General features: G+C 45.0%; 1 protein-coding gene across 1 annotated transcript; it reads left to right on the top strand.

Annotated features, from left to right (window-relative positions):
- Positions 1–319,507: 319,507 nt before the first annotated feature.
- Positions 319,508–534,740, top strand: SASH3 (SAM and SH3 domain containing 3). The gene is made up of 8 exons (XM_069212942.1): positions 319,508–319,695; positions 402,999–403,094; positions 421,600–421,749; positions 456,492–456,639; positions 465,033–465,190; positions 475,640–475,846; positions 505,498–505,648; positions 532,178–534,740. The coding sequence occupies exons 1-8, from the start codon at positions 319,639–319,641 to the stop codon at positions 532,366–532,368; spliced, it is 1,158 nt and encodes a 385-aa protein (XP_069069043.1). The 5' UTR covers positions 319,508–319,638; the 3' UTR covers positions 532,369–534,740.
- Positions 534,741–576,716: the final 41,976 nt, after the last annotated feature.

Raw genomic sequence — 576,716 nt, 5'->3', positions numbered from 1 at the left:
AAGTGTAGGTACCTACCTGCCCTTACCAATAACCCATTTTCCAACAATGTATGAACAAGTGTGTATAAAAATGGGACTTACTTGTATGGAGCCTGTGTCATTTAGCCTTGCAGCATTGGAAATACCCTTCCCTATGTGTGGCACTATGAAATGTTTGAAACATACAGATACTCTTATTTCAAATTATGGGATGTGATTTCACTTGACAGAACAGCATCAAACAACTCCACAAGATTGCACTTTACATTTCACCTATTTCAACATGGGCTATATATTTCCCGTTATACTAGTGGTACATTGTCTACTGGCCACTGGAAGTAAGGGGCCTGCAGTTTGTCTAATGAAATCTGCAATTGTGAGTAACATGAACTGAAAATTGAGCTTATTCTTTCAGGAGACTTTTCATTTCAATGTACAGATATTTCTAATATTGTGAAACAACATTCTGTACCCAGCTAAATCATTCAGTTCACTACACTCCAATAGCAACACTTCACTCATTAACAAAAGGGGACAAATTAGCCTGTGTACAAAGGAGGAACAAGTTAATTTGTGAAACAGTTCCCACTCAAACATGTACCTGTTCATCTGGGTTCACATACAGCTGGCTGTACAGGGCCAGGACTTCAACTTTTCGGGGCAGAAGGCAGGGGCCCTGTCACCTGCTTTGCCTGGTATCCTGGCTCCCAGAGGTCATTAACAGCATTAACAGCAGCAAACATTCCAGGAGGTGTTGTTGGCTGCCGAGTTAGGAGATAAGTGAGCTTTTTTCCAGATGCTGCATACAAGTACACAGCATATGGGGTCTGCGGCAGAGACGGACACAGCCATTAGGTTTTGTGAGTAGCCATTACACACATTTGCCTACGGCAGTGTCCGCTATGGAGAGTTCCACCTACTATGTGGTAGACTCCCACTGAAGGCCGTCAGATAGCCAATGTCCTGACAGCAAGGTCAGGCACCCACCCTTTTAGGACATGTGGCTGTGTATTTTTTAATTGTTTGTGCGTCACCAGCTCTCAAAATGGTGGTTACTTTGTATATAAGTCTCAGATATGTACAACACTGTTGTCTGCAAGATATGATACATAAAAAAGTGAACCATTACTGTGTTTGACATCGATAGTACCATGGTGTATTCATACTTCCGTTGACGGTAATTTAAAGAAATGTGAAATAATGCATTTCAAATGTATTATTCACACATTATTTGTAAAAAAAAAAGTCAGACATGTAAAAAAGTTTTGAAGTAGCAAAGGTGTTTGAAAATTATGGTAATACACATGGCACAATAAGATCACTGATCTAACGAAGACATGAGATGTGTGTTGATTGTGAAAGTATTGTGTGACATTTTTAATTGATAGTTTGTTTTCCTTACATGCAGATATATGAACCGAGTCTACCAACCATTTCCACACCTTGCCACCATGTGGCTAAGAGACATAATAAAAAAGCTAAGATTAAATAGGTACACTATATTGGATTTGTGTTAGCAACTGGAGTCTGATCTCATGCCTCACAATATGAATACAACAGCATTAACACCAATGGTGAAGCTCATGGCAGTACTTCATTTTGTGGCCACTGGCTCTTTTCAATACACTGTTGCAGTGTCTGGAGGCATGTCACAGCCAACTTTCAAGGGTGTGCTACAAGATATCCTTGCTTCAATGATTAGACACATCAACAGCTTCATCAAGACTTCAGGACTGGCCAATGTGAAGGGAGACTTCTGTGGTTGGAGCAATTGATGATACACAAATTGCCTTGGTACCACCACACACTAGGGAACAAGTCTACTACAATTGTAAGAACCTCCATTCCATCAATGTGCAATTTGTCTGCTTAACTGATTTATACATCTCAAGTGTGTGTGCCCAGTTTCCAGGGTTAACACATTTAATTTGTACTACGGAGCACCACCATACTGAGAGGGCCTGGCTTGCTAGTAGGTACAATATGACTTCAAGATAATTTGCTGTAATCCTAGTTTAGGAACGTACAATAACTTGATATCATTTTAATTGATCAATTGATTTCCTGTAGGAGACTCAGGGGGTCATTCCGACCCTGGCGGTCCAAGACCGCCAGGGCCGCGAATGACGGAAGCACCGCCAACAGGCTGGCGGTGCTTCCCTGCCCATTCTGACCGCGGCGGTAAAGCCGCGGTCAGAAAACCGGGTCCGGCGGTTTCCCGCCGGATTTACCCCGGCTGGGCGAATCCTCCATGGCGGCGCTGCAAGCAGCGCCGCCATGGGGGTTCTGACCCCCTTACCGCCAGCCTGTTTCTGGCGGTTGTCACCACCAGGAAGGGGCTGGCGGTAACGGGTGTCTAGGGGCCCCTGGGGGCCCCTGCACTGCCCATGCCACATGGGCAGTGCAGGGGCCCCCTAACAGGGCCCCAGCCTGCTTTTCACTGTCTGCTTAGCCGGCTTCAGTGTTGCAGGCCACCTTCCCGCTGGGCCGGCGGGCGCTAACATTGTTAGCGCCCGCCGGCCCAGCGGGAAGGTCAGAATGGCTGCAGCGGTCTTCTGACCGCGTAGCGGCCATTTGGCAGTTCCCGCCAGGCGGGCGGCGCGGTCAGAATGACCGCCTCAGTGTATCCTAACCAATCATGGTTGTTGCAACAACTGAGGAATCCAACAATGCCAGTGGAAGTCTGCTTAAATGAGGCCCATGAAAGAACACATAGACCTGTGGAGTGGATTTGTGGGCTCCTAAAGGCCAGAGTTAGGTGTCTGGACAAGACTGATGAAGCCCTCCTGTACTCATCCAGTAAGGTGTGCCAGATCTGATTTCATGTTGCATGCTGCACAACATCGCCCTGCAACAGAACATCCCAATCATCGCAGAGAATGGAGACCGTGAACAGTGACCTGGTGAGGATGTTGAAATTCCCAATGAAGATGACAGTGTTGAAGAGAAAGGAAATGACCTACGTCAAGATGTCATTGACTTCACCTGAGTATCAGCGTACCCTTACATATTGCAACATCCACTGTCAGGACAGCTTGTGACATAGGGAACATATCAGTCTGTGATGGTCATTTGGTAATAATGCTCAGTTCAGGAAAGTCTAATGCAAAGATGTTTGTCGATCAGTGTTTCCCTACATTGACTACTGTGCTTATTGACATAGATTAACTTTGTTTGTGCTAAGTATATGTGCCCTCCTAACTTATCATTTGAGTCAAATTGTAGACATGAAATCATTAATTTTCCCTTCCAATTCTTTTTCAGGGTCCTTCACCATGTCATTCTTCATGTGGACATTTCAAAGTTGTGATATTTCCAGTGATATGTTGCTGTGGGAAAATACAAAGGGAACATGGGTTGATTCTGGGACAGGCACTCACCACAGATCTTGCACAGAGACAACTTGCACTGTGGTTGATTGGAAGTTCATGAGATTGTATCAAACCTGTTTTCTATTGGATGTTGCCACCAAGCCAAATTTGTGTTGCTTAACATGCTTTAACCCCATGTGTATGTCAAGCCATAGCATACTGACCTCCCTTCACATTGGCTAAGACTTTAATTTATGTCCAGTGTAGGAAGCTGTTGATGTGTCTCCTCATAGTTCAAATAACCTTTTTTTGCATACCACTGAGTGGTAGTTGTGACATTGCACCAGATACTGCCACAGTGTACTGCAATAGACATGTAGCCTCAAATTTTGTTACTGCCATGATGTAGACTATTGGTGTTATTGATGTAGGATTCCTATTGTGAAGGCAGGATGTCTTGCTTCAGCTGAGCTAATGAATCAATAATAGTTTGCCTATTTAATTTATTTCATGAAATATTTCTTCCATCATGTCAAGGTTCTGGATTGTCAACATCTAAATGGACCAGACTGTATGGTATCTGCATGGTTTGTGAAAAGCATATTTGATAGAGTCACAAACCTGTTACCTTGAAATGGATGACACCAATACATTCAGATTTCATTGTTTCTTTTTTCATCTTTTTTTACATAGGAAACACCTAACTAAGTTGATATCTCTAATTTGTTTTAGTATCATATTGTTTGACAGATTTAAAATATGATGGTGTACAGAAGACATATAAAATGAATTACCACAAGAAATGTGCCACCAATCTTTGACTTTGTTTTATGTGCATTTATTTTGGACAAAAATTTGAGTGCAATAACTTTGAAACCAGAATGAAAAAGAACAAAGATAAAAAACAAAAATCCACCATGGTGGATGAAACTATATTTGTTGAGTCCAATGAACAAAATATATCAATCCTCAAAAAAACATAAATGTGTCCATGAAATAGACCACAGAGTGAATGGTAGACACACACTGGAGGATATTAGGTTTGGAGTCTCTTGAAGGTAGTGGTAGAGATCTTGCCATCCTCTCCTGGTGGCCCAGATGAATGCCCCCTCCGAGGGAGGGGCACTGTTGCAGCTCCTGGGGTGGGTGGATCAGTTTCCTGTTTGGCAGGGCCTCCCAGTCTGTGGCTGCATAAGGTATATTTTGCCCTGATGTAGAAGGACCATAGGCAGGGGTAGATGGGCAGGAAAAATTGTGCATGTGATGATAAATGTCAAACATCACCCCAGTCAAAAAGCACAAATTGGAGTTTTGATTCTGCAGCTCATGAATGTGCTCCCTCTGCACCTACCCAAGGTTCTGGTTCTCAGTCAGGACATTGGCCATCATATCTTAGGGCTGTTGTATTGCTTCCAAGACTTGGTCAATGGTGGCCTGGGTGACAATGATGGCAGTAGCCTCACTTTCCTGGCCCACTGATTCCCTTCCCTGACACCTACCCCCAATACCCTGTGCCCTTGAGACAGTGTGGCCCATCCCACTGGGTCCTGACACAACTGGAGGTGGTGGTGGTTGCTCAACAGTAGCCAGGACTCGAGGGTACAGGATGGGAGTTGTGTTCCTCTGGATACAGGAAGTAGAGGTATCCATAAGCCAAGTTCCTGTAGCAGCTCGGGTTGAGGTATAGGTGTGGGCCAAGTCTGACTCACAGGGTCTATCTTCCCAGACAGACCAGATGGACCAGGCATCCCCTCATCATCCAGACTTGCAGGAGTGGTGTCCTCTCTAAGGGCTTGATCCTCGCCTGGAGTTGAGGTGTCTTTGGTTGGAGGTGGTGGTCCACTGACCTTGGTTGTTGGTCATAATATGAATTACAAAATAAAAAGACATTAGAGGTCTGCATTGTACCTCAAATGTGTCTTCAGCTCCAAATGACACATCCTAAAAAAAAGAAGAAATTATAATTAATGATTAATAGGATGCAGAGGACTTTGTGTGATTTTTATTTTTTTACTGATACACGTTAATGTACACAGAGGCACACATCAACAACAATGATGGAGAGATGTCTTCAAATGTAAAATGTTATTTAGAAAGTGTACATTATATGTACCAGACTCAACACAGTAGAGAGGAGATTTGAGAGTTGAGCCATTTCAAGGCATAGCAGCCTCAAAAATAAACCATTGTACAACTTATTAGGTTAAATGGCACTGATCATCATATGAATACTGCAAAGTAAATTGTGTATCAATACTACTTATAATCAGCATGCTACAGAACATGATTGGAAACCTTTAAATATACAAACTATGATGTATGCAAGCAAGTAGATCAATTCAATGGAGAAACAGAAAGTTACAATGTGCTGGATCATCGCAGTCGATTACATTTAGATACATACATGAAATAGTGAATGACAAATACGTAAAGCTTTGACTTTTAGGCATATGTGGAAGGAAAGGGAAGTTGGGCAACATCACATTGCACTATTGTTTTAGTTTTGCAGATACAAAAGTACGGCATCATGGTAGTTGCAAACATTTGTAAACATTTTAACGAATACTTGTGAAAAAGCAAGTGTTGAAAAGAGCTATTTTTGGATAGTCACACCCCCACATTTTTTGCTGCTTGATGCTGTTGTTTTTTACCTGCTTGTGTACTGAGGCCTGCTAACCAGACCTCAGTACTTATGCTTGTTTGCTTAAACTGTATGTTGAATTGCATAGGCCAATTGGTAAGGACTTTACCACCCCTTTGAGTCCCTAGTAATTGGTACCAGTGATACTCAGGGCCAGGGTGATAAAGGGGTCACCAGGGCTGCAGCACTGATCATGCCACCCTGTGGGAGCCCAAGTAAAAGTGAGACTGCAGAGCTGCCAAGTCAGCCTGCACAAGCAGCCTGCTGCTCGAGTATGACTCTGCTCACACCAGGGGCAGGCAGAGTAGCTTTTACTGCCCATAGTACAGGTCAGTCACCCACAAGGCAGGCCTTCTAAAGCCCAGGAGGCAGAGTGCACTATACCATGAGTGAGGAAATAAATGCATGAAATGTGAAATGCTTTACACATGCCCCTCTAAGTATCCTGACTCCTCTTTGGCACACTACCAGGACTGAGCTAAGGTTCACTAGAGTGAACATGATGTCCACTACTAGGTAATATGCTAGTATTACACGGTAAGACTCCCCAGTCATGCCACATAATACTGCCTAGTGAAAATATTTAACACAAATTTACAATATGTACACACATATGTGTATAATGTGAATAGGTTAAGATATTACTTATAAGAACTATTTCTTCATGTGCATATGGATGGAGTTTGGAACCAGTTTTTTGAAGTAAAACAACCTACATTGAGATACAGCAAAGGACTAGGAAAGGGGTGATCCATGGAGGACAACACACAATCTGACAATACATATTGTTCATTGTTAAATAGATTGTAACAACCATGATACTACTGATTTGAAGAACAGATGGTATTTTGGTAACTGAAGTTTAAATATATATGTTTTGACAGGTGTCTAGAAGCATTCTGAACAGAGAAGTTAAGGGCAAGGACTCCACTTATGATTAGTGTGACATACAGTGATGTAACTTACCAGTCTCTACTCCACCAGGTATTCCTGTCAAGCCTTCAGGATGTAGGGTCTGCAAGAGCTTCTCCTCCCCCAGAAAGACATGTAATGGGGGGCTGGGAGAACCACCACTAGTCCTCTGGGCCTCCAGGTAATGCATGGAAGACAGGGAACAGACTCTCTCCCACAGGTCATTCTACCTCTTCCTAATTTACTCCTGTGGGCGCAAATTGTTAGCTACAGCATTCATACTGTTGACTTTTCTGTCCCACATTTGCATCGTCTGAGATATGGTAGTATTTTGTACTTGTGCTCCAAACAATTGGCTCTACTTTAATAATTTAATTCATGATGACTGTTAATTCTCCCTCTGTAAAACGTGAGTTCCTCATCACTGACATAGTGATCAAAATGTCCTTACAGTGATTTGAAAAATAATGAAAAAACAAAAAAGTGAAAAAACAGAGGGAGAATTAGAAACCAAAACATAACCTGGCTGTTCAGTGGCAAGGTCATCCTCAGAATGGTGGCCAGCAGTGGAATGGCAGAGGATCATGGTCTAAAATGGAGTGTGTTTTATAGTGTGTTTTGCAGATGTCAAAGATACATCAGGTGTGGGCTGCTACCATCCATCCAATAGCCAAATATTGTCTGCGCTATGCCACCGTCCTGACAGAGATGGAGTGCTACTCTCCAGCATTAGAGCTTGTCATATGGACTGCGGGGTTACAGCTAGCGGGATGGAGGACACTCAATCAATGTAGACAGTGATTGAATAGCCATAGATCTAAATACAGGTGTAGGAACACTGTCAGCTTGACTGAGTGCGTGGGACTGCTGCCACAGAGATTTGGTGGTAATACCATCAAGATCTAAATCAGGCCCTTATTTTCTCTACCACTTCTCTTATGAAAACCAAGTGAGTCATCAACTCCTCTTGACTCTGATTCATGATCAAAATGTCATCCAGGTATATTATCAATCTCACTCCCCTTTCTCTCAAGAAACCTGCCTTCAGTCATAAAACCATCATTAAACACCACAGTGCATATGATAATCTAAAAGGCAGGAAATGAAATTGATAGAGGATCCCTTCCCATCTGAATTGTAGGTACTACTGACTCTTTTAGTCTATCGGTATTATAAAGTATGTGTCCTTAATATCAATCTTTACTAACTAATTCTTCTCTTGCATTATATCTCCTAACAGATGAATACCCACAATCATGAAATGTATGTATGTAGCATAAAGTTATGAATTTCTTAAATGTATGACAGGTCTCTACCCCTTGTCCTTTTTTCCACCCAAATAGGGTACTCACAAACCCTATGTTGTCCTCTAATATCTCTACTATTGCTCTCTTTTCTAGCATTTGTCTCACCTCCTCTGATACTACCTCTTTCTGATATTTTTGAAAACCCAACTCCTTCGGTTTCTGTTCCTGAGCTAGCTCTAAATCGAAATCTATCTGATAATCTGTGACTGTCTGCAACACCCAAGGGTCTGTTATTAATGCCATCCGTTGTTTCTGAAAAAAACAACCTTCCTCCCACCTTTTGTTGGATAGAACCAAAATTTAACCTCATACTCTCCTGTGATTGTGCCATGCCTATGAGAGGCTCCATTTCTTCCACCCCTCCCCCTTTGGGGAAAGAATCCTGCATGCTATTTAGTACAGCAGTCTCCAATCTTTCCTATAGCAAGACCTACTTCTGATCAGTGAAAAGCATAGTGAGCTACTGAAGGCTAAACAACTTGTGTATTGTTACCAGACACCCCCACAGCCAGCTTTATAGACTTCAAGGCTAATATTCATAGAGCCAGATACTATGGTTTGAACAAAATGCTTTGACTCAGACACTATGACAGGGCTGCCATGTGTGTCAGTAAGAGTGTGCTCTTTTGGGGGTGTATGAACATGTGTGCGTAAGAATAGGATATATGTGTATGGGTGACTGACAGCCTGTGTTCTATGTATTTGTACCACAGGAAACACCTTTCACCATATGTGGCACAGTTACATGTATAACAACAACATACAACTATTTTTTTTAAACAGGAGAAAATTTAAGTGCGGAAATATGTTCTGCAAAAATTTTAAAAATATAGAACATTTTTCTGCACTTTATATTCCTCCCAAATAAAAATACTATATTTTTTCAGTTATCCACTGGCCAATGGGTGCAAGATTCCTACTGTTTCTAAATGTGACACTTTGAAATGGCAGAAAATTAAAATGAAGAGTTAACTTAATCATTAGAGTAACTTTTCATTTTAATTTTCTGTCATTTAACAGCATTCACAAACATCATTTTGTTCCCAACCCACATTATTGACTTTTATTAAAGAATTAGGGGCCAGATGTAGAAAGCATTTTGCATGGCGCAAACTGCGAAAATCGTAGTTTGCGCCATGCAAAAAGTCTTTTGCGATGCTCATTCACAAATTGCGAGTCGGTACCGACTCACAATTTGTGAATGCGACTCGCAAATAGGAAGGGGTGTTCCCTTCCTATTTGCGACTTGCATTGCAATTCAGAGTTGCTTTGTGACCGCGAATGCGGTCGCAAACCAACTCGCAGTTACCACCAGTGTCACACTGGTGGTAACTCATTCACAAAAGGGAAGGGGTCCCCATGGGACCCCTCCCCTTTGTGAATGTCAACAAAAATATTTTTTCAGAGCAGGCAGTGGTCCTATGGACCACTGCCTACTCTGAAAAAAACTAAACCAAATGGTTTCGGTATTTTTTTCATTTTGCAACTCGTTTTCCTTTAAGGAAAACGGGCTGCAAAATGAAAAAAAAACTGCTTTATTTACAAAGCAGTCACAGACATGGAGGTTTGCTGACTACAGCAGGCCACCATCCCTGTGAGTGCAGGGACTCGCTATGGGGTTTCAAAATGCGACCCACCTCATGAATATTGATGAGGTGGGTCTTTGCGACCCCATAGCGAGTCGCAGAAGGTGTCTGAGACACCATTCTGCATCTGTTTTTGCGACTTGCAAATTGCGAGTCGCTCAGACTCGTAATTTGCAAGTCGCAAAAACGGATTTTGCTACATCTGGCCCTAAATACCTTAGTGCTTCAGTTTTTCACCTCTGTGCCCCTGCTGCAACCTGGGTCATAAATCTGAGTGAGCACTACTCATTATCAGGTCCTGCTATCTGCAACCTTATGATAATAATGCAAAATAAACACAGACGTCTCTTAATTTCAAAAGGAAAATGTGACCCAGGGCCATAAGCTACTCTGAATGTGTCTGGGAGTTACTGGCAGCTTACGATCAATTGGTTGGAGACACCTCGTCTAGTATAACCTCCTCCTTGACCACCTGTGTTGGAGGACTTATAATGGCATCAGCTGAGATGGTTCCTTCTCCTCATAGGCCGTCCATAAAAACTGCTACCAGTAAACACGTTTCACATGGAAGGTTATGCCTTATTTAGACTTGTAAAAGTCTGAACATATTTAGCAATACTTTTAACCATTCCTTCCCTGAAAAGCAGCCCTTTGACATCCTCGCTTCTCTCTTTAGCACTCTACTGTCCAAGTTTAAGGTTTATTCTCATCAGGATAGTCTTCCTGTGCTTAGCCAAGATTCCTGCATTCGCCTTCCCTAAGAGGCAAACCGTCCTTTGGCAACAACCTCTGAAAATATGTATATTCATGTCTGTGCCTTCGAGATAGGCCTCCTCTATTAAATCAAACATCCTTGCTAGAGGACCAAGAACATCTAGAAGTCAGTCCTTGCATTGTTTCAGTGGCTTTTCCTGGCCCTGTCTTGGGTCTCAGCTCATTTTGAAAAAATATGCAATAAGCTCTGGATCACTATTCAGCATGGCTGTAACCTTATCATTAGTCACTGGACACAAACATTCTGCCTGCATTATGTTTTTCATCCTTATCTAAAGGCTTTCTAATTCAGTGTTTTATGTATTCAGCCACTTGCTCAAATGTCCATCATTCCTTCCCTCTCGGGTAACGAACGTCTTTAGGGTCGAAAAGCTTTTCTCCAAGATGATCAAAAACAGACCTGTTAGCTTTCTTCTTGCTCTTGAAAATATAATTCATCTCATTTTCCAAACCATCTTTGTAATTCAGATTCAAAATATACTCATCTAAATCATGGCGCTCGCCACTCTGTACTAAATCATCATCTGCAATGCTAGATTGCCCATCTGTCACTAAGGACGTCCAATCTCCTTGAGTCGCTAGGGACTCCTTTCTGCGAGCCATTAGAGACTCCTCTCTTTACATTAACACCTTTAATATGCTATATATATATATATCTATATATATATATATATATATATATTTATATATATATGTTACAGGATGGACGCCAATGATCACTCGGTACTCGTCAAATCTATAAGTAAGTGGTCTTTTATTGACTATATGGAAAAGTTTGTGATGGTTGGTGGGGTTTCGCTTGTTGTATTCATGCTCTCCGTGTTTTTCTTCTGGCCGGTCTTTATGGACTTCGTCTTCTTCTTTCCTTTTCCTCTAGGTCTCTCGGGAAGCACATGTGGAAATAAGAAGAATACACCTGGTAAGTGTTTTGTGTTTTCTTTTCCTATCTCTTCCTGCCGCTGTCTTTCCCTGGGTCTCACTCCGCTATCTCTTGGTCTTTGTGCCTCCTTTTCTTTCCTGTGTTTGTCTGTTCGACACTACCTCTGTTTTCCTTTTCTCTTCCTATGAGAGGGGATTTCTTGCTCTCTTCTCTGTCCTTACTTTTCTCTTCTTTGGTCTCGCTATCTCGTTGTCCTATTGTCTGACTGTTGTTCTCGTTTATTTGTTACTTTTCCTTTTCCTTTAGTACATGTAATTTCTCCTTTCTTTTCTATGTATCTCCTCTTCTCTCTTTCCTGTTTTCCGTCTTTTGTGCTTACTCACTTTCCCTCTTGTCCTTTTCTCTCTCTCGCTCCCCGTTCACCCTCCCTCGTGCATTTTCGGTATACATGTGCCCTTCACCCTTTTGTTTACGTCTCCTCCTAACCCTACCCCAGAAAACCACACGCACCTGTGTCTGCCATGCTTCTCCTGAAGTGTGGCTGGCACTCGCGTCCTGCTTCCCGGAGTCTGTCCCCTTCGTCCCTGGATGGGACCACCGGCTTCTTGGTGTTCTCCTTGGGGCTGTAATCAGCTGACGGTGCCGCCGCCTCCGCCCAGCTCGGGGATCCGCTGCATACGTCTCTGGACTCCCAGTCGTCCATGCCTTCCTTCTTCTTCCCTTCGGTCGTCTTCCTCTCCTCTGCAACACTCCCGACCGCCAGCACCCCAGGAAGAGTCGGCGGTCCCTTTAAACATCTGGGAGGTTGTGATTGGAGGATGCGGAATGTGCATCCAGATCACAAGAGGCAGCGGCAGAACAAGTAGGTGGGGTGTGCGGGTCGGCCCAGTCCGGCCCGTCACAGACACTTCCCCTAGAGAGCCGCAGCCGATGACGCTCAGACGAAGGGTAGCGGGAGAAGAAATCAGCATTCTGCATGAGAAGGCCAGGGGAGTGGAGGACCTGGAAGGAGAAAGGCTGCAATGAAAGAAACCACCTCAAGACACGGGGATTAGAGTCTTTGTTGTGTGCAAGCCAATTAAGGGGTGCATGATCCGTGAGGAGGGTAAACTGCCGACCCATTAGGTAATAGCGCAAGGATTCCACTGCCCACTTAATGGCCAGACATTCGTCCTCAATTGTGGGGTAGTGGACCTCCCGCGGGAGGAGCTTCCGACTAATGTATAGTACCGGGTGGAGAGACCCATCCACCTGTTTCTGTGACAAAACGGCCTCAAGTCCCACCTCAGAGGCGCATCCGTTTGTAATATGAAAGGCTCATGGAAGTTTGGACAACACAACACTGGATTCGTAGTCAATGCCTCTTTCAGTTTCTCAAAACTGCTTCGTACAGCATTCGAAATGGAGGTAAACTTACTGGGGCACGAGTTCTTGAGTAGGTTGGTGAGGGGTTCTGCTATTGTGGAGAACTGAGGAATGAACCCCCTATAATACCCCACTAATCCGAGAAAAGCTCTGACTTCTTTCTTTGTGATAGGTATGGGTATCCGTTGGACGGCCTCTACTTTCTCAATCTGGGGTCGGACCTTTCCCTCCCCTAAGATATGCCCAGCTCGGGGATCCGCTGGATACGTCTCTGGACTCCCCGTCGTCCATGCCTTCCTTCTTTTTCCCGTTGGTCGTCTTCCTCTCCTCTGCAACACTCCCGAATGCCAGCACCCCTGGAAGAGCCGGCGGTCCCTTCAAACATCTGGGTTCCTGCCGGGACGGCTCTGGGAGGTTGTGATTGGAGGAAGCGGAATGTGCATCCAGTTCACGAGAGTCAGCGGCAGAACAAGTCGGTGCGGTGTGCGGGGCGGGTCGGCCCAGTCCGGCCCATCACAATATGTATATATATATATATATATATATTTATATATATATGTATATATATATAAATATATATATATATATATATATATATATATATATATATATATTATGTATATATATACATATTTTCTTTTTTTAAATTTATTTCACTGTTTTGTACTTGAAACAAAGTCAAATTTCCCTTGCTTCCCTCAACAAACACTGCTCCTCAGCTGATCTCCTAATGCAACAATCTCCTCAGATAAGTGTTGCTAGGAAACCAGACAATTCAACACAATTTCAATGTGCCCGGTCGCCTACTGAAACAGACACTCTGGGGGTCATTCTGACCTCGGCGGTAAAAGGCGCTTACTGACGGTCAGAAGACCGCCATAACACCGCTGCGGCCGCGGTAAACCGCCACGGTCATTCTGACCCGCAACTGGCAAACCGCCAAAAACCCGACATCCACAAAAGTCCGCCACACCAACGGCCAGCGAAAAACTGCCGATGACCAAACCTCCACCGTCACGCCAACACAAATACGCCCATACCACCACCAACGACCCCAACACCACCACCCTGCTCGACAACCTCGCCAACCTCGGCCTCAAACAACTGGTGAACACCGCAACCCATATCGCCGGACACACGCTTGACCCCATCTTCTCCGCCAGCAAACACGTTTTCTTCAGCCACGCCTCCGCCCTACACTGGACCGACCACAGCTGCGTCCACTTCACATTCCGACGCGAGACCCGCCACCTCCGCACCCAACCCATCCCTCGTCGACAGTGGAACAAGATCCCCGAAGAGCAACTCTTCTCCGCACTCGCCGCCAACCAGCCCACCCTCACCACCGACCCCAACGACGCAGCCCTCAACCTCACAAACTGGATCTCCAACTGCGCAGACATCCTTGCTCCCCTCAAACGCACGCATCGACAGACCAACACCAAAAAACCTCTCTGGTTCTCTGACACCCTCAAAGAATCAAAGAAAACTTGTTGCGCCCTTGAGAAAGCCTGGCAAAAGGACCGCACCGCTGACAACATGACCGCCCTCAAGAACGCTACCCGCGAACACCACCACCTGATCCGCGCTGCCAAAAGGAACTTTTTCACCGACAGACTGGACAAAAACAGACACAACAGCAGAGAACTCTTCAGCATCGTCAAGGAGTTCTCCAACCCCAGCGCCAACGCCAACGCCGTCACGCCCTCACAGGATCTGTGCGAATCCCTCGCCACTTTCTTCCATCGCAAGATTAGCGACCTCCACGACAGCTTCGGACACCAGACCCATCCATACACCACCGAACTGGCATCCACGGCCATCACCCTCAACAACTGGTCCCACATCAACACGGAAGAAACCAAATCCATCATGAACTCTATCCACTCCGGCGCCCCTTCGGACCCCTGCCCGCACTTCATCTTTAACAAAGCCGACGACATCATCGCCCCGCACCTCCAGACCGTCATCAACTCTTCTTTTTCTTCTGCTACCTTCCCCGAATGCTGGAAACACGCCGAAGTCAACGCCCTACTAAAGAAACCTACGGCTGACCCGAGCGACCTAAAAAACTTCCGCCCCATCTCTCTTCTGCCTTTCCCAGCCAAAGTAATAGAGAAGACCGTCAACAAACAGCTGACCACCTTCCTGGAAGACAACAACCTGCTCGACCCCTCACAAACCGGATTCCGAACCAACCACAGCACTGAAACTGCCCTCATCTCAGTCACTGATGACATCAGAACCCTGATGGACAACGGTGAAACAGTCGCCCTCATTCTGCTCGACCTCTCGGCTGCCTTTGACACCGTCTGTCACCGCACCCTAATCACCCGCCTCCGCTCCACCGGGATCCAAGGCCAAGTCCTGGACTGGATCGCCTCCTTCCTCTCAAACCGTTCCCAAAGAGTTTACCTCCCTCCGTTTCGCTCAGAACCCACCGAGATCATCTGCGGCGTACCCCAAGGCTCATCACTCAGCCCGACACTCTTCAATGTCTACATGAGCCCCCTCGCCAACATCGTACGCAAGTACGACATCATCATCACCTCCTACGCCGACGACACCCAACTTATACTCTCCCTCACCAAGGACCCCGCCAGCGCCAAGACCAACCTACAAGAGGGTATGAAGGACGTCGCAGATTGGATGAGGCTCAGCCGCCTAAAGCTGAACTCTGAAAAAACGGAAGTCCTCATCCTCGGCAACACCCCGTCCGCCTGGGACGACTCCTGGTGGCCCACGGACCTCGGCACCGCACCGACCCCCACAGACCACGCCCGCAACCTCGGCTTCATCTCTTGGACCCTCTTCTCACCATGACCAAGCAAGTCAACGCCGTGTCCTCCGCCTGCTTCCTCACCCTCCGCATGCTCCGCAAGATCTTCCGCTGGATCCCCGCCGACACCAGAAAAACCGTGACCCACACCCTCGTCACGAGCCGCCTGGACTACGGCAACACCCTCTACGCCGGGACCACAGCCAAACTCCAAAATCGCCTGCAACGCATTCAAAACGCCTCGGCCCGCCTCATCCTCGACATACCCCGCAGCAGCCACATCTCCGCACACCTGAGACACCTGCATTGGCTCCCTGTCAGCAAAAGGATCACCTTCCGACTTCTCACCCACGCACACAAAGCGGCCAAGACCTGGAACTCCCACCCCCACCAGCCTCAGGACCACCCAGGACCACTCCGCTTTCCGGAGACTCCTAAAGACCTGGCTGTTCGAACAGCGATAACCCCCCCTTTTTCCCCTAGCGCCTTGAGACCCGCACGGGTGAGTAGCGCGCTTTATAAATGTTAATGATTTGATTTGATTTGATTTGATGCCATTCCGACCCACGAATCCACGCGGCGGTCTTTCAACCGCGGTATTCAATTGGCGGTACACACCGCCGCGGTCAAAATACACACACACTTACAAAACACAACCACATTGGACAATTTGAAATACACACATCTGATACACATACAAACAACACACCCACACACCCAATACAATATAAAATACACACCCACATCACCCACAAACCCCTACGACAAAAAAACCCGACAGAAAGCCAGAGATAGACTGCACTGCTTAGACAACACCATCACACAGAGGCAAACCACACCATCACCCACACAATATCCACGCACAAAACACCACACATCACCAAACTCACCACACTCTACAACACATACACCACCCCACACCTCATCCACACCACCCCATGGCACCCCAAAGACACCCCCGGTTTTCAGACGCTGAACTGCGGGTCATGGTGGAGGAAATAGTTCGGGTAGAGCCCCAGCTCTTCCGGACACAGGTGCAGCACACCAGCATCGCCAGGAAGATGGAGCTATGGCAAAGGATAGTCGACAGGGTCAACGCTGTGGGACAGCATCCACGAAATCGGGATGACATCAGGAAGCGGTGGAACGACCTACGGGGAAGGTGCGTTCCATGGTATCAAGGCACAACATTGCGGTGCAGAAGACTGGCGGCGGACCCCCACCTACTCCCCCAGAATTTACAGCATGGGAGGAGGAAGTCTTGCACATCCTGCATCCTGATGGCCTCGCAGGAGTAGCTGGAGGAATGGACTCTGGTAAGTCAAATCTTAACTACTTCTTCCCACCCCCACCCCACCTGCATCCCAAATCATACCCCCACCCCCATCACACCTACTCCCTGCAAATGTCTCACCATCACAACCCACCCATCCCAACACCTAGCCATGCATGCGTCCACAAAGCATGGACACCCATCACCAAAGCATGCCCACTGCACATGCAAATCTCCCCCACAAGCCACCCTCACAAAAGCCCCCACACAGGAATGCCAGCCCTGGGGTACACGGGCACCCACCCATTGACCGATATGGCACACACTGAAGCAATAACCATACCTCTATACCCCTGCAGGACCCGAACGCCACCACACCGCCCAGGAGGGTCCAGAAATGTCCATCCCACCCCCAGAAGAGGCCACCAGTGATGACAGCAGCTCTGTCTCCCTGGACCCAGATGACCAGCCCGGACCATCGGGGACCTCGGGACAGTCCGTTCCCCTCACACAGCCACTGGCCACAGCAGACCCAACCCCCTCTGGGAACACCAGCACAGCTCCCACCCAGCGGGCCCATGCCTCTGTTTCCAGGACACGTCAATCAGCGGTGTGTCCACCACTACAGGGCACCCAGGTTAACCCACCACCCCAACAACAACAGGGACCTGGGGGCAGTGGTAGTGGGCACATGGTCCAGGGGACGGAGGCCCAGGGAAACAGGGGAACTGGGAGGGCTGCTGTGCGACAGGGGGGGACAGGCCCAGGGAACCCACTCTCCACGAGGCCCTCTCCTCCATCATGGGAGCATACCACCACTCCCAGGAGACAATGGCGACGGTACTGGCCAGGTTCCAGGAGATCCAGGTCATGCAGGAGCAACAGTACATGGGGTTCAGGGAAGAACTTAGAAGCATCAGTTCCGCAATGGGCACCATCGTAGGGGCACTCAACCAGATTGTCACCACATTGCGGGACCATGTGGCACCACAAAGGGCCCCTGTCACTAGCATGGACCAAGAACAGGCAACCACCTCCACCGGCGCTAGTGGACAGGAGGCCTCCACACAACAACAGGCCACCAGAACCCCACCTCCTGCAGAAGAAGAACCACCCCGCAAGCGGGCCTGAGATCTCTTAAAAAGACAGAGTAGGATGCCAAGACCCCCGCCAGCAAAGGATACCCCCTGATGTCATCCCACTGTCCCACATTGTCACCCTGTCCAACCTTTAACTGCCCCTGCTCCACCTTCCACAGGCATATGGACAATGCACCTGTGAGACTGAAAAGCTGGACTCTGCCATGGACATTCCTCCACCATCACCCATCACCGATTTTCCATCCATGTCCCGAAATGCAGCACTTTAATAAAAACACTTTTTGCACAAAAACAATCTGGAGTCTGCCTGTATTGTGAACAAATGTATTAAACATAACGCTGCCAAAATGTCCAGTTACACAGTGATGAGAACATACCACTGTCACACAGATGTAGTCCATAGGTAAACCAAGCAGAGATCACACAGTGTGGGCCACATCTCTGAAATTTGAAGGGAAAGTCACAACTTAGTTAACATACACTGGGGGAATAGGACAGACAGTAGAGAGGCAGGAGACTGTAAGTAATTGTAAAATGCCGGTGTTGATTCTTACCTGTGTGTTATTGAAAATACTGTAGTATCACTCTGTCCCTGTTGTCTGTGTCGTCCTCTTCGTCTTCGTCCTCTTCACTCTCCACAGGTTCCACCGCTGCCACAACACCACCATCTGGACCATCCTCCTGCAGGAAAGGCACCTGGCGTCGCAAAGCCAGGTTGTGAAGCATACAGCAGGCCACGATGTTATGACACACCTTCTTTGGTGAGTACATTAGGGATCCAAATGTCATATGCAGGCACCTAAACCTGGCCTTCAGGAGGCCGAAGGTCCGCTCGATCACCCTCCTAGTACGCCCATGGGCCTCATTGTACCGTTCCTCTGCCCTGGTCCTGGGATTCCTTACTGGGGTCAGTAGCCAGGACAGGTTGGGGTAACCAGAGTCACCAATTAGCCACTCACGGTGTCTCTGTAGCTGTTCCATCACATAAGGGATGCTGCTATTTCGCATGATGTACGCGTCATGCACTGACCCAGGGAACTTGGCATTTACATGGGAGATGTACTGGTCTGCCAAACAGACCACCTGGACATTCATCGAATGATAACTTTTTCTGTTCATGTACACCTGTTCACTTCCTCTGGGGGGTACCAAAGCCACATGGGTCCCATCAATGGCACCAATGATGTTGGGAATATGGCCAAGGGCATAGAAATCACCCTTCACTGTAGCCAAATCGACCACCTCAGGGAAAACAATGTAGCTCTGCATGTATTTCATCAGGGCCGACAACACTCTGGACAAAACCTTAGAAAACATAGGCTGAGACATCCCAGATGAAATGGCCACTGTTGTTTGGAATGATCCACTTGCCAAAAAATGGAGTACTGACAGAACCTGCACTAGAGGGGGAATGGGTGATATCAGGTCTGGCTCCAGCTGGGCACACAGTTCATTAATGGTGGCTCGGTCAAGTCTGTATGTGAGTATGACATGTCGTTCTTCCATTGTCGACAGGTCCACCAGCGGTCTGTACACGGGAACAGTCCTCCATCTCCTCGCAAGTCCCAGCGGACGGTGCCTAGGAAGCACAGAGTCAAGCAACCCACAGGTACGTTCATACAGCTTGCACAGTACACGATTATCTATGCATTGAATGGCTTGTATGAGTGGCAATGCAAGGCCTAGGCCTGTGTGACGCAGTAGAAATTAAGCCATGTGGGCCCTTGAAATGGCGGCTGCCTGACCTGTGAAGTGTGACAATGGGATGTGAGGTCAATGCGCTGGCGTGGCACACCGTGGCGGTAGGCGGTCGAAGACCGCGGTGCTAAGCCGCATTGGTTAACATTGAACCCTATGGGTTTCAGGAGCCAATGAGGAAGTGCGCCGGCGGTCGCGGTACGCACCGCCGCGGTACGCACCGCGGCGGCCGTGACCGCCATTTTCTATCTGCTTAATCACTCGAGACCTGATCATCCACAGGAGAGGACCCATACTGCAAGTGCTGCTGTGACCTCGGTCTGGAAGAGACAATGGCTGCTGCGACTGGGGAAAGGGCCCCTGCCTTCACTTCAGAAGAGTTGGAGACACTTGTGGATGGGGTCCTCCCCCAGTATGCGCTACTCTACGGTCCTCCTGACCAACAGGTAAGTACACTGGGACCATGTTTTGTGGGCAATGCCTGGGTTGAGTGGGGTGAATGAAAGATGGTGGGGAGGGGAGCGAATGAGGCATGCATCGCACGACAGATGAGAGCATATGCCATATGGCAAGGTTGGGGAGGGGGGGCCACTCACATCGACCATGCAGAAAAGTGATGATATTTCTTTTCCCACCCTGTACATGTTACACAGGTCAGCGCCAATCAGAAGATCGACATTTGGCGTGCCATCGCCAAGGACGTCCGGGCCCTGGGGGTCCACAACAGACGGGGCACCCACTGCCGCAAGAGGTGGGAGGACATCCGCCGCGGGAGCAGAAAGACCGCGGGGGCTCTGCTGGGGATGGCCTCCCAACCTAGGAGGGGTGCCACACGGCAATTGACCCCCCTGATGTCCCGGATCCTGGCGGTGGCCTACCCCGATTTGGATGGGTGCGTGAGGACATCACAGCAGACACAAGGGGGTGAGTATCAGCACATTCTGCTATATTAGCGCACAGTGGAGGTGTCTGGGTGGGGGAGGAGGGCTGTGGCTATCTCTAGGCCAGGGCGGTTTCTGTAGGCTAGGCCCCTCCGTAAGGCATGGCCCTGTGCCCCCGCCCCCCACCTCTGTAGGGTGCTAAGTATAGCTATCCATGGCCCGGGCTCACCTATGTGTGCATTTCTCGTGTACCCCGAGTGCGCGGCGTAGTTCAGGGGGCTTCTGTGTCTGTCCTCTCTGCCTACGGTGTCGCCAATGCATGCACTCAACATGTCTTTCTTTCTCCCCCCCCCCCTTTTTTTTGGTCTTCCTGTTCATGTGTGCATTAGCATCATCAGGCGGAGGAGAAATGGCATCGGCGCACGTGGGAGCTGCATCTCACATGGCCCCGGAGGGCCATGCAACCGACTCCGAGTTCACCAGTGAGACGGAGGGCGAGGGGAGCTCCACAACGGGGACCCGTGGAGACGTCAGCGACACAGACACGTCTTCGGAAGGGAGCTCCCTTGTGGTGGCGGCAACATCCGTGCCCACCGCAACAACAGGTACAGCTGCCACCCAGCGCACCAGCACCGCCCTCCCAGCAGCCCCTCAGCGTTCGCCCCGTGCCCGCTCGCCCAGGAAGTCGGGCATCTCCTTCGCCCCAGGCACCTCAGGCCCTGCCCCAGTTACCCCTGCTGCCCTCAGTGCGGAGATCATTGACCTCCTCCAGACGCTCATTGTTGGGCAGTCTACCCTTTTGAATGCCATCCAGGGTGTAGAAAGGGAGGTGCACCAGAGCAATGCATACCTGGAGGGCATTCATTCGGGTCAGGCTGCCCATCAGCGATCGTTCAACGCTCTGGCCTCAGCACTGACGGCAGCCATTGTCCCTGTCTCCAGCCTCCCTCCTCCAACACCCTCCACCCAGTCCCACTCCCCTGTTCCTCTGCCTATCCCAGCCACACCTACAGACCAGCCTGCACACACCTCAACACCCAAGGGCAGCTCATCCAGACATAAGCACCACAGATCACACAAGCATTCACCCAAGCAACATCCACATGCAGACATGCCAATAGCCACTGCCTCCTCTGTGTCCCGCTCCTCCTCGTCTCCCTCCTCCCTCCCTGTGACGTCTCCACTCACACCTGCATGCACACCATCATCAGCCAGTACGTCCATCACCAGCACACCCACCAGAACACTCCGCACACGTGCAGTCACCACCCCCACTGCCATTTACACGTCCCCTGTGTCTTCTCCCACTGTGTCTGTCACCCCCTCTTCCAAACCACACAAACGCAGGCAGCCACCCACCCAACAGCCATCCACCTCACGACAGCCTCCGTCACAAGCACCTGCACCCAAAGACAGCACACTTGACTCTCCTACAACCACATCCTCTTCCTCCACTCCCATACCCACTGCACCTACCCTTCCCATTGCTCCTAAAAAGTTTTTCCTCTCCAAAATTAACCTCTTTGCATCACCTGACCCACCCCCTCCATCTCGTAAGAGTCCAAACAGCACCTCAGCCACCACAAGCCCTGCACCTACTAGGACCATAGTTCAGGGCTATTGGAGTCCACCAGCTCCTAGGGCACCAACATCGGCCAGCAGCAAGGAGACAGCCAGCCCACCCCCTGGGAAAAAAAACAAAAAAGGGAAGGGCCGGCGCGACAGGCCTGAGACGTCTGCCCCCAAGGACACTACCCTTGCACCGTCACCTGGGACATCCACAAAGGGAGGCAAGGGCCCCAGAGATTCAGCGTAGGAGGGCAAGGGCAGCAGGGCGGACAAGTCCGGCAGCAGGCGAGCTGCCCAGGAGGGCCCCACCAGCCCCATTTCGGGTGTGACAGAGGACACCCACGGGCCCAGGACTCCAGCACAGGAGGGCCCCGCAAGCGAAAGGTCGGATGGCGACTGAGCGGGAAACATTGGCCAGATCTGGTTCCCTAGGAATACAAGACAAGCACCGCTGAACAGGGCCCCGCCATGACAAGCACCGCTGAACAGGGCCCCGCCATGACAAGCACAGCTGAACAGGCCCCACCAAGACAAGCACCGCTGAACAGGCCCCGCCAAGACAAGCACCGCTGAACAGGTCCCGCCGTGACAAGCACCACTGAACAGGGCCCCGCCGTGACAAGCACCGCTGAACAGGCCCCGCCGTGACAAGCACCGCTGAACAGGGCCCTTCAAGACAAGCACCGCTGAACAGGGCCCCGCCGTGACAAGCACCGCTGAACAGGGCCCTTCAAGACAAGCACCTCTGAACAGGGCCCTTCAAGACAAGCACCGCTGAACAGGGCCCCACCGTGACAAGCACCGCTGAACAGGCCCCGCCAAGACAAGCACCGCTGAACAGGGCCCTTCCTGTCAAGCACCGCTCCGCTGGGCACCGCCGTCTCTGAACTGCTCCGCTGGGCCCTTCCTGTCAAGCACCGCTCCGCTGGACCCTTCCTGTCAAGCACCGCTCCGCTGGGCCCTTCATCTCAAGCACCGCTCCGCTGGGCCCTTCCTGTCAAGCACCGCTCCGCTGGGCCCTTCATCTCAAGCACCGCTCCGCTGGGCCCTTCATCTCAAGCACCGCTCCGCTGGGCCCTTCATCTCAAGCACCGCTCCGCTGGGCCCTTCCTGTCAAGCACCGCTCCGCTGGGCCCTTCATCTCAAGCACCGCTCCGCTGGGCCCTTCCTGTCAAGCACAGCTCCGCTGGGCCCTTCCTGTCAAGCACCGCTCCGCTGGGCACCGCTGTCTCTGAACTGCTCCGCTGGGCCCTTCCTGTCAAGCATCGCTCCGCTGGGCCCTTCCTGTCAAGCACCGCTCTGCTGGGCACCGCCGTCTCTGAACTGCTCCGCTGGGCCTTTCATGTCAAGACTCGCTCCACTGGGCCCTTCATCTCAAGCACCGCTCCGCTGGGCCCTTCCTGTCAAGCACCGCTCCGCTGGGCCCTTCATCTCAAGCACCGCTGGCCCATTGGCAGGGCCGGATCTGTGTCGGGCAGGGCTTCACGAAGCACTCTGGGCAACATGCCTCCTCCATAACCAGTGAGTCTGTAATCCACTTGATGGACTGTGGCTTTGCACTCCCCAGGATGTAACAGTGGGCAATTCACCCACTGTAGAGACTTGAGAGACTGTGGCTTTGCACTCCCCAGGATGCAGCAGTGGGCAATCCACCCACTGTAGAGACTTGAGAGACTGTGGCTTTGCACTCCCCAGGATGCAGCAGTGGGCAATCCACCCACTGTAGAGACTTGAGAGACTGTGGCTTTGCACTCCCCTGGATGGTACAGTGGGCATGGAAGCCCCTCGTGGATCTGGCGTCGTGTACTCATGTGGCTGAGGTGCCCCCCCTTCCCATCCCCCTGAGGTGCCTGTAGTTTTATTATCTGATGCCCCAGCAGTGTTCTCTCCAATGGAATCGGGTCTCGTGTGTGGGCTTTGCCCATGTGTTTATGCACATTGGCCCACGAACAATGGAAGGTAGCCAATATGTGCCGGACTTTTGAGCTATGTATATATTGTTCATGTTGTAATATATTTTATTTATATATTTCATATTTCACTTAACTTCAAATATGCTATAATATACTTCAATTTTAATGATCATTTTATTTTGTCTTTGCATTCTTCCGGGGGGCTTGGGGGGTGTCACTCTGACTTGTTGCTCTGCATTGGTGTGTAGGTATTTGGGGGGGGGGTCGCGTATGTGTGTGCCCGTAACCTTTTCTCCTCTCCCCTCCCTGTGTCGTAGGTGCAGTACTCACCATTGTCGTCTGCGCCGGCGTTCGTGCTCCTGGTAGAGGAGCAGGTAGACAATATCTGATAGGATGTTTAATTCGGGTTCCATGCTGTCCAGATTCCTCGTGGAGTGTATAGAGGTGAGCGTTTTCCCGTTCGTAGTCTGTTTCCGCCGTGTTTTTATCGGCGGGGCTCCCGCCCCGGAAAAGGTGGCGGATTGGTGAGTTGTGATAGGGTGGGCGGTACATTGTCTGCCGCCTGCCTGTTGGCGGTGACCGCTGCGCTGTTTGTTTGTCCCGCCGTGGCGGTCGGAGTGTTGAAGTGGCGGTCTGTGTTGGCGGTTCCCGCCAGGGTCAAAATTCCATTTTTTTAACCGCCTGCCTGTTGGCGGGTTGGCCGCCGCTTTAACACCGACCGCCAGGGTTGGAATGACCCCCTCTGTGTCTAACAAATGCATCTGTAAAACAAGGGTAACTTCACTCGAAACACCCACGCAATGCACACAAAGTGCAAAACAATATGATCTGTCCTCACAGCATGCACAATGCAATGTCTCACATTTCTTGGAATGGAGGCCGCATTGCATACACTGTTGGAATGAACAGAACTTAAAAAACCGCCCTGCTCAAGCACAATCAGCTGAATCGAGTAAAATGTGCAAAATGCTACATACATGTAGCCCTTAATTTCTTATAACAAATGCTGATGCAATTATAATTAAATGTAAAAAAACCATAAACTTTAAATCTTTAAATACCTACAATCCGGAGACCTACATTATACTCATTAATGTCATCGAGATTTTAGCTAAAAACAAATTTATACATAGATATATTCATTAATAACAAATTCCTACAACTTTAAAAACTTGATCAACATACTTTAAGCAATACACTTATCTGCCCAGAAGCAGCAAACAAAAAAGAGGATGAAAATGGCAGACAGAGGGATTTAAGAAGCTGTGCGTGTTCTTTTGATTGTGATGTAGTTCTAAAGTTCTGGTCTTGGAAACTTTGAAGAGTTGCTGTTCAGAAGAAGTGAATAAACCTTTATGCATAATGCTAGCCTCCTGTCTTGCCATAACATCTTAGGTTCTTCATAACATCATCAACCTCACCTTCGCAAAATTAAAAACTCTTTTTTTTTGTGAGGTAAAATGTTATTAGACAGTTTGAAAACAGAAATTAAAGACTTTATCAAAATTAATGGGTCTTTGGTAGAAGATCCAAATAAGGACCAGCAATCCCTAAAGGCTTATTTTAGGTGTACACTAAATGCCTGTGCATTGAATCAGAAAAAGTGAATAAAAGTAAATTAAAAGGTCTCTTCAATCAGACTGACAAGGTCCAGAGATACTTTGAACATATGACGAATCAGACACTTGAACATTCTATATCATGGCAAGGGCCACTGAAATTATATGATTGTGGGGTGATTTTAGCATAATTATAGATTTGCCGCATTTGGCTCATAATCCATAATATGCTGAATAATCTGCAGATTTAAGAAATAAAAAATGTGTTTCTAGCTCAAACGGTTCAAAAGTTACTACAAATGCAGTAATATGTGTCACCCTTTGTGAAGTTTGACTGGTCACCTTTCAGTTACTTATTGCTATATTTGGGAATTACACTGGTACTAGTGAGGTGCAACCAATGCCCAGACAGTGTTACCAGGTTAAAAAAGGATGAAACAATGAAGTAATTGCGCCGCATCAGGCTGCATAGTTTGCCTTTTCCTGCCACACAATTTACTCAATCCTGCCACATAGTTTGGCCCTCTCCTGCTGCATAATTCCAGTGGCCGAGGTATGGCTGAAATATCATCTAAACAAACTGTACAAAAGGTCAACTGAATTGATGATATTCCATCTTCCAAGAAAGTGAATAAATTATTGAGGTGGATGGTAATCCACAACAAAGTATATTACCAAACTTATTAAATTAATACACAGTTTCAATAATTTTAACCTGGGCTCAACCCTCTGGTAGCTATTGCAGAGAGTAGACAGGCTTCAATTAGGAAAATATTTAAAGTACTTTACAGTTACAAAACACTTACAAAGTCAAAACACAACACAATAAAAATCCCACACCAAATTTATGAAAATAGAGAAAATTTTATGAGCAAAATTACACCAAAACAACAAAAATCCAATGAGGAGAACCGGAGCAAACATTTTTTTTATAGATTTAAGGAAAAAAGAGACACAAAAAGTAAGGATCCAATCAGAAGTCAATACTTGCGGCTGACGATGACCTTGGCAAGATTTCAGGCCAACCACGATAGAACGTGAGTCAGATTCCAAAAGCAGGTCCTCCCAGTCAAAGAATTTACTTAGTCTCTGAAAAGGAAGTTGAAATCCTCCAGCAGTGTAGGATTGGATAGACCTCTCAAAGCCAGTGGATGAGGTTCAGCTGAAGCCACTGGTTTTGGGTGGGAAAGCTCAGAGCAGGAGAAACGATTTCATAGCCGCCAAAGGTCTTAGTGGTCAGGGGATACTTTTTGAACCTTCACTCGGTCAAAATTTCTATCTTTGTACATGGCTCTGATTTAGAGTTTGACTGACTGAGTACTTCATTGCAAACATGATGGGGTACCCTATCCACCAAACCTTTTTTCACCTCATTTAGAAATGGGAATACCTGAAGTATTGATGGAGACCCTGTTAGAAGGACCTGAGACCCTACATAGGGCAGGTGGATTAATGTCTTACTTTTTCATGTGCGTCACTTCCAGGACCAATCTGGCACTGAGAGATCGAAAAAATCATTATTCCCACGCCCCAGGAGAAAACACCCAGAGTGGGAGGGGGGTCATTATTTTTTAGTGTTTTGGAAACAAATTCTCACATTGGGAGTTTGTATCTGAAAATTAAAGAAAGTCAAATGTGTGGTGGATGGCCATCAAAACAGAAGGTGGTTGTCCACCAAAGTTTTAGCAAATTGAAAGGAACCACTATGAGCTGTGGTTTGTTTCAATGTACAGAGATGACCAGTGGGTTGGTGGTGGTGGTCATTTCTAAACTTTTTTATGGAGCGTAAAATCCTTCACCAAGGTAAACCTGAAGCTATATCAGATGCAGTCAGCTGGAAATCAGACATTTTTTCCACAAATCCTCCTCCTTTGATGCCCTGGAGTTCTTGGATTTTCACAAATGTTCTCCTTTTAGTCACTTCTAAAGCTCCAAGGACCTCATAGGCAGCACTCACTTATGGGCCAAGACTCACTCTATCAAAGTCCACCAGCCTATACAGTGCACGTCAAGTTGCTACTGATCAGCTGGGCATATACAAAAAAGGCCTCTTAAAGCTTATTGTGTCTCTGTAGACACACAGGAGAATAGCCAACTGACACTTGGATCTACTTCTTAGTCCTGGGAGCATATACAGCCTTTCTAGCCCACAACTGGTGCTGAAGCACCAATTCCAGTATTCTTCAGTTCATCGACAGGTCCAGAAAGTGTTCTGATGAGGTATGTGTGGTGTCACTTTTGTAGGCTTTAGTTGCAAGTAGGTGGGGTCTGGACAACACATAACCAATATAATAAAAGGTCCCAGGAGCAACCTTTTCCGTGTTTTCAGCACATCCTGTCTGCCTTGCCATAAGCTATCCCCCAGTGCACTATCATAAGTAAATTCCAAGATGGCACAACCTTTCTGGCTTTGTAAGTGGCCGTGGTGTCAGCCAGAGGGTTTAGGGAAAGCCAGTCAGTCAGCCAGTGTTTAGGGAAATGAGCAGTGGCCTTCTCACCTACACCAAAGTGGTTCTGGGACCAGACCCCCTCCACTGTGCTGGTGCCAAGCTGACTACAGAGATCCCAAGAACAAAAGGCTTCTCTTCCCCAGGTCTTCCTATACACCTAACTGTGAATAAACAGGATTCACCCTGATCCCTGTCAAGTTAGTGAAGCTCTTGAATGCTACCTAACAGCCCTGACTGAGCTGATGTTAGTCATATATCTCCCACCCAGGTCTTCTTGCCAAAAGGCCTAAGCCATTATCTCTGCTCTTGGAGCCATTTTACCTCTTCAAAAGGGGAAACACTGTCTGGGCCATTTTTTAGTAGGCTAATGCCAAGTAGTCTACTAGATATTGAGGCATACAAAGTGTAAAATTTTAAAAATTCACTTTTCCTAAATATTTATTAAAAATCTGATGTTATACCTGAATTGGATTTTTAATAAACAATAAAAAATATTTTTTGAAATATTACGGTAGCTTTTCCAAACAAGAGATAGCAAGCTTAAGATTTTATTCTGAACCTTTTTTTCTCTTAGGACAGCAGAAGACCTTCAGAGTGAAGATATATTTTGAGGGCTAGAGATTCTATGTGCATGTCAACATTAAATTATTGCATGTACCATTTTTCGGTAGGAGGCACCTACCTTGTGGGCTCCAAGTCCTACTTAATGGTGACTTATTTCCTGTTTAAAAATAGTGTTCTTTCCTGTCAATGTATATAACTGGTTCACGGACCTAAGCGCACAAAGCTCCACATGCAGTTATCTGGTTGTGCAAGAACGGGTGAAAGCCACAAGTTCAGGCAGACCGTGATGGAGCGCAAGCCGGATACAGGGACAAGGTTAGTCCTGCTGAAAAAGTTGCTTTTTCTAGCTCCAGCATGAAGAGTTCAAATTCAGGATGGGGGAGGCAATGAGGACCAGTGAGAGCACTGCATGTGGTCATAGGACGTATAGCAGGTTGGGTGTCATGGACAGTCATCACTGTAGAGTAAAGATCCTGTGGAGTGTCTCAAATGATTGTTGCTGGAGCTTGGCATTGGCAGTCACTAAGGGCTGTTGATGCTGTAGCTCGCAGGGCAAATTTTGGGTTGCTAGGTGACTCTGGCGATCACTGAAGTGTGAAGAGTTCAGGTCCCCAGAGCTTTGAATTGGTGGCTTGCAATGTCTTGAAGCTAACAGCCCATTTGCTGTTGTAAGGAGACCAGAGTTCAGGATTTAAACTTTTCCTCTAGGAGGAGTGCAAATGATGCCACACTAAGGGTCCAAGACCTGAGACGAACCCCTTTGGGATTAGAAACTCACTCCAGCAGAAGTCAGCAGGGCTCAGGCAGGTCCAATTGTAGGTGTAGTGCAGCTGCACAGAGGCCTCTGTATCTTGTTCTGTCCCTGTAGCTCGGAACAGGAGGCCATTTAGCTAGCCCTTGGTATCAGTCAGGTAGCCTGGAATGAAGAGAGCAGGTCTAGTCTTCCTTCTCGGACAGCAGGGCAGACCCCAAGCAGCAGGACAGTCTTCTGGCAGCAGGGCAGTCCTCCTTCTGTAGTGTCCACAAGTCAGGGAGTGTATGTGAAATGGGGTCAGAGGCGCTAACTTTATACCGGGTATGAGCTTTGAATTGGGAGAAGCTTCTGGAGATTCCCTCTCCACTGAAGTGTCTAGAATTTCCTGCCTCCCTGCCCTGGTCCTCATATGTCTGGAGTTACAAAAGGCTAGTGCAAATTACTTTGTGTGTGAGCTGAGGCAGTGTCTTTGAAGTGCAAGTGGGGCTGTGCACTCCTTCACCACTCCATTCTGCCAGAATGACCAATGCTACCAACACCCTGTCCCTCTTTTGTGTGGCTGTCTGGGAGAAATACAAAAACGCAACTGCCAACTACACATAGTGATATGACCCAGGAACAGGCTGTAGGTAAGTGGTTAAGGCAAGAAAATGCCAACTTTCTAAAAGTAGCATTTTCAGAGTTATGACTTAAAGTCCGACTCTACCATTAGGGAGGATTTAAATTGCAATTCCTTAGACACCAAACATGACATTAATTGCAGTAATGAAAACTAATTTAAGAGGTTTTCACTACCAGAGCATGTAAAAATTAAAAGTACATATCCAACTCTTTAAATGCACTGCTCTTTGCCCTAAGGACTGCTTAGGGTCTAATCTAGGGGTGACATGTATGTATTACAAAGGTAGGTTTAGGCCTGGCAAAATGTTTATTTTACTAGGTCAAAATGGCAGTTTTAAACTGCACACATAGAGTGCAGTGGCATCCCTGAGACATTTTTAAACGACTTCTAAAATGGGTGGCACAGTCGGTGCTGCAGGCCCAGTAGTAGTATCCAATTAAGGTGCCAATTTTACCATGTTTTAGGGAGATAGCACAAGCACTTTGGCACTGGTTAGAAGTGATGAAGTGTGCAAATTCTTAAGGCCAGCACAAAAGAAGTCAGCAAAAACAGGAGGATTGAATGCTAGAAGTTGGGCGAAAATCATACCAAGGAAGTCCGGTCCAACAGTGGAGATTTACAAACTCTTCCCATTCACAAAGCTTCTAAGAGTGCTCTTGCAAAACTGCAACAATCGCCTCTTTCCAGGAGTACTGCTGGAAAGAGTTTGCAAATTCACAATTCCATTCATGTGAAAGACGTGCACTTGTTCATATTATCCAATTTTGTTTGAAAATGACATTGCATTTCTGCAATTTCTTCTTTACTTTTCTAATGTTTTCACAGAGCAAAGATATTTTAAAGCTATCTTTAGAGGAAGATGCAACCTCTTCCTCTCCCCTCCGGGAAATTGATGTATTCCTGCCCTTAGAGGAATACCATCCCAACAGCTTCCGTGGAGGAGACGTTTGTTAATATGCTCAATCGCAAAAGTTAGTCGTGTGCAAAAAGTTCCCAAGGCACCCCATCCCTGAAACACCTGCTCCCAATCAACGGGAAAAGATTAACTCATCCATGTAACTACCACACAGGGCTAATATAATGGACAACTAAAATCTCGTACTTTCGACACCTCTGCAAACCATACTTTCTTGGTCATGGTTTTGTTGTGATTTAATGGCTATATTTATTTTGCCCTCGATTCGAAATTTTCGCAAAATAGACTACACGTAGCTTTTGCTGAAAAGATACAATTTATGGTGTGTTGTATGCTGAAAACACCTACCCTCTTATATTTTAGCCATGGTTGCATGCTTACGCAGCTAGTCTACATGCTACAAAAGCACCATCGGGCATGTACATAACAAAAAAAGTCATTCTCTTGACCACGAATTATTTAATGCAATTCCTATACTCACTTATGTCTTTATATTTCAGGAACAACTTGTCAGGGAAAAAGTCTCCGAATTAAGAATTCAGATGAAACGCCATTCACAAAAACCCACAGCTGTCCTCCTGTCGATATGGGGTGAAACTGCATGTAACAGAAACGAGTTGACATGAACCACTCCAAAATGCCTAAAATTCGCGGTTTATAAACGAAAAGCCAAGTTTGGTATTCATAAACAGTCAAGACCGTGTCACCGCGCTATTCATCACTGTGTTACATAATGTATAAATGTATTTAATATATTTGAAGGGGTTTACTTTTTTGCCCTATTTCTTTTTGCAGGAGTGAATACTATTTTGCAGCAGCAAAAATCAAAGGGTCTAATTGCCAAATGTTTTGCACAAGTAGCAATTAGGTAACTAAAAAGTATAACTTCCGAGGGTTGATTCCACGTCCTGTTTCACAGTACAAGGACTGGTGGAACTTGACCCTGGTCGGTTCATTTACAAAGAGAGAAGATGTACCTGTTTGGTGTAATTATGAACTTCTTTTATGCAGGGATAACAAAGTAGGCTTTCCTGTGGGATGGGGGAAAGTGCCATTGCAAAAGGCAATAGCAATGAACAACCAAAAAGGCATGTTTCTTGACATTCATGAACACATTGGAGTTAGTTTCCCATCACAGAGTCACGTGCAAAAATGCCATTGTAAAGGTTGGTTTATTAAGGGTTTTCATAAGGTGGGTAAAGACAGTGATCCCCTCCAATTTAATAATGAATTAATGGAATGGCTTTGTCTAAATTGACATATATTCAAATGCACACAAGAAAGGTTCCACTATATCAAAATTCGGAGTCCTCCTAGAAATATATGAGTGTTGTAGATTTCCTGGAATACACCTTCAATTCTTTATGACTCCCATAAAGGTGGATCTTTTCTTCAAATGTAGGAGTAACCCACCAAGAGTAGGTTTCTGACATTGAACACCTAACGTTTGTCCAAACGTTGATATTTGGACTGCTTGTAAGATATGGAATACCCTATGCATCTCAGCCATGGAACTGCTATCGATTTATACACATCAGGACTCGTTTTAGGTCGATGAACCTTTGGACCCAGTGGTGAGTCTCCATAAAACGAGATTACCATGCATCAAAATATATTTCTCACTAATCATCAATGATCCTCGGCGCATTTATTAGTTCGCAGACTCAAATAACCACACCTTGAAGGAAGATTTTGTGAATTTATTCCCTATTGATTACAATCTAATAATAAACGTATTAATCTCAAAACCAAGAAGCATAAGAGCATAATCACCAAGTGGCAACTACGATAAACTTTCAACAATGCGATGATCAGAATCATAGGATAGATACGTTAGCAAAGAATAGATCATAGTGCATAATAAACCATAGAATATCAGTTCAGCATAGCTACATGTCAGTCACGTCAGTTCCGTCCGTCAAATGAATACCTCATCTAACCTCAAATTAGCATTAGCATGTTGGGCTTCATGCAAAACAATTTAGAACATCAATTTGGAAAAACATCTAACTAAGATACCTAATTAAACATACAGCAGTTGGTACCTAGAAAGAAAGGCAAATAGATTCTGTTAGCATTAATAATTACCCTCCTCGAGATAGGTCAGCATACAGGATCAGTCTTCGTCTTCAGGACATCAGTTAGTTCACCGTCAATCTATCTAAATTAGAAACAAGGGACACCCTCCTCATAAGGAGGAAAGTGTAATAGGGCAGTCTATGGGCTAGGATGATTCTGTCTCAAATCACCAAATAGAGTGACAGAGTTTCTGAATGCAATCGATATCATTCCCTACCTAATACGTGCCGTCTCTCGTGTCATGAGTTTTTATCCCTTTTTCGTAATACATTCTCCGGGGTTACTTCACCATCTTGGCACACGTCTCAGGTCAAAAGTTCTCTTCCCCTCGTCTCATTGTCCTTGGAAGTGTCCATTAATGTTTCGAAGCACATAACTTTATACTAAAAAACTGCTAGCATGCGGATGAGAAAATTCCTTCATGTTTCAAACTAATACAGAAAGAACAATAGCTGGGTCATGGTCATTTGCAAGTCCGCACACTGAAGAAGCAGAAAATACTTTTAAATGAGAGTTACACAGCTAGTTCGCGACTCATGCTAACTTAAGATATACGAGTTCTAATGAATACAATTTTTGATCGTAATAATACATATAACTGAAAAATTATTATTAATTCAGCATTAGTGTTCATAAATGAGTAAATCTTTACGTTTTATTAATACTTTTAATTATTAATCATTAATATTGTTTTATCAAATGTAAACATTTCACGTCTATAATATATAATATTTAATCTACGCTCTCTCACTATCTTCTCACAATTGTTTTGTGATACACCGCTTTATTTTTTCAACACGCGGTTGAAAAAAACTATTTTTTCTCAGCTTGTTCCACTTGTTTTGCTAGGTCGAACGTCCTGCATGATATCTTAGTACTAAGTGACCTCACCCACCTGTTTAGAACCTGAATACCCCTGAATTTCTAGAGAATTGCTTAAGGTTCTTGTTGGACCTAGCCCTTTAAGCAGGGTGATCCCCAAACTTTTTCCCTCCTTCATCCTATTTTTCCTGACATGTTTTTGTTGGCTTTTTGAAATCTGGCACTTTATCTCTGCTAAACAGAGCTAAAGTGCATATGCTTCATCTGCGTGAATTGTACTGTTAATTGGTTTATCCATGATTGGCATATTTGATTTGCTAGTAAGTCCCTAGTAAAGTGCACTAGAGGTGCCCAGGGCCTGTAAATCAAATGCTACTAGTGGGCCTGCAGCACTGATTGTGCCACCCACATACGTAGCACTGTAATCATGTCTCAGACCTGCCACTGCAGTGTCTGTGTGTGCAGTTTTAAACTGTAAATTCGACTTGGCAAGTGTCCCCACTTGCCAGGCCTTACCCTTCCCTTTTCCTACATATAAGACACCCCTAAGGTAGGCCCTTGGTAGCCCTAGGGGCAGGGTGCAGAGCATGGTTAAGGAAGGAGATATACTATTGTGTTTTATATGTCCTGACAACGAAATACTGCCAAATTCGTTTTTTACTGTTGCACGGCCTATTTCTCTCATAGGTTAACGTGGGGGCTGCCTTTTAACATGATTAAAGCGTAGCTTCCCTTTGGGAGCAGATAGACATGTGGACTATAGGACCTCTGAACTCACAATTTAAAAATACATCTTTTAGTCAAGTTGGTTTTGAGATTGTGTGTTTGAAAATGCCACTTTTAGAAAGTGGCCATTTTCTTGCTTGAACCATTTTTGTGACTCTGCCTGTTTGTGGATTCCCTGTCTGGGTTTGTATGACAGTTGGGCTGTTTGCACCTCTCTCCAGACAGTGACACGAAGAGGGCTGGGGTGTAGCCTGCATATTCTGATGAGCCATCTGTGCTAGGAGGGAGAGGAGTAGTGGTCACTCACATCTGAAAGGGCTGTGCCTGCCCTCACACAATGCAGACACCCACCCCCTGGTGTGTGTCTGAGGCCTTGCCTGGGCAAGGCAAGATTTCACAAACAAGTGAGACTTTCCTTTGAAGTAAGCCTACTTCAAAGGCCAAAATGGGTATAAGAAAAGGACCCAAAACCACAGACTTCAGACACTTCTTGGGGTAGATACTCTACCTCACAGACACTTTCTGGAGAAGAAACTTGTAACCAGAACCTGCATCCTGCCAAGAAGAACTGCCTGGCTGCCCAAAGGACTCACATGACTGCTTTCTGTGAAGGACTGCTGCCTTGCTGTTGCCCTGCTGCCTTGCTGCTCTCTGGCTGTGGTGAAGAAGTGCTCTCCAAGGGCTTGGATAGAGCTTGCCTCCTGTTCCCTGAAGTCTGAGGACCAAAAAGACTTCATCTCTTCAAGAAGGACTCCTTGTGTGGTGAAATTTGACACACAGCTGCCAGAAACGACGCACAGCCTGCACCGCAGTGAAAGTTTCACTGCACGCTGAACCGGAATGATGCAGCCCGACTTCACAACGAGAAGATCGGCGCAGCACCAGTGCAGTGACCGGAAATTCGATGCACGGCCCACTGGATCGACGCGCAGCCGAGCCGTAACAATGCAGCCCGACTTCCAGAGAGGAATCAACGCAGCGCCTGCCATGCAGGAGAAAATTTGACGCAACGCCCACTGGATCGACGCAGCTCCTGTGACTTTGTCATGCCAGCGCAGGAAATCTACACACCATCCCCATGGCATCTGAAAACCCCTCAACCCAAAGAGGATCCACGACTGAGCGGCGGAAATCAACACACATCTGTCCCTGTGTGGAAACTAAATAACGCATCACCGTGTGCGGCCTGAGAAATCGATGCACACCCCTTTGTTTCCACGCTTCTCCTCCTCTGCAGCCCTTTGCGGAGATTTTTCACGTGAACCAGGTACTTTGTGCTTGAAAGACACTTTGGGGGTCATTACAACCCTGGCGGTCTTTGACCGCCAGGGTTGTTTTAGCGGATTACACCACCACCAGGCTGGCGGTGAAATCCTTGGTATTACGACCGTAGCGGTCGCACCGCCGGGACCGGCAGTTTCCCCCAACTTTAGTCCCAGCAGGAGTAACAGCACTGCCCAGGGGATTATGAGTCCCCCTACCGCCAGCCTTTTTATGGCGGTTTGCACTGCCATGAAAAGGCTGGCGGAAAGAGGAGCCGCGGGGCCCCTGGGGGCCGATGCTCTGCCCATGCCACTGGCATGGGCAGTGCAGGGGCCCCCTGCCAAGGCCCCGTGCAGCTTTTCACTGTCTGCTATGCAGCCGGCTCCTGTGTTGCGGCTGAGATCCCCGCCGGCCCAGCGGGGATCTCATAATGGCCGTGGCGCAAGTGCAGCCGCATTGGCGGCTGCCCGGTGGTCAGACCTTTCTTAGTTACCTATTAAAAATAGGTAACTATTTTATAACTAAATGATAGAAATGTCCGATTTTATATGTTTTTAACATTAATTTATATGCGTATGTTTATTTTATATCATTTAATTTAACATGATTTCTGATGGTGTTTTAGTTTGAGTCAATACCTTCATTATTTTGTATGGGAGGGTTTTGCAGTAACTGTGGTTGGTTATGTGTAGTGTTGGACTTACTACAAAACTGTAAGTTACAACAAAAGTGCAGTTTGTGAATAAAAAATTTAAAAGTAGCTAAAGTACTCAAAAGAGGTGTAAACCTACTCAAAAGTGTAAGTTGTCTTCATGAATCAGGCTCTCAGTACATAAATTGTCAAACTTTCAAGATTCCAAGAAAAGCCACTTACATACATAGTTGTCATGAAAAATCCATGGTAATTCATAATTGTCATTTGGTGGTGTTAGTGAGTGAAGATGGGTAATATGTAAGAAGTTGCACATTTTGCACCAGGTCCTCCCTATATTAGGAAAAGTCTTAAACTTGCTTTTTTGAAAAAAATAATTATGGCTCCCCAAACTTCACTTCGGGCATCTCTTGTTATTGTTAAAAAACAAAGCCATCCACTTGTATTTTTTTGGTAGGAATAAAGATAGCTTTAATATTTGATGTGTACCACACTGGTACCACAGATCCTTACATGTTGGCAGTAACCACCCTTCTATACACCTGTGAGGTGGTTGCTGAGAATCAATCCGTTGAAGCCTCTACACAAAGGTCTATAATCACTCTTGGACACATAAAAGAGCAAGTCTAAATAAGGCATTGTTTATATCATTACTGTTTGAGAGGACAACGCCCCATTTCGTATCCTTCTAGACTCATGTTTTAGTCAATAGGCTAAAATACAGCTCATGTCACCAATTTAAGCAAGTCTTTAGATGAAATCTTCTAAACCTTTTGGATCCATCTTTTCTTCTGAAAAGGACTGAGCAACAACACATTGAGAAGGTATTACAGATTTCTCATAAGTGAGCAATGACTGGATAAAGAAGGTACAGGACAACTGGCAAAATATTCCTTGAACCAGGAATATAAGTAATGACAAACTCAAACTGTGCAAAGAAAAGTGTCCATTGACTTGACTGCTGATCCAGCTTTGAAGATTTCTCAAACAGTAGAAATTCCAGTGATCAAATTGAATTCCAAAGAGATCTCTACAGCCCATCAAAAATGTCTCTTTACAGTTCCCATCACCTTCATGGCCAAGAGCTCTGTTTCAACCACAAAATCTTATCTGGCTGACAGAGCACATAACAGTTAAAATATGGGATCTACTTGTGCATCATTTTCCCGCGTCTGTAATAGAACTGCTCCAGCTGCTTTTATCAGTTTCCACAATAAATGCCTTTGAAGTAGCAGGAAGACAGAAGTTTAGGGCTTAAACAAACATCTGCTCCAGCATACTGAAAGCTCTTTCAGCTTGATCATTCAAGCACAAAACATTTTTTACATTCTTCTTCTTTAGGACATGAGTAATGTTATCACTGTAGAATACTTAATGAATTGACAAAAAAGTTAGTAAATACAAGGACACTTTGAGTATCTCTAACACAAGTAGAAGGCCAATCCAAAACAGCTGATATTTTCGTCTGACCCATCAGAAGGGCAAAGGAATTTATTCTGAATCCAAGATATTCCTCTTCCTTCTAAAACTCACACCTCTGAGGTTTCCAACCTTGACAGTACAAACCCCACATGTTCTTGATGTTCCTTGTTATTATTTGAAAACATTGAAATATCATTCAAATGGAGCAAGACAAGCTAATTCAAGATATTAGAGAAAACAGAGTCTGTAAAATGCTGTTAGATGACAGGAGCTCTGAACAACCTAAAAGGTATTTGTTGGACCTGGCCTCTTTTGCAGGGTTAGCCCAAACATTTTGCCTTCCTCCTTCTATTTTCCTAATGCTCCTTTTGTTGGTTTTAGGATTCTGGGCAAGTTGCCACTCCTAATCAATGTTAAAGTGCATCTGCTCCCTCCCCTAAACATGGCATGATTGCTTTACACCTCTTTGGCATATTTGATTTACTTGTAAGTCCCTTGTAAAATGGTATACCATACACCCAGGGCCTATATATTGAATGCTACTGATGAGTCTGCAGCACTGATTGTGCCACCCACAGAAGTAGCATTTCAAATCTGTTTCAGGCCCGCTACTGCAGCACCTGTGTGTGCAGTTTACTGCCACTTCAACTTTACATTTAAGACTACTTGCCAAGCCTTAAACTCCCTTTTTATTACACATAGGTCACCACTAAGATAGGCCTTTGGTAGCCCTATGGGCAGGGTGTTATGTATGTCAAAGATACGACATGTACTTTTATGTTTCTCATGTCTTAATAGTTAAAAACAGCCTATTTTGTTTTTCAGTACTGTGAGGCTGCTCATAGGTTAGTATTGGAAATTTCCTTATACACTTTTAGGTGGAAATTCCTAAAGGAAATGAGTAGCTTTGTGATGTTTGGTATGTTTAGAATGGTAGTGATAAATCCTTGTTGAATTTTACAGTACTATTTTAGAAATGCTTTTAGAAAGTGGGCAATTCTCTGTGCTTATAACTTTGCATGCTTTGCAGCTTGTCTTCAATCTATGTCTGGCATGGATGACAGCTACACTTTGTGCATACTCTCTAGACAGCCCCAGCACATGAAGGGCTGGGTGTGACTTTGGGTACATCTGCATTCATCTGCATATCGTTAGTCTTCTTGGGCTGGGAAAGGAAGAGGTGGTACATACTTACATGTCAAAAGGTTGAGTCCTGTCCTCACACTAAAGGCTGATTTACCCCCTACTGATTGTCTGAAGACGGGCTGGGCTGAAAGGATTTGCTGTGCATTTCTAGAGGTTCCTTTGTAGTCATCCCTCCATCAAAGACATTTTTGAGTATAAGTACAGGGGCTCTGACCCCATGTTTTGAGATACTGTGTTGGACTTGTAACCAGAGGCGGCTGGGTGTACACTCTCCACATTGCCAGGAGGACTGCTGTGCTGCCAGGAGGTACCTCCATTTGAACTACCTGCTTTGTTGTGCTATCCTGCTGCCTGCTGGGCTGCTAGAGAGACTGTCACTCTGCAATCCACCTTATGTGCTGGTCAGCTGCCTGCCTACCTTCTGCTGTGCCCTACCTGTGTTCTCCAAGGGCTTCTTGGCTTGCCTTCCCCCTGTTGAGTCTCAGGATCACAAAAGACTAAAGCACTGGTGTCTGGCTGTCATTCTCAAGTATCCTGAGTGATTTCCCTGATGCCGCAGAACCACAAAGGAATCCCTGCCAGCCTCCCCCTGTGTAACTGGGAGGACTCATGGAGGGCTGGAGTGTGTTTGCCCAGGGAACGGTTTGCCCCTCTTCTATCTTATGCTGTATCCCCGCCTTCCACTGCACAAGTGGTGTGGGGAACTCAAATTGTAGCAGGGGGTGGAGCAACAGTGTGCTGAGCGAGAGAGCTGCAGCAGCACGCATCAGCGCAGCCCATTAATGATGCATTGCCTGGGCAACACTACAATCTGTTTTGGAAACCCCTTGGTGAGACCCCTCCTACTTGGGAGCTGCAGAACCATTGAGAGGACACTGCTCTTCAAGTTGGTGTTGGCAACCCTCTCCCCTGCTGTCATTTGCAGATGGCCTCGACTCGGCAGGGAGGAGAACACTCTCCCCTGCTGTCATTTGCAGATGGCCTCGCCTTGGCAGGGAGAAGAACAATGTGGGCAACAACCATTCCATCAAGTGAGTGGGTTCCTATGGACCCAAGGACCCCTCTACATGTACTGTGCCTCAGGGTGTGGGGTCCTCTGTAGTCACTGTGCCCTGCACAGCATTCCATAGTGGTTTATTTTGAAACTTCCCCTTGCACGCTGCCTGGCTTAGGTGCATACCTTAGCCAACTAGAAACCCCATTTCTAACAGTATCACATCATTAACATTTCCAAAAGGGGTGTGGAAACCTAATTTTTAGCTGTCATCATATTTGATATTCAGCTGATAAGCCGTTTATAAGTTTAGGTTAGTAAAGACTCACACTGACTCCACATTGTATCTTGTAAGAATCAAAGGATATGTATAGCCTTGATTCTGATTTATTTAAAGATTATATAATTCAATACAGACATGAAACCATTCCCCCTACAGGCCACAATACAATTCAGCCCTCTTCCACCCAAGCACTCTCCATGATGCTATGTGCTCCCATAAGTTAATGTGCTTCAGAGCCTCCTCACATGTGTAAATCACTAAATGAATACAACATCACAATATAGCTTAAAATATCACAGACTCTCACCTTTACCTCTTACCTTACAACAGTATTTACAGACCAATTGTTTAAAGAAATACCTCTCAAATTGTTGAAGTCTCCCTCTGCTATGTTGTCACCGATGTTCTTTTATGTATCTCCTAGACCTTTGCAGTCTACAGTGATACATTGGTTCATTTTGCTCTATGAATAAATGATAAATATGTAAATGCAGAAACATATAAATAATTTAGCCCTATTTTGCTGGTAACTGACAACTACAAGGGACTAAGGATGGTAATCTTATTTTTCACGGGGCTCTTTAACCTGCGAGGGAATTACATACCATACAATCCATACTTTTATGCTTTTACGCTGCTAGGCAATCAATTTTGTCAGACACGCACTGTATTAGAATTGTCAATTCTGCTGCATTAAGCATATAAACCAATATTAATGGTCCCCTAAGCATAATTCCTCCTATGGTGTACAGAAACAGGCAATGTGCATTTGTGTTGTGCTTAGCTGGGCATTGTGTTGTCTGGAAATGTATAGTTACTAGGGCATTGTAGAAACTGATCTATATATGCTGATGCCTAAAGTGTTCACTGGCAATGCACATCTGGGTCCTGGAAGAAAATGGAAATGTGGGTTTAGAAGGATATTTTGGAACTGTCAATCTATTCACAATAAAGTGAAATGAAATAAACTACTGTTAGACAATTTAGGACCTGATGAATAAAAGCTAATTTGATCAAATTGTCCATTTTAGAGAATCACTAAACAAACTGCACTGAGCAGACAGCCGTGGATCTCAAAACAGAGAATTACAGGAACTAATTAATCCTGCAAGGAAGGAAACTGCAGTGTGGTGAATTGATAAAAATCACAGCCCCTTCACAGTATGTAAGGTGATTTTTTTTTTAAAACAGTGCTATTACCTGAAACATCACACAGTGGTGGAAGTGGCAGCTAACGTCCTTGAGACCAGTGGGAGAGGCAGAGGTACCGATCAGGTACCTACAGGCAAGTTTCACTAAGAACTACAAAACCACTGATGCTGGGCACTCTCCAGTGCACCACTACCTCATGTGCTAAAGAAGCTGTGGAGGGGGCAAAAGGCTCCGGGGGTGAGTGGGGCATAAATACTGTCACTACTGTGACATATGTGATTAAGAGCCATGTAAATTGTGTATAAAGTACAGATAATGAACACAGACGTTCATGCCATGTGTGTAGCATGTATCCAATCAAGGATGCAATGACAAGAGAGAAATACATTCTGGTACATAAATCCCCAAGAGTCTACATTTCTGAGATCTACTGAAAGTGTGAATCTAAGATTTATCATGAGTTATCGTGTCTGAACACTTGCATTTTGGACATATGTGTAACCAATTGCTTGGAGTGTTATGCACAAAGCTAACCTATGCTTAGCTGAGTATTATGGAGTAATGGCAATTCATTTATAACAGTTATTGCCCATGCTAATAATATTAATACCATGACTGTAAGGAAATTCATCTTTCTGCAGAATCACCTCCAAAGTTTAGACTGATGCTGCTGATGTTTCAACTAGTGCAATGAACCCTGATAAACAAGCCTCAACGCTAGTGTTCTAACCCTTAAAATGTATGTCTGATTGACTTTGTATCATGTTTCGTTCTTGTTCAACTGTGTTGGTACTTTTAAATAGTTTACACTTGATCCTTTGAAAAAGTCTGACTATTCAAAGCCACAGCTACCTAGGGGTGAGCTAGGGTTTTCAAACAAGCCTGAGTATACCCAAGACACGTTTGTGAGTTTATTACCAAGTGAGGTTACAAACCAATACCACATAATAAATTGCTTTCCTCACAATAACACTCAGCAATCGGCACACAACTTTACCCTCACATAACACATCTGCTAAGTGTCTTGTCCATCACCAAGTAACATACCCACTAATAAACCAGCCATCACCAATGGGATAACTGGAGAGATCTGTCGCTTACTGCATGCTAATCAGAGGACTCTATTCTACTCCACCATTGCAGGTCCCAACCAGCTTCACATTATGACTGCTTCTTTATGTTTAATAATGACATTCAGGCACGTGATGATAGTACTCAAACCCATACCAGCAGATCTCCACCTATTTCTCTCTCCATCCATGCCCGCTCAGGACCAAAAACTTGAAATAAATGAATATGAAGATGACAGTATCTAGCTAAGTAGACTATGACCATAAGAAATACAGTAAAGGGAAATGCAGAGTTGCCTGCTTACAGTAAACCATAAAGAGTGCATCTATCTCCAACACCTCTTCAATCACTGCACTGCTATGCCACATCCCATAACACGATAACTGCACCTCAGTGGTCATCATGTACTACATACAAACACTTCCCATATAGGATAAAAAAAAAAGACAACAACCTTTTACCACACTCTACATAACATAGCTTGTAACTCAACGCTTCAGTGACCCATATTTGGGTACTAAGCTCTAAATAAATACTGTAATACAATACAAATACAATATAAAGAGCAATACCTCATTTCCCTTCTGATTCCTTGTCGAATTAGATCACACTGTAGGGTGGGGCCATGAATGAGGTGTTCTTGCCATTAGAAACTATCACTTCACTAACAATGGCTGGTCCAGGGCGGGGATGCCCCGAAAGATGGAAAACAAAGTTATGGGCATTAACAAACTTTTTATTATCCAATCCTTCCTTGGAAAAGGTCATAGGTTTTCATCTATCCAGGGCTAGAGTAAATCTGTTTCGAAAATGGAAATGTGACTAAAACAAACGATTTCGGGAGTTGTCCAGAGAGGAAAAATATTCCCCTGTGGAGTAAAAATAATAAGTGAAATGGAACTCATATAAGGCGCTTCCCTGTTTGTAAATGAATGCTCTACACATTTATGCATGTGGAAATGCCTCCACTTGCGAATAAAAAGGAATTCACAACAGCCTACTCCTGGGAACCTGCGACTGTTTCCACTTCCAAGCTGTACTCTTGTGAGCTGTGTAAGAAGCTCATTAATTACACAGTACCAAGTAAATCTTCATGAGAAAAGCCTGATTGTACTTTAATGTAATATAAAACATGTCTGAAAGGAACAGGTTAAGGACTGCAATTAAATAATGATTAGCATTGTTAGGTTGTGAGAGAAGGGCAGTCAAGAAACTTGAGAAACTTAAGAAGTGTATAAATAAAACTTTTGGCCCGTTAATCACATTTGGGGAATTGTAAGGTAACAGAAACTGGTATTTAGCCGTTCCTTTATTTAGCAAGAATGTAATCACAGGCAAATTAGTGGAACTGAAATTGTTGCTACATTCCTATTATCAGATTAAAGACGGGAGGTATTGTTTTATAACAGATGTATTTTACAGTTTTATCTTATTACCAGCTTCAGACAGTACCATCAGGTGAGGGGGCGGGAAGGTGTCTATTAAAACCACAGCCCGTTATTATAAAAAACGGCAGATCTGGGTTTATTCTCTAGCATACTACGATCGAAACGTTTTATCTTTGTACTTTCGTCGTGGGCAGATTGTCAATGAAAGTCACATCACAACCCAAATTCATCAATATCTTCAGACAAACTGTACAGGGCCCCGTGGTGTTCATCTCCAAGACTAGGCCCTGTTCGGGAAAATGTGAGAGACTACGCCAAAGGAAATGTTAAAGTCTAGATTGGCAAGGAATATACAATATATGGAATTTATGAATTTATCCCAAAGGTAACTATCACTTATTATCAGTCCTGCAGGAATCGACTTTCTGCGACGTAGACTAAAATATGGGCGGTCTGGCCAGCAGTTGGAAAAATGGGTGTGTAATCCATAATCTCATAAACAGAGCACAAGGCGTGTCTCTGTCTCTGATGGCACCGGGCCAGTCTAAATTTAATCAAAGGAAAAGGCGCCGTCATACAATAAATCAACCTAGGTCCTAGCAATCGGAAGATACGGATTAGTCATTGTCTTTGCACTAGAACTAACAAAAAATTGATAGAGCTAACTTAGATGTATAACGTCTCTTTCCATTAGTGCCGGATGTACAGTTTATGACGTTCATTTTTATTCTAAAATAAATATTTTTTGTAAGGCAAAGTCAGAAAGTTTAATGTACAAAGTTTTAAAAAGAATATCTGATTTGTAATTAAGTGAAAACCATCACCAAGTGCTTTCTTTAGGAGCAATATACAGTAAGTACTCGGCAAGGCCTTCACCCCAAGCAGGAAACCTTCTAAACCCAGTTCCCTTGACGGACACCCATCAATCACATCACTTATAGTCATTGCACCCTGCTTCTGACTCAATATTCTCCCATGGGACATGTTTCATAAGACCTGTGTTTTTGTATTCCTTTTTACATATTTGGCTTGTACTTTGTCTCATCTAAAGCTTGAATAATTGATCTTTTACATACCGTAGTACCTATTCTCCTATGCTCAAGAATGTTCTGGTTGATGGTTTACAGTCAATCACAGCTCTTCAGGGGCGAGACACCAAATGAGTGCCACTCTGTGGAGGAGAGACATGAGTGGCAGTCAGCATCAGCGCTTCTGCACTGATGAAGCAGGAGAACAGAGGCCAGACACGTACCCCAATGATCCCCTTAGTGGGTCCTTTTGTGAAAATAGGACAGGACTGGTTAATCTCCTAGTCTGACTAAAGAAATGTCTTTCTCGTTCGTAGAAGAAAACATTTTAGCTGCAACTATGTTTTGAGGAGAAATTATAGTACTGAGAATTTACTAGGCACATATCACCACATGCCACACAGATATCCTGTCTTTAACCTTCTATGCCACTGGAACCAGGCTACACCCAACTGACAAGAACTAATCAGGGCAAAATTTGTCCTGGGTTGCTTGTGTTCTGATTCAGAGAGAACCTGGCCAAGGCAGTTCTGGATGGTGTGTTCATATTAGAGGATGATCAAGACTTTTTTGCATATGGCTGTGTCCCAACTGAGGTGGTGAGGTGAGAAAAAGAACAATGGGCTGGAATGATACCCAAAGCAATTGCCAGTGGTAATGCTTATTGGAAGCAACCTCACAACACCTTTTGAGTGTTTGAAAAATTCTACACCGACAATTACAGCAAATTCTGAAAACTTAAATTTACATTTGTATGGTTTACGTAACAGCGGATAGAGGGTTTGGACATACTAGCATTACCAAATTTGTATTGTACCATTAAAAAACTTTCTTGAAATGCTCAAAATTAAATTGCTTTCAAAAGAAGCAGATAAAGGTCTGGTGATGAGATTTAAATGCCTCCACTGTTTCTGTCTAGACTGCACTGGGTAGTAGCACCCTAATTCGCTTTGCTTACTAAATTCTCTTTGAGGACCCTAAATACAACATTACCTGCAGACGTTTACAATTTCATGATATGATATTGCATCAATAGGGATGTAGCACTAAACATTGAGTTCCAGCAAGAAAAAATCCTAATGCAATCAAAAATTAAACAAACGCTCAAATCAGAGGTTCATAGAGTACGCTATCACCTGTTCATGCATGGTAGCTTAGCCTCTTTCTCAGCTTCAGTCTCCATGCCTTCTCCTTTCCCTCAATATGGCATCATCACGACTGCCGCAGAAGAGCCATCTTTTAAGTGAGATGCAGTGTCTGCCTTCTGCCATAGTGGCTGTGAGGTACAGCAGGGCCTTGGTGAGCCACTTGGCTTGCAGCACCTTTTTGCTAGAACTGCATAAAGCTCTCTACTGACAGGAAAAATGTGATAACAGTGATTGGATGTACATTTGAGCAATAGTATCCATTCATGTAAACATTAGCAACTTTGATTTGTTTACATTTATTTATTTATTTGCAGGAAAACTCTTCACTGACACATTGTCCCCAGTGATTATCACTAAAGCAGTTAAAAACAGTAAAGAGCAGGACCTCATGAGGCAAACCCAAGTGAGTTTTGCATTCGAATTTTAAATGTTTAGCCGTATCTTGCATTATTTGATTGGGTGTTTCTATGAGTGTATTTATATATGTATGTGTTTATAAATATATATTGCACTGAGAGATGCAATTCAAAATGAATTATGAGAGCATACTCAGAGTTAACACAATATTAACCGCATTTGAAATGTCTGCTGGATGCATCTGTTACATACATGCCAACATTTTAGAAGGGGAAATTGGGGAAACTTTAAGAAAATAGATCTATTTTCTCTATTGGCTTCTATTAAAGCAGAGGCAATTTCAGGCTGGAAAAAGACAAAATAAAGCCTTTTTGGCTTCAACATCGATAGCCCCCCACCTGAATCGAGTGTATTAGCATGTATGATGTTAGATCCAATGGCGTAACACAGGCCCCCGCAGCCCCCTGGACTGAGAGATCCTCAATGAGTCCAGAGGGGGGGGCATCCATGTACTTTGCAGGGGAAACCCTCAAGTCTTTGTTACGCTAGTGGTTACATCAGCACCATGATGGAGTCAGGCATAGCGGGAGTACCGTTTCTTAAAACAGACTGAACATTTTGGTATCAATCACGTACTGTTTTTCAGCGTGCCGTTTATCTAGAGGCAAAACCTTTTTCTTAGTATGTCATGGAAATATTTGTTTGTGCAAACTCGCTGTCTCGTCCACCCACTAATTCACACACTGATAATCAGAGAAAATGGAGGCCTATCCTTGCTGAGTAAAGCAGTCTGCATAATTTGCCTAACTATGCCTTAAAGAGTCAGCCCCTTTGCTTTCTTCCCAACTCTTTATAGTCCCTTCTAAGGAGAATTTTGGAGCCTCCCGTCTTTTCTCATCCTACTCAAAGTGCATGGGCACAAAGTACAATCTATAACCAAGAATCATTCATGTAGGGATTATGAAAGGTCCCTATGACAGCTCATTGTATATGCATTATTTGCAGTCACCAATACAACTATGCATTTTTGCAGAATCACCAATAATTCCCATTCAGTTTCCCCTAAATGCCAGTGTACAAACCAATACCTAATGGCAATTAACCTACTAAACTTTCGCCTTTGGGGCATGTAAGCCGTACACATTTCTGTTCGAACAAAAGTTTAAATTTCCCGCTTCTCGACTTTTTTCCCCCAAAATATTCCCATGTGTGACTGTCAGGTTCAATTACTCTTTTGACGTTGCCAAAAACATTTGTGAAATGCACAATCTGGGAATTGGTACATATATTAATAACAAAGCAATTTGGCATTACATTTCTAGACTACAAGCATGGTCTAAGAGCCCTTCATGATCTATAGTGATCATTTCTAAGGTATTCTCAAAACGAAAATACAGATTTGAATGCCACATCACTTTCTAGTTTGCTATATTTCTGCCTCTGCCTCACACAAGACCTCGCTTGGACTTCAGGAATCTGTTTTCTCAGCGCTTTATTGCCCCATGTCACCCGGTCCATTAATATATCGCTTCCTATTGTATACACTAGTTGTCCCCGTGCACATCATACTGTGACAGATTTACACCTGCTCTTCTTTTCACCAGTCTCATGCCCTTACCCGTAGTATTAGGAGTATTATTACTATGATACTGTGTTCTGATGCATTCATCTACAGTGACCCATCTCTTGAGAATCTGGTATAAACATTAGGATGCACATCCCAAAATGAAACATTTTCAAACATGATGAGCAGTCTGCAACTGTATCACCCTGATTGTGAGAGGGCTGGAATTTTCTGACCCATGCACCATGGGCCGGCTTTTGTGCTGGTGGCACCCAGTTCAACAATCTTTTTTAGGTCCATCCCCCATGTCCCACTTCCCCACACATTGCCTCAATGCCAGCCTCCAAAAGAGCCCCCCATCTCTCCATAGCTCCTCCCTTGCATGCATTCATTAGTTTTATAGCACTACTCGTAACAGTGTAGGATGTCAGACAATCAATCATACATGGGCAAATCAGTCTATAGGAAACCTTACATAAGGCAATGACGATTGTAGGTGTAGAAATCATGTCATCCATACTAGTTGGCAGTATATTTTGAGATTGTTTGCTCTAGAGAAGCACAAACTCAGGATTTAAATTGTACCAAAGTGGCTGGGGTTGGTTTTACTATTAATGTATCTCTAGCAAAACTAAACATTTTTAGCAACATTAGGATAATTAAAGACTGCAGAAAAAAGCATAGCCTTCTAACTCATTCCATACAATTTGCTTGCAGCTCTTTGATGACAGGTCATAGGCCACTGTGCTATATTAGGGCTGTAACTTATGAACTACAAGTAACAAAATGATTTCTGTGACAAAAGCAGTAACCTAGTGAGCTATCCATATAAAATACAGTTCTGTTATCTACATGGTACATGTTATTTGCAGCAGCCACATTAACCCTATGCGCGCCTTTATGATGAGTCAAAACTACTACGAGACAAAACTCTGATCTCTTCCCAACAGGAAAATTATTCACTAGAGTTATTGTGACATTTTTATTTTTTCCTGAAAACTACTGGACTCACAAGAAACTCTGCAGCTGGTACTCTAGATCCCCCTACCCCCCTTCAAGCTCAACACCAGGTAAGGCTGCACCAGTTGCACCAACCCTAAAGCTGGACTTGTGTGCATCATCACTCATTTGTGCAGGGGTCAGAATTCTGAGTTGTGAGAATTTACTGCCCTTAGTGATTACTTGTGCAATAAAGGCATTCTTTACAGAACATTCAAACCCACACAAATTTAAAAGAGGGAACATGTATGGTATTTAGGTTGAAATGCAGATTTTGCTGCAGCAAGGACCAAAATATGTGTATTCTATCCCAAGATCTCAAAATATGTGCAACTTAACAAGGCCAATACTTTGCAAACTCCAGGGAGTCCAATTTTATTGGGTGTGATAAATAGAAGTTTCCTCTAGGGCACACATAATTAGGACATAGGGCCTCATTACGACCCTGACGGTCCTAAGACCGCCAGGACTGTGGTGGCGGTCGGACTACCGCCAATGTGGTGGTTGCACCACGGTCGGACCGCCAGCACCTCCCGTTTTCCTCCACTGGAGGGGCTGGCAATGCTGGCGGTCCTAATCAGCCAGGGTAGCACTGCAAGCAGCGCTGCCCTGGGGATTATGAGTCCCTTCTCTGCCGGCGGTTGTGTGGCGATAATACTGCCATGTAAAGGCGGGCAGAGATGGGGTGCTGGGAGGCCCGTGGGAGCCCCTGCACTGCCCATGCACTTAGCATGGGCAGGACAGGGGCCCCCATGGCCAGCCCCATCGAACTTTTCACAGATAGTGAAAAGCGCAATGGGTGCTGGTTCACCCTACGCACCAAAGCATTGCCGCCGGCTTCATTATGAGCTGGTGTCAATGTTGTGGGCTGCTTCCTCGTGGTCCAGCAAGAAACTCATAATAGGGCCCAAGGGAGGGGGACCGCACTGGCAGTAACCTGATCACTGACTTCAGCGGATGGCCTTTTCCGTCTGCGGAAGTTGTAATTAGGCCCATAGTGTTTGAGGGAAAAAAGAAAGTGTGGTGGCCATATTCTGAAAACTTCTAGAGGAACAACCGAGTCATAGTTGGCAATGTTTAACTAATATAAATTTGCAGCATTATTGTCAAAGTAAGCTGAAAGTTCATACACCACACCCAGTAAAGGACCCATCCTCTTCTGCATGGCTGATCAGTCATTGCCTTGCTGCTTAAAGCAATTTAAGGCCCTGATTCTGAGTAGGTCAGTGTTACACCTGACAGCCTCAGGGTGGTCTTCCACCCAACCTTTTAGCTGCTTCCTCCACTTTTCTGACCTCATTCTGATGGTATTAAGACTGTGCGTTTTACCACAGCTAATCAGTGTTAGAGTGCTCCCGCCTTTAAACATGGTAGTACTGGCTTATTCCCAATTGGCATATTTCGTTTACTCCTAAATTCCTAGTGAAGTGCATAATATGTACCCAAGGCCTGTAAATTAAATGCTACCAGTGGCCCTGCAGCACTGATTGTTCCACCCACTTAAGTAGTCCTCTAACCATGGTGCAGCCCTGCCATTGCAGAGCCTGTATGTGGAGTTTTCACTGGCATGTCGACCTGGCAAACTATCCCTTTTCCCAGGCCCCAAACCTTCCTTTTTAATCCATATAAATCAATCCTATGGTAGGCCTTGGACAGCCCAGAGTGCAGGGTGCAATATAGTTAAAAAGCAGGCTATGTACTTTTAAGTTTTACATGTCCTTGTAGTGAAAATCTCTTAAAATCATTTTTCACTACTACAGGGCCTATCTTTCCCATGCAATAACATTGGAGTTGCCTTATTACAATTTATAAGCTCAATTGCCAAATGGGAAGAGCTAATTCTTTCAGTTTTGGTGTCTCTGAAATCACAACTTAAAATCCTACCTTGAAGTCAGATTTTAAATTGCAATTCTGAAAAACCCACTTTTAGGAAGTTGGCATTTTCTTACTTTAGCCATTTGGTGTCTGCTACCTGTCTCTCATCATATGTCTAGGGTGGACGAAAGCTGGGCTTTGTGAATTTCCCTCTAGACAGTCACATACAAGGGGAGCTTAGGTGTGACTTGATGGGCCATCCTGCCAGGATGGGAAGAAGAAGCTGGATCCACTTACACTTGTATAGGCTGTGTCCTGTCCTCACACAAAGGGCAGCATATCCCCCTGGTAGTGAGTGTAGAGACAGGGCAGGCCCTCTGTGCACTTCAAATGCCTGACTTTGAAGTCTTCCCTACTTCAAAGGCACTACTCGGTATAAGTACTGGACCTCAGACACACTTCAATACACTTCTGAATCTGTGGATACTTTACCATGAAGAAGGATTGCTGTGCTGCTGAATGACTGCTGTGCTGCTGGACTGCTCTCTGCTAGACTCCTGCTTTGCTGTGCTGACCCACTGCCTGATGCCCTCTTGCCTGGGTAAGAAGGACTGGGCCTGCATTGTTTGCCCCTAGAACCCAGTGTGGCTCCAAGAGCTTGTCTGCTGGCCTCCTGATCTGAAGTCTCAGGGACATAAAAGACTTGCAATCACCCTGCTTCTGCACCTGAACTCTGCCAACTGTGAGTTTATCCCCCCAAGTGGTGCTTCCCCAGGTCCTAGGCCCTTGGAAGTGAGCCTAAGGTGCTTGCCACTGGACCGGGCGCATCCTCTCGGCTAAGCGACCCATCCTCAAACAGAACTGATGCATCTCCTCGGCTGAGCAGCACATCCTCGAGCAGAACTGACGCATCACCACTGATGCGTAGGTTGGACCCATCACAAAAGCCTTGCATTGCTGCGGCATACTATATCTCATGTTCAACACATCACCTTCAGAACTGCCACTACACAATGCTTTTCCCAGTGCAAGCTCCTCACATCTCCCATCAATGGCATCCACGGCGACGACACCAAAACTCTGGATTGGAGCTTTACCGCTCATCAGAACATTCGCATCACCTCAAATAGGCAACACATCCTCAACACCGGCCTTTTCATCGCAAGTCCAGTCAACAGGATCCTTGATGTCGATGCAACAGGACCTCACACCACAGCCTCACTGCATCTCGGTACCAATGCATCTTCTACACGAATCCATGCAATGCTCTGCAACCTGAATTTAAGGTACTTTCTTCAGCTGGCCTATTTGGGTCCCTGAAGCCCAGCCTGTGCTCCATTGCGATCTGTCTGAACTTTTCACTTTGTCCCAGGCTGGCGCTACCATATATCCCCAGTAGCACTTTGTGCTACCTGCACTATTTTTACCTAAAACTTTGAAATTCAATATCTCCAGTTATGCTCATAGAATTTTTGTTGTTATGCTCTTGTTCAGTTTATTAAATCTTGAACTTTTTTTCTAACCTGGTATGGAATCTTTTTGTATGGTGTTTTCACTATATTATTATTTGTACTGTTGCACAAATACTGTATACACTGCCCCTAAGTGAACCCTGAGCGCTCTGTGCCAAGATACAAGCGGATGATCACAGATTAATTTAGGGTTTGCCTGGACCTTACCCTGATTAAAGGAGTTGTTGCTTTTTGATCAGGGCTCATAACCCAGTCAACCAACAACCTCATTTCTGTCTGGAATCAGTGAGATATTTATCAAACCTGAGACATACCATTTCCTTTGGAGTGGAGTGAACTGTTTACGGCGTGTAGTAAATAAATATCTCATCTTCCAGATGTTTTACTTGAAAATGAAGAATAATCCGCATAATTAGTTTTTAATACATCAAATTCTGCATGATTTGCATTTTCCAAGCCCTTTTAATAGATAACCTTCAGCACATTTTATCTGTTTAGGGAGAACAGCGGGATATTTACTGTGCACATCATAATTCAGATTATTGTGCAATTTTATGTTTCCACAGGGATTGGGACTATCCCCCTCACTCGATATGCGTGCCTTAGTCATATGTTCTACAGTTTATGGTTCTACAATCCTACACCAAATTAGGTGGCTATACAATTACATGAATCAAAACAGAGATGTCGTTGCTCTTTTATTATCAAACCTAATGCCTTCACCTCTTCAATAGTATTACGACAAAACTCCAGAAAGATTTTTAGGGACAAGCCTCTTTGAAGGTATTTCACTTTATTTCGTCGATATTGCTACAAAGTAAAAAACGTGTATTCCAACACTGGCAGGCATTGGCCCTGTTGATGCTTGCCCAGGTGGAGTTAACTAAAATGCAAGCATTGCCACTTTTTAAAAACTATCTTATGCTTTTTTATCTGCCGTTTTCTCACAATGTAGAGAGCAGGTTTTCTGGGGACATTAGGGTAGGAACTCATGGAAAATCTTGGAAATCTGGTCATTCCCTCAAAATATTCAGATAGACTATGAAGATCCTCAGAATATGTAAATCGGAACCAATAACCTTGATAAATGTGGTAAAGTACGGGGAGCGTTAGGTCAAAAAGGCGATTTGCATTAAATATATATAAATATTTGGATAGTATATCCAATTTGTATTTATTTCTATACGTATAGTTCTAAATTCTGTGATATTTGTATTTATATTGTTCTGTACATTCATTTGTACAGTCAATTTAACGGATTTCTTTTTCCAAAATATTATGCATTTAGCACAGTAAATTCACAAATCTAATAATCTGATCACTGTTTCATTCAAGAACAGATTTTTAAATAAAAACAATTATGATTAGCCGAGAAAACTCTTTTCTGCTGCATAATGCTCTTGACCAGCCCCCGAACTGCTGCAGTTTGACGGGCACTCCATCGATTATACATTGCCAGCAAATCGTAAACCTTTCTTGCGCCAGCATTGCGGAAAAAAACATTTCAGGATAGCTCGTGGATGTAAGTGTTGCACCCTCCAACCTAAGAAGATTAAGGAGACATCCTAAAGGGTGAAATATGTTATATGGAAAAGAAAGTTAAATTGGCATTTTGAGTTAATGTACCTAAAAGTGGTTCTTAAATCGCTTTGAAAATCGACTGGGAAAAACACATAATTATGTATTAACTCCCCCAAAATGTCTTGAATTCAAGGGCGGCGTGACCAACAAGAGCCTGAAGTCCTTGTGCAGCGAGCTCTGGTACCATGTAGACAAGGCACATGATGTGGACAAAGACCAGTCACTATCTCTGCAATTTATTTCACAAGACCAAAGTTTATGCACAGCTGCCTCTCTAGAGCCATGTAGAATGGATGTAGTGTGTGATCTGAATCCACACCTCGGGTACAGAGCTCAATGCAAGTGGTCAAAACATGTGTACAGTGCGCCTTAGCCTAGGGGCATTGGTTGAAGTCCACCAACTGTGTCCAGGGTCAAACATGGTGTCCTCTAGAGTTACAGGAACTGCACAGCACCGTATCCTCTGAGTCAAATGCCAGTGGACCCTGGATGTGTCAAAAGGCTATGCTAAAAGTTGTGGGCTGCAGGCTACTGGCCCACAGGAAGTGCGTGCTTGGCATGACCAAGGGATGGGGCAAGTCTGAAGATGACAACCTGTTCCTAGCACCTCCTGCGCCTCACCTCTGATAATTTCCCTCTATATTTAAATTTGAGAAATATAGCAAAAAGAGTACAACCATTTACATCAAATGTCTCCAACAGGTGCAATTGAAAAATAATGGAAATTATAAATGTAATGATATCACGTGATCGTTCATTAACATTTTGAAATTCAACAACACTGCTATGGTCGAGAGGCACATAATTCAGATCAGTCCAAACTGTTGGTAAGCAGGAAAGTTCATTTTTATTTTTGCATTGCTTTCTTGCACTGACTTTGGAAGTCTCAAATCACAATGAATTGCTGCGAGGTAAACAGAGTTTTCTATGTCTGGAAATGGTCTCTTCTGTGGTAAAGATTTCCTCTGAAATCCATGGCCGGACTGTGGACACTTCAACCTTTATGTGTCTGGGCAGAGTGGTTGTGCTAAAGGATTATGCCCTCTTTTACCAAGAGACAACTTTGTTTTGAAAAGTAGGAGCAGGTAGTGCAGGCAGGTCTGCGGCACCTTTTCCTTGTAGTCTTTTTTCATTATCAGTGAAAAAAGAATCTTGAGCACGATTGCGCATTCAAAATACACTTCACACCACCATGCATGCATATTTTTAAAGTGTCTCTTGAATACCATGTGTAAGAAATTGGATTATTATTTGGGGTGGACGGCTCCCCATCTCAAGGAATCATAACAGCCCTTTTCATACCCCAAAGTCACTAAATTAACCTGAATTCAACCTACTGGTGGCTATGACTCAGGGCAGACGGGCTTAACGTAGGGCAATGTGTAAAGCATTTAAGCAGTACTGTTAGAAGTGGGGTCTCTAGTTGGCAGGGGTGCCATGTAGGGACCACAATCCTAGCCAAGGTAAGTCACACACAATCCAAATTATCCTGTGACCACCATTTGATAGCTTGGCACTGAGCTGTCAGACTTAACTTAAAAGGCAATTTGTAAAGTACCTGTGCAATAAATCATACAGTAACACAGTAAAAACACCACAAAGAGAAATAGATAATATTTATCTGAATAAAATAAGGTCATAATAACAAAGATCCAATGAGCACAAGTTGAAATATAACTTTTTAAAATGATTAAAGAGTCTCAATCCTTAGAAATAAACAGTTGTCTCTTTGTCACACAGAGAACCTAGTATGCATCAAAAATAATGACGCACGGAGACTGCAGAGGAGGAGATGTGTGGAAAAATAAGGTGTTGGGTCAAATTTTTCAACGCGGCACAGATGGTGTGTCATTTCTTTCCATGCTGCAAGGGGATTGCATAGTTTTTCGGCACGCAGTCTTGGTTCCTCACTGCGATGCAGGGATATGTTGATGCCTTGGTACAATGCATGAAAATTCTTGATGCACTGGAAGATGGCACGGGCACTGGGTTGATCCAGTAGGCGGTGCCTCTAATTTTTCCATCGCAAGGCAGCCGCTGCATCGAATTTCCAGTTGAGAAGTCGGGCTGCCTTGCTCCAGTCGGCTATATTGCAATTTCTCAGTCGCAATGCAGGCTTTGTGTCAATATTCGTCAAGCGCTGCATCCATTTTTGACGCACAAGGAATTTGTGAAGAGATTAAATCTTTGTTGGCCCTGAGATTTCAAAAACAGTAGGCAAGCTCAATCCAAGCCCTTGGAGAGCACTTCTGGGGGAAGTCAGAGTCCTTGCAGCAAATTGAGAGGCCAGCAGGGCAGCAGAGCAACAGCAGGGCTGCAGCCCTTCTTAGCAAAGCAGACCAGATGAGTCCTTTGGGCAGCCAGACAGCTCCTCTGACAGGGTGCAGGTGTAGGTCCAGAAGTGAGTTGGTGAGGTGAGAGGCCAAGTTTATATACACCCAAAAAATGCCTTTGAAGTGTGGGAGACTTCAAAGGGTAGTTTTAAAGTGCACAAGTTCCCCATTCAGGCAAGTAATGTCTGCCAGGGTTCCAGTGGGGGGTTATCCGTCCATTGTGTGAGGGCAGGCTGCTGGCCTTTGAAATGCAATTGTCAGGCCCTCCACCCTTCCAGCCCAGGAAGACCCATTCAGTATACAGATGAATGCAGATGTGACTGAGTGTCCGGTGTTGCGGTTGTCTGGGTGAAATGCACAAGAGAGCTGTCAACCAGCACAGACCAGACATTCATTGGAGACCTAGGGCCTTCCTTAGGGGTAACTTATATGTAGAAAAAGGGGAGTTTAAGGCTTGGCAAGTACAGTTGAGAGCCAAGTCAAAGTGGCAGTAACACTACACACACAGGCCTTGCAATGACAAGCCTGAGGCATGGTTAAGGGTCTACCTATGTGGGTGGCTCAATCAGTGCTGCAGGCCCACTAGTAGCATTCAATTTAAAGGCCCTGAGCACATGTAGTGCACTTTACTAGGGACTTACAAGAAACTTAAATATGCCAATTGGGTATGAGCCAATGTTACCATGTTTTTAGTGAGAGAGCACATGCACTTTAGCACTGGTTAGCAGTGGTAAAGTGTCCAGAGTCATAAAGCCAGCAAAAAATAGGTCAGAAAAAGAAGAGGAGGAAGGCAAAAAGTTGGAGTGGCCCTTCAGAGAGGCCATTTTCCAACAAGTACCAAAACAGTAAGAAAACTTGCAAAACAACACAAATCCCATACCAAATTAGAAAAATAGTTTGAAATGTAATAAACAAAATGATAAAAATCCAATAGAGAACCAGAGATATTTTTTTTTTAAGGTTTATAGTAAAAAGAGCACCAAAAAGCACAAAGTGCCAATTATGGTGAATGATCATACAAAACTGGGGTCTAGTCACACTTTGAGGCTGTCCTTGATGGAGCACAGGTCGGACACACCAACCAGGTTCATCCTGGTCAAATGTTTTACCTTTTGACTTGGGGCCTGATTTAGAGTTTGGCAGATGGATTACTATGTCAAAACATTATGGATATCCCATCTTCCGTATTACGATCTCCATAGGCTATAAAGGGATCGGACCAGATACCCGTCATGTTTGTGACAGAGTAACCTGTCCGCCAAACTCTAAATCAGGGCCCTAGTCGGTTAGGTCCCAAACATCCACAGGAGTACAGTGCCAAGGTCCCTAGGACATCAGGGGAGGCACTTTGAGACTTACAGTGTGTTGTGCAGAAGCCAACAGCAAGTCTAATCCTTCAGGGTACCTTTCAGGTTACAGAGAGCATGTTCAGTTCTCTTCTGATCTTCCTCAAGCCAAGAAAGTGTTCTGAATTAGATACCTGCAGGTGCCACATTTATGTCAGCACTAGATTGCAGGTAGGGGTGAGTCCTAGACCCGCCCTAAACATTAGAGTGATTGTTGCTAGGATCAACAATGCACACTTTTTCAGTATTTCCTATTTGCGTTATTGCAAATAGGCTCAAAATGATATATATCAGGGCATTTTAAAGATGGCGAAAATCTTTGGCAGCATTAAACTTTGGCTCTGAGGAGCAGGGGTGTCTTAGGGAATGTACTACGGTAATCCTAGTGCTCCATCCCCCACATTTAACACTAAACTCCAGTTTGGAGCAGGTACTATATCCATCACAAGCCCTGAGACAGAAGTCTGGTAGGACAAATGCAGGGTCCCACAGCAGCCACACAGTGGATGGACAAAAATTGTCTTAGCACCATATTCTTCTTCTTTCAACTACACCCTCAAGTGTTACATATGTAAACCCAGCAGATCTGTAAAGCAGGATTTGACACTGTGCTGTCCAGAGGAGGCCCACAAACCCACCCTGCCTATTCTGTGGAGTTCATTGGAGACATCCCTGTCCATTTAGGTCAGCTTATTGTTTGTTCCTGGGAAGCATGTCATACCCTTTTCAAACCTATTCAAAGGGTAATCACTGGCTAGGAAAATCTGCAGAAGCAATGCCGGGTAGCCTTCAGGAATTTCTGGCAGGTAAAAGGAAAGTCCTAAAAGTTCCTTTTCCTTAATGGTTATTAGAAATCCAATTTCGACATTGAATTGGAATATTAATAACTGTTTAAAATAGTTGTTTATTTATTTTTCTAGATAGTCTCATTCCTGAAATATAATAATAACTATTGCTTCCCAGTATTTCTCAAAGGTTCAGCACACCTTCCTACAGTGAAAAGAGCTTTAAGGTGCTAGTCACGGTGAGGACATGTTAACATTGCATTTCTGCATGTCCTACTTATAAATACCATGTAGCCTGCCTTCTGGGCTACCAGGCCTAACTAGGGAGGCTGTATTAATTTCTGAAAGGAATGTCTTCACATGTCAAAAGGGTTTATTTTGACAGTTTAAATTGTAGTTTTCACACTGCTACAATCACTACAATGGCAGGTCTGAAGACATAATTGCACTGCTACTGTAGTGGATAGCATAATAGGTGCTGCAGTCCACTAGGGGTATTCAACTTTTAGGCATGGGGTACACTTTGTATCATATACTAGATGCTTATAGGCAAGTTAAATATGCAAAGTAGGATTAGGATTAAGCCAATTCAACCATTTTTAAAGGTTGAGGACAGGCACTTTACTGCAGGGGTAAAGTGCACAGAGTTCTAAAGGAAGCAAATATATAGGGTCTAGCAAAAGGCTAAAAATCTCAGGGGACCACACAGAAAATGTGTATTTCCTAGCCCACGCATGATTGCAACCCTGTGGTTCTTGAGAAAAATCTATTTAACGGGGATTCTCATTTGGAAAGTTCAGGTTTCTGAACATGCATGTTCAAAAAGTGTTTCTCACCAATTCATATGAGTGTTTATAAAGACAATGCACAATTTTCAAATGTGAATAGACAATTGAATAAATTAGGGCCAGATTGCGAGATTGGTGGTCCGAGGACTGCCAATGCCATGGTGGCTGTCAAACTGCTGCAGTTGTGGTGGACTGACCTCTGCATTACGAGGTTGGTGGGCAGACACGCCAACCTACAGCTGTCCCCGCCATGATCCTAAACTCCAATGGGCTGACGGCGGTGCATGTTGCAATCAGGCAGGGCAGCGCTGAACTCAGTGCCACCCTGCTGATTACAACCTTGTTCTCTGCCAGCCTTTTCATAGCTGCTTCACCGCCATGAAAAGGCTGGCGGAGAACAAGTGCAGGGGGGCCCTGCATGCAGTAGCACTGCCATCGGCTCTATTACGAGCCGGCAACAATGCTCCCACCGGTTTCCCACTGGGATGGGGCCAGCAAGGAGGTCGCCAGAACGGCGGCGACACCCCGTCGGGAGTGTGCAGACGGGTGTTCCCATCTGCCAAACTCATAATCTGGCCCTTAGTGTAAGAAATTGAAGTATTAGTTAAGGGAGGTGAGAATTCACCTCCAAATAATAATCACAATCCTTGTCTGGGTAAATTACAAAGGTCTCTAAATAAATATATGCTCAACCCACTGGTAACTGTGTTACAGAGCAACCAGGCTTATCTTACAGGCACAGAATAAGGTATTTATGAACTACTCAAACAGTAATAAAGTGAAAACACAACAAAAAATCCCCCCCCAAAAAAAAAATGGCGAATATTTTAATAAATGAATTTACACCAAAATGACAACTCTGCAATTAGTAGAAGTAGAGTTATGAATTTTTAAAGTTTCTAATTAAAAATAACACCAAAACAATCAAGCGCAAAGTGTGAGTAACATGTTGCATTGGACCGGAGCGAGAATAAGATTTAAGTCCGACCGTGATGGAGCATGGGTGGGATACAAAGACCAGGTTCATCCACATCACAAAGTTCCCTTCTCATTAGAAACTTTCATAAAGGCAGAAAGTCATCAACAGGGCCAGGCACCCGACTGGATCCAAGGAACGTCTCAACAATGAGGGGAAGACACAGTGCAAAATCTCAGAGTCCATTAGCAGCTGCTCGCCTCGAACCCATGGAAGCTGTCAAACAAATTGGTCATCATGGCTCAGATGCTGCTCATCTAGTCTGATGCAGCCATTGATCAGATACTGCTTTGCATCACGTCTGGAGAAGCAGTCAATCCGGTACTGCTCATTGTCAAATTTGTAGCAGCCATTGATGAAGGACGCCGGAGTCGATTCTCTGTGTCCAGTCCACTTAAGTTTTCGATTAGGCAGGGAAGAGCACACTTTGACCACAGACAAGGGTTCAGCTCTTTGGGGACAGCACAAGGAAGTCAGGGTCTCTCACAGTGGTCCAGTTGAGACTGGTTGGCTGGAAAGTAAGGAAAGGCCTCTGGAAGCTCAAACAGGAGGTGAGCCACCTGATCCTTGGAGTCACTTCTGGAGCCCTGTGTTCAAGGCAAGCAGGTCCAGTCTTCCCTTGGGTTTTCCTGACAGCAGGTCAGTCCTTTTTCTGAATCTTTTCAGACTCATGACTATTGTGAGCAAGTTACTGGAGATGCCACATTTAAGCCCAGTGCCATCCTCTGGGTGGGGGCAACCACTGGCCACACCCTACCAATGAGGTCAAAGTTTCCAGAGTTGACCCTGCCCATGTTTATAGCACCTCCTGTGTGTTTTACTCCTAACTATACCACTGTGCCCATCTCTACCTATATCCAAAATGCATTACCTTTCTTCCGTTTGTTGGAGTTCCCTGAGCAAACCAAGTGGTGTGACTAGAATAATGGGCAAACCCTCCCTTGTGGCCATTCCAACACAGTTCTGGAGCACCTCTCCCTCCCACTAGGGTTGGTGTCAGGTTCGTCTGCTTGTGACAGGGCAGGCCTCTTTGAAGAGTAACTAGTCTTTGAGCACACCCCCCAGGCCTTCCTGCCAAGGCACAGCTAACAGTTCTCCGCAACCAAGCCCTGTGTCCTCTGTCTGGGAGCAATCCAAATCTCACCAAAGGGAGCTATCAGAAGTCAGATGACATTTGAATACTGGCAGAAAGGTCTCCAAAGATTTAGGCAGGGAAAGGCAACTTTTCTAAAAAAAACTTTTTCACAAATAGTCATAATTCAATTGCACCATTAAAATGGATTTTTAATAAGTATCAAAATTAGTAATCTAGCTGCTTCTAACCCACAATTATCATTTTCAGGTGATGTAATGCATTCCAGTGTTTTCCTATGTAGCAGCTAACCTTCCCACAACGAAAAGGGCTTTTGTGGGCCTTTTCACTGTCAGGACATGTGCAACATCAAATTCTACATGTACTACTTTTAAATATCATGATCCCTGCCTTATTGATTATTAAGGTCTACCTTAGGGTGATTTGTAAAAGGAAGGCCTGTAAAAGGCTGATTTGACAGGTCAAATTAGCAGATTAAGAACTGCACAGTGAGGTTGCAGTGGCAGACCTGGAAACATGTTTTATTGTGCTACTGTAGAAGGTGGGAAAATAAGTGCTGCAGCCCACTAGTAGTATTTAATTTACAGACCCTGTGTACACGTACCATATAGTTAGGACTTATAAGTAAATTAGATGTGTCAATTAGATGTACACCAATTCAACATGTTTTAAAGGAGAGCACTGCATTGACTACTTGTTAGCAGGAGTGACATGTGCAGAGTCTTAAAGCCAACATGAACAGTTCAGGGAAAATCTGGGGAAAACCACACAAAAGATAGTAATTCCCAAAACTTTGGTCCTGCACTGCACATGTGCATTCATGAAGCATTCTCATCACAGAAGCATGGCTTCTAATGCACTTTGCCATTCTCCAGCAAGTATGCACAACCGTAAAAGTCCAATCAGCACACATGTGCAATAAAAAGATTTCACTAAAGAGCCTTCACATCTTCAAATGCACTGCAATTCTAAAAAGTCCATGTATGTTCCTAAATTACAGTTCTTGTGTTTGAGAACCCTGGATGGGCATGACGACTGAGCCCCCTGAGCCTAACTAATTTAGGCTCTGGCCCTTGCATCATTTGAACCTCAGCAGAGGGTCAGGCCGAAGGCTAAAACCATTCTCTGAGGGCCTGCTAGGTACAGAAAAGTGTCTTAGGCTCCTGCACCATTCCCCTTCATAGCGTTGACAAGAATATTGATTTTTTATAAGGTAAGTGATATTGTTTTTAAGATTATCTGTGTTGTTAATATCATTTTCAATAATAAACTTGTAAAAATGTTGTGTTTTAATTATCTATATGTGTTTTAGTTCATATATTAATTTATTTCTAAATATTGTTTGTTTAATAGTTGACAATATTTCAAATTTAGGGCCTGATTACGAGTCTAGCAGTCTCAAGACTGCCAGACGCAGGGTGGAGGTCGGACCATCGCGGCTGTGGCAGTCTGACCACCACATTACGGTCCACCGTCTCTGCCAGGATCTCTGATCCCGATGAGCTGATGACTGTCTTGGTTGTGATCAGCCCCGGCGGCACTGAAGTCAGCATTGCCCTGTTGATTACAACCATGTTCTCCGCTTGCCCTTTCATGGCGGTTTATTGGACTTATTGTAACTATTATTTTGATATTTTGAATCATATTGGTAGCTAACTCTAATGAAACTTTAGATTTTATTAAAGTTTAATAAAGCTTTCCCATATTACCCTAAGGGGCTAGCAGCACTAAAATAGGGGAAACGACTTTGGTTGTTCCCCCCCAGGGCATATATAATGTTTTTCATACTGTCCCTGCTTGTTACCCTTGGGGCACCTAGGGAAGACCTTAGGCATGACTTATATGTAATATAAGGTAGTTTTGGACTTTGGAAGTACATTTAATTCCAAAATCTAATTTGGACAAAGTTTTATTTGCAAGACAGGCATGGCTTTAAGATTACACCAGACACCACAGTAGTGCACACTTAACTGCAATAAAGGCTGGAGGAGAAGAAGTGTTGGGCGCCCCTCTCCCCAGCACCTTCAGAATGCACACTGTCTCCTCAGCAAATAGTGTGTATTCTGAAGGTGCTGGTCGCCCCCCCTTGTGACGGCATTGTTCTCAGCTCCATGTGGAGCTCCATGTGGAGCATGTTTTCCACTGGGTTGACTGGCGGAAACCTGGTTTCCATCAGTCAGCCCAGTGGAAAATTCACAGCAGGGCAGGTGGGGAGACCACCAGGTCCGCACGGTCTTCTCACTCAGGTCTGGCGGTCAAGTTTTCCAACTGCCAGCAGTAACGGCAAATAGGTATGATCTCAGCCCACAGCCAAGGCTTCTCTCTTTGAAGCACTCCACCTCTGTTCTTGGGGAAGTATCCTCCTACTGATAAAGGCTACAGGCTGATCTAGGCCCTCCTCATTTAACTGCAACAGTACTGACCCAAGGCTGATGCTCTGAGGCATCAGTTTGCACAGTACATTTCTTGGAAAAGTCAGGGTCCTGAGTACAGGGGCTATACAGATGGCCTATTTGAGGGAGTCAAAAGCTCTCTGCAGGCCTCTGTCCAGATCACCTTAGCTAATTCTTCGAGGTCAACTCAGTTAAGGGAACAACAATGGTGCCATACCCCTTGACAAACCACCTGTAGTAACCACTGAGGGTCAGGAAGGCCCTCACTTCCGTCTGCCCTTGGGGGCTCCCAGGCCATGGTCTTAATCTTGACCTTGAGGGGCTGCACTTTACCTGTGCCCACTAGGTGTCCCAAGAACACCACAGTACTTAGTACTTAGTACATAATCAGGCCTGCCTGTTGCAGAGCCTGAAGAACTTCCTGAAGTTGGAACCAGTGATCCTCCCAGCTGCTACTGAAGACAGCTATGCTGTCCAGTTAAGCAGTGCTGAAGGCCTCCATTCCAGACTAAACATGGTTCACCAGCCTCTGGGAGGTGGTAGGGGCATTTTTCAGGCCAAAGGGCATTACCCTGAATTGGAAGTGAGCCTTTGGTTGGAAAATGCCAACCTCTCCTTAGCCCCCTCAGTTAGGACAATCTGCCATTACCTTGAAGCAAGTCAAGAGTATTCAGGAACTTGGCAGCCTCAAACTAATCCACAAGTTTATCAGCTGGGAGGACAGGGTCAGCATCAGTCCTTGTGACTGAATTAAGCCTCCTGTAGTCCACACAGAACTTGAGTTCTGGTGTGGTGCCCAATGAGGTAACATTTGGAACAAGCAGCACTGGGCTGGACCAAAGACTACTATAGTGCTAAATCACTCCCAACACCAGTAACTTGAAGACATCTGTCTTGATACTGGCCCTTAACTTGTCTGTATATTTTGATCTTGATAGGGGGACTGTCACCAGTGTCAATATCATGGGAATACAAGTGTGTAAACCAAGGAGTGAGAGAGGACAGAGAGGGGAACTGTCCAAATAGCTGGCAAAAGTCCCTCTGCTGCTCTGGGGTCGGAGTAAGGGAAAGTTTGACACCCTTCATTGACCCATCTTTCTCCTTGGATGACAAGAGATCGAGGAGAGGTTCACTCTCCTCCTCTACTCCATCATCTGACACCAACAACATGGTGATATCAGACCTCTCATAGTGGAGTTTCACATGATAGATGTGATGGCCCTCCAACTAGACCTTGGTGTCTCCCTGGTGCCCTGGGTTCAACAAATACAGGTCCAGTTCTTCTCACCCAGGCAAGAGGGCACCAGACAGCACTGCAGGGTAATAGTCATTCAGAGCAGCAAGCAAGTGTAAGAAGGGCTGTGCCTAGTTCCGCCCTCCCAACCTGACAGTGATGGCCCATCCAAGCACACCTAAGTCCTCTATTGTATGTGACTGTCTAGGAGGAATACACAAATACCAATTGTCAACTACACCCAGTCATGTGACCCAGAGACAGGCTAAGGCAGGAGCATGCCAACTTTCTAAACGTGCCATTTTCAAAATTGTGATTTAAAATCCAACTTTACCATAAGAGAGGATTTTGCATTACAATTCCAAAGACACCCAACATGATCTGTTCCCATTTGGAAGTTACACCTTATTAAATATATAGGACAACTCCAATGTTATTGTATTAGAAAGGTAAGCCTTGCAGTAGTCAAACATGAATGTAGGAGTTTTTCACTACCAGGACATGTAAAACTTAAAAGTAGATGCCCAACTTTTTAAATACACTACACCCTGCTGTTTGGGCTGTCCAGGGTCTAGCCTAGGTGTGACATATGTGTATTAAAAGGAAGGTTTGGGCCCAGCAAGGGTTTTCTTTTGCCAGGTTGAAATGCCAGTTTAAAAATACACAGGACAGGCTGCAATGGCAGACCTGCAACATGTTTAAAGGGATACACAAGTGGGTGGCACAATCAGTGCTGCAGGCCCACTAATAGCATTCAATTTACTGGTCCTGAGCACAGGTAGCTCCACTTTACTAGGGACTTACCAATACATTAAATATGCAGTTGGGCGTAAGTTAACTTTATCATATTTTAGGGAGTGAGCACAAGCACTTTAACAATGGTTACCAATGGTAAAGTGTGCAGAGTCCCGAGGCCATCAAAACAGGATCAGCAAACATAAGAGGGATGAAAGCAAAAAGCTTGGGGAAATACCACCGTAAAGGTGAACAGGTCTAACAACCACTGAGTGTTAAATATAACTCCTTCAGTAGGCCTCAAGATATACACTCATAGGGTCTGATTCCCAAACCTTTTCTAAATGTTCGACATCTATCATTGGTGGTTTGCCTCTCCAATGTGAGTAGATTTCTAACTTTTTGGGGATTTTTGAAAATCCCAAAGAGTAGTCCTGAAAATCTGACATGGCAATGGATTTCTGAGAGGATTCTCTATCCTGTGTGCTTATTCCTGAAATAGAAAGCACATGCAATTTGTGAATTAGCCTTTAAAACCCTTATTTTTATTTTTTTATCTAAAGAGAAAATATATCTTCGTGGGGAGAAACTGCATTTACCTTCATCTGCATGCATTCTGAGGGTCTTCTTTTGCCTAGTACAGGCTGGAATTTTACCTAATTCTGTAGAACTCTACTCAATATATAGGTGTACAATTCTATGATTTAATAAAATGTTTTGCAAATCTGTCCCCTTGTGTCTGTTGAATTTATTTGTTTTTCTTTTCTTAGCTCATTATTCTGTATATTGCAAAACACCTAAATATGGAACCCTAACTCTAGCTGTACTAAAGTTGTGTCATAGTTGACAAGTCACCTTATCATCCCAGCCGTACTATCATTATCTGTAAAAATGCGTAAGTGCTGAGTAGAATGTCACTTTTCTTTGGTGTATGCTGTTCAAGAAATGGATGCATTTTACTTTCCTTCATACACATAGGTACACGAGTACAGAAAACCTGGTATCCATCCCGGTGATAAGAATACAACAAGCTAGGGTTGTTGAACAAAATACTAAAGGGTTGATTTCTCTGAAGGAGTGTGCAATTTAGAGGACGGATGTACGGTGAAATCCTCTAGGAATCACTTGATGCCCTCTTAGCGCACTTCTTTTTTTTAAGTTTGAAAGATAATGTATATTAGCATTTGAAATAAAATAATCAGTGACTGTATAGTCAAATAACACAGTATGACTAGAAGGAAAACTTTAAAGTAATTATTAATAGAAAAGAAGGAAAGGTGAAGGAGCAGAAACACCCTGTGAATAATTGCGTAGATACAGTATCATTGCTAAAACATAAGAAATAATTATATTTGTATCCAAATATTATGACAGTTGCAAATAACAATTGTTAGAAATGGGGTCTTTGGTTGACAGTCAGGTTACCCCCTGTTCAAGCAAGGACCCTCACTCTAGTTAGGATAAAAGAGAATCACCCTCAGCTAACCCCTGCTTACCCCCTTGGTAGCTTGGCAGAGCAGTAGGCTTAACCTCAGAGTGCTGGGCGTAAAGTATTTGTACCAACACACACAGTAACTTAATGAAAACACTACAAAATGACACAACACCAGTTTAGAAAAATAGGAAATATTTATCTAGACAAAACAAGACCAAAACGACAAAAATCCAACATACACAAGTCAAGTTATGATTTTTTTAAGGTTTAAAATAAAAAGAGTCTTTAGGTAGTTGTAACACCACACTAGCGCTGCTAGCGTGAAAAATGTACCTGGTTTGCGTCAAAAATAACCCCGCACGGGCGGTGTGCGTCGAAAGTAACCCTGCACGGCTGTGTGCGTCGAAAACAACTCGGCACGGCGGTGCGCGTTGAAAAAGCCAGCCACACGACGATCCGAAAGTCCCGCGGCGCAGGGTGCGATCTCTCAGCCTCCGTCAGCGATGCTGCGCGTCGTTTCTCCTGCTCCGGGCGTCGGTTTTTCGGTCGCGTTTCCTGCGGCGTCGTTTCTCAGCTGCGGAACCGGCGTCGCGTCGTTTTCTCAGCCGCGATCGGATTCGCGTCGATCTTTTCTCCGCACGGCGCTCGGTGCGTGTATTTTTGTCCTTAGGCTGCCAGCCTCTCCTTTCAGGGTCCCAGGAACTGGAAGGGCACCACAGAGCAGAGTAGGGGTCTCTCCAGAGACTCCAGGTGCTGGCAGGAAGAAGTCTTTGCTATCCCTGAGACTTCAACAACAGGAGGCAAGCTCTACATCAAGCCCTTGGAGATTTCTTCTTCAAGATGGAAGGCACACAAAGTCCAGTCTTTGCCCTCTTACTCTGGCAGAAGCAGCACTGCAGGAAAGCTCCACAAAGCACAGTCACAGGCAGGGCAGCACGTTTTCCTCAGCTATCAGCTCTTCTCCAGGCAGAGGTTCCTCTTGGTTCCAGAAGTGTTTCTGAAGTTTGTAAGTTTGGGTGCCCTTCTTATACCCATTTTAGTCTTTGAAGTCACCTTCCTTCAAAGGGGACTCACACCTTCTTGTGAAATCCTGCCTTGCCCAGGCAAGGCCTCAGACACACACCAGGGGGTTGGAGACAGCATTGTCAGAGGCAGGCACAGTCCTTTCAGATGAGAGTGACCACTCCACCCCTCCCTCCTAGCAGAGATGGCTAATCAGGAAATGCAGATTACACCCCAGCTCCCTTTGTGTCACTGTCTGGTGTGAGGTGAAAAACAACCCAACTGTCAAACTGACCCAGACAGGGAATCCACAAACAAGGCAGAGTCACAGAATGGTTTAAGCAAGAAAATGCTCACTTTCTAAAAGTGGCATTTCCAAACTCACAATCTTAAAATCAACTTTACTAAAAGATGTATTTTTAAATTGTGAGTTCAGGGATCCCAAACTCCACATGTCCATCTACTCTCTAGGGGAATCTACACTTTAATCATATTTAAAGGTAGCCCCCATATTATCCTATGAGAGAGAGACAGACCTTGCAACAGTGAAAACGAAATTGGCAGTATTTCACTGTCAGGACATATAAACCACATTACTATATGTCCTACCTTATCCATACACTGCACCCTGCCCTTGGGGCTACCTAGGGCCTACCTTAGGGGTGCCTTACATGTAAGGAAAGGGAAGGTTTAGGCCTGGCAAGTGGGTACACTTGCCAAGTCGAATTTACAGTGTAAAATTACACATACAGACACTGCAGTGGCAGGTCTGAGACATGATTACAGAGCTACTTATGTGGGTGGCACAACCAGTGCTGCAGGCCCACTAGTAGCATTTGATTTACAGGCCCTGGCACCTCTAGTGCACCTTACTAGGGACTTACTAGTAAATCAAATATGCCAATCATGGATAAACCACTTACATACAATTTAAACAGGAGAGCATATGCACTTTAGCACTGGTTAGCAGTGGTAAAGTGCTCAGAGTTGAAAAGCCAACAGCAACATGTCAGAAAAACATAGGAGGCAGGAGGCGAAAAAGACTGGGGATGACCCTGCATAAGCAAAAGTCCAACACGACCCCCTACCAGCCTAAAGCCAGGGGAGAACAATCAATACCTTGATGTACTTCCCTGATTGGGGCGATAGAACAGGGACCCAGGCCCACAACAGCAGGGGCATGTTCCAGTTCTACGCCTTCCTGACTCCAGTTGGATCCCTCTGTCCATACTCTCAGGGCCCACTAAGCTAACCCATGGGGAACCCCTCTCCACATCTACAGACACCATCTGTGCAACACCTAACTTTACTTTGCTCACAGATGTATTGCAATGGGCAGATAGTACCACCAGGGCCAACACAGTGGTGTTGCCCACTCCACCCCCGGGGTGTGACTCTCGTCCTCCCCCCCCCAGGGGCAACTCTGTCCACCAGGACAGCAAGCCACAGTGGCCCCAGACAACTGTCAGGGATGAGAGCCCGACCTCAGGCCTCTCTAACCACTGTGACTGTGGAGAGTGGGGGGTGGTAGCCCCAGGTGCCTGGCACCCTTTGACCACTCTCTCTTCCACCAGGTCAGGGATGACAACCTGACCCTGATCCTCCAACCTGGGGTCTGTACCTTCAGGTTGGACCAGGGCCAGGGGTGAGGCTTCCCTCCCCCTGCCCTCTCTCCTGGGGTCCTGAACCACCCAACTAGGAGTGACCCCCCCAGAAGACAACATGGTAGGGGCACTGTTAGCAGTAGCCCCTTCCTCCAGGTCAGGGGGGACACCCTTAACCTGGCCTCCCAATCCAGGGTCTGTACCCACAGACTGGATCACTGCCTGGCAAACCAGGACTTCCTGGGGGGCATACCTACCCCCTACCAGGTCAGAGGTTACCCTCTGAACCTGGTCATCCAACCCAGGGTCACCACCCTGCGGTTGAACCACTGCCTGGCACACCAGGACTTCCTTGGGAGCACACTTACCCCCCATCAGGTCAGAGTTTACCCCCTGAACCGGATCATTCAACCCAGAGTCACCACCCTGCGGTTGAACCATTGCCTGGCACACCAGGACTTCCAGGGGGGCACACTTACCCCCCTCAAGGGACACACTGTCCCGAAGGGCCACACAAGAGTCTGGCTGGCGCAGGTCTCCTGACCTCTGCCCATCTGACAGAGTCTGGATTCCCCCCAACCCAGAAATGGTCTCACCAAGGTCATTCATGGGGGGCTCTGCTCTCAGAGCTGACCCCTGACCCTCCAGGTTCTCCACTGGGGTCCGCAACCCCCTCTCAACCCTCTGTCCGGACTTCTGCACCCCCTCACTAGGAGTGGTACTGCCAGACACCAGAACTGGTGGGACGCTGGCTACAGCCGCCACCCCAAGTTCTCCTGACACTGTGGGGTCTCCCTCAACAGATGGCCCTATGGTACAGGCTAGGCTCCCTTCCTGGTGTTCCCGCAGGGAACCCTCCAGGACCTGGGACCGGATCTCGGGCACCTTGGGCCTCAACCCATCCCCATTCCCTCTCCTCTGAGACTGGACATGGGGTCCCTCACCCATCCCACTACACTGGGACCTACCTGGGACACTACAATCCTTCCCTACCTCACCTGGTTGGGAACTACCTAGACCACTCCTCTCAGGAGCACCCCCAAATGCCTCTCCAGACTCTCTGGTACTCACCCAGAAGTCTGCCTCCATTGTAAGCTCCCTGGGGTCAGAGAACTCACACTCCACCTGGTGTTGGCATAGCTCTGGAAAATAAGGACTAGACATATGCTCTCCAGCAATTACATCACTCAGCCCCTCACATGAATTAACCAAAGTACCCTTCACCCAACCATCCAGTGACTCTGCTTTGAAAAAGCACCCCACATCACCCTCCTGAGACTGGTGAGACAGTACCTGACTGTCCCTGACACTCAACCCACACTCTTCTGGGATGTTTTCATACTCCATAACCAGGACTTCTACCTGGGGGGAACCCCTCTCCCTGTCACTCTCACCTAGAGTCAGTAGAGTGTCCCTCCCACCAGTAGGAATATGACTCCCCATGCCAGTTCCCCAATCCACCTCAGGGACCCTGTGCATCACTGGAGCTACCTCATACCCCTGAACCTCCTGGCGTGTGTTAACTCCCTCCTTCAAGTAGGGCACCACCTCTCTGGGCATGTGCACTTCTGCAGCATCACTGGATATACAATTGTTGCTGCCACCATTCCAGCTGGACTCAGCCCTCATGACTTCCAGCTCTTTCAATTTAAGCTCGTAAGCATAAATCATTTTTTTAATCTCTAAGTTCCTCCTCCTTTCTTCCAACTCTTCCCACTTGTCATACTCCCTTTGCATCCTCAACTTTTCTGCCTCCAACCGGCGAACCCTTTCTGCCTGTCTGTCCTGTAACTCTTCAGGAGTCAGACCCTTGGGTGACACCCTGCCATCCCTCCTGGGGACCCTCCCCCCAGGCGTAACAGGTTCCTCCACTACACCACTGTGTATCCTCTGCACTTCCCCCCCCATATTCTCCTCCTCTGTGTGCCTTCCAGCCTTCTTGATTGTCACCCAGGCCCTCTGTGCCTGTTGCAGCTCCCCCTCCCTGGTGGAGCTCTCAGTGGGACAGTCAAGATCTTTAAGGAACTGTTTCAATTGAGCAACTGAGTACTCCTTCAGTTTCTCCATTTCAAACACAGCTCCAGCTGTTGCATCTCCAGATTGAGACATGATGGTCACAAGTGCAAAGTTCCAAAAGGCAGAAAAAAATAATTTCCCAATGAAGTAAAAAGAATCAGTCAAGGGATCAGCAAAATCATGGAAGTAGAATAAAAAGAGTCCTTAAGAGAAAAATCAAAAGATCACCAAACAAGTAGTATGTGGTCACGTAGTGGTCTGAGATCAAAACAGTAGTGTACACTTAATTACTGTATGTCAAGCACAAATACAAGTCCAATCCCGACCGCTGGTCACCAATGTTAGAAATGGGGTCTTTGGTTGACAGTCAGGTTATCCCCTGTTCAAGCAAGGACCCTCACTCTAGTTAGGATAAAAGAGAATCACCCTCAGCTAACCCCTGCTTACCCCCTTGGTAGCTTGGCAGAGCAGTAGGCTTAACCTCAGAGTGCTGGGCGTAAAGTATTTGTACCAACACACACAGTAACTTAATGAAAACACTACAAAATGACACAACACCAGTTTAGAAAAATAGGAAATATTTATCTAGACAAAACAAGACCAAAACGACAAAAATCCAACATACACAAGTCAAGTTATGATTTTTTTAAGGTTTAAAATAAAAAGAGTCTTTAGGTAGTTGTAACACCACACTAGCGCTGCTAGCGTGAAAAATGTACCTGGTTTGCGTCAAAAATAACCCCGCACGGGCGGTGTGCGTCGAAAGTAACCCTGCACGGCTGTGTGCGTCGAAAACAACTCGGCACGGCGGTGCGCGTTGAAAAAGCCAGCCACACGACGATCCGAAAGTCCCGCGGCGCAGGGTGCGATCTCTCAGCCTCCGTCAGCGATGCTGCGCGTCGTTTCTCCTGCTCCGGGCGTCGGTTTTTCGGTCGCGTTTCCTGCGGCGTCGTTTCTCAGCTGCGGAACCGGCGTCGCGTCGTTTTCTCAGCCGCGATCGGATTCGCGTCGATCTTTTCTCCGCACGGCGCTCGGTGCGTGTATTTTTGTCCTTAGGCTGCCAGCCTCTCCTTTCAGGGTCCCAGGAACTGGAAGGGCACCACAGAGCAGAGTAGGGGTCTCTCCAGAGACTCCAGGTGCTGGCAGGAAGAAGTCTTTGCTATCCCTGAGACTTCAACAACAGGAGGCAAGCTCTACATCAAGCCCTTGGAGATTTCTTCTTCAAGATGGAAGGCACACAAAGTCCAGTCTTTGCCCTCTTACTCTGGCAGAAGCAGCACTGCAGGAAAGCTCCACAAAGCACAGTCACAGGCAGGGCAGCACGTTTTCCTCAGCTATCAGCTCTTCTCCAGGCAGAGGTTCCTCTTGGTTCCAGAAGTGTTTCTGAAGTTTGTAAGTTTGGGTGCCCTTCTTATACCCATTTTAGTCTTTGAAGTCACCTTCCTTCAAAGGGGACTCACACCTTCTTGTGAAATCCTGCCTTGCCCAGGCAAGGCCTCAGACACACACCAGGGGGTTGGAGACAGCATTGTCAGAGGCAGGCACAGTCCTTTCAGATGAGAGTGACCACTCCACCCCTCCCTCCTAGCAGAGATGGCTAATCAGGAAATGCAGATTACACCCCAGCTCCCTTTGTGTCACTGTCTGGTGTGAGGTGAAAAACAACCCAACTGTCAAACTGACCCAGACAGGGAATCCACAAACAAGGCAGAGTCACAGAATGGTTTAAGCAAGAAAATGCTCACTTTCTAAAAGTGGCATTTCCAAACTCACAATCTTAAAATCAACTTTACTAAAAGATGTATTTTTAAATTGTGAGTTCAGGGATCCCAAACTCCACATGTCCATCTACTCTCTAGGGGAATCTACACTTTAATCATATTTAAAGGTAGCCCCCATATTATCCTATGAGAGAGAGACAGACCTTGCAACAGTGAAAACGAAATTGGCAGTATTTCACTGTCAGGACATATAAACCACATTACTATATGTCCTACCTTATCCATACACTGCACCCTGCCCTTGGGGCTACCTAGGGCCTACCTTAGGGGTGCCTTACATGTAAGGAAAGGGAAGGTTTAGGCCTGGCAAGTGGGTACACTTGCCAAGTCGAATTTACAGTGTAAAATTACACATACAGACACTGCAGTGGCAGGTCTGAGACATGATTACAGAGCTACTTATGTGGGTGGCACAACCAGTGCTGCAGGCCCACTAGTAGCATTTGATTTACAGGCCCTGGCACCTCTAGTGCACCTTACTAGGGACTTACTAGTAAATCAAATATGCCAATCATGGATAAACCACTTACATACAATTTAAACAGGAGAGCATATGCACTTTAGCACTGGTTAGCAGTGGTAAAGTGCTCAGAGTTGAAAAGCCAACAGCAACATGTCAGAAAAACATAGGAGGCAGGAGGCGAAAAAGACTGGGGATGACCCTGCATAAGCAAAAGTCCAACAACAATGATAAGAAAATCATTGAGGTTTGGTTACTTCTTCAATTCGAGGATTATAGGCATTGGCAGAGTGTGCTGAAGAGTCTAGGAAAGGTAGCCGAAAGATGTCTGTTTAATGGCAAGAGATAATGGATGAACATAAGCTCTGTCCAACCCACAATTATAGTAAACACCATACCACCAAGCCTGAAAATATATATTGGAAGAATCCTTCCATGACTTGGTGATCTGTTGAAATGCAACTGCAAGACATAAGTCCAACATATCAATGTTATCAAGGTGAGATGACCACTCTCCTGAGAGAAGAGTAAGAAGATATTCCTGAAACTAAAAGGGACCTGTGTGTCAAAAATAGTATTTATTTGTTGCCAGACTTTTAACCAAAAATGATGTTTAGAAGAGCATTAAAAGAGCAGGTGCTTGAGGTCAGAGGGAGAACAATTGCAATACCAACATAAGGATGAGAATGTGGAATTTATTTTGTGCAACGTGATTGGGGTAATCAATAGCCTATTATAAATGCAAACTAAAGTTTGGGTCGTATTGGCCACTCTGGAGGATTTTTGTATCTTGATCCAAACATTATTCCATAGGGGGATTGGGAAGGATGTGTCCAAATCAGGTTCCCATCTTAATTCTACATCACTCTTATCGTGATCCTCTGGAGGAGATGTGAGATTATGGTAAATGTGTGACACCGAAGGAAAGGATAACAAAAAAGTTGTTATCTGAGAAGTAGGAAAAATGGAGATGTTATCAAGTGTATGTGGCTTCTATGCTGTTTGAATGACAGATATTAGTGAGAGATATTTAGTGAAGTACAAAGCAGGAAAGGAAAAACGCAACCATTATCAAAAAGTTGATTAATCCATTTTAGATCTTTTATATATGGTGATTTCCCAAAAAATAGTTTTAATATTAATTTAAATATATTGATTCTGCCAGATTGAGAAATGTAAGACTTGGGACCTCAAAGCGACTTTGGCGGTCTAATGACCGCCATGTTGGTGGTGGTGGTCCAATCGGCAACAGGCTGGTGGAGAAGACCGCCAAATTATGAGTTTAGCAGTGCTGCACACAAAATTCTGCCAAAGCACCGCCAGCACCGCCAGTGCAGTCAGATTGCCATGGTTGACTGGAGCCGCCACCAGTCCGGCGGAGACCATGTATCTGCCGGACTCATTACAAGGTTGCACACTGCCAACATTTTCGTCGCGTTTGCACCACCACGTAACACCAGGCAGAAATACAGTGTAAAAGGAGTCGCTCACCTCCAGGAAGCCATTCTTGTCCTGAGCCACCATGGAACCACAACTAGACGACCTCCCGTTGCTCCTACTCGCAGAAAGACAACAGAATCAATGCTATTGAGGATGACAATAACCGTAAGTACACACACTCACCTGTAACACATGTAAAATGTAGATATTTGAACTGTAACATAGCATACGATAGAGAGGGGGTGCGATTGCTATACTCACACGTAACAGTACAGTGACACACACACAGCAACAAATACACCCACACATACACAGCACGCACACTGTACCCAGCACACACACACACAAAACACATCAATGACACACAGTTAAACATTGCAACACAGCACAGGACCAACCTCACAAGTATACATACAACATGCAAATTTGTAACAACAACACCACAACCGCACAAATAAAAACACACCTCAAACACTCACTACTGACACTGGCCAGGGACTTCACACACATACAACAAAATGTACAACCATCTGTGATGCAACACACACATTTAAACCATCATACAACCTAGCAATCGACACACACCTCACACACACAGTGCACCGAACCTATTGCGCCATGCACAATAAATGCAGAGTCAATCTGTCTAAACACACAGAGTCACATAGAACTACAACAAACTCATATCATCACTAACACAACACACCATCATGACAACAACATTTCAGCTACATACACATACCCATCACACAAAACACACCCTATCCCTTGGGGACAAAAGCACTGCACACAACCTCACAGACTTCTCAGACAATACCGGAAGCATCAAACACCGTACACACACAAATACTGGCACACAACCAATGTCAGCCAGGAACAACTCTAACCTAGGAAAGGAAATGCAGGACAAAGATGTAACCAGAAATACCAACAACTGGTTGGTTTAAGTTTGGGAATTATAAGGACTAAAAAAGGTTTGTGCAAGGCCATAGGCCAGTCTATTGTCAATGATGAAATAGCACCAAATGCACTAAATGGTGCCCCTACTTGACTCCTGACTGCCAGTAACCACCACAGGTAGGGGCATCAAGGGGACAGGCAGGCACCTCAGGGATTTGTGAAGGGTGGTTGGGGAGGGGGGTTGAAGACTTAGGCTTGGAAGGTGGGTTAGGCTTTGGCTTGGGGGAGTTGGACCTTTTTGGGAGGGGTGGACTTCTTTTTGGTGGGGGAGGGGCAGGGGTGGTGACAAGGGGGGTAGGGGGGCCTTGAAGGGGTAAGGGATGGCCTTGGGGAGGGTCACTAAACGTTTAGGGATGTCACAGGGAGGAGTAGGGAAAAGGCTAAGTTCACATAGGAAATGTTTCTTAGATACACATGGACGGGCATCAGAAGGGGGTTTGGGTGTGGAGGGAGTGTTTGATGTTTAGGTATGGATGTCTTGGGTGCGTGTTTATTGGAGGTATGCTTGTGGGTGATAGGTATCTGTTGGGTGGGTGAGTCAGCGTGTTTAAGTGTCTTGGGCTGAGAGGAGTGGAGGTACTGGGGGATGCCATGGTGGGTGGGTGTTTGTCTGTTGGGGTGGTGACTTCAGGTATGGTGGATGTGTTGCATGCAGGCATGTCAGTGGTTGTGGTGTCTGCAGGTGTGGTGACAGGTGGATGTCTGAGGGTCTGCTGGAGTGCTGTCTGTAGTTAGGATAGGTGAGGTGGCTAGATCTGTGAATGTTGGTGTGGTGTCTGCAGGTGTGTCAGGTGTTGAGTCTGTGATGCTGGGGTTGGTGGGGGTGTCAAGGTTGATGCTGTGTCGGCAGGTGGATATTGTTTGTGTGCGTATGGGTGGTGTGTCTTGTGGTGCTTATGTTTGTCTGTGCTAACCTTGGATCTTGAGGTCGATGCATGCCTGTCTGTTTGTGTGCTTTAGATGGGGAAGGGGGGTCCAGACTAGGAGGAGGAAGGTGGAGGGGAGACAGTAGACAAGGGGTGACTGGGTGCCAGCAGTGTGGAGAGCAGAGCCTGAAAGGTTCTCTGTAGGCCAGGCAGTGCACCGTGAATGCCCTCCACAAACCCATTGCTCTGTTTGATCTGAGTTGCCAGTACCTGGAAGGCATTCACAATGGTCGACTGACCCACAGAGATCAACCTCAGGAGGTCAATAGCCTCCTCACTGAGGGCAGCAGGAGTAAAGGTCCTGGGGCAGAGGTGCTTGTGGCTAAGGAGACGCCCACCCTCTTGGATGGGCATGCGCGACCAACTGGGTGGGGATCTACAGGGAGGGTGGTGATAGAATGGGGGTGGCAGACAGAGATGGTACTGGGATGGTCTCAGATGGGTCTGCCACCAATGGGGAGTTGCCGCTGGAGGAGGAGTCCAAAGAAGATCTAGTCAATCTGGTCTCCCCCATGGCACTCCCCTCGCCCTTCGGGCCACTGGGTCCCTTGGTGTTAGTATTCTCGTGACTGGAGGTCCTGTGGCCAGAAGCTTTCCCACTCGGCTGTGCCCCATCTTATTCGTCTGCCAGTGCTGATGCTGAAAAACAGAAAGTCAGGTATGTCATCACATTAACAAGATAACACTTTCATCATACAGTAAACATACGTCTCATTGCATCCTGTTCACCAACTTCCCCAGGTAGTGCTAGTACAGTGCCAACATCATGTCACAACTAAATAGGAAGTATGTCCCTCAATATATACATTGCTATACACCATTTAACCTAGCTAACTGACACCTACAATCCCATGAATCAAGTTGACCTATCACACTGACCATACCATTACAAGGTGACTTTTACACATGATACAGGTTCCCTATCCACAACAACAAATTCAAGCACCAATAATCAATACTTTAGGAATGTGAAATTGCTTACCACTAGCCAAAAACACAGAATCAACACACACAAATATTTTACTCTGAAATCATGTACCAGGCTCTGACACATGTTGTAAAGCAAAGGCAAGCAAGCTTAGTGTAGAAAAGCCATAACGTCTTCATTTCACATTGTTGCAACCATACACTATGGACATATGGTAACCTGTAATGACTCTAATTGCCATACATTCCAATTTCAGTTAATGAGTCAGAACACATGGCACACACCCATCCACCAATAGTGATGTATCAAGGATTGAAATTACAATGTGGACCAAGTCATTGGGGTCAATGGTCTTCGGCAAACAAACGTTATCAGTTAGGTAAGGGCCATGTAAGCTCAGACCTATGTCGCACACACAACTACAATATGTCAAAAAGACTGTACCTTAAATATGGAATACTATATTGTGCAGGAAAATGACCTTCAGACCTGCCTAACCATCCAAATACTCGACCAATAGGCCACTGACTGAGTGGCAACATCAGTACATACACATCAGACATGGCAAGACTTACATCTATCTGCATAGGATTTTCAAAGCCAACACAAATTTGTGTTCTAACATGACAGGTACACCTACCATGATGCAAGCCATAAGCTTAGATACACTCACAATACAACTCACATGTGTATGTGAACTATGCACCACATAGGTGTCATTGCCAACATTAGGTTCCCAAACAGCCAGGACTCATTTGTCACATCCTTCATAGCAACAGCAAGTAGGCATAACTATACCAAATGTTGATTCAATACTGAACATTTCAATTAATACATGACGTTGACACATATCTGTCAAGAATATAACTGTGAATATTGTATCATTGCCTATGAATCATGCCTAGTACAATATGCCCAATATGCCCATGCCCAGCTGAGTGGCCACTTTCCACTAACAGACAATTAGCAAGGTAGTAACATTCCTAGCCTCTGATACCACTGTATATGTGCCCATAACAATGTTGCAACACCTCAAAGATATCCAACATGCATGTTGCCTACTCTGATGAGACTTCACATATGTCCATGTACATCCCTCACATACCAAGGGGCATTCTCTTATAACAGGTGTGAAGATGTTAACCTTGTCTGTCATGTGACATGTCAGATGGACATCACTGCCTCACATGCTACTGTCACGCATCAAAAAGCAGTAGAAAAGCAGAGATGACTTGAATATGTCTGACTCATGGTTGCACAGGGACAGGAATATTGAGACATTGCAGAAGACAGAAATCAAGGACCTACACAACTCACCATCATGACATTGGGAGGATTGACCTATTGGTGGGTATGTACAATCACCAGTGTAGAAAATTTACACATATGACACAGTCACATGTACACCATAATACGCTATTGTACTGAAGGGACTATATAGTTGAGTAGCATGCCCTCAAATACATTGGTATGTACACACCTGAGTGCTATAGATGGCTGTGGTACATCAATGTACACACAGGAGACATTGTCAGAGCTGACATACTGTTCTCTAACTCAATCACCTGGTAAAGGGTCAAATATGAGTTTGGTCTATACTTACCTCCTTGTCGCTGCTGTGCTGCCTTCAAATGCCCATCCAACTCAGGGTAGGCCATCGCCAAAATGTAGGCCATTAGGGGGGTCATGGCCCAACAGGCTCCCCTTCCTCGTTGGGAGAACATCCCCAGCTGGGCCTCCGCGGTCTTTCGGGCCCAGCATCTCAGGTTCTCCCACCACTTCTGACAGTGGGCGCTGTGCTGACTGTGGACCCCAGGGTCCACACTTTCTTGGCGATGGCACGACAGATCCCTTTCTTCTGATGGACCTTGGCCTGCATGGATGACATTGAAAAAATAGAATGTTATCTCCACTTGTTCCATACTAAAACAGCCAGGCTAACTAATTAGTTAGTTCAGCTAGCCAAACATAGACTGTCTTGAACATCCCCTCCACTAATAGATGACCATATGCAGTCAGGCCATTTGTGAGGTGGACACAGGCAGATGACATGCATCTCCAGCACCAGCTTTCATGTTATCACATATGACCAGACAGCATACACATATACAAATATGGTATTTCAGGAGGAGTCTGGTATACCAACTCCACTAACTTTGTGCAACAGTCACAACGTGGGTCAGGTAACATACATCAAACACTCTCCACCAGCTGTGTGTTGGTGGTATGGTAGCGGCAGATGCCCACAGCATTGCTGTCATTGCCCTTGACTGTAAAATTGAGAATCATTCTGGTGGATCTAGTTGATTGTGTAGTTGACATGCAAGGCTATTTTCATCTTGGTACACTGTTCTGGTTCTCTTAATGGTAGAACAGTGCCTGCTGGGAGTTGTAGTGCTGTCAGTCCATGTACTACCCACGCCATTCACAGACACTGTGCCCCCAGGTGAGTTAACTTTACATACTGAATGCTAGGGAGGGGTATTTGGACAGTAGGACACAGGGGTGGTGAGTGTGTTGGCTGTTAAGATGTCAAAAGGTGATCAGTGAGCATGCAAGACAGAACTTTAAGGTGACATTTTCAGTGTTGTGACTCACCTGACTCCGGTCCCCCAGGTATTCCTGTCAAGCACTCAGGATGCAGGATGTCCAAGAACTTCTCCTCCCATGATGTGAACATTAGGGGAGGAGGTAGGGGCCCACCAACAGTATTGAGGACCGCCAACTGGTGTCTGGTGGCCATGGAACGTACCTTCCCCCTGAGGTTGTTCCACCTCCTCCTGATGTCCTCACTTGTGCGTGGATAGGTGCCTGCAATTCACCCTGTCGACTATTCTTTGCCACATCTCCATTTTCTGGGCAATAGAGCTTTGTTGGACTTGGGCTCCAAATTGGTGTGGCTCTACTCTGATGATTTTGTCTTCCATGACCCTCAAATCATTGTCTGTGAAGCAGGAGGTTTTTGTGGGTACATGGTAGTGGTGGATGACACAAAAAGGTACAAAAACAGGTGATGAGGTGTGGGTGCTGTGTTGTGAGTGGGTGACAGGTGATATCTGATGTGTGGAGAAAAATCTGTTTGATGTGTATGATGTGCAGGTGTGGAATGAGTGGTATTTTAAGTGTGGAGGGTGCCTATTTTATGGGTCTGTATTTTTAAATGGTGCTCTGTCTTCTGTGTGTGGCGTTCTGGTTGCAAATGATTGTGATGTTTGAAGGGGTGTTATTTATAATGCAGTATGTACGTGTTTCGTGTGTGTGGATGTGGCTCAGGTGTGTGGAATTCAAACTATCCAATGTGGTGTAGTGTTTTACTATGGTGACGGCCGACCACAGTGGTTCGCGCCGCCATTGGTTTTCCGTAATGGAAGAAACGCTACTGTGATTTGTGGGTCGTAATAGGTTCGGAGAATCTTTGGCAGGCTGGCGGAGCTGGTGATGGAACCACCTCTTCTACGCCCAGCTGAGTCCTGGCGGTGTCGGGATTTTGGCTAGGTTTTGGTGGTCCTGGCTGTGTGATTTGAAATATTGTGGTCTGAATGACCGTCAACATTGCGGTCTGGCCAAAAGTCTGCCAAACTTGTAATGAAACCCTTAGTATTAATAGTGTTATGAAGGACAAAAAAAGGACATACATTTTACATGTATTTTTCAGAAGAGGGAGAGACAAAGAGGTTTGTGAGTGAAAGGTAAAATTTCTCAAAGAGAGAAAGGGTGAAGAAAAAAGGGTTAAACATCGACACAAAGAGGTAATGGAATAAAGTTGTCTTCTGTTAGTAAGAAAGAAGCTTGCTTGAGGATGATTTAGTATAATATGAATGAAAATCTGGGAAATGTACACCCCCTAGATTTTTGGACCATTTAAGTTTTTGAAGCGACATGCAGGGTTTTTTCATTATTCCATAAGAAGCTGGTTCGCTATTAAAAATAAAAACAGGGACGGTTTATAAGAATATTGAATAAGTAAAAAAGTATTATTGGCACTATCCTCTTCTCTTCTTTAGAGTGTCTAATCTACCCCACAAGATAAAAGGAGAAGATTCCATTCTGGATATAAGAGAAGTGCTAGTAGTAAGAACCTGTGTCATATTAATAGAAACTGTCCCTTTAGTGGAAGTATTAAACAAAAGACCAAGGCATTTGATTTTATCCTGTTTCAAATGCAAGTGAGAAGAAACTAAATCAGCATTAAAATATAGGGGCCGATTACTAGTTTGGCAGACAGGAACACTAGACCGCCAAACTCTTGATGGGGTGGTCGTCTACTTGTAGTAGAAGTAAATTATAAGTACATGAATGTTGGGGTCAACTTGGTATTGGAATTACAGTCAGTAAAGGGGTCCATAACCATGCTTCACCACCAAAAACAGATAGTTATCAGTGAGATTTATTAAATTGGATACAATTTCAGGCCAAAAGGATCTATTTAACTGTGTGGGGGCATAGACATTGAAGATTATTTCAGGTATTTTATTAATAGGGAGAGAAACAACGATCCATCTGCCTATAGTGTCTTATGACATAGTATAGCTGCTCCATTTCGTTTCCTTGTAGCTGGGAATTAAAAAATATGCCCAAACCATTGTTTTGTAAGCTTAACAATTTCAGTTTCTACCACATGAGTTTCTTGCAACAAGGGAGTATCACCATTTAGTTTAGAAAGGTTCATTGATAACCTTTGATGTTTTATAGGAGAACCCAAACCTTTAAAACTGCAGGAAACTATTCTTAAAGCCATCTAAGATGTAATGAAAATTCTATAACAAATTGTGTGTAACAATGAGATTAAAAAATCAACAATGCTGAAACAATTAAGATATTGAAAAAGACAGCAATGATGACAAAAATGTAAGGAGTGTAAGAAGAATTAAAAGAATACATCGAGGAGAAGAAAGATAAGAATAGATGGAAAAAGAGAGGAATAAGGAGAAAAGGAAAGAGAAAGGACACCATCTCCCAGTTCTTAGATGAACTAAAGAAGGTAACCAGCAAAAGATATATACCTAGATAGCAAACAAAGCTTTGAGGGTGCTGGAGCCACATGAACGGGATGACACAACCAAACTCCAAAGCAGTCAACATGGGAGAGAAGACCAGACCGCACAAAATGTTATAATTTAATTTTCTAGACACCTGGATTGTACCTAAGAAGGAGAAAAAACAGCAATTAAAAGAAAATTGACAGACAAACCATATAAAACATTATGGGCCAGATGTATCAAAAAACCAAATTGCATTTCTTAAATAGCGAATTTTAAGAAATCGCTATTTAAGAAATGCAAAATGGTATGTATGATTTTTGCGATTCGGTAATAGCGATTTCTTAAAATTCGCAAATGCTATTACCGAATCGCAAATAGAGAATCCAACTCCATTTGCACCTATGGGCCTGCTGCAAATGGTTTTGCATTTTCTAAATTGCGAATTCCTGTTAGGAATTCGCAATTTAGGAAATGCAAATCCCAGGGTGCTGGGGGCCTAAGGCCCCCTGTGCTGCACCCCAAAAATATTTTTACGGACATGTGAAGCACACACATGCCTTAGTGGCATGTGTGCGCTACATGTCAATTTTAAAAATGCATTTAAAATGCATTTTTAAAATTTGCACATGGTTACCACCAAACTTTTGTTGGTGGTAATTGCATTTCCTAAATGCCCAATTCGCATTTATGAAATGCTTGATACATGTGCTTAAGAAATCGCAAATAAGGATTCCTTATTTGAGATTTCCTATTTGGAGAATCTCAATTTGCGATTCTCTAAATGGGGTCTCAATTTTAAGGAATCGCTATTTTAGCGATTCCCTAAAATTGCACTGTGAATGCCTTTCATACATCCTGAAAGGCATTTTTGCATTCTCCAACGCCCGAATTTTGCGATTCGCACCGTTTGCGAATGCAAAATCGCTTGATACATCTGGCCCTATAACATTTATGTACAGGATAAGAACAAGCAAAATATATCAAGTATATTGTAATAACAAAGAAACAAAATGCAGGAAGATCAAGTAGCAATAACTCTGGAAGTGTCCATCGTCTCTCCTCTGCAACTATGAACGAATTTCTGCAAAAGAGAAAGATTCCTTTTAGTGTTAGTCTTATTATTATAAGTCACTTTGAACAAACAAGGGTGAAAAAGACAAAATCTTGCATATAGATATTGAAGAGTTGGTTGCATATTGAGAAATTTCTTCTGGCTTTCCACTGTCGACTTGGCAAAAATCTTGTGCATGGAACAAATTGGATCCAGACCATGAGATTCGACCTTTGGCTTTAGCCGCTTTGATAAGTTTCAGTAGATCTAGATACTCTAAAAAATAAATGATTATTCCTCTAGCCTTCTGCAAAGATGAAGCAAAATGGGGGAGAATGACCAAGTCTGGGTGCCCCTGCTATATTCAAAAGAAGTGAAGAAGGTAGATCCAGGATTTTGGGCAGAAACGATGGAGGAACAATGTGGGAGCCTTGTACTCCTACAAGTAGACCACATATGTGGAGATTATTCTTCTACTGCAATTTTCCATTTCCTCAGTATGCTTTTTTAATGATGCAACTTCAGATTTTAACAGTTTAACAGTGAGTGCAGACTTTTCAAGAACCTCAAACCTCCGTTCCATCTGATTGACTCTACTTTTCACGTGTGTCCACTTATCATCCAGAGTTTTGAATTGTTTTATTTGTTTCCTCCATGTATTGCTTGAGATCCCAAATTTCTTCAAGGAGCAGTTCCATTGAAATTGCAGTAGTCGTTTTTAAGGCAATGGAGGGTCCTTCTTAACTCTCTTGTTAGTGGGGATAGAAGAGGTTGTAGCTAGTTTAGGGGCAGTTTGATATTGAAGGATGACTGATAGCCCAGCAAAATCAATGGAGAGGAGGTGGAATCCTAACAGACATCCCCAGTATTCTCTATATCTGCCTGAACAGCAAATGAGTTGGTGTAGTGATTTTGGTAAACGTTTTAGTATTCTGCAGTTTATTGCTGGTGATTTGCTGATTCCTGGGCCTTCCCATATGTGTTATGTTGAGTCAAGAAAGTAAAAAAAAATAAAAAATAAAAATTCACAGTATATTGCATGAAATTATGTAGAAGAGAAAAATAGTGTTATAGTAAACCTGCCATGAGCGTTGTGTAGCAGGCATCAGCAGTAGCAAGCAGAAAACAAGCATTTTTGAGGTGGAACTAAAAACCAAAATGGTGGGCCCGACCTTTTCTTCAGTGCCCGCTGAGATTCAGTGAAGAAATATTCAGTAAACATGCAAGGAATCTTCCTTTCATTGAACGTGCGAGGTTAGAAGATGCTCCTCCAACATTTCTGCCACATGTAATAGCAAAATGTGTCTTCCGATGGCATGCCAGCCTGTCCTCTCGTCGCACCACCACATAGCTCATGGAATGGTGGCCATCCCGGATCAGCACTAAGTCACCCCGACCCACTGTCAGCAGGTTAACTGCCTTATTTAGAAGTGAGGAACTATAGTCTTTCTAATGGCACTGCCTCAGCAAGCTCTACCATGGAAATCCCTTCTGAGTGGGCCAGCTGCCATAAATCTGCCTAATCCATGGTATCAGAAGGACAGTCACATTCATTCTCATGCTTCTGATGCTGCGTGACGGTCCCAGACAGAAAAATAACAACAATGTGCTCCAGTAGTCAAGGAAATTGCTTTTTCAGTTTTCAAAATAATCCCCCATCCATCCATGGGGTATATCTTTAAAAACGTGAGGAAAAAAGCTGGGCTGCCCATGATGCTGCAATGCCGTCATGTACTGGTGGGTGGGTGGTATTCCGCATTTTTGGCAAAAGTGCTCTTGCCTTGTCAGTGGGAGCACATTCATTGAAAATTCCCAATCTCTGCAGCACGGAACACTAACAATGGTGGGTATGTTGTGAATGGGATGGTGGAGGAGGTGCCCCAGCCACCCTCTGGTTTGGTGCCCTTCTCATGGACCTCTAAATTAAGTCCCAAGTAACTTTTTTATTCTTTTATTTTGATGGTCCAACTTGGTATATTTGCCACCTGTTGTAATACATTTTAATAATGCCTTGTTAGAAGTGTAAGACAAGGTTTTTCAGTTGTGCGATCATGCAAACAAGATGGCCACCTCCGATAATCTCAGGAGATTGCCCTTATTAGCAACCGTTTTTAAACATATACAAGGCGTTTTGTACATTAATTTGAAGCATTTGTGCTGTTGGAAGACCAGCACTTCACAGGGAGGTGATTTTTTAGGGTTTTCCGGGAGAGTGAGGGAGTTTCTTCAATGGAGCCTTTCCTCCGATCTCTCCAGTGAAATGAAGCTGGAAGTTTCTGTCAGGAAGTCAGAGATGAGGGTGAGGCTGAGTCCTAACCACTCCCACAGCTGGTTCTAGCTGCTGCTCAGCTTGCTTTATCGGTGATATTTTCATTAGTTTTACTCTCTCTATTTATTTGGAGTGAAGTTGATACCTTTCATATTAATTACTAATACTATATCAAAATGGAGGGAAAAAATGAGCATACAATGCATAACAAACGTAAACAACTTCACCACCAGTAAAGTCAAAAATAGTAGATTCCACTGCAAGTTCTCTAAGTACTATATTAAAAGAACTACAAGCAGTGCATTCGAATACAGATAATATTGCATCAGAAAATAAAAATATACACAAGGACATGGCAAGCCTCTCAATGAAAGCTTCTGACAACACAAATAAAATTCAAGATAATAAGACACAAATTGACAGTATAGCACCTCTTACTGCAAAAATTGAACCGATTAATAGATTATTATTTGATTTAGAAAATCGTAATAGATAATATAACCTGCACATTTTTAATTTGCCAAAAGATGTTGAAGAGAAAAACTGAAGGAAATACTTGGAAGCCTTGTTACCTGGTTTGTTAAACTTAAAATTCCCAGAAAAATTTGAAATTGACAAAGCACATAGAGACCCTCATTATGACCCTGGCGGTAAATCCCACCTACCGCCGCTCTGACGGCCACCAACATACCACCGCAGTGACGAATATCTGTTCACCATATTACGACACACACACACCAATCCAACAAAATACTGCCACATAAACAAATCCGCCAGCCCAAAGGTCAGTGCAAAAGTGGCGGTCCCAACACCCATATCATTACGCCAACAGAACAACGCCCACCACATTATGACCCACGAATCACCACGGTGGACATTCAATGGTGGTAAACCATTGGCGGTACATACCCCTGCGTCCAGAATGGACACCCACGTACAAAACAACACTACATTGGCCAATATGAAAAACATACACCTGACACCTATGCACACATCACACCCACCCACCCACACCAATATAAAACACACACCCACATTACCCACAACCCTTTACGATTACAAATCATTGCCATCATATTGACATCAAGACCACTGAAACAACTACACACACACCACTTACACCCATACATCCCACACGCACCCCACATTACACACCCCAACACATTACCCAACACACTCTCATGAACACACACCACACAACACCCATGTCCCCACAAAGGCACCCCCATTTCACTGAGGAGGAGTTAAGGATCATGGTAGAAGAAATTGTCAGGGTAGAGCCACAGCTGTTTGGAGCACAGGTACAGCAAATATCCATTGCAAGGAAGATGGAGCTATGGCGGAGAATCGTGGACAGAGTGAATGCCGCAGGACAGCACCCAAGAACAAGGGACGAATTCAGGAAGAGGTGGAATGACCTACGGGGGAAGGTAAGTTCCATAGCAGCAAGACACCAGCTTGCCATACAGAGGACTGGCGGTGGACCCCCACCTCCTCTCCCACAGCTCACAGCATGGGAGGACAAAGTCTTGGCAATGCTGCATCCTGAGGGACTCGCTGGAGTAACCGGAGGACTGGACATTGGTAAGTCAACATTTAACACTTATCACCCCCCATACCTGCATGCCATCACACCCCCTCACCCTCACTCCCATCACTCCACTCCACCCCACACACTGCACCAACGCAGAATACTAACCACAATGCCAAGCTCTGCATGCCATACCAATGCATGGCCAGCCCTCCCAGCCCTGCATGGACACCCATCACCAAAGCATCCACATCATAAGGGAAACTAATAATCACACAATATATCACCATACACAAGCAAAGGTGGCAGGGCAACATCAACGATAGAGGTGAAGCCAAGGATGTACAATTTGTCATGCACATTAAGCATAATATGTCACTTACATACCCACAGGTACCCCAGCCAGTCAGTGGAGAGGAGGTGCCACGACTATCCAGTCCCCAAACACAAGATGCCCCCAGTGATGACAGTAACTCTAGACTTCAGGATCTGAATGACCTACCTGGCCCATCATGGTCCACTGGACAGGCGGTCACCAAGCCCACTTACAGTCCACCAAAGAGCCTCCCCCATCAGGATCCAACACCACAGCACCCACCCAGCGTACCCACACCTCTGTTCCTAGGACATGTCAATTAGCAATGTGCCCACCTGTACAGAGACCCCAGTCCACACCTCGCCCCCAATACAATCAGGCACTCCGTTCAGGGGACAGGGGCACAGGCCAACAGGGAAACTGGGAGAACTGCTGTGCGCCAGGGGGAGGACAGAACCTGGGAACCAACTCTCCAGGAGTCACTCTCCAAGATCCTGGGAGCCTACCAACATCCCCAGGACACGATGGGCCAGATCCTTGACAACGTTCAGGAGAACAGGTGGCTACAGGAGGGACAGTATCAGGGGATCAGGGAGAATTTGCAGGCCATTAACACCACCCTGATCTCCATAGTAGGGGTGCTGGCAGACATGGCCAACATCATGAGGGAGGCAACAGCACACCTACAGGCCCCTACCACTAGCCAGTCCATTGACCAGCCCTCCACCTCCGCTGCCGCTAGTGGGTAAGATGCCCCGCCACAGGACCAACAGGCCACCAGCACCCCACCCCCTGCATAATGTGAACCACCACGCAAACCTTCACTGCGACCCAGACTGAAGCCAGAGACACTTGCCAAGACCACTGCCAGGAAATGAGACTCTCCTGATTGTCCACCTTGTGTCCCACTCAGTCACCTTGTCCACCTTCAACTGCCGTTGCTCCCCTTCCTATGCCCCTTTGGACACTGGACCTGTGCTACAAACAGACTGGAACAATACACTGGACTTTCTTCCATCATCACTCCATTACATTGCACTTTCCCCTCAATTTATTAGCACTACAATGAACACCCTTGAACACAACTTGGCTACTTGTATGTCATGTGTTGAAAATGTGTATTTATGGAAACAGTTACATCCATTGCAAAGAAACTGTACATTGTGAGAGCATAGAAATAATGATCTGTAGCTAGCTGTAGTCAGCACATCAGTACACAGTTGTTATAGCACCAACATCTGTAAAATGACAAACCATAGGAGACAGTAAGTAGAGGTAAAAGGAAGGTAATGTCATCATAGCACAGCCACACAGAATACACCGGTAGTCATAGAAATGTGCAGTTGCACTGTCTCACCTGTGTGTCATTGGAAGTACTGACGGATAACTGATGTTCTGTTGTCCTTATCCTCATTCTCAGCCTCGTCATCCTCACTGTCATCAGGGTCTACTTCTGCCACAGGGGAATCTCCTGTCTCCTCCTCCTGGAGAAAGGGTACATGGTGTGATGGCCAGGTTGCGCAACATGCAGCATGACACTACTGGCAGACCTTCTCAGGTGAGTAGCACAGGGATCCACCTGTCAGATGGAGGCACCTGAACCTGGCCTTCAGGAGGCCGAAGGTCCTCTCGATGATCTGTCTGGTTCACCCATGTGCCTCATTATAACATTCTTCAGCCCTTGTCCTGTCATTCCTCACAAGAGTCAGCAGCGACTATAGGTTTGGGTAGCCAGAGTCACCTGCAAGTATTGAGGGACAACATTTAGCCACACACAATCCCTTTGGAGTCAACATAAGAGGCATGCACTAACATGCAGTGGGTGGGGACCAAGGCTCACCTATTAGCCACACCCTGTGCCTCTGTAGTTGGGGCATCACATTTGGGATGCTGCTATTTCTCAGAAGAAAGGCATCACGCACCAGCCCAAGATCCTTAGCATTGATGTGGGAGATGTAGGGGTCCGCTAGGCACCATATCTGCACAATCAGTGAGTGGAAACTCTTACGATTCCTGAACACCTGTTCATTCTGGCGGAGGGGACAAACGCAAGATGTGTCCCGTCAGTCGCCCCGATAATATTGGGGATATGTCCCATTGCAGGGAATCTGGCCTACACAGTGGCCAAATCTTCCACCTGGGGGAAAGCAATGTAGCTGCACATGTGTTTTATCAGGGCTGACAACACTCTTGCCAGAACGATTGAGAACATTGGCTGTGACATTCCTGCTGCCAAGCCCACTGTCACTTGGAAAGAACCAGTTGTCAGGAAATGGAGCCCTGATAGCACTTGCACAAGAGGGGGGATCCCAGTCAGATGATGGATAGATGAGGTCAGGCTCCAACTGGGCACACCGCTCTGGAATTGTGGCCCTGTCCAGTCTATAGGTGAGTATAATGTGCCTGTCCTCCAGTGTAGCTATGTCCACCAGGGGTCTGTATACGGAGGTATGTCTCCACATACCATTCATCCACAGTGGTAGGTATCTAAAGGACACAAGAGTGAGTAGGCTGTCACAACTGGAACAATAAAACCACAACTGCAGTCCACATGGTACACTTATGTATTGGGACAGTGTTAATGGCACAGATTGTGCCATTCTAATCTGTGACGCAGTAATTGTCGATATGCCTGTTTCCCCCACCCTGAAATGGTGACCGCCTGTCCAGTATCTAGGGACAGGTGGAAGTGAAGTAGCTCGACGACATTGGGCGTCGAGGTGAAAGGTGGTCTTGCTCCGCCGTGCAATTCCTAATTGGATAATATGGGGCTCTATGGAGTACAGTGGCCAATGGAGATCTACGCCGGCGGTGACGGTGTACACCACTGCCGACGTGACTGCCATTCAACAGGAAAACACCTACACTGCGTGTGCTGCTGTGACCTGTGTCCGTGTGACTGGGGAAAGGGCCCCAGCCTTCACTTCAGAAGAGTTGGAGGGACTGGTGGAAAGGGTCCTACCCCAGTACGGACAGCAGTATTGGCCTCCAGACCAACAGGTGAGTACACTTTGGGCACGGTGCATGTGGGAAGGATTCATGGAGATGTGTGTGCAAGCATCGTGTCATGGGGGTGGGGAAATGCCTTAAGGCGGTTTACATGTTGTGCGCTGGGCTATGTGTGTGCCAATGGTGATGGAAACAGGTATGGTGGGCTATTTGTGTGACAGGCTGGAGTGTTTATTTAATAATGTTCTCCTGTCTGTATTGCTTCTGCAGGTCGGCGCCCATCAAAAGAAGGGAATATGGCGTGCTATCGCCAAGTATGTGTGGACCCTGGGGGTCTATGGCAGGCGGAGCAACCACTTTCAGAAATGGTGGGAGGACCTGAGACTCTGGGCATGGAAGACTGCGGAGGCCCACTTGGGGATGGCCTCCCAACGAGGAAGGGGTGCCCATCGGACCCTGACCCCCTGATGGCCCGCATACTGGCAGTGGCCTGCCCTGAGCTGGATGGGCACTGGAGGGAATCACAGCAGCTACAAGGGGGTGAGTACAGTGGGTATCAATACATATTTTGGCTGGTGGTGTGGTATCTGGGTAGGGAATGTGTGTTAGTGGGTGCCCCTAAGGCCAGGCCAGACATTGCAGCATGGGTCATCTGAAGGGTAGTGGATGTATGGCAAAAACAGGTAACCTAGCTTGTTAGCAGTCCTTTTCAGCCAGGGCATTGTGGGTCCCAGGAGTGCTGCAGTTGGCGGTGTGTGCTCCTCATCTTGCCTTAGTGACTAGCCATATTACTGGCAGTGCAGTGCATAGTGCTTAAGCCTGTTCCCTGTCTGTAACAGTGATGTGTATGCCATTAGTGGTGTTAGTGCAGTCATTGACCCAGTGTATTCTTTGTCTCTCTCCCCCCCTTCCTTGTTTTGTCATCCTGTCCTTGTGTGCATTAGCATCATCTGGCAGAGAAGGAGGGACACCGGCAACAGAGGGAGCTGCATCCCACAGGACCCAGGAGGCAGAGTCCACTGACACTGAGGGAACCAGTGGGACGGAGGGCGAGGGGAGCACCACAGTGGAGACTGGAGGAGACAACACAGACTCAGAAACCTCTTCCGATGGGAGCTCCCTGATGGTGGAGGACACCTCTGTGACCACCCCAGCTGCAGGCACAGCTGCCACCCCTGTACCAGCACTGCCCTCCCAGCAGCTTCTCAGCAAGTTGCCCGTGCTCGCACACCCAGGAGGGTGGGCATCTCGTTCAGGCCCTGACCCAGTGAGCCCTGCTGCCCTGAGTAAGGAGGCTATTGACCTCCTGAGATCCATCTCTGTAGGGCAGTCAACCATAGTGAATGCCATCCAGGGGCTGGCATCCCAGATGCAGAAATCATGGTGGATTGGCGGCCCAAGAGAGATCGATTCAGGCTCTGGCCTCCTCTCTGATGGCAGCCATTGTTCCTGTTTCTACAGTCCCTCCTTCCAACTTCCACTTCCCATTCTCCTCAAACCTACCCCATCCCAGGCACACATATAGACGGGCATGCACACAAGACAACACCCAAGAGTGTCACAGGCAAACACAAGCACCCCACTTCATCCCACTAGCACTCACGCAAACACCGTACAGTTGCAGACACAACATCCACTGTCTCCCTCCTCCTCCTCAACCTCCCTCCCATTCACATCCACACTCACACCTGGTAAGGATACCACACTTCCATCGAAGAAGGGGAAGGAGGCTGCACCACCAGGTAAGAAGGGGACGGAGCCTGCACCACCAGGCAAGAAGGGGAAAGTGCCTGCACCACCAGGCAAGAAGAGGAAGGATCCTGCACATCCATCCAGGAAGGGGAAGAAGCCATCCATCCCTGTCAGAAAGGTAAGGGATCCACACCCCATGTGATGGAGGAGACAAAGCCCTCTACTCAAGCTGAGGCTGTCAGGGTGACACCTCCACCACCAGCTGTCACGGGCCCCCACCGCCAGCTGATGAGTTGCAGCCATCAGCAACTGTAGAGTCTGCCCAGGAGGCTCCTCCATCCACCACCACACTGCAACCATCAGCAAGTGCAGAGGCTGCCCAGGAGACTTCTCCATCCACCACCACACTGCAGCCATCAGCAAGTGCAGAGGCTGCCCAGGAGGCTCCTCCATCCACCATGGCACTGCAGCCATCAGCAATTGAAGAGGCTGCCCAGGAGGCACCTCCATCCGCCTTCACCGGCAGTGGACGCCATATAGTCTACCCTCCAGGGGCTGCTGTATGAGTTGGCCAATCCAGAACCAGTAGGCAAGTCACTCACTCCAGAGACTGTGGCCTTGCACTCCCTAGGACAGATCAATGGGCATGGAGCCCCCTCCAGAACCAGTGGGAAAGTCACCCACTCCGGAGACTGTGGCCTTGCACTCCCCAGGACAGAGCAATGGGCATGGAGCCCCCTCCAGAACCACTGGGAAAGTCACCCACTCCAGAGACTGTGGCCTTGCACTCCCCAGGACAGAGCAATGGGCAAGTTTCCCCTTCCAGAACCAGTGGGCAAGTCACCCACCTGAGAGACTGTGGCCTTGCACTCGCCAGGATAGAGCAATGGGCATGGATCCCCCTCCAGAACCAGTGGGAAAGTCACCCACCTGAGAGACTGTGGCCTTGCACTCACCAGGACAGAGCAATGGGCATGGAGCCCACTCCAGAACCAGTGGGCTTGTTCTTGCATCCGGAAGAGGTGTCCCACTCTCCCCCTGAGGTGCCTGCCCATTTGCAAACTGATGCCCCTGCAGAGTACTATCCGGATGAGGTCAGGTTCAAGTTGGACCTTAGACTGTGCCCAGTGGCCATGTGGGGCCTTTGAACATTAGACTGGGCAGTGTCCCTTTGTGTACATATCTGTTTCATTGACAAATCAAAGAAGTTATTTAGATTTTGATTTGATCACAAAACGTTTGTCCATTCCTGTTGTGCTTGCATTATTCTGCCGTTTTTAGGGGGCAAATTATTTTTCATGAGCAGCAGGTTGTATATATGGTGTGTGTGTGTCTTGCGTGTGTCATGCGTGTGTGTCCCTCTCATTTTTCTCCCCTCCTCCCTTGTGTGCTAGGTGGCTGTACTCACTTTCGTCGTCTTCGTCTGCGCTGGTGTTCCTGGTGGAGCATAACGTAGAAGATCATTGGGAAAACTTGTTCTTCCCTGTGTCTCCAATGGTAAGTCCTTTCTCTTCTGTGATGCGTTTCCGCCAGGCTTTTAATGGCGTTGGTACCACCCCGGAAAAGGTGGCGGATTGATGTGTCATAATATGGTGGGCAGTACTTTTTCTTCCGCCTGGCTGTTGACGGCTACCGCCGTGGTGTGTGCTGTGTCCACCCTGGCGGTTGGTGTGCTACATTGGTTCCCTATGGGAGTAGTCACCGCCATGGTCATAATTTGGTGGTAGTTACGACCAGCCTGTTGGCGGTATTAATGCCACTTTATCACTCACCGCCAGGGTCATAATGAGGGCCAGAATTCCTTCTCATCACAATCCAAGCACTATGAAACAACGTCAAGTGACATTTAAAGTTTTACGCTACCATCATCTTGTGATGATCTAGAAAGCAGCAAGAGAAATTCCAACATTAATGGTCAACATAAATAAAATCTTTATACATTAAGATTTTGCCAAGGCAACTGTTTAAAAAAGTAAAGAATTTGCCAATCTGCGCGCACGACTATGAAGCTGTGGTTTTTAAATATGGCCTTTTTGATCCATCTATTATGAGAATTTTGAAAGATGGCATTTCAAAAGCTTTTCAGCACCCTGAAGATCTATATGCCTTTTTAGATCATCACACTCCACTTTCTATGGAAACCAATGATGCCTCTTCTTAGTGCAAATGTCTGATTTTGATTGTAATAAGCCCTTTTGTCTACCTTTATATATGAGGGCATTTATTTCACAGGTCAATCTTGCATATGCGTGTGCACAATTCTGAAATACTTTTGATGTTTCTATGTTGTCCTTTTTTCTATGGTTATATGTGTCGTCCCTTTTCCTCCTTTCTTCTGTCTTTAGAGCTACTCCTCAATCCTATACAGTATAAATTATCTTTCTTTTCACTCTAATTTTTTCCTTTCCTAAATATGGATAGTGTTCACAAAATGAAAATTGTTTCTGTTGATATTAAACGTTTACGACACCCTGTTAAAAGAAGTAAAGTATTAGATTATTTAGCAAGGCATAAAGCAGAAATGTGTTTATTCCAAGAAACTCACATTGATGATACCGTTTTATTTTATCTGAATAAAAAATTAGTTGGCAATATTATTTCTTCCCCTGCAGTTAACAAGAAAAATGGTGTTGCAATCATGTTTGGAAAAAAGTTAAATATTCAAATACTTAACAAATGGATTGATACAGATGGTTGATATATAATAGTGAAAATAAAAACGAATGCTTTCATTTTTCATTTAATTAATGTTTATGGTCCTACAAAAGATTATCCTATGTTTTGGTTGTTATTTACATCAGAAGTGATTGAATTAGGTAATGCACCACTCATCATTGGTGGTGACTTTAATTTGATAACTGACCCCTTATAAGATAAATGTTCTCATACTAAATATCATCCTACTAAAGCTTTTTCACGTTTTCATCTTTTTTGCAATTGACCAAAATGGTTGATATTTCGCATTTACTTCACCCAAATGACAAACAATTTTCTTTATTCTGTAATCTTCATAATTTTAATTCTCAGATTGATTATTTATTAATTTCCCATCTTCTAATCCAGTCATTTTGTGTTCCTAAAATTCACAATATAGACATTTCTCACCATGCACTTATTTCTGGAGTTTTACAATTTAAAACCAGTCAAAAATCTCATTCTCGATGGCATATGAATACAAGTGTTCCTCTTAATGATAAAAATTAATCAAAACTTTTGTCAGCAATACAAGCCTTTTTTCTTTTAATCCAGAAGGTCCCACATCACTTGTGAATTGTTGGGATACATTTAAAGCATATATTAGAGGGGCTACAATTTCGATTATGGCACATGCTAATAAAACCTTTGAAGTTAAACTTAAGAATTGGATGAACAAATAGCAAAATATGAATGTCTCTTCATCATAAAACAAATATAGAATACAGGGCCAGATGTATCAAAGGGTTTTACCCATTCTGTGTCTATGGGAAAATACGTTGGTACATAAGGCCACAGTCACAAAAACTTCTGTATGAATTACATTCCACGTTAAGCAAAAGAGCAGACATAAAAATTTCAAATAATAAGGCTACATTTTATTTCAAAGCCAGTAGGTCTGGCAGACTAACGCAATTCAGGGCTCCAATGGTAAAATGACGTTATCTCATGAAGAAATAATTAATGAATTCTTGACATATTATGCGAAAACTGGGATGATTGCAGGCCTCCCCTAACTTTTTGCCCCTGATTTTAACTTTTTGCTGGTGTTTTCCAGACTCTGATGGTGCCCTGGGTGCTGCTAACCAGTCCCAGGGCCTGTGCTCTGTGTAAAATGAGTATGCAAATGAGGCTAATTATATTTGGCTATGTCAACCTACCCATAAGTCCCTGGTATATGGTGAGGCATGTAGGATCAGGGACCCCAGCATAGGTAGTACACCCATCAGTGCACTGCTGAGGTGCCGGGGTCATTATGAAGGCAGGCCTGCCTTGCTGTCTGATTTCAAATTAAAGTTACATGCAGATTCGACTTTGTAATTAAAAGTACTTCTTAAGTCTTAAAGTACCTTATTTTAACATATGACACCGTTAAGGTGTGCCCTAGGTGGCCCCAGGAATGGGTGTAGTGTAACTATAAGCAGGGACCTTATGAAATATGTCTTACACGCCCTCATGAGGAAAAATATCCAAATTAGTTTTTCCCTATTTGTAGTGAATAGGCTCCATAGGCTTAAATGGAGAGACTTTATTTTAATTAATAAAGTCTCTAAAGGAGCTAGAAAGGGCAAGTTTAGTCTCAAACTGATTGTTATAATAAATGCAACGGCTTGCCATTGTTAGATTTAATATAACAAGTTCAGGGAAAGAGTTTTAGAACTCTTCCAAAAAGTTACCAGTTTCAGCTCTGTAGTGCCCTTCTCTGGTTGGCCATCCTCTGGCAGCATGGCCAGGCTGCCTTGGTGAGATGTGAAGTGGCTGGTCTTAATACAAAGGAAGTGCCTTGGGGAGGAGATCTACCTCAGCAGATGGTGAAACAGGAGGGGGGAGGGCAGACAAATTGGTCTTCAAAGGAGGGAAGGACATTTGGAGCAGCTCAGGACCACCGCCATTTCCTGCAAACCCAGACAGCCAGGTGCCCTCTTGATTAGATTAAGAGAGGGGTGTGCTAAGGATTTTTAGCCACATCAGTGGGGGGGCTCAGCCAGACCTAACCTCCAAAATTCAGTTTCTGCCATTTTTGATTTTTAAGGAATGTTGGCTCAAGGAATTGATTTTTGCCACACTTCCTAGGAAGTGGTCATCCAAGAGGGCAGTGGCCTGCCTGTGATTGGACAGTTGCCCCCTGCTTTTTATCCCAGGAGCAAGGATACATTTGGCAGAGCTGCACCCACATCTCAGATCCCTGCTGAAAGAAGATACTGGAGAAGAAGGACTGCCCTGCTGGACCCGTGGCCTGCACCTGGACACTGCACTCACAAGGACTGCACCAGCTGCACACTTTGGGCTTCAACAAGAAAAGGAATTTGCTGTGCTTCTGCAACTCCGGTGGACTCCCTGTAAGCTACAGGTACAAAGGAGCTGCCCAGAGTCCCCTGCATCACGTCCTGCAAGAAGAGCCCAGCTGACCAGCGTCCAGTGGCCATTTGAGAATTCTGAACAGGTGCATTCTGAGAATTGTAGTCCCAGCTCCCAAGGAGCAACTAAGAGCTTTTAGAACCTTGGAACAAGTTGTGGACACTTCAAGGACCCACAAGGGACCTCTGGAAGAAGATCCAGAAGTTTGGAGAAATTTGGAGCAACTGTTGTAAATTGTTCCATAAGTTGAAGAGGTGCGTTGTGGGAGTTGTAGGCCCAGACCCCAAGAGGCAAACCAGAGCCTATGAACCCTTGGCTGGTGCTGTGGACCACTTTCCTGTATCAAGAAACACTTCTGCAACTAAGTGTAACAGTGTTACATCATGGGTGGCCTGAACTCTGGACTCTGTCCCTGTCAGGTGTGACCTTTTTTTAACCCTTTGAACGCTGTTTGCTTCTAAACACTACAATTACTTTTAATCTCTAAAAAATCATATCTACGGTTCCCTACATTGGATTTTTGCATTTTAGTGTCATTTTAAAGAGAAAAATGTAATCCATTTTTTATAAATTGGTGTTGGATTTTTATTGTATTTTGTGTTTTACTTATTTTCTGTTTTGTGATTTTTTTAAATGCTTTACACACCTGCCTCCTAATGAAGCCTTGTCACTTGTTGCCAAGCTACCAAGTGTTTAGCTGGGATTAATTTTTCTAGACCAAACTGGACCTAAGTTTAGGTTAGTGGCCTGTTGCTAAGTGTAGGTATTTACCTGCCCTTACCAATAATACAATGTCCAGCACATATTATTCACATTTATATAATAAACCTACTTATACTGATTCAATTATTAGTGATACGTTTTTGCAATCTTACAGTTTACCTAAAATTACTCAATCTGCTAGAGAAAAACTGGATGTACCAATTTCATTGTAAGAAATTAATTTAGCCATTAAAACTCTAAAATTAGGTAAATCACCAGGGCCAGATGGTATACTTGCAGAATTTTATAAAGAGTTTTCTCCTCAATTATTACCTCACATACTCAAACTATTTACACACATTAGCTTTTCAGGAATGACATCAGGTTCTGTCACCGAAGGCCTAATTATAGTTCTTCCAAAACCTAATAAAGATCATACTATTGTTTCAAATTGTCATCCTATATCATTAATAAACCAAGATTGTACATTTTATGCAAAGATCATTGCAACCAGACTAGCTTCTATACTAGATCCCATTGTATATATTGATCAAACTGCTCTTATGAAACGTAGATATTCTGTAAATAATACTAGATTGTTGTTCTGTGTAATTAAAAATGCTTCATCTTTATCTTTACCATCTGGAGTTATTGCATTAAATGCTTAAAGTGTTTGAAAATGTACACTGGCAATATCTATTTCATACCCTATCTATGTTTAATTTTGGTAACTCCTTAATTCGCATGATTTCAGCGCTATATTTTGGTCTGTCTGCAAGACTTTTTTTATCAATAGTCATCTATCTAACACATTTTTGTTATTTAGAGGCACTCACCAAAGTTGCCCCTTATCACCCCTACTTTTCATCCTTGCTATTGAACTGTTACTTATTGCTATTAGAAATTGCAAGGAAATAGAAGGTATCACAATTAATGATATTACTATTAAAACTTCAGTATATGCTGATGATGTTTTATTATCTATTGCTAGTCCTGAATCATCCATTCCCCCTTTATTAAATTGAATTCATACATATTCCCAAATTTCAAGTTATTCTTTAAACATAAATAAGACAGAATTGTTTCCTTTAAAAGTATACTGTACCCATGATATGTCACCTAATAATGAAATCTCCATCTCATAAGACTCCAATCAGCACCTCAGCCACCACAAAACCGGGACCTGTGAAGACTGTTGTCCATGGACTGTGGAGTCCCCCACCCTCAAGGGCATCCAGTTCATCTAGAAGCCAAGGCACGGCCAGCCCATCCCCGGAAAAACATCCTAAGATTGCCAGTGCCCGGCGTGAGCGACCAAAGACCCCAGGGACCAAAATCCCTACATTGGCTCCGGCAGGAAGTCGGGTGCCACCTGGCACACCGCCAAAGGTGGGAAAGGGCCACAAGCAGGGAAGGGTGGGAAGGGCAGCACACCCGACAAGTCCGGCAGCAGGCCAGCTGACCAGGAGGGCCCCACCAGCCCCATCCCAGGTGTGCAGGAGGACACCCACAGGCCCGGTACCGCAGCCCAGGAGGGCCCCGCAAGCCACATCCCAGGTGGGCAGGAGGACACCCACAGGCCGGGTACTGCAGCCCAGGAGGGCCCGCAAGCCACCAGACAGATGGGCAGGAAGGCCCGCCAGCCACATGTCAGGTGGCGAGTGACATCCATGCCTGGGCCGGATCCGCTGACCAGGACACTCATCTCAAGCACCGCTGAACAGGGCACCGCCGTCTCAAGCACCGCTGAACAGGGCCCTTCATCTCAAGCGCAGCTGACCAGGGCACCGCCGTCTCAAGCACCGCTGAACAGGGCCCTTCATCTCAAGCACCGCTGAACAGGGCTCTTCATCTCAAGCACTGCTCCGCTGGGCACCGCCGTCTAAAGCACCGCTGAACAGGGCACCGCCGTCTCAAGCACCGCTGAACAGGGCCCTTCATCTCAAGCACTGCTCCGCTGGGCACCGCCGTCTCAAGCACCGCTGAACAGGGCCCTTCATCTCAAGCACTGCTCCGCTGGGCACCGCCGTCTCAAGCACCGCTGAACAGGGCACCGCCGTCTCAAGCACCGCTGAACAGGGCACCGCCGTCTCAAGCACCGCTGAACAGGGCCCTTCATCTCAAGCACTGCTCCGCTGGGCACTGCCGTCTCAAGCACCGCTGAACAGGGCACCGCCGTCTCAAGCACCGCTGAACAGGGCACCGCCGTCTCAAGCACCGCTGAACAGGGCACCGCCGTCTCAAGCACCGCTGAACAGGGCACCGCCGTCTCAAGCACCGCTGAACAGGGCACCGCCGTCTCAAGCACCGTTGAACAGGGCCCTTCATCTCAAGCACTGCTCCGCTGGGCACCGCCGTCTCAAGCACCGCTGAACAGGGCACCGCCATCTCAAGCACCGCTGAACAGGGCACCGCCGTCTCAAGCACCGCTGAACAGGGCCCTTCATCTCAAGCACTGCTCCGCTGGGCACCGCCGTCTCAAGCACCGCTGAACAGGGCACCGCCGTCTCAAGCACCGCTGAACAGGGCCCTTCATCTCAAGCACTGCTCCGCTGGGCACTGCCATCTCAAGCACCGCTGAACAGGGCACCGCCGTCTCAAGCACCGCTGAACAGGGCACTGCCGTCTCAAGCACCGCTGAACAGGGCCCTTCATCTCAAGAACTGCTGGCCCATGGGCGGAAGGGGCAGGCCTGCATCTGTGTCGGGCAGGGCTGCACGAAGCACTCTGGGCACTAGTCCCCCTCCAGTCCCAGTGGAGCCTGTTATCCACTTGAGAGACTGTGGCTTTACACTCCCCAGGATGGCACAGTGGGCAACCCACCCACTGTAGAGACTTGAGAGACTGTGGCTTTGCACTCCCCAGGATGGCACAGTGGGCAACCCACCCACTGTAGGGACTTGTGAGACTGTGGCTTTGCACTCCCCAGGATGGCACAGTGGGCAACCCACCCACTGTAGAGACTTGAGAGACTGTGGCTTTGCACTCCCCAGGATGGCACAGTGGGCAACCCACCCACTGTAGAAACTTGAGAGACTGTGGCTTTGCACTCCCCAGGATGGCACAGTGGGAAACCCACCCACTGTAGGGACTTGAGAGACTGTGGCTTTGCACTCCCCAGGATGGCACAGTGGCCATGGAGGCCCCTCGTGGATCTGGCGTCGTGGACTCATCTGGCTGAGGTGCCCCCCCCCTTCCCTTCCCCCTGAGGTGCCTGTAGTTTTCCTCTCTGATGCCCCTGCAGTGTTCTCTCCGTTGGAGGCAGGTATCCTGTGTGGGCTTTGCCCATGTGTTTTGGCCCAGTGGCCCACGAACAATGGCTGATGGACATATCGGACTGGACAATTTATGTATATAAGGTTATAGTTGTGTGATATATTTTATACTCAGTCTTACAATATAATTCTATATTTATAATCATTTCCTTTTGCCTTTGCATTCTTCCGGGGGTTTTGGGGGGGTAACTGTGATGTGTTGCTATGCATTGATGTGTGTGTTGTAATGGGTGAGGGTGGGGGTGGGTGTGTCGCGTATGTGTGTCCCCGTAATATTTTCTCCTCCCCCCTCCCCTGTGTCGTAGGTGCAGTACTCACCGTTGTCTTCTGCACCGGCGTTCGTGCTCCTGGTAGAGGAGCAGGAAGACAATGGCTGGTAGGATGTGTAGTTCGGGTTCCATGCTGTCCAGATTCCTCATGGGGTGTATGGAGGTGAGCGTTTTCCGTTTGAAATGTCTGTTTCCGCCGTGTTTTTATCGGCGGGGATACCGCCCCGGAAAAGGTGGCGGATTGGTGGGTTGTGATAGGGTGGGCGGTACATTGTCTCCCGCTTGCCTGTTGGCGGTGACCGCCGCACTGTTTGTTTGTCCCGCCGTGGCGGGCGGTGTGTTAAAGTGTCAGTCTCTGTTGGCGGTTTCCGCCAGGGTCGGAATTGCATTTTTTTGACCGCCAGCCTGTTGGCGGTTTGGCCGCCGCTTTAACACCGACCGCCAGGGTTGGAATGACTCCCTTAATCTTCTCTCCATGATGCCAACTCAACTCCCTCTGAAGTTTTACAAAAATTTAGATAAATGTATATCTAAGTTTAAGATTTCTTTCATTATCATGAAGCATTTATATTAAAACAAAGCATTTTTTGGTTTAGTAATATAGATTTTGATAATGTACCTCATGGCTTCACTTTGAAAGAGGTTTTACGTCACCGTTTTTGTTACTGGTATTCCTGACAATGTCCTCTTCTAAGTCTTTAATAAAAAGATCCTCAATACTAAAATCTACAAAATTAATATTACAAGATTTGTATTCTATTTTCCAAGTACATATTTCTAATAGCTTAAATATATCTTTATGGCATAACTCGTTATTGAAACTTAGTGTAAAATTCTGTAAGTCTTGATAAATTCTGGTATTTTTTACTTAAAAGATATTTGTCATAATAATACCTTTTTTTTCTTTCAAAGAACTACAACAAAATTATTCCCTTCCTACTGTAGATGTGATTTACTATGAACTTTTATGTAATTCCATCTTTGATACAGTGTCTAATTTTCCGTTAAAGAATATTTCTGATTTAGAAATTATATGCATACATTTGCTTCCCCTACTCATGCAGTGTCAATGTATTGTAAAAATATTGAATAATTTTGAAAGAAATAACTTGAATTTTCTATCTTATTTTTGAAATAATGAATTAGGCATATATCTTTTGCAAGACTCATGGTGAAAAGTTGGGCTAAATAATATTTCTGGCTGGTTGCCGGTATCTCTATATATCAAACTAATTCATTTAAACTATTTGTTTATGAACACCCTTAAAATTATTTAGCACAAATTCTCATAGTTGTTGGCATTGTAAATCTACTTCAGGCTCCTTAAAGCATATGCTCTTTGATTGTACGATTGTTTCTAAATCTTGGAAGGAGGTATGGGATGTTCTTTCAAAACTTTATAATTTCTCAGAGAAGCACTCATATAGCTTGCTGATTGGCAAATCAACTTTATCGTCAGCAAAAATGTTAGATATGAATAACAAACTTTTTGACTTCCTAATTTCTGCTGCCTTAAAATCAATAACTGCCAATTGGAAAAATGCTTCATTATTATCAATTCATAGATGGTGGTCATGGATGAGTTTTACCAGAAAAGGAGCTGCTTTGACTATGATGGGTGTTGTTCATTACACAGATGCTCATCGGTTATTTTGGAAACCAATTGAGAATTATATAGCAATGTATTTATATATAAGTATTATTAGTATATTATATTGTATAATAGTAACGTTATATGATTATTGCAGTAGCTCTAGTATGATATATTTGTAATATAGTTTTTTATCGATCCCCCTGTTTATTTTCAAGTTTGGTTATTATTATTATTCAGCAACTGTTATTATGTAGGTACAATTACTGTATTATTGTTATAATGAAAGTACTCAATGTACCTCTTTCGGTGCTCCTTTTTGTTTGGTCTGTTTGTCACACCATAAAAATAATAAAATATTTTGAACACAAAGAAGTGTAAGATAAAACTAGGCTTGCAGTTATTTTTCTAAAATGAGTTCCAGCAATCGCCATGTTTCTTGCTCTGGAGTGCATGGAGATAACACGATTAGTCCACGATCACACAATCCAGCCAAGTCATAAATCAGCCCAATTGCTCAGTTTCCTTATTGGATTTTTTTATTACATTTTTGTGAAATGCTGAAAGTAAGTTCAAGAGCCAAAAAAACAAACCAAAAAATTCCAATGTAATCATTTGAGCAAATAAAAAATTATATTGACTTATTTGATTGTTTACATAGCTAACATTAAGCAAAGATGGTTGCTTCATGGAGCGTGCGACTTTAAGGCTGATGATTAAAGATGTGCTATGCCTTTTCGTTGAACAGACTGTGAGCTGCATCCTATGGTTCTCTGATCTGGTACATGATGGGGTGTCACATAACTGGGAGAGGAACCTACACATCATTTCTTGCTTTCTAACACGTTATACCTCATATGGTATAACTAATAACGTTTTCTGTATGGTTTACTTTCTCAAAAGATTTACTGTTTAAAATCTTAAAATTATATGCTTTGCTCTTTGTCATATGAGAAATTTATCGGCCAATGTACCATTTTGTAGAGATTGGGGAAGCTGTGGCAGTAATTCCATATTTTATGTGGTTGGAGAAGAATGTGCCAGAAGGAAAAGTGGACGAATTATCTGGAGCACACTATGTAGATGAACTAAGAAGGTTAGTAATATTTCAAACTTTTCTCAACTTGAATTTTCATCCACTTCATCCTACCCAAATTAACCCCAAACAACAAATATCTGTTCCAATGTATAGTTTCTACCTAAAACACAAAATCCTAAAAATGATACAAAAATTAGTATTGCTAGTAAATCCTGTAGGGGAGATGTTTGGGGTGTGGCTCCCCCCGAAAAATGCATTCTTGGCTTGGTACTTGGGTCCGGGGGCCTTGAGTCGGGTCTGCTGTCTGTGTTGATTTTTCTCACCATCCTGATTCCTTTTTTTTTTATTGGGAACTTAAATATACATAGAGGCCAGTGTACCGAAAAAAGTAGTAAATCGTCTCCCATAAAGCTACTCATTGAATGGCAGGGTAAATTTGAATTATACTGGTGCAGTTCGCATAATTTCAAGAGTTTCAGGTTACACTTTTTCCAAGCTATTCCAGAAATGTTGTCATTACGTTGCTCTGAGTAATTATGTACCATTGAAAGCAAAGATTCAAAGAGAATGTGCCATTCATGGTTACGAAAAGCAAATGGGAACAATAGAACACAGGTGGCTGTTGTTCACAGTGCTTTTGTTTGGGCTATTTTGTGTGAAATGTGCCCTTGCCTCAAGGTATTTTAGGCTAGAATGACATAATAACACATAACTATGCACAGCAAATTATGCAAATGTATCGCACACACATCACTATTAAACACTCAAAATGTGATGGGAGGAATGCTATTTGCTCCCACTGGAAGTTGCTCAGGATATCATCGCAATAATTTGGAAATTTGAGATCACCCCCATTGCCCTCCCCACCCCAAAATCTCACTGGCCAAACTACAGCCCTGCTTGGGATTGAACCTCAGGTTGCAGGAGAACATGTGTTTCTAGTCACCTGTTAACTTGAAAGTTAGCGGTCCAGCTGGTTGCTCTTCACTCATTTAGGTCTGATGTTGATTTTATGTTAAGACCAGAGGCTAAAATCATGCTTCTCCTTTCATTCCACCACACACAGTAGTCCCTTCAAAGAATACTGACCTCATCAACATCCAGAGATAATACAAGCTTTGAGTGCCAAGCCTTATTTCTTTTTTGCTGCTGCTCTACTGCTAAATTATGTTTGCCTGTGTTGCTTTATGCTTGAGGTTTTCAAAGATTTTAAAATATTGGTGGTTGGATGTTGTTTTTGAGGTGGGATCGGAGTTTTGAACAAGTTAGTATTTTTAATTTAGAGAGTTATGGATTTTGAACGCAGAGAGTTTATAAATCGCTGGTCTGTTTTTAGGTCTGGTTTTAGCCAAGACCTTTTGATTTTATGAAAAGAACATGTGCAATATACTTACTGAAAGGGGCTTTCAGCTGCCTCTCTTCATCCATTGGCCTGTCAGTTGTCATTCACATTTTGCTTCCACCCACAACACCCTACAGGATGGGGCAAGGGGTCAGCCTACATTTTTTTAAGTTTGAAAAAGAAGGACGCTTATTGCTAACTATTGCAACAAATATTACATAATAGGTACAAAGTCGTATGTAAAGTATTAAGAACAGAAACATCATTGAGATTTGACATTGCTTATTGAGATCAAATAACATTTCATATAAGGCATATATAACATAATAAAAAAAGGAGCTAGACAGAAAAGAAAGGAGGAAAATAAGAATACCAATAATAGCCATTGAAAGGATAAAGGAGGAGAATGAAAAAAACAAGTGTATAAACATAAGACATTTGGAACATGATATCAATAAAATTACAAAGGGAAGCTACAGAAAAAATATGTGGATACTTTTCATGGAGGTTTGGAAACCTCCAACCTCCTCTATGAGAGGTTGATGACAAGTAATTTGTTTAGCACAATCATTCAAAAAGACAGTAACAGGTGACCAAATAATATCTCTCTTAATAACGAGTGAGACTAGGGTAACGTATGCTCTATCTAATTGATGATTATAACATACACCATACCACCAGGCTTGAAGAGATAAATGGGAGCATTGTTTCCAGTTTGCAATAAATAAACCTAAAATAATGGTGTTAGACAACAATTGACAGGGATTCTGGGTTAAATTTGGATAATTTAACTGGGGTAAGCATAAATCTATCATGTATTAAAAAGAGAGTTTGAGTAGTGGTTGCAGATCTTGATGTTTTGCATAATTTTGACTGAATTTTGGACCTGTTTAGAAGTTCAGCAGACAGTTTTCACTGTCCGTTGAACTTCCAACGGGGAGGTTGCTGCCACACTTGCTACTTCCCCACTGGTCCCATTAAGGATTTGCCGCTAGGCTGGCGGGAACATAGGTTTCTGCCCGCCAGTCTAGTGGGTAACAGGCGACAGCACTGTCTCCAGCTCATGATCCAGCCGGCGGCAATGCTGTAGCCAGCAGGATACACCAATACCCTCACAATGTTCACTGTCTGTAAAGCAGACAGTGAACATTGCATTGGTGCTGGACAGGGAGGCCCTGCACTGCCCATGCCAAGTGCATGGGCAGTACATGGGGCCCTCCTGTGGCCCTCACACCTGTTCTCCACCAGCCTTTTCATTGCGTTTTACCACCATGAAAAGACTGGCGGAGATCGAGGTTGTAATCCTCAGGGCAGTGCGGCATGCAGCGCTGCACTGGGGGATTAGGATCTCCGCCACCGCCAGACTGCTGAGATCCAAAATCCTGGCAGAGCTAGTGGTTCTCTGGCGGTCAGTCCGCCAGGGTTGTTATGTGGTAGTCAGACTGCTGCATATGTGTCAGTCCAGCCCATCACTGTGAGTGTGGCGATTGTAAGACCGCCACACTCTTAAGGTCCTTTGTCTCAAAGTGAAGTGAACGATGAAATCTGAAAGTCTCCCTTACATTGTAATTCCACTTTTGAGTTTTCTCTGTGTTCTGGAGTTTTATTGAGGAGTTTGTAGCTAGAGTAGGCACTGGGTTTAGTGGTTAAAATTGAAATAAGGTGATAATTGTGCATTGGAGGAGGCATATGTGTTGATAATGATGTTAAAACGTGAGCAATGTGCTGAATTAATAAGTTGAACTTTTTACAATATGAATTTGGCAAATTAAATAATAATCGTGCTTGCGAAAAGGTTATAAATCAAACCTTGTCAAAGCTGTTGAACCCAGAGTAAACCCTTATCGCTCCATGATTTCCAATAAATTGGTCTGTTTTTGATAGTAAGAAGAGTATTGTGCCAAAGAGAAGAATGAAGAAATTGTTCTCAGTCTGAAAGATGTGAAAAGAGTATTGCCTTCAATAATTTATACGTGTTTTATTAATATGGGATGATAAGTACTGTGTTTTTTTGAGAAAATAAGAAAAAATCCTTAAAAGAAAAGGGAGATAAAGAGGATAGCTCAATATCTTTCCAATGGGGTATAATGCTGTAGCCAGCAGGATGCACCAGCACCATTGCAATGTTCACCTTCTGCAAAGTAGACAGTGAACATTGCGATGGTGCTGGGCAAGGGGTCCCCTGCCAAATGCATGGGCAGCGCAGGGGCCCTTCCGTGATCCCCTCCATCTGTTCTCCGCCAGCCTTTTCATGGCAATGGCTTATTCATACTGTGTCAAGGTGGATATACCAAGATAAAGTCCTCCAGACCACAGAAGGAAGGGCCTTGCCAGACATTGTCATGTTTAATAGGCAAACAGAGAAGAGGTGAACGTGAACGTCACCAGATAGAGCCTTGTCACATACCACACAAAAGTAATCCAACATCACATAAACTAAGGTACAGACAGAGGGCAGTTCAGCAGTCTCTGATCACAGATCCAGCATACTCCAATGGCTATACATCTGGTGGTATTACACAAACCTTTGTTAGTGTTGTGGCACAAGCTCTAAGGCCCGCAATGATGAAATGGATCTATAGCTACATACAGGTCATACAAGAAAAGTGTTTAGCTTATATGAAGGGTGAATGCCTGGCTTGTAGTTGATGACAACATATTTCAGGCCCACATATTCACAAACATGATGCAATTGGCCCAACACAGCACAAAAAAGTACATTATTCACTTCAGACCATCCACTCAAATGCTGGCCATGCTGCCTTGGAACAGGTCTCATACACGCCAAATCTGTTACCTACTACCTAGGATGCCAGGGTGAAGGTACCTGTACTAAGAAAAAACAAAGTGTATAGAATTTAAAACATGTCTACAACACAAATCACATAGCAGGAATATGGAAATGAGGTTACATTGTAATGAGACTGACTCAGACAAAGCAGTCACATTAAAATAGAGACATGTCAAGGGCTAACTTTTCAAACACACTTTGAATGAATGTTGGATACCATGAACCCCTCATTGCCTTTAAAAATCACTCTACTCCACACATTCTGACAACTACAGTTCTTCATACGGTCACAGTCATTACATCACATGACACACTTACACTCAAGAAAATTAGCTATAGATGACATCTTCCAGCAAGTCCACTCCTTTCTCTTCATCACTGTCATCATCACTTGGCATTACAGGAGGCTCCCCCTCCTCTGGGATGTGTGTGATATTTCTCTGAAGGGCAAAGTTGTGGAACATGCAGCAGGTCACAATGATCTGACACACTTTACTTGCTGAGTAGAGGAGGGCTCTGTCAATGTGGTCAAGACAGTGAAACCTGTCCTTCAAGAGCCCAAAAGCCCACTCCACTACCCGCCTTGTTCTTCCTTGGGGCTCAACGAAGCGACTTCCCGTAGCCCTTAGTGGCATCAACAACCAAGGATGTTTTAGATATGCAAAGTCTCTTGTTAAGGGATGGGACATATGTGCAACCATGAGTCCCTCTTAGCAGATTTGTCACACTAGACATTGCACACATGCAAACAGGACATAGGTGACTCACCAACCAACCAGGCCTTCTCTGGATACAGTTGTGACATCAGCCAGGAGATTGTACTATTCTGCATAATATAGGCATCATAGACTGAACCCGGATAATGGGCAAAGACCTGTGAGATGTAGAGATCCACCAAACAGACAACTTGGACATTGATGGTATGGAATTTCTTTCTGTTGCGGTATACTTGTTCATCTGCATGTGGTGGGACCAAGCCAACATGTATGCCATCAACTGCCCCCACATGTGGGATGTGTGCAAAACCATAAAAGCCATCCTTCACACGGGCTAAATCCTCAAGTCGGGGAAACTGGATGTAGCTGCCCATATGTTTCAACATTGCTGAGAGAACATCCTTCAATGTTAGGCTGAACATAGGTTGGGACAATTCATCAGCTTGGGCCACTGTGGCTAGGAAGTGCAATACTGACATACCTTGTACAATGGGTGGTATGCTGGTTTGATAACTAATAGCTGGCTTCATATCTGGCTCCAACTGATGACATAAGTCCACTATTGTTTGCCTATTCAGACGATAGAGCAGGATTATGTGGCTTTCATGGTCTGAAAGTCTGGCAGTAGATGATAGGCAGGGGGCTGATGCATCCTCCCCCTCCCTGGGTACCTATATATGACAAGAAATTACTCCACACATTAGTCATTGTGATCACAGCAACATACATGATGCATGTCAAGGATTACATGTGACATGATAATTTTGAATGGCTGGACATGGCAAACAATACACATCATAACTGCTCATAACACAAGGGTAACATGTTAACCCATAGCGCAAATGAGACCTTCGACAAGGGTTGACACTGACCAAATGTAAATTTCCATTTTTACCTAAACAATTTATAAAAGGGTGTCAGATTTTTAGGGACAACATTACCATTCAACATAAGCTGGTTTTAGTGTGCAAAACGTTGATTAAGGTGTGACACAGTTTATAACTAAATTTTTCACATTATTGCCCTCTAAAATGGTGGGTGTCTGACCTACTCCATTGGATCTTATTAACCGCCCGTGACTGCCAGCAGAAGTCGTCATGGCGATAGGCGTTATCAACCATGGTGCCAGCCATAGGCTAACATTGTTGCCAATGGTGGTCATGGACCAATCGCGGTGTCCGCCAGCGATGACCACCGCATTTGTTGCGGATGTGACCACCATGTTCTGAAAAATCCCTCACTGGACTCCTGGCACTGCTGCCAGCAACACCTCCAATACTGAGCTGCTGTGTACAACCTCTGGGAGCAATCATGCCTCGTCCAGCAGGCGATAGTGAGAATCTGTCGTTGTTTAGTGAAGACGCTGATTCTGGCCTCCCTGGGTGCCGCCGTGGTTTTCAGATTTTCAGTGGTTGTCAAAGTTTGGAACAGTGTACGTTTTTGAGAGATTCAGTATGAAAAGGGAGGATGTACACTGGACCAGTTAACCTCCCAGTCCCCTTTATTTCTTTAGATCTTGTCTTGTGACCAATATGAGGCTATGTTTTGATACAGTGCTCAGATTGCCTTTTCCCTTTGATGAGATTTGTAATGTGTACTAGGGTGGGTTATTGATCTGTGATAGATGTGCTCTTACCATCATTGTCAATGTATCACTCTGACTCCTGACAGGTCCTTTATTCCCACAGCCCTGTTGTCACCTTCCCACAGGTCATATATGTCCTGTGCAGGCTCATTGCCTGACTGACATTCCCACAGTGCAGAAAGTGTGTTGATTCCTGGGAGGCCGTAAGATGTGACACAGTTGCTTGGTCACAAAGTAGAAACTTGACAATGCATGCCTTTGTTTGTAGAATGCCATCTCAGTAGGACGGGCACATATGTCCAAAAGAGGTTTCTGTGGTACAGTTACATAGCACAGAACCCCACCCCCTGAAATGGCATGAGTCTGCATTTGTCTCTGCAAATCTCCACACAGGGACTGGCTAGACACTTTCTGTACCCACCATGCCAGTCCCTTCATTGTTACCCATGTGTGTTGTATGACTTTGTACTCTGTGGCCTGTAGGGAATGTATGCCAAAAGTCATTCTCATAGATTGTGTATGTGCAGTTTCATTTATGTCTAAGGAGTCTACCTCTCAGAAACTACCAAGGTGTGAAGTGCCTCATGGTGGCTCACATCTCACTCAGGTTGCTAAAGCATGTCCCTAGAGATGTCAGTAAGCCTGCCTAGTCATTGTAGGGCCTGAGCAGGGTGGTGGGTGTCCTCCAGATTGGCAAATGTATTTCTGCAGTCATAGCCCTGTACTTACTGGCTTGTATATTCCACACTTGGGGAGTATAAATAAAATGGGGAAGCCCAAGCTTGAGGTTTATGACATGTATGTGACTCTACCATTTATGATGGAACAGGTGTACATGATTTATTGATTTGTCTTTTGCATCCACGAAGGTCAACACCCATTAAAAGAAAGGGATTTGGAAAGCCATCGCCAGGAAGGTACAGACCCTGGGGGTCCCGAGACGGCCAAGTGCCCACTGCAGGAAAAGGTGGGAGGACCTGAGACGCTAGGCCTGGAAGATAGCAGAGGCCCAGCTGGGGATATCCTCCCAACATGGGCTAGGTGCCCGTTGAGCAATGACCCCTCTCCCCCTAATGGACTGCATCCTAATGGTGACCTATCCTGAGCTTGCTGGACGTTTGAGGGCAGCACAGCAGCCAAGTGAATGAGTGAGGGTCTGACAGCTCCCCCTGACATATCAGGATGGGCCATGTGTCACACATTAGATGAGAGTTTTAGTTGACATGTCATGTGTTTTCTACTGATGACCCTTGGTCTATAGTACCAGGGACATAGGACTGCATGGGGTGGGGATCTCAAATCACTGGCTTTGACAGGACCATATATGGCTGTGTACAGTTATCAATTATTTACTGTTTTTTGTTGTAGTGTATTTTCTATGCAACAGACCATTAATCCTCAGTGTTCCAGGCCAAAGGTTAGTAGGTGATGGATCACTGTCCCCAGCCATGTGTGTGTATATGTGTATGCTGGTATCTGCCACCCAGAAACTTGTTTTCTACAGTGTCTGATGGGTTCTGGTGCCTCACTGCAGTCTGTAAAGTGAAGGTGTCCAACATACATGTGACAGGGCTTACATTTTAATTTGTATTCAGCTATGGATCACTACTTTCCATTGGTAAGTGTGGAGTGTCTATTGACATGATTTATGTGCCATCACTTTTGCCAACATTTCATGTGCCTACATTTCAGCATGTGTCCCTTTCCCTTCAGTGTACATATGTGAGCTGCAGTTTCATGCATGGTCATAATATATTGATGGGATGATGTCTTTATTCCCATACATATATTTGTGCATGGCCACCTGTATGGGGAATAAGCCATTTACAATGGGGCTACATATCATGCTGTGCCACACACAGGATTATGTTACCATTGTTTAATGGCTGGTACATTCCCTCAAGTGTCTTAGCATGTCATTTGGCATATACAATTGCAGTAGTAATGAGGGACACGGCAGGTAGGCCCAGAGTTAAGAGCCGCAATGTGAATACCTATACTCTTCCTATGGCATCATGTTGATGAGTGCACTGCACATGTGTCATGGTTAATGTTTGCGCCCTGACTGTGGCATGCATTTTGGAACGACTTGCAACTATGTTTCAGTCACATGTGTTTGGGTACTGGCATTCATCCACAGACAGACACCTGGGTGAGAAAAATGGGTATAGTGATGTGGCTTCCCATTAGGCAACCTGTTAAGTGCCTCTTACAAGTCCTTGCAGCTTTTGTGTCTCTCCAACATGTCAAGGACTAATGGCTTCTACTGAAGCACACAGAGCATGTCATTGCAAGGGGTGCTAGACAATAGTGGTGATCACCCTGTGGCTTGCTGTTTCATAGTGTTGTGTTTTTAGTGGACATCTCTCCCTAACATTTTGCACATGATGTTTACAGTGTTCATTTCCATGTTTCATTGGTGACCCACCTGAGCAACATCAATGATACCTCCTCGACTCTATTAGACAGATTTCACTTGTTGAAGTGTGCATTGAGGAACTGATTCCAGTGTGACATGATTATTTCCTGTCACCTTCTCCAGGCTATAGTACTTTTGTCAACATGGCAGAATTTGGGAGTACCTTTTATTTCTGTGAGGTCCGTATGTATGTGACAAATAGATATGTGCATGCCCTTGTGTGGGAAATATGGGAATGAATTTGGCATTGGCCTATTATTATGTGACAGGAGGTAACTAAGGTGTGCTCCATGGGAAAAACCTTGTGGATGAAGAACTTTCCTACTAGTTAATGTTTACAGTGATTTCACAGCTTCTGCCATGCAATTGTAGTTGTGTGAGATCCTAATTTTCCAGTGGTAATCTGTTGACATTTCAGATGGCATGCATGCCTAAGGTATGGCACATGTGTGGGCCACCTAGGTATAGTTTTTTGCTGGGACCTGTTTGATATTATGGTAATGTTTGCTAATCATAGCTGTTCAAGTGTGTCCATGGACATGTGATGACCCTATTTCTGTTTGTCTTTGCAGGATTTCCACCAGCAAGCGAGGGAATGGGGCAGAGCAGAGTGGGAAGCATCTGGCCACGGGACCTCGGGTCAAGACACTATTGACATAGAGGGACCCAGTGGCCCAGAGGTTGAGGGGAGCGCTTCGGGGAGACCAGATTGATATCGTCATCATCAAAGACCTCCTCCAGTGGCCACTCCCTAGTGGTGGCAGACCCATCAGGGCATCCCCCATACCATCTTTGTCCACCACCCTCACGATTCTCTGCTCTCCCTGTTGCTCCCCATCCACCCAAGAGGGTGGGCATCTCCTGCACCGTAGGAACCTCCGCCCAAGCCCCTGTTAACCCTGCTGCCCTCAGTGAAAAGCTATTGACCTCCTGAGAAGTATCTCTGTGGGTCAGTCCGCCATTCTGAATGCATCCAGGAATTGGTGACCCAACTCCAACAGACTCACACATTCCTGGAAGGTATTCATGATGCAATGGCTCACCTACATAGATCTTTTCAGGCTCTAGCCTCCTCACTTACTACAGCCAGTCACCCCCCACCTTCCGTCCCCCCTCTAAATCCCTCTTGCCAGTCCAAATCCCCCCGTCCCCCATCTATGCAAAGCACACAAACAGATCCACAGACATCTACCTCAACAGACAAAAGGAGGTCACACAAATACAAACACCACAAAACACACCAGCACGCACACAAAGAACATCCACCCACAGACACAGCAACACTCACAACTCCCAGGCCCCCCCACAACCTCTGTTATCACACACACAAAATCAACCATACCTACAGATACCACCACAAGTCACTGAGACAGCCACCACACCCATCCGACCCGCAGACACCATCCCAGCAGACCCCAGACATCCACCACAAGCACTACATGTGCAGACACCACAACTACAGACACACATACATCCACCACATCCACCATACCTGCAGTCACCACCCCAACACCCACCCACCACGGCATCCCCAAGCACCTCCACCCCCTAAGTCCAAGACACATAAATGCCCTCACTCAGCCACCCAACAGACATCCACCACAAAAACATTTTTTTATTTGACCTTAGCCTTTCCCCTGTTTCCTCCACTCGCCATCCCAAACCCAAGAGACCCCCCCCCCACCCACCTCCCAGCTCATCACTACCACCTCCAAGGCCTCCCATGCCCCCCTGCAAGCACCCATACCTCTCCCCCTGCCAAAAAGAAGCCCACCCCTCCCAAAAAAAAGTCCAGCCCTTCCAAGACCAAATGCCCTCCACCTCCAAAACCCAACCCAAACCAATCCTCCCCCCGGATAATCCCTGAGGTGCCTGCTTGCCCCAGTGATGCCTCTTCCTGTAGAGGTTCCATGGCTGATGGGAGTCAAATGGAGGCACGACACTGTGCCATTATTGGACTTTCAAATGGACTGGCCAATGGTCTTTGGACTATGATATTTTCCAATTAATAAATCACAAACAGTTTGTTTTTTGGGTATGCATTTATCCTGCAATACCTTTTCCACTTTACTGTTGTTCCTGAGTGACTTGTGTTGTGTGGCTACAGTTATTGTGTTTGAGTCTTCTTGCTGCTCCATTTGTTGTATGTGGGCATTGCTGGTGTCCCCCAAGAGAAGGGTATATGTTGAGTTCATGGGTATGTGTGTGTAAATGCAGTGGTGGTGTCATGCATTGGGTGGTGTGTGTTATGGTGAGTATTTAATCTTGTTTTGTCCCTTGTGAGCATGTATACCGCCATGGCAGTCGTAAGACCGCCAAACTGGAAATGAAACTCTTTGTCCTTGTAATGTTACATCTTATTAGATTAAGACGAGATACAACAGACCAGCAAGTCAGGCAGTGGAAAACAAATTCCCAAAATATTCAATTTTACAAAGAACATAATGCATACACATTTATTTGTCGTGCACGCTTTTAACGTCTACAGTGTTGGCACCTAAATATGATGTGTAACACACATCTAGTTTGTTAATTATCTTTTTTCACCCTCACAGGAAGGGATGGGAATTTGCCCTGTTTGGGAAAAGATGTGTTTGTTTTAAGAATATTGCATTGTTTTATCCTCATGTGGACGATATTTGATATGTCTGTGGTAGCATGCCTTTTGTGAGTCAGTCATTAAGATGGTCATTTTGACCTCGGCGGTCTTTTTCCAAGACCACCGAGGGCCCGCCGTGCGGAAGACCGCCAGTGGTGGCAGTTTGCCGCTCAGCCTATTATGACCGTTGGCAGCTCTCCGTCCTTTTACGGACAGAGAGCCGCCAACAGCCATACTGGCGGGCGGCGGGGAAGTGGAGGTTGCTCCACCGCCACGCCAACAGAACCCCGCCCAGTGAATCACGTCCTGTGATTCGGCGTGGCGGTGTGGTGTCGGCGGAGCAGCCTCCATGGCTCCCGTCCCCTCCCGGAGGATCATCGGACCAGGTAAGTCGATCGTCCGTGAGGGGAGGGGGTGGGGGGGTGTTGTGTGTTGTGTGCGTGCATTGGGGTGTGCGTCTGTGTTTGTAGAGGGGGTGTGTGAGTGCGTGTATGCTTGCGGGGGTGTTGTGTGTTTGGGAATGGGTGCGTGTATGTTTGTAGGTATGTCTGTATGGATGTGTGCGTGTATGTGTGAATGTGGGTGTGCGTGTCTGACTGTGTGTGTGGATGTTTGCATGTATGTCGGTGTGTGTGCGTGTATGTGTGTTGGTGGTGCCTGCGTGCGTGTCATGTGTGTATGAGAGATGTTATGTTGGGGGTCGGGGTGGGGAGGGGAGGGGGTCCTGACACATTTGGGGGGTGGCAGGGGTGGTGGAGGGGGTAGGTGAGGGAGTCGGGATGGGGGTGGGGGTGGTGGAGACCCCTATTAGTGCCAGGGAAGGAATTCCCTGGTACTGATAGTGCTTACCGCCATGGATTTCATGGCGGTTAAAACCGCTGGAAATCCACGGCGGTAAGCTGGGTCAAAATACCGCCGGCGGTCTAGTGACGGCCGCCGGACTGGAGACGCAGGTCTCTAGCCCAGTGGTTGTCTCTGCCCTGGCGGGCGGAACGGAGAACCGGCGGATGACCATGGCGGTAACTGCCATGGTCATAATTCCACAAAGTAAGACCGCCAGCCTGTTGGCGGTCTTGCCGCCGGTTCTCCGCCTTCCGCCAGGGTCATAATGACCCCCTAAGTGTTTGTTGTTTCTAGAACAATTTTCATATGTTCCAGCTTGTCCTCTTGTATATTCCCTCCTTCTATTGCTTAGTTCATTAAAATAATGAGATATGTTGGAATGTTATGTAGGTGATTGTGTGGGAGATTTCCAGTTCACCCAGTGGCCTGGAAAGGTTGCAAGCAGAGCAGGAAGGACTAAGGAGCTGCTTCTACTGGTATGGCATCCTTTTGGCATGCAACCAACAACTGAAAAAATAATCTTTTACATCATACAGTATCCTGTCTAAATGCTTCAAACTAAGATTTTGCGTTGGTTCCTATGGTGTATCATTCAAGAGTCTTAGAATAGCAAGCTCCCTTACTTTGCTTTCCCCCACAACCCGATGGTAAGCCTTAAACCACTGAGTATTCTTTTAACTAAATAGCTTAATTTAGAGATATGGCTTGTAGAGTTTGCTTATGCTGTGACCTTCTGAGACATTATTCAAAACAGAATGAGTTTTACTTTTGGTAATCAATGAAGCAAATACCCACATTTTATAGCATTATAACCCCACTATAGTGGTTTTTAAAGGCCCTGAACCACAGGTATTGAGCCTAGCTGCGGATGAGGGCCTGTAATGAGGATGCAAGTCTTTAGCAGCAAGTATAGCCCAAGGCAGAAGGGTTATAATGCTATTAGAATAGCCCACCATTAAGGATAGATTGTTCTAAATTGAACCTAGATTGAAAACATTGGAATGTTGAAGCAGGTATCTATACCACCCTTTCTTGGCCCTGAATCATTCTATTCTCTTTAATGGTGCTCTCAATGTTCCAGTGTCTTGATATAAATTGCATACAATTGGAGTTACATATATCATATGAGAAGACTGATGTATATGATTTTCTTGGTTTGAATACATATTTTGGCCCATGGAAGAGTGCAGTTATTTACAGAGTGTTTGTATTTCAGCCACAGGGCGGTTAAGTGCTACTTGGCTTCAGACATGATGTCTGAGCTTGTTTGCTGCTGGAGGTCTAAGGTTTGTCTTACTATGGTTCTGAAAGTTAGGTCAAGAACATCCATTTCTATACCTAGTGTGGGTGAGAAAACATGGGCTTCTCATGGGGTAATGTGATGGCAAAAGCTCAGAAGTTAACAATCAATGAACAGAAACAAGAACTCATGTGTTCAGCCCCATGCTTGTCTTTTTAGAAAAGAAAGTCGTTTTTAGTCTCACAACAGTACTCAATCCTAACAAGTTTATTCCAGTACAGAGGCTAGTGTTTCTGGTCATGATTGTCCCGTGTGGTGCTACCTCACTGATCTACCCTCCATGCTATGTCCTATCCATATGACCCTGAAGTTTTTGACTCCACATCAATTAAGGTACAAGAATGCATAAGGTTCAGGGGAAGATTCTCGTTTTCGTGAAGTCAAAAGCGTAATCAGTTCACATATTTGAGTTCTTACCTCTGGTGGTGCAGTGGGTAGGAGTTCAGGCTAAGTCCTTCAGGATCAACTAGCGTGGGCTCGCCAGCTTGATTCCACCACAGGCAGAGGCTTATACTGAGCAGATGCAAACCCTGGAGGCCACGAGGTAAAGTTACTGCAGCCTTGTCTAGCCAGTGAAGCAGATGCATTTTTGATTGGGGTGATGACTGATGCGGAAGCAAGTACAGGACCTGACCAGACTGCTTAAACCTCCAAGCCATATGCATGCCCAACAGGGCTGTTGTGATCACCAAGGCAGTTGCAAACCTGACTGGGTCAAGGTGAGATATTACATAAATGTATCATGGTTACTGCGAGAAATCACTGAGAGACCAATAGACCTTCTGCAGCAGAGGTAACTCCTGACTTTATTTACATCTTTTTCTGGATGTTCCTCCACTCAGGAGCATGCTGGGCTTCTCCTCTCTTCTCATGGCCAGACAGACCCCTTAAATCTCTCAGCAAAAAAGTAGACCTTTAGACACTATACAGACCCTCAGCTTAACAAGATGAAAATGGAGACAACAGTTGATGCCCTCCCTTCCCTGGAAAACGTGCTGTCAGCCAGACACTAACCAAGGTCAAATAGTAGTCCTTTGAGTGGAACACTCCCTTCTTTGGCCATGAAAGGCTAGGAACTGGAACAAAATGGAGTGGGTTGGGTCCCACCTGTATACATATTTTTAATACAGGGCATGTGGATCCACTGCCTCAAATTTCAGAACCGAGCTTGAGTGACTCTTTCAAGTGGCCTTCTTCGGCTGTTCCCTGGGTTCAGCTTCTGTGTAAAGTGATATTTGTTAGTAAAGACCACTGGAGATCCAGACTAGCAACCATAACATGGGAACAATTAAGTTTGAGGTTTCTACACCTGTCTGTTATCAGCCCCTCAGAAGCTATGATCAGAGATAGAAAAGGGCAGGCCTGACATAGAAACTTTCTCACCTTGCACAAGACAAACTACAGCCCCACGTCTCACTCCTACCATCAACTAATTGGCAGTGCTCAGGTTGAACAAAACAGCAGGCCCTTGATAACAAAGTTTTTGAGAAATGTCTGAAGGTAGCCCTTTCTCCATTCTCTTCACTTAGATGTTTTGATCTCCACCATACAACCCCAGAAATGCAAGCAATACACTTCTACTGCCTGGGGATTCTTTCCCCATCCCTAAATTAGGGGCATCCAAATGTATCCCATTGGCTTCAGTACTCAGATTTATACATACACAGAGCACTCCTACTATACATGTGTTACATGCACACTACACATTCACTTGACATACACAAACAATGTCAGGGCAAGGTTCTATAGGTATTTACATAACAGAAGAACTTTAAAGTAGCAGTGCTTGTTGGCAATACTAATATTAACAAAGGTGAAAAGGTCTGACCATGCTGTCAATCTCAAAATACGGTATTCTTTCACCTCCACTTTAAGTGCTACACCGAGGGGGTGGTGGAGTAGTCCTCTGTTCACTATGAGAGAGCACTTGTCCAACCCTCCAGAGTCACAGGACAGGTCCTGGACCTAGCATAGCAAGGACATGCCTAGGCCTATGTACACACAGATGGACTAGTGCAACTCTAAAGCCAAAAATAGAAGTCAGGATACCAGGTTCAAATGTAGTCAGATCAAGGCTGGGGAACAATGCTGTATACCACGCAGGGGACATTCCTGCCCAACACCCTCAAATATTAAAAGAAAACTGATGAAGGAAGGTTTAAGAGATCTGAATGTCTGTAGCAGTTACATGTGCATCCCAGTAATCTTGGAGCAAATAGCATTTCTGTAACAGGTGGGTGGGCTCACACACAGACAAACCACTGAGGGGTTTCAGAATGAGATGCAAAAACAAATAGAAAACACACTGTATACATATATATCACATTAACCCCTTCGCTGCCAGGCCTTTTCCCCCTCCTGTGCCGAGCCTTTTTATGGCTATTTGGGGCAGTTCGCGCTTAGGCCCTCATAACTTTTTGTTCACATAAGCTACCCACACCAAATTTGCGTCCTTTTTTTCCAACTTCCTAGGGATTCTAGAGGAACCCAGAATTTGTGGGTTCCCCAAAAGGAGGCCAAGAAATTAGCCAAAATACAGTGAAAATTTCGTTTTTTTAAAAAAAATGGGAAAAAGGGGCTGCAGAAGAAGGCTTGTGGTTTTTTCCCTGAAAATGGCATCAACAAAGGGTTTGCGGTGCTACAATCACCAGCTTCCCAGCTTTCAGGAACAGGCAGACTTGATTAAGAAAACCCAATTTTTCAACACAATTTTGGCATTTTACTGGGACATACCCCATTTTTACGATTTTTTGTGCTTTCAGCCTCCGTCCAGTCAGTGACAGAAATGGATATGAAACCAATGCGGGATCCCAGAAACCGCAACATTTCTGAAAAGTAGATACAATTCTAAATTCAGCAAGGGGTAATTTGTGTAGATCCTACAAGGGTTTCCTACAGAAAATAACAACTGAAAAAAAAAAATGGAAATTGAGGTGAAAAAATCTGCAATTGTTCTCTACGTTTTACTCTGTAACTTTTTCCTGCAATGTCAGATTTTTGAAAGCAATATACCGTTACGTCTGCTGGACTCTTCTGGTTGCGGGGATATATAGGGCTTGTAGGTTCATCAAGAACTCTAGGTACCCAGAGCCAATAAATGACCTGCACCCTGCAGTGGGTTTTCATTCTATGCCGGGTATACAGCAATTAATTTGCTGAAATATAAAGAGTAAAAAATAGCTATAAAGAAAATCTTTGTATTTACAAAATGGGCACAAGATAAGGTGTTGAGGAGCAGTGGTAATTTGCACATCTCTGAATTCCAGGGTGCCCATACTAGCATATGAATAACAGGGCATTTCTCAAATAGACGTCTTTTTTACACACTCTCTTATTTTTTAAAGGAAAAAATGTAGAGAAAGACAAGAGGCAATAACACTTGTTTTGCTATTCTATGTTCCCCCAAGTCTCCCGATAAAAATGATACCTCACTTGTGTGGGTAGGCCTAGCGCCCGCGACAGGAAATGCCCCAAAACACAACGTGGACACATCCCATTTTTTGTCAGAAAACAGAGGTGTTTTTTGCCAAGTGCCTACCTGCAGATTTTGGCCCCTACCTCAGCCGCCACCTAGGGAAACCTACCAAACCTGTGCATTTTTGAAAACTAGAGACCTAGGGGAATCCAAGATGGGGTGACTTGTGGGGCTCTGACCAGGTTCTGTTACCCAGAATCCTTTGCAAACCTCAAAATTTGGCAAAAAAAACACATTTTCCTCATATTTTGGTGACAGAAAGTTCTGGAATCAGAGAGGAGCCACAAATTTCCTTCCACCCAGCGTTCCCCGAAGTCTCCCGATAAAAATGATACCTCACTTGTGTGGGTAGGCCTAGCGCCTGCGACAGGAAATGCCCCAAAACGCAACATGGACACATCACATTTTTTTAAAGAAAACAGAGGTGTTTTTTGCAAAATGCCTACGTGTAGATTTTGCCCTCTAGCTCAGCCGGCACCTAGGGAAACATACCAAACCTGTGCATTTTTGAAAACTAGAGACCTAGGGGAATCCACGATGGGGTGACTTGTGTGGCTCTGACCAGGTTCTGTTACCCAGAATCCTTTGCAAACCTCATAATTTGGCTAAAAAAACACATTTCCCTCACATTTCGGGGACAGAAAGTTCTGGAATCTGAGAGGAGCCACAAATTTCCTTCCACCCAGCGTTCCCCCAAGTCTCCAGATAAAAATGATACCTCACTTGTGTGGGTAGGCCTAGCGCCTGCGACAGGAAATGCCCCAAAACGCAACATGGTCACATCACATTTTTTTAAAGAAAACAGAGGTGTTTTTTGCAAAGTGCCTACCTGTAGATTTTGGCCTCTAGCTCACCCGGCACCTAGGGAAACCTACCAAACCTGTGCATTTTTTAAAACTAGAGACCTAGGGGAATCCAAGATGGGGTGACTTGTGGGGCTCTGACCAGGTTCTGTTACCCAGAATCCTTTGCAAACCTCAAAATTTGGCTAAAAAAACACATTTTTCTCACATTTCGGTGACAGAAAGTTCTGGAATCTGAGAGGAGCCACAAATTTCCTTCCACCCAGCGTTCCCCGAAGTCTCCCGATAAAAATGATACCTCACTTGTGTGGGTAGGCCTAGCGCCTGTGACAGGAAATGCCCCAAAACGCAACATGGACACATCACATTTTTTAAAAGAAAACAGAGGTGTTTTTTGCAAAATGCCTACCTGTAGATTTTGCCCTCTAGCTCAGCCGGCACCTAGGGAAACCTACCAAACCTGTGCATTTTTTAAAACTAGAGACCTAGGGGAATCCACGATGGGGTGACTTGTGTGGCTCTGACCAGGTTCTGTTACCCAGAATCCTTTGCAAACCTCATAATTTGGCTAAAAAAACACATTTCCCTCACATTTCGGGGACAGAATGTTCTGGAATCTGAGAGGAGCCACAAATTTCCTTCCACCCAGCGTTCCCCCAAGTCTCCCGATAAAAATGATACCTCACTTGTGTGGGTAGGCCTAGCGCCTGCGACAGGAAATGCCCCAAAACGCAACATGGACACATCACATTTTTTTAAAGAAAACAGAGGTGTTTTTTGCAACGTGCCTACCTGTAGATTTTGGCCTCTAGCTCACCCGGCACCTAGGGAAACCTACCAAACCTGTGCATTTTTTAAAACTAGAGACCTAGGGGAATCCAAGATGGGGTGACTTGTGGGGCTCTGACCAGGTTCTGTTACCCAGAATCCTTTGCAAACCTCAAAATTTGGCTAAAAAAACACATTTTTCTCACATTTCGGTGACAGAAAGTTCTGGAATCTGAGAGGAGCCACAAATTTCCTTCCACCCAGCTTTCCCCGAAGTCTCCCGATAAAAATGATACCTCACTTGTGTGGGTAGGCCTAGCGCCTGCGACAGGAAATGCCCCAAAACGCAACATGGACACATCACATTTTTTTAAAGAAAACAGAGGTGTTTTTTGCAAAATGCCTACCTGTAGATTTTGGCCTCTAGCTCAGCCGGCACCTAGGGAAACCTACCAAACCTGTGCATTTTTGAAAACTAGAGACCTAGGGGAATCCACGATGGGGTGACTTGTGTGGCTCTGACCAGGTTCTGTTACCCAGAATCCTTTGCAAACCTCATAATTTGGCTAAAAAAACGCATTTTCCTCACATTTCGGTGACAGAAAGTTCTGGAATCTGAGAGGAGCCACAAATTTCCTTCCACCCAGCATTCCCCCAATTCTCCCTATAAAAATGATACCTCACTTGTGTGGGTAGGCCTAGCGCACGCGACAGGAAATGCCCCAAAACGCAACGTGGACACATCACATTTGTTTTACAGAAAACAGAGGTGCTTTTTGCCAAGAGCCTACCTGTAGATTTTGGCCCCTACCTCAGCCGGCACCTAGGGAAACCTACCAAACCTGTGCATTTTTGAAAACTAGAGACCTAGGGGAATCCAAGATGGGGTGACTTGTGGGGCTCTGACCAGGTTCTGTTACCCAGAATCCTTTGCAAACCTCAAAATTTGGCTAAAAAAACAAATTTTCCTCACATTTCGGTGACAGAAAGTTCTGGAATCTGAGAGGAGCCACAAATTTCCTTCCACCCAGCGTTCCCCCAAGTCTCCCGATAAAAATGGTACCTCACTTGTGTGGGTAGGCCTAGCGCCAACGAAAGGAAATGGCCCAAAACACAACGTGGACACATCCCATTTTTTTTACAGAAAACAGAGGTGTTTTTTGCAAAGTGCCTACCTGTAGATTTTGGCCCATAGCTCAGCCGGCACCTAGGGAAACCTACCAAACCTGTGCATTTTTTAAAACTAGAGATCTAGGGGGATCCAAGATGGGGTGACTTGTAGGGCTCTGACCAGGTTCTGTTACCCAGAATCCTTCGCAAACCTGAAAAATTGGCTGAAAAAACACATTTTCCTCACATTTCGGTGACAGAAAGTTCCGGAATCTGAGAGGAGCCACAAATTTCCTTCCACCCAGCGTTCCCCCAAGTCTCCCGATAAAAATGATACCTCACTTGTGTGGGTAGGCCTAGCGCCTGCGACAGGAAATGCCCCAAAACGCAACATGGACACATCACATTTTTTTAAAGAAAACAGAGGTGTTTTTTGCAAAATGCCTACCTTTAGATTTTGGCCTCTAGCTCAGCCGGCACCTAGGGAAACCTACCAAACCTGTGCATTTTTTAAAACTAGAGACCTAGGGGAATCCAAGATGGGGTGACTTGTGGGGCTCTGACCAGGTTCTGTTACCCAGAATCCTCTGCAAACCTAAAAATTTGGCTAAAAAAACACATTTTCCTCACATTTTGGGGACAGAAAGTTCTGGAATCTGAGAGGAGCCACAAATTTCCTTCCACCCAGCGTTCCCCCAAGTCTCCCGATAAAAATGATACCTCACTTGTGCGGGTAGGCCCAGTGCCCGTGACAGGAAATGCCCCAAAACGCAATGTGGACACATCACTTTTTTTTTTTTAAAACAGAGGTGTTTTTTGCAAAGTGCCTACCTGTAGATTTTGGCCTCTAGCTCAGCCGGCACCTAGGGAAACCTACCAAACCTGTGCAGTTTTGGAAACTACAGACCTAGGGGGATCCAAGATGGAGTGACTTGTGGGGCTCTGACCAGGTTCTGTTACCCAGAATCCTTTGCAAACCTCAAAATTTGGCTAAAAAACACATTTTCCTCACATTTCGGTGACAGATAGTTCTGGAATCTGAGAGGAGCCACAAATTTCCTTCCACCCAGCATTCCCCCAAGTCTCCCGATAAAAATGGTACCTCACTTGTGTGGGTAGGCCTAGCGCCCACAAAAGGAAATGGCCCAAAACACAACGTGGACACATCCCATTTTTTTTACAGAAAACAGAGGTGTTTTTTGCAAAGTGCCTACCTGTAGATTTTGGCCCATAGCTCAGCCGGCACCTAGGGAAACCTACCAAACCTGTGCATTTTTTAAAACTAGAGACCTAGGGGGATCCAAGATGGGGTGACTTGTGGGGCTCTGACCAGGTTCTGTTACCCAGAATCCTTTGCAAACCTCATAATTTGGCAAAAAAAACACATTTTCCTCATATTTTGGTGACAGAAAGTTCTGGAATCAGAGAGGAGCCACAAATTTCCTTCCACCCAGCGTTCCCCGAAGTCTCCCGATAAAAATGATACCTCACTTGTGTGGGTAGGCCTAGCGCCTGCGACAGGAAATGCCCCAAAACGCAACATGGACACATCACATTTTTTTAAAGAAAACAGAGGTGTTTTTTGCAAAATGCCTACCTGTAGATTTTGCCCTCTAGCTCAGCCGGCACCTAGGGAAACCTACCAAACCTGTGCATTTTTGAAAACTAGAGACCTAGGGGAATCCACGATGGGGTGACTTGTGTGGCTCTGACCAGGTTCTGTTACCCAGAATCCTTTGCAAACCTCATAATTTGGCTAAAAAAACACATTTCCCTCACATTTCGGGGACAGAAAGTTCTGGAATCTGAGAGGAGCCACAAATTTCCTTCCACCCAGCGTTCCCCCAAGTCTCCAGATAAAAATGATACCTCACTTGTGTGGGTAGGCCTAGCGCCTGCGACAGGAAATGCCCCAAAACGCAACATGGTCACATCACATTTTTTTAAAGAAAACAGAGGTGTTTTTTGCAAAGTGCCTACCTGTAGATTTTGGCCTCTAGCTCACCCGGCACCTAGGGAAACCTACCAAACCTGTGCATTTTTTAAAACTAGAGACCTAGGGGAATCCAAGATGGGGTGACTTGTGGGGCTCTGACCAGGTTCTGTTACCCAGAATCCTTTGCAAACCTCAAAATTTGGCTAAAAAAACACATTTTTCTCACATTTCGGTGACAGAAAGTTCTGGAATCTGAGAGGAGCCACAAATTTCCTTCCACCCAGCGTTCCCCGAAGTCTCCCGATAAAAATGATACCTCACTTGTGTGGGTAGGCCTAGCGCCTGCGACAGGAAATGCCCCAAAACGCAACATGGACACATCACATTTTTTAAAAGAAAACAGAGGTGTTTTTTGCAAAATGCCTACCTGTAGATTTTGGCCTCTAGCTCAGCCGGCACCTAGGGAAACCTACCAAACCTGTGCATTTTTTAAAACTAGAGACCTAGGGGAATCCACGATGGGGTGACTTGTGTGGCTCTGACCAGGTTCTGTTACCCAGAATCCTTTGCAAACCTCATAATTTGGCTAAAAAAACACATTTCCCTCACATTTCGGGGACAGAATGTTCTGGAATCTGAGAGGAGCCACAAATTTCCTTCCACCCAGCGTTCCCCCAAGTCTCCCGATAAAAATGATACCTCACTTGTGTGGGTAGGCCTAGCGCCTGCGACAGGAAATGCCCCAAAACGCAACATGGACACATCACATTTTTTTAAAGAAAACAGAGGTGTTTTTTGCAAAGTGCCTACCTGTAGATTTTGGCCTCTAGCTCACCCGGCACCTAGGGAAACCTACCAAACCTGTGCATTTTTTAAAACTAGAGACCTAGGGGAATCCACGATGGGGTGACTTGTGGGGCTCTGACCAGGTTCTGTTACCCAGAATCCTTTGCAAACCTCAAAATTTGGCTAAAAAAACACATTTTTCTCACATTTCGGTGACAGAAAGTTCTGGAATCTGAGAGGAGCCACAAATTTCCTTCCACCCAGCGTTCCCCGAAGTCTCCCGATAAAAATGATACCTCACTTGTGTGGGTAGGCCTAGCGCCTGCGACAGGAAATGCCCCAAAACGCAACATGGACACATCACATTTTTTTAAAGAAAACAGAGGTGTTTTTTGCAAAATGCCTACCTGTAGATTTTGGCCTCTAGCTCAGCCGGCACCTAGGGAAACCTACCAAACCTGTGCATTTTTGAAAACTAGAGACCTAGGGGAATCCACGATGGGGTGACTTGTGTGGCTCTGACCAGGTTCTGTTACCCAGAATCCTTTGCAAACCTCATAATTTGGCTAAAAAAACGCATTTTCCTCACATTTCGGTGACAGAAAGTTCTGGAATCTGAGAGGAGCCACAAATTTCCTTCCACCCAGCATTCCCCCAATTCTCCCTATAAAAATGATACCTCACTTGTGTGGGTAGGCCTAGCGCACGCGACAGGAAATGCCCCAAAACGCAACGTGGACACATCACATTTGTTTTACAGAAAACAGAGGTGCTTTTTGCCAAGAGCCTACCTGTAGATTTTGGCCCCTAGCTCAGCCGGCACCTAGGGAAACCTACCAAACCTGTGCATTTTTGAAAACTAGAGACCTAGGGGAATCAAAGATGGGGTGACTTGTGGGGCTCTGACCAGGTTCTGTTACCCAGAATCCTTTGCAAACCTCAAAATTTGGCTAAAAAAACAAATTTTCCTCACATTTCGGTGACAGAAAGTTCTGGAATCTGAGAGGAGCCACAAATTTCCTTCCACCCAGCGTTCCCCCAAGTCTCCCGATAAAAATGGTACCTCACTTGTGTGGGTAGGCCTAGCGCCAACGAAAGGAAATGGCCCAAAACACAACGTGGACACATCCCATTTTTTTTACAGAAAACAGAGGTGTTTTTTGCAAAGTGCCTACCTGTAGATTTTGGCCCATAGCTCAGCCGGCACCTAGGGAAACCTACCAAACCTGTGCATTTTTTAAAACTAGAGACCTAGGGGGATCCAAGATGGGGTGACTTGTAGGGCTCTGACCAGGTTCTGTTACCCAGAATCCTTCGCAAACCTGAAAAATTGGCTGAAAAAACACATTTTCCTCACATTTCGGTGACAGAAAGTTCCGGAATCTGAGAGGAGCCACAAATTTCCTTCCACCCAGCGTTCCCCCAAGTCTCCCGATAAAAATGATACCTCACTTGTGTGGGTAGGCCTAGCGCCTGCGACAGGAAATGCCCCAAAACGCAACATGGACACATCACATTTTTTTAAAGAAAACAGAGGTGTTTTTTGCAAAATGCCTACCTGTAGATTTTGGCCTCTAGCTCAGCCGGCACCTAGGGAAACCTACCAAACCTGTGCATTTTTTAAAACTAGAGACCTAGGGGAATCCAAGATGGGGTGACTTGTGGGGCTCTGACCAGGTTCTGTTACCCAGAATCCTCTGCAAACCTAAAAATTTGGCTAAAAGACACATTTTCCTCACATTTTGGGGACAGAAAGTTCTGGAATCTGAGAGGAGCCACAAATTTCCTTCCACCCAGCGTTCCCCCAAGTCTCCCGATAAAAATGATACCTCACTTGTGCGGGTAGGCCCAGTGCCCGTGACAGGAAATGCCCCAAAACGCAATGTGGACACATCACATTTTTTTTTTTTAAACAGAGGTGTTTTTTGCAAAGTGCCTACCTGTAGATTTTGGCCTCTAGCTCAGCCGGCACCTAGGGAAACCTACCAAACCTGTGCAGTTTTGGAAACTACAGACCTAGGGGGATCCAAGATGGAGTGACTTGTGGGGCTCTGACCAGGTTCTGTTACCCAGAATCCTTTGCAAACCTCAAAATTTGGCTAAAAAACACATTTTCCTCACATTTCGGTGACAGATAGTTCTGGAATCTGAGAGGAGCCACAAATTTCCTTCCACCCAGCATTCCCCCAAGTCTCCCGATAAAAATGGTACCTCACTTGTGTGGGTAGGCCTAGCGCCCACAAAAGGAAATGGCCCAAAACACAACGTGGACACATCCCATTTTTTTTACAGAAAACAGAGGTGTTTTTTGCAAAGTGCCTACCTGTAGATTTTGGCCCATAGCTCAGCCGGCACCTAGGGAAACCTACCAAACCTGTGCATTTTTTAAAACTATAGACCTAGGGGGATCCAAGATGGGGTGACTTGTGGGGCTCTGACCAGGTTCTGTTAACCAGAATCCTTCGCAAACCTGAAACTTTGGCTGAAAAAACACATTTTCCTCACATTTCGGTGACAGAAAGTTCGGGAATCTGAGAGGAGCCACAAATTTCCTTCCACCCAGCATTCCCCCAAGTCTCCCGATAAAAATGGTACCTCACTTGTGCGGGTAGGCCTAGCGCCCACGAAAGGAAATGGCCCAAAACACAACTTAGACACATCCCATTTCTTTTACAGAAAACAGAGGTGTTTTTTGCAAAGTGCCTACCTGTAGATTTTGGCCCCTAGCTCAGCCGGCACCTAGGGAAACCTACCAAACCTGTGCATTTTTGAAAACTAGAGACCTAGGGGAATCCAAGATGGGGTGACTTGTGGGGCTCTGACCAGGTTCTGTTACCCAGAATCCTTTGCAAACCTCAAAATGTGGCTAAAAAAACCAAATTTTCCTCACATTTCTGTGACAGAAAGTTCTGGAATCTGAGAGGAGCCACAAATTTCCTTCCACCCAGCGTTCCCCCAAGTCTCCCGATAAAAATGGTACCTCACTTGTGTGGGTAGGCCTAGCGCCCACGAAATGAAATGGCCCAAAACACAACGTGGACACATCCCATTTTTTTTACAGAAAACAGAGGTGTTTTTTGCAAAGTGCCTACCTGTAGATTTTGGCCCCTAGCTCAGCCGGCACCTAGGGAAACCTACCAAACCTGTGCATTTTTGAAAACTAGAGACCTAGGGGAATACAAGATGGGGTGACTTGTGGGGCTCTGACCAGGTTCTGTTACCCAGAATCCTTTGCAAACCTCAAAATTTGGCTAAAGAAACACATTTTCCTCACATTTCGGGGACAGAAAGTTCTGGAATCTGAGAGGAGCCACAAATTTCCTTCCACCCAGCGTTCCCCCAAGTCTCCCGATAAAAATTATACCTCACTTGTGCGGGTAGGCCTAGTGCCCGTGACAGGAAATGCCCCAAAACGCAATGTGGACACATCACATTTTTTTTTTTAAAAACAGAGGTGTTTTTTTCAAAGTGCCTACCTGTAGATTTTGGCCTCTAGCTCACCCGGCACCTAGGGAAACCTACCAAACCTGTGCAGTTTTGGAAACTACAGACCTAGGGGAATCCAATATGGGGTGACTAGTGGGGCTCTGACCAGGTTCTGTTACCCAGAATCCTTTGCAAACCTCAAAATTTGGCTAAAAAACACATTTTCCTCACATTTCGGTGACAGAAAGTTCTGGAATCTGAGAGGAGCCACAAATTTCCTTCCACCCAGCATTCCTCCAAGTCTCCCGTTAAAAATGATACCTCATTTGTGTGGGTAGGCCTAGCGCACGCGACAGGAAATGCCCCAAAACGCAACGTGGACACATCACATTTGTTTTACAGAAAACAGAGGTGCTTTTTGCCAAGTGCCTACCTGTAGATTTTGGCCCCTAGCTCAGCCGGCACCTAGGGAAACCTACCAAACCTGTGCATTTTTGAAAACTAGAGACCTAGGGGAATCCAAGATGGGGTGACTTGTGGGGCTCGGACCAGGTTCTGTTACCCAGAATCCTTTGCAAACCTCAACATTTGGCTAAAAAAAAAAAAAAAATCCCCACATGATACCTCACTAGTGTGGGTAGGCCTAGCGCCCACGAAAGGAAATGGCCCAAAACACAACGTGGACAAATCCCATTTTTGTTACAGATAACAGAGGTGTTTTTTGCCAAGTGCCTTCCTGTAGATTTTGGCTCCTAGCTCAGCCGGCACCTATGGAAACCTACCATACCTGTGCATTTTTTAAAAATAGAGACCTAGGGGAATCTAAGATGGGGTGACTTGTGGGGCTCTGGCCAGGTTCTGTTACCCAGAATCCTTTGCAAACCTCAAAATTTGGCTAAAAAAACACATTTTCCTCACATTTCGGTGACAGAAAGTTCTGGAATCTGAGAGGAGCCACAAATTTCCTTCCACCCAGCGTTCCCCCAAGTCTCCTGATAAAAATGGTACCTCACTTGTGCGGTTAGGCCTAGCGCCCACGAAAGGAAATGGCCCAAAACACAACATGGACACATCACATTTTTTCACAGAAAACAGTGCCTACCTGTGGGTTTTGGCCTATAGCTCAGCCGGCACCTGGGGAAACCTAGCAAACCAGCACATTTCTGAAAACTAGACACCTAGGGGAATCAAAGATGGGGTGACTTGTGGGGCTCTGACCAAGTTCTGTTACCCAGAATCCTTTGCAAACCTCAAAATTTGGCCAAAAAAACACCTTTTCCTCTCATTTTGGTGACAGAAAGTTCTGGAATCTGAGAGGAGCCACAAATTTCCTTCCACTCAGCTTTCCCTCAAGTCTCCCGATAGAAATGGTACCTCAGTTGTGTGGGTGGGCCTAGCGCCCACGAAAGGAAAGGGCCCAAAACGTGGACACATCACATTTTTTCACAGAAAAGGGTCGCTCTCCTTGAGTGACGGCGCAAAAAAAAGATCCCTGGTGCCTAGTGGTTTCTGCCCCCCTTGGGGCAGATCGGCCTAATAACAATAGGCCAATCTGCCCCCAGGGGGGGCAGAAATGGCCTAAATATAATTTCCCCCCTAGGGGAGCGACCCTTGCCTAAGGGGTCGCTCCCCACCTCAAAAACCAAAAACTAAACAAAAAAAATAAAAAAATATTTTTTTATCCCTGGTGCCTAGAGGTGTCTGCCCCCCCTGGGGGCAGATCGGCCTCATAATAGGCCAATCTGCCCGGGGGGGGCAGAAAAGGCCTTAAAAAGAAAATGCCCCCCCCCCCGGAGCGACACTTGCCCAAGGGGTCGCTCCCTTATGCCAGTTTCATCTTTCAAAAATACATGCCTGGTGTCTAGTGGGAGTTTTGACAGCCGGATTGCTTTACAATCCGGCTGCCAAAATGCTGAGAGAGACTTCAAAGGGAAGGAAATACATTTCCTTCCCTTTGAAGCCTCTCTGCCTCCTCCACGTGATCGGAAGAGAAATGCTTTGCATTTCTCTTCCAATCATCGCGCTGGAAGCTGAGCTTCCAGCGCGAAGGAGGAGGCATTGTGACAATCACAATCACGTCACAGGGGGAGTGGGGGGGTTCGGGGGTGGAAGGGGAAGGGCTTCCCCTTCCATCCCTGACTTGGGGGGTGAGGGGGAACCCCCAGAGGGAGCGCTAGCGCTCCCTCTGTGCTGAGTGCCCAGGACGTAATGGTTACGTCCTGGGCACAGCAGCACTGTGCCGTAGGACGTAACCATTACGTCCTCGGCACAGAACCGGTTAACAGAAGTGTATATTTGGGATGTGATAAGAAACTGCATACAAGGGATAGGGGGCCATTATGACCCCGGCAATTGGCGATAATGTGGCAGTAGTACCGCCAACAGGCTGGCGGTACTTACCGCCACATTATAACATTGGCGGGTTGGCTGAAGCTAACCCGCCAATGTACCACTCCGACCGCCATGGCGGTAACAGCTGCCGGGCTGGAGATAACAATCTCCAGCCCGCGGCTGCCATTGTGCCACCTGCGGGATTATGACCCCGCCTACTGTGATGGTTTTCGTGGTGTTCATAACGCCTCAAAAACCATGGCGGTAGGCCCTATCAGTGACAGGGAATTAATTCCCTGTCACTGATAGGTGTCCCCCACCTTTCCAAAGACCTCCCCACCCCTCTACTTCTCCAAAGACTCCCAACCCCCTACATCCACGCCCCCTTCACACACACACACACACACGCAGAAACACACTCATTAACACATACATACATGCATGCATACATCCAATCACACACACATCTGCGCACACTTCAAAACATACACACATTACGATTACTATACATACACGGACTCACACTTCCGTACATTCACACACGCAGTCAACATTTAACACACACCCACAATCACACACAGACATACATGCACACATCTCCACACACACACACACACACATCCCTCCCTTGTCGGAGACCTGACTTACCTGGATCCAGGGGGTCTTCTGGCAGGAGACGGGAGGGGGGGCTTCTACCGCCAGCAGTGCAGAGCAGCAGAACACCGACAGGCTGTATGATTTCTCATAATACGGCTGCCGGCGGTCTACTGGCGAGGCGCTGCTGCTGATAGTTGCGCCACCTTACCGCTATCTGCCAGTATGGCCACAGCCGGATTTCCGCCCTTCTTGTGGCATAAATCCAGCTGTGGTCATAATATGGCGGACGGTGGGTAGCCGCGGCAACGGTCTTTTGGCGGCCGTCGCCACTGCGGTAGGCCGTTTTTACCACCAGTGTTATAATGAGGGCCATAATATGCTTAGAACATGAAATGTTACATGACTCTGAGTATTAGTTATAAAAACACATAAACATATAAACGTAACTCAAATACCAATTAACATTTTTACAGTCTCAAATAATCCCTAAAATGGGCTAAACCCAACCCCCTTTGGTGGCACCTCCCTACAGGAGGCATGGCCAGAGCACATCCAATTTCCGCCTCACAGGCTCAGTCAGGCCCAAAATCATGCTTTGAGGTCTTGTTGAATCTTTCAACAAGCCTGTTTATTTGAGGATGATAGGGTATGAAGAACATAAAGTTTACCCCGCAGCCATCATATATGGATTTCATGTACGCTGACATAAAGTTAGTGGCTCTGTCAGACTCTACTTCCTTGGGGAACCCCACATGGGTAAAAATCCCTATTGGGGATCTAGTCACTGCACAGGCAGGAACTTAACTCTGAGGGATGGCCTCTGTATACTGTGTGAAGTGATTAACCTGTTGACTAAAGCTGTCTTGAAGTTCAAGGGACCAACAGTGTCAATGGCCACCCTCACAAAAGGTGTGTCAACAACAGGCAAGGAGTCAGGACCACTTCAGCCTTTTCTTGCCTTCTCGCTGGCATGGCAGTTAAGACAAGACCTACAGAACATATCTGAAGCTGTCTTCAACCGGGGCCAATAGAAGTGGGGAACAACCATGGCAAAGGTCTTGTACTGCCCCAGATGTCCTGGCAGGGATTTGTCAAGAGGCAACCCTAGTAGGAGGGCCCTGTAACACTGGGGGACCCCCAGCACATGGACTGCCCCAGGTTGAGGAACCTTAGTCTCCCAAGAAATAAGGGGATATCCTGAGGAGTCACCTGGTTCCTGCGCCTTAGCTTTCCACTTCAAGCCCTCTATAGATGGGAACTCTCTCTGTGCCTTACAAATAACCTAGTTCTTTTAGGATCAGACTGGGACAGGTTACTATTGTTCCCTTGGGAATTATTTTGGGGGCCTTGAGAGAGCTCCTTATTTTACATTTTATCTCACCCTTTCTTTCTTCTAGTGGAACCACTAACCATTCTTCTGGTCCCACCATCCTGCCCCCCCAGATACCTTTTTGTAGACCCTGGCGGTAAGGTAGTGGTCTGCCTCCTTAGCAAGTCTCCCAGGAGTTGGTGCAGCTCTGGAAAATAATTGCTGAACATATGCTCTCTTTCAAACAAATCACACAGCCCTTTGGTATCCTTCACATCACTGCAATTCACCCAACCATCCATTGCTTTGCAAACAAAGTCCACAAAATCTGCCCAGGACAGCTGGGGCAGCTTTTGGCTGTCCCTAAACATTTCTAACACTGTTGTGGGGTGAGGCCATACTTTCTGACAAGGGTGTCTTTCGTGAGGCATATCTCATCCTGTCTCCCTCCTCTAGATATGTGCCTCGAGACAATGGCCCCTCAATCCTTCTCAAGGACTCCATGCATCTCCAGAGCAACTTTACAGGTCTCAAACCACTTGTCAATGTCATCTCCTACAGCAAAGTTAGGCATCATATCCTTTGGAATGTAGACCTCTTGTCTCCAGAGGGCACTGTGGATGTGCTGCTACCTTTACTGCTGGACTTTGTCTGCCTGGCTTTAAAGTCCTGCTCTCTAAGGCTCATTTCATGAGTCGATCACTTTAAAGCTAGTTTCACCTCTATCTTGAGTTTGGCCATTTGCAACTGATATTCCCCTTCTGCCCTCCTGTCTGCCAGCTTCTTTTGGGACAGGCCATGCCAATATACATGGCTTCCCTCTATGGCATGGAGTTCCATCTCAGGAGATGAGTCATCCCCCTCATCTAAGTGCTGCATGTCACGGCTGGTATACAGGCCCTGCATCCTACTCATCCTTATTATCCTCCTCATTCCCATCCTCTGTTGCTGTCAGCAACTGGTAGACCTCTTTTCTGGCCGTCAGAGCTTCCTGAAGCTCCAACCTCTTGTTGCCTTTCTTGGTTTGCTGTCCCCTTTCCTTCAAGAACTGTCTGAGCTCAATCACAGTGTAGCCATCCTGGTTCACCAGCTCAAATTCCAATGCTGGAGGTATGGTTACAGACAGGCAGGTAGCAATGAGAGTAGATTTGAAAAAAGTAAAAAAGTAAATCGTAAAGAATATAAAAGTTTGAACTGGATTCAAATTATTTATCTGGGATTTTAGTGTTGCGTAAAATTACTGTATGACACTGCATAAACCCAAGTTCGAATCCCACCACTAAACCCTAGTGTTGGAAAGTGGTTTACTGGTTGGAGAGGGGTGAAGCCCCGTTCAATCAGCAGCCACAAACTCTGTCAGAGTGAAATACTATCCCCAAATGAATCTCTTCCTACCCTTCTGGTAGCTTGGCACAAAGCCGACCTCGCCCTCACAACCGTACCACGCATCCTCAGAACTACACCTGGCGGTAGATCATTCTCGCACCTCGCTGCCAAAATGTGGAACACTCTTCCTACCCACCTGCGCCAGACCAAAGACCTCCTTACCTTCAGGAAGCTTCTCAAGACCTGGCTGTTCGGGCAGCAGCCCCCTCCCTTCCTCAGCGTCTTGAGTCCCTCACAGGTGAGTACTGAGCTTTACAAATCTCTGATTGATTGAAAGTATTTATGCAACACTTCAAACAGTAATAAAGTGAAAACACAAGAAAAGTTCCACACCAATTTAGAAAAATGGATTAACATCTGATAAATAATTTGAGGGCAAAATGTCAAAAATACAATCACTATAAACAGAGATGTATAATTTCAAAGTTATAAGTAAAAAATGGTGCCTAAAAGCACAAAGTGCCATTTGTTGTTATCTGGTTGCACCAGACCGGGACAAAGTCACAAGTTTAGGCTAACCATACTGGAACATGGGATACAGAAACCAGTTTAGGCCTGCTGAACAAAATACCCTAAAACCTAGTTGCGGAGCATTTTGCAAGATCCCACAATGAGGATGTGCCGCACAGCATTGGTTCAGAGGAGCTGCGACGCAGCAATATGAGGTCCTGCGTCATTGTCATGGATGCCGTTGATGAGGCCCTTGCAATGTGAAGTTCTGTCTTAAAGAAACTGTGGGCCTATAAGGCAGGTTCTTGTATTGTAATCGAGGATGCCATCGAAAAGGTGCTTGTGATACAAAGGCTTGCGTTGAGAATGCACCATGCAGTCACGGTTTTGGGGAATATGCAGCCTGCGATGTGAAGTTGTGCATCGGGGATATGTCACGCTGCAGCAGTTCTGAAGAGGAGCAGCAAAGAGATGTGTTGTGCTGCATTGATTCTGACCACAGTAACACAGCTTCACCAAACATATGGGTATACACATGTAAACCCGCAAGCAATGCTTTACATATGGTGTGAATCTTTATTGTTTAGTTAATAAAAACCATAAGAATCCATGCATTGTATACAATATATAAAATTCTATAAAAGAAAGGACAAACAAAAGGAGAAAATTCTATAAAATTTTTGGAACAAAAAATACACTTGCAATTCCAGAGCAGTCGAGGGGCGGGGTGACCATTAAACTAACTTTGCAGACACTTGGTGCCCGTGGTGCGGTTGATGGTACATGCTAACTCAATGTGTACAGTCTGAGAACCTGCTGTTGCACCTACAGGCTTTTCTTTTGCCTTTTTAACTGAGTCATATTAAAATGTGTCCTTCCACATGCTATAACATTGTCAAAACTTCAATACGCGAATAATAAAATAAATGAACACTTAAAAGTGAGCCAACTGTCAGCTAGGGTGTGTCCTAAATAGTAAGTTTACGCTTGCGGTGTGGACAGTCAAAAAGTTGATGAATCTGCAGACCGACTGCGGATCGTGAGGGTCAAACATTGACATAACTGCTGGCCGACAGGATCAAGTCCCATTCCTCTCGAAGATTGGTTTTAATAGTTGTCGTCGTACTTCCTTTAAGGCCTGGCAAATACAAATCAGATGTACCATGTCTTCCTTGGGACCTTTACATAACCTACAGGAAGATTCTCCTCCATTCTTCCAAGATGATTGGTCCGCTCTGGATGGTAGAGCGCCTAGACGAAGAGCCAGAAAACAACACTTGATATGTAGTGCGAAAGTTGAAATCAAATATTGTGATGGCGCCAAGGTGGTGTAAGTGTGCATAAGAAGCCAGGCGTGCGAGCGTTGTGCAAATTTAGATTCATCAGCTAGAAAGGACTGCAATCCCATTTCCTTTTTTAACACTCAACACAACAGTGGATATGAGATGTTGGAGTCCCACAGATGCATCATTTCTGTCTCTTGCAGAGAATTGTACAGATACTTTTTATATACTGATTTTGGATTGTTGCTCACTGAGTACCACAAAGCCATGACTAGTGGGCTGGTCATAGTTTTTCTTATTTTGTACCAGGACTTTATTGTGTACGCTTGTATTAGGCCAAATTCTAGCCTGACCTGTGCGGGAGAAGCAGAGCCAGGAAGTTTAAAGACCTGCTTATATATTTTTATTTGTTGTTGGTCCAGTAGCGGGGCGTCTTTCCCATATAAAGCCTCGCTTCCGTATGTAGTGGCTGGGAGGAATTTGGCCGACATAACAGACAGATAACATATCGATAATGATGCCAAGGTATTTATAGCAGCGAGTTGTTTCAAGGGTAATGCCATTCAACTTTATATTGTTGGCTAGATTCAAAGGACATCTCATGGACATGGTTTTGGTCTTTGAGGTGTTAACTTCTAATTTGTTTGTCTTTGCATATTCACCTAAAGTAGTGACCAACCGCTACAGCCCTATTTTCGTGTGGCTTAGCAGAACAATATCGTCAGCGTATGAAAGGTGTCATAGGGTCAACCTTCCCATCCTTGGAGAGTGCGAGTTGGTTGCATCCAGCTTCAAGGAGAGATCTTCCGTGAAAAGGTTGAAGAGGTGCAGGGCCAAAACACAACCCTGTTTTAATCCTATATTTGTCGGTATCCTCCTAGAATTTTTTGGGCCATCTGCTACCTCGACTTGCACCCAAGTTTTATCGTACAGCATTTCTATGCATCTAAGAGTTCGCTCTTGCAGGCCCCACCTTCACAATTTGCTCCAAAGAAGTGCTCTATCGACTCGGTCAAAAGCACTTTTGAAGTCCACGAAACATAAATATAGTTTTTTCTTTAAGCATTTTGCTCGGTTGGCAATGTCTCCTAGTGTAAGGATGTTAATCACTGTACCATATCCCTTCCTAAAACCAGTTTGATTCAAAGGAACCAGGTTATTTGAGTTTGACCAATTGAGCAGGTCAGCCAGGACTCGCTGTCAATTAGCGCTATCAATCTGTAACTGGCTGGATTTGCTCTACAGCCTCCTTTGAATATTGGGTTAATGATGGATCCTCTCCAACGTTCGGGAATGATTGTGTTACACTCAACTTCAGTATACAGGATTGACAGTGTTGTTGACCAATATTCAGGGTCAGCCTTAAAGACAGCTTGCGGAAGACCATTAGGACCAGGGGCCCCGTCCCTGCGACCCTTCTTGATGGCTATGGTGACGTTCTTGGCGCTAAATGCTGTCACGCTCTGACTGACGTCTGTGAGTTTTATTGACTCCTTCAGAGGCTGATTTACTTCAGATGAGGTTGGTTTGAAGAAATTGTTGGCAAGGTATTCCACCCATTTTCCTTCTGGGACTGATGTGAAGTTTATTGTTCTCACCTGCCGGCCGATTCCATTCACTGTTGTCCAAAAGGCCCTTGAATTAGCCTTCCTTGAATTATGAAGTAATTTGAGCCAGAAGTCGTCCTCCTTTTTGGTTCGCATTTGCCATACCTGATTCTTGTAAGTTTTCCGTAGGGTTTTTATTTGGGAGCATTGGGTTGCTGTAGGAGAGCTATCTTTTATTAGTCTGAGGTTGCGCCTCAGTTCCTTCCTTGGTTCTAAAATATTTACTGGTAGGTTTGAAGACCTTGCCTGATTATTATGTGGCAATTGACGCCTGGCGAGGCCAAGAGAGGGCACTGACTGAAGAAAAGTGGCCCATGCTTTCACTGTTGGTAGGTCCTGGCGTATTGCCAAATGAAGCAAAGATTTTATGTTTTTACACAGCCTTGGTAATGAAGACTCCGACCAGATCAGGCGGTTTAGCTTGATAGATGTTATTGTTCCTAGTTCCTTTATAGATGGAAGAAGGCATGGAGCGTTCCAAATGAGTTCTATGTGCTGAAATGAGTGGTCACTATGGAGAGTAGGTTTAATTTTAAATTTGCTAACATGAGCTAGCAAAGTAAGTGACACAGCTGTATAGTCTATTATTGTCGCGGACTTTGCGCTATGATGAGTAAAGCTTGGCGGGACGTCATAGTTGATTCTGCCATTTAGTACCCTCATACTCATGTGCTCTAGTGCCTCTACCAGTTGTTTACCCCTTGTGTCCAGTCTTTTCTGCGCTGGCAGTGTTTGCAGCGGCACTGACCATATGGCATTTTCAGCTGCCAGTTGCTCATCTGGTTCTGGAGTGTGCATTAAGTTAGCATTGAAGTCACCTGTCACTAATATGTCCCATGCTGGATTAGCGCATCTTATCTCTTCCACCCTATTCAATAATTCATCATAAGGCTGTACTTTCCGATTTTTCCAGGGATGGGCATAGACATTAAAAATGACTAGCGGGTGTGCTGATTATTACTAAAGGTGATTTTAATGGCCTGCAAGTCGGTCTTTGAGAAAGCCAACTGCTCTGTTGATACAAGTAGTGCCGTTGAAATGTATGTGGCTAGACCACCGCTTGGCCTACCTGATTTCTTTGATTTTTTGGCACTAATGTGGTGTAGCGAGTAGACTCCTAATTTGATTGGGTCCTCCAGCCAGGTTTCTTGAAGCAGGATTATAGAATAATTGCAACTAGTCATTGCTGTGAACCCGTCTGCTATGATAGTTTTTGCACCGGCGATGTTCCAGGACATTATGGTGACAGCCAAACTTTGATCTGTGTTTACTGCATTTAATGCGCTAGGTCAATTGTTTTTCCTCTAATTTAAAGTGTGAGCCATCCATCTCCATTCGTCTCGCTCTCTCTTCAGTACAGTTGAGGGGCCACTGTTGGTTTTTAAATCGGGTACCTTCCATTTAAAGTGCCTTTGTTTCAGTTCCCCGAATTCCAGGTCCCCTACGAATTAATTGACCGTTGGCAATTTTTTTCTAGAAGTTAACAATAGGGGAAAGGGATAGCGTTGACTGGATGATTCTGATAACTGTATGCCCCAAATTTCGAATTGCTGTTTGACTGCCCTAATTATTGTAGCAATATCACTTGTTCTCCACTTTGTTAGAGTTTGCTCCAGCCCACTTTGAGCGCTGCCAGGGAGGAATTTCACCGATGTCAAGTCTGCGGGTACGATTTTCTTAGTTGATGGGTACTCAGCGAGAAGCCTCAGAATGTTACCCCTATTTAAGCTGTCTTGATGGCCTTGTGATTTATATTGCGGGATAAAAAGGATCTGCCTTAATTCCCGATCATTCTCGGTGGCCTGAGTGGATTGTAGTTGGTGGGGGTGATCGATATTTCTCTGTGTCGATGGCCTTCTTAACTGGCCCCCCTCCGACTGGCTACTATATGGTGCCCTATCTAACGTGGGTGTTTGTTTGATTGAGGAAACTTTGTTTAAGAAATTGGTTGTCGAAGTTTGGCTATTATGAAACGTAACTATAGTTTTTATGAGCCCTTGATTGTTTGTGATTGTAACCACCCAAAAGGGGTGGCTGTGACTTGGGCTTGTTGTCTGGAGCTCTTCACTGCTGATGTTACTAATGCCGGATTGCGAGCCGTGTGCTGAGAGTGAGAGTTTATGAGTCTGATTTACGGACCGTGCTTTTGCCTCATCAGTTATTTTTCTTGAAAGTGGATTGCAATGTGGTCGATTGCCCAACATTGTATCTGGGGAAATTTCTATGACTTGCATAGCACCAGCTTGGGTCTTAGATCCTTTCCATGGGTGTAACTTGAGGCTCGACATGTTGCCTGCCTTGGTACCCAGGGAGGTTGCTGTGAATTGTGTGACAGTTGCGTGCGAAGTGGTGGCTTGGCAAGGTGATACTTGAGGCACAAGTTGCTTCTTGTTCTCACCGAATAGAGTGGTGGCTGATGCTGCTGCGTGTGGGACGTCGTTTGGTCTTAATATTCCAGCTGTTATTGACCATAGTTGGTCCTTTCTCAGTATTGGAGCGTCTGGTTGGTTTGGAGATTTTTCGCTACTCATGTGCGTTTTTTCCCTTGGACACCTCTGACGGGGTGTCTGCTCCAGAACTTCCCTCACCCTAAACTCCAAGGCGTGCAGGTTAAACTGAAATTGTACTGTTGACTGAGACATTTTGTGTACAGCTGACTTTGGTGAAGCGGAAGTTTGTGACGGACCTAAACCATCGACTGCCCCATCCCTTGTGGCTTTCCCGTGATTTGGGGCCTTCTGATTCCCTGAAGATCCAGAGCCTTGGGTTGGTGGTTTCTGGAGCACCAAAAATATTGGGTAAAGATTATCATTAACTTCTTTGGCACTTGTTTGTTTCCTTGCCTTCCTGACTCGCATTTTTTGTCTCTTAGTTAGGGGTTTCGGTTTGCAAGCTGGGCGCTCGTTTGTACACTCAGAATTAGTGGGCACTATTTCTTCAGCTGTGACGATTCATCCGTACTAATTGAGTATATACCCTGGATATTTGCCTCATTTTTTGTAGGACTACTTGTCGCCAAGCCTGGTGTCTTTTGAAGTATGACTTTATAACCTGAATAATGGTTTGTATTATTGAAAGTTGCTTCATCGATGTTGCCTGTTTTAACTTTCTGCAGCATCTCTGTTAAAATAGTTGGTAACATGCTTAGTTTGTCTATTACTGGGCCACAGTTGCAAAAGACTTGCTGTTGACTAGATAAATGATCCAATGGCCGAGTGGCCAGCAGATCCAGCTTGCGATTGATGTTGGCGATGTGTATTGCCATAACATTCATTAGGTCCATTTGTTGATGTTGGCGATGTGTATTGCCATAACATTCATTAGGTCCATTTGTAAGTCAAGCTTATCCGATTGCATGTTAAGAGCCGTTGTCAAAGTGTGTGGAGCATTTAACAGTGAGGCATGTAGTCGAGTGAGATCTTCCATTTCGCTGCTTGGGTAACCTGCTTGAGAGGAACTTTTGGAAGACATTTGTTTGCCTTCTCTATTGATGGTCTCTGGGGGAGAAATGGTCAGGATACTTCTTGCCATTGCTACGACGTCATGTTGCGGTTTGCTTATACCACTCGAAAGTTCCATAATTGAGTTAAGCGGCCTTTCTTGTTGCGGTATAAAGGAACTGTGTTCAGTGCTACCCACCAGTAGCGGTTTGTTTCAATACTGATCTTTAAGATTCATTAGGTCAAGGGTTTTTAGGTCCAATGCTTCACCTAGATCTTTATTGTTTGTTATTGAGAGTGACTGCAACCAAGAGTCTTCCATTTTTCCTGTAGCTGCTTCAAAGCCCATATCCAATCTCTCATTACTCCCCTGGGTATTAAAGTTTGACCGCGAGATGGGGGTCGATTGTTGGTGCATTCCCTCATGCACGATGTAGTTGTGTACCTCTATTGAGATACTTGTGGAGAGTAAGAGCTCTGTGTTACTAGGATTAATAGATGCGCCCTGCTGTTGGTCACTTTGAGAAGATTCCCTCTCTTGAACATCAACCTGGGCCATGGTCACAATACTGCCCGCCTGCAGATTTTTACACGTTGTTGGGCTGCTATTGACCCTGGTGATGTTTAGTCGTTCATGAGCTGTGCGGTCATTATGTACTTCGGGAGCCAGACGCTTTGAGGCTTCCTGGACGGGTAAATCGGCCCCTAATTGTTGAGTGGGATTTGTTGGTACCTCGAGCCTCAACTGCCCAGTGGCCATTGGTTGTGGAACCAAAGGAGTTGGCAGGCCCACGTCGGCGTCAAGATTTGAGTAGAAGGCTGCGGCTGGATCTTTTAGAAAGGTAGACTTGTTGGAGAAACCTGTTTTCTTGAGGTAGACCTGCAAGGGAGTAAGGGGCGGCTCCTGCTGATCCGACCTACTACCTCGCGGGCTCTGTACGGAGCGATTTACCTTCCTTTGCGCCCCCCTTTGAGGTCTTGAATTTTTGACTTTACCCTTTGTTGGCAGCCTGAGGCGTCCTGATCTCATGGCTGCGTTCTCTTAGCCCAGATTTCTGCAGGAGGAACTCAATTTGGTTTAGACTGATGGACTATCATTGATGACCTTGATGCTCAGTGAGAGGGACACCTGGGACTCTCACAAGCCGCACCCGGACCTGGCAGGGCCGCTTCCGTGTGGCCCTGGTGCACTCTCTCTGCTGCAGTTTACTAAGACTGCTGCGCTCACCCTGGCTGGAGGGAGATGGATGGATCCTTGGCCCAAAGCCTCCTGCCAAATGTTGGTAGGTAAGGTGATGCAGCTGCTGGCGACACCTGAAGAGTTGGACTCCTCAGGAACGAGGAGTTGTCAAGGGGTTGTCGATATTGAGATATTAGGTGTTATAGAAAACAATCTCCTGAACTCTTTACTAAGTCCATAGAAGAGCAACACCAAACATGCCTTCAAACAATGCAGGCCCTTCCAACTGACACATCTACTGAAATTCCTGCAGGGAGATTCCCGGTGATGCAGTAAAAACTCCGTCCTGCTTTCACGCGACCAGGTGTTACTAGCCACAACCAATTGCAAAGTCAAGCTGCGAAGAACAGTGGGGCGAGGGTGCGAGGGTGTGCAGCACGGGGGGAACTGAGGGCCCGAGACGACGCTCTCGGTCCTCCACGCAGGAAGCAGCAAGGAGCAGTGGGAGCAGTGGGAAGCTGCGCCTCAAACCCTCAAAACCCGGGGCTTAATACCTTATTACCGGGCATACGGGAGGTCTCCTGGGTGCCCTCGCAGAGTGCCCTCGTAGGCTCTGTACCTCAGAGGTCAGGCTTGCCTCACTCCTCACTCCTCTCTTTGTAGGTTACAATCCTTCTAAATGCCCACAAGCCCTACGCAGGGAGGCCCCCCCGCCCACTGCACAGGCCACTGAATTCAAACAGTTTTCAATTTACAGGGCGGGGGCAGGAGGTACACCTGCCGATGGCTGCTGGCTGAAGGCTGGCAAGGTGCCCTATGAGCAGACTGGGGGAGCAGGGCGTTAGGCGGTACGCCGGTCCGAACGCCTCGCAGCTGCCCGACCGTCCCTACACCCGCACTTCTCCTCTCCTCTCCTCTCGCATCCTGCTCGCTCGCTCTGCTCCTCTCCGTGCAGCTGCAAGCCACCCAGCACTAGCGTGGTCCGACGTCCAACGTCCAATGTAGACAAGAAGCGATCACCAAGCAGTGGCAGTTGGGTCTTTACATATAATATGGCATATTGTGGGAACTAATCATAAGGTAGTCAAGCGATAAGAATGTGCATATAAATTACTCACTGACCTACACATGGAGTTATGTAGTGTGAGAACTTTTTTTCAATTAAGTATCTTAAGCTGTAACATTACACTTTCTACCCACCATCAGTTTGAGAGATGCTTATGTTTTTTTATAGTGTAAACATGTAACAGTACAATATATACACTAACACAGAAATTATGTGTACGGAAAATCACAATTCTAACAACCAAAAGATCCAATTTATATTTGGTCTTCCAGGTGATTTTATATGGCTGCATTCTCTTTTTTTTTAAATGCAGTCCTTGTGAGAGATAGTCCTTAAGAACGGTATCACATAGTGGACAAACCTGTCCTATATCTATTATAGAAGTGTTCCATTTCATTCTTTCAAATCATTTTGGGGTTTGTTTGACTCCTCCAAAAAGTGTGTTGATGCATTTCTGTGCTATGATTCCAGGTTTCTTCAGGTCAAATGGAAGACGTGTAAGCCTGACCAACTTCCAGGGTTGTAAGTGTTGCCCTTGTATTCAGTGGGCAGGTGTACCAGATTACAGTGTGATCAGTCAACCAGATCTTTAAGTGTATAGTGTTCATTCTATATTGGAAACTCACAAGGAATCCAGCTTTTACCTAGAGGGGCTCCAACCAATTATGTAGTGGTCGAGCGGTTGCTTGCATACTCTGCGGAGAGGGAAAAACTCAGTCTGTCTTTGCGACATGCGGGGTTAGCCCTTGGAGTCATTCTGGTGGCATCAAGTTGCAGGTCCAGTCCTTTCAATCTAGCAGCAGGATAGCAGTCCTTGCAGAGCAGGACAGCAGTCCTTCTGAGTTTTCCTCAGGTCTAGAACTGTAATGAAGAGTTGGGCCTGAGGGTCCAATATTTCTACCTGGTGCCTGCTTTGAAGTAGGAGAAAGTTCTGGAGGATCCAACCCTCCCAGAGGTGTTTGGAATTTATTCCCTCCTTGCCGTGGCCCCAGGGTGTCAAACCCGTGAGTGTCTATAGGCAGAGCCTTTGTGATGTGCAAGTGTGGAAGGTGACAGCTTATCTTCCTTATTAAGTCAGAGATGGCCCATCCAGCTAAAACTTATGCTCCTTTATCTCTCTGTCTGGGAGCAATATTCAAAGACCAACCGTCATCTATCCGTAGTCATGTGACACAGGAAATAGGCTGCAGGCACCAAACAGTTGGGAAAAGAATATGCCAAATTTCTAAAACTGTTGTTTTCAGAATTGTGACTTTATTGATAAAAAACTTTACCAACTTTACCATCAAAGAAGGGTTTAAATTACAATTAATTTTAGACCAAACTCGACATTCACATCTACTCCCAATCAAAAGTTATCACTTATTTAATCTGATTTTGTGCCTGTAGCAAGATGAAGGTATTATATGGTATGACTTATGGTAACACCATACCTAATAGTGGACCTCAGAATTACACTCAGCAAACCCTAGCTCAGTCCTGGTAGCAGTCAGGCTAGTAGGGCATGTGTAAAGCATTTCACATTACCAAAATGGATGATAAATAAATGTCACAACTCAACAGAAATCCGACACCAATTTAGAAAAATAGATTAGATTTCCATCTTAATTTAGACACCAAAATGAACCTTGTAGCTTTTGTACAACCGGAGTTGTGAATTTGTAAGGCTTTAGAAAATGAAGTACTTTGTAGATTTATACGGCTTCCATTTAAGTCAACGGAGAAACCAGCAGTGCGCACTTGGTTACTTGTGGGGTGAGTTCCGATGAACCCACTGGAACTTAAGGTTCTGCGGAGACCTAGACCAAGATTTAACAGTCAGACTTTTGTTACCTTGCCCAAGGAGTCCGGTTGCAGATGTGACTTGGCTGTCCTTGGTGCTGAACGGTCCGCAGTGGCAGATGCATTTAGAAAAACTGGCTTAGGGGTGTACTCAGACTCTACCCTTCGGATGTAGAGGTCTTTGGGGGCCAGGACCAGGAATTGACATTTGGATCTTCACCGCTACGTCCCCTGGATCTGGATGCAGAGGTAGCTCCTAGCTGTCAATATCCGGGCTCGTTGTGCCCAAGATGATTTGCTGCTCCAGTCGAAGTCATGTCCTTCAGGCTGCAGTCCCACAGGAGACCAGTCGCTGGCAATGTCAGTCTCTATGCTGGGGGAGCGTGCCCTGGAGTTGGTGAACGTCATGTAGCCATTGGTCTACGGGCAGGCAACAGACAAGCCTTGGTAGCTGCAAGGATGGTCTACAGGCTCTCTGGCAGCTGTAGGTCATTTGGTGGGGAGTAGAGGCTTGAAACTAGGCACGGGCCTCACTCCCTCTCCTTAGATGCTGGACACCGAGTTTCTTTAGGCTCTGGCACTCAGAGCCTGTTGGGCAGCAGTTTTTTGATCTCAGCCCTTCTTCACTCCTGCAATTTACAGGCAACTGGTGCCACCTGTCAGGGGAGTCTTCCTTGGAGTTTCAGTGTCCACAAGGGTCCCTCTTGTCGGGACAAATGAGTTTTCACCTCCAGCATGTCAGGCACTCGGTTCCAGAACTGGTCCCCTTAGGTCACTCTGTGTCCTCTTCTTCATACTGGGGCTGAGGTCCAGGTCCTGCTGTTGGTGCAGACATCTCCTTGTGCTTCTTTCTTCTTTTCCAGGTAAGATCTGGTGCCAGGGGAGCCCCTTAAATCCTGGTTTAGGGGTGTTAGGTACAGTGGTCAAGGGGCTGCTGTTCCTGCGGCTAGTCCGCCCCTGCAGTGATGACTTCCTGTGGGGAGTACATCACTTTCTACCCAGAACCCCCTATTTTTAGGGTCTGCCAAGAGGCAGATGTGTGGCTAGTTTGAGGGAGGTTCACACCTCCTGCATAGCTAATTTCCTACCTGCCCGGCAGGACAGGAAGGTCTTTGTCCTCTGCTGGGTGAACAGCTCTTGACACATCAAGGACGGGGGAAGACTTTGAGGTTCACTGTCCTGATGCTAATCTCACTAGGCAGCTTGGGAGGGAGGGGGTGTGGCCTCCTTTCTGCCCAGTCCTTTTGTCTAAAGTCCTGCCAATGTGCTAGCACAACCGGCAGAAGGTCATACTCTTGTCGCTGGTGGCAGTGCAGGGCTCGGGTACTTGGTGGGCACTCTCTAAGGGTGCCACCCGGGCACCTGCTTTTTGATCCTAAACATGGGCATCATGTTCAGGGTTAAAAAGCACAGTGTTTGATATCAAACATGATGGGTTTTGGCTGGGCCATTGCAGGGCTTGACATCTGAGCAGTGGTCAGATGCCAGCCCATGTTATCCAATGTACCGCCAGTTACTGGGCTGGCTCTGTATTTTAGATGCCAGCACAGGGGCATATGTGCTCCTGCACATATGTCCTGACTCATGGAACAGTCCACCTTGTCCCCTGGGCTAGAGGGGGGCTGCCTTAGGGGTGACTGACCTGTCCAGGGGCAGTAACAGGGACCCTGCCTGCACCTCTCACTGCTTGTGCAGGCTGACATGGCAGCTCTGCAGTCTCTCTTTTGTTTGGGGTACTCAGGGTGGCAAAATCAGTGCTGCAGCCCTAGTACCCCTTTGCTACCCTTGCCCTGGGTAACCTGGGTACCATTTACTGGGGACTTAGAGGGGTGAGAAGGTGCTTGCCAATTGGCCTATGCAATTCAACATACCATTTTAAGGCAAAGAGCATTGGCACTGGGACCTGGTTAGCAGGCCTCAGCACACTGATAGGTCAAAAATAACAGCATCTGACAGCAAAAAGTCGGGGGTGACCATCCAACAAGGAGCACTTTACAACAGGTATTTCCGAACTCTGATGATTTTGTATCATGGGTGGCTGTTCACCAAAATGTGATTTTTCAAATACAAATGATTTTACACTAAAATGTGGTAATGCTCCAAAATGTGATTTGTGCTCTTATTGTTGGCAAGCTCTTTTTTTTATCTTGCACAAAGGGTAATTTTCTATCTAAATGTGATTTTGTACCTAAAAGTAATTTTACAGCTAAATGTGATACCACAGTCCTGCTTATTTTGCAACAAATATGATGTTACGCCTAAAGGTGACTTTTTGTTTAAAAGTTATGTATGTGCTTAAATGTGGTGTGTCTCTAAATATTTTCCACACTCCTGCTGATGTTGCACCAAGGGTTAATTTGCACCTCAATGAACTGCTAACTAGATGTGATGTCATAAAGATGCATTTACCATTTGAATCTGCTTTTGAAGATCATAACCCTACATATTTTCGTCTGACCTCATTATAACATCCAAACTTAACACAAAGAGATCTTCTTATAAAATCACATTAAACTTTATGTAACAACACATCAAAGATTCTGTCCCTCATTTACCTATCTTAAATTACCTCAAATACTCCAAACACTGGGCCCTAACTGTATATTTGGAAACCTTAATCAGTGACCAATAAAATAATCCCAGATGGGGCTCCATTAAACCTGACCTATATTTTTTGGTTCGAAGGACTTGACTTAACCTACACTTTTTTCCTTAGTCTGAAAAAACACAAAAATTCCCCAATAGGAAAAAATATGAGCTGCGCATCACATACTATGAACATGGAAATGTAATGATCTAATCCTTGGATATCAGTTTGCCCACATTTAACACATTGTTTGAAGGCCATATGAGCGTCTACCAATTGTAAGGATATTGACAACTAATACCATGCCTATCACCTTTGCTGACTTCAGTACTTCAAGCTCATTTTTCCCCACTTCTTCCATCTTCAGATTATCAACCAATCACCTCTATGGGAATTAAACCAGGGATCATAATACCAACATAAATCAATTAAGTTAATGGCATAAGTTAAGCATAATATGGAATAAAGCTAAGTTACTTCTAAACTGACACAAACATAAATACTCGCAAAGACAAAAGCTTCAACCTTATCAGTAGCAGCCACTACATTTTGATACAACTTCCCATTGCCAGGCAACCTTGTGGTCCAGTCCAACTACACTAAAATAAACAGAAATTGACTCACCACAGCAGAACTTAATGACCCGTAGGCATTATTCGCTCTATCAATGTGATTACTCACCTCAAATTTTATTACAACCATTTACCACTATCAGAACCCAAATCTCAATCTCATATCTACTCCCAGAAATAAACTGCTTGTCTTCAAACTGGATGTGGGTCACCTGCATGAGATCATATAAGGTCTGCAAACCATGCTTTCTATCTCATTTACTCACAAGCACTCTCCTCCCTGGAACAAGACAGCTAGACCAGTGGTTCCCAACCTGTGGTCTGGGAACCCCTGGGGGTCACTGAAGCCTCCTCAGGGGGACTGGGACTGCTTAGAAAATTAAGTAATATTAACAGATTAGGTTCCCAGCTTTCAGTAAGTGAATGGGTCCCTGGATTCCCATAATGATTCATTGGGGGTCCTCGGGTTCCAGTAATGATAAACTGGTGGTCCACAGAAGTCAAAAGGTTGGGAACCACTGATCTAGACCCTTTATTACACTTCACTCACCACGTTTACTCTTTCCACACTTACACCAACACCAATGTTTGGAGTATTCATCCAGGTACAATGGGCCTGATTACAACTTTGGAGGAGGTGTTAATCCGTCCCAAATGTGACAGATATACCACCAGCCGTATTACGAGTTCCATAGGATATAATGGACTCGTAATACGGCTGGTGGTGTATCTGTCACTTTATCGTCACTTTTGGGACGGATTAACACCTCCTCTAAAGTTGTAATCAGGCCCTAAATCCCACATGCAACATGTACACCAGAATATTCTGTGATCACATTGCATCCTACCACCACAATCTTCAGAACTAGACATCCAAAAGATAATCTAAATTCAACCTGCAAACTTAACCACAGAAGAATGAACTCCTCTCAAACTAGTCACTCATCTCACACACACATTTCATTTCATTTCAAACCTGCGCTGCTGAATTGATGGACGGTGGTCTCTTATTCGACTTCCATATTGACCATCAAGAATTTGACCTTGTTGCTACTGCACTCATGAAAACTGTTTCTACCTATCCTCCATACCTCTTTCTTACTGTTAAAATGGAGCATATTCGACTTCCACAGCAGGAATAAACTGGTAATGTTCCCTAGTAGGAGAGAACCTTAAATACAAACTGACTAACCTAATACATACCTTCTCATTTCAATTTCTCAGTGTGGAAATTACAAACATGACCCTTTATCCAATGATGCTCGATATAGTCTATTGATGTTTTTCTTAATTGCAGCACTTACCATCACACCTTGTTTTCTGATCAAATTTTCCAAGGAGATTTCAACCACCACTGGGGTAAAAGATGAAAAACACCAACACACCCCTCCTCAAATCCTTCCAGGCAGATAACAACTTACTAAAATATTGGAACTTCCCCACCTACAACTGGGGCTCAAACCTGGACTTGATTTTCATAAAACAGTGTAGCTCCCAAATCTCTAAACACTTCACATTGGATTGGCGAGACGCAGATCAATATGGTGTATGAGACGTGCCAGATACTAAATTACAGAAATCAACATGTAATGGGAAGCAAGGAGGGGATGCATGTGATTGGAACAGGACTAGTTAGTTTACACATTAGTCATATTATTGCTTTTCTCATATTACATACATTTACATTGCCTCTCAAAAATTAATCATTTGAGGTACTAACCCTAAAATGACAGTGAATGACAAATGGGAATGATGAAGCCACAAAGTAGGATAGGGACATCCCTGGAGTGGCTTCTCATTCTTTTTTCAGGGCCCCTCAGATGTTGGGATTGCATTTTCAGAAGGAATTATTGTGTTACGCTAATGCTGGAGACTTAGCTGCGTAGGCATGCAGTGATAGTGCATCCCTAGCTTCCATGCTTACCACATGTTGAGGTAGCACAACTCTGCTCAGCTGTGCTTTCCCACAAACCCATTGCTCAGACTGTATTATCAGCATTTCTGCAGTCATGGTCCCCATGAAGGATGTTCTGTGGCTTGTGTGAAATGCAGCTTAAAAGGTTGTTAGGTGCAGATTGGAGATTTGCATGGGAAGGGAAATATGGGCCTGGCTAGATTTATATATGTCCCTTTCTGTAATAGCGATTTTTTCCAGATTCTCTAGCCTGAAGCTCTTAAATCTAGATGGACCTAACTTATTCCCTGTGAAGTCATTTTCCATCTCATACCTAAAGAAGCACTGAAATAAGATGGAAGTAGTGCAACTGAATTATTTGCTTATTTTTCATGGCATTCACCAGCCTCTTTCTGCCACTTCTGTCTCTCATTTGTTGCTACTTTGCAACAAAATTTCTTCAGACACACCTGACTAAATCTTCCAAAGTATGTTGCAAATTACACTATTTTTATGGAAGTCTCCAGACCATACTGCAGCAAGTCAGACTGGGTCATTAACTAATTTTGATTGTCATTTGACATTCTTCAGGAGAGAGATATACTGTGATGGCCCAAGCTTTGACAACATTTCAGCAAGTGGACCGAATGCAGCTCATCCACATTACAAGGAGGGAACTGGGCTTCCCCAGTTCATTTAAATTAATTCTCATATATGAGAGTACCTTCCAATCTATAATGTCTTCTGTTGCTGGTGTTTGGTAAATTGGAATCTACTTGTGTTTCAGTGCCCTACCAACTCTAGTAACCATGTACAAATATTGAACAGAGCCTGTTCAACCCAGTGTCTTTTTAAGGACACAATTGATAACCTGTAAGATCATGTTTGGGCAAGAGTGATCTGGGTTGAGATGGTTTTACTGTTTTATTTCTCATATTGGTGCCCTAGCGAGTGAAGCATGGGCAGACAGTGCCAAAAGCTCATCATTATTCTAGCACAGTTGGGAACTGCTGCCAGGGCTAATACTAATGACAGTGGAATGGTCATGAGTTATGATACAGACATGTGTCTGGGTGTGCTAACAAAGTTATAAATGTTAGGTCTACAGTTCCAGATAATGCAGTGAATATTCACAACCTCCTTGATCACACCAGGTTCATAGTTCTACAACTATAATATCCTGAAGGTAAGCATGTATACGCAAGGTAGATTTAACATTATTTACTCTACTAATATGTACTTTTAAGGAAAATATATATTCAAGGTACGTAGATGTGGAGTTAAAAATAGTAGAGCTATTCTTACCTATATCCAAATACCTTCACAATATTTTGGTTGCAATATACTGGCAGGACAATATTTTGTTAATTGATATTGTGACATACAACTTTATTTGCAGTTATCTATCATCCACCTGGCTGCTGTAAGGATTTTCATGGCAATTTTCAGGGTTCCTGTGAAGAGATTCAGTAGATGGGTAATGATAGATTTTCATGTGGGTATGAATTCCATTTTGGGAAATTCCTTTTCATGATAGAAATTTTCAGTTTTGACTATAAACCTGAGCAATTTTAGAGATGGAATTTGATTGTTGTGCATATTTGGCAGATTTGTTATCCTGTTGAATTTACTCTTTGACCCTTTTCACGACATCTGTTCTGAGAAAACAAGCACAATCTTATGGAGTTGCCAAGCCCAGTCATTGTTTTATTAGCATCTTTACTGGCTATTTTATGAAATATTCAACTACTACTACAATATTGCTGAGGTGTATTTGGATATTACCAAAAGTCTAGAGGACCTATTGTAACAATATAAAGATAAACCCCATTCTGCAATGGGTATGATGACTCCTAAAGAGAAAGATACGAATGTCCTCAAAGATAAAAAAAAAAAACACTCCGGGTATCCTACTGAATTAGCCAGCTAGAAGCAAGAAAGAGAAAGGCTAAAATACAACTATAGAAAATCTAAAAATGATGCAGGCAGAGGGTGTTCTGACATCCCTGTAAACAGCACAAAACTGCAGTAGTCATGAAACATATTACAAGGTGGAGGTCATATTTCTACTTTCTAGCATCTAGGCAATGTGATATTGTTTGTTTTTTAAATTAAAGTTTGTGAGTGATTCAACTAGTTTCGTTTTTCATCCCAGTCATAGTAACATGACGCCATCAAGGTTGTTTCTTGTTTTTATTACTGGAGCATTATACAGGTCTACAAAATAAATCAAGAAGAGACAGATTCCATTTTCATCCACATACCAAAATCATGTTTGCCTCACCATGGTTTTCACTATTTTCTCTTAACTTTCATTTCATCATTAGATAATATATATAACACACTCTAATTTTGAATTTCCAACCAGAGCCCCGCCATTTGCAATGTCTCTCTTCCAAATATTTCATTTTTCAGTTCACAAATCCACCCTTGTGTATTAAGACAGATTGCATTCCTTCATTTCTGAACTGTCATAGAATGGGCAATTAAAGAATCATAAAAAAGCAAATTTACGTGACCTGTCATCATCCATTTTGTGTTGCACCATCGTGACACAGGAAAGGTTTTTTCATTTCCCCCTCCTGTTTTCCTGCTTTCTTAAATTATTCAGAACTTGCCACCAATATTCCTTTATTTTTGCATAATCCCAAAGAATATGTTTATAGAAACACTTTGTCATATGATAACTTAAGTAAAGATTATTACATTCAGGACAGATCCTGTTTAGCCACTCAGAGGTGTAATATGGTCTGTAATGCAAAAGGTATTGTATTTGCCTTAGATCTGAGCTCACAGGTAACTAGTGAACATATTGATTTAGATTTCGTCACCTGTCTTCTCCAGTTGAAATTTCCTTGCCTACGTGTTCACATTTTGAAATTATCAGATGGATATAAAGAAAGAATGATTTAGACAGAGAATAAAGTCCTTAAGTAAACCTACTCAAAATAGGTATATAATGACATTTACCCTGACTCTTCTTTTTGCCTTGAAAATAACTTCTTAAATGTGCTTTGTTGCCTCTTTCAGACTCACTACCAGCTCCAAGACAGCAGTAAAACACTTAGGGCCACATTATGAGTTCCGCCGTCCGATCGCCGGACTGCCAATGCAACAATGGGGATGCAGCTACCAAGTTGGCGGCCTCCCCACTGCCGTATTACAAACTACCCACTGGGACATTGGCAGTGCTTGGGCCCCGCCTGTGTCTCCGTCCCTGCCTTTCCGCCAGGCTTTCCATGGCAGGGTCCCCACCATGGAAAGGCAGGTGATGGCAAGCAGGCAAGTCGAAATCAGCACGGCAGTGCCGAACTCGGCACCGCCGTGGTTGACCATGACTTGCACCACTGCCAACTGTCAGGATCCATGATCCTGGCAGTGGCGTCGGTGTGTTGGCTGTCCAACTGCCAGCATCGTAATGTGGCGGTTGGACCGCCGCAACCTTGGTAATGCAGGCCTTACTCTAGTAATTGGTCTAAATCCCATATCCCCCTCTCCTTGAACTCTCTTATTATCTCTGTGCCCTCCTCTGGCAACAAGGAGTTATTCCAAAAGTGGAGTATGTCCCTCTGTGCTGAATATTTGAATTTCCTTTAACCAATAGGAATAGATTTGATACCTAGCTCTTATTCTCCAGAATTTGATCTTTTTGAACAATCTCTGACCCTTGAAAACTTGAGCGAATCCCGGGAGTTTTCCTTCCTCAATTATTTTATTTAATAGTACTAAAATCATTAGTCTGATGAATGGCAAGTCCCTTCATAGATGGTGTTTAAGCCTCCAGAAAATACAATTTTAACTCCAGTAGCACCCAGTCCACAGCTCTAAAGTCTCATAAAGTTTCTATCTCAAAACTCTAGGTGATTTATATATTCAGACAAAATGCAAGATAATGTTATTTCATTTCTGAAAAAAATCGCTTTTTAAGTAGCAGTAGAGTGATTGATGCAAAAACAATAAATGAAGTAATGTCACAATTGTCCCGATATTAATTTAGCAAACAGTAATAATGATGTATGTTATCATTTCTTAAAATCTTGCTTGATTTTTTGTGCGGCATTTGACTATATTTAGTATCACACATTTTCCCTAGGTTACTGCAGACCTGAAAACCCAAATATCTGAATGGTGTGGAAGGTTCCATTTAACATAACTGAGGGTATAGATCTAACTTTCTAAACATGACTAGACTTTCTTCCATTTTTGTTTCAATAATTTCTATAGCCTAGATTTTCAGAAAATATTTCAATTGCTTAAAATGTCCTGGTCAGGCCACCATTCACAGGGGAAAGAAAAAGGGATATGATATCCACATCTCCCTGATTCTGCTTCCTCAGCTCACCCCACCCTCATTGTTTAATGCACTGGCCCATATTTTTGGGAAATTGGGAACGGGGTCCCAACTTCTTGCTCTAAAAACGCACAGTAACAAGTCATCGCTTAGAAGCAAATATATTGGCTAAGTGGTGCCTCCGGCAGCAGCACACTACAGGATTTTATGGAAAAGGCTCCACGCAATATCTCTCTCAGCCTTAACATACAGCTGCAATGCGGTAAACAAGAGGAGAGTGTGAGAAATATCCACTAGGAGAAAGATATTCTCCTCAGCAGAAGTGATCATCCTGTAGGAAAATTGAGAACTACTCAACCTAAGAGGGAGGGGAACCTACCTCCGGCCCAGCAGTGGGCAAGGGTACTCAGGCAGTGGCATCCATGATGGCAGTTAAAATTGAGGTGGATGGGACAGTGCCCACTCTGCAAGGTAGAGAAGTAACTTTGAAGTTAAGTAGCTTTGGGCCTGGAGCGTCAAAGAAGCCTGGAAATATAGTGATGGCTGTTAAAGAAAAAGGCACTGCTGAAGGGGTGGGAGCCCCTGTTGAGAGAAAGTGTGTGGAGGCCTGTCAGAGACGTCCGCTGCTAGGGCTGCTAGACCCAAGGTAGGAGAGCAATATCCAACAGTATTAAAGTGAAAAGTTAATTCAAACTGGATAGCAAAGGAAGTGTAATGTGTGGGGCATATAAAAACAGCAACACATGTTCTTGATCAAAGCAAACAAAATTCACTTGGAATACCATATGAAACAGACTTTCAGCTCACAAATAGACCCCACCACTGATGATAGCATCAGTTGGAGTAACTGAAGCTCCCATTTCAATTATATCATTTAGCGTAAAAGGCTAGAAAATTAATGGAATGGCACTGAAGGCTTGCTGAATGGCTCAGTGAATGTAGATGAAGAACTGGACTCGGATGGAGCAAGAGCCCCCACGCTGAGACCTTTTTGTGTTAGATATAGGAGAAATCTCGGATACACCTGGAAAAAAACAGTAGGTGTTATTACTGGGAAGAGAAATACTACAAAAATTCCAGACCGTGGAGAATCATTGAACCTCGGGTGTCTTATTTGTATGCTGGAAAATCCTATCAGAAATTCAGAAAATAAAGATTATTTGAAAAAAGAGCTTAGTAAGATTAACGGAAATGTAGAAGGACTATATGCAAACCTTGCATTATTCTCAACTCGGATCTCCAAAGTTGAGATTGGGCAACAAGGGAAAAAAATCACACCATGCTCTATGGAAATTTCAGAGAAAAAAGAGGCCCTAAAAATAGTTAATCCCTTCCTAATCTTTAATTTATTGGCATTTCCAAAGGAATAGAGTCTATTACAAATATGGAAGGATTCATCTCGAGCCCTGTAAAAGATACTTTACTTCAAAAATCAGTCCTAATGTCTGTTGATTTAACAATTGCTAAAGCCCATAGAATTCCTCAGCAGAAATCACAGGACCCAGGTTTGAACCGGACAGTAATAACCTATTTTCAGGACTTTAGGATTAAAATTAACGCCCCAGAACCCGTGCTGTTAAGTCTTCTTTGATTTTTTTCGAGTACTTCCGGGTTCCCTTTGGAGTCAGCATAGATGTGACGAACAATTAGCAATCTATTTCTTGAATTTAAAAAAAGTGGCGGCGAAGTGAAGACAATATAACCATGCAGCCTTAAAACTGTGTGGAATGGCAAGTTTCATGTATTCAACAACTTCACAGAGGAGCAAGAATTTCTAAAAGTAAAAGTTCAAGGGCATCTAAGCAGGGACGTAGCTTCAGGGGGTATTTGGAGTGTTACACCCCCTAAAAATGCATTTTCTGATAAAAAAAAAGTTGGATAACGGGCTTTTAGTCGGGTATTGTGAGATTTCACCAGGAATATTTATATACACAGAGACAAAAACGCACACACACTGTTTTGAAAGTCTACTAAAATATTAATTATTTTACAATTATTGTACTTTCTCTCTTGATACTCCTACCAAACCGTATTCCTCTCACTTCCCGCTGCCCCATAGGAACCTCTCATGCTCCCTGCTTGTCCTAGGATAATACATATAACCATTATATGTCAGGCTGATTGTCGGAGAATCTGAAGCTCACATCCCCCTCCAATCTTATTGACCAAGCTACGCGTCTGAATGTAACCAGTGGAAAGAGTGATGAGATGTAAGGAAATGAGTAGTGATGATACATGAACATAATTGGAGCTTTCGAAGAAGGCTACCCAGAGGGCAATGACGTAGGGGGTGTCTTTGTAGTTCCTTATGTGAAATAGCATAAACATGTTTAAAAAAAACTAAATGGTAACAAGTCTAACTAGGGGTTGCCATGACATTTGAAAAGGAAGATGCGGTGGGGATGGGAAACAACTGTCTTGTCTGAGTTACTAATAAACTGTACTGTACTGTACTGTAATCGTATTTATATAGCGCTTACTACCCCTGATGAGGCGTCGAAGCGATTTTCGATGAGTAGCACGCTACTCTGGAACCCAACAAGAATTAGTGATGGGTTAGTATCGGGAAATAATGAGTACAGTTTTAGTATTATTAGTACATTTGAGCCGCGGATATGGGAGTTTGTTAGTTAGATTGACTGGAGTAATGGAGGGGTGGAGGAGGAAAGAAATCCAGAAGTGTTCATTGGGAGTATATCCTTCATTTACTCAACCCAAAGGCTTGGGATGAGTAAAGGGGGGTGGAGGAGGGAAGAGTATGTGGAAGGGATAGGGAGAGCACAGTAGCAGGGTGAGAGAAATGCAGGAGAATTTAGTAGGGTTGTGTGGGAGGTCGTAGTAGTAGAGTGAGGTTTGGTGAGTTAGATGTGGAAGCGGAGGGAAGAGCTTAGGCAGAGTTATTTAGGAGATGAAAGTAGTAGAAGGGATTTGGGATGAGTCAGAGTGAGAATGGAGGATAGTTTGATAGAGACATGACATATGATGATGAGTAGATAAACTGAGTTTTTCTGCGCTTAGCTAGGCGGCAGTAGAATCCTGAGTCTCCCATCTACACACCGCCATATTCTTGGAGGAACACTTACTACAATGCATGCAAGGTTGTGTCTTTGTTGATTATTTCGCACCTTATCCTTAGCATCCAAGGAGGAAAATTCCCACCTTTCAGAAAGATGTACCGTAGCATTGCAGTTTTGATGGGACTGTGTCTGTATCTTCAAGACTGGTTAATAAATTATTTAATTCTACGCCCACAGTTTCCTGTGTCAGTAAGCTTCTCACAGCTCCTTCTTCAGGTCCATAGCTAAAATGTCCAGTTGCGACTGAGCCTCTAGAATTCTATTCAGATTACTTCTTAATCTATCCACAGGACCATCTTCACCCTCTAGCTACAGAAAGAAATGTCCACATGGGCATGAAGGCTTCACTGGTAGGATCTTAACCCCTTTAATCCTGGGGACCTTCGGCAAACTAATGCCACTGATCTTAGAGACATTTATGGACCCAGAGATGTAAGAAAGAGATGCAGACTTCTCTCTCGGCAGTAATTTGTTAGCTGGTGGAATGTCTTGACTGCAGCAGACAGGGAAACCTTCTTATGTTCATCTATTACACCCAGATCTCTTCTCGGAGTGGTCTAAGCATGTTTTCAATTGAAAAACAGGTCTGCTGTTTGTGATGGACCCCAGACCATGTATATTCCCAGGCTGTCTCTCTCAGATTGTCTGCCAGTGCGTGCCCAGGTCTCTCTCTGAGTTTGGTTGCGTTGTTCTGTCCCTACCCTCCAATATGGAAGAATTGGATGTAAGAGTTATTCAAAGGCAAATGTGACCCAGGAAGGCCTAATTCTGTTCTTCGTTCTCCATCCTGGCCTTTGTGTTTCTTTTCTTTGTACAGCCAGCTGCTGATTTTGACTGGGAAAATGTGAATACTAGGTGTGACTTGTTAGAGCCTAGACTGTGGCTGTCTTTTGATAAGCGCTCGACTGAGCTCATGTAGACCTTTTTCGATGTACCTAAACTAGTACATGGTTTTGTGGTAATGAAACGAACACTGGCGTTGGTAATTACAATGCCATATTACATACATATTATGAATTATTGTCCATTTAACAATAGCTGATGTGGCTGAGACATGATTAGCGGACTTTCAGTCAGTGCAGAGACCAACAAACACAGCCCCTCAAGCAGAAAAATGGGGGAACACAGCAGAAGATGGATTTCCCTACAGGCGCCTGTTTTGTTTTGTTTTTTAAATATCAACTGTTCTAGTACACCCCTCTTGCACATTTGCCTCCCAGTCTTTCAAAATATAGCCCTGTGACAGGATATAAGCATTTCACTTTTCAGGGTTCAATCTGAAATGTCTTCAGTGTTTTGTGATCTCCTGTGAAATAATGTGACGCCTGTTTGCAAGGTCCAATAAAGACTTAAGGTGTCTGGAAGGCAAATAGGATGGATACTATTTTCACATTAGGTCGTCAAGTGGACGTGTATTAACTCTCCTTACCTTTTTGAATATATACGATTTTCAAGTTATATACGCTTCACAGCAATTCTTACAGTGGTTCAAAGTGTAATATGCACTAATGTACATATGTATGTATAATTGTTGTAAAGTGTGAACCTAGAACCTAGTTGAGCAGTAACGGAGTCTTTACAATGTAAGCAAACCACTTTAGATTAAAAAAAGGAACCGGTCCCAAGGAAGATACCTTGGGGGATCTTCTCTATGGAAGCGACCCAGGCACAAATCATAAATATACAGATGTGGAAGCATATACCTTCATATAATTTAAAGATGTAAGACTGTAATATACGGTAGCAACGTCCCAGGCATATGAGTGCGCTCCCTCCAACTTTCATGAACTTATACTTGTAAAAGTATAGCATTTACAAATAATTTGGTCACACGTCTGTGTTTTCTACATCTATAGATAAAGAATTTCTGCACTGAAGAATATATGCATGTGTAGGGTTACAAAATTGACGATAATGCACCAAATGTAAAGGCTACCCTTTCTCTCCCTTCCTGTGAACACAGGGATTCTCCTAGTGCCTTCCCATCCTTTCCGCTCCTCTTACACCTGTACAATTTCGACATACTGCACACTTCAGTAAGAGACCTTTGGGAACACCCAGTAGTCGACTGCACAAAAATGCACATGCTTGGTCGTACTATCACCCCTGTGAATCAGCATCGGATTTTGTGGGCGAATTGTTCCAGATTTTCCACTCAAAACTGTGAAATTTGTGAGTAAAATGTTTTGTGACTCTGACAAAGTAAACATATTGTGTTACATTGAGTGACTCATTTGAAAACGTATTACTATTATTATATTTTAGACCATCAAATAAAGTCAACCAGAGGGTTTTTTTGTAAATGAAACGTATTTGATTGATTCTGGAGGGCAGTATATATAAGTATTTATTGAAATTACTCTAGTAATTTTGACTAGTGAGTTAAATGTAAACGACATATGTCGACTAAATACTTATTCCCATAGCAGGATCACCACGGCAACTCAAAATGATTGAGGTAAACTGAACTCCATGTCTATATTATGATTACTTGATTTAAAGAGAGTGTTTAATTAAACCAAATAGTTGTAACGAAGTTACACATTTTGGGGTAATAACACGCAGGTTTTTGTGCTTGTCTGAAATGATACCAATTCATTTTATGTTGATAATCGGGCCTTCCGGATTTCGAGTTCATCTTGTACAGGATATATTACCACATTTCTACTGAAAGTGTCTGCCATGGCCGCTTTGTTAGCCATCTAATTGTTGCAATTCTTCCACAGGGATGGACCCATTGACATTGCAAGGACTCTACATTGGGGAATACCCACGGAGTTCGAGAAGGTAAATGTTGTGGCTATCAAAACCTGATTTACCGAGCCCTGTGGTGTTTGCTTGCTGTTACATTTTAGATACATTCTTCCAGAAGTGAGGATAAATACATCCAGAAGTAAAGAACACGTGACTATTTCCGACTTAAAGCCTCATCCAGTATCTAAGGCCTTCATTCCTTTCTTCAGCAAACTGTGTGGGGTTTCGTATTTTTCAGACACTAGTTTTAACACATTTCTGATTTGCGTGCCTCATACTGGGAATAATGTACAATTGCATTTGGAGGTGTGCACTCTTGCATTTTGCAGTGTTTTACTATTCACTTTTTTTCAGACTTTCCTTGGTGAAAAACATGGGGGCAAATATCTGCCTACAATTAGCACGAGTCAAAGTCTTGATTCAGAAGCAAACTAGAGCTTGCACCCTCCTTGAGCACATCTAAGACATTCTCACTTCATTAAACAATGCAGGTGTAAGTGATGGGCATTTACTAGTTAAGAGCTCCAAAGATAACCCCGGCAACTTAGTCCACAGAGACAATAAAGCACTGTGCAGGTCAGGCAAGATAATTCATGCTTAAATGTAGTAATCGTTACTAGACATTATGCAACGGAAGAGGTGTTCAGTTAGCTTGGAAGAGGATACAAGTCTTAAGGAAATGTTGGAATGACAGGAGAGTTGGATGGCAGGGGCATATGTTGTGCATCACTAGATACTAGGGCACTACTTTTATTGCAATGCACTGTAATCACTACATCCCTGAGGTACATCTTTAATTTACAATTACCTCAACCCACAAAATATCATCTTTACAACAATCAAAACTAGTATAAATGTAAGGTTATTTTTTTTATTGATGTTCCATATAGATATTTTTTCTTATTATTGTGCATCTTTTCCCTTATTAATACTAGCCCTGTTACTATAAATTATACCCACACTGTGACAAAATACCCCTTTTGTGTGGTCATCCCCTTTTTTGCTGAATTTTACTGCTGGATTTTAGACTTCACACACTGGAGAACTGCAGCCCAGTTTATGTGCCTTGGCACCTAAAACTAAAAAATTGGCTAATTCCTGACTGACTTCTTGAAAGGTAGGCTTCATGGTATTTAAAATTGGACATGGAAAAAACTAATGTTACCATGTACCAATAATGATAGGGTTCTAAAAGCTATTTTCACTGTGGCAGACCTATATAGAAAATCAGAGAACACATTGAAATACTGTACTAATACTGTATCTAGAGAATTAGTGCAGCTAGAAAAATAAACCACAATTTTATTAGTTATTAAAATTCATTTTAATGCTCAAGTCAAATTTTTAATATCAAAGAAAAGTAACTTTTAGAAAGACACCTTTTCCCTGCCTTTCCTATAGGTGAATTTCCATGAATTCTCTAGTTTCTCCCAGCCTGTACTGACACTGAACAAGGTGTGAATGAGGTGTGACATTACTCCCAATAGCTACACAATAGGTCATTGTGATTGAAAAGTCGAACTCAATAGGCAGGGATGACTCCTTTGAGTTCACCAGACGGTTGGGGACTGTGTCCATCCTGTTGACATCACGCTGTCAAATCCTACTTAGGAGATCTATTGAGCCACATGTAACACTTGGGGTGCATTTGAAAGGGAGAGAAAATGATGCTAAGGTTCTCATTGCATGTTTGGTGGTCTGACCACCAGACCACCATGTTGGCGGTCCTAAAAAGACCACCATGCTGGCAGTCTTTCAGACCACCCTATTATGAGTTATACAGGCAGGACCGCCAACTGCCAACCAAAAAAAAAAAAAAGGCAGAACGGCAGAGGCGTGGAGTCCCGGAAATAGGCAGTGTGACCTCCAGCCCCAACAGCACTGACCATATTACAAGCCCAAAGTCGCAGTGGTGAGCACGCATGGTGGTCAGCCAATGGCGGTCTGAACAACGCAAGTCCGCGGTCACCAAAGTATTAAACAACAGCATATTGAATGGATTCGAAAACAACACAGCTGGCACATATTGCCACATTGGACACACATCTAAAGGTCACTATAAAGCACACCCCTTCACACCCCATAATCCTCTGCACCACCAACACAACACACAGAAGCCACAGCTAATTATTCTACACAGCAGCACAGATACTATACACCACTGTTTTGTCACCACCTCTTTTCACACCCAGCACACACATTTGTCCAGTCAAGCCTTTTTGCACTACCTCTCTTTAGTAAGTCACTGTCACATTTTTCTTTTTTTATTCCACCATGTCACATTCTAAAAATCCACATTTTTCTTAGGATGAGTTGAGAGTCATGGTGGATGACATGATAAGAGGAGAACCACAATTGTTTAGAGCACAAGCCAAGCACACTCCTCTCAGTAGGAAAATGGAAATGTGGGTCAGGATAGTTGACAGAGGCAATGCTGTAGGCACCACCCTGCACACAAGGGAGGACATTAGTAAGAGGTGGAGCGACCTCAGGGGCACGGTCTGTTCCCTGGTCTCCAGGCACCAGCTGCAGCCCAAGAAGACTGGCGGTGGCCCTCTCAGTACACCATTACATATCTTTCCCTGGAAGGAGAGGGTCTTGCCCATCCTGCACCCCGAGGGCTTGACTGCAATACCTGGGGAACGGAGTTTGGTACATCACAACACTAAAAATGTCACCTAAATGCTATTTCATGCATGCTCACTGTTCACATTTTGCCACCTTTACTGTCACTCCACTCACCAGCCCAGTGTTCACTTGACCAAAGACCCCTTGTTAGAAATGGGGTCTTTGGTTGACAGCACCTCTAGTGCACCTTACTAGGGACTTACTAGTAAATCAAATATGCCAATCATGGATAAACCAATTATATACAATTTACACGGAGAGCATATGCACTTTAGCACTGTTTAGCAGTGATAAAGTGCTCAGAGTTAAAAAAGCAACAGCAACAGAAAAAAATAGGAGGCAGGAGGCAAAAAGAGTGGGGATGACCCTGCATAAGCAAAAGTCCAACACCCCTGTTTGCCAACTCACAATTGAAGTGTACTCACCTGGGGGGAGAACATTTGTGTATAGTGTGCGTACTACGGGGAGTTACATGACTACAACTCCCAGGAGACACTGTTCTACAACTCAAAATACCAGACCAGTGTTTCCTTCTCCAAATACCCTTGTTTGTTAACTCCCAAGTGAAGTGTACTCACCTGGGAAGATAACATTTGTATAGTGTGTGTAGTACAGGGACTGACATGACTACAACTCCCAGCAGACACTGTTACTGCTACTCAAACCACCAGCACACTGTTTCCTTCTCAAAATACCTTTGTTTGTTAACTCCCAGTTGAGGTGTACTCACCTGGGAGGATGACATTTGTATAGTGAGTGTACTAGAGAGAGTGACATGACTGCAACTCACAGGAGGCCTCATATCTGTCACTCCAAACACCAGTACAGTGGCCACTTGCCCATAGCCCCTGTGTGTCAGCTCACAAAGGAAGTATACTCACATGGGGGGAGAACATTTGTGTAGTGTGTGCAGTACAGGGAGTTACATGACTGCTAAGGCCAGGAGGTACTGTTACTGTTACTCCACCCAGCCAGCCCAGTGTCCTCTTCTCCAAAGACCCCTGTGTGGTAACTCACACATGAAGTGTACTCACCTGGGGGTATAGTGGTGTGTCTACTAGAGAGAGTGGATGACTGCAAATCACAGGAGGCCCTGTATCTGTAACTCCAAACCCCAGCACAAGGGTCACTTGCCCATATACTCCTGTGCGTCAACTCACAATTGAAGGTCACTCACCTTGGAGGAGAATATTTGTCAGGTTTTGGGGAGTAGTGAGAGTGATCTAACTGCAACTCCCAAGAGGCACTGGTTCACTAACTCCAAACAACAGTCCAATGTTCAGTTCTCCAAATACCCTTATTTATGAACTCAGAAATGAAGTGTATTCTCCGGTGGGGATTACAGTTATTAAGTGTATGAAGTAGAGGGAGTGACATGACTACTAAGGCCAGAAGGCTCTGTCTCTCCAACACACAAGCCCAATTGTCTTATACACAAATACCCCCCCCATGTATTAAATTCTCTCAAGTGAAGTTTACTCATCTCAGAGGATAACATTTGTATGGTGGGGGGAACTAGAGGGAGTGCCTGGAATTGAAAACCCAACAGGCCCTCTGTCCCTAACTCCAAATACAAAAACTATGTTTACTTGCCCAATTCCATCTATTTATGAAATCTCAAATGAAGTTCCTCCACTGGGAGGATACTATCTGTCAAGTGTGTGTAGTATGGAGAGTGACATGGCTGCAACTCCCAGAAAGCACTGTTTCTGTAACTAGAAACACCAGAACAGTGGTTACTTGTCCAAATACCCTTACCTGCTAACTCTCAATTGAAGTATACTCACTTGGGAGGGAGTCATGGAGGATGAAAACCAATGTTTTCATCCTCCATGACTGAACCCTTCACTTTTCTTTTCCATCATATCCCCATTTTATTTTATGCACACATTTTCAATAAATCCAGCTATCACAAAGTATTTGTCTGTTTGCTTCTGTTCCACATTTTGCTATGTAGAGATGTAAGACCATGTGAAGCAAATGAGGAAGACACAATATACTAATACAAGGAGAGATTTGTTACAGGTGCAGTTTCCTGCTAAACACATTGCTACAAGTGTCTGCTCACACCAAGTATTTTATTTCACTGTACAGCAAATAGACTGTTGAAATGTCTGTACTGTCATAGCCAAGAATGGCTGACTCATATTGTGTAAAGGTACACATAGAAAGGTACAGTCCCCTAGATCATGGAAAGAAGGGCCTTGTCAGACATTGTCCTGTAGAATAGGCAAACAGAAAAGTGGATGGTGTCACCACATCTAAGAAATACATCGCATAAACCAAGGTACAGTGGTCCTTGATCACAGGCCCATCATTATCCAGTGACCATGCATCTGGTGGTGGGACAAAGACATATGTCAGTGTTGTGACACAGGCACTGTGGCATGCAATGATGAAACACATCTACAGCTCCGTACGGGTCATTCAAGAATAGTGTTTAGCCTTTGTGAAGGGTGACTACCATGCTTGCATTTGATGACAACATATTTCATACCCACATAATCACATACATGATGCAATCAGCCCAACACAGCACACTAAGCAAGTACAATGTGCACTTCTAATCTTACACCCAAGCATTGTGCAAGCCGCCTTGGCACAGATCTCCTACACATCAAACCTGTGACCTACATTACCTGGAACAATCCATGTCCACTTCCTATGACAGAATAGCATCAGATACCTGCCAATGTCAAAACTCTGAAATACCCACAGGAGGATGCCATGGTGAAGGTACCTATACAAAGATAATACAAGTAGTATGGACTAGAAAACTTACCTATTGCACAAATCACATTGCAAGCATCTAGAAATGGAATAGCATTGCAATGATACTGTCACAAACAAAGCATCATCATCAAGGTGAGGATTTGTCAAAGGCTAACTCATCAAGCACCGTTTGGCTGTATATTAAAGAGTATTAGCTCCCTAGTTGTTGGAAAAACACTCAAGTCCACACCAGTGCTTAATTTGTAAACAAAAACGTGCCGGTGCCCAAAGACATCCTCTTGAACATGAGGCTGCTGCAATTAAATGTGTGAGCACGGAATACTGAGGCAGTGTAATCCTGAGCTGCCCCTTAAGCTACCTCTTGCAGCTTTCTGCTTTCTCCCATTGTGACGCTTTTTCATTTTTCGCTTCTTCCGTCTTTCCAAAAGTGTATTTTGCTTGCAGCAAATGCTTGAGGCAGGAGTTAAGCGCCGGCCCTTCTATAATAAGTGCCAGTGCTCCGCACCGGAAATAACAAGCACAACTTAAGCACTGGTCCACACATTCTCAGACCTACAGTACATTGTACAGTCACAGCCATGACATCACATGACATACTTACACTCATGAGAAGTAGCTGTTGATGAGATCTTCCCGCAAATCAGCTCTTTCCTCTTCAACACTGTCATCCTCGCTTGACATTTCAGGAGTCTCATCCTGTGGCACTGCAGGCTGCCCCTCCTCTGGGATGTACAGGATATTCCTCCGCAGAGCGATGTTGTTGAGCATGGAGCATGCCTCAGTAATCTGATACACTTTTCTGGGTGAGTAGAGGAGGACTCCAATAGTCCAGTCAAGACAGCGGAAACTGGCCTTCAGGAGTTCAAAAGCCCGTTTCACTACTGCCTTGTTCTTCCATAGGTCTCATTGAAACAGACTTCCCCTGGCGTAGTTGGATTTCTTATTGGCGTCAACAACCAAGGACAGTTTGGATATGAGGAGTCTCCTGTTAAGGCATGGGGCATATGTGCAACAATGAGTCACTCACTTTATGATTGCAGCACCAGACATTGAACACACACACTCAAGACAGATGTGACTTACCAACCATTCAGGTGCTCTCTGGGTACAGTTGTGACATTAGCTGGGGTATGGTGCTGTTTTGCATTATAAAGGAATCATAGACTGAAACCGGATAGCGAGCACAGGTCTGTGAAATGTAGAGATCTGCCAAACATACAATTTGCACATTGATGGAATGGAAGTTCTTTCTGTTGAGATATACATGTTCATTGGCCTGCGGTGGGACCAAGCCAACATGTGTGCCATCAATAACCCCCACTACATGTGGGCTGTGTGCAAAACCATAAAAGTCAGACTTCACATTGGCTAAATCCTTACATCAGGGAAACTGGTATAAGCTGTCCAGGTGCTCCAACAGTGCTGAGAAGACATCCTCCAACACCAGACTGAACATAGGTTGGGTCATGCGAGATGATAGGGCCACTGTGGCCAGGAAGTGCAATAATAACATAACGTGAACAATGTGTGGTATGCTGGTTGGATAAATAACAGCTGGCATCAGATCTAGCTCCAACTGATGACATAAGTTCCCTATTGTTTACCTATTCAGACGGTAAGGAAGGATAATGTGCCATTCTTTCATGGTCTGAAGGTCTGGCACTGGATGGTAGACAGGAGGTTGTCACATCCTCCCTGTCCTTGAGAACGTATACATGATAAGACATGATTTCTAACATTAGTCATTGTGCCCACAGAAACATACATTAGGCATGTTAATGATATCATATGACAAGGCATTTCTAATTGGATAGACATGGCAACCAGAAGACATCACAGCTGCAAATAACACAAGGGTCACATGTGACCCCATGGTTTTCCACACCTGTCCACAGCATGTATATGGGCCAAACTCAAACATGTGCAGCCCAATTGCCCCTTGAAATGTGTCTCGATATCCCTACCACAAAACGATCATCAACGGTGGTGGACTGTGCCCAACTGTTAAATGCCATGTCAACATACTACAATGGTGTTTGAGTAGCAGGACCTAAAAGACAAGACAGGATAAGCATGTCTGTGTGGTCAAAAATACATTTTCGATGGTGTGACACAGTTTATAAAGCACAATGCAGCATTTCAGGCCTCCAAAATGGTGGCTGCCTGGCCTACTCCAGTGTACATTAGGAAGCGCCCGCGACCGCAAAGTCGTCATGGTGGTAGGTGGTTGCAACCACAGTGGACACAGCCATAGGCTAACATTGTAGCCAGTGGCAGTCGTGGGCCAATGGCCGTGTCTGTCGGTGATGACGACCACATACGTGGCGGATGTGACCGCCATGTTCTGTAGTTTCATTCACTTGACTCCTGCCACTGCTGCCAGCAAGACCACCACGACTTGAGCTGCTGTGTACCGCCTCTGGGAGCTATCATGCCACGTCTAGCAGGTGACTCTCCATTCTTTCCAGAGGAGCTGGAGAGGCTAGTGACTGACGTCCTACCCCTATATGATCAGCTCTGTGGTTCAACAGAGGAGCAGGTTAGTACCTAATGTGCACAATTTTCTCTGTACTTAACCATCCTTTCCCTCCTCACAGGCTAGAATGTGGCCATATGTGCCAGTTTGACAACTCATGTGCCTGTTGTTGCAGTCTGTGTGGCATCAATGGGATGGACAATGTACAGATATTGGTGGCCAATGCCATATGTTAAGTTCAGTCACATTGTGTAGTGTGAGGTTTTTAGGTTCCTACATCCTCCTTGTGTTGGATGCACATGCCTAGGTGAGGAGACATTACTGCATCCACTGACATCTCTTACCTCATGATTATTTTAAATGTCCAACAACATGTATGTGCATTACAGCATGAGCTGAGTACGCATGTTCTATGAGTCAATTGAGAATAATGTGAGCAACGTGTATGGTGCCACATATTTCTGATGTACTGTCATGCATGGAAGTGATGGAAATGGAGTGTCATGTAGATTCTGTATGCTCAGCCTGCAGAGACCAGTGTTGTGGCACGGCCATTCACCTGAAAACCAGGCTGTCTGCAGGGGCAATGACTATTCTCCTGACCTCCTGAAGCACCAGGAGCCCCAACAGGTGACTCAAAAGGAAAGAGGATTTGGAAAAAGAGAGAAAGAAAAACTGCACTCCTTTTCAACAGGTCCAGCTGGGTGTGGTTATTTGGGTTATGGAGGACTGTCAGTGGAGCCCCTGGAAGTTGCCTTTCTGTGATGAATTACGGTATTGGTGAAGCTATCTGCTATTAAGAGACTGTTTCACAACATTCAATAAAACATGCACTGGTCTCATTAAACTGTTTGTAATGTTTGAGTTTGTACTCTGGAAGTTGCCTGTAGGGATTGTATGCAGTGAGTCATTCTTACAGAGTGTGAATGTGTAGCTCCATTCATGCCTAAGGCGTTTACCCTTCAGAAGCCATATATGTTTGATGTGTTTTATTTTAGCTCACATCAAAATGCAGGTTGCTAGGGCATGGGTCACATGATGTCAGTAAGCTTGCTTAGTCATTGTAGGCCCTGAGCAGGGTAGTGGGTTCGTCTGTAGATGGATACCTTTATGTCTGAAGTCATCTCCCTTTACCTATTGGCATGTATGTGTCACACGTGGGGAGTACTGACAAATAGGAAAGTCCGAGCTTGATGTTATTGACATGTATGTGACTCAATCATTTCTGATGAAACTTGTGATCATGATCTCTTGATTTGTCTTTTGCATCCATTTAGGTCAACACCCATCAAAAGAAGGGATTATGGAGGGCCATCACCAAGAAGGTGCGGACCATGGGAGTTCACAGCCAGTCGGGCACCCACTGCAGGAATAGGTGGGAGAACCTGAGACACTAGGCTTGGAAAAGTTCAGAGGCCCAGGTGGGAATGTCCTCCTAAGGAGGGCGGGGTGCCGTGGGACCATGGCTTCCCTAATGACCCGCATTCTGGGGTGGCCTGTCTGGAGCTTGATTGGCATTTGAGGGCAGCAAAGCAGCCACAAGGGGGTGAGTACAGGGCCTATTCCTGCCTCTCACAATGCCAAGGGAATGAGTTAGGTTCTGACAGCTCCCCCTGACAATTAGGGATGAGCCATGTGTCACACAGTAGATGAGTGATTGGTTGTGTAGAGGTCATGTGGTGCAAACTGATGTGCCTTGCCTATTGGCACAGGGACCTAGGCCATAACTGGGTAGATTCCACATACCACTTGCTGTCCAGGGACGACATATGGCTGGGTATATTGATCTTTCATGTACTGTTTGTTGTTGAAGTGTGTGTAAATTCTATGCAAAAGACCACTGCTCCTCAATGTTACAGGCCAAAGGTAAGTAAGAGATGGATCACTGACCTCGGCTATGCGTCTGAGTAAATGACTATATTATCATCTTCCATCCAGAGGCTAGTTGTCTTCAGCGTATGATGGGAGCTGGTGCCTCACTGCAGTCTGTAATGTGAAGATGGCCATCACACATGTGACAGAGCCTACATTGTACTTTGGGTGCAACTACTGATCAATACTTTCCCTTGGCAAGTGGGGAATGTCCCATGACATGATTTATGTGCCATCACTGTTGCCAACATTCCCTGTGCTTACATGTCAGCATGTGTCCTTTTCTCTTTTGAGAAATGTTTGTATGCTGCTGTTTCATGCATGGTCTACCTGTGTTGATGGGATGATGTCTGTATTGCCTCACATTTATGTGCATGGCAAACTGTGTGTGTACTAAACCATTTGCAATGGGGGGGGGGGGGCATTTCATGTTCTGCCACAAACAAGAGTGTGTCACCATTGTTTATTGTCTGACACATTCCCTCATGCGTCATAGCATGTAATTTGGCATGTACAACTGCAGTAGCAACTAGGGACATGACAGGTAGGCCTAGACGTTTGAGACACAATGTGCATTTCTATGCCCTTGATGTGGCAGCATGTAGCAAAGTGCACTGCATATGAGTAATGGGCAAGGTTTATCACCTGACTGTTGGCCAGCATCATGGAGTGGCTTGCAGTTATATTGAAATCACATGTGTTTGGGTGCAAGCATTCATCCACGGACAGACATTTGGGTCTGCATGACCAAAATGAAGAAAATTATGTTTCCCCCAATTGGGCAACATGTTGAGTGCCTCCTACAAGTATTTGCAAATCTTTGGGCCACTCCACCATCCAAGGGACTAATGGCGTCTACTGATGCACTCAGAGTATGTCATTGTAAGAGGTGCTAGACATTAGTGGTAGTTACCCTGGGGCTTTCTGATTCATTGTGTTATGGATTTTGATGACATCTCTACCTGATATAGTACACATGATGTCCACCGTGTCCATTTCCATGCCACATGTGTGGCCTGAGAAACATTAACACTACCTCCATGGGACAAATATCACTTGTTGAAGTGTGCATTGTGGAACTGCTTCAAGTGTGACATGAGTATTTCCATGTCATCTTCTCCCGGCTATTGTAATTTCGTCAGCAATATGGCAGGTCTTTTGAGCATCATTTCTTATTATTGGGTCATTATGTATTTTTCATCTAGATGTGTGCATGACCTTGTGTGGGATCTGTGGAAATGCATTTGGCATTGGCCTACTACTGTATGACAACAGGTAACTGAGGTATGCTCCATGGGGAAACATTTGAGGGTGACGGGTTCTCCTACTTGTTGAATGGTTATTGTGATTGTACACTTCAGCCATCATGCAATTGTAGTTGTGTGAGATCCTGATTTTCCTGTGGGCAAATGTTGACAGTTCAGATGGCATACATTCATATGGAATGGAACATGTATGGGCCACTTTGGTGGAGTTTTTGCTGGGGCCTAATTGATATAATGGTTATGTTTGCTAATCAGAGATGTTGTTTAAGTGTGACAATGTACATGTGATGACCCTATTTCTCTTTGTATTTGCAGCATCAGCACTAGCAAGCGAAGGAGACAGGGCACAGCTGAGTTGGGGAGCATCTGGCCACAGGTCCTCGGATCAAGACACAACCAACACAAATCTTTTCAGGCTCTGGCCTTTTCAGTGATGGCCAGTCACCCCTCACCTTTCGATGCCCCTCCACCTCCCTTTTCTCACTCTAAATCCCCTTCCCCTACTAACCCAAAGCACACAGACAGATCTACACTCATCAACACACAAGAGCAGCACACACAGACACAAGCACAACAAAACATACTGGCATGCAAGCAAACAGACACCCACAGACACAACAATAGTCACCACTTCCCCAGACACCCACAGCATTACACACACAACATCTAGAATACCCACAGTCACCACCACAACAGTCAGTGACACACCCACTACACCCAAAAGCAAAAATGGTAAAAAGTAGGGAAAAATATGTTTCTTAATATCAGAACATGAAACTGTAAATCAGTCATTGAACCTGCAATTTAATTACATACAATTAATTCATTACATTTCATTCAAAAATAAGAATAGCCTCTAGATTGTATAAAACAAATAATATGCATAAATCAAATTACAAACAAACAAACGAAAAATGGATTCCTTGAAACATGTAGTCCTTCAATCCTCTCCACATTATTTCCAAATAATGTGGTTATCACCAATATTTTCATCATAAATCCACAGCAAAGAGATGGTTGCATTACCTAGCACATCTCTAGGTCCTCCTTATTTTCGTCCATGTTTAAAGGAAGATGTGTTCAACAATCCTTATAGGACATGTATAGTTTCCTTGCAACCTCTCAACATACAAAGGGTCGATGCGTTTCGAGCCACTTAAATAGGGGCCTCATCAGGACTAGCAGAGAGAAAAGCATGTGTATTCAGTTGTTTTTAGTCATACTCGACCGAAACCACCTCTTTCTCTCATCTCTTCCAAGCATCACGTCATGGATCTGCTTAAACGCATCACTATGTATGTATAACGTTTTTTGCCTCCCTGGAGAAACCCCCGGCCCTTCAAATGTGAGTTCAAAGCTTCTTCGAGTGGTCTTCCTGTATCTCGAAGTACGTTCCTGATTCTGGGTCATACTTCATCACACCCACCACACCCAGTATACCCACGGACACCACCCCAACAGACACCCAGACATCCACCACAAGCACCATACTCCCAGCCACCATGCAAACAGACACCCAGACATCCACCACATCCAGTATCTCCGCAATCACAACCCCAACAGACACATGCACATCCACCACTCCATCCCCAGCACCTCCACCTCCCAGACCCCCAAGACATACAAATGCACTCACTCACCCACCCAACAGACACTAACCAAACACAAGCATACCTCCCTGAAGCACGCACCCATGGCACCCACACCTACTCAGCAGACAATCACTCCCTCCGCCTCCAAATCCCCACCCCCTTCTGCTAACCGTCCCCGTGTCCCTAAGAACGTTTTTTTGTTTGACTTTAACCTTTCCCCTGTTCCCTCCACCCCTGTCCCAAACCCAAGAGGTCCCCACTCACCTACCGCCCCCCTTCCACCTCCAAGACCTCCCCTCCCCCCAAAAAGAAGCCCACCCCTCCTGAAAAGAAGACCACCCCTCCCAAACCTAAGACCAAACCGCCCTTCTCAAATCGAACGCCCCCCCAAGGATGATCCCTGAGGTGCCTGCCTGCCCACTTGATACCACTTCCTGTGGAGGTTCCCTGGCAGTTAGGAATCAAGTGAGGGCACAATGATGTGCCTGTGAATCTAACTATGGACTGGCTGCCTATGGCATTGGACTTTGAAAAGTTTCAATTTATTCAAGCCAAACAGTGTTTTTTGGGGGTATACATTTGTTCTGCAACACCTTTTCTACCTTTATGTTGTTCCTGAGTGACTTGTGTTGTCTGCCTACGGTTGTGTGTGTTTCAGCCAGATTCCTGATATGTTTGCTGTTGTTTGCTGTATCTGACCTTGTGGGCAGTGCCGGTGACCCCCAAGACAAGGGTATATATTGACTCTCTGGACATGTGGGTGTAAAAGCATTGGTGGTGTCATGGCATTGTGTACTGTTTGGTATGGTAAGTATTTCATCTTGTATTGTCAAATGTGAGCATGTATGATGTTAGACTTGTCCCCCAGATACGGATTATGTATTCATCTTATGGTGTGGCAGCTTGAGGTTTGTTAGTGCAGACATTGAGTGTGTTGAATTGTGCTACCTTTGTTTGCATTTTGCCTGTACATGTCTCCATTTAGCTGTATGCACCGTGCAGCTAGCTCATGTAGATGTATGTCCCATCGGTTGGAGTGCTTCGTATGTGCATTGTTGACTTGCCCTTCCACATTGTGCAGATAGGCATGTCATTTGAGTTTAGTACTGCATGTCCAAGAGATACCCAAGGGCCCGTTCCAAGAGATACCTGAAGTGCTAGTTCCAATGCAATAGTTGTTTTATGGGCAGTTGCAGAGTGATGTGTGTCCCAGTGCAGCCTCCTTCCCTGGGTGTTCCTGCTGGCCTCATCCCTATTGTGCACGTATTGTTTGCATAGTGAGGTTTGTACATTTGTGTCTCAGACTCTTGTGCATCCCATTGTCCTTCCATTGTGTTGCAATGTATGCGATGTGTGTGTCCATTGCAGGGCAGTTTATTGGTAGTGGGGTCTGTGTTCCATGCCACATCCAAACATGTGTGTTGAATGTGACGACAATCCATGGCATATGAGGGATGTGAGTGTGTGAGTTGTATTTGTTGATCTGATGTTGGTATGTTGTTGGTGTTTTGTGAGACAATATTGTGTACATTTCAATGTCCCTGTGCCTGAGATGAGATGTGTGCTTTTGTGTAGTTATGCAGTGCAGTGTGAGTGACCTGCCGAAAGGTGTCGTATTTTGACTGTGAATGTGTGCTTCTTTGTGTATAATTCCAACCCAGGGCACAATGAGACATATATTTGGTGCCCGTAGCTGGACCCCCATCTCATGTGGATTACGGCGCAATGATCTGTTGGTGCAGTAAATTAAACAGGTAAGTGTGTATACCTACGGTCAGCTGCGCCCATGGTGGTGTTGATTTTGTGCACCTTCTATGATCAACAGCAGTAGCAGGACTTGCATAATGATCTCCATGGTGGCACCGGATGTGTGAGGCTGCCTGCAGGTGAGTGTCTCCCCTTATAGACCCCTTTTCTGGCTTCTGAGACATGGTGGTTGGACCGCCACGGTCACATTGGTGGTGTGCATCCTCATGATGTATTCTGCGGAAACTCTGTCTCCACGGACCTGTTTGTGCTGCTTCATGACCGTGGTAGTGTGTGCTGCCTGTTGGTGCCAGCGGGACCGCAGCAGTCTTTGCGCCACAGGCCAGCATGACTTATAATCTGGCAGTCCGACCATCGCCAATGCCGCCAGGTGGTTCATGGACCACCAAGCTCGTAATGAGGCCCTAAGACAATTCTTGCGTATCCCCAATCTGATTGCTGAAGGACCCTGCTTTTGTCGTACCAGGGGATTCTCTGCCCACATGCTGGTTAACCCTACAGAGCTGAACCTTTACCCAGCCTTCCTCAGAACACTGCTCGACTTGCAAAAGGATACCAGGTGGACGGAACCTGCTGCACTTGGCATCTGTGACCTGGAAGAAGGACTTGAGGAGGTTGGACCCCCTTTCACTTGAAATCCAAGGCTAAAAAGATCTCATAGAATCATAAGGCTGCTCTCCTAGGTGGCTCCAGGAACATAAAAAGCTGAAGAGGACCTTTATTTGAAGAATCCCAGGTGACCAGCGGCAACTGGACCTGGACTGGGCTTTGTTTTTTTCCTCTACCTGACACCCACAAAGTCTTTAAATGCTTGTCCTGAGGTCCTAGCGGGTCTTAGAAGTAGACTCAAGTGGTTGTTCAGGCACCAGAAAAAGTTTGGTTGCTTTTTCAAAACTTCAGCTCCAGAGCTTCAAGGGACTGATTGTGAAAAAGTGTTCAACCAGAAATTCCATGGTATAAGATTGAATTTCAGGTTGCTCCAGTATGGAGGAGAGTTTTTCCACAGAAAAATGACAATGTTCTTTTTCAGATTGAAGTCTTTAAAATGTTTTCAAACCTCCCTACTTCCAAGGCCTAGTGGGGAGAATCTGTTTGTTGCATCTGACCCGTGCTTCATCGTAGTCAACCTCAAATCATGTTAAATCTTTAAAAATGTATATCCCTCCTTCACCCCTTGTGTATCTCTGTTTTTTTGGTGTCAGTTTGTTTAATAATTTGTTCTTCATTTTTATAAATGAAAGAGTGATTTTTATTGTGTTGCATTTTCAACTTGGCACCTGCTTTAGTGCCTCCAAATGCTTTATACATTTTCTCTACGATAAGCCTGCCTGATTTGTGACATAGCTTCCATGGGTCATGCCCAAGTTTACATTACTGAAACCTTTGACTGAACCTAATAAGATAATGACTTTATTACTTGTGGTGGACACCAACCCACCTCAACTAATACACCACTTTCTGACACTCACCCTAATATAAACCTAGTCTTTTCATTTTTTTAAATTAGTCCCATTTAACCAACATTAACATTTTACATAGCATAACCCTAATACTATATCTTATTCCTCCCCTCATCTATTAAACTTAAGCTTCTCTAAAATGTAATATCACCACGTGCTTTGTTTCCCACTAAATAAATGTACACGTTCCCTTTTTCTCTTTTCACAACCTTAGTCCATATTTTTACAATGCTTTCTTCAATTGACACAAAAATGAGAAATATGTTATAAAGTTAGTAAACCACAGTTGTAATAATTTTGCTAGCATTGATATTATTTTTATTATTCACAATGCATTTGAAATGCTCTACTTTGTGAATAAACCATCAAAATATTTACAATTTTATTGGATGTAATGATCAGCCACAACCCTGCTTGTTAACTGTATTTTATACATTTGTGAAATTTGTGTATTGATTAAAATAAATTACCCCTTTTATATTGTTAATTAAATAAATTTAATTAAATTGCATTACCTGTTTTAGCTATACTTTTTACATCAACATGGTGTCTGGCAATGTTGTGGTCACCTCGATGTGGTGACAATGGACTGAAGGTCTAACAAGAGGAGAGAGTTTCACATGCTTTCACTATTTACCAATTAAATTAAATTACTTGGTTGCAATTTGTAGACAATTCAATAGTGGTGGTTGAATGTACCGCACCAAATCACCTGGATTGTTCTCTACCACATTAATCAACATATTTGCAACACGCCTGGTGTGCCTAATATGCGTTGATCTAGATATCCCTGACATTTATATATACTACAATACTAGTATTTGCATGAAATACCCAAATCACATTGTTCTTCCTCAACACCAGACAAACAGTGCATAAACAAAATCAAGTCAGCATTCACTCTCCTCTCTGTCAGTGAATATTCAACAATGTACTGTGCTGTTTCCACAAGTTACATTTTTTAATATATTTTGTTTTGTTTTGTTTCTCTAATGAAGCATACACTCAAGTCCTGATAGGAAATATTGGCACCCTTGTATTCCCATAAGGAACCAATGGTAAGGCTCAGATATACTCAGATAATTTTGAAGTGAGCCAGTCAACAAGGAGTCAGTGAGCAAATGTGTGGTAGACTTTATTTTTGTTGACCATCTTAACATTTCACACTAACATTTGAAACATGGAGAGTTTGCCTTCTCAACTTTTACTGCTGAGTGACAGGTTCTCACATGCCTTGCCACTACTGGTTCCACTAGGAATTACTCACTTTTAGCTTTCCCGCTCTCATATTGCATATTGCAACAGGGCAAAACAGTAGCAATTTAACTTGCACTTTAAGATTACCTGAGTTAAAGTTCTCAACAATCAATGCCTGAAGGCTACAGGAAGTGTGTCTATAGCTCTAATGCCTCTGAAAATGAGTACATTCAGAATACAAGAATGGGTGTTTCTATGGTGGCCTGGTCATTATTTACTTTTTTTTCAACCCAGTTAGTAAACCTTTGAATTTCATATTTTGTAATTGTCACTGATCCAGTCTTGCAGGTTTTGGTATTCCTATTGCTTTTCTAGGCTTTGTATAGAAGATGTTTGGAGTTTTCAGAATATGTCGAATGGGCATCCCTGAAGTTGCCCAACAAACCAATGAGCCATACTGTACTAAGTCAATTTGGTCCTACTGAACACTTCATTCTGAACTACACCCAAAAGAACACTTAAATGGCCAGTTGTTCAGCCAATCATTCACCAATTCAGCATTACTTGTATTAAATGCAGAATATGATGCCACCAACAACAGCCTGGTCTAAACTTAGTTTGCAAAAACATACCATATTCAAGCTACTGTGATTGCCATTGTTCCCAGATAATCTGGTCTTACTGTTTGCATGGATGATGGTTTGAGAGAGAAGTTGCAGCAGACTCTGATTCACAATCACATTTGGCAGGTGAGCATATGTTTAATAGTGTAATGGGAGGGTGCAATCCTACTATACTAGTCTCTGTGGATATCCAAAAGCTAATCCTCCTCAAGGAAGGAAGAGGTATTTGGATCTGGGTCAGATATCTAATAGAAAAAGTGTAATATAGTGAAGGATATTTCATAGACAGGTAAACCACAGTTTGGTTAGAACATTAAGTTGTATTGTGCAGCAAAGGTCTCTCTAAATATTATAGGAGAGCTGGCACAGCACAACCACAGGTGTAGCTCACTGAAGGTGGTCATTCAGTCCCTTTGAAACCGGTTTGTTTGTTTATTGTGGCTGAGACCCCTATAGGAACACTCAGGAGGCCTTGCTGGGGGGTCTCAGCCATTATTTTCAATAAAAGATGAGCAGTTCAAATCTTGAGCAGACCCAAGAGGGGATATAATTGTAGTCCAGCTAACTGGGGCATATGATGGCAAAAACTCATCTCATGCATGTATGGGGTTGAAATGCCCAAATTAGGAGGAAATGAACATGACTTTCTTAATTAAAGCACAGACTGGCTCATTTCCTCATGTGAACAGAGTTTCCTTGGAGACTTCAACCTCCATTTGAGAAATAAAGACACCCACAAATCCCTCTTAAAATCACTCTTATCTTGCAACTGCCTTTTCTAACAGTGCATCTCCTCTACTCACAACAAGGGCTTCATCTAGAATTAGGTTTTCATAAAGAAAGATCACAGAATCTGCAACCTCCGTAGAGAGAACTGGTCAGACCAATTTTTCATTTCCTTCAAAATTCACTTCTGCTATACACTAAATATGAGGCAGGTACTAATTGTAACCTCAAGAGACCATCATCACAAAAATAACTATTCTCTCTAATCTATATTGTTTAATAAAGCTACAAATGGAGAAAATGATGAAGCCTTTGAGGCCATGTGAATAAGAGATCATCTCCACCATAAGTAGACTATCCCCTGCCAATTGCAAACTGGAAACATCTGGTGAAGTAACAATAGCAAAATATTGAAAAATACTACTGGCTTCAGAAAGGAAATGGAGAGAATCCCCAACAACTGCCCACCTTCATAGATTAAAAAAAGCCAGACAAGCCTACAAAAACATTTTTCCACACCAAATCTACCTATTGATATTATATGAAAATCTAACCACTCGAAAGATAAATAATCAATTGAACCTGTGTAACCTCCCTTCACAAAATTCAACGAACATTCCACACTAATACTCTTCAAGCAGAATCATGGCAATCAGGGAGGACATAACCAAATTCACATCCCAAAGATGTTGCCTAGAAAAATCCCTCAGCTGCCTGGATCGCCTTCACCCCAATTACTATGTAAATTTTGGAAAGGCCGTAGTAAACACCTAAACTTCCAATTTCTCCAAAGGTCAAATTCCACCTTCTCTATTCAAGCAACACTCAAATGCATTTTCCCTTTTGTGATTACAAATCATAAACACCTCATGGGGCCTGAGCTTGTTCTCTGATTCCATCAAAGTAGATCATGTAAACTCAGTAACAATCAGGAAGTGCTTGACAACCATAGGTGCTTTGCTGGCCTCCCCTTCCTCACCAAGATTCTGGAAATGTATGTTGCCAACCAACAAGAAGATTATACTAGTAGTAGCCATCTCCTAGGAGATTTCAAATCTGATATATATGTATATATATATTGTAATTTGGGAAGACTAACCCAGCACTCCTAATTGTGCCAAGTCACTGGCTCATTTTCCTATCTCATTGAGAGGCATACTGTCGAACTTTACCATGTGATTAACAACTAAAGACTAATCAATGTTTAAAAGAAGCAGAATAAGAATGTATGATGAGACTAGTTGTGAAAAGCTAAACACTTTAGCTCTAGCTACTATTTCCCAGTTAGGGTACAGTGAGCCTTTTGGGCAAGCTAATTGTTAAAGATATTCTTTGTGGTCATGTGGGGCTTGGTTTGCACATCAGTACAGGGCGGGCAAGTTCAAATTCAGTAGAGGTTTACAAATTATTTTTTACCCAAACATACTACATCGTCAATGTCGGATGAAGGGATTCACAATCTTTTTTTAAGGTCAAGGCATTGGAATTATGCAGCATGTTTTGCATAGTTATACATTTGCTGCATTTGCCACATAATCCATCATCTGCTACATAATCTGCAGATTGTACACAAAAAAAACGTTTTTCTAGTTCAAATGGTCCAGAAGTTACTAAAAATGCAGTGGCATGTGTTGCGACTCAGTTGCACAGGTTGACTGGCCACTTTCCTTTGCTTGTTGCTATATTTGGTTGATAACCCGCTACTAGTGAATTGCAGCCAATCCCAGACTGTGTTAATAAGTGTAAAGTGACAGAATAAAGAAGTAATAATATTACAAAATCCTGCGTAATTTGCCTTTTCTTGCTGCACAATTCTCTCAAACCTGCCACCTAATTTGGCCCTCCCCTGATGCAAAATTGCAGTCGCCCTGCTTAAGGTTAACAAAAAAGCATGTAAATGTTTCCTTTCCTCCAGACCATCCCATTAATGACCCTACCTTATACCCCTCACCCTAACACTACACCGGTACCATTATACATACATATATATCCGTCCAGTGGTTCAGCCTGTAGTCATGTCTAAAGAATCCTATGGAAATTAACGTGGGAAACACAATGTTTTTTGCCTCCTTTTTCTCGTTCCCCACTTCACGGATCATTCCGAAACATTTAATGCTCAACAAGAATCACCACAACACTTTTTTGGGAAATTTTGTAAAGAATTGTCAAATGGTGCCAAAGATATAGGCAAGTGAATAAATGCTTTTCTTATGGAAACATGGTAATTAACTATAACTACCTACTGGCAAAAACCTCCATGGCGAGGGTGAAAGTCATAGCTACCTTAGGGCACGAGTTATAGTTACTTGAGTTAACTCTAACTATAATTGGTGAATTGCTATGGTTTCGTACATTTAAAATGTGAGCCTAGCTATATATATATATATATATATATATATATATATATATATATATATATATATATATATATATATATATATATTTATTTATATACACAAAATATGAGGGCAGGAACTGGGTTCATGCAAAACTCATGCCCTTGGTCTACTGGACAGAGTTGAAGACCACGTCAGAAGCGTATCTGGGCAAGGAAGAGGACATAAGGTTGAACATAATTCTTGTCCTACACCAAAATCTCATTGAGCAAAACCAAAGATGGGCCTACTAGCCTCAAGCTTCAGGGAGCTAAGCATTGGCCAAAGGTTGTGTCCTGTGGGATTTTGGGGAATGGGTGAAGGTGACTTGCACTCCAATATTTGGCTGAACATCACAACTAATTCTGGCCCGGCTGGAATTGGTGAAACCCTGTTTGCTTCTTAGATTTAGGGCAGACATAGTTTTAAGGATAAGTGGAACACTTTACAGAAACCCTAATGGAGGAAAGAACTTTTGAAGCTACTGTTATTCATTTTCATATATCTTAATTTCTTTAGACTATATGCAGGGGACGAATGAACATATGTGTGAACATATTGAAAATAACAGAAACCTCTCATCTTTTAACCAAAGTTCACCTTAGTCATGCTCCCAGAATCCAGCCTCTCTCTGGCTCTATCCACTCACATGCAATGAAACATTTCAGGAGCCTTGACTGTTCCACATTATTTTAATATCTGAAACCAAGCTAAAAAAAAGTTCTTCCAAGCATAGGGCCTCATTACTAGTTTGGTGGTCAGACAAGCCAACCGCCAAACTCACGGGGAGGACGCCAGCGTCATACAGGTGGCATCCTCCCTCAAGCATATTACAATGTTCCCGCTGGGTTGACCGTCAGGAACATTGCATTACTCTTCCTGCCTGGCTGACCAGTGGGAATAGTGGGCCAGATGTATCAAAGCTTTTTGCATTCGCAATCGGTGCGAATGCCCGTTTGCGAATGCAAAAAAGCCATTTCAGAATGTATCAAAGGCATTCTGAAAGCAATTTTAAGGAATCGCTAAAATAGCGATTGCTTAAAATTGCGACCCTGTTTAGAGAGTCGCAAATTGCGACTCTCTAAATTAGTAATCGCAAATAAGGAATCCTTATTTGCGATTTCTAAAGCACACATAAAAAGCAATTCCTTAATGCGAATTGTAAATTAAGGAATCGCTATTTACCACCAAATTGAACTTGGTGGTAACCATGTGCAAATTTTAAAAATGCATTTAAGTGCATTTTTAAAATTTACATGTAAAGCACACATGCCCTTTTGGCATGTGGGCACCTTACATGTTGAAAAAAAATATTTTGGGGTGCAGCAGAGGGGGCCTGAGGCCCCCAGCACCCTGGACTTTGCATTTCCAAAAATTGCGAATTCCAGTTAGGAATTTGCAATTTAGGAAATGCAAAATATGCGCAAATATGGGCCGACAGGCCCATAGGTGTGAATGGGGCCGGTATCGCAATTTGCGATTCGGTAATAGCATTTGCGATTTTTAAGAAATCGCTATTACCGAATCGCAAATGTGATACATTGCATTTTGCGAATCAGAAATAGCGATTTCTTAAAAATCACTATTTCCGATTTGCAAAAGGCCTTCTTCATACATCTGGCCCAGTGCTACTGTATTGGTCTTGGCTCCCTTAAGGGAGCCGGAGTCAATAGCGTAGCACACCAGCACCATTGGAATGCGACTGTCTGCAACGCAAGGCCCCTACACTGCCCATGCCAATGGTTTGTGAAAGGAATTCCACTCTCAAACCATTGATACATTTAGTACCAAAAGTGCAATGTGAGAGGGATGCCTACAACACCTCCCTTCGAAACTACAATTCAGTATTGAGTTGCTAACCCATTTCAGGTGTCTTTGCAGACTCCTAAAATGAGCATGGGCAGTGCAGGGGCCTCCTGTGGCCTCCGGCACTGTCTTTCCAGCAGTCTTTACAAGGTGGGGTGACATTATGGAAAGGCTAGCAAAAAGCTGAGTTGCGATCAGCCAGGCGGCACTGAGCTCAGCGCCGGAGTGGCTGAGTACAACTCAGACCACCGTCAGCCCATCGGGAACGATGTTCCTGGCGGTGACGGTGGTCTCCTGGCGGGTCCGCCTGCCAGGGTTGTAATGTGGCGGTCAGACTGCCTGGAGTGCGGAGTGTGGTGGTTCCACCGTCACCACAAGTATGGCGGTCCTCGGACTGCCATACTTGTAATGAGGCCCATAGTTCCTATACCAAACAACTAAACAAATCGAGAATAAACTTAAATGCATGTTATTTCGTCAAATTGTGATGGGAACAAACACATTTTACTCAAACAGGACTGGTACATGGGGCATAACTGAATTTGCTAAAATCAATTAATGTTGTTTTTATATTCTGACGACAAACTCAACCAATTATTCTATATGTAATCTTGTCAGTGCATTATAAAGTCCACTTTTATTTACTACAGAATCACACTGAACACTCTTTTATGGTTTGTTCAGCAAACCGTAACTGGCCAATTTCAATGGTGCTTCGGATTTCCATAATAACCAGTAATGAATGGATGAAGCACACCTGTGAGAAGCGTTCTAATGTCATACTAAACTTTATTTAATCCCATTCATCAGTTTTTGCTGTAGCTAAGTGCAAAGTTTTCTAGAGGTTTTAAAACCCTCTTTATTTTCATCTCCTATGGATGGATCTGTTTAAATCCTGACGCACCAAAAATTTGCCACTAATGCTATTCGAGTGGAAATGCTACCAAAACTCTGAGCTTAGCAAAATTCTCCTTTTCCATGGAAAGTTAGACCTAATTATAAATACCTAGTTGGTGAAACTTGAGTTACACTTCTTTGCCCAATTATAAGCTTTGCATTCCTTGAAAGAGGTTGGTAATGAACCAGAAGAATTATCTGGTTTTAATAGGAGAATATATATAGTGAAATGCAATTTCTTTGACAGATGATTTTGGATTTATATTTAGACGGAGACACATTCTTTAGTGATGTAAGAAAAACTTGTAAAAACTGTATAAAGTAAGAGTTCTATTAACTTCTTTGAATTTGGCAATCTCAAAAGAGGAGAACCCACCCACCTCTTAAAAATTATCCAAAACTCAATTAATTTTAAACTCATTAAACACTTTATCATAAAGTAATCATATCTGTAGGTACTCAGATTGGTTTTCATTACCATTTAATGTTGCACATAAGAACTACATATGCAGTGATTGCAGGAAAAGTCTCCCAGTGCTTTGAATTAACCAATTAACAAATCTGTGGTCAGCAGCATTGTATGTTCAGTGATTACTGGTATTCAATAAGAAGGCACTCCTTATAGAACTGATAGTTGTTGTTGCCGGTTTAATATTTATTTTATTTATAATTGTGTCTGCTTTCAGGAATAAATGTAGAATCTTTTGCTCTACAAGCATTATGGCCAGATGGCCTGAACTTTGGCCAATGAACGGGCCATGGCATTGGTAACTTCCTCACAGTTCCTGAGTGTATGTACATTTTCTGTCTTTTGGTTATATGGAACCATCTGAGGAATAATATTTTACAATAGCAAACAAATTGATAAAAATGACACACCTTTAATTTCACCTTTCTCATCTTACCAATAGGGTTATTGAATGAGGAGCTATTTGCCAGATGTACTACATTTCTGGTAAAAAAATGTGGTTAAACATTGCATTCAAAAACGTATTTTGTGAATGACCTCTGTACTAATAGGTCAGTTTGCAGAATAATGAATCGTAGTGAGTCACAGACTATTGTGAATATGTATTAGGCAGGTGACAATTTGCAACTCACTAAAATTGGTCACAGTCAAGGGCTGGTGGTCAGCAAGGGTTAGCAGCCCACCATCCATGTGGTTGCTTTCCAAAAGGTCTTTTTTTTAAAGGAAATGTGGCTGCTTTTATAAAATATGTATATATTTATTTACATTTTGATGAGATTTTATGAGAGTGTCCAGTGTTCCTCTTCTGCACTGCTTACCCACTGCCAAAAGTTATACTCTGATTGATAAAGGGGAAGGGGCACAAAGAGGATCCCCTTTAATATTTGCAAATCAATTACCATCCAACTTTGGAGTCGGTTACTTTGGAATGGCTTGTGAAAGGATTTCCACTCTCAAACCTTTGATACATCTAGTACCAAAAGTGCAATTTGAGAGGTATGCCCACAACACCTCCTTTCGAAACTGCAATTCAGTATTGAGACACAATCCATTTCAGGTGTCTTTACAGACTCCTAATTTGGTTTAGTAAATTGGAAAAAATATTTTTTTAAGACTACATACTCCTAATTGGAATGCTTGCGGGCACAAAAAAAGTGTAGCACAACTGGCCCTTTATTTCCTTGTTTTTGTTACATTCAACCTATCGTCCATAACATCCAAAGTGATTATTGCTTCAGAGATTCAATAGTATCCAAGATGGTGAACAGAGGAAATTTCATTTTTCTCAGGACCAGAGATGTCAGTGATCAAAAAAGACAGACTTTCTGCCATTGGTGTAAATTCCATGGTGGTGAACTGGGATACATTTTTTCTTTGTAGGACCAGAGATTTCAGTGATGAAAAAGGATGAAGTTTCTTTCCTTTGGTGTACAAGTGTGTTTGAAAAGTAACAATCTTCAGCTTTATTCTGGAAGTAATGTGTCTTTGGTCCATGTTTAAGAAGTTCCGTTGCTTTGGGCGTATGACAGTAATTATTTGATTCACCAGTCTCTCATTTCTTCGTGCTGTGGGTGAGGAGTTTTGCCCTGAAAAATTAAGTGATCTGGTTAGATGTTATAGTTGGAAGTGAGAGGTATGGGAATCTGTTTTCTAAAATGTTCCTTGAGTAAAAAAAGTGTATTGCACTGAATTTAGGCTGCAATCAGAAGTCATTTGAGACATTTGACTGTCAACTGGGAAAATAGCTGGATGCCCGAAAGTATATAGGTTGGATTTTTTATTTAAACTTGATCAATTATTGCATGAAAAAAGAAATACAAGAAGCTACAAATCGCAGGAGACAACATTCAACACTGAATAAGCACACAGGAAAGAAAGAAAGTGGGGAGGCAAAAGGAGTTGGGTAAAGAAAAACAGCAGTAAGGAGCAAATATTCCAAGTTGAACAGATGATGCAAATATTAAAATTTATCACATCAGAACAACTCAGACCAAACACAGAATAGCCTGCCCATAAGAAATGCAAAGTTGTACAGGCAGATCACTCCACATCCCTATATTCCACTGTATGCTCTATTGTTATCAGATAATCATAGGTTGGCTTTATTAATCACTCCAGAGTTAAGCAAAGAGCAGGCACTGATGCAGTTCAAGCTAAATAAGATGAAGTCAACAAAAGATAGAAATACTATTTTCGGATGATAATAGAGAGCGCGATGAGGCCATTGTTGAAAGGAATAGGTCAAAGAAAAATCCAAGAGGATCAGAGTTCCCGGTGGCCTCCATCCAGTGTTTGAACAAGTTTCTTAATATCCAAAATGGCTGCCTCTTTCCCATTAAATGCCCATAAGCAGGTTAATTTCAGTCAATGGGGTTGTGGACTGAAGTGTGATGTTTCTATGTGCTTGGGATTACCAATATGATCAGTTTAATTCCTCCATTCAAGAGTATTTATTCTGTTGCACTTTGTAGAAATGTATTGCACAGCCACCTCTATCTACTGTATCTAATTTACCTGAAACATGGCAAAAACACACACTAGTTGGTAAACACATATTACTCTAAATGTTGTATGCTCACATGATACACTGATATCTGGTAGCTGAGAATGGCACATTGTGTTTTCCAATAAATAGGTTTTGAGTTTAGTAATATGAGCCTATAAATGCCAGATGGTGGAATGTAGGAATGCAAAAATATGTGTGGGAGTATGTGAGAGTATTGTCTCAAAGCAGTTTTCATGAATGCTTAAAGATGGGAGATGATGTATTATGGGATTTATGTGCAAATGTCAAACCTTCTCGAAAGTTCATGAGGGATAAAAGTCAAAATATCTAATATCCAGTACATTGACTGGTAAACACATTACTCTACAATTTCACATTTATCAGGATTTAATTCATATCCAGAGACAGAAGAATAAGAATGGACCTTGTTTAGGAAGGTTGGAATTACTGATTGGTGTGACATAAATAAATGAATATCAGCAGCATATGCTGCCATTTTCAAATGTTGATTATTATGTTGAAAGCCATGAAGATGCTGGCTCTGTCTTAGTTAGGAGAAAAAAAGATCCAATGCCAAATTAAAAACAAGACAGATGGGACATTCTTATTGAACTCCTCTTCCCAGTGCACAATATGGGGAAGTAAGACCATTTATGAAGATAGCTTCCTGAGAAGATGCATAGAGTAGGGATATAAGAGTGATCATTATAGGGCCAAACCCAACCCATTCAACAGTTGCCAAAATAAATGACCAATCAACTCGGTCACAAGGCATTTCAGCATCTAATATATTGGCTACTGTAGGTTCCAGAGGTCTAGTGGAATGAAATAGAATGTTACAAAGTATTCATGTGTTATCAGAGATGTGTTCCCCTTTACCAAAACCAGACTGTTCTTTGCTGATGAGTTGCGATAAAAACAGTTGCAGTCTGAGAGCTAAACATTTTGTACTCCATTTTGGCCAGGGATATTGGTTTAAAAGTCCTGCAATACTATATAACTTTTCCTTCTTTTGGGATTAGTCAAAGAGAGTGATTAAAAAGGATCTAAATGATTTGTGTGAATCCACAAAAGAGTCAATGAAAGTTTAGGGATGAGTAATTGGAAATATGAATGAAAGATTTGACTGTGAAGCCATCTGATACTGGTGCTTTATCTTTTCTGAGAGTATTTAGAGCTGCTAGAGTTTTGTCACTGATATCTTTGATTCTAATGATGAAAATTATGAATATGTGTCAAACAATTTTCGGATGGTGGAGAGATCATTTGTGATGTTGTGTGTAGTGGGAAAGTGTTCTGATATATATTTAATAACTGATAAAAATGAACATACTCATTTAAGATGTCTGATTTTATTTTATCCAAAACTTTGTACTGTACAATTAATTATCTACTGCCTAATGTATATAGTTGACTATTGATTTTCAGACTTGTGTCTAGCTTTCATGAATTGTCTTTAACTATATTTTGAGTTTGTAGTTTGCATACTGTAACATATTATGACATTCCTATTGAATTTATGGATTTTTAAATGCATTTTAATTGTTGAGCTACATTTATGGGTTTACTAGCCAAATAAAGTAATATTTAACTTGACTTTGAATAGTTAACTGTGAGGTAGTTTGCCAGGTGGTTTCCCAATGTATTTTGGCCACCGTAATATCTGAACCTACATTTGAAAAAATAAGCTAAGGTGTTTTCATTTGACCATTTATTGAACCAGAGGTTAGGAGAAACTAGTTCCTGTAGACAATCTGTTCATTTAGAAGTATAGCAAGTGTGTTCTGGTTGTTAATAGTGTTCAAAATTGTGTTAGGTTTCCGCATTGGAATGCGTTTTTTTTATAGACATATGCAATTATAAAGTCTCTGGCAGATGGTTTGATATTGTCCCAAATTGTATGAAAAGCAATATCACATGTTAAATTAATAATGTGAAAAAATTAGTGGAAGTATGAGGGAAAAGAAGAGGTGAAAGAGGCATCTAAAAGGAGTATGTTATTAAATCTCCATCTCCATTGTTCAGTGCGTTTTTGCAGGATATCTAACTGTATGAATACAGATGCATGATTGGATATCAAAATTAACCCCATTTCTGTGGACTATTGGTTCTGAGATAAATTATGAAAAAAATATGATCTATTCTCAACTGTGTGTGTGTTCGATAGGAGAGACATGTGCACGCTCCTTTAAAGTAGAATTGCAAAATTGCAAAGCATGTGTTAGTGCTCTTTGAGACCTTGCATGAACAAATATTTTTTGTGAACTGCTGGGAATGAAAGCAGAGACTAAGGGCCAGATGTAGGTAAGTAACAAATTGCGACTTGCAATTTGCGAGTCATAGCGACTCGCAAATTGCAACTCGCAATACGAGATGCAGAAAGGTGTCTCAGACACCTTCTGCGACTCACTATGAGGTCGCAAAGACCCACCTCATGAATATTTATGAGGTGGGTCGCAGTTTGGGACCCCATAGCGAGTCTAGGCACTCACAGGGATGGTGGCCTGCTGGAGACAGCAGACCATCATGTCTGTGACTGCTTTTAAATAAAGCAGTTTTATTTTTTTTATTTTTGCAGCCCGTTTTCCTTAAAGGAAAACTAGCTGCAAAAAGAAAAAATGCCGAAACCATTTAGTTTCGTTTTTTTCAGAGTAGGCAGTAGTCCATAGGACCACTGCCTGCTCTGAAACAATATTTTTTTGGCATTCACAAATGGGAAGGGGTCCCATGGGGACCCCTTCCCTTTTGTGAATGCGTTACCATCCAAGTGGATGGTAACTGCGAGTTGGTTTGCGACCGCTTTCGCGGTCACAAAGCAACTCAACATCGCGATGCGGTCGCAAATAGGAAGGGAACACCCCTTCCTATTTGCGAGTCGGAATCACATTTTGCGAGTCGGTACCGACTCGCAAAATGTGACTCTGCATCGCGTTCAGCCTTTTGCGCCTCGCAAACTGTGTTTTTCGCCGTTTGCAAGGCGCAAAAGGCTTCCTCCATCTGGCCCTAAATGTCTGTCTACAAAGGGATCAACAATCTGGTTGCAATCTCCAGCAAAGATAAAGTTGCTATCTTCACATTGCATGAGTTTGAGATTCATATTAAATCAAACATGACAGTCTGCATATGTTAGTCCATCCACATTAAAAACTGGAACTGGAAGATTATTTATAAGAGATTTGGGGCCAGACGTAGGTAGACAAAAATTCGCGAGTCGCAAATTGCGAGTTGTTGCGACTCGCAATTTCTGACTCGCTAAATGCAATGCAAGAAGAAAACGCGAGGACAATTTGCGACTCGCAAATGCAGTCGCACGACAGATAGCGAGTCCGCTGTTTGCGAGGTCGCTTTTTGCGCCCGCGCAAAATACGGACACGCAATTTGCGAGTGGGTGTCGCAAATTCCGACTGTGCCGCAAATTGAATGCAGGTGCTGCAGAGCACTCTGGAAAACACTTCCTGGCACATGATGATGACATTACAGCCAAGAAGTTTACAAATACACCTGGGAGGAGGGAGGACCACACCCATTTAAACTGCAGAACTGCAAACACACAGAGCACCAGCTACCATGGCAGAGACCCCAAGGAAGCGGAAACTCAAGTTTGCAGAAAAAGAGTTGGAGGTGTTGACAGAGGAGTGTTGTCAGCACCATGACCAACTGTTTGGAAGGGCAGCCCTTACCGTGCCAGAGTCTGAGAAAAGGAGACTATGGATGGACATCCAGGAAAAAGTAAACTCCCTGGGTATCAGCCACCAGAGTATTGATGAACTCAAGAAAAGGTGGTACGACCTGCGCTCCCGGACCAAGGAGAGGGTGGCAGAGCGGCTCCGGGAGATGAGGGGCACAGGAGGGGGACCATCGACAGTACCACCACCCACACCCCTGGAGGAAAGGGTAGAGGAGACCCTTGAGCCTGAGGCAGTATGCGGGATGGGAGAGCTGGACACATCTGAGCCAGGACCATCAACCGGTGAGTACCATGAGACATGCATGTACCCTCATTAATGCCATACCCCTACCCACCTTGTACACAGGAGCATGCACAACCAAAATAGCTCCATTTCAGAGTAGCAAACACCAGAATGGTGCATTATGGGCAATGTAGTCAAGTAGGCAGTTTATAGGCAACAGTTTATTAGGATAGTAGATACTGACAGTGTGTTCCCTATGTCCCACAGGTCTCCCACAAGACACCCCCACCAGCCAAAGCAGCCAGGGGCCACTGGTCAGCCAGCAGCCACACGAGGGATCAGGACCAGCCACCACTGCGACCTGCACCACCAACACCCTGTCCCCTCACGAGACACCAGTTGGCATATTGGTGTGTGAGCCTGCACCAGGTCCCAGCCAAAGTGCCACTGGAGACGTCACAGAGCCTCCACCGCGTCGCAGGCGACGTAGAAATCCATCCTCACATCGGCAGGCAGAGTCAGGGGATACCTCCATTTCACGTACTGAGGCCGCACTCCTACGGGGTCAGCGCCTGCAGACACAAGAAATCAGGAGCATTACAGGGGCATTGCGGCGCATGGATCGCAATCAGGGAAACAGCATGCAACTTGTACATTCTGAGTTGCAACAGATAAGTACACACATGGGTGACCTTGCTCTCTGCATGCGTCAACTCATGGCAGGACTGCTAACGCAGACAGAGAGTGCACGGCATCGGGACAGGCAGCTGCTGAACCGCCTAGACAGAATGTTATCATCAATTGTAAGGCTGGCCGTGAACACTACAGGTCTTTCTAGGTGCACGGTCAGCCTCCAAGTGGACATGGGCCACTTTGCCAGTGACGTGGCACGTGGACTGGGCCGTCTCAGCCACGCTGTAGACTTAATGGAGGCACGGCAGGTGGCCAGGGGCAGAGGCGACACGCCACAAGATAGTAAGGAGGGCTCCACCGTCAGCACTGTCTCTGCCGGTGACAACAGGGTGCTTCGCAGTGGAAGCTCAAGGCAGGGCACTGCTGACCCCCCAGGTACCAGCCATGCTGGCCGAGCCCGGCTTAGGGTTTGAGCTCCACACAGTCCTGGGGTTGGGGCACATGAAGTCAATGTGTCCCATGCCAGGTGGACTTTTCAAGCCCCTGACCTGTTCCAAATGTATATAGTTTTTTTGTTTGCACTTATTAAATCACTTGTTCTTACCACTTAACACATGGACTCTTTGTGTGTGACATTAGTGAGTATGGTAACAGTTAGCACGTACCTTCCAAAGTATTGGATTGCAATGTGTTCCCGTCTCAGTCTGCCTTGATTTGCTATGCTTCTATCCCCATGATGGCGATGTGGTAGCTCTTGCTCTTCATCCTCAGAATCAGGGTCTTCAGGGGTGAGAGGTAGCCCACGTCTGGTGGCAATGTTGTGCAGTATAGCGCATGCGACAACGATCTTGAAAGCTGGTATTGGGATATAGTGGAGGGCACCCCCACTTCTGTGGAGGCATCTGAATCTTGCTTTCAGCACTCCAAAGGTCCGTTCAATTATATTTCTGGTCCTCTTATGTGCACTGTTGTATCGCCTCTCTGTCTCATTGCTGGGTGTTAAGTACAGTGTAAGTATCCATGGTCGGAGTGCATATGCACTGTCACCTGTTTGGCAAAAAATTTACAATGTTAGCTGGGCATGGATGGTTTCCACATTGACCTGTGTGTATGTCTGCAAGGTGTTTTCAGCTGTACCTAGGAGGTATCTGTCTCCAAACTCCCCACGTTCTAGGCGTTGGTGTATCCCACTGTGCCTAAAAATGTAGGAGTCATGAGTACTTCCTGGAAATTTGGCAACCATGTCAGTGATGACATAATGGGCGTCACATACCACCTGGATGTTGAGTGAGTGGGTACACTTCTGATTGCGGAACAGATATTCCAGGTTTGCAGGAGGGCATATTTGTATATGTGTCCTGTCTACATACCCTATTACATGGGGGAAGTTGGCAATCCTGTAGAATTCCAACTTGGTACTGTTGATTTCTGCCTCATTCCTGGGTAGGTATATGTATCTGGACATGTGTGTGAGTAAGGCGTCTAGGAATGCCCTAAAGAACCGTGAGAGTGAACTTTGGGATACCCCACCTGCCACAGCAATGACCCCCTGATAGCTACCCGAGGCCAAGAGGTGCAGTGAGCATAGCACTTACACATGCGTAGGGATGGCGCAGCCGCGCACAGTCTGGCGTTGTAGCTGTGGTTTGAGTAATTCTATTAAATCTAGTATAGCTGCGCTGCTAAGTCTATATTTATCATAAATCTCCTCCTCAGTTTGTTGGAAAAGTGTCTGCCTGGTTCTGTATATCTTCTCCTATCTCTGGCTCCTCCTCCTCCTCTGCTGTGCGGCGTGGGCTCTCCTCCTCATTGCTATCACATATATCTCCGCCATCTTGAGTAACCCATATGCCTTCTGGGTCTCCTTTTATACTTTGGTAATGGTTACCACCTGCTCTGAGTTAGTGGTAAATTGGAAGTGCAAAATGGGGTTTTTGCGACTAGTCCCAATTTGCGAGTTGCTATTGCATATGGTTTGCGACTCGCAAATTGCGAATTCCGATTTGCGGGTCGCTATTTTTGCGAGTCGGTAATGGCTTGCGTCGCATTTTGCGAGTCGGAAATGGGATTTTTGCATCCCATTTCCGATTTTGCGGGGTTGCAAATTGCGAATCAGGCCATTTGCGACTCGCAAAAGTTTGCTACATCTGGCCCTTGGTGAGCAACCATTGCCCATCCATATCAGTTTCTTGCCAAACCAATTAAAGTTTAAGAGATTTACAATACAAGGTTGCAACATCCTTTTATTCCATACCAGGTGAAAAGAAAACATCACCAAGTCATCTCTTTTTAAATTTTAAAGATTCATCTGCTGTAAGATGCATTTACTGGACAAGTGCAATATCAGCATTAAGTTTTGATGAGTGGTTAAACAAGCGCTGTTGCTGAATAGGTGATCCCAAACCCTTGACATTCCAAGATACAATATTCAACTACATATAAGACATATATTGAAGATAAAATCAGACATATTGATTTGTATAAATAACAGCGAGGGGATACAACATTAATGAATCATGAGAAGAACTGTTTGTCATTGACTAGTGAATCTCTACGACCTCTGCCGTACAGCCTTCAAAATAATTCTCAAGTGTGTGGTTTCATTCTTGTATATAACCTTGAAAAAAAACAGGTGAAAAAGCTCAAATCGAGCATTGAGAGGATGAAGCTCAGGTCTCATATTTCAAAATTCTTTGCGGCGACCTAGGGTACTTTGACATAGTCCTGTGGAAAATAAAAGGTGTTCCCTGACCATAAAGTGTGCTTGTTTACTGTAGCTGCAAAGATTACTTTAAGTAAGTCTGTGTATTCCGAGAAATAATTGATAATGTCTCTAGGTTTCTTGGATCAAGATGCAGTATTAGATTGGTGACCTAATCTGTGTGACCTCTGTATATTAAGAACATGTATTGCTGGTATATCTAACACTTTGAGTAGAAAATATTTAAAGAAGGGGATCAGATTTGTACCTTCAGTGTCCTCGGGTATAGTATAAATGCGTAGAATATTTTTTCTGTTTTGGTTTTCTAGATCATCATCTGTCTTTGAAGTCCATATATTTGTATGAAGACATTTTACTATAAGAGTGCAGACCAGCAGGAGTCAAACCCTGGGGGTCTATGTCCGTAATTCTGTCATTCATTCATAACAGTTTGTTATCCAGGCTCTGCAACCTTGAATTTGTCTCCTCAATGTGAGGGTGCAGAGTGCAAATCTATTCCAGCAAAAGTCCATAGAGAAGGGGAGTAAATTTGGTTGGAGATGAAGGATCCTTTTTAAGCCTTTTGGTGGAGGATTTATTTAAAAAAGCAGTATTGGTGTAGGCATTAGACGAGGAATTCACTACTTTATAGGCAGATGCATTGTCTTCCATCATTAGGTTAGGTAAACCCAAGGCACTAGCTTGATTTTTTGTGAAAGTACGAATGGATTTCCTAAAGATGAGAGAATGATTTTACAATCAACCTGTATATACAAAATAATTGTATCTGCTCAAGTATATCAATTATGGGAGGAATTGATAGAAAACACTGCTCAGGAGTGATATGAGGTACAGTGTATGTATTCTGTGAGCTTCTGAGGAATGCCAGATAATGAGCAGTCAAAAGAGAAAACAGTACTTAAATGATAAGGCAATGGTTGAATTATTATGCCATGTTTTAGAAACTGGTAATTACTTTCTATTACGCAAAGAATGAAAAATTGTAATCTTCTGAATAAACAGAAACAGTGCGCAGATCTGTAAGGACATTTTGTAGGTGGTAAATGGCAAAGATAGATGCCCCACATAAATGCCATGATTCTGCTTAGTAAGAATTATGACGACAACAGGAGGAGTCACATCATTTGAATGTCCTCACTAATACAAAGGTAAGGAATATAAATACAATTTGGTGGTGGCTCTGAGAAAAACAGAGCACTGTGCCTCAGAATTCTCCTTGCAGGTTGCAAAGTTAGCAAGAAAAAGACAAATGTAGGTGCCTCACTTCATTCCCAAGATTTTGCTCAGCATGTTTTGTGGCAGCAATAGAAGCACCATTTCGTGGAGGCAATGAGAAGAAATATAAAATGGCAACCACTCTGGCAAAATTGAGCATGCCACTTCAAAATGCTTCTCACAGGCTGTAGAGTTGAGAAGAAAAAAGGCAGAAGTTGATGCCTTACATCATACTCATAAAGTGTGCCCAGAATGGAATTTGATGTCACCCAGAAGAGTCACTATGGTTCAAAGAGGTTCTTCCAGGTGCCCTCAGAGCCTCAGATGGGAGCAGGCATTTTCCTCGGACAGCATGCCATGACCCCCATCTTTTTGCTTTAATGTGACACCCTGAATATGATAGGTATGCCCTGAATTGCATCCAATGCTCTATGACCAAAGCTAAACCTCACTCATGAGGATAAATATGGATGAAAGCAGTCAGCATCTGCTTGGGTTCCCATTCAGAGAGGAAATAGCTTGACAGTTTGAGTTGGACTGTCACGAATGGAGCAGAAGCAACACTGACTTGCACAAATTCCTCCTTGTCAGGAGTGGCACACTGGCAAATATTCACTGAACTGGAATGAGACCCAAGAGCTTGAAGGTAACTAAGAGTAAGCTTTCCACCCAGTAAACGTTTATCTTCTCCTTCCTGCATTTTTGTTTTCCACCTTATGAAGTTGCTGTAGCCTGTGTTACTGTAAACTTTCTCACCACGTGTGGTGACGTGTTCAGTTTATAACCTTGTATGTGGTGTATCAGATTTTAAAGAAAGTGCAAGCAGCCAGAGAGAGCAAGTTCTTTGAGGATGGGTGAATTTTTGGCCAACTTTGATAACTAGGGCAGGGACATACTTGACCCTTGACCCGAGGGTAGGTCGCTCCCCCTGCCGCTGCAGCTCCACCAGCCCAGGCTCCTGACACCTCCCAGCAAGACCTGCTAAAAACCGTAAGTACTCCCCCCGCCCAGCCCCGCGCTACTCACCTCTCTTTCCCTGTACTTCTATCTTCTGCCTTCCGCTCTCTCCTCCAACCTCTCTCCGCCCCTCTGCTGTCCATTTCCCTTCGCTCTCTGCTCCTCTTCTGCAGCCCACTTGCTCCGTGTTCTGCTCTTCCTCGGCCCCACTCCTCTTCCTCACTGCGTTCTCTTCCTGCTTTGCTCTTCATCTGTGTTCTTCTTTTCTCCTCTGCACCCAACCTGCATGTTCTTTCTTCTTTCTTCATCTGTGTTCTTCTTTTCTCCTCTGCACCCCGACCTGCGTGTTCTTTCTTCTTTCTTCATCTGTGTTCTTCTTTTCTCCTCTGCATTCCGACCTGCGTGTTCTTTCTTCTTTCTTCATCTGTGTTCTTCTTTTCTCTTCTGCACCCCGACCTGCGTGTTCTTTCTTCTTTCTTCATCTGTGTTCTTCTTTTCTCCTCTGCACCCCGACATGCGTGTTCTTTCTTCTTTCTTCATCTGTGTTCTTCTTTTCTCCTCTGCACCCCGACCTGCGTGTTCTTCTCCTCTTCTGTACTTTCCTCTGCGTGTTCCTTTTTCTTCCTCTGTGGCCTCTCCTCATCTTCTGGACGCTTCCCTCCTCTGCTTCTCTGGTCTCTCCTCTTCTGCCTGACTCTTCTTCTTGACTCTTCCCTCTTCTCTCTTGACTCTTCTCTCCTCTTCCTATTGACTCTCCTTCTTGACTCTTCTCTCTTCTCCCTTGACTCTTCTCTCTTCTCTCTTGACTCTTCTCTCTCCTCCTCTTCTGTTCTTCCTGTCTCCCCTCCTCCTCTGTAATCCCCTCTCCCCTATCTTTTCTCCCCTCCCCTCTACCTGAACCCCCACCCTCCGCTTTCCCGCCGCAACCTCCTGCTCGGCCCAGCCCGACCCTGCTCCCATTCGTCGCCCCCCTCCCATCCCCTGCCCCCGGCTGACCCCTCCTCCCCCCTCCTCCCTCTTATGGCGCCCGCTGCGCGGCAGAGTCAACGACCCTTGACCCGAGGGTAGGTCGCTCCCCCTGCCGCTGCAGCTCCACCAGCCCAGGCTCCTGACACCTCCCAGCAAGACCTGCTAAAAACCGTAAGTACTCCCCCCGCCCAGCCCCTCACCCAGCCCCGCGCTACTCACCTCTCTTTCCCTGTACTTCTATCTTCTGACTTCCGCTCTCTCCTCCAACCTCTCTCCGCACCTCTGCTGTCCATTTCCCTTCGCTCTCTGCTCCTCTTCTGCAGCCCACTTGCTGCGTGTTCTGCTCTACCTCGGCCACACTCCTCTTCCTAACCGTGTTCTCTTCCTGCTTTGCTCTTCATCTGTGTTCTTCTTTTCTCCTCTGCACCCCGACCTGCGTGTTCTTTCTTCTTTTTTCATCTGTGTTCATCTTTTCTCCTCTGCACCCCGACCTGCGTGTTCTTTCTTCTTTCTTCATCTGTGTTCTTCTTTTCTCCTCTGCACCCGACCTGCGTGTTCTTTCTTCTTTCTTCATCTGTGTTCTTCTTTTCTCCTCTGCACCCCGACCTGCGTGTTCTTTCTTCTTTCTTCATCTGTGTTCTTCTTTTCTCCTCTGCACCCCGACCTGCGTGTTCTTCTCCTCTTCTGTACTTTCCTCTGCATGTTCCTTTTTCTTCCTCTGTGGCCTCTCCTCATCTTCTGGACGCTTCCGTCCTCTGCTTCTCTGGTCTCTCCTCTTCTGCCTGACTCTTTTTCTTGACTCTTCTCTCTTCTCTCTTGACTCTTCTCTCCTCTTCTTCTCTCCTCTTCTTCTTGACTCTTCTCTCTTCTCTCTTGACTCTTCTCTCCTCTTCTTCTTGACTCTCCTTCTTGACTCTTCTCTCTTCTCCCTTGACTCTTCTCTCTTCTCTCTTGACTCTTCTCTCTCCTCCTCTTCTGTTCTTCCTGTCTCACCTCCTCCTCTGTAATCCCCCTCCCCTATCTTTTCTCCCCTCCCCTCTACCTGACCCCCCCACCCTCCGCTTTCCCGCCGCCACCTCCTGCTCGGCCCCGCCCCCCCTGCTCCCATTCGTCATCCCCTCTCCCACCCCCCACCCCCAGCTGACCCCTCCTCCCTCTTATGGCGGCCGCTGCGTGGCAGAGTCAGCGACCCTTGACCCGAGGGTAGGTCGCTCCCCTGCCGCTGCAGCTCCACCAGCCCTGGCTCCTGACACCTCCCAGCAAGACCTGCTAAAAACCGTAAGTACTCCCCCCGCCCAGCCCCTCGCCCAGCCCACGCTACTCACCTCTCTTTCCCTGTACTTCTATCTTCTGCCTTCCGCTCTCTCCTCCAACCTCTCTCCGCACCTCTGCTGTCCATTTCCCTTCACTCTCTGCTCCTCTTCTGCAGCCCACTTGCTGCGTGTTCTGCTCTTCCTCTGCCCCACTCCTCTTCCTCACCGCGTTCTCTTCCTGCTTTGCTCTTCATCTGTGTTCTTCTTTTCTCCTCTGCACCCCGACCTGCGTGTTCTTTCTTCTTTTTTCTTCTGTGTTCTTCTTTTCTCCTCTGCACCCCGATCTGCGTGTTTTTTCTTCTTTCTTCATCTGTGTTCTTCTTTTCTCCTCTGCACCCCGACCTGCGTGTTCTTTCTTCTTTATTCATCTGTGTTCTTCTTTTCTCCTCTGCACCCCGACCTGCGTGTTCTTCTCCTCTTCTGTACTTTCCTCTGCGTGTTCCTTTTTCTTCCTCTGTGGCCTCTCCTCATCTTCTGGACGCTTCCCTCCTCTGCTTCTCTGGTCTCTCCTCTTCTGCCTGACTCTTCTCTCTTCTCTCTTGACTCTTCTCTCCTCTTCTTCTTGACTCTTCTTCTTGACTCTTCTCTCTTCTCTCTTGACTCTTCCCTCCTCTTCTTCTTGACTCTCCTTCTTGACTCTTCTCTTTTCTCCCTTGACTCTTCTCTCTTGACTCTTCTCTCTCCTCCTCTTCTGTTATTCCTGTCTCCCCTCCTCCTCTGTAATCCCCCCTCCCCTATCTTTTTCTCTCCTCCCTTCTACCTGACCCCCCCACCCTCCGCTTTCCCGCCGCCACCTCCTGCTCGGCCTCACCCCCCCTGCTCCCATTCGTCATCCCCTCTCCCGCCCCCCACCCCCAGCTGACCCCTCCTCCCTCTTATGGCGGCCGCTGCGTGGCAGAGTCAGCGACCCTTGACCCGAGGGTAGGTCGCTCCCCCTGCCGCTGCAGCTCCACAAGCCCTGGCTCCTGACACCTCCCAGCAAGACCTGCTAAAAACTGTAAGTACTCCCCCCGCCCAGCCCCTCGCCCAGCCCGCGCTACTCACCTCTCTTTCCCTGTACTTCTATCTTCTGCCTTCCGCTCTCTCCTCCAACCTCTCTCCGCACCTCTGCTGTCCATTTCCCTTCGCTCTCTGCTCCTCTTCTGCAGCCCACTTGCTGCGTGTTCTGCTCTTCCTCGGCCCCACTCCTCTTCCTCACCGCGTTCTCTTCCTGCTTTCCTCTTCATCTGTGTTCTTCTTTTCTCCTCTGCTCCCCGACCTGCATGTTCTTTCTTCTTTCTTCATCTGTGTTCTTCTTTTCTCCTCTGCACCCCGACCTGCGTGTTCTTTCCTCTTTCTTCATCTGTGTTCTTCTTTTTTCCTCTGCACCCCGACCTGCGTGTTCTTTCTTCTTTCTTCATCTGTGTTCTTCTTTTCTCCTCTGCACCCCAACCTGCGTGTTCTTTCTTCTTTCTTCATCTGTGTTCTTCTTTTCTCCTCTGCACCCCGACCTGCGTGTTCTTTCTTCTTTCTTCATCTGTGTTCTCCTTTTCTCCTCTGCACCCCGACCTGCGTGTTCTTTCTTCTTTCTTTATCTGTGTTCTTCTTTTCTCCTCTGCACCCCGACCTGCGTGTTCTTCTCCTCTTCTATACTTTCCTCTGCGTGTTCCTTTTTCTTCCTCTGTGGCCTCTCCTCATCTTCTGGACGCTTCCCTCCTCTGCTTCTCTGGTCTCTCCTCTTCTGCCTGACTCTTCTTCTTGACTCTTCTCTCTTGACTCTTCTCTCATCTTCTTCTTGACTCTTCTTCTTGACTCTTCTCTCTTCTCTCTTGACTCTTCTCTCCTCTTCTTCTTGACTCTCCTTCTTGACTCTTCTCTCTTCTCCCTTGACTCTTCTCTCTTCTCTCTTGACTCTTCTCTCTCCTCCTCTTCTGTTCTTCCTGTCTCCCCTCCTCCTCTATAATCCCCCCTCCTCTATCTTTTCTCCCCTCCCCTCTACCTGACCTCCCCACCCTCCGCTTTCCCGCCACCACCTCCTGCTCGGCCCCGCCCCCCCTGCTCCCATTCGTCGCCCCCCTCCTGCCCCCGCTGACCCCTCCGCCCCCCCCTCCTCCGTGTTATGGCAGCCGCTGCGCAGCCGCGCCGCTGGCGCGCCAAAGGCAAGCCCGTCTGCACCCGTCCACGCCTGGACCGCGCCCAGCACCTTAACCCCTGGCCCCCAGCACTCCCAAACCCCACAGCATCGCTACGACCTCAACACCCTCCATGCCCTCAACCCGGGGCGCTCCAGAACCTGCTTCCATGCCAACCCCAAACGCACCCATGGACCCTTCGCATGCCTCACCTGCAAACTCACCTTCCACCCCGAAACCACCCTGCCCACCAGCCCACGCGCCAACAACCACCTCAAATCCATCCTGATCAACGCACGCTCCGTCCACAATCACGCCATTGAACTATGGGACCTCCTGGACTCCACCGCACCGACGTCGCCTTCATCACTGAGACCTGGATGAACGCCTCTTCGGCCCCCGACATCGCCATAGCCATCCCCGACGGCTACAAGAGCTCCAGGAGAGACCGCACCAACCAAGTCGGTGGAGGAATCGCTATCGTCTTCAAGGACTCCATCAACGTCACCACCTCCACCGAAGACACCCCCCTCGCTGCCGAACACCTGCACTTCCAGATCCACACCTACCCCAGGACCACCCTCAGTGGAACTCTCATCTACAGACCCCCAGGACCACGCGCCCTCTTCAGCGAATCTATCACTGACTTCATCTCCCCGCACGCCCTTGCCTCGCCGGACTACATCCTCCTCGGTGACCTCAACTTCCACCTGGAACAGAACAACGACCCCAACACCACCGCCCTGCTCAACAACCTCGACAACCTCGGTCTCAAGCAACTGGTGAACACCCCCACCCACATCGCCGCGCTCGAACCCATCTTCTCCGCCAGCAATCACGTATCCTTCAGCCACTCCTCCGTAATACACTGGACCAACCACAGATGTGTCCACTTCACCTTCCGACGCGAGACTCTCCGCCTCCGCGCACAACCCATCCCTCGCAGACATTGGAACAAAATCCCCACGGAACAGCTTCTCTCCACTCTCAGCGACAACCAACCCACCTTCTCCACCGACACCAACGACGCAGCCCTCAACCTCACGCATTGGATCACCAACTGCGCGGACAACCTCGCACCCCTTAGACGCCTCCCAAGACAGACCAACACCAGGAAACCTCTTTGGTTCACAGACACCCTTAAGGAATCTAAAAAAAAGCTGCTGCACCCTCGAGAAAGCCTGGCGCAAGGACCACACCGCAGAAAACATGTCTGCCCTCAAAAATGCCACCCGCGAACACCACCAACTGATCCGCGCCACCAAAAGAACTTCCTTCACAGACAGACTGGACAAGAACACTCACAACAGCAAAGAACTCTTCAACATTGTCAAAGAGCTCTCCAACCCTAACGCCAACGCCATCACGCCCTCACAAGACCTCTGCAACTCCCTCGCCACCTTCTTCTATCGTAAGATCACCGACCTACACGACAGCTTTAGACACCAGACTCAGCCAACCACCACAGAACCTACAACCCCTGCCATCACCCTCAACGCCTGGACTCACATCAGCACGGAAGAGACCAAAGCTACCCTGAACTCCATCCACTCCGGTGCCCCCTCAGATCACTACCCACACTTCATCTTCAACAAAGCCGACGACATCATCGCCCGCATCTCCAGACCATCATCAACAGCTCGTTTGCTTCTGCCACCTTCCCCAAGAGCTGGAAACACGCAGAAGTCAACGCCCTACTGAAGAAACCTACGGCAGACCCAGGGACCTGAAGAACTTCCGCCCCATCTCGCTCCTCCCCTTCCCTGCCAAAGTCATAGAGAAGACCGTCAACAAGCAACTTACCAACTTCCTTGAAGACAACAACCTACTCGACCCCTCTCAGTCCGGATTCCGAGCCAATCACAGCATAGAAACCGCCCTCATCTCAGTCACAGACGATATCAGAACTCTGATGAACAACGGAGAAACAGTCGCCCTCATCCTCCTCGACCTCTCGGCTGCCTTCGACACCGTCTGCCACCGAACCCTAATATCCCGCCTCCGCTCCACCGGTATCCAAGGACAGGCCCTGGACTGGATCACCTCTTTCCTCTCCAACCGCTCCCAAAGAGTCTACCTCCCACCGTTCCGCTCAGACCCCACCGAGATCATCTGCGGCATCCCACAAGGCTCCTCGCTCAGCCCGACTCTCTTCAATGTCTACATGAGCCCCCTCGCTGACATCGTACGCAAACACAACATCAACATCACCTCCTACGCCGACGACACTCAGCTGATACTCTCCCTCACCAAGGACCCCACCAGCGCCAAGACCAACCTGCAAGATGGAATGAAAGACGTCGCAGAATGGATGAAACTCAGCCGTCTGAAACTGAACTCAGACAAAACGGAAGTCCTCATCCTCGGAAACACCCCATCCGCCTGGGACGACTCTTGGTGTCCCACAGCCCTTGGCACCGCACCAACCCCCTCAGACCACGCACGCAACCTCGGTTTCATCCTGGACCCACTTCTCACCATGACCAAACAAGTCAACGCCGTATCATCTTCCTGCTTTCTCACCCTCCGCATGCCCCAAAAGATTTCCGTTGGATCCCCGTCAGCTCCAGAAAGACTGTGACCCACGCCCTCATCACGAGCCGCCTGGACTACGGAAACACCCTATATGCAGGAACCACCGCTAAACTCCAGAAACGTCTGCAGCGAATACAAAACGACTCCGCCCGCCTCGTCCTCGACATACCCCGCAACAGCCACATCTCCGCCCACCTGAGACACCTGCACTGGCTTTCCGTCAACAAAAGGATCACCTTCCGGCTCCTCACCCACGCACACAAAGTCCTCCACAACAAGGGACCCGAATACCTCAACCGTCGCGTCAGTTTCTACACGCCCACCCGTCAACTTCGCTCCGCCAACCTCGCACTTGCCGCCGTCCCTCGCATCCGCCGCACCACGGCAGGTGGGAAATCCTTCTCCTACCTGGCGGCCAAGACATGGAATTCCCTCCCCACCAACCTCAGGACCACCCAGGACCACCTTGCATTCCGGAGGCAACTCAAGACCTGGCTCTTCGAGCAGCAGTAACCCCCTCCCCCCAGCGCCTTGAGACCCCCACGGGTGAGTAGCGCGCTTTACAAATGTTTTTGATTTGACTTGATACTGCACCCTTCTCCCTATTCCATAGACTCTGTTTTGTTACCTTGATTTGTCACAACTACAGGAAACTGTCATCTGGAGCAACCAAAGTGCCATCTCTTGTGTTGTCAACCTTTGACAGCTTGCAGTCGAAATACACTCATATCCAGGGATGTAACACAGTGCTCTACAGTGCGGGAGAGGCCCAGCCCTGCAGGGGTCTCCAACTGTTCAAAAGGGGCCTCTTATTACATTCTGCAGAGAGTCCCCATCATTTTGCTTTACACTATTGCTCATACACTCAAAAAGAGAGGAGAACGAAGGCCTACTATTTGTAAACAAAAACATCAAACTGTATATTTCTATTTGATTAACATGACATACTAATGGAAAATGGAGAGTGCCATGATTTGGCTAATGTTGCCACTGTTTAATGGGGAAACTAACTGGCCTGGGAGCCATCTAATGTGTTTTATGGGGAAGTAAAGAGATGATTTGAAACTGCACAGAGTGCTGGGTCACTGCACAAACTGAGATCGAATTCTGAAAATGTTTGTGTCCTTGGGGCGGCTCCTAAAGAAATTAATCCTGCCCGCCACCCACTAGTGTAACTCCAAATCAAAGTAAGTTCCTTTGCGATGTCATGCTTAAAGGCAATCAATGCATCCAGCATAGAAATGCATAAATATTGCAACATCCAAATATTGCAACTGAATTAGGTTATAGGTGGATTGATTTCATGGTGCCACTAATGAAATGACTATGGGGGTCATTCTGACCTCGGCGGTAAAAGGCGCTTACCGCCGGTCAGAAGACCGCCATAACACCGCCGCGGCCACGGTAAACCGCCACGGTCATTCTGACCCGCAACTGGCAAACCGCCAAAAACCCGACATCCACAAAAGTCCACCACACCAAAGGTCAGCGAAAAACTGGCGATGACCAAACCTCCACGTCACGCCAACAGAAATATGCCCCTGCCGTTACGACCCACGAATCCACGCGGCGGTCTTTCAACCGCGGTATTCAATTGGCGGTACACACCGCTGCGGGCAAAATACACACACCCTTACAAAACACAACCACATTGGACAATTTGAAACACACACACCTGATACACATACAAACAACACTCCCACACATCCAATACATTATAAAACACACACCCACATCACCCACAAACCCCTTCGAGAAAAAAAAATCGACAGAAAGCCAGAGCGAGACAGCACTGCTTATACAACACCATCACACAGAGGCAAACCACACGATCACCCACACAATATCCACTCACAAAACACCACACATCACCACACTCACCACACTCATCAACACATACACCAACCCACACCCCATCCACATCACCCTATGGCACCCCAAAGACACCCCCGGTTCTCAGACGCCGAACTCCGGGTCATGGTGGAGGAAATAGTTCGGGTAGAGCCCCAGCTCTTCGGGACACAGGTGCAGCACACCACCATTGCCAGGAAGATGGAGCTATGGCAAAGGATAGTCGACAGGGTCAACGCTGTGGGACAGCATCCACGAAATCGAGATGACATCAGGAAGCGCTGGAACGACCTACGGGGGAAGGTGCGTTCCATGGTATCAAGGCACAACATTGCGGTGCAGAAGACTGGCGGCGGACACCCACCTACTCCCCCAGAATTTACAGCATGGGAGGAGCAAGTCTTGCACATCCTGCATCCTGAGGGCCTCGCAGGAGTATCTGGAGGAATGGACTCTGGTAAGTCAAATCTTAACTACTTCTTCCCACCCCCACCCCACCTGCATGCCAGCACATACCTCCACCCTCACCCCCACCCCCATCACACCTACTCCCTGCAAATGGCTCACCATCACAACCCACCCATCCCAACACCAAGACCTGCATGCGTCCACAAAGCATGGACACCCATCACCAAAGCATGCCCACTGCACATACACATCTCCCCCACAAGCCACCCTCACAAAAGCCCCCACACAGGAATGCCAGCCCTGGGGTACACGGGCACCCACCCATTGACCGATATGGAATATAGTGAAGCAATAACCATACCTCTATACCCCTGCAGGACCCGAACGCCACCACACCGCCCAGGAGGGTCCAGAAATGTCCATCCCACCCCCAGAAGAGGCCCCCAGTGATGACAGCAGCTCTGTTTCCCTGGACCCGGATGACCAGCCCGGACCATCTGGGACCTCGGGACAGTCGGTTCCCCTCACACAGCCACAGGCCACAGCAGACCCAACCCCCTCTGGGAACACCAGCACAGCTCCCACCCAGCGGGCCCATGCTTCTGTCTCCAGGACACGTCAATCAGCGGTGTGTCTACCACTACAGGGCACCCAGGGTAACCCACCACCCCAACAACAACAGGGACCTGGGGGCAGTGGTAGTGGGCACACGGTCCAGGGGACGGAGGCACCTGGAAACAGGGGAACTGGGAGGGCTGCTGTGCGACAGGGGGGGGACAGGCCCAGGGAACCCACTCTCCACGAGGCCCTCACCTCCATCATGGGAGCATACCACCACTCCCAGGAGACGATGGCGACAGTACTGGCCAGGTTCCAGGAGATCCAGGTACTGCAGGAGCAACAGTACATGGGGTTCAGGGAAGAACTTAGAAGCATCAGTTCCGCAATGGGCACCATCGTAGGGGCACTCAACCTGATTGTCACCACATTGCGGGACCATGTGGCACCACAAAGGGCCCCTGTCACTAGCATGGACCAAGAACAGGCAACCACCTCCGCCGGCGCTAGTGGACAGGAGGCCCCCACACAACAACAGGCCACCAGAACCCCACCTCCTGCAGAAGAAGAACCACTCCGCAAGCGGGGCCTGAGATCTCGTAAGAAGACAGAGTAGGATGTCAAGACCCCCGCCAGCAAAGGATACCCCCTGATGTCATCCCACTGTCCCACATTGTCACCCTGTCCAATCTTTAACTGCCCCTGCTCCACCTTCCACAGGCATATGGACAATGCACCTGTGAGACTGAAAAGCTGGACTCTGCCATGGACATTCCTCCACCATCACCCATCACCGATTTCCCACCATGTCCCTAAATTCAGATTTTTAATAAAAACACTTATTGCACACAAAAAAACTGGAGTCTGCCTGTATTGTGAACAAATGTATTGAACATAATGCTGCCAAAATGTCCAGTTACACAGTGATGAAAACATACCAATGTCACACAGCTGTAGTCCATGGGGAAACAAAGCAGAGGTCACGCAGTGGGGGCCACATTGCTGAAATTGGAAGGGAAAGTCACAACTCAGTTAACATACATTGGGGGAATAGGCCAGACAGTAGAGAGGCAGGAGATTGTAAGTAATTGTAAAATGCCGGTGTTGAATCTTACCTGTGTGTTATTGAAAATACTGTAGTATCACTCTGTCCCTGTTGTCTGTGTCGTCCCCGTCGTCTTCCTCCTCTTCACTCTCCACAGGTTCCACCGCTGCCACAACACCACCATCTGGACCATCCTCCTGCAGGAAAGGCACCTGGCGTCGCAAAGCCAGGTTGTGAAGCATACAGCAGGCCACGATGATATGACACACCTTCTTTGGTGAGTACATTAGGGATCCACCTGTCATATGCAGGCACCTAAACCTGGCCTTCAAGAGGCCAAAGGTCCGCTCAATCACCCTCCTAGTACGCCCATGGGCCTCATTGTACCGTTCCTCTGCCCTGGTCCTGGGGTTCCTCACTGGGGTCAGTAGCCACGACAGGTTGGGGTAACCAGAGTCACTTATTAGCCACAAACGGTGTCTCTGAAGTAGTTCCATCACGTAAGGGATGCTGCTATTTCGCATGATGTACGCGTCATGCACTGACCCCGGGTACTTGGCATTGACATGGGAGATGTACTGGTCTGCCAAACAGACCACCTGGACATTCATTGAATGATAACTTTTTCTGTTCCTGTACACCTGTTCACTTCCTCTGGGGGGTACCAAAGCCACATGGGTCCCATCAATGGCACCAATGACGTTGGGAATATGTCCAAGGGTATAGAAATCACCCTTCACTGTAGCCAAATCCTCCACCTCAGGGAAAACAATGTAGCTCCGCATGTATTTCATCAGGGCAGACAACACTCTGGACAACACCTTTGAAAACATAGGCTGAGACATCCCAGATGAAATGGCCACTGTTGATTGAAATGACCCACTTGTCAAAAAATGGAGTACTGACAGACCTGCACTAGAGGGGGGATCCCTGTGGGTTGGCGGATGGGTGACATCAGGTCTGGCTCCAGCTGGGCACACAGTTCCTGTATAGTGGCACGGTCAAGTCTGTATGTCAGTATGACATGTCGTTCTTCCATTGTCGACAGGTCCACCAGCGGTCTGTACACGGGAACAGCCCTCCATCTCCTCACAAGTCCCGGTGGACGGTGCCTAGGAAGGACAACATGGAGCACAGAGTCAATCAACCCACAGGTACGTTCACACAGCTTTCACTGTACACGATTCTCTATGCATTGAATGGCTTGTATGAGTGGCAATGCAAGGCCTAGGCCTGTGTGACGCAGTTGAAATTAAGCCATGTGGGCCTTTGAAATGGCGGCTGCCTGACCTGTGAAGTGTGACAATGTGATGTGAGGTCATTGCGCTGGCGTGGCACACCGTGGCGGTAGGCGGTCGAAGACCGCGGTGCAAAGCCGCATTGGTTAACATTGAACCCTATGGGTTTCAGGAGCCAATGAGGATGTGCGCCGGCGGTCGCGGTACGCACCGCCGCGGTACGCACCGCCGCGGGCGTGACCGCCATTTTCTATCTGCTTAATCACTCGAGACCTGATCATCCACAGGAGAGGATCTATACTGCAAGTGCTGCTGTGACCTCGGTCTGGAAGTGACAATGGCTGCTGCGACTGGGGAAAGGGTCCCTGCCTTCACTTCAGAAGAGTTGGAGAAACTAGTGGATGGGGTCCTCCCCCAGTATGCGCTACTCTACGGTCCTCCAGACCAACAGGTGAGTACACTGGGACCATGCTTAGTGGGCAATGCCTGGGTTGAGTGGGGTGAATGAACGATGGTGGGGAGGGGAGCGAATGAGGAATGCATCGCACGACAGATGAGAGCATGTGCCACATGGCAAGGTTGGGGAGGGGGGGCCACTCACATCGACCATGCAGAAAAGTGATGATGTTTCTTTTCCCACCCTGTACATGTCACATAGGTCAGCGCCCATCAGAAGATCGAGATTTGGCGTGCCATCGCCAAGGACGTCCGGGCCCTGGGGGTCCACAACAGACGGGGCACCCACTGCCGCAAGAGGTGGGAGGACATCCGCCGCAGGAGCAGAAAGACCGCCGAGGCTCTGCTGGGGATGGCCTCCCAATGTAGGAGGGGTGCCAGTCGTACCTTGACCCCCCTGATGTCCCGGATCCTGGCGGTGGCCTACCCCAATTTGGATGGGCGCGTGAGGACATCACAGCAGACACAAGGGGGTGAGTAGCAGCACATTCTGCTATCTTTGCGCGCAGTGGAGGTGCCTGGGTGGGGGAGGAGGGCTGTGGGTATCCCTAGGCCAGGGCGATTTCTGTAGGCTAGGTCCCTCCATGAGGCATGGCCCGGTGCCCCCGCCCCCCACCTCTGTAGGGTGCCTAGTACAGCTATTCATGGCCCTGTGTCATCTATGTGTGCAGTTGTCGTCCATAGGCTTGTAGGCCATGTCCCACTGATTGAGTAGTGTACCCCAAGTGCGCGGCGTAGTGCAGTGGGCTACTGTGTCTGTCCTCTCCGCCAACGGTGTCGCCAATGCATGCACTCAACATGTCTTTCTTTCTTCTCCCCCCCCCTTTTTTTTGGTCTTCCTGTTCATGTGTGCATTAGCATCATCAGGCGGAGGAGAAGTGGCATCGGCGCACAAGGGAGCTGCATCTCACATGGCCCCGGAGGGCCATGCAACTGACTCCGAGTACACCAGTGAGACGGAGGGCGAGGGGAGCTCCACAACGGGGACCCGTGGAGACGTCAGCGACACAGACACGTCCTCGGAAGGGAGCTCCCTTGGGGTGGCGGCAACATCCGTGCCCACCGCTACAACAGGTACAGCCGCCACCCAGCGCACCAGCTCCGCCCTCCCAGCAGCCCCTCAGCGTTCGCCCGTGCCCGCTCGGCCAGGAAGCCGGCCATCTCCTTCGCCCCAGGCACCTCAGGCCCTGCCCCAGTTACCCCTGCTGCCCTCAGTGAGGAGGTCATTGACCTCCTCAGGACTATCATTGTTGGGCAGTCTACCCTTTTGAATGCCATCCAGGGTGTAGAAAGGGAGGTGCATTGGAGCAATGCATACCTGGAGGGCATTCATTCGGGTCAGGCTGCCCATCAGCGATCGTTCAACGCTCTGGCCTCAGCACTGACGGCAGCCATTGTCCCTGTCTCCAGCCTCCCTCCTCCAACTCCCTCCACCCAGTCCCACTCCCCTGTTCGTCTGCACGTCCCATCCACACCTACAGACCAGCCTGCACACACCTCAACACCCAAGGGCAGCTCATCCAGACATAAGCACCACACATCCCACAAGCATTCACCCAAGCAACATCCACATGCAGATATGCCAACAGCCACTGCCTCCTCTGTGTCCCCCTCCTCCTCGTCTCCCTCCTCCCTCCCTGTGACGTCTCCACTCACACCTGCATGCACACCACCATCAGCCAGTACGTCCATCACCAGCACACCCTCCAGAACAGTCCGCACACGTGCAGTCACCACCCCCACTGCCATTTACACGTCCCCTGTGTCCTCTCCCAGTGTGTCTGTCACCCCTCTTCCAAACCACACAAACGCAGGCAGCCACCCACCCAACAGCCATCCACCTCACGACAGCCTCCGTCACAGGCACCTGCACCCATAGACAGCACACTTGACTCTCCTACAACCACATCCTCTTCCTCCACTCCCATACCCAGTACACCTACCCGTCCCTCTCTTTCAAAATTGCTTTTCCTTTCCAACCTTGACCTCTTTCCAACAACTGACCCACCCCCTCCATCTCTTAAGAGTCCAAAGAGCACCTCAGCCACCACCAGCCCTGCATCTACTAGGACCATAGTTCAGGGCTATTGGAGTCCACCAGCTCCTAGGGCAGGAACATCGGCCAGCAGCAAGGGGACAGCCAGCCCACCCCCTGGGAAGAGGACAAAAAAAGTGAAGGCCCGGCGAGACAGGCCTGAGACGGCTGCCCCAAGGACACTAGCCTTGCCCCGTCACCTGGCACATCCACAAAGGGAGGCAAGGGCCCCAGAGATTCTGCGAAGGAGGGCAAGGGCAGCAGGGCAGACAAGTCCGGCAGCAGGCGAGCTGCCCAGGAGGGCCCCACCAGCCCCATTCCGGGTGTGATGGAGGACACCCACGGGCCCAGGACTCCAGCACAGGAGGGCCCCGCAAGCGAGAGGTCGGATGGCGACTGAGCGTGAAATATTGGCCAGGTCTGGTTCCCTAGGAACACAAGACAAGCACCGCTGAACAGGGCCCGCCGTGAGAAGCACCGCTGAACAGGGCCCGCCGTGACAAGCACCGCTGAACAGGGCCCGCCGTGGGAAGCACCGCTGAACAGGGCCCCACTGAACAAGGCCCGCCGTGGGAAGCACCGCTGAACAGGGCCCTGCCGTGACAAGCACCGCTGAACAGGGACCGCCGTGAGAAGCTCCGCTGAACAGGGCCCCGCCGTGACAAGCACCGCTGAACAGGGCCCGCCGTGAGAAGCACCGCTGAACAGGGCCCCGCCGTGACAAGCACCGCTGAACAGGGCCTGCCGTGAGAAGCACCGCTGAACAGGGCCCGCCGTGGGAAGCACCGCTGAACAGAGCCCTGCCGTGACAAGCACCGATGAACAGGGCTCGCCGTGAGAAGCTCCGCTGAACAGGGCCCCGCCGTGACAAGCACCGCTGAACAGGGCCCGCGGTGAGAAGCACCGCTGAACAGGGCCCCGCCGTGACAAGCACCGCTGAACAGGGTCCGCCGTGAGAAGCTCCGCTGAACAGGGCCCGCCGTGAGAAGCACCGCTGAACAGGGCCCCGCCGTGAGAAGCACCGCTCCGCTGGGCCCTTCATCTCAAGCACCGCTCCGCTGGGCCCTTCATCTCAAGCACCGCTCCGCTGGTCCCTTCCTGTCAAGCACCGCTCCGCTGGGCCCTTCATCTCAAGCACCGCTCCGCTGGGCCCTTCCTCTCAAGCACCGCTCCGCTGGGCCCTTCCTTTCAAGCACCGCTCCGCTGGGCCCTTCCTCTCAAGCACCGCTCCGCTGGGCCCTTCCTGTCAAGCACCGCTCCGCTGGGCCCTTCATCTCAAGCACCGCTCCGCTGGGCCCTTCATCTCAAGCACCGCTCCGCTGGGCCCTTCCTGTCAAGCACCGCTCCGCTGGGCCCTTCCTCTCAAGCACCGCTCCGCTGGGCACCACCGTCTCTGAACTGCTCCGCTGGGCCCTTCCTGTCAAGCACCGCTCCGCTGGGCCCTTCCTGTCAAGCACCGCTCCGCTGGGCCCTTCCTCTCAAGCACCGCTCCGCTGGGCCCTTCCTGTCAAGCACCGCTCCACTGGGCCCTTCCTCTCAAGCACCGCTCCGCTGGACCCTTCCTCTCAAGCACCGCTCCGCTGGGCACCGCCGTCTCTGAACTGCTCCGCTGGGCCCTTCCTGTCAAGCACCGCTCCGCTGGGCCCTTCCTCTCAAGCACCGCTCCGCTGGGCACCGCCGTCTCTGAACTGCTCCGCTGGGCCCTTCCTGTCAAGCACCGCTCCGCTGGGCCCTTCCTGTCAAGCACCGCTCCGCTGGGCCCTTCCTCTCAAGCACCGCTCCGCTGGGCCCTTCCTGTCAAGCACCGCTCCGCTGGGCCCTTCATCTCAAGCACCGCTCCGCTGGGCCCTTCCTCTCAAGCACTGCTCCGCTGGGCCCTTCCTGTCAAGCACCGCTCCGCTGGGCCCTTCCTGTCAAGCACCGCTCCGCTGGACCCTTCCTCTCAAGCACCGCTGGCCCATTGGCAGGGCCGGATCTGTGTCGGGCAGGGCTTCACGAAGCACTCTGGCCACCATGCCTCCTCCATGACCAGTGGAGTCTGTTATCCACCTGATGGACTGTGGCTTTGCACTTCCCAGGATGTAACAGTGGGCAAACCACCCACTGTAGAGACTTGTGAGACTGTGGCTTTGCACTCCCCAGGATGGCACAGTGGGCAAACCACCCACTGTAGAGACTTGTGAGACTGTGGCTTTGCACTCCCCAGGATGGCACAGTGGGCAAACCACCCACTTTAGAGACTTGTGAGACTGTGGCTTTGCACTCCCCAGGATGGTCCAGTGGGCAACCCACCCACTGTAGAGACTTGTGAGACTGTGGCTTTGCACTCCCCAGGATGGTCCAGTGGGCAACCCACCCACTGTAGAGACTTGTGAGACTGTGGCTTTGCACTCCCCAGGATGGTGGGTGTATCACGTATGTGTGTGCCCGTAACCTTTTCTCCTCCCCCCTCCCCTGTGTCGTAGGTGCAGTACTCACCGTTGTCGTCTGCGCCGGCATTCGTGCTCCTGGTAGAGGAGCAGGTAGACAATAGCTGGTAGGATGTTTAATTCGGGTTCCATGCTGTCCAGATTCCTCGTGGAGTGTATAGAGGTGAGCGTTTTCCCGTTCGTAGTCTGTTTCCGCCGTGTTTTTATCGGCGGGGCTCCCGCCCCGGAAAAGGTGGCGGATTGGTGAGTTGTGATAGGGTGGGCGGTACATTGTCTGCCGCCTGCCTGTTGGCGGTGACCGCCGCACTGTTTGTTTGTCCCGCCGTGGCAGTCGGAGTGTTAAAGTGGCGGGCTGTGTTGGCGGTTCTCGCCAGGGTCAGAATTCCATTTTTTTGACCGCCTGCCTGTTGGCGGGTTGGCCGCCGCTTTAACACCGACCGCCAGGGTTGGAATGAGGGCCTATGTCTATCAACAACAAACCTATATCTTCCATAAGCGGCAGTTCCTCAACCAGGTTGTGCTCAATATGGGATAACAAGAAGCAAAAGGTTGAGAGAACCTGAACCTTTGCTCCCTTTTTCTCTCATTTTTTCCCTTTGTGGCTACATTAGCTCTGGAGTGACAGTGAAAGTGTGTCTAACTCGTGCCTATAAAATTATAATAGTATTTTAAGGGAGTATCTTTTTAATAAGAATTTACACTTAGCAGTAATATATGCCTTGATCTGTCATCTAAACAGATTTAAATGCAAATGAATATTTGACAAATTTGATGTCTGAGGTAAGTGAATAGAGCTGAGGAAACTAAGGTCCAAATTGAAGAAAAGTGGTGCTGCATCCAATGCAACGTTGCTTTCTTGCGCCCTTTAGCCCCCCCCTACTGCCACTATATGTGTGTTGTATTTAATATATGGCACACCATGGTACAGGGTAGGGGCAATATCGTAAAAAATTTTGACGCTCTTGATGTACTGTGTAGGATTAGCACCAAAATGTTGGCGCTAATCCTGCAGAATACATAGGGGCGCATTGAAAACAATGGTATGCCTCCTCTTAACACCAACTCTGTGCAGGCATTGAAAATAGCTACTAAAAATGGTACAGTGTAATCTCTTTTATTCCACTGCCCCATTTTTGCGGTTCCCCTTACATACATTAGGCCTGGCGCAGGCATAATGTGAAGCAAGGGGTTACAAAGTGGTGCAATGCATGCATTGCGCCACTTTGTAAATATGGAGCAGCGAATTTGGCCTTGTTGGGCCACATTAGCGTCGTAAAAAATGAAGAAATGGCACGAGGAGGCACTAGACCCTCTTAAATCTGGGACTAAGTGAGGAGATTATCACAACAAATCAGAGTGTGAGGGGTAATATATGCAACGACAAGATTCTTTTCTTATTTAATGTCTTAAATAATAGATATTCTATGACAGATAGTGAATGTTACAAGAAAATACGACAGTCAATTATGAGTGGACATTAAATGGCTGAAACATTTTTCAGTATCTTAAAGACAAATGGGAACTAGATCAGGGACAGGCGATTACTGATATGCAGAGGGATATTGCAGTCAAAGGATTAAATATATCTCCTTGAATGGCAGGTTTAGAAATTATCCAACTTAAATACATCCACAGTGCATACTTAACACCTCACTTCATGCTAATGTGTGAGTTAGGTAACAATACAGACTACTGGAGATGTGGTACCTCTGATGCTGACCTAGTCCACATGACCTGGGCTTCTTTTATACTCTGCAATTACTGGCATGAAATCTCAGACTCCCTTTGCAAGAAGACTATTCCAAATTTAGAAACTACTCCGCTGGTAAGCTGCCTAGGGTATGTAAAGGGCTTGCTGTTGTTGCGTTTCCGAGCAGGGCCTAGGCTCAGTAGCGCGTCTCAGAATAATCATAGGACACTCGTATTGTGCTTATTAACTGTCGCTCAGAACCTCAAGGCTTCCTTTTATCACTTTCGCTCCTTACGTCAGGCGTGCACCATTTTGCGCTTTTAGGGAGGGGGAATTACCTCCACAACACCAGTGGATACCCCTCCCAAGTGGAATGTCCCACATCAAACATAACATCCCTCCTCTACCCCAAAAAAACTAAAACATTAATAACACCACCCTAATAAAACAATAAACAAGAACCCAAATACGGCTACCATTATCTTTCAGCAGGGCGTTACATTACATCAATAGAAAGTCTTTCAGCTTGCTGGATGGCACCGGCTGAGGTCTAAGGTGGTACCTCTCCATTACCACCTGGGGAGGAACATTCATCAGTGTCTCTGTATTACCGTTTGGTCTCTGGGTTGGGGACTGACTATCTCGCTCCTGTCCTTCAGTCTCACCTCGAGGACGGACCACAGTGTCTTCTGGGCAGTCATCTCGGAGAGTTGGGACCCCAGACTCCAGGATATCAGGACAGTCATCCACCGCCTCCTTGCTCTCGCAATTAGCGGATGGTGTGGGGGTGTCTCCGGCAGCACCAAGGTCTTCCGATAGATAGTGTTTCAAAAATGAGATATTCCCAGTTACCTGCTCATTACCTTTGACAGCGGTGACCATAGTGCCCCTAATCCTCACGACAGTCCACGGCACCAGCTCAAATGGGAGTCTAAACTTCCCTCCGGGACGTCGTTTTTTTATCAACACTTGGTCACTTACTTGAAGAGGCGAATCTCTCGCCCGCCTCCTACTTGACACTCGATCATTGGCAGATCCACACTGACGCAATCTCTCACTTGCCTGCTCCTCTAAATTTGTTGGAGCGTCCTGCTGCGGGATGGTGTCCTCCACTTGTCTGTTCATACACAAAGCACTTGGGGATATCTTGGTGGTGGTGTGAGGTTTAAGTCTGTACTCTCTCAAGAATGCGCACAGGGCACAGTCTATGTTGTGTGTCTTTGCCACCGCGATTCTCAAGACTTTGTTCAAGGTTCTCATGAAACGCTCAGCCTCACCATTGACTTGAGGCGAACAGGGTGTAATTTTTCGATGGGCAATCCCCTGTATGGCAAGATACTCCCCAAACTCGACTGGAAAATGGCTGGCCATTGTCCGTTCTGAGTTCTTGAATGATGCCATGCATGGCCATTATTTTTTCTAAAGGCGGGATGACTTGTCCAGCCGTGGTCGTGTCTAGTCTTTCCACCTTTTGATATTTAGAAAAGTCATCTATAACTACTAGCATGTGCCTGCCATCTGGTAAGGCACCCAAGTCAGCACTGGCCCATCACCATGGCCTGGAAGGGATAGGCTCTGTGACGATAGGTGCTGGGGGTTTCAATGGGCCTACTACCTGACAAAGATGACAGTGTTGCACCACTTTCTCCACTTGCTGATCCAACCCTGGTAACCATACTTTGCAGCGGAGTCGGGCCCTCGTCTTGACCACGCCTTGGTGAGCTGCATGCTTCAAACTCACTATGCATCACTGCAGGAATTGGGGAACCACCAGTCGCATGCCCCAGACCAAACACCACTCTGACGACACAGACAGCTCTTGCCGGACATGATGTAGAGTGGTCAGAGTGTGTCTTGTCTCTTCAGTCTGTCGTGACAGATTGTGTACCATCTCATGCCACCTCCCTGTGCGGACAGCCGTTATCGATAGTTGGATGCATTTGTCTCCCCGATTGGCCCCGTGAACTCCTGCATTGACATCAGTAATGGTCGTGATCAATCTATCACCAACCGTACATAATCCTCCACGGAATCTGCTTCAACTTTCTCCTAGGCTGATGCAGACCAGGGCATGTCACAACAGGTAATCTGCCGGATTCTGGGATCCCGGTCGATACACTACTTGGAACTGATGGTCTTGTAATTGCAGGACCCACTTCTCTATCCGAGGTGGCGAAGTAGACGTGGATCTGTTGAAAAGTGACACTAGGGGTTTATGGTCCATTACCATCGTGAAGGGTTGGCCATATAGGTAGATGTGAAAGTGACGACAACCCTAGTGGACCACTATGGCCTCTTTTTCAGTGTGGGAGTAACGTTGTTCAGTCGCAGTCAGAGCTCTACTGGCATAAGCCCCTGGTGCCCAGTCTTCCCTGCCCTTGTTCACTGCCTTGAGACACAATGGCCCGAGTCCCACTGGACTTGCTTCCACTGCTAACTCAGACTCCTTGGCGGGATTGAAGTTAACTCAAAGTGGTCTGGTCAGACAAAGCATTCTTGTTGGCATGGACGTCATTCTCCTGTACAGGTCCCCACTCCCAGGTAGCGTTAGTTTTTGTCAGTTCTCGGAGGGGCGCAGTTAGAGACGCTAGATTGTGAATAAATTGGCCACAGTATTTGACTATGCCCAGAAAAATCCTTATGCCAGTGACCGATGTGGGGGCAGGCGCTTTCTGGATGTCCTGTACCTTTTCTGGGTCTGGCATTACTCCTTTGTCAGAAAAGTGATATCCAAAGAAGGTAATGTGATGCTGTAAGAGTGCACACTTTTATCGATGCAACATTAAGTCATGCTCTTGGAGTCACTTGAATGTGGCTCGAAGTCTTTCCAGGTGTCCCTCGATGGTCCGGGTATGTACCAATATGTCATCACTTACGTTGATGACACCTTCCAATCCAGCTAGTACCCCTTGTATTGTGTCCTGAAATACCTCAGCGGCATAGGAGATTCAGAAACTGAGGCTAGTATTCCTCCAGAGCCCTACATGGGTGGAGAAGGTGGTGATGGCTCTGGATTCAGGGTCCAGCATGAGTTGGTGGTGGCCTGACCTGAGGTCCATTTTTGAGAACCACCTCCACCACTATGTCATCAATGGTTGGGGTTAGGTGGCGCTCACGATGAATAGCAGCATTGGGCAACCTCATATTGATGCAAATCCACACCTCCCCAGGTTGTTTGGGCTTCGGCATGACCACGATCGGCGAGACCCAAGGAGTGGGTCCTTCCACTCTCTCAATTCTGCCAGCGGCTTCTAATTTGCTCAATTCCTCTTCTGCCTTGGGTTGCAGGTGGAATGCGACTCTGCGATGTTTTAAGGCCATTGGCTGTATGGATTGGTCGATATGAAGGTGAGCCTGTCTGTCTTTCAAACATCCAATTCCCTGGAACAGTTGGGAGTGTTCTGCTACTAGCCCTTCAACACTCTCTTGGTGTACACTGAACTCAGCGGACACCAAACCCAGCTTCTCGGCCGTCCGGCAACTCAGTAGCATGCTGCCGCCTGTTTTTGTGACATAGACATTGGTGCTAACAGTCTGACCCTCATGCTTAATGTCCGTCATGAACACTGCTGCCAGCGGAAGTGGAGTAGAAGACCCAAACGCAAACACTGTTGTGGTGGTGGTGCGAAGCATCAGTTTCAGTTGTAGTATCTTCAAACTTGGAGGGCCAGAAGTCTAGTACGACAAAAGCACAGTTCTTTAGCTACAATACAGTGGATACACAAGACTTGTCTTGGCATCCTGTTCTCTCTCTTTCGAGTGTTACATATGGCCCAGAAGACCTGTCAAGCACGATTTGACTCTGTGCTGTCAAAAAGGGAGCCCACAACCCTACCCTGCATATTCTTCAAAGCTCAAAGGAGTCATCTCTGCCCTTTTAGGTCAGCCTATTCTTTGCTCTTGGGAGGCATCTCATATGTATTCACACCCATTTAAAGGCTAATCACCGGCTCAAAGATGAGAGTATATTATAGTAAATAGTCTTCTGACAGTTCAGGCAAATAGAGGGTACCTTTCTAAAAGCTACTTCTCCTTAACGTTTATTAAAAATCTGACTTCATCATTTAATTGGGTTTGTAATAACTATTACAAATAGTTGTTTATTTTTCTATCTACACCAATTCCCAAGATACAGCATTAGAATCTGTGCTCTGATTTCCTATATAGGGCAGCTAGGCCTGCCTCAGTGACAACAGCTTTTGGGTGCTAGTCACTGTAAGGGCATGTTAACATTAAATATCTATATGCCCTACTTTTAAATACCATACACCCAGCATTGTGGGCTACAAGGTCTACATGGGGGGACCTGTTCCTATTTAAAAGGGATTTTTTAACATGTCGCAGTGCAACTTACAGTCAGGCTACAATGATAGACCTGAAACCGTGTTTGCACTAAGAATGTGGTGCATGGAACTATAAGTGCTGCAGTCCACTAATGGCATTTAAATTTCAGGCCCTATTACATTTTGTACCATATACCAGGGACTTAAAGGCAACTTAAATTTACCACTTCTATGATGTTAAAGGGGAGAATGCAGGTACTTTACTAGTAATTAGAAAGGGTCCATTAAAAGGTGAAAAATCCAGGATGACCACACAGAAAAGGCAGATTTCCTACATATTGTTTGTCTCTTCCTACTCCTCACTCTTCCCTGTGCTTTGAAGCCCTGGAGATCAGTGCTAGAAGCTAGGTCTATGTCTGGTGTCATCACCATGGATCTTGCCCTGGATTAGGCTAAAATACTCACTCTGACAGTGAGAAACGTTGTGCTTCAAGCCATGATCTACACCTGTGAGTGAGTTGGTGGCTTGATGGTATTCACGCCTCATCTTTTTTCTGATTTTCCAACTTCCTAGGAGGCAAAATATGGCACCACACAGGTAGAAGATCATCCTTTGCAAAGAGATTATTTTTCAATAGCAGCTCCTATGTTTTTTTTAAAACTGAAATTTGAAACACTTTAGAACAAGCTGACATATACTCCACTGAGAAGCTCCAAGAGAGTGACATAAATATAAGGGATTGCACACAATATATATGCTGTACAGCAATGACCATAACGCATTGGAATCTAGTGAGCCAGTCAACTGGCTATAAAGAAATTGTGAATGACTGTGATGCATATTTATATAGTCCATAGTTCAAAGCAAGATGAGATTAGAGAAAGGGCTGTTTAATCCATGATTTGCACCTGTATTTGATTTGCTGGCATGATGGTGTTCACGCCCCAGTTTGTTGTCTTTGGATTTTCCATTGTGATTTTCTAGGAGCGAGACAGGTGGCAGCGCAAAGGAGGAAGATGATCCTTTGCAGAGAGGCTATTATTGAACAGCTACTCCTACTGTTTGGTGAAATTAAAATTTGTATTGCATTCAGGCCATCTGTGCTACATTCTCTTGAGGTGTAGCCATTAGAATTATCATAATGCACTGGCATGGGTTACTGCGCCTAAAGACTGGAAGCGATTACTTTGTGAAAGATGAACTGTGGCTGATAACTCAAAGCAAGACGAGAAACAGAGAAAAGGCTATTTAAGCACTAAGCTGCCCCTATGATTGATCTATGGGCCTGACGATGGGTGTACACCATTCAGTTGTTTTTGCATATTGCACACAAAATATGTCAATTTTGACAGAAATGGACACTTGAGAAACACTACCACTTTGAATGTATTGTTAGAGTATTGCACATTTAATTTGAAATGATAACACATTAAAAAAAATATTGTTGGTTTGTACTTTATTGGGCATAAACTATTACTCTGAAAATTGAAAAGAAGATTGTAAGGTAGATATTGCACTTTCTACAAACACCTTATGCATTATTTCTGGGTGCGCCTCCATCCGTGTATCCCACAGTGTCCTAATTTGTAGAGGAAGAGTCAAAACTTTTGGTTTCATGAAAACTTCTTTCAGTATGTGTACTGGATGATCTGTGTGGGGGATTTTGCAGTGTGGCCATGGATGCTAAGTAATGAGGGGCAATGTTTGCAGACCTGCACTGAAAAGTAACAATGCTACTCCTCTTTTACCTAGAACCTGGGTAATATCATGAAGGATATTTTGGCATCCAAAATAAAGATGTGGCCCTGGTGGTAGAGGCTCAAACAGAGGTAATTGTCAACAAGTTAATAAGATTTTTTGAAATGCCATAATAAGCATTTTTAAATGCATATTCAAATCACATATGTAAAACAGTGGAGAAAGTGTATAAATCATTGTGTGCAAGTTTAAAGCAAATGAAAAGCTTGAAAAACTACAACGGATTAAACACAGTTCGTAGTTTGTGTATTGAGTTCTTCTCAAAACCACCTAATTTGTTGAAGTAGGTTTCCGAATGCTAGCTGTTATACTATTAAATATTTTTAAAAAGAAGGAACAATGTACTTGGAGCAGTACCAGAAATACAGTCAAGGTGGTTTGACTAATGAGGAGTCATATTGTTATGTGTGTAGAAAGTTTGCTCTTCAGGTTATTATTGTAGGCAAGTTCTGACATCAGGACCCACTGTCTGTCACAAGAAATTAATTTGCTACTTGCATACAATACTTTATTATCAGCGAGAAGTGACACAAAAGTGCTGTTCCCAGGTCTGAGGGCCCTGACACATCTTTTTAGTGGCAATGTCTCTCCTATAAAAGAAGAAAGGTTTACGTGCAAGCACATGGCAACTCACCCACTCCTCTTACTTCTGACTCTACCAGTGTTTTTCTCAAAGACAGGGCATTTCAGACAACCTATTATGGAGGATGATTCCCTCCTGCACATTTCTAGGGGGTCATTTCACAAAACTCTCACCCAAACCCACCACACCACAACCAACAACAATAATGGCAGAGTTAACCGTTTATAAGAAAGGCCGGTCTGGAGCAATGATGAGTAAGCATTACAGCCTGATTTTTAGTTTGAACTCTGGGGCTTATATTTCTGGTTTTATAAACAAAACTACAAGTCCCTTCTAAATCAAAAATATTAATGTTAAATATGACTTTGCCAGTAAAAAGGATTTAACATTAGCCTTCCAATGATAAGAAGCATGATGTAGCTAACTCTTTCCGGTCAGGAATCACAGCTGAAAAGTATATTAAGGAATTCAATCAATTAATCAATATAGTTTATTTCAGAAATGTCAGTCCTTAACTTAAAAATATAAAATCAAACACATTTTCCCTATAAAAACATAGGAACATTTAAAAAAATACTTAACAATAATTAAGGAGGCTGTCAAAAAGAGATGAGTTGTTTAAATCATAAAATGTAAGTTACAATGAGATTTCATAAATAAGCTAGTTTAAGACCCATAAGATACAAGATAAAATGGCAATGCTATGTAAAATATTTGTACATAGTAAAAATTATTATCATTCTTAATGGCGTCTATGTATATTAAGAAAGAATACAACAGGTATCAGGGCTTTAAAATGTTAGACCTTTTTGTTTCCTCAGCAGCCCCACTGCCCATAGGTATTTACTCAAGATACAGTATATGTGGCTGTGTCTGTCCTGAACATCGTTATAGCTTTGAAGCCAAGTCCATTTCACAGCAGACAAATTCATTTACTTCTAGGCTTGGCATAGGCCAGAAAAGCAAGACATGACTTGTATTTTCTTCAGAGGACGGGCTGCATAGTGGAAAGTTGTCATTAAGGGCAGTAGACCTACAGGTATTTCACCGGGATGTGAAAGTGCTGATCTCAAGGTTGCCATACCGAAACTTTAGGTACAAGGATTTAACCATCTGTGATTGGGGGATATCTCGGAAAGCTTGATAATGGGGGCTATCCTTGATAAACAGAAACTGGGCTGACAGACTCCCTAGAGTAGAGCTTTGGTGGAGGTTAGCTAAAGCATATTTCCAGTATGTAGATTTCAAAAGCTGTTAGGATAATGAGTTTAAGGATCTCAGAGCGGACCAAAAGTCACTGAGGCCCAACCTTAATAGCCAGGATTGGACATGACTAAACTATGGAAAGGTGACATTCTTGTCTATCGTCAACAGTTAGTCTTAAACATTTCTATAGGGCATAAGCTCCACTGTGGTCCAAATCCTCATCCAATAAAGAAGAGGCCTTAACCAAGCAATATGCTCCACTCTTTTAAGAGCAACATCATCGAACATGGGGACTAGAGGAGTACTCTGGGGGAGGTAAAGGAGTGAGCGCACAAACTTATTTTCACTCAATGTAAGTGGCTATGTGCTTGGGTGGCCCCAGATTTCAGCACCATATAGAGCTGCAGCTTAAGCCTTTAATTGTATGGGTCCATTGCAGGAAGTATGGCTCTTTTTGATGCTGCTTGATGTTTTCTGTTGACAGTAGGCGCTTGGTGCTAAAGTAGTGCCCTTTGTTTTCCAAAGATAAACTATTTCTAAAAGATTTATCGGGCCTAATTACCATAAGTTTTGTCTTTGTAACACTGATTTCCTATCCCTTCGATTTGCAGAAAGCATTACAATTATTTAGTAGTTGATGCAGGCTGGTAGGAGTCTGGGAAATTAGAAGGGTGTCATCGGCAAATGATAGAGTGGGGACCCGCACAACTTCTATTTTAGGAGCATCTGTTTTACCTATGAGAAGGATACCTATAACATTGTTTATAAAGAGAGAGAAGAGTGTGAGGGCCATCACACACCCCTGTTGCATCCTTTTGTAAGTAGGGATATGACCTGTCAACTGCCCCTGCGGACCCCATTGGACTTGTGCGCAGTTATCTGATTTAACCTTATTTAATTGGCTTAAAGGCCCTCAGGGACCCCCATACTCTTGACCAATGCCCAAAACAAGTCCCTGGGGACTAAGTGGAAGGCTGCCCTAAGATCAACAAAAGCTACATACTAATGGCTTTCTTTTACATGTCCTGGTAGTGAAAAACTACTAAATTCATTTTTCACTACTGTGAGGCCTACTCCTCTCATAGGGCAGCTGTGGGAATTCCTTAATGTGCAGCCATTAGTATATTAAGGAATTCCCGCTGCTGGCCTACGTGAAAAAACTGATCAATAGTCGATGGGCGATCCTCTCTAGAGGTGGTGTCTCTGTACCCAAACCCCTTTTCGCCTTTAAAAGATCTACTAATATTAAGGACCTAGTAGTCCATACACACCCTATTACAGCTTCCCATGAATAACAACAAACTACACTGTGGCAACTTCCACCAGTAGTCGGCCATCATCCTAGTGGCAATTGTAATGTATGCAGTATCACCAAAAATGTTGATGCCTTAGACTTGGACCCCATTGGTACTTGGCAGCTTCTGAAACATACGAACTGCAATACCCGGAACTGTACTTACATGATCACATGCCCATGTGATTTATGGTATATTGAAATGACAACGAGGACTGTAAAGGTCAGGATTAATGAACGTTGTAGTAACATTAGATGCAGACGTCTATCCACCAAATTAAGTACCCTATATTTAGATATAAACCATGCCCCTTATGACATACGGTGGGTTGTCCTTGACACTCCTAACTGATCCTCTGAATCCCTCTTAGAAATAGAGCAACGCTGGGTTTTTAAATTGAGAACGCATGTCCATGGTTTAAATGATGATATACCATGGTTGACCTTTTCCTCTACCCGGTGAGTGCCTCATATACTTTTGGCAATGGCACTCTCTCTTTTGCCCACCGGAGTGTCTATTCCTGACCTTTTCTGACATTAATTACTTGTGCTGGTACTTCTTTTCTCAAATGTATACTTGCTTTGGACTGAATATATGACTATTCTTTTTTGGTCCCTCTTTTTTTCTGGACCCCATTGAGGGATGTCTGTTTTTCTTCAATTTTATTGGATTAACATAAACCGCATTAGAGATCTTATTTTTAGATTTTTCTTGCATTAGTGCTTATTTCCTAAGACCTTATTTAGTAGAAGATTTTCGCATTCTAGATGCTGTTCATTTTTTAACACTTGGCCTCAGTATTCATCTTGTTGCTAGAGGTGTTACAACGATAGTCCATCGTTCGTGTCTATTATTCCCCCCAACTAGGACGACTGAGTCCTTCTACTATTTTTACCCACCTATGATGAGCAGAGCCTCATTCTTCAGAGGCTCGCCTCTGATTGGGCACCCTCCACGCTGACCTCTTCACTTAACCGTGAGCCGTGTTTGATCTTACATTCTTTGGGAAAGCGGCCCCAGGTAGGTCCCCGGACGGACTAACGTTTCGAAACGTGAGTACTATGATCTTTCTAGTACCTGTGTTTTGTATTTCCTCGTTCGTCCATAGACTATTACAGTCGTGCTAGCTGAGTATCTTTTGAACAGAACAGATTTTGATTTGTCATTCTACTTTACTGACGCCTCTTTACAACATTATTGATCTGACCGTCACAGCATTCATGACGTTGTGGTCTTCTGTGATTAGAGCGTCATAGTGGTAATTTGCGGCAAGACACTGTCGCAGGCACTTATTAGATGTTCATCTTTCCGTCACTTCCCAGAGTTGTTTCAGTCGACACATTTACTTTTATCAGGCAGTGCAGCACAATGTTTTAGCTGCATAGCGATTATGTTTGCTTATGAACATTTGTTTACAACACCTACATAGTGGTTCCCTCCGATGTGTAGCGCTGTACATTCACTTTAAAGTGTAAGATCTTGTTCCCATTACTTCACATTGTCGTTTTTTGCCTTTCCCTTTCTACCTCATCTAGATACAATGTTAGCCTAGTGGCTCGCCTTGTCCCATGGACCTGAGTCCATAATCTAGAATAGGTAAACAGTGCTTTTTTCCTATCCGTGTGTTTATTGATTACTTAATATGGTAACATAAGTACATTGATTGGTCTGTTATTTTCACAGTTCAAATACTTTCACAAGGTTACTTTTGTGCCAGTTAAACAATCACAGAATATCGTGGCTATGTTTTATATTTTTTCGTCTACAGACTCTTCTAGATCACATCCAGCTGATGTGTAACTTACGTGAGTAAGTCAACTCATTGTTTGTCTTTTGATTTCCCCAAATTTGGTATAATCTTCATAGAATTCATATTTAAGTTCAGGAGAAGTTATTGTTGGTTTTCCGTCCTGAAGAAGTGCCATATGATCCGATTGGACGACTGTGAGTCGCAAAACATATTGACCTTTTTTGGTGGAAGCAAATTCCTTCTGCCTTGTTTTTAGTAGAGTGTGGGTACATTATCTCATGTTTACTCTACTAAGTTTTTTATTCTTGTCCAGTATTCTGCCATATTCAATAAACTAGGGTTTGGAGGTTCCTGAGGCAATTTTAACTTTCCTGTCTCTTCTCTCCTGTGTTTTTTCTTGGTCTTTGCCAGAAGGTTTGAGTCTATTCCTACGTGCTTTTCACTGTGGCACACACTATTAGTTCTATTAGTTAAGATCTCCGGCAAAGAGCTCCCTTGGGGGCCCGTCAGATATTGCAACGCCAGTTTGATGAGGAGCTGCCCTATGATGAAGCATGACATCTAATAAGATGTGTGAGGGTTTTTAGCTCCTGTGTATAGGAGTGCCTGGCGATGTTTCCTCCTATACATCTTTTGGAACAGTGTATTTTTGTTTAATATGGAATCCCTTAATGTGCAGCCATTAGTATATTAAGGAATTCCCACTGCCGGCCTATGAGATTAGTAGGCCTAATAGTAGTGAAGAATGAGTTTGGGAGTTTTTTACAATCAGGACATGTAAAACATGAAAGTACATGTCCTGCCTTTTACTTACATGGCTCCCTGTCCTATGAGCAACCTTGGGCCTACCTTACAGGTGATTTACATGTAATTAAAGGGAAGTTTAAGACATTGCAGGCTTTTGTTCAGACTGGCTGGGAAAACTTTGGTTGGAACAGGCAGTAGTTAACACAACCACTGGCTGTCCCCTTGATTTTTTCCCAAATGGGAACCTCTTTTTAAAAGCATTACCTGTTCCTTCAAGAAATTACTTCTTTTTAAAAAAATCATAATTTCGTTTGGCAATGCAAACAACGGGATGATGGTATGCTGTTTCTTGCAGGCCATTATCCTTGTGTTTGTAGCCACTCATAACGGTTTTCAAATAGCAACTTTTAGACAAGTCAATCTGCAATCGCGTGTAAGTAGAGATTTAGAAATGAGACCTTTAGTATATAGGTTGCATCACAAACTTAAAGACTAGGCATGTAAAGTAAGTGCACCATTTGTAACCACTTTTGGAGACCAGTCATTTAATGCCTCTGACACAAAATGTGTTGTAGAGTATTGATTTCCTATTCGGCATTGAACAACCCCTGAGATCAGAAACCAGTTTCTATAAGGAAGCAATGTCCTTTGTCAATCTGTTTTCTCCATAGGTCCACTTACATAAGTGGATTTGAATGTACTGCAGTTGGACCCATTGGCTGGTACGTTTGAACCCTCATTAAATAGTTACATTCTTCTCAGTTTAGCTAAAGATTTCTATGCTGTACAACCCCAGATCTCTTCGAGACACGTATAACATTGCCCAACTGTGTGGTTCAGAGCACATAGCAAAAGTACAATGTACCTAATTGTTCTGTGATTCTTCTCTCAAAAAAACAGGCAATCATCCTCCTTCAATATGTGTACACCTATTCAATGCACACAGCTCTCCATCTTGTGTTCGTAATTAGTTTTTCAGAGGGATACTTGATTTATGCAGGTTGTAGCACGAAGGATCGTTGCACTCCCAGAAAAGCCTAGCCTGTACTTCATCATGGTATCAAAATATGTTAGCTTTCCTTCACTATATCAATCATGATATGATGAGTTTAAATTGAAACTCTGGTTTAAATCTCAATATATTAGATTACTTAATGGGTACATCCAAGATTGGTAAGCCTTGAAGGTTGAACTGCTAATCAATATTGATAGGTGCAGTTTCCAGCCAACCTTTCAAAAGATTACTCAGTTTTAAATGAAAGTTGTGAGAGTTGTTATTAGACTATATTTGAAGGTCTAGTAATATGTGAAATCTGATTGGTGGTGAACACCATGAGCATTTTAATCTCTAAAAATCATAACCCTGATCCTCGCTTTTTATTGGCTCCTTTTGTTGTTTCACTGATATTCTACTGCACATGCTTTAGCATCTTTCATCAAGTGGCACTTACTTTTTATATTCTTCCAAGCTCATAGGTTACCATTTTTTCAGAAGTGTCAATACAATGGGACATGTGGTAGATGTGGCATCCTTAAAGATATTTTCTTATGCCCACTGACAGGACTAACTTGAGGCTCCAATTTTAAGGGAAGTTTTTTTTTTAAAGTTATGGACTGCTGCACAGCAACCACACTCTGTTGCGCAAGGAGGGAAATAGTGCAGAGCCATATTTACAATGATATTGCACTGCTACTGTCATCCCCTGTAGAGGTACTTAAATAGGCTGCCTAGTGCCTCTCATACACCTTTGCACCCTAATGCAAAGGTTAGTGTGAGATTTTTGTGCTGAAACAACGCTTTGGCGGGGTTCTGACCACCACAATATGACCTTGGCAGTTGTGCTGCAGTCGGACCGCCAGCACTGCCAGTTGCCCTCCACAGGAGGGACTGGTGGTCCTGGCAGTCCTAAACCGCCAGGGCAGTGCTGCAAGCAGTGCCGCCCTGGAGATTACGACATTATCTCCGCTAGCGTTTACATGGCGTTAGCACCACCATGTAAAGACTGGCGGAGAAGGGGTGCAGGGTGCCCCAGGGAGCCCCCTGCACTGCCCATGCACTTGTCATGGACAGTGCAGGGCCCCCCTGGCCAGTCCGTCACGATGTTCACAAAATCGTGTTGAGTGCTGCTGCACCCTATGAACTACATCATTGCCGCCGGCTCTATTATGAGCCAGCATCAATGTTGTTCTCGGTTCCCGCTGGGCCAGTGGGCGGAAACACTGTTTCCACCCGATGACCAAGCAGGGAACTCTTAATGGAGCCCACAGGAAGGCGGCCGCATTGGCGGCAACCTGACCGTCGGGACTTCAGCGGACAGTGTAAACCATCCACCAAGTCATAATGACCCCCCCTTAGTGTGGAAGCTGACTTTTTATTGTTTTAGTTATAGTAGCATTGCATTTGTCAATATGTCGTGTTAATACTTTAGTGTCTGCAAGTACTGTTTTATTTTATAAATATGAGATAAAATCAGCAGTCAGATACTATAAAAACCCAGGTATCTGTCCATTCAATGTAGGGGCTCTGAGCTAAGACTATTACGCCAAAGGTCACTCCAGGTTGCAGTGATAACCTGGCTTGTTCGAAGGTGGCTCCAGGAGTGGTGAATAAAGGTGACCATCCTGCCATGCAAGCTTATCATTCCCGGGCAAAAGCTGTGATGGGGTATTACATGCTAGGAACTTGCTAACCATGTTAGAAATGTTCATGTTGTTTTCTGTGGCCATGTCATGCATTGCTGCTTTTACTAAAGAACGTTTGGAGTTTCACTGTGACCACTGAGCTCATCTAGTGGGACTGATCACCACCAGAAAACACTTCATATACAGTACTGCTGAATGGGTTGTGTATGGGTCTCAGTACACTTGGATTTATAATTTGCATTGGAGCATTGAACTAAGTCCTTGCACAGGAGTGTTAGAAATCTAATCTCTGAGACTCTTGGGGATGTAGGAGACTCATGTCATGCTACTTCCAGTACAAAATACCATGCTAAGACATGTCTTAAAACTTTTGAATAATTTTATATGTGTAGTACATTGCAGCACACATAGAAAGTTTGACATATTTGGAGAAATTAAAACATTTCTCAAACATAATAGCGAAGAAGCATTATTGTTCAGTATAAAGCCATGTTTACAAACATTGGTGGGCGGGGGTTTGCATTAAACAACTATAGGTTGTAGTGAGGGAACACCCTTCTATCACTGATGGGATGAATACTGGTGCAAAATAATGATGAATATCAAGACCTCCTCAATGTGAGACAAGATGAGTGCTTAAAGGTCATGAAATGTTTTATATAGACTGTGGTGCTAAAACATTACACTGTACTTGCGTGCAAGAAGGTGAAGAATTTCTGTAAAGCAATCTATGTTTAAATTGTTATAGTTGCAATCAGTAGCTGGGCAAAATAATAAACCCCAGTTCAGCATCGCCTTCTCTTACATAAAATACAGTCTTTATTATAAATTTACAGCCGTCATTTTTCCTAAAGCACTCTTCGAGGAAGCAGTGGTGGTCCTCTGCAATACTTCATCATATCACTTTGTGTTTTTTTCCTAGTATTTTTATGCCTGTTTGCTAGTCTCTCTCACAGTGGCAGCTGTTGCCAGGAAGGGCTGGTGGGGCAGTAGTCAGGCAATAATTTAAAAAAAATAACACTTACCTGCCGCCTCGGTGTTCCTCTGCTCCTGCTGCCTCAGTGCTTCTGTACTTGCCTTGCTCCCCTCTCCACCCAATCCAGACGCTTCTCTCATGCTGTTGCTCAACATGAGAGAACGGTCAGGATTAGCTTGAGAGGTCTGAAATGCCAGTCAGTGAGGGAGTGGGAGCCTGTGCTTGATCTCTAACTGGCTGTGTAACACAGGTGGTTCGAGAGTTCTAAGCGCACATGGCAGCCTGGTTGGCTTAAGACAGCCAGACAAACTGACATGAGCTCTTAGAGTGCACCTGCCACTCCTCCTCCCTTTTGACATGGAGGATACTGCCCCTCCCCCCAGCTAAGCGGAAAAATAAAATGATTCTAAAACACTTTTATTATCATTTTATTTTTCTGTTTTCTGCTGTCTTTCAGCAGTGGGGTGATGCTCCTCCACCATAGTGGAGGGGCCGCCCCTGCTCTCTCATCTTTTGTGGTTGATGTTGTGGTTTACTCGCATATGACTGTTTGCGACCACAAAAGTGCATTTTGCTATGTATGAATTCCAATTTGCGATTCAGTAACATGTTACTGAATTTCAGTTTGGAACTGTGCATACATACTGATTCAGTATTAAGAAGGGGCATGTTCAGGACTTCCCTTCCCAATACCGAATCGCAGCGGTATGTAGGAATGTTTTGTGACCAAAATGAGATTGCAAAACATTTGCATTTTACTACCTACTTCACGTAGGTGGTAACCCACTAGCAAATGGGAAGGTGTCTCCAAGGGACCTCTTCTCCTTTGTGAATGCATGTAAAAATGTTTTTTAAGAGCAGGCCGTGGTCCCACGGACTACCATCTACCCTGAAAAAACGAAAAGAAAACTCTTGTTTTTCTTTTGTAAACGCATCTCAGTTTCCTTTAAGGAAAACTGGCTGCATTTAAACAAAAAAAATTGCTTTATTTAAAAGGAATCATAGACATGCTGGTCTGCTGAGCCTTGCAGGTCACCATCCATATGATTTTAACGTTTCCTAATGGGTTGCAAATTGCAACGTGCCTCATTAGTATTAATGAAGTAGGTTGATTTGCAATCCATTAGCAAACGCCAAATGAAACTCATGGAGTTTCATACATTCCAACAGTGATTACCTAAATTCGCAGAGAATTGCAATTGGCAATCGTTGTTTCAAATAATGATACATCTGGCCCCTAAGTGCACACATATAACTTAATCAAGCCAGGCTTGTCTTTCTCAGAAGAAACAAGTAAAGGTCAGTTATTGTGGAAACAAGCGTGTTCCCAAACCGAAGTGACACTTTGAACAGGTTTGGTCCCTAGATTGATAATTAGGCTTATATTTTAATTATAAAGGCCGAAGCTCAGAGATTAGTGGCAACCAGGCTACGTTTTACTGCTACCTTGAAACCTGCATTTCTGGATTTGCAACACAGATTATATGACCACTGTGGAGACACTGATTACTTTTCAACGTGTCTGTTTCACAGATTGTTTATTTATCACTCGAATGATTGCCTGTAAACTATACAGCATGAGTACTTACCACAGTCTCTTTTCAACAGCCCCACAATATCCAGGAGTCTTGAAAAACATTGTTTTCTAGCTTTATCAAAGATTCCCAAATTGTATTACAAACATATGCATCAAAAACCAGAAACAAAGTGGGCAAACAGGTCGTCAAACAAAATATCCAAAAAAAAGCAGGGAATTCATCCATCTCCCCACTGTTTCTACTAATATGTATGGATCAAATTTGTGATCTTCAAACTAACCAAAAAAGAGGGGGAAAATCAAAGAATCAAACTGGCTGAGTGCCCTGTGCATGCGGCAACTCCTTCCAACTCTAAGGGCCTGATTACAAGTTTAGGTGCTATTTATAGCAGCTGATAAATAAGGATACCATGGGCACGTTATTTATCAGGTGTCATAAATAACACCTATTATGAGTTTGTGGGGAATAACTTGATGATTTTAGTACTTCGCACACTAAAAGCCATATGGTGCTGTTGACTCAGATATGCTAATTAGAAATGATTAATAAATGCTTATATGTTATGGTTCATAGAGAAATTAATCTTAGAGAAAAATTAATGTGCACGTTTGAAAATGTGCCTATGGGGAATGGCAGCCACTTTATACGAACTTGTACTAATATGATTAAAAATACGTGAAATAATGAAAATATGTAATAATAATGTAGTAATGTGTCATATTAAGATGTATAACCTATTTTTTGCCTTATATTGTAGAGTTAACTTAGCCGAAGTTGTGGTCTAGTCTTTACAGGCCTCATACAGAAGCTGAATTTCTAGCGCACTGCAGAGAAGCTGGTGCGTTGAACTGTCCCTGAACTGCATATGTTAATAAAATCTGCTTAGCTAGAATTTTCTGCAATGTACCGATGAACAGGAGATGAGGGACTAGGATATGAAACAAGGTTGGTGTAAGACAGACTCAATGTACTTTCCCAGGACTTGAACAATAGAAGCAGTGACTGGAGAAGAAGATGCAATATTTTCTATACCTGATGAGCCGGATGATGAGGACATCGTACAGTTAACCAATCAACGAATTTGGGATTGTGAAGTATTAGAATTCATAGATTTGTAAAATGAATATTATAGGTTAGAGTCATAACTGCCGATTGACTGACCAATTAGGAATTAGGGGGATGGACTGAAAAATTCTAATAAGTCATGACAAGGGGCTAAAAACTTCAGATGATAGGAGAGAATTGATTATGTCAGAAGACGCAATTTGAGATTCTGTCATTGGGCTCATGCTCTTGAGAGCCTGATGCGTTGCTGATGGATTGATGACCTGAGGACGAAGACTGACTTTGTTGCTGATCCATTTCGTGGATAGGTAGCTATGACACTATGACTGATTAACTTTTGTGCCTTTTCTTTCTAGGTACCAACTGCGCTGTTATTATACGTTATCTACTAGCTAGATGTTTTTCCAAACTCATGTTCGAAATTATTTTTGCATGAAGTCCCACATGCTGAATGCCAATCTGGGTTAAGTAAGGATTCTTTGGGTGATTCTGACAGTGACAAATGATTGACAGGCTGATTGCTGAACTCTGCTATTAATGTCGACATATTCATATTCTGAACCATTAGAGTATGTGTTTTCTCAGGTTCTGATTAGATTATGTTATTGGTGGATATTAATGAATACATTTTGAGCTGATTGAATAAAGTTTGAATTAACCTCATGATTGTGTATTGTTACTAATAGGGGAATAAAACTACTAAAACGTATAATTGAGTTGTGGTTATTCATGAAATGTTGATATATTGTCTCATGCTTAATGATTTTCTTAGTGGTTGTTGATTGATTACATTGATAATTGATGTTCATCGATTACTACATAGCTAGTATACTCCATGCGATCCAAAAGGTTAATCGGCCTATACGCATCCCCCTGTAAGTTTACTTACTAAGGACCAGGTGCGCTAGCAGTGCTGCAAATACCACATGACTTTACCACATTACATTTCGGTAAGTTTGACCTGACGAAATTTAGCGATAGTTGAGGTATTTCACACATCCGATAGTTATTTGTTGTGTTAAACACAGCCAAATTCGTAATTCCGACCCAGGTGTAAACAGTTTGCGCATGGGTCGAAATTAACCGACCCACTTGTAATCAGACCCTAAGAGGAGACGTCATAAATCTAGTAAGTGCATACCTCACAAAAAGCACATTTCCTATCAACTAAATATGCCATTGCCAAGTCCCTTTTACAGAAACCGAAAATGGACTGTCAATTCTTGACGAGCAACTGATCAGACAGACAGGTAGCAGCAAGGCAACTTCAGTGGTGTTATAAACAGAATCCCCTTCGTTAAGTTCAGTGCTTCCAGTAGTAGCACTGATACCACTCTAGCAAACATCCAAGAAGAACTCTTCATCATCACTGTGGATAAACGCAGCCAGCTGCTGTTATATTACTTGGTCTCTCTCCAGCACGCAATGCCACTGATTGAGCTATTTCTCTGAAATTGCTAAAATGATCCCTCCTTCCTTAATGACCAAAAAGTTGTGGCTTTGACAGTCGGAATCAACCACTCTCAAGGTGACATTAAGAGTACAACAGATATCACCACCACTGGAAGCTCTAATGTTCGTGCAAGCACTGGGTCAAATCAAGGATTTTTCAAATGCAAGCAGACAGTGGCAGATTTCCCTCTCAACTGAAGAAAGGATCAACAAGCCAGTCAAACATCAACAAGTACTTTGTCCACCTCCAGGAAAGGATGAAAGAGAGATTCCTCTGCTTTAATGGAGCTAAAACTGACATAAGAGTGTGGACCACATTTCCATGAATAGGGCTAAAGACTACTGTGTCACAAAAGCGTTTCCCAGATGGGAATAAATTGGACCTTATTTTCCATGCAGCCCTCACTGTGGTTCCCTAGAACTGTGTTAGACCTGGCATCCTATGCATGGTTTCCCCTGATGTTTTTTCCTTCTGACTTCCTGTTTTTCTGGCTTTAGGATTCTTGGCTTTTTACCACTACCGACCAGTGCTAAAGTGCTTGTGTTCTTTTCCTAAAACACGTTACCATTTCCTTATCTACAAATGGCCTATTCAATTTACTTATGTCCCTGGTAAAGTGCACTACATGAGCCACAGACCTGTAAATTAAAAGCTACTGGCGAGCCTGCAGCACTGATTAACCACCACTTCAGTAGCCCTTTAAGTGTGACTCAGACCTGCCATTGCAGAGCCTGTGTGTACAGTTTTCAACTGCCATGGCGACCTGGCAAGTTAATCTTCTCGTCAGGGCCAAACCTTCCTTGTTAATACATATAAGTCACCCCTAAACTAGGCCCTGGACAGCCCTAAGGGCAAGCTGCATTGTATTTAAAAAGTTGGACATAGTCTTTTAAGTTTTATATATCCAGGTAGTGAAAATCTCTTACATTAGTTTTTCACCACTGCAAGGCCTATCTCTCCCATAGGTTAATATTGTGATTGCCTTATTAACTTTTTTAAGTGTAATTGACAATGGGGATCCAATATATATTTCGAGTTTGGTGTCTATGAACCCACAATTTAAAAACACAACTGATGGTAAAGTTGTATTTTAAGTTGCAAGTCTAAAAATGCCACTTTTAGAAAGTTGACGTTTTCTTACTTTAGCCACTCTGTGCCTCTGCCTGTCTCTGAATACATATCTGGGTAACTGACAGCTGGGCTCTTGTGCATTCCATCTAGACAATCACACACAAAAGGAGCTGAGGTGTGCCATTTACATCCTGATGGCCCAACACCAGGCTAATGGGTCTTCCTAGGCTAAATAGGAGCGAAGAGCTGACACTTGCACCTGAATAGGGCTATGTCTGTTCCGACACAAAGAGCTGCATTAAAACCCCCTGTCGTTGTCTGGAGCCAGGGAAGGAATGGCAGGGACTTTGTGCACTTCAAAGGCCTCTCTTTGAAGTCTCCCTCACTTGAAAGGCACAGCTCGGTATAAGTACTGGGCCCCAAATCCCACCAAATCGGTACACCTATGGACCTGAGGACAATCTGCCAGGAAGAAGGACTGCTGTACTGCTGAATGGACTGTCACTCTGCTGGACTTTGCTGGACTCCTGCTTTGCTGCACCTGCCCTGCCTTCTGCTGCCCTCCTTGCATGGCAGTGAGAAAAACTGGACCTGAATCTCTACATCCCCGGAACCAAAGTGACTACAAGGGCTTGCTGGCTTGCTTCCTGTTCTGAAGTCTCACGGATATCAAAGACTTCACTCACCTCTGCTACAGCTTCTGAACTCTGCCATCTGTGAGTTCTACCCTGCTAAGCGGTGGCATTCCAGCCCTGGTACCTTAGAAGTGGATTTTGCAGCTATGTTCTGAAAAAATCCACTTATCGCAGTCACTGCGCTAATCAGAACTGCAGCATCTGTCTTCAATGCCAATGCATCACCACTACCGTAGAGGATGTGGACTTTGCATCAACAGTTGCGTGATTCAGGATTGACACCTCACCATCAGCCCTATCTTATTGTCTTCACATCGCAGGCTGTGCGGCTCGACAATGACACATCCACTTCATTTAAAAGGGTTCATTGCTATAACCCTGCTCAGAGATCATCAACTGCATGGCTTGAGCAGATCGGAACTGACTCATCGCTTTCGCATCATCTCCTCTGGTCCTCACATCAGATCTATCACATCAACGCAACCATCCACACAAGGTACTACTTCAGCTAGACAAGGTTGGTCCCTGTAGCTGGCCTGAACGCCATCGCAGTTAGCCTGAACTTTGGACTTACCCCGGTCTAGCATGACTAGATAGCCCCAGTTGGCGCTTAAAGCTTTTAATCACTACAACAGCAGATTTTATTTAACAATTCATATCTCAAGTTCTACTTATTGGTTTTAGTAATTGGAGTCTTGTTTTGTTCATTAAATTAAGATCTATTGTTCTAGATTGGTGTGGATTATTTTTGTGTGGCGTTTTCACTGGTTTACTGTTTTAAGTGTTGTACAAATACTTTACATATTGCATCCTAAATTAAGCCTGCGCGCTCTGTGCCAACCTACCAGAGGGTGAGCACAGGTTAATTTAAGGTGTGCATCTGACATTCCCTGACTGGGATTATGGCTCCTGCTTGGAAAGGTTGCATATTCCTGCCAACCAGAATCACAATTTCCAACGAACTGCACAGTGGGAAATATATGAACTAATCATGCAAGGGAAGACACCCTATTCCTTGAAGCTCAATACCAAGAGGCTCTAACCAGATCCTTGGCAAAGGCATGCCTTCAATATTGCAACATTGTCTACCATGGAGTAAATAATAAACATATTCATTGCACAGAGTGCAGAATCAACAAGCATATTATTCTGAAATATCCATACAATAGGCCTGTGTGAAATCTACCTTAAAACCACTCAACAAGCTTCAGGTGGAGTTTAAAACTATGTCACGATTCCACTCAGCATTCACTACGTTTATTGGTGCAAGGCATGAATGTCATTTAAGAGTTTCCAGGGGTCGCAGCCATAACCCCTGGCTTGCCCTTTGCTACACTTGGCACTGCCTTTGCGACCCCTGGCTTCAGAGGTGAAAAATTCAGTGGCAGGAACAATGTGGCAGCTCTGACATCAGAGCTCCACTCTCTTCGTTCTCTGTATTTTTTTTACGCCAATAGTGAATTATAATATTTTATTCATTATTAGTGTATATCTAGCTGGAATATGCCCTTCCGTGGCAGCTGAGGTAAGTAAAAAATTATTTAAAAAATATGTTGTGAGTGTGCTTGGGGGTGAGAGTGTGTTTGTGTGAGGGAGAGTGTATGTATGTGTGAATTTGTGTGTATGTGTAAGTATGTGTACATGAGTGAAAGTGGCGGTCAAAGGGTGTGTGATGTCACTTCCGCTACCCCTGGCGTTCCGGTGAATTGACGTTCATGGTGCAAAGCCTGGACTACTAATGAAATAAGCACCCAGCTACACTCAGGTCATATCTCTTTTATCAACTACTACTAATTTAATACAAGAATGAAATATCCCAAAATTAAGAGGGTCATTTAGAATATGGGGAGAGGCAGCCAACCTGCTGGGTCGGTGGAGATCCATGCTTCCGACCTCTCGGTGTACGGCTGACTGTCATACTTAGAGATCTTCACTGCGTCGTAGTGAATTGTTTTTACTTTTTTTATGGTTAACTCCGCTTTTATTGAATATAGGTTTATTTATGGCATCTTCATTGTCATATTTCTGTAGGTAATTTTATAACATTTTAATATGTAGAGCTAAAATATTATGGATAAAGCAGCTTTAATGCGTCTTTAAAGTGTTTAATCTAACATCTTCAGTGTCACATTTCAACAGGTAAATGTGTAACTTTTAGATAAGTACAACCACAGCATTCTGATTAATGCAGCCTTTATGCAGATTCACAGAGGAGAGGAAAAACGCACAGTGGGGCAACGAATCGGCGTCCTGAATTCTTTGATGCTCCATGAAATAAGCTATTATAATAAACAGCATCTCACATATGAAAGTAGAAAGAGTATTTAGATGTACTTTCCATGTATTGTTAGTCACTTGCATCTCTTTCAAACTAAAAGGAATCGTTAAGCTTAGAACTTACTCAAAAAGAAAACACGTTAAAACAAATGACAAGTCGCCTTGGTTATCACATTTGAAATCCGAACCGTTTATTGTCTTATAGTAAATAAAATGTGCTGCTTATGTTTTTTTTAACGGATAATGGTTTTGTATGTAAATACCTTCATTTGATTATTTTCTATAGTGAGGATCATTGCTTGGTAATCTTAGAGGATATAACTACCTTAGTTCTGAAATACAAGTTAACATTCTGTGGCTCTCACAAGTTATACTGCAAACTTTACACTCCAGTTGAATTTAATATCGATCCATAGGTGTGTAAAAGAAAGTGGCATGCAGAAATTAATATCATAGTGTACAAAAAGAAAATACTATGTCGGAGAGCACTTAACTTGCAGTCTTCCAGGTGAGCTTGGCAAGGCTATGCATAACATCCCTCGATATCGGTATCTGCATGTCTTTGTAATCAGTCACTAAGGTATGAGCCCCCTCTCTCCTCAAATATGTGTTAATTGTTAATTCAGTTTGTAGATCAAACGTTTGTGTGATGCCATTATCGTCATAGCTTCTGTCCAGTCTCTTCATGTTATGGCAGGTGTGATTTTCAACTACGTAATATGCCCATTTTAGCGACAGCAAGCGCTGAATCAAACCTTGTTGTCTTATGATAGGAGATGTACACAATTTCTTGTCTATCATGGAAGATTGTGTATAACCAAAAAAAGAAGAGGGATGGGGAAATTAACTGGTCCAGTGTACAGTCTCCCAAAAGTCATATAAATCAAACAGGTACACTGTTCCAAAACTGTAGAAGAAGACGAAACTTCACTAGGCACATTCCAAAATAGAAGCACGAGCCCTCACACATCCATTGGATGTCATGCTTCATCATAGGGCATGCTCCTTGTCAGACTGGCGCTGCAATATTTGATGGGCCCCTCAAGGGGGCTCTTTGTCGGAGATCTTAAACAGTAGCCCGTGCTGTGATAAACTAGGCGTGGGAAAGAATCTAAACCTACATCCTGAGAGGAGCTAATGAAAAAAAACAAAAGAAGATAAAATTGATTCGAGACCCTCAAAAGGCCTTAACTTTATTGGGTAGATGGGGTCTCGGTCAAGGTTAAAAAAGACAAACAAGAGTGAAATGGAAATAATGTTCCACCATTGAACCAAAAAAGAAAGAGTGGGGTGACAAAGGGAATTACCTTTAATCACTACCCTGGATCAACATGTTTAATGCCTAACCAGTTCCTATGGATCTAATGGCGTTTCGTCAGGACCAACAAAAAAGAAGTCTCCTACTCTATGTCACATGTTACAGGATATGATGTCAAAGTGAAAGGAGAAGTATCTACTTACTAAGGAGCTATGCACCTAACAAACTAGATAGGTGGGTGCCTGTGGAGAAAGCAAACATAACACAAACAAATAAGCATGTTTCAAATATATGTACCAATGTATCACACAAAAACGTGTCATGACACACTGTGTTGACATGCTCTCATGCTAGGTGAAGAGGTAACAACAGGGTAATAGACGCTTACCATCCTACACTGGGGAAGATGCTCCATGGAACTATGCATACCGCGGACCGACGTTGTCTCTGGACGGATGCAGAAAAATCTGTTAGGGTCCCTACTGTCTATCTCAGAGGTGGGAGTACATCTATAAGATGCTATTTCTATCATTGCTTTAAAAAACTTTACTTTTAACATCAACACAATTGCCTGGCAAACATCAATAGAAAAAAACAAATAGCTGAATATCAAATTCCGTCCTAGCTACAGTGATCTAGTAACACTAACATTCAAGGGTCAATTAATTGGCATAGAAAGTGTCAGGGTTCATTGTATTCATACAAAAATTTATTGGGATATGAAGTAAACTAGTACACCATTCCGTTGCAAATAGATGGATGGTTGAAGCATACCATATAATGCAGCCTGATGGAACTGTTCTTCAGACTCAGAATGCGAAAAACTCCAAAGAGGGCGAATGGTCCCCTTAGAATTATCTGGTCAGGCCCGGGGTTCTTATTAACAAAAACAAATCATCATGGAAAAAAAATGTCAAGTAGGTATGAAAGGAATTAATCATCACTTTCAAAAAAGACATTTAACTGCACGCCATGTCACAGAACAAATATTAAATATGGAGGACGTCAAAAAAACATAATGCCAGGTAGAGAGCTACGGAGTAGCAGGTTACAGCTCGAGGTGACTTGAGAGTGTGACAAGCCAAAATAATGGCAAGTCTAAAAATGGGAATACTCACAATTGGCAAGACGAGGTCCCAGGCGGTGAACCTACAGGGAAGACGCAGCAGGGGGTTAAATGTCATACACACCTGTAAAGCCTCCAATCGGAGTAGAAGAGTGTCATGTGGACGTGGAGCGAACAAACCCCACCCTCCCCTCCTCAAAATAAAAGAAGGGTCCTATTCATTTATAGGCACTAACAGAGCAGAAGGACTCCTCTGAGTTGCATGCTAAAAAAAAAAGAAGGACCAAAAGTCTCGATTTGGAACAAGTTAAATAAACTAACATAGTGCTTCGTATCAAATAATCGAACATGACGCTTCACTAAGACAAAAAATAACACACTCAGTGAAAATCAGCTGAGGGGTAAAGAAACGTGAATGAGATAACTGAGCTATCAAAATAACTTAGAGTATAGGTTAAGGTTGCGGCTACCCGACAGGAGGATATAACTTCTCAGGGAGGCTTTAAGCTATGTACCAATGGTATGAAAATAAAGAGGATATATATAATACATAGAAAAAGCAGTACTTGATGTGTCACCAACCATGTCGCCGGAAGTGGGGGGCGTGGCCTGCTGAGCAGCGAGATGGCCGCTCTCTGAGTGAGCTCCGCTGGCCGGATCGAAATCCTACAATTATCCTCCACATCGGGGCGAGCCTAAGCTGCCAAAACCTGGAGAAAACGTGCAGATGGCGGTGCGACTCAGGCGGAGGCACGAGACTCACATATTCCATTGCCTGTGAGGAGTTGGGGGACCGCGCGGCCTGGGGGCGAGTCTAACGAAGGCGCCTGCCGGGGCTTGCTGGTGGATGTGCCGTGACTCGAGCCCGGGACGGTGGCTGGCGGCGGGGCCTGTGCTGGGACAGCGACGAGACGTGGAAGGGTCCCGACATTGTTGGAGCTGCTCGGGAGATCCGGTCGGTGCTGGGGTGTTGAGGCGGCCCCTAGGCTGCCTGAGAGTGGAGCTCGTGGAGCCGTGTAGCCGGGCGGCGGCTCTGGGTCCGAAGTGATACTCGCTGATGCGGACGATGCCGGTAGGACGTGGGGACCCCTGTTGAGGCTGTGTGCAGGACATATGGGCTGTGCTCCTACGGACGGAGGTGACCCGCTGGACATCGTCGATGTACCTGCGGCAGGTGTCTGAGTGGCGTACTTTGCAGGTGGCGGCCGCCATCTTGGGGCCAGGGCACCGATGCTGGGGTGAGGTGGTGCTTGGACTGGGGAGCGGCTGAGCCCCAGCGTGGGTTCTCGCGGATGCCGAGGGTGCCCTGTGGAGGAAAACTGGAGCTCTGGAGGTGGTGGAAGTGCCTGGTCTGCCAGGGCGCTGCAGGTGGCGTGCTCCGATGGTGCAGAGGTGAGGCGACTGGAGGCCTGTGAGCAAACACCGCTAGGCAGGAGGCGGAATGTGGATAGTAGGGACAGGCGCTGCTACGGACTGTCCGGTTGTCTCGTGAGTGTGGGGGGTGATCGGAGGGCCCTCCCCCCCCGTCGCCCTGCGCTTGTGAATGATATTGTGGACATTCACTTACACCCTGGCTGCGGTTTTGATCTAATGCGGAGAGTCAATCTAAGGGAACCCAGTGGAGGTACTGGTGGCGATAGCGTGGCTTGTTGATGCGAAACCAATCAGCGAGAGTGCCGTGGAAGAGGTAGAGGTGCCCTGCTGAGACTATTCGGGAGCGGAGGTGGCTGTGGGCCTTTGTTGGTAGCTCGAGGCAGGACCCGGTGGATCTATCTCTGCCATGGGGAAACATGGTGCTAAGCAGCCAAAGCTGAACTTTGATCATAAACGCTCCACGCGTCAGGGAGAGTTGGAGCAGGGGCCCCAGGCGGCGGAGGGGCGCGACCTGACCGCTGACGATCATGGCGAAGATTTGCGCACGTTGATGCTTGAGATGCGCTCCAGCCTCCGTAATATTGATACTAAACTGGACAATCTCACCAGTCAGTTAGACTCTGTGAAAACACAGGTGGCCACACACGAGACAAGGTTGGACACGCTCGAGGCTCATCAATCCGAGTGTCATGAGTTTCAAGTGGAAACGAGGGACCAGCTCCTGCATATGGACAAATTATTGGGAATAATCCATGCGAAGAATGAGGACCTGGAGGCGCGGTCCCGGCGCAATAATCTACGCATCACGGGGATCCTCGAGACCACTGCCATAACTAAAATGGAAACATATATCACTGAACTCCTACACGAATTGTTTGACCCTAACCTCTCGGCGGTGTTTGCGGTGGAGAGAGCGCACAGGTCACTGGGCCAGAGGCCCCCTGTTGGAGCGCCGCCCAGGCCCATAATTGCGAGAATCCTGAACTACCAATACCGAGATTTGATCCTCAAACTGGCAAGGGAGAGAGGATCCATCACGCACAAGGGCAATAACATCTCCTTTTACCCTGACTTCACCCCGGCTGTCCAGGCTGCCCGCCGTGAGTTTCTGCCTGCAAAACGACTTCTTCTGCAGGCGCAGGTCCCGTACTCCCTCCTCTACCCGGCTAAATTAAAGGTATCCTTCGAGGGGTCTGCCCACATATTCACTGATGCCAAGGAGGCGATGAAGTTCGCCAAACATGTGGGACGCAAATCCGCACAACGTCCCAAGGATGCTGCGGAGACAATGGATAGCAGGCTCTGCGACAATGATTAAACGTGGATCCAATCTACTATATCCTGTGGGAATGGCTCCTATTTGAATGTGACTTCTATCCGCTGGAGGGAGTGTTGCAATTGTGATACCTGATGTTCAATCTCTGTCATCTGCTATTCTTGATAGATCTAAATTATTAGGTTTTGAGCGGCGAGGATCCCCTGCAGATCTTCCGGCCACCCCGTTTCACACGGGGAAGTAGCTGGCATCGCCACACCCCCTCGGGAATGTTCCCTTGTTTTCTAAAATGTTGCTTTGGGGATGGTATGGGGATGGTTAATCTACGACCCGGTTGGGGGGTTGGAGTGGGTGGGGGGCGGTTGGTTGGGGTTGTTATGTTATTGCTTACTGCCAACATCTATTGTATGCTATCTGTGTGGTGTCTTGAGTGTACAGACTGGTCATTGTCAACATATCTTACTGCACTTTACATAATGTGTGTGGGAAATGCCAAAAGTGGATAAAACCTTGAACTGTCTCACCTGGAATGTTAGGGGGCTCAACGACCACAGGAAGGCTAGGTTGGTACATGCATATTTGGTGCGGCATTGTGTGGATGTATGCCTATTGCAGGAAACCCATTTGAACACCACCCCTGCCCAAAGACTGCGTCAGACCAGATGGGGAAATGTTTATTCAGCTATCTATTCCAACTATGCACGGGGGGTGGCGATACTAATATGACGCGGGTTGGACTGGCGGGAGGGCACTGTTCAATGCGACCCAGAGGGGAGATATGTTTGGGTACAGGGCACTGTATGCGGTGTTTCGGTAGTATTCGTGGCTGTGTATGGGCCTAACGCTGACTCTCCGGGTTTCTTTCATAAACTTTGGGGGCAGGTGAAAGCCACTGGATGCGATACAATTATATGGGGAGGTGATTTCAATGCAGTACTTGATGACAAAGTAGACAGGAAGGGGGTAGCTCGCACATTGAATCCTCTGGCGGGTTCCGCGCTGCGGGAGATAGTGTGGGATGGTGCGCTGGTTGATGTATGGCGAGGTAGGCATGGAGACCTGAGGGAGGGCACCTGTATATCGACATATAGCGGCGCGTGGTCCCGTCTTGACTTCTGGCTGGTGTCGCGGGATGTTGCATTGTGGACGGCACAGGTAGAGCATATGCCCCGCACGCTGTCCGACCATGCGCCCTGTATGCTGAGGTTACTACTTCCTGGTGGACCTTTCCCGGTGTTCTCGTGACGACTCCCACCCCAGGCACTACTGGATGTTGCATTCAGAGAGGAGATACGGACTGATATCACTGATTATTTTGAGCGTAATGAGGGATCGGTGGACACAGAGGCGACTCTGTGGGAGGCCTTTAAGGTCGTCATTAGAGGCCAGTGTATAGCCCGGCAGGCAGGTGTATTGAGGGCGATACGGGGTACTCTGGTAGCGCTGGAAGCCGATATAAAATGACTTGAACGCACTTTCTTAGAGGCTGGAGAATCAGAGGTGGCGGGGCTGCTGAAAACCAAATTATTGGAGTATGAAGAGGAGGCGTTGCGGGAGGTCAGGTTCCTGGGGAAATATGCGGAGGCGAGGCGCTACGGCGAGGGAGGGAGACTAGGGAAGGTTCTGGCAAATATGATTAGACCGCCGCGCCCCGCCACGTATATCCATGAACTGCGCACACCTGATGGCGAACTGCTTCACGACAAGGAGAACATTGTAGGAGCATTCTCCAAGTTTTATTCCCGTTTATATACCAACACCCAAGATGAATGCCCGGAGGGGCTTGCATCCTACCTAGATTCCATTGCATTGGTATGGCTCAATAACAACCACAGAGAATATATGGATCTCCCGATAGACGCCGGAGATGTGGCACAAGTTATCAGGAGCCTGCCGCCTGATAAAGCGCCGGGACCTGATGGTCTGACAACAGCCTTCTATAAGGCATACCTAGATGAGCTGTCGCCCCGGTTGCTGGCAGTGTACGAGGAGGCCCTGGAGAGAGGGGTGTTGCCTGCCACTATGCGCGAAGCGCTGATTATCACGCTGCTGAAGCCAGATAAACCTGCTGACGATCTAAACTCATACCGGCCCTTATCTCTGATTAATGTAGATGTGAAAATCCTGGCCAAACTGCTCGCGAACCGGGTGCAACCAATGTTGTCGATGGTCGCACTCCCTGACCAATCCGGTTTTATACCGGGAAGGGCGACCTCCCACAACCTGCGAACAATCTTCACTGTAATACACTACCTACACCCCGAGGTTAGAGCTGCCGTGGTGTTTTTGGATGCCACTAAGGCCTTTGATACAATTGAATGGCCATATTTATTCCATATATTAAAAAGGATGGGTTTCAGTACGCTGCTGCTTAGGAAAATTCGCCTGCTTTACACTTTACCTACAGCCAGAGTGCGGGTGAATGGCCTGGTGTCTGATCCGTTCCCTGTCTTGCGTGGTACTAGGCAGGGTTGTCCTCTCTCCCCGCTGCTATTTGCTATAGCTATGGAGCCACTGGCAGTGAGGATTATGCAACATCATACTGCAAGAGGTATAGGATTCAGCTCCAGAAACCTCCTAATATCACTATACGCGGACGATGTGACCCTTTATCTTACCAATCCTGCGGACAACTTGGATCCCATCCTGCGGGAATTTGGCCGTTTTGAGGGCTTCGCGGGCATCTCCATCAACTGGTCTAAATCAGTAATATTTCCCCTTACGGACGGCACCGCGGAGGTGTGCTCGGAATACCCCCTGCGCTGGGAGGCGGAAAAAGTCAAATATCTGGGGATTTGGATCAGCCGGGACCTTCAGGAAATCTGGGGCTTTAACTTTGGCAGGGCCATGATGTGGCTGAGCGAGAAAGTGAAATTATGGGCTTCCCTGCCCCTGTCGCTGACAGGGCGGATCGCGTTGACAAAAATGATAGTGCTACCCAAATTCCTTTATCTATTTGTCAACATACCTATACCGCTTACAACACACTTCTTTACCACTCTGCGGTCATGCCTGGTGGAGCTGGTGTGGGCGGGTGGACAGGCCAGGGTAGCGTGGGACACGCTGGCACTACCACTGCGACAGGGAGGTTTAGGTGCCCCAGATATAAAACTGTATGCCCTCTGTGCTCAGGCTCAGTTCTTGCATTTTTGGACCCACCCTGTCCCTTTTCAGCCTCACGTGGCAGTGGAACGAGATGTGGTGGCGCCCCTTCCACTTGGAGTGGCGATATGCGCTAAGGCAAGGCATCCTAGAGCAGATGTTGATACGGCTAGGATGCTGCAGTGGGCATGGGAGGAGTTGCGTAGGAAGGCCGGGGTCCCACTATTGTATGCTCCATCGCTCCCTCTGTTGCATAACCCAATGCTGCCTTGTGTGGCTGATGGGATAGCTGGTCACCTGATTGACAGGATGAATCTCAGCACCTTTGCGGACCTTTTTCCCAATGGTGGGTTTGTGCCTCCCCCGGTGCCAGAAGAGGGGGGTACGGTGCCTTTCTCCGAATTATTTCTGTACCATAAACTACGTGCGGCGTGCCGGACACTATTTAGGGGGTCCCCTGACGCGCCACCAGTCTTTACAGCTTTGGAGGCGGTGGTGGGCTCCCCTTCTCCCCGTAAGCTAGTAACTCGTATTTATCGCCATATGCAAAACATGAGACCGGGGGTGGCGCCTAAATCTATGCTGTATTGGAACGAGGAGCTCCAGCCTGAGATTTCTGAGGAACAGTGGGAGTTCTGCTGTGGGCAGCTTACTGAGCTTTCGCCAAACTACAAGCTGCGTTTAATACATTTTAAATACCTGCATAGGTTCTACAGAACCCCCATCAGCCTGAAAAGAATGGGGCTTAGGGAGACGGATGAATGTTGGCGATGTGGGTCGGCCTCGGCCTCTTTTCTACATATAGCGTGGTCCTGCCCGAGGTTGAAGGGTTATTGGTCTCAGGTTTTTGTATTGGTAAACCAGATAGTGGGCCGCTCGGACGTCCCTTCCCCTCTGCTTGGGCTACTGGGATATGTCAAGGACACTCCGCCAGCAGTGCGCATGTTGCATGCATTACTTTTACTGTTTGCTAAGCAACGGGTGGCGATCCACTGGGGTAGGCAAAGGGTGCCCGCGGTGATGGATTGGCTGGTGGATGTAACTTACGGGCACACGCAGCTAACAACATTCTGGGAGTTAATGTCGGCTGCATCCAGGCCCCGTGACATCTGGGATCCGTTCGTGAGCTGGGCTCGGGAACATCAGAGCAGGGAATCAGAAGGGGATACCCTAAGAGAATGAACCCTGGGAGGGGGGTGGCGGTAGGGATACATTGCACTCCTCTCCTCTCACAGCATGGAGGAAATGCCTGTAACACTAGCATGACCCTGATCGCTACCCCTGTTTTTATTCTGCGGCTGCCCTCTCTACACACTAAGGCAGAATGTTGTGACCCTCTGAGCCCCAGTGTCCAGGCTACGGGCTTGTAATCTCTATTGATATGGACAAAATGACTATTGTAATATGTTCATTTCTGTATGACACCTAATAGCATACTATATGTAACGCACTAATGATGATAACTGGCAAGTTTGTTTGTTGTATTTCTTTATATCGTAAAATAAAAAAAAATAAAAAAAAAGAGAACCATGTCGCCGGAAGTCAGGTCAAAACAATTGGCAGCAGAAATAGATGGAGGTGATGGATAATATATCAAAAAAGAAAAGAAGATAAAACATGTCTCATCATCTCGGTTTGTCAATTAAATACTCTGTAGTACAGGTAAAAGGAAAAATATAAATAGGTACTCAGGTAGTGGGGAAAAAACTCATTCTAAGTCTAATCACTCAACGTTGTTAGGTAGGTAATTGGGTGTGTCAAGAACATACCACGACTTCTTTCCGACCATGATTCTTCTCAAGAAAGTGTACACTCAATTTGGTAGTTGAACGACCGCATCTAAGGTTACTACGATGTTCATTGATCTTGACCTTAACTGGGCAGGTGGTCATTCCCACATAACGTAGACTGCAAGGGCACGTGATCATGTAAGTACAATTGCGCGTATTGCAGTTAGTGTGTTTCAAAAGGCGCCATTTGGCAAAAGGTTCTAAGTCAAGTCAATACCAACGTCTCGTCAGTGTACAAACATTGCAGCCACCGCATGGATAATGCCGTGAAACAGGAGGAAGTTGCCAAAATGTTGTCTGACTAGGTTCTGTGTGTGTAGTCAATGGGCGTGTGTATACCACCAAGTCCTTAATATTACATGTTTGTTTGAAGGCGAATAGAGGTTTTTCAATAGACAACCCCCACTATTAACTATGGACCAACGTTTGTTGATGAGATTTTTTCAAGTGTTGGACAAGGGAGTGTTAGTAGATACACAGGTAAGTTGAGTTTCTGAAGTCTTAGGTACAGTAGTTAACAAAGCATCTCTATGGTTATTACGTGCCCGTTTGTGAGCAGAGTTGATTACATATTGTGGATAATGTCTCTTTTGTAACTTTAATGTAAGGTCGTCAGCCTGAGATTCAAAGGAGGAGTAATGACAGAGGATGATGACTGTCATAAAGTAGTAAGTTCTTACGGTCTGTAGGCTTCTGAAAAGTGCAGGTCTCTAATTTGCCTAGTCTGTTGGTAACAGTGATGTCCAAAAAGGAAATATTCAGCGTTGAGACAGTTGAAGTGAATCTAAAAAAGGATCCAACCCATTAATCCATGTGGTTAAAGGATCGACCCTGCCTATTTCCCCTTGCCAGACGAACAGTATATCGTCGATATATTTACGCCAGAGTCTGATATTGTCAGTAAATGGTTTGGTACTGCTCAATATAAACTGTTCAAAATGATGCATGTAAAGACATGCCAAACTGGGTGCAGAGGTGCTATCCATAGATGTCCCATGTATCTGATGGTACAATTGCTTTCCAAATTGAAAAACGTTTTCTGTTGGGGCTAGAGAAGCACACTGCATAATGAAGTGGACTGGTGTGGGGGTAGTCCATGCATTCATGTTCAGAGCCTCCTCAACCACACGTAATGTGGTTTCTTGGGGAATATCAGTATAAAGAGCCTCAACATTGAAGGTAATCAAAGCATTTACTGGTTCATTGGCATAGATAGAATCTTTGAGATTAAGGACACCTTTGGTATCCTTAAGGAAAGTAGGTGTCATCCTTACAATAGGTTGGACGAAATGGTCACAGAAGAAGGAAAGCAGTTCTAGGATAGATCCTATTTCAGAGACGATAGGCCGTCCTGGTGGAGGTGTTCTATTTTTATGGATCTTAGGGAGGCAGTAAAAGTAGGGAATTCTTGGATTGGTATTCATCAAAAACTCAACCTCATTATGACTTATTCATTCGTTTGATTCTGCCTCATTGATCATAGTTCGAATTTGAAGTTGTAGTCTATGGGTGGGGTCCCGCATGATAGGGCCATAGTAGGTTGATTAACACAACAGATGTAGGCATTCTCGTCTATATTCTTGAGAATCCAAGATAACTATGGCGCCACCTTCATCTGGTTTAATTACAATCCCAGGGTCTAATGCCAATGTCTTAAGGGCTTTCTGCTCCCTGGAGGAGATGTTGATAAAGGGATGTTTAGGATACAGTTTGCTCACATCTGTGAGAACATCCTTTTTGAAATGCAAGAAGTTAGCAAGGCATGGTTGAGGTGGGAGGAATAAAAAACGATGGATTCCTTAGGACAGAGCTGGTCTGTCTTTGGAAAAAACTTGTAATCAATTTTTTCCAAAGAACTGGGAATGTTCACAATTAAGTAAAAATAAATCCTCTTTAGGAGTAGGGATGAAGCCAAGCCCTTTGTTAAGAGCACAAGTTTCATCAGCAGATAGTTGTCTAGAGGACAAATTGACAATTAAGTCGTCGAGGTGGTTCTTGCCTTAGCTCCTGGTAATCATTTGTGGTTCTTCCTTCGCCCAATATACATGCCAGCTTCTTCCTCTGCGCCTGCTGCTTCCTCTGCCCCAGCCTCGGCCTAAAAAAGGCGTGAAAGGCATCATTGGACGCGGTTGGTAAAATGGATTAGGGGGTTGCCATGGTAATGTCTGGTGCACAGGAAACTGAGGTACATTATAGTAGGGGTGTGAGCCCCTCTCATCTGTACTCCACCCATCCGAGGAGGAGCTGCTACTAAATGTACAAGGTTTCCTAGATGAGGCAGATGATTATTCAGAAGAGTGAGACTGTGGGTCAACCTCATAATCATCCTTAATATAGGGATAGACTTTTTCTTTGCTAAATTTAGTAATGTCTTTTTGTAATTTAGTAATTTCCTGTTGTGTCAGATACTCTTTAGTTTCATTCAACTCAGTATTGATCTCAGCTAAACAGCATTTAAATGCTGATAAAGAAAGAGATGTTTTCAATGTGTTTTCCACTAGATTGATCTCAACTGTTATAGAGTCAGCTAATCTTTTGGATGTGTTGATAATAGGAACCAACCAATTCCTAGTACACTTCCAGGCAATTTGGGCCCAGTCCTTCCTGAAAACCAAATCTTGCAGAAAGATTCTGGGCACATTAGTCACAATTAAACCATTAGGGACAATGTTGGCCTGAAGGTATTCAGTCATAGTCATAGTGGTTCCATGGAAGATTGCAAGTTCCAGATGGGGTGACTTGTAGGTCACTGTGGTTCTGCAAGAGATTCCAAACTGAGGTCAAGAAAATACTAACTCAGCCAAATGATATGAATTGTGTTTCTTCCACTAGTGCCACTAGTGAAAGGACTCGAAATAAATCAACTTCAAGCAGGATTCACAAAGCCACCTGTCATCTTCAAGCACGAGTTCAGACCATTCTTCCTCAGTGTAGTTTTTCTAAATCTTCCATCGACAAGTACTCAAGACATCTTGCATTAGTTTTGGAGTACAGTTCATCAATCAGAACTTCATAATAGTGCCACACTATTTTTTTTGTTGTTTCCTTATCACTCCAGGTATCTGTGCAATGTAGAGTAAGTCAAATGAAATGTTTGTTTACCTAATTTATGGATCAAGAAGTATTTAAGTTGTATGAACCACCACTATTGGTTGAAATCATCTTGTTAATCTTCATGTAAGTTTTCCAAATTTTTCAAACAACCTTCTAGTAGTAGATGTGTCTTATATGTGTTACCCTTCTCTAATTATGTATGACAGCTACAGGAATCGCCTCATATACAATTCAGAGATATTCTAGATAGGGGCTTGTAAATGCAGAAATCTTTTTTTCCCTAAAGATGTTGTACCTGTCCAACCATATTCTCACAAAGTGCATTATGACTGGATTTTCCCACATTTGCTTTTTGACATTTATAAATTAGCTGGAGTCCACATATACCTATCTGTCTTTTCTAGCTTGGGGACCAGTGGAATGTATACTCTGTTAAGTTCAGGATCTACCTCACCCATCTCCCCTACCTCAACCACAATTGAGGTGATTTCCTTTCTATACAAATATAAATGGTGAGTGTAAATTGAGTCTGTACTGTATACTAATAAGTAGAGATGCTTACGCAACACACTTAGTAATTCTTCTCCAATAGTTGAGTTCCTTGAATGGAGGGAAGGCGGGGGTGTTCCACCTTATTGATATATAGCACCTCCCTCTTGAAAATGCTTGCAATGTAGCAAAAATATCTGCACCAACAAAAAGTACATCTGTGGAAATAATGGTTTGTGTCAATCAAATGATGACAGGGACAGTGCTTAATTTGCGGACCGGTACTTATTTTTCTTCTTTGGACATTTCCCAAGAGGAAGATAGGGAAAACAATTAAAGCGGAAAAATGGAGGAAAAGAAAGCCAGGAAAACCTTCACCAGGCACAAAGCGGGAACATGCAAGGGCAAGATAAACAGGCCTGCAGGGTCTGGTTGTGGATTAAGGTGGCCTGAACTGGATTTTGGTGTATGCAGTCTTGGACTTCGACGCCACAACATTCAGTTGCATTAGCATTGGGCTTCTGATCAGGCCCCTGGGCACTAGATTCCTTTCTTTTACAAGTTAAGCACAGGGCAAGTATATTTCAGAGTATACAAGTGCTGACATTGGATAGAATACCTCTGGAGAAGTGTCTGGCGGCAATCAGTGACTCAGGTCAGGGAAAATTGATTTTTCCCAGCCTTAACCCGGTACAGTGTGTTTGTGGTACAGTGTGTTTGTAGCTCCAGCAGGATGAGGCTCCTTCTTCAGGGGGCATTCTATGGCCCAAATCGTTGGTGGCTCTGCTTTAATCCACTAAATTGCCACAAAGTCCTCTTAAGCAAATTGTCATGGAAAAATACTGGTTAACTCAATTGAAACTCAACAGTCAACACAGAAAAACAAGAATAAAACACTTTCTGAGTCCACCTGAATGGGTACCAAACCCAGTACATCAGTTGAGATCTTTGGACACTGAGTGACGTTGGTGAGATTGTTCTTTTCTAGACTGATTCATTACATTGGAATTGGATTTGGGTTGATATTGTATGGAAGCAACATTAAGAATTAGCGAAAGTCCTCTGGTGGTAGGAAGAGGGACTTATAGCATACATGCATTTTACTCTTATTCTTTGAGTTATGAAATAGAACATTTAAACATTTACAAAGAATGTCTTTGTTTGATCATTTCAAGTTCTAGAAATGAGAAATATGCTTCTCAAATAATGTCGGACTGTCTATTTTAAAAAGATGGCAGTCCAGCAGAGAAGTGGAGTTCCAATAGTGACATGTCAGACCGGCAGCCCTGATGAACAGTGCTGCTACTGGCCCTTTAAATGCAGAAGATTCATGCTTAGGAGTGATATTGCTGTCCATTATTGCCGGCGCGGCCTTGCTGCGAAGTGCTGGTTTTGTCCCCTATATTTATAGCAGCCTTGTGGAAAAGCATTGTTACTGGCCCCTAGAAGTATAGTAGTGCTGCTGGGAAGTGTTGGTATTGTCTACTACACGTATAGATGCCGTATTGTAAAGTCCTGGATTGCCCATTACAAATGTAAATAGCCCCACCGACAAACGCTGGTACTCTCACTCGGAATGGACGGCTCTCCCAATAAGTGGTGTTACTGTCCAGTCAAATGTCTAGTCAGCCGTGCTTACAAAGTGTGTGAGGTCCAAGGTCAGTATTACAGTTCTGCTGAGAAATGCTAGTACAGTACCAGTGTGGCAGGCTGCTGAAAGTGTTGATATCGCCTCGCTAAAATGATAGCTGCCCCAGTGCTTAATTTGTAAATAAAGAGGTGCCGGTGCTCTAAAGCCTTTCTCTTAAACACGAGACTGCTGTAATTAAATCTGCCAGCACTGAATACTGAAGCAGCGTAATCCTGACGCCATTTCGGGCCTCTTCAATCCATTTAAGGCCACCCCTGCAGCTCATCCTGCAACTTTCTACTTTCTCCCTTTATGACGCTTTTTAGTTTTTCCTTCTTCTGTCTTTCTCATATGTGTCTTTTGCTCACAGCAAATGCTTGAGGCATAAGAATAAGCACCGGCCCTCACAAATAAGTGCAGGTGCTCAGCACCGGAAACAACAAGCACAAATTAAGCACTGAGCTGCCCTGCTGAAAGGCGCTCGTATCGCCTTCGTAAAGTATAGCAGCGCTGCTGAGACTTGTTATCAATAAAACATTAAGGGCCATATTTATACTTTTTGACGCAAAACTGCGCTAACGCAGTTTTGCGTCAAAAAAATTAGCGCCGGCTAACGCCATTCTGAAGCGCCATGCGGGCGCCGTATTTATTCAATGACGTTAGCCGGCGTTAGCCGCCGGCGCTGCCTGGTGTGCGTGAAAAAAAACGACGTACACCAGGCAGCGCCGGCGTAGGGGGATATGGAGCTTGGGCGCCAAAAAATGGGGCAAGTCAGGCTGAGGCAAATTTTTCGCCTCAACCCGATTTGCGCCATTTTTTTCGACTCCCAACCCCCATAGAAATGACTCCTGTCTTAGCAAAGACAGGAGTCATGCCCCCTTGCCCAATGGCCATGCCCAGGGGACTTCTGTCCCCTGGGCATGGTCATTGGGCATAGTGGCATGTAGGGGGGCACAAATCAGGCCCCCCCATGCCACAATTTTTTAAAAAAAAAAACACTTACCTGAACTTACCTTAATGTCCCTCCATCCTTAGGCGTCCTCCTGGGGTGGGCAAGGGTGACAGGGGGGGTCCCTGGGGGCATGGGAGGGCACCTCTGGGCTCCTTCCGAGCCCACAGGTCCCTTAACGCCTGCCCTGACCAGGCGCTAAAAAACGGCGCAAAAGCGGGCGTACGTCATTTTTTTTGACCCGCCCACTCCCGGGCATGAATTTTGCCCGGGAGTGTAAATACGGCGCACATGCCTCGGAGTCAATTTTTTAGACGGGAACGCCTACCTTGCATATAATTAACGCAAAGTAGGTGTCCACGCAAAAAAATGATGCAAAATCCATGGACTTTGGCGCTAGACGCGTCTAATGCCAAAGTATAAATATGGAGTTAGTTTTGCGTCGGAATTGCGTAAAAAAAAACGACGCAATTCCGGCGCTAACAGAGTATAAATATGCCCCTAAATGCATGGTAGCCATGCTGAGGCGCGCTAGTTATGACGTAATGGTGGCGTGTTGTTTTGCTGAGGTAGATTTCACACAAGTAGCATATTAGTTGAATGCCACAGTGCAAACATCGATCACTCAATGGGCGGTTCTGAGTTGGGTCCAGTTTTCTTTTACCACACAGACTCTTCAAAGGGGCATAGTGCCCTCTATTTTACTAGAATATATTTCTGCTTTGTACCTCCTGGGAGAAATCTCTCGCATTTAGGAAGCAACAGAATGACTGCTTTATTCATTCTGATGTTGGATTGTTGGTGCAAGGCTATGAAGCGGCCAAATCTGTAGTGATTTATATAACTCTTTATCCTCAGTACATTCTTTGTTCTGATATTTCAGATTGAATATCATGATAACCACTAAGATAGGGTGACCACCTGGCACTGAGGCAAATTCTGGACAGGACTGTAAAAAATTCAGGACAAAGGGTCAAAATTCAGGACAAAAATTCAGGACAAAGGGTCAAAATTCAGGACAAAAATTCAAGAACAAACATCAGTTTTACAGACACATGCAAGATAGGCTATGCCTCACTATGTTGTCAGTGCATTTATTTACTCTTTTTTAACATAGCACTATTTATTCACTGTGGACCTTTTGTGATTGCCTCCTGGTGTGCTACATTCAGGTGTCACATTACGTCCTTGTTCAGTTGTAAATTAATGCCCTTCACGGCAAGGCCATCACCCCTACCCAAATCTACCCGATCTTTCCTGAAGAGAAAGTAACAGCAAAATTTTGATTATGTTTCTGAACATTTCAAAACCCCTGGCAAACAGTTTGGGAAACATTAAGGTAATTAACCTTATGCTAGTTTAAACAAATTGAACAAAAACATCTGGCTTACCCCAACCGCCCATGGACTTTCAACCTAATTTTTTTTAAAGAGGCAGGGCAGATGGTGTGGGTGACAGTCTCACACCTAATGACAGGATGTGATGTACCCATAACTTGTCTGTAGTCTTACTGCACTAGAGTGTATGTTTGGGACTCTACATTTATCTCAAAAATGGGAGCCCGGACTACCAATCACAGATAATAAAAGAGTAGGATGAAATCGAGATCAAATGGGAGATCCACGGCAAGTGATTCAAAGGGTTGTTGCCAATAATTGGATAAATAAGGAAGAGAAGAACAAGGTGGGATAATTCCTAAAATCCTATAAGATGGGTCCACCAAGACTAACGGAGGGTATAGGGTACCTGGAGAGTTGTCTCTGCACACAGGAGAGAAACAGAAGAGGCACTGTCAAGTGGTTGAACAAGCAACACCCATCCACCTTGGCAAACTCTTCTGGTGCAATAGTCCGCTGTTCGTGCTCGTGAAGGGTGAGCAGGGGCCAGACCCTTTGCAAGGTTGTGCAAGGCAATTGCCCGCTTAGTCCATGTCTTTATATGGTTTTGAAATTGAGCAAAAGCCAAACTAGAGATCTGGGTTATCCCTAAGTGTCAAGTACACATAGAATCTTCAAAATATTTGGGATGTAAATTGCACAAAAAAAAAATCAAATTTTAAAATGTAATTAGTGTTTCTTTAACATATGGCACTGTTTTCGCCTTCATACACAATTAGATCTCAGATTGAACTGAGAACCAGTTACCTTTTGATACCTAGTGATTAATATCTACCATTCGTACACTGATTTCCAGGATGAAAATCTCGGCAGAGCGAACGGTCCCTCCAAGCCCAGTTTGCTTTTTGGTCTTCTCTTCTGCTTTCTGTAGAGGCCATGTGGCACTAGCGAAGATGGTGTTCTACCCCAATGATAGTATTATTTTGCAAACCTTCCCCTGCTTGTCCTTCATTCCTTCTTCAAACAGGCCACACATCTGATTTGGTCGCTGCAGCGCCATCTGGAGCTCTTTCCATTCTAAAGCTAACTGTGACTGCGGGTGGATTAGATCTTCTGGACTTAGAATGCTTTTATTCAGCTGCAGATGTCCAATGGGTGGCTCACTGGCTTTCTGCCCACCTCCCTGCATGAGATGGGGTTTATCAGTAAAGACTTTTAAGGAAGGCTTAATGCAATGCTCATCGTTTCCTACTGACCATTCTATGGATCACCATCCGGGGTTATCATGCATGGCTTTCTCTTGCCTTGCCAGAACCTGTAAACTCACTGACGTGAAGAAACCCTATGCTCCTGCACTTCCTTTGCTAAGCCTTCCCACTCGCACAGGATGGCTGTGCTCAGAGCAACTCCATCAGTGGAATGTTGCGGGTGGCTTAAAATTGGGGACTTTGTTTCTGAACACTGAGCTACTAAATTTCCAAACCTTTGTGGCAGACTACAATCTTCACCCGGTCAACTCCTTACTTACAACCACCTTAAATAATAATTAAATGCCCTATTTCATGTCTGCTACCTAGCACTAACCCTACAAGAGGTGTGCCAGAAGCTCTGTAACACAGGAAATGGTGGCAAACTGATGGAATGGGTGTACAGACCTATCCTGCAACATGGAAACCACTCCAGGTCTTCTTGTCATACTACCCGGGTGATTGATGTAGCCAAACCTCCGCAAGATATGGACTAAAATACTGGACTTTCCCCACAAAGTATCCCACAGCTGTACCTTTAAGTAAATTCATAGTGATTCCTTGTGAATGCATTCTGCCCGTTGCTTGCCATTGGCCTTGTGGTTTGTAACTCACAATTTGTTGCTTTCAATTTGCTGGCTTTATTTGTTTTAGGCTATGCAGCTTGAATTCGTCCCTTCCCTTGCCAAAACCTTATTTACAGTATCCTACCGAGTGCTCCCTTTCTGTAAACAGGCCTGTAAATCTTGTTCTTATCTTATCATATTTGCTGTGCATTCAAAGAACAAAGTCAAATGTCAGGCCCTGTCTTCGGTGGTAACATAGTGTTTACTTTCCTTTCTCTAACTTCAAAGTGAGAGGATTTATGCGACAATCTTGCTGGATACTGGGGTTAGGAAAGAGTTTTTTCTATCACATGACAACATTTAAATAGACTTCAGAATATATCAGAATTAGAAGTACAAATCAAGCACATTTTTGTTAATTCTGAACGGTGCTGGAAACAAATACCTTTACATGATTAAAACAAATCATTGCATTAGGTGATGCAATTTCCACACATCATCGTCTGTGCACAATATAGTTTGATTTGAAAAACTGTATATCTGTGCAAATGTAATGGTCATTTCAATCAAAAATGTGTTGTCTGTAATGGCAGTGTGTTACCACACCATGCATGCTCCACTCCACTCTGCACCACTCCACACCACTGCACCCTACTCTGTATCACTCCACTTTACGCCACTCCATGCCACTGCATTCTTCTCCATTCGGAACCACTCCACATTATGCCACTGCTCTCTATGCTACTTCACACTACTGTATGCCTCTCTACTCTACTCTGTACTACTCTACTCTAAGCCACTGCACTTTACGCCTCTCTACACAACTGTGCTCTGCTAGTCTGCACGCCATACCACTCCAGTCTAGGCAACACCAATCTAATCCGCACAACTCCCCTCTCTGCCACTCTGCAACGCTGCACTGTACGCCACTGCACTCTAAGCTAATACACTCTATGCTAATGCACTTTACTCTGTAACACTCAACTCTATGCCCCTGCACTCTACATCAATACACTGTACATCACTCTAATCTACTCTGCACCTCTGCACTCTATGCCACGGCACTCTACGCTACCTTACTCTATGCCATCACACTCTATGTCACTTTATGCAACTCCACTCTAACCTGCACTTCTCCACTCTAAGCCACCTCACTCTGCTGGTAAATAATCTACTTTATGCCACTGCACTCTGTGCCACTGCATTCTATGCCACTGCACTCTACCCTGCACCTCTCCACTCTATGCAACTGCACTCTACTCTGAAACAATCTATTCTACGCCACTGTACTCTATACCACTCTGACCAATGCACTCTACTTCAATGCACTCTACACCACTGCAAGCTGACACTCTGCAACACTGCTCTGGCCGCCACTATACTCTACACCACTCTGCTCTGTTCTACTGCATTTTGCACCAATATACTCTATTCCACTGCATTCTATGCCACTCTACTCTGCCCAATGCCACTCTATGCAACTGCACTCTACACCAGTGCACTCTAAACAAATGCACTGCCCTTTACTCTGCACCACTGTACTCTATTCCACTGTTCTCTGTACCACTCTACACCACTGCACTAACACTCTACTCTGCAACTCTGCACTCTACACCACTCTACTCTATGCCACTGCACTCTAGGCACTATACTCTACTCTACACCACTCTACAATACTCTGCAACTCTGCACCACTCTACACCACTACACTCTATGCCACATGGGTCTACTCTGCACTCTATGACACTCCACCACTCTGCATTACTGCACTCTCTGCTACTCTATTGTATGCCACTCTACTCCACTGCACTCTATGTAACTCTACCCCATGCCACTCTATGCCACTGCACTCTGCGCCAATGCACTCTAAACAACTGCACTGTACGCCACTGCCCTCTACTCTGTACTACTGTACTCTACGCCAGTGCTCTGTGCCACTCTACTCCACACAACATCATTGCACTGACACTCTACTCTGTAGTGTTGCACTCTCCACCACCGTACTATACACCAATGTACTATGTACTACTGTATTCTATGCCACTGCACTCTATGCCACTCCACTCTGCATCACTCCACTCTACAGCACTTTTCCCTACTCTGCACCACTCTACACTACACCACTGCACTCCCTGCAACGTGAGTCTACTCTGCAATCTATGCCACTGCACCACTCTACACTACTGCTCTCTCTGCCACTCTATTGTATGCCACTCTGCTCCACTGCACTCTATGCCACTCTACTCTGTCCCATGCCACTGCACTCCAAACCACTGCACTCTACGCTAACGCACTCGAAACAACTGCATTGTACCCCACTGCACTGTACTTTGCACCACTGGGCTCTACGCCACTGCTCCTATGCTACTCTACTCCACTCCATACCACTATGCCACTAGCTTTAAGCCATGCTGAACAGCAGCTACTCTGGTGTATAACATGGCTAATGGCTAAAACACATTAGCAAAGCCAATAACTCTTTCGTAGATGAGACCGATTGCTTTGCCAATGTTTGTTAATACTATAAGGTACCGAAGTACCTGAAAGAACTGTAAAAAATACAATTACATCATAATAAAGGCTGCTACAAAATGCGCAGATACATTTCGGTTAAATAAAAAAAAAGTGCTTCTCAAATACAGATGTGAATAATATACCGTTTATACGTAGTGCTAAAAAAATGTATAACACTACATTAAAACCACAAACTCCACAGCTCACCTTGGAACACCATTACAGTACCTCTCTGAAAGAAATATCTTTGCCACCAGAAAACTTCAAGTGACTCCTTTTAGTAAAGTCAATGCAGGTTTTCAAGCCCCTTTGTATTTGCAGATTTACCAGTTGCCCACATTTGCATGTCTTTAGTGAAGGAGACCCCCTAGCAAGAAGGCCTTTTCTTATCTGTCTGCCCCTCCCTCCCTCAGAGCACAGGAGACCCCCTGCCTTCCAGCCCAGCTGGGGAAACTCCTCTGCCCGTAATTTCGCCCTGCCTCCGTTGCCCTTTAAGTGAAAGGCTAAAATTACGGACAAATGCTGTCCGTTAAAGCTTTCATCACGGACAACGGACAGCAGGGCGAAATTACGGACAGTCCATGAAATTTACGGACGGGTGGTCACCCTACTACGAGACCATCTGAAAGAGCATGTGCCAGAAGATGGAGGAAGACCATGTGTGGATGATGAGAAACACAGAGCCTCTTTCTCAAGGGGCAGTAACTGTTGTGCCTGTGATCGCCCTGATTGCCAATCTTTTAGCACAGACGCTGCTATCGAATCCAGTGGCAAACTCATGACCGAGGAAAACAAAAGCAATGATGGGACATTTTTTTGATTAAAGTACATCTTTCACACTCAGGGGCATAGTTATACTCCGTTTGCGCCGGAATTGCGTCGTTTTTTTTAACGCAATTTCGACGCAAAACTAACTCCATATTTATACTTTGGCGTTAGACGCGTCTAGCGCCAAAGTCCATGGAGTTAGCGTCATTTTTTAGCGTGGACACCTACTTTGCGTTAATGAGATGCAAGGTAGGCGTTCACGTCTAAAAAATCGACTCCGAGGCATGTGCGTCGGATTTATACTCCCGGGCAAAAATCACGCCTGGGAGTGGGCGGGTCAAAAAAAATGACGTACGGCCGCTTTTGCACCGTTTTTTAGCGCCTGCAAAAGGCAGGCGTTAAGGGACCTGTGGGCTCTGAAGGAGCCCAGAGGTGCCCTCCCATGCCCCCAGGGACCCCCCCTGTCACCCTTGCCCACCCCAGGAGGACACCCAAGGCTGGAGGGACCCATCCCAGGGACATTAAGGTAAGTTCAGGTAAGTATTTTTTTAATTTTTTTTTGTGGCATAGGGGGGCCTGATTTGTGCCCCCCTACATGCCACTATGCCCAATGACCATGCCCAGGGGACAGAAGTCCCCTGGGCATGGCCATTGGGCAAGGGGGCATGACTCCTGTCTTTGCTAAGACAGGAGTCATTTCTATGGGGGTTGGGAGTGAAAAAAAATGGCGCAAATCGGGTTGAGGCGCAAAAATTGCCTCAACCTGACTTGCCCCATTTCTTGACGCCCAAGCTCCATTTTCCCCTACGCCGGCGCTGCCTGGTGTACGTCGTTTTTTTTAACGCACACCAGACGGCGCCGGCGGCTAACGCCGGCTAACGTCATTCAATAAATACGGCGCCCGCATGGCGCTTCAGAATGGCGTTAGCCGGCGCTACTTTTTTTGACGCAAAACTGCGTTAGCGCAGTTTTGCGTCACAAAGTATAAATATGGGCCTCAGTGTTTGGTCAAAATCAGTAATATAAGCACAATTATAGAGCATTGTCATCTTTATTTAAAGTATTGTGTTAAAACCATGCTCAATGGGACCACAACCATGCTACAACTTAACACTGAACTGAGCATAAGGTACAAAGGAGGGGGTTCAGTTGTGGGTTGCTCAAACCTAAATCATAGGTTGTGAAAGTATAAGAAAATGTGAGACTGCCTGGATCACTATTAGCCGGAGTGTTACCTGGAGAGCCCACGGATGGGAAAGATAAGCAACCTCAAAGCCCCCAAGGATTCTTTGAAGAGCACTAAACAGGTGTCCAGATGTCAGGCCCTGCTATGCTTCCAAGGCAATAGTCCCACCATTGCTAGTGCAGGTGTTTTAATGAAAATTGTTAATGTATTTTCTATAATACGTTTATGTAGAAAATGAAATAAAGTAGGAAAATAATGCACACATTTGAAAATGTGACAACGAAGAATGGCCACCTTTGTTAACGGATCAATGATTAATACTTATGAAATATTGAATATATCTTAAACTAATGCAGTAATATGTCGTATTAAGGGTCATGAATGTAGCTTTAGCTTTATTAATTATAGGCCTTAATTTAGCGAGTGTCTTAGCCTGTTTTGCAAGGCCTCATGTAAAAGCTGTATAGGGTTTAACAAGTTGCTGACCAAGTGAATTAAACTGTGAAATGCCTATTGTATTGTTTAAATGTGCTCATAACGGAAGCTTTTCATGTGAACGGACTGCTAAAAGATGATGTTCTTGCTAATGCAACATTTTATGTGTAATGTGTGTGAGATTGACTTTCCCAGGACAAGTACAATGAAGATACTGACTGTAGTAGAAGCTGCAACAATATTGTTACCTGATGAGCCAAATGATGATGACATCGCAAAAAGAATCAATCAACAATATGAGAACAGAGAAATATTGGCATTCATAGATTTGGAATATTAGTTTTATTGGACAAAGTGTGAAGATATGATTAACTGACCAATAAGGAATTAGGGGATAGTTTAGGTGACTTTATTGTAACAATTTTCATTCTGAGAGAAGACAGCCTTTGCCCTTATTCTTTCTGACCGAGAGGTTATTACTTTCTTATACAAGACGTGTTTACTTTAATGCTTAAGTGACTTTGCCCTTTTAATTTCCGATGATGAAGCCTGATGCTTGCTGATCAAATTGATGTCCTGAGGACGAAGACTTATTCTGCTTTGCTGATACATACAGAAGATAGGTATATTCTGAAATGTGATTATTATGCATAGTTGCTTTTCCTTTCTAGGTACCAACTGCACTATTTTGATAGAGCCATAGTTAGATGTTTTCTCAAATTTGTGTTACTAAATTGTTTGCATGAAGCCCAACATGCTGATGCTAATCCAACATTAGTTAAGGATTCTGACTTATGACAACAGGGGCTAATGCTTGATGAATTTCTCTGCTCAACTTCATGTACTTCAATTCATTGACACAGCTGACTTTGCTATTGATCTGCACCATAACTCTAGAATGTGTTGTAATTTAAGCTTTGATTAGATTGCGTTTCTTCCGCCACTTGGGACAACCAGTATTGTTTCTATATGTGTTTCATTTGAATTTGAGATTAATTTACATGACCTTAGCATTGTTAATATAGAGAAATTAACATTCTAAACTTTTACTAAAGGTGTGGTCATTCATGATTGGAAGGTCATGGTGCGTGACAATTATTGACTCCATTGATTATTGATGTTATTTATTATTGTGTATTGATTATGTACTAGAGCTATGGTAAGAACATCTTAATTGAGAGTCAAAAGGTTCATGTAGCTATTTGCGTCCCTTTGTAAGTTTACTTATTAAGGTTAGGCACGCTAACAGACATGGTAGCAGATTGATGGTTCGTCTCCTTAAGAGCTTGCCATAGACGTCCGGTACAGGGTGACAAATGTTAACAGAGATGGTAAGAGACTGATGGTTTGTCTTCTTAAGGGTTGACCATAGATGACAGGTATAGACTAATAGACGAACAGACGTGGTAGCAGTTTGATGAGATGGTCCTTTTGAGAGTTCATTATTACTGGGATTTGGATTTTGTTTTCAATGATGATAATTGGAGGGAAAATGATGTTCCCTTTATCCCAGAAATTACTTTCCCAGATTCTGGATCCTGCTAATGGGTGTTTGAGTATGTTTCTGGCATTCTAGTGATAGTGTGAGTGAAATAAGTTGCGCTTGCACAGCTTATGCAAATCGCAGGTGAATTGTGAGGTCTGTGAGGGATTTAGGGAGTTTGCATACTCCAAATAAAGTTGTAGTAGGAGTGTGCATACTCCACAATGTGAGAGTAGGGAAGTCATCGAACTTCAGATGTGTGTGGCGCTTTGTGCTCAAAAATTGTCCACGTGGTTGTTGATGTACGGACCCTGCGTGGTCTAAGACCCCGGAGTATATTGAAAAGTGTATGAGATACTTGGTTATATGTTGTAATCTGTCTGGTTTAGTAGGTTGATCGAGCGTGGTCAACAAATCAGTGTGTGAGTTAAAGTGAGTGTAAGAAAATTTAGACTGATATTTGGCAAGTCCTATGTGCACAAGGACAGATCTATTGATCAGTTGAGAGTAAAATTTGCGGGTCGCATTCTGCTTGCGAATCTGGGAGACTGAGAAAGAAGGAGTAGCTGTAAGTGAGGGAAGAGCCATCAGTGAAAAATCCACAAGGCTTCAGAAGCAATTGTGTTACCTTTCCTGTAGTAAACCAGCAGATTTGGTTTTGGGTTTTTATTAGTGCTTGCAATATTTTGCATTAGTTTTGTGTGAATTGAAGTTTAGGAGGACGAGCTGCAAGACGTTTTCAGCTGCAGTACGTGTGAGTGTGACGTCATTGTGGCGCTGGGATAGGTCGGTTAGTGAGAAGGGTCGTGCACGGATTGGCAGCCGTCCATGAGAGGCAATTTGTTGAGAACATAGGTGAAAGGAATCTTGGGATTAAAAGTTACTTCCTGATTTGATATGAATCAACAAAAAGTAGAAGAGATGATGTTTTTCAGAGTGTTAAAAAGTGCCCTAAGATGAGATATGTATGTTACTGCGAGTGTAGGTGAGGCTACACCACAAAAGGTACACCAGCTTACATTGTAATAGAAGAAAAGGGTGTTGCGCCATGTCTTTGGTTAAAGCAGTGGTTCCCAACCTGTGGTCCGGGGACCCCTGGGGGTCCGCGAAGCCTCCTCAGGGGGTCCCTGACTGCTTGGAAAATTGAATAAATTTAATAGATTAGGTCCCCAGCTTTCAGTAATTACTCAGTGGGGGGGTCCCCAGATTCCAATAATGATTCAATGGGGGTCCCCGAGCTCCGGTACTGATAAAATGGGGTTCACAGAAGTCGAAAGGTTGGGAACCACTGGGTTAAAGCAATGGTGCAAATTGACAGAGAAGGATGGAACCTTAGCGTTTCCTACAAAGGGGACATTCAATTTGAGGGTTTTGGAGCATTTATAGATGGTATTATATGAATCAAAGCCCCATATCAGACCAGCACAGTTTGAGGCATTAGCAATTTGGGAGCTGGTAGCCAGATAGCAACAGCAATTGAAATTCGAGAGGAGAATGAGAAAGGCAGATAAGACTCTAGCGGAAGCTAGATGGGATTGTGTTCAGAAAGCATGGAGAATAGAGACTTTGCATGGAATTAAGTTGTTTCCAGCAATAATGCAGGAGAATGAGAAGAAAGGAAAGAAACCTACTAAGAAAACTAACAAGAGCCTGTCCGAGAGTAAGGAGGCTCGGAAGTCCTCAACAGTAGAGGAGGATTCGGACGATGAAGAGTTTATTGCACAGTTATTGAGAGATCGACCACCACCATATACAGTACATGAGAGTGGTTCAAGTACTAGTGTTGATCCGACGGCTCCGACACAGGTAAATGGGACAGCGAGTCTGGTGCACGTTAATGCTAATCTGACACAGAATGTGGTGCAAAGAGGTCTTAATGTGTCTACAACTTCTGTAGTGCAGACCCAGATGCAACCGTCACAGGTGCAGACAATTTATCCTGATGTGCCCATTATGGAAACGACTTCGAACTTAGTGGTGCCCACATAGCAGGTCTTCCCAAGACCAATACTGGTTCAGACTGAACCAACTTCGATTTTCTTGCCCCATGTGAGCCGACTCCAATTTTGTTGCCCCTATGTGAAGGGAAAAGTTTTGGGTCACAGGGTTTCATTCTTGGTTGACATAGGAGCTACACACTCTACAGTGAGAAGTGCAGAAGTTCCCAATTTACCTCTTTCAGGAAGAACATTTCAGGTTGTTGGGGTAGCAAACTAATATATGACAAACCCAATTACAGATCCAGTTCAAGTTGAGATTGGTAATTTTCAGGGATTGCATACATTGGTAGTCTGCGATTCAAGTCCGGTATCCCTACTCGTTGTGTAAAACAAAGTGTTTGATTACTTGCTCAAAAGACGGAATTGAGATTCAGACAAATAGTGATGATGAAGAAGAACAAGCCCCAGAGATAGAATGTGAAACTACGAATGAGGAGTACCCTTTGATTTAATTTTCCCGATGTTCACAGTGAAAGAGCTTCACCCTGATTTGCAGGGAACGGTTAAGGAGAAAGCGTGGGATTTGACAGGAAAAGAAGTAGGTTTGATAAAGGGAGTTGAGTCAGTCAAAGTTTCTACAAAACAGAATGCAGTTTCCCTCCACTTCTGCAGTACTATATGCAATAAGATGTTCTGATGAAAGTGGCTCAGTTAATTGCAGGCCTTGTAAAGCAAAGGGTTCTGAAAGAATTATTGAGCAGTCCATGTAATTCACCAATAACGGATTTGAAGAAGCCCTGTGGGAAGGTTCGGATTTGAGAAAAGTAAATGAGATTGTGGTCAAATGCTGTCCTGTGGTGCTGAATCCAGCTGTGATAATGTTCCATATTCCATGTGATGCCAAGTGGTTCACAGTCATCTATTTGTCACAAGCATTCTTTTCTGTGCCTCCTCATGAGGATAGCCAGTTTCTCTTTTGTTTTAATTTTCTGGATCGAGTCCATTGCTTGTGCAGAATTCCTCAGGGGTATTCAGAGTCACCTTCCATATTCAATCAGATCATGAAAAAGAATGTGGAGTCGTTGGAATTGCCTTTCCAAACGTCCTTGGTGCGGTACATTGATGACTTACTGATTGCGTCCAAAACAAAGAACGAGTGCAAGTATGACACAATTGCGCTGTTGAACCATTTGGGAAAGAATGGCCATAAAGGTCTCTGCTGAAATTACAATATTGTCAGAAAGTAGTGAAGTATTTGGGTCACCAGATTGAGAAGGGTTCAAGAAAGATATCCAGAGAGAGGATTACAACAATATTGCAGATAGGTTCCCAAACCACACAGAGAGATGTCAGAATGTTTCTGGGAATGGTGGGATATTGTCACCAATGGATTCTAAATTTCTCAGTCATTTCAAGACCATTGCAGAAGCTGACTCATAAGGAAGACACTGATCCCATAGTGTTAGACCAGGATGAAATGAAAGCGTTCACTGAATTGAGAGAGAGTTTGTGCAGGGCTCCAGGGTTGGGTATGCCTGATTACAAGAAACCTTTCACATTGTTTTGTCAAGAGTGTGATGCATGTTCTTTGTGTGTCTTGACACAAGTCCATGGAGGTGTAAACCACCCAGTAGCATATTTTTCAGCTACTTTGGACCCAGTCACAGCAGCCTTACAGGGTTATTTGCGTGCAGTTGCTGCAGTTGGTCAAATCCTTACACAGTGTGATGGCATTGTGATGGGATATCCCCTGTCTGTAATGGTCCCTCACTCTATTGAGATTTTACTGACAAGGACGAAGACCCAATACTTGACTAGTGCAAGGTTGACCAGATATGAAACAAGTATTTTGGGGTCACCAAATGTGTCATTGAAAAGATGTACAGTGCTGAACCCGGCAACCTTACTTGCGAATGAAAATGCTGAAATTGAAAAAGAGGAAGATGTTGAACATGACTGTCTCGAAGTAACAGATGATAAGTATTATTAGTCAACAAGGTAGAGATGCTAGGCGCTGTAAACATATAAGCATTGGTTTGGCGATTATGTGTGGAATATTGTTTGTGGTGTTGATTGTGGGTATGTCTGTTCTTGCTAAGAGAGGAGCCCACCATACTTCTCCTTTTGAAATGACTACTGCACTAACGGCACTGGAGAAGTTTAGGTTAGATGAGAAATATTTGCATGAGGATACTAACGCGCAGGGAGAACTTTCTCCTAACGTTTTCTATCTCTTATTAAGTGAGTATGTTGAGACAATGGATGCAAAGAATTGCTTTGTGTGTACGCAGATTCCTTAATCAGTCGAGGAAGGAGTCACCTATCATAGCTGTAGCCTGTTACTAACAAGGTTTTATAACCAGCGGTACATCCAGTATTTCTATTCTAACTATGATGATGTGTTTTTGTTTGTTGCTATAATTAGATATTGGAGTAGAGTAGCTAAGGATAATGACATAAAAATAGATAGAGGTTTCTTTCAAACTACATTGACGTTTGGCACAGCTTATGCGCATTGAAATAATTTGACATGTTTGCTTACACCTTTAGAGAAAAGCCTCTTAGATCACACAGATGACAGGAGAAAAGCGTTAAAAGAGAAATTAGAAAAAGGCTTAAAGAAAAGGACTAACAAGAATGATTATGCTTATAGTGCGATTAAAACGCAAGGGAAATTAGCTTTAGATGCACCACACGTAGGGAAACTTTGTATATATAAACCTAAATTGTGCAATGAAACTTAATTTTTGGGAACGAGTGAATGTAGGCATGTGTTTTTGTTTCAGAGTAAATGGACATTTATGTTGAATGGACAGGACCCTGCAATTCCAGGGATTTACTACATCTGTTGACTTAATGCTTATTACCGTCTTCCAAGAGGATAGTATGGGACATGTTATTTGGGGATAGTTTCCCAAAGATTTACCAAATGGAGGATTTGAAAAAGTTTCCGAAAGTGACTGAATTACATCATAAGAGACAGAGGAGGGAGTCATCTTCTGCTTTAGTGGGAGATATATTTGGAGCAGCGATTCCTTCAGTGGGAGTCATTCTGAATTCGATAAAGATTCGAAAGTTGTCTACTATTGTGGGTAACCTGCTGACAAATTTTTCAGGAGCCATACTCCTGATAGATACTGAATTAGCTGCTGATAGAGCTATGACTCTTCAAAATCGTCTTGCTTTAGACATTCTTTTAGCGAAGGATGGTAGAGTGGGTAGAATGATTAATTCTAGGCATTGCTGTTCGGATATTCCAGATAATAGTAAAGAGATAAGAGACTTACTTACTAATCTGACTAACGCAAGTGCTGATTTGAAAGAATTGAAAAAACCAGGTGTTTGGGAAAAAGTTGGCACAGGGTTTGCTTCAGTGGGATATTAATTGTTGTGGTTTGTTTATTGGGGATATGGGGATTATGCAAATTATGCAAAATAATTAAAATGAAATGGTCATAGAATAATCAGAGGAGGGAAGAAAAGAAAAGGGAAATATTTTACAGAGAAAATTCAAGGGTAAAACGAAATTATGAAGAGATTAAATTGTAAAAGTTTTAGCTGGTGTGAAATTTGTGGGTAACAGTTAGTGTGATGATATATTTAGTCATCAAAGGAGGGATTGCTAGCACAGGTGTTTTAATACAAATTATTAATGAGTGTTTATGTATTTTGAATATTAAGTTTATGTAGAAAATGAAATAACATAAAAAAATAATGCACTCATTTGAAAATCTGATCACGAAGAATGGCCACCAATGTTAACGGAATGTACTAATCAATGATTAATACTTATGAAATATTGAATGAATGTTAGACTAATGCAGTAATATGTCATATTAAGGGTTATGAATTTAGCTTTAGCTTTATTAATTATAGGCCTTAACTTAGCGAGTGTCTTGGTCTGTTTTGCCAGGCCTCATGTAAAAGCTTTATTTCTTAGGGTTTAACAAGTTGCTGACCAAGTGAATTAAACTGTGAAATGTACATTGTATTGTTTAAATGTGCTTATAACGGAAGCTTTTCGTGTGAACGGACTGCTAAAAGATGATGTTCTTGCTAATGCAACATTTTATGTGTAATGTGTGTGAGACTGACTTTCCCAGGTCAAGAACAATAAAGATACTGACTGGAGTAGAAGCTGCAACAATATTGTTACCTGATGAGCGGGATGATGAAGACATTGCAAGAAGAACCAATCAACAATATGAGAACGGAGAAATATTATAATTCATAGATTTGGGATATTAGTTTTATTGGACAGAGTGTGAACATACAATTAACTGACCAATAAGGAATTAGGGGATACTGTAGGTGACTTTAATATAACAATGCTCATTCTGAGAGAAGACAGCCATTGCCCTTATTCTTTCTGACTGAAAGGTTATCACTTTCTTATACGAGACGTGTTAACTTTAATGCTTAAATGACTATGGGCCAGATGTATCAAGAAATGGCCTTGCGAATCGCAAATAGCGATTTTTAAGAAATCGCTATTTCCGAGTCGCAATAGGCCATGTATCATAATTGGGTATCGGAATTAGCGATTTCTTAAAAATCGCTATTTGTGGTTTGCGAGGCCCAAATACCGAATCGCAATTTGCATTTTCGCAAATTGCAATTCGGTAACTGAAAATCGCAAGTTGCGAGAACTCACACCTCGAGGCGCCTGATGACATCACAAGCAGGAAGTGAGTCATCCCAGGCAGTTTGTAGGTGCCACACCCAAGCCAGCACTCAGAGAGAGTCAGCCCAGCCAAACTGAGCAAGTCTCTGAAGAAGGCAGCACAGCAGAACAAACATGGACACCTCTGCCCAGGGAAAGGAGAAGGGAGAAAGGAAGAGCAAGCTGAAGTTTAGTGAGCAAGAGCTGGAGGTGCTCACAGAGGAGGTGGTCAGGAGCCATGACCGTTTGTTCGGCAAAAGCTCACTCCAGGTGCCTGAGAGTGAAAAACGCAGACTCTGGGCAGATAGCCAGACAAAGATCTGCGCTGTTGGAGTGGCGCAGCGCTCTGTTGAAGAAATCAAGAAGAGGTGGTACGACCTGCGGTCCCGTGCCAAGGAGAGGGTGGCAAAACGACTGCAGGAGGCCAGGAGCACAGGAGGCGGACCACCCACAGAGACACCCTCCACCCCGATAGAAGACCTAGTGGAGTCCACACTCCTCCCGGAAGCAGTCAGTGGGGTCACTGACATAGACACATCCGGCACACCAAGTACAAGTAAAGGTAAGTGCAATATTGAAATGTAACCCCATATGTGTATGCACAAAAGCCCCTTAGGAATTAGCAAGTAATGTAAAACATTGTGAGAAGTAGTCCATTCCACATCTTAGAAGCAGCACAACAATGCCTTATGGGAGTGGTAGTCCACAACCCAGAGCTGAAAGTAGCACATACAATGTAATAGGCAGAGCGACACGCAGAAGAACACAACACCCACAACATAGTGATGAGAAGTAACTGTACCTTTATTACCATTGTGTGACCTTTATTGTAACATACATAACTGACATGCTGTATATTGTCGTTGCAGGTGGCCCAGGCCCAGCAGCCACAGCATGTGCCAGTGCCGGGGAGACAGACACCCCTCCTGCTTCAGACTCCAATACGAGTGAGTCACAGAACATTGCGCCACTCCGACGCAGGCCTAGGGCACTGCCACTGCCAGAACTGAGTCAGGACTCTGATGAGCAGCAGGAAGACTCACAAACACCATCCCCAACGGGCAGATGCACTCGGAGGCAGGAGCCCCATTTACAGCAGAGCACAGCACCCCACAGGATGCCTACATATGCCGGCACACAGGCTTTTGAGGCAGGTGAGGGAACATCGTTATTTGGTGGCCTGGAATCGGCTATGTTAAAGGAGCAGCGCCTGCAAAATAAAAAAATCACGGCATTACAAAGGCAGATGCAGCAACATAATGCAAACATGGGGGGTCTGCATCGCCAGCTGGAGTGCCTCAATGCCAACACTGAACAGCTGCATGAGAGACAGGCCCAAGCATTGCAGGATACAAGGGAGCTGACTACTGCTGTGAGGGAACTGTGTCAGGAGCTGCGCCATGACAGGGTAAGCCACCGCAGGCAGGAGCAACGCTTCATGAGCATGTTTGGAGGTTTCTGTCGCTCTGTGACTAGGCTGGCAAATTCTACATCCCTAATATCACGTCGTGCTGTGGCCGCACAGGTTGAGGCAGCACACAGCAGCAGGGATGTGGCCCAAGGACTTGTACAGATCACTAATGTGATAGACAATATAATGGGTAACCAGTCAGCCACACCTAGTGAACTTGGACTGGGGGACACAGAGGACACATCGAGCCTCAGCAGCCTAGCTGTGCCCGCAATGGACACCAGACGTCGCAGTGCCAGGCACAGCACTGCCACAGTGGCAGACACTCGAGGTGCCAGTGAGGCAACTGCGCACTCGAGTGGCGTGTGTGGCCGAAAGAAGTGACTGTAGTGGCCACAGGGGACTGTATATATTTCTGGCATGAGGACATTATGAAGGAATAGTGCTTTACTGTTAACTGCTTTTGTTTTTTTTCACAATTACTTTTGTTGGTACTCGTGGAACTTATATTACCTGACATTAAGGTAATAAATGTACTCACTACAGGTACATTTGTCAGTGGATTTGTGTTTTCATACTTACATCTGAAATGGTTGTGTGTGATGTCAGCACGCCTTTGCCTTCCCTCTGCTGGACTGGTCCTGTCTGCTGGCTGTAGGGGTTGTATGGGATCATCATCCTCATCTGATTCAGAATCAGATATTTCCACAGGTATGCCCCTGGTGGTAGCTATATTGTGCAAGATTGCACAATTAGCCACTATTCTACATATTGTCTCTGGGCTGTACTGTAGTGCCCCTTCACTTTTGTGGAGGCACCGGAAGCGACTCTTCAGCAGCCCAAAGGTGCGCTCCACCACGTTGCGGGTCGCCCTGTGTGCATTGTATCTCCGTTCAGCAGGTGCATTTGGATTTAGGTAGGGCGTCATCATGTAGGTGCACACTGCATAGGCACTGTCTCCTGGAAGGGACAGGGGGTATAATGAGTAACTGAGCCATCTGACGTCACACTGCCATCAATGCACCAGTGTACAGAGGGACAATACCTAGTAGATATCCGTCACCAAACTCCCCAGCTAGCAGTCTTGTGTGAATGGCGCTGTAGTGAACGATGTATTAATCATGGATGCTCCCTGGGTACCTGGCCACGAGATCAGTTATGATGTATGAGGCATTGCATATCACCTGTATATTCATGGAATGTTGGTATTTACGGTTGCGGTACACATACTCTGTGGCTGATGGTGGACAGATTGCAACATGTGTCCCATCTATGGCACCTAGGACATGGGGGAACTGTGCTATCTGGTAGAAATCTATTTTTGTCTGCTGTATTTCCTGTGGGGTGTTGGGGAATCGGATGTACTGGTGTATTCTGCTCAGCATGGCGTTGATAAATGCATTGAAAAATCTAGAGAGGGTACTCTGTGAGACCCCTCCAGCTGCTGCTATGACCCCTTGATAGCTCCCTGAGGCAAGTAGGTGGAGGGAGCATAATACCTGCACATGGGTGGGTATGCTATGAGTCCTATGTGTTCTGCGCTGCAGTATGGGTTGTAGCTCAGCTATCAGGTCGAGTATCATGCAGAGCTCAACCTATCCCTATCAAATATTTCCTCCTCTGTCTGGTTAAAAAGTGTAATGTGCACTCTGAAAATGCGCTCCTGTCTCCTCCTCCCTCTACTCAAACCTGCCAAGATCCTCATCCTCCTCGCCATGACGTAGAGTGCAGCCATTGTGGAAAAGAGTCTGAGGCATTCTGGGCCTCTTTATATAGGTTGCACCTGGTTACCACCTGCTTTCACTTAGTGGTATTTTGCATGTGCAAAATGCCATTCTGCGAAAAATCACAATTTGTGATTTTTTGATGCATCGAATTGCGACTTGGTTTTGCGAGTCGCATTTTGCGCCTCGTAATTTGCTACTCGGAATACCGAATCGCAAAATGTGACTCGCAAAACCAGGTCGCAATGCAAAAAAAAAAATTTGGGTGATTTCTTTTTTTTGGTCTGCGACTGCCTTTCATGCATCGCAGACCACGTTTTTGCATTCGCAAACAGCCAAATTGTGAGATTCGCACCGCTTGCGAATGCAAAAACTTTTGATACATCTGGCCCTATGTCCTTTTAATTTCTGATAAGGAAACCTGATGCCTTGCTGAGCAAACTGATGTCCTGAGGACGAAGACTGATTCTACTTTTCTGATCCATACCGAGGATAGATATATTCTGAAATGTGATTATTATGCATATTTGCTTTTACTTTCTAGGTACCAACTGCGCTGTTTTGATAGAGCCATAGTTAGATGTTTTCCCAAATTTGTGTTACTGAATTGTTTGCATGAAGCCCAACATGCTGATGCTAACCCAGCGTTACTTAAGGATCCCGACTTATGATAACAGGGACTAATGCTTTTGAATTTCTCTGCTCAACTTCATGTACCTCATTTCATTGATGCAGCTGATTTTGCTATTGATTTGCACCATAACTCTAGAATGTGTTGTAGTTCAAGCTTTGATTAGATTGCGTTTCTTCGTCCACTTTGGACAACCAGTATTGTTTCTATATGTGTTCCATTTGAATTTGAGATTAATTTACATGACCTTAGCATTGTTAATATAGGGAAATTAACATTCTAAAATTTTATTAAAGGTGTGGTTATTCATGACTGGAAGGTCATGGTGCGTGACAATTACTGGATTAATTGATTATTGATGTTATTGATCACTAATGATAATTGATTATTGTGTATTGATTATTGATTATGTACTGGAGCTATGGTAAGAACATCTTAATTGCGAGTCAAAAGGTTAATTGACCTATTTGCGTCCCCTTGTAAGTTTACTTATTAAGGTTAGGCACTCTAACACCATTGACTTAATGAACTGTTTTAATTGAAATATTTACTTTATTGTTCATCAGATTAAAATATCAATAGATACATGAAAACATTATAAACATTTCCATCACTTACAGAAATACAAGAAAGCGCAATCAATAATTTCATCCAGATCATTCCATCATCTACAGTGATTCAAGAACACTTAAACAACTAAACAGTACACAACATATCATACACAATTATAGTGCGAAATTCTACTCATTAGATTTGCCTGCTCATTTTGTTTTGGACCCTAAATACCATATCGATTGAGAAACGTCAATACAATATATAATACACAGACAATAGTATCGGTTTTACATATTCTCAAACCTAATTTCTTAGTCCCAAAACCCATCAAAGTGGTGCAAATCAGAATGCTCTCTGTTTCTGATAACACCTATAAAAGATCAATAAGTGTTCCTCGCTCTCTACCACTTGACACCAGATAGGGCACATTTTAGTTCCATAATTGCCAGTACTCTACCAGCTAGTAAACAAAGCAAGGAGGAGAGTTCCTAGCCTCAGCTTTATATATAAATCCCTTGTTGAGGGTACACTACTATAGTCCAAAATCTCCAGGTTTAAAATTAGTCTTAAAACATAGAAACGGTAATTTAAACTTCCCATGAACAAATTGACAATTCCTTGTTTTGCAATTCTAAAACCAGCAAAGGAAATTCCAAAAGAGTTCGACCAGCAGTCATCCTGTGCTAAATTGGCCAGCCGGCCCTTAAACTAACTTAACCATGGGATTTTATACACCAGAAGTCTCTTTACAACATCTCGTAGGGCTTCTTTATACAGAATCAGATCACTCATTGTCCAAATGTGAATTCAGTATCAAATAATTCTCAGATTTGCAATATGGCCAACAGGTTTCAAACCTTTATCTAACTGTAGATGGAGCAACAGAGATCTCAAAGGAAGTTACAATAATGATACTCTCACCCTAGGCAAATTATAGTTGCCATTATAGCTCTGAGCGGTATGGAGCCTGCACACTATACATGTCTACATATTTCAATAAATAAATTAGGTTGCAGGATAGGTTGGTGTGAGGTTTCCAAACCTAAGGACAGCAGTGGTCTGGTGTTTCAAGATGAGCAATCTTTTTGTGGTCTGTGCCAGCTCGGTATGGGAACCAAGTTAGTGTATGCCTGAACCTCCTATGCAGGTTGAAAATCGTAAATTTGACTTTAAAGGATTGATTTCAAAATCATGCAATGAACAGAATAGTCTACATCTCTCCAGTAAAATTTGATGACCCCTGAGAGTTTTGGACATCAGGAGAGTGCTGTCTGAAAACAATACAGCCCCCACCTTATTGCCCACTAATTGTGGCAACTCATTCTCACAATCTATTAGGTAATTGATACAGACATTAATGATGAGCAAATCAAGTGTTGGTGCCAGTATACAGACCTGGTGGTAAAAATCAACCTCTGCTTTCATGTATGATGTTAAAAGTGTTTTACAACTTGTATTAACTCATATTTGGAAAATGGGGTTAATGCTAAAATGTATGTGTAAAGTAGAAAGTGTGATGGGTTTTTACATTTGTAATTGATTTGTGTGTAGTATAGATATGGAATATGCAATAAATACAGGTACCCTTTTGTACACAGCAGCACAGAGTTGTGTTTTTGAAATTTACTATATGGTTTCAGAGTTAATAATTTGATGTTTCAGTACATTTCCATTTGCCTTTGGTGAGGAAACTTAGGCCCTCATTACGACTTCGGCGGTCTTACAAACAGACAGACAGTGCTGGCGTTATTTGTGGCTCCCTATTATGACTTTTCCGCTGGGCCAACGGACGGAAACAGCATTTCTGTCCGTTGGCCCAGCGGAAAAGTCACATCAACATTGCAGCCGGCTCATAATAGAGCCGGCGGCAAAGGTGATGTGCAGCGGGTGCAGCAGCACTCATCATGCATTTCACTGCCCGAAATTGTGATAGGGCTGTGCCCGGGGCCCCCGCACTGCCCATGCCAAGTGCATGGGCAGTGCGGGGGCCCCCAGGGACACCCCGAGTCCCCCTTACCACCAGCCTTTCCATGGCGGTGTTTACCACCATGGACAGGCTGGCGGTTGCGGACTCATAATCCCCAGGGCAGTGCTGCCCTGGGGATTATGACCGCCTGGTGGAAGCCTGGCGGTCAAGTGGGGGTCCGGCGGTATGGCTGTGGCTAATGCGCCATGGTCATAATACACTGCCGGTACACCGCCAGCCTGTTGGCGGTGTTACCGCCAGTGTACCGCCGGCCGCCAGGGCTGTAATGAGGCCCTTAGTCCCATTAAAAATAGGCATAAGAAAGGGAATTTCTTTTTTTTTAAATGTAACTTTTGCAATGTAACAGTGACAATGTAACAGGCGAGAATCAATGTACCGCTCACCCCATCACAACCTACCAATCCGCCACCTTTTCCGGGGCGGTAGCCCCGCCGATAAAAACACGGCGGAAACAGCCATTTCGAACGGAAAACGCTCACCCCCATACACCCCACGAGGAATCTGGACAGCATGGAACCTGAACTCCACATTCTCCCAGCGATTGTCTACCTGCTCCTCTACGAGGAGCACGAACGCCGGCGCAGAAGACAACGGTGAGTACTGCACCTACGACACAGGGGAGGGGGGGAGGGAAAAAATTATGGGGACACACATACGCGAAACACCCACCCCCACCCTCACCCACTACAACACACACATCAATGCATAGCAATACATCACAGTTACCCCCCCCAAACCCCCCAGGAGAATGCAAAGACAAAAGGAAATTATTCTAAACATTGGAATATATTGTATCACTGGCTTAAAAATATATCACACATCTAAAACCTTTATATACATAAATTTTAAAGTCTGATCATTGTAGCAGGCATTGTCCGTGGACCACTGGGCCCAAATCACATGGGCAAAGCCCACACAGGATACCTGACTCCAACGGAGAGAACACTGCAGGGGCATCAGATAGCAAAACTACAGGCACCTCAGGGGGAAGGGAAGGGGGGGCACCTCAGCCAGATGAGTCCACGACGCCAGATCCACGAGGGGCCTCCATGGCCACTGTTCCATCCTGGGGAGTGCAAAGCCACAGTCTCTCAAGTCTCTACAGTGGGTGGGTTGCCCACTGTTCCATCCTGGGGAGTGCAAAGCCACAGTCTCTCAAGTCTCTACAGTGGGTGGGTTGCCCACTGTGCCATCCTGGGGAGTGCAAAGCCACAGTCTCTCAAGTCTCACAAGTGGGTGATTTGCCCACTGTTCCATCCTGGGGAGTGCAAAGCCACAGTCTCTCAAGTCTCTACAGTGGGTAGGTTGCCCACTGTACCATCCTGGGGAGTGCAAAGCCACAGTCTCTCAAGTCTCTACAGTGGGTGGGTTGCTCACTGTGCCATCCTGGGGAGTGCAAAGCCACAGTCTCTCAAGTCTCACAAGTGGGTGATTTGCCCACTGTGCCATCCTGGGGAGTGCAAAGCCACAGTCTCTCAAGTCTCACAAGTGGGTGATTTGCCCACTGTTCCATCCTGGGGAGTGCAAAGCCACAGTCTCTCAAGTCTCACAAGTGGGTGGGTTGCCCACTGTTCCATCCTGGGGAGTGCAAAGCCACAGTCTCTCAAGTCTCTACAGTGGGTGGGTTGCCCACTGTACCATCCTGGGGAGTGCAAAGCCACAGTCTCACAAGTGGATAACAGTCTCCACTGGTTCTGGAGGGGGACTGGTGCCCAGAGTGCTTCGTGCAGCCCTGCCCGACACAGAGGCGGGCCTGCCCCTTCTGCCAATGGGCCAGCGGTGCTTGAGACAGCGGTGCCCAGTTCAGCGGTGCTTGAGACGGCGGTGCCCTGTTCAGTGGTGCTTGAGACGGTGGTGCACAGTGCAGCGGTGCTTGAGATGAAGGGCCCTGTTCAGTGGTGCTTGAGACGGCGGTGCCCTGTTCAGCGGGGCTTAAGACGGCGGTGCCCTGTTCAGTGGTGCTTGAGACGGCGGTGCCCTGTTCAGCGGTGCTTGAGACGGCGGTGCACAGTGCAGCGGTGCTTGAGATGAAGGGCCCTGTTCAGCGGTGCTTGAGACGGCGGTGCACAGTGCAGCGGTGCTTGAGACGGCGGTGCCCTGTTCAGCGGTGCTTGAGACGGCGGTGCCCAGTTCAGCGGTGCTTGAGACGGCGGTGCCCTGTTCAGCGGTGCTTGAGACGGCGGTGCACAGTGCAGCGGTGCTTGAGATGAAGGGCCCTGTTCAGCGGTGCTTGAGACGGCGGTGCCCAGTTCAGCGGTGCTTGAGACGGCGGTGCACAGTGCAACGGTGCTTGAGATGAAGGGCCCAGTTCAGCGGTGCTTGAGACGGCGGTGCTCTGTTCAGCGGTGCTTGAGACGGCGGTGCACAGTGCAGCGGTGCTTGAGATGAAGGGCCCTGTTCAGCGGTGCTTGAGACGGCGGTGCACAGTGCAGCGGTGCTTGAGACGGTGGTGCCCTGTTCAGCGGTGCTTGAGACGGCGGTGCACAGTGCAGCGGTGCTTGAGATGAAGGGCCCAGTTCAGCGGTGCTTGAGATGGCGGTGCTCTGTTCAGCGGTGCTTGAGACGGCGGTGCACAGTGCAGCAGTGCTTGAGATGAAGGGCCCTGTTCAGCGGTGCTTGAGACGGCGGTGCCCAGTTCAGCGGTGCTTGAGACGGCGGTGCACAGTGCAGCGGTGCTTGAGATGAAGGGCCCTGTTCAGCGGTGCTTGAGACGGCGGTGCACAGTGCAGCGGTGCTTGAGACGGCGGTGCCCTGTTCAGCGGTGCTTGAGACGGCGGTGCCCTGTTCAGCGGTGCTTGAGACGCCGATGCCCAGTTCAGCGGTGCTTGAGACGGCGGTGCACAGTGCAGCGGTGCTTGAGATGAAGGGCCCAGTTCAGCGGTGCTTGAGACGGCGGTGCACAGTGCAGCGGTGCAGCGGATGAGTGTCCAGCTCAGCGGATCCGGCCATGGCATGGAGGTCATTCGCCACCTGACCTGTGGCTGGCGGTGCCTTCCTGTCCATCTGTCGTGTGGCTGGCGGGGCCCTCCTGGGCTGCAGTACCGGGCCTGTGGGTGTCCTCCTGCCCACCTGGGATGGGGCAGGCGGGGCCCTCCTGGCCAACTGGGCTGCTGGCGGACTTGTCGGGCGTGCTGCCCTTCCCAGCCTTCCCTGTTCGCCTGTGGCCCTTCCCCACCTTTGGCGGTGTGCCAGGTGGCACCACACTTCCTGCCGGAGCAATGGTCGGGATTTTGGTCCCTGGTGTCTTCGGCCTCTCGCGCCGGCCACTGACAATCTTCGGATGTTTTACCGGGGGTGGGCTGGCCGTGCCTTGGCTCCTTCCTGAACTGGCTGCCCTTGAGGGTGGGGGACTCCACAGTCCATGGCACACTGTCATTCCAGGTCCCGCTTTTGTGGTGGCTGAGGTGCTGGCTGGAGTCCTATGAGATGGACGGGGTGGGGGAGTTGTAGGAAAGAGGTCAAGTTTGGAAAGGAAAACCAATTTAGGAACAGAGGGACAGGTAGGTGTAGTGGGTATGGGAGTGGAGGAAGAGGTTGTGGTTGTAGGAGTCTTCAGTCTGGTGTCTTTGGGTGCAGGTGCTTGGGCTGGATGCTGTCGTGAGGTGGATGGCTGTTGGGTGGGTGGCTGCCTGCGTTTGTGTAGCTTGGAAGAGGGGGTCACAGACACAGTGGGAGAGGACACAGGGGACGTGTAAATGGTAGTGGGGGTGGTGACTGCACGTGTGCGGGGGGTTCTGGTGGGTGTGCTGGTGATGGACATAGTGGCTGAAGATGTTGTGCATGCAAGTGTGAGTGGAGACGTGACAGGGAGGGAGGAGGGAGACGAGGAGGAGGGGGACACAGTGGAGGCAGTGGGTGTTGGTATGTATGTATGTGGATGTTGCTTGTGTGAATGCTTGTGTGATGTGTGGTGCTTATGTCTGGATGAGCTTCCCTTGGGTGTTGAGGTGTGTGCAGGCTGGTCTGATGGTGTGTCTGGGATAGGCAGAGGTACAGGTGATAGGGTATGGGTGGAGGAAGTTGGAGGGGGGAGGCTAGAGACAGGGACAATTGCTGCCATCAGTCTTAAGGCCAGAGTGTTGAACGATCGCTGATGGGCAGCCTGACCCGAATGAATGCCCTCCAGGTATGCCCTCCAGGTATGCATTACCTCCCTTTCTACACCCTGGATGGCATTCAAAAGGGTAGACTGCCCAACAATGAGCGTCCTCAGGAGGTCAATGACCTCCTCACTGAGGGCAGCAGGGGTGACAGGGGCAGGGCCTGAGGTGCCTGGGACGAAGGAGATGCCCACCTTCCTGGGTGAGCGGGCACGGGGCAAACGCTGAGGGGCTGCTGGGAGGGCTGTGCTGGTGCACTGGGTGGCGGCTGTACCTGTTGTTGCGGGGGGCACGGATGTTGCCGCCACCACAAGGGAGCTCCCTTCAGAGGACAAGTCTGTGTCACTAATGTCTGCAGGAGTCCCCGCTGTGGAGCTCCCCTCGCCCTCCGTCCCACTGGTGTACACGGAATCCGTTGCATGGCCCTCCAGGGCCATGTGGGATGCAGCTCCCTCGTGCTCCGATGCCACTTCTCCTCTGCCTGATGATGCTAATGCACACATGAACAGGAAGACCAGAAAAAGGGGGGGGGGAATAAAGACATGTTGAGTGCATGCATTGGCGACACAGTTGGCGGAGAGGACAGACACAGAAGCCCCCTGCACTACGCTGCGCACTTGGGGTCCACTACTCAATCCGTGGGACATGGCCTACAAGCCTATGGACGACAACTGCACACATAGATGACACAGGGTCATGGATAACTGTACTTGGCACCCTACAGAGGTGGGGGGCGGGGGCACAGGGCCATGCCTTACGGAGGGGCCTAGCCTACAGAAATCGCCCTGGCCTAGGGATACCCACAGCCCTCCTCCCCCACCCAGACACCTCCACTGCGCGCAAAGTCAGCAGAATAAGGTTGTACTCACCCCTTGTGTCTGCTGTGATGTCCTCACGCGCCCACCCAAATCGGGGTAGGTCACCGCCAGGATCCGGGACATCAGGGGGGTCAAAGTACGACTGGCACCCCTCCCACGTTGGGAGGCCATCCCCAGCTGAGCCTCCGCCGTCTTCCTGCTCCAGGGTCGGATGTCCTCCCATCTCTTCCGGCAGTGGGTGCCCCGTCTGTGGTGGACCCCCAGGGCCCGGACGTCCTTGGCGATGGCACGCCAAATGGCTATCTTCTGGTGGGCGCTGACCTATGTGAAATGTACAGAGGGAGAAAAAGAGTCATCACCTTCTGCACCCTCAATGTGAGTGGCCCCCCATCCCTACCCTTGCTATGTGGCACATCCTGTCATCCGTCGTCTGATGCATGCCTCATTCACTCCCCTCACCACCATCTTTCATCCACCCGACTCAACACAGGCATTGCCCACAAAGCATGGTCCCAGTGTACTTACCTGTTTGGTCTGGAGGACCGTAGAGTAGCGCATACTGGGGGAGGACCCCATCCACGAGTTTCTCCAATTCCTGAGCAGTGAAGGCAGGGGCCCTTTCCCCAGTCGCATGAGCCATTGTCTCTTCCAGACCGAGGTCACAGCAGCACTTGCAGTGTAGGTCCTCTCCTGTCGAAGATCAGGTATCGAGTGATTAAGCCGATAGAAAATGGCGGTCACGCCCGCGGCGGTGCGTACCGCGGCGGTGCGTACCGCGACCGCCGGAGCACATCGTCATTGGCTCCTGAGACCCATAGGGTTCAATGTTAACCAATGCTACTTTACGCCGCGGTCTTCGACCGCCTACCGCCACGGTGTGCCACGCCAGCGCATTGACCTCACATCCCATTGTCACACTTCACAGGTCAGGCAGTCGCTATTTCAAGGGCCCACATGGCTTACTTTTAACTGCGTCACACATACCTAGGCCTTGCATCAACACTCCTACAAACCATTCAATGCATTGGGAATTGTGTTTGGTGCAAACTGTGGTTACGTACCTGTGGGCTGATTGACTCTGTGCTCGCTGTTGTCCTACATAGGCACCGTCCGCTGGGACATGCGAGGAGATGGAGAAATCTTCCTGAGTACAGACCGCTGGTAGACCTGTCGACAATTGAGGAAAGACATGTCATACTGACATACAGGCTTGACCGAGCCACTATTCAGGAACAGTGTGCTCAGCTGGAGCCAGACCTGATGTCACCCATCCGCCAACCCACAGGGATCCCACCTCTAGTGCAGGTGCTGTCAGTACTCCATTTCTTTGTAAGTGGGTCATTTCAAACAACAGTGGCCATATCATCAGGGATGTCCCAGCCTATGTTTTCCAAGGTGTTGTCCAGAGTGTTGTCTGCCCTTCTGAAATACATGTGGAGCTACATTGTTTTCCCTGAGGTGGAGGATTTGCCTACAGTGAAAGGTGATTTCTATGCCCTTGGACATATCCCCAACATCATAGGTGCCATTGATGGGACCCATGTGGCTTTAGTACCCCCCAGCAGGAGTGAACAAGTGTACAGAAACAGAAAGAGTTATCATTCGATGAATGTACAGATGGTGTGTTTGGCAGACCAGTACATCTCCCATGTTAATGCCAAGTTCCCTGGCTCAGTGCATGACGCGTACATCATGCGGAATAGCAGCATCCTTTACGTGATGGGTCAACTCCAGAGGCACCATGTGTGGCTAATAGGTGACTCTGGTTACCCCAACCTGTCCTGGCTACTGACCCCAGTGAGGAATCCCCGGACAAGGGCAGAGGAACGGTACAATGAGGCCCATGGGAGAACTAGGAGGGTGATCGAGCGGACCTTCGGCCTTCTGAAGGCCAGGTTCCGCTGCCTCCATATGACAGGTCGATCCCTATTGTAATCACCAAAGAAGGTGTGCCAGATCATCGTGGCCTGCTATATGCTTCACAACCTGGCTTTGCGACGCCAGGTGCCTTTTCTGCAGGAGGATGGTCCAGATGGTGGTGTTGTAGCAGCTGTGGAGCCTGTGGAGAGTGAAGAAGAGGAAGCCGAAGAGGACAACATAGACAACAGGAACACAGTAATACAGCAGTATTTTCAATGACACACAGGTAAGAGTCCAACCCGTCATATTACATATACTTAACCCCTACTACCTCTCTACTGTCTGACCTTTTCCCCCAGTGTATGGTAACTGAGTTGTGACTTTCCCTTCCAATTTCAGAGATGTGGCTCCCAGTGTGTGACATCTGCTTTGTTTCCCCATGGACTACAGCTGTGTGACAGTGGTATGTTGGCATCACAATGTAAATATGCATTTTGGGACGGTAATGTCTAATACATTAGTACAAAATCACAGCCAGACTCCTGATTGTTTTGTGCAATAACTGTGTTTATTTCAGTGCTCTATATTGGTGGGTGATTGCAAATCGGTGAGGGGTGATGGTGGAGGATTGTCCATGGCAGAGTCCAGACTATTAGTCTCACAGGTGCAATGTCCAAATGCCTGTGGAAAGTGGAGCATGGGCAGTATAATAATGGACAGGGTGTCAATGTGGGACAGTGGGATGACAATCAGGGAGGTATCCTTTCCTAGCGGGGGTTTTGGCATCTTACTCTGTCTTCTTCCTGGATCTCAGGGCCCGCTTGCGGGGTGGTTCTCCTTCTGCAAGGGGTGGGGTGCTGGTGGCCTGTTGGTCCTGTGGCGGGGCCTCCTGTCCACTAGCGCCGGCGGAGGTGGTAGGCAGTTCTTGGTCCATGCTAGTGTCAGGGGCCCTTTGTCCTGCCACAGTGTCCCACAATGTGGTGACTACCTGATTCAGAGCCCCTACAATGGTGGCCAGGGCGGAACTGATGTTTCGTAGTTCCTCCCTGAACCCCAAATACTGTTCCTCCTGCATGCGCTGGGTCTCCTGAAAGCTGGCCAGGACCGTCGCCATCGTCTCCTGGGAGTGGTGGTATGCTCCCATGATGGAGGAGAGGGCCTCGTGGAGAGTGGGTTCCCTGGGCCTGTCCCCCCCCGTCGCACAGCAACCCTCCCAGTTCCCCTGTTTCCCTGTGCCTCCGTCCCCTGGACCGTGTGCCCACTACCACTGCCCCCAGGTCCCTGTTGTTGTTGGGGTGGTGGGTTAACCTGGGTGCCCTGTAGTGGTGGACACACCGTTGATTGACGTGTCCTGGGGACTGAGGTATGGGCCCACTGGGTGGGTGCTGTGCTGGTGTTCCCAGAGGGGGGAAGGTCTGCTATGGGCTGTGGCTGTCTGAGGGGAACCGACTGTCCCAAGGTCCCCGATGGGCCAGGCTGGTCATCTAGATCCAGGTCGACAGAGGTGCTGTCCTCACTGTGGGCCTCTTCTGGGGGTGGAGTGGACATTTGTGGACCCTCCTGCGCGGTGACGTGGCGTTCGGGTCCTGCAGGGGTATAAAAGTATGGTTATTGCATTTGTGTGTGCCATAGTGTGTAATGGGTGGGTGCCCTTGTACCCCAGTGCTGGCATTCCCGTGTGGGGGCTTTTGTGACGGTGATTTGGTGGGGGATGGGTATGTGCAGTGGGCATGCTTTGGTGATGGGTGTCCATGCTTTGTGGTCGCATGCAGGGCTTGGTGTTGGGATGTGTGGGCTGTGATGGTGAGACATTTGCAAGGAGCAGGATATGATGGGGGTGAGGGTGGGGGTATGATTTGGCATGCTGGTGGGGTGGGGGGGATGTAATAGTTTAGAGTTGACTTACCAAAGTCCATTCCTCCAGATACTCCTGCGAGGCCCTCAGGATGCAGGATTGCCAAGACTTGCTCCTCCCATGTTGTAAATTCTGGGGTAGGAGGTGGGGGTCCGCCGCCAGTCCGCTGCACTGCGATGTTGTGCCTGGATACCATTGAACGCACCTTCCCCCGTAGGTCGTTCCACCGCTTCCTGATGTCGTCCCTATTTCTTGGGTGCTGTCCCACAGCATTGACCCTATCGACTATTCTGCTCCATAGCTCCATCTTCCTGGCAATGGTGGTGTGCTGCACCTGTGTCCCGAAGAGCTGTGGCTCTACCCGTACAATATCCTCCACCATGACCCTGAGTTCATCCTCGGAGAACCTGGGGTGTCTTTGCGGTGCCCTGGGATGGGGTGGATTGTGTGGTGATGTGTATTGGTGTGTTGTGTGAAGTGCGTGGAAATATTGCTGGGTGAAAGTTTAATGCGCGTCTGGGTGCTCAGTTCTTTTTTTCTCAGTGCGTGGTCCCGATTCTGTAGAAGTTGGTGTTTGTGGGTGATGTGGGTGTGTGTTTTATATTTTGTTGGGTGTGTGGGAGTGGTGTGTGTATGTGTATCAGGTGTGTGTTTTTCGATTTGTCCAATGTGGATGTGTTTTGTAAATGTGTGTGTATTTTGAGCGTGGCGGTGTGTACCGCCAATGGAATACCGCGGTTGAAAGACCGCCGCATGGATTCGTGTGTCGTGATAGTGTGGGCGTATTTCTGTTGGCGTGACGGTGGAGGTTTGGTCATCGCCAGTTTCTCGCTGCCCTTTGGTGTGGCGGACTTTTGTGGATGTCTGTATTTTGGCGGTTTGCCTGTTGTGGGTCAGAATGACCGCGGCGGTTTACCGCGGCCGCGGCGGTATGTTGGCGGTCTTCTGACAGCGGTAAGCGGCTTTTACTGCCAAGGTTGGAATGACCACCATAGTCCTTCATGCAGCGCCAAGAGGTTCCCACACAGAAGGGCAGGTGATGTCGCTTTTTAAGGCTTGGAAAAGGAAGGGTTCTCCTTCCTCTCGTCTTTTCAAGCTCAATGTGACCTGGGGCATGTTGTCTCCCATACAAGTCAATATTAGTGTGTGTGCATGTGTGATCGGACAAGAATGTCCCCTGCATGGTGAACTTGTGTGTACCCCTCGACTAAGTGCCCAACCACATGTGAAAGAGGTATCCTTACTTTTAATATGGCCCTGGCACTACACTAATCTAGCATACTAGAGTACTGAAGCGAGTGGGATCCTTCTTGGAACCCTCTAGTGTGGCAGGCACAAGATGGAGGATACGAAGAGCATCCCTAGGCAGTGTGGATGGAGGGTATATACCAGGATACTGAACTGAGTAAGGTGGAGATAGGGCTACCTTTCGAAACTTCCTGAAGACTTTGTTTGCAAGGGGCTGCTGATTACTTCTTCCAGAGCACTGACATTTGCCAATTGGTTTGATGGTAGGTGTGAGAGGTATAGACTGCAGTTTGTTAAATTTCTAGGTCAGCTCTGCCGTTTATCTGTCCCAGATTACTGCTTCTAGAAGGCCGCTGACAGCCAGGTGCAGAAAGATTTCAGTTCATTGTGTCAATGTTTGGGCAGTCCATGTCTGTAGCTAGATCCATTACTATGTGTTGTGAGAAGCATTACTGAACACAAAGTCTCTGTCTGGAGGAATTCTGAAACTGACATTTGAAAAGCAATCAACCTAAACTGGTTCTGAAGCATGAGACCATGTATCCACACCCTCTACCTGAAAAATGTGTATAGAGCTGTGATCCAAACCACTGCACTTTTTTCTAGTTCCATGTTTTTCATGACCAAGCAATGGAATGTTCAGCACAGTACTCAAAAGATTGCGCTGTAACCAGTGCTGATGTCTGCCTGACAGCCTGTCTCCCAGAGGTAGACAACTCCCTGTGTCCGCGTTGAGTGCATGTATGTGTACAGTGAGTGTGTGATATCTGTATGGTAGTCAGACTCTGTGCATGTGTGAGTCAGAGAACTGAGCGACTAGTGTGGCATAGCACAAGATGGAGGGTAAGAAGAACTTCCCTAGACAGTGGAAGTGTATTCCATACATTTATGTGGCTGAAGAATATATATCCAGACACTGAACTGAGTAAGGTTGAGATAGGACTACCTTTTGGAATTCCATGAAGACCTTGTTTGCAAGGCGCTGCTGATTACTTCTTCCAGAGCACTGCCATTTGCCAATTTGTTTGATGATATGTGTGAGAGTTATGGACTATAGTTTGTTATACAAAGTGAGGAAATTTCTGGGTCAGGTCTGCCCTTTCTCTGTCCCAGATTACAGCTTCTAGAAGGCTGATGATGGCCAGGTGCAGAAAGATCTCAGTTCGTTGTGTCCATGTTTGGACTCTCCATTTTTGTAGCTAGATCCATTGCTAGGTGTTGTGAGAAGCATCACTTAACACAAAGGCTCTATCTGGAGGAAATCTGAAACTGACATTTGAAAAGGAACCAACCTAAACTAGTACTGAAGCATGGGACAGTGGATCCACACCCTCTACTTGAAAAGTGTGTATAAAAGTGTGATCGAAACCACTGCACGTTTTTCCAGTTCCATGTTTTTCATGGCCATGCAATGGAGTGTTCAGCATAGTGCTTGAAGGATTGCTGTGTAACCAATGCTGATGTCTGCCCGACAGCCTGTCTCTCAGAGGTGGAGGACACCACCTTAAGTCTGCACGTTCTGCTAGAGAAGCTGAGGGTCTGCATGGAGACTAGAAAGAGCGAGAGAGTCTGCTGAGAGAGCTATGGAGTCCTCCAGGCCAGCAGGATAAGTCTATTCATGAGGAGAACCCCAGCATCTTCTCCCCATGAGGAACAGCCAGGGAAAGCAGACTACTTGAGAGAGAAAAGATGAAGCAACCTGTACTGTAAGTGTATCTCCTTGTCATGCTCAGTTGTCCTACTGAGAACTGCACCCAAACATAAATTCAATTTAGGCTACGAACTTGTGCTGCTACCGTCGACCGAGGAAGAACCTGCATCAATACTGTGGTAGTGCCGGTTGGGCTGTGAATGCGGCAACTGTTGGAGACACACTTCCACTGTCCAGCTGGCAATGTGGGGCTACAACTGCCTTGCCATAGGACCTGTCTCATAAGCACTATGACAGATCCCCCCATACTGCATTCACCTGGCAAATCCTGTTGCAACGGGAGGCCTCTGTGGATGCGTCCGCCCTTTCCTTCATAGCTGCTGCAGAACCAAAAAGCAGCTGGAACAGAGAAGCTGTTACATGCACCAAAGATGCAAAGGCTTCAGACTGTTCTGCTCACATCAATAACACAGGTAGGAACAAGAAAACTGCATATTACGACCTGTGGGGCCACCATAAAATAACTGCACCTGTGGTCAATTCTTGCCTTTGCCCTTTACCACTGGGGACTCTAAATGAGATGGTTGCCTGGGTGGGGGAGAATATTGTGTGGTAGGGTGTGAAGAACCTACGGGAGATCATAATCAGGGGAACCACAGCGAATTCGCTATTCAAATTGCATAGTGTGTTTATTTTGTTCTGCTTTGTGATTAAAAGTGCTTTCCTTTACAAAAATACTTTGCTAGCAATGGGCTGGACATTGAGTTATTGAGTCTGTTTGTTGGCTATTGAGTTCTGAGCTCTCAATCTCAGCACTACCTCCCTGAGAAGCATGTGAATGCTCATTCTACTCTTGCAGCCAACTGCAGAAAGGGTTGTACTTGGTCCAGTTTGCAAAGCCATAGTAGAATGGGTCCCAGGACTCCACTGGCAAATGGCCTCAACAACCATGGTTGGGGCTCTGTAGTTCCTGTCTGCCCTTTCCTCCCCAAATAGACTATCGGTGACCCATTTCAAACTTTAGTCCACATCTACGTAGCCATGTCAGGGCTTCAATTGAACAACTGTAGTTGCATACCTTGCAACAAGATTATCCATATTGCTCCTGTGCCATAGAATACTGATCACTCTCTGATACCCACTGCCAAGAGAAACATTTAATAGCCCCAGCATCACCACTGGCTGGGTGTTTGCTGCTCAAGAAACCATTTTGAGCAGCATACAGTAGAGTAAGCTAACATTGTCACAAGACTGTACATAAACCATAACTGTTTTGTGCCCAACTTGTTTCTTAAAGTGGGCCTGATTGAGAGCGATTGGTAAATCCACAGTGCTGAATTCACCTGTGCTGAACTCTCATATATGCATTTTCTACTGCACTATGAATGCTAAAGGCCTTTTCATTACTGAAGTGATCTACAAGCCCCCAAGGTCACAGCTACTTGTCCTTGGAGGAATATCCTGCAGAAAGAGTGATGTAGTGCTTTGCTCCTCCCACTCCCGCTCTCTCATTTAATATGTAGATCGAGCAGAGAGCCAGAGGGGAAAAGAGGTAGGGAAGTGAGAGAGTCACAGGTGGTATATGTCTGCTTCTGCACTTCTATAAAGAGGTAGAAGGCACAATGGGGTTAAAGGAGTCTTGGAACTGAACACACAATAAAACACACCAGATACAAGGAATTAAGGGCTTTACATAGAGTTTGGGGAACAGGATATTCCATCAAAATGGTGCATATATCCTGTCCACCATGTTATAGGCTATAATGCACAGGATATCTAACATCTTTACAACTGTGTAGCGCATTCGCCAATCTCTAAATAAGGCACATGGAGATCAGGATACAAACAGTCTTGCAAGGAAGAAAGAAGGTAGCTTACCAGACTTTGTGGAAGCAGGTGGTGTGACATGCTCAACATTGACTGGAATGCAGGTGGTAAACACCTGGATGCTAGAAAATCAGGAATACTAAGGGCCAGATTTACAAAAAACTGGTGCAGCGTGGTGCTGTATCAAAATCAGCAGCGCCGCACTGCACCAGTCGAAACGCAGGGCTGTGCTTTATTCACAAGAAAATGGCGCAGCACTGAATTTCGCCCGTGTGCCGGTGCTAAATTAAGCTGTCTGCGCCAACACAAGCACCATAGTGCAAGGGTGTCTTTATTGAGGGGAGTGATTGTTTATGTGCAGGAAGGTGTCCCTTCTTGCACATAAACAATCTAAAATGGTGATTTGGCACTTCTATGTGTGCTGCAGAATGCAGCTCACATAGAAGTGCCAAAGCGTCATTTTTGAATTATTGTTTATGTGTCATGGAAGGGACACCTTCCTGCACATGAACAATAATCCATGCCATTTTGCTTCTTCTATGGGTGCTTCAGAATGCAGTACACATAGATAAAGCAAAAAACGAGGAGGAATAAAAACATTCCTCCTTGTTTTGCCATGCTAAATCTGGGGCAGCGTCAAATGCAATGGGTGTTGCGATGGAACGTCCACTGCATCACCCATTGCACACCCCTCTGACGCTGAAAACTGCGTTGAAGGGGCCCATATTTACAGGAGGCGTAATGCCACAAAAAGTGGCGTTACACCTTAGTGTAAATATGGAGCAGTGGTTAGCGCCACCAGAACAGCGCAAAATGTTACACCACAGCAGATCACATTCCAATATAATTCCCTTAATGTCTTTATTTATTGAAGGCCTCCAGAAATGCAACTGGACAGATCCTGTAATTCTTTTCAAACCTGGGTGTCTAGCACAAGGAGCTTCTTGGCACCAATGAAAAACTGTTTTCTGCAAGCCTTTCGCAGGAATAAATAAGTAAGAGGCTTTTATTTGTAAGCCTTGAATAATGGCTCTTCCTTTTTTGCTGATCAATCACCTTAAAACTGTCTCTTAGGGAGTCTAAATAATCTAATGTTGACAAACTACTAACCACCTTCCTAGGGTCTGTGATTGACACAGGCTGTTGCATCTGGAGAGCAACAAAGGAATCATGATGTGTAAAGCACCTGCATTGCAGTTTTTTTTTCTGCGTCAGAAAGTTAATTCCGAATCAAATTCCACAAAGAATATCATCCATCTCAATTTGTCTCGGGGAAAACGTGAGCTGAACTCATGAACTGTAAGTTTTGGTGATGGGTTCAAACTGTGACTGTATGTTTAGCCCCCAAAAGATAGTGCCTGCATTCGTTAAATGCATTGTAAATAGCAAAAAGCTCTTTTTCTATGATAATATAATTCTGTTCTGCATCTGTTTGCTTTCTAGGCATATAAGCTACTGAGTGTACCTGGCCAGATATTTCATGTCTTTGAAAAAGTTTTGCTCCAATGGCTACCTCTGAGGCATAGGCATCTATCATAAAAGGTATTATGGGTGGGTCAGAATTGGTACAGTAGTGAAAGATCTTTTACAATAACTGAAAGCTCAGCTCAAGAGACCGGGTGAAATGAGTATTTCACATTTGCTCGACAGATCTGTAGATACTCTGAACTAAATCAAAATGTTAGCAACTTATACTATGACACAACAGTCTAAGTACTCCTGTAATAAAAATCGTTTTCGTTGTACAGCCTGTAATTTCCTCCCGAATTCTGTTAGCCCTGAGAATGTGCTTAGATTACTAAAGCTGCCCAGGCATGAGGGGCCTGGATAACATAAAATCGACTCACTGAGCTGTTTTTTTAATTATAATGCGATCATTGGTCAAACTTAGTTTAGTATTCTGTGAGTTCTTAGACTCTCACAACCCCCATCTGGTATTTTTAACGGAGGCATGGCTAAATGAGCTTTCTAATCCAGATATTGTGGCAATGCCAGCAAGTTATACCACCAGTATATTTGATAGAGATTGTAAATGTGGGGGTGGTTTGGTTATTGTGTCATATGACTCACTGAGCCTATCATGCGACCCGCTTACCTTACTAAATTGTGAAGCTGTCTCATTTAAATGTAAGGTCACAGAGAATTACACTTTGCATAGACTTTTGATTTATAGTCCTCTTGGACCTAAGGCCTCCTTCATGGAAGATACATGTGACCATAGTGAGGTTATTTTATAATATTTGAATCATACCATATTAGGAGACTTTACAGTAATGTCCACTTGGAAGATTCATGTAATGAGGATGCTGCAGCCCTAGTAGAATCTCTAGGCTGCTTTGAATAAACTCAGAAGGTGACCTCGGCTACTCACAAAATTGGCCACAACTTAGTTTGGTAACTTTTCAAATTATTTCAATTTAAATTATGAGGATACCTTTCCATTAATCTGGTCAAATCACAAAGCAGTGCAGTTAAACTTAACATTCCAGTGCCACCACAAGGAACTAATAAATCAGCTCAGAACAAGCTAAATCAAAATGTATTGATAGAGGGTCTTAATCAAACAATGCCAGATCTTGATACTGGGTCAAATGTAGGAGCTGTTAGATATGGTTGTATTATGAATGATTGAGCAGGAAAGTATTGAATATAATACCCGAAAAAAATAACAAAGTCTCTCAGGAATTATCCCTCAGCACCTTGGTTCTCTCCAGTATTGAAGTTGATGAAACAAAAATGTTGCAGATTAGAGAGAGTGTGGAGATGTGATTATAGTAAGAAAGTAAAGAGATATATCATAGAGCGACTGGGGATTATAAAAATTTGATTTTGAAAGAAAAGTCTAATTTCTACACTGCAAAAATTGAAATGGCTTTGAATTTCCCCAAGGAACTCTTTAAAGTAGTCCATTCGCTCTCTGTGCCAAATTCCTCTCCTGTTACTCTCCCAATCAAGTTTTTTGCAATAGTCTAGCTGAATGTTTTAGAAATAAGGTAAAACACTACTCATTCAATCGTAGACACCAGTCAAACTACCCCTAACAGTGGCAAAAAAGTAGCTGGTTTAAATCATTTCCCACAACTGAGCATTGATCAAATGGTCAAGCTCATTGATCTAGTAAAATCCAGAGCACCATCTGATCCTTGCCTACCGAAGGTTGTGCAGGCTGTAACCAATTGTATTGCACTAGTTCTGACGGCCTTGTTGAATATAGCCATCATGACTGGCACCTTCCCTGCTATTTGGAAAAATATGTAAATTCTACCCTTATTAAAAAAAAAACTTTCACTGGATCCTAGTGAGGAGAAACATTGCTGCTCTATCTCAAGACTTCCTTTTCCTGCCAAAATATTGGAAACATATCTTAATGTCAGCCTATCAGATTACCTTTTGAAGATTATGCAATATAGATTTAGACTAGGATTCAGTACCGGAACAGCTTTGATTACTTTCTTGAAAGAGATTAGAGCTATAAAAAAATAATGGTGGCAGAGCAGTGGTGATCTTACTTGGCCCTTCCACAGCATTGGACACCGTTAGTCATTCAGTACTGTGAAACCGCCTGTCAGACATCGACATTTTGGGACATGCATATAAACTCATTGATTCCTTCTAAATGATAGGGAACAGTCAGTGGCCCTTGGGGATTCCTGCTCAAGATACTTTTCTCTCCCATGCGGAGTTCCCTAAGGGTCATATCTTAGCCCCACACTTTTTAATATTTATGTGGCACCTTTGCCTAAACTAATCCACTCTTTTGGTTTTGCCATAGTAGCCTATGACGATGATACCCACATAGTGGTTTCTATTCAGAGAAATGCAGAGGAAGTGGCCGTCAGTTTTAATAAATGCATGAAGGCAATAGCCAGTTAGGTGACTTCCAACTGCCTGAAATGAAGTTCATAAAACAGACATCTTGATCTTTGGAAAAGAACCTTTCTTTGGGGGCCACTCATGGTGGCCTCAAGGTCTGGGACCTCTTCCAACACTGGCATCCAAGATAAGAAACTTTGGGGTTATATTTGATGCTGACTTATCTTTTAAGGAGCATGCAAGCAAGCTCACGTCATCCTGTTTTTTACAGCTCAGGACTTTAAAGACGGTGTTACCTTTTATTCCATTTGAACATAAAAATTCTGTAATTATCACCTTGGTTATGTCAACGATTGATTATTGTAATGCCTTATATATGGGCATTCGCCAAGTGGTGCTTAAAAAGTTACAGATACTGTAGAATGCAGCTGCAAATCTCTTAACCCCTTCGCTGCCAGCCCTCTTCCCCCTCAGATGCCAAGCCTTTTGTTGGCTGTTTGGGGCAGTTTGCGCTTAGGCCCTTATAACTTTTTGTCCACATAAGCTACCCACGCCAAATTTGCGTCCTTTTTTTCCAACATCCTAGGGATTCTAGAGGTACCCAGAGATTGTGGGTTCCCCTAAAGAAGACTAAGAAATTAGCCAAAATACAGCAAAACTTTCATGTCTTTAAAAAAAATGGGGGAAAGAGCTGCAGAAGAAGGCTTGTGGTTTTTCCCCTGAAAATGGCATCAACAAAGGGTTTGCGGTGCTAAAATCAACATCTTCCCAGCTTTCAGGAACAGGCAGACTTGAATTAGAAAACCCAATTTTTCAACACAATTTTGACATTTTACTGGGACATACCCTGTTTTTTCTATTTTTTGTGCTTTCAGCCTCCTTCCAGTTAGTGACAGAAATGAGTGTAATACCAGTGCTGGATCCCAGAAAGCTAAACATTTCTGAAAATTAGACAGAATTCTGAGTTCATCAAAGCAAAAAGTAATTTGTGTAGATCCTATAAGGGTTTCCTACAGGAAATAACAGCTGAAATAAAAAGATATTGAAATTGAGGTGAAAAAAACCAGCCATTTTTCTCCACGTTTTACTCTGTAACTTTTTCCTGCAATGTCAGATTTTTTAAAGCAATATACAGTTACGTATGGTGGACTTTTCTGGTTGCGGGGATATATAGTGCTTCTAGGTTCATCAAGAACCCTACGTACCCAGAGCAAATAAATGAGCTGCACCTTGCAATGGGTTTTCATTCTAAACCGGGTATACAGCAATTCATTTGCTGAAATATAAAGAGTGAAAAATAGGTATCAAGAAAACCTTTGTATTTCCAAAATGGGTACAAGATAAGGTGTTGAGAAGCAGTGGTTATTTGCACATTTCTGAATTCCGGGGTGACCATACTAGCATGTGAATTACAGGGCATTTCTCAAATAGACGTCTTTTTTACACAGTGTCTTACATTTGGAAGGAAAACATTTAGAGAAAGACACGGGGCAATAACACTTGTTTTTCTATTCTGTGTTACCCCAAGTCTCCCGATAAAAATGGTACCTCGCTTGCGTGGGTAGGCATAACGGCCGCAACAGGAAATGCAACATGGACACATCACATTTTTACATTAAAAACTGACGTGTTTTTTGGAAAGTGCCTAGCTGTGGATTTTGATCTCTAGCTCAGCCAGCACCTAGGAAGACCACCAAACCTGTGCACTTTTTTAAACTAGACACCTAGGGGAATCCAGGGTGGGGTGACTTGTAGGGCTCTCACCAGGTTCAGTTATCAGAATACTTTGCAAAATCTTAAAATTTGGCCAAAAAAACACTTTTTCTCCTCACATTTCGGTGACAGAAAGTTCTGGAATCTGAGAGGAGCCACAAATTTCCTTCCACCCAGCTTTCCTCAAAGTCTCCCGATAAAAATGGTACCTCACTTGTGTGGGTAGGCCTAGTGCCCGCGACAGGAAGTGCCACAAAACACAACGTAGACACATCACATTTTCCCAAAGAAAACAGACCTGTTTTTTGCAAAGTGCCTAGCTGTGGATTCTGGCCTCTAGCTCAGCCGGCACCTAGGAAAAACCTGCCAAACCTGCTCATTTTTGGAAACTAGACACCTAGGGGAATCCAGGGTGGGGTGACTTGTGGGGCTCTTACGAGGTTCTGTTACCCAGAATCCTTTGCAAAACTCAAAATGTGAGCAAAAAAAACACTTTTTCCTCACATTTCAGTGACAGAAAGTTCTGGAATCTGAGAGGAGCCACAAATTTGCCTTCACCCAGCATTCCCCCAAGTCTCCCAATAAATTTTTTACCTCACTTGTGTGGGTAGGCCTAGCGCCAGGAAATGCCCCAAAACACAATGTGGACAAATCACATTTTCCCAAAGAAAACAGACCTGTTTTTTGCAAAGCGCCTAGCTGTGGATTTTGGCCTCTAGTTCAGCCGGCAATTAGGGAAACCTTCCAAACTGGCGCATTTTTTAAAACTAGACACCTAGGAGAATCCAAGATGGGGTGACTTGTGGGGCTCTCACAGGTTCTGTTCCCCAGAATCCTTTGCCAACCTTAAAATTTGGCCAAAAAAACACTTTTTCCTCTAGTTTTGGTGACAGAAAGTTCTGGAATGTGAGAGGAGCCACAAATTTCCTTCCACCCAGCTTTCCCCCAAGTCTCCTGATAAAAATGGTACCTCACTTGTGTGGGTAGGCCTAGCGCCCGCGACAGGAAGTGCCCCAAAACACAACGTGGACACATCACATTTTCCCAAAGAAAACAGACCTTTTTTTTGCAAAGTGCCTCGCTGTGGATTTTGACCTCTAGCTCAGCCGGCACCGAGGGAAACCTACCAAACCTGTGCGTTTTTTAAAACTAAACACCTAGGGGAATCCAACATGGAGTGACTTGTGGGGCTCTCGCCAGCTTCTGTTACCCAGAATCCCTTGCAAACCTCAAATTTTGGCCCAAAAAACACTTTTTCCTCACATTTCAGTGACAGAAAGTTCTGGAATCTAGGAGGAGCCACACATATCCTTCCACCCAGCTCTCCCCCAAGTCTCCCGATAAAAATGGTACCTCCCTTGTGTGGGTAGGCTTAGCGCCCACAACAGGGACTGCCCCAAAACACAACGTGGACACATCACATTTTCCCAAAGAAAACAGACCTGTTTTTTTGCAAAGTGCCTAGCTGTGGATTTTGGCCTCTAGCTCAGCCCGGCACCTAGGCCAAACCTTCCAAACCTACTCATTTTTTAAAACTAGACACCTAGCGGAATCCAGAATGGGGTGACTTTTGGGGCTCTCACCAGGTTCTGTTACCCAGAATCCTTTGCAAACCTCAAAATTTGGCCAAAAAAACACTTTTTCCACTCATTTCGGTGACAGAAAGTTCTGGAATCTGAGAGGAGCCACAAATTTCTTTCCACCCAGCATTCCTCCTAGTCTCCTGATAAAAATGGGACCTCGCTTGTGAGGGTAGGCCTAGCACCAATTACAGGAAATGCCCCAAAACACAACATGGACACATCACATTTTCCCAAAGAAAACAGACCTGTTTTTTGCAAAGTACCTAGCTGTGGATTTTGGCCTCTAGCTAGGGAAACCTACCAAACCTGCACATTTTTGAAAACTAGATACCTAGGGGAATCCAATATGGGCCAGTACATCTTTGAGCTCATCTTTTTGGCCCTAAAAAAGCAGCAAATTTTACTCCTATGGACACATAGAAAGTTTGTTACCAAATCTTGAGGTCTAGTTCTACCCCGAGAGGATAACAGTTCTTTTGAAAACCATACTGGTGTGGGGTGCACAGCAGACAGTAAACAACAATAATTTTACCAGCAATTGGAGTGCGTGGTTTTACTTGTCTAATGGGAATATGAATTGCATAAATGGATGACAAACACTGTGACCTGTAAAATGCACTATCCTTATGTGGTGTGGCTGCAAGAGGAGTTACAAGGGACCAAGGAGGGTGTATGATTCAATCTCGAGCAGGACACCGAAGCTGAAAGAGAATAAGCTACAAACAGAGGAGATGGACACAAACCTGAAGGAGGTGCAGCCTGATTCAGAGTCTGAGAAGGCAGAGGAGATCCTTCTTTCAGGTAAGGGATCCAGATACGAACTCTAAACTATGGGGGTCATTACGAGCCGGCGGTCGGCGATAATGTGGCGGTAAGTACCACCAACAGGCTGGTGGTACTTACTGCCATATTATGACATGGCTTCAGCCAACCTGCCCATGTACCACTCCGACCGCCATCCAGTAATAGCTGCCGGGCTGGAGATATCCATCTCCAGCCCAGCAGCCGCCATTGTGTCGCCTGCGGGATTATGACCCCGCCTACCGCCATGGTTTTCGTGGCATTTGTAACGCCACAAAAACCATTGTGGTAGGCCATATCAGTGACAGGGAATTCATCCCCTGTCACTGACAGGTGTCTCCCCGTCCTCTCCAGTTACCCCCACCCCCCTACATTCACACTCCCGCTTCACACAAACACATGTATACACACACCCATTCCTACATGCTTACATGCATGCATACATCCATTCATACACACACATCCGCCGACACTTCCAAACATACACGTGGACACGCATTCATATTTCACTACATACACGCACTCACACGTCCGTACATGCACACACACACATTCAACACTCAACACACACATGCATTCACGCACACACATACAGTCACACACCCTCACACACACACACACCGCCCACCCCGCTCCCCTGTCGGAGATCTGACTTACCTGGATCCAAGGGGTCCTCTGGCAGGAGACAGGACGGGATGCTGCTACCACCAGCAGAACACCACCAGGCCGTATTATTGGTATTAATACGGCTGGCAGCGGTCTACTGATGTTGTACTGCTGGTGGTAGCCCAAACTCCCCTAAATTCAGGATTTAAGGGACATCCCTAACACCAGAGCCTCAGATTTGATGGACTAACTTCAACCACACTCTGCCCATTTTACCAAACAAAAAGAGGGATACTCTGTCCCTGAGGCAACAGACTGGGAACTACCCTCATCCATGGAAGAAACTTGTCACTCCTGACCAGAGGGACCCCTCAGTCTCCTTTGAATTAGTGGCATTAGTCCCCTGCAAACTGCAGTAAAAACACATTCTGGGGCCAAAGAATCGCCAGCCATCGGGCCTGCCAAGGATCAACTGGATCTCTTTGGCAAAGTGCATTGTGTGAATCATAGTCCAGCCTTCCACAAATTTACACGCTCCCCTAGACCACCAGACGTCGCCACAGCATTTTGCTCTGCTTATAGCTACCAAGACTTGTTGGTCACCAGCCTGGTAACTGATTCCTTAACTCAACACTGCAACAAGAGAGCACTGCCCAGCAGTTGTGACCATCATGAGCAACAACCCCACAGCTGAGCTTTTGCCTTTCCTTTGTCACTACATCAAGTGCAAGGTAAACTCAGCACCATCACCAGTCCTGTTCAGCACCATGGACAGCCTGGACACCTCTGCACCAGGTTCCCATGGACCAGGTAGAAGTGAACTGACTTCTGTGGCTTAGTCCCAGGACCCACACAACCGTAACCCTGCAAGGGTTCCCAGCAACTTGACCTCCAAGTGGTCGTTTGTCACCAGTGGCTCCCTGCCATTGACTTCAACACGAGTCCTGTTAAGCACCACGAACAGCCAGGACAACTCTGCACCCGAACATCACGGGCCAGGTAAAACTGCAATGATCTGGTCCTAGGGACTGCTCAACCTTAAGGGTTCCATGCAACTCACTTTCTAAGTGCATTTTTGCAACCAGTGGTATCTGTCCCACAGACTTCAATGCAATGTTTAAAATCTAGTTCTGTTGTTATTCAATATTGCTTCTAAAATCTATAACTCCAGTTATACTTGTTTAATACTGTTCATTTTGGTGTCTAGATTAAAATTAAAATAAACTCTATTTTTATAAATAGGTGTTGGATTTCTTTTGAGTCTTGTCAATTACTTATCGTCCATGTTTGATCTGTGAAATGCTTAACACTTTCCTCTGAGTTTAGCCTGACTACTCTTTGCCATTGCTGGCGCAGATATGTTAATTAAAATTATTAATGAGTGTTTATGCATTTTGAATAATGATAATAATAAAATGTACCGAAAAATAATGTAGAAAAATTATGTACACGTTTGAAAATGTGCCCACGAAGAATGACTACTCACTTACATGAGTTATACTAAAATTATAAAAAATGCGTGAAATATTGAAAATGCGTAATTCAAATATAGTAATATGTCATATTGAGCTATATAACGTATGTTTCGCATTATATTGTAGAGTTAACTTAGCCGAAGTTGTGGCCTAGTTTTGCCAGGCCTCGTGCAGAAGCTGAATAAACATGCAATGTAGAAAGCTGATGTGTTGAACTGACCCTGAACCACTTGTGTTAATAAAATTTGCTTAGCTAGAATATTCTGCAGTGAACCGACAGACAGGAGATGAGGGACTAGAGAATGTAACCAATTCAGTGTAAAGCAGACGAGATGTACTTTCCCAGGACTCCAACAATAGAGACACTGACTGGATAAGAAGATTACAACGATACCTGATGAACCGGATGATGAGGACATTGTACAGTGAACCAATCGACACACTGAGGACAGCAAAATATTAGAATTCATAGATTTGTAAAATAAAAGTCATTGGCAAGTGTCACATATGGTGACTAATTGACCAATTCGGTTTTGGGGGATAGGCTGGGTAACTCTAATATAATGTCATGACAAAGGGGAAAAACTTCAGAACTGATGGGGAGATACTAGAGGGAGAACTGATCGGGGAGAGAACTTATTCCGAAATTGATGCAATATTGGGGAAGAAGAGATTCGAGACTCTGTCATTGGGCTCATTATCTTGAGAGCCTGATGCATTGCTGATTGATTGATGACCTGAAGACGAAGACTGACTTTGTTGCTGATCCATACCGTGGATAGGTAGCTATGACAATGTGACTGATTGATCTTTTGTGCTTTTCTTTCTAGTTACCAACTGCGCTGTTTTATAGTTTTTCTCCTAGCTAGATGTTTTTCCAAATTCATGTTCCAAACTGTTTTCGCATGAAGTCCCACATGCTAAGGCTAATCAGGGTTCGGTAGGGTTCCTATTCTGTGACGCTGACATATACGGTGACAAATAATTGATGGACTGATTTGCTGAACTCTGCTATCCATGTTAACACATTCTTCTTTATTGGCTTATATTGAGGCATTAGAAAGCATGTTTTCTCAAGTACTGATTAGGTTATGTTGTTGGTGGTCACTAATGAATTATTCTTGAGTGAATTGAATAAAGTTAGAATTAACCTTATGGCTTAGAATTGTAACAAATAGGGAAATAAAATTGATAAAATGTATAATTGAGTTGTGGTTATTCATGAGATGTTGACACTTCACAGATTATTAATGTTTTTGCTTATTGATTACTGATTGTGCATTGATTATTGATGGTCATTGGTTACACCACAGCTAAGATACTCCATGCGGATCAAAAGGTTCATCGACCTATACGCGTCCCCTTGTAAGTTTACTTACTAAGGACCAGGTGTTCTAGCACCATGCTACCAGGACTAAGCTAAGGATTTACTAGTAAACATCCAAGGACCATCTCTAGGGTATTGTGAGAATATTCCATGGGGAGGACTAACCCCCACACCACATAATACTCAATTTACCTTCAAGGCTCCATGTAGATTTCATTTGGAGAAGATTGTGGCTGCCTTAACCTCATCAAACAAGATAGAAATCAAGTGGGGAGAGCAGCTATTCCTGATTGTGAATTTATTCAACGTGCTGTAATCAATACAAGTATGATATTCACATGAGGTCTTTGGTATGACGAAGATGGGGGCTTCTGGAGGGAGGTGTAATGGCTTATGAATGACTTTTCTAAATCCCCTTGTACATTTTGTCCGAGATCCTCACCTCCCTTCTTGTCAATAGATATACTCAGCGCTGGGGAATGGTGGCTCCAAGAACTATGACCCTCATTACAACCCTGGCAGTCGATGATAAAGCGGCGGTAATACCGTCAACAGGCCTTCGGTAAAATAATTGGAATCATGACCACGGCGGAAACCGCCAACACAAACAGCCACTTTAACACTCTGACCGACACAGCGGTAGCAACAAACACCTGGGCGGTAACCGCCAACAGCCAGGCGGAAGACAATGTACCGCCCACAGCATTACGACATGCCTATCTGCCAGCTTTTCCAGGGCAGTACCAACGCCATCAAAAGCATGGCGGAAACAGTACACAGAAAGGCGCCATGGAGCCCGGACTACAGGTGTTCCCCATGCTGGTGTACCTTCTCATACACCAGGAACATGAACGGCGGCGAAGACGACCACGGTGAGTACTGGACCTAGCTCACAGGGGAAGGGGGGAGGAAAAAGAGAGTGACACACACACACGCAACACACCCACCCTCACCCCCAACACCATACACACAAACACATGCAACAACATTATATATACACCCCGTAACGCTCTGGAATAACTCAAGGACAAAAGGAATGGAGTAAAATGAGTGTAATATTATTCATTTTTAGAAATATGTTCTTAAAGCAATTAACAGTACAATATATACAATATATACAAAAGGAGGGACAATGCCCACTCCAAAATGTCTGTGGGCCACTGGGCCAAAACACATAGGCCAAAGCCACACTTGACTCCTACCTCAATACTGAGAGAACACTGCAGGGGCATCAGGTCAAAAACATACAGGCACCTCAGGGGGACAGGGAAAGGGGGGCACCTCAGCCGGAAGATGGTACAACGCCACTGGCCTGGAGGGGGCTCCATGCTCACTGCTTGGTCCTGGGGAGTGAAAGGCCACAGTCTCTCAAGTGGGTGGTTTGCACACTGCTTGGTCCTGGGGAGTGCAGGGCCACAGTCTCTCAAGTGGGTAGCTTCTCCACTGGTTCTGGAGGGGGCTTTGTGCCCAGTGAGCTGCATCCTGGGAAGGATGGGGTGAGTGGATGGCTTCTTCCACTGGTTCTGGAGGGGGCCTTGTGCCCAGTGTGCTTCACCCTGGCAAGGAGGGGCTGAGTGACTGGCTTCTTCCACTGGTTCTGGAGGGGGCCTTGTGCCCAGTATGCTTCATCCTGGCAAGGAGGGGCTGAGTGGGTGGCTTCTTTCACTGGTTCTGGAGGGGGCCTTGTGCCCAGTGTGCTTCATCCTGGCAAGGAAGGGCTGAGTGGATGGCTTTTTCCACTGGTTCTCGAGGGGGCCTTGTGCCCAGTGTGCTTAATCCTGGATAGGGCAAGGTCACAGTCTCTCACCTGTGTGTCACACCGACAGGTGTTGCAGGGTCCAGGACGCACTGCAGCCCACGTAGTCACCACTGCACACTGCTGTCCGGTGGTGACGGCTGCCCATCGGATGCCAGTTGCGCTGCAGGTGGCGGTGCATGCAGGGGTGGTGGTAGCCTCCAGGCCTTCACCTGCAGCCTCGGACGGCTGCCCACTGGGGTTGCTGCTGCTGGCAGTGGTTCTGCTGGTGGCGGGGCAGGTGGCGGTGCTGGCCGCAGTGCAGGTGGCGGTGCTGGCCCCGGTGCAGGTGGCGGTGCAGGCAGTGGTGGCGGTGCAGGCAGTGGTGGTGGTAGCCTCCAGGCCTTCACCTGCAGCCTCGGACGGCTACCCACTGGGCCTGCTGCTGCTGGCAGTGGTGCTTCTGGCGGCGGGGCAGGTGGCCCTGCTGGCCGTGGTGCAGGTGTTGGTGCTGCCCGCGGTGTAGGCAGTGGTGGTGGTAGCCTCCAGGCCTTCACCTGCAGCCTCGGACGGCTGCCCACTGGGGCTGCTGCTGCTGGCAGTGGTGCTGCTGGTGGCAGGGCAGGTGGCGGTGCTGGCCGCGGTGCAGGTGGCGGTGCTGGCCGCGGTGCAGGTGGCGGTGCTGCCAGTGGTGGTGGTAGCCTCCAGGCCTTCACCTGAAGGCTCGGACGGTCGAAGTGCCATGGCTGGTGTTCTGTGCCCCTTCTTGCCATTGACAGATTGTGGTGCCTCCTTGCTTCTGCCAGCTGGAGTCTTTGTCTTGCCCTTGCTGGCTGGTTGTGCCTCCTTCCCCTTGCTGGCTGGTGTCCCCTTCTTCCCCTTGCTAGGCGGCGGACCCTTCTTGGCCTTGGCAGGTGTTGCTGGCACACTGGCTGGGCTAACGGGTGCCTCCTTGGATCTTCTCATACCTGCCTTTGCTGCAGAAACCACAGTGGCTGTGGACTGGGTGGCTGAGGTGCTGGGCTAGGTTCTGGCCACCCTGGCCCGAGGTGAAGGATGGGGGATAGGGAATAGGTCAATGATGGCGAGGAAAAGCTTCTTTGGGACACTGGGGCGGAAAGAGGGTGAAGGTTTCAGAGTGGAGGAAGAGGGAGAGGTTGTAGGAGGTGTCAGTCTGCTGTGTTTGGGCGCAGGTGCATGAGCTGGATGCTGTTGTGAGGTGGATGGCTGTTGGGTGTGTGTGTGCTTGCGTTTGTGTACTTTAGGAGGAGGGGTCACATACACAGTAGGAGAGGACACAGGGGACGTGTGCATGGATGTGGGAGTGGTGACTGCCAGTGAGGGGCGTGTAGTGATAGACGTGATGGTGATGGAGGTAGTGGATGAGGATGTAGTGCATGCAGGTGTGAGTGGAGACACTACTGGGAGGGTGGTGGACGATGAGGAGGAGGGGGACACAGTGGAGGCAGTGGATGTTGGTGTGTCTGCATGTGGATAGTGCTTGTGTGAGTGCCTGTGAGATGAAGTGTGGTGCTTGTGTTTTTCCCTGAACCACTTCTGTGTGTTGATTTGGGTGATTGCTGGTCTGAAGGTGTGCTTGGGATAGGCTGGGGTTGAGGGGATTGGGACTGGGTAGAGGAAGTTGGAGGGGGAAGGCTGGAGACTGGCTGCCATCAGTGCGGAGGCCAGAGCCTGGAACGCTCTCTATTGGGCTGCCACCCCAGAGTGAATGCCCTCCAGGTATGCATTTGTTTGTTGCAAATGCCCTGCTACACCATGGATGGCATTCAGTATGGTTGACTGCCCAACAGAGAGGGATCTCAGGAGGTCAATAGACTCTTCACTGATGGCAGCAGGCCTGAGGTGCCTGGGGCGAAGGAGATGCCCACCCTCCTGGGTGAGCGGGCATGGGAAACACGCTGAGGGGCTGCTGGAAGGGCGGTGCTGGTACGGGGTGGCGGCTGTACCTGTTGTGGGGGTGGGCACAGAGGTGTCCGCCACCACCAGGGAGCTTCCATCGGAGGAGGAGTCGCTGTCGATAGTGTCCCCTCCTGTCTCCATCGTGGTGCCCCCCTCGCCCTCCGTCCCACTGGTACCCTCACCGTCAGTGGATTCGGCCTCCAGGCCCATGTGGGATGCAGCTTCTTCCGTCACCAGTGCCTCTGCTCCTCCGCCAGATGATGCTAATGCACACAAGGACAGGTTGACAAAACAATAATGGGGGGAGAGACAGAGGATACACTTGGTCAATGCCAGCAACAACACCACCATTGACGTACACAACACACAGGGAACAGCCCTATGCACTAGGCCATGCACTACCAGTTACACTGGTAGTCACCAGCCCATGGGGTAGAATGCCTAACGCCATTAGCTGCACACCTGAAACCCACAGGACCCTGCCTAGTAGTAGATGCCCACTAACACTATTGGGGTTGGAGAGCATCTGATCTTGCCCATCATTGCACATACCCTGCCATGTTCGACCTGGCCTATGGGCACCCACAGCCCACATTCCCCAACCAGGTAATAACTTAACGTGTGCAAAGTCATGATTCAGAATCTGTACTCACCCCCTTGTGGCTGCTGTGATGCCTTCAAGTGCCCATCCAACTCCAGATAGGCCACCGCCAGGATGCAGAACATCAGGGGGGTCAGGGTATGATGGGCACCCCTTCCTCGTTGGGAGGCTAGCCCCATCTGCGCCTCCGCCGTCTTCCTTGTCCATTGGTACAGGTCCTCCCACCGTTTGCAGCAGTGGGTGCTCAGCCTGTCAAAGACTCCCAGGGTCCGCACCTCCTTGGCGATGGCACGCCAAATACCCTTTTTCTGATGGGCGCAGGAAAAATACAGCAGAAAAGGGATTAGTCATACCATCCGGACAGTCATACTCATGGCCCACCATATCCCCCCATCCAATTACGCACATACATTGGCCACCCTATATGCAGCACTCTGCCCAGGACCCCTCAGACCCCTGCTACACCGGGCTTACATACACAGCAATCCCTACATTCATGACCCACGCATCATGCTCACAGTGTACTCACATGTTTGTCTGGAGGACCATAGAGTAATGTGTACTGGGGTCAGACCCCATCCACTAGTCTCTCCAGCTCCTCGGAAGTGAAGGCAGGGGCCCTTTCCCAAGACACTTGAGCCATTGTCACTTCCAGACACAGATCACAGCATCACTTGCAGTGTAGCTCCTCTCCTGTTGAAGGTCAGATAGCAAGTGGGTGCACAGATAGAAAATGGCGATCACATCTGCGGCGATACGTACCATCACCGCCGGCGTACATCGCCATTGGCTCCTGGAACCCATAGTGCCTAATGATAACCAATGCAATGTTGCGTGGCGGTCATCGACCGCCGACCGCCATGGCGCACAACGCCAGCGGAATTACCTAATTTCCACTTCTCTCTCCTCACAGGTCAGGCAGCCGCCATTTCAGTGGGGCACAGGACATAGCACCTAACTGGGTCACAGCAGACATAAGCACATCAACTGACTTACAGGTTCACATACTGTTTGTGTAAAACAAACATAGCATATTAATCTGAGTATATGAATATGACCTTCTGCTCACCGTTTTTCACCCTAGAGTTCAACCGCCTGAGGATGAATAGGAGATGGAGACATCACCTGTGTACAGAGCCCTGGTTGAGCTGGCGACAATGGAGGACAGGCACATTATCTTGACCTACAGACTTGATAAGGCCACAATCCAAGAATTGTGTGCCCAATTGGAGCCAGACCTGATTTCAGCTATCCGCCAACCCACAGGTATCCCCCCTCTAGTGCAGGTCCTGTCAGTGCTTCATTTCCTGGCAAGTGGTTCTTTCCAAGTGACAGTGGCCATGGCATCAGGGACATCACACCCTATGTTCTCAAACGTGCTGACCAGAGTGTTGTCTGCCCTGCTGAAACACATGCCCAGCTACACCGTATTCCCCCAGGTGAAGGATTTGGCCACAGTGAAGGCTGACTTCTGTGCAGTGGGACATATCCCCGCCATCATTGGTGCCATTGATGGTACACATATTGCATCCGCCCTCCCCCTGGAGAAATGAACAAGTGTTCAGAAATGGAAAAAGCTTTCACTCTCTGAATGTGCAGATGGTGTTTTTGACGGACCAGTACATCTCCCATGTCAATGCAAAGTATCCTGGCTCTGTGCATGATGCCTTTATCTTGAGGAATAGCAGCATCCCATATGTGATGTCTCAACTCCAGAGGCACCGGGTGTGGCTAATCGGTGAGCCCATGGTCCCCACCCAGTTGATGTAGGTATGTGGGTGTGGGTTTGTCCCTAAGGGTGAGTGTGTGGCTAACAGGTATCCCTCGAATATTTGCAGGTGACTCTGGTTACACCAACCTCTCATGGCTACCTACCCCAGTGGGGAATGCCAGGATAAGGGCAGAGGAACGTTACAATGAGGCACATGGGCGAACAAGGAGGATCACTGACAGAACTTTTGGCCTCCTGAAGGCCAGATTCCGGTGTCTCCATCTGACAGGTGGATCCCTGTACTACCTGGCCTTGAGACGCCAGGTGCCTTTTCTGCAGGAGGATGAGCCTGGGGATGGTCATGTGGCAGCGGTGGAGCCTGTGGACAGTGACGAAGATGAGGCAGAGGAAGAAGATGTGGACAACAGAAGTACACTAGTTCAACAGTTCTTCCAGTGACACACAGTTAGGAAAGTGTAACTTCACCTTCCATTGAAGTTTAGTTTTTGACATTGAACATGGCAGCCTGATTTCCCTATTTCTATGGCCACTTGCTGTACCCTTTGGCATCTCTATTTTCAGAATTCTGTGCCCCACTCGGGCTCCTGGTGTGTTTACTGCTGCCCACTACAGGTCATACCTATGTAAATATTACAGTACATTTGAATTGCAATGTTTACAGTTTGTGAAACTAATACATTTGTCAAAGAATTCACAGACTCCATACTTGAATTTGCACCAAGGGTGTTTATGTAGGTGCTAATAAGTGTAGGGGGTATGGCAATCAGCCGGGTTGCTGATGGAGGAAAGTCCATGGTAGAGTCCAGTCTATTTGTATCACAGGTGCATTGTCAAAGGGGGCATAGGAAGTGGAGCAATGGCATTTCAAGGTGGACAGGGTGACAGAGTGGGACAGAAGGGTAACAATCAGGAGAGTCTTATTTCCTGGTGGGGGTCTTGGCAATGTTCTCTGGCTTCTGCCTGGATCGCAGGGACCATTTGCGGGGTGGTTCTCATGCAGGGGGTGGGGTGCTGGTGGCCTGTTGGTCCTGTGGCGGGGCCTCCTGTCCACTAGCTCCGGCGGAGGTGGAGGGCTGTTCTTTGGTGTGGCTAGTGTCATGGGCCCGTTGGCCTCCCTCATGGTGTTGGCCATGTCTGCCAGCACCAACGCAATGGTGCAATGGTGACCAGGGTGGTGTGGATGTCCCTCAGGTCCTCCCTGATCCCCAGGTACTGCCCCTCCTGCAGCCACTGAGTCTCCTGCAGCTTGGCCAGTATCTGGCCCATGGTCTCCTGTGAATGGTGGTATGCTCCCAGGATGTTGGTGAGTACCTCGTGGAGAGTCGGTTCCCTGGGCCTGTCCTCCCCTTGTCGCACAGCAGTCCTCCCAGCTTCTCTGTTGTCCTGTGCATCTGTCCCCTGAACCGTCTGCCCACTGCCACTGACCCCAGGTCCCTGATTGTTCTGTGTTTGTGAGGTTGCCTGGGGTCCCTGTAGTGGTGGGCACACTGATGATTGACGTGTTCTGGGGACAGAGGGATGGGCCCGCTGGGTGGGTGCTGTGGTGGTGTTTCCTGAGGGGGGAGGCTCTGTGGTGGGTTGGGACTGTGGCTGGGTCACCGACTGTCCAGAGATCCCTGATGGGCCAGATTGGTCATCGTGATCCAGGTGTGCAGAGCTGCTGTCATCACTGTGGGCCTGTTCAGGGGGGGGACTGGATGTGGCTGGCACCTCCTCTCCAGTGACTTTGAGTGGGGGTCCTGTGGTGATGTAAATGCAGTGTTATTGTTTCTGCATGTGCCATATTGTGCATGGATATGTTTCCCTCTATGGTTGTTATTAGCAAGGCAGCTTTGGCTTGTATGAGTTGTGCTTGGTTTGGCTAAGTGGTTATCACTAGTGTGCATGCTGTGGTGATGGCTGTCCATGCAGGTCTGTGATGGGGTCTATGCATTGGTGTTGCATGCAGGGCTTGGCATTGGGATGGGTGGGTTGTGATGATGGGGTATATGTGAGGAGGTGGGGTGATGGGGATGAGGGTAGGGGTTGTTGTTTGTGAATGCATGCAGGTAGGGTGGGGGATGAAGTAGTAAAGATTTGACTTACCAGATTCCAGTCCTCCTGCTACTCCTGCAAGGCCCTCTGGATGCATGATTACAAAGACTTGCTCCTCCCATGTTGTTAGTTATGGGGAAGGAGGTGGGGGTCCACCGCCAATCCTCTGTACAGCTACCTGGTGTCTTGCTACCACGGAACGCACCTTCCCCCTGTAGGTCGTTCCACCTCTTCCTGATGTCATCTCTTGTTCTTGGGTGCTGTCCCACGGCGTTGACCCTGTTTACGACTCTCCGCCATAGCTCCATCTTCCTTGCAATAGATGTCAGCTGCACCTGTGATCCGAATAGCTGTGGCTCTACCAGGATGATTTCCTCTACCATTAGCCTTAGCTCCTCCTCTGAGAACCTGGGGTGCCTTTGTGGTGCCATGGGTGTAGTGTGAGTGGTATGTGTGAGGGTGTGTGGGGTGATGTGTTGGGGTGTGTGCTGTGAGGTGCGTGGATAGTGTATGGGTGATGGTGTTATGTGGCTCAGATTCAGTGGGTGCTCCTGGCTTGTCTCTCTCTCACTTGCCAAAATGTTTGGGTCGTAAAGGGTTGTGGGTATTGTGGGTGTGTGTTTTATAGTGTTGTGGGTGTGGTGTGTGTATGTGTGTCAGGTGTGTATAGTTTGAATTGTCCAATGTGGTGTAGTTTTGTTCGTGTGTGTGTATTTTGAGCGTGGCAGTCTGTACTGCCAATGGTTTACCGCGGTTGAATGTCCACCGCAGTGATTCGTGGGTCATGATGCTGTGGGTGTATTTCTCTTGGTGTAACGGTGTGGGTTTTCCTACCACCAGTTTATCACTGACCTTTGGGCTGGCGGACTTGTGTGGGTGTCTGTATAGTGGCGGATTTTTATGTGTGGGTCATAATACCTGTAGCGGTATACCGCTGCGGTCATGGTATGTTGGCGGCAGTCAGCATGGCGGTAAGCGGCACTTACCACAAATGTTGTAATGAGGGCCTGTGTCTTAAAAAAATTCATACTGCCTCATCGGCAGCAACGTATCAGCTCTTTTCTTGATAAACACATCAGTGAAGTCTCTGTATGCTGAAAGAATATCTAATAGTTAACTGGTCTGCTCTCCTCTGGGGAAAATCTGAATCAACTCTGGTTAGTTTCAGGAAAAAGCTGTACACTTGGTTATTTTCTCAAAGAAGCGCTCACTTTATGGCTGTATAATCCAAAGTCAGATCAGATAACTGTGCCAGGACTAAAATGAGTATTCAAAACAAAATTCAATTTTATCTGGATTCAGTTTGTAGGAGCAGTTGCTCATTCATAATTCAAATACTTTTGCATGTGATTGTAGATTTGAGATTTGCCTACCTCTAGCGGAGCTGTGAGTTATCTGCATTGTTATGGAGAAAGCGTGCATACCAGCATCATAAACTCTTGCAATTACATGTCTAATGTCAATCAATACTGCAGACAATAGCATTGAATCTTCAGTTACTCCAATAGGAAGGAAAGAAAATAACCAGTCTTGAAAAAATGTAATTTGTCCAATAGGGCGGATGTGACCTACCTTAGAAACAGGACATGGATGTCAATATCCGTATCCAGGACGAAAAGAAGGGTTGCATAGGACTGCAGACTTTGTTAATAAAACCAGGATACATCCATTGCCACCATTTGTCACATTCACGACATCAACAACTACCTGATGTGTAGCCATCTCTATGCTGCATTTTGGTCTAAACCCTGATTGGCAGGAATCCAGAATGTTGAAAGTAGGAATGTGGGGTAATAGTTGGGATGCCACTGGTATTACAATGAACTTTCCAAGTTAAGGAAGAGCGGACATTGGTTGGAAGATTAAAGCATCAGTTATAGCAGTCCACGTTGCATTAACTGAATTATTAATGTTTTATTAAAGAGATTTGTCGATCACCATGTTCTCAATGGCTACTTTAGAGACAACTCTCATCTTCATTAAAATCAACAGGAGTGACTGAAGGTGTGAAGATCAGAAACAAAATTCAGTCTGCCAATTGTGAATTAGGTGCTGGGATATCACCATTACTATCATGCCAAATTTCCATCTGTTAATGATGGTGTAAAGTTTAGGTCTTCGTTCTCTATTAAGGGCTTAGTATTTCTGTTATGCCCGGATCCACACCAAGAGACTCCTGAAGAGGGAATGTATTAAGTAAATAAATTAGAAAGGAAATCAACCAGCCTTTTAAAATAACCAAGCACAATATTATGAGTAACCAGCAAAGGCAATCATCTTACGGAAATATGAAACTGACTGCAGCATGAACTTAGATAAACATGAACGCAGGTCAGCTCTTAAAATTGTGCCCAACGACCCCCACATCCTCACTCAGTTAATATCATGCTGATCCATGTTTACCTCAGAGTCACAGACAATGTGATCAGGGTTTTTGTGGATACTCCTGTAGGGACTTGCTACAAACTGAGCCACCTTAGTACTTCGAAATAGTGTTGACATTTCACTACAAACTGGCCACTCACACAGTCAGATTTCTTCCCAAATTACAAACTTTGTGGTTCACTGCAAGTGGTTGCCAAACAAGCAGGCCAATTGGTGTTGTAGCTGCGGTATGTGGGGACCTAATGCAAGTAAGGTGATGCTCCTTCCTCTTGCTTAGGTAGTAAAAGACAGCCATAATTCAGTTCAGGGGCCCCTCACAGAGCTGGGCCTCGATGCCAGTTTACATGCTCCATTATGAAAAGTTACGTCCCTGAGGCCAATCCTATCTACAGGCAGTCAACTTTCACAGTGGAACAACAATTCAAAGTGGTCCTACAATCGAATGGAGGAACCATGCCCTAAATGCTTTCTCCTGCTCATCTGCGGTTTCTATGCACCAGCACTTTACTGTGTGTTTGTCTGTCTTAAGGAAAGAGACTTAAGTCCATTAGTGATTAGCACACAACTGCACTTTTGAACTGTCTTACTAAAGTAAAAGGCATTCTATTCTTCAGCTTATCTGCTGCGCACTAGTTTCTTAGGAAGCATCAAGGACAGTTACTGAAGAGTCCATGCACTACTACTTTATCTTGTGTAGATTTGTATTCATTAGGACATTTATTGAAGTGACTTCATGTTTTAGTATGCCCTTGTTCTTTTAATCTGATTCTTCACTCATTAACATTGCGTTTTATATCATGTAAAGGAGAAATGTGTTCTCGGCGAGGGATGTCCAGGATGAGTCTGGCGGCAGCGTTCTGGATGAGTTGTCGTTTTTTTATGTTCTAGGTTGAGATGCCGGCAGAGAGGGCGTTACTGTAGTCAAGCTTGCTAGTGACTAAGGCATGGGTGACTGTCCTGCGACAGTCTTCTGGGAACCATTGAAAGATCTTCTGAAGTTTGCAGAGAATGTGCCAGCAGGAGGAGGCAACAGAGTTTACCTGGCGGGTCGTGGATAGGGAGGAGTCGAGCATGATTCCTAAGTTGCGGGTGTGCTCAGTTGGTGTAGGGAGGGTGCTGAGGGATGTGAGCCACCATGAGTCGTCCCAAGCTGAGGTGGTGTTTCCGAAGATGATGAGCTCAGTCTTGTCGAAGTTGAGCTTGAGGCCGCTTTCTCTCATCCAGGTGGCAATAGCTTTCATTCCTGAGTGGAAGTTCCTTTTGGCGGTGTTTGGGTCTTCGGTGAGGGAAATGATGGCTTTAGTGTCATCTGCATATGTCACGATGTTCATACCGTGGCTTCTGATGATGGCAGCGAGAGGGGCCATGTGGACGTTGAACAGTGTGGGACTCAGTGAGGATCCTTTGGGGACTCCACAGTTGACTCCTGTGGGTCTGGAAGTGTAGGGCGGGAGTCTGACCCTGTGCATCTTCCCGGAGAGGAAGGAGTGGAACCATTACAGGGCTCTTCCATGGATTCCTATGTCGTAGAGCCTGGTGCACAGAATGCTGTGGGAGACTGTGTCGAATGCTGCTGAGAGGTTGAGGAGTATGAATGCTGCGGTGTGGCTGCAGTCTAGCAGTAAGCTGATGTCATCAGTGGCTGCCAGGAGGGCTGTCTCCATGCTGTGGTTGCTGCGGAAGCCGGACTGAGAGCTGTCCAGGGAGTTGTTGCCCTCGATGAAATTCAGTTGTTGTGCGTTGATTGCTTTCTCCAGTATTTTGGCAGGGTAGGGTAGCAGTGAGATTGGCTGGAAATTCTTTAGTTCTTATGGGTCGGTCGAAGGTTTCTTTAGGAGAGGGCGGATTTTGGTGTGTTTCCAATCTTCGGGGAAGGTGCCCGTGTTGATGAGCTCGGGCGATGAATGCACTGGCTCTGATGTATATGTGGTGTGGGCAGGGGCCCAAGGGAACTCCGGAGTGGGTGCTGTTCATGATGTTGACTGTTTCCTCTGTGATGAGCGTGGACCAGCTGTGGAGGGTCTTGGTGGGTTCTCGGGTTGGGTGGGTCAGTCACAGGTTCTGGTGCCAAGATTTTCCGGGAAGAAGCTGTTGTAGATGTCCTGGATCTTGTGGTGGAAAAAGGAGGCGAGTTTGTTGCAGTGGTCCTGTGACGGGATGATGGTGGCTTCAAAGGGGAGATCTGTGAACGCATTGATGACTGAGAAGAGTTCCTTAGAGTTGTTTGCGGAGGAGTTGATGTACTACCTGAGCGCATCCTTCCTAGCGTTCTTGATTTTTTATCGGTGGGCGGTGGTTGTGGCTCTAAACGCAACAAGGACTTCGATAGTTTGGCTGTTGCTCCATTTTTCTCTAAACGTCTGCGGGTATGCTTTGTTTCCTGGAGTTCGGTAGTGAACCAGATGTCTTTCTTGGGTACGTGTTTGGCCGATTCTCTTTCTAAACTGAGAAGGTGATCGGAACAACATCAAACTACATAAGGGTGAAGAGGATGAGATTTCTTCATAGGATAAACTATTCACCTTGTGGGGGGAAAAACATTTCTTTTACAAAAACTCGAGATAAATTGCACAAAGGCACTGGAATTTGACAGTGCGGGACTGAATAGGCATGCAATTGCATATTGTTCACAAACCTGTGCCGATGCAAAAAGAAAAAAAAAAAAATTGCACAAAGGCACTGGAATTTGACAGCGCGGGACTAAATAGGTAAACAATTGCAAATTGTTAACAAACCTGTGCTGATCCAAAAAAAAAAGAAAAAACGTTCACCTTTTTCAGAGTATGAATTCCTAAAACCCATCAAACTACTATGTCCGCAGGCAGATGGAAGATGTGCTGCTAGAAAGTACCTAAAGCTTGGGAACTGAAACAAGGCATTTCTTTTTGCCACTGGTTCAGGGCTGGCATGGGGCTATACACTAAACAGTTAGATCCCTGAATCTGTCAAGGGTTTTTGAGTATCCATGGTCTGGTCTTCCAGGAGCTCAGGGTTCTCTGTTCTCTATAGATGCCCCAAATGCTCTTCTCTACTTGAGAATGGTCATCACCAAGTTATCAGTCTGTCTATCTCAGCTGTGGCTGGTCAACAAGTTAAGATATTTGTGTTGTGCTGCTCTCATCCGCCCATAGGATAACCATGAAGACTCCAGCCACTTCTGTGTAGCAGCTGATGCACCAGTCCACTTCTGTAGACTACGCATGAAAAGTGAAGAATGTGTGTCAAATATTCTCTGAACAGTCTGTTTGTTATTGTTGTTCTCAGTCAAGAAATGTGTGGGGAATTAATGCCTACATGCTCTTGTGTGGGCCAGGCAGAATGTTGGGTGCTGAAAATAATTTTCCAAGAAAATATGTAATATTATGAGCTCAGAGCAGCGGCGTAGTGACTCAACCCCCCTTACTCCCTCCACTTAAGCAGGGGCTACAACAAGGCCCTCTAGGCTGCGGAACTAAATCTTACTAAAATCCTTATTAGTTGTTTATGCACCTCCTCTGTATGCAGTTGGGCAGACAGAGTGCTCGTAAACAATACTGCTAAGTAATACGAGGACAGAGGGGTGTGGGAAGTGGACTAACATGTAACATGTAAAGCAAAAGGAGAAAGTAAAGTGAGGAAATGTTGCAATAGGGGGATTTACAAAAGAAACAGACAAATTCAAGAACTGAGCAAAAGAGAATAGAAAGAAAACGTGAATTTGAGAGACAAAAGATGGATAGAGGAAAGAACAGGAAGAGAAAGGAAGGATAGATGGAAGGAAACGTCAAAGGAATAAGGGAGAAAAGGTGAACACTAGCAAGGAAGGAGGAATGAATGGTTGGATTGGTGAAAGGCCACCAAAATCATCTGCGGTGTACCCCAGGGTTCGTCCCTCAGCCTGACCCTCTTCAACATCTACATGGCCCCGCTCGCTAACATCGCTCGATCCCACAACCTCAACATCATCTCATATGCTGACGACACCCAGCTGATCCTCTCCCTCACCAAGGACTCTGCCAAGACCTACCTCCACGAAGGAATGAAGGCCATCGCCGAATGGATGAAGAGCAGCTGCCTCAAACTCAATTCCGACAAGACGGTAGTCCTCATCTTCGGCTCCAACCCCTCCGCATGGGATGACTCCTGGTGGCCTGCCACTCTCGGAACCACTCCGACTCCCACCGACCACGCACACAACCTAGGATTCATCTTGGACCCCTCACCATCCATGAACTAGCAGGTCAATGCCATCTCCTCCTCCTGCTTCAACACCCTCTGCATGCACTGAAAAATCTACAAATGGATACCCACCGAAACCAGAACAGTCATCGAAGCCCTCGTAAGCAGCAAGCTATACTACGGCAATGCCCTCTATGCAGGAACCACGGCCTAGCACCAGAAGAGGCTGCAACACATCCAGAACGCCTCTGCACACCTCATCCTGGACATCCCCTGCCACTGCCACATCACAGACCACCTGAAAAACCTGCACTGGCTCCCAGTCAACAAGAGAATCACCTTCAAACTCCTCACCCACGCTCACAAAGCACTTCACAACACCAGACCAGAATACCTCAACAGACGACTCTTCTTCTACACCCCAACCCAGCATCTCCGCTCCGCCCACCTCGCCCTCGCGGCTGTCCCACGCGCCCGCAGAACTACATCATAGATCAATCTCGCATCTCGCCACAAAAATATGGAACACTCTTCCCACCCACCTGCACCAGACGAAAGACTTTCTTACCTTCAGGAAACTTCTCAAGACCTGGCTGTTCCAGCAGTAGCAGCACCCCCCCTTCTACCTCCTTCCCTCCTCAGCGCCTTGAGACCCTCACGGGTGAGTACTGCGCTTCACAAATTCCTGATTGGTTGATTGAGGGTAAAAGGATGGATTATGAATGGGTGAGTGGAAAGGAGAAAGAATGGACAGATGAATGGGTGACTAAGCAGAAAAGAGAAAGATGGGTGAAGGACGAAGTACAGGTGAGAGACACAGGTTTACTCGGTTCTCGAGCTTGGTCTTATTAGTGTTATGGTTCAAGAGGGGGCTATCTTATTTTTCTGGCTACTCCCTTGGTTCAGAGAAAATCAAGTTTTGTGAATTTGCACGAGTCAAGCCAGTGGCGCGTGTAAGTTTAACTTACAAACCCAGGTGGCTGGCTGTGTGAACCGGACTCTATAAGAACAAGGTGGGAACAGTCTTGGACTTCATATTATCGCTCCCAAGTCAAGGCAGTGCTGATTTCAGATTATCCTCGTGCTCGTTTTTCATTGGTAGTGGATGAAACAACAAATGTTAAAATCAGGCTGTGTACTTCTTGCTGAACGTGGCAAAAAGGTGAACTCTGATCTTTGACTGGTGACATCACGGACAAAAGCTAAAGTTCGTCAAATAGTGACAGGATAAATATGCGATCGTTCAGGAATCCACTTTGCTGTGCCCCTGACTCTCGGTGGTATGGGGCGGCTCACAATTAACATCACAAATAAAGGGACTGCACAATTCTTGGAGCCACAAAATACCACATGCAGGGGGGGGGGCTTTTAGGGCAGGGGTGGTAAATAGATAGGCTTTCGTGACCTCTTGTTAGTGGCGACACGACATCAAATTTTAGGAAATTAAGAAATGCTTTGCCCACTCAGAGCCCAAGAAACAAACACCCCAGATACAGGAAGTGATTGACATCAGAAGGTCACGCACTAGTTCCTCGTAAAGCGAGTGACACATTTCGCCTTCCACTCAGGAAACTGAATTTGCTAATTTACGAAGAGACTTCCCTTTTCTGCCACATTTGCGTTAGCATCTGTGAATATAAGCGTATCAACAGTTATTTTTACTGATTTGAGTGGCATTGCGTCTTGGAAACTCAATTTGTATTTTGTGCCCCTCTCCCTTCCTCTGTCTGAGGATGTAGGCTTCTAGGGTCCCCGAAGCGGTAACTTCCTTCCTGAGTCTCGGGTCCCCACATCTTCGCTTATGGCTGCAAACACACCAGCATGCGCTGTAAGGCAGGTCACGTGACCGGCTTCCTGTAACACGTGTAAGATCCTGTGCTGCCAGGCACATTTCAAGGGTATGCAGCCGAAGCGTGTAAGCTTAAGCACCTTTTCTTTCTTCCTATAAAAGCGTAAGACATGTTGCGAAGGAAACCATCCAATGCTTCGGACAAAGAAAGTTCGCAGAAGAAGAAGGTAAGGCCCTTGGAAAAGGCGCATTTATATTCCTGTAATCTACCTTAACGTTGGTAGGGGTAGGTAGGGCCACTGGGGAGCAGAATGTAGATGGGGACAAATGTGTCACGACCAGTGGCTACGGAAGAAACGGATTAACGGCCCCTTGGCACACATGCAATAAAATAATTCAATTTCTGAAGTTGCAAGATCACACCGTGTGCCTACCGCCGGCCGAACTAATCTTCCCCACGCGAGGAAATTGATAGTAAATATAAAGATATGATATGAAAAGAGCACATCCCCATCGACAAGCGATACGTGTTGTCTTTAATACCTCTTAATGTGTACCCAGAACCTCACGTTTTCGCGAAAATTCTTTTCAGTGTTGCTCATTCGTTTGCTTCATCCTTGTGTACAAATTCTGCCGGCGTCTTCATTGAAAAGAAAAAAAACATCCTTTCGGGGTAATCCGGAACTAGTCAGAAGTAAGGCTTTCTAATTACACTTTGTATCCCTCACAGCAACACCCACATTCTACTCCCACACCCATATGCTTAACAGAGAATGTCAGGGCTACGCACTCATTTACTGATTTTTTTTGGTGTATGGGTCGAGGCACCAATGAATCATCCATCTTTAGAAACGTTAAGCCAGGTGTTTGATCGTCTTCTTGCTGCGACTCGATATTCTTATTACTGAAGCGTCACACCTCCCACCTTTCCTCGGGCTCTCCTTGGCATGTCAGTGACATCCGTTAATCCATGCACTGTGCGACAGAGAGGCCTGGGTCCAGCTAGTGTGATGTGCTAGTGTGATGATAAATGAATTCCAGCATTGATGCACCCTTTCCAGAGCACCGCATGTAATCTTAGCCAATGGTTTTGCATTCTAAACTAGATAACTCTGTGGAATAATTATTTTTTTGCAAAGATCCTTATGTAACATATGGGTTACCAGTTACAATTAGGGGTTTGCAAAATTCATGCAAATTGCTTTTGCCTAATTATGTGAAATTGCATGGATGCAAAACGGGCATTTCATGTGCTATTTTAGCGCAAAATGACTCAAGGACAAATTTTGCGGAAAAAAGTAATTTAAAAAATGTAAGTGGTGAGAACAACAACCATTCGTATTTTGGTTGCTCCCGTCCTCTTGTTTTAAAATTTTGCGGCAACATGGCATAATTACACCACGTGGCATAATAGCATAGTTGCAGAAATTTCACATAGCAAGTATAAATGTGAATTTGCAAGATTACATCAGTTTAACAAGTTTCTCCCAGGCCTCTTTACAATCCTGGTGAACTATATAAAGGGGCGTGCATCCACTGCAAACATGCTAGAACGGTAAGGCATCTCTTTATTTTTCAAATTTAGGTGTATATTCACATGTTTATGTGCAAAATAAAAAAGCCTTTAGTAACAGTGTAATGCACTTTGTAGATGAACAGACAATCGATTGAGTTTTCTGTTAATTTATGTTGAGCTTTAAATCTATCTTTCTGTATGTATGCGTATGTATATATATATATATATATATATATATATATATATACATATATATATATATATATATATATAAGGCTTAGAAGACACCCAGTTGGATCCCCAGTCAGCCCGCATTCAACAGAGACAATAACATACTCACCTCTGCTTGGGTTACACACTGGTCGCATTTAGTAACACAATGCAACGTTAAAACTATTTTTTTTCACCCACCAAAGAATAATAGATTAGTCACAATATATACACATTTGCTTGATCAATTCATACTAAGCTGACACAATTCTAACTAACCTTCGAAATAAATTAGGGAAAACGCCAATCACCAGAAATAATTAAAATGGCTTGGCATTTAACATTTAACATTGAAACCAATCTCCTCATTTCCAGTTCATCCAGTCTTCACTTGGGTAAAACTGTCCCCAGGGATGTAGCTTGGGGGAGTTGTTTGGGGTGTTACACCTCCTTAATAAATGTCTTTTCTGATGAATAGTTGGGTACAAGTGTTTTCAGTCAGGTAGGGTGAAGTGTCGGGGAGATTTCACCTGGGATTTATGCATACACACTGACAAAAAGACACACACACTCTCTCTCCCTCTCTGTTTTGAAAGCCTAAAAAATGGTTATTTTATAAACTATTGTGTTTTCTCTCACTTCGCACGCCCACCAAACTGCATTCCTCTCCCTTTCCTCTAACCCTTAAGCCCTTCTTATGTGCCCTGCCAGAGTGACAGTTGGAAAATCTTACTGACCAAGCTACGCCACTGCAGCCCCATCCATGGGAGGCGATCCCAGGATGAACCTTCCACAAGAGGCACTAGGCATGATCTCATCCCCACACACACCAGATTGAGGGGACTCACCCTAGCAGTGAGAGCAGGTTTAGACGTACCTCTGTGCTGCATTTCCCCACACCCCCTCACACATGTGACTCCCCGCCTCTGTGAGCAAGTGTGACATGGAATGAAAATGAAAAATGAGCCAAGATGCTCTAGTGCTACCCAAATTGTGACCCATAAATTGAGAGGGAAAAATGAATCCTCTCCACTTAATGACAAAAACTTGAGAACCCCTGAACACTCCTTCGTTTGAAGCTTGGGGATGGAAGGATGGGTGTTTGCTGGTGATAGTATGAGTTCCAAGATACATTAACGGAAGATGGACCAAACTTCAGTTACTCAGTTTGAAATTACCTACTACCACAAACATGTCTGGACCTGACATCATCATCACATCTGGTGCATTTCTCCCTGGGGCCTGCACTGGTAAAGGCACCCAACCAGGAGGGAGCGACATGCCCAGATCAGAGATCCATGTACATCCTGCGCCTGCTGCAGCCAAAGCATTGGGGCGATTGGAGGAATAAGGATACCGAGTGGCCCAGCCTACACTCCTTTCCCCAAGACAAGGTACGCTCACATATTGGTTTAAATGACTCCAAAATAATTCCTCTACTCCTGACGATTGCCCCCTCCCACCACCTGTAGCCCCCCCCATCCTCTGACTTCCTCAGCTCACCTATGTCATTTTTATTTCAGTATATTTTTTGGGCAGTTGCGAAATCTCAGACTCACACCCCCTGACATTATTGACTAAGCAACGCCCCTGTCAGAGTCCTCTGTAGTGCTTCATGTGTTTTGATGTGTGTGCCGGAGTCTGACACGTATTTCCTACCTCTTGGGTACAAGGTTGTCCATTGCTCTCTGATTAGGTTTTTCTGTTTGGGCTCATATTTAGCCTTTTTATGACATGTATGCAATGTTATACTCATGAATGTCTGTTGCAAATCATGTTGACTGTTTTGCAGTAGCTGTGATTTACCCAGTCGGATTTATGGGCCTTTAAACGTGCAATGCCTTCAGTTCTTGCTTGTCTTAATAGCTGGCAGCTCGCGTCTGTCATTGAGCATGGCTTATAAACATGTGCGACCTTGAGCTTTTGAAAACGGTGATTTAAAAATGTACTTTATGCGTTGGCTGGCTTCTAAGGTCACGTTGGTTGCCTTCGTTTGCTGTCATTTATGGTTACACCTCGTCTACAACTAACAGTTTTAATGAAATGCTACTGATGTAAGACCCTCCTCTGATGTCAATCAGTACCTCGTAGGAGGCACACGACAGACACACCCCACTCCCAAATCACTTACCCATAGAGCTGTCATAGACCAGGTAAGTACTTTATTACATCTGTGCCTTCATAATTAAATAACACTTATTGAACTGTTTATGAGAGCATTTATTCACGTATTTATTTAGCACGCAGACATCCACACAAGGGAAGCATGTTGTTTTCAAATAACTGTCGAAAAAGAAAACTAACAATTACAGAAGAAAACACACGGTTGGTGGGGTGAGAGTTCAGTAGTCTACTTGCTCGACCATTGTAATGTGAAATAGGACGTAAACAGGAACATTTGCAGAAAAACAGCAGGTTTGTTCTTGGGTGGTGCTTAATCGGCAGAATGTTTCATATGTTGTGTGCAAGACACAAGATGGAAGTTTGTTCTTTCTTTCTATGGCTAAGGGACAGTCAGGGTCAAGATGGATTTGCTCCCTATTTTCCTTGATCTTCCTCTGTTGATAGGTTTTGTTTTGTGTTGTCTGGCTGTTTCTGTGTATGACGTTGTGAATAGTGTAACAAACCTTAAGCTACTGCAGAGGGAAAGAGAAAGGTTAGCGAATCGGTCTTCCATTGGAACTCAGTGGGAATTAGCAAAGATTGGGGGAATGAGGTTACCTTAATTCCCTCTGGTCGTCAAGCGGGATGCCAAGTACAGAATCAATGTGACACGGGCACAGTGAAATCTAGATAGACCTGTCAGAATTTTTTTTTTTTTTTGGGGAGGAGGTCTTAAACTTTGTGAAGGGGATGTATTTGGTAGAGTGCAGTCTTATCAATCCCGCACTCTTTTAAAGGTGTGATAACAGAATGAATCACAGGACAGGAATGATGTATTTGTGATAAAGGTCAGGTGGACCCCAAGTCAGACCAGATGATTGTGCAGGATTGAACTAACAATGAAGAAAGAATTCAGTTTTATGTGGATTTAGTCTGGAGCAGCGGGTGCACATAGATCATCTCTCATGTGTGTTGATAGGTTTGAAATTTGCCTACCTTTGAACTGTGTGTCCTCTACTTACATAGAGTTAAAGATCTTGCCCACAAGCACCATATACTCTTGCAATTCTATGTCCATTTTCAATATTGTGGGAGATAGCATAGAATTTGTGGTTATTCCAAAGGACAGGAAAGAAAACAACCTGAATGATCCAGTCTTGATAAACTGCAATCTGTCCTGTAGGAAGGATGTGAACTGTTTTAAAACCAGACCAAGGATGCCCATCCATGACAAGGAGAGGAGAGCCGCATAGCGCTGGGGGTAGCTATAATAAAGCATGAATATAGGCATTACCAACATCCATCATTTACAGTACATCAGCAAAAACATGGGTGCATGTTATGTAACTGGAGCACTGTCCCTGTTTGTGTCCTGCGCATCTTCAAACAGATACGCTGTGCACATACAGAGACAGTGCACCCTCTTACAAGTCTTCAGTGCTCCCAGGGCAACCTCAAACTCATGCTACCCCAAGGGCAACGCATTATTTAAATACAATGCAGCTGTTTGAACCAGCCACCTCTCTCTTCTCTGTGCTGTCTTCGCGTGCCTGCTCTTCAAAGTGTCAATAGAGATCCACCTGCTAGCAGGTGCTGTGAGTGACTATGCTCACCTGCAGGACACTGTTTTAGGTAGGGGTCCAAGGGACCCCTCCACAAGGGGGCCTTTTTGTGGCACAGTTAGTGCTCCTGTTGAGGGTCTCTTTTCCTTTTCACCTACATTCCTAATAGAGCACAGGAGGAGAGGTAAAGTGATTCCCTCATTTGGATGTGAAAGTGTCCCTCCGCTGGTGAAGGAATGTCCCCTGAAGATAGCCACTGCCCTTATTATGCATCAGTGCTATATGTATCACAGAAGAAGAAACACAGTGTCTGCAGCTTCTTTTGTAATACTACAATGGCACGTCCCAAGAAGGTCCAACATACCAAGTCACCATCAGCTGTGCAAATAAATTGGAGGTGCACAGCAATCTTTGCCATTACTGTGACCAGTTGATACCCAGATTTGACACACTCAGAGGGAGCTTCTAAACCAAAGCATTGTGTGATAGTTAAATGATCATTCTCAATAGTCATTCCAATCCACCATGAATGCTGTGGCACAAGTAGCAGGTATGCCTATTTGGACCCTCGCTGGAAAAACAGATTGCTTATAGATTTTCCTCTTTGTTACCCGGGCACTGTGCTGCTCCATGGTGGCAGATAACAAAATGTCACCAAAAGCCTAGACCAGCATAGCTATAATAAATGTGGAGAATAGGGAATGTGAAGCTGTTCCATTTTATAGGAGGGGCTGATGCTTTCACATGTATTTTTTCAGACATCCATTCAAGATGGCGGTTCATCAAAACCCACTAATATTTCTATTTCATTGGCCGTCCTCACACCAGCCACCAAGAACTGAGAAAATGGATGCTGCAGCTAGAGTATCTTTTTAAATATAAGCATCATCCAGCAGGTGACAAGTACCTCTTGATGGGGTCATCAGTCAACCACAATGGAGTGGAAGCAGCGCACAATAAAGTGCACTTGTGGTTCTTAGTCAATACAACTGCCTCAAATGGTCTACAACTTAAAGCATATAGGGCCAGATGTAGCAAGATACGATTTTGCGACTCGGAAATTGCGAGTCGGTGCGACTCACAATTTCCAAGTCGCAAAATCATATGCAGAATGGTGTCTCAGACACCTTCTGCGAATCGCAAGGGGGTCACAAAGACCCACCTCATTAATATTTATGAGGTGGGTCGCAATTTGCGACCGCCTTGCGATTCCCTGCACTCACAGGGATGGTGGCCTGCTGGAGACAGCAGACCTCCATGTCCGTGACTGCTTTTTTAATAAACCAGTTTTTTTTTTGTATTGCAGTCCGTTTTCCTTAAAGGAAAACGAGTTGCACTACAAAAGAAAAAATGAAACCATTTGGTTTAGTTTTTTCAGAGCAGGCAGTGGTCCATTGGACCACTGCCTGCTCTGAAAAAATATTTTTGGCGACATTCACAAAGGGGAAGGGGCCCCATGGGGACCCCTTCCCTTTTGCGAATGAGTTAGCACCCACTTGACATGGGTGCTAACTGCGAATTGCTTTGCGACCGCTTTCGCGGTCAGAAAGCAATTCTGCATTGCGGTGTGAATCGCAAATAGGAAGGAAACACCCCTTCCTATTTGCGAGTTGCATTCCCATTTTGCGAGTCGGTACCGACTCTCAAAATGGGAATGTGCATCGCGTTTTGCATGGCGCAAACTGCGAATTTCACAGTTTGTGCCATGCAAAACGCTTTCCACATCTGGCCCATAGAGACTACTTGGGAAGATCAAGGCCTGAAAGTGACAACTTGAGGACACAGGAAAAATAGGTTGAGGATCCTCTTAGAAAAAACCCCGAAGAAACAGGCAATGAATCCGTGGTGCCAAAAGGAATGTAGCAGCCATAATGAAAAATTGAAGAATATTGAAAACATCTGTAGAAGACATGATGCTGAGGTAATCTTGCATAGTGATACCCCAGTCCTGTTATTTACAGGTTCGCTGACATTATTAAAAGGTGTGCATAAAGACACATCTGCCAAAAATTGGCCAGTGTTCTGCCTACCCATATCTTGTTTAGCCCACCACATTTAGAGGTTGGCAGATCAAGGTTTCCCAGCATCAGAGTCCCTGAATATTCTGCCATTGTTGAAACCATCATACCATTGTGTTGTATGGTCAGCCCTACTCAGGCTGACACCGTTGATGCATTTCACACTAGCATTTTTCCTGCCTGGAAGTATTATGTAATGCATGGTAGTCCTGGACAGAAAAACATATTTTAAATATTCCCACTGTACTTGGAGAAAACCCCCTGCTCATAGAGGGCATTGATTAATTTGTTTCTGAAGATGGACCCCATGTTAGAGGTCTGTTTTAGAAATGACGTAAGTGCCAACATGTCTGCTAGACTGGCTTGGTGGAGCTGAACCTGCAGGCGTAAGCAGGAGTACTACAAGGGCTACACACACCTTTACATATACAAATCTTTCTGAATCGGCCTCTTGCTACTTAAGTATATTAGCAAGAAAGGGCCTCATTGTGACAGCTTTGAAACGGGATTTGCAATTACACACAAAATATCTTCTTTCAAGACAACTAGAGGACTGGTGGTGGCAAAATTGGGGATGGTGAAGGATCCACAACAACTGTATGACAAGTGGGATCACATGCAAATATATAAGAACAGAGGCAGCCATGTTTTGAGAACTGCCTTTAGCGCCAGGGGCTTAGCTCCAGGGTGTGGGGGTGCAGTGTAGTGTCATATTTAATAAATAGTTGGATACGGTAGCTTTCAGTTGGGTATAGTAAGGTGTCTGGTGGATCTCATCTGGGATTTTTAAGTACTTAGACAAAACTCAGACACATACACTTTCATCTCTGTTTTGAAGGTCTTAAAACATGGTTATTTTACATAATACTGTGTTTTTTAAGTACCCTTTACAATCTGCACTCTTTTCCCTTTCCATTGGTCCTTAAGCCCCCCCTCGCGCCCTGCTTCCCATATAATAATTAACATGGTATGCCAGCGTGATTGTCGGAAAATTTGAAGGTCACCCCCCCCCCCCAGTCTTACTGACCAAGCTACGCCCCTGCACACATCTTCACACTCCTAGTGATCCAAGCACTGAATGAAATCTGGAGCAATGGCCACTGGCAACAATGTTCCTGACACATGAGGACATGAACTTCAGTCCTGTCGAGGCCTGTTCGCCAACCATCAGAGAGTTTGGAAGACTATTGTTGATACAACTGTCCTTATTGACTTTTTGGTTTTTGGTTGGCTGATTGCCATATTCGAAGGAAGAATGTTATATTTAGATATGGTACTGGGATGTATGGTCTTAGAAGCAAGTTAAACGGCAATGGCACACGTACTACACAGCATGGCTTCCTACAACCAAGCAAACAGAATTCATCAGAACCACATATGTGTTTCATTACAGCAATGGCCATTCCTCCGAAATCACCATTATTGGGTTTCACTGTGAGCTCTCTACACCATGGCCCATGCTATCATCTACTTGCAATCAAATGACTCCGAGGACCAAAGTGCCATAAATGTTCAAAAGGTTACATGTTAATTGGTGGCAGAAAACACTAGAAAATGTATTAAATAAACAATTCAATTGGAAGTTCATCACGGAAATTAACTCCGATTGCTACTAAGCAGGAATATATTGTATAAAAGGTGTACTTTGTATAAAGATAAAATCAAAGGATCAAACTTAGGAAGGAATTTACTGAATAGTTAAAGTGATGTATCAGTACATGTGTTAAAAAAAAAACCTGCACCTCACAGTAAGAGATGCAGATCGCGTCTTTGCTGGTTCCTTCTTTGCACTAAATGCAGTAGCAGAGACAGAGGTCTGAGGTGTTGGTTTGTGACACTGTTAGCTGCAGCGTGCGACAAAACACGTTCCACCCCTAACTCACCACTTCCTGCACCTGCTCTGCAGAGCACTTCCTGTGCATAAAAGGTCCATTTTGAGCGAGAATGAAACTATCTTAACAGCGAGGGGTGTTAGACAAAACCTTTAAAGATGAAATACGTGTTGCCATTTTCCAAATAATGTACCTGCTCAACGTACCAGTTACATCGATAAAGGCTACAATTGTCATGAAACATTTTGCATTTTACATCCCGATACTTGCATTATTAGGACTCCCGTGGTGAATAAAGGGACAACACCCCGATACTCCGACGCAACAGTGCACTTGCACTTAGTGTTTTGTGCAGATGAAGAGAAATAACTTGCAGTCATTGTTGTTGCAACGAAACTCCAAATTGAACATTAACAAGAAAAAACGTATGTTTTTGTCTAATATTACGACAACGGGGGATAGATTATTCACTAAGATTCTGTGGACAGTGACACTCTTGTACAAAAAAGTGCCTGTCGGATACATTTCGGCTGCAACAGAAAACACCAGTAAATCCCAAAAGACAACCCTGATTCTCGAACACAAGAGTACATATACACCACCTCGCACAGGTGTAGATTTATTCATTTTGTAATTCACGTTTTTGTCCAATTTACTGCTGGGCCAACAACAGCAGTATGTTTCCAGTATTGCTGGAACACGTTTGTGAATTTGCAAATGCGATATGCAATAGTTCAGACTCTACAACGTCAGCTTTGTGCCACAGCATTCATTTTGAGTCGAAGAGAAGTTTGTTACTACCCATAAATGTGTTCCTTTGAAGGGTACACACAAACGTTCAGGGCACTCCGGCTCTGGACCGCCCAGTCCTTGGCGATTGCCTTAAGAAATGTAAAGATGTAGGGTTCAGAAGGGAGGAGGAGATTAAGGAAAGAAAGAGAGACGATGGGAAAGATTAAGGAACTGATAGAGGACGGCATACCAGCGAAGGGAAGGAAGAAGGAAGGTAGGCGAGCTTGGTGGCTGGGCCGAAGGGTCTGTGAGAGGGGTGTTCGGAAGTAAGGGAGAAACCATGCCCTGGCAGGGGGGAGAATTCCATGCTTCCCCTTTAATGAAAAGAAAAGCTTGGGCAGGGACTCGGATAGGGGCCTGGCTCCAATCAAGCGATTTTACCACCTGGAATTACAGACTAGAAAAATCGGGTCAGTCGTCCTACGCCTGGGAAAACATGGAGCAGGAACACCAGGCCAGTTGCATTCAGGCAGAGCCATTTCACTTCCTCGTAATTAGGCCCATAGTACTGAAATGTTTCTTGGCGAGCTGGCCTTTAGGCAGGATTATGGCCAAATTTGGGTAATCTTCGTTCGAGTTTTTTTCTTTTTAGACCTAATCATTAGACCTAATAAGCAGGCTCTAGGGGTACAGTCTATCGTGTCAGACGTTAAGTGCCCAATACCTTCAGTAGTTTTAGTTCAAACATCCTCTCGTCCCAGGCATGTATCTGAAACCGACAGGATCATCCTGTGTAGGAGGTTCGGTGTCAGGCACATATGGTGTAGAATGTTGTGTTGAATAGATTTAAAATTAGTGCTTGTGGACACTGCTAGTGTCTACCCCACAACTAACTTGCATTGCCTTAGGGCAAGTCCCTCCTAATTCTTCCTTGAGATGGTATCCTTACTTCAAGACATGGGTCTTTTGCAGGGTAGCATATCCCCATGCCAAAGTGTCATTCTCCAGGTCTCCATTGTTATTGCGCTGCTCTGCTGGATTCTACAGGTGGTGGAGGATGGCAACAAGCATCAACAAGCATTGACAAAGCCAATTGGTCTTGCCTATGCAAGAGCTATTGACTTTGGCAATGTGTTTTAGAAATGTTGTACACCAGCGTGGCTACTGTTCAGTATGGCTAAAAGTTAGTGGCGCAGAGGAGTAGAGACGAGTAGCATGGAGTGTCATAGAGTGGAATGGCGAAGAGTGGAGTAGAGTGTTGTAGTGTGGAGAGGCAAAGAGTGTTGTATATTGGAGTGGCATAGTGTGGAGTCGCATAGAGTGGCATACACTGGAATGACAGAGTAGAGTGGACTGGTGCAGAGTACATTGGCTTAGAATGTTGCAAAGAATAGAGGTGTAGAGTGCAGTGACACTAAGGGCCAGATGTAGGAAAGGTTTAGCGACTCGCAAACGGCGAAAAACGCCGTTTGCGAGTTGCTAAACCCCATCTGGTATGTAGAAATGCATTTTGCGAGTCGGAACCGACTCGCAAAATGCATTTCCGAGTCGCAAATAGGAAGGGGTGTTCCCTTCCTATTTGCGAGTCGCAGTGGTATGAAATTCCATTTGCGACCGCAAAAGCGGTCACAAATGGACTCGCAGTTACCATCCACTTGAAGTGGATGGTAACCCACTCGCAAACGGGAAGGGGTCCCCATGGGACCCCTTCCCCTTTGTGACTGGACCAAATAATAATTTTTCAGAGCAGGCAGTGGTCCAATGGACCACTACCTGCCCTGAAAAATACAGAAACTAAAGGTTTCGGTTTATTTTTCAAAGTGCAGCTCGTTTTCCTTTAAGGAAAACGGGTTGCACTTTGAAAAAAAAAACTGCTTTATTTAAAAGCAGTCACGGACATGGAGATCTGCTGTTCCCAGCAGGCCTCCATCCCCGTGAGTGCCCTGAGTCGCTATGGGGTCGCAAATTGCGACCCACCTCATTAATATTAATGAGGTGGGTCTTTGCGACCCCATAGCGACTCGCAGAAGGTGTCTGAGACACTTTTCTGCATTCCAAATTGCGAGTTGCAATTTGCGAGTCGCTGGGACTCGCAAATTGCAACTCGCAATTTGGAACCTACCTACATCTGGCCCTAAGTGCAGTGGCATTGAATTCAGCGGTATATAATGCAGCACTGTAGAATGCAGTGGGGTAGATTAAAGTGGTGCATAGTAGAGTGCAGTGGTGCAGAGTGAAGTGGCACAGCAGAGTGGCATGGCGTAGAGTGGTGTGTTGCAGAGTTGAGTGGCATGGCATAGAGTGCAGTGGAATAGAGTGCAGTGGCATAGAGAAGAGTGGCTTAGTGGCACAGAGTGATGTGGCGCAATGGCTTGGTGCAGAGTGGCATGGTGCAGAGTAGAGTGGCATAGAGTGGAGTGCAGTGGCGTAGAGTGCAGTGGCATAGAGTAGATGGCATAGAGTGGTACAGAGTGGAGTGGCGTAGAGTTGAGTGTTGAAGAGGGCAGTTGTTCATAGTAGAGTCGAGTGGCATAGAGTGCAGTGGCGTATAGTGCAGCGTAAAGCCTAGTGGCATAGGATGCAGTGGCATAAAGAAGTGCAGAGTAGAATAGCATGGAGTGGTGCAGAGTAGAGTATAGTGCCATAGAGTGTAGTGGTGTAGCTTAGAGTAGAGTGGAGTAGTGCAGAGTAGCGTGGCATAGACTTTAGTGGCGGAGAGAGCAGTGTTGCAAAGTAGAGTGTCAGAGTGCAGTGGTGTAGAGTAGATTAGAATAGAGTGACCTACAGAGCAGTTGTGTAGAGTACTGTGATGAAGAGTAGAGCGCAGAGACGTAGCAGTGACATGGAGTGCAGTTGTGTAGAGTGAATTGGCTTAAAGTACAGTGGTTAAGAGTAAAGTGGCCATCTGTTTCTCCAGTGGGTGTCCAAACAGAGCGCAGTTGTGTAGAGTGCATTGGTGTAGAGTACAGTGGTTAGGAGTAGAGTGGCACAGAGTGCAGTGCCATAGAGTGGAGTGGTGCAGAGTGGCACAGAGTGCAGTGGCATAAAGAATATTGTTTCAGAGTAGAGTGAGGTGACATAGAGGGGAGCGGTAGAGGGTAGAGTGCAGTTGCATATAGTAGCATAGAGTGTAATGGCGTAGAGTAAAGTGGTGTAGAGTGCAGTGGCATAAAGCGCAGTGGTGCAAAGTAGATTAGAATGGCGTACAGTTGATAGGCGTAGAGTGTAGGATCATAGAGTTGAGTGTTACAGAGTAAAGTGCATCGACATAGAGTGTATTGGCACAGAGTGCATTGGCATAGAGCAGTGGTTCCCAACCTGTGGTCCGGGGACCCCTGGGGGTCTGCGAAGCCTCCTCCGGGGGTCCGCAACTGCTTAGAAAATTAAATAATGTTTACAGATTAGGTCCCAAGTTTACAGTAATGTCTCAGTGGGGGTCTCAGAATTCCAATAATGATTCAGTGGGGGTCCCCGGGGTCCAATAATGATAAAGTGGGGGTCAACAGAAGTCAAAAGGTTGGGAACCACTGGCATAGAGTGCAGTGTTGCATAGTGGCACAGAGTACAGTGGCGTAGAATGGAGCTGTGCAGAGTAGATTGGTGTGGCCTAGACTGAAGTGGTGTAGAGTACAGTAGCGAAGAGTGCAGTGGTGTAGAGTAGAGTGGCGAAGAGTGGATTGGCATAGAGTACAGTCGTACAGGGTAGAGTGGCTTAGCATAAAGTGGCATAGAGTGGAGTGGTGCAGAGTGCAGTGGCATGGAGTGGTGTAAAGTGGAGCAGTGCAGAGTAGAGTGCAGTTCTGTGAAGTGGTGCAGAGTACAGTGAGGTGGCGTAGAGCGGCATATTTATGGTGTGGAGGCACACTGCCATTACAGACAACACATTTTCAGTTGAAATGACTGTTACATTTGCAGAGACATAATAGACATACAGTTTTGCTAATAAAACTATACAGTGCACAGATGAAAATGTATGAAAACTGTATCACCTAGTGAAATGATTTGTTTTGATCACATTAACGTATTTGTTTCCAACACACTTCAGAAATAACAAAAAATGTGCTTTATTTGTGTTCCTAATTCAGATATATTCTGAAATACTTACACAGTTCATTTAAATGTTGTAGTGTGCTAGGAAAAAACTATTTCATACCCCCAGTCTCCAGCAAGATTGTCATATAAATCTTCTCACTTTGAAGTCAGAGAAAGAAAAGTAAACAAATGCCCTCAGATGACAGTACCTGACATTTTGCGTCGGTCTTTGAATCCACAGCAAATGTGAGGAGCTAAGAGCAAGGTTTGCAGACCTGTTTACAGAAAGAGCGGCAAATGCAATAAGAACAGATGGTGGGTGGAATGCTGAACAAATCAAACATTCACCCCAGTCACAGACCTGAGTTAAAGCAACCCTTTTTTTGCTTGCAATGCCATGCCAGATAGACCCAGTGATATTCAAATCATTCTTGACTCTGCTCCCCATGGGAACAGTCCAACCTTAACTCCCAGGCCAGGCCTTTCCTGCACCAGAAATAAGCATACTGAGACAGGTTTTGTGGTATCACCCAGGCTGGCTTCAATCTGGTGGCATAGCGAGCACAAGACCCACGTCTGGGCATAAACTTCCCACTTAGGGCGGCAAATGCAAAAAAGAACAGATGATGGACAGAATGCTGAATGAATCAAACATTCATTCCGAGTCACAGATTTGGGTTTCCATCATGTCTTTTGCTTGCCATGCCATTCCAGTTTGGACTCAGCAATATGCAAATCAGTCCTGACCCTACTTCGCATGGGAACAGTCCAGACCGAACTGCCAGGCAAGGTCCTTTCTGGACCAGAAACAAAGATCCTGGGGCCAGTTTCAGGGTATCATCAGTGCTTAATTTGAGCCGGTGATTGCCGGTGGGGAACACTAGCACTTATTTTTGTGTACTGGCACTTATTTTTCAGCATCAGATATTTACCAAGTGTAAGAGAGGGAATAACACAGAGTTCGGAAAGATGGAGGAAGAGAAAAACTTCACAAAAGGAGAATGGAAACACAAGTAAAAGATAATCAGCCAGGGTAGTTGAGGAGACATGCTGTGGATGTAAGGCTACCAGCCTTGGTATGTGGCAGGATGACATTTAAATGCACGGCTTCAGGTTTTTGAGCACTTCGGGCACCAGCACTCTTTCTTTTACAAATTAAGTGGGAGTGTATTATAAGTAAAGTACGGACAGTTAGCACTTTCAGAGCGTGCAGAAGTTGAAATCAAACAAGCATTGGCAAAGCCACAGTTCTGGTGTTGGCTGCCAGCGTTTGGGCTTTGTCAATGCTTGTTGGCTGTCAACCTTTTGGATTTGCTATAGCTTGATTCATTTTTTGTTGGGCTTTGCAGAATTATATTCTTCAAGGCGCTGCTGGGCCCACATCAATATTTTTTTTAAAGCCTAAAAAAGCAGATTGCCATTGTAGTCTAAAAAAAAGCACAGATTGCCTTTGTTTGTGGATGTACTCCTTGCGAAAGGGAAGAATGTTGTCACTCACTACGAAGTTAACCCCTTCCCCGCCAAGGACCTAATGGTTATGTCTGGTGGCGCAGTGCTGAGGCGCCATGGACGTAACCATTACGTCCTTGTACCGGCCCTCGGGGGAAGCTCTAGCGCTCCCCCTGAGGGTCTCCCCCACCTACTAGGGAAGGGCTGGAAGGGGAATCACTTCCCCTTCCACCCCGACACCTCCTGCCCCCAGTGACGTCTGATGACATCAGCGCGTGATTGCGCGCTGACCTCATCAGAGGCTGCCGCGCACTGTGCTGGAAGCTCAGCTTCCAGTGCTGATCGGAAGAAAAATACAAACGCCCAAGGGGGGCAATCTTTCTAAGACCATTTCTGCCCCACCTGGGGGCAGATCAGCCTTTATTAATTAGCCATTAGACACCAGGGATGTTTTTTTTAAATTATGTTTATAAGGGGAACAAACCCTTAGGCTAGGGTCGCTCCCCAGGGGCAATTTTATTATTAGGCCTTTTCTGCGCCCCCTGAGGGTAGATTGGCCTATATTAATTAGGCTGATCTGCCCCCAACTGGGACAGAAACCACCAGGCACCAGGGATTTTTTTTATTTTTTTTTTACAGTTGGGGAGCGACCCCGTAGGCAAGGGTCGCTCCCTTGGGGGGCAATTTTATTTTAGGCCATTTCTACCCCCCTCTGGAGCAAATCAGCCTTTTTTCTTAGGCAAATCTGCCCCCAAGGGGGGTGGAAACAACTAGACACCAGGATTTTTTTTTGCACCAATTTCACGCAAGAGGAGCGACCCCTTAGGCAAAGGTCGCTCCCCTGCGGGGCACATTTATTTTAGGCCATTTCTGCTCCCCTTTGGGACAGATCGGCCTATTTTTCTCAGGTCTATCTGCTCCCAAGGGGGCAGAAAGCCCACCAGGGATGATTGTTTTCTCAAAACAAGAGGGCGAGGGTATGGCCATACCTCAATAAAATAGGGACAGAGTTGTTCTGCCCACCGGTGGGCAGATGGGGCAATTACCCCGATCCACTCCCGGGTGGGGCAGAAAGCCTCCTAGATGCCAGGGAATAAAAAAAAAAAATAGTGGGGTGATAGCTACCAACCAGTATGGGCATGGTTATTCCGCCACCCCAACTGAAGAGGGTAACAGTCTTTCAGCTCTCCCCCTGCACACTAAAACATCTTATCCCACGGCAAGCAGGAGGACATTTGATTATTTTGGGTTTTGGTTTTACAATTGGGCCTTGAGAGCTTGTCTAACTCTCAAAATCGTCCAACATGGAATGGTGAAGGTTGCACTTTTTGGACTTTGGGACGCTGACATCTAGAAAAATCTATGAGATCTAGATTCATCTGAAAACTAAACATCTGTGTGAGTCCAGGGTGGTGGGTTTCACATACACCTGCACCATTTTCTTACCCACAGTGCCCTACAAACCTCCAACTTTGCTTGAAATCACAAATTTTTCCCATATTTTTGTGATGGAACCTTCCGGGATCTGCAGCAATCCACAAAATTCCTACCACCCAGCATTGTTGCATCTATACCGATAAAGATTCTGCCCCACTTGTCAGTCTAAAAACTTTTTTTTCAAACTGCCCTTTTGGACCTGGTTTGGTTCCCCCTCATTTTTGACATGTTTTTGTCTCTTCCCTGTCACAGGAACTTGGCCCAGCTACACAAGTGAGGCATCATTTTTATCAGGAGAATGTGGGGAATGTTGGGTGGTAGAAAATTTGTGCCGGTGCACTGATCCCACGCAGAAATGTGGGAAAAATGTGATTTTTTAGCTACATCTGAGGTTTTCTAAGGATTATGGGTAAAAAAACAATGGGGGATCCACACAAGTCACACCTCTCTGGACTCCCTCGGGTGTCTAGTTTTCAGAAATGTCTGGGTTTGGTAGATTTCCCTAGATGGCTGCTGAGCCCTGGACCATAAAAGCAGATGCCCCCAGCAAAAACAGGTAGTTTTGTATTTGATAATTTTGATGTGTCCATGTAGTGTTTTAGGGCATTTCCTGTTGCGGGCACTAGGCCTACCCACACAAGTGAGGTACCATTTTTATCGGGAACTTGGGGTGATGCTGGGTGGAAGGAAATTTGTAGCTACTCTCAGATTCCAGAACCTTCCATTATTGAAATGTGAGGAAAAAGTGCTTTTTTGCCACATTTTGAGGTTTGCAAAGGATTCTGGGTAACAGAACCTGATGAGAGCCTAAATGTCACCCCATCTTGGATTCCCCTAGGTGTCTAGTTTTAAAAAATGCACAGGTTTGGTAGATTTCCCTAGGTGTTGGCTGAGCTAGACGCCAAAATCCACAGCTAGGTACTTTGCAAAAAACAGGTCTGTTTTCTTTGGGAAAATGTGGTGTGTCCACGTTGACTACTGGGGCATTTCCTGTTGCGGGCACTAGGCCTACTCACAATAGTGCGGTACCATTTTTATTGGGAGACTTGGGGGAATGCTAGGTGGAAGGAATTTGTGGCTGCTCTCAGATTCCAGAACCTTCCATTATTGAAATGTGATGAAAAAGTGTTTTTTTGCCAAATTATGAGGTTTGATAAGAATTCTGGGTAACAGAACCTGGTGAGAGCCCCACAAGTCACCCTATCTTGGATTTCTCTAGGTGTCTAGTTTAAAAAAATACACAGGTTCTGTAGGTTTTCCTAGGTGCCGGCTGAGGTAGAGGCCAAATTCCACAGCTAGGCACGTTGCAAAAAACAGGTCTGTTTCTTTGGGAAAATGTGATGTGTCCACATGGTGTTTTGGGGCATTTCTGGTCACGGGCACTAGGCCTACCCACACAAGTGAGGTACAGTTTTTATCAGGAGACGTGGGGGATGCTGGGTGAAAAGACATTTTGGCTCCTCTCAGATTCCAGAACTTTCCATCACCAAAATGTGAGGAAAAAGTGTTTTTTGCCAAATTCTGAGGTTTGCAAAGGATTCTGGGTAACAGAACATGGTGAGAGCCCCACAAGTCACCCCATCTTTGATTCCCCTAGCTGTCTAGTTTAAAAAAATGCACACGTTCAGTAGGTTATCCTATGTGCCGGCTGAGCTAGAGGCCAAAATTCACAGCTAGGCACTTTGCAAAAAACAGCTCTGTTTTCTTTGGGAAAATGTGATGTGTCCATGTTGTGTTTTGTGGTATTTTTTGGTGCGGGTACTAGGCCTACCCACACAAGTGAGGTACCATTTCTATCAGGAGACTTGGGGGAATGCTGGGTGTAAGGAAATGTGTGGCTTCTCTTAGATTCCAGAACTTTCCTTCACCAAAATGTGAGGAAAAAGTGTTTTTTTTTGGACAACTTTTGAAGTTTACAAAGGATTCTGGGTAACAGCACCTGGTGAGAGCCGCACAGGTCACCCTATCTTTTTCCCTAGGTGTCTAGTTTTAAAAAATGCACGGGTTCGGTAGGTTTTCCTAGGTGCCGGCTGAGCTAGAGGCCAAAATCCACAGCTAGGCACTTCGCAAAAAACAGGTCTGTTTTCTTTGGGAAAATGTGATGTGTCCACATTGTGTTTTGGGGCATTTCCTGTCACGGGCACTAGTCCTACCCACACAGGTAAGGTACCATTTTTATCGCTAGACTTGGGGGGATGCTGGGTGGAAGGAAATGTGTGGCTCCTCTCAGATTCCAGAACTTTCCATTATTGAAATGTGATGAAAAAGTCTTTTTTTGCCAAATTTTGAGGTTTACAAAGGATTCTGGAGCTAGAGGCCAAAATTCACAGCTAGGCACTTTGCAAAAAACAGGTCTGTTTTCTTTGGGAAAATGTGATGTGTCCATGTTGTGTTGTGGGACATTTCCTGTTGCGGGCACTAGTCCTACCCATACAAGTGAGGTACCATTTTGTATCTGGAAACTTGGGGGAATGCTGGGTGGAAGGAAATTTGTGGCCCCTCTCAGAGTCCAGAACTTTTTATCACCGAAATGTGAGGAAAAAGTGTTTTTTTTCTCCACATTTTGAGGTTTGCATAGGATTCTGGGTAACAGAACCTGGTGGGAGCCCTACCAGTCACCCCATTCTGAATTACCCTAAGTGTCTAGTTTTCAAAAATGTATAGGTTTGCTAGGTTTTCCTAGGTGCCGGCTGAGCTAAAGGTCAAAATCCACAGCTAGGCACTTTCCAAAAAACACATCAGATTTCAATGTAAAAATGTGATGTGTCCATGTTGCATTTCCTGTTGCGGACACTAGGCCTACCCACACAAGTGAGGTACCATTTTTATTGGGAGACTTGGGGAAACACAGAATAAAAGAATAATTGTTATTGCCCCTTGTCTTTCTCTACATTTTTTCCTTCCAAATGCAAGACAGTGTATAGAAAGATGTCAATTTGAGAAATGCCCTGTAATTCACATGCTAGTATGGGGACCCCGGAATTCAGAGATGTGCAAATAAGCACTGCTTCTCAACACTTTATCTTGGGCTCATTTCGGAAATACAAAGGTTTCCTTGATACCTATTTTCAACTCTTTATAGTTCACCAAATGAATTGCTGTATACCCGGAATAAAATGAAAACCCATTGCAAGGTGCAGCTCCTTTATTGGCTCTGGGTATCTAGAGTTCTTGATAAAACTAGAAGCCCTATATATCCCTGCAACCAGAAGAGTCCAGCAAATGTAACAGGATATTGCTTTTGAAAATCTGACATTGCAGGAAAAAGTTACAGAGTAAAACTTGGAGAAAATGACTGTTTTGATCACCTCAATTTCATTTTTTTTTATTTCCACTGTTATTTTCTGTAAGAAACCCTTGTAGGATCTACACAAATGACCCCTTGCTAAATTCAGAATTTTGTCTACTTTTTAGAAAAGTTTAGCTGCCTAGGGTCCAGCATTGGTTTCATACCCATTTCTGTCACTAACTGGAAGGAGGCTAAAAGCAAAAAAATACTAAAAATGTGGCATGTCCCAGTAAAATGCTAAAACTGTGTTGAAAAATGAGGTTTTGTGATTCAAGTCTGCCTGTTCCTGAAAGCTGGGAAGATGGTGATTTTAGCACTGCAAACCCTTTGTTGATGCCCTTTTCAACAAAAAAACACAAGCCTTCTTCTGCAGCCCTGTTTTCCCATTTGTTTTTTTAAACAAATTGTTTGCTGTATTTTGGCTAATTTCTTGGTCTCCTCCAGAGGAACCCACAAACTCTGGGTACCTCTAGAATCCCCAGGATGTTGGAAAAAAAGGATGCACATTTGACATCAGTAGCTTATGTGGACAAAAAGTTATGAGGGCCTAAGCGTGAACTGCCCCAAATAGCCAAAAAAAGGATTTGCACCTGAGGGGGAAAAGGCCTGGCAGCGAAGGGGTTAACCAATGGTTGAAGTGGGCTGCCCCTTTGCCCTGTATGCTGCTGTGGGTGGAATAAAAATGTAAATAACACAATAACAGGCCAGCAATGCAGAGGACTGATTGAAAGTAGCTATCAATACATTTACTACACATATACGTTTAGTAAAAATCAAACGGTTTTGGCTATTGTCAGATTAAAAACTGTGCCCCTGACAACTAATTATGTATGTAGGGCAGCCAGATTCAAGGAGTTTGTGTTTCCTTCAGGAAATTACTTTTAGTGATGTTGGCCCACCTAATCAGCATAAGAACCGCACAAGTGTGCTGATACAGACACGTAGTGCGTTAATGCAGAATTGCTCATCGCCTGGCTCATAACCCCACTAGATAGTAAAATTGAGTTGTAGTTTAAGAATACCAAAACATATTGAATTAGTACCTTGCACATATACATTTATTTTATGCATATTCATTATGGATGCCCTGAAAATGGTGCCTTGAATTTACTGTTCAGTGGGCCGACAAGCCCAGCCCCGTTTTACAACCATTGACAAAGGCAACCATTTTGACTTTTGTACAGTTGTATAGTTCCCTCAAGCCAAACTAACTCACAGGACATGCAAAGCAAGCCCAGTATCAGCGAAATTGTCTTTCACAAAGGACAGTTGAAGCACTGCTGCAAGCTTCTGTTACACTTAAATCAGGTGTAGCGCAAGGACAACATTAGAGCACACTGCATTACAATCACAAACAGCAAATAGAGAATAGGCATCAGCAGTGCTTGCTTCCCACTACAGTATGAGTCGCAGCAACAAACGTTTCCCTACACTTGCACTGGACAGCAAAGGTGCATGTATCAACTACAGTGCATGCTTCTCTCCCACAAACAAACAAGCTTCGGCAAAGCCAATAGGTCTTGCCTTTGTCACGTTTTGCCTTTGCCAGCGGTTTTTAACCACACTGAACAGCATTGCAATGCTGTGGACTGTGGATAAAGTTCAAAAAACAAAAAAGTCTCTCACACTGCTGTATGCATCATTTTGTAGGTGAGGGCACCATGCATTCATGTGCCTACAAAATGATGCAAGCATTTATTTTTTTTCTTTTTAGTTAGAGATCCAAGTTGGACCAGTAACTAAAAAGAAAAGAAAATGTGGCAAAGCATTTTTTAAAAGAGGGCTGGGAGGGTGACAAGCAATGTGGAGGAAGGGGGACGGTGCGGGAGCGCAGAAGTACAAGGGGAGGGTGGCAGTTAAGCATAAGCAACATAGAGGATGGAGGAAAAATCAACAAGGGGAAGGTGAGAGGAACAGGGAAGCAACACTGGGGATGGGGAAAGCAACACAGGGTATGGGGGAAGAAACAACAGGTAGAGAGATAGAGTGCATGAGTGGGGGGAAGCAACATGAGTCCACAGGGAAGCAATGGCGAGAAGCACAAGGGCAAACACAACAGGGAGGAGTGGACAGAAGCTCCATGGTGACAGCAAACTGAGCGCAGGGGGGTAGAAGTACACAAGGGAGACAGCTAAAAAATGCATGCACTCTCATGGAGTGCTTTACACAAAAGGAAAAAGTAGTGCTTGAAAACAAGCAAAGGAAGCAGCGACACAAGCCAGTAAAATAGATTGTAAAGAGGGAATGCTCCATGGGAAGGACAAGCGCAAGATTGACAAGCTGGGACACCAATAAGAAGCAGGCAAATGAAAGTGACAAGGAAAGCCAAACAATGGTAAGCTATCTTCAGACTTTATATTTTTGGAAAACCACACTAAGCCTCCCAACAGACAGTGCATGCAATGTCTGGTAGGCCCCACCTGAGAAGGTATGAGATGGACAGCAACAGTATAAACGTTGTTACAAGTAGTAGACATGTTCCAGCGCAGATAGTGGCAGTACAGGTGTCTGTCACACAAACACAGTAGATGCAGCAAAGGCATCCAGCAGGAGGTGAAAGGTTCCTTCAGACAGCTTTCCGTGCACATATATTCCAGGCAACTTCCCTGAAAGACACAGAACAGGTAAATCATAGTCATAGGTGGGGCATGGCTTCTGCAAAGACAGAACAGGTAAAGCACATAGGACAGCTTCAGTAAAGTAGTAGTGCCAGCTTTATTCACATACAAAATAGATACAGTACTATGCACAATTCTTTTACACAAAAAACAAGTGCAGTATGGGCAATAAGAGTGAAAGCATCCATCACACAAGGACGAGGGGCTGCAGGGCAGTAGTAATGCAAATATACTAAAAACAGACATAGTAATGTGCAGACCTCTTCACAGGAGGAACAGCTACAGCCAATAAGAATGCTAAACGGTGACAATATGCAGTACTTTGCTCTCTGTGTAGTTCTAAAGCATCTGAAAAGTTTGAAAATGTTAACTGAAAATCCATTACATATTCTAAATGGGTTAACAAAGCATTACCAAAATATCATCATTCTGTGAAGAAGAATTTGCTGTCACGTACTCGTGGATTACTGCTGGATTACTCCTGGAAATCAGTAGTGAGCCAGGGATGCTGCCAGGGTAATTCACACAAACTTAAACATATTTGCGAATTGGGTCCTACAACTGCGTAGTGCCACTAATTATTTGCATATGTTGGAATTAAAGAACCCAATTCAATTAATATCAGTAATTGTTCCATTCTTTTTCGGTGATTCGTGACTTTTGAGATTTTCCTTGTCACCTTCCCCGAAAGGCAGAGACAAAAACATGTGGAATCTTCAATGAAAAGCAGGATAATAGCCCACTCCAAATAATTCAGCTCTGTTTCATTGTGAATTGTGAGATAACAGCATTATTGTAGAAAATAAGAAACGACGCATGGTTATATTTGAAGATGTGTGCACATTTTACGCAATTTTGAAACTAAAAAGAGAATGACTTAAAGCTGTAAAGAGTTGGTCTTCTGAGTTCTATGCACTGAAAACCTACTAATTAAAGCTTTCTCTGTTTTGCACGCATTTGTCAGCTGAACTACTATCACCCCCTCATCAGCCTGGCCTGGCAATTCGGGTTTCACTGTACTGAGAGTAGAGTCAAGATGTTCAAAGTGGAGTGGCATTGTGGGCAAAAAAACGATGGATTGGGATGCAGCCTGAGTGATTGCCAGTGGCTGAGATTAATTCAATTATTCCATCCATCAGCTTGTTGTTTTTGCAATGACTGGCCTAAGGGCGCCAGGTATGGGCAGACATGGGTCCCTGGCTCACTGTGCCAATGTATTCGGGCTAGCTTTACTGATGAGGAGTGACACTCCAAAACCAGTTCCAGGATGTTTGTTTCTGGTCCAGGGAGGATCTGGCCTGGCAGTTCGGGCTGGACTGTTAACAGAGGGAGCAGGGTCAAGACTGATTTGCTGGGATGGCACGGTGGGCAAAAAAAAACGATGGATTGGGATGCGGATCAAGTGATCGCCAGTGGCTAGGATTAATTCATGCATTCTAACCATCAATTGCTGTTTTTGCATTTGCCCCCTTAGGTGCACTGGGTATGCCTAGACCTGGGTCCCGGGCTCACTGTACTACCGAATTCAAACTAGCCTGGCTGATGAGGGGTGATATTCCAAAACTGGTCCCAGGGTACTTCAGGGAAATACTTTAGGGAGACTGGCCTGGCAGGTCAGGCTGGACTGTTCGCAGAGGGAGCACTCAGAAGAATACTGTAAATAAGGTTTGGGCAAGGGAAGGTAAGAACTCAAGCTGGACAGCCTAAAAGCAATAAAGCCAGCAAATAGAAAGCAAAAGGAAATTTGAGTTACAAACCACAAAGCCAATGGAAGGCAACAGGCAGAATGTGTTCCTAGGTCAGGTTTCTGAATGTCCCCAAGATGTCTTTAGGAAACCAGATAGCTGTCTGTTAGGCTGCGACCTAAATGGAACTGGTAAGTTATATAAATCACTGAGGGATCCTACCACCCTCAATTGGTACATATGCACCAACCACCTTCCAACATAACCTGCACCATGCTGCTTGAAATGAGCTCTCTTACGTCTCAATGGACCAATGTGTTCTGCTGTGGATCCCTATATGCTATTCCAGAGTTCTCTTATGCAAACATTTAGGACTGTGAAGAAGTGAGCTAAATGTCATTTAGATTGCGGAAGAGGGTATTTAATATTCTAGGTAAGGTAATTGATGTAGACTGATAGAGCAATATGAAGATTATTGGGATATATCAAACGTGTTTGCATTTTACAATGATTCTCCACTGTGTTGCAACATGTTTTTTTGGCACATGGTTTTATAGCATAACAAGCTCATATGAATATGCAATTTCTGGTGCAAGTTGTGTCAAATATGTTCCAAAGTTACAAGGTCATAGCTGTTGAGTAGCATAGTCAAGTTATCCTTGTTGTCTTTGTTGGGGTCCATGGTATTGCTGGACTTGCCTGTCAAATGTTTTATGTAACCACTTTCGTGCTTTTTGTTATTTCCAATTTTTGGTCTCTGCCAAGAGGTTATGCAACATTATAACTTGCCTGAACATTTTTGTCTAATTTAAATTTTAGGTAGAACCTTTCTGCGGTCTGTTGTCTTCTTCCCCTGTAGTTTATGGTATAGTGCCTTGTTTTCCACTTAGTTTTGTGACTTGATCACTTTCTAGTTTCTTGTGGCCATCATAAGAAGTTTGATTAAAATTCACTCCAGAGAATATGGCTTGTTGGAACTGGAGATTTGTAATTCTGTTGATTTGCATCCACTATCCCACATGTCTCTCTTCTACCAGACTCTCCCAAACCTACACCTCCTTTTCCTTCTTCCCTGTCCTCCTCCGCACCACATTATTATTTGCACCTATTTATAGCTCGCCATAAGGTGTCCTCATCCATCAGCACTTCTTTTCGCTTCTCTCCTCCCATCTCTCCACCACTCGTCTCCAGACCTCCCCTCTGATTTGTTCTTTATGGCTTAAGTCTCATTTTTGCAAAATCCATGCCTTTGGCAATTCAGGCAGAAACCCCTTGCTGTTTCACTATGCTTTCCACGCTATTTTTCCACACTTCATGGGATCTGAAATTGATACTTCATGAGGTATGGAACTGGTCCAATAAGAGAAGAAATCCACCTTCAGATAAGGATTCTGAAATAACAGAATCCCTCTAAACAAACACTACCACAGTAAGCCAAATACATTAATTATTAAAGGACAAAAGAGTCCTAAATGACATTCAATGAAAAAATAATACAATTCAATAATTCACTTACTTGATATATTTAAACAAAGTCATGCAAACATGCGCATTACCCCCTGAGAGAGACAATTACAAATAAAAAAATACACAACCTGGACATGGTAGCAATCTAATGACAGTATAGATATAGATTGAAAAATAAATGTCCCCTTTTCCCTTAATGAATCCAAGAAGAAATGCAATGAGATGGTAGTTCTATGGCAGTACCAATGTTCATATCCAGGAAAAAGATGTCATGTTGATATTTTTCACAAACCAAGTCCTTTAATATTGAAGCAATGTTAAGCTATAGAAAAGTATTTTCTTATAAATTGATGAGTTGTTTCCTCAATGGATCACTCTTTCCAGAATACAGGGGAAATAACGAAAACAAGTCAAATCAGCCATCTTCATCCAGGTATGTAGTGCCGACACACGTTTTGGTGAGAAGTGACCACAACGGGACACTCACCTTCATCAGGGCACAATACCTTAAATTACTATAATCATCCCGAGGGAAAATATAATTATTTTTGACCAAATTCTCTCTAATAGTAGAATCTGCGGGCTTCAAACGTATCCTCCAATAGTGAAAAACTCATAATCAGATCTGTTGTTTGGTCAAGTTCCTCCATCTCATGAGTCCTTCATAAAGATAAATAGGGCGGAGGCTCGATAAATAAGTCTTAAATGTAGTTGGTGGGAACATGTCCCTCACATAAACTTCAATTGAGGGCAGGTATGGAATTGGTCCATTTCTCCTTCGGGTGCCTAGTTTATTGTAGTCTCAGTTTTCAGTGTTGTGTTCTCCGTTTACTAGGAATCTTGATCTCCATTATTGTTTTAGCTATAAGGTGCACTTACACTAAATTTGGTTACATTTGTGCTATATTAAAATATGAAAAAATAGGTCAGTAAACTCCAAAGTCCCGACCACACAATTAAGATGTTAGAAATGGAGATAACACCCTTTACTTCTCATGGTCGTCTTATCTGACTGTGACTACTGCTGCTTCCCTCTTGCTATTCACACCTGATCGCATGTACGTCATACATATGTCTTCTATCCACTTAACTTCAGTTAGCTACGAGCGACTTTCTGACAGATCTACCTTCCAGTGTTGTCTCCTGTTTTGTTCCATAAAGATGAATAACCCATGATGTTATCAATGACTATTATGCCATTGCCTATTTCTAAAACACACAGATGTTGCCCAAAGGTTGAATACGTGGAGCTAAAGGATTGTAATAAAATGACCAGAGTCGTTAGTCAAAACATTAACCCAGTATTTGGTACACTAATAGCTTATTCCACCTTGCTAACATTTTATGGAATCCCTCCTTGTCCTGAATACATGTAGTTAGTTTAACAAGTGCGTTTTGTTCCAGTGTCATTTCCCATGACTCCTCCCCGCCCTCCACTAAACTACCATGGTAGATTTTAAATCCTGAATTTAAATGCACACAACCTTGGAGCACAAATTCTACTTTGGCAAAAAATGGTTGTCACAATATAGGGACGGCAGTGTGTGTAGTTCAGGTGGGTGAAATCCTAGTACTGTTGTGTTTATGGGTGGTGTTATAGTGCTGTGCTGTTGCTGTTGGGTGTTAGTACTATGGTGGGTTAGTATTGTATTGGTGAGGTGGTATTCTGGTGCTCTGTGAGTGACAAACGCTATCAAGTGAATCGTGGTGCTGTTGAGAATCTGGGAATGTAAAAGGGGTTGTATTTTGGTGCTCTGGTGAGAGGATGGTTGTAGCATGCTAGTGTGATGCTGTAAGTTAATGTAGTGATATGATGGTCAGGCAGTCATGGCGTGGTAGTAAAGGATTTCATGTGGCAGCACAGTACTTTTGGATACAGTGGTGATTGACTATTACTTTGGTTGTGTGGGGTTGTAATTTAGGGGGTTGTTATGACTATGGTGGACGGGGTTAACATGGAGGAAAGTACTGCCAACAGGCTGGCTGTACTTTTCTCCATATTAGGACATTGGTGGTTTGGCTCAACGGCACCAGCCAGTCTCCAGTCCGGGGGCAGGGGGGTGATATTGCTTTGTTGCGCATGTGTAATAGTGCAGGGTGTTAATGCACTGCTCATGTAGGTATTATGTTGAAGTGAAAGAGCTTGTGCCTGGGGTCGTAATGGTGGGCTTAGGTGATAGTGTGGTGCTGGGTAGGTAGTGTTAGTGTGGGGCTACAGGTGATGCCATGCCTAGTGGTTATTGTGTTGTTTTGGGGCAGTAGGGTGGTGGTGGGTGTGATAATGTGGGTTTGTGAGGTGGTAGTGTAGCTATGGAGGTGGTAGTGTAGTGATGGTGAATTATACCGTAGTAATGTGCTGTAGAGGGGGAGTGCAGAGCTGTGAGATGGTGGAACTTTGATAGAGGACATAGTGCAGTTGTTGGGGTTGGGCTGTTTATGATGGAGTAGCAGTGGTGGTGATGGGGAGTTTGGTGATTTGAAGGAGTGGTGTGGCAGTGATGTGTGTTACTCGGAGGTGATTTATCATCACTGGGAGGTTATAGCACATTGGGATGGGATTGTGAAGTAATGATGGGAGGGAAAATTAGGTTGTGAATATGGTAATAGAGTTGCATAAATTGGGAATGCACTAGCATCGGCAGTGTGATTACATGAAATGGCAACACTGTGGTTGAAGCATAGTCAAAGAACTGTTTGTTGATAAGTGTTCTATGAGTTGCATAACAATGTGATGGTATGAGATGGCATTGGGGCTGGGAGTGTGGTGAATAGTGTAGAGCCAGGGCTGGTTGGTAATGGTGAACCTCACAATACTTCTGTCTAAGGACCAATGCATAAAGTAATTCAAATAACAAATGTCACTGCAGAGAGAGGTGGTCTCACCAGAATGAGTCACCACCACCTCACCTAAACTGTGTAGAGGTTCATCTCTAAACCACCCCACCAGCGCTCAAGGAGCTCAGTAAATGTTGTTAAAGATATGTTTTCATGAACGTAAACTGATCAAGATCGTCTAGCCACCTTGTGATGAGGGGTCGAAGAGGATCTGGGTTTCCTCCATGTATTAGCTTTTTTTGGGCTGAATAGAGGTTTCCCCACAGGGCAATGGGAGCAGCAGGGCAGCACAGGCAAGCTTGAGCAGATAGACAAGTGTAGGAGGTAGTGAGCAGCATACCAAATCCATCTCTATTGATCAGGTTCACTTTTATTAATAGAATCTGTGCAGATCAGAGAGTCCAAACAATGTGTTGTGAGCTGCAGTGAAGCTTCAGATTATTTTTTCCAAAGATGGGCAATTGGGTATATGCCCACTAACAATCAGCGTCCAAGGCACCCTTGCAGTTTCCAAGGTCAAGCAAATCAGCCTGAGTCAGTCTTTCCTTACTCAGAGAGCAGTCTGGGAATGAAGAAGCCTCTGCCTACATGTTTTTGGTGTACACATTAACCCCCTGGGACTCCTCTGGTGGGACGTTGTGCCTATTCTCTCATAACAGGCTAAAGCCAAAGAACTGAGCAGGTGAAAGATGTCATTGATAAGGTTATATTCATTTGACAGTATTCATCCTTCATTTTGCCAATGAGAATCTTAAGATAGAGTTAGGCCCATATTTGTTGGAAAGCGGTGCAGCGCAGTGCAGAAAGTCACCTTGCTGCTCTGCACTACATCTCTGGGAAAGGGCACGAATGCACTAAATTTAAGGCATATGACACATGCCTGTGCTTTCTTCTTGGGCTGGCGCACATTGGGCTGCCTAGTGTCAATGAAGGTACATGGTACAAGGGTGCCTGCGTTGCATGCATGATTGTATTTGTGCAGGAAGGAACACTATCTTGCACAAAAACTATTCTTAGAGGCATAGTCTTCTATCCATTTGCATTGCAGAATACAGCCCACATAGAAAGAAGAAGTAACCAGGAGAAATAAAGTTATGCCTCTCCTGGGAAGGCGTATCTTTTTGGCGCAGGGTTTTTAATACATTCCCAGATTTACCAAACCTGGTAAACTTGTAAATGCATTAAAAACCATGGGAGATGCGTGGGAGCACCCACGCAGCACCGATTGAACGCCTCCCTTGTGCAGAGTAACGAAAAGCAGTGAATGGGGCTGTGTTGCATTACTCCAGATTTTGTAAGCCATTCAAAGCTACGCCAACTGGTTTTGCGTGGCTTCAAAAATCTGACTTAGAGGTTTGCGTCACACATGTACCACATTGCGTGGTGCAAGCATGACACAAGGCTCTCATAAATATGCCCAGAAATATTTACACTGTGGATGTGGATAACCATAAAAACAATATTTTACCTTACGTCACTTGTACTAATGTTCATAGAGGCTACAGCAACAATGATCACATGTAACATCACCCTTATTAGGAGAGCATAATTCAGGAAAAGCTCTCATCGGTACCAAAGCTCTGGACTTCAATTTATATGGGAAATGAGTAGAATGCTCTTGTGGATGCTTCTAGGAGCCCCAGCACTATACTCTAGGATGCCACATGCTCGGGCTTGAACGCAGAGGGAAAAAAGGACTACCTCCCTTCAAATAAGCATGAAGACACCAACAGGCATCTCGCCTCTCAGGGCTCACCAAAGAGAGAGCATGAGGACCAGTCTTCAGTTTGGGAATCCCTAGGGATTAAGGGTCCACCAAACTGTTGTCAAAACAAAAAGATGGAGGCAATTTTAGTGACAAAGGCAAAAACATTGCAGGATGTCCCAGCAGCCTAGCGTGTGAGGAACATTTGTCCTTACAATGCTGGTGATGTTTGAGTGGTAGGGGTGTAACCAGTGGTGTAACAACGATCCCCATAGCCCCCGCAGTGCAGGGGGGTGAGCTCCAGGGGGGGCCCTCAGCACAGCACCTGGCCTGAGTGAGGCCAGAGGCCCCCCTTCCATGTTCTTTGAAGGGGGGCTGTTGGACTTGTCAGCTCTTGGTGTGAGTTCCTCTGTCTTTTTTCTTCTGACCTCCTGTTTTTGATCCTCTGCTGATCTCCTGTTTGCTGGCTTTAGGACTCTGGACACTTTCCACTACTGACCAGTGCTAAAGTGCAAGTGCTCTCTTTCTAAATAGTATTGGTGATTGGTTTATCGATGATTGGCATATTTGTTTTACTAGTAAGTCCCTAGTATAGTGCACCATGTGTGCCCAAGGCCTGTAAATCAAATGCTATTAGTGGGCCGGCAGCACTGATTTTTCCTCCCATCTGAGTAGCCCTGTAAACATGTCTCAGACCTGCCACTGCAGTGTCTGTGTGTGCAGGTTTGAACTGCCCTTTCGACCTGGCAAGTGCATCAAAACTTTCCCTTTTACTACATGTAAGTCACCCCTAAGGTAGGTCAAAGGCAGCCCTGTGGCCAGGGTGTAGTGTATTTGAAAGGTAGTACTTGTAATGGTGTGTTTTATGTGTTCTCACAGTGAAATACTGCTAAATTCGGTTATCACTATTGCAAGGACTATCTCTTCCATGGAGTAGCATGGGTATTGCCTTGAAATATCTTTTAAGTGTAATTTTCCACTGGGAGCAGATGGAGATGAGGAGTTTGGGGTCTCTGAACTCACAATATAAAAATACATCTTTTGGTAAAGTAGGTTTTTAAATTGTACATTTCAAAAATGCCACTTTTAGAAAGAAGGCATTTTCTTGCTCATCTATTCTGTGCCTCTGCCTGACTGTGTAATACACATCTGGGTCAGGATGACAGTTGGGTTGTTTGATTTTTCAGTGAATTTCTATGTTTTTTAACATAAAGTAATTTTAATTACTATATGTTATTCAAACCCCCACCGCGTACTGCTGCGGTAGTTGGTCGCAAGGCCTGGCCTGCAGCCAGGCCTTGCAGCCAAGCTCTTATAACCACCAAACCCCGCGCCACGCACAGCCTTTGGCCGTGCACAGAGCAGGTTGGCCACAGGGCTTGTCTCTGTAAGCGGATCTGTGAGTGGGTGCATAAGTGTCTGAGTGGTATGAAAGTGGGTGTGTGAGTCTATGAGTGGGTCTGAGTGGGTGCATGAGTGTCTGAGTGAGTTTGTGAGTGGGCACATGAGTCTCTGAGTGCATGTATGAGTGAATGAATAAGTGTATGTATGAGTGTGTTTTTTCTTTCGAATTGTTCCATAACCTCAAATAATTTGAGAAAATGTGTGAATTTTCACGCATATCGTAGGGACAAACTCATAGTTTGTCCCTAAACCACACCTATGTCACACCCCTGTGGCGAGAGTACCTTCACCCTGACCCCTTTTACCACTTTCAATTAGGATTTTCACCCCCGGGGACCGTGCCATAAAATGGCGGCTGCAACTTTCTAGTCAGGTTGCGGTCAGCCAATTGCAGCACTTCTTTTTGCATGCACACTCGTGAAAATTCGCAGATTTTCGTGAAATAATCACAAAGTTACCACGGCCAGAGATATACAAATTTGTTTTCGCTCTAATTTCTCAAAAAACACAACTAGTTACACCAAATAAACAAAAGCACAATCTGTGTACTGAAAGCTAGCTTTCTGCCAAGGTTGGTGTAATTCCCTCCAGCGGTTTGGCCTGTAGTTGTGTTTAAAGGTCCTATGGGAATTAACTAAGGAAACACAACTTTTTTGACACCCCCTTTTTCTCAGCCCCCGCTTGACGGATCACCCCGAAACGTTCCGTGTGCAACACAAATCATTGCAACACTTTTTTGGGAAAATTTGGTGAAGGTTTGTCAAACAGCGCCAAAAATATAGGCACTTCAAAAAACGCTTTTTCTATGAAAACATGATCCTAACTATAACTGAATAAAAAAAAATATATATATATATATTTATATATATATTATTTATATATACATACATACATACAATATATATATATATAAATATATATATATAATGGTCCAAAGGTATTGATTTGACTCATAATTTGGATTAAATTAACCTTGATGCATGGACTTTCGTCTGTCTGGGCAGTGTTCACACACCCATCTTTGTTCTTTGAGTACCCAGTGGCTGTCTAAACCCACAAGTCCAACCTCCCCACTTCCACAATGCGGCTAGAATGGAGCAGTGGGTTCTGATGCTGGCAGCACAGGCCTGACCGCCTCTGCAGTGCCATGCATCGATTCTAGGAATTGTTTCTCTCTTTGACCTTCACTCGGGAAACTATTAATAGGCTCGGAATCGAGTTGCTGCACAGAGAATTTTACAAAAAGACACTGATGTTACCTGAGGCTTTGTAAAAAAAATCCAGCAAGATCAAGACTAAATATCAAGGCAGAAAGCCATGTGAGCAGAGAATCTTTCAATTACAGCCGATGTGTGCATTGTGACAGACGCCATCGATGGGAGAAAAGGCAGAGGGATAAAAATACAAAAACATTGTATGAACGCTCGTCGTTTGATGTTCGTGCTGCGCTCTCTCGCTGGATCTGACGGCAGTACTTCCAGGCCGCCGATACCCTGGTTTTATTAGACACAAAATAGATGTTCTAGCGTCCCGCTCCCTGCCAGCCGCACTGATAAAGTGTTTCAGAAGCGCTGCCGTAACAGCGCCCAGCGGGCGCCAGGCCAGCCTTGTGCAGCTGTCACCCGCGTAATTAAACACATTCACATGCGAGCGTAATCTCCAAGCTAATAAAGACATAACTGTGTCTTCAATGCATGACTCAGTCTCCCAGGCAATAAATGGAACTAAAATAGGAGGCATGTAAAACAAACGAATGAAGGTAGTAAAAGCACACATGGCTATTAAACAGTCAGCAGGTAGTCACGCGCATCTCTTCCTGCCTAACAACTCGACGCAGCGGCTTCCTTCAGTGCAGATGTTAGGAAGGAGGTGGCGTCTTGTGCTTCAGGCAGTCGCATTAGAGGCAGGAGTATTGGACTGTCTGCACCCCTCTCTCTCCCTCTGTGTAATACGCGTACTAAAATCCCTTTGGCATAATATGGACTATTTCAACTGAGATAACGAACGGTCTGTAGAGTATTTGATTATTGTCGTAATTGAGGGAAAACCTAATACAGGTCACAGCAGGAGCGTAGCTGGCCTTGGTGCAGCAGATGCAGTGGCACCGGGACCTACAGTCATGATGGGCCAATTGAACCCTGACACTGCCGCCTGTTACTACCCCAAGAGTAGTCAAAGGGGGTATTTTTCTCTCTTGCACCGTGGCCCATGAATACTGGGCCACAGGTGTGCCTGGGCTCTGCCTTCAGTCACAGCACAATCGTTTCTGTGGAGAAATAAGGTGTGGCTGCGTGACCGAGCAGTGAGCGTGCGTGCCAGGACCGGCGTTTCTTCTAGTTGAACGTCACACAACCTTTGCTCCTTGCCTCAAAAGAGGGATGCAGCAGGGATAATAAACCTGACACGATGACAGAGGAGAAGATTAATGACACAATAAATTGAAGCACGACCTAGCCATGCCCTTCTGTTTTCAGCCTCAGGGGGGGTAGGTGGTTTGCTGGAGACAGACATGTCAATTCCTTATTTTTTGTGGCGAGGAGGGTAGCTGTGTATGACGCCCTCCTGCAGGATTTGCCACTTGTCCTGTGATTTACTCCACTGTGTGCAATGTCCTCCATTTCCTACGCATTGACAAAATCATTTGCTGTGGCTTTTGACTTGTGTTAACACTGGTGCAGGGCGAAGGGAAGCAAAAGACAGGGAGAGGCATTATGGGAAGAGGGGCAGTGTCACACCAGCACACAGTGGTTGCCTTATGTGCAATGCACAAACCCTTGCTGTTGAAACAGCTTTGCTTCATGCGGGCGTCTGATTCCTAAGTTCTGTGGCCTCGAAACATCTACCAAGTTGACTAAGAACAGGTGTTCTGTTCAGTCACAAAGTGAAGAAGCAAAAAAGACACCTTTAAATCTTGTTCTTGTCACATTTGTCCTTGGATACAGAGGTCAAAATTCAGTTTGTCTTTTTTCCTTCTGACTGCAGACTTCTAGGATTTTATAAGGTGAACTTTCTGACCTGATGTAAAAATTGTGTAATGAAAGGCTGTAGGGTGTCAGGTTTTTCCTAAAACACAAAAATTAAATAACTAAGTCAACTGTACAAACATTTCAAGACATGTTAATAGTTATTAGATCCCTCTTTTTGTATTTCTGTGTGGTGATTTTTTTTTTAAATTGGATGAAAACAAATCAGAACACTGTGCAAATGATAAATGTTTTCTGAAACCCAATTTTCACAGATTATTGTTAATACACCATATAGTTTTATCGGTAAAGCTGCAGGTTATTGGGAAGACTTTTGGACATTTCTTGGAAATGTACTCTCTGTAAAGACAGTGCGCTACCACATCATGCTTTAGTAATATATTTATAAAAAGTAAGTGTTTAAACATAAACACTGCCCTGATGTCAATGCTAGTAGTAAACTAAGATACAAGTTATGGATCATGTGTGTCCTATATGTAGGCTAGATTCTTATTATGCATGGAGCAAACAATTAGTCTATTTAATCAAACAAAAGAGGTTTTTTTTGTACAGCAGAAACACTGAACTCACATATTTGAAGGGGTACTCATATGTGAGAATGAAGAAAAATTTGCCTAGGGTCACACAATTGTAGACCTGTTTATGAGTCAAGTACATTACAGTTAAGTCAACTAGATTATACAAGTTACTCAACCTTCAGGTCTAGTAACATTTTTATGAATTTTCAAAGCCTGGTTATAAAACTGTTATGATACCTTACTGGGAGAATATATATCCTACAGATATATGTGTTCAATCTGCAAGTCATAGATTAGAATCCTGTCAAACACAGTCAGCTTTCTATTCTTTGAAGTTTAGTATAATGAGAGCACCGAGATAGAATTAAAGTAACACTTCCTATTTATAGCACTATAGAGCTACATTCCTGGGATGTATGACTATGATTGCCTGAACAACCAATAGCTTTAACTTTCGTTGTAAATACACTCTTGTTGTTCAAGCACCGTTGTAAAGGCGTGTAGTTGCTCCGGCATTGTGGTAAATGCTGTTTCCCTGTTGTAAGGCATGGGCAAAGTGTGCAATTGCCCAGGGTCCCACCTTCTAAGGGGCCTTCTGGGAAACTGAGCGTTCCCTCTATATGATCTCTGTCTATTCCACTTCTTTCTAGAACCATATCTCTCGCTGCCTGCTTTTACCTCCAACTGTCTCTCAAAACTAGTGTCATTTTAAGGATTTTCAACTGTTTTTGCATGATTGTTTCAAAATTCACTTATAATTTTGTATTGTTTAGTATCATGTGAGTTTGAAATGGGTTCTAAATTCAAATCTTTCCGATTCAGGGCCCCCCCAAAATATGTTTTGGCCGGGGCCCCAAAATCCTTAAAATAATACTGAAATCACCATTGGTTTTCGATATTTAACAAACAAAGCATTTGCCCTAGACCAATAATGATGAAGTTATTCTGTTTTAATTTAGCTTTGACTTTAAGAAGAATTTGTCTCTGCTGGTCAAATTGGTTATACACCATGAAAGATAAAACTGGGATATAATGTGATGAGCAAACTTGCAATGTTGACTAGGCTGTAAAAAGTTCTGAATATGTGACTAAAAAGCCTACACCTTTCATTGTGCATGGTTCTTAGAGTGTGGGTTTAGGAAACAACTTCAGTGTAGAGGTTTGGAGGTGTGTTCCAAAAAGGTCATGATAAAATTGTACCTGCACTTAAGCATGAAGATGAACAGAGAGATACATTCACATTTTGGATATACTCACAATTAAGTATGAGGTAGCTTCATTCATTGTCTTTGGTTGGTACAGTGTGGTTTTCCAAAGTAGCCAAAGGAAGTGTTTTGTTGTCATGGCTGAGATGCAGCATGGTCTTCTAACCATATTGTGGCTAATTTATAGCTGTGCTTAACCTTGGAGTAAAGAAGATAGGTTTAAGAGATATAGAGACATAGTTTAGTATACTTGCCAACTTCCCGTGGATTGTTAAATAGCTGCCTGGGTATAGTGGGAAGAATGAAGGGCTATATGTCTTAAACCTGTGGTCATAAAAATAAATATATATATATCTTTTTGCAGTCTGCATAAAACATTTTGCAGCTACCAAATTATTTTGAGAATCACCCTATGTACTAAGAGGTCAGTTCATAAAATAATTATTGGGGGGACAGGGGTGAAAAAAAGACCTCCCTAATAGCTTTTCTTTATGCAGGTTGCAAATTGCAATTTCCTTTAAGTAGCTGCAAAGTCAAGGATGGTGGCCTGCAAAGGACAGCACACCACCATGGCTGTCATTGGATATAAAAACTGAAAACCTTTTCCATAAAGAAAATGTGACTTCTTTTTTTTGTTGAAGAAAAACTTCACCGAGAGCAAGCAGTGTTCCCCTGGAACACTGCTTACTCCCCCTGAAGCTGGAACCAAAATTTGCAAAGCGGGAGGGGTTCCATTGGGACCCCTTTTGTTGTGTGAATGAGTTATCATCTCAACGTGGGTGTCAGTAAACTACCAGTGTTTAATTTTAGCCAGTAGTTCTCTGGGCTCGGCACCAGTACTTATTACAGTCCACTGCATGGTGGCACTGTTTGTTTAATTTTGAAATGAGCCGCATCTCTGCTTCATCACAGAGGTCCCTGGGGCCTCCAGTGTGCGGCTGACTGGCAAAGCAGCTGAAAATAGAGGCAGCCTTTACTCCAGTGAGGGCTGAGTGGCATGGGCCTTGATCTCAGTGGGGCATGATCCATAGCCTGAGTTGCTACCAGTAGAGGTGAGTGAGCCTCACCTGTGGACCATCAAATTTTCTTTGTATGCCCCTATGCATCACAGGAGTACCCCAGCACTTGCCTGGACTGTGGCAGCACCTCTTTCCGCTGTCCCTCAGTACTGGAGTCGGAAAGAAAACAATAGCCCACTATCCAAACTGAACTCAGGATGTTGGGAGAGGGAAAGGGGAGTAGATGACTGAATAGCATTATATGCAGATGTTGTCCTTCTCTCTCTGGCTATTTCCTTTCTTAGCAGACCCGTTGTCTTAATCTCCTCCATAGGTCTGGAGATGTCTCAGGCCTAAAGGTCACCCTAGCCAAATCTGTGCTGGTTCCCTTAGCTCCATCCCAAGATCATTTTGACTGGCAAACACAGATCCCCATCCGACGGCTCCGTTTTAAATATCTTGGTATATGGATTGCACTTCTTCCAGAGCTTACTTACATGGGCTCTTAGCCTCTAACCTTTGGTTCAGAAAGCCAAGGTGGACTTGGCCCGATGGCAAACACTTCCACTGAACGTGATGGAACATATTGCCTTATAGAAAATAACGATCCTCCCGCAATTCCTGTACATTTTCCAAAATATACCACAGAGCATGGTTCCAAACCTTAGAAAGCACAGCAAGGTCTTTCCTATGGCACGGGACCCATCCCCTTCTTTCACTTACCCATTGCCAAAGGGGTCACCATGATGGGGGACTGGGAATGACAGATCTATACCTGTACTATTTGTCCTTCCACCTTATTATGGTCAACAAGTGGTTTACTGGAGGATGGACGGATCCAGCCTATCAACTGGAACTCACTCTAATGAACTTCCCCCAATTACAATCTATGCTCTATGGGACAACGATCACTGATGCCATGCCCCAGATCACAAAGTGGGTACTGTAGGCATGGATAACTTTGCTCTGTCATGTTAGATGGAAAGCCAAACGCACGCAACAGACTCCACTCTAGCATGGAATGTGACTCAGAGTCAGCACATTCCAGGGATTCAGGGCATGGGATTGTATCGGCATATCACAACTACAAGATGTTTGGACAGGTTTGCATATCCGCTCCTTCCAGGACCTTCAGGAGACAAATTCTCTTAACCGTACACAACTGTACAAATATTTACAATTAAGACATGCCCTCCAAGTTCATGTACCCATGACTGCACCACTGCCAGAATACAGCCCTCGTGAGGCGAAACTTCTCATGGGAGGGTTGGGCAGTGGAGGCATTTCACAAATATACCACTCATTAGTGCATCCTACACCAGAGAGACTGGAGAACTGACGGAGGTCCTGGGATGGGAGATCTCACGCTCCCTGCTAATGATCCTAGGGGGTGATGGAAGGCTTAGAGGAGACAAGGACTGAAAAGACATTCCTAGCCACCATCTTTGATGGTGGCAAAACGAGATGTCGCTAAGCAATGAATGTCCCTTAACCCTCCCTCCATGACAGTATGGTGCTGGGGTGTTAACTGATGTGCCCAGCAAGAACAGGTGGTTTATGAAGCCAGAGCCTGCCCACCTAAAAATGGCAGAATATGGAGCAAATGGTTGGAATACAGGGGCTGAGGTTTTCTACATTTCACATTTATGGGTCTTTATTATCTATTGATCCTACAATGATCTCTTCGTGTCTGCTGGTCTTACTCGCTATCTATTTTTCTTTACTTTCCCTCTGTAGTAAAGTGAAATTGTGTCAAATGTTATCACCTGATCAAAACCCAATAAAATGTGTTTATCAAACTGACCTTTGGTGCAGCTTTAAGGAATCTCTGCCCTGATGAGGGGCAGCCTGCTTGATGGGCTAAGAGAACATGTGACAGCAACTGTTGACACCGATCTTCGCCCCAGCACTTGAAGCCATTCTGCACCCTTCTTGGTACTTGCTGCATTGTAGGGGGGGCTTCTTTTACAAGACAGACCAAGGAACCCATGGCCGGGCTATCTTACTGCCTCGGGACCTGGGGACCACCCCTCACCTGGGGAGGGAGTTGACTGGGCTGAACATGTTCCTTTGAGCTATACTACCTCCTGGCAGTGTGGCAAAGGTAAGCGGGCCATGTATTCCCGGAGGCTCTCCTCCATGGTTGTCCCAAATCTCAGCGCTTTACAACCATGGTTTGCATAAAACATCTGTACCTTGGAACTCTGCCGCTCCTGTCAAAGCACTTGCCCCTACCCCACTCCCAGGGATTGTCTGAACAAATTGGATGCCATCCTTTACACGATCAAGGCCTCCAGTGTTTGCCTGGAGTTGAAAAACGATGTCCTTTCAGAGAACATCTACCTATTGTGCGACAACCAGCACAGTAAGAAGGTGATTGCAGCTCTGTAACCCCATGCCATAAACCTCTGAAAACCACTTCAAAACATGAAAGGATATGTTGATTTCCTCGAGGAACGTGCAAAGGACACTGAGGGGAGAGCATAGTAATGTTAGAGTGGTGGGCCTGCTGGAGGGTGAGGAAGGTCAAAACGTGGTGAACTTCCTAGAGGCCTGGTTCAATGACTTGGTGATCTCCCACAATCTCATCCAGTTCTTCTCAATTGAGAGTGCTCACCGGGTGCCAGCTCGGCTCCCCGGTGGACATATCTCATCGACGATAGTAACTAAACTTCTGCACTTCAAGGATCAAGATGCTATCTTCAACCCTTCTGGGTGTTGACCCACCACCTCGGGAACCAGACTCACCCCACACCAGCTTGACCCTCCAGACAGCTGAAGACCTCTGTTGATGTTGAATACCTTGTACCTGGCCCAGAGGGGAGAGTGAGGCTTTATACCCTTCAAGCGACCTTGATCACCTATGGATTAGAGACATCACCTGCAGGGGTTCAGAAACAGTCTCTTGAGGCTCTCCAATCTATCATTTCTCCCCCTCCTCATTTTATGAAACAACCTGCCCAATCGCCCACTTATGGACCGTATCCCCCTGTTATTCATCATCATACAGCCTCCCTGTCTCTTGCAACTGGTCCCATCCCACCAACTTACATCCCTACATGAAACAATGGTTTGACAGCTTGGTCAGCTGGATAGAAGGTGAAACATGGTAGAGGATCTCTCTCTCAGCCCTCACTTTCCCAACTCCAGGAAAATTAGGCCCAACTCCTGAAACGCCTGCACTGTCTCACCTACAGACCATTTATGGCCCGCACACACTCAAAGGGCGACAAATCAGATCATCTCTTAGCATTATTGGTTAACAGTGACTCTCACCTCCCACAGATAGTCTCGGTCCACAACCCCACAGACACCCTTCTTCACACCCAGAACGATATCCGTGGTGTCTTCACTGCCAATTATAATGCTCTTTATACCGGCACTGATTGGCTCCTCCAGATGGCGATGCATGACTACTTGGCATCAACATCCCTCTCCAGCCTCAACCCGGAGGAGCGGGGATCTCAATGCCCCCATCATGGAGCAGGAGGTTTGTGTGGCAATAATGGGACAGGCGAAGGGGAAGGCTCCCAGGATGGGTGCCTCCCTGCAGAGTTATATGCAAAATGTGCTTGTATTCTAACCCCTAAACTATCTAGACTGCATGACACAGTGGCCAAGTAGAGTTGGTTCCCTTCCTACCACCCTTTGGGAGGCATCCCTGGTGTTCCCTGCTGAAACCCAGGATCTCACCTCATATCGCTCATTAGCTTTTGTAAATATGGACTACAAGATCCTTAGTAAGATGCCTTGGTCTTGGACCTCCACAGGGCTTTCGACACTAGGGCTTGTTCATTGGTGTGCTACAGCACTTTGATGTTGCACCTCGCCTCACTTGTTTATTCTGTCTGCTTTATACAGCTCCCAACGGTGTTCATGGAAACCCTGAAGAAAGTAATACCAAATGCATGAACTATGAAATGCAATGATGAAGGACCTATGCAGAGAATGATAAGTTACAATTAAAAACCGCTTTAAATAATTATAAAAAGGAAATTAGGCAGCGAAAGAAAATTATTATGTCAGAACTATCACAGAAGCAGCTAACAGAGAAAATTTATTTTAGCATAGTGAAAGATCTAGCCAATCCAGACTGTTTAAAGCAAACTGTGAAACCTTCACAAGAGTTGGGTGATAGTCTGTCAGAATTTTTCAACAATAAAATTGGGCTAATCATAAATGATATTAAGAATGATTCTCTCTGACGAGCGACCCTCAGTCTGATGAGGGGCAAATCAGTACCACTCTACAGTCAGAAGTGATCAGTACAAAAGTAGAAAACATAGGAACTATGAAAGAAGAGGAGTTCAGAACATTAGCAATGGCAGTCTCCTCTGGTTCTCTATCAGACCATATTCCACCCAATCTGCGGAAAGAAAGAGTGGATGAACTATATTCAGACTTACTAAAAATATGCAATCAATCTCTGTCTACTGGTAAAGTACCTTCAGTCTGGAAGAAAGCCTTAGTCACCCCTTTACTGAAGAAGCCACAGGCAGATGTAAATGACCCCAGTAACTACCGCCAAATCTCTCAGCTTTCTTATACAGTAAAAATCGTGGGGAAATATGTTAGCAAAAAACGAGCAAACTATCTGGAAAATTACAAGGTCCTGGTGAATGAACAAATGGGCTTCAGACCAGCACATGGCACTGAAACAGTGCTGATCCTGGCCGTGGATGAACTGAGGATAATGATTGACAGAGGTCAGGTTTCAGTGCTGATATTATTAAACCTGTCAGCTGCATTTGATACTGTCAACCACCAAATATTAATTCTCAGATTGAAAGGGATGGGGTGGAAGGTACCTTACTGGAGTCGATTACATCCTAACTATCAGGTAGATATCAAGCAGTATCACTCCCTCATTTCTACTCAGAGTTTAAAGAAACTGCACATGCACCTCAGGGATCAGCTCTGAGACCCAATCTTTTCAGTGTATATCTAAGTCCACTACTGACCCTGATCAAATCTCATGGAATCTCCTTAATAAATTATGCGGAAAATACCCAGTTAATTTTGTCCTTAGACAAAAATAGCCCTACCCAGATAAAAGGGCTACACACTTGCCCAAATGGCAAGCTGGCAAAGGATGAACACACTAAAGTTTAATGGTAGCAAAACAGAGTTCTTGTATTTTTCCACCTCCAAAGCGTCTTACTCATTCCCGAGTAACTTCTGGCCTTGGTCTAGTTCTGACAATCTTAAAACATCTCAAGTAGTATGTAATTTGGGAGTCTATGTGGATGAGAAACTATCCATGGAAACCCATATTAATTAAACAGCAGCTACATGTTTTGGACTGCTGAGGAATCTTAAAAAGTGTTCCACTACTACCCCAGTCAGCTAGAAAATTTGTGATACAATGTACTGTCCTAAGCAGAATTGATTATTGCAATGCACTTTTACTATGAACACCAGATTACCTAGTTAAGAAGCTTTGCAGGGTCCAAGTAACGTCAGCAAAACTTGCATTGAAAAAATCAAGATATGACTCTGCTTCAAGTACTTTGAGACATCTGCACTGGTTACCAGTCAGAGAGAGAATTGCCTTTAAAGCATTTTAAAGTGTGAGGTCTATAAAGTCATAAACGGAACAGATCCAGTACTGCTACAAAGGAAATTCAGTAATTTCAGGCCTCAGAGGCACATACAATCTTCATCGGCCAATTTGGTCAGTGTTCCAAGGTTTAGGAAAGTAAGGTCGAGAGGAAGATCCTTTCAGGTCAAGGCTGCTCAGATATGGAACAAACTGCCAGCTCCCCTCAGATCTAATGGAAATCTTTACAGCTTTAGAAAGAACCTAAAAACCTGGCTCTAGCTGTTGCAGAAACAAGTTGGTTTTAGTGCTTCTTCTAGGTTATGTGATAGCGCCAAGATACCTGTAAGGTGAACACTGCGCTTTGCAAATGTTTGTTCATAATAATATACCTATCCAGGTGCACTATGGCAAACAGATGTCCGAATGCATACTGGTGGATAAGGGTACAAGACAAGGATGCTCCCTGTCTCTTCTTCCTTTTACCATGGAACCCCTCATGGCCCCTGCCCAACAGCAGGGTGGGAAGGAAGCCTATCACTCACAGATGTTATGCACATTATCTTGTTGTAAGCCGACAATGCCCTGTTTTACCTCAAGGATGTCTCTGCTGATGGGCCTCCTCTTAGCTAAGTTTGGAGCCTTATCAGGCCTCTGGATCGGTTGACACAAATCGTGTGTGTTACCATTGTCCCATTGTTCCCGGTGATCTATGGGATGGTCCGATCCACTGGGAGCAAATCTGCTTATGATACCTGGATACCCAAGTCTTCCATATCTCTCCTGACTTACTGGATGCTAACCTGACAGCAGCGGTGTCGACCCTCCTCTCCCAGTTGGTGTTCTGGAGATTGATTCTGCTATCTGTGATGGGTAGGGGTTTAGTCTCTAAGATGGTAATGCTTCCCTGTCTTCTATACTATTTTTCTAACCTCCAGATTACTCTCCCTGTGCATTCTTTCGGGGACTGCACACCCTTCTGGGAGAATACATGTGGCTTTATTGAAGCTCCATCCCCCCACTGATCGGGATGGCCTTGGAGCCCCCGATTTTGAATGCTACTTTCTGGCGGACAACTCCAGTGCCCATGGTATTGGTTGATGACCATTTACATAGGACACATGAGTACATCTGACCTTCCAGTGCCCACAGCGTTTCTACTTCACCTGCTAAGCCTTGGGACCTGACACACTTGGGGTTGTTGGGTAATTAACTGACTTTCTAAGACAGAACAGTCCTGTGTCGCTTTATAGGTACTCAGAATGAATTTGGGATGACTCTTCATGAGAAGGAGTGGGCCCGGGCTTGGGCCTATCAGAGGAGCGTCTCTAGGAGCTCCTGCCATCCGTTAATCCAATGTTACGCGCTCCATAGGACCTACCTCTCTCCCCAGTGCATTTCCATGATCTTTCAAGGAGTCCGTTACATGTGTGCTAGATAATCTGCCCTGGCTGCAAGCCTGAATCCTGTCCTGTGGGACTGCCCCCCATCCGGCCGTTCTAAGGCAGTGTGCTCCTCCGCCTCTGGATAGTAAATGGAATAAGATAGATTAGCTCATGGGAGACTTGTGCCCTTGGTGTCCTTAATTGTCCTAGAAGCCGCAAGACAGCAAAATGTTTTTTGGACCTAGCCCTTACACTGGCCAACCGATCCATCACAATTAAGTGGAAACTTCCACTACCTCCATCTGTTGAGTCCTGGGAACACACTCATTAGATAAGTGGGGGCCAAGACGGTGGCCCTCTGCTGGGAGAATGCATGGGGCCTATGCCGCCAACAAATTTCCCACATCTGGGAACACCTACTGTCCAGGTTATCTGACCCTCCAGGCTCTACCGAACCGGCAATGCAGGCAGGCAGTCCCAGCCTAGCTCAGGCTCTAGAACCCATGGAGCACTCATAGTAAAGGGACCCCTCCTCCTCTCCCTTTTCCCATCTCCTCTCTGACCTTCCTGCCACTATCCTGTCTCTTCACCCCAAACCACCTGTTTCTGCAGTTCTGCTAGCCCAACACCCGGTTTCAATCTGTTGTCACCTTCACCTTAGCATAAACCGCTCCATTCTATTACTAGATCTACACCACAGCTGACGATCTTGCATTGATATAGCTCCACTACAGCCAAGCTGTATTCCTTGTTTATTGTTGTGCATAATATAATGCTGTGGGAGGTAACCGGATACTATGCGATTGGACCTACTTTCGCCACCATTTGTAATTTCTTTCGTAAAATCCAAAGAAATCGGATATGCAAGATAGGCAAAGATGTCATTGCTGAAAATAAGATGGACAGTGTGCTGCAATCAACAATTATCCACACCATGCGACATGAGTAAACTATTATTTAGCTTCAGGGGCGTAGGGAGCCCCCCCACCCTAGCAGCTTAAGGGGGGCTGCGACCAGCCCGATTAGATGGGGCTCTTGAGCCCACTTAAACTCTAATTAATAGTTTATGGGACTTTTCTGTCTGTAGTTCTTGAAGACAAAATGTTTATATATAACACTGTTAGAGAAAACCATGCCTGATGGGTGCAAGCCTTGAGCTGACATTCAGAGTAACAGAAACAGAGTAAGATAAATTATGGAAATAGTGGTAAAACACAGGGGAAGAAACAAAAAAAGTATTGATGAGAGAGAATGAGAAAGAAAAAGTAAGGAGAAAAAAATGATGGGTAGACAGAAAGGAGAAAAATAGGGAGGGGTTGGAAGGGTGACAGTAAAGAAATATGAAAAGAAAGAAGGAAAAAGGTTGAAAAGTGCAGAGTGAAAGAATGAATGAATGGAAGAGTGAACAGATCGATAGCTTGAAGGGTAAAAAGTTAGAGGGAAGAGTGAATGATGAGCAGGTGAAAGGTTGGAGAGAAGAATGAATGGATAGAGAAGAATGAATAAATGTGTGTAGGTTTGGATGGGTACATTAATATATTGATAGGAGAATGACTGAAAGGATTTATGTATACATGAATTGATGAGTGGATGGATGGAAAAAAGTGTTGTTTAATGGGGACAGAGGGTGGTTGGAAAGGTGAAGGAATGGACGGATGAATTATTGGGTGGAAAGGTGAATGTGTGGATGGATAAATGGATGGAATGAGGTTGAAATGATAGAAGGAGTTCTTCTAAAGATGGTCGGGTTTTCTCACGCTGCATGGTTCGCGTAGTTAGATCTTGGTTCAAGTAGGCGGTATTTTCTTTTTCTGGCTACGCCCTTGTTTATCTTATTAAAATTTAACAGGCACATGAACATGCAGTTCAAAGACTGATGGATCCAAACTTTATTTACATTTCTCCATTACACCTACTACCTGCAGCTTCTATTAAGGTAATACTTATTCGTACTCTTTAATCAAATATCTATACACTCACTCATTTTTTGTGTACCCCTCACACACTACTTTGCAGAAAAATATGCTTGCCTCACCATCTTTGGTGACTTAAGCTGAAAATAGATATTGCTTTCCTATGATGGCTGTAGTTAATGTGCAGGTGAGTGCATCCATAACCTTGCTGCTGCTCAATAGATAGAATCTTGGCCGTTCACCTGAGATACCATTTCAGGGTCTCAGAAGCAATCCTAGCAAGTAAAAGGGGTTTGATGCTTCACTGAACACATCTAAAGCTTCAGTGACTTCTCTCAGCATAAGCCTGAGAAAAGCCCCAGAACACACAAGCAGCCAGCTGTCATCCAGGCCAGTCAAAGAGAAAACGAATAATGCCCTAAGATATGCATGCAACTCCCACTTAGTAATTATTCCCATCAGTAAACAAACCAATGTTGCAATGAATGCTGCTCAGAATAACTAACGAGTCACCACCAGGTAGGTGCATCAAAATTACACACTCTAAGGCAGTTACTTGTATGCAGGCGCTAGAATTGTCAACTTCCTAGGTGATAAAAACATTGCGCTGCTACACCTCAAGGGATTTTCTGCAGTCTGCATTTTACCTCTATCTGAGGTGAGTGTTGTAAAGTAATGTGTAAACCTCCCAAAAGGTGACAACCCAGCCATTGTGTTGCATTACAGTACAAAACGGCCTGATCTCAAAAACGATGATAGAATGGAGAACAGCACCAAATTAATATGGGTGTGAACTCCTACAATGAAGATATAATTCACGCAGCCTACCCATAACAAAACACGATGCAGCCACAGGGTGAGTGAGTGTTTTTTTTTAACATAGGCAAATTAGCATTTCGTGTGTCTACAGAGTTTCCAAACCGACCTCTCGGAGCAAGGCTGATGGCTCACATGGTGTAACCAGCAATGACCTAACGGTTCCTTAGAGCTGATCATCTTATGGGGAAAATAACAATAGTGAAGCATTTGGGAGACACTGGGACTGACTTCCACAGTGTACTTGTGTGGGACCAAAGTCATTGCATGGCTTAGAAATCTCTCTCCCCCGCCCTTCTTCAGCTTGTTCCAGCATGTGATATGTTTATCCACCAGTGGTCTCGATACCTGCAAAGGTATACCAGTAAAAAAGCATTCGATGTTGGACTGTGGATGCTATCACTACACAAGAGTGGCTGCTGTCGCGTCATGTCATGCTATGGAGACACTTGAAAGCGTGACTGATTTAAGTTCATGGGTACAAGTCTGTTGTACTGTACTGCCGCAGGGAGGGCCTACCAACATCTCGCCTGTAGAATCCCTGCAGTGCTCTGTAACTCTGGATCCTCAATAGCAATGTATGTGGTGTGCTGTGTACTGGATGCCTCTGGCTCAGGGAATCTGGGAGTGAGCCTTATTCTACTGATCAGTTTACAATGCTCTGTACAATTCAGTTAAAACAGAAATCCTGAGCAGATGCACTCCACTTTCATTGAGCAATTATTTGAATACCAAATAAGGCATTGACTTTGGTTCTCTTTGGATTGAAATCAATAATACACAACAGGATAAACAGTGGCTATATCCAGCCAGTGCTGTACTTCATATGCACTGCAGAAGGGGATCCTGGGAACAAGTTCCATGTGACTTTTACCAGGGGCAAGACTCTACTTGTCACTGAACCTGCCACTCTACCTTCGACAGGACCAGTAGAGGCAATTGGAGAATCTCTGTTAAAGTGATTTGTTGTGGAAGAAAATAAAGCTGTATGACCCAGTGTGTGGCGAGGAAAAGCCCCCGTATCAGGAACATGAAGAACAAACCTCAGTGACTGAAGCCCTAATGAATGTCATCCTGATGGAATAAGAAGCCCAGGAGTCCTGGTGAGCTTGCAAAGCATTTGTCTATCAACAAACAAACAAGTGAATATGTCAGAGAAGGTGGCAAGCCTGCATAGAGCATTCCAAAATTGTAGCAAACAATCACTGTCTCCATTACCTTGTGGAAGCCTCTACCTGCCACTCCTAAGCCCGAGAGGGACATCAGTTTTGCCTTGTCACCCTATCCTGTAACTTCACATCTATAATTAAATAACCATCATAACATCATTATTATTATTATTATTATTATTATTATTATTATTATTATTATTATTATTATCATTATTATTATTATTTTAACCCATTCGGTGCTGGGGATTCCACCCCCACTGCCAACTCCCTGATCCCTTTTTTGGATTATTATTATTATTATTATTATTATTATTATTATTATTATTATTATTATTTTAACCCATTCGGTGCTGGGGATTCCACCCCCGCCCCCAACCCCCTGATCCTTTTTTAGCTATGTGGGGCAGTTTGTCCTTAGGCATCCATCGCTTTTTGTCCACATGAACTATTCACGCCATGTTTGTGTCCTTTTTTCCGAAATCCTGGGGATTCTACAGGTAGCTAGGGTTTGTAGATTCCCCTGGAGCGGACTGAAAAAATTGCCAAAATACTGCTAAATTTTTATTTTTCTGGGGGGGGGCACCAATAGGAACAAAGTGCTGTGGATAAAAGTGTGTTTTTTCATCTAAATGGCACCAACGAACAGTTCAATGTGCTAAAGTCACCATCTTCCCAGCTTTCAGGAACATGCAGAGCAGAATCAAGCAACCTTTTTTTACCACAGTTTGGCATTTTTCAAAGAGGTGGCCCATTTTTCCTATTTGGTGTGCTTTCAACCTACTTCCAGTTGGGGTGGAAGCCAATGTGAAACCCATGGGTGATCCAGGAAACCTATATATTTCTAAAAAGAAGATACAATTTCAAATTCAGCAACGGCAAATATGTGTATAGCCCTCAAGGTCTTTCTAAAGCAAGTAACTGTTGAAATAAAGAAATATTAAAACAGGTAGGAAAAACTATCCTTTGTGACAATGTTTTCATCTGTCACAATGGCCAATTTGCAAAAGCAATGTATCATTATGTTTGCAAGACCTTTTTGGTTGTGAGGATAAACAGGGTTTGCAGGTTCACCAGGAACCCGAAATACCCAGAGGCAACAACTGAACTGCCACATACAATAGTTTTTCATGGTGTACTGAGTATAGACCAATTCATAAGGTGAAATATGTAGAGTGAAAAATAAGTATCAAGGTAACCTATGTATTTCTGAAAGGGGCACAAGATATGGAGTTTAGGAGCAGTGTTTTTTTGTACATCTCTGAGTGGATAGCTGTACAAGCATATGATTTATAGGGTATTGTTACACACTGGCTTACATTTGGAAGGCATACATGCAGTGAAATCCAATTGCCAGTAACAAATATCCTTCAATTCTATATTTCCACATCTTGATAAAAATGGTACCTTGCTTGTGTGGATAATCCTAGTGCCCACAACAGGAAACGGCCCAAAATCCAACTTGGATACATCCGATTTTTCCACTCAAAACGGATCATTTTCTGCAAAGTGGATAGCTGTGGATTTTGCGCACCAGCTTAGCGGTACCTCGGGAAACCTAGCAAACCTGTACATTTTTTAAATCGAGGTACCCAGGGGAATCCAGAATGATGTGACTTGCATGGCTCTCACCAGGTTGGTTTAACCAGAATCGCCTGCAACCCTCAAAATATGATTAAAAACAAAACAAATGTTCCTCACATTTTTGAGATGGAAAGTTCTGGAATCTGCGTGAGCCAAAAGTTTCCACCCAGCCTTCCGCTTAAGTTATCTGATATAAATCGTACCTCACTTCTGTGGGTAGGCCTAGTGCCCACAACAGGAAACAGCCCAAAATGCAACATGGACACATCACATTTTACACTCAAAGCTGACCTATTGTTTACAAAGTAAGTAGCTGTGGATTTTGGGCTCAAGCTCAACTGGAACCTAGGGAAATCTAGTGAACCGGAACATTTTTTGAAAATTAGATACCTAGAGGAATCCAGTATGGTTTGACTTGTGTAGCTCTTCACAGGCTGCCTCTCAATGTACATCAGTTTGGAGTGGTGTTATATATATTTCTCTGAGTACCATAAAGTAATTAAAAACATTGCTTTCTCAGTTAGGTCAGAGGACTACTACTGGGCTGTGAATTTGATCCCAAAGGCTGGATACATAAACAACAGGACCACCCTACATCAATGGCAGCCGGCATGTAGGCAGAGTGGGGGGGGCTGGCAAATGTGGTGTTGGTGCCTGCATCCGTGCATGCATGCAAAGTGAGTGGTGTGTGTAAATGAGAAGAATAAAACACTTCCAATGTCCTCCTCGATCCGGTCTTCTCGGGCTCCAGTAAATTCCCTTAAGCAATCCTGGTGCTGCTCTTATGCTGGTAATGAAAGCAGCGTCAGGATTGGAGGGAGTGGCCTCTCTCAGCGCTCTTAAAAGCACTGGAGGCCTGTGCTTTCTCTAACCCAGCTATCTTAAAACAGCTGAGTTAGAGAAGTTTAAAGTGCGCATGTCTGGCTGGCCGTCGCAAGACAGCTGGCCAAAAAGAGATGTGCAGTTTAAACTGTGCACAGCTCACTGCTGCCACTCAGCAGCAGGCCACACACCATCCTGAAACTCGTTTCAGGATGGGAAGATGGAAACAAAATGGTAATAAATTAACTTAACTACTATTTTTTTTCATCCCTGAGGGGCATTTTAGGCAGAGGGGTGATGCTCCTCTGTTGCTGCCCTACATACAGACTGGAGAGGGGCATCCTGGCACACCATTCTCACTTACACTACCTTTATGGTGGAAGAGGTGCACAAAGCCTGCTCCCAGTGACCCAAGTAACCATGGATGTGTGGGAAGGGGCAACAAGGACGATCAGATGGGCCCGGAAAATCACAAGGGCAACAACACTTTGGAAGGGGATACAGCTAAGTAAGATTGTCAAATTACAGGGCTATGGGATGTGGGATTTAATTGGAATCTCCACTTAAAAAAAAAAATATATATATATATAGTATTTTCACATCCTGTATAAGCATCAACAACAAACAGCATGAGGCGCAGTACATAATATCGCACAACTAGTAATCATTTATGCAAGTAACCCATACCTGACATACAATGATATTACGATCCTGTTAGGAATATACCTAGTATCAACAATGAAAGTCAATTTCGCATATAGAGGGTATGAAAAGAGTTTGTCCCGCCTCTTAAAGTTGGACCTGTTGGTTCGAGGATTGGCATCGCAGTTGCAGATTGAAGGGGGGTGTTAAGGCAGGGAATCATGTGTAGCGATTACCTCAACGTCTGCAACAGACCATTGCGCTGAGGTAGTAAGCCCTCTGGTCAAGTGGGAGCTGTGTGTGTTTAGAGTAACAGATAGGATTGGAAAGGACCCCATATATCTTTGGGGTGTGAATTGAGTGGTAGCAGTTCCCCATATTCCCCTAATTGTTCTTTGCTGTATATGACATCCTGGACCCAGGCTGCCATAGTGGGTGACGGGCGCCTGCCACAGTGTATGGCCAAACTTATTTTAGCCAGTAGGAGCAGCATAGCTGTAAGATGCCTGCATTCGACAAGTATTGGTGCTACGTATCCCAACAGTGCCTTAGCGGCAATCTCAGTGGGGTGTGGCCTGTTATTAACTGGATAGTGTCATAGATCGCTTCCCTAAATGCCAGTATCCGCGGACATGACCATGCTAGGTGCAGGAAGGAGGCCCAGACGTCCCCACATCTAATACATGTTGCCTCTGCCAGCACTCCCATAGTGAATAAGGCGTAGTCTGTGGTTGGGAGAGAGGTGGATGAGTTGGCTACAGTAGTAGTTCCATTGTTTGTCTGTTAATGTCAAGAAGAGGTCAGCGTGCCATCCGGCACGCGCTCCAGATGATAAAGGCAGGGCGGTAGCCGAATCTCCACTATTGGGAAATCCTGGAAAATGGAGAGTTTAAATCCCCGACAACTTTTTGTTCTGAGTATAACTTGCATAAATCTCAGTTTTTTAAATATGCGCAACTACGTCACGCTTGGGTCACCGAGGGCATAACCAGCACTGAGTTCCCAGAATACGCACCTTTAGATGGGAGACTACTGCAAGAGGAACTCACTAAGGGGGCCATATCTCTCACTTATAGGACATTGAATAACAATATGCCCAACAATCTATAAAACCTAAGGGACAGCTGGGTGCGGTATGTGGGTGAACTGGAGACATTGACTAGGAGGCGACACTTATGCATCCTAGGGAAGTCGCTATCAAGTCCTGGTTATGCCTAATCCAATACAAAATCCTACACAGGGTGTACTATGATAGAGTTAAACTACACAAAATGGGTAGGGCATCATCTATGGCATGCCTGCTGTGTAATGATGCAAGAGGGTATTCCATGCACACATTATGGAGCTGCCCCCTTATCCAGAGGTACTTGAATGTGATCCTGGTGGAACTCAGTAAGGTCCTGGAGGTTGTGCTTCCAGCTGAACACATTTATGTCATATTGGGTATCCCAAACAATATAGATATTCCAAGACCCCACCTTCTCTTCGGCGCACTGTGCCTAGTAGTTGCAAAATAAGATGTCGCATGGAGGTGGGGTGTGGCCGAAGTTCTGACCATTCAAGAATGGAGGAGAGGTATTGACCTTTACATGGTGGCGGAGAAGGTAACATATGCCAGTAGGGACTGCCACCAAAAGTTCCATAAAAATGGGGCTGGTGGATCAGCTACTATGGGCTTGATCTTGCAGATGATTGTTGGAACAGCCCCCTAGCCCCTTGGGCCACTGAGAATAATGAGGGGCCTAGGGCTGAATGGCCAGTAAATAATATTGTTGTGGAGAGATATAGTAACGTTTCACCACCAAGAGCACACATTGATTCTACCGAACTCGGTGACTTATTGTAGTTTTCCCCGTGCACATTTAATAACTACTTTCTGGAGTAGCTTACTTTGCCTTTCAGTTACTGTGTCTGTGCAAGAGGCTGTACAGAGACCTTTATTCCATTTAGGAATATTACTTATATTGCTCCATCACAATACTGCTATTGTACAGATTTGGCAGTCACTTTTTGGTTCATACAGCCTTGAAAAAGACATCATATATGAAACATGTGTTGGTGGCCTGGTATGTGTGGAATGAATTCTTCACCCTACCACTGAACTTCATCGTTCTCATCTATTAATTGGACCGACCTGATGGTCTTTCACTGTTTGAGGACTACTTTACATGCTCTGGGTGTATTTTGTGCTTACATTTGTGTGGAAGTTTCTTTCACAGTTTTTATGGCACAGTTTTTTAGGATAGTCCTTCACCTGTCAAGCACATTACTTATATCCTCTGCATACATTTCCTACTTATGGGAAGTGCTACACTCCTTGTACCACTGCTACCATAATTTTTGTCCCTTTATTGCAATCTGTGTATGTGTCCTCCACACCACTATTCTTAATGTTTGTTTTTCATAGAGGGTATATTGCAAATTGCAAAATAAAAAAGATTTTTTTTAAAATGCGAATAGTTGTCATGGATCCATAAATAAGGTTCTGATAACAAATGCAAGTGGGCCTCGACCTTGCATGGTTGCAATGTGGGTCAGCGAGTACATGTCCAGATGTTCGGCCTAAGGAGCGCATGGTTGATGCATGTGCTGTGTGTGCTGTGTTCTGATTGGTTAAGTGTTCCTAACTACATGTGGCATCTAACTTCATGGTGTTTTCAGGAGTGCACGCACCCCTCTGGCTATGTGTGTTTTATTGGGGCCAATTTTCTGGACCATTGTGGTGTTGCTGCGCGTATCTGAGGGATTTGATCTAAGTTCCCTGTTTGTGCATTTGTCTCACAACTACGTGTCACGCCACCTGTGACCTGTCAATCAGTAACCTCAGGCCTAGGTCTCAAAGCCTGCCTTAGCATCTATCTGTGTGCCGAGGTTGATGAAGAGTTCACTACAGGGAAATCTAATAATGGTGATGAGACTGTTTGTGTATATGAATGTATCATTGTGTGCATCAACACTGATTACCCCAGTATTAACATTGCCCCCTCTAGTTGAATTTTCAGCTACACCAACCAACCCATACGTCATGAAAGGAAGACTGGGTCTGTGGTTGGAATCCTGGGCTTGTTGACCGGCTGCGCGTTGTTCCACTGGGCGATGCGTGGAATTTTCTCCCTCACGGCAGGCGCTGCATCGATTTCCCCTCTGAAAGTCGGGTGGCGTTGTCCAGACAGGCCGTGCGTCGAAGTTCCGTTCGCACCGCAGGCGTCGCATCGATCTTTTCCTCACAAAGTCGAGCGGCGTCTTACCGGTTCGGCGTGCTGGGAATTTTTCACCGTGGTGCAAGCTGTGCGGCGAATTTTTTGCCGCACATGGAGTCCAGTTGCAAGAGAGAAGTCTTTTTGGTCCTGAGACTTCAGTGAACAGGAGGCAAGCTCTATCGAAGCCCTTGGAGAGCACTTCTGCAGCAAAGGCAGCAGTCCTTTGTAAAAAGCAGTCAGGTGAGTCCTTTAGGCAGCCAGGCAGTTCTTCTTGTCAGGGTGCAGGTTCTGGTTCAGGTTTCTTCTCCAGGAAGTGTCTGTGGTGGTAGGGCAGAGGCCCTGTTTTATACCCAAATGTGCCTTTGAAGTGGGGGAGACTGGCTTAGAAGTGCACCAGGTCCCCTTTCAGTTCAATCCTGTCTGTCAGGGTCCCAGTAGGGGGTGTGGCAGTCCTTTGTGTGAGAGCAGGCCCTCCACCCTCCCAGACCAGGAAGACACATTCAAAATGCAGATGTATGCAAGTGAGGCTGAGTACCCTGTGTTTGGGGTGTGTCTGAGTGAATGCACAAGGAGCTGTCAACTAACCCAGCCAGACGTGAATTGTAAGGCACAGAAAGATTTAAGTGCAGAGAATGCTCACTTGCTAAAAGTGGCATTTCTAAAATAGTAATATTAAATCCAACTTCACCAGCCAGCAGGATTTTGTTTTACCATTCTGGCCATACTAAATATGACCTTCCTACTCCTTTCAGATCAGCAGCTACCACTTCAACAATGTATGAGTCCAGCCCCAATGTTAGCCTATGAAGGGAGCAGGCCTCACAGTATTGTAAAAACGAAATTGGGAGTTTTACACTACCAGGACATGTAAACTACACAGGTACATGTCCTGCCTTTTACCCACACAGCACCCTGCTATAGGGGTTACCTAGGGCACACATTAGAGGTGACTTATATGTAGAGAAAGGGGAGGTTTAGGCTTGGCAAGTACTTTTAAATGCCAAGTCGAGGTGACAGTGAAACTGCACACACAGGCCTTGCAATGGCAGGCCTAAGACAAGGTAAAGGGGCTACTAAAGTGGGTGGCACAACCAGGGCTGCAGGCCCACTAGTAGCATTTAATCTACAGGCCCTGGGCACATACAGTGCACCTTACTAGGGACCTATATGTAAATTAAATAGTCCAATTGGGTATGATCCAATGTTACCAGTTTTAAAGGGAGAGAGCATATGCACTTTAGCACTGGTTAGCAGTGGTAAAGTGAACAGAGTCTAAAAAACAGCAAAAATGAGGTCAGAAAAATAGAAGGAGGAAGGCAAAAAGTCTGGGGATAACCCTGCAGAAGGGCCATTTCCAACACTTCTGTTTTGTCCTTTTGCCCTGTGTATTTTGTTTATATGTGTGTTCTCATGTGTTCAATTATGTTAGTGTTAAAGGTTCCCTCTTTTGGCCAGGGGAACGTGTGTGCCTTACTGTGTGTGTAATTTGTATCAAAACTTGTTAAGCTTTTTAGCCTGTGTGGTGAACCTGGTTTGCATATGCTTTATTGGCGATTCCATGATACATTTGGGCGTTCTTGTAGGGTACAGTTACTCTTCTGGCGTTTATGTCTTAAGGGGATCTTAAGTTGCTCACTTCTAACTTTTTGCTGGTTTTAGGGAATCTTAAGCTTTACTCTGGTAGTGGGGAAAAATATACATGGGGCTTACTAGTTCTACTCTGGTAGTGGGGAAATACATATACGGGGATTGCTAGATCTAATGAGCTAAACATTATTTACAGATGCATCAAAATAAACATTTAGAAAACACAGTGCATATGAATAATCACAACCTAGAAGAAAGTGCAGTTGTTAATTCAGACTTATGAACTTTGGCATCAAATTAGAGAGCTTTACTTTGGTATCTAATAGCAATTTGTGAGAATTAACAATGTCTTCATATCAAAATAAGTCATCGACAAAACATAGTACTTAAGACAAACACAATTACATTAATTTACCAGCATCACGATATCAAAACAACACTATTACAACTGGCATGAAGAAAAACTGACATGGCTTGCAAAAAAAATAAAGAGATAATCTTGTCCAAATGTACCTTAGCCTGCTCCTAATGCATACTATCCTGTGACCAGGGGAAGCTCTGCACAGAACTAAGTGACTCTGATAATCATGTTGATATCGGCTTCGGGGCAGAGAGAATTACAATTTATGCAGAGAAAGAAAGAAAGAACTTCAACAACCATAGGCCCTTCTTGGATAAACACAAGCTATGCCTAATCTTCTGTATCTAAATTGTTCTGGTTCCCTAATGTCTGAATCACACCCTATGTCACACCCAGGGGTCATGTGTACCTTCTGTGTCATGCCCAGAGGTCCACGCAAGCAGACCTCTCAATTCATTCAGATACCAACAGTGTTAGAAACCCGGTAGCACAGAGCAAACCCTTTTTGCCAAATAAGATTGATGTGTGGACTCTGCATCACACCCAGAGCTGTTTCATGCCCAGCGGTCCAAGCGTTGATGACTCAGCCCTATATCACAGCGAGGGCCTATGCATACCATCTGTGTCACACCCAGCGGTCAAGCAATCAGAAACAAAACAATATTGAAATGATTCAAACAATATTCACCTTTCCTAGCATGCTGTCCAAAAGGTGACTTCCCTGGGTTATGCTTTATTTCCCTAGTTTGCCATATGCCAAGTGCTCCGGCTAAGTCTCCGATGTAGTCTCTTACCCTTCTGACAGCTGCTTCAGGATGGACCTCCACCCTGTGGATTCAGCAGGACTTCCAATTGATTGCGTTGTCTGCTCACCTTTCTTGTTGCGCAAATGTGAATCTGTCGGGGGGGGCCCCCTTCCTTCGATCGCAGTTGGGTCTGAAGAAACAATCAGTCCATGGATGGCTTGCCAAAATGTTGCTCAAATGTAAATTCACCTTAAAAAGCAAAAGACAAGAAGCGTGGGGCAAAACAGGAACAGTTGGTTTAAATAAACATTACGGCCGGGATAACGGTTACAGAACTGGGGCCTGAAGACTGTCTCTCAATGTACATCAGTTTGGGGTGGTGTTTTACACATTTTTCTGAGTACCTTAAAATAATTCAAAACATTATTTTCTTGGTTAAGAATGCAAACAGTTGTCATGGAGTTATAAATAAGGTTCTGATAACAAATGCTGGTGGGCCTCGACCTTGTGTGGACACAATGTGGGCCAGCAAGTGCATGTCAGCGAGTGCATGTCCAGATGCCTGGCTTGAGGGGCGCTTGGTCGCTACGTGTGCTGTGTTCTGATTTGGCTAAGTGTTCTTAACTACATGTGGCGACTAACTTTATGGTGTTTTGGGGAATGCATGCACCTCTCTGGCCATGTATGTATTATTAGGATAAATCTCCTGGGACCATTGTGATGTCACTGGGCTCATCTGTGGGATTTGATCTAAGTTTACTGTTTGCGCATTTATTTGGTGGCTACGTGTCACCCACCTGTGCCCTGTCAGTCAGTTACCTCGGGCCTAGGTCTCAGAGCCTGCCTGACCACGTACGGTCGTGCCCGGGTTGATGGAGAGTTCACAGTAGGGGAATCTAATAATGGTGATGCGACTTTGTGTGTATGAATGTATCGTTGTGTGCATCAACATTGATTACTACTATTATTAGCACTTGCTCAGCCGAGGCAAGCCTAGCAAACCTGTACTTTACTACAATATTACCACTAGCTCAACCTAGGGAAGCCTAGCAAACCTGAACATTTCTGAAAATTTGACACCTTGGGGAATACAGGATGGGGTGACTTGCATGGCTTTAACCAGGTTGGTTTAGCCAGAATCCCTTGCAAACCTCAAACTTTGATTTAAAACACAAACCAAGGTCAATGGGAGCCCTTGCCTGAGGACTCTTATTGGCCTCGGTCTGATCCATTCCTGTTGCGGGCACTTCAAATGGCACTGCACTTTTATTGGCCCAAATGAGGTAATGCTGGGTGTTAAGAATCTTGTGGATTCCTGCAGATTCTGGAAGTTTCCATCACAGAAATATAAAGAAATGAATGATTTCGGGCAACGTTGGAGGTTTGCAGGGCGTTGTGTGTAAGAAAACCTTAGGGATTCATGCAAGGCTCACCACCCTGGAATTCCCTGGTTGTCTATGTTTACAAAATGTCTAAGGTTGGTAAGTTTCCATGGGTGGCAGCCAAGCAGAGCCCCAAATCCCTTAGCCACCCCTATTGCTGATCTTTGCATGTTGCACTTTAGGGCTTTGTTTTTGGGATGGTTTATGGCAGTGGCGGACATCCCCACCCCTATATAGCTTTTGAAATAAAATCCCTGGTATCTAGTAGGCCTTCTGCCTCTCCCCCATCCCCCTGGGCAGAGCAGATTGGGGGTAATTCACTAATTTGCCCCAGGGGAACAGAAAGACTGATGCCCTATTTAGTTGGAGTGGGGCATGGCCATGCCTATGGTCCACAGCCTCCACTTCCATATTCAAAAAATAAATGCTTCTCTGGTCTCTAGTGGGCATTCTGCCATGTAGGGGCAGATTGGGAGTAATTACCCCTATCTTCTCCCCTGAGAGGGGCAGAAAGTCCGGTGTCCCATTTTAATGGGGCGGGGCATGGCCATGCTCAGGGTGGGCAGCCTCCACCACTATATATTTAAAAACAAATACTTTGGCAGAGTCTAGTGGGCTTTCTGCCCATCCCCCAGGCAGATTGGATCATTTCCCCCATCTGCCCCCTGGGCGGGGCAAAAAGACTAATGTCCCATTTAAATAGGGTGGAGGATGGCAAGGCCCATGGTGGGCAGACCCCACCCCTATGTTTAAAAATAAATTAATTCCCTGGTGTCTAGTGGGCTCTCTGCTCCCCTGGGGATATATGGGTGGGGGGTAACTTCCCCCTTCTGCCCTCGGGTCATAAAGACTGATGCTCATTTAAATGGGTTGGGGAATGTCTGTGCCCAAAGTGGGCAGCCCCTATTGTTAGACACATAAATAATTCCCTGGTGTCTAGTGGGCTTTCTACAACCCCAGGGGGTAGATGAGGGGGAAATACCCTCATCCACCCCCCAAGGGGGCAGAAAGGCTGATGCTCACTTATATTGGGTAGGGGGTTTGGCCATGGCCTTGATGGGCAGACCCTACATTTATATCTAATAAAAACAATTGTTTTCCTGGCATCTAGTGGGCTTTCTGCCCCCTCTGACAGATTAGGTAACTACCCCATCTGTCCCTGGGGATAGGAAGACTCCTGTCCCATTTAAAAGGTGTGGGGGCATGGCCATGCCCAGAGTGGGCAGTCCCCACCCCATATTAAAAAAAATGCCTAGTGGGCTTTCTGCCACCCCAGGGGAGTAGATCAGGGGTAAGTACTCATATCTGGGGAGAAAAACTACTCTCAGAAAATATATTGGGGTAACACAAACCCTTGTCTAGGGGGCACTCCCTCGTCCCTGGTGCCTAGTGGGTGGATGCCTGCTTGGGCATTTGCTTTCCTATGGCAATCCCCAAGCAAGGATCTACAAGAACAGGTATCATTGGAAAGGAGAGATTCTCCCCTTTCCAACTATACCTCACCCATCCCAATCAGTGCTCAGACGGCTGAGATATGCATTGAAAGTAAAATGAGCCATTTTGTTTTGTCTAGTGGCAATTTTGACTAAGGTAGTGCAGATGGTTCATATTCTTGCTGCAAAAAGCATAAATTATGCACAACACAGAACAATATTTTATGTGCAATGCTCAGTGGGATATTGCTCTTGTCACTGAGATCCTTTTGTTACTGTGTAGTTCATAATTTATAACCATAATCTAGCACAGTGAGCTATGAACTGCCATCAAAGAGTGGCATGCAAACTGCATGGTACAGGTTAGGAAGTTATGTTTTTTCCCAGTCTTTGATTATCCTAATTTTGCTAAAAAGGGTTTGTTTGGGTAGAAATAAATTTGTATTAGCAAAGTCAACCCTGACCACTATGTTACGATTTGAATTTGCACTTTCCCAGACCGAGCACTCTTAAAAAATGTCTACTAGTATGGATGACGTTTGAATCGTACGCCCTGTAGTCCCCTTTGTCTTATGTAACATTTCTTATACACTGATTTACACACCTATGATTAATTGTCTCTGAACACTGGAGTCTTTGAATTGTCATGAAGACCGTCCACTCCGTAGCCCCCTCAGACCCCTCCCCCACCACATCTTCAACAGAGCCAGCGACACCATTGCCTCCGAGCTCTGCCGCACCATCAACTGCTCCAACTAGGCGCCACCTTCCCTGAAGACTGGAAACATGCAGAGATCAACCCCCTATTGAACAAACCCTCTGCAGACCCGAAAGACCTCAAGAACTACAGACTCATCTCTCTGCTCCCCTTCCCAGCCAAAGTCATCGAGAAGATATCAATGCCCAACTCACCAAATTCATCGAGACCAACCACATCCTGGACCCCTCCCAATCTGCCTTCAGAAGCAACCACAGGTCTGAGACTGCTCTCCTCGTCGCAATAGATGACATCCGCAGACTCCTCAACCGAGGTGAAACCGCAGCCCTCATCTTCCTGGACCTCTCAGCTGCCTTTAACACCATCTCCCACCACACCCTCTGCACAAGACTCCACAACGCTGGCATCTTTGTTAAAGCCCTGGAATGGATCCTCTCCTTCCTTACCGGTCGAACCCAGAGAGTCAGACTCCCACCGTTCACATCCAAACCTACAAAGGTCAGCTATGGCGTCCCCTAGGGCTCCTCCCTGAGCCACACCCTCTTCAACATCTACATGGCCCGCAAGCAGGCATCATCAGAAATCACAGACTCAACATTGTCTCCTACACAGATGACACTCAGCTGATCCTCTCCCTCACTGATAATCCTACAGTTGCGAAGAACAACTTCCACAATGGGAAGAAGGCAGTTGCCGCCTGGATAAAAGACAGCTGCCTCAAGCTCAACTCTGATAACACAGAAGTCCACATTTCTAGCAACACTCCCTCTGCCTGGGACGACTCCTGGTGGCCTGCAGCACTCGGAGCCCCCCCACACTGACCAACCACACACGCAACCCCGGCATCATCCTTGGCTTCTCGCTTTCTATGAACCACAAAGTCAACGCCTTCTCATCATCCTGCTTGCACATCCTCTACCTGCTCTGAAAGATCTTCAAGTGGATCCCCGTTGAATCCAGAAGAACAGTCACCCAGGCACTTGTCAGCAGCAAGATCAACTACAGAAACGCACTGTACACCAGCACCTCCCAGAAGCTCCAAAAGATGCTTCAAAGACTCTGGAACGCCCCGCTAGACTTATCCTGGACATCCTTCACTGCAGCCTTATCTCCGGGCACCTGAGAGACCTCCACTGGCTCCTGATCAACAAAGGAATCACCTCAAACTCCCCATGCACTCCTACATGGCCCTCCACAACATCGAACCTGCATAACTCAACCACCGCCTTGACTTCCACAGGCCCACCAAACAACTCCGCTCTGCTCACCTCACCTGGCCCTGACCACCATCCGACGGATCCAAAAGACCACAGCCAGAGAAAGATCCTTCTCCTACCTCACTGCTAAGACCTGGAATTCTCTTCCTCTTTGCCTCAGGCAATCTCCCTCTATGCCTCATTTCAGGAAGGACCTCAAGACCTGGCTATTTGACTGAACCGCCCTTCCAGTGCATCGACTGAGCTGCAGTACCCCACCGACGCAGCACCTTGAGACCCGAACAGGTGATTAGACACGCTCTACAACAATCCTAATTGATTGATTGATTGTGTGTGATGTAAAGTGCTCCAACACCCTACGATGGTAGAAGAGGCACTATAAAACAAAATACATGTGATAGCAGAGCTATGGAGAAATGAGGCACTGTTGGAGGGTGATGGCGAGCACATACATGCTTCATTGATTAATAACACTATAAGGTCATCATTTACTATGCTATAAAAACAAATACAGATGAATATATAATGAAAACTGTGTTGTAGAATACACCCTTTTTGCCAATTTGTCTTCAATTTTCTTGCTGGGAGAACCTCCAATTCCCCCTTGTAGTTGTCTGGCTCGCTCACTATGCACCCCATGGGGGCTGGTCTGACAAAGTTTGCCAGGCCTGCTTTGGGGTCCCAATCCAGCCCTGCTTAAGCGTAAAAGTGACTTAGGACCTGACTTAGAGTTTGTTGGACAGGTGCGCTACCACAAACAGTAAGGATATTTCACCTGCCTAAATACAAGTGCAGTAGGAACTCTAAATAAGACCTCAGGGTCTTCACCTTTGTAATTTTGTACAAGTGAATATTCATTCACCTAATCAGTCTGTTTGGATGATCTGATTGCAGTAGATGGGGAGCAAATAGGCCCCATAGCAAAATCAGGTATTAATAGAGAACTTCTGTGTTTTTTTAGCAGGCTGAGGGCAAGAGCTAAATTCAGAAGCGACAGGCACATGCTGCTAAATAATCAGTAGGAAGTAAAAAAATAATCAATTTCCAGAATGATAGATTCAAAAGAAAATAAATGCATTAAATACCAGGATGACAATAACCATGCTTTATCATAAGTCGAGCTACCTTTTAATAAACAATCACACACCTTCTGAAAGGGAAGACAACCAAATGCAGACCCACTTCTACCTTGTTGGGCCTCATCAATGAGAAGCAGCTTGAGCCCTATGTCACATTGAGCATTGGACCTGCTTCAACGCACATTCACACTCAGGGCCACACAGCTTGCAGAGGTTACAGACGCTCAGCTTATATCTGACAGCTTAGGCCAATCTATCCATCTCAGCGATTTGGGGGATGGAGCCAGCCAAATCTTGGCCAACTAATACAGTACGCACTAGTACATTTTTATTTCCAACATTGTATAACATTACCTGACTTTCAACATATGTTTGATGATCTTTGCATTTTGTTTTACAAAACAAATTCCTTTTGTGGAAATTTAGGAGAAAGAAATCCCTGTTCAGCTCTGTCCGGTTCAACTCAATAACCACAAATCCAAGTCATCATGAGGAAGTAATGTTAGAAAAAGAGTGTATGACTTCTATATTGTATTCTTGCCCCCACTTTAGTTTCCCAAGAAAATCAAGTGAATCTAGTTATTATCCGGAAAGAAACACTACTGTGCTTGTTATCTGGTAATTTTGTAGATGACCTTGTTCCTGATATTTCTTTCTGTATTTCTGAGATGTTCTATTTAGTTGACAGTGATGCTTACAAACGGAGTCAGCCAAGAGCACAGATTAGCAAGGACCAGGCTGCTGCACTACAAATCCCCATAAAGACTCTGTTTTCATTGCAGCCAGTCTCCCATGAAATCATCCAGCTTCACATTGGCATAAGTGTAAGGCAAAGAAATATTAAAATACCCTTTTGGGTTACAGGAATGTCCTCACTCCTTGTGCTTCTAAGACGTTGTTGCAAATATATCAGAGTTGTTTATAAGATACATATTTTGGGCCCCCTTGTTGTAAGAACTTTGAATTTTATTACCCATTTTCTGCCTATTGAAGCCCACACGATGCAGAACAAAATATCAGACAGGGAGTTCACACAAAAACAAATATGTCTTCCCAGGGGCAAAAAGTACTAAAGATGACACTGGGCAAAGAGAGAATTAGATGTAGAACTAGGTAGCGACAAGGAAGGAGGGCAAATCGTGTTGTGGATATTTTGGTGATAGGCAGTGAATTCCTATCCACATTTCCCCACCATACCCTACAGTAAGGCTAAGTATCACATTCATAATGGACAGTTATACATTCTTGTATACCACTGGCACATTGGCACAGTGAGCACAGGGCCAGCATCTGCATACATCTTTCACACTCAGGGCCACACAGCTTGCACAGCTCACTGAACTTTCACTCATGTGTTGGACTTTGGCAAACTATCTTCTACCTCAGCCTTCCACTAGAATATGCTGAATATGCAGATGCATCAAAAACATCATGAAACACTAAAACATAAACGCTGGTTGTATCTAGGCTGAACCAATAATTTAAACACCCCATTGCCTTCCTATTTTGTAAGCATGGCTCCATCTTAAGCTGTCATGGTTGGCGTAAAGATACACAAACTCTTGTGTGCTATTCAGCCAATTGGTGGTACAGGGAAACCTGTCTCAGACCTTACTAGGAGATGAGGATTGCTTAAAGTATGCTTTGCGATTTCTCAGAACCAAGAGAAATAAGAGGAAGTTAAGGGTGGCAGAAGTTGTGTATTCAATGTTTTTGGAAGAAGAAAAAAGTATGAACAGGAGTGCAGCATAAGACATAGGATGCAAAGGGCAGAGTGCAGTAGCCAGACTTTCTGAGAAGATATTAGGCTTTGAATAAACACATGAAAAAACAAGTAAGAAATTAAACTAAACATGTTTTACATTAAATGACAAGCGTAAGCAGGAAATATATAATGGTTAATTTATTTATTGATGGTTGTTATTAATCGCCAACAAGACCAGCTCAGCTGCCAGAGTGATAAGAACAGTACAGCCACGCGGATACATCTGGTAAGAGTCTACGTGAAAGATATAGCCCTATTAAACATGGTACATATTTATGCACAGATGTATCCATGTGCTGGTATTTACGTCTGAGGCAAATATCGGTGTTGTTGTTAATCTATGAAGCATGTATGTGCTAAGAAAGTTCTTGGACCCGGGTCATCAGTAGTGATCCTTTGGGCTTGTATAGCAGGCAAGTCACATTATGGCATTAATGCTAAGTCACTAGGTTTTAAAAAAGAAGAAATATCTGTGTGACAATCTCGACGGAATGGACAGGGATACTGTTTTGTGGTTGAGCGCTAGATCATGCACTCACGGTGTGTCGGTAATAGTGAGCCACGTCACCAGAGTATGAGTGAGTCATAATTCTACCGTATTCTGCTGTGGTCGAGAGAACAGCACAGCTCCTGGTTGGGCGCTACATGATTACCTTTAGCCTGAGTAGAAATGCGTCTTATTGAATACATTTATCCTTAATTACTTCTAATCGAGGACTGTTCATTTTATAACATTACGACCTCGTCCATTTTAGTTCATAACATAATTACATTTATAAGGAGAAGCGCTAATAAACTGATATAATACATTCATCCAAAGCAATACGGAAGATTCTGGGAGCTCTCATTAGAAAATAGTTTATGTTTCCACCCTGTCTCAAGTCCTTGCACAGGATTCTTGCCTTCTCTGTGGCTAATTTAACTGCTCTTAAAAGTATACTCTATTTAGGAATGCTAAAACATTTTCTTTGTACTTGTAGCTTTCACGCTTATAGTGCTTAAAGCGAAATGCCAGAATAACAGAATCACACTGGGGGCATGCAGACTTAGGGAGGTGGCACCTTAGATCCTCCCCAATAACAACAAAGTCCCTATGGTCCCAAATGTCCACGGGAGGGAGAACGCAGTGGATAGTTGTAGTATCTGTGTAGGATGGTGTATTACAGTGTACATTTGTGTTATATTATGTAGCACACATTCTTCTGGGGATAGCTACTCCATACAGTGGCATAGTCTGACATGAAGAAGCACCCCGAGTCCCCTGTGGCTCCCAAATATTTATTGGCCTTGGGCTGAACGGTGGCTCCTTGAAAGATAGGGGGCCCCCTTAAATTGTGTTGACTCCTCCGTTCTGCAGAGGCTTCAGGGGCCTGTGCAACACCCCAGCACACTTGTGCACACACACACTCTTTTTCTCTCTTTCTCTCTCTTATTTACATGCCGCATTTTACTTCCTCCCACACTTGTCTGTCTGCGGTGTCCTCTTACAGTATTTTATCTTTCACTGGTTGTCTCTCCTGTTTCTCACTTCTGTTGTCCCATTTCTCTCCTGTGGCTCAATTTGTTTCCAATTCATTTTATAATCTTTCTTTCTCCTTTCTCTCTCCCTTTTGTTTTTTGCTCTCCAATCGTTCTCTATCACTTTAATGTGTGTTACACCCCTTACTCTTTATAATCTCTCTCATTTTCTGCTCTATCAGTGTCTCTGTACTGTCCTCTTCTGTTTCTGTTCCCTTGTTTGTTTTTCCCATCTATTTCATTTTCTGTTTTCTCCTCCTCCCATCCTCAAGGACAGAGAGAGTTGCAGGGCACCTTTCTGGCTAGCCTCCTATACTGCAACAATAAATCAAAATTGTTGCAACCTTGTTTCCTTTAAGTAAGTGCAGAGAACGTTACACATAGCAAGCTGCTGCCAAGCATTTGAGTTAAGTGTACTCTCCCTGGATATGTGTGCGAGGGGCCCACTCCAAGTGGGAAATCTTCCCCAGAGCCCTGCATAGCGGTGCCTGCCGAGCCCTCGGTTACACCTCTGATTCCCCAGTCCAATTCTGGTCATTGCACAACGTTCTTTCTCCTTTAGCTTTCTGCATGGTGCTGATATCAGGTGATGGTGTTGTGTTGTTTTCACGGTTTTCTAGGATGATGCTGTTCCATTATGTCTTTCACTACTTGGAGTTTCCAGGACTATGGTATTTTCCACCTGGGCCACTGCCAGACCAGGCCTTCCCTTTCTTCTGGCCGCTCCTAGGACATCCTGTTTTTCATCTAGGCTGCTGCAGAGTTGGGCTTCTTTCTTCTTCTTGTCCACTGCTGGGTCAAATTTTCTTTCATTTGAGTTGAAAACAGCTTTATTTATCAATAACAAGTGCGAACATTAAAACAAATCAATTAGATACAATCATACATATAGAAGACATTTGCCAGTTAAGAAAAAATCATATAAACAAAGGAAGCCTTTTCTATAACTTTCAACGGAAGAAGAGAGAGGAAGAGAGGGAAAATAAAAGAAAGAAAGAAAGAATACTCAATTATACAAATGCTATAAATAAGGGAAATATAGTCCTCACAAAGTGTACAACAAATACAAAGTGACCTAGATTTAGTATGATAGAATAATCTAATGACAATAAAGTAATAATGCAAAACCTTGTAAAAATAAGTAAGACAGAGAGATTACTGCTCATGGTGGTTGGAAGTTTTCAGACAGAGTACATACTATGGTAGATGCAAGACTTCCATTATTGTTAATATAAAGTTAGTCAATGGTACCTACATTTTCTATCTATTAAAACATAGAAGTATAAGACGACATATACCCAGTATCCAGTTTATGATGATAGCCTACACTATCCCACCTAGATTTTTATGAGATTTTAGAGGAACGTTTCCAATTAATGGTAATTTGTTGAAAGTCTATTGAATAAACAGATCTAACAATTTGTTTTTAGGAAAAGTGAATGGAATCTCACTAGCTAAAGTCTATAAAACTAGACTGACAATACTAAAGGAATGTGTGATGATATAAACATCTAAAACACCACACCAGGTAACCTCTAAGTCACTGTCCCATAAGAGTTCATATTTGGACTCGGTTAATGTAGGATCCAGAGGTGAGACAGTTTTATATATCATCGAAGCTTTAGGAGAGGAACAGAGGAGTCTAGTCAGTCAGAAGAGTGAGTTATGGAAAACAAAGTATCCTGTAATGAGAAGAGAACATCTAAAATAGTATGTATAAGCAGGAGAAACGGAAATGAAGCGATTGTGGACATTGAAATGTTTGTTAGAAGCTAGGAAAAGAAATAGGAGCATCTTCCACATATAATTGTGCAACCCAAATAATAACTTTTTCTCTCAAGATCTCCAAAAATAAATCTATTGTGAAGTTTAATAAACCTGTTATACCATATAGGCATGACCAAGGAGGTAGCCCGGGTGATAACAGCAGGGGGATAGCATGATTGTAGCAAGTAACATGTGTGTTTAATAAGGGGAGAGGTAGTAATAGAAGATTTAGAAGAGAAAGCGAGAGCCTCCTGTGGGATAAAAGGGCAAAGAAGCTATTTCTCCATATCTAGCATAGACGAAAGATAGGTGAAGCGGGTTCATAAATCCAAAGCAAAACATAACCTAAACGTCACACCTTATGGTAACCTTTAGAATCCAGAACATTTACACCTCCCTCAAGTTTGAATTTCGTAAAGAGAGAGATAGACCATAGAGTCTTTATTGCCCCATAACAACTTAGATAGTATGGAATCAATTTGCCTTGGGAATGTTCACAGGCATCATGGAGATGATATACAGCAAGATGGGAGCGATTATCATTTTAATGGAGTCTAAAGGACCCCACAAGGACAAAAATAAGGGACTCCAGGATGAGAATAAACCCTCAACTTTAACAATGTTCTCCTTAAAATGAATAGCAACAAGCCTTGATCTGAATGTGTGGACAAACCACTGAAAACTGGTGTTAATAAAAGAATGCTTAGTGCAATAATTATTGAAGGGTAGAATTTCAGTTTTATCCAAATTGACGTCATAACCTGAGACATCAGAAAAGAAGGTATCTCACTAAATAGTTCCTACAAGGACTCTGAGGGATTAGGAATAAAAAGAAGAATATCGTTAACATATGCTTCTAATTTGAAATGTGGATCACCATATTGAAAACACAATATTGATGAGTTATGTCTAATACAAGAAAGAAAAAGTTCAAGTGCCAGAACAAATAATTGCAGAGGGAAATATGAGGCGACCATATCACTCACCAACACTGATGCTTTCAGGGATTGATTTTAGGACCAAAGCCAAGCCAAGATAAGGATTTCAACATAAAATCCTAATTGCTTCTGTCAAATGCTTTCTCTGCATCAATGGCTATATCTGCAAGTGGCCATTTAAGGAGTGGAGCTTTGCTCAGGACACTAACAAATAATCAAGTATTATCTGAAGCTAACCTTCCTTTTATGAAACCTCATTGTTCCTTCCCAATGAGGTGTGGAAAGAAGTTTTCTAATCGAGTTGCTACAATTTTTGTAAATAAAATAATCCACACTGACAAGAGAAATGGGTCTATGATTTTTACAATGAGCATGATCTTTGCCATATTTATGTATATGACAAATTGTAGCATCTTGAAAAGTGTCTGTGGTGAAACCAGACGTGGAAAAAAATTGAAACAATTGAAATAAGCAGGGTAAGAGATTATTGGAAAAATGGAGAAGCAAATTAAACAGTAAACTCATCAGGACCAGGCAACTTCCCTTTCTTCAGTAAATCAAACACTTGAAGAATCTCTGACTAAGAGATGTATGCTTCTAAAGAGGTGAAATTCAGATCTGAAGGGATAGATTTAGGAGTATGTTGTGATTAAGAATCAATCTGAGGAGACTGAACTATAGACTCAGAAGCAAAAAAGGTATTATAGAATTTAACAAATTCCTCCAATATACCTCTGTCCTTAATTGGTGGGACTCCCTACAAATTAAGCAAAGAATCTATTTTGAATCATTGTTTTTTTACTTTAAGATAATTAGCTAATAACATACCAACTCTATTGCAGTCTCTGACACGATAAAGAAGCCTTGTTACTAAAGAGTTCATTAAATTGTAGTTTAGCTTTGAAAAGACTCTGTAAATCACTGATTGATTTGGAAGTGTAAAATGTATGTTCTAAATCTTTTATAGAGAGTAGCTATGTCTTGTGTTCATCTTATTTTCTATTTTTCTTTGTTACATAACAAAGAATGAATCCACAAGCAGCTGCCTAAATATGTCCCATAAAGGTTGTGGTGAAGTGTTAGGAGTTTCATTAACTAAAATGACTTCAGAGGCAGACAATATAAAGGGCGAAGACAATTAAGCAACTTTTATAAAGGAATTATTAAACCTCCATATATTCAGTTTAGGTTGAGGGGGAACCAAATCCAAGTCTGTGAGTACCGTGGCATGATCTGAGAGTAAAATGGGCTAAAGGTATTCTGACGAATATTCTGGGACAAAGGTTCAAAACAAAAGTATTGTGTAACCTAGTAAAGGTCCCATGTGTAGAAGAATAAAAGGTATAATCTTGTGAAGTGGGGATACAAATTCTCATTGAGTCAATTCAAGCATTTTGAAAGATGGCGGATTGTAATTGCTTGTGCATTAATTGAGGGAGAAACCTGACAGAAGACTGTCAAGAAAGAGGTCCATAATTTAGTTACAATCACCTTCTAAAACAAAATAGGCATCATTATATTGCAGACATTTCTGTGTAATTACGGGCCAACAAGTATAATCGAGTTGGGTTGGGCCATAAGCATTAAAAAAAATAATGGAACTTTTGTAATCAATTATTTGACAGTAAGCCATCTACCTTTATTATTAGTTTCTTGTGAGACAAAATTAGATCTAAATTCTTCTTACGTAACATAATAACATGATTCTTTTTAAGAGAGATAGAAGACACTAACAAAGAGCCCACAGAACTACATTTGAGTATTAATACTTCACATTCAGTAAGGTCAGATTCAGTAAGGTGAGTTTCCTGTAGTACAACTAAATCTGGAATATACTTGACTAGGTGAGATACCACTTCAGGTCTTTTTGTAGGATTAATAAATCCTTTTTATTTTCCATGAGATTACCCTGGATGTGAGACATAAGGGGATACATATAATTTAGGAGGACTACTACAAAGGTAAATATTCACAAAATGCAAACAGGAAAATATAAACAACAATAGTGTTGAAAAATAGGTAAGTGTATTGAATATAAGGGATATGGAAGAGGAAAAAGCAGGGAAATAACAAAAGATGAAAAGAGGTAAGATAGGTAATAAGGAAGAGAGCACATGTCAAACAAGTGACGACTAAAAGCATGTACCTTGATACTTATCAAGAATAAGCATTGGGGTGGTGAACAGATAGATTCATATGGCACATCTGACAATGGCAGAACAAGGCAAAAAGAGAGGAAAGACAGAATCTCTTGTTTATACTTGTAATGAGACAAAAGAAAATTATTATATAGACATTATTATGAAATCATCTATCATGTTTAAGAACCAATATGAATGATACAGAAGTCATTAGCTCTGAGACGGACCAGCTGTATCCATAGTATCTGCCATGTGAGTGTTTATAAATCAGAGCGGTCTTCATATGTGGTAGTTTTGTTTTCATAAGTGACTTTGAAGAGACATGGATGAAAGAGGCCATAACGAGATCCAAAGAACAAAGCATAGGACAAAAGTTGAGAAATTCTTGTCATCTGCTGGCTGTAGCATTTGAGATGTGTTGCATAATAAAAATCTTCTCACCAGACCACACACTCTGTTTCTTGGATTTAGCCACATTACGTACTTTCAAAAGGTCTTTAAACTCCAAAAATAATCACTCCTCAAGGTTTTGTGTTTGATCTGTTGTAGAGAGGCACTGAACCAGTCTGTGTGCTCGTTGTATATTTAAGTTTGTGGAGTGAGGTAGATCCACAAATTGAGGTAAAAGAAGATGCATAAAAAGTCCCCCCCCCCCCCCCCAGGAAGCCATAAATATTCAGGTTGTTGTGTCTGTGTCTGGTTTCTAAGTCTTCTGTTTCTTTAATTGAAGGACACCTTTTTCTAAAACAGCAATTTTATTTGTTTTGTCTTGTACATCACTGACTCGTTGTTCTACCGCAGGCACTTTTGTCTCCATGGTAGACCATTTGTCATCAAGACTTTGGATTCTATTATTAGTCTCTTCAACAAAAGGTGGAAGTGCCCTTTTTTACTACTAAATTCTCTAGACAAATAGGAGAAGGTGTCTTCTCAGGAGAGGGTGGCGGTCCTGTTTGAGTCACTTATTTGTGGATGAAGGGGCATGTGATTTCGCTAGAGTGGTATGTGAAGACATAGGGCGAGTAATAGCAGGACATGCCATTTCTTTAGAGGGATTAGTACCCATCATGGAAGGCTCACTAGAAAACAAAAACTAGTCTGTAGCTTTAGAGAATTACATGCTGGAGAAGAGATGACATCTCTTTGATCTGCCCATACACAAGCTTTAATAAAATCTGTTGAGAATATTGTACGAAAAACTAGTCACTAGAATATTGGTTTGTTATAGTGAAAGTGTCACTAAAGGAGAGTCACTAGTTGAATTATAACTTCCAAACTTTTAGGTTTATTGTGGTGAATGAGCGCTTTGTGTGACTGAAAAGTGTGTTACAAGAAATCTCATATAAGTTTACCACTCGCTTTTCAGATAACATATTATTTAAAATTAAAATCAAAATTGGTTGCTGCAGAAAAAGATCGAAGTGAAAAAAAGCATTCGCGACAAGCTCATAAATCAACTGGAACATTTGTGAAGATGATCAATGATAGCGACTTAATCTCGGCAGTAAGATATCAACGGGTGTCACAGGAATATCCACAGAAGAGATGCTCTTGTCTACGTGGTATTAGACAACTGAGGACAGGTTCTCCCGCTACATAAAGTTGCAAAATGACATAGTTTCACAGCTGAAGATTACGATGCGGCACAGAGCTTATCATTCAGGCAGCCATCTTAGAAGGCAGCCAAACCACACTCATAAAATCTTTTTTTATTTGGAGGCCTATTCTTGCCTCTGTAATTTCCTTTGGTTTGTTGTCAGTCTGATTCTTCACTTCTGTAGAGTGCCAATAGAGTTGGCTGTTTTGTCTGAGGGCATGAACAGTGGCTGCTGTTTTGGTGTGTTTCTTCTCTTGACCTTTGCAGGCCATTGCTTTTTTATCTTTCTTTAGTGGCTTTGTGCTTTATACTATTTTCCATAAGTGTAAACCTACTTTCCAGTTTTTTGACCTTGCTTAGCTCATTTTTTCTTTTGATGATTTATATATTTGATAGGATTATCTTCTTCTTTTAGAGTTGCAAGAGGATCTGTCTCGTGAAGCTATGTTTGTGGTAAGCAGAAACGGCATGTCCTGCTAGATTGATTAAGGCCTTTCTTCATGGATGAGCTTTGGCAGGATAAGGATACAGGTCCTCAACTGCCTGAAACAACATGATGCCTTTTTTTTTTTAACATTAGTGCTTTGCTCTTCATAACAGATTATTCAGGTGGGTGTGTCTGATGGGTGCTGGAGGCAACAGGCACACTTTCATATCACGGTGTGGTCGAGTTGGTCGGTGTTCATGGAGCCTCTGTATGTTTGTATGTATCATTTATATATTATGAGCCCAGCTGAAAAGCAGCAAAGTGCTCTACAGGGTGTCCAGGAAGCCTCTAACACCCGGTGGGTGGTCTTCATTCCATGACATATGGGCTAAGAGGGGAGCGTCTCATGGTAGGTTCTGCTTATGGACCATCAAGACAGCATCTTACAGAGGCTTTAGTATCAGGGCACCAAGATAACCAAATGCAGCTAATGTGGGATCCTTCTGCCATCAAGCAGGTCTCCTTTGAGGTGCAAAGAAAGGTGTGGCTGTCCAATGAGCTTTCAGTGTACTTCAGTTCCTTGCAGAGCTGATCCTTGTTAGACCTGCAGTGCTATTCATGTCCTGCAGTCAAGGTGCATAGTAGCAGTGGGCTGGTTCAAATCTCTCTCCCTCATGGTGACTGCAGTTGGGATGCTGATTACTGAGTTGTGTTGTGTGTGGGAAATGTAAGCTGTCCAATGGCACACACAACATCTTTCTCACAAGCCCCAAGCAGGAAGAGTGTGCCAGTTGTTACTTGGTCTCATGGCATAGCTTATCTTTCTGTCATGCAGGCATTTGTGTATTTGTATGATGCTAGTAATGGCTGTTTAAGGTGTATAAAAGCTCAGTTTTGCTGCACTTTGTTGAGACCATTCCACCTTGTTGCCATGTTATAAAATTACCAACATTGAAGTTGCATAGTCCTGACAACCGAAAAGGTTTCTCTTCATTGATTCCTTAGTGCATGGACTGGATACAGCACTGGCATGAGTGGTGAATGGTAACCTTACATGGGTAGAAGTGAAACCTGTGGTCGGAGGTTTGTGAATGAATACTACAGTAAAATATTCATATTCCTTCTCAAGCAGTGTATGGGCAAAGAGGGGAAGCCCTCGGTCTTCATATTCCTGCTGTAGTTAAGTCATTGCTTCTAAAACTGGGATTGCTTCTTGGATGTCCTCTGCTAGGGTCTTGGTGGTGAGAGTGTAGCACAAGTCCTTTTCCATTATTCTGGTTCTGTTGCAGCTGGCTTGGTTGGTATTGATACAAGTTTGGGCTAGTGGCATGGAGATATTGAAATGGATAATGCAGTGGTGAACCCATGTGAGTGGTGAGGCAGAGCAGTAGCTGACTGTGTGCCGAAGGCAGAGATTACATCTAAAGTGTGTCCTGCATTGTGTGTGGGTTCCATGGTGAGCTGAATAAGTCCTATGTTGTGTAGGCCTTCAAGGAGGCAGCGGAGAAGTGGTTGTAGGGGTTTTCCAGGTGGAAGTTGAAGCTGCAGAGAAGCTTGGAGTTGATGGTGAGAGGGAGGCGATGAAGTCTGAGATGAGGCTGCTCAAGTTTCCTCATGGTCCGAGTGGTCTGACAGCTAGGGTGCCCTCCAGGGTGGGCTTGTTCTTTACTTGAAGATTGAAGTGCATGTTTTCCATTAAAGGGTTGTCTGGGTCAGTGGTGGTTGAGGGTCCTGGTGTGCAATTTTGCATCCTGTTGGGATGGCCACATTGATGTTGGGAGCTGAGGCAGGGTTCACCCAGGTTCCTGTTAGGAAGAGGTGGGCCAGTGTGCTGTTGTTGAGGAGGTCCCAAATTTTGAGAGGGTGTTTTTGGAGTGAGCAGGTGTTGAGAATCATGCATGTGAGTGTATGCTGAAGCTTAGGCATGGTGTTGGGTGAGGTGAGGTTGTGAGAGGGTCATGTGGGAATCTGAGTGAGGGACGTGTATGGTGCAGAGTTGCTGCAGGTAAAGTGACAGTGGTAGTAGGAGAAAGGTCCTACCGTGCTGCGAGGTGCAGTGTGGCAGCAGCAGATGGAGGGGCGTCCAGGGTTTAGCACGTAGAGCATCTCTGTGGAGTAATGGCAGTGGGTAATCTGACCAGGAATCATGGCGCTGGTTGCAGTTCAGGCGTGGGCTATCAAAGACAGACATGCCTTTTGTGCACCCGGTGTTCAGTCATGCAGCGGCTGCCATTAGGTAGGTCCTTGGAAGGGGAAGGAATTCAGGGGTGGGATTGGTGGGGCTAAGGGGCTGCAGGAAGAAGGCATGGAAGGAAGACGTGTGAGAGCAGGTAAAGAGCGATGAGAAGTAGGAGGAGGAAAAGCACGGGAGTGGGTGGGAGCTACAGGAAAGATGGAGGCAAAAAAGAAAGAAGCACAAAGTAAAGAGGTGCAAAGTAAAGGCAAACAGTGAGAGAAAGAGGCACAAGCAGTGGAAATGAGTGAGAAATAGAGACAAAAAGCAAAAGCAAGGTGTGAGAGAAGGAGGGACACAACAAAGGAAAAGAGTGAGAGAAAGAGACACAAAGAAAAGGCAAAGAGTGAAGAAAGAGGCACACAGTCACAGAGAGGGGCAGCAGAGGGGGGTAACCTTAGAATAGTTTGAGGACCAGTCCCAGGTAAGTAGGGAGCCTGCTCAATTGGAATCACACAGCAGCTGCCATTAGTAGGTCCTGGGGGTGGAGTGCGTTGGGTAGTGGGCAGGGTTAGAGGGAGGCCAAACACAGATGCAGAAGGAAGACGTTGGCAAGTAGGTAAAGAGCGGGGAGGAGGAAAATGTTGGAGAGGGTTTGAGGGCTGAGGGAAAGATGGAGGCACGACAGAAGGAACCACAAAGTAAAGGCAAAGAGTGAGAGAAAGCGGCACAAGCACTGGAAATGTTGACTGTCTTCTGACTATCAATATGAATATATAGATGGTCCCAATATCTTACTCAAGTTATGTTTGTATTAAGAAAAGAGGTGTCAAGCATGGGATACCTCACAAGTATACTATTAAAATGTCAATGTTGTTTCATAAAATAAGGAAAGGTAATAATCGGTTACATCTAAAATTAATAGTCACATTCCTTATACAAATAAAATACATGAGAGTGGTTACCATTGCTTCTATAATAAATCCACGAACTAAAGAAGAGCTGCAGCCTTGGTCATATAAAACATGTTGCTAAGTAGTGAAGTGGCAGAACAATCATTTGAAGTCACTGCCATCTCTACTGTCAGAAATAACCTCAGTGTGGGCCATCCATTGGAGTGACGAGTCAGGTGTGGATTTGGAAGGCCTATCCTGCTCAGGGTGAGCTTTGTGATGCCTTCTCTGGCAATGCTATTAACTGCTCATGACCCCTTTGCAGAACAGTAAAAAAAAACAAAGTTATTTAATAACCATTTTCAAAATAATATTTTACATTGTTACTGCTTTTATTCTAACTATGTTGTTATGTTATGTTATGTTATATATCTTATGTTACTGAATATTTGTAAAGCACAGCATTTACCAATTACCTGGTGTATTGGCACTTCGTGTGGACATCAGTCAGGTTTGTGATTCATTATCAGAGATACCAGTCATGGGTATTTTATTCCCAATCCACATTGATGTTTGACTGGTTTGGACACTGTGGGTTTCCCCACAAGTATTCCATAAAAGGGAGAGTGGGTTTTGCAGCTTTCCAACCTAACCTTTGCGAATATCAAATATGTAGTGGATTGCCTCTGCATGATGGGTCGCTATGGGCGGTCGGTCCTTGAAGCACATTGCCAAAAGCATGTCATCTATGGTAGGGTTGTGGCACAATAGCAAGACTCGTTGCTATTGTGCCCATTCAAATGTAATAGCTGTGTGTCCTTCTTTGTAGGGCAAGTGTGTGAATCTTCGCCCTTGGTGTTTTATTGTTCTTGAACTAAGTTCTAGCAGAAACGTGACACCCTGGGTTTATGGTTTTCTCAGATCCTTGTAGTTGAATCAGGCCTGTCTGTTTCTGTTGCTTTTCATGGCCACCTTTCTGAGTTGTATTTGTAATCACAAATAAACCCCCTTCCCAACTGGCATTTTCGATGCATCAGTAAAAATCAGAGCACTTCTTTGAAGATTTTAACTAGTCAAGTGGGTGAAATTGAATATTTTTTCATTTTTTCTTTCCCCTTGACATGTCCCTTTATCCAAAAGGCAGGGACAGATGACAGAAGGATGGATAGGTAAAGAGAATGGCAAGAGAGGTAACGCAGAGGGAGAAGGGAGGTAGAGGTAGAAAAGAAGCAGAGAGATAGGTGAGGTAGGGAGTGATGTAAGGTAAAGAAATAAAGGCGAAGTGTCCAGAAAAAAGGATACAAAGAGGTAGAAAGAAGAGCTAGGTAGAGAAAGAGAAATAGGTAAGGTTTCAGAGAGAGGCAGAGAGAGCTAGAGATAAGGAGAAATAAATGTAGAAATGCAGAACAAGGAGAGGGGTGAGGTACACTGTTGAGTGAGGCAAAGAGAGAAGATGTAGAAAGTAATGTGAGTATGCAAAGCAGAGAGAGGTAAAGCTAGCCAGATGGACAGGGGAGGTATTGAGAGAAGTCTAGGCATATGCAAGAGAGACAGTAGTGAAATCGAGGGGCAAGCATGAATAGAAAGACTGGTCAGGCAAATAGAATAGAGGAAAGTAAGATAGGTCACGAGTGATGAGGAATAGAAAGAGAGATGGACTATTGAGAACCAAAGATGAAGAGAGGTGAGGTTGACACAGAGGAAGATAGTGAGATAGAAAGGTGTGAGGGACAGAGAGTGAGGTAGGGATATGTACAATAAGAGAGAAGTTATGTAGTAAAGGTTTTTTTGGAGTAGAAAGAGATCAGAGAGAGAGAGAAAGAGAAAGGATAACGAAAAAGAGGTAGAGGCAGGGAAAAAGATGTGTGGAAGTGAGAGAGGTGAGGTAGAGTGAATAAAGGTAGAAAGAGAGAAATGGAATAGAAAGAGAGGGATAGAGAGGCGAGGAAATGAGATTGAGCGAAGTGTAGTAGAACACAGAGATTGAGGGAGGCGAGATGGAACCAGCAGTGGGCTGCAGGTGAAGGCACGAGAACGGTATAGTCGAGAGAATGGCTCGGAGAGAGATGTTTAGGCAGACGCTGAGAACAGAAGAGATAGAAGTAAACTTGTGTGAGTGTGAGAAGGTGGGTGAGTCGAGAGAGGAGCATTGCGAGAGAGAGACGTGGTAAAGAGAAATTAGATAGTGAGAAGGGCAGGTACACAGGTGACGTCAGGAGAAATGCATGCATCATAAAGATTACTTTTAAACATATGTGCCAACTACTGGCTAAAAGCCGGAGGGTTGAGGCTGGGAAGACAGTCATAAATCCTGCATGTCAAATTAAAAAATATATATATTTGAATTCGTTTTTTATGCACATGGGTATTACAGCAGAATTTCCTACTGCCCCAGTCACTGTACCCAGGGCCTTTTGAAGCTAGTAGCCCGGCGCAGGCCGTAAAGCTCCTCTGCCTCCGATCCTCCGTCCTCGCCACCTGTGACTCCCCATGCCCTTACCCCACCTCACGAGTCATCTCTGTGGTTTTTTTTCTCCACCAGACTTGTCTCTGAGAGTTCAATTCCCCAAGGTCACTTGTTTCCTGCTACGTGGTTCCCTCAAACATACAGCCAGCTAAACAGATCGGTCGATAATCGGACGGTATCCAGCTGTCCATGGGTGGTTTACAAGAGCAAGACCCGCCTCTGCTGTCTGTGACCCCGCCCCGCCTCTGCTGTCTGTGGCCCCGCCCCGCCTCTGCTGTCTGTGGCCCCGCCCCGCCTCTGCTGTCTGTGGCCCCGCCCCGCCTCTGCTGTCTGTGACCAGTGAGCGACAACTGAGCCGCCGGTGACAGCCGGGAGGTATTTCCGCTGTCTGGAATAAGCAAGAGATGCCGTTCCTTTGTGCACCCAGCGAGATGTCAGCTGGTAGAGCAAGGGGTTGGTCTGACATAAATGAGGGGGTAGCTCGCGTGTTTTTAGCATGTGGAAAGGGATGTGCCGACTCCGGTAAGTAAAGAATAAGAGAGCCAAGAGATGGTTCTGCTGTTAATGGCAGGTGCACATTGTGGGCTATTGCTCCTGTCTCTGTACGAGTTGGGCAAGTAACAATCTAATCCTTGCTCTGGAGTCTAAAGGGACAAACCAGTCTTAGGGTTCGCTTCAATTTTTGATGATTTTTTATGCCGGCACTAGCAGGCCTCCCTGGGCTCTGTCACTAAACATGTATCTGTACATCACAGAATTGCAGACAAAGTTGAAACGGGTGTAAGAGAGCGGTTCTACTTGCAAATTTCTGATATATATTTATATATATATATATATATATATATATATATATATATATATATATATATATATATATATATATATATATATATATATGTATATATATATATATATATATATATATATATATATATATATAATAATGTGATGTGAGAACCTATGCTATCTTGTAAGTGCATACACAGGGATTCTTGCGTTTCCTATTAATTTGAAAACCCAAGACACACCTATATGCTCTTTAAACTCCATTTATAATCGTAATAATTCGTCTCAAACGGAACCTCCTAAGTCACAGTTTCTGAGTCAACAAAACACTGGCACTTCTTTCAGCATGTACACACACCTGTACTGATTAGACTCTCTGTGTGGGTACAGTTTCATATGGATAACAGAGAAGGACCCCACAGCTACGGAAGCCAGTGAGATAGGTTTGGAATCTATGTTAATTGAAACACGACAGTGAGGAGAGACTTCATGGTACAGTGAATGCTAAAACACATGGTCGAATAACTGAGCAAACGATTTTGCAGTAGCCCTTCTTGTGTGTCTGAAACTTTGATTTTGATAAACACTACCTCTACACCTCCCCGAGCTCCCCTTCCTGCTATGTTTGCCTCCATGTCCTAACTTTACCGTTCCTGAACTTTCTCTATTCTCATTTTTGTGGAATACCTTGTACCTGAACTTTTATATAATTGTCAATATTTTATATCTTTACTGGCGTTTGTTTTTGATAATCGCTACCTGCTGTACATTTTCAGCTATCTAAATATTTGACACTGCATATGTGTTTTGAGGTTTTGTAATTTACCATCTCAAGATACTCTGAGTTCATCTATGATCTTTTCTATCTCTTTCTTCTTCTCTCTCTTTATGTAGGCCACTTGTTCATACTTGTTATTACTGTTTTGTTTTCTGTAAAGCGCTCTGACGCATTGAGCCTTCTATGTGCTATACAAAACTGCAACTAAATAAATAGGGATGACACTCACTGAGATGTTCCCCTGTATGTCCTCACTAAACAAGCAATTTCACTTTAATTGCATGGTCAATAGACGTCCTTTGGATAGAGACCAAGTGGTTGGCTGTTACTGTGATTTATCACAAAGAAGACCCCTTCATCCCCATAAACGGGTGCCAGTGGCTGTCAAAAGAATAAAGTGACATATAGGTGGGAGGGGATCTCCAATGAGGTGCTTTGCTTGCTACTTTGCCAGACTGCTCTTAGGGGTGTAGTAAATCCTAGTTTGTTTTAATGGGATAACAGGAATTAGTTTAGCCGTTGGCTTGCAGACTCGTGCCCCGTCACCTAGTGACTTTTAACCTACTTAGCTTGCTCTGTCTTACACCATTCATTTAATTAATTCTTCTAAGATGGCTGCCTTGTTTATAGTTAGGCCCTTTTGTTTAGAGTTATGTTATCAGTGTCATAACGCTAAGGCGTCAACTCCTGCGACAAAGACAAACAAACTGTAGGTGCTCACATTAGAAATTACCGTCCCAAGCATGTGGTGTTATCTATTGTTTTGGAACAACCTACGTCAGGGGTCCAAGAAGATCTGTATAAATACATCACACTTTAGACAGATAATCAGAGGGATTCCGACCAGATACCATCGCTGCTATCGATGCTGCACGTCGCCTTGATTCTGACCCGGACTTCGTGTTCTTCCGAAGTCTGAGCTTGAGACCTCATTTCAAGGTAACCAGGGTTGGGGGCTCCTTCCAAGGACATGGCATTAGCAGATTAGGTTTAACATACCCAGCTCTCTTCTAGGTAGAAGGTTAGGCCTATCACGATAGGGTACTAGGACATATTATACACTTGTCTTTCCATGCTAACGCAAGATGGTAGGGGTCTTCATAATCATGACTCTCGTCTTCACAATTCTATTTCTTGCACTGTTCATTATCCTAATCATTGCAGCCCATCAGATTTAACATATTTTATTAAATAAAAACTATTGAAACATTACTGCATCTTCGTTATTGTCTGTGTTGGGTTGAGACATGATATATCTGTGAGAAAGGGGTAATCTCCGTTTAACCACGACACTCCCTGAGATGTCATACTTCTGAGTCCATGCGTAATGGCTGCCACAAATCACCTTTAACTGTTTGGGTTTTTGGTGAAGTACTGCCAGTGAGCCAGAGGGGTTGGGATTACAGTTGTGACTTGTTGTAGGATAGGCATAGCCGCCTACAAACATAAGTACTGTCATCCTTGAACCAGCAGTCTTGCCCAGAGCAAGAGTCCAAACTACAACAGTGCTGCTTCAAGGAAAGTGATGGTCCTCAGATGGAGAAAGCTTTTGATCTCACCCTAAAATCTGAAGTGAAGGCTTATCATCCTAGTCTGGTGGGTCACCATCTGATAATGATTTTCTGTTTGGATGTGAAGTGTTCTAAAGAAATAACTATGAGCCAGATGTACGAAGATTAGTGTTTGTGGTTACTAAGGGCCAGATGTACGACCCAGAGTTTTGCGACTTGCAATTTGCGATTCATTTGCGAGTCGCAAATTGTGAGCCACAAAACCATATGTACAACAGTGTACTTTACAATGTTTCCGATTCCCAATGGGGTCGCAAATGACCTACCTCATTAACATTCATGAGGTAGGTCGCAATTTGCGACCCCATTGGGAATGGCTGTACTCACAGGGATGTTGGCCTGCTGGAGACAGCAGACCACCATGTCTGTGACTGCTTTTGAATAAAGCAGTTAAAAAAAAAAAATGCAGCACGTTTCTTTAAAGGAAAACGGGATGCATTTTATAAACATAAATGAAAAGTTTTCTTTTCATTTTTTCAGAGAAGGCAGTGGTCCGTGGAACCACTGCCTGCTCTGCAAAAGTATTTTCGCTTCAATTCATAAAGGGGAAGGGGTCCCCCCACGTTTTCGAATTTGAAATTGGTGCTAACTGAGATTGTTTTGTGACCTCATTCACGGTCACAAAACAATCCTACATCGCACTGCGACTCGCAGTTAGGAAGGGAACACCCCTTCCTAATTGCGACTCGCAATCCATTTTATCGATTCGGTAAATAGATTTCCAAATCGCAAAAAAGAGTCTGTACATCGCAAAATGCTTTTTTCTCATCGCAAACGGCCCAATTCTGCAAATCGGGCCATTTGCGACAAGAAAAGAGCTTTGTACATGTGGCACTAAATTACAAATTTTTGCAATTCGCTATTTGATAATGTAAGTACTAATGTACAAGATTGTGTTTTACACTTTCTGCAATTCACAGTGGGTTGCAGATAGACCTACCTAATGACTATTAATGAGGTAAGTCTCCAGTTGCAACCCACTGGGAATTGCAAAAATTGCAGGGATGGTGACCATCTCTGTGATTGCTAGTAAATAAAGCAGTGAATTTTTTTAATGCAGCCAGTTTTCATTTAAGTAAAACTTCATGCATTTTTTTAAAAAATGAAAAGATTTATTTTCATTATTATGTGGTAGGCAGTGGTCTGGGGGACCATGGCCTACTCTTTATAAATATATACTTTTTCTTTCTCAAAAGGGAAGGTGTCCCACGGGGGGCCCCTTCCCTTTTGAGAATGGCTTACTACCAATTTTGAGTTGGTGGTAATACAAACACAAAAAAGCTTTGTAATCTGGCCATATGTCTTCATGCTCAGTCTGCCAGTCAGCCACCTCACGAGCAAGGTATTCTACTACGGTATGAGTCAAAGTCTTTGTATGCAGACCCCCAAGGCTATATTAAGAAATCAGTATTTCCTAAATAACACACAGAACCTCTATTAAACTTGCATTGATGGTGTCAGGGTCATGAAGTAAGATAATGTACTCACTGTTTATTTCTGTCTTTGCTTATCTTCAGCTGTCTGTGCAGCGGTCAAGTAGTTTTAAGGATTTTGCAAAATCAAAGCCCTCCTCCCCAGTGGTGACAGAGAAAGAGTTCAACTTAGAAACTGACGTAAGTTTATATTTACTCTTAAGTAAAGTTACATATTATATTGATAACACTATGCTTATCTCTATAGTGAGTGAACCATATGTCAAGATCTCAGACAAAGCTGCGTAAGGTAACTCAGATGTCCGAGTACCTGTTATAGAATTTGGGTGATGTTGCATGTTGAAGCCTTAGCAAATATTTCTCCCGTTCATTCTCATTTAGGCTGATCAAGTGCCTGACATTCCCAGCACAATTATTTTATTATTCGTGACATCTTTGGAAGGAAACCTTTTGAAAAGTGCTACTATCCAGCAATGCTTGCTTCAGAGCTCTGTGGGGTGGGTGTATATAAAGATATCTGGGTTGAAAAGATTGTTATACACAACTGTGTATCAGGAACAAGGAGTTCTAGAACCAGGTAGTCTATCTGGTAAGAGTGGGTCATACACGGAACACCCACCATCCAGTAGATGGGGGAGGCCTGTGTACATGTTGTTACATTACCTGCTACCAAGGAGCAGCCTCATGTGAAAGATAATGTGATCTTATTTGCCCTTTCGCTACCTAAGGAAAGACTGTGCAGCAAGCAGGCGATTCTACTTAAATTTTCCTTCCATCAAGCTGAACCCAAATCAATTTCCAATACTTAAGAAACTAGGATATGACATTGCTAAGCTCTTGGGAACTCTTTGTAGAAGAGTGAGGCTTTCAGTGTGAAATTCTTGGAGTTCCTGATTTGTATGCAAAGTTTCTTTTTGAATCGAGATTCCAGGATGTGTAGGACTAGAGGACACCATGGCACTGTAAGGCCAGCATGAACATTTTGGAGATCCTGATTGTAGGGAAACTTTCTCTTCGAACTGAGGATTCTGAGATAGATAGGAATCCTGCACACTCACGATTTTCTGCAGACTTGTCTCACCAGGTGAAATTACTGAATTAGATGCAGAAATAGGTGCCCAAACTTTGATTTCTGTAGCAGTTGCCCATTGATCAGGGTAAAAGTAGTAAAATGATGTTAATTCCACATCCTGTAAATACTGAAGCACATGTTATTGGTAATTCTTGTTATGGAATTACAGTAGCAGTGTTCCCACATTGGTGAGAAAGAGTTAGAATGAGGACCTAAGTCAGCTCAAAAGAGAACTTGAGCTTTTAGCAGTTTCAGGTTGACAAAGCAATTGCTGAGCTGCCTTTGGGCCTGATTACACGTGCACCAGAGGAAGAGATGGTTTTTTACTCACCCAATAAACAATTCGACAGTCAGGGATTCAGAATTTCTCTGGTGGAATATATAGTACCTATTCTGAGTATTTAGGGAATAACATGCAACTTAACATGCAACCTTTGGTGCTTACCATTCCAAAATCTGCATGGCTCTGTAAATACTACGACTGTTTCCCTAATAAAGGTCTGGTAAGTTTGACCTTCTGGAATTTAACAGAAGATGCACACTTTATCGCACCTGGAAATTTCTAAATGCAATAAACTTTGCACCACTTTTATTTGCAATCCATGGGAAATAAGGGTTTCCACAGGGTTGCAGCTCATCAGGCTAGTTGTAACCAGGCCATTTAAATATGGATGCAACTTCGTAATTAGTAAGAGGACTAAGTAACCAAGTTATTAGTTTTTTTGTAACAACGCAGTCTTTAGTTATGAAATGATATTCTGTTAAATCAGATTTAACTATAAGAATTGCGGATTTCTTTTTTTTATTGTAGTGGCGAAAAATCAAAATCCTTAAAATAAACTAACCAGGATTCTATGAAAGGATGATGAGCAGGATGCAGGCTAAGAAGCCCATGTCTAAATAATGTCTAAGTGACAAAGCACCATTGAGAGAACATAATAAATAGCAGTGAAAAAAAGTAGGTGAATCAGTCAGTCAGTCAGTAAATATGTCTTTATTCGATGAAAAGCCATAAAGTACATACCAATAATTGAAAACCATCATAAACAAGCATTTGCAATGCAGTGGGTCTCGCGTTTGCTCGAGTTAGAGCTATTGGCGTTGTAAATTCGTAACTGGACTTTTCTTGCCACATAAATTGAAAATTAAAAGTAACAGTTGAGCTAAGCCATCCGAATCAGGGCGCCATCAGCAGGAGTGCGAAGGAGAAACAAAAGAAAAAAACATAATTTTGCTCGTAGTCAAACGTATCGGCAAACGTGCAGTTATCTATGTAACAGGGTCGTGTCCAAGACGGTAACAAAAGCCCCCCCAAGGAGGGTCAGTCATAAAGGATTTATCTATAAATGATTTTTGAAAGGCAAGCCCACGAAAGAGTTAGTGATGGACGTGCGGTGGGCGTGGTTAAAAGCCCTCAAGACTTAACAGGTCAAATCGCTTGAGTGCTCGCCCTGAAAATACAAGGCTAAGGGAATACATAACAATATCACTTCAAAATGATGGCTTTAATTTCATCCCAGGCTGACTACTCATTGACCACACATTCTAAACTCAGCATTTCTCCATGTCTATTTTCACAGAAAATAGTTTCATCTCTTGGCCTGTATAGTATTTCTTTCTAATAGTTTTCAGAAAGACTGAAATTGTTCGCACTTGGATATACTTTTGCTTTAAAAAGAAATGTTTTGAAATTGGTTTATTTTTGCAAACTAATTCTAACAGAGACATCGAATTGCAGAGAACATTTCCTTCCAGTTAATGTGCTTAAATGTCAGGGAACATGACACGCACGTTTTGGAGTTAACAGCAGATTATTTTCTAGCAACATCCACTAAGTGGTGCAACGTGCGCACATTTAAAGCTTTTTTTGTCTTTTACCTAGTTATAGCAAACGAAAGGCAGCACTTCTCCGGGGATTAATACGAACTTGTATATACGAATCATGAAGTTGGGTAACACCGTTTCTGCTAAGTTTTCAGATTGCTTATGTAAAGTGCATTGAAAGAGTTAAATATAAAAATAATTTGCAACATTGTGAGCAATGAGAAGCTCTAACAAGCGTTTGGAATGCAATAGTCTTGTGTTTGCTCGAGTTAGAGCTCATAGCGTTGTAAATTACTGACTGGACTTTTATTGCCACACAGACTGAAAATAACAAAAGGAAGAGAGCAAGGGTGAGCTGGCCCTGGAAAAGCCCCTCTCTGCTGTTGGTTTATGTTTACAGAGGGAGCTGGTGGGGAGGAGTAACTGAACAAGCACCCATACTGTTGAGGTGAAACAGGCAAATGCCAAAAAAAAGTCCCTTACAGAAGAGATAAACAGGACATAGCGTAATTACACAGTACTTTGTGCTGCTCCCAAAGTGAAAAAAGGCAGGACAAAGAGGCAGAACTGACCACTAGCAAGAAAGGATTTTTGAAGGACACTGCAACTAACCAATGTAAACGCTGGAACTCACTCTATAGTATACTTAAAAGTATACAGCAGGCCGAAACGATAACGCTCGACCTAAAAAATATAAAAACAGGGCACACATGATTATTGTACATATCACTTAAAATGAAGTACCAAAATGATATATCACTTCAGCATATCTTACATGAGCACTGTAAGCAAAACTGGAAGTCCGTCCTTCACATCTCAAGCATATAAAAACTGCATATTCTAGATATTTACAGATTCATTTAAAATTCATATATTTTCTAATTGCTAAGGCGCCTCGTATAAAATTAATAATTGTATAGCAAGCTGCTTGTGACGCTAACCAGTGTAAGAATATCAAGCCTGCCTTATGGCTTCTAACGTTTTTCGTACATCACGATCGGAAGCAGAAAATCGCAAAAAAGCATGAAGTGCACAGAGCTCTGTGGATATATCATCTCAAGGACAGTTCGGTAGGTTTAAAAACCAGGTTCCTTGTGGGGCAAAGGCAGCGAGGAATTGTGCTGCGCTTAAGCAAAAAATCTATACAGTGGGTCAGAAAGCAAAACCAGATGTGGCTCTACACCTAAAGTGGTAGCCAAAGGGATATAATGGGCAACCGGCTGTATAGGTTGCATGTGCATTATACTATAATTAAAAAACTGATTTCTAATATGCTCTCTGGAATTTATATTAATGATCTCGGGACTATGGAAAAATGTAAGCACATCCAAGTCAGAGAAAATCTGATTCAGATAAGATAGCAATGGGATCTTACTCATATTATCTAGGGTGATATAATCCTTAACTTAAAGTTTCGGGAAAGCTGCCTCAGGTGAATGCCAGATCTTGAGCACAAGTAGCTAAGGGGTAATTCTTATATTATCCTCTAGGTAGCTCATTTCTAATTCAATATGACATATATAAGTTGCAACGCTCTTGGAAACAGAAAGGAATCTACATACAAAACTATTTTCTGCCCTCTGCAGAATTTTATGTTTGATATATCCCCACACTCCTGCCCCATAGATCCCCACAGAAAAATATTACTGTAATTTATAGTTTAAAGGCCTTACTTAGAAGCAAACTGGAAAATTACCTTGATTACTCTAGCAAAAGTCTGCATTAATTGATTCACCAAGTAGCCCTATTTCAAATTTGGATAAAACATGATGCCTACATTGTTAAATGTTCTGACTTTCACAACTAAAGCATGTCCTATAGAATGTAGTTTAGATTTACGTCCTGATTTAGAAATTGACAAATGGAATACTCCTTCACAAATGTGATGGATATCCTGCCTGCTGTATTACAATCCCCACAGGATATAATGGGATCATAATACGGTGGACGGGATATCCGTTGTGTTTGTGACAGAGTAACCCCCCCTACACCAGTGTATTTTGGACCAGTGATTATAATAAAATATTTAGTAAGGTTGACTTTTATATCAAGATCATTCATAAAATCAGTAAATGTATCTAGCAAAATGATAATGTTACTTACAGTTCTGGCAAGGAGAAGTGCATCATCAGTGCATAAGAGAATGGAGACCGGAAGTTTCCTAGCTTCAGTCAGATCTTTCCACCTATTTGCAAGATAACTATCCAGGCCATTTATATAAAATAAGAACAGAAAAGGTGCTAGAGTAAAGCTTTGTCATACACCATGATTTGAAATTATAAAAGGGGAGCATTCTCCGTCTGGACCAGAGCGTATTTTAACTGTTGAATCCCAATGTAAATAAATACCTAAGTAGATCTACCAATTCTACTTCAACCCCCGTATTTTCTATCATGGCCTATAACTTCCCTCGATTTACCATATCTAAAGCACAGGAGAGGTCCATCAAAGCCACATGCAATGAACTGCTCCTGGCATTGGCATACTTTCCTATTAATAAAGACACATTTTAGGGCTGCTCCACTGTCCCTATATCTTGTTAAAAATCAAAATGCTTAGTAAAAATGAACTGGGAAGAGTGTTGTGTGAACACTTGTGATATTTGGCTTGGAAAGAAAACTTAGGGCTTTAGTTACAACATTTTGGCACAAGGCAGCACACTCCTTGCTGCGCTGCCCTGCATCAAAAGAAAAGGATAGGAATGCACCAAATCTATAAGATACAGTGCATTCCTGTCCTCTTCCACAGCGCTGGTGCACAATTGGCTGCCATGTGCAAATGCCCTTGCACCGTGGTGGAAGAGTATCTGCGTTTTCAGGAATGATTGTTTTTGTGCAGCAAGGAACACCTTCCTGCACAAAAACAATCAATGGAGGTCTTTTCCTCTTACTATGTGTCCTGCAGAATGCAGCACACATAGAAAGAGAAAAGAATCAGGAGAAATAATGTTATTTCTCATCTTTGTGCCATTCTTACAGTTCCCCTGGGAAGACGTAGGCTTTTGATGCATTCCCAGGTTTACAGCATGTGATAAATCTGGCAATGTGTCAAATGCCATGGGTGTTATGTGGGAACATCCGCCTCCCTATCGCAGTGTGAGCGTTGCCTCACTCCATATCTACAAGGCCATGAAAAGCCTTGCAGATATGGCTCTGCACTGTGCCCCACAGGACTGTCATTAAAAGTGATATTCAGAGTGCGCACAGAGGCATGTAAATAAGACCCTTAGCTTGTTCTTTTCAAACTCTTGTACTTCAGTGTCTGCACAACGGGCATCTATGCAATAGCAGGAACAAGATAAAAACTTAACACCCCAGTTAAAATCTTAGGTTGGAGTGTTAATTTCAGGGAATTAATGTTTTTCAAAACAATGGTGATGTATGCATAATCATGCTGTTTCATGCTCTTTTAACATCAGAGGGCCAGGTGTGCATACACAAATACTGTTCATGTCTTTGTTCAGAACATTGCCTCCTCACAGTCTTCACTGGGTGTACCAAACTAGGTAATTTAGGGAGGCCTTGCTTGCTTTAGCAAGATTTGAAAAACATGGGAAATTCCAAGAGCGCACTACCAACTTACATTGAACATCATTTTTCACTGCAAAGCAATCTCTAAGCATAGTATGACAAATCAAAAATGCATGCTATATCAGCTACTTCAGATATCTGAAAACATTTCAATTTGTCTGTGGTATGAATAATTAAAATAATATGGATTTGCAATTCTATATATAAGGATGACTAAGGGGATCCTAGGTTTCACCTGCACATGCGTGCTTGCGCGCTGGGCTTATGAAATCTATTGTGATAAAAAAACTAAAAGGGGCTTGGAACCCGCCCCTTACTTACCTGAACTTTCCATTCATCCACTCCATTCTCATGTGCTTGCTTCTCATTGGCCACACTTCGTCCACATTCACTTCCTTCGCTTCCAGCTCTGCTTTTGCCACTGCGTGGCGCTTGGACGAAGTACTCCTTCTGACCACTGACATTGGTTGCAGACCAGTTTCCTGCCATTAACTACTCACTCGCCAGGTACTTTTTTTTAGGAATTCTGACCAGCTAGATGGCTGCGCTGTTTGGCCTTAACAAGCCTCAAAGGGCTTGTATCTTTTATAAGTACATCTTCCACGAAGATCATTGATCTCAGGTACTAGTGTGACACGCTCACTTCGTCCCCTTAGAAGTTTGGACTCTCGCTTTCTGTAAACAAGTCCTGTCATGGGGCACCAAGTACGCAAGGGTTAAGAGAAGCCAGCACCTCAACAGCTTCCTGCACACCAAAGGCTTCCGTTTCTAGGTACCTGCTGCAAGGCTCTCTCACAACCGGCACGAGTATGTTGGCTGCCTCACCCTTGACTTTCCCTCGCCTTACTCTCCTGTCTTTGCTCTTCACCCTCACCTCACCTCTCCCCACCTCTCCTTCCTCTCACTGCGAACTACTCTCTTTCCAAATCCCCATTCTGCCTTCACCTCGCCCTCCCCTCTCTGTTCAACCTTCTCTCTCTGCCTCACTCTCCCGCTTTCAAACTGGCCCTCCTCTCCACCTCACTGGCCTCTTCCTCACTATTCTCCTTCCTTTGCCTCATCCTCCTCCCTATCCCCTCTCCCCACCTCCCTCTCTCTCTCCTCACCTCAGCCTTGACTCAGTCCAACCCGACAGTTTCTATCGGCCACACCGTCATCCGCCTATAGGATAATGATTTTGTACATGTAAAGGGCGCACGAACACTACAAGTGGGAGCATGTGTGCTTCGGTGTGTACACATGGGTGGGTTCCGGGACCTTGCACTCCTGCTGCCCTTAACAAGTTTTTCATTTGAAGCTTTCAAAATTGTTATCAGCAATAGCAACAAGGCATTGAATATGCAGAGCTTGCTCGTGATCACTCACAAAATCCACAAAGTAGTGTACATAGCAATCGTTATGTAAACTTTCACAAATGGCGCCTTCTGCCATCCTATTGCATGGGGTTTACAAGCTCCGGTGACGCTTCTAACAGACCCAGCTTGTTTCTCTTTGTCGCTCCTTGCACATCCTCCTTCATCCACTCCAGACACCATCTTGGCTTTTTCACATGAACCCCAGAGGAAGCGAAAGTAAGTCCAATCTGTTCACACCATGTCTATTAGCCTTAAAACCTCACGTTTGAAAGGCACTTCTCATGCCTATAACAGTGAATGAATGTGACCTTTTGTGGTGCACATGTAAAGCGCTCCAAAACCCCTGATGGAGTTTGTGTTACATAAAACTGCTAAAAACAACAAGCGTTGGCAAAGCTAATAGGTTTTGCCTTTGCAAAATCTATTGGTTTTCTCAGTTTTTTAGACTTGTTACATATCAGTGCTAGCTGCCATGCAGCATGTCTTAAAGTAAAAAAAAAAGCAGTTTGATGCAATCAATGCTGTCCGCGTCATAGCTTATTAAAAAAAACTTTACATCATGTTGTACAGAAGCTAGCGCTCCTGTGCAACATGTCTATGCGTTGTCCGTATCATAGTGCTAGCGCTGCTGTGTAACATGTCTGACAAGCATTGACAAAAACAAAAGTTTGCAGAGACAAAACCTTTTGGCTTTGCTAATGCTTGTTGATTTCTTGGTGTCAGGCCTGCAAAAGGAATACAACATGTAACATTCACCTGGTCTTGTGTTAGACACCAATTTAGCAGCAAAGTCATCATGCCTTCAGAAATTCAAAATACGGGACAATTATTTAAACCGAGAAATTCCCAAACCTCAGTGTCAGATTTTATTACTTCATATGTGATAATTATTGCATATGGCAGGGCCTGCTCGTAATCAGACCCTCAATGAGTTTTACTGCAAATATTAAAAAACAAAGGTCCTATTAACAATCAGTTTTGGAGTTCACATTTTAATTATGTCATCTCTGCATTTCAGTCAAGGTCACTGACAGGCGAGATAAACAATAAATATGTAGACATACACCACCATTTACATCTAATATTAATTATTCCGTTATAATGTCGGCAATAAGTGAACAGAATTGTCCTACAGCCATCTTTCATAAAAAAATAATTCAGAATATTTAACTCTAATTTATCAATAACCTAATTTTACACATTTTATTAAAATTTATTGAGCATCAGCCATTTCTCAGTCGTCCCTATTTCAAGTCCTCCTTTTGCCCACCAGTGTGAATTCCATATCACTGCAAGATCTCGTTGTTATATTTTTTACACTGGTATGTAGTGTCCATATTGCTGTGTTTTCATTGACCAGAAAATGTTCAAATATATTGTTGCTTCCGTCCCTCCATGCCAAAGCGCATGTAAAGTTGATGAAAAGTAAAAAAAAAAAAACATTTTCAATGCAACGGGTTTCGCATTTACTTGAGTTAGAGCTATTACCGTTGTAAACTCCTAACCGGACTTTTCTTGCCAAACAAATTAAAAGAAAAAGAAAACGTAGTGCGATCACGCTATGTAAAATGCTGCACGATCATGCTGCATGGAAAATAAACAAATAAAGTAGTCCGGAAACTATGCTGAAAATTTCGAGCCTTGTATGTTTTTAGTAGTTTACCGGTGCTGTGTAGGTGGGCTAAACACCAGAAAAGGCAAGACGTATGCATGCTTTTTACAAATGAAAGCAAGCGGATTTTAAAAGGCAAGCCCACAAACCAATGAAAGTGACTGACGTAACATGGGTGTGGTTGGAAGCCCAAAGAGAGATTACAGCATGGGACGGAGCGCTTTGCGCTCGCCCATAAAAAACAACACTCCTACTTCTATACTCCCTGTACCCCTCAAATCTGTGTTAGAGGAAGTGGCAGCAATCCAGTCAGTCTTTTTAGCCCCTTCTTCACACCTTCCCTTCTTCTATCTGAATCAAAACATCTCCATACAGACATGTATATTTCATCAGAAGGAGAAAATTAGCTGTGTTTGGCGTGATTTTACCTTGCCCACTAATCTTGAGTGTGAACTGTATGAAACCAAAGGTTTTGCCATTTCAAGGTTTTTCTATCTGGGGCACCCACAAGACACAATGTTTGGGGGCCACAGGGGGAACCCCAGGGCCACTGCGGCCCTGCTAGCTCCACGTATGCATTCATTCTGGGTGCAGCAGGAGCTGACATTGTTCGCTCCCGGTTGGTGCAGGTATATTTCCATACTCCAACCAGCCGGAGCAATTTGAGCTTCCTTGCCCGCAAAAGCGCGGGCAGAGAAACAATTGTCTGCTACCAACTGGTGGGAGCATAGTTGCACCTCCCACCAAGTGGAAACAGGCACATTTTCCCTGCCTGTGCTTTTGCGGTCAGGGAGACAGTGTTCTGGGGAGTGGGCTCCCTGGGACACAAGAAGTGAGCCAGCCTTGGAGAATGGGATCCTTAGGGTCTTTCAAGGCTCGGGGGATTAGCCCCCTCCCCTTATATAAAATTGGGCCCCCGGGGATGGGATCCCCAGGGCCTTATGCCCCCTCCCCTTTCATTAACAAGGTAGGGCCAGGAGATGGGTCTCTGGGGCCCACAGTGTTATATATTTATGGTATAGGGTCTTTAGGCCAACCTTCTTCTGCCATTGGTCTGTCTGAGTGTCATATGTATTCTGCTTCTATCCATAAGAGGTACAGCCTGAGATAATGTTTCCGCCCACATGAGTCCTTGGCTCTTTTGCCCTGTGAATGATTATAATTTCTGATCATATGTGAACATGCACCTGAAAATGAATACTTCATTGTCAGGGATGGCTGGCAGTCCGTTAGTTTTCAGTTTTCTCATTTTATAGTTCACCTTTCATTTCATTGCTTCTCTTTTAATTTTAATTTTTCCTTAAGGGGATACTACGGCTCTCTGGGCAATGCTAACCGGTCACATACAGTGTGCTGAATCCCATGTGGCAACTTCCACTTAACCAGATGGCAGCTATAGAATGCTGCTGTCGGTAGGGTATCATTGTTTTACCATTGCAAGATGGCCAACGTGTTGATTCTAAATTGGCAGTCATGCTAGAACTTTAAAACAACAATAGATTATGTTCAATACCTCTGCAGTTCTGACTCCCGCTGCTGTATTTAGTTCAGTTACTGCAAGAGTATGACCGCCATATATAAAAAGCAGCATGTTTTCTTTTTTATTCTAATTTCTTCTTGAGCGTATGTGTTTTATTGCAGTTTTATCAACAAGAATTAATTACAAGATGAATATATATATTCATGAGTGCAAAGATGAATGACGGAGTGCATGTATGATGACTTATTGAGTGCCTAAACTTATAAATGACACAAAAGGCATTTTCATCCTAAAGGTACAACTATCTGAATTGCCACTGCTTGTTTAAACTATTGATATATAGGCCCTCCAAAGAACTCTGTAGCCCAATTGGAGTAGTGTCAGAACTATTGTAAAACCAGTTTATTCAAGTTAAGGAGCATGCAGCTTTCCCTGTTCCTTCACAGCTGAATGGGGATAATACATGTCTAACTCAGGCATCCTCAGAAGTGGTTGCTAACAAATTCAAGTGGTTGGGCGAATATTTTGACCCACAGACAAAATAAACAGCAGAGTCATTAGGCTGAATGCCAAAGCTCGGTCAGTTTTAAACAGTGTTTATAACTGGACACGATTGAGAGCTTTGCAGTTGAGGCTGAAGGCATTGCGAGTTTCTCACAGTGACTGTCAGTGAGTAAAAGTATCCTCCTCAAATTCCTTAGAGTTTAAAGAAAAGTTAAAAATGTACTTATTCACTGTCTCAGTGTTCCCCTCTGTCTACTCTTGTTAGTCTGTGACTCCAGCACATCCTCCCAGAGCCTCAACCAACTCCCCCTACCAACACAGACGCTGCTCTCATTCTGCTGAAAATGTTAAGCAGCACAAGAGAAACACCAGGATTGGTAGGAAAGTTTAGCTTGATGTTCTCTTAGGCACTGAGGGCCTGTGCCTGCTGTCCAACTAGTTGTCTAAGACAGCTCAGGTTGAAGAGGTTTAAAGTATGCATGCCAGGATGACTGCCGCAAAACAGCCAGCCAAAGTGACATGCACACTTTAAACTGAAGTGAGTACCACTCCTCCCTGATGCTGCCAGTCAACAGCAGTTGCCCTGCCATCAGACTTGGCTTAGCTACCAGCATGAAAAATAAAATAGTAATACATTAATTGTATTTTTCAGGTTTGCTGTACTAGAAGCAGGGGGTGACACCCCTCCACCCTAATGGAAAAACAACTGCTGCATCCTTCACTGCACTACACTGCACTGAACTATCATATCACTGCTGTTTTGTATAGTCCATACAAATTGCCATCATGGCTGTCAATCAGGTGTTGCCAAAGGTAACAACTATTCCTCAGGCTAACTCTTCAGTACCCCTTGTCCTGCCCTTGGTGCACTTGGCACTCCTGGAACGGCCCTTACAACCTCCTGTCCCAAGGGTGGCAGCGCAGAAGCAGCAACAAATGATATACAGGGTTGTAAGAACTATGATCACTTTCTGTAGTTTCCACTGCTTGCCCCTAGCTAATCAATCATCAGAAAATTGGTTATTGTAAATTGGAGAGAGATTGGACAAGGGGCGTGCACAGTGATGCCATTGGAGACAGATGGGTGCATGATGTAACTTTCACTACCGCTGGTATGTTGGTGAATGTACAGAAGTGCAAGGACATCAGTGATATTGAAGAGGCAGACTAATAGATCAGATTATGAAGCTCAGCCTTCAGAGCATATATATTATTTTCTAACCAAATTAACATTATTCTGGGCTAAATATTTTTAGCCAGTCTGAGGAAACTAGGAGCAAAGGGGGCCACCGCCTAGAAACGGTCACATTTCACTGCGCTTTGTTTTTTCCCAGTCTCTTCTACAACTGTCAGGTATTTGAAACATTCGTGTGATTCCTGACCTTTGGATTTTTAACTGTGCCCATTAGAAAAACACTTTTTATGTATCTGCTCTGTAAAGTGATATAAAAATAACTGTTGGGGTGTGTGCATGCTTGTGTCATGCATGCTGGAATTTCTTTACATCATTGGTGTGAGACCCTAAAGAAGTCAATATTCTAAGAGTGGCTATGTGCCAGTGCTTAATTTGTGCGTGTTATTTTCGTTGAGGGGCGCTAGTACTTATTTTTCGACCTCAAGCAAAAGACACATATGGGAAAGACGGAGGAAGAGAAAAACGAAAAAGCGTCACATCGGGAGAAAGCAGAAAGTTGCAAGAGTGAGCTGTAGGGACAAGGAGTGGCTAAAAAATGGATTGAAGAGGCCCGAGATGGCTTCAGTATTACGCTGCCTCAGTATTCCGTGATTGCACAAATATTTAATTGCAGCAGCCGTGTGTTTAAGAGGAGGACTTTTGGCACCAGCACATTTTTATTTACACATTAAGCACAGCCATGTACTATGTACTAGTCAGGTTCTGCATGGTCACTGCTAAAGCCTGCATAATTGTCAATTAGGGGTACTCTGGGTTAGCAGCCCGTACCCCTGGCTTGCCCTTTGGCACCCCTTGCACTGCTCTTCCTGTTCTTAGGGGTTATAAAGGCAGCGGCAGGAACAGAAGTCGCCTGTACTTTCTCTAGTTTCCACTGCTTGGCCTTCCCCTGAACCCTCAACTGTAAGTAGGAGGCTGTTGACGGGCAAAGGGTGGAGCAGGAGCCAACCTCGTGCTGTCACTTATTGTCATGTGATGTGTGAAGTCACTTCCACTACCTGTAGCATTGTGGCGCAGTGATATAAAGGATGGTCTGGTTGAGAGAACGTAGAACAGAATGTGCTTTTGTCTTTTACAAATATTCCTCTACAATGCGTGTCAAGTATTTCCTGTCAGCTGATTTTTTTTCTAAATTGCAGCAGCTGCGAGCTGAAACCACACATTCTGCAATATGGCTGGTTGTTTAAATACTCCTGCGGTGATGGTTGCAGGGAATAAAATATAGCTCACTCTTCCGTCAATACTTCTCACGCAGAAATGTGCCTTTCAGTCTGTTTTCCAAACACTTTTATCTGCATACGCCTAAGTAACTGTTTCACCCTCTATCTCAGCATTCTGAAAGGGGATATAGGTGTGCATGCAATACCGGGCCTTTAGTGGGTGTCTGTATTTTGTGTGCTTGAGTGCATTCACTAGGCAAAAAAGACACGTATTGTATTTTGTCAGGGCTTGTTTATCTTTTTTCTTTGAGCCTTTGAATAGTTAGTTACTTGTTACAGAGAGCCTTTTTTTAGTTTTTCTTTTCCACGTCTTATTTTGTTTCCAAGTTGTACTTTTTCAACCCTTTGCTTTGCTTGGTGTTTTCTTTCACTGTAATTGTTGTGTGTAACATGTACTTCTTTAATGTATGCAATGGATCCCGAGTTGCCCTTCGGCACCAGAGAATTGTGAGGTCTCTGAAAGTAGTACAGCATGGTTGTAAAGTAGCAGGGGGCAGAGGAAGCCATTTTGTCACATAAAATGAAGTGTTGGACAGTCCCCTTGTACATTCCGTAGGGTACTTCGTTTGTATTCTTGATCCACACTGCTACTTGATCATCAGTCCTAGGCTCTCGTTTTAAGCAAGATGTAGGTAAGCTATTTCTTGCAATGATACCACGTAGCACATTTTTTTTATGGAGAGCCGAAAATACAAATTTCTGAGTTTTTCCTTATGCAAATAAAGAATCACATGTAGATTTTGGTGTATTAGAAACCGTGGATAATAGCAGGGTTGTGGTAAAACTCAGAAATCTGATTCCTATGCAGCTGGGGGTTTGAGCAGGGATCCAAATGGAACAGACCATTTACAATAAGGGACTGAATAATAATTTTCCTTCAGGGCAGCACAGTGTTGCGGTTGAAAAAATAGATAAAATTATACTTGGGCCCCGATTTAGAGTTTGGCAAATGGGTTTAATTCGATATCCTGTCTGCTGTATTACGATCCCATTATATCCTATAGGAATCATACTATGGGGATAGGATATCTGTCATGTCGGTGATGCATTAGCTTGTCAGACAAACTTCAAATCAGGCCCTTAATTCTGCATGAAGTGGCACCCACATTGATTAGCCGAGTGAGGTGATTCTCCCACCATGTAGGAACTATAGTGTTTGTTGTATCAACAGTGCCTCGAGTTCACAAATGGGATTTCCAGCTTGATATGAGCTTATTCTGTCAGTCACTATACTGTTAACCAAATGTTCCTTGATGCATCTTGCTGTGTTATGATCTGTAGTTAGTCGATGGCACCTGGTATGTGACCATTTTTCACACTATGGGGCAGATTTATAAAAAGTGGCACTGCGCTTTCCCTGCGCCCCTTAGTAATCCCCCCCCACCACCACCATGTGCGCGCCATATTTAAAATGCGCGCACCATGGCGCAGGGGAGGGGTCAATAGCGTCATTTTTCATGATGTTATTGATGTACTCTGCAGGAGTAGTGCCAAAATGTTGGCACTACTCCTGCAGAGTACATAGGGGCCCATTATAAATAATGGAATCCCCATCTTTAACGCCTGCTCCAAGCAGGCGTTAAAAGTGCTGTACAAAATGACGCAAGGAAATCTCTTAGATTTCCTTGTGCTGTTTTTTCACCCCTCCCCAGTGGGGGAACGCCCCCCTTTGCATACATTATGCCTGGCGCAGGCATAATGTAGGTCAAAGGGTTACAAAGTGGCACAATGCATGCATTGCGCCACTTTGTAAATATGGCGCTAGAATTTTGGCCTCGTTGGGGCACAATAGCTTATAAATATGCCCCTATATTTTCTTTGAGTCTTTGTAATGGTACTTTTTAGGTCTTGACAACAGACAGTTTTTGGCTTACTGCTGCTGAAGACCTATTGTGAACAATACCAGTACTTACAGTGGGCTTTGGGCCAGCCCACTGCTTCATTTTGGTTGACCTTCAAGTCAATCTCATTTGCTTGCTTCATGTGTTATTCCTTTGTGTCCTCTTTTTGTGCTTATCTCATTCCCTTCTTTATCATTCTTTTAATTAAATGACTTGCCACATTTTCATGGGCCTCTCGTTCTTGTGCTGCTTTCCAACTCGAATCCCCTCCTATGCTTCTGTGTTCCTCTCCTGTCACCCAGCAGCTCATCTATTCCTTCCTCCTCCCCATTGTCCATTTTATTTTTTTGTATCTCCCTGTCCAGTTCCTCCAATGCTGTCCCTGTGGTTCATCAGTGCTTATGTCACTCCAAACCTCCTCTCCACACACTACAATGTTGCACTGTCCTCCCCATCTTGTTCAGTTAGATTTGTTTTATTTATTTAGTTACTTTGATTTTCCCGACATTTGCAATTTATTGCCAGGCTACTCCTTTCTAAATATAAATGTGATTTGACAAACTTTTTAATTTGTTTTTCATTTACTGCTCCATGGTGGGCAGGTGTTTTCCTGGAAATATTAAATTAACCCAAAAGAAAAATGGCTGCCATAGCATGAAGCATGCAATATACACACTTTTGCACTTTTTTCAGTTTTTTGCTGGTGGTGAACAGCATTTGGAAAAAGCATTTTTTTTCTTTTTGCCAATGATAAATGGCAAAAGCATTGGGAAATAAAATAGGACTGCACTGGAAAAACTAAAAAGCAAGATCTTTTGCCTTTGTCAGTGTTTGTTAAACCATAGCTGTGGTTGGTTTAAACAGCTGCAGCTTGTGACATTTACAGGAAATTACCTATTGCTGGCATCCTTCGCATCTGCATGAACTTTGTTTAGATTCAAATGTTTAGAGAACTCACTTTAAGATTTGTATGCTGACATTTGAAACCTTTAACTATTTAGGGGGCATATTTACAAGATGCACCACTTTTCTTGCGTCGTCCTACCAATCGACACCATAGTTGCACCGTATTTACAATATTGTATAATATTTTCAAACTTTTTGATGCTATGGTGGTGCTTTGCTGCACTAGCGTAAAAGAATGTTGATACTATTGAAGCAAAGCACAGAAAGGCCAATTGATTAAAATGTGTGTGTCATGTGAACTGATCTGAGCAGGGGTTAAAAATGACAAGCAACTTAGATGCAGGTATTTCAAAAGTCCAAAGGAAAACAATCATTAGCAAAGCCAGTAAGTCTGACCTTGGCAAACATAACTTCCATAAGCTTGCAATATACAAAACTAGTAATTTAAAAACATTGCATGTAATTTTCGTAGAACATTATACATACTTCCTATCAGGCAGGTGCTTTGTGAACATGCATAGAAACTTTGTTGGTTTTAATGAACGCCACAGGACAATATGATTCCTATTAGAGCAATAAACTACTACTCCTGTTTCATTGTTGTAATCTGAAGACATAGTTTAAACACCCAAGGATGACTAAAACTATAAAAAAGGATAAAGAATGGAAAAAAAGCATGAGCATAATAAAGTATTAGCCCACCATTCCTAACACTGAAGTACAGTTCATTTTAAGTAGATGTCACATGAAATCAGGACAATGACGTAACTCATAGTGGAGGAGATGCGTTCGCTGAAGTGTGCTGAACCATTGCTAAATGCTGCATGCTGTATTGGATAGCAAAATGTGAATGACAGATGAACAGTTCAATGGAGTGTAGTGACCCAGAGTCCTTCTTTGCAAGTGTGTTGGACCTGGCCCTTTCTGCAGGATTATCCCCAGACCTTTTTGCCTTTTCCCTCCACTTTTTGATGAATTTGTTTTTGTTGGCTTTAGTACTCTGGGCACTTTACCACTGCTGTCTAGTGCTAATGTGCAGGTGTTCTGTTCTTGACACATGGTAACTTTGGCTTATCCACAACAGGCATATTTACGATAAAATGGTGCCTCCAAAATATAGATTTTAGCTGTACCCAGACTGTGTAATACAATTTTGTTGACATACCTGCCCCTTCAACACCTACTCGTGGTAGTAAGTGCTATATAAATACTGTTAGAATTAAAAGAACTCACATCATAGCTCAGTTGATAACTACAATACCACTCAAAACGAATAAATCTTTGTTATCACAAAGATTTGATCAATTAAAGTCAGTACTGAATCCTAAGCATCCTTTACATTTGCAGATTGCCTTTTCCTTTTGCAGATGAACTCTTAGCGCACATTTGCATTTCTTTCAGGCAGCAGGCACCCTGGCAAGAAATTGTTTATCTTCTGCCCTGCTTCGGTTTCACAGCACGGGATACTCCCTGAATGACACTTCAGCTGAAGCATTTACAATTTTGGAATTAACCATCCCCTGATGGTTGTTTCACAAAAAGTAGGAGAACAGTTTTTCATAAATCCTCTTTGTGCTGACAGTAAGGCTGGGGAATGCGCAACTCCCTTCCCATGACTCCACGCTCCCCCTGGGGTCGCGCCCACAGATTTCAGACCTCTGGTGTAGAGGCATAATGTAGACCAATTATATCTGATTGAAAATCAGTTTCACGTATAGGGAACAAATATTTCAGGTGTAATGTTCTAAAGAAACTGAAAAGTTCTAATTTTGTGGAAAGCAGTGCATTTATGTGTATGGGGGTACACTTAAACTTAAAACCTGTATTTCTAAAGTATTGAATGTGTGATTTTATAGATTAAAAATTGGAATGGGGGTGGATGTCTGAATTAGTTTGAGCCACCATTTGTAGTATTGATTGCAGGTCTAACATTCACCTAGTGTGTATAGGTTCCTGTACCATCCTCATTTGCCACCCCTTTGGTGTCCGCGTGCCCATGGCTTAGCAATTGTAGTTTTGTGTACATGCGAGTGTGGACTAACGTGAACTTGTTGTGCGTGCCAATGACATGAACATGTTTTTGTGATCAGGCCTCTGGTGCTTGTAGCATTATGGCAGTTCGAATAATTTGTATTTTGTTTCCTCACAGATTCCTGAGGATGAAGCTGGATGTCTTGCCCCTGAAGACTCTGGCAAAGGCAGTGGGGGCAAAATTGGTAAAAAATGGAGGGCAGTCATTTCTCGCACGATGAACAGAAAGATGGGAAAGATGGCAGCAAAGGCCATATCTGATGAAATGGTAAGTGTTGTAAAGTCTCCTTTTTGGATGGTCACCTTCAACTTTTTGATGCTTGATGCTGTTGCTTTTGACCTGTAAGTGTACTGAGGCTTGCTAACCAGGCCACAGTACCAGTGCTTTTTCCCTTAAATTGTATTGTGATGATTACCAATCCAATTGACAAGGACTTTACCACCCCTGTAAGGCCCTACTAAATGGTAACAGTGGTACCAAGGGCAGGGATGGTTAAGGGGTCAACAGGGCTGCATCACGGATTGTGCCACCCTGTCCGAACCGAGTAAAAGTAAATTTGCGGAGCTGCCATGTCAGCCTACAGAAGCAGCTTGCCTGCTCAAATTAGCCCATTCACTGCCATAGCACAGGTCAGTCACCCCTAAGGCAGGTCTCCTATAGCCAAGGAGGCAGGGTGCACTGTGTTATGAGTGTGGACATATATGCACCAGCATATATGGTCTTGTGGCAGCATTTTAAACTTAATGCTACCGCAAGTGACTGGAAGTGCGTAAGATGACATGGGCTGGCTCCTGGGCAGTCCTTGGTGTCCAGTTCCATGATGGCCTGGCTGATTCCCCCCATGTTTGGTATCAAACACTGTGCTTTTTAACCCTGAGCATGATTCTCGCGCCCAAGATTAACATGTACCCTGGTGGCATCCTTACTGGATGCCCACCAAGATACCAACTTTCCCCTGCCTTTGCGGGCTCTCCTGAGCCTTTTGCCACCAAGACAAGAGTCTGCCCTCCTGCTACATGTGCTAACACTTCCCCCAGGATGGAGACAAAGGACTTAGGCAGGAAGGAAGTCACACATCCTCCCTCCCAGGAAGGCTAGTGTTTACAGTAATCAAGGCGGTGAGCCTTAAAGGCTTAACCTCCCTTGATGTGTAATCTCTAGTCCCCCACTCGAGGACTAATCGCTTCCCACCCAGACTTCACTGGTAGGCAGGACAATTAGCTATTAAGGAGGCATACACCCCCCCCCAAAGACTAGCCACGCCTTTAGGGTGGGCTAGGGGGGTCTGTACAGCCAAAAAAGGGTTCTGCCATACTGGAAAAACTTAGAAATAGTGTATTCTGGGTAGAAAAGTGACTTACTCTCACAGGAAGTCATCATTTCAGGGACAGGCTAGCTGCAGGGATCAGTATCATATTGGCCACTAACTCCCACACCCTTAACGCCCCCTAAACCAGGAGTTAAGGAGCTCCCATGTCACCAGAACCTCAGTTCTGACTTTGAAATCAAGAAGAGGCACAAAGAAGGTGCCGTCACTGACAACAGGATTTCAGACTTCACCTCAGTGTAAAAAGAGGACACTTAAGTGTCCTGAGGAGACCGTATACTAGACCTGTGTGACTGACGAGTTCCTGTGGTGAAAACTCATTGCTCCCAGCAAGAGGGACTCCAGTGGATTCCATAAGCTAAAGTACACTCCCCTGACTGTTGGTACCAGAAACATGTAACCTGCAGAAAAATCATCATGCTGTGTCTCCAGAAGTGGAATCTGTCAGGCCCCTCTTAATTGAGTCCAAAGAAAGTCAGTGACCTGCATCCTGAGAGTGTTAGTGAGGCTTTCTCCGAGTTTTCTCCGAGTTTTGGGCCGCTACCCCCTGTCCGGACGACCTCCAGCCTACAAAGTAACCGTGGACTACTTTTGCCGCTGACAAGGCTTGTCTGTTGCCACCGTGGTAACCAACAGCTTCTCGGACATCACCGACTCCAGAGAAGTTCCTCAGCATCATGACCGATGTTGGCAACAGCCCCACTCCTGAGAATCTGTATCCTGAAGGAGACGCCTTTGAGACGCCTTTGAGAGGAGCAGCAAAGCATTTTTGGCACGACCAATCCCCGTGATTGACAACTGCAAGGCCACTTCTGCACCCGGTAGATGCGGTGGCAAAGTTCCAGCTGTAGAATCCAGGTCCTGGGACCCCAAAGGTCTCTACTTTTCAAGGGTAGAGTGTGAGTCCACCCTAAAGTAAGCTTTTGTTGTGTGGCATTTTGACAGCACCGCTGCACCCGTACTCCCTCGGCAAGATAACTAGGAACTGACTGCTGAAGCATGGTCTAGGGACCCGGAAGACCTTTACTCCAAGTGGGTTCCCCGGAGCTCACCCTACAAGTGACCGATTGCACACTAAGGCCCATATTTATACTTTTATAGTGCCGCTTTTGCATCATTTTGTGACGCAAAAGCGGTGCAAACGTACAAAATATAATTGTATTTTGTAAGTTTGCGCCGCTTTCACGTCAAGAAATTACGCAAAAGCAGTGCTAAAAAAGTATAAATATGGGCCTAAGATTTTCCCCATTGAACTCGATGGGAGTTGTTTGACCGTTAAAAGTACTCCATTTTTCAACGCCTTAAAAATTCACAACTCCGGTTACATGTAAGATAAAAAGTTCATTTTGGTGTCTAAATTAAGATAAAAATCTGCTCCATATTTAAAAATTGTGTCAGATTTCTTTTGAGTCATGTCATTCACTTATCATCCTTGTGGTTGTTGTGAAATGCTTTATACATTTTCCTGTAAGTAGCCTGACTGCTCTTTGCCACTCCACCAGGAGTGAGCCAAGGTTTACTGGTGTGAACCTGAGGTCCACTTCTGGGCAACGTGCTAGTATTACACTGTAAGACTGTCCAGTCATACCATAATGCTGTCACCTTGCTATAATAAGGAACATATTTCAAGCAGTCTTTCCTAATTTGAACTCTTGTTTACTCCTTTCATTCTGACAGGATTCAATCAATTGAAATACACCTCTCAATATTATTAATCAACTGCATAATAACTTTTTCAAAGGAAGAAAAATCAGTCTTCTATTTGAACCTATTGAAGCTACATTAGGTGAGGCTGGAAAATTAGAGCATAGTCCTATAATGGTTTTGAGGCACACCATTTCTCCAGAGCTTAACTTAATTTCTTTGTTGATCTTTTTTCTCACACAGTTCAATAATTATTTAATCATTCGCCAACAGTTTATAAAGTTGCATATTATTTCCTGCGCAAGAAGCCAGTCTTACACTGCTTCTTGGTGTCTCTTCTGTTTTGTATTCATTTTTAATTTACTGCATTATTATTATATGTATAGTTATTACATTAGTTAGATTGGGCGAGAGAGAAGAGAAGGCAGAGGCATTGAGCGAAAAGAGGGACGGTAAGAAGCTATCTAAGTGGACAACAAGTCGTAAAAGGATTTGACCTCAACACAAATAGAAAAAGGAAGAAGTATATTGGACAAAAATGTAAACATGAGGGGAATAGCAGAAAGAGCAGGCTGTCAAAACGGAATGGGCTGTCGAAATTTCTGAAGAAGGAATGGCCTCTCAGGACAGAATGGACTGTCAAGATGTCATTAGATAGACGAGAGCAGATAGAAGTTGCAAGGGGCAGTTAAGTTATTGGGAGAGATGATAATTTAGGAGCGGGCACCATCAGAATTTAAGATTTTTAAAGAGGTAGGGCTAGAGTAATATCACGGTACAGAGATTGTGTAATAAATGGGAGAGATGATAGTGGACGAAAACATTGACAAACACTGGTCTGGCATCTTTGAAACTAAAAACACTTAATTGTCGACTTTAGTTGGCTGGTTAAGTTTGTTGGGTGAGCTGTTGAAAGCAAAAATGAGTCAATGGTTGATATATAAGCAAGTCAGTGTGTGGGTGAATGAACTGGTGAATGACTGCATATATGGATCAATGAATGCATGAGGAAGTGCACAGATAGATAAGCAACTGAGTTCACTACCTCAATGTGACACAAAGAACATGTGCCCCAAGAGCTCAAGCCGTCCAGCTTTCCTGGAAACCAGAACAAGTATTATATAGACATGACTAGTGCAGTCTTCCCTCACCTACAGAACAGGTATATAGGGGCACAAAGGTGCAGGCTTCCAGCCATCACCCACTGACAGGAATTATTGGGAATGTGCACGAGGAGTGCAAGATGCAAGTGGTACAGTGCAGTGCAGAATCAAGGGGAGCAAGGATGCCGAGCAGCGCATACTCAAGTGTGCAGTGGACGAACCAATGAATGGAGCAGTACACACCAGTAAAGCACTGCAGAGTGTTAAGGTGCAGCACAGGATCCAGGATTTATTGAGCAATATAAGAGTTAAGAGGGTGGGGACCAGTGCTGCGTCAAGGGTCAAGAAGCATTAAAATGAGAAGCACTGGACTGGTTGAGGAGCAGGCAGACCTAGAGGAACAGCCTAGGGCACTGGAGCTGCAGTGAAGGTTCTGGAAGCCAAAGGGCAGTGTCTGGTGAGGAGCAGCAGATGGACTGTGAAGAAGGGGGGTGCACGGAGACCAGGGCTATGAGATATCAGTGCATGACCACAGGGAACCAGCACATTAAATGAAAGCAGTGTGTGGTCCAAGGAGGTAGGCAGTGCAGGATCCAAAGCAGGAGGGTCATTACTGGATCCAAAGGAGTACAGGGGCAGAACAGCGTTAGGGGGCCTGGACAGGGGGTTAGGGGCTCAGAGTCCAAGGGGAAGAACCACGAGGTATGGGGGCAGCAAAGTGTCCAAAGGGCTGAGCAGGGCTCAGGAGGGACAATAGTAGCAGGGTCAGGAGATACCCAAGTTACTGCAGACCGTGGTGCGTTCTTGTTTGTGTATTTGTTCCAGAGTCTTTTAACAAATATTAATGTCATCATCGTAATTGGCAGTGGATTGGAGGGTGGCAGATACTCTTCTAGTCTCCGGTAGCTCTCTAAAGGTGGTGAATGAGGGTACACACAGGGGTGCAGAATGGGACACATGCAGAGTGGTACACAGGCCATAGGTGGGAAGATGGAACATAGAGGGAACATGCTCCGACTACCTGCAATGTGCATCCGTTCCTAGTCACACATTTACTTCTGACCACAGCAACTCTGCATTTCCTGTGTTATTGTGTTGTAGGTTAGATACAGAGATCACTGTAGCGAATATCCAACCTCATAAGCTACCTTATTGCGACTGAAGCTTTTACCTTGCAGAGGTTAAAGTTGTCATGTCAGGTGCTGATATTACTAACCTACTGACAGCTCTTTACTATTTATTTTTATACAACACAGACACCTCTGATATTGAAAAATTTGATAGGCTTCAAGAATGTGATTTACTTTTTAGAATACCTTCCTACCTCCGACTGACAAACAAATATCTCAAAATCCTCAAATACAAGCACCTTTCTTTTATCCCACCCCTACTTAGCTAGTTTTTATTTGGGTATACTGACGTAAATAAAGGGAAACCTCAGACTCATAGTAGGATGCTGGCTCTCTATACTGTGTACAAAAGTGATGTGCACTGTGCAGAGAGTCCAAGCAACCCCACCATGGTTTACAGAGGTAAAAACTAGACCACCTAATGCTCTAACTTTTGTAGTAGCAGTTAGGCCAATCTTGGAGAAGTGCTAAGCATTTGTTGTACTCACAGTATCAATAAATAGACACACAATCAAAAGAATAACTCAAGACCAATTTACAATAATACTTCAGATTTATATACAAATGTTAAGACCAAGATCATTAAATTTGGGTAAGTACTTTTTAAAATATGATTTTTCAAATTTGAGCAAAAATAGTCTTTTTGTGCGTAATAACGCACCATAAGAATCAAGAAGAGAAAACTTAAAAAATTCATATAACATCAGGCAATGCATTTACCAATGTCTCCTTCTGTTTCTAGGTCGAGGTCATCAAGGGGTCCAGTGGGCCAGCCGGAGAAGTTTGGGTGGTTCCTGGTTCTAGTGGGAGCAGCTTCTGAAAGTATCGTAGCTGATTCAGGACAGACGAGAGGGACCATTTGGAAATGCACTGCAGAGGCAGACTTCAAGATGAATCTGGTGGGTCCACTTGGAGTGCAGAAGTTGCAAGAGGTTGGGGGCCCTTAGAGCACAGCTGGTTCTCCAGTGCAAGGGCCAGGGAGGCTGGGTGCAGAGCAGATAGGTCAGCCAAGAGCTGTGTGCAAAGGTGCCCTTGGAACCAGGAGACAGGACACTTGGAGGGTCTTTTGCAGGTCAACAGTGTCACTCTGGGGGATGGTTTTTATATGTCTTGAAGAACCTTGACTGGTGTTTGCTACTGGTCCACGAAGAGTCCAGGGTGGACTTTTCTTCTGGATGGCTGATGTTGGGGGCCAGTACCCCTGGCTATTGCACGGTTTAACCACTGGAGGTTACAGTGCCACCAAACTTGGCACACTTGCAGTGTTTGTCCTCTGGTCCATAGAGAGTGATGCCTTCTCTCTGGAGGGAGGTCCTTGGCAATTTTCAGAAGATTGGAGGTCCTCTGGGGTTTCTTAGAGTTTGTCCATTGTCCTGTCAACCCCTCAGTGGCGATTGTCGTGTCCTGGGTGCAGCAGACAGGGTTTGGCGCCTTTTTCTTAGTGCAGCAGGACTTTAGTTCTCGAGCCTTGGGTCTTCTTTGTTGCTCTCCTTCTTTTGTCCACGAATCTGATCTACAGGTCTAGGGATGCCCACTAAATACTGCATTTAAGGGGCGTTTAGGGGAGTACCTACTAGTGGCCAATGGGCCATCTACCTTAGGGTGGCTACACCCAATATGTGACTACTTCCTGTCGGAAGAGGTCACACCCCCACCCCTGATTGGCTATTTTCCTACCATGGGGGTGGTGCAGGTTTTGGGTGGTACATTCCTCCTGGTCTTTGTGCATTTCCCACCATTACTCCTGTCAAAAGTGGGGGTTTGCGATGGGGAAGCTGACTGCTCCTAGCAGCAGGGCTGGGGGTCGAGTTTCAAGGGAGGCAAACCCTTTGAAACTCGCTGGCAGGGCAGTGCACATTCCTAGAAGAGGAGGTGTAAGACCTCTGACCAGGAAGGGCATTGTTTTCTAGTCCCAAAGAGCAAAGGCCTTTGCACCAAGGATCCAGAATCTTGTCTGGTGGTGTCAGGCTGGTTAGGACCAGCCTGCAACCATGCGACGGCTAGTTAGCTTTTGCAGGGGTCACCACTAAGGTGGCTCCTGGGTTCAATTTGCAATATATCCAATACTGGTACCAGTTTAGATTTATTGCTCTGAGTTGTTTGATACCAAACAACCCAGGGTTCAGAGTGGCCATCATATAGCTGTGAAATTCATACTGACCAGTGCCCGGCACATGCATTTAAAATGGCTGCTCTGTACACTTATTATGTTCCAGATTTTGGCAAGGATACAGTAGGGGCATAGTGCTCATGCACCTATACCTACACAGGCAGTATAGTGCACCCTGCCTTAGGGCTGGAAGGCCTGCCAGGGGGCTGGCTTAGCTATAGTGTAGTCTGTGTGTAGTGGGTCACTCACACAGGCTGTGTGCCATGTCGAGTTTCCATTTTAGGATTGCACGAGGACCCTCAGCCTGCAATGGCAGTGCTGGGTGCATGGGCCCTGCGGGTGGCACAATCTGTGCTGCGGCCCTTAGGGGCCTACCCTTAGTACCCCATGACCTGGGTACCTAAGTAGCTTTTGCTAGGGGCTTATAGTGGCAGATACAGGTGTTGCCAATTGTGCCAATGTATCACAACAGTTTTTGGGAGAGAGATCAGGCACAGGGAACCTCCTTAGCAGGGGCCCAGTGCATGACAACTTTGAAATCACATCAAATACCAGGCAAAAATGTGGGGCTAACCATGTCAAAAGAGGGACTTTCCTACACTCATACACCCTGTTGCTTAGAACATGGGAACATTATTTGTTGCAAAAAAGAGAAAAGCAGTTGCACGGACAAATGAGCACTGACAGGAGAGAGAGAACATGTCATTTGATACTCCACAGCATCTCTATGAAATGCACACTGGTAATATACCATAGGTTTTAAAGGGTTGGGGGCCACAACCACACAATAAGTAGTTTAGGAAGGCCAGCGCTCACACATGTGACCCAACAGAATGCTTAAGGTCTAGCAGTGTGGATCAGTAGTGCATAGCACTACAGGACACAAACATTATCCACCAAGGCTCCAACGGTTCCTGCAATTTGAGGGACAATACTTTCTCTTGTAGGCCTCACCATCCAGACAGCCCTTAGCTGTCTGGTTGAGGAAGATGCTTATGAACAATGCAAAAATGTATAGTTTAAGCTTACAGACCACCTTTTGCTTACTATTAGTTGGACTTATAGTCCATGTCATGTGCTTGCCTATTATTCGATGGCTTGACTTCCTCTGTTTTTTGTCCCTTCCCTGGAGCACAGCCTCTTTTTAATCTTTTTGATTGGATGACTTGTATTCTTCTAACAATCACATTCAGGGAACTACTTTTTACTTTTTCTTTCTGCATCCCAAGAGGGTGCATGTCTTTCATAGCTCTTTTCCTTGTGTGCTTCTCCCCCCTCAAACAGCTGCCTCTCATACTTTGTGTTCACTCCTCACCTTCCCAGCTCATCTATAAAAGCACATCAAGAGGTATATTGTGGCCAGGGTATGACTAAAGAGCAGACTTTAAGTGCTATTTTGATTTTTCACCGTCATTCCACATATTGCATGAAAGCACAAGCCTTGACAGGGAAAGTCTTTTATGGCGCTGGTAAAGGCCTGACTTCAGCACTGACGCTTGAAGCAGAAGAAATACTTTGCATGACTGGAAAGGAGATGTCTCTTCTCCTGGAGGTCTGTACATCTGCACCTAGGTTATTGAGGGGGACCAAATATCTCTTTGATTTGTTTCGATTCAGAGTCCTGTGGAAAGTAAATTACTCACTGGGAAGCTCATTCCTTTAAATTCTGATATTTCACCATTCTTTTGCAAATCTATTCAGAGTTTGCCTGAGGGGAAAGTATTGGAAAAATAATCCATGCCACTTGCAAAGATTGAAAATGTTGAATTCAATGTACAATCCTGAGGTACCTAAAGATATGTGTTTGCGTTTCCTCAAGTATTTTGATTTTTCTTCACTTTAAATTGTTTTTAAAAACTATATTTTACAAACAAGTACTAGCAAAGCCAGTAGGTTGGCACACACATTATAAAGTTGAGACTCATGAGTTTTGCCCATGCTTGTGTAAAATGTATTTACTATTTTTGTAAAGTACTAGAACAGAACAGCCCAGAATGTAATTCCAAAGTACCTTGTAGGGGTGGGGTTATAGAACAAAGGAATTGGGATACTCAGATGAGATGAGGATCACAATAATGCAAGAGGGTCTCTAGAGCATGATTATCAGTATAGAATCCTACTAAAAAACTCATGGAAGAGGAGATGCTTTATGATTTTCCGAAGTTTGTGAAACTGTCATCAGTTCTGAGAGAAAAAAAGAAGCAAGTTCCAGAAGAAACAAACTTGATGATGGGATGAGATGCTGCTAAAGTGTTTACAGTTTGCCAATTGTCTGTTAATATGATTTTGAACCATTAACCTTAGACATCTAGTTAGTTGATAAAGCAACAACATTTTTCGGGACAAGAAGGAGCTTAACCATAGAACCTCTTGTGCCCATGATTTATGTTTTTAAACTATGGGGCATATTTATACTCCGTTTGCGCCAAATTTGCGTCGTTTTTTTTAACGCAAATTCGGCGCAAAACTAACGCCATATTTATACTTTGGCGTTAGACGCGTCTAGCGCCAAAGTATGAGTAAAGAGCGTAATTTTTTTGCGTGAACGCCTTCCTTGCCTTAATGAGATGCAAGGTAGGCGTTCCCGTCCAAAAAAATGACTGCGACGCAAATGCGTCGTATTTATACTCCCGGGCAAAAATCACGCCCGGGAGTGGGCGGGGCAAAAAACCCCGCATTTGCGCCTCTTTTTAACGCCTGGGTCAGGGCAGGCGTTAAGGGACCTGTGGGCTCAAAATGAGCCCACAGCTGCCCTCCCATGCCCCCAGGGACCCCCCCTGCCACCCTTGCCCACCCCAGGAGGACACCCAAGGATGGAGGAACCCACCCCAGGGACATTCAGGTAAGTTCAGGTAAGTATATATATATATATTTTTTTATTTTTTTTTTGGCATAGGGGGGCCTGATTTGTGCCCCCCTACATGCCACAATGCCCAATGACCATGCCCAGGGGACATAAGTCCCCTGGGAATGGCCATTTGGCAAGGGGGCATGACTCCTGTCTTTACTAAGACAGGAGTCATGTAAATGGCGTCTGGGCGTCGTTAAAAATGGCGCAAATCGGGTGGAGGCGATTTTTTTGCGTCAACCTGACTTGCACCATTTTTAAGACGCCCTAACGGCATTTTTCCCTACGCCGCCGCTGCCTGGTGTACGTGGTTTTTTTCCACGCACACCAGGCAGCGCCGGTCTGCTAGTGCCGGCTAACGCCATTCAATAAATACGGCGCCCGCATGGCGCTTCAGAATGGCGTTAGCCGGCGCAAAAATTTTTGACGCTAAACTGCGTTAGCGCAGTTTAGCGTCAAAAAGTATAAATACGGGCCTATATCCTTTGATTGTGGTGAGCAAAATGCTCCAAGGGCAACAAGGATCCAGTAGATACTTGGCCTGTCCCAACATCGGCATATACCTCTGCAACCACATTTTTAACACTGCTGCCTCTAATTATGGCTAGGCAAAACCAATGTCAAGCTTTCCTCCACTCTCCTATAATGACTTTTAAACCTCAATCACATGTGGAGCAGGTCATGATACAGACATGGGGGATGGTTAGAGGAGACATAGGGCCTCATTATGAACATGGCAGGATGCACTGCCGCTGACCATGCTGACGGTCGACAGAAGACCGCCAGTGGCAGCGGCAGACATCCTGCCATATTATGACACATGGAGCCTCACCGCCATGTGCCCTGCTGGCGGTAGGTGGCGGGGTGGATGCTGCTCCCCTCTACCGCCACGTCAGTCCATACACTGCAACACCTATAATGATGCAGTTTTAGGCGTGGCGGTGTATGGAGGTGCGGCGATGCCGGTGGAGCAGCATCCAAGGAGCCCATTCCTTCCCCGAACAGATAAGTGCTGCCCGAGAGGGACGGGGGGTAGGGGTGTGTGTTTGAGTGTGTGAGTGCATGGGGGTGTGCGTGAGTGTTTGTGAATGGAGGATGTGTATCTGCGTGTATTAATGCGCGTGTGCATGTAGGTGTATGGGTGCATGAGGATGTGGGAGGTTGGGGTTTGGGGGGCCTGTATGGAGGGGGGGCTGGTTGGGGGATGGTGAGGGGGGACCTGGGAGGTGTACATGGAGATTTGGGGGGAGGGTTGGGGGTTGCTTTTCGGGGTTCCGACAGTGGGGGCAGTTCTAGGGGATTGGGGGGTTGGGTGAGGGTATTGGCAAGGTGGGGGCCTAGCGTGTCACATACAGGTGACAGGAATGTGAATTCCTGTCACCCTTATGCCTTCTGCCAGGGATTACCAGGCGGGGTATCCTGCCAGAAATCCCTGGTGGAAATGGGATCATAATCCCACTGCCGGTCCAGCCTCCACCGCTGGGTCAAATGTGCCTACCGTAGGCCCGGCAGTCAGTTCTGGCCTGGCAGTGGGTGGTAGTAAACTGGTTGCTTTGCAGCCAGTTAACTACTGTGTTCAGAATATGGCGGTCTGGACCGCCATGCCATTGGTGGTAATGACCACCACCACGGGCATGGCGGCCATTACCGCCATGTTAATAATGACCACCGTAGTCTCAGCAGCAACCAACCATATGTGCACAGAGCACTGTTCTCCATGTGTAACACTGTTGCCACTCAGAGCACCATTTCCAGTACCAACAATTCCACTTTCCCTGTGTTATCTAATATTACAATTGACTTGGTTTTTTGTGTCCCTGTACGTGAGATGTGAGACATGAGAGGCGGAAGAAGAGGAGAAGCCAGTTACCACAGTCGTCGCTGCTGCTGCTGCTGTTGCCGCTTCTTGCACCGCACCGCTTCTAGCTCGTGGCTGTTACTCAAGCCAGGTCTGGCTGGTTCCCGCTTGACCACCCCGTTTGCTGCTGGCGGGCTCGTCACAGTGCCTGCCATTGATTGCCTGCTGAGGCCTGTGCAGCAGCAGCCGGGAAACACGGATACAACGCAGTGGTGGCATCGCAGTGGCATCGCGGGTGGGCATGGGGCGTCGCGGCAGAGTGACTGTCTTGTATGCTGAACGCTGAAGCCCAGTGACCCGCCCCGTCACTGGAGGATGTCGATCTCGACAGCCCGCCTGCCTCTCCTATCCCTCTTGGTGCTCGGGGGTGCTCTTGGTGCTCCTGGTGCTCGGGGGCTTGTTCACCATGTCGCCACCGCCTACCTTTGACTACCACTCAATTTCAAGCCAGTACAATTGTCTTATCAGTCTAATGCAGTTTTGACTTCAGCGGAATCTTAGTTTTAACTCCAACCCACTTTTGTCTTTGCTCCAGCCCCTGTCCCTGCGTGCTCTTGCCCCTCCCATATTCCTGCTGGAAGAGGTGTTAACCATGGAGGAGAGGTGGTGCAAGAGCATTCCGGGGGTCCTAGAAGCTCTGTAGGTGTCTCCAGAAAATCTAGGAGACTTATAAGACGCTTTGAAGAGCTAGGAGAGCCAGGAGAGCAGCTACCTTCCAAATAAATATCTGTGTCCTCTTGGTACTAAACCTGGTATAACTACCAGCCACCGCACTGTACAGCACTGCACAGCAGCAGCAAGGTTGCAGCCAAGGTGATTCAGCAGGGCACAGGAGGCACTAGGCCCCCTATAAGCAGGTCGAGCCACGTTCCACAGAAGCGGGCAAGCTAGGACTTGGTGCGCCTTGTGGTTGGGTGTGGCTCCCCCTTCACATTTACACCTCCACAGACTTGCGTAACTCAACCAACCCAAGCAGCAGGGGCAGGAAGTGGGAGCATGTGGCTACTTCTAAATAAACTTGGTATACCACTCAGTAGAGCTCAAAAGAAGGAATATGAGAGCTGGTAAAAATCGACAGCCAATCACAAACAACTCTCGGAAGAAGCCCACTTCGAAGCTCCTCCCTGTGGACATTAAGAGAACAACTGTAAATAACATCACTCTAATGGAGTCTCCGTCACCAAGGATCGGGACATCAAAACTGTTCCCCTTTCTGAAAGGTCCAGTGGCTGTAATATAGGCAATCCCAGATGATGCCTTAGCCATTCCAGTCATATCATCCATTTTAAGAGGAGCACTGCATTGGAAATAAGTGGAACAAGTGGGACACATCAAATGTTAATGCCAGCCTTGAAATCTAGATATTTACCAGCCTTTAAACAAGATCAAGACCAAGATCAAGACCTCATACCATTTATCAGGCCGCCTCTGGTTCTATGGAAACCCTAGAAACAGCAGCACAAGTCCATCAGTCAATTACATCGACAAACTGAGATATTTATTTACTTTCTTCAACTCATGGTACTGCCCAGGCTTCTATAGCTGCTAGTCTTTTGCCACTAAATTCAGCTACGCAGGGCTCATACAATTCGCATATAGATGAACTTTGTTCCTGCTCTCTTTCGCTCTCAAAAAACGCCGATCTGATACAGGCATTAGAAGTCAAAACCATCCATATCGAACACACACACCTGCTAAACCACTCGGGAAGCCAAGTGCCAGGCAACACAACTCAAAAAGCAGCAGTTCAATCTCACAGTGTATGTGAAACCAAAATGGCCTCTTCATCATCAGACCTTGGTAAAGGGGATTGCATGCCTTTCGGAGAGGACCTCTGACCAACAAGTCACTATTAGATCAAACATTCCAAACTCGCTGGCTCCTGGCTATACACCTGCTCAACCGCACCAACCCACCAACGTGGAAGCTTCAAGAACTAATGCCGAAAAACAAGAAACTGGTCTCCCTTTAAACGGCAGGGTTATAGTGAATGCAGGAACCCATTGCCGCTCTGTAGTGGCAAAGCCAGCAACAGCGCTTAGACAAGACCCAACTCTGCATACAGTTACTCCCCTTCAGTGGAATCGAAGTCCCTCACTTCAAGCTTCAGTAAAATTGGGTAGGGTGTCCAATTCAGAAGCCTCTATCCCTCGTCCCCGCTCTTTTTCACAACATTAAAAATAGTACCAGCTCAAAATGCTTCATCACGGCAACTACAGCCCCTAAAGTACGAGGGATTCTCCCTTAAGTTGCTGTATCAACCACACTATACCTCAAAGGGGAACCACTTCATCCTGAACAGAGGGAATATCGTGAGGCTATTAAAAGCAATTCCAGAGCTTAACACCTTGTCCTCAGCAGAACTAACAACTGTAGAGTTTCAATTGGATAAGGATAATAACCAACCAGAAGCTATTCTAACAACATGGGAAACAGCAGAAATAGTAGACCACATTCTATCCTTCTCACCGCGCTTTGAGACCGGGGGGATTTCTATAACGAGGCCAGAATTGGACAGATACCGTTTCCACTTTTAACTTCCAAAGCTCCTTCAGCAGTGGACGAACAGCCTACAACGGTGCTAAGGGATGCTTTAGGTGTCTCCCCCACACATCCAGGTAACCAAAGAATCCTTCTAACCCATACTCAATTACTACATGATGAAGACAGATGGGAGTGACTCCCACAGGCTCTTAATGCCCTTCGTTTCGCATGAGTAACAATCACCAGAGGCACGCCCCGCTCAGAAACACCTAAGGCTTCAATCCTGGAACATAGCAGGAGTCCAATCACTGCTGAAAACAAGATTCTGCACCTAAAGCATGGCTCAACATGACATAATTGTACGTCAGGAAACCTGGTTACAACAGGATCTTCCGCTGTCAGGTTTCAGTGCTTTCAAACACATGCAGTCAAGCATGAGCAGCATGGAAGGCCAAGTGGGGGTCTAGCAGTTTACTTCACACTAGGCCTGAAAATGGATATAGAAGAGCTACCACAAGAAGGCCTAGACTGCTAAGTGCTCAAATTATGCAACTGAACCTCCAACGATAGGCCACCGATGCGGCTGGTCAATGTATACATACATCCCGGCTTTCCTCGTAAGCTAGCTGCAATAAAAAGGCTAACATCCACTATCTCACACTACCAGCAGACCCACTCAGATTGGGATATCATACTGACTGGAGACTTCAACTCAAACTTAATTAAGGTGCAAGAGGATGACGTAATACTAAGTGCCAATAACTCCTACTGGAATGTCCCGGCACAGGTGTCATCAAATTTTATACGTTGTGACCAGCAGGGAGCGCCGTTGGTGTTATCGCTGGAATACCTCAAATTATGGGTGTTAAATGGAAGGTTCTCGGGTGATTCTCCACCAAGCCACACTTTTCATGGCCCTAATACAAGGTCCATCCTAGACTACACCTTAGTTACATTGCCTCTGAACCCTCTGGTATGGCAATTTAAAATAAAATACACCACAACAAGGGACCATTCCTACCAAATACTCACCCTAAGGCCCTACCTTCCTGTACATCAACATGCCCTGGTACAAGTGGGCTCTATAGAGTCAACAAGCCTGAAGAGACTATGCTTGTGATCTGACACAATAGAAGCCTTATCTTTATCCGCAAAGTTGCAGATGCTGTAGAGCCTCAAAATCCACCGACACATAATGGACGCCTGGGAAGATTTTCAGAGAGAAAATACTGGACCAGCACTCTGCCTGCAATCCATAATGGGCAGTTCGGCAAATCAGCCAATTCACCTCGGCCCGCCTTTCAAAGCCGAGCTACCTCCTTAAAAAAGCTCAAAGGAAGCTAGTGAGACACTTGAAGGCTTGTCCAGGCAATCAGCTCCTTTGGGAACAACTGAAGAACCCTAAGAAAGAGTATAAAAGGAAAATATGGAAAGAAAAGGCTGAAGGCAAGAGCACTTTTTGGTTAAAATTAATACATGCTGCGAAAGGAAAATTCTGGGAAATTATTAACCATCTCAATACTCGAGGAAATGTAATTAACAATTCAAACATCCCTGAAAAGGACTGGGTGAGCTATCTCAAGATAACTTTGTCAATGGAGTGCCTTTCCTGTGGAAACACCCCCCAGCTGCCATCATGGACACCTAAAAGTGGAAATATCGTCCCTCTAGATGATGGGGAGGTGACTGAACTCACTCTGTCTACTGACAAGACATATTGAGTACTCCTTAAGGCCCATCAGGAAGGAGTCCCCAGGCCAAATGGCCTTCCCAAGCCATTTTTAGGGAAGAAGCAGTGTTCTGATCGGAAGTGCTGCCCCCCTTTGCAGGAAGTAAGTCTAGAAGGAGGTATCTCAGAGAGCTGGCAAGGCTCCGTTATCAACCCTATCTTCAAGGGAGGTAATATAAGCAATCCGGGTTACTATAGGCTAATTGCCCTTATTGATGTTGAGGCAAAAAACTACACTTCCCTGCTCCTCACTAAATTAACAGCATGGTCAGAAAAATTTAATATTATTCCACCTAACCAAACAGGCTTCAGGAAAGTGGTAGGCACCATGACGAACATCCTAACAACTTCCTTTCTGGTAGAACAGAGCAGACGGCAGCACAGAAAACTACATCTTGGCTTTATTGAATTTAAGGCTGCCTTCGACCGAGTGAACAGACACCAGCTCTGGAACAAACTGAAGCTATGGGGTCTCCCGGCCTCTCTCCTGAATGCAATAATCGCTTTATACTCTGACACTTGGGTACGCATAAAAATCTGGGATGGCACGAGGCTCTCAAGGAAAATCCCCACAACCCTGGGTTTGAAACAAGGCTGTGTGCTTGCCCCAGACTTGTTTAACTTATTCATGGCAGACTTGACCCCAGCTTTGGATGCCGGAAATGTTCACCACTCCCCCACGCCTGGGTGCGATCTCACTGTCACACTTATTATACAAGGACGCTCTGGTACTGCTCAGCTGTACCAAGGTCTGGCTACAAAGATCCTTAAACATTTTGCCCAACTATGTTCAGTCCAATCAGCAGGAAATTAAGGTGTCCTAATCTGAAATAATGCGTTTAAGATGCAGACACACTTTCAGACCAAGGATGGTTTTAAACAATGTTTCGTTAGAGGTGGTGCTCTACTATTAGTATTTTGGAGTAATTCTAGCTGCCCAGGGCTCTTTCAGTCAAGAGAAAAGATACATTGTGCAAAGAGCTTCAGCAATAATTTATGCTTTTTCTCTCTTGACCAAACAGCTACGTGGTCCATCATATTGTCCACTGCTAACAGTCATTTCATCCAGACTACTCCCCACACCAACCTACGCAAGAGAGGTTATGCATGGTCTGGAAGGGCCCCTTGGGACAAAACCCAGCTCAAGGTATTCAGGTGCATTTTTAAATTATCAAACTCCGCTTCACCAGCGCAGCTGTACCTTGAATTCAGACTTGTACGGCAAGATTTGGCCGTGAGAGCAGAGGCGGCTAGAACTTGGTATAAAATAAGCCACTCAGCCGACAAATTGAATGAGCCACTTTGGCAGGCCTTAAAAAATGACCACCACTCAGCCTATAATAAGTACCTTTGGTTATCTACCAGCCAACTAAGCCTTGAGGATCTGTGGGAGGCAGGACCGACATAATATTCATTCTCAAGAGGGGTTAACAAGGTCTGTAAACTGCTCTTGTTTATTGAAGAAAAAGTCAAATTCAGGACCCGGGCACATGCGTGGATGATCATAAAGCACTATGCCACATTAGAACCGGCTGATTATTGCTCTACTCTCTACCCACCGCACCTGAAACATAAGTTCATGATAATGAGACTAGGAAACCTGCCAACTTTGCCCAATGCTCAGTTATCGAGGAACACTATTTTGCAGCAGTGCAGGCACTGTTCATGTTAAAAGGAAGATCTACTACACATAATCTGCACCTGCCCGGGTTTGTTAGACATTCAAAGGAGGTTCCTTAGGAGGATGTTTACCAAGAGAGCCATACGGACTTGCAGGGGAGCTATAGTAGCCTGTTTTAACCCACACAATTCTCAGCTAAACTGTAAGTTTGTCAAGTTCTTGGCACATGCGTTGTAACAAAAGGGTTATTCAGGTTTGCAGCTGCCAGTAAGGCTCGATCAAAACGACACGATTTTTTAACTCTCCCGGGTCACTCTGAGATCACTCCAATCGCATCTAGCTCAACTGGAATAAGGTACTTGTCCAACACACAAGGTATCACAGCTCCTTCCAATCCCTAAGCTTAAAAGCTTTTTTAGATGAATTGCGTCAGCTCCTGGGGGTTGGGTAACTCTCATACTTTGGAGGATTTATAAACTTTTTAGCATACGCTTAAACTCTGACAGTAACAAAATGATGAGTCTGATATAAAACACTTTGACCCATCAATCCTGACCAAATTTGTATATCTTTTATTACAAGATGAGACTTTTTAGAAGATTTAATTAACTTGGGAATGTCAAAATGTAAAATTGGGTCTTCAAATTAATTCTGTTTTTAACTATCCTGTGTTCATTTTCTAATTTGTATTGGTATGCTTTCATAATGTAGACAGCAAAATTGTTATAGTTTTAATTAACTGAAACAATAAAGTAAATCTGACCTAATATTACAATTGTGAGTAAGTGAAGGCAATTTGCATAAAGTTGATAAATCTGCCTCCATTGTATTGAATAGACACAATGTGCCAATCAGTGGGGGATCCATGTGAGGTCACACACTTGACATATTGGGGCATTGCATCAATCACAAAAGGTGATGGGAATGCTTGCAAATAGTCTAAACCACTGGCCATCACTCTTAGTAACATTCCAAGCCTTACTTGCTGTGCCACTGATCTAAGCTATAGCTTACTGACGAGCCTGTTAAAAATAAACAAAGAACATGCTTTCCTTACTAAAATGTGAGTTTTTCATGGGGCTATAGTAAACGTTTGTGGATACTGTCTTCGGGATGTCTTAACCAATTGCTTCACAGCTAAGTAAAAGAATACATGACTCTTACTGACTATATCATGCAATGTTTCACCTTGGCTTTAACATAAGACTTTTTTAGTTATGAGGTCCAAATGTAACTCCAGGCAAAAGGTACTTTGATGGGGAGTTTCTTTACCCCACGGCTGGCTAATTTAAACATGCATGATTATTTAATCAACTCATATCTATCCATCTCCCAATCCTTTCAAACAGCAAGTTAAACTATGGAACATTATATTGTTGATGACTTAATCACATGGAAGGGTAATAAAAATAGCATACCAACCTTTCTAAATTGGCTCAATAATTTAAATCCACATTGAGGTTCACAGGCCAATGCAACAACAAAACCACCCCCTTCCTCAACATCTTAGCCTAGCCATGAAATAGGAAGCTGGCCACTGAAGTATACCAGAAACAAACAGTATCTCTCTATTAACAAATGAGTTACCATCTCAGGGCATTACAAATAATTTTCCAATAGGGCAATGTGTATGCATATGTAGGAACTGCTCAGATATGAACATCTACAATAAAGAAGCAGGCATTGTGGCCAACTATTTATATCAACAGTCCTGGCCAGCTCAGTTAATCTGACGATCTAGAAAATAAGCCAAGAATAATAACCATCCGGGCCAGCTTGAATCACATCCAATGTAGATCATTACATGCACTTTTGCGGAGCTTCAAACCCAAATAGATCTCCACCTGAGAACACCATAGAACAATGTTTCTCAATGTGGGCGCCACAGCACCCTGGTGCGCCATCCAAATTAGCCAGGGGTGCCACACACCAAGCACACATTTTGGGAAAGGACATCCAAGTTCTTGAATAATTAATGTCCTTGAAGCAAACTGTTTCGATTGTTGCTGTGTTGCCAGCAATTCCCAACAATCACATGCACATCTGCTTAAAAGTGGGATTTGCTTTCTGCTAAACAACCACGGGAGTTTTTTTATTTTCAAAGGGGCGCTGATTTGCATTGAATGAACGCAGGATGGCCATAGCAAACCACTACTATCCTGGTGCAGGGAGAACCACTGTCTGAGGTCACAGCCTCATTAGCATGCAAAGAAGGCGAACACAAACTACTCTGGCTAGAAAGCAAGAAAGCTTAGTTTTATTTTGAGGCCTGTTCATGTCTAGTTCACTTATACTATGTGAGCATACTTGATATGCCACTGACTTCACAAATACAGCACTTTTATGTGCATTAAGCCTAACAATGCATGTTACCAATTTCAAATGCATGAAAAAGTGCTGCACCTGAAAACCTCCTGTATGTTACTGAAGCATAATCATTTGAAGACCTAATTTTGCAAGTCTGTAAACATGATAATTGTGGTATATTTATCATTCACTGACTGAATGCATTAAACTCAGTCTTCAGAATTGTTTAAAGTGGTATTTACTTTAGTTTTAAACAGACTTCAAATTGTTTTATTTTCATGAACACAATTTCTACTCAACCAGCTTCAGGCCTGAGCACTACCTCCATCCCAAACATGTGCTAGGGTCTGGTTGTCAATTCCAGAACTGAGCCATTCGACCAATATAATGATGAAAAATACCCTGGTTGTAAAATTACGTTTTGTTCTACAATTATACATCTATAAACTTGTTAATTAACAGACGTTTTATTGCCCAGTTTGATGATGTTAAATCTAGTGGCCTCAGAAGGATGGAAGACTGAATTGGCCTTGCCAGGATTTGTATTTGTGACCTCCAGATTACAGGAAATGCCAGCAAAAAGAGTTTAACTCACAGAGCCATGTTGCCGGTTGAAATGTTAGTTTATGGAACTATGTATGTGAAACGTGTACAATGAGCTGGCTATGTCCCTTTAAAGCTGTGCAATCAGTAACCAAATTCGGCTTACTTTTTGCTGCCTCTGGGGATCATGTAAAAAACCCAAGCGTCGGTTTTCCGCATGAAGGAGGATGTGGCAAGGAGTGAGAAAGAGAAGCTAGGTTTGTGAGAAGTGTCACTGGAAGCTTGTAAAGCCCATGCAAGGAGAAAGCAGGAGGCGCGGTGCTCCGGCTACTGCTTTCACAGCTGCTCACCTTTCCAGACCCTCTTGTTTGATATGTCCAAGTCTAAGAAGAGGCTTTTGACAGAAGCTGATAGCCTGCTTCAGACCAACATCCAAGGGTGTCAGAAACAGCAGAATGTGTGCAATGCCCAGGAGCACTGCAGCCTTGTGTGTGACCTTGGACTCTGCCTTTGCTTGAAGACTACTCTCCCTGCCGCCCGGGAGCTAACACCCCGGACGGCAGCAGGGAGATAATACTCGGGTTGGCAGTTGCTTCATGGCTGAGAGAAGGTAAGAAATGCAGAGTGCTTACCCTCCACGCGCATTACAAGTATTTCTAAAATTTCGACACTGCACTGTGAAAACATTGAACATGTTGAGTGTTGGCAAAGGAAACAGTATCCTCTATGTAAGGGGAATTCCTTGGTCAATGCGCAACACGGTTACAGCTAAATTAAATTGTGACGGTCTATATGATCATAAGACCTTCATCAGCTTCCTCCCAATGAAGAAAAATGGAAGTACTCCCTAGGCCAGACTTACATCCCTCCACCCTCCAAAAAAACGTTACGTAATGGGGAGCTGCAGCCAACGGCCAATAGGTCATGGGAGTAGTGGGTCGAAAAAGTTTGGGAACCACTGCCATAGGAGATATGAAACCTCACCAACTGCAATAGAGTAGGGGTGATGTATTTATTGACCTGCCCACACCAATTGATAGAAGCAACATTAGATGCAAGAAAGCCACCACCAAATTGACAAACTGACAAACAATTTTATATACAAAGGGCACTCAGAGGATTAACTAAGATGGACAATAACTGACACACCTGCTTTTAATGTCCATCCGAAGTACAGATCCAACTTTCTTCTCAGACGAAAACAAAGCTGGATCTACACACTTCAAACTAATGAACTCAACCTCAATGATGACATAACATGTATGATATTATCCCAGGAATACTAATGTCTTCCCTATTCACTGTTATAAATGATGAACAATGATAATAGAGCATCATTTACCAACTGTTTTGTTCAAACTGGAAGGGAACTGCATGTGGCCTGTGCAGCAGCCCTTAGTTTGACAAGTTTCTGTGTGCTTTGAGATGATATGGAGTCCCTCACTTGACTACTGTACATTATCAATAGTATTGCCTATACAAAACATTTGACATTGCACACTCCTTGAGATACTTACTAACACATAAGACTAAAACTAATAACTGTAACATTTAATCTCCTTGTCGTTAAACCGCTTGATGATTTATTAACTACATCTTGACATGAAGAAGAGTCTTATGGACTTGTTAGAAATTTAACTCTCATTCCCACTATAACTAAAGATTTGTCCAATGTGTCTTGCTGTGTACTGTGATTCATATACTTTAAGACGCAACACAGAGCCCTTCTCTTTTTCTCTGCACTCTGTGTCCAGCCATCATCTACTCATTTGGATGGATGCATGGCAGGCCAGGCGACAGAAATCAGCAGTAAGCACAGTGAGGAACCCATGACAGACATAGCATTTGCTCACATAACCATTTGTCTAATGACAAATGTGGCATGAATTTGCTCGAATAACCGTTTGACTAATCAAAAATAATGCATAAATAAATTCAACAGGCCCTACAAAATTATTCAATTGACTATATGACACCATCATGTTTAACAATTAATTAAGCCCCAAATAATGATACTATGCTGCTCTAATATGGTACCCAAAGTGTGTTGACATTAATATTAACCTAAGAGCAATATCTTCACCCTATAATGCCCAGGAACAGCATGCATTTGAATCACTTCATTGGATATTAACTTGTTCAACTTATGTTCTCTCTTTTATTGCATGCATTATGCTATTCATTGATCTTGTTTCCATATTCTTCAGTGAGATAAGATGGTATCACCCTACGTTTTAGGTAAGAATATTGACAAAATTTACAACAATGTGTGCAGTGGTCACTGATTCACTTTCACGTAGTGTTTTTGTTCACGAGAATCTATACCAACTCAAACTGTGTGTCAGAATCGTGCTTTTCTCCTAGACCAACCCTGATGATTTTCACCCCTGTTATTTGTATTATAGATCTGAACACCTCTATAGGTGGGGGCTATCAGCACAACTTTTGACAATGATTGTAATTTGTTCTATATTATTTTCTTCTACATACTATATTAACAGAGAACACTTTTCTGGTTCTAAACAATGCCCAAACATCTCCATTGAGGGTGCTATAAGAGCAGGAAAATATTGACCCTCTACAGGAGTTGAAATACCCCGCCACTTTTTTAAATTCTCCTACTGGGGACCTATTAAAATTGATGCTCTCAACCAATAGGTAGTTTTAAATTACCTTCAACCCCTCTGCCACTCAGCCCTATAACTAAGTACTCACAGTTGTTCATCAAAACTCTACCCTGATACCAACAAAAGCCCAATAAACTTTTGTTAAAGGCAGTAGTAGCTGACATCTGTATCCTTATGACAGGTGTTGGTGCGGAATTCAATGATGAAACATGGCACCCATCCACTGGTTGGGTGAAAGCCTTAAGTCCTGAAGATAACAGTATCCACAAAGGTTTACTTTAGCCCACAAGTTTACTCACATTCTAACAAGGAAAATGTTTTTGTGTTTAATTGGAGGGTGTAACTCCTCGCTTTATCTCCTACTGTTTCCTTTATTGTGTTACGACTTTAAAAAATAAAATACAACACACCAAGAAGTCCAACTAGCATTTTAATGCAAAATAGCAGCAGTAAAGCAAAAGAACAAATGACAATTGTCATTTCAACTGACCACGATTCACACTTGAAAATGGACAGTTGGACCTAACACATAAACGTCACCTAGTATTTATACAGCTTCTCTCAATACAAGTCTGTATACATTGGCAATGTGACAGAAACTTGCTGCTCTCAACAAAAACATACTTAATTTTGCAGCAGTCGGACTTATCCCTCAGGAACGTGCAGGGCAGCCTTAAAGGAAACATATAATTCATATACACTACACTAGCTCAATTCTTCTGGCAAAATCCCTTTTCCCTTGCAATGTTTAAAAACAATTGTACACTACTGGAAGCTGTGCAATGCATAACATGGAGCATTATAGCTGCTGGGCCTCCTAAACTCCTTAACTCCTGAAAAGTTTACAATTACACTGCCATAGAAAACTTCAATCAAATGGAAAACAATATTCATATTCTATTAATGGTAAATGCATTAATGATTGCATATATGGTTATTAGCATTTCTCTTTGTAAGTGTATCTGAACATAATGCAAAAAACATTATTATGTTTCTGCATCCCCCTCTTTTTTCAGAGAGGAAAATCTTTGGTTTACAACAATTCAATAGAATACACTCTAACCATTTCTTTATTAATTTGATAATGATCTCTTCCCTTATCATCCTGAGAAGTAGCAAGCGTAAACCTTTTGACAATGACTTTCTTTTTGAAAGAGCACTGACTGAAGAATAAAGCCAGACTGATAGTTAAATAATTGACAACCATAGCTAGCATAATGCCAGTGAGTCATTTAAATGTGTTGGTGAGTCAAAACAGCTCCCCCCGCTCCACCGTCACCAAGCCTAGATGCCATTTGGGCTTAGATAAGGGCCACTTCATATCTTCAGAAATTTCTTCACACTTCTTAATGCTTTCTATCTGCTTCTGTAAGTTAAAGGAAGAGTTAAGAACGTGTATATAGCATTCAGTCCATACTATCCCGCAGTCCCCGCCCCCTTGGCTGCTAGTAGGCAATATAAAGCCATTCTATTTTGAATTAGCATTTAGGCAGCATGAGCCTTGAACAGTTCAGTTACTATTTTCGAAGATAATGCTGTGGAATTGGCCATTTGTTCTAAAATCTCTTAATTTCTTCTTATTTTGTCTAGAGCCGCATGTGGGAAAGCACCCTCTATTTGTCATGGTTACCCCCTTTTTTTGCCTACTGGCAGTGTATTTTGACTGTGTTCACTGGGATCCTGCTAATCAGGACCCCTGTGATTGTACTCGTTCCGTCTAAATTTGGTTGCTTAGGACTTAGCACACCCCACAATTGGCATACTAGTGCCTCCATGTAAGTCCCTAGTATATGGTACCTAAGTACCCAGGGCATTGGGGCACCAGGGGTCTCCTATGGGCTGCAGCATGTATTATATCACCCTGAAAATGTGTCGGCAGGCCTGCCATTGCAGCCTGCATGAAAAGGTGCATGCACCCCTTCACTACAGGTCACTGGACCAGGTCACTGTAAGTCACCCCTATGTCAGGCCCTCCTAGCCCAGAAAGCAGGGTGCAAGTATATGTGTGTGAGGGCACCCCTGCATGAGCAGAGGTGCCCCTACGAACTCCAGCTCCATTTTCTAGGACTTCATTAGTGCAGGGAAGCCATTTTACCTGTGTACTGGACACTGGACCTGTGTCCAGTTACATAATGGTAACTCCGAACCTGGGCAATTATTCCTTCCAACTTCATGAGCTGACTCTGGGTGATAGACACAATGGTAGTGCTTATCTATTCCTAGCACCTGGCAAACTACCTTGACAGCTGCAGACATGTGTGCCCTGGGTCACTGCTAATCTAAGTTGGCATTCTTACCTAGGGATAGCGCCTCTGCATAATCATTTGGAAACAGTGAAGGCATCTTTCTGGGCACAAGGGTACACTTCCAACCATCTGAGAGTATGCATACCATAACAAATATATAAGAGTAATTTGCACATTTAGGTAATTGTATAAATCAATCTGGATGTTGACAAAGGGGCCCGAAGAAGGAGAGTGAGTAGCGCTGATTGCCATATCCCATTTTCCAGCATTGATTGGTTGCCAGAGAGCAAAGGATTGGCAATAACTATGCGACATAGAAGATGAGAAGGATGAATGAGTTGCAGCTGCCTGCATCATGCAGTCCTTACCAACATGGGTTTGTCGAATTTTGGAGAGGAGAAATTTCAGTGCAAACACACGCCTAGTGTTGTCTCTTCATTCCCTCTCAAAGTCTCTTTGACATGGCTGATTGATCCAGGATTTAATTTTTTTCAGGGTCCCACTCTTGGAGTTAAGACAAATGCTTTAGTGTTGGAGCAGGAAATAGATCAGTTTTCACAATATACATGACAACATCAACGGTCTTAGAAAATGCGGCATTCTTAGCAGCAGAATCGTCTAAGGCATTGCCTCACCTGACATCTGATGAGAGTGAGGGCTGCACATTTTACAACAGCTCTCTTCTCTGCTAATTGCAAGGCATTTAAGAGATTTTGAGCATACTGCCTATTTTTATGGGAGTTCCCGCCAATCTCAGGAATCCCCCTTGGACCCAAAGGAGCACAAAGTCAAGTATCACTTCAGACATGTTTTTCTGTGTCTGCGTATGCAGTAACAGTCTTTTCTGTGGCTAGAATGCAAGCCCTGGTAAGCGCAATGAGCTCCTCAAACTGGGACGATTTTACAGTGGGCAAGATACAACTGTCCATCACATTGCTTTACAGAACAGCATAACCAGCAACTAGAGTACCTTTTCATTTCTGAGGCAGGAACCTTCCACAAAATAAGTTAATTCAATTCATTTAGAGGCACATCGGTTAGATCGATATGTGGCTTAATCACCTGTGCTGTAGTCAAAATACACTCAGGGTTCTCCACCGTCACTGGTAGGCATCAAACAAGCAGGGTTCAAAGTGGGATAGTGAACCAAAATCATATGAAAGGCAGACAATAGTACTATTTCATATCGAGACAATTTTTTTGTGGACGGATGCTAAGTTTTTGTAGTGAGAAGTGCAACCAGAGAGGGGGCAAGCCATAGTTAGTGGGAACTCATCACAATATTTTCAGAGGCTTCAATAAGAAATGTGTCAGATGCAATAGAGTGATAACATGGAATCAGCGCAGCTTCTACTAGGCCCATTATTGAGGAATAGTAGGCTGTGGGTAGCTTCTGATCCCCATGGCTGTGCACCAAACCCCACGTGCAAATCCATTTTGTTCAGTGCAATACAAAGTAGATGGATTCTCAAAATTAGAGCCCTAAGACGGCTGCTGAAGTTAACACCTACTCTTTCTTTCAAGGGCATTTTCGACTTCACTAAATCACAGCAAGTGTTCAGGGGTGTCTTTCCTGACAAAGGCCCTCATTATGAACTCGGTGGGAAAACCCGTTGAGTTCGGTGCTGGCGGTCTACAAAAGACCGCCAGCGCGTTGAAGACCCAGCCGGCCACATTAGGAACATTCAGCTGGGCCTGTACATTGTGGACCTGGCGGCAATGTAGCAGTGTGGCGAGTGCAGCAGCACTCGTCGCGCATATCACTGCCCGTAAATCAGGCAGTGACATGCACGACGGGGTTGTGCACAGGAGCTCCTGCACTGCCCATGCTAAGTGCATGGGCAATGCAGGGGCCCCCAGGGGGACCTAAGGCACACATTCTGCCAGCTTCTCCCTGGTGGGCAGCACTACATGCAACTCTGCCCTATCAGATATGTAACTCCGCCATCGCCAGGCTGCCTGGCGGTGGCAGAGTTACGCCAGTGGCGGTTTTGCAATGTCTATTATATGGAGGTCTGGGCCACCATGCCGGTGGCGATAATTACTGCCACCGCCGGCATGGCGACCCAGACCGCCATGTTCGTAATGACTGCCAAAGTCTTGTAAGGGCTTTGCCATTTCAGCATAACCCAAAATCCATTATCTACAGTACTCCGCCAATGCCAAAAAGGTACATACCTGGGAGACAATTAGAGTGCGGGGCAACATATGGATGGCTTCATCTCCTTCAGAAGATGCTTACAGGCAGACTCACATGACCAAAATATCTCACTTGGAAAAGGCAAAACTGAAATTTTCCTTTGAAACCTTATGCCCTTCTGTAACGAATTTGATGAAGAGATAAACAGAGTGTTCCTTGAATTGATGCAGGGTAACGGATGCCAGCAGTAAATTGTCAAAATAATGAATCAGTAGCCCACCTGGGGAAAACCGTGTCCAAATCCTTCTTTAGGTACTGGGAAAAGTTTAGGAGACTCTGTAAATCCTTGTGAAAGTCGGCTGCATGAGAGGTGAGACCTTCAGAATAAGATCTGGGAGAGATAGTGACTCACCTCTTGTATTGGAATGGAAAAAATGCAAAACAAAGATCAAGCATGATGAACCATTCATACCGATTGGGATGCAGTAGAGAATGGTAGCAGGCTTGAGGACTACAGGATAGCTTGAGGTAGTCACATTATTGATTGCTTTAAGATATTGTGCAGACTTATATACTTTGACCTCTACCTTGCATATCGGGAGAATCAGGATGTGACATTCCCTGACAAAAGGTACTAGAACTCCTTGCTTAATCAAATCTACATTACAGGATAGATACCTTCCTGCACTTCAGGTTTTAGTGGGTATTGTGGTGTTCTGGGTCACTTCTTCCAAATAGTTGGAATCTGTGGAACTCAATGTGGACAGTACCTGTAAAAACAATTCACTTAACTCAGGAGATATAACAGCGGGGTCTGCTCACACTCAGCAATTTAAACTTTCACATAATAGCTTGTGTCTAAGGTATATTCAAGAACATACCATCAGGAGTACAGAACACAATACAAGCATGTTTGCAGAGAATATCTCTTTCTAGTAGGTTAGTCAGAGAAGTGGGACTGAGCAAGAAATAATTTTATCAATAATAGATGCAAAATAAATGGATACAAGGTCTGTTATTTGGTGGGTAACTCATCGATTAGAAATACTGACTATGTCTATGGACAAGTGCGAGAGAAGCAAAGAAGGGAGTGCAGAGGTATTGAGTGCTGAGAGGCTTGTGCCTGCATTCATAATGCAAGTGTTCTGTTTACCATTGATGATGCTGTAAACATAGGGCCTGTTTGATCTAAATGTAGTAAGATATTCATTTCACAGCTAGAACCTCTCAGGCCTTCCTAAAATTCACAGTAGGGGTTCTGAAAAACTATGGTGGTACCCATGCTGGTCCTGAGGTCCTGGTGCACCAGACACTTTGTTGGGACAATCTTGATTCCAGTGCCCCAGCTGACTGCATAGAAAACAAACACCTCTAGCCCATGGCCTCTCCTCTCTCCTTCCTGTTTCCCCTTCTAATTCTCCCCCCTCCCTGACCTCCTCAGCTCTGCCCCACCCCCCTTTTGGAGCACTCCACATTGTTCTCTTTTAATCACCCTCTGTATGTTCTGCAATTTCAACAACATCAATTTTAATTCAGCATTCTTTCTTTTTCTCCTATATTGTGACACACCGCCAACTGTCCTAACTTCTTGGACTACCATCCACCACATATAGTGGTCAATTTGTTCTTAGCATTCAGAAACAGACCCAGCACAAAAGCAGCACCTACAGCTTTATGAGACATCTTCATCGGACAGACTATGCCCAAAAACCGCTCAAACATGCCCTTAAGCATGTATAAACAATCAGCGGGTGCCGCTCCCTTTTTTTGCTTATGATTAAAAAGTTTGGTCCAGTCAGTTTTTACTGGACATATCAGGGGGATCGTATTCAACAATGCATCCTTTGCTGTATTTAACTCTTGATCATCCTGAGGGTCCACTATCAGCCATGGTGCTTTCCCCACCAATCTCTCACTTCAGTTGGCACTATCACTCACAACATTTGGTTCACATCTACCCAGTTCGATCTGTACACTTTGAACACCATCTCTAATTCTTTACAAAACTGAGGTTCATCAAATGTTGGGTAATTACTTCTTTATGCTCATTAAGTCAGAGAGGGTCCAGGGTACGTGAACGACAACTCTACCACCGGCTGCTGGGAAGTCCCTCAGAGGGAGAAGAGCTTAAGGGGCAAATCCTCGTTATCAGCATAACTTGAGTGAGAAGAAGGGGGAGAACATGTCTACAATCACCTAGCAATTTGTCTCAAGCTTTTGAGAGTAATTGCAGGAATTCACTCTTCTGGTGCCAATGCCCTGTGGAAGAATACATGTATGCTTTAGACCAATACACAGTAGTACAATCAGCCTCCATTGTAGTTGCTGTTCTGTGAGCTAATCACATCACAGTACTCCAATGGGTGTTACCTCCTTGTGTTGCAGCCATTGGTGGCCCCGAAAGCTCTGGTCCATTTACAGGTGCAATGAAGATGCAACTTAGGTGCGCATCTGGCCCCATCAGCCGGCATGGGGAATTTGACCAACAAATGCTCCTCCCTTGCACAATCGCTCTCTTACTTCTCTTGCGGTTCAGTAACTGGAGGAATAAGTAGGGGTGAAGTGGAGCAGCTGGAGGGCAAGTTTAACTCTGTCCTCAAGGTGGCTAATTTGCTATTCCTACTCCTTATAAGTATCTTTCATACACCAGATGTGGGATTCATACTTGTGCTTGTGTGCTTCTGCATGCTATTAGTTGAAGATCGCCCAATGTTCTGTGGCTATTTTATTCTTGGGGTCTTTCAGCCTCTTCTCAAGATTTGCTAATTTCTCTATGTAAAAAATGCCATGTTCTGGAAAGGAATTCTTTCTATCCTCACTAGTGTGGCCCACCTACTCTGTTGGATTTGCATTGACCATATTGCTTTTACCTAAAGTTGGCAGTAGTCTCTTTTTGTGGTTGTGCGTTATGTTTAGGCTGTCTTGCCCCCCTCACAATTCCTTGTAGTACAATCATGGGTCTTCAGGTCTTGTGCTTGCAGCTCATCCCATTGAGGGTGGCAGGAGAGGAAACAGAAAGACACATAGGGTTCCCTTCAGTTATTACTTTTTCTAATTGATCTCATGGGGGGAAGTGAAGGTATTGCACATGCAGGAGCATTTTCATCCTTCGCAGGAATCAATGCCCTTCGAGATCCACAGTTCTTTGGACCCTGCAATTTAATACAAACCCAATCAAGTTACACACAATGACAAATGTGGCCATGGGAGTAAAACTCCAGTCAAAAATTAAAGTTAAGGGATTTATTACATACTCAAGCTCAAAGTCATGTCCACAAGACAAGGTTAAAAAGATACAGAATCACCAAGGGTTGCCCAAGGTGTTGAAATAAGTTCAAGTGACCTAACATTAACAAAACTAAGCATTTATGAAGGTGAATACATTAACTAACAGAAATATCTGTGTTACAGAAATCAGGCATTGCTCAGGGTTAGCAATCATCTGTCAATTCAATTTAGCAGAGTCACAGCCCTACAGTTGGCTGAATTGGGAGAAGACGTGTGGGACAAAACACATGCGGACAAAAGACAAAAAGTACAAAAGGCAAAAAATAATTTTGAAAGAGGTCATCTCAGGCCTCAAGCTACTAGCTTAAGTGGGCAAAAGATAGGTAAAAAGGGTAAGCATCAACATAACAGAAGCTCAATAAAGAGTCTTCAGTAGGGGATAAAAAGAATATCTCTGAGTGTCAGCAAGGCATCTCAGAAGGGCAAAGGCAGAGAGGAAATTAACCTCTCCAAAGGACACAGCATGCAGGTTTAAAGAAAAACAGCTCAGCATCTCATCTTCGGGCATCTCTATCTGATCAAAGTCCAACTGATCATCAGTATATTAAAGTTCATACAGCATTCTGATTCATCAAAGGTGACAGTCCACATTACGTTGAAGGGGCATCATCCAATAGAAATCAATCACATGACTCCAAACTACAACATCAATAAACCTTCCCAGATCTGTCATGGAATATCTTCCGTCCATGTGGCTCCACACAAGTATGACACATTTGTATATAATAGCAGTCCATATTCCAGGATGTTCTACATTCAAGGACATTGTTGCATTTTTCTCTGTGTCTAAAACAACGGGGCCTATTACCAAAGCTTGTCTTCTCATGGGAACAAAGTCTGAAAGAAAGCTCATGTTAAGGAATGAATTAGCATTTCCTGCACAGCAACGAGAAACAAAATCAGCAGGCCTCACTTAAGCTAACGCAAGTGAATTATAGTAATGTATTTAATTAATACATTTTACTAAACACATTTAATATACAAACCTATGAATTCAACATTAATAATACTTCATTAATATGCATGTTGCATTCACTTCAAACAAAAAGACTAAATGCATTTCAGTCAGGATTACGTGTAACTTCATTTCTCTATTTTTGCACATATTTAAATCATCAATCATTACAAACTCAATATAATTTCAATACATACTATTAGTCTAGATTCTAAATTACATTATAACATCAGTTTAGTCCATTTGACATTTGATTTAATTAACACATATGTCGAACTCTACCTTATAACCGAATGCCCATCAAAATAGCTTCTACTTTCGAACCATTAGTACTTTGATTAACATAAGGCATAAAACTGTCACATATTGATGACTTCTGTTACATGAGGGAGAGCTCTAAAATCTCTACTACACCTCACAGTTACATCCAATCCATCCTTGAGTTCTGCGAACCATTAGTTTACACCAGGAGAAGATCTGGAAGGTGTCAGTGTGGCTAGATTGTTGGGTCTCTTTTTCGAACACATTCATCTTTCAAGGGTATTTGCTTTGGGTCCTGAGACTCCTGCCTATCTTCTATGTTACTGCACTATTTCTAGAGCCCTTTCTCTTTGTACCATGGGATCACACTCATGCTCATTTTTCCTTCTAGTCTTCTCCCAGTCCTACCTGCTCAACCATTTTCCTTTCATTTTTCCCTTTGTTCCCTGCCCTGTGCACCATTTCGACAATACTTTAGCCACAAACAATGCAAGTCATGCAAGCGAGCAATAAACACATAGTAAACACCAGTAGACGTTTATTTAAAGGTTTAGTTTGATCTGTGCTCGTGTTTCTGCCAGTTATCAAATTCGGCGCTGGGCCATTCTCCACTCCAGTTCCCTCAGAGAAACTTTTCTTTTACTTCTGGTTCATGTGGAGTCCGGTCCAACACTTCCCTACTTCTCTTCTTGGAGTCAGTTCCTTCTTCCAGAATGCATCATCTGTTAAAAATAAAACATAACATGGTGGGAAGCCTAAAGTCTAACTAGCATTGCATGCAAAATAGCGTGCAGCAAAACAAAAAAAATAAAAAGGCATTGTGTCATTTCAACTGACCAGGGCTCCCACTCTGTTCAAGCTATGAGCTAAAACATGTAAAATTGACCTATATATACAATTTCTGTCAATACAAGTCAATGTAATAAGACCATGTTACCAAACATTATCTAATTGTGCAGATGTCAGGATATTCCCCTCTAGGAAGCACAGGACGGCCTTTATAGTAAGATATCATTCATGTACTCAATACTAACTCCATTCTTCTCACAAAATCCGACTTCTCTTGCCAGGTTTGAAAACGAAGTTACACTACTGGAAAATGTGCAATATACAACATTGAGCATTATGGGTCCTGGCCTGCTAAGGCCATGAAAGAGTTGCAATTATTACAATGTCATGGGAACCTTCAATCAAATAGTAAACAGTAAATAGTATTTCATTAACAGTGAATACATTTGTGATTACATGTACGGTCATTATTATTTTTCTTCATGAGTGTATATGAACATAAAACAAACAAAGTTTAAGTATGTTTTCACTTGGCCTAAAAAGGCCGAAACTGTTCTGGGGTTACTTGTGTTCATTTCTGGAGGGTGTCTCCCCCTGCAGTTCGGGATGGACTGTTCCCATGAAGAGTGGGGTCAGTACTGATTTACAAATGTGGCCATCCATGCATCATGGCACAGAAGATGAAAAACAATTAGTTGGAATATTACCCAGAGCGATTGCCAGTGGTTTTAACTACATTTTACATTCCTCCCGTCACCTTTGAGTATTTGGAGAATATCTCTCCCAGCAGTTCAACATGCAACCTTAGTGAGCGGTTAGAGCATCACCTGTTCTAACGTACTGAGCTTTGTTATATCAGAATGCTTTGAACCAGCTTAGCATCCTGCCTTCCATGCCCATCCTGCTGAAAGATGTAGGAGAATGTTGTGATTGATGGCATTAAAGGGTATGATAGGTTAAACAGTACAAGCATGCAGTGTTTGCCTTCATCAAAGATCCATAAGTAGTCATCCATGATCTTGAGCATAGAAATTTCAATGCTGTGACGATATCTAATTACAGACCAATGTAGTCCCAGTAACTTCTTTTCCATTGTATATTTTTCCAACGGGGCAGCTACAAATTTCTCTGTGACGTTATCCAGGATGGGTAGTCATGTACCAGGCCTGCAGTTTTGTAGGTTGTCTAGGTCAGCGTTGTGTATATATTTTTTTAAGAGGGCGAATATGGCCACTGTTAGTACATCTGGTAAATTAAGGTGAGCAAGAGTGAAAGGTATAATTTCCAGCCATTGTGCCAAGATGGCATGAGCATGTTCCTTAGCAAGGGAAGCTGGCAGTGGTTCGGGTAGTAGGGTGAAGGGATATTGCTTATAATGGCTTTTTAGGTTATAACACCCTAATTTAGTTACAATTATCTCAGTATAAATGCGTTTTCTATAATGGCAGGGATGGCTGTTCAATTATGGCTTGCCTTATTTCAATATAACATAACGTTGTTCTTGTGCCTTAAAGCTAATATGAGCATCCAATAACAAAAAAGGTCCAGTGCTAGCCACACTGCTCTTAAAACGAATTTGATTCATATCCAGTGCCTGCTTTAAAAGACTCTGTAAACACACTGAAATTGAACCAGGCCTTGCTCTCCAGAAAATAGTTGTATTTTTTCAATGATTTTAGCTGTGATTGGGTGCCCTGGAAATGAGATGAGTGGTTAGAAATGTGAATTAGTAAACTTCCCTAATGGCATTATGCACTTGTCACCACATTTTGGTGGCAAGGGCAGGTGACCACAGCTCCCCACACAGATTATTGAGCTACTTTCTTCACTTCCAAAATTTCCAAAAAATTGAGTGTTCTGTCGGTTTAACCAACGCAAGCTAATTGTTGTCTTGGCGCTTGGACATGCCCAGTTTGAGGGTTGTTATGTGATGTTTCAAAATAGCCATGAAATCGTAACATTTTCAAATAAGTCTTGCAACTTCCCATTCTTTCTGCAGGGTCAGCTAGAGCATGCAGAGCAGGGATCCTCCTCGCCAGTATCGCTGGATGACAGTCTGGAAGGACACTCACATGAGAAGATGGCGCTATGTTTTGTTGACTCAGATGACAACCCTCATACTCCTGTGAGCCGACAGACATCCAGTGGTGAGTGACAGAGAAAACGCTTGCTTTACATAAATCAACAACAGTTTCTTTAGACTTGTAACTCAGCTGAAATTGTTCATAGTTACATGATTTATTGGATATTAACACTATCTAGGGCACCATAATGTTTATGTTCAGGAAGTCGACTCTAAATCAGATAATTCGACCAACACAGGCATGCACATTTGTGTATCTTCTGTAATTAAAAAGAAATACAGGCCAAACTACATAATGGGTTAATTGCCCCAACTTGTGCCACGTCATACCCTACCCTTAACTGGGTGTCCCTAGCACAGATCGGAGCTACTTACCCAATTACAGATTTAAAAATTGCTGTCCCCAGTGCAGGCACAAACTTGAATAGTTGCACCTCATCTGGGGAGAGCACATTTTAAAGGACGGTTCGACGGTTTAAAACTGCACCCTCACCCCCCCTTTCACTGGAAGCAGACAAACTCTCAGTTGTAAGAGGGAACAGGTAATCCCCAAAAGTAGGTATAGGATGTGAACTGATCAGTCTGTGTGGGGATGTCTGGAGGTTCCCTGGAGCCACTATACCCTTCTCCTAAGGAGCACCTTCCTAGGGGGTACACTAAGGACCAAAGTGGATGTTTACATCTCGGTGTAGGAGCAGATCTACAGATGAGTAGATCTACACGTGGAAACTTACCATTGTGAATAGGACCCATGGGGCTTAATTCAGAAAGGGCCTCAGCACTCATAGCGGAGGCCCTGTAGTTGAGGAGGAGTATCCGCACTCGGGGCAAATTCTCCACAGTGAGAATTCTCATTGTGGAGATTTCACTCCGAAGTGCAGAGACTCACCCACAATGTCAGGTTCTCAACCATCAATGCGGAGGCCCTTTGTGAATCAGGCCCATAGTGTTTACCAAATTTGAGCTTATGCCCTCCCCATAATTCCCACTAAGTCCCAGGTAGTAGGTCCTGGTGACTAGAGAGCAGAGCAAGAAAGGATCATGATTTTGTGGCTAAAACTGAAATCTGGCAATTTATAAATGTACTCTTCGTTATATGATGTTTTGTTTTCTTGCTATGCTGTGCATAACTCTGCTTTATGTTTTATCTAAATAATAAATACTTAAACATGAAGTATATTAAAATTAATAAAAGACAATAGACGTCGTTGGAAGGGTTAGGGCAGGCTTCAGTGTAGCGAAAAGGATTCCTTGTTTTACTTCATTTGTTTAACTTAAAATTATTGAATTAATATAAACATAACCATTGTTATTTTAAATAGTGTAATATATTAATTAGAAATAATTAACAGTATGAATTAGTATTTATCAATATTTGGAGTAAGAGTAACATTTAGGGTTTGCACTAGGGTTTTTGATAGAGTTAACATAAGGTTTTCTTTTTTTTAAAAACATTAATGTAGTTGAATATGATTGAATTCAATCTAGCAAAATAAGTATGAAAAATTGACAGTGCCAGGTTAAGCATTAGTGTTGTGCTAAAGGTAACACATTTAATTAAAAAAAATAACTTGAACATATCTTAAATTAAATTGAGTATATATTTAACATTTGTCAAATTTGGATTGCTACTATTGTCAGTATAAATGTTCCTTACTTAAATTAATGTATTTAATTTTTAATATTTTTACTATAAAAATAAATAACTTTTTTTTGATAAGGCATCATGTAAGGACTAGGGATGAAACAATTAACTTGAATTAATTTAATTTACTTTAAATATTTTACATTTAGTTAGATATAGATAATTAGATATTTGTCACAGCTTAAGCGTAGAGTTAGGGTTTACAAAATTCTTAGGAAGGCATTTTCAAGAGTATTTTACTTATTCTTGAAGAGAAAATTGTCATGGACTGACTTATGATTTCAGTCAATGTTACCTCCTTCATTAAAACTTTATCTTCCAAAGACAATGATTGACCACCCCTTTTATGATACGAAAATCCATTCTTCTCAGAAATTGTAAACCAGCATCAACAATGTTCAGTGATAATTAGTTAATGCAGATGTTTTCTATGCCCATCTAGAAATGTTCACAATAATGACAAACGGCTCTTGCTTAGAGGCTGTGATGAAAGGAAGACCTTTCTGGAAGCCACACTGTGTGCCTAATTCACAAAGGTAAACGTACATGTTTGTGTAAATTTACAATTGTTTGCTACTCACAAAGGTATTACAAAAGACTTTCAATTGGTGACTGAGACATAAGACAACGCCGCACATTATTACTGAGTGCACTAATAATAAGGAGCTGTCACCATACACCATGTGACCGGAAATCAAATCCAATGTACAGAATTAGGAATATTGCTATACAGCACTAACAAATGTGTGTGTATTTTGATATCAATATACATTGATGGACTATAACTAGCTCCAAACTGTGGATATCAATATACATTGATGGACTATAACTAACTCCAAACTGTGGACCCAGTGGAGGTGGATATCTTACATTAAGCCTACATTTCCTATGCATACCAGGAACGTGAGGATTACATGCAACAAAATACATGAAATATTACACACATGAGCACTGAAGAAGCCCTTAATGGACAAAACATGTTGGCTTGGATTTGGCTACAAGTGGATTTTAAAGCATTGAGAAGAAGAATAAAGAATGGAGTATTTATTTCAAACTGGAGTCTTATTTCCTTTTATTTAAAGGGTGTTAACCCAGTTGGATCATGGCTTGATACTGAATGGATCCAAATTTGTGTGTGCTAGATAGAAATATTCCTAATTCACAAAGGGATATTCTGAGTAGTACCTTAACGACTACACAGTCTCTGCACAGAAAAAGATAGGACTGTCCTATCTTTTTATGTGCAGAGACTCCACAGTCGTAAAGATACTACTCGTAAAATACTTTTGTGAATAGCAAACGGTCACAAACTTACACAAAATTGTACATTTACCTTTGTGAATCAGGCCCTGTATGTATGCACCCATGTGAAATTAGTATAGTGAGAACCTGGCCAAAAGGCAGTGGAGAGCTGTACAGGGTGAATGGCAAGGAGAGAGGCAAAGAGTTATCAGACAGATAGCTATGTTGTGAGAATGGAAGAGGACTATTATTACATATCAATGCAGTGTTTCACTATAGAAGTGTATATTTAGCTCTTTCCTAAACTTGAGCAGGGTTGCAGCAGTCCTGATGGATATGCCACTGTTGTTCAAGGTCCTGGGTATATAGATGGAAAAGGCCTGTTGTCTTGTCATTCCTTTTTTGAACTTTTTTTATCTCAAATCTTTGTGTGTATCAAGAGCCACTGGAAATGGTGAACTTGTCATGTAGAAAGGTTGTAGAAAGGTTGGTCGGTCATGATGCCTTTGTAGATGATCTAACTAGTTTTGAAGATGGTGCAGCTGTGTGCCAGAGAAGAAGGCATGACAGTGGAGTTCCATCAGGGTGAGAGAATGTGATAATATTTCTTTAGGCCATTGATGGGGCACATTGCAGAATGGAGAGCACAGTCTGACCCTGGAGTAACCAGAGTTACATAGAAGATATCCTCTGGAAAGTGGTACCTGAAAACACCAGGACTATAAAGTCCAAATGTACAAAACACCTCCAAGGTTCTGGGTCCCAATTGACGGACAGTTCTTGCGAGGCTGAACCTTCAGATCTGCGTAAGACCAGTATCGGGGTAGATGTAGAGCTAGGAAGACTGATGCAGATCTGAAGCTGGCGGGACTGAAACAGCTGGTATTAATGGGGCAGAACTGAAGCTGGAAGGACAGAAGCAGAGATGGGAGTGGCAGGACTGAGAAGGAGCAGGAACAGGCAGCAGCGAAGAATCCAACAGCAGGAGTAAGCTAGATGACTTGAATGCAAGATCATACTGCTCTGAGGCCATTATGCACTTCTAGAAGAAAAACAGGAAGGGCTGGTCTCAGAACAGGCTCCATCAGACAGAGTCCGTTGTCAGAACAGCAACCACAGGACAAGAAGGTGATGTATAAATTGAAATGGTTCTGATGTCTTGTGGCTATCAAGAAACGGAGTTTGTGTTTGGTGGTCATCATAGATAGGAATTTACAAAAAGGGAAGGTGAACTTAAGCTGGAAGCTCTGAAATGTAACACAAATGGGGCTTGTTTATGAATATTTGGAGTAGTTTTTTGCCTTCTTACAAGTAATTGCTCTTACTGAATTTAGAATGTGATTATCTGCAGTAAATGAAGTGTTAATTTCCCCTTCTGTATTTCATCAAGGATGTTTTCTTTACTTTTGCACAAGTGTGATTGTACATATTTACTTGTGTATAGATTAAACTGTGTTAAACTATGCATTCGCTTTTTGCCTGCGGTAAGGTTCGGAAAAGAACCAGTTGGATTTTGGTCAGAAGATGCTTTCCAGATTTCCTACTTTAATGCTGTCAGATCTTCAGACTCTCCAGACCCCTGCTTGACGAAGAACTCCATATGCTGAGCCCCTTGGAGAGGTATCATCCTCTCTGCCTGTCCCTTTGAGATACCCTATTAAGACTTAGAAAACCTTTCTTCCAATCCCCTTCAGAAGACTCTTGATCCCTTTTTACCTATCTTTTGCCTACCATAATTAGTACTTTGGTGTCCGGAATTCCCTTTTTCCAAATTATATTTGCCCTTTTGCCCCATTTGTCTTTTTTCCACGTTTTCCACCCTACACACATATTTCCCTGATTTGTTTAACTGTAGGGTATTTCCTGAGCAATGCTTGATTTCTGTATCTCAGATATTCTTGCTGATTATATGTATTATTCTTCTTGAATGTTTAGTTTTGTTAATGTTAGCTTGCCTGAACTTATTTTGTGGTCTTGGGCAACCCTTGGCGATTATGAATCTTTATAACCTGGTCTTGCAAATTGTTCACATGATGTAGGAAGCTGACCTGGTGTCTGGTGGACACCTATGGTGTTGGCACCTTATACCAGGTCCAGGCAACCCGTATTAGTGAATGAAGACAGTGATTAGAAAATGAGGGCTCTCTAGAGGTAGCTGAGGATGAGCAGCAAACACTTATCTAGGAGACATGCAAAGCATATGAAATGCCACAATATTCACACATGAAAGAACTGCACAGGGTTAAAAAATAAAGGTACTTAATTATAGTAACACCACATGTATATATATACATGTATACATATATGTATGTATATATATACATACACAATAGTAATCAGAAATTAGCATAGAAGTAACAAGCTTTGGCAAGAATTGTAGGAAATAGTGAGGGCCCTATGGGAGGGCCAAACAATATACTAAAATAGTGCAATGCAAAGTGAAGTCCCCCACTCAAAGGCATGGAGTAGTTAGACGGGAGCTGGGAGAACTCTGGCCCCAAGAGGTGAGTACCTTAGTGACCGCGAGCGACCAAAAGAGCAGAGGTAAGAACCTGGTTTTCCCAAGGATTAACAAGAGGACTTAGAAAATGGATTGCGCAAGAACAGCACAAGACCAGAGGGAACCAAAGGTGGATTCTGGAAAAAGAGGACCTAGAGAAGAAGGGGACAGAGCACAGTCCATGATGGAGGGTCCAGTCAGGGCAGGAGCCACTACCCACCCTTCTATGGATGACGATCCGGGTCGACCGGGAACAAGAAGACCAGCTGTGGAGCCCAGGAGCTGCAGAGGAGTCCTTGGAGTAGTGCAGATGGTGTCCCACATTGGTTGTCAGGCTGCAGAAGGTCAGTGGATAGGAGAAGCACCAACAAGCCTTGGCAAATGCAAAAGGAGGCTAAAGAAAAGTCGCAAGGCTGAAGAGGACCAGCAAGATCCAGGGGACTTGCCCCTTGGAGGGAAGTCTGGGCTGACCCTCAGCAGTCGGGAGAGTCAGCAGAAGGAGTCGAAGCTCCCACAGGCAACCCACTGGCACAAGGCACAGTAAGTTGCAGAGAGGCCCAATCAGCACACCTGGAGAGAAGTTCCACGTTGCTGGAGCAGCAGAGTGTAGACTGTTCTTGGCAGGATGAAGTTCTAGAGGTCAGGCTACTCGGAACCTGAAGATTCCTTGGAGTAGGAGACAACAAGCCTTCGTTGCTGCAAGAGTCACGGTGCACAAGGATCCTGTCTTGCAAGGAGATGCAAGGTTTAACCGTCTCCCAAGTTAGACAGCGGCAAAGAGGACCCAAGGGGACCACTCCCGACCACCACCTGTGATGCAGGATCCACGCAGTTTCCAAGGAGGGCAGATGCACAGCCAGGGAAATATTGCAGTTGCTGGAAGGCGCCAGGGAAACAATGTTGTAAGGCTAGGTCATCTCGGGAGTTGCAGTCTTTCAGTTCCTGAAGTGTCCAGTTGCATTTCCAGTGTATAGAAGTAAAAGTAAATGATGCAGAAGAGTCCTGGTGGAGGCTTGTATGTCAAATCTGGGGACCCACCCTCATGGGAGTCCCTAAATAGCCCTAAAAGGGGGTTTGGTCATCTTGCACGGTGACCACCTATCAGGAGGGGTCTCTGACGTCACCTGCCTGACCTGGCCACTCAGATACTCCCAGGGGTCTCTACCCATCTTGGTTCCAAGATGACGGAATAAAGTGGCTACCTGGAGGACCTTTGGACACAACCCCTGGGGCGCTGATGGACAGGGGAGTGGTCACACCCCTTTCATTTGCCCAGTTTTGCTCCACTGCAGGGACTGGGGGTCCCAGAGCTGGCTCAAACTGGTTTATGCAAGGAGAACACCAAATGTGCCCTTCAAAGCAAACCAGTGGCTTGGGGAGGCTACCCTTCCCAAGCCTTGTAATGCCTATTTCCAAGGGAGAGGGTTTTGCCTCCCTCTCCCACAGGAAATCCTCAGTTCTGCCTTCCCCTGCCTGAGCTGGTCAAGCAGCAGGAGGGCAGAAACCTCTCTGAGGGCTGGCAGCAGGGCGGGCTGCCTAGGAAACGTTAGAAGACTGGTAGGAGCAAAACTGGGGGTCCTCCAAGAAGCCACAGAGTGCATGGAATCTTACAACCAATACTGGCAACAGTATTGGGGTATGATTCCGACATGTTTGATACCAAACATGCCCAGGTTCGTAGTTACCATTATGTAGCAGTGACATGTGTCCAGGACACGAGCAACATGGTTTCCCCGCACTAACGAAGTCCAGTGCAATGGAACTGGGGTTTGTAGGGACACTTTTGATCATGCATAGGTACCCTCATACACAGAGACCTGCACCCTGCCCTTTGGGCTAGAAGGGCCTACCATAGGGGTGACTTACAGTAACCTGGTGTAGTGAGCTGTGGTGAAAGGGTGCATGCACCTCTTCATGCAGGCTGCAATGGCAGGCCTGAAGACACATCTAGCATGGGCTCCCATGGGTGGCATAATACATGCTATAGCCCTTGGGGACCCCTGGTGTTCAAATGCCCTGGCTACCTAAGTACCATATACAGGGGACTTATAAGGAGACAACAGTATGACAGTTGTGGAGTGCACAAAGGTCCTAAGTAACCAAATTTGGAGGGAGAGAGCACAATCACTGGGTTCCTGGTTATCAGGATCCCAGTGAAGCCTGTCTAAGCACACTGATATCTTGCAAAAAGTGAGGGTAGCCATGCCAAAAAGAGGGTACTTTCCTACACATGACTTTGAGCTTGAGTCTGTAATAAATCCCTTAACTCTCTTCCTGACTGGAGTTTTCTATCCGTGGCCACATTGGTCATGGTGTTCAAGTTAATTTGGTTTGCATTGGAATTGTGTTAATGGCTCTTCCACACCCTATTGCAGGGTCCAAAGATTCATCAATCTCACAGAGCATTTATTCCTGTAAAGGATAAAATGCTCTGACAGAAGCACCTTGTCAACCCTCCAGAATATCCTGCCCTTTGGCTAAGGACCATAGGGACCTAGCTAAATGTAGTGATCCAGCACCATCTAAGGGGGTTATTCTAACTTTGGAGGAGTGTTAATCCGTCCCAAAAGTGACGGTAAAGTGACGGATATACCACCAGCCGTATTATGAGTTCCATAGGATATAATGGACTCGTAATACGGCTGGTGGTAAATCCGTCACTTTTCCGTCACTTTTGGGACGGATTAACACCTCCTCCAAAGTTAGAATAACCCCCTAAGTGCCTTACTGCAGACAAGCACTCAGAATCTTGTAGGCAAAGGGGACAATTCTTGTCATTTATTTAGAAATCCACATCTTCTGAATGCAGCTTAGTGCTCCTATACCCTGTCTCAACCTTTGATGTCTGCACCTCTTTACATCACCATACTGTGACACTGAGTGATTCAAATCATGGTGTGCTGAATAAAGGGCTGCAGTGAGGATGTGAGGTGTATAGTTGGTCACAGTGAATTCTTGTCTTCTACAGGGCAAAATAATGAATATTTCACACAGGTTTTTGTGTTGTGGAGACCCTTTATAATATTAATGTGTGCAGGACAATAATTAAAATGTGTGACTTCCTATGCAGGCAGTGAAGTGTTCAGCCCAACATACATGACGAGCAACAGAGACAGCATGAGGATGGAAGATGTGGCACCTCCATACACAGGGCCGTTCTGCGGCAAAGCTCGTGTCCACACAGACTTTACCCCTAGTCCTTACGACAAGGACTCCCTCAAACTCAGGGTACGTATTTATGTTTTTTATGTGGAAAACAGATTTTAGGATATGAATATCACATCAGATTTGGCAAAATTTAGGAAGCATGGGGTAGGGCCTAAATAAATGCACAAGCTTGACTAATTAATCTATTGAATTGTTAAATGTTTGTGACTATAGAGATGGTATGCAAAGGGGGCGTAGGAAATGTAATGCCTTCACCAGTGGTGTAAGACAGGCCCCTGCAGCTCCCACAGTACGGGGGCGGTTCCTGAGCTCCAGGGGGGTGCCCTCAACACAGTACATAGTGCACGGGCGGCAGGACCCTAACTGGGTCAAGGGCGGTGGGGGAACTGGAGTGGGCGCCCTCCAGATACTTCGCAGGGAGCCCCCCTCAAGTTTAGTTAGGCCACTGGCTTCCATTATTATACCATAGCTCTGAACCTTCCTACGTCCACACCACATGTGAGTAGTTTAGCCAGACTAAGTTTTACTATTAGCGATGTGGGAATTGCTGTCCTGTTTATCCTGTTATAAACGCAGGAGAAGTCCCAGAATTTAAAGCAAATCTTGAGAGCCCTGTTGTGCTGCCTGTCTGATTTATAAGCGGGTACCTAGCATAAAAGAGCAAATATGCCAAAAGATTGTATTTGTAAGAATTTTAAACACCACCCCACTCTACACACTAAACTTATTTTAACATTTCTGAAATGAATTTCCTGAAATTTGCTGGCCTCCACTAATGAACTGTGCATCCGGCCAGTTACCATTGCTTATGACACACTGTGCTACAGAGCCACCCACTGGAAAAGACCAAGGTACTCTTTGAGAATTTGGTTACTACTTGGGAATTTGGAAAGGTTTAATGCCCAAAGGCAACTTAGGGCCTGATTTAGTGTTTGGCGGATTGTCCCACCACCTGCCCGTCCACCTTATTACATATTTATACTTTTTTTGCGCCACATTACCATCATTTTTTTGACGCAAAAGCGGCACAAACTTACAAAATATAATTGTATTTTGAAAGTTTGCACCACTTTTGCGTAAAAAAACGACGGTAATGTGGCGCAAAAAAAAAGTATAAATCGGGGCCTTAGTGTGTACTCATATCTGCACAAAACTTTACAAATTTAGATGAATATCCATTATGTAAAGCACTGAGCACATCAAATCCTTAAAGGTATTAAAAGGCTTGTCAAGGTGTATTACACACCGCTTAGCATCAATTAACAGACAACAGAAAACGAGAAGGCATTTGTAGCATTGGGTGGACCTAAAATAGCCTTTACCTCAAGGCACCAATGAGCTGCCTGAGGACGATCCCGAGTGAGACTTGAGGCATTTCCACTTGAGGCTTGCAGTGTAATCTAGGTGGTTGCTTGCAGGGTTGAAAGGGCTGCCCATCCAACCTTGAAGGTGTCTCATCCAGTAGACTTTGCTTAGTGTTAAGAGCCAACTTAGAAACCAATGTCAACTCTGGCAACTTTTTTAAATGTTCTCTACATTGAGAAGTCTGTGACTAGAATGGAGTCAGGGAGCCACGAGGGGAAGGTTGAGTCTTGCCGCGCCAGTCTAATCTAAGAGCAGCCTACTAGCCTGCTGCCACTGGCAAAATGCAAGAGAGGTGTGTACAATGGTTAGCCTGGCCCTGCCAGTGCCCTTCAAGCAAAGAAGCACTACTTTGAGTTTAGCAAGGTGATAGAACTCAATAATACATGTGTGCACTATATGCTCATGTCACAGAAGACCTTTACATGGCAATTAGCCATTCCCGTATTAGGTAATGGCCTCATAGGATTACTTTGATGGCTGCTGACTGGAGAACATAGAACGCACAATGCTGGGGGGATGCACCAGGGGTGTAGCTTGGTCAGTAAGATTTGGGGGTGGGGTGAGCTTCAGATTTTCTAACAATAATATGTTAGAATACATGATACCACAACCAGGGCGCATGAGAGAGTCTTAAGGGGCAGTGAAAAGGGAGAGGAACGAGGATTGATAGGAATAGTAAGTTAGAGAAATCACAATATTTTGTAAAATAACCAACGTTTTTTAAGACTTTCAAAACTGAGAAATGGATAGAGTGTGCATGCCTTTTCTTCTGTGAGTGTGTAAAAGGTCCTGGAGAAATCTGATAGACACCTCAGCAAACCCGACTAAGCACACCTATACCCAACTATTTCAATGAAAATACATTTATTAACACCCCAAACACCCTCTGAAGCTACATCACCGGGGTCTCATCGATCTTTGCTTCAGCTGCAGCAGGTTGTATTCTTCCACTGCAGGCAAAGTGACAGGCGAACCTCCAGCAACGTGGATCATCATGGAAACTAGGAACAGCAGCATAGAGGGAGACTCGATGGAGGGTGCAGGGTTCAGGTGGGAGGCAGTGTGTTGGCAACTGTGCTTTCCACCCTGAGGGCAAGGCCAGGTATTATTAACGTGGATCAAACGTAGTGCTTTATAAGTTGTGAGACAATGTGCATACTGGCACAGTTTCTGTAGTTCCTTCAGTGTGGAATACACTGCTATAAACCGGTCTTCATATCTTGCCGTAATTTGTATCGGGACATAAACACTCAACACCCTTCTCAATAGTGTAAAAGGCCATTTATTAGGACAGGCTTGCTTCATAACATAACATTAACATAATTGGAACTTGATTGAACACTTTCTTCTTTTCTCTTTGAACTCCCCTCTCTTCCAATCTCACTTCCTTCTCAACGTCTCTATTCACCCAGCATCCCCTTCCATTCTCACATGCATCACCCTTTTGCATTTGTCTCATGCCTGAAAACAGGCATCCCACGCTGTCATCCTTCACCTGCTTCGTTTTCCCCGGTGGAAGGTTGGCCGTGCCTGCATCTGACCCTTCACTCTCCCCATGTACTGGCTGCACTAGCAAGCTGCCCTAACCCTGGCATACACACTGTATACACCCCTCTCCCCCAACCCCCATCCCCAGTTCCTCCTTATCACTCAAACACTTACCACCCTTGCTGTCATCCTTTAGGGTGGGTGGGCAGCCAACCTTGACTGCAGCACGACAAGCTGCGGAAGAGGCCGATCCCCTTTCCCGCCCCTCCTTATAAACTCCCATAGCTCCCTCCCCTTCCTCCGCCCCCAGCCTATCCTGCCCCAGGCCATCTCCTTCTGGCCCAAAGCTTCCTGTAGAGAGACTGAACTGCGCGCATCTCTCCACTGGGCCCTCCATTGGGACATAAGCACTCAACACCCTTCTCAGTAGTGTAAAAGGCCATTTATTAGGGTAGGCTTGCTTCATAACATAACATTAACATAACTGGAACATGATTGAACACTTTCTTCTTTTCTCTTTGAACTCCCCTGTCTTTCAATCTCACTTCCTTCCCCACTTCTCTGTTCACCCAGCATCCCCTTCCATTCTCTCACGCATCACACTTTTGCATTCGTCTCCTGCCTGAAAGCAGGCATCCCACTCTGTCATCATTCACCTGCTTCTTTTTCTCCAGTGGAAAGGTGGCCAGGCCTGCATCTGACCCTCCACCTTCCCCATCTACTGCCACCCAGCATAAACCCTTTAGGTGTTTTTCTGCCCCACCAACAAACCTTCTGCAACTCGAAAATAAAACAGGCTCACTCCACCACAGCTTCTCTCCCCACACATTAGTCAACAAAAAAACCAATTCCATCATGTAATGCACATTCCCCATTTCCAACAAAAGTACCCCATCATCTCTGAAAAGCCCCTGTTCACTTTCCTTATTCCTTTCGTGCGTCAACACTTTGATATCCTGTGTCCCACAGAACACCCGCATAGCCCGATTGAGCTTTCTCCTGGCCCGTTCAACGGCCCTGTGCTTCAAGACTCTTCTTCATTTCCTTCTGGGCAGAAACTCTGTCCATACCACACAAGTCACATGCATACTGTGCTTCAGTAATTCCAGATCCCTCTGCATGTGTTGCAGTAGGGTGAGCTCCGATAATCAAACCAGATCATTTTCCCCTAGATGCAATACCAAAACATCAGGACAACCCCATGCCGGCAACACTGCAGTTATAAAAGGAAGCAAACTGCCCCACCTCATGCTGCTCTTCCCCCACCACAACACCTCATGCCTGCTACTCGGAAGCCCCAGTGATCATCAATAGACTTGCTTTTAAGCATATTTTGCAGCCCAGTGAATAAACGAATGTCCAACCAGCCATGTCACTGCTTTTGCTTTCTACGGGTCGTACACACAACCTAGAAGAATAAACATATGTCAGCGTAAGACAGAACCTGCTCCCCGCTGTATAAAATGTCCTGTCCCTGGAAAATACTCCCTCTCAATCCCTCACATATCTCTCTCAACACTTCGACCGCATTCTCACAGTGCGCGTGATTCGGTCCCAGTCCCAACCTAAATTGGGCCACACCAATCCAGAACGAATGAGTTCCAAAATTACCTGGCTGCCTTCCAATACGCTTCAAAGCCATTCTCATCACAGCTAACAACTGGAAAGCCATAAGCTTCTTCCCGTTCCTATGACAGAAAACAGCCCCTCCCTGCTCAGAAACGTGCTTCATGGAAAGAGTCCCATTCTTGAACGAGACATGCTTTCCCCCACCCCCTTTATCCAACCATATCCATTTCCCCTTCCCCAACAGGTCCGTTTTTAAGCGCCTCAACCAGATGCCCAAACGAACACCCTGCCTCCGCACATCCTCCTTCCGAATTCCACAACCTTTACCTACGCCTAGCAACTCAGACACTCGGAAAGCCCCAAAAACATCCATATCATACACAAACGAAAAAGTGCTACTTCATACGCATCCGCACAACAAACCGGCAACACATGTAACAGTTGTACCAATAGGTCAAACGTAATAGCCTCACACACCACCCCACCTGACTCTGATCGTGCCCTGCCCCACCCTTTCAACATTTTCACCAAAATGTCATCCTTTGCAGGGTCCCTGCCAAAAAACAACTTCCCATAAAAAGACACACCTGCCAGCTTGCCCCCAGTTGTGGCTGGCGACAAACCCTTGTGAATCAGGAACAGCACAAAACACCCCACTTGCGCTTCAAGCACACCCATCCCTTGCCACCAGAAATGCTCTCCATCCACCGCAAAATCCTGAAATTCCAACCATGCTAGGCGGTAATTCCACAGAGTGGATTCAGCTAGCGACATCTCCACCAGTTTCATGACCATCACACCCCCCACTCCCAAATGTCTGCTGAGACCGCAGTCTTGTGCTTTTCTGCGCCCGGTGCCAATGCGCGGAAACGCTGCCACTGCGAATGAGACAGGGAATCTGCGATAGAATTGTTGATCCCAGGAATGTATGCAGCCTTAAAAATGATGTTCAAAGACAAACAGCATAACATGTATCTTCGCAAAAGGAGCAGCACCTAAGATCCCTGACCTCTGTCTATTCACCAGATCAACCACTGTCAAGTTGTCAACGTGAAACATTATGGTCCTGTTTGCCAACTTGTCACCCCACCCTACCAAAGCCAGCAATAGTGGGAAGAATTCCAGAAACGTAATGCTCCTGCCCTGGTTTAACCAGTGTGCTGGCCAATGTTCCACACACCACCGTCCATCCCAAAAAAGGCCAAAACCGGAGGCCCCTGCCTCATCCAAAACAATCTCCACATGCCACACTGTGTCCTCTTCCTGAAAAGCCATGGAAACTCCATTAAACTGTGTCAGGAAAAGCTCCCACATTCTGATGTCCTCCCTCAAACCTACCGTCAGCTGAATCCTGTGATGAGGAAGAGATGCTCTAGACATCGCCAGCCCCATGCATCTACAAAAAGGTCCTACCTCCCGAACCACCCTACATGCAAAGTTAAGGAAGCCCAGGAGCTGTTGTGCCACATGCAGTTATATCCTCCATCTCAACCTGATCTGTCGCAAGAATTGCAGGATTTCAGCAACCTTGTCCACAGGCAAACATGCCATGAATGCCACTGTGTCCAGCTCAATGTCCAAAAATGACAACACGCAACTAATGCCCTCTGTCTTTTCAGGGGCCACAGGCACCCCAAACTCCTGCGGCAAGCTCTCAAAACACTGCAAGGCCTTCCCACACGCTCCGGAAAGTGGTGCTCCCACAAAAAGAAAGTCATCCAGATAGTGTGACACCGTCTAATGCCCAGTCACCTGCACAAAAACCCACTGTAAGAAGGCACTGAAAGTTTCAACCAATGCACAAGAAATTGCGCACCCCAGGGGCAGCACTCTGTCCACGTAAATAGCCCCTCCCAACTGCATTCCCAGCAAAGAAAAATGCTCAGGGTGAATAGGAAGCAGCCGGAAAGCTGCCTTGATGTCACACTAGGCCAATTCCGCGACACTACTGTATCCCCTTATAAGCCGGATAGCGTCATCCACTTTGGTATCTTCTGGTGAAATAAAATCATTTACTGATGCCCCTTCTGGCCATGACAAATGGTGTACCAAACAAAACTCCCCCTTTGCCTTCTTGGGGACCACACCCAAAGGTGAGACCATAAGATCATCCATGGGCCACCCGCAAAAAGGGCCCGCAATTCTACCCTCTGACACCTCCTTGGCCAATTTTGTCACTACCACGTCAGGCATGGCCAATGCCGACTGCAAGTTCTCTGCCCATCTCCTCACCCGCGGTCGTTGGTACCCTACTCAAAAACCCTGTCTGAAACCCCATTCCAATTTGAACGCCATGTCCGTATCTGGGTACATGCACAACCAGGGCTGCAACCCATCGAACTTATTTGGAGTAGGCGCCCTTCGGCCCAGGAGCACCTTGGCCTCCTCTGCCTCTGAAAGATCTCCACTGCTTCACCAGACTGGCCAAGGAAAAACATTGTGTTAATGGATGCTTCCCCCCCACATTTGGAACATTCATGCTTGAAGTTGCAAGGGTGCCTGGAGCAAAACCCCTTGTTGAAGTTCCAGCATGCTCCTGAGTTAGGCAGTAGTGTTCTTGGCACCTGGCCTGTCCCGGCCGGAGCAGGACACCACTGAAAAGGCCTATAGATCACCAGAAGGCCACTAGCTATATGGGTGGATGCAGCACACTACGAAGAAGCCATCCACTGCATCCATAACTCCGGGTCCACGTCCCCCCACGGTTTTTCAGGATTAACACTCACTCTGGCTCGGAACTCCTCATCATAGTTCAACCATGCAAAGCCTCCAAAATGCATTTGGGCCTTGCGAATGATGTCCATGTACTTAAACATGGCAATGGCTCTGTCTGTGTGTTTTTCGCAGTAAATATTAGCATATATCAGGAATGACGCAGTCCAATTATCCATAGTGATAGGTACCCGAGGCCTACGCGCCAGTTCCCACTCCTCCGCCTTAGAGCCTTCCTTAGCCTGAATGTCTCTATGTAGGAGCCGAAATACGTCAACATACTCATGCTTCCAGATCCAAGCCTTCGTCTTCTCCGCCACGTGAGACCCCAGTGGCATTGCTAAACCCATGTAGGGGAGCCGCTTCTTATGGCTATTCCCCTCCTTAACATCCCTTTCTTGTTCCCCCATCACTCCCTGTGGTGTCGAAACCTTCTCTGCCTCTTGCTCTTTTTCACTTGCAGATACCGCACTGGTACCAGGTGTGCCATATACTGATTCATCCCCCACTCCAATGGACTTATATTAGGCCGCACCAGCCTTGCCCCTCCACTCGCCCCACAGTGACCACCAGTCTCCCTTACCTTGTACTCCGTGAGCCTGAGTACTCCCCTCCAACAAGACCTTGGCCCGACACCTCCCGTGCATGACACCTCCCGCGCCAGTCTTTGATGCCTGCAAAACAGGAAAAGAAGATGGAATTGCGCCGCTCCTGCGCCCCGTTCCCCTCCCTGGGTCCACGCTCACCTCCTTGTCGCGTATCTCCCCTTCTTCCCATTCCTCCAGCTCTTCGTCATAGTCCAACTCAACCACATCGTCCTTGTCCATACCCCATTCATCATTCTCAACCTCAACATCCACTGCATCATGCTCGCAGACCGTCATGTGACCCCCATGGCGTCTGCCATCTGCGTATTACATGCAGTCCCGTGGTGTAGAGAAGGACGCCAAAGACCCCTCTATTGCTTCGGGCCAACATCCAGGGGCTGTGATGCGCCCCGTTGGCTTCTCCACCTTTCTGCCAAACTCTGCTGCTGGTGTTGACTCCCTGCGCCACACCTGACCGAATGCGTCATGTGCGCTTGTCGCACTGCCTGCACTACCGGCGGCACCAGCCTCCAGCTCCCTACCCTGTTCTTCTGCCGGGACACATACCCAATTCCCGCGCCCGAAACCACGCCCCCTGGGTACCTCACTGACCCCCCCCGACTTTCTCTTTGCCTGCCTGCCTGGCCTGCCCCTCTGCCTCACCCCTTTCTTTACAAAGCAGCACCCATCGCTCTTCTGTCTACACCACTTTCTTCCTCAGCTCCTGTATCCTGGCCTCAATGTCCACTGCTGACCAGTCAGTGGTGGGCTGCTGCTGAAACCCCTCCCTTGGCCAACCACACCTGACTCTGCCTGCTTCCTATTGGGTCCCCATGCACCCAGGTATCCCTTTCCTGCCAGCATTGCTAGGCTGGCCGGCCACTGAAAGGTGCAGGGGCAGCTCCATGCCCTCAGGCCCACCAGGCCTCTGCACCTCATCAGGGCTGGTAAGCCCTACAGGCAGGCCTTGAGCACTGGGCCCAGGTGCATTCCCAGCTGCCTCCTCTGGCTGCCCCACCCCCACCTGCTCTTGCCGGGCTTCAGGCTCCCCCAGTGCCCCACTAACTATTTTGGGCCCCGGGGAGGGCGGACCTGCAGAGTCCCTGCCCCCCCTCTAGATTTCTTTCTCCACCCTGGCTGGTGAGCGGCAGGTGGCAACCGCCGCTGCAACACTGTGTGTGGCAATGCGTGTCCCATGCTGCATCCCCACCCAGGCCTGTTTGAGTACACAAGGTCTGAGGAGGTCGCTACAGCCGGTTTCGCCTAACACGCGAAGCTCGGCTTGTACGGCCTCCGCGTCATGCGTCGTGGCCATCCCTTACCTAAAATCAATGCCCCCCAGGGATCAACTCCAACCTTAACTGCAGCGCGACAAGTTGCGGAAGAGGCCTATTCCCTTTCCCGCCCCTCTTTATAAACTCCCTTAGCTCCCTCCCCTTCCTCCCCCACCCCCCAGCGTATCCTGCCCCAGACCATCTCCTTCCGGTCCCGAAGTTTCCCGTGGAGAGACTGGACTGCCTCCATCTCTCGACGGGGCCCTCCATGGTACCATTGCTAAGTTTAACTGCTCTTACGGTGGTGTTTGTATACTGTGTAAACAGCCTTAGCAACAATACCTTACATATTGGCTGAAATGTGGAACTGTTTGAACAATGGTGCATTGCGTACTGGAGGAGAATAAGGTAACAGGCATTGCAGTAGTGTTTTCACACCTTGCAAACATTTAATTTGCCGCTACTAAGCTAGTATACTAATGCCATGCCTAATATGTGGAGCCCAACTGCTAAGGCAATTTACACGTTTCACAATATGGAAAGCATCTTTACTACGCATGTTTAACTGGCCTAACAAACGTACTTTGAATACCGAGGCACTTAAACCAGTTTACCTGGAACAGCATTGGTGCTTCATATATTGAGTCAACAATGTGGAAACTGAGTTAGCAATAGAGCACTAGATTTACTTTGGGAAAATGGTAACAGTTGCCTAAAGATGGTGTTTTAGATAATGGGGAGAACAGGGAAATTGGGTTAGCCGTGGCAGTTCAAAGGTGGAGATAATGCGGCTTGACAGATGTGTATGCTACAAACCGGGGAACTGAGGACACTGAACTCATGTTGGAAACTGTAATCTGACAGGTAAGCTTAGTGCCTTACTGCCGGTTTGTGACTAATATCTGACAGCCAGGAGTAATAGACACTGACGAGCCCTAGAACTCTGAGCAGAGCCATTATTTTGGAATAGTTAATTAACTCCCCGTAGGAACATGTAAAACCTATGACTTTTTTAGCTATTTTATTAAAAAAATTGTGCTGTAAATTGCAGAGCTAGGCCTGAATTTCTCCAAAATTTCGTTCACAGTCTGGCTCGTGGGCCGTCAATGTGTCAACAGCAAATGGAGCATCTGGTCTCATAATTAGGGGTGGAAACCCGGATACTCACGGCTGTGTTGTGCTAAGAAATAAAAGCCCAATTATTCACTGTTTCTCAAAACGTCTGTGCAAATACCATCCAAACTGGGTTGTCTGTGAAAATTCCATCCAAACTGGGTTATTTTATCAAACACATTCAGGATCCACATTAATGAAAAACAATCATGACATTTTTAGGAAAAATTTGAATTCTCCTGCTACAATAAAACGGATCTCTGTGATTTTCAGTATGCACTTCCTGTAAAAGAGTTACCAGGATGTAAAACAGTCTCCAAGCAACACGGACATCTCATCAATGACATATGAAGAAGTGAGGTATAATTATTGAAGGCTCAGATCATGCTTTTGTCTTACAGAAAGGAGACCTGATAGATATCATTGAAAAAACCCCAGTTGGCACATGGACAGGCTTACTCAACAGCAAGGTGGGGTCCTTCAAATTCATCTATGTGGAAATTGTGCCTGAAGAGCAGGAGCAGCCCAAAAAGATACGGGTGCATGGGAAAAATAGACGACCAAAGCCCAAGACCTTAGAAGAGCTGCTGGAACGCATAAACTTGCAGGTGGGTAGCAAACGTGGAGAAAATGGTGTGCTGGTAAGCAAACAAATATTTCCTGAAAACATAAAGTACTTTGCGTATAACACCTCAAAAAACTATGGCCCAGGTTTACGAAGCCCTTGGGTTGCCATTGCATCATACAAGGCAGTGCAAGGCAGTGCAAAGGATTCAATGAGATTTACTAAGCCACGCAAAGCTATCTTGTGTGGCTTAGTAAATCTGGAGTAATGCAAAGCAGCACTAAAGGCTACCTTGCAAGGGCGACACTTCCACAATGGCGAAGGAGCGTCACTGCTCTGGCTAAAGCCAGCAGATGAAAAATAAAATGATAATTTACTATTTTTTTATTTTTCATCTGCTGGCCCAGCCAGCAGAATAGGGGCGGGGCTGGGCCACGAGAAGGTGGAGGGGGAGTGATGTGCATTAAGTGTGCATGTGTGTTTGGCTGACCATCTTAGGCTGGTCAAACATACATGCGTACTTAGGTTTCTCCAACCCGGCTGCGTTGAACATCAAGGCTGGAGAAACTGCACAGACCTAGTGCTCTGGCTGAGCAGTAGTACAAGCTTCTTAGACCAATCCTGACACTGCTTTCAGGCTAGGTTTCGCATGAGAGCAGCACCAGGATTGCTGGGGAGCCTGTGCTGTGTCCCAGTGAATGGAGGGCACCATCAGGAGTAGAGGAACAGAGGAGCGAGGCAGCAGGAGGCGATGGGAACGGTGGAACAGTAAGTGTTTTTTATTTTTTTAGTATTTGTTTTTCCCTCATTCCTCCCACCCACCATCACTCCCCTTGAAATTTGCGGTAGCCACCGCTGCTACCTTGCATTAGTCTGCACTGGGAAGGTGTTCCATGGGTGGAGAATGGGTGTTCCCATACATCCACCCATGGATTTTGGAGCATTCCCAGATTTACTAAAACTAGTAACCTTGGGAATGCGTCAAAATGATACACTTTCCCAAGTAAGGCATAACAAAGAAAAATATGTTTATTTCTCTTAGTCTTTTCCTCTTTCTGCTTGTGCTGTGTTCTGCAGTACACATAGAAAGAGGAAAACCCCTCAGAGGATTGTTTTTGTGCAGAAAGGTGTGCCTTCCTGCACAAAAACACTACTGGCTGTAACACATGCACCCTTACACCATGGTGCAAGAGTGCCTGCATTGGAATTAGATTGCGCTGTGTGCACCAGTACAGGGAGAACGCAGGTATGCATCATATCTTGGTACATATGGCACATTCCTGCCCTCTCTCTGACATGCAACGCAACGCAGCAAGTTTTCATGCTGCAACGGTTCTTTGACGTGTTAGTATAGCTGAGGTCAATTTTCTTTGACATTTTCATCTAACATAGTCAGGGCCTGCACCTCAAACCAACTATTGTTTCGGAATCTAGGGCCATATGTACAAACACTTTTTCCCATAGACACAGAATGGGGAAAAGCCTTTGCTACATCTGGCCCCTAGTGCTCAGAATCGCATCTAGATAAATTTAATTGGAAAACAGAAGAGAAAATACTGGTACCAAGACAAAAACCAACAAGGACAATTGTTAGATATTTTGTTACCGAATAAAAAGCTGTCAACGAGAAACAAAACACAGAAACACATATTAAAAGTTAAGCATAAGCTTGGATAGGAACCATATAAGACCAGATCAATGGTTCCCTGGATTACAGGAAACACAACCCACCCTGTTACAAAAAAATATTGCAGATCATTTTTACTTGGGGATAGTGCACATAGTCACCCAGGAAAAATAAAACAAAGTCTCACGATATGATCAGTTACAGACTGATTTTTATATAATTGATCCACTTTTAGGCTCATTTTTTATTGCAAATCTTTAATTTAATATCAGAGTCAGATGTGAAGATCTGGCGGTGTTGGCACAATAACAAGATTTGATTTGGGTCTTTCTTAGTTGGGTTTATTGTTGGCTAGGGTAGGCCCATAAGTCAGGTAGAGTCCACGACTCTAGTCATGGTAAGTCAGATACACACCCCAAATTAACCTGTGCTCACCCTCTGGTAGCTTGGCGCAGGGAATTCAGGCTTAACTTAAGAAGCAATGCATAAAGTATTTGTGCAACATCCAACTTACAGTTACCCAACGAAGACGCCATAAAAAGACTCCACATAGGTTTAGAATAGGTCATATTTATCTGTGTAAAGTAAGACCAAAATGAAGAAAATCCATCAGTAGGTCAAGAGATATAAATTTAACAAGAATAACTGAAAGAGTGTTCCTTAAATCATCGGCCCTCCTTTTTAAACCTTTACAGTAATTCTGCTCAGCAAGAACAGCCCAATAACAGAGTTCGAATCGGGCTCGGAGTGTCCTTCTGTGGTCTTGAGGAGACCAGGATATTGCCAAGTAATCCCCCCAGCTGCCTGCAATATCACGGGGGATCAGCGAGCAAGACCTTACAGTCCCTAAGGTCACAGTACCTTTTTGTGAGGCATGCAGCTGCTGTCCAGCAAGTTGCGCTGCTTCAAGGCTTCATAATTGAAGGCGGGGCTGGGGGCAAGCTGCAAGTGGTGCCGGCGGGCCACGGACACAGGTCCTGCATCGCTGTGTGCTTCTCCTCGTCTGTACGGGTGAGTTGGGCCGACGTGGACGTTATTCTGGGCACACATCTAGTTCACCCTCAGCAGAGATGGTCATTTAGGACCTCACAAGAAAGTAAAGTGGAGTGCAGATTTCGTCAGCCCCAAGTTTCCCACATGGGCCAAGTGCTGGGTTGCAGAACGTGCTGAGGTTGGGAAATGAAGTGCTGAGCTTCGTCCTCAACCGCTGGCAACCAAGCGTGCTCTGACAACATGGAACACTTGTCGTAAAGAATGGCCTCTGTGATATGGGTACCAGTCACAAGAAGCCAATAATGAGGTTGTGCAGCAGCCTTTACTCCAGCAGGGCTTCTTCTTAGTCCAGCAGTCTACTGTCTGTGCATCAAGAAGCCCAGTACTTATACTGACAAGTGCCTTTGATGTGGGGATGACTACAAAAGAGTTCATGTGAAGTGCACAGGTCCCCCTTTTAGTTCAGCTTCAGCTCCACACTGTCAGTTGAAGGTAATCAGGCACTTTGTGTGGATTATAGTCACTACCCTTTGAAATGTAAGTGTGAGCCCTTCCCACCCTCCGCCCCAGGAAGACCCATCAGTATGCGGATGAATGCAGATGTAGCTGAGTATCCTGTGTTGTGGGTGTCTGAAGGGCATGCACTACTGTAGCTGCCACCCAGCCCAAGCCAGGTTTGTATTGGAGATAGGCTGTAAGCACACAGGGCAAAGAGGTCAGAGAAATGTCCACTTTCTAAAAGTAGCATTTCTGAAATAATAATAATAAATCCAACTTTACCAGTAAAGAGCTTTTCATTACTAGGACATGAAAAACTTAAAGGTACTTGTCCTGCCTTTTGCTTACATGGCACCCTGACCTACAGACTACCTAGAGCCTAATTTAGTGGTGAATTATATGTAAGAAAAGTTGAGTTCTGCACTTGACAAGAGGATTTAGATGCCACGTCAGGGTGGCAGTGAGACTGCACACACAGGTTTTGCAGTGGCAGGCATGAGACATGTTTACAGAGCTACTTAAGTGGGTGGGGAAATCAGTGCAGCAGACCCACTAGTAGCATTTAATTCACAGGCCCTGGGTATATGGTGTACCACTCTGCAAGGGACTTACAGGTAAATTAAATATGCCAATTGTGAATACACAAATGTTCCCATATTTTAGCGGAGAAGCACATGCACTTTAGCACTGATTAGCAGTGATAAAGTGCTCAGAGGCCAAAGGTCAACAAAACATACAGCAACAAAACAGTAGGTAAAGGCAAAAAGTCTGGGCTAAGACCACCCTGAAGGTGCCAGGTCTAACACTCAGGATTCCAGCATTCTGTATGCATCAAGATGAGATCAGATGTTCCCTGTTGAAAGGTAAGATGTGTAACATTAGTAGTCTGAAGTGTGTCAACACACAGGGCTAGAATCCCAGAGCAGCATGTGCGCCTAATATCATCTTAGGTGCAAAAATAAATAATTTGTGAGGACAAAATCCTGTTGCTAACTCATAGAATCAGGCATGGGAGTGTGATTTCAACATTGCAAATCTGATACGTTCACATGGAAATTCAGCAAGTATGTGGAATTCCCACATGAGCAAATCTGCTAACCTGGAGGGTTTGTGGTCCCTTCCTGGGTGTGTCCAGCAACAAATGTTGGTCTCGTACCAACACACATGCGCACTGTACTCTCTCCAGCCTGGCACTGTGTTGCCAGGCTGGAGAGAGCAGACACAGGCTCCCGGTCTGTCTGGGAGCGCCATGGCTGGGTGCTTCTGCCACTCCTAACGCTGCTTTGAGCAGCGTCAGAATTGGCTGCAGGTCAGGTTGGGAGCCTGTGCCTGCCTGCTGCTGGGACGACGAGGATCGGCAGCGCAGTAGTGTTTTTAAAAAATGTATTTTATTAATCTCCCCTGTGAGCCACCCCGCCCCTGTAACCTCTGCGAACTGCAACTGGAATGAAAGTAATTTTCACATTTACCTCTGAATCTGATGAACGGGAGGTGTGTGATCCTCTGCCACAGACCACACAACGTTAGTGGGACTGTAGGGTCGTTTGCAACAAAATGTAAAGGTAATATGTACTGAAAAATACCGTCTGCCCTATCTGATAGCTAATGTAAACGTAAACGTTACAAAACAGCTCCCGCTCTGTAATTCACACCATTAAAATGTATGCAGGCAGTTTTTTTGCACTGAATTTAGCTTGTTAAATACAGTTAAAGCCTTGAAATTTACCTTGCACAGTCACTGAAAGGATCATAAATTAAACTTACTCTCAGAAAAACTGATCAAAAATGAAGTAAGAATAATCAAAGTGTTCGCGTGGGCTAAGCGCTTATGCTGGAATGCATGGCAAAGCAGATTTTACAGTTCCATCCGTGATAGCGATGATCAGATTTTCCGCCTCAGCCCCTGACTCATCACATACCTGGAGACTCCCGAGTTCAATAATGCCTAAAAAGCCCCAAAGTCTTTGACATTGCTGGTAGGTGTCAACTGTCCATAAAATGCACCCAAACAGTTTCACAGGAACATTCTTGGATTCTCGGCCACTAAAGCAAGAAAACAGGACAGGTAGATAAGAGATCAGAGGCACAAATCCACGCAGCCTTCCATTAACAAACAGATTAGAAAAATTCTCTGAGCTTCTCACACGCAAGGCCGGACTGGCCGTATTGGACATTAGGCGTTTCCCTGGAAGGCTGGAAGTGTGAGGCGTTTTCTGTAGCAGTGCAACAATTTTAAAAGTATTGCAAAGTTCCTTCTATATCCAACAGTTTTCAGGCAAGAATAGAGGTGCCAGGATAATTCTGGTGATTAATGTACTTGCTGGAGAGAGATCAGAGTTTTGTCCAGCAGCAGTTTTGACTCATCTAAGATAGTGCAGAGGGTTAATACTCCTGCTACAAAGAACACCTACTAATCAGACCATTAGTCTGACTAATAAACAGTATTTTATGTGCATTGCTCAGTGGGATACTGCTTTTGTCACAGAGATCCTTTTATTACTCTGCAGTTCATAAATAACAATCATAATCCTGCATAGGGAGCTGTGAACTGCCATCAAAGAGCTGCATGCATACTGCATGGCACAGGTTAAAAAGTTGTGTTGAGTCTTCGTTCACTCGAATTTTGCTAAAAAGGGTTTGATTGGATAGAAATACATTGTTTTTTAGTAAAGTCAACCCTAACCACTGTGTTACACTCTGAATCCTGAGTTTATGCTTCCCCGGACCAAGCATTGCATGGATGAAGTAAATCCTACACCTTGTAGTCATCTTTGTCTGATGTAACATTTTCTATACATTACACACACACATACACAAACGCGCACACACACACAAAGACAATGAATCATGCAATTGTAAATCAGTGTAGAGTGCTCTAAAAATCCTACGCTGGTAAGAGAGGTGCTATGAAACAAACACTGGTAAGAGAGGTGCTATGAAACAAACAAAATGCATGTAAGAGAGGGGTATGGAGAGATGAGAGGCACTGTAAGAGGGTGATAGCCAGGGAATCACTGAAGGGGCCCAATAAAGATTGCAGTATCCTGGTGCACTGTAAGGTCATCATTTACCAGGCTTTAAAAACTGATACAACTGAATATAAAATGAAAGACGTTTGTAGAATACACCGTTTTTGATTTTTTTTCCCCAGACTTTCTTGGGGGAGGCGACCCCCAAAACCCATTCTAGTGGTCAGGCTTGCTCACTGTGCACCCTGTAGGGACTGGTCTGACAAAACTTGCGAGGGCTGCTTTTGGCTCCCAGTCTGGCCGTTCACACTTCAACAGTTTAGTGATGGGTGTTCCTGAATGTGTTTCACTGGAAAACTCAACAGAAATGTATTTCCATACTTAATGAAATATATGCAAAATATAAAGAGAAAAGCAAGTGCAGAATATACACAAGCACAACTCTGGTCAGTGCAAGAATTGGAAATTAACATAAACAGCATAGCTGCCGGAGCAAGCAGCGATGGGTTGGTCCTGGGGGAGCAGAAACACTGAGAAGATGAAGGAGAAACAAGGGATGAAAAGAAATAGCACCTCAATGACAGCGTGAGCAGTGTACTGACATTAATGAACAAGAATCAATCTATGCTTCATCCATGCGGCAGAGTCCAAACAGGAAGTGATGCCTGGTGTGTGCGGGTCAATCAGGAGGCAGCAAAGAAGAGTGACAATGGAGCCAACGAATGGTAAGCAAAGGGCAAGTTCCAAGCCCTTTATCGTAAACAACACCCCACGCAAGTCAGCACATGCACTGTCTGGGCGAGACCTAAAAACTCATTGTAGGAAGCTGCCTCTTTATATAGTGGATCAAAATGAGGTGCACTGTGCAGAGAGTCAAGGCAACCCCCTGAGGTATTACAGAGGCACAAAAGACATCTCTAATGCTTTCTTTTTGGGCAGTGTGGTTGAGCAGTTAGACATATCAGAAGGTACTGCTAAGCATGTAAGGCACACACTCATGAAGTAAGTGAGACACACACTAAATAAAGCAATCCAACACTAAATTATAAAAATAACAATTTTTATACCAGGATCACTGGAGTCAGCTGAGTACTTTTCGGGTTATGAATTGTTCGAGTTTTTGAAAGTAGACCGTGCATTTTCCAGGTAGCTGCAATGCAATGCTATGGAGGAAAACATAGACGGCAAACCAGGTAGAGTACAGTGACTTAGGAGACCAATCTCATGGACTGAAGGTGAGTTTGGAGCAAGGTCCAAAGGCCACACCAACAGGTCATCTTCTGGTGCATCCAGGTGCAGAGGTGTGTTATGGTGTTGGGTGTTCCATTAAGGTCTATGGGGATCGTTCCGTTTACAAAGTTGCTGCAGGGATGGACTGGAAGGACAGTCCAGGGGAACCAAGGGGGCTCAACCCTTGAGGTCCTTGAGCACGTGAGGACACCGTCAGTTCACTCCTCCTCGGCCTCTAGGGCGAGCAGGCAGGAGTGTCTTCTGGCATTCGTCTAGCACTGGAGTTCCTCACGGTAGCAGGGGAGCTTGCAGAAAAACTCTGTGGGCGTAGACTGGGGGTCCAGTCTGACCAAGCCAGGGGACCACGCTGACACTGGTGGGCCATTTCAATGCAGGCTCGTTGGCTCGGGTGCAGTGGTGATGTCCAGCATGTGGTTTTTGGCAGTGCCAGGCCTCTCAGGTTTTTCTTGGGTGCCTGCAGATGCAGGAGAGCAGCTCTTCTACTCCAAGGGCATTCCTCCTGGTGATTGGTGAAGCATTGGCAGCTTTCCCAGTTTCTTTGAGGCTGCAGTGGAAGAACAGGTCAATTGCTTCTTGAGGGTCGGGTGCAGCAGACAGGCAGGCAGAGTTGGCGTCAAGTCAGCCGCGGTCCTCGGTTTTCAAGTTCAGCATTCCTCTTTGTCCACTCCTTCTTTTGTGCCCAGCGGAGATCTGAGGATCCGGTATCAGGGGGTCCCCTAAATACTCAATTTAGGTGGTGTGAAGGGGAGTGAAGGGTGATCCTTGGGGTCACTACTCCCCCTACTTGACCACTTCCTGTGGGGAGTGGGCATCACCCCATATAGAGTTCCTAAATTCAACCACATGCAAGATGGCAGAATTTCCTAACTCGTTTCAACTTCAGGCTGGTCAGCGTAGGGGTGTTCCCAGTTTGGAAGTGTGGCACACCTCCTGCATAGCTAATTTTCCCAGCTGTCCAGGTGCCGGATGTGCTCTGGGGCACGGAGGTTGGCATCTTCCTCTGAGGAAGGCCAGTTCTGCATACCAAAGGCGGGGCCTCTCTCAAGGTCCAGCCTTGGAATGCAGGCCATTCTGTGGGGAGGGGTGGGTAACACCCCAGTCCTGACAGGCTGTTGTTTCTGATCTCTCGAGAGCGAAGCTCTCCCGATGGGAGGTCATATTCTCGTCTATTGGTGGCAGGCTGGCCAGAACCAGTCAGTGAGCTCACCAGCAGTCGTAGGTTTTTCAGGGACCACCTCTAAGGTGCATTCTGGGTGCACACACTAATAAATCCATATCTGGAATCAGTGAGGGTTTATTAATATGATATGTTTGATACCAAACATCCTTGGGGTCAGAGAAGCCATCATGTAGCTGGGGAACTTGTACTGACCAGTGTCCAGCACATGCATTTGAAATGGCTTCCTTACACACATACCATGTCTAAGACCTATTTGCTCATGCATATATGTCCTCACTTGAAATATAATGCACCCTTCCTTAGGGCTGAATGCCTGCTGTAGGGATGACTTACAGATATTACAAGTAGTGTTTTAGGGGACACAGCACACAATTGTGTTCCATGTCGTGTTTTCAATTTTGGGAGCACCTTGTCACGCAGACTGCAATGGCAGTCTTGCCAAGGTTGCTACTGGGTCCCTCAGAGTGGCACAAGTGGTGCTGCAGCTCTGAGGGGCATTGTACAGTACCTATGCCTGAGGTACCATTTACTAGGGACTTATGGAGGGCTGAAGGGCCTGGTCACTTGGGGATCAAGTGACCAGGTGTCTTGTTTTAGGGAAGGAACATTGGCACTGGGGACCTGGTTAGCAGGAACGTAGTGCACTTCAGTCAAAGTTGCATCTAAAAACCAGGCAACAAAAGTGAGTGGGTACTGCAACCAGAACCCAGCTCCCTACACTCATACACACATTGTTGTCAAGATGAGGACTACATTTTTATCATGAAAGGTGGAATACCTAAAGAAATAAATGGAGGTGTAGGTAAAGGAGATTTGACATGGGAATAATTTTTCATCTGCAGAATTGTACACCAGATACAGGGGAGGCTCCTTCACAATGGTGAAGGAGTTTCACCGCTCTGGCTAAGCCAGGAGATGAAAGATAAAACTATAATGTTTTATCTTTCATCTCCTGGCTCAGTCAGCATGTGAAGGGAGGGGTGGAGCTGGGCCACATGAAGTGGGGGAGGGGAGAGTGCACCTAAATGAGTTTGTGTGTTGGCCAGCTGCCTGAGGCCAGCCAAACACACATTCGCACTTAGGTTTCTCCAGCCCAGCTGTGTTCAACATCCGGGCTGGGGAAACTGCACAGACCCCAGGGCTGACTGCTGCTCAGACCAAACCTGATGCTGCTTTTATGCTAGCTTTTGCATGAAGGCAGAGCCAGGATTGCTATGGAGCCTGTACTGGTATTTTTTATTTATCCCCCGTACCTCCATTGCCCTTCCCCTTGAGATTTGCTGCCGCCACTGACCAGATACATTACCTTATGTAAACATGGGCATGCATGTGATTACTTCTAGCAACCTATGTCTGTTCTTAACAAATAAATAAATGTCCTTCAGACGTAGAAATAACACTGCAGAAGCAAAAATGCTACTTATTTCCTATTGGTTTGGCGAGTTATTGCTAAATACTAAACAGTACTCCTGTTTTCTACAGTACAAAGAACAAGGTGGCAAAAGGAGTGTTTCCCAATACAGATCCTCTTTACCACGGCACACAAAACAGGAGCTGATTCTCCAACCTCAAAATGGCCAGCGTTGTATTTTTGTGTATCTGGTGCCTGTTCCAAATTTTCGTACCAGAGTTCCTCAATCAATTATTTCCCAAGGCCTGAGGTTTTCACATTTCTTTACTGAATCTCAGGTAGTGTGAGTGGTATCCTGTGCCCTCATTGCCTGTATGTCTGAGCTGATGTCTGAAATGCTACTTGTCGTTGCTGTAACCTATGGACCTAATGGGTAAAAAAGAACTTACCTTCTTCTTGATTGTCTCAAGACTGTTGTATGGAGACTCTGCCCTCCAACTTCAAGAGTTTTTGTGGACTTTCCTTGGGTAATGCAGTTTGCTCCCGAGCTGTGACTGACATGCATTTACTATTCTCATGGTTCTTCCATCTCACCGTCTACAGGAGGATATTGGCAAAGTGGCTGTGTATGAGAGGCACACACGGGATACAGTGGCATACCCTTTTTTAATGTACTTGCGAGCCGCCACCCAGGCCTTTTGCATGTTTCATAGGACTTTTAAGTCAATCAGTGTCCCTTAGTTAGAGTCAAAAGACAGCTTTCAGAGGTTAAAGCGCAGCTTTGTTGCTTTGTTTTGCATCCTGAGGTGTTTCATTATCTGTTTCTTCATAAGACCAGTATACAATGTTTACAGGATTCCATAATCAGGGCTTTAACTAGACCAACATGATGGTATAGCCGGAATAGTGGGAGCATTTTCCAGAGACAGTGCACCTTGTAGCTTGTGCCTCTTACTGTTATGTTGACCTTGTGGACACATGGGGTGCATTTATAAACTAAGGGCCTCATTTACTAGGTTTTGGCAAGCGTTTTTGCTGTGCCGCCCTGCATCAAAACAAATGGGTAGAAATTTGTTGTATCTATAAAATACTGCACATCCTTGTCCTTTTCCCCTGTGCTGACACACAAATTGCTGCCTAGCACCAACATAGGCACCCTAGCACCATGGTGCAAGGGTACCTGCGTTGCAGGGATGATTGTTTATGTGCAGGAAGAGACACCTTCCTGCACATAAACAATCATTAATGGTGAGTTCCTCTTTCTATGTGTGCTGTAGAATGCAGCACACATAGAAGGAGGGTAAAAAAGGGGAGAAATAATGTATTTCTCCCCGTCGTGCCACTTTAATGCCACCCCTGAGGTGGCGTAGGAATCTGACGCATTCCTTGACTTGTAAATCTGGAAATGCATCAATTTCCGTTGGATACCATGGGCAGTTTTATGCATGAAAGGGGTCCATTTTTACAAGGCCGTGCAAAGCCACATGGCCTTGTAAATGTGGGCAGGCACACTGCGCCACCGAAGCATCAAAAAAATGATGCTGCGGTGACACAGTGTGCCGCTAGGGCCTCGTAAATGAGGACCTTAGTTCTAAGGCCCTGTGCTAAGAGTGCCTATGAAAAACAGAGGGGATATTGTGGAGCATTACAGTACTCTGCGTTAAAGTATCTTATGGGTTTCTTTATTCCTCTTTCCAAATATTTGGCTATTCAGTAGCTATTGGGTTCTTTCCATAAGAGGAAGTACCGTACCATGACTCAATGTGCTTTATAGCAACCAAAAGTTCAGGCAGACTGCTCAGGTCCATGGCATGTGCTTTCACTGCTGATGCCTCTTTGGTGAGCAGACCTTTTATGTGAAAAGGACTTACACATATAAACAGTTTATTATTTTGATTTTTAGTGATCTGAAATATTTTTCCACATTACCACTACAAGGCCACATTCTTCCCTTATTGCTTTCACGTTTATCTATTTAGTATCAGACGACATGAACCCAAGCAATTGGGAATCTTCCAACCACAGCTTGTTTTACGCTGGAGTTATTACTCAGGATGCTATTGATGGTAGCTATTTAGACAAATATAACGTAAGAGAGGCTTCAGCATTTCAGATGGTTCTAACTTCACAACATTACAACTTTAGAATGTGTCAGAGGTTTAAATCAAACAATTTGTCAAATGTTGGAAATGGCCTTTTCTACATGGTCACTCCCAAACTTTTTGCCTTCCTCCTTCTCTTTTTCTGACCTCATTTTTGCTGGCTTTTGGACTCTGCGCACTTTACCACTGCTAACCAGTTCTAAAGTGCATATGCTCTCTCCCTTTAAACATGGTAACATTAGATCATACCCAATTGGACTATTTAATTTACTTATAAGTCCCTAGTAGAGTGCACTATGTTTGCCCGGGGCCTGTAGATTAAATGCTACTAATGGGCATGCAGCACTGATTGTGCCACCCACCTAGGTAGCCCCTTAACCTTGTCTCAGGCCTGCCATTGCAAGGCCTGTGTGTGCAGTTTCACTGCCAATTCGACTTGGCATTTAAAAGTACTTGCCAAGCATAACACTCCCCTTTTTCTAAATATAAGACACCCCTAAGGTATGCCCTAGGTAACCAATAGGGCAGAGTGCTGTGTAGGCAAAAGGCAGGGCATGTACCTATGTATTTTACATGTCCTGGTAGTGTAAAACTCCTAAATTCGTTTTTACACTGCTGTGAGGCCTGCTCCCTTCATAGGTGGCTAACATTGGGGCTGCCCTCATACATTGTGTGAGTGGTACCTGCTGATCTGAAAGGAGTAGGAAGGTCATATTTAGTATAGCCAGAATGGTGATATAAAATCCTGGTGACTGGTGAAGTTGGATTTAATATTACTATTTTAGAAATGCCACTTTTAGAAAGTGAGCTTTTTTCTGCACTTAAATCTTTCTGTGCCTTACAATCCACGTCTGGCTGGGTTTAGTTGACAGCTCCTTGTGCATTCACTCAGACACACCCCAAACACGGGATGCTCAGCCTCACTTGCATACATCTGCATTTTGAATGGGTCTTCCTGGGGTGGGAGGGTGGAGGGTAGAGGGCTTGCTCTCACACAAAGGACTGCCACACCCCCTACTGGGACCCTGGCAGACAGGATTGAACTGAAAGGGGACCTGGTGCACTTCTAAGCCACTCTTTGAAGTTTCCCCCACTTCAAAGGCACATTTGGGTGTATAAACAGGGCCTCTGCCCCTACCAACTCAGACACTTCCTGGAGAAGAAACTTGTAACCAGAACCTGCATACTGCCAAGAAGAACTGCCTGGCTGCCCAAAGGACTCACCTGACTGCTTTCTGGAAGGATAGCTGCCTTGCTGTTGCCCTGCTGCCTTGCTGCTCTGTGGCTGAGGTGAAGTTCTCCAAGGGCTTGGATAGAGCTTGCCTCCTGTTCTCTGAAGTCTCAGGACCAAAAAGACTTCACCTCTTCAAGAAGGACTCCTTGTGCAGCGACATTCAACACACAGCCTGCCAGAAACGACGCACAGCCTGCACCGCGGTGAAAATGTCACTGCATGCCAAACCGGAACGAAGCAGCCCGACTTCGCAATGAGAAGATCGACTCATCGTCAGCGTAGCGAGCAGAAATTCGACGCACGGCCCACTGGATCGACGCAAAGCTGAGCCGGAACGATGCAGCCCAACTTCCAGGGAGGAATCGGCACAGCGGCTGCGGTGCGGTAGAAGATTCAACGCAACGCCCTCCGGATCGACGCAGCTCCTCTGACTTCATCCTGCCAGCGCAGGAAATCCATGCATCGTCCCCGGGGCCCCTGACCACCCCGCAAACTGCAGAGGATCCACGACGAGCGCCGGAAATCGTCGCACAGCCGTCCCTGCATTAAAAAAACTAACTGACGCATCGGTGTGTGCGGCCTGAGAAATCGACGCACACCTCTTTGTTTCCACGCATCTTCTCCTCTGCGGTTCTTTGTGGAGATTTTTCACGCGAACCAGGTACTTTGTGCTTCAAAGAGACTTTGTTTGCTTTTAAAAGACTTAAGGCACTTTATATCACTTTTCAGTGATATTTCTACATTTACTTATTGCATCTTTGATTGTCCTGCATTTAACCAGATAAATATTATATATTTTTCTAAACACCGTATGGTGTATTTTTGTGGTGCTATATGGTGGTGTTGTCTGATTAATTGCACAAATACTTTACACTTTGCCTTCTAAGTTAAGCCTGACTGTTATTGCATCTTTGATCATTTTGACCTGCATTTATCCAGACAATTATTATATATTTTTCTAAACACTGTGTGGTGTATTTTTGTGGTGCTATATTGTGTTATTGTATGATTTATTGCACAAATACTTTACACATTGCCTTCTAAGTTAAGCCTGACTGCTCAGTGCCAAGCTACTGGAAGACAGTTGCAGGAAGAAGTACAAGGGCAATGAGAAATTAATATGTGAGCATTGGTAGCGGACGTGAGTCAGAGCCAGACTGGGAAACCAAAGCAGCCCTTGCGAAAAATGCTCAAACCAGCCCTGCCCTTTTCATCTCCTTGTGCAAGTTCTCTTTTTCCACGTCCATCCATCCTCTCTCTCTCTCTCTCGCTCTCCTCCCTCTCTGATCGCTTTCTCTCTACCTTCCCCCTTCCTCTCCCATTTTCAGCCTTCACATGCTCGCTGCAATGAAGCTGAGGAAAGTGACAGAGGCACTGGTCCCTGGCCTTAAAAACAGGCCACTGGTGAAATGCCCGGTGCAATAAAAGGCTTGTCCGACCATGATGGAAATGAAGACTTGTCAAGTAACAAATGAGTAATAAAGCTACTAGACATGGATCTTGGAGATGCTCATCTCGGAGATGAGCATCACGTAAACCAGGATAGGTTCACAGTATGGTCCTGTGAGACAAGAGCATCAGATATATTGTTGCAAGGAAACAGGGTGGCGAAACAAAACACAAGTGGAAGCACAGTGGAGAATGCAATGTTGCTATAAATGGGTGGCCATGAAGAAGATCAAAGAGGTAGAAGGATCGTGGCGGAGTGCAATAAGGTCACAGAAGCATGGGACTCTGATCACCCTAAGGGAAAAGTGGTGGAAGGTAAAGATAGCAAGATCATGACGCCTGGAGAGGAAAAACAAAGATAGGAAGAACATGGAGCAGGGAAAGGAAGCATAGAAACTGGAGAACTATGGGAAATGTAGTGCAGAGCCGAGAAGATCGCATCTGCATATGGTACAGAGTGCAGATCAATTTTTGCATGTGTGCAAAGAAAGCAAATACATGAAAAGTAGAGGAGATTATATACGGTTGCACAGACACATTCAGAGCAGGGAATGGAAGGGCAAAAGATAGTGGAGAAGGAAGCAAAGCACTGACCTGTACACAGAAACATTGAAGAGGTTTCAGAGTAGGAGCACTTTAAACATCCCAGCTGCACTGGGAAAGGCATGGGTGCAGCTCCCCCTTCCCCATTGTTCAAAATGAACAATGGGAAAGAACAAAATTACAAGAGCACTGGAAGAGAGGGCACAGAATATAAAATATGGCATGTAGAAGTACGCAAGAAATGATTGGAAACTAATTAAAGGAGTTAACACAGAAACTCTACTGGTTATTTAATGTTATTATATTACACCATGTCTAACCAACACAGCACAAACTCAATCGTGTCTAAGCGCTTTCGTGAAGCAGTCATGACAATAGGTGGCACCACCAACCTGAATAGATTAAGTAACAGAAAGGTCTGAGGTACTTTCTGGAAGGACATCTGGAAAGGATTACTTAAATGCTAAGATGAAAGTGATTCCAGAGCTGTTAGGCCGTTATAGAGATCCATTCATGTCCAAAAATAAATCTGGAGGTAGGGTTTTAATCAAGGTGGTCATATGCGGACCTCAAGTGTCTACTATTAGCTTAGGTGAGTGATGGTGCTGAAGATATTGAGGGCGTTCTCCCATTGACATTTGTGAGTCAAAGCTAGAGATGAGCCAACAGAGAATGACCAAAGGTTGCGTTAGTTGTAAGTTTGGGGGAAATAATATGAATTTTGCAGAAGCGTAGACAATTAGTGGGCGCTTGAGCGTAAAAAAGAGCATGTTGGTGACGAAAGGTGTTTCTGCCAACAAGCTCTGCTTAGATGTTTTGAATAGTACATAAGCTTCGTTGATGAATTACTTACTGCTTTTCTGTTTTTGCTTCCAGGCAAGAATAAAAGTTACTGACAAACCCGCTTTTGACAGTATTTACAAATTCTTCTGTTTTTCCATAAGTGCTTTTGTATATTAAGTATGAAGATGTCTATGCGTTTTTGTTGGATTGTGCCTGAAGAATAATGCAACTTTTTGGTAGTTTCAGCAGAAATGGCAAAGTCTGAATGACCAAGGGATCTCAGTTCCTCCTCCTCTTTCTGATTGGCTGGTGGTAAGTGTAAGAACTCACCAGCAATTTTTGGAAGGGTTTCTATACATTCAATTGAACAATCCTGCCACCACTCAGTAGAGCTCCTACATTTTTAATGAAACAGTTCCAAAATATCTCAGCAGAACTGCTATGCTGTTGGTGGGACAGTACCGGCACCTCTCAGAAAAGTGGGAATACTTGCTGCCCTCGCATACAACACAGGTACAAACAGGTAGCAGGAGTAGAATATTTCTTCGAATGTTGAACAGGAAAAAAACAGGCAGCAGCAGTGCCTGGTTCGCCCCACACAGAACGGGTTGCATACCGGAAATAGCAGTAGAGGCTCTCCCCTTTTATGTAAAACATTTACAGCTAGGGCGTCAGCTTTGCAAACAATCCTATGAACACATGCAGGACTGGCACAGGGAATGCCAGCTTCCCGTACATACATTCCATGTACAGGCAGCAACACTGCACAGAACAGAAACTGCACGAGGTGTGGAAGAGCAAGCATACCTCACAAGCACATAATAAATACAGTAGTGACAGCAACGGTGCAATCACCCCCCACGAGAACACTGAACAGGTGTAGCATGAGAAGCAGCTTTTCCTGCTTCCCTAGAGCTATAAAAAGAACAGCATTTCTAGAAGCATACACAGAAAACAGTTTAGCACAGGCAGAAGCACACGGAGGAAAGGGATAAACACAGCGAGTACATCACACAGAGCATCAGCGCAAACTTCACCCACACATAGAACCGGAGACATAGCCAGCAGCATGTCATGCTTCGCTCACAAATACACACCCTGCATCATTGGAAGCTTTACTGATAGCACAGGCAGCAGCAGGTCGTGTTCACTTACACGCAGAAACTAATAACACATTTAGAATCAGTACAAACTTCACTCACACAGAGAAAGGCGGAAGCTCACTCAATAGCAGAGAAAGTGCTGCCTTCCCTCACACCCACACGTAGAAAAGGATAAAACGCAGCACCAGTGCAAACTTCACTGTGAGAACACAGGCCCAGCTGTTCATGTTCACTTACACGCTGAAAAGTATAACACATTCAGCATTAGTGCAAACTTCGCTCCCAGAAAGAACACAATAGCAGAGAAAGCATTGCCTTTTCTCACACAGAAAAGTATAACACAGAGCATCAGTGCAAACTTTACCCATCCAGGAAAAAAGTTTAAACACAGCCAGCAACAGTCCTTACTTCACTCAGACACACACACAAATGCAACAGCATCAGTGCAAACAGAGAAAGCAGCCAGCAGCAGCTCTGACACTGGAGTGTGCAACACGAGAAGGATCAGTGCAGACCTCACCCACACAGAGAATAAGTTAGGAATATCCCTAGTTCCTATCCAGAAACCTAAGATCTGTCAACCACAACCTATTGTCAATTCGGCCAGACTGATAGATGTTTGTCTGCAAAACACTTCACCCATAAATTTAATCCATGTGGCACTCCCTCAAATCATCTAAGCACTGAACCTGATTGCAGCAGATCCATGCAATCATTTCATTCATCCACTACGCCCCGCCACATGCTCCTGACCCAGATTGGTTAGATACCTAAAGCCAGCCTCCCACCTTACTGGGTCAACTACTGACTCTCTCCTCTAAGGCTTTGCCGTCCACATACTATTGGAAGGAGATTACAGCTCAGAATTGCCATCACCTGTACCTAGGCCAGTAGTCCTCTGAGCTTTTCTGGTTTGCAGCTGTATATACAACCCCAACTAAATAACTAAACAGCCAGCTAGTCATAGAAAGAAGTCAAGTGGCAGGGAAAATTGGAATTATGCACGATACACAGAGAACAAAGAATTTCAGCCGGTGACAGCAACACAGTCTGCTTTCCAGGATCTGGCCAAAACACGTTGCAGGACCTTTGCGAGAGGTTTACCAGGTTCAGTGGCATTGCCTCAGCCTCACGCAAGAAAAGAAACTCTCACCTGTCTTATAGAGAATGGCAGATAGATACATACCAGCATGCCAAGTAGGTCTTAGAAAAAGCTAAACAATTGGGTTTGATAATAGGCAGGCCCTGGTGGTGTGACCTGATGACAGCAGAAGTTTAGCAGAAGGTTTCTGTTAAGATGAGTCAGTGGCTGGCCGGGAATGACTTAGCCTGTCGGGACTTTTTAATAATTCATGGATTGTGCTTGCTTTCATGTTCATACTTTATAAGCTTGTCCTACATTCTCATTTTATTGCCAGAAGTCCTGGTACATCAATTGATTGCATAGAAGAGCCCTACTGACCTGATAATCATTTTTCATCAGTTATCCGGGTACTTGCTGTGTTTTTCTGCTGACAGACCTCGGGGCTTTGTTGCCAAGCAGTGATCGTTTGTAGCGTGTATCTGTTGATAGTTGTCTGGTCTGCTGTATGATGGAAACCAGGCGTTTGGCAGTTTTACTGTGTTTCACAATAATGCGCCGATTGGCTGGACAGAGTCGTGATTGCCTGAAAAGCCAATTTTCCGACGAATATTAAACGGACAGTTACAACATAGATTAGGGTTTGAGAAAAAAACGAAACGGTTATGCTTTAAAAAAAAATGGATGTATTTCTGTCCAGCAAATAAAGAATAAGAAACTGCCTGTTCTCTGTGATTTTGGACCTTGTGTTTTTAATACTAGGGGAAACTGGCGGATCTTGAAATCCCGCCCCACCTTGAAGTGCGACACTCCTGTAGCAGTGGCTTGAAGTTCACAATCGAGGAGAAAATTAGCAAAGTCAGCAAGAATGTCCAGCGTGAGCACCTGTAGCGGGGAAACGGCAGACAGATCAAGGTGTCACTGATTCACGTGAATCCCTGGGATTGGCTAACAGTAACAGTACCTGCCCAGTGGCGTAAAGAAACTGGACCATGCAGGTCATCTGGACTGGATCAGGGCAGGTGCTGTGCTGGGGGGGCCCTGAAGTTCGGGGTCTCCCCGCACCACGGGGGCCTTTGTTACGCCCCTGTATTTGCCCACTCGCCTCATTTCATGGATGCAATCGCAACATATCTCTGTAGACTCCACACGTTCCACCGAACCCCTCCTGTAACTGGTGTAAAAACAACACACCACAGACTGTATTTTTGCAGTTTAATTTCTTCGCAGAGAAAATGCATCATAGCATATTCAAAATATCTCTCCTGGCTGTCCTATAATTTGTTTCACAAACTTATGAGCAGGGGTATAGAAAATACTGTAATAACCAATAATATCTAAAATGGCAATAACCCACTGGCAACACCGCAATAAAACCTAATAAACCAAAAAAAGCTAAATCATTCAAGCAAGATATGGTAACCTATGCGGCACACTATGAGGCTTTCTCCAGTAAGGGGTCAGACAATCCCTGTGTCTTTTTGCCTCTCACTACCCCCCTCAAGAAACTGCACCGTCTGAACACCACTCAGGGATTCAACTGAAGACTGATCTTCCACAGGGAACTAACAACTGCGGAGGTTACAAGCACCAGACATTTGCTCATGCTGCAGTTAGATATTTCTATTTTTGCCTGTCATCTGTAGTTATGGCATGCCTAAATTATGGCTCTTCATATATATACATTTCAACTATACAGAGAAAATCTTTGGGCTCATTTTGAGTCTACGGTGTTTGCTTTGTGCATGGAAAAAGAACTCTACTTGGATAAAAATACCGCAGCCTGCAAATTAACTCTAGGGTGTTTTTTGCGCAACATTCTGAGGTGGGAATGTGCATAAATGCTGCATTGGTTTCACTGCATGTTCAAGCTTGTTTGCTCTATTTACACCCTGATTTTACTGTGAAAATTCCCCCTGTTTATTGCTGGAGGAATTAGCAAGGGGAAATATCACAAGTCTGAGAGACAATTTTACTCAATCAGAGTTCCAAATCTGGCATACAGACTCTTTGTTCCCTATTTTGGACATTGTGCAGGATTCGGAGTATACTCATTGATGTTTCAAGGCTCTCCCCTTCCAGAAGAACTGAATATTTAAAGATAGAAGTAAGGTGGCTCAACACAATTGAGATAGTTACGTCTGGAAAAAACATCTTTCACCAGAAGGCATGGTATGTTGTTCTAACCGGACAAGTGTGTGGATGTTTCGTAGGCGTGAAGTGGTGTGGTGGGAGGGTTGTGTGTGTGTGTATATATATATATATATAAACACTTAACTTCGGCAATTCCCTTGCCGCTCCTAATCGCCAATGGTGCCTGGATAAGACGCGCGCCACCACGTCTGACATACAAACACAACCTTATTTTTTAATAAGGCAACCGGCACTCCGTGAATGTGCAGATCTAAGGTTTAATACAAACAAACAGGAACGCGTTTCGGCGTCTCCGCCTTTCTCAACCTGTGTGGGCCGCCATTTTTGCCCCATTTAAATACAAGTGCATTTCTTAATGCAACAAAGTAACAAAAATACTGATAGTTAAACATATAATATTTACAACATCCATCATTACGCCTAATTGCAAAAACATGTATAAATGCATATATAAATAAATGCCTATGAATTTTACCTCCTATTTTACATGTTATGTCTATGAAAACCTTGTTCTTATCCAAAAACGAATCTAATCTAAGTAGTAAATAGAAGCAAATATGTAGGCAAAGATAACAAAAAGAAATTGAATTGAAACTCTCATACTAGTTATTAACTAAGCATAATTCAAAGATTAATTGCATACCTTAATCAACGATTTACCAACAACAAAAACAAAGTTATACTATACTATGTAACCATGGAAAAATCTTAGAAGAATCGTTAAACATGTTGGAAACACATATAAATACTGCAACGACCATGATATAACACAATAGCAATAACTATGTACTTAAACCTGTGGAATATTATGGTACCATTGTTTTCACGACAGTAAAGAAAATATTATTAATTTTTAATTTTTAATTTTTATGAATGGTACCATATGTCTCATGCAGAAAAAAATTTGTGTGTATCAACAGACAGAACATGTGACTAAAAAGGCCTAAATGAAAGAATATACTGAATAAGGAACCCACTTAGTTCAAATGAATATATAATTCTTCACTAGAGTTTAATCCTACTGGCTCTCTAGAATCAAGTGTCAAAATATATCTGGATTCCAACTTTCTCAGGTTTTTCTCCCTGTCCCCTCCACGTACATCTTTTTTTATTCCGTCAATTACTCTATATTTGATACTTTCCATTCGTCCTGCATGGAACTCATGTACATGTCTAGCAACAGGGTATGAATCGTCTTTGTTGGTTATCGCCCTCAAATGTTGGAGTATTCTTTTGTGCACTTGGAGTTTAGTACTACCAACATATATCTTGGGACAACTGCATTTTAAAATGTAAATGACATATTCACTCCTGCGATCGTATCTGCCTTTTATGGTGTGAATAGTTCTGTCTCCTTGCTGGATACTCTTAATGTTTTCACCATTTTTACATGCTTTACATTTGGCACATTTAAAAAATCCATTTTGCGATTGAAGCCAGCTACTTTGCATAGTCTTCCCCTGTCTCACATCGCCTTTCACAAGGACATTTCTCATTGACGTCCCTTTTCTATATGTTATTGTAGGCCTATTTTTCAAATTAGTGCCTATCACAGGATCACTTTTTAGCATGTGCCAATGTTTCTGTAAAATCTTTCTGATGGATTCATGAGCCCTATTAAACGTGGTTATGTATCTAACATTAGCAGTATCATCATGTTTATTGCTATTTTTCTTTCCACCTTTACTGCTTTGTTCTGAAGCAAATAGCAACTGATCTCTGGACCTGGATTTGACTCTAGCTGCACTGTGTTGTAATAACTCACTGGAGTATCCTCTCTGTTTTAATCTGTCAATCATGTTGTCTTGTACTTTTAAATAATCACTTTCTTTACTGCAAATTCTCTTGGCTCTCAAAAATTCTCCAAAAGGAATGTTATTCTTCAGAGGTTGAGGATGGTGACTTTTAGCATGCAGGATGCTGTTCCCTGCTGTGGCTTTCCTAAACAATGTTGTCTCAATTTTGTTATTTTCAATGAATACTCTGATGTCTAAGAATTCAATCTCATGGTTGTCAATTTTCCCCGTGAATTTCAAATTACAATGATTAATATTTATTTCTTTGATAAAATTGCTAGCAGTACCTCGATCACCCTTCCAAATTATGAAAATATCATCGATATATCTGAGCCACAGAACGATGTTATCATTCCATTTATCTAGCGGGAAGTTGTTAAGTATCTGTTCTTCCCACCACCCCATGAATAAGTTGGCATAACTTGGAGCAAAGCATGTTCCCATTGCTGTACCGCATACCTGCTCAAATATCTCATTATTGAAGAAAAACATGTTATGTTGTAGACACCATCTTATCATTTGGCTCAGCATTTTGCTATGGTGGTAAAAACTGATTGATCTCATTTTCAAAAAATATTCTACTGCCTGGATTCCCAATTCATGTGGGATACTTGTATATAATGCTGTAACATCAAGTGTCATCAACAAGTATTCATTGTCCCAGCCAACATCAAAAATCCTCCTCAGAAAATCACCACTATCTCGCAGATAGGAAGATAGATTTCTAACTAGTGGCTGTAAAAACTTGTCTATGTATTGTGATACGGTTTCAAACAAACTTCCTTTAATGGACACTATAGGTCGCCCAGGGGGTTTGTGTACATCTTTGTGGATCTTCGGTATCAGGTAAAATACAGGTAACTTGGGAAAGTCTACTTTCAGAAAACTGTATTCTTGTTGACTGATGAGACCTTTGTCACGCCATTGTATCAATTCTGGATCAAATTGTATTTTAACACTCTCAACGTGATCAAGGTCAATCCTTCTATAACATTTGTTGTCATTCAATTGTTTGTATGCTTCATCCATGTATTGTTTTGTTGACCAGATCACTATATTCCCTCCTTTATCGGAGCCTCTTACTACAATGTCTGGGTTATTGGAAAGTTTATCTAATGTTTTATAATATCCACCCTTTTTGTTGTTGAATGCACTCCAAGTTCTGGCTCTCAAAATTTTCAATTCTTTAGTCACAGTCTCTGAAAATTGGTCAATCATATCTCCACTGGGTGATGGGACAGTTCTTGACTTTGGTTTCAGACCTGATGCTCCATCTTTGTTAAGACAGATTCCTTCTGATTCCAATCTGTCTAACATCTGTTCTTCATTAATTTCACCCATTGTGCTATCTTCCAATATATATATATACGCAACCCAAACCGGGCAGCATGGGAGCTGCTGCAATCGCTTTATTGCAAGCACATTAAAACACTGGATAGACATATTTCAGCCCGGTCGCCTTTCTCAATGTAAGTGCGACCGAGTGTTCAGCAGCATTTAAATAAAGACATCATTCATTGGTTTATGTGTACCTATGAACACTGAAGAAGAAACACGTTTGCGCCACCAACCACACTTCTATGAGGGCCATTTTATACTATATGCTGTTTCACAGTTACTAGGTGACAGATGAATAAAACTCTCAACTCAACTCAACTTCACAGGGCCTTGTTGGCTGAAGATGCCACTGCCCTCAAGGCTAAGATCTTTAGCTCAGAAAAGCTTGAGTGGTTGGGACATGTGCATAAATGCATGAAAAGCACTGTCTGCCTGATCTTGACATGATGAGTGTCAGGCTGATCCTTGCTGAACCTGAAAGACTCTCATGCGAGGAAAAATGGGAGGGAGCTGCCTTGAAAATTAAACCAAATAAAGTCAAATGCATGACTAATTCACCATTAATAGAAGCTAATACTACCTCAATTGTTTAGTCGAATCCAATGTCTTTTTTTTTTATGACCTTCCTTACTTACATCAATATAGGAGCTGAACATAGGAGACCGATACCATCAATGTGGCGTTAGTGTGTCAGGCGCAGGCCTTGTAGGATGAACAGAACAATGACTCGCTTAATATGGTTGCACTGAAAAATCTGTTTTTTTCATAACACAAACATAAGTCTGCCAGACTACTCAAAGAATTCATACTTTTGCAACATGCAAATTACAAATTATAACATACAAGTACCAACCTCATTTTGCTGCCTGGTCAACTGGTCACCCATGAAGGAAACAGATGTCATTTTTTTTTAAAGTCGAATTATTTATTAGAAGTTCCTGCTTCTGCATTTAATATCCTGCTGGGGAAACACGATCACAAATGCAAGGGTAGTTTCTCTTGGGGAAAATGTTACTACTACTAATAACTTGGCAAATGTACGTGGAGATCTCTGCCACTGTGACAGAGATCTTCCTGTGGGAAAGTATAGGGAAAATGATTAACTATATTATTATTTACAAAAATTAACATATTTGTAAGTAAAATATAAGCATAATTAAATGTTAACTATTTATTTAAACCTAGAACGAATACAATGCAATGTTACAGCACATTAAACATGTATTACATAATTAATTAATTTAGAAATATTAATTTCATTTATGTATAATCATTTTTATAAAAGAACCCTCACTAACTTATTTATTTTTATTTAACATGGAGTAAATTGTGGTAAAAATGATGGGGGGGGGGGATATGCTCACATTTTGTGCCAGCTTTGTATCACAAAAGTGATGCAAGCCCAGTGCAAAGTGTTGTATTGGGATTTACTTTCCAACTCAAATCCTGGTTTGCAATGGAAAGTAGACTTAAGTAACTCAACGTAGTTCTATGTGCTGCTTTGCATCAAGTGAATGTTTCATGGGTGGTGCAACAGCATTCCTATGCAACCACTCAGAAAATGTAATGCAATCCGTATCTACTAACATTGGTAGACAGGGTTTTGCTGCAAATATTTACATCTCCTCAGGGCAGGCAAACAGCTTCTCAATACATTTACTACTGTGCATGTGTGCTGCACTTCACAACACACATACAAAGTGGAAACAATATTTCACTACTTCATAGCATGGTATTTTATACTGGGAGGGCCTCCTACTACAAAACGTATGGTTGGCATTACACACAAACCCCTGCACAGTGGTGAAAAGGTGTGTGTTTTCATGAAAGAATACAGAGAAGCAGCTCTTTATCTTAATGGATATGGCACAATTTTGCTTTCTCCTTTGTACGCAACACGGTATAGCTACTTTGGTGTTTGATTCATTTAAATGATTTTATACCTGTTAATAAAATATCATTTTTATGAAGATTATTAACTTTTAAAATAATATAATAATTATACATAATTTCTAGCACTAAAAAGTATATAGATAATACATAATTTAAATTGGAACTAAATTAATTAATCTAACTTTAGTTCAAAAGGGGTGTTATTTTATTTTCCTGTCTCCATTATTTTCTATGGGAGCGTGTTGCAGTTTTGGTGAATAATAGACATTTACAAATAGCAATGCTTTTACTCTTTTTAGGTATGCGTTTATTTTTATCCTCCTTTACATTTCCCTATCCACTACAATTTAGTAGCAAGTATTCCCCTTTATCCAAGCACACCCCCTTGTCCCTTCCACATGTACTACTAAAACATATACCAAGGTGTGAGGAGACCTCCACCACTGTGGTGGTGACCTCTGCACAGAAAAGACAGGAGAGGAGAGGTGGAGGCATTTTGAAGTATGTAGTAGTAGTATTTCTTTACAAAGTACAAATTGCTGTTTGTGAATAGATGTAGGAGGCTGGGCTGGTTTGTGGTGGGTACCTAAGGTACGTACATCTTATTCCAGGTCCAGTTATCCCTAATTAGTGAAATGTAGACAGTGTCTAGAAGCGAGGCTCTCTAGGAGTAGTGTGGATGAGCAGTCAAGGCCTAACTAGGAGGCGTGCAATGCTCATGCAATACCCTGTAGTCACACAGTACTCACACACATGAAAGAAAATACTCATTACAAAGGTACTTTATTTTGGTGACACAAATGCCAAAAATACTTTAGAGACTATACTCCCTTAGGAGGTAAGTAATACACACATTATATACACTAGTATGCAGAAATAGCTGTAAAATAGTTATAAAACAGTGCAGTTAGTGAAAATCACAATAGTTAGAAATGGGCCTAGGGGAATCACAAACCATATACTAAGAAAAGTGGAATGCTAAAGTCTGTTTCCCACCTAGGCAGGTGTAGTGTGTAGAGGGGTGCTGGCAGTATTAGAAAACACCAAAGGCAAGTAATAGAACCCACCCCAGAGCCCAGGAAAGCAGGTGTAAATCACAGTAAATTTCCTAGAACACACAAGAACACAAGAAAGAAGATTATGCAAGAACCAGAAGAGACTGCAAGACACCAACGATGGATTCCTGGACCTGAAGACCTGTGGAAGAAGGGGACCAAGTCCAAGAAGCACTGAAGAGTCCAGGGAGAACAGGAGCCCCTGCTAACCCGCATGAAGGTGCAAAAGAAGAACCACCAGTGGAGAACAACAGTCAGTACTGATCCAAGAAGCCCAGTGCGGGTTCCTGGTTGGTGCAGATGATGTCCCATGCCAGATGGATGACTGCAGTCTGGTTTGTGTCGCTGGATTCTGCCAACAAGCCTTGGCAACCGTAAAGATTGCGGTTAGCGGAAAATGGCGCTGCCCTAGACCAGGAGGGACCTGGTGGACTCTACCCAGGAGGGGGAGACAGAGAGGGCTCTCAGCAACACAGAGAGCCCTCAGAAGACCAGGCAGCATGCACAGGAGTCCCACAGCATAGGGACAAAGAAGGTGCAAAATGAGGCCCATGCAGCACTACACAAAGGGATCCCACGCCGTTGGAGAACCACGCAGGAAGCTGTGCGTCGCAGGAAAGAGTGCTGGGGGCCGGAGCTACACGGTGCATGAAGAAGGAAGGATGCCAACAAGTCTTGGCAACTGCAAAACACATGGTGCATGGGGGTACTGTCTTGCGTGGGAAGGCAAGCTCTTACCTCCACGAAAGTTGGACGTCAGTCTACTATCTGTGATGCTGGATCCAAGCACTTCGTCAGGACAGGGGACCCAAGCCACCAGTCGTCGCTGCAGAGGGGTGCCTGCTGCAGCAGGGAAGTGACTCTTTCACTTCAAGGGAGATTCCTTCATTCTTCTGGTGCAGGCTAAAGACTGGCTGTCCTCTGAGGCTGCACGACCAGGAAGCAGTTGCAGTTGCTGGCAGGAGCTGAAGATACAATGTTGCAGAAGTCGTCTTTGCTTCTTTGTTGCAGTATTAAAGTTCTTGTAGGGTCCAGATGCAGTTTGTTCGGTAAGAAGGTGAAGTAATGGATGCAGAGGATTCCTGCTGGAGTCTTGAAATCCAAATCTGAAGAACCACCCAAGAGAGAGACCATAAGTAGCCATGAAAGGGGGAATGGTCAGCTACCCAGTTAAGCACCTATCAGGGGAGGGCTCTGACGTCACCTGCTGGCATTGGCCACTCAGATCCTCCCAGAGTTCCCTGCCACCATGGAATCCAAGATGGCAAAACCCATGGACCCTGTGAAGGAGCTCTGAGCACCACCCCTAGGGTGGTGATGGACCGGAAAGTGCTCACTCCCCTTTCCTTTGTCCAGTTTTGCGCCAGAGGAGGAACTGGGGGTCCCTGAACCGATGTAGACTGGATTATGCAAGGAGGGCACCATCTGTGCCATTCAAAGCATTTCCAGAGGCTCTGGAAGGCTACCCCTCCCATGCCTTTAACACCTATTTCCAATGGGAGAGGGTGTACCATCCTTCTCCCAAAGGAAATCCTTTGTTCTGCCTTCCTGGGCTTGAGCTGCTCAAGCAACGGGAGGGCAGAAACCTATCTGTGAGGTGGCAGCACCTGGGGCTGCCTGGAAAACCTCAGAAGGCTGTAATGGCAGTCCTGGGCGGTCCTCTAAGGAGCTCCCAGAGTGCATGGAATCATACAACCAAAGCTTGCAAAAGCCTTGGGGTATGATTCCAACATGTTTGATACCAAACATGGCCATATTTGGAGTTACCATTGTGAAGTTGTACATAGGTGGTTACCTATGTCAAGTCCACGTGTAAAATGGCACCCTGCACTCACAAAATCCTGGAAATTGGTCCTAGTGGTCATGGGGGCACTGCTGCTAGTGCAGGGGTGCCCTCACACACAGGTACTCTGCACCCAGCCTTCAGGGTTGGAAGACCTGCAATATAACCTGGTGCAGTGTAAATGGCAGTGAAAGGGTGCCTGCACCATTTCACACAGGCTGCAATGAAAGTCCTGTAGACGCCTTTGCATGGGTGGCAAAAGAAATGCTGCAGCCCATAGGGATCCCCTGGAATCCCAATGCCCTGGGTACCTAGGTACCATATACTCGGGGCTTATAAGGGGGGACCAGTTTGCCAATTTGGGGTGAAATACTGGGTTACCAGTATGCAGTGACATAAGTTAGAGGAGAGAGAGAGCATAATCACTGCGGGCCTGGTAAGCAGGATTCCAGTGAACACAATCAAACACACTGACATCAGGCAGAAAATGGGGGTAACATGCTAAAAAGAGGGTTCTTTTCTACAATAGGCTTGTTACTTTACAAAAGATGCTGTTATTATGCAAAGAAAACTAATGCACAAAATAATTATCTCAGCTTTCAAAAAGGGTCACAACTTTCAAACATAATTGCAAGTAATATCTCAAGGTGTTTGGCACTTGGGCAATGTACATCTGCAATGGAGATGTGGGTTTGCAGTGAGGTTGCACATTATTCAGATGGGAAATAAAGATGCTATGTCATGGGCTGATGTGCGTTCTGAAACAATCACTGGGCACAGATGGGATGAGGGTTCTCAGAGAAATCAATGGATTTAAATTTTGGAGACGTTGTTTCTGCTCCGGCTCCTGAAGGTAAGCAACAAGGTGTACGTTCTGATGTGCAGGGTCAAGATTTTCTAAACTTTCAGAGCATGTGTGGCAAAGTCCCTGGAACATTATAAACTTTTGGAATTGGATGTAGATGTGGCAGGTTTGAAGATCACCAATGTAATATTGTGAACACAGAGATGTGTCAAAGTCTGGGCCAGTAAGGTGCTTGACTGTAGGGCATAGGTTCTTGAATTTGATACTGGCCTTCATGCTGATACATTGGTGTCCGATGGGGTGGGAGGTTTCAACAAAGTCCTACTTTTTATTCTTTTGACTGGTGAGAATGTAGCCTTTCGGATCTTCTGGATCTTGTCAGCTGATCGGCTTGAAGCACTGGGTTAGCACTTTTGCATCAGTTCAGGCTTGATTTGATGATGGTGCCCACCACTGCAGCTTGGAACCAATGTATGAGACATTGATGTGTTTTACATTATCAACAAATCCAAAACAGAAATGTGACACAAACAAATTGCACACATTGTAGTCTGTTACTGCCATGCCATAGCAACCTGAAGAAATGGGTCTGACCAGCACATATTTTATCTGTAGTAAAGTGTATAGATATTTAGTGGAGTCTGAATACCACCCACCATGTTACCCTGTTCCCATGAGACTTTCTTCCTTTCCATTCTCCCCCCAGGAGCACATTTCTACTCTTTTACTGAACGGTTATCAAACTTTGGAAGATTTCAAGGACCTGAGTGAAACCCACCTGAAAGAGTTGAACATCACCGACCCCCAGCACAGTGCCAAGCTCCTCACTGCAGCAGAACTACTGCAGGATTATGACAGTAAGAGTGAACCCACAACATTTGCTTGATCCTTCTACTATCCTTGCCATAGTTATTAGCAGACAAATAGTATAAGGGTTGTAGTCGTACAGCATCAGCAAGCCCTTCTTTCATTATTGCATATATGAATAAGGGACGAGTGCTTATGAGTACATTTGATATAAAGCTGCACAGTGTATTTGAATAAAGAGGAGGCGGCATTACAGGTATGTTTTGCTTAACAAAGGGCACATAGCATTGACGGATGAAATGAGGAAATTCAATAGATACTGGGACCACAAGAAGAATGAAATGTCAGCTAGAATGGATGTGTCGCACTGATATGAGTTCTAAAATCACAAGCGCTCACCTAAAGTTCTCGGAATCCCAAGGAAACCAAGAGGCTGGCACTCTGAAACACACTGAAACATAGGGTGCTACTGCACTTGGCCTTGCCATCTGACTACAGTATTTATATTCCGAATTATCGCTTATGCAAACTTTACGCCATATGATCGAGTCACCCAATTGCAGTGGAAGTGATGTCTTCCACCTTTTGTCCCGCTGATGGCATCATACAGATGCCCCTCATTCCAACATTAGCCCGCCAGCAGCTTGGCTACCACCAAGTTAGGGGAAGGGCAGGTATTTTCTATTACTCTTAAATCGCTGTTTAGTTTCAGTTACAAATGCTGTTTCATGACTCCTGAAACCTCAGGCATCAAAGACTGTGCTAAAGGTACCAAAGGTCACGAATAAATACGAAGAGTGTGATCATTTATTTAACTGAGTGGCTTATCCTTTGCAAACCCTAGAATAAATCCTTCTGGGTCAAAAAGGGAAAGTTAATACTCTGATTTTCTGCTATGTTGGCATTACTGATAGTTTTAAAGAGTTATTCATGAGTATTATTTTGATCACTCCAATGGGAGACTAGGAAGTTTTCTAGTGTCCAGCACCACCCACAGACCTTTCGGAGCCATCAGTTTCTTCAATTTCGTGCTGACCATTTCCCCACTAAATAGAATAGTTGACACGACCACTTGAAGTAAAGTATCAGAATGTTTACTGAAATAAAGTTTTTTTAGAGAATTGTAATTTTATTCATGTTTTCCAGGCAATTGCAATAGGTAGATTATTCCATTGATGGAGAGGATCAGCTTATTATTTCATATTTTTACTGATTCACAATGTACCACGATATTTGCACAAAGTTCATCATTATTCTATTTCATATTGTTTGTACATGTGTCGGGTCTGATAAAAAATAGTATTTTATCATCTTTATGCAGTTTAATGCAGTGTCTACCTTAAATGAGCAGTATGATTTTATCGTAATCATTAGAGAATTACAGGGAGCAGAAGGTGAATGACATCCTTGCCAACCCCCTGTGGTTATGATAAACTTACTGAAGAGTTGGCGATTGATCATATTGTTCATATTGTCTTTAGTTCCCACATGTCATGGGCATTATTAGACATCTGAAATATGTTCCATTTTAATAAAATGAGAGAGGAAAAAAACGAAAGACAAATCCACTTTGAGTTGCATGCATGATACAAAAATAGAAACGTTAGTGGCCCTCTGAGATAAGAAACAAAACGTTCAAATGGTATACAGGCTACAGTGATTAATTGAATATAAAAATGCTTAAATGGTGATATCAAAAGAGAACAAACAAGGCCAAAGTACTTTAAATGATGTGTCTTGAGGCAAAAGTGCATTTGAGAAATGTCCAGTCCTCCCAGACGTACTATTTTTGCTCCCCTCAAATCACAATACATTTTCTTTGTCTACTAAGGGGATGCCTAAAAAGAAAAAAAAACAGTACGTAGTAATGCACTGTAGGAAAGAACCATCTTGCCTGGCATGTTACTCCCATATTTCACTGTATATATGTTGTTTTAGTCTATGTGTCACTGGGACCCTGCCAGGTAGGGCCCCAGTGCTCATAAGTATGTGCCCTGTATGTGTTCCCTGTGTGATGCCTAACTGTCTCACTGAGGCTCTGCTAACCAGAACCTCAGTGTTTATGCGCTCTCTGCTTTCCAAATTTGTCACTAACAGGCTAGTGACTAAATTTACCAATTCACATTGGCATACTGGTACACCCATATAATTCCCTAGTATATGGTACTAAGGTACCCAGGGTATTGGGGTTCTAGGAGATCCCTATGGGCTGCAGCATTTCTTTTGCCACCCAATGGGAGCTCTGACAATTCTTACACAGGCCTGCCAGTGCAGCCTGAGTGAAATAACGTCCACGTTATTTCACAGCCATTTACCACTGCACTTAAGTAACTTATAAGTCACCTATATGTCTAACCTTCACCTGGTGAAGGTTGGGTGCAAAGTTACTTAGTGTGTGGGCACCCTGGCACTAGCAAGGTGCCCCCACATCATTCAGGACAAATTCCCCGGACTTTGTGAGTGCGGGGACACCATTACACGTGTGCACTGTACATAGGTCACTACCTATGTACAGCGTCACAATGGTAACTCCGAACATGGCCATGTAACATGTCTAAGATCATGGAATTGTCCGGGGACAATTCCATGGTCCCCCGGGTCTCTAGCACAGAACCCGGGTACTGCCAAACTGCCTTTCCGGGGTCTCTACTGCAGCTGCTGCTGCTGCCAACCCCTCAGACAGGTTTCTGCCCTCCTGGGGTCCAGGCAGCCCTGGCCCAGGAAGGCAGAACAAAGGACTTCCTCTGAGAGAGGGTGTAACACCCTCTCCCTTTGGAAATAGGTGTGAAGGCTGGGGAGGAGTAGCCTCCCCCAGCCTCTGGAAATGTTTTGATGGGCACAGATGGTGCCCATCTCTGCATAAGCCAGTCTACACTGGTTCAGGGATCCCCCAGCCCTGCTCTGGCACGAAACTGGACAAAGGAAAGGGGAGTGACCACTCCCCTGACCAGAACCTCCCAGGGGAGGTGCCCAGAGCTCCTCCAGTGTGTCCCAGACCTCTGCCATCTTGGAAACATAGGTGTTTGTGGCACACTGGACTGCTCTGAGTGGCCAGTGCCAGCAGGTGACATCAGAGGCTCCTTCTGATAGGCTCTTACCTCTCTTGGTAGCCAATCCTCCTTCCTAGGTAGCCAAACCTCCTTTTCTGGCTATTTAGGGTCTCTGCTTTGGGGATCTCACCAGATAACGAATGTAAGAGCTCACCAGAGTTCATCTGCATCTCCCTCTTCACCTTCTGCCAAAGGATCGACCGCTGACTGCTCAGGACACTTGCAAAACCACAACAAAGTAGCAAGACGACTACTAGCAACCTTGTATCGCTTCATCCTGCTGGCTTTCTCGAATGTTTCGAGGTGGTGCATGCTCTGGGGGTAGCCTGCCTCCTCTCTACACTAGGAGCTCTGAAGAAATCTCCCGTGGGCCAACGGAATCTTCCCCCTGCAACCGCAGGCAACAAAAGACTGCATCACCGGTCCTCTGGGTCCCCTCTCAGCATGACGAGCGTGGTCCCTGGAACTCAGCAACTCTGTCCAAGTGACTCCCACAGTCCAGTGACTCTTCAGTCCAAGTTTGGTGGAGGTTAGTCCTTGCCTCCCCACGCTAGACTGCATTGCTGGGTACTGCGTGATTTGCAGCTGCTCCGGCTCCTGTGCACTCTTTCAGGATTTCCTTCGTGCACAGCCAAGCCTGGGTCCCCGACACTCTAATTTGCAGTGCACAACCTTCTGAGTTGTCCTCCGGCATCGTGGGACTCCCTTTTGTGACTTCGGGTGGACTCCAGTTCACTTTGATTCTAAGCGCCTGTTCAGGTACTTCTGCGGGTGCTGCCTGCTTCTGTGAGGGCTCCCTGACTTGCTGGGTGCCCCCTCTGTCTCCTCATCCATGTGGCGACATCCTGGTCCCTCCTGGGCCACAGCGGCATCCAAAAACCCTACCCACGACCCTTGCAGCTAGCAAGGCTTGTTTGCGGTCTTTCTGCATAGGAATACCTCTGCAAGCTTCTTCACGACGTGGGACATCCATCCTCCAAAGAGGAAGTTCCTAGTCCTCTTTGTTCTTGCAGAACACCAAGCTTCTTCCAACAGGTGGCAGCTTCCTTGCACCCTCAGCTGGCATTTCTTTGGCTCCTGCCAACTCTCGACACTGTCGTGACTCTTGGACTTGGTCCCCTTGTCTTACAGGTACTCAGGTCCAGAAATCCACTGTTGTTGCATTGCTCGTGTTTGTTCTTCCTGCAGAATCCCCCTATCACGACTTCTGTGCACTTTATACCTACCTTTCAGGGTCTTGGGGTGGGCTATTTTTCTAACCCTCACTGTTTTCTTACAGCCCCAGCGACCCTCTACAAGCTCACATAGGTTTGGGGTCCATTCGTGGTTCGCATCCCACTTTTGGAGTATATGGTTTGTGTTGCCCCTATTCCTATGTGCTCCTATTGCAATCTACTGTAACTTTACATTGCTTGCATTACTTACTTTTGCTATTATCTGCATAATTTTGGTTTGTGTACATATATCTTGGGTATATATCTTATCCTCATACTGAGGTACTCACTGAGATACTTTTGCCATATTGTCATAAAAATAAAGTACCTTTATTTTTAGTACTTCTGTGTATTGTGTTTTCTTATGATATTGTGCATATGACACCAGTGGTATAGTAGGAGCTTTACATGTCTCCTAGTTCAGCCTAAGCTGCTTTGCCATAGCTACCTTCTATCAGTCTAAGCTGCTAGAAACACCTCTTCTACACTAATAAGGGATAACTGGACCTGGCACAAGGTGTAAGTACCTCTTGTACCCACTACAAGCCAGGCCAGCCTCCTACATGCACCTTGTAAGCATCACAACACACTGGGCAGATTGTTTCTACATGAGCACTCTTCCCTTCAAATGTTCTGAAACGCTCCTCAATAGGGCTGACATTTTCCATAGTTTACATTTCATATCAAGATAATGTTAATGTGCAACAAGCTCCCAGAACTAAGCATCAAGATAATTCCAGATCCTTGAACATGATGGTGCACAAAGACAGATGACAAGTGATTATCCTGTTTGAACTACTCTGTAAAGACCTGCAGAACCACATCACAACAAGACTTGACAGCCTTAATTGAGCCAATCCAGATACCTCATGACAAAGGCAGACTCTTAGTGTGGGGCTGGCTTTTCCTTTTCCTTCTTGGTGATACATATTACAGTGCTGATAGCAATCCTCCTAATAGCCTCAGTATACTGAAGTATTAACACCGCCATACCATACAATATGGAAAAGGTCACAGGGAGCATTACCTTGAGAGATCTTCACATAAGATCCCTCCAGGCTGAATCGGCCAAAAGCCTGACCTAAAGTTTAAGCCCACTCCTAAAATGGGTCTGGAACTGGAAACAATTTTCAGTTTGGAAGGGGAGGGTTGTGAGCCTCCCCTCTAAATTATGATTTGGTGCCAGAAGCATCAAACGTTTGCAACTAGATTTCCAGCCGCAAACCTATGAAAAGTTACATACACCTAATTTGGGAAAGTTCCTTAATGGCAAAAGGGAAAAGATCCACATTGAACATCTTCCCCTTTGTGATTTGTGGGACATGTTTCAGGTGGGGTGAGCAGTGGTCCAGGGGACCACTACCAATTCTTACTGAAATGTTTGACAAATGAAAAAAAAATTAAAGAAAAAAGCAGCCCAGCTTCCTTCAAGGAAATGGGGCTACTTTTAAAGAAATATAGTTTTCATTTTTCAAACTCAGTCCCAAGGCGGGTGGTCACCTGCCCATTGACGGCCACCTTTCCTGGGATTAGGAGAAACAGAGAGGGCTGTAACTTGTGACCAAACTTGTTAATATTAATTAGGTGGGTCGAACTGCAACCCACTCCAATTCGTAATTTTGTGAACAAACCTATTATTACAAAATACATTTCTGGTGGCAAAAAAGCTAGTTGCAAAATGCAATTGCTCTTAGTGAGCAGAACAGTAGTACATCTGGCACCCAATTATCCATTCAGATGTAAGAATGACCCATTCCGCTATGCGTCACCTGTTTGTCCCAAGCATAACCGTTTAGAATAAATCCAGTTGCTTGTTACTGCTGCAGTTTCCCAAGTCAGTGTTTTGACTTTATCGACTCTCTTGACCCTTTTCCAATGCATTGTCACTTTGAGCTATCAATCAGGAGAGTCGGACTGCATCAGCTGGTCATACTCTGTTGTTGGCTGCCTTTCTGTTAACCTGTTCAAGACTATGGTCCATTGCTCTCTTCTTGTATATGTTCCCAAGTGCTCTGAGGCCACTGTTAGATGATTTGTTGTGGTTTAATGTTATGAGCCCGATTCACAAAGGTAAACATAGACCAAAAGTATACATTTACACCAAAAGTCTAAGTATCACCTTAAAGTCTAACTTAGACTTCTGGTCTAAGTTTGGACTTTTGGTGTAAATTTAGACCAAAAGTCTAAACTTAGACCAAAAGTTTAATTTTACTACAAGTAAAGTTAGACTTCAGGTGAATCGGGCCCAATATAGTTAGAATATAATAAAATAAATATATTTTACTTCGTGTTAATATTTAATTAATACTTTAGAAGCAAACATGGTGAAATGTGTAGAAAGGTTTGTGCAACAAGGGAGCCAGATTAAGCTTTCTTCATGTTTGAGACTGTCAATGGTTTGATTTTACCAGTTAGCCTTTCACTGTAACTTTTTCACTCATCAGTGAACTGTGCCTCCTGCAGTGTGGCAATGCCTGTTATCTTTTTTCCGTAACGTGTTGCTAATGTCAATCGTGATTCAGAACATAGGAGTCAAAAATTGACACAACCCTGGTGTAGAGTAGGGGGACTGATGCCAGCAACCCCAGCCACAGGATTGTATGTTATAAAATACAGTTACAAAATACAGAGCTAAAACGTTAAAGGTAAAAAAAGCCATGGTTAGCATTAATGTCTATGGAAAATACAAACATTGAGTGTGATATGTGGAAGCATAGGATTTCTGATTAGAGCAGCATGAGAAGAATTCAAGCAGATTGCACCAGGAACGGAGATTAACTGCTACATCATATTAATGTTGCATATGCTGTTTCCATTAGTGAAACGGTCCAACCTTGAAAGAGTCAGTTTTGGAATATCAGATTGCTTTATGTTCGCAAACAACTTCTTTCTGGGCTTATGTATTTAATTAACAACTCAATTCGTAATGTCATTTATAATCTTAATTTCCTTCTGTTGAACCAACTCGACTAACAGTCGAATATGTGGAGCGATTTGGAAACCCTAAATGTGATCTATGTTCCTCCTAGGTATAGGCAGTGCTTAATTTATGAAAATAAGTAACCGCCAGGGACCATATCAGGAGGCCAATTCAGCTTACACCACCCGTTGTCCCTGCTAGAAATGCCAATTTCAGTAACTACACAGCTACTAACCATCACACTCCTTCAAAGTGTGGAGTATTCCAGGCCACACAAAGCATTAGAAAAGGTCTGGCCTGCTGGTATTATTATTTCCTATGTATATTGAATTATTAAACCCCAGGGTTACTTCACCTCAAACATAGACAGACTGCTTTACTATGTGGTAAACAGTCATAAGTGCCGGTGCTACGAATTAAGTGCTTGTGCAGAGCCCCAGCAAACACCAGCTCAGAAAATCATTGGATACAGGTACTGTGATATATATATATATATATATATATATATATATATATATATATATATATATATACATATATATATATATATATACATATATATATATATATATATACATATATATATATATATATATATCACATCAAGTACTGCAAACATAAAATGAGCATTCTGAGTTACTTACTGAGGATCACATCTTAGAGGGCAAGGAAAGTTATAATGAAGAATATGTCACTATGTACAAGTTATTTCTCCACCGAGAGGCCAAGGATTTATTAAACATTGTTAGAAAGTGGGTTTTTGATTGACTGGGATATGAGTCCTGGTGGGGCAGCAACTACAATCCTAGACAGGGAAAGTGTCAGACAAACCCCTGGTTAAGGAGCAATGTGCTGGTTCTGAACCGTGCAGTTGAGGTGATGCGTCAGTTCTGTTCCACTCAGCAGCGAAGCGTTGGTTCTGAGATGCGGTGAGGCTATGATGAGAGTTCCTGCTGAGTCGACTTCGAGGATCCAGGCTCTGGGGCTTACAATGTGAAGACTGGCGTCGTGGATACGTTGTACAGTTGAGGCAATGCATCCATTCTGTTCCTGCAGCAGAGGGTGGGCGGTTTCGCTGAAGCAAACTCCTTAGGCCCACTTCCAAATGTCCAGGACTGGCGTGGCACCACCTGACAGGGCAGACACACAGATGGCAGTGGCAGAGTCTGGGTGCAGGAGCAGAGTGGTTGGAAGTCTTTTCTCTCCCTGAGACTTCGGTTTAGAAGACCAATCAGCTGGCCCTTGGAGTCACTCTAGGTTCAAGTGATGCATGTCCAGTCCTTTTCACACAGGCAGGGGAACAGCAGGCAGCATATCAGCTCAACAAGGCAGGAGTCAAATAAAGCAGCAGTACAGCACAGTGGCAGTTCTTCAGCAGCACAGCAATCCTTCTTCCTTTCAGAGTAGTCACATATCCAGACGTGTACTGAGTTGGTGGTGTCAGAGGTCCAGTATTTATACCTAGTTGGGCCTCTGAAGTGGGGGAGCTTTCAGAGACAGACCTTTGAAGTGCAGAAAGGTCTTGCCCTGGCTCCAGACTCACTACAGGGGGTTATGCAGCTCATTGTGTGGGAATAGGACACAGCCTATTCAGGTGTAAGTGGAGCTGTGTCCTTTTCCTCCCGTCCATCCTCCCAGGATGTCCCATCAGGTCACACCTAAATTTCCATTCTGTGTGGCTAAATAGAGAGAATACACAAAACTCAGCTGTTACCCACCGAAACAAGTGATCAGAGACAGGGAGCAGGCACCAAATGGACGGAAGTCAGAAAAAGTCAACATTCTAAAAGTGGCATTTTCAAAATTGCAATTTAAAGACTGGTTTCACAATAAGTTGTGATTTTAAATTGTGATTCCAGAGACACCAAACTCGAAAGGTTATGAATTACACTCATGAAATGTGATAAAGCAATCCCAGTGTTATCATTTGGGAGAGAGAAATCTTGCTGTAGTGAAAAACAACTTTGGGATTTTTTTATGCCCAGGACACGAAAAACTGAAAAACCTTTTCAATACATTGCACCCTGTTCCCTGGGTTGCCCAGGGCCTACTTTAGGGGTGTAGTATGTATAACAAGCATTTGCAATGCAAACGGTCTTGCGTTTGCTTGAGCTGAAGCAATTAGCATTGTAAACTCCTAACCAGACTTTTTTTGCCACATAAATTTAAAAAGAAAATAAAACAGTTTCACATCACTAACTGGACTTTTCTTGCCATATAAACTGAAAAGTAAAAGTTTCACTTAAGCAAGCCGATGGCCGCCATCAGCGCAAAGCAGACACATAAACGGAAATAACAGTTCACTCTTAGTGAAACCTATCGGCAAAATTGCAATTATCTACAAAACCGGCAAAAGTGCAATTAACTATGTCACAGGGTCAATGTCATTCAAAGCGCTCGACTTCTGCCATGCGAAATCGCATTGCGAAAAAAGAGAAAAAGTAGTCCACAAACTAGACGGAAAACAGCAAGCCTCGTATGCTTTCAGTACATGGTCGCTGCGCTCGAGGAGAGCTAACCACCGGCAAAGGCATGACATATGCATGCCTTCTACTAATGAAAGCAGGCAGATTTTAAAAAGCAAGCCCACAAACCAATGAAAGACACTGACATGACATGGGTGTGGTTTGAAGCCCAAAGAGAGATAACAACACGGAACTGAACGCTTTGTGCTCGCCGGTAAAAATGAAAGGTTTGGGCCTGGCAAAAGGGTTATTTTGCCAGGTCAACATTGCAGTGTAAAATTGCACCCACAGGCTTTGTAATGACAGGCTTGTGACATTGTTAAAGGGCTACATAAGTGGGTAGTACAGTTAGTGCTGCAGGCCCACAAGTAGCATTTAATTTACAGGCTCTGGACACACCATTTTACTAGGGACTTATTAGTAAATTAAATAAGCCAATTGGGAATAAGCCTGTGTTACCATGTTTAGGGGAGACAGCACAAGCACTTTAGCATGGGTTTGCATGGGTTAGCAGTGGTAAATTGAGTCCTAATACCAGCAAAAAACGAGGTCAGAGACAATAGGAATGTCAACATGAGACCTCAGCAAAGGATACAGAGATTAAACCATCATCTCCCCGCACCAATTAAGCATCCAGCCAATTAGCATTTGTCCATCTGCCCGTTCATTCCTTTGTTTGTTCCTCCATGTCACAGGACACGTATGACTGTCTGGGCCAGAGTCCCAAAAACAAGTCAGATAATTCTACTACGTTTCCTAGTGCAAATTGTTTTTCAGGTTGTATTATAATAGGTATGTAGTTTATCTGTGCTAAATGGCCCAGCAAGTTATATACGCATAATAGGTGTTACATTTGGCTTTCTGTAGCCATATTATGATACTTTAATATACAATTTATTCAATATATTGTTTGCAAGCCATAGTTAGACTCTTTTCTTTAATTCAATATCTGTTAAGTTGACGCCGACAAGATTTGTTCCTTATAGAAAATGTGCTGACTGTGTGAAGAGACCTAAGACCACACAAGGGCCCAGATTCTCAAAGGTTTTGTGTCGGTTTAGTGTTGCTTTTGTAGCACCAAACAGATGTTAAACCTATTTTTTGCGTTCACAACCCAACGTAAATAGGTATCTGCTTTGGTTTGTGTGGCAAAGTAACGCAAAGCAGTGCAAAATGCTGCTTGCCATTACTTTGCGTCAAGGGGGCGTTACATGGGCATACCCATGCTACCACCCATGCTGTTTGAAGTTAAATCCTAATCTGAAACATCAGATGAAAGGGTTTAGTGCCAAAATTAACGTTTTTTAAAAGCAGGCACTAAACGGACAAATGTTTTTATTTCTCCCTGCTTTTCCAACTTTGCATGTGCAAATTTACAAAGTAGGAAAAGCATTTCCACTTTTCTAGGCATAGTATTTTGTACAGGAAGGTTACTCTTCCTGTACAAAGCCTACGCTAGACTCACACACACTCCCTAGCACTATGGCGCTAAGGTGTGTGCGTGGCACACAGCAGCTGAAATCAGCACCGGCGCCTGGTGGGGAGGGGAGAGCCACATCCATGTGAATATGGAGCTCCCTTGCTCTTTCCATGTCGCACAACGCAGCTTTTTCTGCTGCTGCACTGTGCTGCGGGACACCTTTTCAAATCTGTTTCCTGTTGAGCTGGGGGAGCTCGCCAAGATGGCATAGAGAAGAATGTGCAGTGCTACTCTCTGCCATGGCCTACTCATTTAGCAGAGCCACCATCACAGAAGAATGGATAGTCTGAACCTTGGATTAATGTGTCTGAATCCACAGGTTTTAGAAGCAAAATATTTCTAACAACAATGAGGTCATTAAGAGCCAAGATCTTAAGCAGCAGGGTGAGCGCTGTGCACAAGATGGTGGCAGTAAGTGAGGAAGTATTGACCTGAGGATCTTGGGGCGGGGTCAGCCTGCAGTGCCGCAGTTTGCATGCTGGAGGGTCTGCCATAAGACGGTCCCTGGAGATAAATGAAGCAAGTACAGTGACCTCCCCCTCATCAACTCTAGTCTACCAGAAGGGAAGTGCTAAACCCTGCCTGACCTGGGGCACAGGCAGAGACCCAAATGAACCCAACCTGCAGAAACAAAGGTCTGTGTGCTTGCCTGAACATGCACATATTCGGTGAGCGGTAAGCTGTTTTCTGTAGAAAGGGTGAAACTGGAGGCCAATAAGCAGGCCCCATAGAAGAGACATGTGGCACCCAGAGGAACTTCAAATTATCCAGCTCCGGCCTGCAAGATGCAGATGTGGGAATAGACTGGGCATGCAGCAGATGGTGAAGAGGAGGGGTGTAGTCCCCAATTTAAACATTTGGCACAGAAAAGAGCTGAATTAACACTGCAGAATTCACAACCAGTACCATCGACAGCCTGAGGCGGCAAAGGGAGAGAAGTTCTACTACAGGATAGGTAAGACCTGGGAGCAAGGCTTGGCACAGGAATAAGAAAGGGTGGTATTGTTAGGAGGCTGTTAAAACCAAGGCTTGGTGGCAAAAGCGAGAAGCAACATTGGTGAGAAGAAGACAAATGTTCGGTTTCAGAAGCCTAAAAGACATTAATTGAATTGAGCCACCCTAAGAAATCCCCAGGACAGGTACACTGGACTAGAGAGCAGCTAAACAGAACTCAATCAGAGAAGGAGTAGGAAGAAACAAACACAAGAACACATATTATTGCACAGACCACCTCGAGGAAGGAAGCCATGGTGAAAGTGATAAGCTGCTAGACTACACACTTTTTAAGCTACATGGGAGACATTCTTGAAACAAAGATCAATATTGGCGGGAATGCAGATTTTACAAATGTCTACGATCAGACTAAATCATACTAATGAGATGCTTAAAACAGATATAAACAAATTCCCAGTTTACATATTACTAGAACTTCCCACCAGACAAACATTCCCACTTAACTCCTTGCAGGGGAAAGCAGATCTCTTTAGCATTGGTCACTGCGTGACAACCCATTACAACATTATGGGGTAAAGCCAGAGATCACACACAACTAGAATAGATATACAGACACCAGAAGGTACAAGAAAAGGTGAAACTCGACATGACATTAGCAAAAGATGCTCAGAAATTTGAAACCTTATGAGCCCATTCTTGTACTGTCTAACCAGAGAGTTCTGTGAACATCCTATTCCAAGCTTCTTAAGGGTGTTGGGAATCATCCCAGAAAGACAATCACAGATGGTTCACAGGAATTCTGTGAGAGGTACACATGTATAAGTCAACCATGTTAAGTGAGCCACACTTATGAATCAAAGCAGGGAAGGGGATAGGAGAAAAATGACGAATCGATTTGGTGGGAGAGGGCGAGGTAAATCTGTAGAGATCTGGAGCATTTGTAATTAGTTCACTTTTTTCTTTATGCTCCTGCTTGCTTTGCCACACTGGAGCTCGGGCTGTAGGTGGTTAGATCTGTTATTTCAGAAAACTAATAACGGATTTGGGTCATAAATGTGTTAAATAGTTTCCTACAGGATCCTCTCTTGAAATTGCTCTGGAAAGTATGGACAGCAGTGCTGGACATGAAAGTTAGTACCCTACCATTGCCCTCATTTCCTTGTGAGATGATGGTGATGAAATGTATTTATAAAGGGCAAAGTTTATCCTACAAGGCTGTTCTGGGGACAGTGTACACGCTACATGAAACCAATGAGTTTTAAAAAGTCAAGCTTCACCGGATCGTAGGAACCAACCAGGTGTATACCTTCCTAGACTTTTCAAAGGAACAACTGGGCCTGCTTATAAAAGGCCCTATGTGCTTTGCAGGCCATTTTGATAAGCACTGTCTGCTTGATGGGTAGCCAGATTAGTTTTTAAGTGCTAGGGAGACAAAGGAGTATTTCTTTCTTTCGGTTAGCAATTGTGATGCCCAATTTTGTACTCTTTCCAGAGTGCATTTCAAGTCACAGCTTGGTGAATTTGCTGATCCGAGGAGTTCACATCAGTATTCCTGGCATCAAAAGTACACAAAAGCCTGATTTCCAGCTACACAATTTGGACATAACGCAGGGCTTATGGACACAAAGGGACACAGTCCTAAAGAAAACCTTAGACTAGTTGACAATGTTGGCTAAAACAAACAAGTTACTTATCTTTGGCAGTGTTCTTTTTGGTGGATACTTGAGCTAGCTGCATATTTAACACCTTTCAAATTCCCTCAGAGATTCTTCTGGTTCTCCTTGTTCCTTGGCACATGTGGGCTCTGCTGTGGAAACTCTGCTTGCAGCGGGCTCAGCACTATGTGCTTTTTAGACAATATCTATATCTTGGGCAATGCCAGAGACCTTAAGTTGTGACTGACATAGGCCAACGTGACCTGTGTTAGGACATTCTCTGTCCTCCACCTAGAGCTCTCAATAGTGATGGATGTCTGGTGTAAGCTATCACCTAGACAAGGTGGGAATCAGGGGCCCTGGTTCTCCATTGGAGTAGAGATGCTATACAAGTCCTCTTGAACTATGTGTCATTCGGTTGGCTCCCGAAGACTTTTCTCCTGTCCATTGGACAAAACTGGTGCATATCCTAACAGAAATGATTGCCATGTGGTAGTGCAACATGCAAGGCAGCTTGGTTTTGTGAGCACTGTGCCAGGAGGAGCAGAGTCTCTGGCAGTGGCTCAACCTCCAAGGGATCTTGGTCTCTCTGATAGGCAATCATTTGGTTGGCACACTAAATTCCAGAATGGATGAGCTCAGCAGGTATTATCTGGTGAACATCAACTTGTACCTGCACTGGGAGGTGGCTCAGGGAATCCTGGGTCAGTAGGGTAGATCTCTTCTCTACTGATAAGAACATGCGGTGTGGTTATTAATGTGTGCCGGAGTTCCCACCCCAAGGCTCCCTAAGAAATGCATTCCACCCTTAGTGGGACTGCAGTCTCCTGTATGCCTTCCCACCACTGCTGCTTCTGCCAGAGTTCTGAAGAATACCAGGAAGGACCGGGCTCCAGTCATCCTGTTAACCCCAAATTGTTTAAGGAGAATTTTTGCAATCCGACATTCTGACCCTGAGCACTTGTCCCCCATTCTATGTACATCTTCTGGAGGACCTCCTGGCTCAACGATATGTCATGGTTTTTCACCCAAAACTTCACAACACAGACCTCCATGTGTGCGGATTGGGCAGAACCAGCTGAGGGGGTTTGATTTGCCCACCCTAGTGTTAGAAATTATAATGGCACCCATTAACCAAATCAATTTATTCTGGTTGTTAAGCGAAATGTGCAGCCTGGTGCAAAGACCATCCGGTAGGTCATGTATAGGTCAATCTATTCGATGTTCTGATGCTTTTAGGGATCACATAGATATTTCCTCCGATTCAACTTTATCATCCTATACTAATGTAAGATCTTAATTTAATTCTCACATTCTTGATTGCCCACCTTTTGAGCCTTTGCACAGCTGCTCCCTGTAGTTACTGACCATTAAGACTGTTTTCTTCATTACAATTAGTTCTGACTCCAAGTGCCATTGAGTTGCAGGTGCTGTCAGTATAACCTCCATGTACCACCTTTTTCCCTGACAACTTGGTGTTTCAGGCTCACTCATCTTTCATGCCCATCATGCTCAGCACTTTTTTTCTTTCTGTGAAATCTCGCTAAGTAAGAGGAGAAGCTTCATTGAATGAATCCCACGAGGTTGTTACATAGATTGGACTAAGGACTACACAGGGGAGGACCAGCCTTTTTATTGGATTTGCTAATGCTAAGAAAGGAAGGCCATGTCAGAAACACGTCTTGTTCTGATGGATTGCCCTGTGCATAAAAAGGTGTTATGCTGTGGACAAGAAAAAGCCCATTTTAGGACTTTGGGGGTCATTCTGACCTTGGCGGTAAAAGGGCCATACCGCCGGTCAGAAGTCCGCCATACTACCGCCGCGGCCGCGGCAAACCGCCACGGTCATTCTGACCACCAACTGTGAATCCGCCAAAAACCCGACATCCAAGGAAGGCCGCCTCATCAGCGGGCCGCGGAAAACTGGAGATGACCAAACCTCCACCGCCACGCCAACACAAACACGCCCATGCCATTCTGACCCACCAATCCACGCGGCGGTCTTTCAACCGCGGTATTCCATTGGCGGTACACACCGCCGCGGTCAAAATACACACACAGCTCCAAAATACTGCCACATTGGGCAATTTGAAATACACACACCTGACACACATACCAACAACACTCCCACACATCCATACAACTATAAAACACACACCCACATCACCCACAAACCCCTACGACCGAAGATCAGAGACGAAGGAGAGAGAGACACATCACAGAATAGAGAGCTACATCACACAGAGGCACACTACACCATCACACACACCACATAGAAGCACAAAGCACCACACACCAACACACTCATCACCATATACACCACCCCACACCTCATCCACACCACCCCATGGCACCCCAAAGGCACCCACGCTTTTCGGACCAAGAACTCCGGGTCATGGTGGAGGAAATCATAAGAGTTGAACCGCAGCTCTTCGGCTCACAGGTGCAGCACACCACTATAGCCAGGAAGGCGGAGCTATGGCAGCGGATCGTGGACAGGGTCAACGCGGTGGGACAGCATCCCAGAAATCGAGACAACATCCGCAAACGCTGGAACGACTTAAGGGGAAAGGTGCGCTCGATGGTCTCGCGACACAACATCGCAGTGCAGAAGACTGGCGGGGGACCCCCACCCACTCCACCCGAATTCACAGCATGGGAGCAAGAGGTACTAAACATCCTGCATCCTGATGGCCTCGCTGGAGTACACGGAGGAATGGACTCTGTTAAGTACAATCTCAACTACTTCACCCCCCCCAGCATGCTAACCCCCACCACCACCCTCACCCCCAACCCCCCATCACACATCCTCCCTGAGAATGTCTCTCCAGCACAACCCACCCAACACCAACCCCTGCATGCCCCCACAAACTATGGACACCCATCACCCAAGCATGACCACTGCACATACCCCCCCCCCCCCAAACACCCCCACAACACCTCCCCCAAGGGAATGGCAGCACTGGGGGACAAGGGCACCAATCAATGGCACGCAATAGCACACACAAAACAATAACCATACTCTCTTACCCCATGCAGGACCCGAACGCCAACACACCGGCCAGGAGGGTCCAGAAATGTCCATCCCCCCACCCCCGGAAGAGGCCCCCAGTGATGACAGCAGCTCTGTCGACCTGGAACCTGATGACCAGCCCGGACCATCGGGGACCTCTGGACAGTCGGTTCCCCACACACAGGCCACAGCAGACCCAACCCCCTCTGGGAACAACAGCACAGCTCCCACCCAGCGGGCCCATGCCTCTGTCTCTAGGACAGGTCAATCAGCGGTGTGTCTGCCACTACAGGGCACCCAGGCTAACCCACCACCCCAACAACAACAGGGACCTGGGGGCAGTGGTAGTGGGCACACCGTCCAGGGGACAGAGGCCGGGGGAAACAGGGCAACTCGGAGGGCTGCTGTGCGACAGGGGGGGGAGGAGAGGCCCAGGGAACCCACTCTCCAAGAGGCCCTCACCACCATCATGGCAGCCTACCACCACTCCCAAGAGACGATGGCGACGGTACTGGCCAGGTTCCAGGAGATCCAGGCACAGCAGGAGGAACGCTACATGGGGTTCACCAATCAACTCACCAACATCTCCACCGCTATGGGGAGGATAGTCCAGGCCCTCAACCGGATAGAAGACACGTTGCGGGACCATGTGGCACCACACAGGGCCCCTGTCACTAGTCAGGAACAGCCTACCACCTCCGCCGGCGCTAGTGGACAGGAGGCCCCACCACAACGACAGGCCACCAGAACCCCACCTCCTGCTGAAGAACAACCACCCCGCAAGAGGAGCCTGAGATCAAAAAAATCGACAGAGTAGGATGTCAAGACCCCCGCCAGCATGAGACACCCCCTGAAGTCATCCCACTGTCCCACATTGCCACCCTGTCCAACCTTGAACTGCCCCTGCTCCATCCTTCCACAGGCATATGGACAATGCACCTGTGAGACTGAGAAGTGGACTCTGCCATGGCCATTACTCCACCCCCACCCATCACCGTGTTTATATCATGTACCATTATCTAGCACAAAAAATAAATCACTCAATGCACTGAAATCAAACAGGAGTCAGGCTGTATTATTTACAAATGTATAACACATTACCGATCAATTATGTTCTGTTAACTTTGTGCTGAACACATACCGAGATCAATAAGCATTAGTCCATGGGCTAACCAAGCAGTAGTCACGGAGTGGGTCATACAGCACTGAAAAGGGAAGGGAAAATCAAACATCAGTTTAAAAGAACTGGGGGGTCATAGACAAAGTTGAGAAGCAGGAGGCTTGCTGGAAAAGTAAAATGGCGTGGTTGATTCTTACCTGTGTGCTACTGAAAATACTGTTGGATAACTCTGTCCGTGTTGTCTGTGTCGTCCTCTGAGTCTTCCTCCTCTTCACTCTCCGCAGGCTCCACAGCTGCTTCAACAACAACATCTGGACCATCCTCCTGCAGGAAAGGCACCTGACGTCGCAATGCCAGATTGTGAAGCATACAGCAGGCCACGATGATCTGGCACACCTTCTTTGGTGAGTACATCAGGGATCCCCCTGTCATATGCAGGCACCTAAATCTGGCCTTCAGGAGCCCAAAGGTCCTTTCTATGATTCTCCTAGTTCGCCCATGGGCCTCATTGTACCGTTCCTCAGCCCTGGTCCGGGGATTCCTCACTGGGGTCAATAGCCAAGGCAGGTTGGGGTAACCAGAGTCACCTATTAGCCACACACGTTGTCTCTGTAGCTGTTCCATCACATAAGGGATGCTGCTATTACGCATCACATACGCGTCATGCACTGACCCAGGGAACATGGCATTCACATGGGAGATGTACTGGTCAGCCAAACAGACCACCTGGACGTTCATAGAATGGTAACTTTTCCTGTTTCTGTACACCTGCTCATCGTCTTTTGGGGGGACTAAGGCTACATGGGTCCCATCAATGGCACCAATGATGTTGGGAATATGTCCAAGGGCATAAAAATCACCCTTCACAGTGGCCAAATCAACCTCCTCAGGGAATATAATGTAACTCCGCATGTGTTTCGTCAGGGCAGACAACACTCTAGACAAAACTTTGGAAAACATAGGATGAGACATTCCAGATGACATGGCCACTGTTGTCTGGAATGAGCCACTTGCAAGAAAATGGAGGACTGACAGAACCTGCACCAGAGGGGGAATTCCTGTGGGTTGGCGGATGGGGGACATCAGGGCTGGCTCCAGCTGGGCACACAGTTCATGGATAGTGGCACGGTCAAGTCGGTATCGTAGTATGATGTGGCGTTCTTCCATTGTCGACAGGTCCACCAGCGGTCGGTACACGCGAGGATTCATCCTTCTCCTCGCAAGTCCCAGCGGACGGTGCCTAGGAAGGACAACATGGAGCACAGAGTCAAGCCAATTACTGGTACGTTCACCACAGCTTGCATAGCACACGGTTGACTATGTTTTGAAAGGCGTGTATGTGTGGCAATGCAAGGCCTAGGCCTGTGTGTCGCAGTAGAAATTATGCCATGTGGGCCCTTGAAATGGCGGCTGCCTGACCTGTGAAGTGGGACAATGGGATGTGAGGTCAATGCGCTGGCGGAGCACACCGTGGCGGTAGGCGGTCGAAGACCGCTACACGGAGCCGCATTGGTTAACATTGAATGCTATGGGTTTCAGGAGCCAATGACGATGTGCGCCGGTGGTAGCGGTACGCACCGCCGCGGGCGTGACCGCCATTTTCTATCTGCCTAATCACTCGAGACCTGATCATCCACAGGAGAGGACCTATACTGCAAGTGCTGCTGTGACCTCGGTCTGGAAGTGACAATGGCTGCTGCGACTGGGGAAAGGGCCCCTGCCTTCACGTCTGAAGAGTTGGAGAAGCTCGTGGATGGGGTCCTCCCCCAGTATGCGTTACTCTACGGTCCTCCAGACCAACAGGTAAGTACACCGGGTGCACATGGAATGGGCGATGCCTGTGTGGAGTGGGGTGGATGTAAGTTGGTGGGGTGGGGGGCGAATGAGGAGTGCAACGCACGACAGATGAGAGCATGTGCCATATGGCAAGGTTGGGGAGGGGGGGCCAATCACATCTAACATGCAGTAAGTTGATGAATGTTTCCTTCCCACCCTGTACATGTCACATAGGTCAGCGCCCATCAGAAAGTCGAGATTTGGCGTGCCATCGCCAAGGAAGTCCGGGCCCTGGGGGTCCACGTCAGACGGGGCACCCACTGCCGCAAGAGGTGGGAGGACATCCGCCGCGGAACCAGGAAGACCGCCGAGTCACTGCTGGGGATGGCCTCCCAACCTAGGAGGGGTGCCAGTCGTACCCTGACCCCCCATGTCCCGGATCCTGGCGGTGGCCTACCCTGATTTGGATGCTTGAGAGCATCACAGCAGACACAAGGGGGTGAGTATCAGCACATTTGCTATCTTTCTGCGCAGTGGAGGCGTCTGGGTGGGGGAGGAGGGTTGTGGGTGACATTAGGCCAGGGCGCTTTCTGTAGTGTAGTCCTCTCCCTTAGGCATGGCCCTGTGCTCCCGGCCCCCACCTCTGTAGGGTGACAAGTACAGCTATTGATGGTCCAGCCTCACACATCTGCGCGTTTGTCCTCTCTTGACCTGTTGTCTTAGTCAGAAGTACTGAGTAGTGTACCCCGAATGCGCGGCTTAGTGCATGAGGCTCCTGTGTCTGTCCTCTCCGCCAACGGTGTTGACATTGCATGCACTCAACCTGGTCTTCTTTTTTCTCCCCCCCCTTCTTCTTCATCTTCTTGTGCATGTGTGCATTAGCATCATCAGGCGGAGGAGATTTGGCATCGGAGCACGAGGGAGCTGCAAGTCACAAGGCCCCGGTGGGCCCAGGAACAGACACCGAGGGCACCAGTGATCCGGAGGGCGAGGGGAGCACCACAACGGGGACCGGTGGTGAGAGCAGCGACACAGACACGTCCTCGGATGGGTGCTCCCTAGCGGTGGCGGAAACATCCGGGACCCCCGCCTCTACAGGTACAGCCGCCACCCAGCGCACCAGCCCCGCCCTCCCTGCAGCCCCTCAGCCTACGCTCCGTGCCCGCTCGCCCAGGAAGGCGGGCGTCTCCTTCGCCCCAGGCACCTCAGCCCCAGCCCCTGCCCCTGTCACCCCTGCTGCCCTCAGTGCGGAGCTCATTGACCTTGTGAGGACGCTCATTGTTGGGCAGACTACCCTTTTGAATGCCATCCAGGGGGTAGAAAGGGAGGTGCATCGGAGCAATGCCTACCTGGAGGGCATTCATTCGGGTCAGGCTGCCCATCAACGATCGTTCACTGCTCTGGCCTCAACACTGACGGCAGCCATTGTCCCTGTTTCCAGCCTCCCTCTTCTGACTGCCTCCAGCCTGTCTCTGTCTCCTGTTCCTCAGCCTATCCCATCCACACCATCTGACCAGCCTGCACACACCTCAACACCCAAGGGCAGCTCATCCAGACACAAGCACCACAGATCCCACAAACACTCACCCAAGCAACACCCAGATGCAGACATTCCAACAGTCACTGCCACCCCTGTGTCCCCCTCCTCCTCGTCTCCCTCCTCCCTCCCTGTGACGCCTACACTCACACCTGCATGCACACCAACATCAGCCAGTGCTTCCATCACCACCACACCCTCCTGTACAGTCCGCACGCGTGCAGTCACCACCCCCACTGCCATTTACACGTCCCCTGTGTCCTCTCCCACTGTGTCTGTCACCCCCTCTTCCAAGACACACAAACGCAGGCAGCCACCCACCCAACAGCCATCCACCTCACGACAGCCTACAGCACCAGCACCTTCACCCAATGACAGCACACCTGACTCTCCTACAACCACATCCTCTTCCTCCACTCCCATCACCACTTCTCCTACCCTTTACCTTGGCCCTAAAGAAGTTTTCCTGGCTAATCTTAACCTCTTTCCCTCCGATGACCTACCCCCTCCATCTGCAAAGAGTCCCAAGAGCACCACAGCCACCACCAGCCCAGCTTCGGGTGTCACTGTTCTGGAGTCCACCCTTTGCCAGCAGTGACACCTCCATCAGCAGCAAGGACACATCCAGCCCCCCCCCCCCGGCAAGAGGACCAGGAAACACAAGGGCTGCCGTGCGAGGACTGACACGGCTGCCCCCAAGGAGCAAACTTCGCCCACTTCACCAGCCACATCATCTAGGGGAGGCAAGGGCCCGAGAGCCCCATCTAAGGAGCGTAAGGGCAGCAGGGCGGAGAAGTCAGGCAGCAGGAGCGTGGAGCAGGTGGGCCCCACATGCCACATCCCAGCTGGAAAGGAGGACACCAAAGGGCCCAGGACTCCGTCCCCGAAGGGTCCAGAAGCATCACGGTCGGAGGGCGACTGAGCAGGGAGTCCAGGCCAGGTCTGGCTCCCTTGACCTACTGGATGTGCACCGCTGAACAGGGCCCGCCGTGGAGAAGAGCACCGCTGAACAGGGCCCGCCGTGGAGAAGAGCACCGCTGAACAGGGCCCCGCCGTGCAGAAGAGCACAGCTGAACAGGGCCCGCCGTGCAGAAGAGCACTGCTGAACAGGGCCCCGCCGTGGAGAAGAGCACCGCTGAACAGGGCCCGCCGTGCAGAAGAGCACCGCTGAACAGGGCCCGCCGTGCAGAAGAGCACCGCTGAACAGGGCCCGACATGGAGAAGAGCACCGCTGAACAGGGCCCGCCGTGCAGAAGAGCACCGCTGAACAGGGCCCGTCGTGCAGAAGAGCACCGCTGAACAGGGCCCGCCGTGCAGAAGAGCACCGCTGAACAGGGCCCCGCCGTGCAGAAGAGCACCGCTGAACAGGGCCCGCCGTGCAGAAGAGCACCGCTGAACAGGGCCCGCCATGCAGAAGAGCACCGCTGAACAGGGCCCCGCCGTGGAGAAGAGCACCGCTGAACAGGGCCCGCCGTGCAGAAGAGCACCGCTGAACAGGGCCCGCCGTGGAGAAGAGCACCGCTGAACAGGGCCCGCCGTGCAGAAGAGCACCGCTGAACAGGGCCCGCCGTGCAGAAGAGCACCGCTGAACAGGGCCCCGCCGTGCAGAAGAGCACCGCTGAACAGGGCCCCGCCGTGGAGAAGAGCACCGCTGAACAGGGCCCCGCCGTGCAGAAGAGCACTGCTCCGCTGGGCCCCGCCGTCTCAAGCACCGCTCCGCTGAGCCCTTCCTGTTAGGCACCGCTCCGCTGGGCCCCGCCGTCTCATGCACCGCTCCGCTGGGCCCCGCCGTCTCAAGCACCGCTCCGCTGGGCCCTTCCTGTCAGGCACCGCTCCGCTGGGCCCCGCCGTCTCAAGCACCGCTCCGCTGGGCCCTTCCTGTCAGGCACTGCTCCGCTGGGCCCTTCCTGTCAGGCACCGCTCCGCTGGGCCCTTCCTGTCAGGCACCGCTCCGCTGGGCCCCGCCGTCTCAAGCACCGCTCCACTGGGCCCCGCCGTCTCAAGCACCTCTCCGCTGGGCCCTTCCTCTCAAGCACCGCTCCGCTGGGCCCCGCCGTCTCAAGCACCGCTCCGCTGGGCCCTTCCTCTCAACCACCGCTCCGCTGGGCCCTTCCTGTCAAGCACTGTTTATGGTTCACTGTGCCCACCATGCCTCCTCCTTGAGCAGTGGACACTGTCATCCACCAGATGGACTGTGGCTTTGCACTCCCCAGGATGGTGAAGTGGGCAACCTACCCACTGTAGAGACTTGAGAGACTGTGGCTTTGCACTCCCCAGGATGGTGAAGTGGGCAACCCACCCACTGTGGAGACTTGAGAGACTGTGGCTTTGCACTCCCCAGGATGGTGAAGTGGGCAACCCACCCACTGTGGAGACTTGAGAGACTGTGGCTTTGCACTCCCCAGGATGGTGAAGTGGGCAACCCACCCACTGTGGAGACTTGAGAGACTGTGGCTTTGCACTTCCCAGGATGGTGAAGTGGGCAACCCACCCACTGTAGAGACTTGAGAGACTGTGGCTTTGCACTCCCCAGGATGGGGAAGTGGGCAACCCACCCACTGTAGAGACTTGAGAGACTGTGGCTTTGCACTCCCCAGGATACATCAATGGGCATGGTGGCCCCTTCGTGGATCTGGCGTCGTGGACTCATGTGGCTGTGGTGCCTCCCCCTTCCCTTCCCCCTGAGGTGCCTGTAATTTTTTCATCAGATGCCCCTGCAGTGTTCTCTCCAAAGGACTCAGGTCTCCTGTGTGGGCTTTGCCCTTGTGTCGCTACACTGTAGCCCACGGACTGTTCCATTTAACTTTCATGTACAGGACTAATTGCCTTGGCTCTCCATGCCAGTGTATATAGTATCATTTTGTTATGGATATTTTGCGTAGTTGACCGCTCCATATCAGAGTCTATTTTTTATATAAATTTTTCGTCCCAATTTATTTCTGTCTTTGCATTCTTAAGGGGGGTTTGGGTGGTGTCACTGTGCATTGTTGCTCTGCATTAGTGTGTACATAGTTTGGGGGGGGGGCGCATATGTGTGTGCCGTAAGCTTCCCTCCTCCCCCCTCCCGTGTGTCGTAGGTGCAGGACTCACCGTTGTCGTCTGCGCCGGAGTTCGTACTCGTGGTAGATGAGAAGGTAGACGAGAGCAGGTAGGATGTTTAATTCGGGTTCCATGCTGTCCTCCTTCCTCGTGGAGTGTGTTTTGGTGCGCGTTTTCCCGTTCGTAGTCTGTTTCCGCCGTGTTTTTATCGGCGGGGCTCCCGCCCCGGAAAAGGTGGCGGATTGGTGAGTTGTGATAGTGTGGGCGGTACATTGTCTGCCGCCTGCCTGTTGGCGGTGACCGCCACGCTGTTTGTCTGCACCGCCGCGGCGGTCGGAGTGTTAATGTGGCGGGCTGTGTTGGCGGTTCCCGCCAGGGTCAGAATTCCATTTTTTCGACCGCCGGCCTGTTGGCGGGTTGGCCGCCGCTTTATCACCGACCGCCAGGGTTGGAATCACCCCATTTGTGTCATAAAGTGAGTTCCTTAAATGATTCATTAAACCAAGTGGTGCTTAGACTTCACAATAATGCTTGCATCATTATTGGCACATGTAACAAGAATGTTTGCAAGGTAGTCCTTAAAAGACCCTGGTCAGATCTTGGGAAGCTGGATATGGAATTTTTATCTTTTGTAATATAGCCAGAAGACAGTATGCATTATATGTCTGTATGATCCACAAGTGATTTATTCCAAAGTGCATTGAAATTCATTCAGTTGAAGCACATATATACTACAAAAACATTTTAAAGTACATGAAGTGATACACAGTTCTAGTACACATCGATTAGGGTGTCAGCATGCAGTTCAAGTGTTTATTTTGCACCCTGAGGTAGTTCATGAGAGGAGAAAAAGAATGCAGGCCACAAGACTTTTTATCAGCCGGTGTCTTTTCGAATGAGGATCAATCTGGATCTTTGGCGTAGTTCTCAATGTGAATTTGATTAAAGAAAAATGTTGACATGTTTCGGAGGGTCATTTGGTCTTTCTTCTATAATCATTGGTAAACTGACTTCAGTGTCATTCGTCAAGAGCCAAGCCTGCCACAAAGGTACTGGTGAAAAATGTTCCATGCTGGACAGCTGTCAGGCTGCCCAATTGATGTCCACCCATGCCTTCACCAGACACTACTGTCTCGACAATCAAGTCTGCAAGGACAGCCTTTTCTCCTGCTTGGTTCTACAAGAATTCCTTGTGTAAGTCCACTCCATAGGGGGTACTGCTTATATATTCAAAAGGTGAAGACTCTGCAGATAAGAGTATTTACAAGGAAGAGCATTAAAGATACATAACTGGTTATTCTGATGGATACTTCTAACTGCAGATTCCTCACCACCTTCCCTCTTCCTCGTTCTGTGGAGTGAATTTCATGATTCCAAAAGGTTCTAAGTTAGGTTTCACATACTGCCATACTACCATGTAACGATCTGTTATGATTGAGTAATCTGAGGGTGTGGTAGAGTTTCAAAAGAAGACTGACATGGGATGGGAATAATATATTCTGCTCTGTGCTGTCACATCCAGAGGCTATGTGAAGCCTAAATAGAGTCTAAAAGCACTACATACCTGTGTGCAGGACCAATTTCTGAAAACATTCTAGATCCAGACTGGCGCCTAGGTACATTCAAAAGCTGAGTAATCTGCAGTTAGAGGAATTCATCAGACAGAAATACCCCTTTCTTAAAACTGACAGAGAGGGTCCAAATTCAGCCTTTGGTCTCGTCGACAGTCGAGGTGGGAGTAAAGAGCTGTACAACCCACCAGAACACCATTTTATATTTAGTTCCTTGAGCTAACAAAGTTCAATTCAAGTTAGAAACAGGTGCTCACATCTGGTAGGTATTTATTTTGCATTGTATTGCAAAATTCATACAGTTCTTCATACATTGCCAAAGTACAATCCCAGGTAGATAGTGCGTTATGCCATAAGGAAAATGTGATTGGAAGAGCCACAAACATCAGGAAAAAGCCTTTGAATTAGGCCCAACTGTGACAAATATCTCTGTTGGGGAGATGCCCTGTGATGAAGTAGGCTATCTAGTGCAGCTGAGGGCATTACATCCTTTTAAATGCTTGCAAGGCATTTATCCTGACCCACTTATTCTGATCCAATTATGGACCTAGTGTGGTCATAGTATTTCCCCATAACCTATCCTTATGTTTTCCATCTATTTGTTTTTCTTTCATTTCTTGGTTGTGTGCATGCATACCTGGATGCTTCAGTAAATACATAGCAACTTCTTGTAATCCAAATAGGCTTGTGGATATAATTGGAATATTGATAACTCAATTGTAGTATGTCATTTAATACATACAGCGCACTGATCAATTAGTCCGTTTTGCTATTGTGTCTTGCAGCTGGGAGTGAAACTGAAGACGGAAGAAACGGCTCCGAGACCCTCCCCCTGACCTCAGACTACAAGGACGATGTTCCTCGAGATTCTGGTTGCTATGAAGGCTCTGACAACATGGAGAACAGCAGGGAAGATCCAGAGATGAGCAGTGTGGAGGAAAAACTTCTCAGCTTGTCTCTTGAAGCATCCAACTGAATGAGTATCTCAAGATCAGAGCTTACTGTGGAATGCAAAAGTGTGCCTTACAGCGATCTGCAAACAAATTTCTGTCAGAGAAGAGAACTGAGGGAACAGAGAATTTGGATGGTCCTTTTATACTCTCTGCTGAATGCCGCTAGGAGTGCAGATCTCACATGTGGGATAAAGAAGCGGCCTAGATGTCTTGCACAACAAAAGTCAACTTTAATGTAGCATGAATCGCTTGGGGACAGTTGGATTCATAGCGTTTGTCGAGCTATGATCAGTGTGTACTTTACTGAGATTCGAGCCTCAAAGTTAGCTTCGGCATAAAAGTTTCCTTTCCAGAAGCTTGTCCTGTAATTAAGCATGTAAAAAACTAACTGTGCTTTCTTGTAGAATTGTTTTTAAAGAAGCACCTTTCTTTTATCTTACGAATGAGTAAATTTATATTGTGCAACAAGCTTGTCAGATAGTAGTTCAAGGTATTTGCATACTGTGAAGACAGTGCCATGCTAAAAAAGCCATGCTAGTCCCTAGTAATAACAGCGTGAATGGAACCTCCATTAGGTAAGTCAGAGAACAGTTTCATGTATGAGTATTCGTTCCCATCCTCTGTCCCTTCCGTGCAGCACAACATGAAGCTGCGTTTAGATGATATGTTCACATACAAAATGCCTGTGAGGAGCTCTAGAAAGCAACTCCACATCGAGCAAGTTTGAAAATGAAATATTAATGCACACTATTTCCACTTACTGAATGAAGGCCAGGTCATTGTTTCAAGGGACCCAATAGTGTATTTAAAATTCCAACATTGAGAGGACAGTCATGAATGGTGGAGGATGCTATAATGCAAAAGTGATATTGGCAATCTATAGACCTGCCACAGTATTCCTTAAGCTTGCTTGCCCAAAGACAACCCCTGGAAGCAAATACTTAGATAATTGGACTCAAAATTGGGCTGGAGTCCTGTTGGATATTTGCTTCAGCTGACAATTAGACATTTCAATATAGTTTGTGTCAGTCACCTGGCTTCTGCTAGCTGAAATGATTAAAGCTTACTCTAATAAGACATCCTCCTATGACAGAAGTGTCTTCTGGATATGTGTTTGGATTGTTTGCATGCACTGAAGGTGTACAAGCCATTCTGGGTTAGCATAACATCTACAAATGTAATTTAGAAAAGCCGTATCACAAGGGACAGAAACTGTGCAAAGGGGACAGACAGGTGTCCACGAAATTAAACCACTTTATGTACTGCAGATTGTTTGAAAACATACCTATCCCCCTGTTTTTGAGCCACTGCTTAAGCTGGTGGTTAGAAAGTGCGTAATATTATTTAGTTTAGGATTTCTCCATCTTTTAGATACTACAGGAGCTTGCTACAGGATGTGCAAGGTAGACAGGTTCTGTCCCTAAGCTGGTAGCTAGAAGGTGCTTAAAGCTTTTTGGTTTAGGAATATTCTATGCATTAGAGATTGTAGTATCTTGGTACATCATCACCACAAGGTAGACAAGCTTTTTGGGATGTGTATAAAGGGATGAGAATCTATTTCACACCTTTCTTGCCTCTGAAAAGTCCTGAGAGTCCTACGACAATCCATGGTTAATAAAGGGAGAGCACCTTGAAGGTGACGAAATAGGAAAATTGTGGTTAATGAAATTAAATAATGTGGGTTCTTATCTAGTTCAGAACAAATGCACTGAGAAGTGAACAGTTAAGTTGAGAGAACTTCATTGCACTAATGCTTCCGAGTATTGAATTATGCATATCTCTGCATGGCATCATGATGCTTTTGGGCACAATTGCACTGAAAATTGTATCTTGTTTTTTGGATATAAAACAGTTTGAGTTTTATTGTAAATGTGTGAATTGCCTGTGTAAGCAGATATAAACAAGAATAAAAAACAGTGCAGAAAAATTAAGTGAAACAACACCAGGCAGCATGTTACAAAGTAGTTTTAACATTCACAGTCTGCTTGGAGGTACAATACAAACTCCTACCAGAGAAGGTGGTTTAGCATAAAGACATGACTGTTTAACTCAAATTCAGGCCATTCCCAGTGGTGGCGCCCCAATGTGGGATGTAATATTTTAGGGTTCTAGACCTCAATAAAGATATATTTAGCTCTACCTTTCTCTAGATTCCTTACACTTACCTTCCACACGCTCTTTGACTCACTTTGCAACACATCGCACATATTTGTTCCCACCACAGCCATAGTCAAGATATGTCTGTAACATCTTAGCAACAAAATGCACATTCTTATTGATAAGTGATCTTATACGAGCTAGTGAATGTAATGATGAAGTATAGGCAAGTGAACAACAGGGAAGCATGCAAGGGCTACAATTTCAGAATAAATACTCCAACATACTACCTAACTAATTATGTGTTGCATTCAAATTTCTGCCCCTGTAGGTTTTACTGTATACCTCCCTAAAATCCGTACTCATTTAATTACATGTTACCATATTTTTGTCACTTAATACATGTTCTGTGATAAAAGGGTGAGAAAGATCTATGCACAACTACTTGGTATACAGCAGATGTGATGGGAGTCATTCAGCATATGAGTAAAACTATTTGCACCATGTAGGAATAGAGTGCTATATTTTGTTGTAGTCAGTTTGCTACTTAATCTGTACCAATATAACTTTGCGCATAAGCATATACACCCATATGTTATGTTGCAAAGCTAGATGTACTAAGACAGCCCGATAGGGCTTAGAGTCATAAACTACTGCCTACTGCCCCAATGCCCGCATCCACTGCAGGGGATTCTGAATTTTTCCAGACATATAACTTTTTCCTGGAAGGGTATGCTTACAGTACAAATCCAGAACTAGGCAGCACACTCACCTCTTCACCATGGGGCGAGGCTGTGCGTTGTGGAAAGCAATCCTGTTTTAGCACCAGCACAGGGGATCTCATTAGCAGGCTAAACTTAGCGGCATATTTTCAAGGAAGTGGTGCATCAGCTATGATGTGCCACTTTTTTTGCGCCCCTTAACGTCACCATGGTAGCATCGTATTTACAATACAGTGAATCATGGCACACGTTAGCACAATAGCATTAACATTTTTTATGCTATTGTGGTGCATTGGTCGACTAGCGCCAAAAATGATGGCGGTGGTCCAGCAATGCGTGGGGATGCCCATTGGAAACAATGGTAGCAACACTTTAACGCCTACCTTGGGCTTGAAAAATGGCACAGGGAAATTTCGTAAATTTCACTGTGCCATTTTTCTGGGTCTCCTAATGGGGAAATGGTGCAGGCATATTGTGGTGCTCAGGGTTACAAAGTGGTATGGGGAAAAGACCTCCTTGATGCTTCCTTAGTGTAAAAGAAATGGTGGTAGGGTGGTGGAAGGAGGCGCTAGAGGCTTGTAAATAGTAAATAATGTGCTGTATTTTGTCCTTTGTGCAATGCATTACAGCATTTGTGGATGCTGCACTGTGTTATGTGAAAAAGGAGTAAATTGGGACCATAGTGTTTATTGACAGTTAACCCATACCAGAAAATTAATTTCAGTGCAAAGACTTTTGGCGTGTCAAGCAAAGTAGTTGTTTGTGTATTTCAGCAGACCCAAAACATTGATAAAAGGGACAGTTTTCAATCCTTTTGTTGTAATTTTGCACCACCTACTTGTGACACATAAGGAAGCACCACCTGAACCTGGAATACAACCCACATAAACCTGTCAAATAACCCATCTTGATGGGCGAGGAAAGAACCAAATGTCAGTCTTTACTTTGAATAGAGTTACATCAGGAGTTATTACATTACTCTTACATCGCAGTCTTTTACATCGTCAATTCACAGTAAGACGGTAAGTTCAGTTTTTCTATAGATATGCAAATGTATGTGTGCTTAAATATATGTGTGTGTGTGTATATTTTTTAATATATATATACATATATACATATATAAAATACCTTCATGTCCTACAAGTCTTAAGGCTACATCCACATCCACTAAGCGGGGCGCTGCACGGCGACGGGTGCAAGATCCTGTCACATAAATTAACAAATCCACACTGTTGTTAATCAGTCAGGAAAAGTGGCACTCCAGAATGACAGAATTCACCAAACTTTAATTTCGGCTGAAGCGTTTCAACAGCAATAGTCTTAGTCATAGCCAAACTTAAGAATCACTTAAAAACTTAAGTTTGGCTATGACTAAGACCGTTGCTGTCAAGTGGTGCCAGCTTTTCTTGACTGACTAACAACAGTGTGGATTAAAAAAAATAAAATATATATATATATATATATATACACATATATATATATGGGTTTTTTTCTTCCAAAAACAAAAACGCAGCACTCCAAAAGACTTCGTCTACTTCTTTAATGTGTTCCAAAACAACCCATCATCACCACCAACGGGTTTAGACTATCGCAGTCTTGATCACGGTAAGTAAGTGCATCTTTTGTTTTGCCTGTGTATATATATATATATATACAGTATATACTCCCACCCTCTGCCATTATCCAGCATTCTGGGAGATGTAGTGCAAAACACCCATAGTCAAAGTGTAAATTAAAAATACCAATATCAAAGTGTCTAATACATTTTCACAGACATTACCGATCCCTTTCTCTATTTCTGCTACTTATACATTATTTTTACATACACAAAACTGTGTATTTCAGAAACATATCTATGCCATCTCGCCCAATGAGTGTGGCTATTCATTCAAACTACTATGCATGATCTATCCATCATGAGTATATTATTAAAGTAAAGTCCATATGTTCAGCTACTCCTAGTGCCAAAGCAATAGGTGGATCCCCCCCCACAGGCCTAAGTGTATTGTACCAGGGCTACCTGCCTGTCCCTTTCCTCTTGTCCCAGTACATCTACTTCACTGGGCTTACTACATATCTACTTGTCCTCTCTCATATATTTACATGGTGTCGGGACATACTTTCCCCTGTTCCCTGTGGGACCGGTACATGAGCCCGAGATCACAGCCATATGGATCGATCAAAGTATCGAAATTTAATAACTATTAACGTTGTAGTTTATTTGCAACCACTGATGATATTGGGCTTTCTATATTAGATATTGTTCAGATCTACTGAAATAAGGGATATAGTATCCCTGGCCTCCCCCCTGGAGCCATCATTACAGTATAGTCTGGTCCTAAGTCCTCTAGAGAACTGTCCATTATTCAGATCTCCTGTAGGAATATCTCCAGTGTCCCAATCTTACCACCTATCCACTTCAGGGTCCCTTTGCCAAGACCTATGGGCATTATACATCTTAGGGCAGTGGTTCCCAAACTGTGCGCCGCGGCACCCTGGTGCGCCGTTAAAAGTTGCCAGGGGCGCCACGCACATTTTGGAAATAGATATGAACATTTATAAAAAGATTAATGCCGAGTTACATAAGCCCCACCTGTCAAGGTCTTGCCCTCTGCAGCATGGTTTCACCAAACGTGATTAGTTCTTTATTCGTCATTGCCAGCCGGTCGGAAATTCAACTAATGTTCTGTTTTTAAAACAGATGGATATTTCCCAGGGGCGAGCACGAGGCCCCTGTGTAGTTTCTGGACAGGAGAAAACTGCTAACAGCTTGATTCAAAACACACACAGAAGTTGAGTTTGTTTATTTAGGTTAGAAGACATTATTAGAATTATTAGTTCATTGTTGATGACAAGTCCAGGGGAAAATTGCAGCATTTCTGCTTTGTGAAAGATTAACCTTCCACCCTTTTCTTATTATTAAGCACACCTTTCCTTTTTTCCCCATTTGTGTTTACTAAATGCTAGTAAATTGTTAAAAATAAATTATAGGACAACAGTCCTCCCTCACTTGCATGCCCAAATCAGATTACTTACTGAGTCTTACTGCCAGGGGAAGGCAATTTTCGTTGGGATGCCAGAAAAACGGCTATGGGAGGTACAGACCAAGTGGAACTTGGAAAGCACAGCTATCAAAAGCTGAAGCCTTTGAAATAATTTAAGGCAGCAGTGCCTCCTAAATTCTCAAGAAACTGCAGAGTGGGAGTGTGAACGGCAGTGCTTAATTTGTAAATAAAAACGTGCCGGTGCCCAAAGTCCTCCTTTTAAACATGTGGCTGCTGCAATTAAATGTGCGAAAATGGAATACTGAGGCAGTGTAATACTGAAGCCATCTCAGGCCTCTTCAATGATTTTAAAGCCACTCTCTGCCCCTTCAGCTCACTCTTGCAGCTTTCTGTTTTCTCCCATTGTGACACTATTTCGTTTTTCTCTTCCTTGCTTAGCACCGGAAACAACAAGCACAAATTAAGCACTGGTGAATGATCAAGTACTGTTAAGTAGTTTTAGAGGAGAAAGTGTCCAGATTGAAGGCAGAATGTGTGCACCAAAGGTGAGGTGTGAGATGTGTGTGTGGTCAAGGCAATGTAATGACGTTGTAAACAGAGAAGAAAATACGTGCATGGAGGACAGCAAGTGTGACACAGGGGGGAGATGTGGCTACATTTTTTAGACGTTTAAGAATGAGAGGTTGAATTGGAGGAGATGTGGTCTAGCAGGGAGGAGGAAACATACAAAACATCCATGTTATGCTCGTTGATATAAATAAAGTACTCCCGAGGCTGGGCTTACATCGCCCACCCAAAAAAAAAAAAAAAGTAACATAATGGGGAGCCGCGGGCAATGGCAAATATAGGTGAAGGGAGCCGCGGGTCGAAAAAGTTTGGGAACCACTGTCTTAGGGAATCATGCACCTTTCCTATTTTGACATGACACTCATGCCTACTATCCAAATGCCAATGCATTTTGTTACATCTCCCATAGCTAATCTATGAATCACCATTATGGTTCTGTCTGCTGATCTTAGCATAAGTGTCTCTGGGCTTGGATATTGCACAGATGCACTCTATCTCTAGTCATAACACTGTCATTGCCTATTTGTACATTTTCTATAGATGACTGTGCATTTCCTCATCTCCATTCAATCCATACAGTATCTCAGTCTTGAGTCTAATAATCATTCTTGACTCCAATCGTCTTAGTTTAAGTGCCCTGTCACCTCCTCTTTTAAGTTTCTTTATCCATGCTATGCCATAGTAGCGCATATGTAGCCAATCTGCTCCATCATGACATTGTAGATGCTTGGTTAAGGCATAATTCATATCTCTATTTTGTACTGCCCTTATATGTTCCTGTATCCGTTTTTTTCAGGGGGCAGATCGTACTTCCCACATATCTTAGCCCACATAGGCACTCTAAGGCATATACAACAAATGAGGTGTTGCATGTTATCTTGTCCTCTATGGGTATGTTTCTTCCTTTGTAGTCCATATACTCCTTTTTGTTGATGCCAATCTGGCATGCCTTGAACTTATTGCACCGCACAAATATTTTGTTCTTTTTTTGTAACTAATTCACTGGTGTCATCATCTCAAAGTGGCTTTTTACAGGATGGTCTTTCAAAGAGGGTGCTCTCCTATAGGTCACATGTGATCACAATCCTAAAACTGGGCCAATGTCTGGATCCTTCTTTATCACAGTCCAATATTTATTTAATATATTAAGCACTTGATGACTCTTTACTGTAAGTCAAAATTAATCTAATAGTAGCTTCATCCACCTCTTTGGGTGAACTTGGATTGTTCATAAGTAGCTTGGTACGTGTGAGGGATCTTGCTCTATCCTTTCCTTGTTTCACCTCCCGATATTTGTATCCTATTTTGAGGAATCTCGGTTTTGTTTCTCTGAATTTGCTTTCCATTTCATTCTCATTAGAACAGTTTCTCTTCATCCTAATGAACTCCCCGTAGGGGATACTTTTGTTTAGTGATGTTGGGTGAAACCTAGAACCGTGTAATACACTGTTCATTGCAGTGGACATGCGGTGTAAAGTTGTCTGTATTGGGTTCTCCTAAACATACACTGTCACATCCAGAAATTCTATCAATGTCCTGCTCATTTTGTATGTAAACTGTAAGCCCACATTGTTCACATTCAATATGTCTATGAATTCCTTACATTGGTCTTCTGGGCCATTCTAAATCAAGAAAAGGTCATCTATGTACCGGAGCCACATGACAATTGTTTCCATATATGCATCATTCTCCTCCCTCCAAGCCACATGCTTCTCCCACCAGCCCATAGTGAGGTTTGCGTAGCTTGGAGAAAAGGAAACTCCCATGGCAGTTCCACAGACTTGAGAATACATTTGATGATTAAAGATAAAGATGTTATTCCTCAGGCATAACTCAACCATCTCCAACAACATCTCTGAGTGTTTCAGCTCATGAATGCTCCTTTGTTGTAGGAAATATTTTACTGCTCTCAGTCCAACTGTGTGAGATTGATGTATAGAGGGACACCACATCTATGGTGACTAATAGGTATCCCTCCTGCCAGGCAATATCATCCAGCAATCTTAGAAAATCCCCTGTATTGAGTATATGTGAGCTTAAGTTTCTCACCATTGATGCCAAGAAAAGGTCCACATAAAGGGATAGATTCTCATATAGGGGTCCACAGCTGGATATAATGGGTCTACCAGGGGGCTTAGTCAATGTTTTATGTATTTTTGGGAGGAAATATATTGTAGGAATCACTGGGCTCTCATTCATCAAAAATGCTCGTTCATCTTCATTCAGTAGACCTTCTGAGTGCCATTTCTGAAGTCTCTTGTGTAGATCCAAGGTTAAATCATTAAGAAGATTTTCTGATAGCTTGTGATAATTCGTAATTACATTTAATTGTCGAAGAGCCTCTTCTAAGTAATCATTCTTCTCCACAACTACAATATTTCCTCCCTTATCTGCTGGTTGAATTTCTAATCTCTCATTGTTTGTCAGTCACATTACATTCACCTCAACTCAGGTTTTCTTTACAATTGTGATGTGTCATATTTTTCACTTTTTCCAAGTCTGTGAGTACCAGTTCATAAAAGGTGTCAATCTTATTTCCTGGTGTCAAATTGGGGCAAAATTTCGATTTTGGTTTGAACTTTGTGTGGCAGTGGCCCTCTGTATTGATGTCCAGTTCCATAAGTATTTTTGTTTGTGTTTCTGTTTATTCATCACCACATAGATTATTTGTAAGATCAAATACATTCTTCAAGTCAGCTTTCTGTTCAATGGTTAGTTTCAGACTATCATGTTCCTGATTTGGTACAGATCGTGTTTTTGGCTCCATTTTGGCAAATAATTTTGCTAACTACAGTTTGCGAATGAATTTATAGAGGTCGATTCTAGTTTCTACATAGTCCAAATGTCTTTCTGGGCCAAATGTTAAGCCCCTCCGAAGTACACACATTTCATGCTCTGTTAAGTCATGTTTAGATAAATTAATGACGAAGTTGTCTTCTCCCTTTTCCCCATCTTCTTGCATTATTTCCTTTGTCTGTTGCGTAGTGGGTAACCTCTTGTTTCCTTGGCCCCCCTTCTCTTCTTTCTCCATCTCTTTCTTCCTGTGGCATTAATTGTCCATGTCCTTGTCCTCGTCCTCTGCCCCTCGGTGTTGTTTGATCCATGCAGAGTAATTTCATTTTGTCTAAAAAAGTTGTTTTCTTGGTTATGAGTGATGTTCCTTCTCCCTCTCCTCCACTCCAATCAGTCTCTGATTCGCTGTTTGTTACTTCAGTGGATTCTTCCAACAACCGGAAATTTTCTCTGCTTTCGTTCTTCCACTTGTTGTTCATGTTTATCCAGATTTGCCTCCATTGTTATTCCCAATTTCTTACTTGTTTTTTTTTTCCTGTTGTAAGAGTTGAATCTTGTTTTCTAATTCTCCAACATTTTTCTTAATCTGTCTTTTTTGGCATATTTGATTAAAATCTCCATCATATGCTTGGAACAACTCATGCTATTTTCACCCTATTCCTGTAACAGCTCGGGGCTAGTATTTGGATGATTAGTTAGAGTGAAAATCCGCAGTACCCTAGGGACTCTCCCCACTTGAATATACTTTTCAAGGGTAATTATTTCCCAACTTTGGAATTTCTTTCTTGAGTAGCCATTCTAATTGAAAATGTAACTGTTTGATATTCCCAGTAGGTGTCTCACCCATCCTGTTTCCTTCCTTAATGGCTGTAGGTGCTTCTAACTCCCTTCGAAAGAGTGTTTCTGCTCTCACAAGTTGCTTAGCTGCTCTCGCCTCTATATTAATATTATTGTCTTTATGTAATGTCTGTTGAGAAAAATAATGCCTGTAGGAAAAAAGAATTAAAGTAGGCTCTCCTCTGCCTCGTTGTCACCCACTTAGGATGATTGATGGTGGTCTGGTATGTGACCTTTTCCTCCAGAAGTCCTTTCGTTCGTTTTCTTAAGTTACTCTATTTTAAGCATCCTCTATTTTAAGCATTTCGAACCACTTAGACAGTGCCCTTATCTCTCATTTAATCTGGTTTAAATGTGCATTTGATGTCGATGATGCAAGCACCAGCTGTGGAGCACGCCGTGACAGGACTGTTTTGTTTGAAGAATATATATTTATATATAACCTAATTACTTTAATAATGTATAATTTATAATTGAATGTATTTGTCATTATATATGTATATTTATATATACATTGAATTTAATCAATTTAAATTTAACAACTTAATTAATTTCAAATATAAAAGTAATACATATTAAACTATTACAAATATATATTATAGCTTTAAATTAAATTAGATTTAATTGTATTTTACCTAATTATAAACTACTCATTCCTGAACCCTATAAAACTCCTTACTACCCATTTACAATACCCATTACTGAACCCTAAAAACTCCTTACTCTCTGTTAGACCTGGCATCCTTGGCGTGGTATTCCGTGAATATTTTCCCCTTCTGACCTCCTGTATGCTGACTCCGTTTCTGCTGGCTTTAGGACTGACCAGTGTTAAAGTGCATGTGCTCTTTCCCTAAAACATGATACCATTCGCTTATCCACAATTGGCTTATTTAATTTACTTATAAGTCCCTACCTGTGCCCAGGGCCTATATATTAAATGCTTTTGGTCGGCCTGCAGCAGTGATTGTGCCGCCCACTTGAGTAGCTCTTTAAACATGACTCAGACCTGCTACTGCAGAGCCTGTGTGTGCAATGTTAAATTCCCATGCTGACTTGGCAAGGTAACCCACTTGCCAGGCCTAAACCTTCCTTTTTAATACACACAAGGCACCGTTAAGGTAGCCCCTAGACAGCCCCAAGGACGAGTCCAGTGTATTTAAAAAGTTAGGCATGTACTTTTAAGCTTTCCATGTCAAGGTAGTGAAAAACTCTTACATCTGCTTTTCACTGCTGCAAGGCCTGTCTCTACCATCGGATAACATCGGGATTGCTTTATTACTTTTTATAAGTTTAATTTCCAATTGGGAAGAGATGGGACACCCACCCCCAAGTTTGGTGTCTCTGAAATCACAATTTAAAATCACAACTTATGTTGAAGTTTGATCTTGAATTGTAATTTTGAAAATGCCACTTTTAGAATGTGATCTAGTGCCTTCTGCCTGTCTCTGGATACATATCTGGGTGGGTGGCAGCTGGGCTCTTGTGCATTCCCTCCACACAGCCAGACACAAAGGGAACTTAGGTGTGACTGCGTGGCCATCTACATGTTGAAGGCCCGTCCTGGGCAGGGTTGGAGGGAGGGGTAGACATTTACACCTGAATAGGCTGTGTCCTGAGCCCTCACAAAGGGCTGCATAACCCCCTGGCGTGTATCTGGAGCCAGGGCAGGGACTTTGTGCACTTCAAAGGCCTCTCTTTGACATCTCCCCATTTCAAAGGCACCATTGGGTATAAGAACTGGGGTTTTGATCCTACCGGACAAGTACATTTCTGGACCTGAGAACATTCTGCCAGGAAGACGGACAGTTATACTGCTGAAGGGACTGCTAATCTGCGTTATCTGTGTTGGACTTTGTTGGGCGTCTGCTCTGCTGTACCTGCTCTGCTGCCCTCCTTGCCTGGGAGTGAGAAAGACTGGACCTGCATTTCTACATTTCCAGAAGCAAAGTGACTTCAAGGGTTTGCTGGCTTGCCTCTTGTTCTGAAGTCTCAGGGAGAAAAGACTTCACGCCCTCCTGCTACAGCCTCTGGACTCTGCCAACTGTGAGTCCTGCCCTGCCAAGTGGTCCCAATCCAGTCCTGGTCCCTTGGAAGTGGTTTCTGCAGCTGCTTCTACAAAAATCCAAACATTGCCATCACTGCGCAGATTGGAGGACATCAGAGAAGAACATCACAGCACCGGCTGTGCATCTCAGAATCAAGGCATCACCCTCAGCACAGACACATCACCTTCACGATGCCGGCTGCACAGCTCGATAACAACGCATCACCTTCACCCCCAAGGGTTCACCAATGACGCATCCCGACTGTGCAGATTGGAACAACGCATTGCCTGAAAGCCGCCTCCTCTGCTCCTCGTATCAGGTCTCTGAGATCGATGCTTTCTCCAACCCAAAAGTACTTTTTCAGAAGGACAAGGTTGGTCCCTGTAGCAGACCTGCACTCCATCACATTTGGCTTGACTTCAGATTTGACCCAGCCTAGCGCAACCAGATAGCCCTGGTTGGCTCTTTAAACTTTTAATACTATATTTGCAGATAGCTTTTACAAATGAATCTCTCGATGTAGGAGACTGGCTCTCTATATAATGTACAAAAGTGATGTGCCCCTTACAGAGAGTCTAAGCAACCCCACCTTTGTTTACAAAGATAAAAATTAGACCACCCAATGCTCTAATTTTTATGATAGCTTGGTCGAGCAGCTAGGCCAATCTTGGAGAAGTGCTAAGCATTTGTTATACTCACAGTATCAATAAATGTGAACACACACTCAAAAGAATAATGCAAGACCAATTTACAAAAGTACTTCAGACTTTTATAACATTTTTAGGACCAAGATCTTTAAAATAGGGTAAATACTTCTTAAGTTATGATTTTTCCAAGTTAGGAAAGGAATCAATGGGAGAAAACTTAAAAAATGCATAGAAAATCAGCCAATGCGTTTATTAATGTCTTCTTTTGTTTATAGGCCGAGGTCATCGAGCTATCCTGTGGTCCAGCCAGGAAAGTTCAGTCGGCTCCTGGTTTCAGCAGGAGCAGCTCCTAAAAAAGAGGCTGGTGCAGGACCACTGCAAGGGACTACTTGGAAAAGGAATGCATAGGCAGACTTAAAGCAAGTCCAGTGGGTCCCCTTGGAGTGTAGAGGCCGCAAGGGGTGGGGGACCCTTAGAGCACAGCTGGTGCTCCGGTGTGAGGGCATCTGACCTTATTTGGTTATTTATCATTAGTTTATAAGGGGATGCATTAGAGGTTCCGTGAACCTTTTGACTGCGCCTAGAGTAGTTCCCACCATAAACTCAGTTTCGGTACAAATCAATAGTAATATTAATCAATAACATTAATAATCTTGGGAGTCAATAATTTCCACGCACCATGACCCCTTGGCCATGAATAACCACACCTTTATGTAAAAGTTAGAATGTTTATTTCCCTATATTAACAAAGCTAGTATCACGTAACTTAGTCTCAAAATCAAATGGTAAGCATACAGACACAGTACAGGTTGACCGAACCTTCTAAAGAATCTCAATTTAATCAAAGCTTGGATCACTACACATTCTAAAGTTTCACTACAAATAAATAGCAAGAATAACTGCACAATAGAAACGGCATACATTTAGAATTCAGGAAAAAAAAGACATCAACTGTTGTTACATGTAGCATGCATCAATCGTGAGTATCCTAACTTTCTGATTAGAATAGCATGTTTGGGCTTCATGCAAAACAATTTAGTCAACACAAATTTGGAAAAACATAGAACTATGGCTCTATCAAAATTAGCGGTTGGTACCGAAGGACAAAAGCAAATGGACATAGCAATCAGTAACATCGTCTTATACCTTGCCTCAGTATGGTTCAGCAAGCTGCGACTGTCTTCGTCAATTGGACATCTATTCAGTCAGCAAATCATGGGAATTCTGCATTAAAGTTCAAGATAGGAAATGCCTTTTCATGCAGTTCGGAAAGAATAATGACTATCCTCTTGGGACTGTTAGGAAAGAGCCGGGGCAAACCGCCTCTCCCCTCTCGGTGCAGTCTGGCTAAGTTAGATTCCCTAAAATTACTTCCCACTTTGCTACTGGTCAGAGAATTTTACTTTTAGTCCAATGAAAGTAGAACCTCAAAACTAAGAATTTACTAAACCGTTGTTCACATGTCCATGATTGGCTCCTCTTCTGTTCCTGTTGTTGGGCTTGTCAGGTAACAGATTTGTATCAGTTTATACTCCAGTCAGCGCAAGCATTGTTAGCTCATGGGAACATTGCCTTTACACACACTAAGCTATACAAAGTATCCTTAGCTAGTACAACATATTCTAGCAAACAGTTCTCATGGGAAAGGATTCTAGCTACTCACATTCAGTCAGCGAAAGGGAAAATTACAATTAAATTCTCTGAGCAGCCATTCTATGATTCGTCTAAGCAATGCAACTTTGACATGAGGCCATGCAACTAGGCCCAAGAACTCACTAAATTAAGACCTATAATTAATAAAGCAAGTATATAACACGTAACCATTAATATGACATACTACTACCTTGATCCAAACATAAGCTTGACATTTTACATTAAAAGGCTGTTAATAAGTACACTTCGTGATTACTGGTGGTCACTCAAGTAGGCACATTTTCAAACTTGTGTATTATTTTTCTATGTTAATTCATTTTCTTTGCAGATTTAACAATCAGAATACATGACTATTCATTAGTAAAAATTCTGTGTTAACAATCCCTCCTGTGATGACTAAATATGTCATCACACTTACATCTTCCAACACAAATTTTCGCTCCAGCTAAAATATGTCATCTCTATCCTTTCTAATCTTTGTTCCCTCTTTGAATTTTCCCTAAACAAATTTTCCATTTGTATTTCTTCCCTCCTATGATCATTTTTCATTTTCTTTGATTTGATGATTCAATATAATTTACATATTCCCCATGCTCCAATCATACAAATCACAATAATCAATATTCCTTGTATTATCGTCAATACTATCCCCTTCCCAATGTTGCAGAGCCAATTTCCCACTGAAGCAAATCATTTGCCAACTTTCTCCCAAACACCTCGCTCTTTCAGCTATTTCAAATCAGCACTATCATTAGTCAGATTAGTAAGTAAGCTTCTAATTTCTTTGCTATTATCAGGAATAGACGAACAACAATGCTTCAAATTCAGCATTTTGCAAACTTTGCCATCTTTTGCCAAAAGAATGTCTAACGCAAGGTGGTTCTGAAGATACCACTGCCATTTCTTGAATCCATTAGGAGCATGGATCCTGAAAAAGGTGTCAACATATTATCCACAATAGTAGACAACTTTTGAATCTTTATAGAACTCAGAACAACTCCTACTGAAGGAATCATTGCTCCAAATATATCTCCCACTATACTAGAAGGAGACTCTCTCTTTTGTTGAATGTGATATAGTACAGTAATTTTTGGTAATCTTTTCAAGTCCTCAAGTTGGAATATCTTTGGGAAGACTAACTCCAAGTAACATGTTGCATACGATACTCTGGGAAGACGGAAATAAGCATTCGACCCACAGATGTAATAAATTCTAGGAAAAGCTGGATCCTGTCCATTCAACATAAACGACCATTTACTCTGGAACAAAAACACATGTCTGCATTCACTTGTTCCCACAAACAACGTGTCAGTACAAGATTTAGGCTTATATATACAAAGCTTTCCTACGTGTTGCGCCGCTAAAGCTAACCTCCCTTGAGTTTTTATTTCAGTAAGTGCATAATCATTTCTAAAAGTCCTTTTCTCTAAGCCCTTTTCTAACTTCTCCTTTAATGCCTTTCTCCTCTCATCTGTCTGATCTAGAAAGCTCTTTTCTAGTGGTGTAAGCAAGCATGTCAGATTGTTTCTATGCACATATGCAGTGCCAGAGGTCAATGTAGGCTCAAAGAATCCTCTCACTAATTCTATAGTGTCCTGCTTGACTACTCTACTCAGATACTTAACTATGGGACAAACAAAAATACAACATCAAACTTGGAATAGAAATACTGGATGTACTCCTGATTATAGAAAATCAACAGACTACAACTGATCCCATAAGTGAGGGGCAAACTATGATAGGGAACTCCTTCTTTGACTAATGAAGGAATCTGCGTGCAAACATTATTTCTTGCATCCATCGTCTCAACATACTCACTCAAAAAGCTGAAGTATGGTTGGCTTTACTCTTGTCAAGAACAGTCATTCCCACAATCAATACCAGGCACAATATTATGCATACAATCGCCAAACCAACACTCAAGTATTTACAGCACCTATTCTTCCTATCCTGCTGGCTATGGTTACGCATCATCTGTAAATAATCAGAAAGTAGAAGAGAAAAATTATAACTATGCAGCAAAAATCAAAAACAAAATTATCAATCTTCTTTCAGCAATTTTCAGGATGCTTTTGTCAAAATCCGTTTAGCAGCTCGTCAAAATCAGGTTACTTTGTCACATCAGGTTATCAAAAAGCCTTTTCCGGTTACTTTCAATAGTCTCTTTTTCTTCCTTGTACTCTTCTCAGCTTGTAAATTCAACAGTTCAGCTTACTGGTTTCATTCAAGTGCCAAAAGATTGACCTTGAATGTCTTGATCAAAATAAAAAGACAAAAATTATCTTTGTCATTCACTTCACATACGCCCATTCAGGACTAGCATACCTTTGACTTGCAATTACCTTTCTTTTCAGCTTTCGACCTCCATTCAACTGTCCTTCACTCAGATCTTCCCTCCGTTGTCATATCAACTTCATCCTCAATAGTTGTCACTACAATTGCTTCCTTTCGCATCGCTTGTGACCTCGGCCACTTATATCCTTTCAGAGGACCTTTGGTTAGTACACTTTTCAGGGTCAAACTGGTAACAACTTCTTGCTGTGCAGGACTTTCTCTTGACGGACCTGTAACTGGTTCAGGAGTCACACTATAGTGGCTTTTATCTGCCTCAACTCCTTCCCCCTTGGATTCCATAGTTTGCTCTGTTTGTCTCTCAAAATTGAGCTCTCCACTGACTAGACTTCCCTGCTGCCTCAATTGAGATTGGTTCACTTTCACTTTCCTGTAGGTCTTCTCCTTTGTCTCTCACAGGAGTGGCTGAACTGTTCTCGATTTGCTAAGCTCTGAGGTTGGTCTGGTCGTTGTGGGTACTCTCAACAACTCTCCTTTATTGTCCAAAGGACATGCCGCTTTTCCTGTATGGCTTGCGTGGATCCAGTTAGGAACTCCAGGGCACTTCACAGCTGTGGTAGTGATCAAAACTACCTGAAAAAAGGGCCTTTCCATCGAGGCTCCAAACACGTCTTCCTCACGTGTTTTCTGATCACAACCCAGTCACCTGTTCTCAGGTTGGGTCCTTGATCTTGAGACGGTTGCAGTGTGGTGGCTTCCACCTGATGAGAGAAAGAGCGAACCACATCAGTCAGACCCTTTTAGTAGTCCACCACCATATTATCTGTTATGTTCACAAGAGCATTTGCAGGAACTGCTGGCAACCTCATTGCTCTGCCCATGATGATCTCATGTGGTGACAGTCCTGTCTTCTTTTCAGGTATGTTTCTAATGGTAGTACGTTGGGCCATTTCAGATTCGTGGACACATACATTTTCGCCATCCTTGATTTAAAGGTACCATTCATCTGTTCCACAAGTTCTGGTGCTTCCGAGCAGTAACTTCAATGCAACTTCTGCTCAATGTTTAAGGCTGCACATAGTAATTTAATTACTTCATTGTTGAAGTGACTTCCTCTACCTGATTCTATAGAGATCGGAAACCCAAAACGTGGTATCAGTTCCTTAAGCAGTATTTTCGCTACTGTGAGGCTGTTGTTTCTTCGTGTAGAATAAGCTTAAATCCAATGACTAAAGATGCAAACAATCACCAACACATATCTCAATCCTCCACACACAGGCATTTCAATGAAATTCATCTGCATTCTGATGAATGGACCTTCTGCTCTTCCGATGTGGTTCACATTGACCACTGTCCCTTTATCCGTGTTCATTTGTTGACAGATGACGCAACAGTGGCAAACTGCTTCAGCGACCTGTCTGAAATTTGGTTTGAACCAATTCTGCTTGATCAATCAAATCATTGCATCCCTCCCAACATGTACTTGACTAGGGTAATATCTAGCTATTTGAGTCAACAAACTGTTCGGCAGTACTAATTGACCCTCTTCTGAAATCCACAGTTCACCTTGTTGTTGTACACATTTAATTTTGACCCATGACCTTTTTTCTTCCCTATCAATATTATTCTGTAGTGTTTTCAGCTCTTCCAAGGTATCTATATAATGTAATGCCACTGCAGTGTAAGTGTGTGCAGTTTTAAACTGTAAATTCGACTTGGCAAGTGTCCCCACTTGCCAGGCCTAACCCTTCCCTTTTCCTACATATAAGACACCCCTAAGGTAGGCCCTAGGTAGCCCCATGGGCAGGGTGCAGTGTATGGTAATGGTAGGGTAGGATATATACTTATGTGCTGTATATGTCCTGACAGTGAAATACTGCCAAATTCGGTTTCCATTGTTGCAAGGCCTATCTCTCTCATAGGTTAACCTGGGAGCTGCCTTTAAACATGATTAAAGCTTAGCATCCCTTTGGGAGCAGATAGACATGTGGAGTTTGGGACCTCTGAACTCACAATTTAGAAATACATCTTTTAGTAAAGTTGATTTTGAGATTGTGTTTTTGAAAACACCTCTTTTAGAAAGTGGTAATTTTCTTGTTTAAACCATTTTTTGTGACTCTGCCGGTTTGTGGATTCCCTGTCTGGGTTAGTTTGACATTGTGCTGTTTGCACCTCTCTCTAGACAGTGACACAAAGGGGGCTGGGGTGTAGCCTGCATATTTGGATGAACCATCTGAGCTAGGAGGGAGGGGAGAAGTGGTCATTCGCAACTGAAAGGGCTGTGCCTGCCCCCGCACAATGCAGACTCCAACCCCCTGGTGTGTGTCTGAGGCCTTGCCTGGGCAAGGCAGGATTTCACAAACAAGTAAGACTTTCCTTTGAAGTAGGCCTACTTCAAAGGCCAAAATGGGTATAAGAAGAGGACCCAAAACCACAAACTTTAGACACTTCTTGGGGTAGGAACTCTACCTCACAGACACTCCTTGGGGTAGACACTTCTGGACAAGAAACCTGCTGGTGAAGAATCCCTGAACCAGACCTGCCAAGAGGAACTGCCTGGGTGCCCAAATGACTCACTGGGACTGCTTTTTTGACAAGGACTGCTGCCTTGCTGCCCCCTGGCTGTGCTGAGAAGTGCTCTCCAAGGGCTTGGATAGAGCTTGCCTCCTGTTCCCTGAAGTCTCAGGACCAAAAGGCTTCACTCCTGCAACTGGACTCCTTGTGCTGTGAAAATTCGATGCACAGCCTGCCAAAAACAATGCACAGCCTGCCCTGCGGTGAGAAATTCACTGCACGCCGAACCGGAACGGTGCAGCCCGATTTTGCAAGGAGAAGATCAAAGCGTTGCAACCGGAACTTTGACGCACGGCCCACCGGATCGGCGCACAGCCGACCTGTGACGACGCAGGCCGACTTCCAGAGAGGAATCGATGCAGCCCCTACCGTGAGGGAGAAATTTCCACGCAACGCCTACTGGATTGACGCAGCACTTGTGACTTCGCTCCGCAAGCCCAGGATTCCACGCACCGTCCCTGGGGCACCAGAAAACCCCGCAACCCGAAGAGGAACCAAGTTTGCATGCCGGAAATCGACACAAAGCCTTTCCCTGTGTGAAAAATAACGATGCAAGTTGATGTGCGAAGGGGCAAAACCAACGCACACCTCCCCGTTTTCCACGCATCACCTACTCTGCGGGCCCTTGCGGAGATTTTGAACGCAAACCAGGTACTTTGTACTTGCAAGAGACCTTTACTGTTTTTAAGAGACATTTACTTGTTTTGCAAAGACTTAAGACACTTTATATCATTTTTACAGTGATATCTCAACATCTACTTATTGCATTTTAATCATTTTGACCTTCATCTTGTCAGATAAATGTTATATATTTTTCTAAACACTGTGTGGTGTATTTTTGTGGTGCTATATGGTGGTATTGTATGATTTATTGCACAAATACTTTATACATTGTCTTCTAAGTTAATCCTGACTGCTCAGTGCCAAGCTACCAGAGGGTGGGCACAGGATGATTTGGACTGTGTGTGACTTACCCTGACTAGAGTGTGGGTCCTTGCTTGACAGGGGGTAACCTGACTGCCAACCAAAAACCCAATTTGTAACATTGGTGATCAGCGGTGAGGATAGGACTTGTACTTGTGCAGTGACATACTGTAGGAAAGTACCATCTTGCCTGGCATGTTACCCCCATTTTTCACTGTATATATGTTGTTTTTGTTGTATGTGTCACTGGGACCCTGCCAGCCAGGGCCCCAGTGCTCATAAGTGTGCCTGAAAGTGTTACCTGTGTTATGACTAACTGTCTCACTGAGGCTCTGCTATCCAGAACCTCAGTGGTTATGCTCTCTCATTTCTTTCCAAATTGTCACTAACAGGCTAGTGACCAATTTACATTGGCATACTGGAACACCCTTATAATACCCTAGTACAGTGGTTCCCAAACTGTGCGCCGCGGCACCCTGGTGCGCCGTTAAAAGTTGCCAGGGGCGCCACGCACATTTTGGAAATAGATATGAACATTTATAAAAAGATTAATGCCGAGTTACATAAGCCCCACCTGTCAAGGTCTTGCCCTCTGCAGCATGGTTTCACCAAACGTGATTAGTTCTTTATTCGTCATTGCCAGCCGGTCGGAAATTCAACTAATGTTCTGTTTTTAAAACAGATGGATATTTCCCAGGGGCGAGCACGAGGCCCCTGTGTAGTTTCTGGACAGGAGAAAACTGCTAACAGCTTGATTCAAAACACACACAGAAGTTGAGTTTGTTTATTTAGGTTAGAAGACATTATTAGAATTATTAGTTCCTTGTTGATGACAAGTCCAGGGGAAAATTGCAGCATTTCTGCTTTGTGAAAGATTAACCTTCCACCCTTTTCTTATTATTAAGCACACCTTTCCTTTTTTCCCCATTTGTGTTTACTAAATGCTAGTAAATTGTTAAAAATAAATTATAGGACAACAGTCCTCCCTCACTTGCATGCCCAAATCAGATTACTTACTGAGTCTTACTGCCAGGGGAAGGCAATTTTCGTTGGGATGCCAGAAAAACGGCTATGGGAGGTACAGACCAAGTGGAACTTGGAAAGCACAGCTATCAAAAGCTGAAGCCTTTGAAATAATTTAAGGCAGCAGTGCCTCCTAAATTCTCAAGAAACTGCAGAGTGGGAGTGTGAACGGCAGTGCTTAATTTGTAAATAAAAACGTGCCGGTGCCCAAAGTCCTCCTTTTAAACATGTGGCTGCTGCAATTAAATGTGCGAAAATGGAATACTGAGGCAGTGTAATACTGAAGCCATCTCAGGCCTCTTCAATGATTTTAAAGCCACTCTCTGCCCCTTCAGCTCACTCTTGCAGCTTTCTGTTTTCTCCCATTGTGACACTATTTCGTTTTTCTCTTCCTTGCTTAGCACCGGAAACAACAAGCACAAATTAAGCACTGGTGAATGATCAAGTACTGTTAAGTAGTTTTAGAGGAGAAAGTGTCCAGATTGAAGGCAGAATGTGTGCACCAAAGGTGAGGTGTGAGATGTGTGTGTGGTCAAGGCAATGTAATGACGTTGTAAACAGAGAAGAAAATACGTGCATGGAGGACAGCAAGTGTGACACAGGGGGGAGATGTGGCTACATTTTTTAGACGTTTAAGAATGAGAGGTTGAATTGGAGGAGATGTGGTCTAGCAGGGAGGAGGAAACATACAAAACATCCATGTTATGCTCGTTGATATAAATAAAGTACTCCCGAGGCTGGGCTTACATCGCCCACCCAAAAAAAAAAGAAAAGTAACATAATGGGGAGCCGCGGGCAATGGCAAATATAGGTGAAGGGAGCCGCGGGTCGAAAAAGTTTGGGAACCACTGCCCTAGTATATGGTACTGAGGTACCCAGGGTATTGGGGTTCCAGGAGATCCCTATGGGCTGCAGCATTTCTTTTGCCACCCATAGGGAGCTCTGACAATTCTTACACAGGCCTGCCACTGCAGCCTGAGTGAAATAACGTCCACGTTATTTCACAGCCATTTACCACTGCACTTAAGTAACTTATAAGTCACCTATATGTCTAACCTTTACCTGGTAAAGGTTAGGTGCAAAGTTACTTAGTGTGTGGGCACCCTGGCACTAGCCAAGGTGCCCCCACATTGTTCAGGGCAAATTCCCCGGACTTTTTGAGTGCGGGGACACCATTACACGCGTGCACTACACATAGGTCACTACCTATGTGTAGCTTCACAATGGTAACTCCGAATATGGCCATGTAACATGTCTATGATCATGGAATTGCCCCCTCTATGCCATCCTGGCATAGTTGCCACAATCCCATGGGTCTGTAGCACAGACCCTGATACTGCCAAACTGCCTTTCCTGGGGTTTCACTGCAGCTGCTGCTGCTGCTGCTGCCAATCCCTCAGACAGGTTTCTGCCCTCCTGGGGTCCAGCCAGCCTTGGCCCAGGATGGCAGAACAAAGGACTTCCTCAGAGAGAGGGTGTTACACCCTCTCCCTTTGGAAAAAGGTGTCAGGGCTGGGGAGGAGTAGCCTCCCCCAGCCTCTGGAAATGCTTTCATGGGCACAGATGGTGCCCATTTCTGCATAAGCCAGTCTACACCGGTTCAGGGAACCCTCAGCCCTGCTCTGGCGCGAAACTGGACAAAGGAAAGGGGAGTGACCACTCCCCTGACCTGCACCTCCCCTGGGAGGTGCCCAGAGCTCCTCCAGTGTGCTCCAGACCTCTGCCATCTTGGAAACAGAGGTGCTGCTGGCACACTGGACTGCTCTGAGTGGCCAGGGCCAGCAGGTGACGTCAGAGACTCCTTCTCATAGGCTCCTTCAGGTGTTGCTAGCCTATCTTCTCTCCTAAGTAGCCAAACCCTCTTTTCTGGCTATTTAGGGTCTCTGCTTTGGGGATTTCCTTAGATAACGAATGCAAGAGCTCATCAGAGTTCCTCTGCATCTCTCTCTTCACCTTCTACCAAGGAATCGACTGCTGACCGCGCTGGAAGCCTGCAAAACTGCAACAAAGTAGCGAAGACGACTACTGCAACTCTGTAACGCTGATCCTGCCGCCTTCTCGACTGTTTTCCTGGTGGTGCATGCTGTGGGGGTAGTCTGCCTCCTCTCTGCACTAGAAGCTCCGAAGAAATCTCCCATGGGTCGACGGAATCTTCCCCATGCTACCGCAGGCACCAAAGAACTGCATCACCGGTCCCCTGGGTCTCCTCAGCACGACGAGCGAGGTCCCTTGAATCCAGCAACTCTGTCCAAGTGACTCCCACAGTCTAGTGACTCTTCAGTCCAAGTTTGGTGGAGGTAAGTCCTTGCCTTTTGCAGCTACTCCAGCCTCTGTGCACTTCCGGCGGAAATCCTTTGTGCACAGCCAAGCCTGGGTCCACGGCACTCTAACCTGCATTGCACGACTTTCTAAGTTGTCCTCCGGCGACGTGGGACTCCTTTGTGCGACTTCGGGTGAGCACTGTTTCACTCCTCTTCGTAGTGCCTGTTCCGGCACTTCTGCGGGTGCTGCCTGCTTCTGAGAGGGCTCCTTGTCTTGCTGGGCGCCCCCTCTGTCCCCTGACGCAATTGGCGACATCCTGGTCCCTCCTGGGCCACAGCAGCATCCAAAAACCCTAACCGCACGATTTGCAGCTAGCAAGGCTTGTTGGCGGTCTTTCTTCAGGAAAAAACTTCTGCACGACTCTCCACGGCGTGGGGGATCCATCCTCCAAAGGGGAAGTCTCTAGCCCTTGTCATTCCTGCAGAATCCTCAGCTTCTACTGTCCAGTAGCAGCTTCTTTGCACCCACAGCTGGCATTTCCTGGGCATCTGCCCATCTCCGACTTGCTTGTGACTTTTGGACTTGGTCCCCTTGTTCCACAGGTACCCTCGTTTGGAAATCCATCATTGTTGCATTGCTGGGTTGTGTCTTTCCTGCAGAATTCCCCTATCACGACTTCTATGTCCTTTGGGGAACTTTAGTGCACTTTGCACTCACTTTTCAGGGTCTTGGGGTGGGCTATTTTTCTAACCCTCACTGTTTTCTTACAGTCCCAGTGACCCTCTACAAGGTCACATAGGTTTGGGGTCCATTCGTGGTTCGCATTCCACTTTTGGAGTATATGGTTTGTGTTGCCCCTATCCCTATGTGTCCCCATTGCATCCTATTGTAACTATACATTGTTTGCACTGTTTTCTAAGACTATACTGCATATTTTTGGTATTGTGTACATATATCTTGTGTATATTTGCTATCCTCATACTGAGGGTACTCACTGAGATACTTTGGCATATTGTCATAAAAATAAAGTACCTTTATTTTTAGTATATCTGTGTATTGTGTTTTCTTACGATATTGTGCATATGACACTAGTGGTACTGTAGGAGCTTCACTCGTCTCCTAGTTCAGCCTAAGCTGCTCTGCTAAGCTACCATTATCTATCAGCCTAAGCTGCTAGACACCCTATACACTAATAAGGGATACCTGGGCCTGGTGCAAGGTGTAAGTACCCTTTGGTACTCACTACAAGCCAGTCCAGCCTCCTACATTGGTTGTGCAGCGGTGGGATAAGTACTTTGTAACTACTTACCACTTTTGTCATTGTACTTTTCATAAGAGAAAAATATACAAAACAAGTTCAGTGTATGTACACCTAACCAAAAAGTTTTGCATTTCCTCTTTTCACTTCTTTTCTAAGTGCTGAAAAGTACCTCTAAACTTTCTAAAAGTTCTTAAAAAGTTTAAAAAGTTTTTTTCTGTCTTTCTAAAAAGTTCTGAAAACCTTTTTCTGACTTTTTCTATCACTTAAACACTTTCTAAAATGTCTGGCACAGGCCAAACTGTTGATCTGTCCAAACTTGCTTATGATAACCTTAGCTGGAAAGAAGCAAGGAGTCTCTGCACAGATAGAGGTTTAAGTGTAAGGAAGAATCCTTCCAGTGAACTGTTGGTTAACATGCTTATAGAACAGGATAAGGCCAGAGGTGCCCCTTCTGTTGAAAAAGTAGCTAATGGTTCTCAACCTGATCCAGGGACTCCCCTAGAAAAAGATTCAGGGAAGAAACTTCCTAGCCTGCCCATTACCAGACAGCCTAGCATAGTTGGTACTGATGTAGAGTCACACCATACTGATAGTGTTGTCTCACATCATAGCAAGAGTATTCCTTCTCACCATAGTAGAAGTGATTTGTCTGTTAACCAAGCTGTTAGGATGCCTTCTGTAAGGGACAGGTCTCCTTCTGGTCATTCTCACCATACTTCTGTTTCAACGCATGTCCCTCCCACCCACCCTGATGACAGATTGTTAGAAACGGAGCTCAATAGATTGAGAGTGGAACAAACCAGACTGAAGCTCAAGAAGCAACAGCTGGATTTGGGTAGACAGTCCTTAGAAGTAGAGAAAGAAAGACAGAAATTGGGTTTAGAAACCCATGGTGGCAGCAGCAGTATTCCCCATAGTCATCCTGCAAAAGAGCATGATTCCAGGAATCTGCACAAGATAGTTCCCCCTTATAAGGAGGGGGATGACATTAACAAGTGGTTTGCTGCACTTGAGAGGGCCTGTGTTGTACAGGATGACCCTCAAAGGCAGTGGGCTGCTATCCTATGGCTATCATTTAGTGGAAAGGGTAGGGATAGGCTCCTTACTGTGAAAGAAAGTGATGCCAATAATTTTACAGTTCTTAAGAATGCACTCCTGGATGGTTATGGCTTAACCACTGAACAATACAGGATGAAGTTCAGAGAGACCAAAAAGGAGTCTTCACAAGACTGGGTTGATTTTGTTGACCATTCAGTGAAGGCCTTGGAGGGGTGGTTACATGGCAGTAACATTACTGATTATGAAAGCCTGTATAACTTGATCCTGAGAGAGCATATTCTTAATAATTGTGTGTCTGATTTGTTGCACCAGTACTTGGTGGACTCTGATCTGACCTCTCCCCAAGAATTGGGAAAGAAGGCAGACAAATGGGTCAGAACAAGGGTGAACAGAAACGTTCATACAGGGGGTGACAAAGATGGCAATAAGAAGAAGGATGGTAAGTCTTCTGACAAGGGTGGGGACAAATCTAAAAATGAGTCTTCATCAGGCCCACAAAAACACTCTGGTGGGGGTGGTGGGTCCAAATCCTCTTCAAATCAAAACAAAGAAAAGAAACCATGGTGCTATTTATGTAAAATCAAAGGCCATTGGACAACAGATCCCAGTTGTCCAAAGAAAAGCACCAAGCCTCCTACCACTACAACCCCTGCTGCTACACCTAGTGCCCCTAGTAATAGCAGTGGTGGTGGGAGCAAACCTACTAATAGCCAATCCAAGGGAGTAGCTGGGCTCACTTTTGGTAATTTATTTGGGGTTGGTCTTGTTAGGTAGACCACAGAGGCTGTGTTAGTCTCTGAGGGGGCTATTGATTTAGCCACCTTAGTTGCTTGTCCCCTTAACATGGATAAGTACAAGCAACTACCCCTAATAAATGGTGTTGAGGTTCAGGCCTACAGGGACACAGGTGCCAGTGTTACAATGGTAATAGAGAAACTGGTCCACCCTGAACAACACCTACTTGGTCACCAGTACCAAGTAACCGATGCTCATAACAACACTCTTAGCCACCCCATGGCTGTTGTGAATCTCAACTGGGGGGGGGGGGGTTACTGGCCCAAAGAAAGTTGTGGTTGCCTCAGATTTACCTGTAGACTGTCTATTAGGGAATGATTTAGAGACATCAGCTTGGGCAGAAGTGGAGTTGGAGGCTCATGCAGCAATGCTGGGCATTCCAGGGCATATTTTTGCTTTGACCAGGGCTCAGGCCAAAAAGCAAAAAGGACAGGGTGACTTGGATCCTAGAAGAATGGACCAAGTGCTCCCTAAAGCTAGGGCTAGTAGAAGTAAAGCACTACCTACTATCCCTCCCTCTACAGTGGATTCCACTTCTGAGGAAGAAGAATTTCCACCCTGTACAGAACCTACACCAGAGGAGCTGGAAGCAGACACTGCTGAGCTTTTGGGTGAAGGGGGGCCTGCCAGGGAGGAGCTGAGTGTGGCACAGCAGACCTGTCCCACACTAGAGGGTCTAAGACAGCAAGCTGTCAAACAAGCAAATGGGGATATCAGTGACTCTCACAGAGTTTACTGGGAGGACAATCTTCTGTACACTGAAGCAAGGGATCCAAAACCTGGAGCTGCCAGGAGATTGGTGATTCCTCAGGAGTACAGAAAGTTCCTCCTAACTCTTGCTCACGACATTCCCTTAGCTGGACATTTGGGGCAAATGAAAACTTGGGACAGGCTTGTTCCCTTGTTTCATTGGCCTAGAATGTCAGAGGACACAAAAGATTTTTGTAAGTCCTGTGAAACCTGTCAAGCCAGTGGCAAGACTGGTGGCACCCCAAAGGCACCCCTTATTCCACTGCCTGTGGTTGGGGTTCCCTTTGAAAGGGTAGGGGTTGACATAGTTGGCCCCCTTGACCCTCCTACTGCTTCAGGCAATAGGTTTATCTTGGTGGTAGTGGACCATGCCACCAGATATCCTGAAGCAATTCCTCTAAGGACCACTACAGCTCCTGCAGTGGCAAAGGCCCTCCTGGGAATCTTTTCCAGGGTGGGCTTCCCAAAAGAGGTGGTATCAGACAGGGGAAGCAATTTCATGTCTGCTTACTTAAAGGCCATGTGGAAGGAGTGTGGGGTGACATACAAGTTCACCACACCCTATCTTCCACAAACAAATGGACTGGTGGAGAGATTTAACAAAACTCTCAAAGGCATGATTATGGGACTCCCAGAAAAACTCTGCAGGAGATTGGATATCCTTTTACCATGCCTCCTTTTTGCTTACAGGGAGGTACCCCAGAAAGGAGTGGGCTTCAGCCCCTTTGAACTCCTATTTGGTCACCCTGTGAGAGGTCCTCTAACACTTGTTAAGGAGGGTTGGGAACAACCTTTAAAAGCTCCAAAGCAAGACATAGTGGACTATGTACTTGACCTCAGATCAAGGATGGCTGAGTACATGAAAAAGGCCAGTAAAAACCTTCAGGCCAGCCAAGAGCTCCAAAAGCAATGGCATGACCAAAAGGCTGTTTTGGTTCAGTACCAACCAGGGCAGAAAGTGTGGGTCTTGGAGCCTGTGGCCCCAAGAGCACTCCAAGATAAATGGAGTGGACCCCACACAATAGTTGAAAAGAAGGGTGAAGTCACCTACTTAGTTGACTTAGGCACTGCCAGGAGTCCCCTTAGGGTGCTCCATGTTAATCGCCTGAAACCCTACTATGACAGGGCTGATCTCACCCTGCTCATGGCAACTGATGAGGGACAGGAAGAAGAGAGTGACCCTCTCCCTGATCTCTTCTCTTCCACAGAACAAGATGCTCTAGTGGAAGGTGTTGTACTGGCAGATTGTCTTACTGCTGTTCAGAAAGACCACTGCATAAATCTCCTGGGTCAGTTTTCTGAACTCTTCTCTACTGTGCCAGGTACCACTTCTTGGTGTGAGCACACTATAGATACTGGAGACAGCTTGCCTGTCAAAAGTAAGATCTATAGGCAGCCTGACAATGTCAGAGACTGCATAAAGCAAGAGGTGCAGAAAATGCTAGAACTAGGAGTGGTTGAGCACTCTGAAAGTCCATGGGCTTCTCCTGTGGTACTTGTACCAAAACCTAATTCCAAGGATGGAAAAAAGGAAATGCGGTTTTGTGTTGACTACAGAGGTCTCAACCAGGTAACCAAAACTGATGCTCACCCTATACCCAGGGCAGATGAGCTCATAGATACACTGGCATCTGCCAAGTATCTAAGCACTTTTGACTTGACTGCAGGGTATTGGCAGATCAAATTATCAGAAGATGCAAAAGAAAAAACTGCATTTCCAACCATTGGAGGCCATTACCAATTCACAGTAATGCCTTTTGGATTGAAAAATGCACCTGCCACTTTTCAGAGGTTGGTGAACACAGTCCTGCAAGGGCTGGAAGCTTTTAGTGCAGCATATCTGGACGATATAGCTGTCTTTAGCTCCAGCTGGGATGATCACCTGGTCCACCTATGGAAAGTTTTAGAGGCCCTGCAAAAGGCAGGCCTCACTATCAAGGCTTCAAAGTGCCAGATAGGGCAGGGAAAGGTGGTTTATCTGGGACACCTTGTTGGTGGGGAACAGATTGCACCACTTCAGGGGAAAATCCAAACTATTATAGATTGGGTTCCCCCTACTACTCAGACTCAGGTGAGAGCCTTTTTAGGCCTCACTGGGTATTATAGGAAGTTCATAAAGAACTATGGCTCAATTGCAGCCCCTCTTAATGACCTCACTTCAAAGAAAATGCCTAAGAAGGTATTATGGACAGCAAACTGTCAGAAAGCTTTTGAGGAGCTGAAGCAGGCCATTTGCTCTGCACCTGTCCTGAAAAGCCCTTGTTACTCTAAAAAATTCTATGTCCAAACTGATGCATCTGAATTAGGAGTAGGGGCAGTCCTATCACAACTTAATTCTGAGGGCCAGGATCAACCTGTTGCTTTTATTAGTAGGAGGTTGACCCCTAGAGAAAAGCGTTGGTCTGCCATAGAGAGGGAGGCCTTTGCTGTGGTCTGGGCACTGAAGAAGTTGAGGCCATACCTGTTTGGCACTCACTTCATTGTTCAGACAGACCACAAACCTCTACTTTGGCTGAAACAAATGAAAGGTGAAAATCCTAAATTGTTGAGGTGGTCCATATCCCTACAGGGAATGGACTATACAGTGGAACATAGACCTGGGAGTAGCCACTCCAATGCAGATGGACTCTCCAGATATTTCCACTTAGACAATGAAGACCCATCAGGTAATGACTAGTCTTATTGTCCTTCGTTGGGGGGGGGGGGAGGTGTAGGAAAGTACCATCTTGCCTGGCATGTTACCCCCATTTTTCACTGTATATATGTTGTTTTGGTTGTATGTGTCACTGGGACCCTGCCAGCCAGTGTGCCTGAAAGTGTTACCTCTGTTATGACTAACTGTCTCACTGAGGCTCTGCTATCCAGAACCTCAGTGGTTATGCTCTCTCATTTCTTTCCAAATTGTCACTAACAGGCTAGTGACCAATTTCACCAATTTACATTGGCATACTGGAACGCCCTTATAATTCCCTAGTATATGGTACTGAGGTACCCAGGGTATTGGGGTTCCAGGAGATCCCTATGGGCTGCAGCATTTCTTTTGCCACCCATAGGGAGCTCTGACAATTCTTACACAGGCCTGCCACTGCAGCCTGAGTGAAATAACATCCACGTTATTTCACAGCCATTTACCACTGCACTTAAGTAACTTATAAGTCACCTATATGTCTAACCTTTACCTGGTAAAGGTTAGGTGCAAAGTTACTTAGTGTGTGGGCACCCTGGCACTAGCCAAGGTGCCCCCACATTGTTCAGGGCAAATTCCCCGGACTTTGTGAGTGCGGGGACACCATTACACGCGTGCACTACACATAGGTCACTACCTATGTGTAGCTTCACAATGGTAACTCCGAATATGGCCATGTAACATGTCTATGATCATGGAATTGCCCCCTCTATGCCATCCTGGCATAGTTGGCACAATCTCATGATCCCACGGGTCTGTAGCACAGACCCTGATACTGCCAAACTGCCTTTCCCGTGGTTTCACTGCAGCTGTAGCCTCCCCCAGCCTCTGGAAATACTTTCATGGGCACAGATGGTGCCCATTTCTGCATAAGCCAGTCTACACCGGTTCAGGGACCCCTCCGCCCTGCTCTGGCGCGAAACTGGACAAAGGAAAGGGGAGTGACCACTCCCCTGACCTGCACCTCCCCTGGGAGGTGCCCAGAGCTCCTCCAGTGCGCTCCAGACCTCTGCCATCTTGGAAACAGAGGTGCTGCTGGCACACTGGACTGCTCTGAGTGGCCAGGGCCAGCAGGTGACGTCAGAGACTCCTTCTGATAGGCTCCTTCAGGTGTTGCTAGCCTATCTTCTCTCCTAAGTAGCCAAACCCTCTTTTCTGGCTATTTAGGGTCTCTGCTTTGGGGATTTCCTTAGATAACGAATGCAAGAGCTCATCAGAGTTCCTCTGCATCTCTCTCTTCACCTTCTGCCAAGGAATCGACTGCTGACCACGCTGGAAGCCTGCAAAACTGCAACAAAGTAGCGAAGAAGACTACTGCAACTCTGTAACGCTGATCCTGCCGCCTTCTCGACTGTTTTCCTGGTGGTGCATGGTGTGGGGGTAGTCTGCCTCCTCTCTGCACTAGAAGCTCCGAAGAAATCTCCAGTGGGTCGACGGAATCTTACCCCTGCTACCGCAGGCACCAAAGAACTGCATCACCGGTCCCCTGGGTCTCCTCTCAGCACGACGAGCGAGGTCCCTTGAATCCAGAAACTCTGTCCAAGTGACTCTCACAGTCCAGTGACTCTTCAGTCCAAGTTTGGTGGAGGTAAGTCCTTGTCTCCCCACGCCATACGGCATTGCTGTGAACCGCAACTTTTGCAGCTACTCTGGCCTCTGTTCACTTCCGCCGGAAATCCTTTGTGCACAGCCAAGCCTGGGTCCACGGCACTCTAACCTGCATTGCACGACTTTCTAAGTTGTCCTCCGGCGACGTGGGACTCCTTTGTGCGACTTCGGGTGAGCACCGTTTCACTCCTCTTCGTAGTGCCTGTTCCGGCACTTCTGCGGGTGCTGCCTGCTTCTGAGAGGGCTCCGTGTCTTGCTGGGCGCCCTCTCTGTCCTCTGACGCAATTGGCGACATCCTGGTCCCTTCTGGGCCACAGCAGCATCCAAAAACGCTAACTGCACGACTTGCAGCTAGCAAGGCTTGTTGGCGGTCTTTCTTCAGGAAAATACTTCTGAACGACTCTCCACGGCGTGGGGGATCCATCCTCCAAAGGGGAAGTCTCTAGCCCTTGTCGTTCCTGCAGAATCCTCAGCTTCTACTGTCCAGTAGCAGCTTCTTTGCACCCACAGCTGGCATTTCCTGGGCATCTGCCCATCTCCGACTTGCTTGTGACTTTTGGACTTGGTCCCCTTGTTCCACAGGTACCCTCGTTTGGAAATCCATCATTGTTGCATTGCTGGGTTGTGTCTTTCCTGCAGAATTCCCCTATCACGACTTCTATGTCCTTTGGGGAACTTTAGTGCACTTTGCACTCACTTTTCAGGGTCTTGGGGTGGGCTATTTTTCTAACCCTCACTGTTTTCTTACAGTCCCAGTGACCCTCTACAAGGTCACATAGGTTTGGGGTCCATTCGTGGTTCGCATTCCACTTTTGGAGTATATGGTTTGTGTTGCCCCTATCCCAATGTGTCCCCATTGCATCCTATTGTAACTATACATTGTTTGCACTGTTTTCTAAGACTATACTGCATATTTTTGGTATTGTGTACATATATCTTGTGTATATTTGCTATCCTCATACTGAGGGTACTCACTGAGATACTTTGGCATATTGTCATAAAAATAAAGTACCTTTATTTTTAGTATATCTGTGTATTGTGTTTTCTTACGATATTGTGCATATGACACTAGTGGTACTGTAGGAGCTTCACTCGTCTCCTAGTTCAGCCTAAGCTGCTCTGATAAGCTACCATTATCTATCAGCCTAAGCTGCTAGACACCCCTCTGCACTAATAAGGGATACCTGGGCCTGGTGCAAGGTGTAAGTACCCCTTGGTTCTCACTACAAGCCAGTCCAGCCTCCTACACATACACTAGCTAAGTATTCACTTCCTACCCACAGTTGAAGTTCAACTTGATGTTTCATCTTTTTGCTTTTGGTTCTCTTATGTCCCCCTGGATATATTGTTGATATTTTTGGACTCTGGTTTTGGGTTGCACCTGTGAGGCCTTGGCAGAATGGAAGTCAACTTTTGGCACCTATTCATCTATAAAGAGCGGGAGCTCAAAAGATTCTCCAAGGAAAGGAGACTGGCTGTAAAGAGGAAATCCAGAAGGAAGGATCTTGAGTCAGCCCTGTTTCAGTATGAGTTCAAACACTGGTAGGCAACATTAACAGATGAGTCTGAGGAGGAGGAGGACTACTCGGATGAGGAAAGAGAACCAGTGAGAGATGAATGGCTCATAGCTCAGAAGTGGTGGATGGAAGAGCTAGATGATGAGCTTGAGAGGGCTGAGACAGAAAGAGCCTTAGCCCAGGAAAAAGAAAGGATTACAGCTCAGGAGCTGAGCTGTGATGAGCTGAAACTGGAAGCCATAAGGGCTGGGTCCAGTTCAGATGGTGGCAGCACAAAACCTGTATCCAGTACTGCTGAGAAGAAGTGCACATGCACAGATACGTGGTGCTCTACTTCAAGAAGGGAGTTGACACACACCAGGAGGTTCAGGAGTATGAGGTAGTTCCCGTAATGCACAGGGTCGCTGAGGAGGATTGGGGGACTGGCGCAGGGAGTCGTATTCCTACTGAGGGGAGGGACACTTTAATGGCTCTAAGTGAGAGTGACAGGGAGAAGGGTTCCCCCCAGGTAGAAGTCCTGGTTATGGAGTGTTGAGACATCCCAGAAGAGTGTGGTTGAGTGTCAGGGACAGTCAGGTACTGTCTCACCAGTCTCAGGAGGGTGATGTGGGGTGCTTTTTCAAGGCTGCGTCACTGGATAGTTGGGTGAAAGGTACTTTGGTTAATACATGTGAGGGGCTGAGTGATGTAATTGCTGGAGAGCATATGTCTAGTCCTTATTTTCCAGAGCTACGCCAACACCAGGTGGAGTGTGAGTTCTCTGACCCCAGGGAGCTTACAATGGAGGCAGACCTCTGGTTGAGCACCAGTGAGTCTGATGAGGCATTTGGGGGTGCTCCTGAAGGGAGTGGTCTAGGTGTTTCCCAACCAGGTGAGGTGGGAAAGGATTGCAGTGTCCCACGTAGGTCCCAGTGCAGTGGGATGGGTGAGGGACCCCATGTCCAGTCTCAGAGGAGAGGGAATGGGGATGGGCTGAGGCCCAGGGTGCCTGAGATCCAGTCCCAGGTCCTGGAGGGTTCCATGAGGGAACACCAGGAGGGGAGCCTAGCCTGTACCGTAGGGCCATCTGTTGAGGGAGATCCCATAGTGTCAGGAGAACTTGGGGGGGTGGGGGGGTGGCTGTAGCCAGCATCCCATCAGTTCTGGTGACTGGCAGTACCACTCCTAGTGAGGGGGTGCAGAAGTCCAGGCAGAGGGTTGAGAGGGGGCTGGGGACCCCAGTGGAGGACCTGGAGGGTCAGGGGTCTGCTCTGAGAGCAGAGCTCCCCAGGGATGACCTAGGTGAGACCATTTCTGGTTTGGGGGGATCAAGACTCTGCCAGATGGGCAGGGGTCAGAAGACCTGCACCAGCCAGACTCTTGTGTTGGCATTTGGGGATGCTGTGTCCCTTGTGGGGGGTGAGTGTGCCCCCAGGAAGTCCAGGTGTGCCAGGCAACAGTTCAACCTCAAGGTGGTGACTCTGGGTTGGATGACCAGGTTCATGGGTTAAACTCTGACCTGGTGGAGGGAAGGTGTGCCCCCCAGGAAGTCCTGGTTTGCCAGGCACTGGTCCAGTCCAAGGGTACAGACCCTGGACTGGCGGATCAGGTGCAGGGGAGTAAACTCTGACCTGAAAGGGGGGGCGGTTTGCCCCATCACCCCCCCCCAGGTGTGATTTCTAGGGGTACTCTCCCCGAAGGGTGGTACGGAACCCTGGGTTAGAAGGCCAGGTTCAGGGTGTCCCCCCCTGAACTGGAGGAAGGGGCTACTGCTAACAGTGCCCCTACCATGTTGTTTTCTGGGTGGGGCACTCCAAGTTGGGGGGTGCAGGACCCCAGAAGGGAGGGTAGGGGTGGGAAGCTTAACCCCTGGCCCTAGTTCAACCTGAAGGTTGGAAGACCAGTTGCAGGTTAACACGCCTGCACTGGTGGTAGAATTGTGCAGGACTGCTTCTATAAGCATCCTGACAATTTTGGACTCTGGGGGTGCCGCTCCAGGATGAGGGTACAGAGCCCCAGAGGGGGGGGGGGACCAGGGTCAGGCTGTCATCCCTGACGTGGTGGAAGGGAGAGTATTCAAAGGGTGCTAGGCACCTGGGGCTACCGCCCCCATTCTCCACAGTCACAGTGGATAGACAGCTTTGAGAGGCCTGGGGCCTTGCTCTCATCCGTGACAGCTGTCAGTGGCCACTGTGGCTTGCTGTCCTGGTGGACAGAGTTACTCCTGGAGGGGACCACACCACTGGAAGTGGAATGGGGGGGGGGGGCTTTGGATGGCCACCTGTCTTGCCACTTGCTTGACAGGTGACACAGGAGCTGCAAAACTCCTTTACCTTCTGGGAGATATTGGGGCAATAGAAATGGTTCCCTAATCTGTCCCATGTCTTGGTTTGTCCCAAATGCCCAGCTAGGGGAATGTCATGGGCTAAAGTGAGGATGAACTCTCTAAACTCTTGAGGCACTACCACTCTCCTAGTGGCACCAGGTTTGGGATCTCTTGCCTCAGTGTAAAGGAGTCCACCCTCCCAATAGACCCTGTGGGATGCACTGACATTTCATTTTTCCTGCTCAGCAGCTTGCTTTCTTAGGCCTTCAAGAGTGGGACAAGTCTTTAGTTCCTGGCACAGCTATTCCCTTGAAGGTCCCCCTGGGCCCAAGAGCTCTACCTGGTAGAGCCCAAGCTCCATGGACTCAGTTCCCTCAGGGCCTAGGACATCTTCCTGGGAAGAGTGGTCCTGTTTCTTTTGCTGTACAGAGGCTAGTCTCCCAGTCCTCTTACCTTTTCTTTTAGAAGGTTGGGCCATTATTCCAGGCTTCAACAATTCTTTTTCACCCTGTGCTCTGCGCTCTTGTCTTTACACGCACCAGTTCAGGGATACCCAGCATGGCTGCATGGGTCTTGAGCTCTACCTCAGCCCATGCTGAGGACTCCAGATCATTCCCTAGCAAACACTCTACTGGGATTGCAGAAGAGACCACTACCTGTTTTAGGCCAGTAACCCCTCCCCATTCTAAAGTCACCATTGCCATGGGATGGACTTTAGTTTCATTATCAGCATTGGTGACTGGATATGTCTGTCCAGCCAGATACTGTCCCGGGGAAACCAGTTTGTCTGTCACCATGGTGACACTGGCACCTGTATCCCTCAGGGCTTCTATCTAGGTCCCATTTATCAAGAGCTGCTTCCTATATTTTTGCATGTTAGGTGGCAAGGCAGCTAGTGTAGCTATATCCACCCCATCCTCAGAGACTAAAGTAGCTTCAGTGTGAACCTTGATTTGCTTTGGACACACTGTTGATCCCACCTGGAGACTGGCTATTCCAGTGCTACCTGGAGTAGAAGTTGTGGGACTTTTCTTAGGACAGGCCTTGTCTCCAGTTTGGTGTACATGCTGTCTACAGATGGGACACCAGGCCACCTTGGGATCAAAGTTTTTACCTTTGTACCCATTTGTGGACTGTGAAGAGGCTCGGGCCCACCCTCCTGAGCAGGTTTTTGGGGCCTTTGAGAAGACTCTTTAGTTTTGTCCTTGGATGTTTCACCACCCTTCCCCTGGGGAGGCTTTGTGACCTCTTTCTTTTGGTCACCCCCTGTGGAAGTCTTGGTTACCCTTGTCTTGACCCAGGGATCTGCCTTCTTTCCCAATTCCTGGGGAGAAATTGGACCTAGGTCTACCAGATTTTGATGCAACTTGTCTTTGAAGCAGTTACTTAACATATGTTATTTCACACATAAATTATACAGCCCATCATAGTCATGCACTCCACTGCCAGTTATCCAACCATCTAGTGTTTTGACTGAGAAGTCAACAAAATCAACCCAGGACTGGCTCCAGGTTTTGTGAGCCCCCTTGAACCTAATTCTATTCTCCTCAGTTGAGAATCCAAAGCCCTCAATCAGGGTAGCCTTCATGAGGTCATAGGATTCTGCATCCTTACCAGAGAGTGTGAGGAGTCTATCCCTATACTTACCTGTGAACATTTTCTACAGGAGAGCTCCCCAGTGAGATCTGCTTACTTTTCTGGTTGCACAACCCCACTCAAAGACTGTGAACCGTTTGGTGATATCATCACCTTCTTCATATTTAGAAACAATCCCTTTGGGGATTTTTAGGATGTCCGTATTCTCTCTGACCCTATTTATACTGCTGCCACCATGTATGAGTGCTATACCCATTTCTTGTCTCTCCCTTTTTATAGCTAGGAGCTGTTTCTCCAAAGCTAATCTTTTGGCTATCCTTGCTAAAAGTATGTCCTCCTCATTGAGTCTGCCCTCAATGTTCACAGAGGAACTGGACTCCCCTTTGGAAGAACAAGAATCTCTGACTCTGATTTGTGGAGACAGGGGTCTTGGAACCCTGGTCTCCCTAGTTAGGGTAGGAGGAGGGAGTTCTTCCTTCAGATCCCCAACTTCTTCCCCCTATGAGGGGATGTCTTCCCCTTCAGTAGGGTGGTCCCTAGTGTACTCTGCCAAGAGCCCCTGGAGCTTGACATTGGTTGGGTTGGACCCAGTTTTACTTTTTCTTAACTTACAGAGGGACCTTAGCTCTGTCATCCCTAGATGCAGGTAAGGGGTAAGGTTGAGTTCCATCACCATCTCCTCTGAGTTACTCATTATGTCTCTAAAAGTTGGAATTACTTTTTAAGAAACTAAAAACTACTTCTAGTACTTAAATCCGAACTTTTACAAAACTTTTAAACTTAAAAAAGAGATGCTAACAGGGACTAACACAAGGCCCTAGCAGGACTTTGACAAATTTGAAAAAATAGTAAAAATTCAAAAATCAATTTTCTAATGCCAATTTTGGAATTTAGTCATGTGATCAGGTATTGGCTGAGTAGTCCAGCAAATGCAAAGTCTTATACCCCACCGCTGATCCACCAATGTAGGAAGCTACAAAATGAGGTATAGGCCCTCATTACAACCCTGGCGGTCAGTGGTAAAGTGGCGGGAATACCGCCAACAGGTTGGCGGTAACTACCGCCAAATTATGACCATGGCGGAAAGATCTCAAATAGACAGCCACTTTACCACACCGACCGCCAGGGTGGAAACAACAGGCACCACAGCAGTAGACGCCTACAGCCAGGCAGAAGTCAATGTTCCGCCCACCGTATTATGGGACAGGAAACCGCCACCTTTTCCAGGGCGGTACCAAGGACATCAAAAGCCCGGTGGAAACAGAGCTCAGAAGGGAAAGGACTCACCTTTGGAGACGCAGGGAGAACCACATGCCATGGAGGCCGAGCTGCAAATATTTCCCATCATATTTTACGTCCTGCTCCACCACGGACACCAACGACGGCAAAGACGACCACGGTGAGTATAGACACCTAGCACAAAGGGAAGGAGGTGAGGGAAAAAAAGAGTGACACACACAGGCACAGCACATACCCCCACCCCCAACACCATACACACAATCAGATGCAGTAAGACAACATATTTACCCCGTACCCCTCAGGAATAATGCAAGGACAACACAAATAGATGAAAGTGAGTGTAATAATATAAATACAGTAAAAAGACGAACATTTAATCCAAGAGTAAATACATATGTACAGTTCAAGGGACATTGCCCTGTCCTCCATGTGCGTGGGCCACAGAGCCACATGACAAACTCCAAGGCTCCACCTGTCTCCTGCACCAACAGGCAGAGGACACTGCAGGGGCATCAGTTGGAAAATAGACAGGCACCTCAGGGGGAAGGGGAACGGCGGGGCACCTCAGCCGGCAGATGGAACAAATCCACTGGTTCTGGAGGGTGCAACATGCCCTGTTCTTGGTCCTGGGAAGTACAAGGCTACAGTCTCTCAAGTGGGTGTCTTTCCCACATGCTCTGGAGGGGGCAACATGCCCTGTGCTTGGTCCTGGGGAGTGCAAGGCCACAGTCTCTCAAGTGGGTGTCTTTCCCACATGCTCTGGAGGGGGCATCATGCCCTGTGCTTGGTCCTGGGGAGGATGGGGTGAGTGGGTGGCATACCCACTGGTTCTGGAGGGGGCATCGTGCCCCGTGCTTCTGATCCTGGGGAGGATGGGGTGAGTGGGTGACTTGCCCACTGGTTCTAGAGGGGGCAACGTGCCCTGTGCTTCTGATCCTGGGGAGGATAGGGTGAGTGGGTGGCATACCCACTGGTTCTGGAGGGGGTATTGTGCCCTGTGCTTCTGATCCTGGGAGTGCAAGGTCACAGCCTCTCAGGTGGGTGCAATACCCACAGGATTTGGAGGGGCAGGCCGCACAACAGCCCATGGAGGCAGGACTACAGCCCGTCTGTCAACGATGATGGCTGCTCAGTGGTGGTAGTGGTGCTGCTGCAGTTGCCGGTGGGGGGAAGCTCCTGCCCATCCCCTGCAGCCTCGAATGGCTGCCCACTGGTGGTGGTGCTGCTACTGGTGGCGGTTGTGGGGGGGAAGCTCCTGCCCATCCCCTACAGCTTCAGAGGGCTGCCCACTGGTAGTGGTGCTGTTGCTGCTGGGGGTAGTGGCAGTTGTGGGGGGAAGTTCCTGCCCATCCCCTGTAGCCTCAGATGGCTGACCACTGGTGTTGGTGGTGCTGCTGCTGGCGGTTGTGGGGGAAGCTCCTGTCCAACCCCTGCAGCCTCGGATGGCTGCCCACAGGTGGAGGTGGTGGTGCTGCTGCTGGTGGTGCCGGTGGTGGGGGGAAGCTCCAGCCCATCCCCTGCAGCCTCGGACGGCTGCACTACCATCGTTGGTGGTGGGGGCTCCGACTGAGTCCCAGCACCAGGCCCCTTCCCTTGTCCTTCTTGTCTGCTGGTGCAGGCCCCTTGCCCTTCCTGGCAGCAGCTGGGGATTGCTCCTTGCTCTTCTTTGCAGCACTTGGGGCAGGCTCCTTGTGGACACTACTGTGCCAGTGGACTGGGTGGCTGAGGTGCTTACCTGGGTTTTTGCCACCCTGGACAGACGTGGACAGGGGGAGAGGGGGAGGGAAGAGGTCAATGGTGGAGAGGAAAAGCTACTTAGGGACACTGGGGTGGGAAGAGGGTCAAGGTTTGGGAGTGGAGGAAGAGGGAGTGGTTGTAGGAGGTGTCCATCTGCTGTGTCTGGGTGCAGGTGCATAGGCTGGATGCTGTTGTGAGGTGGATGGCTGTTGGGTGTCTGAGTGCTTGTGTTTGTGCACCTTGAGAGGGGGGACAGACACAGTGGGAGAGGACACAGGGGACGTGTGCATTGCTGTTGTGGAGGTGTCTGCCAGTGAGATGTTTGTTCTGCTAGGTGTGGTGGTGATGCTTGTAGTGGATGATGGTGTAGTGCATGCATGTGCGAGTGTAGACGCAACTGGGAGGGAGGTGGAGGAGGAGAAGGGGGACTCAGTGGAGGCAGTGGATGTTGGTATGTCTGCATCTGGATGATGTTTGTGTGAGTACCTTTGGGATGTTGTGTTGTGTTTGTGTTTGCCATGTCCACTCTTGTGTATTGTCCTGTGTACATGCTCGTCTGCCTGTGTCCTTGGGATAGGTTGGACTTGAGGGGAAAGGAATTGGGAAGAGGAAGTTGGAGGGGGGAGGTTGGAAACAGGGACAATGGCTGCCATCAGAGAGGAGGCCAGAGCCTGGATTAATCTCTGTTGGGCCGCCAAGCCAGTGTGAATGCCCTCCAGAAATGCAGAAATGCTTCCCGCAACGGCACATAACGTCAGCGGAATTACCTCACTTCCACCTGTCCCTCCACACAGGACAGGCGGAAGCCATTTCAGGGTTGGGGGGCAGGCCCTGGATTATAGCTACGTCACAGTTAACAATTGGACATGCAGGACAAATGCCACTTATACATTTAAAATTGACATCATACATTGAACTGTTGTGGCTACAATGTTCAGTTTGTGACCGGCTCCTCACTCCTTTGTCCCTTAGACTGCAACCACTGCGGATGAATAGGTGATGCAGACATACCCCCGTGTATAGATCCCTGGTGGACTTGGCAACAATGGAGGACAGGCACATTATCCTCACCTACAGACTTGACAGGGCCACAATAACGGATCTGTGTGCCCAACTGGAGCCTGACCTGATATCTGCTATCCGTCACCCCACTGGGATTCCCCCTCTTGTGCAAGTTCTATCAGTGCTCCATTTCTTGGCAACTGGTTCTTTCCAAGTGACAGTGGGCTTGGCAGCAGGAATGTCACAGCCAATGTTCTCAATAGTGCTGACCAGAGTGCCGTCTGCCCTGATTAAACACATGTATAGCTACATTGTTTTCCTCCAAGTGGATGATTTGGCCACAGTAAAGGCTGAGTTCTAATGGGACAAATGCCCAACATAATTGGGGCAATTGATGGAACACATATTGCATCTGTCCCCCCCCCTACAAAATAAACAGGTATTACGAAATCGAAAAAGTTCTCCTTCCATGAATGTCCAGATGGTGTGCCTGGTAGACCAGTACATCTCCCATGTCAATGCTAAGTATCCTGGGTCTGTGCATAATGCCTTTATCCTGAGGAATAGCAGCATCCCTAATGTGATGGCCCAACTACAGAGGCACAGGGTGTGGCTAATCGGTGAGCCCTGGTTCCAACCCAGTGGATGTTCATTTGCTGAAATATAAAGAGTGAAAAATAGGTATCAAGAAAACCTTTGTATTTCCAAAATGGGCACAAGATAAGGTTTTGAGAAGCAGTGGGTATTTGCACATCTCTGAATTTCGGGGTGCCCATCCTAGCATGTGAATTACAGGGCATTTCTCAAATAGATGTCTTTTTTACACACTGTCTTACATTTGGGAGGGAAACATGTAGAGAAACAAAAGGGGCAATAACAATTGTTTTGCTATTCTGTGCTCCCCCAAGTCTCCCAATAAAAATGGTACCTCATTTGCGTGGGTAGGCCTAGCGCCTGTGACAGGAAATGCCCCAAAACACAACGTGGACACATCACATTTTCCCAAAGAAAACAGCTGTTTTTAGGAAAGTGCCTAGCTGTGGATTTTGGCCTCTAGCTCAGCCGGCAACTAAGGAAACCTACCAAACATGTGCATTTTTGAAAACTAGTCACCTAGGGGAATCTAAGATGGAGTGACTTGTGGGGCTCTCACCAGGTTCTGTTACCCAGAATCCTTTGGAAACCTCATAATTTGCCAAAAAACACACCTTTTCCTCACATTTCGGTGACCGAATGTTCTGGAATCTGAGAGGAGCCACTAATTTCCTTCCACCCATCACTCCCCCAAGTCTCCTGATAAAAATGGTACCTCATTTGTGTGGGTAGACCTAGTGCTGAAAGTAAATGCCCCAAAACTCTATCTGGACACATCAAAATTATCAAATAGAAAACTACCTGTTTTTGAGTAGGAGGTACCTGCGTTTTTGGTCCTGGACTCAGTAGCCATCTAGGGAAGCCCACCAAACCCAGACATTTCTGAAAACTAGACACCTGAGGGAGTCCAGGGAGGTGTGACTTGTGTGGATCCCCCAGTGTTTTCTTACCAAGAATCCTCAGCACACCTCAAATTTAGCTAAAAAACAAAACACATTTTTACCACATTTCTGTGTGGGAGCACCGCACTGGGACAAATTTCCTACCACCCAACGTTCCCCTCAGTCTCCCAGTAACCACACTATTTTTTTTTGTATTTTTTTATTCCCTGGCATCTAGTAGACTTTCTGCTCCCCCTCCTCCCAGGGTGTGAATCGAGGGTAATTGCTCAATCTGCCCACTGGTGGGCAGAACAACTTTGGCCCCATTTATTTGGGTGGGGATATGGCCATACCCCCAGCCTCTTATTTTGGAAAAAAAACATCTTCCCTGGTCTCTGCTGGGCTTTCTGCCCCCCTTGGGGGCAGATGGTCCTTCCAAAAATAGGTGGCCAACTGTAATGTGACCTTTAGGCAGATCAGCCTAAATTCACTTTGTTGTAATTTGTCTGGTCTAATAAGTCGATCGGGTGTGGTCGACAAGTCAGAGTGTGAGTCAAAGAGAGTGAAAAAAAATATGACTGAGATCTGGAGAGTCTTATGTGCACCAGGAGAAACCCACTGATCAGTTGAGAGTAAAATTTGCCTGTCAAATTTTGCTTGCGAACCAGGGAAACTGAGAAAGAAGGAGTAGCTGCTAGAGCGAAATGCCGTTAGTGGACAAATCCGTCCGGTTTCTGAAGCAATGGCTGTACTGTACTTGTAATAAACTAACAAATTGGGTTTTGATTTTGTTTAGTGCTAGAAATAATTTTGCATTAGTTGAGTGTGAATCTGAGTTTACGAGGACAAGCCGCAAGACTTTTGTCAGCCACTGTACATGTGAGTGTGACGTCATCGGAGCTGCGCAGGATAGGTTGGTTAGTGAAAAGGATCGTGCACTAATTGACAAACAACCGTGAAGCACCATTGGTTGACAAGGTCGGTGAAAAGGATTCTGGGCTTGAAAGTCACTTACTGATTTGATTGAGAATAACATAAATGTCACAGAAATGACATTTTTCAAACTTTAGAGTTCATTAAAGGGATATACATATATCTCAACGAGTATAGGAGATATTGCACTGCCAGAAGGTACACCAGCTTACATTGTAATCAAAGAAAAGGGTGCTACGCCTTGTCTTTGGCTGAAACAATGGTGCAAAGTGAAAGAGATGGATGGGAGTTTAGCGCTTTCTGCCCACAGAACATTTCATTTGAGGAGCTTAGAGAATTTGAAGAGGATGCTATATGATTTGAAACCTCCTCCGAGACTAGCACAGTTTGAGGCATTACCAATCTGGGAATTAGTAGCCAAGTTCATTTTTCAGTTACTGAGAAATTGTCCCCCAGCATATGCAGCACAAGAGAGCGGTCCGAGCACTAGTGTAAACCCTTCTGCACTGACACCAGTTAACATGACGACGAGTGCACAATAATCCTAGCATGACACAGCCCAGTGCAGAGCAGTCTTAATCTGCCTACTACATTGACAGCTCAAAATCGGATGCCGCAGCCAATGGTCCGGAGAATTTACCCTGAGGTACCCATTGTGGAAACTAGTGCAAACCTGATAGTACAACACAACAGGTTTTCCCGAAACCGATATTAGTTCAGACAGAGCCAACTCCACTCTTACTGCCTCAAGTGCAGTCACCAGCTGTAGGCAAATGCCACTGTTGGCATGGTTACTCCCTAACCATTTGCCTTTTGTTGATGCCAGCTTTGATTGTAAGTGTGCTGGGACCCTGCTAACCAGGCCCCAGCACCAGTGTTCTTTCCCTAAACTGTACCTTTGTTTCAACAATTGGCACAGCCCTGGCACACAGTTAAGTCCCTTGTAAAAGGTACCCTTGGTACAAAG

Source organism: Pleurodeles waltl, chromosome 2_1 (genome assembly GCF_031143425.1).
Source record: "Pleurodeles waltl isolate 20211129_DDA chromosome 2_1, aPleWal1.hap1.20221129, whole genome shotgun sequence".
In the NCBI taxonomy this organism is placed as follows: domain Eukaryota; kingdom Metazoa; phylum Chordata; class Amphibia; order Caudata; family Salamandridae; genus Pleurodeles; species Pleurodeles waltl.
The sequence above is the reverse complement of the archived record's forward strand: the minus strand, read 5'-3'. Positions and strand labels throughout refer to the sequence as shown.

Bases quoted from the DNA above. Each gene is read 5' to 3' on its own strand.
- SASH3 (XM_069212942.1), top strand. From the start codon at position 319,639: ATGTTGCGAAGGAAACCATCCAATGCTTCGGACAAAGAAAGTTCGCAG. The intron at 403,095-421,599 runs GTAAGTTTATAT...GTTTCCTCACAG, and splicing joins AGTTCAACTTAGAAACTGAC to ATTCCTGAGGATGAAGCTGG. The intron at 465,191-475,639 runs GTACGTATTTAT...TTTGTCTTACAG, and splicing joins AGGACTCCCTCAAACTCAGG to AAAGGAGACCTGATAGATAT.